Here is a 563381-nt window from a genome sequence, read left to right on the forward strand (position 1 = left end):
ATAACAAAAACTGTTGTCTTTCAACTAAATGTCTCATCTTAAAAAGGATCAAAAACACTCCATCTTTCATATGAAAACATAATTAAGAGTTTTCACAAAACAGAAATTTAAAAATTCTTGCTAAATCTGAGTTAAAGATACCGAGCCATTGCATACTGGAGATTTATTATCTTCATGGCATTTATAAAGGTATTGCCCAAACATAAAAATCTGGAACATGAGAAAATCTACAGATGCTGGAAATCCAAAGCAATACACACGAAACGCTGGAGGAACTCAGCAGGCCAGGCAGCATCTCAAAGAAAAGTCAACATTTCAGACCAAGACCCAAAATGGACTTCGAATTACTGAGAATTTTAAAAATGAATTAATCATTTTTATTTCAAAAAATAATGAAATTTAAATTCCTCAACCATTGGACAACTCCAGAGAAAATGAAGGAAATATTAAAAATTAAGGAGTTCCCCTCAGTACTAAAATAATGAATCCCACTTCCACAGCTGTCATGCAATGAATAAGTAGCCAGCTGGTGGAGCAGTGGTACCAGCGCCGGACTCCGGAGCAAAGGCTCCCAAGTTTGAACCCAGTCGGCCCCCCTGGGCACACTTTCCATTCGTGCCAAGTTGAGCACTGAGCTAGCCACTCGGCCTCGTAAAAAACAAGGGTTGAGTCAGGAACATTCATACCGTGGCCTGGTTAATCCGAAAGGAGACCAATCCTGACACCACGCGCCAGACAAGAATGGCTGACTGTCTGGTGTGACAAGCTATGAAATGAAGTGAATAAGTCAAATCCCAATACATAATATCCTTTGTGGATCACACAGATTGTATTTTGGACTTGTATCCCAATTGCTGTTCCTCATCTCTCAAGCTCCTCCAATCTCTCAGTCCAAATGTCCTTCTGAGAAAACTGTCTTCCTTCCTTAGTCTGACCTAAATGTCTCTGAATGCCTTTCTGAAATGGTTTTAAAAATCATTCCATTCCGTAGGCACTTGGGATAACGCAGGGGGCTGGGAACACAATAAATGGTGGTCTGGTCATCTAATTTTGCATGGTTATTGTCATTTCTTTAGGTCAGCATCCCTTTAATTTTCTCCTTACAAGAAAACTAGTGTTTGGATGGCCTGTCAAACCAGGCTAAAAAATCATAACTTTCAAATATCTTTGCAATGTGTTTCATAGTTTTATTCCTTTGCCCTACAACTACCCAGAACTTCCATTCCAAGGGCTATATCTCCATTCCCATCACTCCTTAGCACTGTTTACAGTCAGGGAAGCAGATTCCAATACCTTAGAGTACCAGCCTCCAGTTGAATGGGGTCTCCTATGGAATGACATTTGAATACTCCAGATATTATTCAAAAGCAATACATACCAAAGCTTTCAAAGTCCTTTTCTCTACAAATTAGGTTACAGTCAGAGGGTCTGGGTGTTAGTTGGTGAATATCAGGGATGGTTGAGTAGGGCCATCAGAGTTGTTAGAATTGGATTTTATGGACCAGGAGGGTGAGTTCCACAGGATATCATGGCATGAGATAGGATATAGGAACAGGGTCAGTGCACGGGGATTCAGGTCGTCAGGCGGAAGACTGATGGTTGTCGCGGGAATCTGGCAATAGACTGATGTTTGGTGATGCGGTGTTTAGAGTAATTCCGTAATTTCTGGTGTAGATGGAGAGCAATCGTGTGGTCAGGTTTGAGACATGGAGGTCCATGAGTCAGAACAAAGCAAACAGAGGAAATGAAGTGTGAGAGAGACCAAGAAAGAACTTCTACAAATGATTTGAAAATTATACAAAGAGGGTATACCTTAGGTGGAATCCCATCACCTGACTCCATAGCCTGGAACTGAAGGACTGACTGACAAGGTCTTTTATCAGTGTAGTATTATAACTTAGTAATTTGCAGTAGGCACAGTCCACACATGCTTCAATGAAAATTCCAGCACTGAAGCATGTCCAGGAGGATGTAGCATGCTGCACCAATCTAAGTCTTTCAAGTAATAATGCATTGGAAGCACTGAGAACCCAGAAAGAAATCCATGGAATTTCCTGTGGTTTTCCATTGCAATAAGAATTGGACCCTTACATTGAACCTACATCACAAAATGCACAAAAAAACAAAGCGCTGTATGATCCATTCTCTAGGCAATTGCTTATAAAGTTTCAACATATAACAACATATAACAATTACAGCCATTCCGCCCTCCTAGTCCGTGCCGAACTCTTAACCTCACCTAGTCCCACCTACCCGCACTCAGCCCATAACCCTCCACTCCTTTCCTGTCCATATACCTATCCAATTTTACCTTAAATGACACAACTGAACTGGCCTCTACTACTTCTACAGGAAGCTCATTCCACACAGCTATCACTCTCTGAGTAAAGAAATACCCCCTTGTGTTTCCCTTAAACTTTTGCCCCCAACTCTCAAATCATGTCCTCTCGTTTGAATGAACGTTCAAACGAGAGTTTGAAATCTCGTTCAAGATCATTTAATGTTTGTTCCAGTACACAAGAGTAAATGAGAATGAAATAATTGTTACTCTGAAATTATTTAGAGAAATTGTGTTATTTGTCATGTTAGATTCTATTTCAGTTGTGAATGAGTTGTTAGAAAATCGACATGTCCTATTCATCAAGGATGAATGAAATGATATTTTCCCACCAACATTCAAACACTTAACTAAAATGTACTTACCCAACAAGAATGATTCACCGTTCCCTTCCACCTCCAATAGAAACCTATCTTACAATTCCATTTTTCCAAAGTTCTGCTTCTCATGAATTATCCAATCTTCTGTTACGAAAGTGCCACAACTCTGAGGGGCCAAAGGGTACAAAGTCGCTCCCTCCTTTTTGAGAATCGCAAGATCGCTATTAATTCAGGTCAGGGGACCCAGGAAATGAGAGAGAGACATTTGGAATGTGTCCTGGCCTCCGCGATACAAAGCCACGGATACCGGCCATTGTCTCTTGGAGACGGAATTGTGTATTGAGTACTGTACTATTCATTGAAGCCCTCAGGGAATGACCAGAGTGGGCTGATTGAGGGATTGCATCATCCCAACCTGATTGACATCTGAGACCCCGTGAGTAAGGATAAAAGAGGGTCTGGGGAACAACCCCTTTAGACGCACCAGGAGAAACGCTAGAAATCCCGTGACAGCGTTTAATAGCGACAGCCGGTGGGGGACCCGTGTGCGTCCTTTTCCATTTCTCTCGGAATTGGTGGGCCTTACCACGGAAGAACGGCTTTAGCTAAAAGAAGAAACCAACACCAACGGAACTCTGGAAGGCTCGACATCATAAAAAGGAAAAGCTGGCAAGTTCTAAAAATCTGTCTTTTGACTCCAACCAAAAGCTGCAGCCTGAATGAACTAAAGTGACTTTTATATTTCCATTGGACAATACATTATCCCCTAGACAATGATAGAGCTATTTCTTATTGATTATTATTATACCTGCACTTTTAGATCTAGTATTGATGACATATAGTATCTGTATGTTTGCATTGATATTATTTTTGTGTATTTTTACCAATAAATATTGTTAAAATAGTACCATCAGACTTCAACAGTCTCTCTATCTTTGCAGGTAAGTGACCCAGTTACGGAGTACATAACACTTCACATAAATCCACTAATCTGAAGACAGAAGCGATAGATTTCAAAACATGTCTATATATCCATATTGTCCAAGTTTGACAATTCTGACATTCGAATCTTGTTAGAAGAATGTGTGGAAGCTACTAATTTTATCCCAGTTGAGCCCCTTTTAAACTAGTGTCAAAGTCTTATCAGTCTAAGGTATCAATTGTATTAAGTTCACTGTACTATTACATTCAGTATAGCTGAAAAGTAAATTACATAAATTTAATAATGATTAAGGAAAGAACAGTGCCTAATACCTGACACTTTAGTGCAATGTAATGTTGATGAAAATTGAGATTTTAAAAACATGTGCCTTAACAAATAAAATTGTTAATGATTTTGCATAATTAACCAATTTACATGAAATCAGCAAATCAGGTTAATCAAGAAGGTGCAAGAGTTTCCCAAGTTAGACGCTGGATTCTGCATAATCCAGCAACATATGGTTCACAACTCTGGCAATCTGTCAAATTATAGAACTTAGCTTCTCTCCTCCACAAATATTTACAATTTTTAAAAAAATTGACAGGATCGTATCGTAAGAAATCAGTGAGAAATACACAGTACAAAGGAATAGGTCAGAGAGTGCCATGGATATGCTCCACCTCTACATAGTATGGAACTTAAATGAGGAAAGGTTTCTTAGGATGAGCAGATACCATATATAACCATATACTATCACCAATATTGCACCGAATAAGCATATAACCATATTGTAACTGAATTAAGAGCCTGATCATTTAGAACTGAGGTGCTTAGACATTTCTTCTCAGAGGGTAGGGAATATGAAGTTCTGTGCCCAAGGGTGGTCATGGCCAGATCACAAGATATACTTGAGGTGAAGATGGTTAAATATTCAAAAGACTGAAGAATTGAAGATTATGGGACTGAAGAGGAGCTGAGGCCAGTATAGATTAACCATGAGTGGCGAGGCAGGGCTCAGGAGCTAAGTGACTTTCTCCTGCTCCTATGTATTTGTACTCTTGTGAAGCATTTTTTTCCAAATCCATTCATAGAATATAGATAGCATCATTGGAAAGGTTACTATTTATTACCCAGCTTCTTGGCCGCTTCAGAAACCAAATGAGAGCCAAGTCACTATCGATCAGAGGAAAGGAAGGGGGATCTCCTTTCCTAAAGAGCACTCAGAAATATTGATGGTTTTTCATTGGAATCTGGTAACTCAGTCACCATTGTGATGCATACTTCTTATTGGATTTATTTAATTAGTTTAACTTTCATAGCATAACTATAAGGCTTAGCCTGAGGATCAATAGTTCTCCTTGCTTTCGTTCCTCTGTGAAGCTGAGATGAACCGGAGACGTCTTAAAATCAGTAACACACAAAAGAAATTAAATTATGCCCACAGCACTTGGTGGAGAAAAAAGGCTTCACAAAATGGATACTGATGGAGGTGAAAGTGTTTATTGGTTTATGGATCTGGAAAGATGCATTACCAGCAGAAATATTCGTTCACTACTTTTGTATACCGCTGGGAGCTGGTGTATAATTAAAGCTGAGCAGATGGATGCTCCAGGATCTAGCTGTGCAAGGAAGATGTCAGGTATTCTCTTGGATTGCAGAGTTTATCTGCAAATCACTGCATTGCTTGAGACTAATTTTGCTTTAAATTCATTCAGGCTGTTCAAGATTTAAAATAAATACACGAATAATCATGAGACCATAAGACAAAAGGAACATAATCTGGCCATTCGACCCATCCAGTCTGCTCTGCCATTCAAACACAGCTAATATATTTCCCCTCAACCACATTCTCTTGCCTTTACTCCGTAACCTTTGTCACCCTTACTAATCAAATCCTATTAACCTCTGCTTTAATTATACCAAATGACTTGGCTTCCACAGCTATCTGTGGCAATGAATTCTACAGATTTCCCACACCTCTGTCTAAAGAAGTTCCTCCTCATTTCTGTTCTAAAGGGATGTCCTTTTATTCTGGGGCTGTGCCTTCTGGTCATAGGCCCCACTATTGAAAACATCCTCTCCATGTCCACTCTATCCAGGCCTTTCAATATTTAGTAGGTTTCAATGAGATCCCACTCTCCATTCTTCTAAACTCCAGTGAGTGCAGGCACAGAGCCATGAAATTCTCCTCAGATGTTAACCCTTTCAATCCTGGTATTATTCTCCTAAGCCTCCTCTGGATGCTCTCCAATGCCAGCATATTTTTTCTTAGATAATTGGCTCAAAACTGCTCATAATACCCCAAGTGCAGTCTAATCAATGCCTTATAAAGCTTCTTAGCATTGCATATTTGATTCTACTGTATTTTCTAGTCCTCTCAAAATAAATACTAACATTACATTTTCCTTCCTTACTATCGAATCAACCTGCAAGTTAACCTTAAGGGAATCTTGCACGAGGACACCCAAGGCCCTTTGCACCTCCTATTTAGAAAATACCTTTAATTCCTTCTACCAAAGCGCATGACCATATACTTCCTTATACTGTGTTCCATCTACCAATTCTTTGCTCATTCTCCTAATCTGTCCAAGTGCTTCTGTGGACTCCCTGCTTCCTCGACTCTACCTACCCCTCCACATCTCTTGGTATCATCTGCAAACTTGGCCACAAAGCCATCAGTTCTGTCAGCTCTGGATTCAACACAATCATATCGTCAGGTCTATCAACAAGCTCCAAATCCTGGGCCTCCATACCTTCCCTCTGCAATTAGATCCTTGACTTCCTCACCAGGAGACCCCAGTCTGTGCAAATAGGAAATAACATTACCTCCTTGCTGACAATCAACACTGACGCATCTCAAGAATGTGTGCTTAGCCCACAGTTCTACTCTCTCTACACCCATGACTGTGTGGCTAGGCACAACTAAAACACCATCTATAATTTTCCCGTTGACACAATTATTTTTGGCAGAATTTCAGGTGGTGATGAGGAAGCATACAGGTCTGAGGTAGATCAGCTCTTTGAAAGGTGTCGCAGCAACAAGCTTGCACTCATTGTCAGTAAGATCAAGGAATTGACTGTGGACTATAGGAAGGGGAAGTCAAGGGAACACAACCAGTCCACATCAAGGGATCAGAAATGGAAAGGGTGAGCGGTTTCAAGTTCCTGGGTGTCAACATCTCTGAGGGTCTATCGTGGGCCCAACACGATGATGAATTTCAAAGAAGGCATGACAGCAGCTATATTTCATTAGGAGTTTGAGGAGAATTGGTATGTCACCAAAGACACTTGCAAATTTCTACTGATGTACTATGGAGAACAATCTAACTGGTTGAATCACTGTCTGATATGGGGGCGGGGAGGGGGGGCACTGCACAGGATTGGAACAAGTTACCAAAAGATGTAAACTCAGCCAGCCCCATCATGGGCACTAGCCTCCCTAGCATCAAGGATACCTTCAAAAGATAATACCTTGACAAGGTATTGTCCATTATTAAGGACCCACATCACCCATTACGTGCCCTCTTCATTTGCTACCAACAAGGAGGTACAGGAGCCTGAAGCAACACACATAATGCTTCAGGAACAGCTTTTTCCCCTCCACCATCAGATTTCCGAACCAAAAATGAACCCAAAACCAAAAATTGTAATTTATAGTTTTTCTTACTATGTATTTCAATGTATTGCTAGCATTAAACAACAAATTTCACAAAATATGCCAGTGAAATTCTGAATCGAATCCTTATCTTTAACGTATACCATGAGAAATAGTGGGTTTAACACCAAGCCCTGCAGAACAACACTAGTCACTGGCAGCCAACTAGAACAGGCCCTTTTAATCCCCATTCCTTGTCTCCTTCCAGTCAGCCAGTCCTCCACCTGTAACTTTCATGTGGCAGACTTATTCAGGGTGAAATAGAATGATTTTTATTCCTGGCATAGAGAAAATCTCAATTTCACCAATGCTCCATTGAAGTTAGACTACCCTGCTGTAGACCTTTAGGAATATTAACTTAAACCTGTTTAATCTTGTCCTTAATAGAAGTGTTTTTCTTAAAATCCAAGACTGTATTTTGAATTATGGTAAATACAAGAGGCTACAAAAGTGAACTGATTCATTTTCAGCATTGTATTTATAGACCGCAAAAAAGGAAGGATCAAAGAGCCTGAAAATGAGTTTAACATTTTACTGTACAGCAGCTGAGACTGTGATGCAGTCGATTCCAGCTGTCAGATGTATTGCAGGAATCTGGAGCTGGTGATGAAGCCCATTATAGGCTCTGGTATTGGACAGTTCTGAACATCATTGGCCTGAGAGCAATGTTAGGGTAGGAGGAGCTGGGGAGGGGGGCTAGGTGGAGGGGGCTTGGTGAGTTGTTCAGAAAGGATTATTGCTAGGAGATCTGAGTACCATTGGCAGAGGTGGGGTAGCAGCTAGCTGTCATGCAAACAGACCAATCCCTGTTTCAGGCATGAAGAAGGAACTTCAAGATGCCATAAGTCATGACAGAGTTTTGTACATCCACATCAGTCTCTATTCAGTCCATAACAATAGCCATAACTTCTGTACACTGAGAACAACACATCCCAATTTTAAGCTCCCCCCAAGTATACATGATTTCTTGTGTTTTTATTGTTGCAAGATAGTTTGACAACTTGTATACTGTTCATACAGATCAAAACATTACACAGCATTGCGTAGAACAAGGTAAAACAATAACAGAATGTGGAATAAACTGTAACAGCTACAGAGAGAGTGCAGTGCAGGTAAACAATGCTTTACTGAAGCAGCAAGACGTATTGGCAGAGTCAGTGGAGGATAGGCTGGTTTCCATGATGTGCTGATCTATGTCCAGCTCTCTACAGTTTCTTGAGTGGCAGGGACAGCAGTTGCCATACCAAGCCCTTGTGCATCCAGAGAGGATGCTTTCTATAGTACATCAATAAAAATTGGTGGGGGTTGGTATTTGAGATGAAACATTAATTTGCTCTTTCCACAGATGCACTCTGACCTGACGAGTGTTTCCAGCCCTTTCAGTTTTATTGAAGGATTGGGATGGATGCCAAATCTAGTTTTTGTTGGGGGTGGGGGGGAAGGCAGAGACAAAAGGCACCAGAAGGGGCACTGACATTAGGATGTATAGCTGGCTACTATGATAGACAGGGAAGAATGTAAAATGGAGTCATCTTAGAGGATTGGGAGAGGTAGTGAAAGATGGATTTGGAGAGTTGGAAGATTATAAAGATAGTGAGTCACGGAAGTATACAGTATGAGGATAAGTATTTTTGAGTATTTGCATTTTGTAAGGTAGTATATGTCTTCAAGAAATTGCTGCCTGTTTAGATACTGGCAGAACTGTATTAGGTCAACTGAAGTTTATGGAAGGTGAATAGGAACATATTGTAGAGAAATTGGTGGGAATAATGAAAGTTCCAGTGGTAGATATGGGGTTATAAAGTTGAAAGCTCAAACTGAGATGAAATAAGGTGTAGAGGTTGCAGATAGGATGAGACAATAGCCAAGATGATGGAGTCTGTGACAAGGCAAGGTAGCTTAGGGAACAAAGGTTCTGTAAGAAAAAAAGGACATCATTATTTTTGGGGTCTGGAGGAAAATCAAAGCCATTCCTAGAGACACTTAGTGTGCATTTGGAAAAGACAGTTACGGAGTGGGCTAGAGGAAGAGAGAAATTGTACAGTAGATGCCAATATTATAAAGCTATCATAAAACACATTTCCCTTCATACCAAGTGTCTCATGAAAACAGTTTTCCAAGTTATTCAAAATTCATAATCTTTTACATTAATACTGATGGGGAGAGACACATAAGCAAAATTGAGGAGGCAAAAACTATTCTATTGTTATATCAGAACGACACAGTTCATCCATAATGAAGGCCTGCAGTTTGGTACTCTTGTAAGTCAAAGATATGCTAACATAAAACGTGGGCTACATTTTAAAACCTGAATGTAGCTGGAATGAGCATTATTCACAAGTCTACTGTTAGACAGCATTTCATTAGCCATCATCTCTTTAATATATTGGAAATTATTCTGAGAACATTCACTCTCCCAATGTTTTTCAGTGACATGTAAGGGATGAAATTATTACTGAAGCTCCTAATGTAATATTAGCAGGTGGAGTCCTACCGCACAATGTAGAAAATATATGTCTATGCAGGAGCTTACAATTTATGTCTTACAGCTTGCATCTAATCTCCATGATACAAAAATAAAATTCTTGGCATGACTAGGTATTGCTTATAACTGTAATTGTCGAATATCCACAGTATCGAGAGATGAATACAGCGAATTCCGGTTAATAGGGGCAGCCGCTCATTTGGGACAACTCTTAAAGAACAAAAAAAAACAATCAAGAAAAAAAGCCAGCTGGTGTTTCCCTGGTTTATATGGGACACTATGCCGCTTAATTGGGACAGGATACCGTTGCCAAACCGTTTCTAATTAATTTCAGTCACGTTTGACACTACACACTTTGGAAAGTCCAGTCGTCCTCTAGTCCCAGCGTAGAGGCAGAGACTGAAGACTGCAGCACCGGGTGAGGCGCAGGAGAGCTGACAGTACCGCTTTGAGTCGGTGGACTGTACGATATTCATCTTCGAGCCTGAATGAAAACGCCACAGTTGTCAGCAACTTCAAGGCCTGTGCGGATGTGTGTATGCCCCCCAGAACAGACCGGACATACCAAAATCAAAAGCCGTAGGTGAACCAGGAGATTCGTGCTCTTCTGAGGGCTCGAACTACGGCATTTAAGAACCGTTGATCCAGAAATTACAAGAAGTCCATGTACGACATACGGAAGGCTATTTAAGAACTATTCCGACTGAGGTTGGAAACAGAATCGGATGCACTTCAACTCTGACAGGGTTTGCAGGCCATTACTTCCTACAAAGCGAAACCTAACACAATGAATGCTTCACTTCCAGACGAGCTCGACGCCCTTGTGTACGCTTTGAAGCGGCACTTGTGCGAATCCATACAGTATCTGGTAACCTTATGATCTCTCTTTCGGAGGCCGACGTCAGAACATCTTTCAAGAAGGTGAAACCCTCGCAAGGTGTCAAGCGCTGAAAACCTGTGCCAACCAACTGGCAGGAGTGTTCAAGGAAACCCTCAATCTCTCACTGCCGCAGTCGGAGGTTCCCACCTGCTTGAAAAGGGCGACAATCATACCAGTGCCCAAGAAGGGTGAGCTGCCATCACCCAATGGCACTCACATCCACTGTGATGAAGTGCTTCGAGAACGGTCACGGTTAGAACTACCTCCTGCCTAAGCAAGGACCTGGTCCCGTGACTAGTTTCCTATTGCCACAACGGAAGCAATCTCACCGGCTCTCCAATCGGCCTTGGATCATCTGAATAATAGCAATACCTACGTCAGGCTGCTTGTGTACTCGCTAAGTGTTCAACTTAATCATATCCTCAGTTCTAATGAGGCCGCTTTACCTCGCTCTGCAACTCAATCTTCCGTGAGAGACCACAGGCTGCGCGGATCGGAAACATCTCCTCGCTGACAATACTTTCGCACCTCAAGGATGCATGCTTAGCCCAGTGCTGTACTCCGTCTACACCCACAATCGTGTGGCCAGGCACAGCTCAACCGCCATCTATAAACTTGCCCACAACACAATATTGTTGGCAGAATTTCAGATAGTGATGAAGAGGCGTAGCGGAGTGAAATAGATCAGCTGGTTGAAAGGTGTCGCAGTAACAACCTTGCACTACACGTCAGTAAGACCAAGGAAGGGTAAGCCGTGGAATAGTCACTAATCCTCATCGAGGGATCAGAAGTGGAAAGGGTGAGCAGTTTCAGGTTCCTGGGTGTCAACATCACTGAGGAGTGACGCCAATATATTGAACAATTTACAAAGAAGGGACGACAGCGGCTGGTTGAATTTCATCAGGAGTTTGAGAACTGGTATGCCACCAAAGACACTTGCAAATGCCCACCGATGTACGCGGAGAGCATTCTGATTGTATCACCGCTGGTACGGAAGGGGCAACGAACAGGATCGGGAAAAGCTTTGGAAACGTTGCCATCTGCATCACGGGCCCGAGTCTCGCCCGCATCCGAGGCACTTCCGAAAGGCGATGCCTCAAAAAGGCAGCGAGCGCCCATCGTTAAGGAATCCCACACCCACGATATGTCCTCTTAATGCTACCAAGTACAGAATTTATTGTCCATTCAATAAACCCGTGTATACTACCTCAGCATTTTTCTATTTGAATTGCTTATTTAATTTTTAAATATATACTTTATAGCTTTTTATTATGTATTGCAATGTACTGCTGCCGCAAAACATTGCATTTCATGAAATATGCCAGTGATATTAGAGTGAAGTTTTTAAATAGGATTACTTGCGTGTGTTTATATTCAAAACGCAGTGATTTTTGACACTGATAGTTCGTGAGAAATAAGCAAGACAATTCAGAACTGCGGTTTCAAGCATTCAGGTTCGGAGGTGCCAGAAATGACCGGGAGTGAAATTGCAACGATTCCACTTTAACAAGTTAGAAACTACAAAGAGTTTGAAGGTACTGACAGTCATCTTGAATGTTACAATGAAAATGAATATTTGGAGTATGCAATAGTTGAAAACATTGAAGATAGTCCATTGGCTACAATAGGTTCCTATGCTGTTTTTCTCATTTACAGTCAATTGAAAGAACACAGCAGAGTAGACTGGACTAATTCCTCCATCGATTAGTATTAAAAACTAGAATATGCAGCTTGTAATACTACAGTAGTTTTTGTGATGTTCTAATTTATTCTCCATTTCATTTAAATACACAATTTGTTACTCATTTAAATGATAGTTAAAAAGTTATTAAAAAAAGACTATTTCCACGAAACTTCAGCCACTTAATTGGGCCAAATGTACTGGTCCCGATTAATCGAAATCCACTCTATCTGGAATTAAGTGCCAGAAGAGGAGGATGCAATTACAATTAGAATGCTGGACAGGTACTCAAATAGAAAAGCCACAGAAGGGATCTAATATGGCCAAATGGGATTAGCATTAACAGGCATCATAATCAGCATGGATGAGGTGGGTCAAGATGACTGTGAAGGAAGATCTCTGTGAATTAAATTCTATTGTATTTTAAATATCAATTCTAAGTAGTTATTTGGATGTCAGACTAGAAAGGGCAGCACGCTCTTTGGACTGAAATGTTTTCATCACTGCATAAAATGCCTAAGCCATTTCTATCGTATTTATTTTTGAACATATCATGATTTCCTGTGTCTTGAAGGCACTATCCTGAATGAGTGAGGGTAATCTAGTCTATCAATATGAACAGAGTGTGAAATTAAACTTTGTGGCAGATTCTGAAGCAGCAAGAGAGGTAATGCATTGAGCAGCACAGTCGTGTAGTGGTTGGCACAACGCTTTACAGAACAGGTGACCCAGGTTAACCTCCTGCCACTGTACATTCTCCCCGTGACGTGTGGGTTTCCTTCTACGGTCCAAAGACGTACCGGTTGGTAAGTTAATTGGTCATTGTGAATTGTCCTGTCATTCAGCTCGGATTAAATCGGGGGATTGCTGGGCACTGTGGTTCGAAGGGTCAGAAGAGCCTATTCCATGTTGTATCTCAATAAATTTAAAAAAATATGCATTGCCTCATGTTTATTTGACTTTATTTTCTTTTACTTTTTTATTGGAATCCTGCCAAAGGCTCTCAGCCTGAAACATAAGACTGTTTATTTCCTTACATAGATGCTGCCTAATTTCACAATAGATGGTCTCAAACTTGGCTGCTACAGGAAGGTTGCACATGGGGTCAGCTACACAATCCTGTAAAATTCCAGAGCTACAGAAACAACAACAGAAGCTCCAAAGGTACCATGCCTGGGAGAGGAAACATCTTTGAAGATGGGCTACCCCTGGTGACAATTTGAAGGACGAGCCCAGGACATAGGACTTTGCTAAGCAGCTGGTGGTGGCCTATGCTCCAGTAGAGCTGATAAGTAATTGATGCTGCCTGACCTGCTGAGTTCCTCCAGCATTTTATATATATATTGAGCAGTCCAAGATATAGTGAGGTGGAGATTGAAGGCAGAATAACTTAAGAGAAGTTGTAGCAACCATGGATAATTTCCCAGTACACAATTGCCAGTCAATAAGTTACAAAGTGAAATGATTCTAAAACAACAGGTTACGCCACAAATGGAAGCTTGTACTAATTTCTGGTCACACTTCAGCAAGCCTGAGTCCTAGAAAGGGTGCAGAAGTGGTTGATAGAACAGTTCTACATAGACCTGTGTTCTGAAAATTATTTCAGATTATGACAATAACTTACCTTATTAAACTTTAGACAAGCAAGGTCATTTCAAAGAAAAACTGAAATGCACATTTGCACGTAACTATCCATATAATCAGTTACTGCTGTTCCTAACAGGCTGGTTGAGAACTTAAAAATGTAAATTTCTATAATATCAACAACATACAAAAGTTCAACTTTTTCCTCAAATTTCTAGCAAACTTGAGGTCAGTCAGTGGAAAAAAAGACAATGTTGTATACTAAAAGAATAAAGATTTTTATTAAGCATTGTAAGTTGCATTCAATAGCCTTCCAGTATTACACCACACCATAATCCATCAACAACCGAGCAAACCCAACAGTAGTTCATTCTTGCACAATCCTTATGTAGGTAGAACTCCTTTCAACTTACAGAAAAGGTACTATGTAGCTGTTGCGGGCAGGGGAATCTGGGGGTGGGGGGTGGGGCGTTACATTTTATTTCCGTTCACTAATGTGTGATGAAGAGCATCAGGAAAATTATATGAAATAATAAAGAATTCTGATTCAAAGTACATCTGTTTTGAAACACTAATGAAACAGCAAAACGATACAAGTATACCTGCTTATACTAAACTCTTGACGGGAAATTTTTAAAACGAGCAATTTGCTGAATTGTCTGCTATGTAGGGGGGTAATTTTTTTGACAATTGAAGCTTTTCAAGAATTTTGTAGAAAGATCACTTTGCTAATACAAATGCATAAAACAGCAACAGAGAACAATATGAATACAGTAGCGATGAGTACACCAGGGTTAACATTAATCATTCAGAGTGGCTAGATAATTTCTGTAGTTTTAGAATAAATGCAACAGAGGTCAATAACCACAAAATTTAAGGTTAGAGCAAGATCAGTTAATGACTAAACATATTTTAACATTTTTTTATAGGACTATGACTAACTGTTTTAAAATTTGCAAATGGGCACAGTACTTGTAGGATGGAAGAAAGAGGACGATAACATGCATAATATTAACTACACACTTCAAAATTATGAACCATGCAGAAGTTTAGCCGAAGTAGTACTAATGTCTACATTTGATTCAAAAACCACTGATTTCATTGATTCACGGATGCATGGCAAGAGTCGTCATATTCACAAAATTATCAATTGTATGGTGATGTTTAACTTTTTATAGGTCATCTGCATCTTCAATGAATGGTTTCAGTTGTTTCTTGACATATAATTTGCTTCTTACACATATTTGCTTTTTCTTAAAGATTGCCAAAACTGAAGCTGCAATATTACTTCCTAGTAACTTAACACTGAATTATTTTATTTTTAAAAATCTTTTGCTGACATAACCACACCAAAACTAATGACACTGAAGAAATATTTTTTTTTGTGGTTCTGTGCCTTTTTAGGCTGATGAAATTTAAATCTTAAAATAAGCAACTGACACAACACATAAAATCAATTAAGATGGCAAAGTTATGGTGCCAAGTACTGTACTGTATTTTAACCTATTAAAGACTGCCAAATTAAAGCCATATTTGCTTTACCTTCTGTAAAAGAAAATGAAAATCGTCTTAACCAGTTTGAATGTCTTGTAATACCATGTCAAATGTGGGAGTCAAATGCTCTTCATTCCATTTTGTAGCATTCAACTGCAACTGGCTAGAAAGATTGCTTGTTAAACAGCTGACATCAAAGAGGGATCCGAATTTCCAATGTCCTCAGTTCTCTGAGAAGAAAATAATGTATGCAACTGTAGGCCATCCTTTTCAAATATTCCTATTCTGTAACCTTCCAAACATCCTTCACCCCCTCAACAAAAAACAAAGAAAAACATTACTCTTCCTTTTTCAGGACAGCAGTACCAAGATTTTCATCTCTATTGCAACCGCCATCTGTAGTTAGTGCATTTAAGTGAGGAGTTGTATTGCACATTTTAGAGTCATTATTCAAGGCACTTTCAGTTTGATTGGAAGCCCTGACATCTCCTTTGTTTCCATTAAGCTGGGAAATGGGTTTATTTTCATCTGAAACTCCATTTTCAGCAAGTGAGCTATCTGAAGAGTCTGCTACAAGACCTGACGGAGACTTCTCATGTTCCTCTGAACCATGGTCTCCTGAATATACAGGCCCCTTCAATTCTTGAGCAACTTCTTCTGCAGAAGCGGCATAAGCTGGCTGAACCTGTCATACAAAGGAAACAAAAATAAGGACATGTTTAAACAGCATCTGAACTACTTAGTGAGATATTATAACAAGCCAGTAAATTTACTGACAATATATATGGATCTATGAATTATGTTTTAACAATCATATGGATTTTATGATTTCCACAAAATCATGAAATATTTAACCAGCTCATTGTTTGGCACTCAAAATTGAAAGCAATATGCCATAGAAATTTGACCACAATTGTACACAACTTCAGTACTACAACCTTGCCTGTATTTTTCAACAATGAAGACCAACACTCTTTCCTCTGGACATTTTGACTTAAGTATTTTTATGAATTATGAATGTGGTTTTCTTTATCCCTTTTGTCTGTCTCAAATACTTGTTTCCCATTAATAAGAAAATATTTCAAGTTGTCTATGATTCAAAAGAAAGAACTGAAAAAAGCTGCAGAAGATTGTTAATCTAGTCAGCTCCATCTTGGGCTACTAGCATACAAAGCACCCAGGACATCTTTACGGAGCAGTGTCCATTATTAAGGACCTCCAGCACCCAGGGCATGCCCTTTCCTCACTGTTACCATCAGGCACACACTCAGCGATTCAGGAACAGCTTCTTCCCCTCTGCCATCCGATTCCTAAATGGACATTGAATCTTTGGACACTAACTCACTTTTAAAAAAAAATATAGTATTTCCATTATTGCATTAAAAAAAATCTAATCAATATAATAATTGATTTACTGCTTTTTTATTGTTATTATTTTTTTCTCTCTGCTAGATTATGTATTGCATTGAATTGCTGCTGTTAATAAATTTCACATCACATGCCAGTGATAATAAACCTGATTCTGACTGATATTTTCCAAAACTAAACCGTTTGCCATAAATTTACCCACTTCTCTAATAATGTATCTTATAACTTGTAGATCTACTTTGCTTCCACAGTCACAGTCATCTACAAACTGTACCATACTTTATCTAAGTTATATATGGTGAAGCCTGAGCATTGATCATTAGGGAAAAGAGCTTCATTCACATCCTGGCAATTAGTGTATGAATCTCTTGCCCCTAACAATTTACCAATCTGCTTCATCTTTCTATAACTATAGCCATTGTTACAGATAGTTTAAGTGAAATGTGTAAAGATCTTGCAAATAGAATATAATGTGGCAAAATGCAGAACAGCCTATTTTGGAAGGAAATCTATAGTTTAAAAAAGTATACGTTATCAATTAGAGACTGCACCAGTACTGGATGTTCCACTGCAAGACTTGCAAAAGGCTAATGTGGTGGTACAAATAACCAGCAAAGCTAATTATGTTATTTTATTGTGAGAGGAATCAAATGCAAAATAAGGGAATTTGTGCTGCAGCTATATAAGACATTAATGAGATGTTACATTTATTTAAGGAAGGATGGTAATGTGCTGGAAACAGTTTAGACAAAGTTTATGAGACATCTGGAATGGACATGTTATCACAGGGAGAAAGATTAGATAGATTGGGGATATATCCACTAGAGCTGAGAAAAGTGAGGGGGGACTTGATTGAAACATTTAAGACCCTGAAGTGCCTTGGCGGGATGGATGTTAAGAAAATATTTCTTCACTGAGAGAAATTAGAACTAGGGAACATTTTGGGAAAAAAAAATCACTTATTTAAAGACTCGAGTGAGATGAAATTTTCTCTCTCAATGTGTGGTGAGTCTTGAAGCTTTCTTCCTCAAAGGAGAGTAGATACAGAGATTTTACGTCTTTTAAAGCAGAAGTAGCTAGATCTTGATGAGCAAGGACTGAGCAATTAATCATGAGTAGTCTTAGATTCAGTTAAGGATACAATCAGATGAACCACCATCTTATTAAATAGGAGAGTAGGTTCAAAGGGGCAGCTTCCTCACGTTCCAAATCATTATGTACCATATAATTATAGATAGAAAACTTGTGAGTTGTCATGGCATAACTTCTTGGATCTAAAAGTACTCTGAGAAACTTGTTTATGGTCAAATCCTAAAACAGAGCACCTTTGATATCCCCTTTGCTCCATGACTTGAAAAGAAGGGTAAGATGCATGAGACGATGTAAGGCCCAGCCCACGGAATTCACAGGAACCAAGACCTGAGCCCAACCTGACGTACTGTGCCAGTAGAGGAGGCCATGGACCCAGTGACCAACCATTTTAATTCCACTCCCCATTCCTGTCAATGTCAATTCCTCCCACATGTCAATCCATAGCCTTCTCTACTGCCAAGATGAGGCCACTCTCAGGTTGGAATAGCCACCTGGATAGCCTTCAACCCGATGGCAAGAGCACTGAATTCTCTAACTTACTCCTCCTCCTTTCTTTTTCCATTTCCCATTCTGGGTTGCTCGTACCCCCTCTCTTCTCCTCACCTGCTTATGATCTTCCATTGGTGCCCCCCCCCCCCCATTTCCCTTTCTCCCTTGATCCACTCTCATCCAGTAAGATGCCTTATTATTAGATTCCTTATTACTATTCTTATTCCTTTACCTTTCTCACATCCCAACGTTGCCATTCATCCCCTCCCCCATCAACCTACCTTCCCCCTCACCTGGCTTCACCTATCAGCTGCCAGCTTGTATTTTCCCCTCTCCCACTTTTCTCTTGCTTCTTCCTCTCCACAGGTGTCGCCTGACCTGTTGAGCTCCTCCAGCATTTTGTGTGCGTTACTCAAGATTTCCAGCATGTCTTGTATTTACATCAAATTACTGTTTATTGACTACAGTTCAGCCTTCAGTACAATTACACCAAACAAACTTATTAACAAAATCTGGACCCTGTGAGTTAATTCTTCCCTCTGCAAATGAATCCTGACTTCCTGACCAACAGATCGCAATTAGTAAGGATAGGGAGCAACATCCTCACCATGATTATTCGAAACACCGGGGCTCCACAAGGTTACATCCTCAGTCCCCCTACTCTACTCTCTGTATACTCATGACCATGTGCCCAGATTCTGCTCTAACCCCACCTAAAAGTTTGTAGATGATATGAATGTAGTGGGGGGGCATCTGAAGTACTGGCAAATTGGAGTACAAGAAGCTGATAGAGAGCTTAGTGACATGGAGTCATGATGTATCAAGTGAACAAAAGAGCTGGTCATTGACTTCAGAAAGGGAGAAGGTGGACATGCTCCTGTCTACATCAATGGTTTACTGAGGTTCAGAGGGTTGCGAGCTTTACTTTCCTAGGTGAGAACATTATCAATAACCTGCTCTGGTCCAAAAAAGCTTACAAGTGCCTCTACTTGCTCAGGAGGCTAAAAGAAATTCAGAATGTTGACTCTTATCAATTTTTATTGATGTTCCAGAGAAAGCATTCAATCTGGATGCATAATGGCTTGGTATGGCAACTGTCCTGCATGGGTCTGCAAAAAATCTGCAAAGTTGAGGACACAACTCAGCACATCACAGGAACTAGCCTCCCCTCTATGGACTCTTGTCTAAACTCTTTGCTGCCTCAGTAAAGCAGCCAGCATAATCACCATAACCACCTCGGACATTCTCTCTTATCCCTTCTCCCACAGGGCAGAAGTTACAAAAGACTGAAAGCATGTACCACCAGACTCTAGGCCAGTTTCTACCTCAGTTATCAAACTCCTGAATGATAAAATGGACTCCTAGCTTCACAATCTACCTTGTTATGAACTTGCACTTTTATAGATTGCCTGCACTAAACTGTTCCACTTTATTTTGTATTGTCACTGTTTTTAGCTTATTCTAGCTCAATGCACTGTGTAATTATTTGATCTGTATAATAGTATGCAAGACAATCCTTTCATTTTACCTTGGTTACAATAATAAATGAATACCAATACCAATGAGATTTTAGAATGAATGCAACTGTTTAGTCTACAGACTATAAGCAAGTTAATTGATTCCTGGAAACCTGACAGAGAACCTATATAAGATTGAGCTAGAAGGAGTGTATCAATTCCATGAGATAAACCACATTAACTGTTTCTCCTGTCCAAGATTGTTTGTCATGCAGAATATTTCTAATTTGATGTTCAATGTGGGGCACATTCTTAAAAAAAAATAGGTCCGAATTATTAGTTTTCTACAGAAAGGGCCAAAATGTTCAGATCTAAATATGTTTTCATTAGAAAATAGCTAGTAAAATAACCTGGATGATGAAAGGAAACGTAGTGTATCAGAAAGGAAAGTCATCTTAATGTTTACATTTTTGTGCTGACACCGTAATGTCTTTAGGGGACATTACTCTTTTCCAGGTTGAAAACCTACATTTATTCAAACATAGAAAACTAGGTGCAGGGGTTGCCCATTTGGCCTAGAGCCTGCTCTGCAATTCTGGGGATCACTTGTGATCGCATTGTCTCAGTACAATTCGCACATATCCCTCAAAGCCTTTTGTGACTAGAAATCTATCTACTTTCTACATGTATTTGGTTATTTGGCCTCCACAGCCTACTGTGATAGAGAATGTCACAAGGTGACCGTAGAAAAGAAATTTCTCATCTCAATCCCAAATCTCGTCTTGGAACCCAAGACCGTGGCCCATGTGTAATAAACATAGTGTCAGCCATTTCCTACCGGCATTTCACACCAACCTGTATCAACCTTTCTTCACCTCTGCTGATGCTGTTGGTGAGGGTTTAAGTTAGACTGGAAAAGAAATGTGAAAACTATCAAAAGAGAGAGAAATTAAGTTGGATACAGAAGATAGAAATTTAGTAAATGAGTGTGGAAGGTGGAGGAACGAGTTTATATGACTAAGAGAGAATACTGAAAGCTTAAGGTAGTTTGAAATTCTGTATCTATGGAGAAAAAGTTGGGAGAATTTGCTGAATGCAAAATTGGCTAGTTATATTCATTCCAAAATAAAAGCTACATACAAATCGTACCAGTTGCATTTGCCTCTAGGTAAATTATATTTCTGAAGTCAAAACCTAAAATCTTGCCAATTATGAAGAATCATATCCAAGTTAACAATAAAATGGGGGGGGGGGGGGGGGAGAAACATACAACTCCTGCCAAACTAGCAAGAATTATTCAGAGATTTAACTTTTCTGTTGAATTCCCTTGAAGCACCAGCTTTGACTGGTTCTGTGAAATTATAACTTCTCAATTATGTAATAAAGGATCTAGCAAGTTGGTCTTACACAAGTCATTTACCTTGGTGGGAAACAATGATTTTACTGGGAACATACAATGGTAAAAAATTATGTTGATGACAGTTTCCATAAAGGCTTTACTTAAAAATCAACAATCAGAACACAAATTGTAAACTGACACGAAGCCCAGATACAAGTGTACTGGACAGACTGTCACTCCTTTTCACAAGATTTTAAATCATCTAAATCTTATGGAACTGTTAAAGCTGAAGCTCATATCAAATAATTCCAGACAGCTCATGCTGATGACATCGTTTTAGTTTTCCTGTGCCTTTTTTTTGGTAGTCACTTTACACAATTAGGGCCACCTCCTTTCCTATGGTACCACAACCACCACTTTATCATAAGGTAGTTATCTTGAATAAATTGTTTTTTCTCTTCCACTTATAGGCCTGCTGTTAATTCTGCATCAGTTGTATCATAAAACTTCCATTTTCTACTTTTCCTGCAAACATAATTGCTGATAATCCAGACAAGCCTTAGAACTCCCAAACGTCAGTAATTTCACAATCCTTTACCTTTGGATAACATAACACTTGACTTTTGTTTCTTCCCCCAACTTTCTTCTTATCAATTTAGCAGTTGATTCCCTTGCCATCGATTCTTGTTAAGGCTTTAGTCCTGCAAGCAGCACCTTTCCCAGCACTGTAACTTAGCTTTATGTTGTTACAGTCAATGTGAATGACTCAGCACATTCTGAGAAAGCATACTCATACTACTTTTTCCCTTAGACTGCTGTCTTCATTTTTACATTATTCATTAGCCTAAATTCACACATCCAGGCTGTCATGGTCCGGATCGGTTCCGCTTTAAATTTAGTTAGGTTGCGTTATGATCCGGACCATTGACTCCTTGTTCCCTTCTAATTTCCTGTTTCATGTGTCCCTCGAGCTTGGCCATTAAGGTAATCTACTCTCGACCGAACCGGCAGTTTATAAGCCCCTGGCTTTAGCCGTTCGGGGCGAGAGTGTTAAGGAGCATTGGCAAAGTCACCGTCGCTACTACAAGCCAGTCATCCAGCTGGAGCCGACTACGTTTCTTGCGGAAGCCAGGTCCTTTTCCGCAGCGGCGTGCCAGCAATTCGCCTTCCCTTGCCAGAGTGCGTCCGGGTAAGGTCAAACCGCCAGGGGTGAGTTAAGAGCTCCCGCAGCTTGGAACAAACTTGGGTCTGGTGTTTCATGGCCTGTGTCTGTGTCTGTCCCTTAAAGAAGAAGAGTCCCGGCTCGACGCCTGACCCGAAGGCGGAGTCCTGGCTCGGTGTTCATGTCCTGTGTCTGTGTCTGTCCTTTGAAGAAGAGTCCTGGCTCAATGCCTGACCTGAAGGCAAAGTCTTGGCTCGGTGTCTCATGTCCAAGTGTCCACGTTCTGGCTGTGGCGATCCAAGTACCGAATGCTGGCAGCGGCGGTCCAAGTTCCCGGCGTCCCAAGTCCTGGTCGCGGCGATCCAAGTTCCCAGCCTCCAAGTCCAAGGTCCGCATTCCTCCCGGTCTCCAAGTCCAAGGTTCGTATTCCTTTTTGCCCTCCTTGAATTCCCGGTTCTCCATGTAGAGAGTAATAAATTTGATTTTATTGAACCTAAGAAAGACGTGTTTGTGTCCTCTTTGAGCCCCCTTGCCCCCACTGTGTAACAGGCATGTTTTTAAAATACAAGGAGGTAGAATAGTACAGTACAGTAACAGACTGTTTGGTCATTGTTACCTGTGCCGACTACAATCTTCTTTGAGCTACTTCTACTTTCTTATATTTTACTTCAATTTCACATCATACTTGATATTCTGGCATCAAAACATTTAACAAATTTATTCTATACCCATCTCTGTTAAACCCTTACTGAGATAACAGAGCAAAAACAGAGATGGTTGCAAAAAAACTCATGTCATTAATTAAAGAAGAGCAGGGGAATTTCCTAATGATTTGCTCATCAAAGTGGCATCATATCCTTTGGTTCTAAGGGCTAAATTACTTCCTTGAGAATCCCAAAAGTCATTAAAACAAGAATAAACAGAACAGCAATTCCAAACTGACTAAAACTACTTCACAAAAAAATTCTTAGCGCAGTACCTTTACAAGGTTCTCCACACTGAGTTATTTATTTATCTATGTACGAAGCTATAAATAGAACATAATAGAATATAAATCGAACATAATATTTTCTGAAAGCCAGAGATGCTAGTGTAGTATAAGCTTCCTTAGGGCTTAATGCAACTTAGAAGGACATTTCAGCAAACTTAATCATCATCCTAGTTATATGGGGGAATGAAAGTGAGCTTGGAAGGTCAGTAGTCAAAACACACACAATGGATACATGATCTGACCTGGAAACATTGCTATCAGACTAATGGGTACTAATGGTTTTTTTTGTTTCTACGTGCACTTTTAGCATCATCAAGTGATAAATCCATGTTCTTCAGAACACATTTCAGGTCTTCTTCCATCAGCATGAAACTCATCTCGGGCTTTGCTTGAGCAGATTCACAGAGACTGCACAACCATGGCTTAGACCTCGTAAATTTCAATCAGATCACACTTTAATCATACTTCACTGTTAAAAACGGTCAACTTACGTGGACTGATAAGGGAGTAGAAGGGGGAAACAGGTTGAACAAGGAGTAGAAAACTGGTTAGAAATGGAGGGAAAGTGGCTCCTTTTTCATTTACTCTGCTTTTTTAATTTGGATTAAAAGAAAACATTTTAATCTTGGGCCCCCACCATGATGTTTTGCACCTTTCAAGTGCAAGTTACATAGTGAGTATCTTTCTGCTTCCAGAAGGTTGAACAAGCAAGCTGCAACTGATACAACTAACTTGTAGCTGCAACAATCACCCAGCTCAATTTTCATAACGTTTTTATTGATACCAAAGCATAAACATCACCCATCATATGAAATCAATTTATAGCTTCATTTACATAGTGTGCTAGCCACAGATACAGGAATGATTTGACAATGCAATTTATAGCAGAGGTACCTCATGGTAGGTAAAATTCCTGGTCTGCTTTATCCTTGGTGATACAACAGTATCATCTGTATTTTGTGTTCCAAGTAATGGAATATAAATAAATATCCCATCAAAGCCAATACATTTAATTCTAACAGGAAGAATAAAAACATCTTCTTATGGCTCACCCCTTGATTTCTGACATTCCAGATAGCAGCACTTTTAGTGTGGTACTTGGACCCTCTGCTGAAACGACTAGCAGCCGGGCTGGAGATAATTCCTCTTGCACGTCTTTTTTTAAAAAAAAAGCAAAATATTTCAGCTGCAAGGAATGCCATTAGCATGAGCACATTAACAATATCACAAAGGAGTTCAAAAATACTTATCATAATCGCTTTTTAAAAATTGAAGCATGTTAAATACTATTTGACCAAATCCAAACTTTGCAAAACTAGCATTATAATCATATTCTAGTTTATCCAATAATCTATGTGAAAGGAGCCTACTGCTGTTTGGATTAATAGCTCAAGTTTATTATCATTTACCCATATGAGGAGTGATTGATAAGTTCATGGCCCAAGACAGAAGGAGTCAATTTTAGAAAACCTAGCACATTTATTTTTCAACAGAGTCCCCTCCTACATTTACACACTTAGTCCAGCGGTCATGGAGCATACGGATCCCTTCTTTGTAGAAGTGGTCCACTGCAGGGGTGATTGATAAGTTTGTGGCCTAAGGTAGAAGGAGATGAGTTATTAACTTCAAACTTTCTTCATTATCACTCAAAGAGTTGAACTGCACGTGCATGTAATGACAATGCCTTGGACCTCCAAGTGGTCCACAGCAGGGGTGATTGATAAGTTTGTGGCCAAATGAAGAAGGAGATGAGTTATACAGCTCTCGCTAAATGCACATGCAGTTCAACTCCTTGAGTGAAAATGTAGAAAGTTTGAAGTTAATAACCCATTTCCTTCTACCTTGGGCCACGAACGTATCAATCACCCCATGCTGTGTACCACTTCTGGAGGTCCAAGATGCCGACTTCTACAAAGAAGGGATCCGTAGGCTCCACGACTGCTGGACTAAGTGTGTAAATGTAGGACAAAAATAAATGTGCTAGGTTTTCTAAAATTGACGCCTTTTACCTTAAGCCACGAATTTATCAATCACCCCTCGTACATATGTAAAATGCCAAATGAAACAATGTTCTTCTGGACCAAGGTACACAACACAGTACGTGTAACTCACATGCAACCCATAAAGTCACATTACCACAAAATACTAACACATAATAAAATATAGTAGTTTCCCATCCTAACAGTCCTTCCCTAATGCTAGGAAACCTCCTGCCTAATGATTAGGAGTCAAAAAGATTGCGGGATGAATGGTATTTCCCTCAATTGAGGGAACAGTATTTTCCTCAAGATCCATTGTATGCCACGTTTATCACTGAAAGCCACTTAAGGATCAAAAGTGGATGCAAAAATTCCAATGCAGGATAAACCCTGTAATTGTTATTGTAATGCAATGATCATATGAGTTTCCTAGTTAAGCCCCTGTTAACTTAAATAATGTATCAATCAGCTAGCATTGCCCTGCTGATTAACTGCAAACACACTTGCAATTTTCGTGGAATATTGTAGCTAAAGGTGATCAAAATTATTGAGATGATTGTGACTTGCCAGACACAGAACAAAGAAAGGAATCCCCTCCATTCTAAAACTGCACTGGAGATACACAGAGGAAATAACAAGAGACAAGGCTGAATTTTATGGGCCATTAACTGTGGTTAGGCCTGTTACTTAATATTTTTCCCTCAGGAAGTTGGCCAGATTGCCAAAACCCATAGAGGTCAGTGTATGTTTCACCTCCCAACCAAATTCTTATCAGGTAAGAGATTGGCATATAGCTGAAAGCTTAATCTCAAGCCCTATGCTTTGGCTGGAAGTCTCTATACACCTGTTGTCTTTAGCAAAAAGGTCACTAAGTGATTGAGACCCCAGCAAGGAATGGTGTCTCCAGCTCATTCTGGGATGGGGTGGAGAATGGAAGGTAATTAGCAAGAGATCCCTTCTCATACACAAAGAAATGGTATAACCTAAGAAATTGTACCAATGGTTTTCCCAGTCAATCATCCAGGAAGATCAAGTATTGTACATCAGAATACATAAAGCTGTATACCAGAATCCACAACCCCCTTCCAGTCAAGACCAATATTTGACAAACGTGCCAGACTGTCAAATTCAGTTGGGAATTAGTCATACAGCAATACAACACATACTGTATACAGTATCTGATGAACCTATCCAGATAGTCAATCTTCCTCAATACCCCATCTCACACTCTCAACTGATTTACAAGCAAGCACCTATATGTCACTCTTCTTCCCAATAGATTACTGGTAAACCTACTGAATCAGTGATAGAAATACCTGCAAAAAGTGAATTATATTGATTTATAAACACAAGATATTCTGCAGATGCTGGAAATCCAAAGCAACACATACAAAATGCAGGAAATACTCCGGAAGTCATGCAACATCTATGGAAATGAATAATAGCCTCGTGGGTAGCCTCCAACCTGATGGCATGAACATCGATTTCTCTAACTTCCAGCAATTTTTTCCCTTCCACCTTTCCTCTTCTTCAATTCCCCACTATAGCTCCCCCTTAGCTCTTCTATTCTCTTTACCTAACTGTCACCTCCCCCTGGTATCCCTCCTCCTTTCCTTGGTCAACTTTCCTCTCCTACATTGTTTCTACTTCTGAAGCCCTTTAACTTTTCTACCTGTTACCTCCCAACTTCTTATGCCATTCCTCTTCCCCCACGCACCCAGCTTCACCTATCACCTTCTAGTTTGTACTCCTTCCCCTCCCCCCACCTTCTTATTCTGGATTATCCTCCCTTCCGTTCCAGTCTTGATGGCAGGTCTCTGCCCAAAACTTTTTACTCTTTTCCATAGATGCCACCTGGCCTGCTGAGTTCCTCCGGGACTTTGTGGGTGTTGCATAGCATTGTGAAGTCTGAGTGATGCTGTATAATCTAGCCTACTGGGATGTGACTGGCAGACTAGAATGTATAAATGAGACAAGACAGGAATCACAAGCAAAACTGGCAAATCCTGAAACAAAGAGCAAGTTCTCTGAAGTTGGAGAATTCTATGAGCTCTGCAGGGAGGGTGCAAATAAAAGAAATAACTCCTTCAGATTAAAGTAACATATTCTGTAAAATTATACAAAAAATCTACATTTATGCCTCAAAACCTCAGCACTCATGTGGTATTATACTGGTCACAAATCAATTATAATATAAAATGATTATTTTATATCATTTTATTCTGTAAAATGTTTATGATATAAAATTATTTTGTTTTTCAGACCTCTTGCAGTTGTCTCAAAAAAAAACTTTAATTCATTTGAATAAACAATAGTATTGGGCTGCCCTTTACTTAGGATTGCTTGTTTCCTGTTATTGATAATGACAAAGGCAAAAACATCTGAGCACACACCAAAACCGACATGAAACATTGGGTAGATTTTCTTCAAGTCTCCTACCATTGGAAAACCACAAGGTCAGTTTAAGAAAATCATAAGTGCCTATTAATTTCTAACTACTGTCATCAGTGAGAGAGAAAATTGCAGGCTTTATGTCAATCTTCTGTGTGCACATCCCAGTTAATTGCACATCCCAAGTTAATTGCAAAAAATCCACCCTACAATCTAAAAGTTAAGTCTGTGAATTTATTTTCATGCTTCTCACAAAGATGAGAAGCATGAAAATTTGATGCTAGTCAGTCAGAAAGATAGAAAGAAAAACATTTTGAAATTCTCAAATAAAAAGTATAATATACATTTCTACTGAGTATAATTAATCATTTAATTATTGTACTTCAGCAAAAATATGAAGCAAATTGCTTTGGAACATTATACTGGCTGCATAAGATAAAAAATTCTCCTCAGGCAAAGTAAAAATAAAATGAACAATAGCATGTGGTTATAACCAGACTATCAATTTGTTTAACTGAGTCTCAGGATATTTTAAATGCACAGTAAAATTGCTAAAATGCAGTTCTATATCAAAATAAATATTGTTTAAGCAATATAACTGAAAACTTAAATGCTAATTTATTAAACAGATTATATTCACTATGTTAAGGGTTTAAGTTTAAATTTCATGCCCCAGCACAAACATTCTAAAAACTGTTGAAAATCCATAGCAATTAGAAATATAATATGATTTAATTGTTGCTTTGGCAAAGAAAGACATAATTTATATAACATATTTCATAATCCTTTTAGGGTATCCCAAAATATTTTATAGCCAATAAAGTACCTCTGAGATAGTCATCATTTCAATGTAAGAAATAAGGCAGTCAAACCGTGCACAGGAAGCTTCCACAAAAATGCATTACAACGATGATCAGATTGTATGTTTTATTAATGGTAATTTAGGGGTCTTAACACCTTGGAATCTTTTACATCATGTAAGAGACCAAATGTGGCTTTCTTTATCATAGTGAACATGGGCTTTGAAGATTCAGTATAACACCTCAGCAAATACTAAAAAGAGATAGCAGTAAGTTCATATGCAAATCAATTTTCTCCACCCACCATGGAATGTCTCAATGGAACTGCACGTAGATCAGTAGTGAAAAGGCTCCTAAACAGGAAGATATTAATAGTGCTGCAGGCAAAACTGTTTTCCTACCCCAATTGAAAGTGATGTTGCTTTGTGACACGAAGTAATTGATGAACTGTAGACAGGTTTAGTGATATTTAACTAGTATCCATTACTTGGATTCTGTTCAGGGTCTTTAAAAGACCAATTCATCCTTGTTGTACTGGAAAATTTGTTCCTTTTTATCTGATTTTAGTTCTAATTATTTAAATGTTTCATGCCATGAATTCAAACTCTGTAAGAATATGAACACAGTAAGTGGATGTAACACAATTAAATCTACTGTAGTCATCGTACCCTCTGGCTGGTCCTCCCACAGAAACAACTTGCAAAGGGAAAGCTGTTCTGCCACGCCCACGTTTGCTCCCTGCCCACTGGCCCACAACTGTCCCTGCGATCTCCAGTTTTCCTCCCTGAGAGGGCATTGGCTGAACACCTGCAAATGAGAAGTTGTAATTAATACATGTATATTCTTTAGCAGATCAAAATGACAATGGAAAATATAAAACCATATCAAAAAATCTTTGATAAATCTGCCAAAAAAATTACCAAAGTGAAAAGAAAATTTCTAGAGGTCAAAATATAGAACATTAATTGCCACACAGACTACAAACACACATTCCACAGCTGCATTATATAAACATTCTGCTACATCTTAAGAATCCTTTCAAAGACTGCTAAAGATCTACTATTCTGATTGGTACAGTTGGTGCAGTTACCAACAGGCTGGAGCTCATCGCTAATGAAGATAGATTAGTATTAAGTTATCCATCATCAAGCAGTTCATTTGCCATGCAGAAGCAATTAACAAAAAAATTAGTTACACTGCTTTTCAAAGCCAAAGAATCACTTCTTCCAGTTTCAATTATCCCCAAATAATCATATGATTGCTTTTATTAAAAAAAACTTTAAAAACTCAGCCTCTTTTAGAACTGATAAATGATTGTGCCTCAAGAGAAAGTTCAAACTTATTGCATCTGACTACATGTATACACACATACACACACACAACCAAACAACATTCTTCCAGACCACAGTGCACACAGCACATAAAAAAATTACCATAAATAAGTTAATATTAACTTATTTCCTTCATATACAACGGTACCTGTAACTGTCACAAATAGAGCGGAGCGAGATCCCAGTGATCCTCTTGGCAGTTTCTAACTATCCTCTATAGGGCCTTGTGATCTGAACCCTTGCACCAACTGTACCACACAATGATTGAGGCACAACTGCGCAGGCGCGTGGATGTCAGCGAGTTAGACCGGCAGGAAGAATTTAAAAAGACAGTTTTATAGAGCAGGCAACAGAGTAGAGAGAGTCAGTGTAGGAGGGCTTTGGCTGAACGGGGCTTAGGCAATAGTGGGTTGAGGTGAGGTAAGTTACTTGTTAAGAATAGGAACAGGAAGCACAGTATGCCTGCGAAGCCTGTGTTCTTTACAGGGTGTCAAATGTAGGATGTTCGGGAGACTCCCAGCCTCCCGGGCGGTCACATCTGCGCCAGGTATGTCGAGCTGTAGCTCCTTAGGGACGGTGTTAGGGAATGGGAGATGCAGCTCAATGACCTTCGTCTGGTCAGGGAGAGTGAGGAGATGATAGCTGGGGCTATAGGCAAGTAGTCACACCAGGGCCTCGGGAGACAGATAAGTGGGTTAACAGAGAGGAAAGAGAAGGGCAAGAGTCAGATACCAGAGAGTACCCCTGTGGCTGTCCCCCTTAACAATAAGTCCTCCTGTTTGAGTACTGTTGGGGTGGGATGACCTACCTGGGGGAAGCAACAGTGGCTGTGTCTCTGGCACAGAGTCTGGCCCTGTGGCTCAGAAGGGTAGGGAAAGGAAGAGGATGGCAGCAGTGATAGGGGACTCTATAGTTAGGGGGTCAGATAGGCAATTCTGTGGATGCAGGAAAGAAACTTGGATGGTAGTTTGCCTCCCAGGTGCCAGGGTCTGGGACGATTCTGATCGTATCCATGATAACCAGAAGTGGGAAGGTGAATAGTCAGAGGTAATGGTACATATTGGTACCAATGACATAGGCAGGAAAAGGTAGGAGGTCCTGAAAACAGACTACAGGGAGTTGGGAAGGAAGTTGAGAAGCAGGACCTCAAAGGTAGTAATCTCAGGATTACTGCCTGTGCCACACGACAATAAGTATAGGATTAGAGTGAGGTGGAGGATAAATGTGTGGCTGAGGGTTTGGAGCAGGGGGCAGGGATTCAGATTTCTGGATCATTGGGACCTCTTCTGGGGCAGGCATGACCTGTACAAAAAGGACGGGTTGCACTTGAATCCGAGGGAGACCAATATCCCGGCAGGGAGGTTTGCTAGGCTATTGGGAAGAGTTTAAACTAGAATTGCTGGGGGTGGGAACCAAACTGAAGAGACGGAGGAAGGGGCAGTTGGCTCACAAATAGAGAAAGCTTGCAGACAGTGTGAGAGGGAGAATAGGCAGGTGATAGAGAAGGGATATGCCTCAGACTGATGGTTTGAGATGTGTATATTCTAATGCAGGGAGTATCATGAACAAAGCGGATGAGCTTAAGAGTGTGGATCAGTACTTGGAGCTGTGATGTTGTGGCCATTAGAGAGATTTGGATGGCCTCAGGGACAGGAATGGCTACTTAGAAAGCCAGGCTTTAGATGTTTCAGAAAGCACAGGGAGGGAGGCAAAAGAGGTGGGGGTGTGGCACTGCTGATCAGAGATAGTGTTATGTCTGCAGAAAAGGAGCAAGTCATGAACAGGAAGGGGTCAATAACTCTACTGGGTGTTTTTTATAGACCACCCAATAGTAAAAGGGACATCAAGGAGCAGATAGGGAGACAGATTCTGGAAAGCTGCAATAATAACAGGGCTGCCATGGTGGGAGATTTTAATTTCCCCAATATTGATTGGCATCCCCCTAAAGCAAGGGGTTTAGATGGAGTGGAGTTAGGTGTGTTCAGGAAGGTTTCCTAACATAATATGTAGATACGCCTACAAGAGGAGAGGCTGTTCTTGATCTGGTATGGGTAAATGAACCTGTTCAGGTGTCAAGTCTCTCAGTGGGAGAGCATTTTAGCGATAGTGATCACAATTCTGTTTCCTATATCATAGCATTGGAGAGGGATAGGAACAGACAAGTTAGGAAAGCGTTTAATTGGAGTAAGAGGAACTATGAAGCTATCAGGCAGGAACTTGGAAGCATAAATTGGGAACAGATTTTCTCAGGGAAATGTACAGCAGAAAAGTGGCAAACGTTCAGGGGATAATATTTGCGTGGCATTCTGCATAGGTACGTTCCAATGAGACGGAGAGGATGGTAAGATACAGGAACCATGGTGTACAAAGGCCATTGAAAATCTAGTCAAGAAGAAAAGAAAAGCTTATGGAAGGTTCAAAGACCTTGGTGAGTAGGATTAAGGAAAAGCCCAAGGCATTCTACAAGTATGTAAAGAGCACGAGGATAAGATGCGAGAGAATAGGACCAATCAAGTGTGACAGTGGAAAAGTGTGCATGGAACCTGAGGAGACAGTGGAGGTACTTAATGAACACTTTGCTTTGGCAATTATAGGGATGACTTACAGCGGAATGAAAAGTTTGAACATAGACATTAAGAAAGAGGATGTGCTGGAGCTTCTGGAAAGCATCAAGTTAGATAAGTCACCAGGACTGGATGAGATATACCCCAGGCTACTGTGGGAGGTGAGGGAGGAGATGGCTGAGCCTCTGGCAATGATATTTGCATCATCAATGGGGACGGGAGAGGTTCTGGAGGATTGGAGGGTTGCAGATGTTGTTCCCTTGTTCAAGAAAGGGAGTAGAGATAGCCCAGGAAATTATAGATCAGTGAATCTTACTTCAGTGGTTGGTAAGCTGATGGAGAAGATCCTGAGAGGCAGGATATATGAACATTTGGAGAGGCATAATATAATTAGGAATAGTCAGCATGGCTTTGTCAAAGGCAGGTTGTGCCTTATGAGCCTGGCTGAATTTTTTGAGGATATGACTAAACACATTGATGAAGGTAGAGCAGTAAACGTAGTGTATAAGGATTTCAGCAAGGCTTATTGAGAAAGTAAGGAGGCATGGGATCCAAGGGGACCTTGCTTTGTGGATCCAGAATTGTTTTGCCCACAGAAGGCAAAGAGTGGTTGTACACAGGTCATATTCTGCATGGAGGTTGGTGACCAGTAGTGTACCTCAGGGATCTGTTTTGGGACCCCTTCTCTTTGTGATTTTTAGAAATGACCTGGACAAGGAAATGGAGGGATGGGTTAGTAAATTTGCTAACGATACAAGGTTGGGGTTGTCGTGGATAGTGTGGAGAGCTGTCAGAAGTTACAACGGGACATCGATAGGATGTAAAACTGGGCTGAGAAGTGGCAGATGGAGTTCAACCCAGGTAAGTGTGAGTTAGGTCAAATATAATGGCAGAATATAATATTGATGGTAAGACCCTTGGCAGTGTGGAGGATCAGAGGGATCTTGGCGTCTGAGTTCATAGGATACTCAAAGCTGCTGCTCAGGTTGACTGTGTGGTTAAGAAGGCATACAGTGTATTGGCCTTCTTCAACCATGGGATTAAGTTCGAGAGCTGAGAGGTAATGTTACAGCTATACAGAACCACTTGGAGTACTGGGATCAGTTCTGGTCACCTCACTACAGGAAGGATGTAGAAACTATAGAAAGGGTGCAGAGGAGATTTACAAGGATGTTGCCTGGATTGGGGAGCATGCCTTATGAGAATAGATTGAGTGAACTTGGCCTTTTCTCCTTGAAGCAACGGAGGATGAGAGGTGACCTGATAGATGTGTAATAGATGATGAGAGGCATTGATCGTGTGGATAGTTAAGAGGCTTTTTCCCAGGACTGCAATGGCTAACATGAGAGGACACAGTTTTAAGGTGCTTGGAAGTAGGAAGAGGGGATTTCAGGGGTAAGTTTTTTTATGTAGAGTGTTGAGTGCGTGGAATAGGCTGCCACTCCTAGATAGGTACATGGAGCTTAGAAAAATAGAGGGCTATGGGTAACCATAGGTAATTTCTAAAGTAAGTGCATGACATGTTTGGCACAGCATTGTGGGCTGGAGGGCCTGTATTGTGCTGTAGGTTTTCTATGTTTCTATGATGCAGCCAGACAGCACACTCTCCATGGTGCTCCTGTAGAAAGTGGTTAGAATGGGAGCAGGGAGCCTTGCACACCTCAATTTCCAAGAAAGTGTAGTAGATGTTGCTACGTCTCCTCGGCTAATGAGAGGGTGTTGTGGGTGCAGGATAGACCGCCTGTTATGTGCACACCAAGGGACTCCATGCTTTTCACTCTCTTCGTGGCACGACCATAGATGTGGAATGGAGATAGTTGACCTGCATGATCCTGAAGTCCACAACCATTTCTTTTGTCTTGTCCGCATTAAGACTCAGTCTGTTATTCTCACATCATTGGACAAGCTGCATCTGGCAGTGCAGTTGTGAGTCAGCAGTGGGCTGAGCACACAGCCCTGGGGGCCAGGCACCAGTGATCAGTGTGATGGAGCTTGAGCTGTTGTTGCTAACTTGGACTGCCTGGGGTCTTTCCGTAAAGCAGTCCAAAATCTACTTACAGTGAGGAGCGTGGAGTCCCAACGAGGACAGTTTACCCACCAGCCTCTGAGGGATGATCGTGTTAAAACTGAGCTGAAGCCAATGAACAACATTCTGGTATGAGGCATTGTTTTCTAGATGGGCAAGGATAGAGTGGAGGGCTGAGACTATCGCATTATCAGTGAATTGGTTTGATTGGTAGTCAACCTGGAAATGGTCCAATGTAGCTGGAAGGTAGGATTTTATATGATTCATTACCAGCCACTGGAAGCACTTCATGATTATTGAAGCAGTGCTGCTGGGTTGTAACAGTAAATGCCAGTTACTGTCACACTCTTGGGCACTGGAATGATGGTGGCTGTCTTGAAGCCTAAGGTACAGTGGACTGTTTCAAAGTGATATTAAAGATGAAATAGGATCTAGTGTTTTCCCGACATATATGATGAATAAACTCTTCTCGGGCTTCCAGCCGGATACTAGTATCAATTTTAATCGATGTTTTGATGACAAACTCTGCCATATTCATCAGGGATCCCTGATGAAGGTGGCAGAGTTTGTCACTGAAATGCTGGTTAAAATTGATACCTGTACCCAACTGGAAGCCTGAGAAGAGTTTATTTGATATTAAAGATGTCCGTTAAGACCTCTAATAGCTGGGCTGCACAATCTCTCAGCATCTGACCAGGAATGCTGTCCAGCTCTGCAGCTTTGTGTGGGTTTACCTTGGCTAGGATCCACCTCACCTTGGCTGCAGCCAGACAGGTGCCTGTCCTCAGTGAGAGGGGCTTTCCTCGATGTCACATCATTCACTGCATCAAATCATGCATAGAAGGCATTAAGTCTATCAGGAAGGGAGGAGGCACCATCACTGATGCGCAGGGTGGACTTGCAATCTATTATCTTTCATATTTTTCCTCAGGACTAATAAAGTACAGGAGCCTCAGGACTCACACCACTAGGTTCAGGAACAGTTATTACCCCTCAATCATTAGGGTCTTAAATCAGTGGGGATAACTTCATCTGCCCTATCTGCAATTGTTCCTACAACCTATGGACACCATATACAACCCTGAGATTTATTCTCTTGTGGGCACATACAGCAAATTCAAGAAACAAAATAGAATCAATGACAGACTGCACCCACCAACAGAACAGACAACTAACCAATGAGCAAAAGACAACAAACTGCCCAAATACAAAAGAAAAAAATACAAGCAATAAATATCGAGAACATGAGATGACGAGTCCTTTGAAATAATGCCGCCGAGTGACTCTTGGCCATTCTGAGGGTTGTGCTTGATGTGTGCAGCAACAAAATGGCAATAACTGAAAATGTGCCTCTGGTATTATATTTACCTGATGCTGGAAAAGAAACACAATTTTGTATGTGTATATACACACACACACACACACACACATATATGGGTTAGGTAGAAATGAAAAAAAATGTCCCAACCTGGATTAACCACAATACAGAAAATTCCTTTCCCATTGGACAAAGCACACATAAATTCATAAGAGCCATAGAACTGTACTGCACAGAAATGGGCACTTCAGCCCAACATGCTCATGTTGATCTCTTAGTCCATCTACATTAATCGTATTTGCCCACAATAAACTTGCATTTAAATGCATGCCTAAAGATCGCATAAACAAGATCTAAAGATCACTTTCCATTTACAAAATGTTCCCCTCAAATCTCCTGTGAAACTGCTTTCTCTCTCCTTAAACCTCTGCTCTCATGTTTATGATAGCCCAACCACAGGGAGAAGGATTCCATCTACTGTATATCTGCCTATTTTATTTTTTATACCCCTTTCACATCTTCCCACAGCCTTCTTCTCTTCAGGGAGATTAAAGCCAGCCTATCCAATCACTCATAACTAAAGCTCTCTAATGCCGGCAACAACCTGCTGAAGCTCCTTGGTTCCCCCTCCAACGCAATGATAATTTTGCCTACAGTGTGGGAGCCAGCATAGCACACACAATAATCCAAGTGCAGTCTAACATCTCATTTTTTATATTCTATGTGCAGAATATGAAGCCAAGTATGCCATATCCTTTCTTCACCATACTATCTATCTGTGTTGCCAGCTTTCAGGAAACAATGGACTCAAAGCCCAAGATCCATCTGTTCAAAAACAAGAGCACATACAATTTACTGCTTACTGCATATGCCATAATTTATTTTAATTGTTATGTCACTCAGTTTTATGGCTATTTCTAATCAATTAAAAATGGCTCTGCACGGTGAACTAACAATTTGAACTGAACTAGGCTCATTCAAAACAATTACATTGCAATACATTTACAGGTACTAAATAATAGTACCTTAATAATTTCAGTCCCATAAAACTAGGATCAATTATAATAAAAGTCAACTGATCAACACAGTAATTCAACATATCTTTTAACTCTCTCATATTTATATTATCAGATTATGTAAAGATGAAAATAAATAATAGCACGACTATTTTTCCTAAAAAGCATTTCATACTTCCTGAAGACGAGGAGAAAAAAACCATTGAAAAATGTCATTGACGGTGGATGTTCTCTACATGGACTTCAGCAAGGCAAGTGACAAGTTCCTGTATGGGAGGTTGGTCAAGTCGCTCAGCATTCAAGTTGAGTTAGTAATTGGATTAGACACTGGCTTTGCAGGAGAGGTCAGAGAGTGGTAGTAGATGGTTACTCTCTGACTGGAAGCTTGTGACTAGTGGAGTGCCACAGGGATCGGTGGTGGGTCATTTGTTGTTTGTCATCCATATCAATGATCTGGATGACAATGTGGTTAACTGGATCAGCAAATTTGCGGATGACACAAATATGAGGGTAAATTGTAAGACTATCTACGCTTTCATTGGGATCTGGACCAGCTGGAAAAATGGGCTACAAAAATGGCAGATGGAATTTAATGCAAACAATTGCATTTTGGGAGGACCAATCAGGGTTGGTCTTACACAGTGCACTGTAGGGCACTGAGGAGTGTCTTCAGAACAAAGGCATCTGGAAATGTAGGTCCATAATTCATTGAAAGTGGCGTCACAGGTAGGTAGTGTCATTAAAAAAACCGCTTTTGGCACATTAGCCTTCATAGATCAACCTACAGGAGTTGAGATGTTATTTTGAAGTTTTTTTAAAATGTTGGTGAGGCCTCCTTGGAGTATTACATATAGTTCTGGTCACCTACCTATCGGAAAGATGTAGATAAGATCAACAGAGCATAGAGAAAAATTACAAGGATGTTGCTGGGACTGGAGAATCTGAGTTATAAAGAACATTGAATAAGCCAGAACTTTATTCCCTACAATGTAGAAGATTGAGGGGAGATTTGATAGAGGTATACAAAATTATGAGGGTTATAGATAGGGTAAATGCAAGCAGGGTTTTTCCACTGAGGTTGCATGAAATGACAACTAGAGGTTATGGGTTAGGGGTTTAAGGTGAAATGTTTAAGAGGAATACAAGGGGAAACTTCACTCAGAGGTGTGGTAAGTGTGGAACAAGCTGCTAGTGCAAGTGGTGGGTGCAATTTTGATTCGCTTTTGATTTAAAAGAAACTTGGATAGGTACATGGATGGTAGGAATATGGAGGGCTATTGTCTGGGTGCAGGTAAATGGGACTAGGCAGTTTAAATTGTTCGGCATGGACTAGATGGACCGAAGGGCCTGCTTCTGTACTTCGCGACTCTAAAAATTATGCAATCACTTGCCGAAGCAAACTTGCAGCTAAGTAGTTGTTTGATGGAAATATTCAACCATGTCCAAATGCTCAGTCTGATTTGGATTAACACTTATTCAAAAGCTGAGAGGTTATTAATAAACTGATGTTATTTATCACCTGGTACAGGTCAGAGAACAGAAATGGGTCACTCTGCTAGTTTTGGCTTCAGGCAAATCCAAAGATTCAGGTGTTTGCTGGAAGGGAATATACTGAGTAAGGCTGCAGTTATCCAAGTCTTTTACAAGCTAAGATTAATCCAATTCTCAATAAGCATTGTTACTCATATTTTATTTACAGATTTAGAAGCACAAAATGCTTTATTGTGCTAAATCCCAAGATTTGTATCTGCGAAAATGAAATTAATTTCGACAATGGATAGCCGAAAATCCATTCCAACAAGTTGATTACTGAACATAACAAAGTCAGACCGCAATGAAAGGTTTAAAATGTTATACCATAGAAAGAGGTACATGCTGTTTACAAATAATTAAATCAGGTACTTGTGCAAATTTAAAATTTTGGTGCAAAAATCAATCTCGTCAAGGTAAATCACAAACATCAGTGAGACAGAACTTTCATATTACAATACTGAAATTCATATTACACATTTTAAATTCGTATTTATTTAAATCAGTTTCTAAAATTGGATTATCTAAGATCTTGGACTTTTGTTTGACACCATACCAGACATCCCACCTCTCCCGAAGTTCTGGGAGTCTCCTGCATATTGATAGCAGCTCCCTGATGCCCGCAAATTATATACAATATCCCATAAATCGATATTTTTGAGAGCAAGCTAGAGGGAGAGAGAGAGAGAACGAGAGGGGGAGAGAGAGAGACCGAGAGAGCACACCATGGCAGAGTGTTCCAAAAAAGAAAATATACTTCACCCCAGACTACACTAAAGTGTACCCATGCCTAATAGGGGTCAAAAATAATGAGAGTGTTGCTCACTGCACTGTTTGCAACAGCGACTTTTCTATTGCCCATGGTGGGTTAAAATGTAAGAAACATGTTGAGGTGAGTTTAACAGGTGTCATTCGTTCATTATTTAAACTAGCTGGCTAGCTGCTAAGGAGATACTCTTGCAGATATTCCACCTCTCCCGGAAGTTCCGGGAGTCTCCCGAAAATTGATGGTGCTACCTCCCTGAAATGGGTTTTTGCAGAGTGGGATGTCTTAAATACCAAGACAGCTATTTAACCTAGTACTTTGGAATGTGAGTTGATAAGTCAGAACTAAAATCATATGTACAAGTATTTCAAAGCTACAATAAGCTAGCAAGTAAAATAAAATGACAAAGTTAAGAAAAATATATACTTAAACTTAAATGAAATTTCATGCTTAAGAACAGACAAAATAGTAATGCTACTTACCACCCACACCTCTTCCTCTACTATGGTGTGACAGCATTGGTCCAACATGTCGTGGATAAACTGCAGTCGGATAAAAATGCATAGTTGCTGGAGGAGGATAAGCAATAGGATGACCTTGCCTGGTAAGGTTTAAGCCTTCCAGAATGCTCTGACGCATCTTCTCAAGTTTTGCAGCTTGATCAGCCTAAAATTAATTGTAGAATATTTGTATTCATTCTTATATTATTACAGCCCCTCAAAACATTACTAAAGCTCCAAATGGTATGAACACAAAATTCCCCAATTTCAGGTGATGTGCCCCACTTTGTCCCTTTCTCTGTCTTTTTGAACAAGCCAGGCCTTCTTTCCAAGCCACCTCTGCTAGCCACTCCAATTGCATCTGTGAAGCAACCCTTCCTCAGCTGGATCCATTTATTGCTCGCCAACTCTTGTACCAGCCCTCTTCTTCAATTCTTCACTCCTTTTCATTTCTGCTCTGCTATTTTAGTTAGAGTCATAAAGCACCACAGTACAGGGAAAGGCCCTTCAGCCCATCTAGTCTGTGCAGAATTATTATTCTACCTAGTCCAATAGAATCACACCTGGGCTACAGCCCTCAATGCTCCTTCCATCCATGTACTTATCTAAATTTCTCGTAAATATTGAAATTGAACAAGCATCCACTACTTTCGCTGGCAGCTCGTTCAACACTCTCATCACCCACTGACTGAAGAAGTCCCTGTCATATTCTTGTTAAATATTTCACCTTTCATCCTTAACCCATAACCTCTGGTTCTAGTCCAACCTCAGTGAGGAAAGCATGCCTCCCTGAACCCTATGTATACCTTTCATAATTTTGATGTTCTAACACCATTAATGTATTTTTAGATGTTAATAAGAAGTTGCAGAAGGTTACTTAGAATAAAAAGCCTGTTTTCTAGTGATGGCTATGAAGCTAATGGATTGTTATAAAAACCCTTCTAGTTCTCTGATATCCTTCAGTGAAGGCAATCCATTGAGGAGCTTGTCTTTTAGCTGCTTACTGAAGTAGTCTGCAAGGCACTCTGTTCAAAGGTTGATGGAGAATGGATATATACCAGTCATATTAGCAATGGGTTAAGATTTATCAAATCTCCCCTTCTTCTCCTAGGCCCCAAGGAATAAAGTTCTAACCTATTCAGCCTTTCCTTGTAACTCAACTCCTGAAGTCCTGACAACATCCTTGTAACTCTTCTCTGTACTCTTTCAATCTTATTGATAACTTTCCTGTAGGTAGGTGACAAGAACAGCACAATACTCCAAATTAGGCCTCATCAACGTCAGAATCAGAATCAGGTTTAATATCACTGGCATATGTTGTGAAATCTGTTAACATTTTATACAACTTTAACATAACATACCAGTTTCTGTACACAGTACTTTGATTTATGAAGGCCAATGTGCTGAAAGATCTCTTTATAAACTCTACCTGTGACACCACTTTCAAGGAATTATGGATTTGTATTTCCAGATCCCTCTGTTCTACTACACTCCCGAGTGCCCTACTGTTTACTGCGCAAGTCCTACCCTGGTTTGTCCTCCCAATGTGCATCACCTCACACTCGTCTGTATTAAATTCCATCTGCCATTTTTGCAGCCCATTTTTCCAGCTAGTCCAGATCCCGCTGCAAGCTCTGATAGCATTCCTTACTTTCCACTATGCCCCCAATCTTGGTGTCATGCTCAAACTTGCTGAGCTAGTTTACTGTATTTATCATCCAGATCTTTGATATAGATGACAAACAATGACGGAACTAGCACTGATCCCTGTGACACACAACTGTCACAGACCTCCAGACACTCTCTGGTTTCTCCAGCAAAGTCAATGTCGAAACCTATTTTTACCTCATCTTGATTGCCAAGCGACAGAACTGTCTTTACCAGCTTCCCATTCGGGACCATGCCAAAGATCTTATTAAAGTTTATGTAGACAACCTCCACTGCCTTTCCTTCATCAATTTTCTTGTAAAACTCTGTAAGATTGGTAAGACAGATGAAGGACCTTGATTCAAAACACTGACTGTCCACTTCCCTCCACAGATGCTACCTGACACGCCGAGTTCCTACAGCAGCTCTTTTTTGTACTCCTCATGTTCCACGATTAGAACCAAATCTTTAAGTATCGTTATGATCAAACTGATTTAGACATTGAGTAAAGATGGCAAACATAAGAACACTTTTATAAATCTTAACCCATTGCTGATATGACTGGTATATATCCATTCTTCATTAACCTCTGAACAGAGTGCCTTGCAGACTACTTCAGTAAGCAGCTCAAAGACAAGCTCCTCAATGGATTGCCTTCACTGAAGGATATCAGAGAACTAGAAGGGTTTTTACAACAATCCATTAGCTCCATGGTCACCTCTGCAGAAAACAGACTTTTTATTCTAAATAACATTGTACAACTTCTTATTGGTATCTAAAAATATATTAATGGTGTTAAAGTATCAGAAAATTGTTGTGACGCCAATTAATTTTGACTAGTAATTGTAATCTAAATTATTTGGTTGTTCAAGGGCTTAGGACATTTTTATTATTAAACAGAACATGTGCTTAGCTCTTCTAATCTTCATATCACTGAAACAATCATGGAAGCACAATATCGCCTTTTCATCACAAAATGTTTTGTATTTAGCTGAGATGCAAAGACAGTGCACAAATGTCCATTAAAATAATTATCTATAAAACAAATGTAAACATATGTGAGGGAAGACATTTAACCCAATACAGTGCCTTGCAAAAGCATTCAGCTCCAACTCTTTGCTCATAAAAATGAGTATTACAACCAGGGATTTTGAATAACTTAAATGAGAATTTTTATTTGTGAATCACGTGTTCCTTTTTCTCCCCCACAGTAGAACCAAAAAAATCAAGGAAAATTGTGAAGCATAAAAAAACAAAAATTCAAAAACTAAAATGTCAGTAGTTCAAAAGTATTCATCCCCCTTTACTCAGTACTTAGTTAAACCACCTCTTACAATTATAATATCCAGTAGCCTTTTTAGATAAGACTCTATTAGCTTTGCACAACATGATGGAGCAAGATTTTCCCATTTCTCCTTACAAAATTGTTCAAGCTGTGTCAGTGTAGTTGGAGAATGGCAGTGGACAGCAATCTTAAGGTCTTGCTAGTGATGTTCGATTTTCTTCATTTGAAGTCACTTCGTGGTTGCTCTGGCACTGTGCTTTGGTTCATCACCCAGCTGAAAGTTTTTATCCAGGATCTCCGTGTTTAGTAGCATTCATCTTGCATCAATCCTCAACAAATTTCCAGTCCCTGCTGCTGAAAAGCATCCCCATAGCATGATGCTACCTCCACCATACTTTACAGTAGGAATAGTGTTACCTGGTTGATGTGCAGTATTAGATTTATGCTAGACGTACTGCTTAGTGTTGAGGCCAAAAAATTTCACTTTAGTCTCACAAGATCTTCTTCCACATCTTTTCAGTATCTTCTAATGACATTTTGCAAAGACTTTACAGGCAAGATATGCCCTTTTGTCTTAGTCAGAGTTCCTTCCTTGCCTCTCTTCCATAAATACCCTTTTTGGTGCAAGGCCTTAGAGATTGTGGAGCCACGAACGTCTTTCTCAATCTTTTTTATTTAGTTTTGAGTAGATAAACATAGCAATGATAATGATACAAAGAGATCGGGATTACATTAATTAACGGTTAACATATACAGAAACAGACTCCGAATAACATGTGTAATCTAAGCCTCCCAATCTTTTAGCAACTAAACATGAAAAAAATTTTTAAAAATTTTGACAGAAAAAACTCCCTCTAAACTAAAAAAACCCAAAGTAAAAACAAAACAAAAGCTGGGCTGTCATGTTTCATTGGTTAAAATCATTATTTGTCATTAACTCCACTCCTCTATACACGAACAAAAAGTTATTAAGGATTCGAGAAAGGTCAGCTTACATCATATGAAAATGTTGATTAAATGGCCTCCAAGTTTCTTCAAATTTAACCGAAGGGTCGATAGTGCCACTCTTAATTTTTTCCAAGTTTAAACATGTTATAGTTTGGGAAAACCATTGAAATGTAGTAGGGCATGAACATCATCTTCGGCTGCAGCCACTGACTTCTGCAGCTCATTCAGAGTGAATGTTGGTGTCACAATAACATGAAGTGCCATTCTTCTCTGGCGACTAAGTTTAGAGGGGAGGACTGACTTAGGCAGTGTGGCTGTGGTTTCATATTTTTCCAGGGTTCATAGTCAATGTCTTTGAGATGGTCATTTTCCCTTCCCAGATTTGAACTTCTCTATTATCATTTCTCCTGACTTGTCTTGAATGTGCTTTAGTCTTCATTTTGATTGGCCTGTTGAAAATCTGCAACGCCATTGGACCTTACAGAGAGTGCAGTTATTTACTCTTATGAATTCACTAAGAACAAGTTATCCTCTAATTTTCTAAATCAACAAATTGGGTGAGTTGCACCCGAGGAATGTTTACATAGCAATCACAAAGGAGATGAATATGTTTTCAGCCTCACAAGTTTTGGTTTTTAATTTTTAGTAAATCATTGACAGGTTTTAGACTTTTTCTTTTGAGTTGAAAAGATGCACAATATTTTGCAATTAGTTCAAAAAATCCTAGTTCAATATACTTTAAGTTTAGAAAATGAGACAGTAAAGTGTGAAAACATTTGTGGGGCTGAATACTTTTTTAAGTCACCAGATATTTGCATTATTTGAATGGGTTGAGGAAATAGAGTTAAAGTTCAGTTTTAAAGGCATATCTTTAAAAAAAATACAGATGAAGCTTCCCTAGAACCTATTACAAGAATTATTTTCGTTCCTCTGTATAATATATAAATAAAATTAGTAGCCAAAACCAGTTCATCTACAATTGGTTGTTTTAGAACATATAACAAACAATGCAGCACAGGCCCTTCTGCCCACAATATTGAGCCGAACCAATTAAATTAGTAATCGAATGGTTAACCTAACTAACCTCTTCTGCCTACACAACATCCACATCCTTCCATTTTCCTCAAACTCATGTGCCTGCCTAAATATCTCTTAAGAGCCTTTCCCACCACCCTAGTTATCACATTCCAGGCATCCACCACTCTCTGTTTAAGAACCTTGCATCCTTTTAAACTACCCCCCTCTTACGTTAAATGCATGTTGTCTGATGTTAGGCATTTCAACTCTGGGAAAAAGATACTGTCTGTCCCCACTTATAATCTTAAAAACGTCTACCAGATTTCTCCTCAGCCTCTGCCATTCCAGAAAAAAACAGCCCAAGTTTGTCCAAGTTCTCATTATAGCACATGCTGTCTCATCGAGGCAACATCCTGGTAAAACTCTTCTGCACCCTCTCCAATGCCTCAACATCCTTCCTATAATGGGGTGACCAGAACTGTTTTCAATACTTCAATGAGGCTTAACTACTAGAGTTTCATAAAGCTCAACATAACTTCCTTTTTTTTTACTCAATCTATAACACATCTAATTTTGTGTCATTTGCAAACTTACTGATCAAGCCTTGTCCATTCACATCCAAATCATTCAAATAAATAATGAATAACAAGGGTTCCAATACTGATCACTGAAGTACACCAATAGTCACCACTTCCATTACAACAACCTTTAACCACCACTCTCTGCCTCTTACATCCCAGCCAATTTTGATTCCCAACACTCTCTCAATTCCATGGAACCTAACCTTGCACACCAACCAACCATGCAGGAACTTGTCACAGATCCAAACTGACAACTGCCCTACCCTCCCTACCTTTTTGGGTGCTTCTTCAAAAAATTCTACATGGTTCATTAAGTACGACTTTCCATGCACAAAACTCCTAATCAGGCCGTTGATCCAAATAGTAGTAGATTCTGTTCCTCATAATTCTCTCCAGTAACACCTGCACTACTGATGTCAATCTGACTGGACTGGCTTGTCCTTGCTACCCATTTTGAAAATGGAACAACATTAACCCCCTTCCACTCTTTGGGAGATTCACCAGTGGCCAACGATGAAGCAAATATCTCTGCAAGGGCTTACGTAATTTCCTTTCTAACCTCCCACAAAGTCAATGGATGCATTCAGTCAAGCCCTGGGGATTTCTCCACCTTAATGTGCTGTACGGCAGCAAATATCTCCTCAGTAAACAACAAGGAGAAATAATAATTAAAAATACCTCCCATCTCCTGCGACTCAAGACAGAGGCAGCTCTGCTGATCCTTCTAGCCATCCTTTTACTCTTACTTTAGATACTCTTAGGATTTTCCTTAACCTTATTCACCACACCCATTTCATACCCTCTCTTTGTCCTCCTGATTAAGAATATTCTTAAAGTTTTTAGTCTCTTTTCGTTTGAACAATTGTCAGCTAAATACAGCTTACCAAAAACTCGCTTTTTCGATAGCTACAAATTAGAGACTTACTGTGATCTCAATTATATACATTTCCTAAAAGTCCTGATAACAACTTATTAGATGTAGTTACTAATTTGAAAACTTTTCATAATGGTTCAATATTAAGTATTTATGGCATGTTGCTGGAAATGAGAAATGCTCCTTTAGACAAAATTAAAAATCTCTGGGAACAAGATTTACAGACTTCAATTTCTGAGGAAACTGGGAACAAAATTTTTAAATTGGTTAACACTTCATTGTTGTGTGCCCGTCACTCCCCCCTACAAATTAAAGTGGTCCATAGGGCCCACATGACCAAGGATAAGCTATCTCGTTTTTATTCGGATATATCTCCCTATTGTGATAGATGTAACAATGGAGAAGCTTCACTAATTCATATGTCTTGGACGTGCCTGAGTCTTGAAAAATACTGGAAGGCAGTATTCCAAACTTTCTCTGTACTTTTCAAAGTAAATTTTAAGCCTAACCTTTTGACTGCCTTATTCAGTATTGTTGGAGGAAAAGATATTATTTTGGAGACATCTGATTTGCACCTTTGGGTTTTATTTCTCTTATAGCTAGGAGGGCGCGTTCTGCCTACTCACGCTCAATGGTTACGTGATGTTATATCATGCTTAAATTTAGAGAAGATCCATTATTCAATTTCTGAATCTAGTTAAGACTTTCAAACACTGTGGGGACCATTTTTGAACTATTTTCAAAACCTTTGATTTGCTGTTAAAGTACTGATGTTGGCTAATAACATGTTTCACTATATAAGGATTTTTTACCCCTTTTTTCTTTCTTTACCAAACAGCTTCAATCTTGGTAGTGGGCTTAGAATCTTATTTTTGTATAATAAAATTATCACATTTCAATATTACAACTTAATTTAATTTAATTTACATGAATATAGGGGTAATGAGATTGCAAGTGTGATTCAAATATAATGTATCTGGTATTACTTTATCTTTTTTTTGACTTATGATATACAGTCAGCCCTCCTTATCCGTGAGGGATTGGTTCCGGGAGCCCCTGCAGGTACAAAAATTCACTGATGCTCAAGTCCCTTCTTCAACCTGTCTCAATGCAGTGGATCTTAGGACCCAGCGGAACCCTAGACCTTATTTAACCTGTCTCAGTGCAGTGGACATTAGGACCCAGCAGCAGAGATCTGAATCCACAGAGTTTCTGTTCACGAAAATAATCACGATTGAAAATAAAGTGGAAATAATAAAGCGATCGGAAAGAGGTGAAACGCCATCGGTCATTGGAAAAGCATTAGACTACAGTCGGTCAACGATCGGAACAATTTTAATGGATAAAGTGAGAAAGGCTCTGCCCCGATGAAAGCTACAATTATTACTAAGCAACGCAGTGGTTTAATTATTGGGTTTTGGGGTTTGGTGTTTTTGATCCTCACATCAACCTGGCACGGCGGAGAGCGCACTCGATAGCGGTCTGTCACTGGATCGAACTCAGGAAGAAGTTTCTGAGCCCGGCGCTGAAACATACGTTCTTAAGTGTTTTATATGCATAGAAAGGTAAATTATATACTATATACTAAGACAAATGTTTGATTAACTGAAGCTCAATAATACCGGATGTACCTGTTCCGACTTACTGAGTAAGAGAATTACCTATTTTTTTCGATCCCGATCCACGATAACCCACACATCCTCCCGTATACTTTAAATCATCTCTAGATTACTCATAATACCTAATACAATGTAAATACTATGTAAAATAGTTGTTATACTGCATTGTTTAGGGAATAATGACAAGAAAAAAAAAGTCTGTGCATGCTTGAACAAGTGCTGGAAGAGTACTTCCGGGTTTTCGCGATTGGTTGAATTCACGCATGCGGAATTCGTGGATAAGGAGGGCCGACTGTATATCTTCTTGTACTCTGTATTCTTCTACTTAGAAATTAATAGCGATATTGAAAGAGAAATTTTTTTATAAATGTCAAGGGATTTACTCAATCCCAGTCTCCTAAATACAAAGTATGCTTCCTTCTTTTTATTGATCAGAGCCTCAATATCTCGTCAGCCAAGGTTTCCTAAACTTGTCAGGATTGACAAGTTAACAGGAACATGCCATTCCTGGATATTTGCTATCACACCTGAAAAGCCTCCCACTTGCCATTGATTTATTTCTTTTTAAACAGCCCTGCTGCAGTTTTCGACTCTAATCTGTGACCATAGCCTTTTTCCATCACTATCTTAAAACCATTAGAATTATGGTCCCTAGAGCACTACTCGCACTTCTGTTACCAGCCATACTTTATACCTTAAGAGGAGATCTAGTATTACACCTTCCCGAGTAGAGCCCTCTATATACTGACTCAGAAAACTATTTTGACTACAGTGATCCTCTCCTTCTTGTTTTTAAATCCCACTCATATGCGTTGGACGATCCCTCAAGAATGTCATTCGTAAGTTTTAATGTCTTTTTTTCCCCTTTCAATGTGGATGGGGTTCTGTCAGAGTCCTCAATTTATAGCTACACTCATAATGGTTCTTGCTCCCAGGGCTCACTGATCAGCCGTTTTTCAACATGCCAAGGATGCAGTCCGGAAGATGTGTGCACTTTCGGGGTTCTGAGGCTTTGCGGCACTGTGGATGAGCTGATTCCAAGCTGGTGTCGCTGAATGAAGCATCACAGGAGAAAATGGAACATCACAAACAATGGATCGGTTGTTGGAGACCTCTGTACTCGGATCGCTCTCTCTCATTCTTGATGGTGGGGGAAGAGTTTGCTGCCGACTCTCGAGTTGGAGAACTCGAAAAAAAGTTGGGTGAACGATTAGTTTTTGTTGTACTGCAGATCATGGTCTTTCTTTGGAGGCTTTGCTATTGCGTGCTTGGTGGGTGGTGGGTGCTGATGCTTTGGGGGAGGGGGAGAAGGGGGGCTTTGGGGTTGTAACATGTTTATGCCAGTTATTCTTTGAGATGCTCTTCTGTTCGGTGGATTCTGTGAAGCGTAAAAATTTCAGGTTGTATACATTCTCTGATATTAAATGGAACCACTTGAACCTTGTGTTCTGCTGTTATTATCGTTGCTTATCAAAAAAGCTACACTTCCTCCTTGCTTACCTGTGCCTTGGTCACACCTGTAGCATTTGTATCCTGGTATATTAAACTGTTTCTTCTGCCCTTCTCTCAGCCACAACAGCTTCTGTTAGGACTGGAACATTCGAGCCCTCAAAGCCAATCCACACTCTTGAGTTTATCTAACTTATGTGTTAACCTTGAACAATGACATAAATGCATTTTATCTGATTATTCCTTTCATTGACTTTACTGCATTCCTGGCTATCTGACTGCTAGATTTGCTACCGCTCAAGTCCCACACCCCTCCACCAATCTAAATTAACTACCTTCAAGGAATTAGTTCAAGGAAACCCTGATTCATTAATTCAATGAATCAGTTTAGATTGAAAATAATGATGAACTGCTGAATGGTGTGGAAATATCACATGAAGATAATGTGAACTTAGCTTCACCAACAATCATAATAATACTCTCTTATTCAAATAGATTACTGGACAGTACAAAGAAGCCAATGGCCCATTTTCATGCAATGGGGTTCGGCTCATTGATCAAACCACTGATTACTTTGACTATGACAGATCAGATAATGTCCATTAAAGTTTTAAACATTAAGTTAAATACATAGAATAGCATCCTGTGCCATTTCAAACTGAACTGTTCAGAGCTGCCTTTGCTATCATATAAATCAAAAAATTATGGTTTATTTTACAAAGCTGATCTTTATTACATGGGAATACACTGGTACTTTTATGCTTGCTTTGACCATCAAACACGGAGGCATTTTCACAAACTCCCACAATCCCTGATGACCTTGTGACTTAAGTCTCTGAGGCCGACATAAGAGCATCCTTTAGGAGGATGGATCCATGGAAAGCATCCAGCCCAGGTACCTGGCCGAGTACTAAAGATCTGTGCTGATCAGCTGGCTGGAGTGTTCATTGATACCTTTAACTCCTCACTCCGACAGTCTGAGGTTTCAAGCAGGCTTCAAATTATACCATCACCTAAGAATGTGATAACCTTGACTCAATGACTATCATCCAGTAGCACTTACATCTAGTGTGAAGTGTTTTGAGAGGTAAGTGATGAAACATATCAACTCCTGCCAGAGAAGTGACTTGGATCCACTTTAACTTGCTTAATATCACAACAGTTCAACAGAAGATGCCATTTCATTGCCTCTTCACTCAATCCTTTAACATCAAGCTGCTCTTCATTGGCATTCAATACTATCATCCCCTCAAAATTAATCAATAAGCTTCAAGTCCTAGGTCTCAATACCTCCTTGTGCAACTAGATCCTTGATTTCCTCACTTGCAGACCCTAGTCAGTTCAGATTGGCAATAACATTTCCTTCACAATTCCACTGACACAGGAGCACCACAAGGCTGTGTGCTTAGACCCCTGCTCTACTTGCTTGAGGCTATGACATCTCCAATGCCATAATTAAGTTTGCCAATGATACCACTGTTATTGGCTGAATCAAAGGTGGTGACAAATCAGCTTATAGGAGGGAGACTGAAAATCTGGCTGCGAGATGCCATAACAATAACCTCTCATTCCAAGCCAGTAAGACCAAGGATATGATCATTGATTTTGAGAAGAGAAAATTGGAGGTCTTTGAGCCAGTCCTCACCAGGGGATCAGAGATCAGAGAGGGTCATCAACTTTAAATTCCTTCACTTTATCATTTCAGAGGATCTGTCCTGGGCCCAGCACAGAAGTGCCATCATGAAGAAAGTATGGCAGCACGTCTGCTTTCTTAGAAGTTTGCAACGATTCAGAATGTCATCTACAACTGTGATAAACTTCCATAGCTGTGTGGCAGAGAGTATATTGACTGGGTGCATCATGGACTAGTAGGGAACCACCAATGCCCTTGCATGGAAAAACGACAAAAATGAATGAATTCCGTCTAATCCATCATGAGTAAAGCCCTGCCCACCATTGAGCACATCTACACAGAGCACTGTCGTAGGAAAGCAGCATCCGTCATCCAGCTCATGCTCTCTTCTTGCTGCTGCCATCAGGAAGAAGGTATGGGAGTCTCAGGAACCCTCTTCATTCAATAATAAATTCACTCACACAATCACTGAACTGTTCCCACAACCTTATGAACTCAGCTCCATAGATTCTTCATCTCATGTCCTTAATATTTATCGCTTATTTATTCCTGGTATTTTCTCTTTCTTTTTGTATTTTCAGTTTGTTGTTTTTATTTTGCACATTGTCCATCTTGTTGAATGCGGTCTTTCATTGATTCTACTGCGCCTCCTGTATTTACTGTGATTGCCCTCAAGAAAATGCATTTCAGGGTTTTATATGGTGACGTATTTGTACTTTGATATGAAATTTATTTTGAACTTTGAACACTCATAGCACTGCCCAAGCAGGATGCAGCAATGGGGAGGTCAAGGTTTGCCCCGGGCTTCCAGCACAACAGAAGAGGTGCCAGTATTTTTAACCTGTTATTAATACATTATATATATATCTATCTATCTATAATGCTATTGCAAGTAGTTTTATTATTGATTTTATTACTGTTCTCATTGCCGGGAAGGCATCCTTTGTTATAATCAAGAGACCATGGTAAAAAAAAGTACATAGTACAAAATATGCCAATGTCAAGTATTTTTAAATGTATTGCTTTTTATTCAAACATTAAAAATTATTTGCTCATTGCACATTTATTACAATCCATACCTGACCATCGCAGAGGTCAATCAAGGGTATCTTTTCCCGGCTCACTTTTATAAGCTTGCTTTGGAAAAGTTTGCCATCAAAGTACATCCATGGACAGCAGTGTTCCCATGGAATTGGCTGCCCACATGCATCATTTGCAAAAAGTGCCATATCGACCCCACTCATAAACAGGGCTCCAAGTTGAATACCACGGGGATCCAGGCTTTCAATCTGAAAATAAAATCAAAATATGATGCAAGATGACTGTCAGTTAAATCTGTGATGCTAAATATTTCTACTGGAGACCAACAGAATCATCTACTTACTGTAATTTAGTGACAATGTTAGCAGCTTATTAACAGGGTCTTTCCCTGATCCCCAATGCATATTTTATGCAAAGTGCAATATATAAAACTGAGCAGGGATCCTCCACTATAGGTGGTTCTGTTCAATAGTTTCAACTACATTCGAGCCCCATACTTCTGTATCAGGAACTGGGCTTTGCTTGCCTTTTGCTGCCATTCCAAACACCATCTGTAGCTTCCTCTCCAATCACTGCTAACTCTATAACCTAAGCAGTTTAGAATTAACCACATTAGAGCACGTAGAGCAGAAGAACAGAAGTAGCACGGTTTCCTTTCTCAAAGATATCAGTGAACCACAAATAGGCTTTACAGCAATCCTGCAGCTAATCTCAACACAAAATATCTCATCAGTCAGGTTTCATCAGAGAATAGTCAACCAGGTTTTTTGGATCATCAGCCAAGGCTTGAGCTTTATTTGTTTTTTGACCAAACCCAACTTATAAGATTAATTAAGTCACCATTTGCAAACATTCCTGAAAAGGAGGAGAATGTTTCCAAAAGTGAATTAAGCCAATTCAAAATCTCAAGTTTACTTTACTGTCCTAACCTGGGGTCCATGTAACCCTGGCTTAATGGTATTGGTCCATGGCATAAGAAAGTTTGGGAACCCTTGTTGTGTAAAACTTTGTAATTGAAAATATTAACTTCTCCTGACCACAAATCCTATGATACAGTGATTATACATATGGAGCAAAGTTTTCCCACTGGCATAATATTTTAAAGAGGACCAAAAACACAGGGCAACTTTTCAAATGTTTTTAAGAGAATATGATAATGTGCAATAATTACTCTACTTGGAAATCAAAGCTGAGATTGTGTCAGTTTACATCTAAAACAATAATTTAGTAATCCAATTTCTGTAATAACATTGGGTTATTATTGAGACTCCTGTCTGAAACTGAACTATTAACAAAGATGCGTTTGATGACATAGAAGTGTTACAGATTTTGTGAATCAACCAAAATTAGTTTCCTTTATGCTTATACCTTGAGACACCAAAAAAAGGCATAAAAATTCTGGGTGTGAGCTTACATTCAAAGTGGCTATGGGGGAAATTCAACAGACACTTCCTGGAAGCCAAAATTGCAGTCATTCACCATTTTTTCTCTACTCTTTGCCAATCACATCACATGACCACTGCCCTTAATTTACGGGGATTCAATTTTGAGCTCCAGTTTTAAATAACTGATAGAATTCACCACTTACATTTGGCATTACCTCCTTTATGACTTCACTGCACAAATGGAAGAATAACTTAAATGAACAAAAACATAGGTTCAAAATATTACAAAACATACATGCTGCCCTGAAGATTACTATCAATTTATAAAGCAATCATATACAAATTTCATTTAAACACAACAAATAAACACTTAATATAAACTACAAACAATAACAGTATGCTTTAGAGATCAATGTTTTTGGTCCAACTTCCAATTTTGGTTTCGACTATTTCAATTTATGCAAGTGTACAATTAAAAAAAAATATATCAAATTCTTTAACAGAATCAGTGTTGATTACCTTAAGCTCCTGCAGCTGATCTGGTTCATAAAGTTTGGGAGATAAAGCCTGTGCAAGGAATGCATCGAGTTCGTGACGACGTAGAATCCTTACTCCTGGCCACTGCAACAGGTAGCTGTAACAGATGTACACACAGGCTATTTCAGTTAATTTTCTAATCAGATATGTTATTCTAAACAATGATATTAAGTTAATTAACAAACTAAATAAAGATTGCTTCTTTTACAAATACTAAGATCATACTGGTTGGTAGTTACATATAATTCAAATAAAACTGTATATACACATCGCTAATTAGATGCCAAAAATCTGCTCATGATATATCATCTAAGCTACTATTTCAGTTTTTAGAAAGGGGTGTCAGTACCCAAAAAGAATAATAGAGAGCACTTCAATTTCAATTTGCTTTACTTGAGGTGAATGAAAACCATACTTAAGATGATTCAAAAACAAAATCACTTGATAAAAATAGCTTGTTAGTCGAATGACTTGGCCAAAGAAAGCTTGTAAGAGGTATTCATTATGACATTTAGCAAGTACTTCCACTGCACTTTAAAATTTACCAAGGCACCAAAATAAAACAGCAGCACTGCAAAGGAAAACTAAATTTTTAAAAAATTAAGTGAAGGCCATTTACATCATTCATAATTACCCTGACATCTGCTTTTGGGAAATTAAGAGAGTGACTGCACTTCTTGTAAAGTTTGAACTGATTGGAGAGATATCACAAATCTCTGTATGTTACAGGTGATTAAAACAGTTTGCTAGAGAGCACCATTAGGCATTCATTATTTGGACAGCAAAATATATTTTTTTAAAAGACCCTCAGAAGGGAGTGTGTGCTAAAGTTGAAATTTAGATTTTAAGATAAATTATGCACCTGAAAAGATTAAATGGATGAAAGCATTATCCAAGGATGAAAATAATGTCCAATTATGAACAGTTGGAAAAATTTGATCTCTGAAATTTGGATGAATGAATATTGATCTAACTTAAACATATAAGACACCCTGGGGGCCATGGCAGGATATATATTTCCTGTGTGTGTGTGTGTGTGTGTGTGTGTGTGTGTGTGTGTGTGTGTGTGTGTGTGTGTGTGTGTGTGTGTGTGTGTGTGTGTGTGTGTGTGTGTGTGTGTGTGTGAGAGAGAGAGAGAGAGAGAGAGAGAGAGAGAGAGAGAGAGAGAGAGAGAGAGAGAGAGAGAGAGAGAGAGAGGGAGAGACAGAGTAGGAAATGTGGGTCAATGTTCTTGTGCGTTTTGTGCTGGGGAGGTAGATCTGGGGGTTAATGTTCTTACTGCATCTTGCAGGGGGACTTGGGGGGTCAATGTTCTTTCTACATTTCATGTGGGGGAGGTTGGTTTGCGGGTCAATGTTTTCGTTGCGTTTTGCTAGCTTTTTGTGCGGGCAGGGGGGATTTGGAGGCCAATGTTCTTTTTGCATTTTGTGCTGGTGAGGATGGTTGGGGTTAATCATGTTGGTGGGTTTGCGTTTTTTCTCTGAATTAACTTCCATGGTTTTTCTTTGTTTTGTGGCTGTCTGGAAAAGAAGAATCTCAGAGTTGTATACTGCATACACACTTTGATAATAAATACACCTTTTAATCTTTTCAATGAAACACCCTTAAATAAGGGGATATGAAAACAAGATTTTAAAAAGTGCATAGGAATTTCTTCTTGCAGATTCAAAGATGTAAAGTCAAAGTACATTTGTTATCAAAATATATATACAGAATACAACTCTGAGATTCGTCCTTCCGCAGGCAGCCACAACGAGACACCATGGAACCCGTCCAAAAAAAACATCAAACACCCAACATGTGAAAGAAGAACAAATTGCACAAACAACAAAAACCAAGCAGACAACATATAGAATATCAAACATCAAAGCAGGAGCCCAGAGTATTCAAGTTCAGCGTCACGCCACGAGCCCACTGCAGGCCAAAGGGCAAAGCATTCTTCACTGAAGCACTCCACACCACATTAATCACCCCCATCAAAGCACTCAAAACCAGCAAAAAAAAAAGTAACCAGAATCCAGGAACACATGCAACATGAACCCCAAAGTCCCCCAAAACGAGTCCACAGCCTCGCTGATCGATCCTTGCAACGTGGATCCCAAGACTCCTGTACTTTCCTCCGACAGCAGCTAGTGAGAGGGAGAGGAAGACCGGTCAAACACAGGCAGACGGCAGCAAATACCCATCCATTCTCCACTCTCATCCCATCGACTTTAACCTTGTTTGACGCCTCAATTGGAGAAAACCAACGGAGTCGATCATGGGCTCATGCCCTTTCTCCAGACTACCAGGCCACGCACTCCACTCCAAACCTCAACCAACTCCTCTGGAGGCAGCAAAGCGCCAGTCGCTCAATCTGCCCAAAAACACATCCTCAAAATGTAAATCATAGGTTCCAATTGCATGAGGGTTGGTAGAATCGTATTTGAAAGAAACAAAATAAGTAGCTTTGTGAAATGTCTGAGGATGTCACGTTGGTTGCATTGTTTGCTAGAGCTATCAGATTATGGTGAATTGCTTGCTAGTGTAATCTTTATTGGAACAACTGCTGACAGGGATTTTCTTTTACACTCCCAACTGAGTTCACAACTTAAAAGTTTATGTTCCTTAATACTAATTCATTGTACAAAGAAATAAACATCTGAATTTTTTTTTTTAATATTTGCGTGTCATCCTTGCGCAGGGGCCATGCTAATCTTCTCTGTATCGTTCCAATTTTAGTATATGTGCTGCCGAAGCGAGCACCACATCTGAATTTTGAACGCGATTCATTAGGGTGAGTCAGCATGGTTTAACAAACCTTTTAGATTTTTTTTGAAGAAGTAGCAAAAAGGTAAATGAGGGTAGTTGTTTAATTAGACTTTAGCAAGGCCTTGGACAAGGTTCCCCATGGTAGGCTGGTGTAGAAAGTTGGTCCCTATGAAATCCAGAGAGAGCTTGTTAGGTGGATTCAAAACTGGCTCACAGGGATCAGAAGATGGAGGTTGAAAGTTGTTTCTCAGAATAGAGGCTAGTGACTAGTGCTGTGCCTTCATTTCAACCATTTAATCTTGTCAGGTAGATAGTTTGCTTTAAAATCTAAGTTTCAACATTCTCATTTGAGGGTCTCTTTTTAACTATCTTTTGCTGTCCATATAATTAACACATAAGTATGTTCTCCAGCAAACTGCTTTCATCATCACTTTCAAAAATTCAATCAGGTCTTGAGGCATAACCCTTTGTTTACAGGTTTGTGTTTTATCTCAAATCACTTCAAATTTTAATCATTTTTTACAGTTGCAAGAAAAAGTTTGTGAACCCTTTGCAATTACCCAGTTTTCAGCATTAATTACTCATGAGTTCTGATCTTCATCCAAATCACCATAATAGACAAACACAATCTGCCTAAACTAGTAATATACAAACAATTGTACTTTTCATGCCTTTACTGAACACATGGTTCAATCATGCATAGTCCAGGCTGAAAAACTATGCGAACCCTTGTATTTAATAACTGGTAGAACCTCCTTTAGCAGCAATAACTTCCACCAAATGTTTCTTGTAGCTGCGGATCAGACTTGCACAACGATGAGGAAGATTTTTAAACCATTCCTCCATAAACAACTGTTCCAGTTCATCAATATTTCGGGGAAACCTTGCTTGAACAGCTCTCTTCAGGTCATGCCACAGCACCTCAATTGGGTTAAGGTCTGGACTCTGACTTGGCCATTCTAAAACTCAAATTTTCTTCCTTTTAAACCGTTCTGATAGGGAAACACCAGACAGGATTGTGTGAGGAATGTCAGGAAGAGGAGTCAGTAGAACATGTAATTCTGAGTTGCAGGAAGTATGGGATACAGAGAGAGATGATGAGAATTAATCTAAGGGAATTGGGGGTGCAGGAATTCACATTAAAAGCGTTGCTGGGCATGGGTGAGAGTGCATAGGTCAGGGTACTTTTAGCTTTCTTAAGGGATACAGGGGATTTTATAGGATTATGATGGATAAGCAGGAATAGGGTACTAGGATGGCCAAAGAAAGAAGGGTAAAGTGTTGATTAGGGTAGGTGTGTGTGTGTGTGAATGGGTGAAGGGATTTAGAATGTAAGTCTATCGTCTGATCCACACGCTGGAGCAGAAGGTGGCGGTAATATGCACCATGAAGCTGAGTGCCAACTGCCGTAAAAGAAGAAGAAGAACCATTCTGTTGTTGATTTACTCTTCTGTTTCGGATCATTGTCTTGTTCCATCATTCAACTTCTATTAAGCTTTAGGTGAGACCGCTATACTGACATTTTCCTGTAAAATGTCTTGATACAATTTTGAATTCATTATCCCCTCAATGGTTGCAAGCTGTTTAGGCCCTGAGACAGCAAAGCAGTCCCAAACCATGATGCTCCCTTCCACTATGCTTCACAATTGGGATAAGGTTTTGGTGTTGGAGTGTAGTGCCCTTTTACCTCCAAACACAGCGGTGTGCATTTCTGCTGGAAAGTTCAACTTTTGCCTTATCAATCCACAGAACATTGTCCCAGAAGTGTTGTGGAACATCCAGGTGGTCTTTTGCAAACTTGAGATATGCAGCAATGTTTTCTTTTGGAGAGCAGTTCCTTCCATGAACACCATTCTTATAGTGGATACATGAGCAGAGACTTTAGAAAGTTCTAGAGATTTCTGCAGGCCTTTTGCTGTTACTCTTTTTCATCTCCTTCAGCATTTACATTGTGTTCTTGATATGATCTTTGCAGGGCACCCACTCCTAGGGAGAGTAGCAACAGTACTGAATTTCCTCCATTTGTAGACAACTTCTCTTACAGTGGACTGATTAACAATCATGTCCTTCAAAATGCTTTTCTAGCCTTTTCCAGCTTCATGCATCTCTACAATTCTTCTAAGGTCCTCTGAAAATTGTGTTGATCGAGGCATGGTGCACATAAACAGATCTTTCTTGAGAAGAGCAGGCAGGCTCTCTCAGTTACATGTACAAACAAGCTGGAGGAACTCAGCAGGTCGGGCAGCATCCGAAGAAACAAGCAGACAATGTTTTGGGCCGATGAGGCCCGAAACGTTGACTGCTCGGTTCCACGGATGCTGCCCGACCTGCTGAGTTCCTCCAGCTTGTTTGTACGTGTTGCTTTGACCACAGCATCTGCAGTGTACTTTGTGTAGGCTCTCTCAGTAACCTGATTTTATGTGCCTTTTTTTAATAAAGCAGGGCACCTCTACAACCTATACCTCCAATCTTATCTCATTGATTGGAACTCCTGAATCCAATTAGCTTTTGTAGAGGGCATTTACCCAGAGGTTCATATATGTTTTTGAATCTAGATTGTGGTTGTTTAAATGGTGTACTCAGTATTGATGAGAAGAAGTACAATTGTTTGTGTATTATTAGTTTAGGCAGATTATGTTTGTCTATTATTATGACTTAGATGAAGATCGCAATTAGAGCAGAAAACCAGGTAGTTGCAATGGGTTCACAATTTTTTTCTTGCAACAATATATTAAAGATTCATATGCAATTGCACAAGGCTAGATCACTAAGTTTGTACATTACACCAAATTAAGACGGTTATCATCGATTCCAGAGGATTCTTGATCAGTTAGAGAAGTGGGTTGAGGTGTAGCAAATTAATTTTAGTAGGTATGATGTGATGTATTTTGCAAAGTCAAACCAGTGTAGGACTTATACTATGAATGGTAGGTCACTAGGCAGTGTAATGGAACAGAAAGACTTTGGAGTACAAGTACAAAGTTTTCAAAGTGATGCCACAGGTATACAGTATGGTAAAAAATGCCTTTAGCACATTGGCCTTCATCAGTCAGGGCTCTGAGTATAGGAGTTGGGACATTATGATGCAGAAGAATAATTTGCTGCTGCGGTTCAGCTTGGAGTACGTAAGTGTAATTTTTGTCACCTTTTTGTAGGCAAGACATGGTTAATCTGGAAAGAGTACAGAAAAGATTTATGAGGATATTGCCAGGACTGGAGGACCTGAGTTACAGAGAGAATTTGGCCAGGTTAGGTCTTTATCCCTTGGAATGTAGGAGAATGAGGAGTGACCTTATAGAAATGTTTAAAATTACAAGAGACATTAATAAGGTGAATGGTAACAGTATTTTCCTTAGGATAGTCCAAAACTATGGGGGGCGGGGAGAATAGATTTAGGGTAAGAGAGGGAATATTTAAAAGGAGCCCTACAGCTTACTTTTTTTCTAGAAAGTGTTAAGTATATGGAAGAAGCTGCCTTAATAAATGGTTGAGGCAGATACAACCCCATCATTTATAGGAAATATCTCAAGCCATCCGTTTATGCTCTGGACTTAATTAAAGCCTCACTTCTCATTCAGTAACTTTTTAGGGAAAAACATATGAACACTTTCAATGATTTAATGATTCAATTTTAGACACTAATTAAAAGCTAATTCAATTATTTTTGTAACATGTTTTTTCAAATTTTGTTCAGGTACTTGCCACTATACAAAAATTGTTCTTGAACAATATAGACAATATGTAAACAAACAATGTTTTCATTCACATTTTATTCCTTTAGGTTTCTCTTACCGTAACACACAGCAAAGAACTAGAAGATGCGTTGGGACATTTGAGGGATTAAGCATGGCTGGTGTATCTGATCTCATGCAGGCAAGAAATGCCCTCATTCTTCTGTTTTTATCCTCCACTGCTTTTCCTAACCATAACTTCTTTAAGTTGGGACACGTCCACTCTCTAAAAGCAAGTGCTTCTACCAGTTCTGGAGTCTGGGGAGATTTCCCCTTGTAAGCAGCCCATTCTTTCACTAAAACTGGGGGAACTGAAAAAAAAGTAACATTAGATTTTAATGACTGAAATTTTACTCCATTTTCTAATGACAACAATCTGTGTTACTAACTGAAATTGTTAGCAGAAAAGTTGATGCCATTACTATCATAATTAAGGAGACATACACATCCCAATGCACATGCATAGATATGGATTGTATCTATGCATTATACAAATATGGGTAGCAATCTGGACTGTGAGGAGGGTGCAGAGAAGTTTTAGGGGGATACAGACAGGCTAACTAAATAGAGAAGGGCATTGGCCATTGAAATATAATATGGAAAAAGATAAGTGAAGGTGTATCTTAGTGGGGAGAGTAAAAACTGAATAAGAATAGTTAAGTATAATCAAACAGGTAAGAAATGAAGTTGGCCTTTAGTGCATAAGGATTGGAGTTAAAGAGAAGATTCCTACTCGTTCCAATTATATAGGGCCTTGGAGTACCATGTGAACAGCTGATCTTCCTACCCAACTAAGAATATGCTGATGACGGAAGGCATGCAAATTTGTCATACAAGAAATGAAGAAGACTGGGCCTAATCTCTCCAAGAGCAAAATGTAATAGGTCATCAAACTAAAACATTAACTGTTTCTCTCCTTCCACAGATGCTTCCAAATCTGCTGATATTTACAGGTATTACTTATTTTTATTTTGGGCATATACCCTAGCATTTCAAAGAACAAGAAGTGAAGAAAACTACAAATTTTCTGTGAGCTCAGTGTGATGCCTCCAACCAAGGATCACGATTTCAAGGGTTGGCCATTGAGGACTGAGATAACAAATTTTTCCAAAGGTATGTGAATATTTGGAATTCGTTAGACTAGAGGACTGAAGAGGCTGTTACCAAGTATATTCACAACAGAGACCATTGTAATTTTAGATATTATGGGAATCAGGGATACGAGATAGGCTGCAGGAAAAGGTAACAATGTAAATGGTTTGTAATAGTCTTATTAAATGGCACAGGAGACATGAGGAGCCTATTCCTGCTATTTCTAACTTCCCCAGTATGAGCTCCTGGTATCACCTTTTTGTATCAACTTATTCTCTTATAATTTCTTTAAGTTCACACTGAACATTTCACACACGTTAATTAAACGCTATTGTCATGAGAACACAAGCACCAAATCAAACGCACTGACTTTCTGAGCTGACTCTCCCAACCAGGTCTTTGGAGTAAATTTCCCCTCATCTTCATTTTATAGTTCTTTAGAAATCAAATTTTAAATTAAATATATTGCTATTTTAAAACTTGCTCTTTTGATCACCCTATCCATCCTCCCTTTATGTGCCTTTGTGAAACTTCAGGTGACTGAAAGTAAATACTCTATTACAACATTTTTCAATTTTAGAAATCACACCAATAAGGAACTGCATTCTCTCAGCCACTGGGCCACTGTACCGGTTTATCTACCATTCACAGTGAACTTTAGGTATCTGATATTGCCTTGCTCAATGCAACTTACTAAACCAAGCAACATCAGGAAAACAGCAAACAATTCAAGAAACCAAATGTGAGCAAAGATCTGCAAGCTGCATGTACAGCGTGTATAGCAGACTGCGTGACCATATATTCCCAGCCTTACACAATTTTATTCATCCGGAACATTAGGCTTTGAATTATAAAGTACCTCCATTTTCAGCTCCAAGTTCAAAATAAATTAATTATCAAAGTGTATAATGTTACCAGATACAACCCTGAGATTTGTTTGCTTGAGGGCATACACAGTAAACCCAAGAAATAGAATCAATGAAAGACTGCACCCAACAGGACGGACAATATGCAAAAGACAACAAACTGTGCATATACAAAAGAGAATAAATAAATAAACAAGCAATAAATAATCGAGAACATGAAATGAAAAGTCCATTTAAGTCCATAGGTTGTGGGAACAGCTCAGTGATGGGAAGAGTGAAGTTATCCCTTTTGATTCTAGAGCTTGATAATTGAGCCTGAACCTGGTGATGTGGGCCCAGAGACTCCTGTACCTTCGTCCTGATGGCATCACTGAGAAGAGAGCATGGCCTGGATGGTGGGAGCCCTTGGTGATGGTTGCTGCCTTCCTGCAACAGTGCTCCATGCAGATGTGCTAAAGGTGGGGAGGGCTTTACCAGTAATAGACAGGCGATAGGATTTTCCATTCAAGGGCATTGGTGTTTCCATAACAGGTTGGGATACAGCCAATCAACATACTCTCCACCACACATCTACAGATGTCTATCAAAGTTTTAGATATCATGCAGAATCTTTGCAAAGCTCTAAGGAAGTAGAGGCACTGCCGAGCTTTTATTGTAATCGCACTTACGCACTGAGCCCAAGACAGGTCTTCCGAAATAACACCAACAAGGTATTTAAAGTTGCTGACCTTCACCGTCTCTGATCCCCCAATGAGGACTGGCTCATGGACCTCTGGTTTCCTCTCCATGAAGTCAATAATCAGCTCCTTGGTCTTGCTGACATTGAGGAAGAGGTTGCTGTTGTGGCATCTCTCAGCCAGATTTTCAATCCCCCTCCTATATGCTGATCTGTCACCACTTTTGATTTGGCTAATGACAATTATTATTGACAGCAAACATAATAATAGCATTGGAAGTGACCTTAGCCACACAGTCCTAAGTGTAAAGCCAGTAGAGCAGGGAGGTAAGCATACAGCCTTGTGGTGTACATGTGCTGATAGAGTTCGTGGCAGAGACTTACTAGCTACTAGTAAGTTACAAGCATTCTGGAGCATGTTTGTGTATTACTGCACACAATTAAAAAAAACATTCAGCTGATCAACGAGAATTTATAGTGAAGAGATATACCTACAAATTAGATTGTGCAGTTCCAAGTTTCTGTTTGCTAAAGGATTCAAATTCAACAGAAACAAAAATATAACAAAGAAAAAACAAAAAAAAACATGAGTAAATGTGAGGTGCAAAGTATCTTTTGGGCCTTGATACCTTTAAGCAAAAAACACAAAAGATCCAGACTTGTACAATGATATTCTGATATTCAAATTACACCTGGATGTCACTTCCTCAATCTTTCTTCTCCTGAGTGCTCATGCAGCCTATGGTCACTCCTGCAAAAAAAACTTTACACGCTTATTATGCTGGATTCAGCGGCACTTAAAAGTGGCTAACTTTAAGTTGTGAACGTGCCTGATTTAATTCCTTTAAGTAATATACCAGGTTTCCCTCAAGAGTGTCTCCTCTTTCTGCAGGAGATGCTAGTTTTCAGACATCCCACTGACCCTTGCTCCAAAAGACCTGCCAACCTTCCTGCCCGAACTTTTCTGGGATCCTTGCAAATGTGCCTATGGATTGACAATACCACTCCAAGGTAGGCCCTGACTTCACTACCTACCAATTCTGTGCTACGCCAGCATCTCTCTCCTCCGTAACCTTCTTGGACACAGCCCTGGATTTACAAATTGCTTTCACATGCTCCATGATTTTGTTTCAATTTCAAACATTAGCATTTCAAATTGTTGATCTTTCAGCAATCTCATGAAATGCAAAACCATTAAACATTACTACTGTTTCACCCTCTGCAGATGCTGCCAGACTTGCAGAGTGGTTCTAAAGGTTTGCAGCGTCCACGGGATTTGCTTTTACGTATCTAAGTCTGTCCTGCTTTCAACTAATAATGAATCAACTAAAAACGTGAATGTTGATAACACTAGCCTAATGTCTAATACATAGGTAATATGTAAGACAATTTTCAAGGATGTTTGGTGGAGGTTCCTTTGGAAGGGAGCAAAGAAGAAACAGAGAATTATGTTGCTATAAATTGGGCAGTCCAACATATAGTAATGCAAGTGTGCAGAGTCATACTCAATAATATATTTGTAACATCGCTGAACCATGCTGAAAAATTCTTTGTTCTGGAGACACATGGATGAAAGAAAATGGAGGGCTAGTTGGTAGGAAGGGTTAGATTCATCTTAGAGCGGTTTCAAAAGTTAGCACAACATTGTGGGCTGAAAGACCTGTACTACACATTCTAAGTAATGTGAGCAAAGGCTCATTCAACTGAGCATATACTGAAAGTTTTACAGCCGCACAAACTTGTCACTTCCTTTATGATCTATTCCTAATTGAAGATGCATAAACAAACTCTCCTCGGCCCCACCAAGGTTAGAGCTGAGATATTCTGCAGAGAGCAACTCTGCAACTCTCCCAGCTCCTGTCCAAGCCCCAAAGATTTTGGCAATCAATAAGGAACATGTTATTTCTGTTATATAATATTCTTCAGCTGCACAGTGAGGGTGGCCCCAAAAAACTCATGAAGCCAAGATAATTTAAAACAAAGCAGCATTTCATCCAAAATCTTAAAACACTCACTCTACTATTAGTACATATGGGCTGTAGTGCATACCGTCCACATGATGTACTACAGCAACCCAACTTGACTTCAACAGCACATCCCTGTCCCTCAAATTCCACCATTCTTCATTCTCAATCCAATGGCACACAGGAAAGTGACAAGGACTCCTCCAAGTCTAATACACAACTCACCTGGATCTATTGTACAACTATTGCATTGTTGGGTCAAAATTGATGAACTCCCTAACCAACTGACTAGATTCTGGTAGTCCTTTCAACACTTGAATAGAAATGTCACTACCCTCCAAAATCTGAAGTTAATAAATGGCAGAAAGATGTAAGTACAGTATTATAAATTCTTCCCAAAAAAATCTTCCGATGGAATATTAAAAAAATGGATTGTAAATGTAGAACTAACTATATCTCCTTGTCCTGCTACAATTATCTAAAACACTTTAATTGAGAATTTGCTGTTTCTATACAATTTATGTAAGACTGATTACCACTACATATATATCCAAAAGGATAAAACAATAACTAAGAATGTTAAAAATAGAAGTGGAATTGGCCATTTAGCCTCATGAACCTGTTCTATCATCAACAAAATTTAGTTGATCTTTTATCTCAAGTTCCACTCTCCATGTTTGATAAACTTTTGTTGTGGCACTTTAGTAAAAGGCCTTCAGATATCCAAATACATTATATTCACATGATCCCTTTTTATCAAATGCACCATTTACAACTACAAACACTGATCTGTAAAAAATATATGACTCTCCCTATCCTATTATTATTTTCTGTGCTCTCTTGCCATTTCCTTAACATGAGTTTCTACATTTCTCTACTACTGAGAACAAGCAAATTGGGCTACAGTTCCATCTTTACTGCCTCTCTTTAAATCATGGCATTACGTTGGTGTTGTGCCACTCGATAAAGTGCATGGTTACAATATTAAAAGCTCTATTTCAAAGCAACACATAAAATCCTGGAGGAACTCAGCAGGTCAGGCAGCATCTATGGAAGTGAATAAACAGTCGACATTTCCAGCCAAGACCCTTCTTCAGGACTGGAAAGGAAGGAGGGTACTTAGAAAACGATAGGTGAAGCTAGGTGGATAGGAAAAGTAGACGTGATTGTGGGAGTGGGTCTCGGTGAGCACATGGTCAAAGAGTCGGGGGGCAGCAGAGATCACAGAGGGGTTGCAATGAGAGAGGGTGTAATTGCACTCCCATTGAAGAGAAGATGAAAACTTCTTCAGGGTAGGCGTCCCTCAAAGAGACTTCACAGTGAAGCAGCAAATCACAAACATGAGTATTTCCACAGATGCTGGAAATAACTACACAATTACTCAAAGAAAAGGGTTTTATACCAAGTTATTTATACAACCGTCTTAAAATTAAATCTAAGGGCAACAGAGAAGGGTTCTAACTGACGTGCTGTAATGACATTTTTTTACATTTACTTGGAATCATTAGCGATTAGACTCTTGCTGCTTTGATTTTCTTTGTGGAGGATCATATCCTTCATAAGAATACAATTTCAAATGCAGAAACATCAGAGTATACATTTCTGGGATCAGTCTGCCTCCAAGTATTATTAATACACAAAATCAAAAGAAAAATACAGTGGATTCCAATTAATTGGGCCAGCAGTTAATAGAGGCAGCTACTTATTTGGAACAACCCTTAAAGAACAAAAACTAATCGAGAAAATAGCCAGTATTCCCCTCATTTATTTGGGACACTATGCCATTTAATTGGGACAGGAGACTGCTGCTGAACAATTTCTAACTAGCGTCAGTCGTGTTTACTTGTGTAACCATTAGACACTACACCATTAGAGTGAACAATTTTAAAATAGTGTCATTTGCATGTGTTTGTGTTCAAAAAAACAGTGATTTTTGTTACTGGTAGTTGGTAAGAAGTAAGTAAGACAACTTGCTCACTACAGTTTCAAGCATTCAGGTTTGGAAATGCCAGAAACGGCCAGGAGCGAAAAGGAAACAATTTCACTTCCTCTACAAGTTAAGGACTACGAAGATTTTGAAGGTACCAACAACCATCTTAAATGTTACAATGAAAACAAAGATTTGGAGGATGTAATCGTCAAAAGCAATGAATGAAGGCAGTCCATTATCTGCACTGGGCGCCTGCATTGAATTGTTTATTAACAGTGAATCAAGAGAATGCTGTAGCACACACTGGACAAATTCCTCTGTCGTTAATTATTAGGAACACAGTTTTACAGTACTGTAATAGCATTGGTAGTGTTCTAATTTGTTCTGTATTTATTTAAATACATAAATTGTTACTCAGTTAAAACACTAGTTTGTCATTTTGATTGTTTTTTTAACAATTTTCATGAAACTTCAGCTAACTGGGGCAGCAGCTTAATTGGGCCAAAATACATTGGTCCCAATGTATCCCAATTAGCTGGAATCCACTATATATGGAACATAGAAATCTACAGCACATTACAGGTCCTTCAGCCCACAATGTTATGTTGGCGCATGGCCAAGTGGTTAAGGCGTTCGTCTAGTTATCTGAAGGTCGCTAGTTCGAGCCTTGACTGAGGCTTGCGTGTGCGTCCTTGAGCAAGGCACTTAACCACACATTGCTCTGCGACGACACCAGTGCCAAGCTGTATGGGTCCTAATGCCTTTCCCTTGGGCAACATCGGTGGCATGGAGAGGGGAGACTTGCAGCTTGGGCAACTGCCGGTCTTCCATAAAAAAAACTTGCCCAGGCTTGTGCCCTGGAAACTTTCCAAGGTGCAAATCCATGGTCTATTGAGACTAACGGAGGCATACACACAGGGACGGGAGAGCTTGAGCTACAAGAACAGATTGGATAGGTTGAGCTTATTCTCACTGGAATGTAGGAGATTGATGGATGACCTTATAGAAGTTTAATCATTTATGCAAGGCATCAACAGAATTTGCTTTCTTGGCCGAAGTCCACATAGATGTACTAAGACAAACTACTGACGATATTTGCATCTAGGAGCTTGAAGCTTTCAATTACCTCTCCATCAGCACCATTGTTCGAGAAGGGCATATTCTCTGCCCTACTTCCTGAAATGAATCCTAAAGTTACTGTTTTGAAAATGTGTCCTGTTTTCTCAATACAACAACACACACAAAATACTGGTGGAAAACAGCAGGCCAGGCAGCATCTATAGGGAGAAGTATCCTGACGAAGGGTCTCGGCCCGAAACATCGACAGCGCTTCTCCCTATAGATGCTGCCTGGCCTGCTGTGTTCCACCAGCATTTTGTATGTGTTGTTGTTTGAATTTCCAGCATCTGCAGATTTCCTCGTGTTTGCTGTTTTCTCACTAATAAGGTTCAAATCAAAGCAGCACTCCTGATAAACTTTTTCCAATATGGTCACTTGCTTTATGTAAATTAAGGTTAATTTCTGTCATCTCCTTTCTTAAACTCAAGCTTCTCTGAGTGACAACTCCATTGGTTGAAATGAAAGGTTAAGCACATTTGCCCTCTATACTGCTGCTAAAACTTAACCTACCATTCTTATTTCCTGGCAAGTAGAACTTAACATTAAACTTAAGAGTCTGAAATATACTGTAAATATACAGCTTGATAATAAGAGAAACTCTACATCAAATAAATATCACTGGGTACTTAAGATATATTTAAATTGCGACAATGAGACCAAAATCAGTAGCATCAGAGTTCCAACTAAGCTGAACCATGCAAGCATTTCAAGGTAACTGCAGCAGAAATATAAGTACCTCACTGAAAAGTGTCAGCTATCAATGTTCATGAACTAAAGGTTGCATTAGGTTTCACATTCATACTGACAAAAAAAAATCATGGAATTTCTACATTGGCAGGCAGATGATTTCAAAGTGATTATCGAACCATTTAAAAAAACTCAAATTTATTAAGGAACTTATCTTCAAAAATTGAAGACCTTTTATGAACACTACTACTATTTCATTTAGAAGTTCCAGATTACAATTGTTCACTAGGACTTAAAAAATTAATGGAATAGTTTCTGCTTATCTAATATAACTGGTACCCCTTTGAATTAATTCTAGTTCAGTACATGTGAGAAAAACTCTTATCAGGTATAAGTCATTTGACATTCATTCAAGAAAACCCTAAGAAAACTTTACTCATCCTTGGAAAATGAGGTGATGGTCAAACTGAAGAAACAGAGGTAGCACCCTTACCTCTGAGCCAATAAGTTACTCACTGAAGAGCTATGCCAGAGAATTGAGTTCGTAACATCTCAGAGAAACAGAGAAGGATCACTGCACTGACAGAGGTTCTATGTTTCGGATGAGCCATTAATCTGAGACACAATCAACTCGCTTGGGTAGATGGATATAAAATGGCTTCATGAGATTATTTGAAAAATAACAAGAGCATTTCCACAGTGACAGGTCAAAAATTCAACCCTCAATCAATACCAGAACCAGGTGATCCAGACAGTTATTTCACTGCTGCTTGTGGAATCTTGTATGTAAATTAACTGCTCTGATTCCTACATTACAAGAACTATCTTTTAGAAATATTTTATAATTGCCGACCCCTTATCTTGCGACTATGCTGTGTAGTCCTGGACTCTCCACCATTAAAATAGCTTATTAACATCTCCACTACCATACTCTCTCACACCATGTATTAATGAGATCAGCATCCATTCTTTTAATGAGTAAAATCAAAAGAGATGGTATATTATATAGCAAAAATTGGTGGGAAGTTAGAGGATTAAGAAACTTAAAAAAAATACAGAAGGCAACTAAAAAAGCCATAATGATAGAAAAGATTAAACATGAAGGTAAACTAGCCAATAATAAAAGATACCAAATTAGATGTTTATAATCACTAGATTCTGGTATGGTTCCAAAGGACTGGAAAACCGGGGAAAAAAATGAAAAACTCCTCTCTTCAAGAAGAGAGAGGGAAGCAGAGGAAAGGAAATCATAGGCCAATTAGCCTGACACCCGTGGTTAGGAAGAGGCTTTATAAGACACTGGTCAGACCACACTTGGAGCATTGTGAGCAGTTTCAAGCCCCTTATCTAAATGTGCTGGCATTGGAGAGAGTCCAGAGGAGATTCATGAGAATGATTCCAGCAACGAAAGGGAAAATATGCCACAGGTGTTTGATGGCTCTGGACCTGTACTTGCTGGAATTTGGAAGAATGAGGGGGGATCTCATTGAAGCTTATCGAAAATTAAAAGACCTGGAAAGAGCGGATGTAGTAAGAATGTTTCTTCTAGTGGGGGATTCCAGGACCAGAGGGCACATTCCCAGAATAACAGTACCTCTCTTTAGAACAGGGATGAGGAGGAATTTTCTTTAGCCAGAGAATGGTGAATCTGTGGAATCCACTGCCAGACCCCCGTGAAGGTCAAATCATTGGGAATATTTAAAGCAGAAGTTGACAGATTCTTGTTAAATCAAGGTGTCAAAGGTTACAGGGAGAAAGCAGGAGAAAGTGCTTGAGGGGGCTAATAAATCAGTCATGATGGAATGGCCCAGTAGTTTCGATAGGCTAAATGGCCCAATTCAGCTCCTATGTCTCATGGTCTAAAGGCCAACTTTCCTCAATTGCTCTTTAGAGGATAATCCACTCATTACAGGAATCAATTCTATAGAAATACCACACAACAATTCCATTGCAAATATAAAAACAGAGAATGCGAGAAATAATTAGGAATGTTAGCTGAATTTACAGAAAAAGAAACAGAGCTGAAGCTTCACCTCTATCTCTCAGATAAGTGGTCTTGGATAAGAAGTGTTAACTGTTTATTTCCCACCAATGCTGCCTCATCTACTAAGTTCCTGCTATTTCATATTTCCAGTAGATTTTCTATTGCCTGAAAATTCTTTTCAAGATACTGAGACCAAAATGTACATAGAACTCCAAATGTGGGTTTGCCACAGCCAACCCACTAGCAACAAAGTTAATACACCACTTGCCTTTATCCACTGCTTGCTGGACCAGCACAAGTGCTCTCTGTGGCTCCTCAATTAACACACTTGATCTCTCTATACACAAATATATAGTCTTCTCACTTGTAAACAAAACAATTCTGTGTTTTTAATATCCAAAACATTATTTTCCAACACAGTACTAAACCTATCACCCGTTGTCTATCCACTTAATATGGTCACAGCTTTTTACAGCAACTCTGTGAAGTTGCTGACCTCATTACCCCACCTTACTTTTAATCAATAGCCAAGCTTTCATATTTTACAATGTATTTTAGCATACATTCATTGTGAACTATAGAATCTTTTGCAGCAGCTGCCAACCTGAGGAATGACCCAGTAAATCCTACTGTCAGATTTGGTGCTCACAATATCTTTATATTGGTGAAACCAAATGCAATCTGGTTGAATGAAATACCCTGAGCCTAAATTATGGTTGGGGAACAGCATCTCATTCCCATTCTGGATTATTGTGATTCAACAAGCTTGACAATTTAAGGCCACATGCTGTCCAACCTGCTATTTTCAGCATTTTCTGCTATAATTTCAGATTTTTAGCAAGTGAGATGCTGATGTTATCTCCAACCCAATTGCATATGTTTTACTTAAATTTTTGTATGGGACTTTATCAAACACTAAAAACCAGATGTACTACAGCAAATCGTTTCTCCTTAACCACCCTGGTAGATCTCTACTCAGCAAATTAATTTCTCTGATGAGATTTTCCTTTCATAATTCTTTATTACTGAATATAGTGGGGCTGTCTAGGACCAGAGAGTACATCCTCAGAATAGAAGGACATACCTTTCGATCAGAGATGAGGAGGAATTTCTTTGGCTGGAGGGTGGTGAACATGTGGAATTCCTTGCTACAGATGGCTATGGAGGCCATGACATTGGGTATATTAAAGCAGAGATTAATAGGTTCTTGATTATTAAGGGCTTTGAAGGTTACACGGAGAAGGCAGGAGAATGGGGTTGGGAGGATAATAAATCAGTCATGATGGAATGGTGGAACTTGATGGGCCAAATGCCCTAATTCTCCTTTGTCTTATGGTCTAAACACTTTTCTCTTACATCACGAATGATAGATCCAGCAACTTCCTTCATGTCTTTTTCACAACACTTCCTGTGGTTGCATTTTTAGCAAATATTTTACCTATATAAATTCCTGTGACTATATTTATACTCCAAATTCCATATGTATTTACATCAAGCTGCATTCAAAAAGTTATCCTCTGTGTGTACAATGAGATCTCATTCATGTACTTTTTAAGTACTGAACTTTTGATTTAAATCAACTTCTGTGCCCCATTCAACACTTCTCAAATGACCAAAATTTGTACATCACATATTAGGGAATACCAATTTAAAAAAAATTACATCTACACATCCAACCATCTTTAATCTCATCTCTCTTTCTGTTCATAGTGTCAACCATCACCCAATAGAAATACTAATAAATCCAGGGTCTATGACATTTAAAAATACAGTTTGGTTTCAAGACCCTGCAAATTGTTTTTCATTTACTGATGAAGATTTAATGTTTGGTATCCAAAACATTTTTTTTAAACTTTTATTTGTTTAAGATAGTCCCAGCATGAACTTTTAAACTGCTATGCTAAGATATGCAGCAGAAAATATGAAGATAACTTACTTTCAGTAGGGAATCTATTTTTTCTTAGTGCAAGTCTTTCAGCCTTTTTCCTAGCCTCAGCCAGGCTAAAGAGGACTCCATATACACACTGCCGTATTGGCCTATATAGCAAAGCAGCAGGAGGCAAATCCTTATTGGCTTCATCTTCTATGCTAATGGAGATCTTAATCTCACCCTATAATTAAAAACAAAGTATGCATTATTAGATAGTATTTATTACTTTTGTAGAGCTTTCCTCTCTCCTCCACTTCAACCCATCAGCCACATCCCCTCCCACATCTTTCCTTCAGCTTTGTACTTGCTTCCAAATAGTTAAACTTACAATTACTTCCAGATCCCATGAAAGGTCACTAACTCAAGTTATTAACTGTATCTTGAAATGCTGTTTGATTTGCTATCTTTACCATTAATTTCTATTTATGTTCATTAGTAGTACTTACTACTTCTTTCTGGGAAATAAGCAGAATCAATAAATTAAAAGTCTGATTCACATAAAAGACAGTGGAAACCTAAAACATAAAGTTTCAGCAATGTCAATGTACTTTAGCATTTCTTAAAACACCAAAGTTGACATTGCACTAAATCTGCATGATTGGTAGTTTATGAAGATTTTTTTTTACTCTTTTCAGTAAATAGGGTTCCACAGCAGCTTCAAGGAGGCAATTACAAAATTTTGACCCAAAGATTGCAAATACAAGCCTTTTAGTTTCTACTGTTGAGGGTACAAGACAAGAAATTATAATAACTGTTAACTTATCCTGGGAATGCCACTTATCTGCTGAGATTGAGATAAATCTCAATTTTATATTAGATTTCCAGCACCTGACAGTTCCAGCATCGCTTCTTTTCCACCCTTCTTCCTCTGTTCCCAATTCATCTCATGTTTATATCACCTCAAGACAAATCCACTCTTTTCAATAAAGAACATCCAAGTAAGGACTGCAAGACACTTGTCAGGAATTTTAGGAGTCAGTGTACCTTCAATCTATTGAAATGAAATATAGACAGCACCTATTTGCTGCCTATTGAAAGCACATCCTTCTCTCTTTCATTACCAGTAGCCCTGTTGACTGAGTGAATGACTGGATCATGCTAAGTGCACTATTTTGCACACTTAAAAATAAGATGCCAACCTAATTAAGCTTCAACACTAATGCATGCACACTGAACAGCGGGAGCAGCAGGATATAGAGAGCAACAAGTGGTTCCAAAACTAACGAATCAAATCAGTGCTCCCAAGCCAAAACACAACCATATGCCAATGATCCCAGATAATTAAACACCATGTGGGCCCCTGAATATTCCTGTCCTCAAATATAAGTCTAGCATGACTGCAAAAGACAAAGAGGAAGCGTTAACATCCTCATTTAGCCACAAATGCTGCATGACTGATTCACCTCAAGCTTCCTGCACTTCATCACATCATGTAGCTGTAGCATAGTGGTTAGCTCAATGCCTTACAGTACAGGTGACCCAGTTTCAAGTCCTGCCACCGCCTGTAAGGAGTTTGTACGTTCTCCCTGTGACCGCATGGGTTTCATCTGAGTTCTCTGGTTTCTTCCCACTGTCCAAAGACCTACCACTTGGTAGGTTACTTGGTCATTGTAAACTGTTCCATGAATAGGCTCAGATTAAACCGGGGGTTACTGGGCCTATTCTGCGCAGTATCTCAATAAATAATTACAGGTGTTATCTGTAGTCAGATTAATTCTGTTGATATTAGTACATCTACAATAAAGTGATGGAAAGTGAAAATGGTGGTGTCACCAAATATCAGTTCCCCACTAATAACCTGCTCCTTTATGCAAAGTTTAGATATTCCCATAACAAGCAAAAAAGAGGCGAGTTTAAATAGAGACGCCTGTTCCTAAACTTAATATTAAATTAGTTTATGACCAGGCACGCCATTAGAAACCCTGGTAAAATTGAAGTCAATGAGAATCAAGGGTAAAACTATCCTCTAGCCGGAGCCATAACTTGCAAGGAAGGCATTATGAAAGTTCAGGTCAATCACTGTGGCTCCAGGTCCCTGCATGGATTACAAATACTATGATAATCTCCAGTAAGTCAGAATCTATATTCAACAGAACTAAACATGTCACGTTTCTCATCATCATCCCAAAGGTTACCACCAACCAGTCTCATCTGAACATAAATATTGTGGCTATGTAAGTAAGTCGAGACTGGATACCCTGTCACAAGTGACGAAATTCCTGACTCCCAAACCTTTCCTAACACCTATAAAGCACCAAAATCTGGTGTGTGGTGGAATATTCTGGGACAAAGGAGGCTCCAGCAACACTTAAGCAGCTTAATATCATCTATGTCAAAGTAGATTGCTTGACAGGAACCATATTAACAGCATAGTCCACACCAGTCACACACAATTCTGAGTCAGAAATATCACTTTCACATTCTGGAATTCCTTGTCTAATGATTAAGAACACTCTTATCAGCTTATAGTATGGATCTGTTCTTTCGTAGTGATATAGCATAAACATTATCAAATAATCATACTGGGTTGTTGTCCAAGTCATGCTGTGCTGTGTGCAAAGTGCTGTCTCAATGCGCACTTGTAGATGGAATGAAGGAAGGTTGCAAATGAAGAAATCAAAATTGGTTGAACCAAAGACCCCATTCTGAAAAACTTCTGCAGTCATATTCTTGGGTCAACCTGCTTTGTAAAATTAACTAAGCAGCAGTGGAGCAATTATATTCTGACTTTAATTTTACACGACCAGTTAATGCTCAATATAGTCAAATACCCCCTTTTCCATACCCTTGCCGTTGAAATTAGAATGCTACAAAAACAATAGGTCAGTGAGCAATGGTTGAAATGACATATTTTATAGCCTGACATCTTTGTTTAGAAAGTTATAGGATTCCAACTATTTTTGAAGCACTACACATCAAAATCTCTGTCCCACCATTTGATATTAGATTTGTGACTAACCTGTTCCAAATTCCTAGTACATTCTATTTTTAATCTTTTTCACAACTGGATTACCACAGGAAGAGAGAAAACAAAATAACAGCCAACGGTCAATGAAAAAATTGGCACCTTTAAAATATACAAATTAGTCCCAGGATTATGCTTTAATAACCTTGTACTCTAATTATCTGAACAAAAGATTTCTTCATTACATTTAATACTCTAATGGAACAAGTACCACTAAAATCCTATTTACTCTACTAGAAACATTTCAGAAACAAATAATATCATTAGTCTGCAACTTGAAACAAAATACTCAGCAATAATTATTGGAAGATGATCAAAGGAAGGGAAACAATTATGAGTGACAGAATGCAACTTCTGACATCTAATATTGACACCAGCAGTCCCTTCTCATTCAGAGTACTGATTAGATGGATGTGGTTACTGTCTTAATTTAAATGCTGACAGAAGGAGAACACCTCCCAATAGCCTTGTCATTTCCATACACACCTCTGCCTCAGTTTCACTTCCACTAAAACAAGTTAGGATCCAACTAGTCAAAAGTAGAGCAGCGAATGGTACAGACAAGGGAGTGAAGAAGCAAGTAAGGGGCCAGAACTTGAGAAGTGTGATTACAGGTTAATTGTTAGGCAATAAAGAGATCCAGAAGTCCATGCTGGTTATTAAGATATGTTGAACTGTTAGTCAGTCACCCAGAGTGTAACAGCCAAATCGTGCTTTATCACCTCATCAGCCTCGTGTGGTCGTGTAGCACTGATCTTAGTCAGCAGGCAATTACTGACAATGAACAACGTAGCCTGTGTATTACTATTACTGCGATCTGGATTGTTGCAAAGACTCCTAGAGCAGAGGGTGGCTTTGGACAAGAGCTTATCTAAAACTCATTCTACAAAGCACATTGAAGTCAGGTAGGAAGAAGGTGGATCTCAGTGTCAGACACATATACAACATGAAAGCAGGCTATTTGACCCATCATATTTGTATTTCAACTGGCAATCATTTGCACAAATCTTATCTCCCAGCACACGGCCCACATTCATCTATGATTAAAAAAAAAGGTACTCATCTAAACACTTCTTACATGCTGCAAGTATAACACCACTTCAACCATTTCCTTGGGCTGTATTTTCCAGGTACTCTCTTGGACATGGCTAAGAGGAATGAGGTCTAAAGAAGATCTAAAAGGTATTTTTAGTTTCACAGAGTAGTTGGTATCTTGGGCAGCAGGATGGAGATATGTCTCTACCATAGGAGGTGTAAAGCATTCCTTCCCTCTTCTAGCCTGCAGGTCACCCTTAGGCAAGGTGTAGCATCTGCTTATCCTCCCCAATCAGGGTCCCGTGAAGCCGTGGGAGCAGGTGGTGGATGGTCGTATGAGGAGCTGATGCACATCTCAAGTCCTGGTTATGTTACCACTGATGCCAGGCAGACAATCTCTGAAGAGTATTGATAATGGCAGGGGTCACCTGTCTTGTAAAGACACCACCCAAAAGGCAATGGCAAACAACTTCTGTAGAAAAATTTGCCAAGAATAATCAGAACAATTATGGAAAGACCATGATCACCTACATCATACGACACAGCACCTAACCATAAGATCCTAAGACACAAGAGAAGAATTAGGTCATTGGGCCCATTGAGTTTGCTCTGCCATTTCATCATGGTTGATCCACTTTTCCTCCAAGTCCCAATCTCCTGCCTTCTCCCCGTATCCTTTCATGCCCTGACCAATCAAGAATCAAGCTCTGCCTTAAATATACATACAGACTTGGCCTCCGCAGCTGCCTGTGGCAACAAATTCCAGATTCCCTCTCTGGTTAAAAAAAATCATCCTCATCTCTGTTCTAAAAGGACTCCCCTATATTCTGAGACTGCGTCTTAGACTCTCCCACCATAGAGAACATCCTCTCCACACCTAGATAACGAATGAGTTGATATCTGGAACGTGCTCCCAAAGAAAATATTGAAGGCAAATGCAGGAACAACATTTACCAGGCATCATGACAGGTAGCTGAATGAATGTGACACAGAGGATATATGGAACTAATACAGTCAAATGTCATTCTTACAGGTAGACATGATTTTCAACATCATAGAGAATCATATGGTATAGAAGCGTCTACTTCTACACCATACAATTCTATGACACATCACTTTCTGGGTGAAAAAGGTGTTCCTTATATCTCCACTCAATCTCTCCCCCCTTATCCTAAGTCAATATTCTCTTGTTTTGTCTACTTCAGATATAGAGAAACATTTTCTGCAATCTACCCTATCTATACACTCATAATTTTTTTTACCAGCTCAACCATGTCCCCCCGCCTTAACTTCCTCTGCTCCAGACTTACTTAGCTCATTCAGTCTCTCTTCCTAAGTAGAACAATCTATCCCAGGAAACATCATGTTGAATCTCCCCTGCATTCTCTCTACTGCCATCATATTCTTCCTATACTGTGGTGTCGAGTACTGTACACTCTATTCCAGCTGAGTTTTATAAAGTTGGTGCAAAAACCTCCCTGCTGTTGTATTCAATGTCCCAACTAATGAAATCCTGTATCCTATATTCCTTCCTCAACATGTTCCCTAGAGTTAACACCAAGAGTTTTTGAATACTTCCATAGTCCAGACACCCAAAAGCATTCATAATCCGTCAGGTTTGATAGCAGGAAAAGCTTTGGCGAATGGAGCACAGTGTTGACAAGTGGGCAATATTCCCTGTAAACAATCAATTTTTTCTCCAGCTGTTTTCAGGGTGGAGCTTTTATCATGTGAGCCCATGTGACAGCATAATGTTGTGCATTACGTTGCTGCAATTTTCAATCAGGAAAATTTTGGGCACACATACTTAAAAAGATTCAGAAAAGGCAAGAAGCAAACAGGGTCACCTCACTGCTGGCAGCAAAACCCAAGTTCATGTAACTTTTCACCACACTTTTAAACTAGTCACCATTACAAAAATTAGCAAATGCTGTTTAGAAGTCCATATACATGTCATTCATGGTACTTCTAGTGTTAATACATGGCTTACAGTTTTTGATAACATTTTGATATTAATACTTAACTCTACATAATTAGCAGTATTTAGACCTACCTTAGTGAGCACCTGAAATACGTAAGGGTACATCAGTCCTTTTCTGTGCCTGTGTTCAGCAACTCTTAATACCTCTGGAGCAACCATTGGCACAGGAGGTGTGGTGATGTCCATGTGGTTTCTTGTAGGCACCGACAGTAAAGATGGAATATGTTCAGTGTTGATTTGGCTTAGTCTGTTTCCAGCTGATGCAGAGGAAACTTTTGTGTCTACCTGGCTTCCTGGATTGTTAGAAAGCTCCTCAACCTGGTACAAAAGATAATAATTAATAAAATCCATCAGGCTCAAAGAACACATCTCCATTCCACAATGTTTTAAGTGCAGAGATTTACAATGTTTAAGAAAAGATTCAACACAAATTCTACATTGAAATTCCTTCTTATTTGAATCCTGCATCACTTTAATACAGCCCTGAGGACCCTGGTTCTAAATTTCCCAGCCTGCAGAAAAATCAACCCTGTAACAGATCTTGTATAAAGACTAGAAGAATTTTGAACCACTCAATGAGATCACCTCTTGTTCTCCTAAACCTAAGCATTTTGGTCCAGTCTGATTAATCACTTCTCATGGTACAAATCAAAATTCTCAGGCATCAATCTAGCAAATCCTTTTCTTCCTTAGGTAGAGGATAGAAGCCTGCAGGGACAATGAACTCTTCCAGAGAGATGTTGAAGATGTCTGCTAGAACCTCTGTTAACTGGCTGCACAGTCTCTCAGCACCCAGCTGGCACATCATACTGTGCATCAAACAGTATGTAAAAGACATTCAGCCATCAGAAAGAGAGACGTCACTATCATTAACACGTAGGGTAGACTTGTTTGAATGCCCTGTCACATGTACCTCATGTCTCTGCTTTCACAGAAATAGCTGCAAGTTCTGTGAATAATCCTGTTTTGCCTTCCTGATTACGCAGGAAAGTACAGCTCTTGCTTACCTAAGAGCCGTCTTATTTGCTGATCTGAAGGCAGTGCCTGGACCTCTGCTGTCGACCATGCCTTCAGATTTGTCCTCACTGAAATGTGTTTATTAACAGTGACATTCTCAATGTACTTCTCTGTATAGCCAGTCACAGATCCCACATATTCATGGCCTCCCTGAACATGCTCTAGTCTATGTTTTCAAAACAGTACTCTAATGTTGAGGCTGTTTCTTCTGGCCAGGACTATATCTCTTTGAACTGGTTTGACTCATTTATTCAATGGTCTGTATGTAGGAGTTAACATAATAGATAAGTGGCCAGAGTATCCAAGGTAGGCACAGGGAACAGCCTTTTAAGTATCACAGATGTTGGTATAACCCAGGTCTAATGTCTTCTCACCTCTGGTACAAAGTCAACATACTGATTCTCACCTGGTCCTTCAACGCCACCTCTTTAGTCAAGAAAGCACAAGAGCGTCTCCACTTCCAGAGGAGATTGAGGTAGGTGCAGAACCCTCCCATTCTAAGCAATTTTTACAGGCGCACCATTGAGAGTATCCTGACCAATTGCATTGCCAGGACTGCTAAGAGGATCATTGGGGTCTCACTTCCACCCACCCAGGATATTTATCAGGAATGCTGCATACACAGGGCTTTTAGCATTGTCAAGGATCCCCCATCTGCCCCCCCTCTCTCTCTGGCTATCCATCCCATAGGATGATGATAGTTAGTGGGGTTTAATATGTACATCCTGGAGTGGCTGTACAGGCCAATCCTTGACAGTTACTGCTTGCCACATACAGTCGGCCCTCCTTATCCGCGAGGGATTGGTTTCGGGAGCCCTCGTGGATACCAAAAAACGCGGATGCTCAAGTCCCTTATTTAACCTGTCTCAGTGTGGTGGACTTTAGGACCCGGCAGAGCTCTGAATCAGCAGTGTTTTAGTTCACAAAAATAATCATGATCACGATTGAAAATAAAGTGTAAATAATAAAGCAATCTAAAAGAGGTGAAACGCCATCGGTCATTGGAAAAGCGTTGGGCTAGTTGGTCAACGATCGGAACAATTTTAAAGGATAAAGTGAGAATAATGGAGCATGTGAAGGCCCTGCCCCAATGAAAGCTACAATTATTACTAAGCAACGCAGTAGTTTAATTATTGAAATACATACGTTTCCTAAGTGCTTTATATGCATAGAAAGGTAAATGTATACTATTATATATACTATATACTAAGACAAACGTTTGACTAACTGACGCTAAATAATACCGAATGTACCTGTTCCGACTTACTTAGTAAGAGAACTTCCATTTTTTAAAATCCCAATCCACGATAACTTACGCACATCCTCCCGTATACTTTAAATCATCTCCAGATTACTTACAATACCTAATACAATATAAATGCTATGTAAATAGTTGTTATACCGTATTGTTTAGGGAATAATGACAAGAAAAAAATCTGTACATGCTCGAACAACAAGTGCTGGAAGAGCACTTGTGACACTTCCTGTGCCTTTCCTCTGTTGCCTCTATGAGCTTGTTCTCAGCAACATCCACACCTTTCCTGATGGCACCCCTCCATTGTGAGCGATCTTGAGCTGGATCCTTCCATGTTGATCGGGCAATGTCAGCTTTCGTGAGGTTCCTGTGCAGAACATCCTTGTACTATAGTTGCTGGCCTCCTCATTTTCGGGTACCACTGGACAGTTGGCCATACAAGATGTCCTTGGGCAGTCTTCCGTCAGGCATTCTGACAACAGGTCCTGCCCAGCGCAGTTAGGCTGACATCACTAAGGTTGAAACTGCTGGCATTCCGGCTTGAGAGAGGACCTCAGTATTGGAGACCTTGTCTCGCCAGGTGATCTTCATTACAGAACGTAGGTGACACTGCTGCAGTTGGTCGAGCTGGCGTAAGTGTCTCTGATATGGGCACCACGTTTCACATCCGTATAGCAAGACTGATATGACAATGGCCCTATATACCTTGCACTTGGTGGCCAACCTGATGTTCTGTGACCAAACTCGATCTTTCAGCTGACCAAAGGCAAAGCTGGCTTTTCTGGTTCTTCACTCAATCTCTACATCCAGAGAAGCTAAGGGTGTTATTATGCTGCCCAGGTAGCAAAACTTGTTGACAGCATTGAGATGAGTGTCATCAATGAGGACAGTTGGTTCTTTGTAGCTTGAGCCAGGAGCTGGTTGGTACAAAACTTCCATCTTTTTCAGGCTGATTGTCAGTCTGAAGCTTTTGGCTGCACTGGCAAAGCAACTGGTGATCTCCTGTAAGTCTTCGAGAGAGTGGGTAACCAGTGCACAGTCATCAGCAAACTGTAGCTCCTGCACCACAATGTCCCTGACTTTTGTTTTTGCTCTCAGTCTTGCGAGGTTGAGGAGCCACCATCAACCCTCGTTTGTAGGAAGACCCCTGACTTCAGGTCTGATGTGGCATCCTGAAGAACAGCAGCGAAGAATAGTCCAAACAGAGTAGGAGCCAAAACACAACCTTGCTTTACACCGTTGCTGATGGGAAATGGGTCTGACAACTCACCACACGTTGATGCAGCCTTCCATGCCTTCGTGGAACTGACAGATGATGTTGGTTAGGTGTGGGAGGCAAACAAATTTTGGTAGGAACTTCCACAGGCCATCTCTACCAACAGTGTCAAACGCTTTGGTTAGATCAACAAATGTGACACAGAGACTTCTCTGCTGATCAACACATTTCTCTTGGAGCTGCCTCAGTGAGAAGATCATGTCCACTGTACTACGGCCTGTTCGAAAACCACACTGGCTTTCTGGAAGGATATTGTCCCACAATCTTCTTGAAACCGTTCCATCAGGCAGGAGGTACCATAGCATTAGGACAAGGGCAGCTAGGATAGGAAACAACTTCTTCCCCAGGCCATGCATTTACAGAATTCCTTGCCAGCAACCAGGTCTCACAAAGTGCCAGTAGCATTATACTGTTTACTTTTTAACTTGTGCTGTAAGTACATCTTATGCAAAATGTCAATTTGCTGGAATATATATTTTCTGTTACATGTGTGAGTTATATGTACTGTGTTGTGCACCCTGGTCTGGAGGAATGTTGTTTCATTTGGCAGTATACGTGCATACAGTTGAATGACAATAAACTTGAACTTGAAGGAATGCTATTCCAGGTGTGTTCTCATCTAGGACCTATATAATTGCAATAAAACTTCTTTACTCTTATGCTCAAATCCTCCCACAATAAAATTTAACATATCATTCATCTTTCTAGTTGCATGCTGTATAACTTCCAGTAAACTTTCAGTGATTCATATATAAGAACACCCAAGTCCTTCTGACACTTTTTAATCTTACCACAAGGGAAAACTTCACATTGTTTCCCCATTATATGTCCCATATCAGTCACTGTGAAAATGCTGGCACACATTATTGGGGAAGTAATATCAGAACATTTAGAAAATCTTAATATAATCAAGCAGTGTTAACATAGTTTTCTGAAAAGAAATTATCATAGACTTGCCAGAAATCTTTGTAGATGTAACAAATGAAATAAAAGTGAACCAAAATTGTAACATTTGGATTTTTAGAAGATAATTTACATTGTGTCATATATAATTAAATTTACCTAGATAGTAAAGGAATATTGGCATAGATAGAAAACATTTGGGAAAAACAAATCATTTTCAGTTTGTAACCAGCAGTGGGTGCCACAAAGATCAGGTCTGTGTTGTCGGAGTTCAATTATTTACAATGTATATTAATGATAGATGAAGGGGCAGAATGTACTGTAGCCAAATTTGTATAGTAGATGATAAGTAGGTAAGCAAGTTATGAAAAGAACATAAAAGCCTGCAAAGAAAATGTACAGATTAGTAGGACAAGAAGCTGGAAAAAGAGTATAATGTGGGAAAATGTGAGGTTATCCACTTTGGAAGTAGAAATTAAATTATTATTTAAATAGTAAGACTACGAAATGTTGCAGTGCAAGTGTAAATGAGGCACCAAGTGCATAAACACTAAAGTGTAGCATGCAAAAAGCAAGTCATCAGGAACAGTAATGGGATTGTTGTCATTAACGCAATGGATATGGAGTACAAAACCTAAGAACTTATAATGCAATGTTACAAGTTTCAAGTGAGGCTCCACCTGGAGTACCGCATGCACTTTGCACTCATATTTAAAGAATCATATATAATTGCATTGCAGACTGTGCATAAAAGGCTCATAAGGTGGATTCCTGGAATGAAGATTTGATGCTATTTGAGTAGATTAGTCCAATACCCAAGCAGGTTAAGAAAAGTAAGATACGATCTTGATAAGATTCTGTGGAGAAAATGGATAGGATGCCTCACCTCAAGAATAGATTTGGAATTGACCAAACTCAAATGGCTTTCAGTCCCATTAATTTTTATTATATTATTTCTTGGATAACACTGCTTTTTATTAATCCCCACATGACCTTGCACAATGAACAATGCCTTGTGATTTTCAAATGGATGATTGCTCACTGCCTTATAGTGGAAGAACACCTGGGTATTCTACTTCTACATTAAGATTTCTGTAAATTATATTTTGTGCTATATTTTTGTTAATTGTAGGTACAGTAACAAAATCAACTTCAAAATTAAATCACACTGCAACTTTATTTTGAAGTCACCATGCTTATGTTATTAAAGATAACTAACGAAGAACAGTAGGTACTTATACAATACCTTTGATTCACTGCGAATACAAACACCTTTCTGATGCCCCCCTCCAGAAGATTTGTCCAAAACATCAGACTGATTTCCAGATTTCTCCCATGCTAATACATGCCCAACTTGGTGATGTGGTTCAGTAACATGACTAGGAAAAACAAACACAAATGCAGGCATTAAATGGACAAAAGAAAAAAAAAACAGAATTTTAGTGGTGCCTTGTTTCCATATCCCCCCCAAATTTTCCACTGCTTTAACTATCCTCACAGTTGTTTTCCGAAGATGATCTCCATTTCACCAAGACTTCATTAAGTATTTCCTCTGATTCAATACTTTAGTTTTGTGTTGGTTGATATGTTACTGCAAAAACTCCCGGTGGTCATAAGAAAAGGAGTTTCTATTTGAGACATGCATTTATTTTAATTCTGTATGCAATGAGCTAGCCAACAGTCACGATTCAGTTTTGGTTATGCTTATTTCAATTGTAAAACACTTCCCAAATGGGCCTCAAGCTTTCTGGCTGCTTACAAAATGCTTGTTTAGCTTGAACAATTCTAGCAAATTCTGTTTTTTATTTTTGAATAACCTTAGTTTGAAATTTAAATAAGACTTCTGGTAAGTTATATCCAAGACCAAGTTTTCATGTAACAGTTTAACAAGATAAATTGCAAGTATGAGTCTGACGTTTGATTTAGTCTAAGACAAAGCAAATTTTAAACTTTGATATTTACACTTCTTTCATAAGCACAGCATCAAAATATTAATGATGTTCCATCAGATTTTATCTACTTAAACCTGGTTCCAACTTAAAATCTACCATGAACTAAGTAATTACTACCTCAAAGCAATGTATTTCAGTCCCTAATATGCATCACATTTTGAAATGCAAATGATTTAATGTTACTGAACAGAGTTTGGGAATGTATTCTAAAGACTATTTATTCCTTTACAATTTGCTTAGAACAAGTAAGGTACTAACATAGCGAGTGAAAATAATGTTGAAAAACTATCAATGTGCAGGCAGGCAAGATTGTGGACCAATGTGCCTGTTTCCGTATTGCGTAGTTCTATATTCTATAAGCCTCAAAATTATTCCCAATACATTTGCAAGCAACTTCTTTGAAAATATAATCAAAAATTTTAAATGAAGTTTTATGAAAATTACTGGTAACATTTCATGCCAGGCATGATTAGGCAATAAATAAACAAGCGTACTTTTCATATATGCTTCACATCTTACATAATGGAACAAACAGATTAGATAAATATTTTGGCCATCTCAAGCTACCACTGTTGAAAAATTATCTTTCAATGTAGACTCCAATTTCTCTGCATTTCTGTCATTGATACTGTTTATATGCATGGTTATACTTTTATAGCCATATACTTCTACTTCATTTCAGAAAAATTGAGAAAAATTCAGTCCTATTTATATCTATCAATTGGAATATAGTGGTCCATTATATATTAAACATTCCATTACTTTCTTTATCCATGGTATAAGTCAAAGACAAACTCTCACTGCACCACAGTAGCAATGAATCAGTAACAGCTTATGCAATTGGTTTCTATTTTCATATCTAAAGTATCATCTTTAATTAATACAGCATGTTACCCAGTTAGTCATTCAAAGAACTCACATTTCATTAGAAAAATCATTTTGGTTAAAAGGTACTCAAACAACACAGACCTATTTAAATTATCTTATTTTTAATGAGGGCTGGCAGTTAATCACAGTTAACACATGCAATTAAACGTTATTACAACTTAATGTATTTTTTTTTAAACTTAAAAAATGCAGGCTTTTTGAACAAATTCAAAAGTTTAGTCCAATACTCACATCAGACCAAACCCAGTTTGCTAGATATCCATTTTGGTGTATCACCCACCACACTATCATAGACTCAAATGACTGAACTTTTATTACAGACTCCCAAACCATAGTCTGTGTGGTTCAATAGGGGGAAATGGAGCCTCAAATAAAATAGTTATACAATATATCAGGCCAAACTTCACAATGCCAAATGTCACGCCTGTTCTGCCCCCAGTATTCTTGGTGTCAGCAGCTAAAGTATGCTTCAATGGAAGTTTGAGGAGATTTGGCATGTCACCAAAGACACCAGCAAATTTCTACAGAGGTACAACAGAGAGCGTTCTGACTGGTTGCATTACCACGTGGTATGGAGGCTACAAAGCACAGGAGCCTGAGGACACAAACTCAGCATTTTAGGAACAGCTTCTTCCCTCTGCCATCAGATTTCTGAAAGGTCCACAATCCCCTGAACACGACCTCACTGATCTGCTCTTTCTCTTGCACTATTTGTTTTTTTATTATTTCTTATTGCATCTTATAGTAACTTTTATGTATTGCACAACAATTTTCATAGCATAGATCAGTGATAATAAACCTAATTTTGATTTGTATGCTATATTTGAGGTCTTGCGATTTTTTCATTGGACCACCCATTGATAGAAGTGCCAAATAGCTTTCCATTGTTTAATAACTTCATTAATCACAGTAGTCTCAATTTTTAATTTGTATGGTAGCCCTACTTTTAATGTAATGTACCTTCAATTGTACAAACTAACAACAAGAATGTTAAAAAAAACTTACTTAACAGCACTTCTATTTTCCTCATTATCGGATGAAGATGATGTTGAAGAAGCAGGGAAAAATGGACCTTCTATGCCACAGTGATTTGGACTCACAGCTGAAACCGTAGAAATATTTGGTGAGGAACGCTCATACAAAGGTGTATGCTTCCCTTCATGAGGAATGTTGCTGTAACTGTTGTTGGATTCCAGGGTGAGGCTGGGGTCAGACAGAGCAGACTGGTATGTACCTAATGATGATGGCTGTTCTTTGTTAGGTGAATACAAGTCAGAAGGTCTCTGTCCTGAAGCAGCAGCTTGGCTAACTAGTCGTTGGCCCTGGAAAAAAATGAAACAATTAATTATCACATTAATTTTTAATTGTTACCAGTCTTTTGAACTCATACATTACACTGTGTGTGTGTGTGATGTGGGAGTTCAAAATTATTCAGACAATACAGACTTACTTTTAATTAGGGCTGCCAGTAAATCAGTTAACATGAAATTAATGTCACAACACATCAACAGTTTCAAAATCTTCAAAAATTCTGAATATATAATTCTTTCAAAATAATAAAAAGAATATTATTTAAATACACTATTCTTCTTAATCACTTAATAATTAAATAAAATTTATTGAAGATTAATAATAGATAGATAGATACTTTATTCATCCCCATGGGGAAATTCAACTTTTTTCCAATGTCCCATACACTTGTTGTAGCAAAACTGATTACATACAATACTTAACTCAGTAAAAAAAATATGATATGCATCTAAATCACTATCTCAAAAAGCATTAATAATAGCTTTTAAAAAGTTCTTAAGTCCTGGCGGTAGAATTGTAAAGCCTAATGGCATTGGGGAGTATTGACCTCTTCATCCTGTCTGAGGAGCATTGCATCGATAGTAACCTTAATATTAATAGTAAAGATTTTAAAAGCAATCCTGTGATGTTACATTGTTGAGGCTGTGATAAGGAACTATATAAAATGCAGGTTCCTTCTTTCTCTTCCACTTAAGAATTTGGCATTTAACCAAAACCATCTTCATATGAAAGTGTTTCCAAAGTCAACTGCATAAATGAAAAATAGATCAATTTTTCATTAGATAGTGCAACAACAACTCAGTATATACAAACAAGGTCCAAAGTTCAAATTAGCAAAATTTTTGAAGGAAAAGAAGGAAAGTGCAAAACTGCTAACAATGAAGCTAAATTATTAAATGAAATAACAACTATAAAGAGCTTAATGGCTTATTTTAATGGTGTGGTTTGTAGAAAATTAACTTCAAAATATGTACATTTGTAAGCTTTTCATTGATTTTGCTTTTTAAAAAAATTCCAGCTGAGTTTATGTGATGATGTAAGATGAATTATTTTAAATGTGACAAATTAATAGCTTTACCAAAGTGAAATACCATTAAAAATTTTGAGAATATCCAGTCAGGAACAGGTTTTCTTTTCATTTACCAAAATTGTTGACAATTCTTTTAAAATTGCAATTTACCTCATGGTAGAAACCGCTAACCTTCACTTTAGTTTCTTAACATTCTCACTGTATTGACCAACTGAATCATGCATCCAGAAGCATTTGCAAACACATTTTCATAGCTATCCGCAAAATGGCAATAAATATATAGAGAACACTTTAGTTCAGAATTATTGTAAGAATGCTGCACTGTTACATGTGGTAACAAACTAAAAATTTGCCCAGTAGGAAAATACAATAGATTCCATGCCACTTTACATTCGGAAGTGGTGATCTCATAATACCGTAGCAAACATTCGTTCATTCCCTAACAAACCACATTTCGACAGATTATCTCATTATTTAACTAAATGCTGTTTACAGAATGTAGAGCACTGAAATCTGAATACTTCAAGGCTTTGAAGTCCTATGATCTAGGCTACAGAAAGCATCCTCTCCTTTCTTTCAGTATTTTTCTCATGTCAGTTTTATAGTTGGCAAAAATGATTGAAAATTTTAAGATTATTTTGTGGAGGAAAGCTTTATTCGGATGTAAATGAAACATTAAAGAGCGAGAGGAATTTACGTGACAATTTTCTTCCAAATCTTCAGAGCAGGAAAGTACATTCACCCTCTTCCCCAAAGTATATGACAGAACAAATATTTCCATGAACAAATATCAGTGATGTAGAGATATAATGTGCAATAATTTCTGGGATCTAACCCCAAGCCATGACAACAATGGGATGATTTTGCCAGCAATGCTATCATTAAGATTCTGATGCACACAACGAATGATAATTAAGATTTAAGGCATCATTCGCTAATCAGACTCACCATAGCCTTCGCCTGAAGATGGGATTGTGGAATGTTAAGCATCTGTGGATGTGGATAGTGTGGTACAAAACCAGGCACTCCAAACTGATTCAATCGCATTCCTTTAAGCAGGAGAAAAATATTGAAATGTTGTAGAGATCTCAGAGAGCAAGTTAATAAATGAACAACAGTTCTAGGGTATCTTTCTTTTTGAATACCAATGCACCTTGTGAAGGTACACCAGTCAATCCCAATTTATCAGAACAAATGCATGATACTTGCATCATGGGCTTGAAGCTGTTGAAACTAATTCAATCAAAGCATAAGAAAAAGTGTTCAGAAAAATGTGATTGCTTTCTGTAGTACACACTTGAAAACTCCTGTTTTTTTTTGCTGAGCATTTCAGGTTATTCCAAGAGACTGGAATTTCCATTCATGTTTAGATTAATGAAGAAATCCCAAAGTGATTCACAATCAAGGAAAATAACTAGAACTAACATGAATTTAAGCTATTTATGAAAAGGACTTATTATCAAACTGATCAAAAACCTACATCTGCTTGAGATCCAAATGATTCTTTAGCAATGTTTTAACCCAGTTACTGTAAACCACTATAAAACTATAATAACATGCATCCGAGGACTTTGGTGGTGCTGGACTAGCAAATTTTCAGATAATTGTATGCATTTCTATTAATCCCCAAACATAGTTTTTATCATTTTTTAAAAATGTTACAAAATAGTATGATAGATTTTCCAGTGAACATGACAAGGCCACGGGGAGAAGGGTCTAGGCCTGGAACAACAAGTTTGTTCCCTTCCATAGATACTGACTGACCTGCTGAGTTCCTCCAGTATTTTGTGTATATTACTCTGGATTTCCAGCATCTGCAGAATCTCTAGTGTTAAGGAAACAGAATTTGGAGAGTTTCAGCTTGTATGTTTCAGATTTACTCTTGGGTTTTCCTAACTCCATCTGCAATTGAACATTTGGCCCACAGTGCTGGCTCTGGGTCCTTGACTCACACTCTGGACTAATAAGCAAGTCAATGGAAAATCATCAGGATTTCAAATCAGATGCTAGATTATTAGAGTTTCAATGTACCGTAGATTCCGGACTACAGAGCGCACCTGATTAAAAGCCGCAGGCTCTAATTTTAGAAATAAAATCAATTTTTTAATTGTAAAGGCCGCACCGGATTTTAGGCCGCACCGCTACTTTTAAATATACATACGTATCGGTAACACAAATTACGTTGCATATACTTTTTTACTGAACAGCACGAACAACATTCCAATATCTCCTAGCGACTGGTAAAAATATATATACTGCAGCCTACCAGGAAAAGTTATTGATCGACTTTAACTTAAAAGCAGCGTTTTCGCTCGGGTCTGACGCGCTTGCGTAACGCGATCGGGTCTAATCGAGTCTGACGCGCTTGCGTAACGCGATCGGGTCTAATCGGGTCTGACGCGCTCGGGTCTTGCTTTTCTTCGAGTATTTTCCATGTTGATGAGGGTGAGTACAAATGACTGATTTACAATAATTTGATTGTGAAAGTGCGCTTGATTTATCGTACAATTTCATTGGACCTCTGTGAACTACTCATCAATTTTATTGGTCTACTGTTACGAGGCAAAATGTTTACGAGGCGGCATGAAAAAAAACCATGTATTAGCCGCTCTGGATTATAGGCCGCAGAGTTCAAAGCTGTTCAAAATGTGGGAAAAAAGTAGCGGCTTATAATCCGGAATCTACGGTAAATGGATTTTACAAGATAATGTTGTGTTATGATTGAAATATAGTTTTAAATGTATTAAAATACAAAAGTACCTTGAAATATAAAAACACTTTATTTCTGCTTCTACCTTAATTACATTGTGGTATGCTGATAATGAAAATTCTTTATTTTAAAAAGCTGCTCAGACAACTTAATGATTTCACAAATGTAACACTATGGGTATGTTTAATCTGAAACCTCTCAGCAAATTACTTTGGGGAAAGCAAAGTTTATAGCCAAACCTTCTTTGAGACCTGAAGCAAATAAGGTCACCTCACTGTTTACCACAAATTCTGAGTTGAGACAAGAAATTGCAGACGCTGGAACCTGGAGCAGAAAAATAAACTTCTGGAAGAACTCAGCATGTCAAGTGGTATCTGCAGTGTCAAAAGGATGGCTGATGTTTCAGGTTGAGACCCTGCACCAAGACAGAGTATAGAGGGAAAACAGCCAAAATGAGAGGGAGGGATGAGAGAGAAGATGGTATAAGATAGGTAGCTGGAGCCAGACAGAGAGGGGTCAGTAAGGAACTTGCTTGAGTCAAATCATTCTTGATTTTCCCACTCTTAAGGTAGCGAAGTTACAGGTGACTAGACTAACAATGGGAACTTCCTGGGGTGTTTAACAAAATGGGGAATAAATTTTTTAAAATGTTTTACTAATAGGATAAAGGTTCTCATGATTTCTAACATGTTTGGAATAAGCCATTATGGTTGGAAGGTAAAAATTTCAAGGAAAAAAAAAGGTAAATTTAGCTTAGGACTTGCAGTGGACTGCATTCATGTAGCAAAATACATGTAAAACTCTAAAAAATTTTGATTTTTGAACACAAGAAGTTCTACCATCAGTTCACAATCCATCCAGTATATACCTGGGAAAGGTGTTGGACCATGTTGAAATAACGGAGGTTTGCTCGCAATGGAATAATATTCAACTGCCCTCTTGAATTGTTCAATTTTGTCTTCCGTTCTGGACTGAAAACAGAACAAGTCAAATTATCCACAGAAGTTGAAATATAATTCTTGTGTAAATAAGCTTCTGCAATTAAATCAAATTCAAAAATAAACCACACAAGACAAAACTAGTCACTTGGCATATAACTTAAAATAAACACATATGGCATTTATCTGTGAAAATTGTTTTGAAAAAGGCTGAAAATTGAATGAATCAATGAAGTTCACTCATGAAAATAATGAAAGAGCTATCCATGGAGCAGGCAGCACTCAGCCCTGTCACCCCATATTATTCAGAATGATTTAACTAGACTTGTCAAAAGTAACATATGAATATGATCTTTGGGGATATAAAGACTGGAGTCATTATTAGTAATGAACATATGACATGATCATAAACTCCTGACATACAAAGTATAAGCAACCTTTTGTTGCATCTTTCAATCTTTTGAGTGGTCTGGAAATAATAAAACATTCTTGAAAACTGGTATCAAATCCCAGAAACCTACTTCAAATGTCAAAGACCTCAGGCTAATGTAGTTTTCCAATGACAGATCTTCACCTCAAACTACAACTTAACTCTTTCCTTATATCCTCCCACTCCCAATCCCTCAAAAACACTAGCATAGAAATCCCACATTACAAGCATTACATACCCAATGAAGAGTGGAAACTAGTCACTGTCTGAAATTATTATTATTTTTATTAAAGCCAATAGGCTGAAAAGTACCTAATGTAAGTATCATGTAGTATTCATTAGCTGGTGTTGAGTTTCGCTACAGCTAAGTAGTAGGCAATTCAGAATGGTAACGGGAACAACAGAAACATAATCAACTGGGAGCTCAGGGCTGTGTTTGCAAACAGAATGGAAATACGGTCGGCCCTCCTTATCCGCGGGTTCCGCATGCGTAGATTCAACCAACCACGGATCGGGAAAACCCGGAAGTTCTCTCCCCAGCACTTGTTGTTTGAGCATGTACAAACTCTTTTTCTTGCCATTATTCCCTAAACAATACAGTATAACAACTATTTACATAGCACTTACATTGTATTAGGTATTGTAAGTAATCTAGAGATGATTTAAAGTATACGGGAGGATGTGCATAGGTTACTGCAGATCGGGATTGGAAAAAAAATGGAAGTTCTCTAAGTCAGAACAGGTACATTCGGTATTACTTAGTGTCAGTCAAATGTTTGTCTTAGTATATAGTAGATACTTTACCTTTCCATGCATATAAAACACTTAAGAAACATTTGTACTTCAATAATTAAACCACTGCGTTGCTTAGTAATAATTGTAGCTTTCATTGGGGCAGGGCCTTCACATGCTCCATTATTCTCACTTTATTCTTTAAAATTGTTCCGATCGTTGACTGACTGTAGCCTAACGCTTTTCCAATGACTGATGGCGTTTCACCTCTTTCTGATCGCTGTATTATTTCCACTTTATTTTCAATCATGATCATTTTCCTAAACAGAAACACTGCGGGTGGTGGGTCCCAGAACCAAGCCCCCGCGGATAAGGAGGGCCAACTGTACTTGCTTTGTAAGTGCTTTCTCTTCTGATAGTTGAGAATACTGCAGCTATTAGCCCTGTTAGTCCTTGTTCTGTTTTGCAACATTTTCAACCTCACATTTTTACCTGCTTCATACTCTATCTTTTTGGTATTCACTTATTATGCTTCAGTTTTTCACATTATACCTTACATTCTGTCATTAACATCCTTCAAGTTTCTATTCCTACTCTTTACCTCCTGAAGTTAGCAAAAGGACTCAACAAGGCTTTAGTAAGGGAAGCTACAACACAGGAACACTACTGAATATTTACTAGAAAAATTAACACTAGGCCAAATAGCCTACAAGTGTAGTGGATTCTAGTTAATTGGGCCACCAGTTAATCAGGGCAGCCAATTATTTGGACCAATTCTTAAAAAACAAAAACTATTCAAGAAAATAGCCAGGATTCCCTTTCTATATTTCAGACACTAGGCTACTTAATTGGAGCAGAAGACCAATGCTGAACAGTTTCTAACTAGAGCTAGTCAAGCACAACTTTCGAAGCTGTTAAGACACTAAACTGTGCTTAGAGCGAACAGTTTTTAAATAGCATCAGTTGCATATGTTTGTGTTCAAAATTCAGCAATTCTGGTCATTGAGAATTGGTGAGGAATAAGCAGTAAGACAAACAGAACTGTTTTGCTCACTCAGGTTTCAAGCATTCAGGCTTGAAAGATTTGGAGAAAGCAATCATTGAAAGCTATGTATGAAAGCATTATCTGCACTAGAAGTCTGTGCTGATTTTGTTCATTTATAGTGAATCAAAAGAACACAGTAGTGTACTCTGGATGAATTCCCTCCGCTGATGCCTTTTAGGAAATAATACACAGTTTTATAGTATTGTATTGTTAGTACTATACATAGTTTGGTGCTCACTTCAACAGTTTGTCTTTTTAAAAAAAAAAGACCTTTTTTAACTATTTCCATGAAACTTCAGCTAACTGGACAGTATTAACTATAAATCCATTATATTTACTATCTAACTTATAGGATGATAGCATGCTTGGATGCAGCGGACACATCAGGTCCAATCAAAGGTGCTTTTGTTTCTCTTGTAAGACTTTTTTACGATTGCAAGTCACTGCTAGATAGCGATGGAGCTGGTTTTATTGCGTACCGTTGTGCTGTTGCTAAGACTTGTCGTGTACCCGGTGTGAGTGATTGTTTTGGACATTTTTATTGTGATTGCAAGAACCTGTTAGACATTGGTAATGTAGAGTACTGCAAGTCTGGTTCACTGGTTCATTGGCGTTACCAATGGCAGGGGAGCTGCGTAGCCTTGGTTGTGGTGAGGACCAGGCCTGGGCTAAGACTGCAAGGTTGCCTGTGGTAATCACAGAGGGGAAGAGATGATGAGGTGGTGCTGCCCTCCAGGGTTTGCTCGGTGGAAGAACAAGCATAAGACCAAGCCAACTTACCATCAGTGTAGTCATGTCACACAGGGACTTGCCATATGTTATTATTTTTTTCTCTTTGTGATTGTATGTTTTTTCTGAAATCATAACCATATATGCTATTTGTGCTATGTGCTACAGTATGTGCAGTGTGCTGTTGGTAATGCATTTTGCACCTCAGCCCCAGAAGAACAGTGTTTCGTTTAGCTATATTCATGTATGGTTGAATGATAACTGAACTTAATCTTAAATCTCTTATAATAGGTACAAATGATCAAACAAGTAATGACAAAGGAATCAGCATTTTTCATCAATGGCATGAAGAAGAACTACAAATAAGAATCATTCAGTAATGTGCAACATACAGTAAATGTCATGATTGTATTTATTTGTTACATACCCGAGAACGTTTAAAAACATCTTTTGCAACTGCATCCAAATCTCCAATATCCTGAATATTACGCACGTATTCTGCAACTGCTTTTATCACTACATCACAAGGTGGAAGAACAAGCTGGTGTGCTCGTACCTGAAAGTACATAAACCCAAAGGTTGAATATTTAAAATATTTCCTTACACTCACACATTGTTTTAGAAAATTGTAACTAGTTTGAATTTTTATAGCATCTTAACTAACATAAATTTTTTTAAAAATCAGAAGCACATTCAGACACGAACACAATGTGAACCAAAGCAGGAAATATTAGAAAGAGTTTTCGGCGGGACTAGACAGTTTAAAAGTTTGGTACAGACTAGATGGACTGAAGGGCCTGCTTCTACCCTGTACTTTCTCTGACTCTAAAAGTACGATCAAAGAGGTCAGTTTTCAGGGTGATCCTAAGGGAGAAGAGGTGGAAAATTTAGGGACAAAATTGCTGCCACCACTGCTAATAATGGACAAAAAACAAAATGGACAGGGAAGGATTCATAACAAATTAGTGGGAATGAAATGGCATAGGTTACATAGTCAGCAAGGCCAACACCAAGCAGCAATAAAAACATCAACAAAATTTTACATTGGACACAACAGAGAATTATGAATAAGCAAAAAGATGAAGAAAATGACAGAGAAACTCTCATTTTTACAAAGAATGAGTACAGCAAAGTTTCATAAAAGCAGAAGGTAGAACATAGAAGTTGTAACTAATGGATAGGTAGATATATAAGCTCAGATTTGTTTATGTCTCATGAATACTAGCAATATTATAGAGATGAAGGCAGATGGGCTTGCCGATTTTTTGGATTTTGATGTAGAGTAACATGTCACACATGGAGTCTGATACCACGGATCAAAAGAAGCAAACAAGATGCAGAAATGGGTGTTATCAATGTACACGTGAAACACTGAATGACATCGCCATAACAATTAATTCAATCTGTGTAAATTCTATTTTATATTTCAAGAAGGACTAAAATTAATGATATCCTTTTGAGGGGGAATCACCATTTCAATAGAAAGAAACAGTGCATGAAGAATCATTTCATGAAGTATCATGTTATTTTTCACTGGAAACTGTATTGTCTCTGATAACCATTTGTGATTATAATGCCTTACAGCTACCTGGATGGAAGCAATGAGTGCAAATTAAATTGAACAAATTTAACCGATCAAGTTGGGCATCCCATTTTGTTCCACTGATTGAGATTACCAAATTATCTTCCATCAATTAACATCTTAAACTGTAAGGAAATGTTTGCTAGGGAATAATTAAAAATTTAATCAACTAAAGAGCATGTGGCTTAAACCCCTAAAAAAACTTTTAAAAAAGTAAAAGTAAATTTCCATTCCTATTTAATTCTAAACTGGTAATGAAGAAAATTTAAAATTATGTAATGCTAATTTGATCATCTTAAAATTTGTTGCTATCAATAATACACAATAAATTTCCACAGTAATAGTCCAAGCTAAGATTTCAAGAGCTTAAGTTGTAATAAAGTTTCATTTTCATTGAAAGGTAAAAATAAAAATTCTTCAAATGGTTTGGCTTTTATGAAAAAAATCAATAGATTTTTCTGCAGACTTAATTTTAACTGTGGATGAATTGAAATGCTACCATGTGCTGTTCCTGTTACATTTGATTGTTTACTGGACAAACTACAGGGCATGAGTGATGCCAATACTATAAAACCACATTGTGAAAGCACACAGTCAGAATCTCGATATCAAATCAGGAGGTAATCAAGCCTTAGAAGAAAACTTAAAAGCCAAAGACTATCAACGACTATACCTCATATCAAAAGACTTAGGCACGATCAAGCATGTGCTTTACATTTATCTATAGACAATGCATTTAATTCTAAAGGTAGAATAAAGATCTAGTCATTCTAAAGGTTAGAAAAATGAAAATAACTACACAAGCACAAATAAATTAATTCAAACTCATAAAAGATCAATTTATTCTTTCAGTAAGCTCTTCTTCACACAGGCTATTGAATAAACAAATTTCTGGGTGGTACAGCAAAGTAAAAGTCTATAATTAGTTCAGAAACAATTAGATGCTGTGGAAGTGAACACAGACTAGGCAGTTTTCTTTCTGGATAGATGACCCAAGTTCAGACAATTAGTCTGCCTCATTTTGTGAAACAAGATAATATCTTTTTAAACTATACCAACATACTGTGCCACATATTACCCAAATCCACAGCAGGACAAAAGTGGTCATGAGGAATGAGTGTCCAAGTTTCTACTGGATATTCCACAGAATATGTTTCCAATTCCAAGGCCCTTGCCAAAAGGAGACAGAATGAAAGTTAGATTCCTACCCAAGGAAAAGCAAAGAAAAATCAGCAGCATTACTCTCGGGAAATCTCGTTCATCTCCAAGCAGTGGGTAATTAAATCATTGGAGCATCCAGGGAATGACAAGCACATCAACAAAATTTCCAAAACAGTGGTTTATCAAGAGAAATGCATATGGGTACAAGAAGAGAGAATAAGATGAATAGCAGAATGAGAATACAATAGCAAAAAATAAAATTGAAGAAGAGGGGTGATAAATGCGTTATCGACCCTGCTTTAGAAAACTATCATGCTGAGGGCAGAAAATTCTGGTGAAAGAAACACTTCAGCTTCAAATATTCAATGGTTCTCAACAGATTTTACCATATCAATCACTGAAGGAAAACTCAACCAACTGCAGATATTACTATTAACATAATAATAATTTTTACCTTTAATGAGGCTAGAGGATGATCTGGACCTAGTAAACTCCAGTGAAAGGCAGCCAAATCTTCATCAGGTAGGATGTGGTTGCCTAATTGGATAGAAGGAAGAGAATGTTTTATTTTCCAATATAAAGCACAAGACTATTATATCATCCTTTTTTACTGGTGCTGTGCTGAATTTCAAAAAAATCATAATAAAAATAGAAGCCAATTTGAAGAATTAGAAATATGGAAGTCCACCATTTACAAATGATGAAAATAAATTATATATTAATAGTTATTCATGCAAATAACACACTTCTCTCAGGCAAAAAATGTAAAGCCATATAAGCGCTACATCATTGGATTTGTTGACTCAAGTTGCCCAATGATATATTCTCTGCAACAGCACATGCAGTCACCAGCCACAGCCGAAATTCTGTGGTTAGTCCATGTGCAATGATGTGGATCAGTTACAAGCATCAAGAATCTCCCACATTTGCTGTGCCAGTAAGGAAGTGAGTAATGAGAAGTTGTGGTGCTGAAGGATTTAGTGCCCTGTACCATCTTAAATGCGAATCTGCTTCTTTTTAAAGCTATTAATTTGGCTTGGATGACTTGGATGAGGAGGTGGATCATTTCCTTATTTGGCCTTTACATCATCAGGATTATCATTCAATGATAATCACTCTGTACTGCCTTGTAAAAAAAAATGGTATGGTATAGCACCATAACTACCATGTTAAAAAAGAAAGAATAGCATTAAGTAACTATCCAGTGTCAACCTAGACAGTGAATTTGGATATGGGAGTGGGGCTGAGAGGGGAAAAATGATTAGCTGTGATAGAATGGCAGAGCAGACTCAATGGGCCAGATGGCCTAATTCTGCTCCTATGTCTAATGGCCTTATGGTAAATTTACCCCCAATAAAGGTCTTTGTTTAAACATAAGGACTACAATGTTGTCTACAATGAACACAACAAAGTACAGGAGCAGCAAGAGCATGGAAATACCTCCACAAGAAAGCTCTCCACCAAATCACACATCACCTTTACTTTGAAATATATTTCATGTACAGAGATTTCTGCCATCATCTTTCTTCCCTGACCATAAAGTTCATCCTTCTCCATGGAAATATGAAACTGAAAATGACTGTTGGATTGTGATTTTACACTTAACCCTGAATTTAGTTTCCTGCCTAATTTTAACTACTTTCTAAGACCTTCTATTTCTACCACTGAAATATGCACCTGATTATGATCCCACTTGGATTCAGAACCAGCTTCCTCGATTACATCTCTGTAAACTTTACATTGTAAACCCTGCTGGTTATGTTCTAAGTTACAGAAATTCCTGATCATTCCTATGTTAAATGATATCCCATGATTCCTGAATTAAGCAAAACTGATTTTAAAACTCTTATCAATTTTCTAATCCATTCATACTTTCAACCCTCTTCTTCTCTCCAACTTGCTCCAATCCTATTTGTCCAATGATAATCTCTCTCATCATCTGGCCTTTTGATCATTCCCAAACTTAATGATTCTACCTTTGCCAACCTTCAACTATCAAACCCATGAAAGCTCTACAATTATCTCGCAAACTCTCAGTACCTCACCACCATTCTTTCCTTTAAAAAACTTCATTAAAACCTACCTCTACTAACAAACCTTAAGCCCCAGTATCAAACTATGTAAATCAGAATCAGTTTTCCTTCTCAAAAACATACCTGAGAAATACCTTGGAACATATTTATTGAGGGGTTATCTAAGGAAAACTATGTTAAACACAATGTTACATCAGAGATTTAATCAGCTCCCTTTTGAAACTAGATATGTTGTTTAACTGGTGGAAATGCCAGAGTTATGTCAACCATTCAGGCATGACTGCTATCCTTCGGCATTCACAGAACAAAGCTCCGCACTCTATATATTCTGAACATGATAAACCCATGGGTCAAGGTTGCCTGGATTACAAGTGCAGAAACTTGCAGCAAGCCTACCTCAGAACTCAGCTGTCATGAAGTAGGAGTGATTCAAATACAAGGCCCTAGTAAACAAAATGTAGCTAAACAGAAATCAGTTAAAGCAGGATAGTAGTGACACTGAAATTCCTTGAGCAATGTCAATGAATGAAGCATTGTAGGAAAGGCAGATGAGCTCAGAGCATGAATCAACACATGGAATTATGACAATGTAACCATTAGTGAGACTTGATTGCAGGAGGGGCAGGACTGGCAGTTCAATATTCCAGAGTTCCTTTGTTTTGGAGTAGGAGGGATTAAGGGGAGAGGTGGCATTACTTGTTAGCAAAAATGTCATGGCAGACTGGAGAACCTGCAGAGGCAGCTGAGGCCAAGACTGCAAAAAAAAAGAAAGCTTCCCTCAACAGAAAATACGAGTCGTACATAAAATATGGCTTTAATACAACCGGTGACTCGCAAGCTCCAAGCCCCCTGTGTGTGATATGTGAAGACAAGCTGTCTAATGAGGCAATGAAGCCCTCAAAACTGCTTCGGCACTTTGAGTCTAAGCACCCTGCACTTAAAGACAAACCCGTTGAGTTTTTTGAGTGGAAAAAAAGTGAGTAAGCGGGACAGAAGCCAGTGCTGACAGCCACCACCTCCATAAATGCTGCTCTGAGAGTGTCGTACTTTGTGGCTAGCCGTATTGCTAAGGCTAAGAAGCCTTTCACTGTTGGTGAAGAATTGATTCTGCCTGCTGCCAAGGACATCTGCCGTGAACTGTTGGGAGAAGCTTCAGCTAACAAGATGGCACAGGTTTCTCTTTCAGCTACCAAAGTTTCAAGGAGAATTGATGACATAGCGGAGGACATCGAAGCACAACTGTTGGAACGGCTTAACCAGTCACCATGGTATGCTATCCAGGTCGACGAGTCTACCGATGTCAACAAGGCAATACTTTATGTGCGATATATATTTCAAGATGATGTGCACGAGGATAAGTTGTGTGCACTGCCACTGCCGACTAACACAACTGGGGCAGAACTATTCAAGTCCTTGAATGACTACATGTCAGACAAACTGGACTGGTCATTCTGTGTTGGAATCTGCGTAGACGGGGCTGCAGCTATGACTGGACGGCTGTCTGGTTTCACTACCTGAGTCAAAGAGGTTGCTCCTGAATGCCAGTCTACACACTGTGTCATACACAGGGAAATGCTGGCTAGCCGGAAAATGTCACCTGATCTTAACAGCGTATTGAGTGATGTTATCAATCACATCAAAGAAAAAGCCATTAACTCACGTCTGTTTGAGCAGCGTTATGAGGAAATGGATGCAGAGCTCAAACGCCTTCTCTTGAAGTCAGGAGGCTATCAAGGGGGAGAGTCCTGGCCAGGGTTTTTGAGTTAAGAGAGCTGCTACAGAGATTCCTTTCAGGAAAAAAGTCACCACTGGCAGCACACTTCAGTGACGAGGAGTGGATAGCAAAACTCACTTATCTGTGTGACATCTTCAACCTGCTCAATGAACTCAATTTGTCACTTCAGGGGAGAATGACAACTGTCTTCAAGTTGGTAGATAAAATGTCTGCTTTCAAAGCCAAACTGGAACTGTGGGGACAGTGAGTGGACGGGGCATACTTGACATGTTCCCACCTTTAGCTGGGACTTTGGGAGAGACTGAGGCTGCACCATCCTTCTCACAGCTGGTGCATGATCACCTATCTTTGCTGTCGACTGAATTCAAGCGTTACTTCCCAACCGCAGATGACACAAGACATGCAAAAGAGTGGGTCCATGACCCATTTGTGAATGTCCCCGGTGAATCATCCATGTCAGCGCGGGAAGAAGATCAACTCCTCGAGCTTGCAAATGACGGTGGGCTGAAAAGTACGTTTGACATAACATCTCTGCCGGCATTCTGGATCAAAGTCAAGGCTGAATATCCTGAGTTAGCCACGAAAGCACTGAAAACGTTGCTTCCATTTCCAAAATCATATCTCTGTAAAGCGGTGTTTTCTGCAATGAATACTAAATTGCGTAATAGACTGGACATAAGGAACTCCCTTCGAGTATCGCTGTTTCCCATCACCCCTCCATGGGACCGTCTTGTTGCAGGTAAACAAGCCCAGGGCTCCCACTGATTCAGCGATATTGGTGTGTTGCAATGATTTTATATGTTCATACGGGGAAAATATGCACCGTGTGTTTAATATTCAAATGTTACTTAAAATGTTATGATGCTATTGACTTATAAGTAACTTATAATTGACTTATCACTATATTCATGTGAGGAAAATATGAGCTGTGTATTTAATATTAAATTTGTCAGATAAACCCTCTTAGAAACAAAATTGTGTATTAGCCACTTATAAGTAACTTATAGTTGACTTATCACCTATATTCCGGTTGTGATCACCCCCCCCCCCCCCCGGCCCCCATCGCAAAAAAGGAAGGTGACCCATGTTAATAAACTACCCAAAAGTCCACAGGATTTACAAATTTGGAGAAAGATCACAAGAAACACAAGATTGTGAAAGTAGGTGATTTTAACTTTCCACATATTAACTGCGACTCCTGTACTGTAGAAGAACTAGATGGGATTGAGTTTGTCATGTACGTCCAGGAAATGTACAGTAGTACCACACAGAGAGTGTGCTATACTTGATCTCCAATTAGGGAATGAGACAGGGCAGGTGACAGAAACTTGTGTAGGGGAATACTTTGCACCTAGTGATCATAATGCCATTAGTTTCAGGGTACATATGTAAAAGAATAGATCTAGTCATCATGTTGAGATTCTAAATTCGAGAAAGGGCAATTTTGATGCTATCAGAAAGGATCTGGCAAATGTGGATTGGGACAGGCTGTTTTCCATCAAAGGTGTACTTGGTAAGTGGGAGGCTTTCAAGAGTGAAATCTTGAGAGTCCAAGGCTTATAAGTGCCTGTCACAATAAAAGCCAAGGATAACAGGTTTAGGAAACCTTGGTTTTGAAACACATTGCGGCCCTAGTTAAGAAAAAAAGGAGGTGCATAGTGGGTATAAGCACGTAGGAACAAATGAGGTACTTTCTGAGTTTAAGAAATGCAAGAGAACACTCAAGAAATCTGGATGGCTAAAAGAAAGCATGAGGCTGTTCTAGTAGGCAAGGTGAAGAAGAATCCTTAGGGATTCTACTGATATGTTTAGAGCAAAAGGATAGCAAGGTACAAAATTGGTCCTTTGGAAGATCACACTGGTAAACTATGCCTGGAGCCAAAAGAGATGAGGAAAATCTTAAATGGACTTTTTGCATCTGTATTTACTCGGAAGACTGACACAGTCTACAAAAGCCAGCCAAAGCCGCAGCGAGGTCATTGACCCTATAGAGATTACAAAGGAGTTGTCTGCTTTCTTTACACAACTCAAACCCTAGGGTTTGACAAGATGTTCCTTTGGGCCCTGTGGGAGGCAAGTGCAGAAATATCAGGTGCCCTAGCAGAGATATACAGTTGGCCCTCCTTATCCACGGGGGATTGGTTCCAAGACCCCCCGCGGATACAAAAAAAAACACGGATTTTCAAGTCCCTTATTTAACCTGTATCAGTGTTGTGGTCTTTAGGACCCAACAGAACCCCGGACTTTATTTAACATGTCTCACTGCAGTGGACATTAGGACCCAGCGCAGCTCTGAATCCGCAGTGTTTCTGTTCACAAAAATAATCACGATCATGATTGAAAACAAGGTGGAAGTAATAAAACGATTAGAAAGAGGTGAAATGCCACTGGTCATTGGAAAAGCGTTAGGCTACAGTCAGTCAACGATCGGAACAATTTTAATGGAGCATGTGAAAGGCCCTGCCCCGATGAAAGCTACAATTATTACTAAGCAACGCAGTGGTATAATTATTGAAATACATACGTTTCTTCAGTGTTTTATATGCATAGAAAGGTAAAATATGTACTATATACTATGAAAAACGTTTGACTAACTGATGCTAAATAATACCGGATGTACCTGTTCCGACTTCAAATCCGACTTAAAGACAGACTCAGGAACGGAACTTATTCATAACCCAGGGACTACCTGTACTTTTAAGTCATTTCTAGATTACTTATAATACCTAATACAATGTAAATGCTATGTAAATAGTTGTTATACTGTATTGTTTAGGGAATAAGGACAAGAAAAAATAGTCTGTACATGCTCAAACGATGAGTGCTGGAGAGAGCACTTCCGGGTTTTCCCGATCCGTGCATGCAGAATCTGCGGATAAGGAGGGCCGACTGTACTTAAATTATCCTTATCAACAGGTGAGCTATCAGAGAATTGGAACATAGCTAACGTTATTCTGCTGTTTAAGGAAAGCTCTAAGAATAAACCAGGAAATAATAGACCAGTGAGCCTGACATCAGTAGGGGGAAAGCTACTGCAAGGTATTCTAAGGGACCCGAAATGACTATTTGGACAGATTAAGGATAGTCAGCATGGCTCTGTATGTGGTAGTTTGCACCTAACCAATCTGAAAGTATTTTTTGAGGAAGTTGCTGAAGGCAAAGTTGAGGCTGCTGTGTACATGGACTTCAACAAAGCATTTGACAAGATTCCGCACGGGAAGTTAGCCAAAAAAGGTTCAGTCACTTGACATTCAAAATTAGGTAATAAACTGAATTAGACGTTGGGTTTGCAGGAGAAGCCAGAGAGTGGTAGTACACGGTTGCCTCACTGACTTGAGGCCTGTGACTAGTGCAGTGCCATAGGGATCGATGCTAGGTCCATTGTTGTTTGTCTATATCAACAGTCTGGATGATAATGTGGTTAACTGGATTAGCAAATTTGCCCATGACACCAAGATTGTGGTTGTAGTGGACAGTAAGGAAGTCTACCAAAGCTTGCAGCAAGATCTGGACCAGCTGCAATAATGGCAGAAGGAATTTAAAGCAGACAACTGCAGCCCAACCAGGATAGGTCTTACACAGCGAGCAGTAGGACACTGAACAGCACGGGAGAACAGAGGGATCTGGGAATACAGACCCATAATTCATTGAAAGTGGCGTTACAGGTAGGTAGGTTTGTAAAGAAAGCTTTTGGCACAATGGCCTTCATAAATCAAAGTACTGAGTACAGGAGTTGGAATGTTATGTTGAAGTTGTATAAAACATTGGTGAGGCCTAATTTGGGGCATTGTACGCAGTTTTGATCACCTACCTACAGAAAAGATGTCAATAAGATTCAAAGAATACAGAGAAAATTTGTAAGGTGGTTGCCAGGACTGGATAACCTGAGTTATTAGGAAAGATTGAACAGGTTAGAAATTTACTCTTTAGAACAATTGATGGGAGATTTGATAGAGATAAACAAAATTATGAGCGGTATAGATAGGGTAGGTGCAAGCAGACATTTCCACTGAGGTTGAGTGAGACTACAACTAGAGATCATGGCTTAAAAGTGACAGGTGAAATGTTTAAGAGGAACAAGAGGGGAAACTTCTTCACTCAGAAGGTGGTGAGAGTGTGGAACAAGATGCCACCACAAGTGGTAGATGTGATTTTGATTTCAAAGGTTAAGAGAAAGTTGGATATGTACATGGATGGGAGGAGTATGGACAGCTATGGTCCACGTGCAGGGTAATGGAACTAGGCAGTTTAATAGTTTGGTATGGACTAGATGGGTCGAAGGCCCTGTTTCTGTCCTGTAGTTTTCTATGACTGTACTATTACCCAGGAAGAACTATAGAAAAATGAAAACACAGACACAAGGGAGACTACAGATGCTGGAAGACTGGAGTAAATGGAAAAACTAGGTCTGTGGGCATAATGTATGTTGAGCAAATTGATGACTGATTCAGGCTTTTTGGTATGTCAGATTTTAGTTTTGCAGTGAAGGAACTGCAACTTTCCAAACTCTCATTCTACTACTGCAGCCTTTTAATGAGCCTTGTAATGTTTCACAAGAAAAAATACGAACTTGGAAGGTTTTTATTTTTCCTGTTAAGCACCATTTTAGACAAATATTTACCATGTTCACAGCAGCAGCCAATGCATTTTTTTTACAGTTGGGTTGGGAGGGGAGGGAGTTGATGGGAAGGAGCTAGCTTGGGCAGTTTCCAATGCATTTTAATAGTTATAATTACAGTTCCACATCACAGATCAGCTAATAATAATCTACATGCCTGCACGTATGAAATCCTGAATGGTTTTACTAGAGAATGGGTGCAGAGCACTATGTAGCTGAGAATAAAGGGAAAACTTCAGCATCAGCTGAGTGAAATCTCAGTATTCCTCTGCTTTTTACTAACTTGCATTTGCAGTCTGGCAACATGAAACCCTGATTCATGTGGGTTCATTATTGAAACAGCATTAACTGAGCAGATGGAATAACAATCCTGAAGTATGATGCTATCAGATTATTGAACATTAATTTATATGCAGCTGCCCACAAGCGAGGATCATAAATCTTCGTCCAATTGGATTTAGTCAAATTTATATTCATAAGTTTTATACAACTTATGCATATAAATTTGGCCAACCCATCAGGAAAAGTAAACTTAATGTATACTAATATGGGCCTCAGAAATCATTGCCTGATGATTAGATAACAGGGTTTTTAAATCAGTAGGACAAGGATGGCCAGTATTATTTTTGGAGCTTGTCAAATTTGGATGATCAATGATCTTGCATTTCACATATCTAAAGCACTGCCAAATAATAGATGGCTCTATGTGAAGTGAGATCTTATATTCTGTAAAATTAGTTGAGATCAATGTAATCTTACGAATTACCTTTGATTCCTAAATATCACAGAATCAGACACAGTTACAGCACAGTCATTCAATTCATCATATATATGCCAGCCAAAAACAATCTTAGTTTATTTGTATTTTCCAGATCTCAATCCAGTCTTGTAGCTTTCAGAGCACATCTGAGTACATTTCAAAAGAAAAGCATTTCTGACTCTGCATTACTCTTTCTGATGAAGTCCTTTGAGTGAAAATTTATTTTAATCAACTCTCCTCAAATGCTTCCAAGGTAACCAAGATATACTGTGTGGCCACTAATTGTTCACCATTTTGATAAAGTAGATTGGCCAGGCTTCACAAATTCTTACACTTCAATTAAATTTCCTCTTGGCCTCCACGTTTCAAAACAAAATCAACTAAATATTCTCCCTTCATTCTTCAGCTTTTCATCTGCACTCTCGTTTTCTCCATACACTCTTCTTAGCTCACAATAAATCTATTAATTCACTTCTCTAGATTAAATTCCATTGTACACTTCCGTGCTGACTTAATCCATTAAGATTTTCTCCAGTTTACAACCTTCTCCAGTACTGTCAAACACACTGCCAATTTTCATATGACCCACAAAATGCCTCATTCTCTTATCACACAGTGCCTTGAAAAAGTATTCAGTCCCCAACACTATTACCATATTTTAATGTCTCATTTTCTAAATTTAAAATATATTGGTGTCAAATTTTTGAGCTACTCTACAAAATGTACATCATGTCAAATCAAAAGAAAATTTCCAAAACCTGTTAACAATTTACTAAGCATTTAAAAAGAAATTGTGAGGCTGAAATTCCCTTTGTAACTACTATGCTAAATTTCCTCAGGTGCAACATATATGTATTAACTAACCTACTCACCCAAGTTGTTGATGTAGAAAATTACAGGTTCGCCTGGTTTCAATGAATTCATAAGAATAAATAACCCCTCTATGTAAGATCCAATAGTATGGTAGATTTTCAACAGATCAAACCAAAACGAAGACTAAAGAACATTCAAGAGAAGTCAGGGAAATAATAATAGAGAAGAAAAAATCTGGAGAAGGGTACAATTCCATCTGAAAGGTACTGAATATACCTCGGAGCTCAGTGCAGTCTACTGGGAAAGAGTGGAAAAATTTGAAACCACAGCCATGCTGCCTAGGTCAGGCCACCCCTCTAAACTTAGTCACTGGAGAAGAAAGGCACTTTGAAGTGAGGCTAGTGTAACGGCAACAGTCATTCTGAGTGAGCTGCAGAGGTCAGTGGATGCAATTGGAGATTGAAGTTCACGGATCCACAATCTCTAAGGCCTTGCACAAAAAGGATATTTAAAAGGAAGAGTGGCAAGGAAAAAGCCCTGGCTAAAAAAAACGGTATATCCTTGACCATAAAAACTTTGCAAAGCGTCACTTAGAAAATACTATAAAGATGTGGAAGAAGGTCTTGAGGTTGGATGAGACTAAAATGGATCTTTTTGGCCTCAACACCAAGCGGTATGTGGAGAGTAAATGCTCTTTTGTCTTCACACTGTGAATCAGCCAGCTAACACCATCCCTAATGTAAAGTATGATGAACGTAACATCATGCTATGGGGATGATTTTCAGCAACAGGAGTGATGGGAAATCTAGTCAGGAGTGATGGGAAGATGAATGCTGCTAAATACAGAGAGATCCTAGATAAAAACCTGAAAGCTGAAACCAGGAGAAAGTTTGTTTTTCAATGACTCCAAATGAAGAAAACTGATGTCCTTGATTGGCCGTGTCAGGAGTCCTGACCTTAACCCCACCAAGCACCTCTGGCAAGGTCTCAAGATTGCTGTCCACCACCCAAATAACTTGGCACAGATTGAGCAATTTTGCAAAAAGGCAGATCTTGCTCCATCATGTTGTGCAAAGCTGGTGCAGACTTAACCAAAAAGACTACTGGCTGTATCAGCTGCAAGAGGTGGTTCAACTAAGAACTGAGTAAAAGGGGATGAATATTTTTGAACTACTGTCATTTCGGTTTTTGAATTTTTAGGTTTTCATGTTTTACAATTTTCCTTGTTTTTTGGGCTCTGCTGTGGGGAAAAAAAGGAGCATGTGATTCGCAAATAAAAATTCTCAGTTAAATTGATCAAAATCCCTAGTTGTAATACTCATCCATGTGAACACAGTGTTGGGGGCTGAATATTTTTACAAGGCACTGTATATAAAACAATATCGGGGCAGAGTTAGCAGTCACTTGAACAAATGTGAACTAATTAGATAAACCCACCAAAGACTTGTTGAATTCAAAGTTAATCCAAATAATTTGAATACTTTTGAAGTGATAGATGCTGTAAATGCACTTGAGGTGTCATATGTGGAATTCCAAAAGCAGTTTAATACCAAATTCTGGCAAATGGGCTTAGCAGAAACGGGTCCTGATGAAGGGCATCGGCCTGATACATCAACTGATTATTCCTTTCCATAGATCCTAGAGTTCCTGCAGTATTCTGCATGCGTTAGCAGGGGTAGGTACTTAATAGTCTGCATGGAGAGTAGAGGGCCAAAAGATCTTTTTTGTACTGTATGACTATGACTTTAAGATGCCATATAATAATTTTTTCATCAAAATTAACTCTTAAGGAATAAATATTATTATAACCTGGGCAAAAATATAGCTAAGTAACATTGGTTTATGGTGACAGGCTGCAGCATTTGTAGGTGCTCCCAAAAAAGAACCTGAGGTGTTCAGTGCAGAGTGCATTCAAGGAGCAACTCTTCAACCACCAAAGGACCCTGTCAAGAAGAACCCTTGAGAAACCTAGTTGATTTCAACTTCCCTCATATTGACTGGCACCTGCTGACTGCAAGGGGAATAGATGGGGCTGAATTTGTCAGGTGTGTTCAAGAAAGATTCCTGACACAGTATGTGGACCAGCTGACGAGAGGAGAGGCCATACTGGATCTAGTTCTGGGTAATGAACCTGGTCAGGTGGCAGACTTCTTGGTGGGGGAACATTTTGGTGAGAGTGACCACAATTCCCTTAGCTTCAGCATAGCTATGGAAAAGGATAAAAACAGATAAAATGGAAAAGTGCTTAACTGGGGAAGGGCCAACTATGAAGGGATGAAGCAGGAACTAGCGAGAGTAAATTGGAAACAGATGTTCAAGGATGAAAGTACAGAAGTAATGTGGAGAAAGTTTAGGAACCACTTGTGCTGGGTTCAGGATAGGTTTGTCCCACTGAGACAAGGAAAAAATGGTAGGAAAAGGGAACCGTGGCTGCCGAAACACATGAAGCAAATCGTCAAGAGGAAGAAGGAAGCATATGTTAGATGTAAGAAGCAGGAAGCAGGAGGGGCTCATGAGAAATATAAGGTAGCCAGAAAGGAGCTTAAGAAAGCTCGAAGGGGGCATGAAAAGCCCTTGGCATGTAGGATTAAGGAGAACCCCAAGGTGTTCTATGCAAATGTGAAGAACAAAAGGATGACAAGAATAAAGATGGGGCCGCTAAAAGATAAAGAAGGCAACATGTGCCTGGAGGCGGAGGAGGTTCGGGAGGTCCTAAATGAATACTTTGCTTCAGTATTCACAAGTGTAAAGGACCTTGATCAGGGTGAGGTCAAAATAAAACAGGCCTGTGTGCTGGACAATGTGGAGATTAAGGAAGAAAAAGTGTTGGATCTTTTTAAAAACATCAAGATTGTTAAGTCCCCAGAGCCGGTCGTGATGTACCCCAGGTTGCTGTGGGAAGAGACAGAAGAGATCGCAGGAACAGTAGCTATGATCTTTGAATCCTCTTTGGCTGCGGGGAGGTGCCGGAGGATTGGAGAATGGCATATGTAGGTCCCTTGTTTAAGAAAGGTAATAGGGAGAATCCTGGGAACTATAGACTGGTGAGTCTTATGTCGGTGGACTGCAAACCATTGGAAAAGATTCTTAAGGATAGGATCTATGAGCATTTGGAGAAGTCCAGTCTACTCAAAGATAGTCAACATGGCTTTGTGAAGGGAAAGTCGTGCCTCACGAGCCTAATTTGAGTTTTTTGAAGAGGTAACAAAAGAAATTGATAGGGCGGTAGATGTGGTCTACGTGGCATTTGACAAGTTCCCCCACCAGAAACTCATCCAGAAAGTCATGAGGCATGGGATCAGTGGAACCTTGGCTGTTTGGATAAAAAATTGGCTTACAAGAAGAAAGCCGGGGATAGTAGTGGAAGGAAAGTATTCTGCTTGAAGGTCAGTGACTGGTGGAGTGCCGCAAGGATCTGTCCTGGGACCCCTGCTCTTTGTGATTTTTATAAATGACCTAGATGAAGAGGCGGAAGAATGGGTGAGTTAGTTTGCAGATGACACGAAGACTGGAGGAGTTGTGGACAGAGGTGTAGGTTGTCGAAGGTTACAAGAGGATATAGACAGGATGCAGAGTTGGGCAGAAAAGTGGCAGATGGAATTCAATCCGGCTAGGTGTGAGGTGATGCATTTTGGAAGGACAAACCAGAAAGCTGAGTATAGGGTTAATGGTCGGTTACTTAAGAGTGTGGATAAACAGAGGGAGCTTGGGGTTCAAATTCATACATCCCTCAAGGCAGCTGCACAGGTTGATAGGATAGTTAAGAAGGCCTATGGGATGCTAGGCTTCATTAACAGGGGGATTGAGTTCAAGAGTAGAGAGGTCATGTTGCAACTCTACAAATCTCTGGTGAGACCACATTTAAAGAGTATTGTGTTCAATTTTGGTCACCCCATTATAGGAAGGATGTGGAAGAGGGTGCAAAGGAGATTTACCAGGATGTTGCCTGAATTGGAAAACAAGTCTTATGAGGCAAGATTAGCAGAGCTGGGACTTTTCTCTTTGGAACGTAGAAGGCTGAGAGGGGACTTGATAGAGGTCTACAAGATCATGAGAGGCATAGATAGGGCGGATAGGCAGTACCTGTTTCCCAGGGCACGAATAGCAAACACCAGAGGGTATATGTACAAAGTTAAGGGAGGGAAGTTTTTTGCACAGAGGGTTGTGAGTGCCTGGATTGACTTGCCAGGGATGGTGGTGGAGGCTAAAACATTAGGAGTATTTAAGAGCCTCTTGGACAGGCACATGAATGAAAGAAAAATAGAGGGTTACGGGGTAGTATGGGTTTAGTACTTCATTTTTAAGGAATATATGGGTTAGCACAACATCAAGGGTTGAAGGGCCTGTACTGTACTGTAGTATTCTAGTGTCTAGTGTCTAGAAATACACACATTCTTCACTCATGCACTGTCACACTCCTATGTACACTCAAGTAATCCCATAGGGTTGAAGATGGTATATGACTGAATATGTCTCAAGATCTATAAAATACATAATCTATGTATCCTGCAAATATATTTGTGGGGAGAAATCATGGAACAGCAGGACAGTGAAGCATCTGCTTGTGCTCAACTGTCTGCTGCCTCAAAAGAATATCTTACCAGTTTGCCCTTAAATGCCCTCTGGCTTTGATTTGGAGATCATTTAAGGCCTATAGTGTGATAGAATTTTTGATCTTCTTTCCTCTCTATAGACACACACTTTGCCAGAGGTGCTACCCACTGCAAAGGAACCAAAACAAAGCAATTTGGAAATTAAAAGTTATTGTATGAAACCACATAGTGGTTTGCACAGAAACCAATAGCCCAAATCCTGCTTCAGAGACTGCATCTCACTAAAGAAGTTCAAGAACTGATAATATCAACAAAAAGTACTATATCTGGAATTTAACTGTTTGGTTGATGTTTTGAGTTTGGCAGATTCTTGCACAGATCGTGAACTTCATTCCGATCAGTCAACTACGTCAACGGTATTTTAGGATTTGCAACATTTCCTCAAGCAGCAGGTGTCACAAAAGAATCTTTAAAACTCATTAAGATTTTGTGATTTTGTGAAATGACAACAAAATCAACAGTTACTTCAAGACTTCTGTGCATAAATACATATCAAAGACAGCTCCAAGCTCTTTCCAGTGACTCAGTGCTCCTCCATATGTCAATTTACAAGTTGTCTCCATTAAGGTAATTAGTGAACTGACAAAACTTCATTCTTGAAAATATTACATCTTGTTGTGCAAGGTCCAAGGGCTCTGAATGGCACAGTAAATGATAATTAGCTCAGCCCACTCTCTGGCTCTAAGAAACTTATAATGTTTGTCAGGGTACTTCAATAGTTCAAAATACAGATACCTTAAATAAGTTGTGTATTGAATACGTATATTTTCAAAATATATTTCTATTTTGAAATGCCTTTATTTTAATTTAGAACCATTCATTGAGCATTTTGGAATCCTTGTGGATCTTATAACAAAGCTGTGGTCTTCAGTGGTTTTGACCGAAAAACTCAAAAGATGTTCGAACTATTTCTTAATTCACGATATTAACTTCAACTCTTGGTAAGCTACACATGATAATTTCTCTTTAAAACATGGGGTGGATGTATGACTTTTCAATTTCTACTTAATTTTCTGTTTATTGTTTTGTGATCTGTAATATGATTAAACAGCACCAAAGATCGGACCAAAACCCTTCGGCAGGATGAAACCTTTGTTGAGTCCTGTTATTGGGTTTCAGCCTGAAATGTCAACTGTACATTTTTTCTATAGATGCTGCCTGGCCTGCTGAGTTCCTCCAGCATTTTGTGTGTGTTGCTCGAATTTCCAGCATCCGCAGATTTTCTCTTGTTTGTGGTATGAATAGAGCATAAGCTGGTTGGCAGAAGGCAAAGAGTAGGAATAAAGGGAGCCTTTTCTGATCGGCTGCTGGTGATAAGTAGTGTTCCACAGGGTCAGTGTTGGAACCACTTTATATGTTTTACATTGGATAATGGAATTGATGACTTTGTGGCCAAGTTTTCAGACAATACAAAGATGGGTGGAGAGGAAAGTAGTGTTGAGGAAGCACAGAGGCTGCAGAAGGACTTAGATGTATTAGGAAAGTGGGCAAGGAATTGGCAGATGGAATACAGTGTCGGGAAGTGTATGGTCATGCACTTTGGTAGAAGGAATAAAAGCGCAGACTTTTTCTAAGTGGGGAGAAAATTCAAAAATGTCAGGTGCAAAGCGACTTGGGAGACTTCATGCAGGATTCTCCAAAAGTTAACTCACAAGCTGCAAAGAAGGCAAATGCAATGTTAACATTCATTTTGAGACTAGAATATAAAGCAAGGATGTAATGCTGTGGCTTTATAAGGCACTGGAGGCCTCACTTGGGAGTATTGTGAGTAGACCCGGAGGATCCAATGTCAGCACATCCTTTCTTACATGAGGGGCCCACCAAACCACACCACTCAGCAATCCACCGATTTAACCCTAACCTAATCAATGGACAACTTACAATGATCAATTACGCTACTAACTGGTGTCTCTTTGGATTGTGGGAGGAAACCGGAGCACCCAGAGAAAACTGATGCTCACATGGGAAGAACATACAAACTTTCTCAGAGGACACCGGAACTGAATTCCAAACTCCGATGTCACAAGCTCTAAGAGTGTCGCCCTAACTGCTACGCTACTATGGTACTAGATAATCTAGTACCATGCAATATATCTTTTCTACAGTCTTTCTCATAGCTCATCATCCTAAAACCTGAATACTATAACTGAGACCTAACCAAATATTCATCAAGTCTTCTTTAAATAATCTCCCCCACTGTTTCTAAAGTCTAGGATTCCATATCTAGATTTTGACAGCCACCTCAATATACTGCCAAATCCAAAGATTCACATGTGAGCTTGCAGGTCACTCTGTTCCATACCCCACTTTAAATTGGGACCACTTAATTTTGTCACCCCACCCCCCACATTTTGTTTTAAAAATAAAAAACTTACATGCATCTTACCAAGTGTTATGGTTAATTTTGTGTTAAAAAAAGCTCTACCATCAAAATCATTCAATAACATGGCTTTGTATATAATATCCATATAAGGATTACAAAATGCCCAATGAATGGTTAGAAATTAACATAATCAAATGATATTATACATTATCCTCACTATCTTATTAATTGTGGTGATCTGAAACGATGCCTTGTAGCATTTGGAATTATCTTTCAGTAGTTAATTGATTATAGAGTATCAAAACAATATTTTCTTTTTTCAAGTACAAAAGCATTAAGAAAGACTACGACAGTGGGCAACACTGGAACAGAAACTTAGCAACTTGCTGATATAACCTCCAAAAGATAAAAGTTACTAAAAAATTGAGGAGAATCAAAAATTAACTAATAGCAAAGAAAACTTCCATTATATTAATATAAACACAAAAGGTTCTGCAGATGTTGGAAATCCATAGTAACACACAAAAAATGTAGGAAGAACTCAGCAGGTCAGCAGGAAAGGGATAAACAGTCACTGTTTTGGACCTAGACTCTTCATCAGAATCCTTTCCACTCCAACATAATCTTAACAGATTCTCTTTCTCATCACCTTCCAACCAAAAATATATTTCTAACATCTCCAGCATGTTGCTGCTTTAACATTTTAAATTGGTTATTCCTTCTTTGATATTGGACCATTCTTCAATCACTTCCAATGCCCTACTTTCCTTTTCTCCACAATTTCCTGTGTAAGCTCAGGAGATGTGCAACTTCTATTCTACCAACACAGGGATTGTACCACTCTTGCACATCACCATTCAATCTGAATTTCCATGCCAAACTTTGGATTATCTGTTATTTTAATTCTTCTCCTCACACCTTCTGTCCTATGTTCCCTACATTATTCCCAAGCAGCTCAACTTTAAATGGAAGAACATTACTGCATCTTTTGACTGGACACTGCTAAACTTTCAGAAACACTAAGGGTTCAGCAATTTCACATCCTATTTACAACTCCCAAGTCAGTTTTGGTCTTGCATCATCATTCATTTTGTCAGTTAAATCTTTACTATGTGTATCCTCATTAGAGACTTTATCTAATTGTTTAAAATCTGTTACATCACTTAGTCACTGACTCTAAATGTTAATTTACTCTTTCAACAGATGCTGCCTATGCTATGTATTTCAGTATTTCCTTTTATAAGTCTGAAGTATCTAATTATAATTGGAACAGTGTGCATAATGAATCCCTCTCGTCCTTATCCATCTGAACATGTTTTTCCATGTGCACAAGATCTCTATTCCATTTCACAACTCAATGAGAACCTTTATCTGGACTTGCTAACCCAAACACCCTCCGCCGCCCTTCACTGGCACATCCTACGATGTGGACACAGTCTCACGGAGTCAAAAAGGGAGAAGGATGCAAGTAGCTCTCAAAGTCCTCAATAACAATTCTGAGCAAGTGAATTTTCATGACAGGTTCTGCATTCAACAATTTTGCAGAACAAGAGAGCAATTACTTACTTCAAGCAATACTAACTCACAATTAATGTCCTTTTTTCGTCCAAAGTAACTGCCTGGTTTCAATGTGCTATACTATGGCACAAAGTCCTCCAGTTGCCTTCCTACACATCTGCACTTTGTTTTCACTGCTCAATGAAAGAAATATTCATAGGTTGGCTAAAGTGGCAGTCTTCAGACTTCTGTCATGTGTAGTTTAACACTCCTTACTGTTAAACTGTTCCACTTCCAAGTACAGTTGTGAAATCTACTAAAGAAATCCCCAGTGCTTCTTGAACACCTTCATCGAGTATTATCCAGCAGGCTTCAATGTAGTCTTGCTACATATCACCACCACACTGCATCATGATCAAAGGCTTGCTTAATTCATTTGGCAATTACATTGTGTTCAGGTAGTACAATGAATCTGGCCGTGCCTCTTTTCTGAGCAGATAATTTCAACTTATTGAAAGAACATAGAACATAGAAATCTACAGCACATTACAGGCCCTTCAGCCCACAATGTTGTGCCAACCATGTAACCTACTCCAGAAACTGATTAGAATTTCCCTACTGCATAGCCCTCTATTTTGCTAAGCTCCACATACCCATCTAAGAGTCTCTTAAAAGGCCCTATTGTATCCGCCTCTACCACAGTTGCTGGCAGTGCATTCCATGCACCCACTATTCTCTGTGTGAAAAACAGATATTCACTATCCTCTTCATTATGCAAAATTGTAGAAAAAGCCATCGGCTGATTTTTCTTCTTTATATTTAGGGTAAATCTTGAGTGAGCTGATGGGCACCACAGTGGCAAAGGGGTCAGTGTGATTGTATTACAGCTCGGGGTGTCAGTTTGAAGTTCAGAGTTCAATTCCGGCACTGTCTGTAAGAAGTTTGTATGTCCTTCCCCTTAGTGCATGTGTTTCCTCCAGGTGCTTCCGTTTCCTCCCACAGTCCAAAGACACTGGTTAGTAGGTTAATTGGTCATTGTAAATTGCCCTGGGTTAGGCTAGGGTCAAATAGGTGGTTGCTGGGCAGCGTGGCTCAATAGGCCAGAAAGGCCTGGTCCACGCTATGTCTCTAAGTAAATAAAATACAATCCTGCCATTTATAGTAATAACAACCTCTGCAGCACTTTCACCTTTGCCTCTTGACTGCAAAACACTGGAGATTTGTAGGTACAGCTCAGTACCTCACAACAACAAGCCTCCCCTCCAGGGACTCTGTCTACACTTTCTGCTTCTCAGTAAGGTAGCCAGTATATTTGAAGATCCCACTCTCAGGCATTCTCTTTTCTCCCCACACCTATTAGGTAGAATGTACCAAAGCTTGAAGGTGTGTACCACCAGGCTCAATGGCAGCTTCCATCCTGCTGTTTTCAGACAACTGAATGTTTTTCTTGTATATTTCTTGATCTCACAATCTACCTTGTTATGACCTTGCATATTACTGTCTACCTTCACTGTACTGTAACACTTTATTCTGCACTGTTTTAACTTGTACTACCTCTGCAAGGATTTTCACTGTACCTCGGTACAAATGGCAATAATAAACCAATTTACATACATTCACTGGATTATCTGCCTTCACTTGCCCAATAAAAAGGTAGATTCCACCTACTGTTTTCATTTTGAAATGTACAGTGGATACCAGTTAATTGGGACACTTCAGGGTCAGCCCAATTAAGCGGCTGTCCCTATTAGCCAAAGTTTCATGGAAATAGTTAAAAAGGTATAGAAAAGCCAAACAATATGCCAGGTATGGCGTGTCCAGGGAGGGGTGGCATGTCTGAGGGCTTGTCGTGTCCATTCTGAGGCAGCTCACTCACCTTTGAACCCCACCGGACACTTGGCTCTCACCTGTGGCTCCAAGGAGCTATTTGCATGCAACAGTGGCCACACCATGGTACGCCACTTCAACGAGTGAGTTAAACCAGGTGAGGGTTGCCAGCAGGCCTCATACACTGGTGAAATAGGGGCATGCCTGTTCTAGCATGTGAAGCCAGCTGCAGCAGACTGGGCAGATGAGATCAACTTTGAGATTCAATGGCCAAGAAGGCTTCATGGAGCCAAGGGCATGCATGATAAGGCATGTCATGGTTATCCACTGCAACCAAAGAAGACCCCTACTCATACCACTGGACCCAGACAAGGTCAAAAGTGGAACTGTCAAAGTTCCACGAGTGAATCTGCAGATGCTGGAAATAAATAAAAACACAAAATGCTGGCAGAACTCAGCAGGCCAGACAGCATCTATGGGAGGAGGTAGTGACGATGTTTCGGGCCAAAACCCTTCATCAGGAGTCAAAGAACTGTCAAAGTTCAACAGCTTTAAAAATTCTCCAGCACAGGTTTCACTGTCATTGTCAGATAGGATGGACAAACAACTTGCTGATGTGCTCTTTTGATTGACTGAAAATGAATAAAATTACTGTAGTCATCTAGTACTGGTATTGGACTGCCTTCATACAATGTTTGTATGATCGCATCCTCAAAATCTTCACTTTCATTGTAACATTCAAGATGTTTGTTGATACCTTCAAATTCTTCCGAGTTTCTAATTTGTTGAAATAGTGAAATTGTTTCATTTTTACTCACAGATGTTTCTAGCATCTCCAAGCCTGAATGCTTGAAACTGCAATGAGCAAACAATTCTAAATTGTCCTACTGCTTATTTCCGCGATCAGTGACAAAAATCACTGCTTTTTCCAACACAAATGCACACAGCTGACACTTTTAAAAACTGTTTGCTCTAAGCACAGTGTAGTGTTTAGCAGCCACACAAGTTCATGAGACTGATGCTAGTCAGAAACTGTTTGGCAACAGTCTCCTGCCCCAATTAAGCAGCACAGTATCCCAAATAAATGAAGGCTATTTTCTCAATTAGTTTTCGTTCTTTAAGAGCTTTCCCAACTAAACAGCTGCCTCAATTAACCAATGAACTGATTAACCGGAAACCACTGTACTGGAAAATCCAATGGTGACTTTATCTGTACCATTGTATACTGATACAAATGAATCATAGCCCACTGTCTCTTGGTTAGCAAACACGGGGAAATCTGCAGATGCTGGAAATTCAAGCAACACACACAAAATGCTGGTGGAATGCAGTAGGCCAGGCAGCATCTATAGGGAGAAACACTGTCAACGTTTCGGGCCGAGATCCTTCGTCAGGACTAACTGAAAGGAAAGATAGTAAGAGATTTGAAAGTAGGAGGGGGAGGGGAAACTGTGAAATGATAGGAGAAGACCGGAGGGGGTGGGGTGAAACTGAGAGCCAGAAAGGTGATTGGCAAAAGGGATACAGAGCTGGAGAAGGGAAAGAGTCATGGGACAGGAGGCCTAGGGAAGTCAGATTGCATCAGTATAGACATACTGGGCCAAAGGACCTTTTCCTATGCTGTACTGTTCCATGCCATCCTGTAGACAGGCTCTTTGGCAAGCTCCACACAATACAGCAGATCAGTGAAATGAACTCACATGATTCTTAAAAGTAGTGTCGACTAAAGTTATATAAGAATAACTTCATCCTCAACAACCACCGGATCCTAGGTAGCACCGACAACACCAACGAGTGTGACGGTCTTCTTGGAGACCATCACTTCATTTACACAAGCAAAAGATACAGAAATAACTGAAACTTGGGCATTCAAGAGGATCTCTAGGCCAACAGCAGAACTGTATACTGTTACAATCTGTACCCTCATGACAAACCATACTCTCTTTCAGCAATGTAGTACAGCACAAACACATTGAACATTGAAAGCAGCATGGTAAAAACATAGCTCAGCACTTCCCCAACCAACAAATCGAATCAAAGCTCTGCAACTGCTGCCGCAACCAAATGGGAATGCTGTGAACAAATAAAGCAATCTCAGCTAAATGAGTGAGTGCATTGGCCAGCCAAAAAAGATAGCCTTGTTTCAACTCTCACTGAAATAAAATTTGGAAACAATTCAATGACAGCTTACATGTTTCTCCTCTGTTTGGCTGTGCTACTATTATTCGAACGAATTACTGTTCTTTTTGTTGTTGAATGTTAATCAGGATCATAAGTCACAGGAGCAAATTAGGCCATTCGGTCCATCAAGTCTGATCTGCCATTTCACCATGGCAGCTTTATTTTCTCTCTCAACTGTATTCTGGTACTTCTTGTAAGATGGTGGCACGTTCAATCGCAGTGGTGTCTCTGGGATCAACGAAAGGTGTTACTGTCCTTTTTAAATGTATTTTTATGATCACATGACCTAGATGGACATTAAGAACTTAAAAGTACTGTGGATCTACCCCATCAGTAAGTTGCTTGTTGGCAGAGAAACTGAAGGAACTGGACGGTGCAGAACACGCTGCTGCCCGAGTCAGAGAGGCATCGGAGAAGTCAATACGCAAAGGAGGAGTGCAGTCTAATAGTGAGAAATGGTCTTAAGTCACTTTTCTTGTGATCACAAGACCCAGTTGGACATTATTAAAGTTGTATGCTGCATTCACTGATTTATTGGCGGATAGTGGGGGAGCTTTGTCGTAACAAGGACTAGACCTCAAGCCCTGGTGTTGCCCGTCTACAACTTTCCAGGAGAGAAGTATCAGGGTCAGTACGCCCCACCAGAGCCTGTGTGGCATGGCACTCAAGCCAGAGCTGGTGTTGGCCCCCAGTATTCGCTTGGCAGAACACAAGCTGCATTGTGGTCAACTGCAGATTTCTGCAACATTCATGGACTCGGGGTTTTGAACTTTTTTTTGTGTAATTGTATTTTACTGACATACAGTATGTGTTTGCTATCTTATATAAACCTCGTGCTGTGTGTGACTGTTCGTACTGTGTGTTGTACCTTGGTCCCAGAGTAACACTTTCATTTGGATGAATGACAATTAAACTTGAACATGAACTCCTCCTGCCTTCTCTCTGTAACCTTTGGCACCCTTACAAATCAAAAACCTATCAACCGCCACTTTAAATATACCCAATGACTTAGTCTCTACAGCTGTCTGTGACAATAAATTCCATAGATTCACCACCCTCTAGCTAAAGAAATTCCTTCTTATCTCTGTTCGAAGGAGATGTCCTTCTGAGTCTGTGTGCCTTCTGGTCAAAGACTCGCCCAGTAACAAAAATATCCTCATTGTCTACACTCTGTCCAGGCCTTTCAATATTGTTTAAGCTTCATTCAGATCTCCTCTCATTCTTCTAAACTGCAGTGCATATAGGCACAATGCCCTCAAATACTCCTCATCCATTAACCCTTTCATTCACAGGATCATCCTCTGGACCCTCTCTGATGCCAGCACATCCTTCTTTAAATATGGGGTCTGAAACTGCTCACAATACTCCACAGGACCCTGCCACCAAACACATCTTCATCTCCTCCTGCACTCTTCACTTTTCACTAGGATCGCTCCTTCCACTATTCCCTTATCTGATTCACCCTTCTCCACTAAGTTCCCTTCTGGCTCTTAGATCTGCAAGCAGAACAAGTGCCACATCTGCCCATTCACCTCCTCTCTCACCTCCACTCAGGTCTCAAATAGTCCTTTCAGGTGAGACAAAACTTTACCCACAAATCTATTGGGGTCATCTACTGTATCCGCTGCTCCCAAAGTGGCCTCCTCCACATCGGTGAGACCCGATGTAGACTGGGGGACAGCTTCATTGAACCCTTTTGCTCCATCTGCAAAAAGCAGCTTTTGCCGGTGCTCATCCATTTTAATTCCAATCACCATTCCCTTTCTGACACGTTGGTCCATGGCCTCCTCTACTGTGAGGCCACTCTCAGGTTGGAGGAGCAATACCTAATATTCCATCTGGATTGCCTCCAACCTGAAGGCATAAGCATCAATTTCTCGAACCTCTGGTAATCTACCCACTCCCCTCTTCTTCAATACCTCACCCTGGCCCCTCTCTAACCTCTTTTCTTCTCATCTGTCTACCACCTCCCCCTGGAGTGCCTCCTCCTTCCCTTTCTCCAATGGTCCATCTTCCTCTATCAGATTTCTTCTTCTCCAGCACTTTACCTTTTCCACCTGTCACTTTTGCTTACTTCATCCACCCTCCCCACCCACCTGCCTTCACCTATCACCTTGTACTCCTCCCCTTCCCCACCTCCTTATTCTGGCTTCTCCCTCTTTCCTTTCCAGTCCTGATGAAGGGCCTCAGCCTGAAATGTGAACTGTTTATTCACTTATATAGATGCTCCCTGCCTACTGAATTCCTCCAGCATTTTGTGTGTGTGTTGCTCTGGATTTGCAACATCTGCAGAGTTTCTTGAATTCCACAGCATTACATTTTTAAAATGCCACAATTGTATCTGCCTCCACCCCAACTGCTGCCATCTCTTTCCAGGCACCTACAACCCTCTGTGTAAAAATCTTAGCCTACACACCTCCTTTAAACTTTTCCCCTCATGTGGGGTGGCACGGTGGCATAGGGGTTAGCACAGCGCTCCACAGCACAAGCAACCTGGGCCCAGCCTCGCTGCTGCCTGCAAGCAGCCTGCACGCTCCCCCCACAAACCTCCCCCACGCGCTCCGGCCTCCTTCAGTCCCAAAACGTACCAGTTGGTAGGTTAATTGGCCACTGCAAACCGTCCTTGCTTTTATATTCTAGTCCTCTTGAGATTAATGTTAACATTGTAGTTACCTTCCTAATCTATCAAAATTCCTGCAGACTCTCAGCTTCCTCAACACTACCTGCTCCTCCAACTCTCTCTGTATTCTATATATTCCTCACCACTCTTCTTAATTTTGTCTTAATGTTGATTGAAATGAAATTCTTATCCCTTTCTAAACTTTCTGTCTTATTTATATTCGGCAGACTTCAGAAAACTCTCCTAGACTCTCCTTCCCTTTTACTTTTTCCATAATTTTCTAAGCTGTTGAAATCAGACCCTTATTATTTAGCCCTATCCACAAGCTGAGTTATGTGCTTCACCAGGACCATGCTCCCAGCATGGTTCTGGAGGTGTTTGTTCCATCAGAAAAGCTCCCTTCTTCGCCAACACTTAGTGCCAATGTCCTACGAATTTAAACCCACTTCTCCCACACTAATCTTTGAGCCATACATTTAACTCTGATCTTATTAACCCTGTGCCAATTTGCATGTGACTCAGGCAGCAAACCAGAGATTACCTTTTTGGTTCTACTTTATAATTTAGTCCCTAGCTTCTCAAATTCCCTCAGCAGAATTGTCTTTCTTTGTTCTCTCTATGTCACTGGTTATCCACAAGGACCATGACAAATAGATCTTCCCCTGCCCACCCCCCACTCCAAAGTCAGACAAGATGTACTGAACCTGGTCACCAGGGAGGCAACGCAGCATTCGGGGACTCTCGATCTTTGTGACAGAGAACTGTGTCTAGTCTCCTGACTATGCTCTTCCCATCTGTAACTACAGTTCTTCTCTCTCCCTGTGTTTTTATTGACATATTTAATATCCACCACTAAATTGCTCATAAAGCTCTTTTGGGTAGAACAAATGAGAACACTACCAGTACTAGCAGAGTACAGTAAAACTGTGTATTGTTTCCTAATAATTATCGACAGAGGAATTCGTCAAGTTTACTCTGCCGTGTTCTTTTGATTGATTGCAAATGAACAAAATCAGCAGAGACAGCTAGTGTAAATTATGGACTGCCTTCAAACAATGCCTTTGACAATTACATTCTCCAAATCTTCATTTTCATGGTAACTTTCAAGATGATTGTTATCTTCTTTCATAGTTCCTAACTTGTTGAAGTAGTACTGGAGGAACATTGTATCATTTCTTAATGCATGCATTACTAAATGACAATAAACGAGGACTGAGTGTCCTCATAATCTAATCTAATCTAGTGAAATCGTTTTATTTTCACTCCCAGCCGTTTCTAGCATCTCCAAGCCTGAATACTTGAAACTACAAAGAGTAAAACAATTCTGAATTGTTTTACTGCTTATTTCTCACCAACTATCTGTGACAAATATCACTGCTTTTTGAACACTAACACATGCAACTGATGCTATTTTAAAACTGTTAGCTCTAAGCACAGTGTAACATCTAACAGCCATACATGTGTCTTATGCTCGTTAGGAACTGTTCGGCAAAGTTTTCTGTCCCAATTAGGTGGCATAGTATCCCAAATAAGCAAAAAGAAACCAAGCTATTTTCTCAATCAGTTTTCGTTCTTTAAGAGGTATCTCAAACAAGTGCCGCCCGATTAACTAATGGCCCAGTTAAACAGAATCCACTGTATACGACTACTCAATCATGGTGCAGTATTTCAACACTCTCAAATGGTTCGTAAAATACACTTTGTTGTAAAAGAAAAGTCACCAACATTTTGTTGTCTTTCATAGCCAATATGACACCTCTGCTAAGAATAAATGGAGGTGGCGGGATTGGGATGGCAGCTATACAGCCTCGAGCACATTGGTTATTGTGTCAATGTATTTAATTAACTCAGATCCATTTCCCTTAATATGTTACCTAAAAAGTGTTCCATCAAGTCTGCTATCAAATTAATTGCATTGCTTCTGCTTCATTGAGTTTTCTCAGTTCAGTATTGAAGTTTACAGCTATTCAGCAGAGACAGAAGAGATTCTACTGATTTTGGAAATCCTGAACAACACAAACACAACTACAGTACTGAAGGAACTCAGCAGGTCAGGACACACCTCTCTGGTGCACCACCTCCTTCCCTTTATTCAATGGTCTACTGTCCTCTCCAATCAGATTCCTCCTTCTTTAGCTCTTTACCTCTTCTACCTATTACCTTCAAATTTCTCACATCATTCCCTTTCACCCTCTTTCCCCCACCCACATACCTTCCCACCTTACCTTAACTGATCTATCACCTGCCAGTTTGTGCTCCTCACCCTCCTGTTGGTTTTGATGAAAGGTCTCTGCCCAAAACATCAATTTCCCTCCATAGATGCTGCCGAGTTCCTCGGGCATTTTGTGTGTATAGCCCACCTATTCAGCATTATGACTGACAGTATTACACAATTGTCACCTCAGTTTCAACATCTATCCTTTCAAAATCAAATAGTAAAACATACAACTAATGTTATGGTGGTTGCTAAAACACAACTCCTCCATGAAGATGATACTTTAACTAGTGACACCTGATAAGTTTTCAGTATGATCTTTAGTATCTTCTTAGAAAGGGTGCAGTATCAGAACACCGCCATCATGCGATCTTACAAAGCAAGAACTGGCCATCTCTACTGTTCATTTACACATTTAAACACAGTCTATCAAATGTCATTTCACTTGAATAACTGTGTCTATTTACATTTAGTTTGGGCCTCATATGCAGTACAATGCTCCTCCAAGATGGGTCTGGTTAGAGAAAATCTTGTTCTAGGTGGGCACTAGTGATAAAAAAAACACATGTAAAACAACAGTGCAGCTTCAAAAGTCATCTGAACTTGTGTACTTTGGGGTCTCCTCTATCTTAGTAATAAGTAACGTAGAACAGTTAGGTACCCAATATATACATAATATACATACTTCTTCACTGCATCCTTTGAATATCCCAAATGCTAAACGAAAATGCATTATTTTTCTTCCCTTCTGGAATATACTTTTAAGAGAAACTAAGGCAAAGGCTTCTACAGCCAAAGCTTGTGGACCAACCCTGCTGCAGGACAACTACTAAAATTTAGACACGTAAAATCCCAGAGCCTATTAGCTGTGTAAAACCAAATATCCTGCTCTTTATCCAGGAAGGTGAACACTAACAATCAATGTTCTTGGCTGCATGTTTATTATAAATGTGCAATAACCGTCCCTACTCTCAGTAATGTGCTTATTTCTCCTCTCAAATTATTAAAAGCTGGCAGCCTCATTAACCATTAGCAGTCTCCTGCAAAAATACAGACACACACTTGATTTGAGTATTAAAATACATCTTTGCCAGCTCCCAAGTGTTTATGTATCATGTTGGAGCCAATCCGAGCTTTAAAAACCCCAAGATTTTCTTAATTCTCAAGGCTACATCACAAGATCTAGTTAGCCTAGCTTTAGAATTCAGCAATTTCACCACTAGGATAAAAGCAACACCCAGGAAAGTAGCTGATCCAAATTGCTCAAACCTGTCCCAAGAAAAACATATTCCTTCAGCAGACACCAGTACTTCTAACAGATTTTTCAAAGCATATGGGCAGAAATGTTGACTATAAATGAGAAGCTTTAGATTCCAACATATACAAAATAGCACAAGTCAGGAAGACCAAAGGCAAAATCAACCATTGATAACTTTTCTTTCATTAACACTATTTCTAAAAACAATAAAGTAAACCACATCTGATCATTTAAAATTTCTATTTATAGTAGCAAATGGCAGCAACAACTCAACTTTAGGTGTGCCAAGTCCCAGAGCCTATTATGGAAGTACGAGCTGTATAAGCTTACAGCTGTGCCCTATGCTACCAACTTACTTATAATCTCTGCATTTGTACATTCTGTCACTTTGAATTGTTAGCATGAGAGATCAACACAACACACACCATTTTTATGTCTTAATTATCCTAATAAAGTCCTCAATGACTTGTTATACCCCATTTCTTCACTGAAGTGATTTCATCTTCCTGTGACTACTCCATTTCTCATTAATTTTCCTTTCTTTTCTGTACACTTTAAAACTCAGAATATTTAGATCCTATTCCTAATCACCAGGATAGCTATTATTGATTATTTCAGTAATGCCTATTATATCATAATAGTTCTACATAGAGGGAGAATTTCTGATCTAGACTGTGAAAGTTTAAGTTTCTTTATACTGAGTAAGATAATGTTACTATTCTTGCTCAAATCATGTTAGGTTGCTCCCACACAATAGCCAATAAATGGTACTGAAACAACAAATTGAATAAATATTGAATAGCAAACAACCCAACTAAAAGAAACACTTAAAAGACAGTTGCACATTGAGATTTTTCTAAAACTCTTAAAGCATTTCAAAGCTGTAAAACATTTGATACAGAAAAATACTTAGACTGCGAATTTTAAATGGAACAGTAATATTCTAAAATCACAGAGAAGAAACTATTTCTTTATATATTCACTTACCTAACAATGCAGCAAAGATAACAAAGCGACTAGGATTCAGATCCAGTTGCTTGGCAACTTCATGCATCAGGTATTGGCTGGTAGTGAGGCTTTTGCCATTCCGGCTCAGTTTAAGGGCATGGGCACTGAAATAGTATTGGATGTTACACAATGCATAATCCGAGTCATAAGCAAGCAGACCGTGGAAACCATTCTCTCTGCAGAAGGCTATCACTTCTTGATGGTGATCTTCAATGCTCTGTGCAACCTGGAAAAGAACAAAGCATTTTATTTAAGCACCACATGGAATTAACTGAAACCTTAGGAAACCACTTTTAAGTAGGTCATTTGATATTCACATTTCTTCATATTATACTTATATATTTTTTATATGGAAGTTTCACATTGACCACAGCTATGCGAGATTCTGTATGCGCAACTTAAATTTAGCTTTGACTTTTGCAATATTCAATGAGTCACTGCAAAGTAAAAAAAAATCTATAAAATTGTATGGTAAATTATTATTAGCACTTAATATTAAAACATCACTGAGTACTTTTCTTCTCTGCTTTAGGGCATTCACACCCTCAATTTTCTCTCCATTTCTCCTGAATCACTGGGTTGCAGAAGATTCTTGTTCAAAACTGAAATAAATTACAGCTTTTGTAATTATCCCACAATGATCCAATATACACATTAATTTAATTAGGCCCAGTAGATTGGGAAAAACAGTCCTGCTCAGTGGCACACCAATATCTAAACTTGTCAGTTATTCTTTTTATAGTGGAAGCTGGGGAGAAACAAATAGCTAAAACTGAGTGGGAAAATATTCTGGAAAAGAGCATACAAATTATTTTTTTCCCTAAATAACTTCAGGGGGATATAATTTATATGCACTTACATACACAGGTTTATTTTTTCCCCCTAAAATAAAATACTTAACATCATGGAATACAAAGTTCACCATTAATATCCAACAGTTCTACCCACAATCTGAAGTAATTTGTAACAAATAAAGTACTTCTAGAATTTGTTCACGTTTAAGAGATCTAACACATCACAAGACCTCAAAATGGTAAAAGTGGTAATGATAGAGTAAGTGAAGCTGGTTAAAAGCAATATTAGCCAGAGGACCATGAAGAACTCCCTGATTTAATCCAAACTCGCAATGCTGGATAGAATTGGATAGGACTTTGTGATATGGTGCAACTCAAACTACCTGCGTCTCAATGTCACCAAGACCAAGGAGATGGTGGTGGACTTTAGGAGATCTAGGCCTCATATGGAGCCGGTGATCATTAATGGAGAATGTGTGGAGCAGGTTAAGACCTACAAGTATCTGGGAGTACAGTTGGACGAGAAGCTAGACTGGACTGCCAACACAGATGCCTTGTGCAGGAAGGCACAGAGTCGACTGTACTTCCTTAGAAGGTTGGCGTCATTCAATGTCTGCAGTGAGATGCTGAAGATGTTCTATAGGTCAGTTGTTGAGAGTGCCCTCTTCTTTGTGGTGGCGTGTTGGGGAGGAAGCATTAAGAAGAAGGACGCCTCACGTCTTAATAAGCTGATAAGGAAGGCGGGCTCTGTCGTGGGCAAAGTACTGGAGAGTTTAACATCGGTAGCTGAGCGAAGGGCGCTGAGTAGGCTACGGTCAATTATGGAAAACCCTGAACATCCTCTACATAGCACCATCCAGAGACAGAGAAGTAGTTTCAGCGACAGGTTACTGTCGATGCAATGCTCCTCAGACAGGATGAAGAGGTCAACACTCCCCAATGCCATTAGGCTTTACAATTCAACTGCCAGGACTTAAGAACTTTTTTTTTTTAAAAGCTATTATTAATGCTTTTTGAGTTAGTGATTTAGATGCATATCATATTATTACTGAGTTAAGTATTGTATGTAATGAGTTTTTGCTACAACAAGTGTATGGGACATTGGAAAAAATGTTGAATTTCCCCATGGGGATGAATAAAGTATCTATCTATCTATCTATCTATCTACTAGCAAGATTAAAGATTTCAGCTTTATGTCTCAGTAGGTAGCCTGGTGCAGTAATTCCAGGACACACTGTAATATCAATCTAAGTTTTATCACCCCAGAATCAGAGGAAGGAGTGATACTCAATTCTTTCCTTACTCCCTTCATTCTTTCCCTTCACCTACTGCTGTGCAAATTTGCTTCCGTGTTTTTTCCCCAGTTGTGTTGAAGGTTATAACCAATAAGGATGAATCCCTCTAGTTTTAATTATTGACATCAATTTATTAAATGATTACAAAGTACTTTTTCTAAAGCACAATCTCAAGATTGTATAATCATTTAAAATTACAGGCAGTCTCAGTTATATACAAGGTTTAATTTCTGTGAGCTGTTTGAAAGCTGATTTCTCTCTAATTTAGAAACAATTGTTTTCTATAGCTAACCATATTGTAAAGCTCTGCAAATATTTTCCATAATTCTTTCATTTCATGAAATATTCATCCAAACACAAACTAACAGTGAATACACCATATCCAGTCGTGAATGAATGCCACAAAGCATTTTGTTAGTGTTGGCATCTTGAAAGGTTTGTAAACAAATTAAGGGAGAAATGGGTAAAGTCAAATTTCCATAAGTCAGGTATCTCATTACCTGGTATCCTGTTTAATTTTCTTCTTCCAAAGATATGACTTCTTACAAAAGCCCAGAACTTGCTTAAATTCATAACCAATAATATGATTTGTTCTGATACTGTTCAATACAAGTCTACAATGGTTTTATCACTAGATATCCCGAATCTTAAAAGAAGCGATGTTCACCAACATGTATAATTAGTGTGGAGATAATGACCTAAAATTGGGATTAAATAGATGGTGTAATAAAAGTTTACAAAAAAGAACATGGTGAGTAAAATCTAAAAAGACAATATCTCTACCACAAATAAACATCAAATGTTATTTCCTTACAGCTACTTTTTCCAGCTGTCTTCAATTTACAAATACAAATACCAATGTCACGATGCTGTTTACTGACTACAGCTCCACACTTAACACCATCATTCCTACAATTTTGAATGAAAAGCTCCAGAACTTGGGCCTCTGTACCTCCCTCTGCAATTGGATCCTTGCATTCTTAACCAGAAGACCACAATCGGTGAGGATCTCCATCTCGCTGACAATCAACACTGGCACACCTCAGGGATGTGTGCTTAGTCTATTGTTCTACTCTCTCTACATCTATGACTGTGTGGCATGGCACAACTCAATTGCCATCCAGAAATTTGCTGACGATATAACCACTGTTGACAGAATCTCAGATGGTGATGACAGGGCTTCCAGGAGCAAAATATACCAGCTAGTTGAGTGATGCCGCAGCAACAACCTTGCACTCAACATCAAAGAACTGATGGTGGACTTTCAGAAAGGTTAAGATGAGGAAACACACATCAGTCCTCATTGAGGGATCAGAAGTGGAGAGAGCGAGCAATTTCAAGTTCCTGAGTGTCAATGTTTCTCAGGACCTAACCTGGATCCAACATATCAATGCAGCTATAAAGGCAAGACAGCAACTGTATTTCATGAGGAGTTTGAGATGATTTTGTATGTCACCAAAAACACTCCAATTTTGACAGATGTACCATGGAGAGCATTCTAACTGGCTGCACCGTTGCCCGGTATTGGGGGGGGGGAAGCAACTGCACAGAATCAAAGTAAGCTGCAGAAAATTGTAAAATTAGCAAGCTTCATCATCAGCACTGACCGCTGTAGTATCCAGAGCAGTGCCAGAGCATCATCTTCCAGCAGTGCCTCAGAAAGGCGGTATCCATCATGAATGACCTCCACTACCCAGTGATTCAGGAATAGTTTATTTCCCTCTGCCATCTGATTTCTGAATGGACATTGAACCTATGTATACTACCTCACTGCTTTTTTTATTTCCTTTTTTTTGGCACTACCTATTTAACTAACATATACTTAAATTCAGTTTACTTTTTTCTCTATTATTGTGTATTGCATTGTACTGCTGCCGCAAAGTTAGCAGATTTCCCAACATATGCCAGTGATACGAAACCTGATTGGGATTTTGATAACATCAATATCAGTTCTAAAGTGGCTAATAATGAAACTGTGAAATTCTATACTTGATGTGACTGGGTACAGCATTTTAAACTAGACTAATTGCTGAATTCAGATGTTCACTGGCTTTATTAGTAAAAAGGTTTAGCAATCCAAAACCCAGGATTGTTGATCCAGAAATGAGAATCCAAACCCCACCATGGTAATTGTTGAATTTAACTTTAGATAATAATCTTCAATTTAGAAGAAATAGTCATTAGTATTGATAAATCAAAATAAACCCTGCTAGTTTGCAAATTATTGTTTAAACCCATTTGATTCACTCAATGAATTTTCCATTTTCATCTGGCCTGTCCTTTAAATTATACCATATTTACCAATGTGAACTCTTAAATGCCACCTGAAATAACTGCACCAGTACCAGTAATAAGCATGTTATGGATGGGCTATACATGACTACCTTGTTCATTTAGGAATGCCAAGACTCCAAAACATGAATTAAAAAGAAAGCAATTTCACATGATGAGTTATAAACAGTCCCAAAGGAACACTAACTGTATCAAATTGTGACTGCAACTCTCTCAGACCCACAGCATAATTATGGCACAAATGCTACAAATTTGGATCATCCATGGCTATAACTGTAAGTTATTAGAGATCAATCAATCCAGGATGTGGTTTAGTAAGTGCTAATTCATGCTCCCTTAAATCTTCGAGAAGTACATGTTCCATGAGTGTAACTAGAATATCCACAACTTGAAAACATCCTTGTGTTTGCACAACTGCTGCCTTAATATTACCATAGGAAATCTGAATAAACTTTTGGAGGGGTAGATCTGAAATTAACTATTAAACAATTTTATATTTCTAGATACTTTAACAAATCAGTGATAGAATCAGATATTTAACTCAAATATAAAGATACAAAATAATGATACAAAAACAAAGATTAAGTTTCAACAAAATCTGGAAGTCTGCATGCATAACCGTATATTCTTTCTTTCAACAAGATACACCAAGTGTACTGCATTTGAAACTGCAGACAAGCTGAACAGTACTTCAGATGTGAGGTACTAAAGAACTACCCAGGAGAAATCTCGATTTCCTGAAGCAAACCCAACAAAACAAATCTACTAAAATTCTGTTTCCAGTCTCATCTCATTGTCTCGATGGTTCACAGAACCTTAAAATCCTCACCAGTTAAATTAACAGAGCAAAACGAACCACTTCAATGAGAACAATCACACACTACACTAGTCTGACTTTAATGAATACACTAAATCTGTGGTGATACGAAGCTGGGAAAAGGATGTGGTTAAAAGAAACAAAGTGAACTCTAAAACCAGAACCAACACCCAGAAATTGTAAAACATGAGCAGAAACAAAAATTACAGGGACTAAAATGCAAAATAAAATTTAAAAACATGGAAGAGCAGACAGCTAAAATAATAAAAGAGATAAACAGCAAAGAACTGTCCAACAAGAACTACCATACATTATCAATCAGATTTACAGAAAGATGTTGTTTCTTGTCACCGTCTCCATGCCACCCACCTCCCGCAGATTCTGATGAGGTTAGTCGAGTCCCAATTTCTGTCCTTCCTTCTCAGCCACAGCCAAAAGCTGCTCTTTCCTGCCACTTCAGCTAACTCTCTGGTGGCCCCTGAGCCTTGCTCCAGTCACTGGCCTATCATGGAGTAACCTTGCTGTCAATGAGCCAACAAAGCCCCAGCATCCTACCCCACAGGGTGGATGATGGTCCTCCTGCCAGCATCCTTACACTCAGCTGCCAGATCTGAGTATCCAGCCTCTTGCGTGCATGGGCAACCTCCACTCCCTCCTATGGGATGGTTAACTCAATGAAGAGGGCTGTCTTAGCAACCTTGGACCACAGTACTAAGTCTGGGCGGAGAGATGTGCTGATTTCCTTGGGGAACTGTAGCTGTCTGCCGAGATCTGTCCTCAAGTTCCACATCTTGCCTATGGAGAGTCCTGAAGGTGTTCTTAGGCAGGACCATTCAATGCTCTTACCAGCCTTAACAAATGGGATGAGATTTTGTCCCACTGGGGAAAGGCTGCTTCTCGCATCCTACCTGCTAGTCTTGAGGATCTCTGCCAGCTTCTTTAAGACCTGGCTGTGCCGCCATCTCTATTCCAAATAGTGAACTGTGTTAAAGCAGCATCTTTATTTAATAAAATAACCCGTTTCTGCAAAGGAAAAGGCAATAACAAATTAAGAGAGATGCGATTTCCAGGGGTGATAAGGATATTTAAGAGCATGGTGAACCTGAACAACTTCACGTTATAAAATTTAACACAGAAAAATAATTCTGAGATGTAATTATAAATGGATACATGAGTTGCTGCATTCATTCAGGCAAGTGGATAGTATTGAAACACACTGCCAATGTGTACTTCAGTTTGTAGAAAAGCCCTGGAGGTGCAGAAGGTAGCCATTAGCAGGAGGATATCCAGTCTCTAACCAGCTCTTGTGGTCAAGGTGATTTATCCAATTGAGCTTCTGATAAACGGTAACATCCAGGAAATTGAGGTTTGCAGGCTTAGAAATGGCAATGCCATTGAATGTCAAAAGTAAGCTGGCTGCTTTCCTGAGGTAGTGAGTAGACATAGAGTCCAGTCCATGAAGGGGAAGCTGTTACCGTAAAGCTCTTAAGCTATGTGCGTAGCTCTCCGCAGTTTCTTGCAGTTAAATGCAGAGCAGCTGCCATACCAAACTGCTATATATTCAGTTAGGATGCTTTTCATGGTCCATAGAAAAACTGGAGAGTCGGAGTTCAAAAAGGAGATAGAAAGCTTAGTGACATGGCAGCATGACAACAAACTTTCCCTCAAGGTCAGCAGAACAAAAAAGCTGGTCATTAATTTTCGAGAGGGTGGTGAGAGGAAATGATGCATCCCAACAGAATGCCCTCTATGCTGCATCAATAAAACTTGTGAGGGTCAAAAAGGACACACCAAATTTCTGGTTTGGGAGCACTAGCGTTCAGTTTAATTGCAGTGAAGGTGTTGCTCTCTATCCTGGTTGATTGCGGTCTACTGGTCAAGGGCCCAGATGCAGGAGTTCCAGGGTCTGGAAATTGCTGCTGAATTTGCTTGGAATTACAGTATTGAAGGCAGAGCTGTAGTCAATAACCAATAGTGTGATGTAGGAATCATTACTGTCCAGATGCATCACAGGTAAGTGTAGGGCCGGTATCCACTGCAAACCTATTTCTTCAGTAAGCCAAGATTTTCTGGAAAGCTGTAGTTGTCAGAGCCACTGGGTGGTAGTTGTTAAGGCTTGATATCTTGTTTTTAGAACATAGAACATTACAGCACAGTACAGACACTTTGGCCCATAATGTTGTGCCAATCTTTTAACCTACTCTAAGATCAATCTAACTCTTCCCTCCTACAAAACCCCCCATAGTTCTGTCATTCATGTGCTTGTCTAAGTTTCTTAAATGCCCCAGTGTATCTGCCACTACCATTAACCCGGCCAGGCTGCTCTAAGCACCACACTCTCTGTCCAAAGAATTTAGCTCTGACATGCCCCTTTAATTTTTCTCCAATCACCTTAAAATTATGCCACCTTGTGTTGGTGATTTCTGGCCTGGGTAAAAGTCTCCATCTATTCACTCGATCTATCCCTCTTAAGATCTCATACACTTCTATGAAACCACCTCTCATCCTCCTTTGCTCCAAAGAAATGCCCAAGTTCGCTTGAGCCATCTTCAAAAGACATACCCTCTAGTTCAGGCAGCATCCTGGAAATCTCCTCTATACCCTCTCTAAAGTTTCCACATTCTTCTGATGAGGTGACCTGTACACAGTATTCCAAGTGTCTAATCAGGGTTTTATAGAGCTTCAACATTACCTTATCGCTCTTGAACTCAGTCCTGCAACTAACGAAGGCCAACCAATATACCATACATATTCATAAGAACCCCATCAACTACTGTGGCAACTCTGAGGGATCTTTGGATCTGATGCCCAAGATCCCTCTGTTCCTTCACACTGCCAAGAATCCAGCCATTAACTGTTCTCTGAATTCAAATTTGACCTTTCAAAATGAACCACTTCACCCTTTTCCAGGATGAACTCCATCTGCTCCCTCTCAGCCCAGCTCTGCATCCTGTCAACTCCCCACTATCCACTACTCTACCAACTTTCATGTCAACTGAACTTTCCGCTCCATCAAAGTTATTTATAAAAATCACAAAGAGCAGTGGTGCCAGAACAAAACCCTGTCAAACACCACTGGTCACCAATCTTCAGGCAGAGTGCTCTCCATCTACTACTGAAATGAGGCCCAGTATTCCTGTTGCATTGCAAACTATGCAATGACAAGTAGCTTAATGATAAGTGCATGTTGCTTGACAATACTATCTGCAACAGCTTCTATTACTCTGGCAGTGATTGATAAAAGACTGATCAGGTGGCAAATACTGGATCTGATGTGTTTTGCCTTGTGTTAACATGACATAAATGGGCCATTTTCCTTTTTTTTAAAGAAGATATCAATGTTGTTATTGTACTAGAACAACTTAGCTAGAGGAATAATTAGTTTGGGAGCACTTTAATACTATAACTAGGAAGCTCTCTGGTCTCATAGCCTTTCCAGAATCCAAAATTTTGGCCACTTTATGGTATCACTTCGTGTGAATCAATCTTCTGTGAAGATGGATATCTCAAGAGGAAACACAGATGGATTATCTCAAGAGGAAACACAGATGGATTATCAAATCAGCACTCCCAGCTGATCATGACTACAAATGTTTTCTACTTTTTCTTTAGTACTCACATTCAGTGCCTTGCCCCATTAGCTGTTTAACTGTCCACCACCATCTGTAACTTGATATGGCAGAACTGCAAAAATTCAATCTGATCAATTGGCCACGAGATTGTTGAGGACTGTCACATGCTGCTATTTGCATTTCTGACCGAAAGGTTCTATATCACAATTTCATTAGGTTGGCACTTCATCATTTTTATAGTACTGCTCCCAGCAAGCACATCTGCACTCCTCACTGAACCAGGATTAACACATTTGCCTTTCCCCACTCAACCACTGGAGTAGTCCAGAATCAAAGCAATGTGTCCTGAATTTGTAATGACCAGTGTGCGCAAAAATCCTGCTGTGCAAATTTTTGCCCAATGTCAAGAACGTGTGCACAGTAAATAACTTCTTCAATAAAAACAGTATAAATAAGCCAGTTCTAAAATCTGCAGACAAATCACTGCAAACTCCACATTATCAACACCATCTACATCAGAAACCAGAAAAGGAAATGTGATTGTGTACGACTGTGAAATATCCTTAACATGCCAACGAAGTAGAGGGTGACAACCTTTGATGCGCAGTTTAAATTTCTTTGTGTGCTAACAGAAAAAGATGTGTGTGCGCACACACTTGCTCACCTTAGAGGGAGCACTGCTCAAAGTACACACTGGATAAAATCAGTGACATCTATTTCCAGATTCCATATTTGCACACACATGTATGAAAATACCAAAGGTGTTTTCAATACTAAATGTTAGACAAAGCAAACACCGTCATCATTTAACTGCACACCTCAACCACTTATGTTTATTTTATTCCTTGCAAATATTAGTAAGTTTATCTACTCTACTTAACTAATGATAATGCTTTATCAGGAGCACTGTGTATGCAAGGCCCTTAGCATTATCAATGATCGCACCCATCCATCCAACAATCTCATTTGACACCCGACCATCAGGCAGAAGTCAACACAGCATTAAGACAAGAACTATTACGATGGGAAACAGCTTCTTCCTCCAGGCCGTGAGACTACTGAACTCCTGGCCTACAGCATGGTCTCATCACGTATGAAACACCAGAAGTTTTTAAACTTGTGTCGTAAAGACACCATATTATTTGTTAATTTATTTGTGGTAATGTTACTTTATGTGTTATGTGTGTGAGTTGTATGCACTGTGTTGCGCACCTTGGTCCAGAGGAACATTTGGTAGTATACATGTGCACGGCTAAACTTTATACTTCAAAGTTCAAAGTAAATGTATTATGTAAAGTACAACCATGAGATTCATCTTCTTGCAGACTAATAACCATAATATAGAATCAATGAAAGACAGCAACAACTGAACGGGCAACCAGTGTGCAAAAGACAACAAACTGAAAATATAAAAAGAAAAACTAATAATAAATAAATAAGCAATAAATATCAAGAACATGAGATGAAGAGTCCTTAGAAGTAAGTCCATAGGTTGTGGGAACATTCCAATGATGAACTGAAGTTGAGTGAAGTTATACCCTTTAGTTCAAGAGCCTGATAGTTGAGTGATAATAACTATTCCTGAACCTTCTTCCTGATGGCAGTGTGAGAAAAGAGCATATCCTGGGTCGTGGGGGTCTCTGCTTTCCTGCAACAATGTTTAGCGTGCTCAATGGAGGGCTTTACCTGTGATGGACTAGACCGTATCCATTTTTTGTAGGAGATTCCAATCAAGGACATTGGCGTTTCTATACTAGGCTGTGATGCAGCCAGTCAATATACTCTCCACCACACATCTATAGAAGTTATCAAAGTTCATATATGTCATGCCGAATCTCAGAATCAGGTTTATTATCACTCTAATGTGACAAGAAATTTGTTAACTTAGCAGCAGCCGTTCAATGCATACATAATATACAAGAGGAAAAAAATGAAATAAAAATTATAATAATAATAAATAAGTAAATCAATTACAGTATGAAGTATGCTCTTTAGCCTCTGCCTCTATGCAGGTAGAAGGACAGCCAATTGTTCAGATTTCCCAAAATGTGGTCTTGGCATGCAACGATAGGCTTTCCCTATATTAGTACAACAGTGGTCTAGTGCGTTGGGACCTCTGATGCAACTGATTATATGTTAATAATAATTTGTCAGGGATCCTTCCAACAAGCCTGACTGAAATCCTGACTGTGATTTGAAATGCACTGGGGTGGACTATTTATTGCTTGGTGAAGGAATTGTGCAGTATTTCACGTGCCTGATACCATTAGGTGTTCAAGGTCAGGTAACAAGAATACGACAGTACTGCCACATCAGGGCACCACAGAGATGACCAAGAAACATACATCTCCACCTTTTGCCTTTTCTGAAACAGTAGTTAGGTCCATCCTGTGTATCAAGAAGCCTTTGGGTCTGATCACTTGTATCTGGCAAACGCTGAGTAAGCCACATCTTGATAAAATACAGAACACAGTATTTCTCATTTTTCTTCAATATAGCAACTTTGCTCTCCAGCAACTGCACATTTGCTAACAAGATGCTAGGTAGAGGTGGTGTCATCCATCTCCTTTCAGCCTGACTTCTTTCTCTGTTACAGACATGGCAGTGAGCCTTTGTCTACTTAAAGATGCTGTATCTGCTTGCTTGAGAGTTAACTACACCAAGTCCTTCAGAAAATAGTGAAAACTACAGCTTATTGTCAGTTTAAAAGTACACTGCTTAAAGGGAAATAACATGCTGCAGATTGCAGTAAGAGTAATTCAAGAGGTATATTTAGAAGTATTGAACATCTCTGTAGTTCACTGATTCCATTTTGAAGTTGAACTTGAACTTGACTTACTTAACATATAATAACCTATTTCACGACTCCCACCATTTTAAATATATGCCTTTAATCTATTAGGTATTACTTGTTCAATTATTACTGTAGTTTCCTTAGTAAATTTATTGAACCTTTTTCAATGAATAACTCAAGGACAATTCATCTATAAGATGTTAGAAATCAATTTGCGGAGGATAAGATTACATAAAGTATGCAATCCTCCGATTCCCATTAGACATCTACCATTAACTATAATTAATTTGACGTTGCTGGAACTCGCATTTATATTAAAAATTTTGCAACTTTATGACATCCCAAATCACTTTCCAGCCAATACTTCTGTAAAGACACCACCGGTAAGATATCAAGCAGCATCTATGGAGAAGAGTACAGTTGACATTTCAGGCCCAGACGCTTCAGTGGGAACCAACATTTTGTGTTTACCTATCCTGCAGTGTTTTATTCCCATCTGTTACATGGTACATCCATAATTTTCTACTTCCAGTTCCGATTTCTATACTTGGAACCAGTATAACATTTTTAATATAATTTTACATGTGTTGAAAGATAATCCAATGATCAGCTAGTTCTTGGAGCATGCTGCTTCTTTCAGCATGATCTAGGGTGCAGTCTTTGGTTAGAGCATGGGGTCTCTCATGATATGAAACACTATCAAAATGACTTAAGAGATCTGGCCACTTGCTCACAGCCACAAGAACATGTAGGACCTAGCAAAAATAATTAAAGTAAAATCTTTAAAGTTTAAAGACTGATCAAAACATACACATCTAAGGACATTAAAATATTCAAACTAAATTAAGTCAAATGAAAAGCTCTTCTAATATCTCATTTGGGAGTTGATTTCTCCTTTTTTTTAAATGGGATTCCTGTACCTACACAAAGCCTATATTGCTGTAAGGTCAGCAAGTCCAGGTTTCCCCACCTGAGAACTGGGTAATGTGTGGTGTTTGACATTACACATTGGACTTCACAGAGTACAGTGCCACAGGGCAAATGTTCCAGGATTTGCATTGCATCAAGCAGAAAATGTACAAAAACCCCATTTCCAGAAAAGTTGGGATATTTTCCAAAATGCAATAAAAACAAAAATCTGTGATATGTTAATTCACGTGAACCTTTATTTAACTGACAAAAGTACAAAGAAAAGATTTTCAATAGTTTTACTGACCAACTTAATTGTATTTTGTAAATATACACAAATTTAGAATTTGATGGCTGCAACACACTCAACAAAAGTTGGGACAGAGGCATGTTTACCATTGTGTTATATCACCTTTCCTTTTAATAACATTTTTTAATTGTTTTGGAACTGAGGATACTAATAGTAGTAGATTTGCAATTGGAAATTTTGTCTATTCTTGCTTGATATAAGACTTCAGCTGCTCAATAGTCTGTGGTCTCCATTGTCTGATTCTCCTCTTCATGATGCGCCATACATTTTCAATAGTAGATCTGGACTGGTAGCAGGCCAGTCAAGCACACGCACTCTGTGTCTACAAAGCCACGCTGTTGTAGCCCGTGCAGAATGTGGTCTGGCATTGTCCTGCTGAAATAAGCATGGACGTCCCGGGAAGAGACGTCACCTTGATGGCAACATACGTCTCTCTAAAATCCTAATAGACGCCTCAGAGTCAATGGTACCTTCACATACATGCAACTCACCCATGCCGTGGGCACTGATGCACCTCCATACCATCACAGATGCTGGCTTTTGCACCTTTCGCTGATAACAATCAGGATGGTCGTTTTCATCTTTGGCACGGAGAACTCGATGCCCGTTTTTTCCGAAAACTAGCTGAAATGTGGACTCATCTGACCACAGCACACGGTTCCACAGTCTTTCGGTCCATCTGAGATGAGCTCAGGCCCAGAGAACTCGCCAGTGTTTCTGCATAGAGTTGATATATGGCTTCCTCCTTGCGTAATACAGTTTCAAGTTGCATTTCTGGATGCAGCGACGGACTGTGTTAAGTGACAATGGTTTTCCAAAGTGCTCCCGAGCCCAGGTGGCTATAATTGTCACAGTAGCATGATGGTTTCTTAGGCAGTGCCGCCTGAGGGCTCAAAGATCACGCACATTCAACAGTGGTTTCCGACCTTGCCCTTTACGCACTGAGATGTCTATGAATTCTCTGAATCTTTTCACAATATTATGTACTGCAGATGTTGAAAGACCTAAATTCTCTGCAATCTTGCGTTGGGAAATGTTCCTTTTGAACTAACAATTCTCTTACGAATTTTGGCACAAAGGGGTGAGCCACGACCCATCCTTGCCTGCAAAGACTGAGCTTTTGATGGACGCTACTTTTATACCCAATCATGATACCTCACCTGCTACCAATTAGCCTGCTTAATGTGGAGTCTTCCAAAGCGGTGTTATTTGAATATTCTGTGCACTTTTCATTCTTTTTAACTCTGTCCCAACTTTTGTTGAGTGTGTTGCAGCCATCAAATTCTAAATTTGTGTATATTTACAAAATACAATTAAGTTGGTCAGTAAAACTATTGAAAATCTTTTCTTTGTACTTTTGTCAGTAAAATAAGGGTTCATGTGAATTAACATATCACAGATTTTTGTTTTTATTGCATTTTGGAAAATATCCCAACTTTTCTGGAAATGGGGTTTGTATTTCAGTCAAATGAGTTCAAGGCTGAACTGCCAACAGAGCAGTATTCAGCAGAGCTAAACAAGTGTTTTAACTTCCTAATCTATACCTTATTTGCTGAAATCTCTTCTGTCTTGCCCTATTTTATCTTTTATCAATTAATGTCTCCTACCTTCCATTACAACACAAATTTCTGTAGAGTGTTAATCTTTGTTCATTTTACATTTGTGACCCCTCCCCCTTATATTGACATTTGTAAAGTTAGTAAAGTGTACATGGAGGTTAAGGGAAATTAATATTTGTGCTTAACTCATAACAAGTCCAAGGTTTAACCATTTTATAATTTCCTTAAAGTTAAAGATATTGTTAACCACAATAACATTACTCAATCATTTTAAGCAGGGGTTTGGTGGGAAAGGAGGATGGTAGTAGGATGAGTGTAGGGTATTAAGATACAAAGTCCATATATCATTTGGATCACTGACCTTTGGCTAGATGAATGCCTGAATGCACTAGATCAAAAAATAGGCAATGCTTTACATTTATAAGCATGGGGACATTCTTTTGGTGTTTCACAATTTAAAGTCTGGGCAGCCAATTAAGACTTCTCTAGAAGTATTTTCATGGTAATAGATGACACATAACTACCATTTTATTCAGAGTAAGCTCCCAAATGCCGAAACATAATGACTGTATAATCTATTTTTAGTTACACTGATTGAACAATAAACAGAGGGGCCAAATATTGGCGAGAATTCCCTTATCTCTCTTCAAGAGAGGAGATATTCTTAAATTTAATGTCACTGACAGCAGTACCATATTAGAGTTTATGCTCAGGTCTCTAAGATCCACAATTTTCTGATTCGAAAATATGCATACTCCCAACACAGTATTGGCTGATAATCAACTATTTCAGATTTCAGATATGAATGCATTGAATTATATATAACACCTCCAATCTTTGGAACATCTGGTTATTAAAGAAAGCCAAGGGAATTATCCTTGCTTCCTGTCATCTCCGTTCCTGGATCAGTAACAGTTCAATAAGAAAATTAGTTTGAGCAAATAAATTACTTTTAACAGTCTAGGTAAAATAAAATCCAAATAATTTTCCTTTTCTTGTCTAGTGGCTGCTCTTTCTAACAACTCTGATAATTCAAACCATATAATTTCCCACTACTTTGCTTGTCACTCAAAGTCATACTGTCCTCAGGACACATGCCAGAGAATGACAGCATGTTCTTGCTCCATTCCTTGACTCCATGAGACCAACGATCGACCAATCAGCAGTGGAAAGGGTGAGCAGTTTCAAGTTTGTGGGTGTCAACATCTCAGAAGATCTATCCAGGGCCCAGCATCAATTAATAAGGAGGCACAACATTTCAATGGAAGCTCTAAATGATTTGGTATATCACCAAAGACAAGCAAATTTTTGATGTGCCGTGGAAAGCATTCTAACAGGTTGCACCACTGTTTGTTTTGAAGGGGCACTGCACAGAATCAGAAAAGGCTGCAGAGGGTTGCAAACTCAGCCAGCTCCATCATGGACACTAGCCTCCACAGGATCAAGGACATCTTCAAAAGGCGCCACCCATCACACAGGACATGCTCTCTTCTCTGTACTACCATCAGAGGAGAGGTACAGGAGCTTGAAGACACACACTCTCTATCATCATGTTTCTGAACATTCAATTAATTAACCCATGGACACTACCTCCCTATTTCTGCTTATCTTTGTTACTTACTTAATATACATATTGCAATTCATAGTATTTTTAATGTATTGCATTGTACTGCGGCTGCAAAACAACAAATTTCATGACATACAGTATGTCAGTGATATTAAACCTGATTCTAATTTGGACTGTAGATGGCCAAACCAAAAAAAACTCTACTAGCATGTTCAGGAGGATTTTAACACTCACACAATGCATTCAGACCAATAAACCGGTTGTATTATTCAACTATTTCATGGTCAAACTATACCACAATGCCATTTATTCAACATTTATCTACGGTATATGACTTGATACCCTTACAAAAATTATAGTCTGGGATTTAATAAACTATAATAATCTGATATCCAGTTGTTTGGACATCCCCATGGTTTGCCATTTGGCTCACTGATTAGTGTGAGCTAGGAGTCCAGGATGTATGGCCCAAATAATAAGGCCAAAGTACAAGACGAGCTGAAGCCAAACAACTAAAACTCACTAGGTTCTATTTCTCATTCCCTTTATACTCAACAGGTCCAGTTTAAAATTTATTATACTATTGTCAACTTGTGAAAAAAGTAATACATATGCATGCTGTGGTACTATTGTTCAATAGTTTAATCTCTACATTTAATGTCTCTTTTTCCTGTCCTGTCAGTGCCCATCACCTGCAGGTGCACTCAAATCATGGTTCGTTACAGAGATGGTTTCTGCTCCCAGGGCTCACTAACTAGCCATTTTTCAATAACCCAACGGCACGGCCTGGAAGATGAGTGCACCCCTAGGGTGCTGAGCCTTTGCAGCCCTGTGGATGAGCTGGTTCCTGACTGCTGTCACTGACTGAAGTACCGCGGGAGAAAATGAAATATCATGAACAGCAGACTGGCTGTCCGAGTTCTCGGCATTTGACAAATTGCTATCTCTCTCTCTCTTTCTCTCGATGGTGGGGGAAGAGTTTGCTGCTGACCCTTAAGTCAGAGAACTTGAAAAATAGTGACGCACCAGACTTTAATATCGCAAACAGCAAGTTGCTTTTTTTTGTTTTGTTAGTCTCCCCTCTCACTGTGTGACACCTCTCTGCCCCTTTATTAGGGAGAGAGAGAGACTGTGGTATGTCAAATTGTTGTGCGAATGATCTGTTTTTGTTGTACCGCAGTTCATGGTCTCTCTTGGGGGCTTTGCAATAGATAGCTTGGTGGATGGTGGGTGCTGATGCACGTTGCTGTGGTAGGTGGGGAAGGGTTGATGCTTGCCGCTGCTTGTGTGTGTTTGTGGGGGGGGGGGGGGAGAAGAGGAGTGGGGCTTTGGAGTTATAACGCTTTTACTGTCACTCATTATTCGGGCTACCCTTCTGTTTTGTGGATGTCTGTGAGAAATAAGAATTTCAGGTTGTACAGTTGGCCCTCCTTATCCGCAGGGGATTGGTTCCAGGACCCCCTGCGGATACCAAAAAACGCGGATGCTCAAGTCCCTAATTTAACCTGTCTCAATGCGGTGGTCTTTAAGACCCAGCACAGCTCTGAATCCGCAGGGTTTCTGTTCACGAAAATAATCACGATCATGATTGAAAATTAAGTGTAAGTAGTGAAACGCCATCAGTCATTGGAAAAGCAGTCGGTCAACAATCGGAACAATTTTGATGGAAGCATTTAAAAGGCCCTGCCCCGATGAAAGCTACAATTATTACTAAGCAACGCAGTGGTTTAATTATTGAAATACATATGTTTGCTGGGTTTTATATGCATAGAAAGGTAAAATATATACTATATACTAAGACAAATGTTTTACTAACTGAGGCTACATAATACTGGATGTACCTGTTCTGATTTCAAATCCGACAAAGATGGACTCAGGAATGGAACTCGTTCATAACCCGGGGACTGCCTGTACTTTTAAATTATCTCTAGATTACTTATAATACCTAATACAATGTAAATACTATGTTAGTAGTTGTTATACTGCACTGTTTAGGGAAAAATAACAAAAAAAATAGTCTGTACATGCTCAAACAACGAGTGCTGGAGAGAAAACTTCAGGGTTTTCCCGATCCGCAGTTGGTTGAATCCGTGCGTGCGGAACCCGTGGATAAGGAGGGCCGACTATATATTGCATACATTCTCTGAATATTAAATGGAACTAACTACTGAACTAGTTCAGAAAATTCTGTTGGTTTGCGACTGAAGGTCCTAAGGGTACTACATTATCAGAGTTTTACCTCATCCGCACGTACCTTCAAGCAGTTTCACAACAGAAGTTGTTGGGATTGCAATGTTGTCCCGTTACATTTAGTTATCACCTTACTAAATGGGAGAGAAGTCATATGAACATATCCCTGTTCCTAATTTGAATATCCCTATATTTTGCTTTGGTTTCATTCCTAAATAACATGGATATAATTTTAAAGTTGCATTGTTTATGCTGGATTCCTCCAAAAAGTAACATAATTTCAATGTCCTATTAATTAAAGCAGTTCAATTAGAATATGCTAAAAAGCTCAAAATTCAAAGGAATCCAACCCACTTTCATGCAAACTGTTCTTAAAATTTAACCACATATACATGAGCAGACCCTACCCATACATCACTATTACAGAAGTATTCATCAGTATAGCCTTGGCTGTGTCATTCTTTCTTCACAATGTTACGTTTTAGAAACTACCTTCTCCTTTGACTACGGCTTTTTTTTTCATAATAGGTATAGGGAGATGTATAACTATGAGATCATTCCATAGCCACAAAGGTCTTTCCTTTCTGATTCAGACTATACATATTTGGAAAACTATTTTTATACTATTATGTGGGGAACTTAGGTGTACCAATGTGAAGTGCTCTAGCTCTAAAAATGAATATCAAAATCCAGTTCTAAAGCTTGATTCTAGCACTCTCGGCTGGATAGAACTTTCAACTTGGGCTTGCCAAGTGTCTGCTGGACAAGTGAGTACTATATTCAGAACCCATAAATGGGCATGTAATCATCATTCAAGTCCTGAGACACCATATTAAGCTATTTAGCTTGACTCAACTATTGAAGCTTCAGCTTTGAGTACTGCTAAAAAAAAATCAGAAATTCAGACCAATTTTGTATTTTCCACAACGATGCTACTGTTTGTATGAGATTATGTTCTTGCTACCAATAAATCGTTGATGTTCTATTTCCTCTGGCATTCCACCATTACTACAAATGAAATCCAAGAAAATTCTAATGACATATGCAAAGTGCCAGAAATACATCTATGATACAATGTAAAATGGAAAATCTTGTATTTTCTTATGACACAGAAGGCCTTCATTTGGCCCACTTTGTCTACAATGGCCCCCAGAGAAATCCCACTTGCTCCTCTCCCCCAGTTATTACCCTGTAACCCATTCTCCCCAGTAACTACTTTGCCACTCAAATTCGCCAGCCACCTACCTACACTAGGGGCAATTTACAGTAAACAATTAACCTACTCTTTGAAATGTGAGAGGAAACCAGAGCACTCAAGGGAAAGCAGTCTCGGGTAATGCAAACTCCACACAAATCAAAATCTAACCTAGTTGTGAAGCAACAGTATCATCTATGCTGCCCTTCAAATAATTCAACATGGTTTTAGCAAGATAAATTACAGTATTAAAAATGAAACAAAAATCAACTGTACTGGTCCATTTAATTTCTTAGCTTGATCTTCAGAAAGATTACTTAAGAAAACATTTCAATCCTGTAATGCAATTTCAATTATTTGAGGGGAAAAAAGTTAAAACACCTTATAGGCAATGTCATATACTTCAAAAATATTCCAAAAATAAATAAGAGATTTTAACATGAGCACTACTAATAAATTCACTTTGCCCTTTTGTTTGATGTATTTCTTCACAAGACAGAAACATTTTCTGGCAGATAGCCCGTGTGGTACAAAATTATAAACACATAAAGTCCGACTTAAACTGCACAGCAGGCCCTTTTGCCTAATTTATCCATGATAACGAAGGTGCCTTCTTGAGCTAGTCCCATTTGCCTGCATTTGGCCATTATCATTTTAAAACTTCCCAATCCATGTACCTGTCCAAATGTCTTTTAAACCCTGCTTTATAAGTTCCTCTAGCAACTCATTCCATATACTGTTAAAAAACCTGCCTCTCAGGTCCCTTTTACATCTTTCCCATCACCTTAAACCTCTAGTTTTAGACTCCCCTAACACTGGAATGGTGGATGGTCACAGTCCTTTAATCTGTGCAACTCATTATTTTATAGAACTCCGTAAAGTCAACCCCCAGTCTAATTTGATACAGGGAAAACAGTCCCAGCCCACCTCGCCTCTCCTCATAACTCAAGCCCTGCATTCCCAGCAATGTCCTTGTGGATCTTTTATATACCTGCTCCAGCTTAATAACATCCTTCCTATAGTACGTCCACAAATGCATACATTATCTCAGTTATGGTCTCACTATAGTCCTACGTAGCTGTGACATTCTAGGACTAGAAAATGAATGTAAAATTGAACTCAGTAAGACAATGGCATCATAGCAAAATGCAAAAGTAACCTCAGTGCCTCAAACACAAGATTGACAATTTATAAATATCTAACCTGCTTCTAAAATATAAAGTCTACAGTTCTAATGCAAGTATATCAGTTTCAGCCTCCTCCCAGATCCAATAATGGAAGCAGAATCAGGATTCGGATAATTAAAGCTAAATGTAGAACTTGACAAAATGGTGACTGTCTTCTTTATATAGTTCTTGGTCATCATTTCTCAACTAACAGCTACCAGCCCTGAGCCAACTCAAACATCATTCATAATCTGGGTGTAACATTGTCCTTTGCATTACATCTTCCATTTATTCTTTTTCCACTGTCCTTCCCCCATTCCCACATCACAAAGAAAATTATACAGTAAATTAGAGTTTAAAGGAAGTAAATGTTTCGATCATTAGCTTTAAATTTCCACAAACCTGGGCCTACTGCATATTGCTGGGGTAGCAAGTGTATTTATGTTCTGTGATTCAATTTTAAATGTCTTCTTCCTAAAGATTTGTGTTGAAGTAAGGTTGCCAATTCTTGTTCGATACATTCCAGGTGGTTTCATCAAATTAGATAACTATTTTAAGAACTCAGCCACTCAAAATTATTTTTCCATGGAGTGAGGGGGCAAGTGACCATTTCAAACAGATGAGTACAGTCTTCAAAACTAAGAAACATGATTCACCATTCAATATTCATTTTGAGAGTTTTCCACTCTTCCATAGGGAGCTCTTATGGAAAAGTTGAAGAGCTTAATTTTTAATTCTTGGAGGTTTTCAACACAATCTGGCAAGTTGGCAGGCCTTAACAAAAAGCTGCAACATGAAAATTGTTGATATTTTCAATACTTAAAATACAAATCAATCAAAACTGAAAATCTAACTTGCTCTCTAAGATAATTTCACACTTCTGATGGTTTCCATACAGGTGTAGTTGAGAAGGATATGCTAAGGAAAGATGTCTTTATAATTTCTAACTGTGAGATGTTTAAGTAGGTTTAGTCAAGTATTAACGTTTCAGGCTGATGATCATTTGCCTGAAATAATGAAATGTCACTGAGTTTAATCATTAACTGTATTGCTCTGTAAAATTGCTGCCGGATCAGAATATTTCTAACATCCGTAGTATTTGGCTTAGAAGTATTCTCTCCATGAATCAAGTAAATCTAAAAAATATTAAAACAGTAAAACAAGCAACTACCTAGTGTTACTGGACCATCTGTATAACTAGAATTATTTTTGTAATGCAACGAGCAGTGTATTTGCAATTTCTAAAAGTTTTGCATTTCAACCAAGTAATCTTAGTGAATTATAATATTTTCCATCTGATGGCTTCCACCAATTTCCAAACCAAATTAACATGTATGATTCACAATACTAAAATAGCCATTCTATGGCATGCACTCCTTCCTAGTCATCTTAGTTGTTAATGTAGGGACACCTGGATTGGAAAATGAGGAAAAAATGTACTTCATATAGCACAGGTGCAAGCTTTAATTTTGACATTAAGATTTTCCACTGTATAATTTCTTTTCAGTGGCCAAAACAAAATATTGCATACAAATTAAGGCAGGTAGATAGATGCAGCAAAATTATGGCATCCACCTACAAACATCAGAACTTGATGTGTTAGCATCTGAGGTATTAAAGCCAATGATAAACAATACATAGCCTAATGCAAATCCTTACAGCATGTGTGGAAAGAGAGTCACAGTGATGATGAATGTATCAGCAGTGCAGACAGCTCCTAAAGCACTGGTCCCTTGCCAAATAATTTTGAGGCCTGAGCCACACTTGCAGTTAAAACACAGTAAAGATAGTGAAAATTTTGAAGCATGAAGAGATGGGTCACCAATGAATATACAAAAGAAATGCCTATTTCTGTTACGTATACGTATCATAACTTGGATATTCAGATGGATTAAAATAGAAAACTATTATAGGTTCTACTATTGATATTAAATGGACAATACAACATCTGTTAAATGTATTTTCTTAAGGAAATTGAAAACCTAAAATCTGTCATCAAACTAATTAAGTAATAGTATCAACATTACAGTAAAGCAGATTAACTGCTTATTTCTTTGTAGCAGTCCATGGGACTATGCTGCACCCAAATTAGCTGTGCCATTTCTGACTGATGTATTACAAGAAGTAATTAAAGGCTAACACAGCCATTAGGGGAGAATGTATATTTTTAAAATGTTTGCCATTTCAAAACCTGCATTTTCAATGATAGCATCTACAACAGCTTAATTACTTTTTCAGTGCAACTGGGACTCAGCAACTGCAGTTAACTGAACAAACCATCAGGTCTACTATTTTCTCCTCCACACTAATCTGAAGAGGTCTGGTTTGTTGCCAAACTTATTTCAGAACCTGTCATCATTCCTGCCAGGTGGAATGAGCTGGTTCTCCATGAATGGCTTTTGTTTACATCATGCATTTACTCCCTCTGTACATCTTTCACAGGAGGCATTCTCAGGTCAGCAAGCAGTGACTAACAGAATACTACAGGAACTGGTGGCAGACCCCCAGCTAAATACGTTCTATATCAATGCTATAAAGGAACCAAATGTCAGATTTCTAAGTTTGTTGATGAGGAAAAAAAAGGTGCGATTACAAACAGAAAAAATGCAAAAGACCCTCAAAAGAATAGACAACTGAGTGAGTGGGCAGGAATATGACTCACCCAATATAAATTGGAAAAATACAAAATTATCTACTTTGATGCACAAAACAGAAATGCAAGAGAGATTCCTAACTGCCATCAAATTTCTGAAGGATCCATGAACACTACCTCGTTATGTAACTTTTGCACTATTTATTTATTCTTGTAACATAGTAATTTATATACCCTGCACTGTACTGTTGCCACAAAGCAACAAATCTCAAAGACATATTAAATTGATTCTGGTGAGAGACTGGATATTGTTGATCTTCCAAGGGACCTAATTGTCCTTGTGCAGAAGTTACTGAAAGCCAACATGGATGTTTAGCAATTAGGAAGGTGAATGTGTACTAGTTTTTATTAAAAGAGGGGTTGAGTGCAGAAGTATAAACATTTTACTGCAATTATGATCATACTGGAGTACTGAACACAATCTTGGTCTCTATTCAAAACTGAAATGCATGGCATGGCATAAGTGGTACAAGGTGAGTTTGAATACAGATAACTATGTATTATCTTGAGCTTAGAAAAATAAAAGATGTTTCTCGCTATGTTTCACAGCAACTCTGACTCAAGAGTCTGTCTAGAAAAAGGAATCTTGCTCTTGTTATTTATTGCTATTTATTTATACTTGCATTTGCACAGTTTGTCTGTTATAACTGTTCATGCTATATTCTTAGATTTAGTCAGTATGCCCGCAGGAAAATGAATCTCAGGGTTGCCTATGGTGATGTATATATACTTTGATAATAAAATTTACTTTCGACTTTGAACGTCTGCTCTAAAGGATAAGCCATCTTTAACTGAGGTGAGAAAAAAATTCTTCACAATGGTCAAGCTTTGTAATCCCTTATCCAAGACCACTAAGTTCATTTAAAACATTTATTGAGATGTTTCTGGACATTAAAGCAACCAAGGACACTGGGTTAGCACAAGAAATTGAACAAAAAAGTTCGAAGGGAGAGGTGGCTTGCTCCTACATTCCTATGACACCACCACCACAAGCTGCTGACCCAAGGAGAGTCACTGTTAATACCTTCAACCTCTGAGGTTCATCAGTAATTGCCTCTACACCCTCATATTAAGCAGATGTCTCAAGGCTTTCCTTATCATGTATTATTTGCTCCCTTGGAAAATTACCAATTGACTTAAAATAAAACAAATAATACAAGGAATCATGCGTGGAATACTAAAACAATTGGAGACCAGTTCTACAAACATATTTAAGTTATTTTTTGTGGTTTTACAAAATTGACCAAAGTAGAATTCTATATAAACACAATTTCCAGGTCTTTGGCTTGTCCTATTAAATGGAACTGATACAGGTAATTCCTTGTTGCAACATAATTCTCACTGGGCAGTACCAACAACCTAACTGAGTTATTTTATTAACGTTGATTTATGTCAGGACCTGTTAGTATCACAGTTCTTGGCATGGGAATCTTAACCCTGTTGCCGCAAGTCCCTTGAGCCCCTTAATTTGAGTGACATGTGGAGAACTGGAACCCACACTAGAAATATCAGCGGCCGATCAGAGTGATGAAATGCAAACTGAGGGCGGGGATCTTCAAGTTAATTAATTAACGTATGAAAACATTTAGGCCTGCAAGTCGGTATTTACCTTCACGCGGAAACGGAGGAGAGCGAGGCGAATGCAGTGGCTCATGCAGACAGGGGGAAGGAACCAGACTTTGGGTGGCGGGGTGCCTTTGTTCTGGACGTGGCTGATGATCTGCTGGGCTGTCTGCCTGTCGTTGATCTGCTTCTTCACCCACTCGTGGAGGCGGGGCTTCTCCAGCGCGCCGTTGAAGTAAACCACCAGCTCGATGTTGCCGCTGAAGCAGGCCTTGGAGAGGGAGGCCAGGTAACTCAGCATGTGGTTCCACTGCCCGCCGCTCACCCAGTCGTTGTAGAAGCCGCCGTAGAGGCGATGCAGGCAGTTCTCGGCATCGACCAGCAGGCGGAGCGGGGTCTGCGGAGGCCGGTTGCGGCCTCCACCCACCAGGCTCCCCCGGGCCAGCTTCTGCAGCTCCACCGGCACCACGGCGCTGGCGCAGTGCTTCTCGATGTACTCCTGGAACCCCTGCACCCCCATGGTCTTCGCTCCCTCAAAGCACACGCCACCCGCCGCACCAGAGAGAGCCCGAAAAAGAGCGGTAGGCGGATGCGGAGACCGAACGCCTCGCGGGCCCCGGGGCCGCTATCCGAGTTGAGCCGGGGGGATCTCGATCGGATTTTACCGCACTTTGCCAGACGGTAAGAGTGACCGTGCCGATCGCCGCCATGTGCTGTTACGGCGCCATGTCTGTCAGAGCGGCCGCGCAGGCGTACTCGTCCCGCTACCTTGACGTCAGCGCTAACTCTGCCGGAGGTCACGTTCAGGGTTGGCTGTCAATCACCCCGTGGCGAGTGGAGTGCGGGCTTGTGGTACCCGTGGTCACAACTCTGTGGAGTTTTTCCGCTTGCAACTTGTGGCTGGATGGGGACATCAAAGGTCACTAATTTCATGTTTTTAAATTTCTTGCACACTGGCGTTCTTATTTCCGCTTTAGTTTCAGTTCAATGCGCAGTCCTCAAATCCAAAACTACTTCTAATTAATCCATATTGTTCATCAAAAATTATCGCTGCCTTTTCCGTCGGTTTTCCTGGCTACCATTTATGGTGCCTTAATTTTGCTCTCTAAAGTTAGTTAAGACTTTAAGGGTCTTGGCCCAAAAATGTCGTTTGTTTGCTTCCATCCATAGATGCTGCCTCTCCTGCAGAGCTCCCTCAACGCATCGCGTGTATTGTTCTAAATTTCCAGCACCTCTTGTGTCTTTGAAGATGATGTGCTTTTGACAAGGTCTGTTAATTATCATGTGTGAAAGGTCTTTTGCTCCTTCCCAAGTATCACTTTATCAGTTTTATAGTTAAGTTTATTGTCATTTATGTATGTACATCTATATAACCATAGAAATGAGACAATGTGAAGGTAAGGATAAAATCTACAGATAAATCGCACATAAATAACAAACTAAAGTGTATAAATATTATAAGATATGGAACAGATTAACCAGTGGTACTTTGAACGTGATGCAGCAGGGAGTTCAGAAGCCTAATGGCCAAACGGAAGAAACTGTTTTCCATCCTGATTTGCTTGTTTTATGCATATGAGTCCCCTGCCTGATGGTAGAAAGTAGGAGGATGCTGGTGGATGGATGGGAACCTTAATAATACTAAGGGCCCTGCATAGCGCTTGTGATAAATGTCCCTGATGGATGGTCGGGAGACCCCCATGATCCTCTCAGCTGCTTTCGGTCCTTTGAAGGGACCTCCAGCCTGCTCAGCTGCTGCCAAACCAGTTGGAGATGCAACTTGTCAGGAAGCTCTTAATGGTGCTCCTGTAAGACGCAGTTAAGATGGTTGGGGGAGGGTGGGGAGAGAGCCTTTCATCTTCTTGGGAAGGCTGTACCTTCTTGTTCAGAGAGGTGACATTAAAGGGCCAAGTGAGGACATCTGTGGTGTGAACCAGGAACTTGGTGCACTTAACTCTCTTTGGAGGAGCCATGTATTTGCAGAGGTTGTTGGTTTGCCTGCACATTCCTGAAGTCGGCAATGATTTCCTTGGCCTTCTCCACGTTTAGGCTTGGGCTGTTCTTCACATAACAATTCGCCAGCCACTCCACTTCCTCGCTGTACTCTGTCTTGTCATCGTTCCTGTTAAGTCGACCACTGTTGCGTCATCCGCAGACTTGAGCTGGCTCCTGTGACACAGCTATGCGTCAGCAGTTGGGCTGAACGCACAGCCTTGGAGTGCCAGTGTTCAGCGTAATGGGACGAGAGGCGTTGCTGCCCACATGGACTGACTGTGGCCTTGCTGTTACCAATTCCAGTATCCAGTTGCAGGGGGAGGTGTTGAGATCCAGTGAGGCCAGTTTTCCCATGAGTTTGAGGTATGACTGTGTTAAATACTGAACTTGAGTCTATAAACAGCATAGAGACCTCATTTTCCAGGTGGGATGGGACAGAGTGGAGGGCAGAAGCTATTGCATCGTTAGTGGATCAATTTGAGTAATAAGTGAATTGGAAAGGGTCCAGTGTAGCCGGGAGTAAGGCTTTGATGTGCTCCATGATCAGCCTCTCAAAGCATTTCATAATGGTTGATGTTATTGCCACCAAATGATAGTCAATTAGGCAGGTTACTGTCACCTTTGGGACTGAAATGATGGTGGGAGCCTTGAAAACTGGGGGGATAATTGACTGTTCCAGAGAAATTTTAAATGTATCCCATCAGCACCTTAGTAAGCTGGGCTGTGCAATCTTTCAAAACCTGACGTGGTATATTATCAGGCCCTGCAGCTTTGCTTATGACCAGAAAAGTATTCAATACTCCAAGCACAGCTTAATGAATCGCACCATCAAACCTGCTGATGGTGGTGGTGGGGGGGGGGGGGGGGGGGGGTGTTGACATTGCGGTGTGGACTGATCTCTACCCCTCTGAGGTAATCAGCAGGTTTCAGACATCTTCCTTGAACGGGACCTCATTAAGGAGCATCAGGCCATTGACACCCACACAATCATCAACCTCTTCTCTGGAGAACTTCCATCCACTGCTGCCAACCTTGTATACCCTGTGCCCTGCGCTGGTCATTTCTATCTCTAGCCCAAGATCAACCAGTCCCCAAACACTTCCTTACAGCATCAGTAAGGTCTTAAGCTCTAATTTTTTTTTGTACCTAATCAATTCCCCTCCACCACTACCCTTCGTTCGGCAGATCTGGTTCTTGCCCTCAAAGTTTCCCTTCCAGTCCCCCTCACTTTCTCCAAACCCAAGATGTAGCCATGGGCCCTGGCTATGCCTGCCCTCTTATCAGCTGCATTGAACAACTGGTGTTCCAAGCTGACACTCGTTGCGCTCCCCAACTCTTTGTTTGCTACATCGATGACTACATTGGAGGTACTTCCTGTACTCCTCCTGGGTTTGACAATTTCATCAATTTTGCCTCCCACTTCCACCCTGCCCCCAAATTTACTTCAAACATCTCTGACACCTCTCCCCTTTCCCCATCTGTCTCCATCACTACAGACAATCTACTGACATCTTTGATAAGCTACTGACTCTCTGTTATCTTGACAATGTCACTTCACACTGTCATTTGTAAAAATGCTATCCCTCTTGCAGTTTCTCCGTCTCCACCATGTCTAATAACTGGATGAGGTTTGCATTATAAAACGTCTAGGATGTCCTTATCCTTTTCAAGAACATAGTTTCCATTCCACCACAATCAAAACTGCCCTCCCCCTTGCATCTCCTCCATTTCCTGCACATCTGCACTCACACCATTCTCCTGCCATCAAGAGAGGGTTCACCTTGTCCTTGCACACCACCACCCCACCTCCCACTAAGCCTCCATAACCAGCACATTATTTTTCCCGTAACCTCTGCTATCTCCAATGTGATCTCACTACCAAGCACATTTCCCTTCTCCCATTACCTCTCTTTGGGTTTCCATAGGGATCATTCTGTGTCTCCCTTGTCCACTCATCCCTTTCCACCGATCTTCCTCCTAGCATTTATCCCCTGAAAACATGACAAGTTACACCTGCCTCTACACCACCTCCCTCACCACCATTCAAAGCCCCAAAGGGTCCTTCCAGGTCAGGTGACACTTCACCTAATAGTTTGTTGGAGTTGTCCATTAAATCCAGTGAGGCCTCCTCTACATTGAGACCAGATGCAGATTGCAGATTGGGGGATTGCTTTGTTAAAGAACATTTTGCTCTGTTTGCTGCAAAAAGGCAAGATCTCCTGGTGGATACCCATTTCAATTCTATTTCCCATTGTGACATGACTGTCAATGGCCTCCTCTACAGCCACAATGAGTCCAAACTCAGATTAGAGTAGCAACACCAACTTCTTTTTCCATTCCCCATTCTGATTCCCCTCTCTCCTTATTGGCTGTCCATCTCATTCCAGCTCACCTCTTCTTGCCCTTTCTTCCATGGTCCACTGTCCTCTCCTATTAGATTCATTCTTCAGTCCCCTTACCCCTTCCACCTAACACCTCCTGGCTTCTTACTTCACCTCCACCCCCTCATCTACCCAACTTCGCCCTACCTGGCCATGCCTATTAGCTGCCAGTTGTGCTCCTTTCCCTATTTTATTCTGGCTTCTGACCCCTTTCTTTCCAGTCCTGATGAAGGGTCTCTGCCGAAAGCATCGACTGTTTATACCCCTTCATCGATGCTGCCTGATTTGCTGAGTTCTACCAGCTTTCTTTGTTGCTCATAGTTTAACCAAAATTTGGTAGCATAACAATCCCACAATTGGGCATAAGCCCACAAACACACCTGGAGGAACTCAGCAGTGCAGGCTGCATCTATGGAAAATAGTACAATTGACATTTTGGACCATAAGATATAGGAATGGAAGTAGGCCATCTGGCCATTCAGTCATGGGCTGATCCAATTCTTCCAGTAATCCCCACTCCCCTGCCTTCTCGCCATACCCTTTGATGCCCTGGCTAATCAAGAATCTATCTATTTCTGCCTTAAATACACACAATGACTTGGCCTCCACAGCCGCTTGTGGCAACAAGTTCCACAGATTTACCATCCTCTGACTTAAGTAGTTTCTCTGCATCTCTGTTCTAAATGGACGTCCTTCAATCCTGAAGTCTTGCCCTCTTGTCCTAGACTCCCCTATCATGGGAAATAATTTTGCCATATCTAATCTGTTCAGGCCTTTTAACCTTTGGAATGTTTCTATGAGATTCCCCCTCATCTCCTGAACTCCAGGGTATACAGCCCAAGAGCTGCCTGATGTTCCTCATATGGTAACCCTTTCATTCCTGGAATTATTCTTGTGAATCTTCTCTGAAATCTCTCCAATGTCAGTATATTCTTTCTAAAATAAGGAGCCCAAAACTGCACACAATAATTCATGTGGTCTCACGAATGCCTTCTAGAGCCTCAACATCACATCCCTGCTCTTGTATTCTATACCTCTAGAAATGAATGCCAACATTGCATTCTCCTTCTTCATCACTGACTCAACCTGGAGGTTAACCTTTAGGGTATCCTGCACAAGGATTCCCAAGTCCCTTTACATCTCTGCATTTTGAACTCTTTCCCCATCTAAATAATAGTTTGCCCGTTTATTTCTTCCACCAATGCACTTGACCGTACACTTTCCAACATTGTATTTCATTTGCCACTTTGCCCATTCTCCTAAACTATCCAAGTCTCTCTGCAGGTTCTCTGTTTCCTCAACACTACCTGCTCCTCCACCAAACTTTGTATCATTCGCAAATTTAGCCTCAAATCAATTAATCCCATAATCCAAATCATTGACATACATCGTAAAAAGCAGCAGTCGCAACACCGACCCCTGTGGAACTCCACTGGTAACTGGCAGCCAGCCAGAACAGGATTCCTTTATTCCCACTGTTTTCTGCCAAGCAGCCAATGCTCCACCCATTCTAGTAACTCCCCTGTAATACCATGGGCTCTTATCTTGCTAAGCAGCCTCATGTGTGGCACCTTATCAAAGGCCTTCTGAAAATCCATATCTACTGCATCTCCTTTTGTCTACCCTGCTTGTAATTTCCTCAAAAAATTGCAGTAGGTTAGTCGAGTAGGATTTTCCTTTCTGGAAAGTATGCTGGCTTTGGTCTATCTTGTCATGTGCCTCCAGGTACTCCGTAATCTCATCCCTAACAATCGATTCCAACAACTTCCCAACCACTGACGTCAGGCTAACAGGTCTATAGCTTCCTTTCTGCTGCCTCCCACCCTTCTTAAATAGTGGAGTAACATTTGCAATTTTCCATTCGTCTAGTACAATGCCAGAATCTAGCAATTCTTGAAAGATCATTGTTAATACCTCCGCAATCTCTCCAGCTACTTCCTTCAAAACCCAAGGGTGCATTCCATCAGGTCCAGATTTATCCACCCTCAAGAGGATTAAGCTTCCTGAGCACCACCTCAGTTGTAATTTTCACTGCACATACTTCACTTCCCTGACACTCTTGAATGATACCCTAGGTAATTTCTAAGGCAAGGACATGTTCGGCACAGCTTTGTGGGCTGAAGAGCCTGTATTGTGCTGTAAGTTTTCTATGTTTCTATGTCTGGTATACGGCAGATGTCTTCCACTGTGAAGACTGGTGCAAAATACGCATTCAGTTCCTCTGCTGTCTCTGCGTTTCTCATTACAATATCTCCGGCGTCATTTTCCATTGGCCCTCTATCTACCCTCACTCGTTTACCCTTTATACTTAATAAAGCTTTTAGTATCTTTGATATTAGTTGCTAGCTGCCTTTCATAATTCATCTTTTCCTTGCTAATGACCTTCTTGGTTTCCTTCTGTAAGTTCTGCTGAGACCCTTCATTTGATAATTCATGGAACTTGCTTTGTGATCCTCATTCCAGTAATCACTTGTCCATGTTGATGCTTGTTATGCATTTGTATGGCTACTACTGACCTCCTGATATCACTTTGTCGTCTGACGTGCCTTTGTTCCACTAATCCTCTTGGATAATCTTCTTATTGGGGACCCTTTCTGAGTTATTTTCATAATCTCTGAACTGGTAAAGTATGGATCTGAGCTTTTATTAATATATTATCTGGTAAGGTATTTTTTTTCTCTTGGCACCAACCAGCTCATTTTGGTAGTGGGGGTAGATTTTCTTTGAATAAAATACAATTATTTTATTTCATACCATTTCATAATTCAATCTTTTTTTTCTACATGATTGATTTGGAATGTGGGATACTGTGATTTAAATGTAATGTAATTTGTATTACTTGTATCCTTATGAATTTTGTATTTGTATTCATGCAATTTGTATAATAAAAATATTGAAAGATAATTTTCTTACCAACTAATACACAATAAATTTTACTTAATGAATTATTACATGCTAAAGCTCATTTCATGAGGGTTCTTTATCCTCTCCTTCCATCCCACCAACCTCAGTCGTGAATCTTCCTCCATAATTTCCACCAACTTCAACTTGCTGCAACCAACAAGTAATAAAATGCAAGTCACGGGTGATGATAGTGATGTGTAATAGACAAGAGAATACCTATTGGTCTGTAGAAGTTGAGGATGGGAAATTAATAATAGAGATTGTAATTGTTCTGGATTAGTTTAGATGGTGAAAGACTCGACGACAAAAAAATCCCATAAAGTAGGCAAATTAAGTTCTTTCAGATGCTATAGGGATAGGGTGTGAATTAAAACAAAACTGCAGCAGATAATAGGGTAAATGCCAACAAATCTCCTGGACCTGATGCGCTGCAAGACCTGAGGAGAGGAGGTTGCCCGTAGATTGGATGCATTGGTTATCATCTACTGAAACTCTGGAAAACTTCCTGGTGAAGCACCTGTTCAGTTGAAGTTGCTATTAAGCGTGGTGTCCACTAAGTGAAACCCTCCACATTAAAGAAAACTAATGAAGATTGGTGACTGCTTTGCAGAACATCTCCCTTCAGTCCACAAGGCTAAGCCTGAATGTAACCTCAATTTTCCACTTGCACTCTGACCTGTCTTTGGCCTCCTATGCTACTTCATTAAAGTTCAAGGAAGAGCATCTCATCTTCCATCTGGTTATTATGCCCAGCAGGGTTCAATTAAATTTAACAATTTCAGATACACTATCTTTCCTGTCAGTGTGACAACTGAGCAGTTCTAAAGCAGGACCATCAATCAGCTTGTAATATTCTTCCATGGGTGCTGTCTGGTCTGTTTGGGAAAACAGCAAGTAGTTATGTATTTTAGCGGGATTAAAATTTGTAGCAAGCTTTAATGGTTTTTAATTTCTTAAATGTATGTCTTGATCTGGTATTTTGACTGATATGGAAAGGATGATGGTCCTGCAGCAAAGAATGGGAAATTATATTTCTTTATAGAAAGATCTGTCAACTAGTTGAAGCAAAGAACTCAAAAGAAATTGAGGACTACAAATCAAATGATCAAGCTGAATTGACTGAACTTTTTTTTCCTCTTCCCATAGATGCCAAGTTTTGAGAGTTTCCAGAAATGTTTTCACTTCACATTTTCCATTTATACTTTTATTTAGGTTAAGTTTTCAGCACTTGTGATGTCCAATGCCCAAGGTGTGAATACAACCACTGGCAAAAGGGAAAGAAATCAGTTTAGATGTTGGATCAACCGACATTTTTGATAGAATTTTGTAAGCAAAGATATTAAAGGGTATAGTATGTGTAGATCAAAGGGGAGTAAAAAGATTTTATTGACGGATTTTTTTTCTTAAATGATCAAATTCATGGAACTGAAAGCTTTTTTTGTGATCCTCATTCCCAGTAATCACTTGTCCATGTAGAATTGTCTGGAAAATACATTCACTGGAGTCAAAAATACTTTTTTTTAAAAAAGAAATTCTGTGGTTATGCAGATAAGACAAAAGCCTGTGTTGTTAGAACAAAACAAAAAACAAGTAGCTTCTAGTTACTGAGTGGTGTTTCTCTTCCACCATCGTATTGCACGATGTGCTCAAGCTGTATTGTACTGTCAGTACATATTTGTTATGCCCAGATTCCACATCAAACTACTTGCAAACTAGGAAGTACCAAGAAACTTGAAGATGCTGGAATCTAGAGTGAAAAATCAAAATGTGCATAGTTGATACTTTGGATCATGACCCTGCAACCTTTTGTCTCCACAGATGCTACTTCAACCACTAAGTTCCTCTAGTATTGCTTTTCTTTTTTTGCTTTGTATCATAGCTAATTGTTATTCATAATTTATAGGCAGTGAATAATGTTTGCATATAGAAGTTGTACTTTTTTTTTGGTGGAAACGTGCCATGTAGCTGAAACCTGCATGGGGAAACTAAAAGATATGTATATCAACAGTTCAGGTCAAGAAAAAATACAAACTGTTCCCCTCCTATTCATTAGGAGCATTAAAGTAGTAGAACTAGTCAACAAAGTATCAACTAAGCACTTTGATTTGAATGCTACAATGATTCAGCTTCCTAACTACTGCTCAACATCAGGCAGCCATGGTTGCATACCATACTAGATCTGGTTGAAGGTCAGTCATGTATTATGCATGCATCAACAACATTGGCAGATTTGTTTAGGTATCAAGTTAAATGCTTCAATAGATTTTTTTTGTTCTGCAGTCAGTTTATAGCAGTATTGATTTCCAAAGGATTGTGCAATCCATTAAAATGACTGTAATTGTAATCTACCAATATAATCCCAGACTGTATTCTTCCTCAAATCAGTAGGTAATGTATTGATCTTTTAGTAGGAATGAGCAGAAAAATTGTTGAGAAACATCTAATATTCCTTTTCAAAGTTGCTTCATTTAATGTTAAATAGAATTAGATATATGATTAACATGTATTTAACTATTCATAGAAGTAAATGAATCTCTTTTCACTATTTTGTGAAACAGTACTAAAGAGCTACAAATATATAAACTTTTTCACCCAGAGAGTGGTGGATATGTGGAATGCTCTGCCCCAGAAGGCAGTGGAGACCAAGTCTCTGGATGCATTCAAGAGAGAGTTAGATAGAGCTCTTATAGATAGTGGGGTCAAGGGATATGGGGAGAGGGCAGGAACGGGGTACTGATTGTGTATGATCAGCCATGATCACAGTGAATGGCGGTGCTGGCTAGAAGGGCCGAATGGCCTACTCCTGCACTACTGTCTATTCTCTATTATAAAAGTATTGATGGGATTTAAACAGCATAAATTTCTAAAATTTAAGAGATCTATCCATAAGACATGAGTACACTTTAAAATTGTATTCAGATTATTAAACTGGATTGCAGTATTTCAAATAATACATACTGCAATCGTAATATTTTATATTGGTAGACATTTGTTTTCCTGTAGAAGGCTGTAACAGTCTCTAGCATTTTTTTTGTCAAGCATTTGCAACAGGTTCTGTCAGCTCCACTGCAAAGCCCAAACAGGATGGGTCCCATTGCATGATTGAGGGAAATCCCAGAAAGGAGAGAGATGAAGTATTTTAATAATTTAACCTGTCTTTAGTATTGCTTTAGGACCATGTAAGAGCATTGGGATTAATACCCAAAAATAAGAATGTTTCTTTAGATCCATCCTCAACTCTCTGTCCTCACTTAACAACTGGTTCAGGTTTGCTATCTAGTTTATGCTCATAGCTTACTGTCTATATTTTCCCCAATGTACTCAATATTTTGTAATTGGATATGAGCATTTAAATCACCAAGTAAATTGTGAAACATGTCAAATATTAATAAATAATCAATATTGTCTTTAATTGTAGCTAAACAAATAAGCATGTGATTAAGGAAGCAATTAGTGTTATATATTAACTTTGAAACCGGAAACTTGCTCTGAATCAGAGTTACACCTTTTCATGTAGGGTTGTGTTTTTAAAGTATCGTTTGCTTCTGAAAAGAACTGAAGTGACCTGTTTCAGATCAATGGAGCAAAATTTGCCTCCAATACTGTGCATTTAGTTCTTGCATTCTGATTTAAGTATTGATTTCTCACTCTACCAACCAACTTCTCCCCCACCAGCAAAGTCAGTAGTAACAATACAGTAAGGGGAAAGGAACCATTTACAGTATTTCTCCTTAACTGGTGACATTAAGGGACTGATGTGTGTACATAAGAACAGGTACAAAGGAGGAGAATTGGAATGGATTAATTCAACATTAAATCTGGTGTAGAAAGAACCACTAAACTGTGTGGTGGGGGAATAAACATTTTTTTAAAAAACAATTGCCATTTTGAAACTTTCAGGATCTTTGCTACTTAAAGAAAATGATTAAAATTTTAAATCTCACTTTCTGGGCACCAAGGTCCAGTAGCAATCATTAACAATCACATTGCTGAAAGGATCTATGATGGAGCATATAATAGACAGTTAAAGACTAATTGAAAAAATCCTTATGAAAATTTACATTGGCATCACCAACACAGAGTTCTTGTGTCCTTAGCCTTGTTCACAATTCATTCAGATCACCATTTATCTCAATTCTATTCACTCACCTTTGATTCAGATCCTTTAATATCCTTGACTCAAAGCTTGAGTTTGTTCCTAATTTCAACTACCTAGCCCAGCGCTGAGGAGATAATATATTGCAAGTTTAACATCTCAGAAAAACAATCATTTCTGGATATCAGTCCTATATACTTTAATTTTCTTGTACAATTCTATTTGTTTTCAATTTCATTGGGACGTCTATCTAGACTGTACAGTATCTGAATTGGGTAAAAGTGATTTCAATATCATTTAATTTTTTTTAAAAACCTGCCAGAGGAAGTCTCTAAACAACTACAAATATAGATGGGAGTGAGCTTTTTGAAAGTGAAAGAGTGAGAGTTCAAGTCAGTGATCCCAAAAGGATGTAGGAATGACAGGAAGGGATATCAAGGGGTTGAAAACAAGAGCATATAGTAAGCATAAAGCACTCCAAATAGAGTCTTAGTCACAGAAAAGTACAGCCCAGAAATGGGCCCTTTAGTCTATCTAGCCTGTGCTGAACCATTTAAACTGTCCAGTTCCATAGCCCTCCATACCCCTCCCATTGAGGTACCTATCCAAGCTTCTCTTAAACATTGAAACTGAGCTTGCATGCAGAAATTGAGCACTAGTAGCTTGTTCCACACTCTTATGACACTCTGAGTGAAGACATTTCTTCATGTTCCCCTTAAACATTTCACCTTTTACCCTTAACCTCTACTTGTAGTCCCACCTGACCTCAGTAGAACAAGTCTGTGCTTTCATTTACCCTATCTGTATCCCTCAATTTTGTATAGCTCTATCAAGTCTTTCCTCAATCTTCTATGTTCCAAAGAATAAAGTCCTAACCTATTCAATCTTTCCAGGTATCTCAGATCCTCCTATCCCATCAACATCCTTGTAAATTTTCTGTGCTCTTCCTGTAGGTGGGTGACCAAAACTGGACACTATACTCCAAATTAGGCCTCACCAACACCTGTATAGCTTCAACATAACGTCCACTCTCCTGGACTCAAGAAAGTTATTTATGAAGGCCAAAGTGCCTAAAGCTTTCTTTATGAACCTATCTACATGTGCGTCACTTTCAATGAATTAGGGACCTGTATTCCCAGATCCCTTTGTTCTACTGCACTACTCAGTCCCCTACTGCTCACCATGTAAGACCCTGGTTAGTCTACCAAAGTGCAGCACCTCACACTTGTCTGCATTAATGTCCACCTGCGATATTTTGCCCAATTTTTTTTCCAGCTTGTGCAGATCCTGCTGCAAGCTCTGACTACCTTCCTCACTGTCCACTATACCCAGAATCTGTCATCCACAAATTTTCTGATCCACTTAACCACCTTATCATCCAGATCATTGTCATACTGCTGATATCCACTGTGTTGCTTTCATCAACTTTCCTGGTAACTTCCTTAAAACTCTATACTGGATAGACGTGACCTACCAGCTATGCTGATTACCCCTAATCAGTCAGTCTATCCAAATACTTAAGTATCCAGTCCCTTGGAATAATTTACAATAACTTTCCCACTACTGAATTCAGGCTTGCCTGCCTATAATTTCCTCTGCTTGGAGCCTTTCTAAAAAGTGGAACATCATTAGCTGTCCTCCAATCCTCTGATACTCCGCCTGTTGCCAAGAATGATTTTGTATATCTTTAATTAGGGCCTCTGTAATTTCAGCACTTGCCTCCCACAGGGTCCAAGAGAACACTTTGCCAGGCCCTGGGGAATTATCCACTCTTAATTTGCTTCAAGACAGCAAACACATCCATGACCTCACTGTTGTTTTACCTCAATCTATAGATTTTGTGTCCATCTCCTGAGTGCATACAGATGCAAAAAAATCTGTAAGATTTCTCCAGTCTCTTTTGGCTCCACACATGGATTAGCATTGTGATCTTCCAAAGGACCAATTTTGTCACTTGCAATTCTTCTGCTCTTAACATATCTGTGGAATCCTTAAAATTTTTCATCTTGTCTGCCAGGGCAACCTCGTGCCTTCTTTTAGCCCTCCTGATATCTTAAGTATGCTCTTACATTTCTTGTACTCCATAAGCACATTTGCTCCTACCTTCCTATGCCTGCTATGTACCTTTTTTAATTATTATTCTCTTAACCAGGACATCAATATCTCTTGAAAACAAAGGTTTCCTAAACCTGTTGTCTTTATCTTTTATTCTAACAGGCACATGCAAGCTTTGTACTCTCAATTTCACTTTTGAAGGCCTCCCACTTATCAAGTATGCCTTTGCCAGAAAACAGCCTGTCCCAATCCAGATGTCAGATCCTTCCTGCTATCACCAAAATAGCCTTTCTCCAATTTACTTTGAAACTAATGGCATTATGATCAATAAATGCAAAATATTCCTCTACACAAACTTGTCAGATGCCCTTTCTCATTCCTTAATAGCAGATCATACTCTCTAGCACACTCTCATTGGGACTTCTATGTACAGATTAAGGAAACTTTCCTCAACACATTTTACAAACTACCCCACTATTCCTTTTAAAGTATGGGAGTCCTAGTCAATATGGAAAGTTTAAAATGACCACCTATAACAACCTTTTTCTTGCAACAGTCTGCGATACCTCTACAAATTTGTTCCTCTAAATCCGTGACTGTTGGTTGGTCTATGACATAGACCCATTAATGTGGCCATACCTTTCTTATTCCACCCATAAAGCCTCATTAGCCTGTCCAAACTGAACATTGCTGTGACATTGTTCCTATTAACGCCACCCCTCCTCCTTCAATCCCTCCCGCTCTGTTAAATCTAAAAGAATGGAAAGCTGAAATATTAAGCTGGCAGTGCTGCCCACTCCTGCAACCAAGCCTCACTAATGGCTACAATATCAGAATTCCATGTGTTGATCCATGCCCTGAGCTCACCTGCCTTTCTTGCACTACTTGCATTGAAATATACGCAGCTCAGGACATTAGTCGCACCATGCTCAACCTTTTGATTCTTGACTTTGAGGTCTACATCTGTTTCCACAACTTCACTGTTTTGACACTGGTTCCCATTCCCCTACAACTCTAGTTTATGGTTGGGCTGTTTTTTAAAATTAAGAAATTGACCTTGATATATTTAAGATTCCTGAATGTTGCCTTTATTAGCTGGAGCACATTATAAAAGTGGAGGTGTTGGTATAATTTTACAAAACAGCTAACAGCTAGTTGGGTTACAGCTAGAATATTGTATGCAGTTCTGGTCAATGCACCAAGGTCTCATGTTACTGCACCGAAGAGTGTGCCCTTGAGATATACCAGGAATTACCTGGAATGGAGTTGAGATACCATGCGTGGATTTGTCTTCCTCGGAACAGATGAGGCTAAAGTGAGACCCTGATAAAGGTATACAAAATTATTAAAGATGCAGATAGAAAAACTCTACCAAGTGGCAGGGGTGTCAAAGTCCAGAGGGCAGAGTTTTTAGATGAGGAATTGAGGGGGAAAATGCCCAGAGATTGGAACACTGCCTTATAAAATGGGCAGGTATTTGCACAACATCTAAGCATCTGAATAATTGCTCAAAATACCAGGGCAATGGACCAATTGCCAACAAATTGGATTAGTGTAGATAAGACTCAATAATTGGTATAGATTGAAGGGTCTGCTGAGTATGACTAATCCTTTGTGGTTTGTTTTTATGATGTGGTATCACTCTAGCAGGTTTGTGCCATATGTATACTTCAAGATCGATCATGCCTGATGTTTGGTGCCTGCAGCGCTTCAGACCAAAGCACAACATCTCTCTTGATTCCAGCTGCTGAGATAATGGCAAACTTTCCTTTAATCTTTGCTTTGTATGTATTGCATAAGTTTTGTTAGTTTGGAACTGATCAGATTACTTGTAATTTAGTATGATTTTGCTGTCTGCAGAATTATTTAACATTCTTATCACGCATTAGCAAAAACATTCACTTGGCTAACATAAGTTTTCATAAATGCATTCTGGACACAATTACCTTTTGATTCATCAAATTACTCTCAGATCTGACAGTTTCCAAATCTCATTTGTACAAAACTTTTCTATGCTTGGGAAAAGTCTTTTTCCAATTTTGGAATGTCCATTGATTTTGTAAAGTTGAAAAAAATTTTAAACCTTACCCATAATTTTTTTTTCAGATTTTGAGCTGAGACCGATTTGGCTTGCTTTTAAGGTAAAGGCATTAAGTATCAAATTGTTATTATTTTCCTGCTTAAATGCAAGTGACCTGAGCTTCTCCCAGTCAAACTTACTTCACATTTCATTATTAGTTAAAATTCACTAATATTTCACTTACCACCTAGCTAATTGAGTTGTTGCTCCTCAATGCAGCATTGCTTTTCTTGAATTTTGATTAATTAAAATTAACTACTGTACTATAAAATCTGCCAGTCTACTTGAAAATAAATACCTTTCAATAAAAATTTTTCCCTGAAAATGCTGATGACTTCTGTGCATTCAATCAGTATTTCTCCAATATCAGGAAACAACTCCCAGCAGAGACCTACATTCATCACTGTTGCCTAGAGTGACTTGTAGTGTTCCTATTTCATGTTCATCTTTAATGTTTTTCTTTCTGCTGCCATCACAATGAATGGGATCTTTTACTGACTGTAAAACTGGAGGCTATGTAGTCTTCTCACCAACAAGAGAAAATCTGCAGATGCTGGAAACGTAAACTGTATTCTTTCGGGATGCTGCCTGGCCTGATGACTTCCTCCAGCATTTTGAGTGTTGCTGTCTATTCTTGGATAGCCTGTAACAATATAACCAAGGGCCAAAGGTAGGTAAAGAAGCAGTGGGGAGTAAGGATGCTCTTGGATAATACAAAACACCATTGGACTTGAATTCTGAACTCCAGAATGCCCTGAACTGTAACTGGAAAGAAATGTCACCACTTGAAATATCAAGCCCAAAATATGATGGGAAAAGGAATCCCATTGAGATGGACAATAAAGTTGGTGTTGAAATAGTGGCTGACTGTATCGAAGGGCTATGGTTGCTTGAATTGTACATCTCAGCCAGAAGATCTGACTTTGGTCAGGGTTATTTTAGTCCAGTGGTTGAAATGGAGACTCAAAAGGCAGCAATAATCTGCTGGAGGATCTCAGCTCCCACTGCAATAACACATTCCAATCTAAATCACACACACAAGATATCTACAACACTCAGTCTTTTGATAGTATTATATCTATACAAGAGAAAGGCAGTTATTGCTCATTTTGTTAGATCCTCTTTTACATTCAGATTCTCACAGCTCTATGCTAGATTTTAAATGATCTCTTCATTTCAGACCCTAAGCATTCACTGTATTTTTTTAAAAAAATCATATTCCTTTAAATTTGCTTATCCATCTGTTTCTTTGTCCTACTATTGGGAACAGTTTTACACTAGTCTTCCTATAGTCTTTATGATTTTAAGTACTTCTATCAGATTTATTTGCATTCTGTTCAGTGAACTCCTGATTCACTAGTCTATTTACATAACTGAAGTTGCTCATGCATGGAATTATTAAAATAATTCCCTTCTTATGCCCTTTAGCAATGAAAATGAAGTGTGACACTAGGTACTGATTTATGATGTATCCTGGAAAATGTGAATCACTTTCCCCATCTTGGAAACCATTTCTCAGCATACGCAGCTCAACGATAAGACTCACCACTGCCTCCAGCATTTGGTAACTTAAATGTGCAGAGACCAACCCTAGTCCAATGTTCATGGTTTACCAAGTAGCAGTAGACCCCATCCTACAGACTGCTGGAGACTTATAGGCAACACAAAACAAGTACACTAGCAATGCAATGCAATATCCTCCAAGTCTATTGATAGGATAGTTAAACCAGTGCTAGTGTTCTTTCCAAGGGCCATCAGTCAGGCTGTTATCATGGTTAGGCCACATTATCCACCTGTTTGACAGCAGATTCCCAAATGAACACTCTATACTCTTTGTCACAGCAAGTGTTTTCCAGGAGGAAAGTAGCTTCTCAGTCTCCTTTTAAAAATTGTAACATCCTCATAGGAATTTGAGATAGAGAAGATCTATTTAAGGCGGCAATGAACAACTCCAATCTCAACAAGAACAAATAGACTGCACATAAACAGAAAAAGGGGCATTTTACATTCAAAACACCTGTACACTGTCAAACATTATCTGCCTCAAGTGTGATTCAATATAGGTTTCCTCAAATCCACCAAATCATTCACAGCTCTGAGGAGTTGCCGTAATTATATTAGCAGTTAAGTTTGCCAATTAATTAGATTAAAAAGAACTAGAATGGCAAACTATCATTTGCTTTCTATATCTGCAATAAATTTGAATAATTAACTTCTCAAGTCGACAGTTTGGCTCTACGGACAGTAGTTGCACATTCTGAAAGTTTGTACAACGTTCGTTTCTGATACAAGTATGATTACCAACACTGATACAGACATTATTCCCATTTCGTTTGTGCACATTCTTGAAAAGAAATCTCAGTTTGGCTCAAATAATAGTATGTCAACTCCACATCTGAGTATAGAAATGGGGTCTTCAAGGCCACTGCCTCCTTGCTGATTCTATTATGCATTTACACTGCTCCCTCTTGCTGGCACTTAGACTTACCCAAATTATTCTTACATAGTCATTATCCCTGATACCATCACCTCCTCCAGCAGCATGCTTCAAATATTAATCAGATCCCCTTAAATTCTTTCCTTACTGTAAGTCTATACCCTGAGGTGTTCAAGAAAAAAAATTGACTATCTACACCCCTCAATTGTTTTATACTTGGAATCAGAGACTGATAAGCACAGAAAACAGGCCAGACTTGCCCACGTTGACCATGGCACAACCAAACTAATCTATAGCAGGTCATTCTTCAGTTTCTTTCACTCCAGGAAAAGTAAACCCTGCCTATCCAAATTGTCTTCGTAGCTAAAGTCCTTCAATTCATGCAACTTCTTGGTGAATTTCCTTTGTATACTCCTCAATGCAATTACACCCTCCTGATGGTGCAGTGACTGGAATTGCACACAATATTCCAAGTACAACCTAACCAGTGTTATGTATTTTTAAAGTTTACAACACAACACCCCAATTCTTAGACCATGTTTCAATCTGTGTTGGCAAGTACTGTATGTCCCATATCTTCTAAGTCATCCTATCAAGGAACTGTAGGCTTCAACCCCAAAACCTCTCTGCATCAGTCTTAGTGCCCTACCTTTTAATTTCATCTGACCTTCCAAAATGCATCTCCTTGCACTTGTCAGGATTAAATGCCATCTGCCAGTGCTCCACTCAACATAGGTTATTGAATTTATTTGGTTTGAATGAGGTGGAACATAACATTCTTAGATGTGCCATCTTCCAAATTACACATTAAGCTGAGACCTTATCAGGGTGTTTAGATGATTGAAAAGATTGATTGTGAGCATCTGCTTCAGGTCTTGTAAAATGAATATACTAAAAGTTATATACAAATTTATTCTAATTGTAGAAGAGGCAAGTGAATAATAGTCCTGATGCAGGGTCTCAGTGCAAAACATCAACCATCTTTTTGCCTGCATAAAGGCTGCTCAACCAACAGTTCCTCCAGCGGCTTACTATTTTTTTTGCTTCTCATTCTATTTGCTATTGTGAAATCTTGCTCTGTACAAATTTGTTATGTTTACTGCAAAATAATGTTTATTAAGTTTTTGTAAAGTGGTCCAGAATGTCAGCTTATTGAAACTTACTTTCTTTTAAAAGATGCAAACTAACAGTGCCCATTTTCTTTTGAAGTCATAAATAACTGGGTAAAAAAAGTGTAGAAAGTGCAATTTTTATGCTGTTTCTCATAAAAACTGGTTTAAGAGTTTAAAATCACAAAGAAAGTTTGTAAACATGAATTCACATTATTTGGTAATTTGTTAATTGGAACTAGAAAAATAACTCTTAAAACAGATGGTCTGTTAATTTAGAATTGATTCAGTTGTGCTGTGAGGATTACATTTCTTGACTTCTCTAGTGCCTTTAACACCATCCAGCCCAAGATCTTAAGGCACAAACTAACGGAGATGGGAGTAGACTCTCACATGGTGGATTGGATAGTGGACTACTTGACAGATAGACCTCAGTATGTGCGGTTGGGAGACTGTAGGTCTGACACGGTGGTCAGCAGCACAGGAGCGCCGCAGGGAACCGTACTCTCTCCGGTCCTGTTCACCCTGTACACATCAGACTTCCAATATAACTCGGAGTCCTGCCATGTGCAGAAGTTCGCTGATGACACGGCCATAGTGGGGTGTGTCAGGAATGGACAGGAGGAGGAGTATAGGAAACTGATACAGGACTTTGTGATATGGTGCAACTCAAACTACCTGCGTCTCAATATCACCAAGACCAAGGAGATGGTGGTGGACTTTAGGAGATCTAGGCCTCATATGGAGCCAGTGATCATTAATGGAGAATGTGTGGAGCAGGTTAAGACCTACAAGTATCTGGGAGTACAGTTAGACGAGAAGCTAGACTGGACTGCCAACACAGATGCCTTGTGCAGGAAGGCACAGAGTCGACTGTACTTCCTTAGAAGGTTGGCATCATTTAATGTCTGTAGTGAGATGCTGAAGATGTTCTATAGGTCAGTTGTGGAGAGCGCCCTCTTCTTTGTGGTGGCATGTTGGGGAGGAAGCATTAAGAAGAGGGACGCCTCACGTCTTAATAAGCTGGTAAGGAAGGCGGGCTCTGTCGTGGGCAAAGTACTGGAGAGTTTAACATCGGTAGCTGAGCGAAGGGCGCTGAGTAGGCTACGGTCAATTATGGAAAACTCTGAACATCCTCTACATAGCACCATCCAGAGACAGAGAAGCAGTTTCAGCGACAGGTTACTATCGATGCAATGCTCCTCAGACAGGATGAAGAGGTCAATACTCCCCAATGCCATTAGGCTTTACAATTCAACCGCCAGGACTTAAGAACTTTTTAAAAGCTATTATTAATGCTTTTTGAGATAGTGATTTAGATGCATATCATATTTTTTACTGAGTTAAGTATTGTATGTAATTAGTTTTGCTACAACAAGTGTATGGGACATTGGAAAAAAAGTTGAATTTCCCCATGGGGATGAATAAAGTATCTATCTATCTTAAAGTTCAGGGAAGGAAACACTTCATCAATGTAAATGTTGTCTTCATTCATATGCTATTGAACAGACTTATGCCATTTAGGGATATTGGAAATTTAAAATAGGCCCTCATTTCATGACAAAATATAAGATAAAAATAAATGAAAATAATAAACATTGCCCACATTTTGAAAAGTAATTTGTTTTCTTTAGTAAAACACAAAAAACTTACAATTGCATATAGAAAGTCAAGCACAAAATATGTTTTATTTATATCCTTACAATTACAATCTGTGATTTGAGTGCCACTGACCATGTCAGTAAAACAAAGAAAAGCTATTTAACAAGCAGAGCAATCCAATTGTTCTTAGTGCAAGCATTAGATGTCTGATTCTGTTATATTTTCCATTTTTGCTCATGAAACATAGACACAAATAAATGCAAGATACAAATAACAGAGAACAGAAATCTCTTACTACAGGAATTATTTTGCCAAGGCAGAAAACTCTGCACAATGTTCTATAAAATTCCAATTCTAACCGAATTGATGGAATATTAAGGGTATAAACCAAAGAAAAATAATTTAGATAATAATCGGAAGTACAGTTACAATACAATTCTTCACAGCTTGGCAGCACAAGTCATTTCTGCCTTTCAGCAGGTACCTATAAAATATTGCAGGAAAGAAATAAGAGGAGTAGACCTTCAAAACCGAATTTGTAAAGTATTGCATCTGCCTTGCTTACTTCCTTGTGTTCCACTCGGTATTTTATCATTCTTCATAAGGTTTAACAAAACAACAGTATGATTTGTTCCCTTTGCCAAAAATACATTATGCTAAAAGAAAAAGCAACCTATATGCGGAGTAAGGTACAATTTAACTAAACAAACTGATAAAAGTCATTCTGTGCCATCTCCGAAGTACATTCCCTCCAGTTGAATCTGTTCATGGTTAAGAGTTGGTAAGTTAAAATTGTTTATTTCTTGAAAATTAAAAGAAAATATGGAAGACAAGACAGACTGAGTCATGTTAATACTGTTGGTAAATCTGCAATTTAAACTAAGTTCAGTGCTGCTCTAAACCACAACATGGGTGAACATATGTGCAGATACTTAAGCATAGCATTTAAAGTTTATTTTTTCTCTTAAACAAATTTAGAATCAATTGTTTTGTTATCCTACAGTAGCAGTAGATTGAACAGCAGCTAAATCATTTTTTATGCATGTGATATTAAGCCCCTGGAAAAGGCAGACAATTCTAGCAGCATTTAGTTACTTCCATGTGGCAAAGACAGTAAAGCAACAAATAAATACTCATTGTTCATGTGCAGATAGCTAAGTTACCCAATAGACATCTTGTAAACCATCTAGCCTTTCATAACTAAACTATGTCCAGCAGACCACAGTAGAAACTTAAAAAACCCTTCTAAACATTTCTTTCCAGTGAAAACTGAAAAGCATAATTCAAGGCACTGTACTCCTGCAGGGTTATTAAATATATCTCAATATCCATTCAAGTAATGTAACTTATTTTAGTGTTAAATATACAAAGCAAAATATAAAGTGTCTGAATTGCAAGACAAATGCAACTATCACCCAAGAACTATCAAGCTTTCAGCAACTTTGTGAAAATATTTCACAGTGATTGCTCAATGCAGTGTATGGCTATGTGCACTAGCAAGCCCACTCTGGCTGCCAATAGTATTCAGCTATCATCTTATATTTAATTTTATCTGTATAAAGAAAGCAGTTAAATAAAATGATTCTCAAAAATTGTTTCCCCATGCCCTTATCATCAGATTCTTCATAACAAAGCTAAGTAGTCCTCATGTTGGACCCAGATGGGTTTATAATAGGTTTCTGGAGTGGTACTGGAAACATCTGTAAGCCACCTTTGCTGAGAGATGGAAATGAAGATATTCCTTGAGTATTTAGCACCCCAGGCTGCGATGCTGAACTTGAGAGACCTTGCCATTGTACACCATATAGTGGTGTTGGGATCATTCCACCATACTGACAAAGAGGCAGCATGTAAGTAGGTACTGTACCAGGAATAGGAGTGGCTGACATTCCTGGTGGTATTGTTGACCTCCCTAGTGCTAAAGCAGCTGATGCTGGACATGTCATCGGAGCGGAAACTTTCCTCATCCTCCCTGGTGCAGCTATTCCCTAAAATGAAAAGTTTTAGAAATGTGATTGACAAACTGGTATTACAAAACAATTCCAGTAGATTTAGAACAAAAAGTGCAGGTGTAAAGACATTTCCAATACACAATTCAACAAACACAAGGGCAAAGTAAAATTAGTAGACTTGTTTATTTCCAACAGATCAATTGTAATATAGCTTCAAGTCTATTGCTAAGAAGTACTGTTCTGAGAGGCAGTGTTTTCATTTATCATGAAAAGTGTGCCCAGTTTAAATGTTTCCTTATCATGTAGGAAAACTGGATTTTAACCAGAAAGATCAGGCACTACATGACCTGAAGCTTATTTAACCATAGTCTGAGCAACTGAATTACATGAGGTGTAATGTATCTAAAGGCAAACACATACAAGGAAGTGCAATTTAGTCAATGAAAATGTTCAATAGTTTTCCCCAGAATGAATTTAAATACATAGTCTATTACTTTCACATAAAATCCTGTCTACTTTGGTGTCTTAAGCCTGAAATTTTGACCATTCATCATCGTTTCACAGTATGATATAAAGATGCCAAGCTCTTACTCACATCAAATTGGGAGATTTTCTGCTTGACTTCCATATCAAATTTATGTTGATTCTGCTTCAGCTGATTTAAAGAAGGCTTGAATTGTGCAACTCCTACTGTTTCTTTGGTCCAGTCATCAACAAGCTTATGCAGGTCATCTGTAAAAGTTCCCTTCTTGTTATTACTGTTGTTTGTTTGGGAGTGCTGTTGAGGTGGCTGCTGTTGTTGGGGCTGGGGCTGGGGTTGGTGCTGGTGCAGGACCTGTTGCACTGAATGATTTGTACTAGCGCTACTTGAAGACCCTGGGAGAGGAAAGAAATCAAATGTAATTGTAACATGGCATAATTTTAACTGATTTATCTTTGTAAATGCAACTGCAAATAAAAATTTAGTCATAAAATCAAACTGAAGAAATCAATATGCTAGAGTACAATGTTGGTGCAAATTAAATTATATCCATAATGCATACAAATCAACAGAAGCACATGCATTTGTACTGAAGCAAAGCAAACAGTGCATTGCTGATGTGCCAATGTAACCTAAAATGTAAAACAACTTGCACATTAAACACCAAGATAAATAAATTCTATCAAATATAATAAAGCTTATGCTATGTGTAGTGGAGAACAGAACAAAAACTGGATAGTTACTACTGCGATCTTTGCCTAGGCATAGCCGTTTCAGGGTAGACCCTATGAAGTAAAATGATACAAGAAAAACAGTTAGGCCTTAAACTATTTATAACATCCACAATGGTCAGATGATGCAATATGAAGTTATTAACTTGGCTGATTAAAAATCAATGGTCTAGATATTAAGAAATTAACAGGCTAATCTTGTTACTCAATTTAACAAAAATAAAATCTAGTAAAATTCACTGTGCAGCCACACCAGCAAAGTTTGCATTTATGACCTCTGGAAGAAGGCACATAATTGTTTTTCATTCAGTGTTAAAAATTGCATATTGTTGCAAATTGAAATGTTTTAATTTTCTTCTCATTCAATAATAAAAATGGCATTCTACCAGTTTTGCTGAAAATAGAAGTATTAATGTTTTCAGATGGAAATGAAAATGTAATTTCACCAAAACTAAAATTGTACAAAAATACAAACTCAAAAAATATCAGCAAGGAAAATATCTAAAAATTACAAAGTAAGCCATATTAAAACTATTTTTCCAACAGACTGGAATATAATCCCAACCTAATTATTTGGGATGCAGAACAGATAAAATGCCACCAACTACAAAGGCTAATTTGGATTGCCAGAGTTAAGAATAACCCAATTGGTTTGACTGCACATAAACTGTAACATTCATTTTTATAAAGATATATTGTTCTGCAGGTCTGTGGCCATTAGATATCAACGGGCAGAAGTCACAACACAATGTTTGCAAACCTTAAAACCCTAGTTAAATTTGTATTAATATGCAAGTACAAAAGATCAATTATGGGGAAGTGTTATTTTCTATTATAGATTCCTTTCCTTCACACACACACTGCAAATAATACTTCTTCCCTCTCAAATGAGCCCCAAACAGTAAGTCACACTGGCAAAGAAATACTACTGTTCTTAATACCAACTTAAAAGAACAATTTTTGCACAATAACTTAATCCACAAATAAAACAATATGATGCACCTCTGTTGAATGTCATATGTAGTAGCTGCAAAGCCAAGTTAGGAAAGTTTAGGTGGAGAAACAATTTGCCCCTTCTCAGAACCAATTTCAGCCCAATATTATTTCTTTACTATCTGGATTAAAAAGCAGATAAAATAAAAAGTCTGGAATTTGCAGTTGTAACAATGTTAAAATTATCTGCATTTGATAAGACAACCTAGAAGTGAGATTTTGAATTTGTCCTCAGTGATTTAGTGGATCTTCCACAGGCTCCGTGGTTGTGATACATTCTCTGGTTGAATCAAGGGAATGGTTAACTTAAAATAAGCAAGAATTACAGCAATTTCTTGATTTTGAGTTTTCATTAAGGGTAATTTAAAATCTGTGAAGTGAACACAGATATTGGCTGTGGGGGCATTATTTCAGTACTGCACATTTAAATTTGTGACTACCCTATCAAACTTTGTCCAAAGAGATACTGACTTTATATCAATTCCAATTCTTTTGTGTTTCAACATATCTTTTTTAAATCATCAATGTAATTAGCTGATCAGGCAGTTTGAAGGCAACATTACTGCTTGTTACCAGAAACCAAATAAATATCTTGCAGCAAGCAGTGTCAGTAAAAAAGAATGCTGTCTCCTCACCATTCAAAACTTAACCATGTGTGAGTTTACTAGTCTCACTTTAGGCCCCATGCTCAACTTAGTGGAGAATATGCCGCTGGCATGACTTTTAGGAGTCATAACACATTGTTAATGTTTAGAGAACTTTATATCTGGTTCTGTGGTTTCTGATCCAGTCATGCTCATTGCTAACAGCAAGGATTGAGATACAGGGATGTAAAAATCCACCAATGGACATTAAAAATAATAGATGTTAAAACTGAATATTCCTTAAATAAATAATAAATGGATGGAAATTATTTGCTAGCTTCACCAGAAAATACCTGATATGATCAGCAGAACACTTGTAAACTATTTGGTCAAACCAATGAAAAACAATTTACAGTGCAAAATCCAAGATATTCATTCAACCAGCTTTTAAATAAAATCACAACATACCACAGTATACTAATTCAGGTATATCACACAATACAGAATGGCTCACAGAATTCACAGCACGGAGATGGGTTATTTGACCCTATCAAATTATCAAGTATTCAGGCATTAAATTTTCTCTTGTATGCATTTTAACTAGTCACCTAGATTCTTTCTTACATGCTGTAACCTTTCTCAGAGTAAAGAATTCCATATTTGATTGATAATGGTGATCTTAGCAAATGATCTCACTTTGAACTCAAATGAAAATTACTTCTCTTTATCAACTTCTTTGGAATAAATGATGACTTATTTTCACTCCATTTTTGAGAGTTCTAATGAGAAGAATGTGAAAAGTTCCCTGAAAGGGACAGACAGTTGTTGACACAAGGATCAAATGTTGGTTTGCAAGATGATCCGCTCCTAGCTCCACTTTAATGGAGCCTGAGTTCTCCCTATGCATGCTTTTGACATTCCCAAATACTCCTTTTCTATTTGAAGCAGTGGAGGGCCAGAGATTCTAGACCTTTAGAAAAACTCATTTCTTCCTGGAGAGTTTGAAACATCTTGAAGCTATTCCCTTCCCCCCTCCACCTGGTAATCATTGCTCATGACTGAATTTATTCCAGAATAGAGTTTTTTTTCCCCAGGAGTCTAGTGTTGGGCAGGCAAATGTGCCACCTAGCAAAGTATGTGTAATATGGCCTCAATGTTGGAGATGTGACAAAATCTCCACACCTACCCTATGATGGCCATTCTTTAGCACTTTTTTAAAGAACAAGATTTGCTGCAAGCAAAGTTGAAGTGAACAAAGACTGTGGATATTAGGGGCATTATTTCAGAATTGCACATTATAAATTTGTGAATATTTCTTTGGTTAAACATTTTAAACACAATGTTGATTTTTTTTAAAATGATTTGCTGTATTCCAAATAAATTAAATTGAAATGTGGTGAAAGTGTTGGTTATATTTTGCAGGAAGGACGTTATTGATGCTCATTCGAAATCACAGATGCATGGTTACATGAAAAGCAATGGTAACAGCTAATAAGTTCTTGTAATTTGCAGTCAAATCACTGAATGAAACCATAACTGCAAAGTAATTCAGGGACTTTCCATAAGAATCTAGTAAAGTTCAAAATTAACTTTTTAAAATAAGCCCATATTTCCCATCATGTCAGTTAATGAAAATTATAATTAAAACTGCTTCATACTTCTAAATATTATGCATCAAATAGGTCACCATGTGGGAAATTAAACTGAATGTTTTTGGCTGCAATTCAAGTTTTTATGGTCAATGGGAAACTATTCAAAAGAATATTTCAAGCTTTAGGGAGCAAGAAGTTTCCAACCGTATTATCAATTACCTAATATGGTGTTTACTGTTAAATGTTTCAGGCTTACTTTGTTTGAGCACTGCCAAATTATAGGATGTTTTGACAAGTCTGAAATCACTTTCAATGATATATTGATTATTTGGCACATCTTACTAAAGAGGCATTGATCTATTTCAGAGACAACTGTTAACCTTTAAGAACAATACGTGCCACTGATTACGTCAATACAAATATAGGATTAGATAACAAATGCTTGCATTGATCAAGATTTTCAAACTGAACTCTGAAATGGATTCATATGACTTTAAAAAGGAGGCAATTTATTAGCAGATTCATTCTTAGTTATTTGTTTTCATTACTTTACTCACATGGAAAGAATTACTAGTTTAGATTTAAATCATATAGCCTGATGATATGGTGAACAAATTGTAAGATTCACAATACTTAAATTGCACTTAAATCACATTATCTACCATATTCCCTTTCTCAGAATCATTAAAGTGCAAGTTTTGATCACAGGAAATGTAGATCCCCCTATGAAAATCCACAACTAGTAAATTGTGAAATTATCCCTACAGATTGAACCAATGTCAAAAGAACAAGAGATGGTATTAACAATAAATAAACTAATGAGCAATTTGCTTCCTTGCACAAAGTAATGCAAGAACTGATTTCGTTAATTTGGTTAGTATTTGCATGTTCTGCAAGCTATAAATTTGCAGTAGCACCTGGCATGGAGAGATCTGTTAAACAGATATCAGCACCTTTCAGCACTGGTTCTGCCGATAAAAATACTGAAAACCAGAATGCAGGAAAAGTTGTGTTTCTAGAACCATACTTGAGAGAATCAGTACAGACAACTGATTCTTCAAAACAGTTCAATAATTCGTGCACATGAAGATCCACTTCTTGTTCACACATAATGGAAATAACTAGTCAACTGGGTCTAAAATATACTTGTTCTTTTTCTCTGTTAATAACAGTTTTAAAAGCACTATCCACAATAGGAAGGACTTTCAAGAGAGGTAGAAAGGACTTAGCAAAATGTCATTTAATCATTTCTTTAAGGTAACATTTATGAATGGAACAGAGCTAAGCCATCCATCAGAAAGGGCCCTCACCATCTGGGGCATTACTCTCATTAGTACTTTTGGAATGGTTGTACAGGAGCCACACTCAATAATTAAAAAGCAGCTTCTTCCTCTCCATCACCAGATATCTAAACTGTTTATGAACCTGTGAAAACTAACTCAATATTCCTTTTTTAACATTATTTATTTTGGTAATTTATAATGTTTTTGTCTTTCCAGTGTACTCCTGGCACAAGGCAAATAAATTCGCATCACCCAAGTTGATACATCTAATTACGATTCTGAGAAAAATCTGATGCAATTGACTAAGCACAAGGGAAAAACACAATACCATATTATATTACATACACAATTTAAATATACGAATGCAGACTTAATTATTTTAAGATAATAATCATTCACATATAATAAAGGGAAAGTTAAAAGTTAGAACCCACAAAAAATATTTTTAAATGAAGTACATGGTTTTCTGTTTAAATAAAAAAGACATGCAAATCAAAGTCATTGAAAAGAAAAGCAAAGAAACAGGCCCTTCAGCCTACCTAGTCCATCTAAGCTGCCTCCTCCCATCGACCTGCACCGGGACCATAGCCCTCCATGCCCCTAACATCCATGTAACTATCCAAACTTTTCTTAAAGTGTTGAAATCGAGCTTGTATGCACCATTTGCACTGGCAGCTCATTCCACATAATCCTCAATGAGTGAAAAGGTTTATGCTCCCCTTAAATTTTTTACCTTTCACACTTAACCTCTGACCTCTAGTTGTAGTCCCAAAACCTCAGAGTAAAAGGCCTGTTTGCATTTACCCTATCTATACCCCTCACAATTTTGTACACCTCTATCAAATTTCCTCTCAGTCTTCTGTAGTCCAAGGAACACAGTCCTAATCTATTCAATCATTCCATATAACTCAGGTCCTCCAGACCCAGCAACATCCTTGTAAATTTTCTCTGTTCTCTTTATTTACATCTTTCCCGTAGGTTGCACACAATACTCCGAATTTGGCCTCACAGATCTCTTATCCAACTTTAGCATAACACCTCACCTCCCGTCTCAATAATTTAATTTGTGTAGTCCACTATGTCAAAAGCTTTCTTTATGACCCTATAAACCTCTGACACCACTTTCAATGAATTATGGACCTGTATTCCCAGCTCCACTGCACACCTCAGGGCCCGACCATTCACCATGTAAGACCTACCCTGGGTCATCCAACAGCTCACACTTATCTGTGTTAAATTCCATCTGCCATTTTTCAGCTGGTCTAGATACCACTGTAAGCCATGATATTCTTCTTTGCTGTCTATACACCCCCAATCTTGGTGTAAACCGCATACTTGCTGATCCAGTTAATCACATTACCATCCAGATCATACATATAGATGACCAAAAGTAACTGACCTAGCACCAATCTCCAATTTACTACTTCACTTTGAATGCTCAAAAATCACTGAACCTCCATGTCCAACCTCCCACGTGGGACCTTGCCAAATGCCTTGCTAAAGTCCATGTAGACACAACCTCTGCCTTGCCTTCATTAATTTTTCTTGTAACTTCCTTGAAAAACTAAGATCGGTTATACATAACCTACCATGCATGAAGTAATGTTGACTATCCATAAACAGTCTATGTCTATCCAAAAACTCATATCCAGTTCTTTAGAATACCTTCCAGTAACTTTCCCACTACTGATGTCAGGCTCACCAATTTATAATTTCCTGGTTTATTTTAGAGCCTTTCTTAAACAATGGAATAACAATGGCCAACTTCCAATCTATTAGCACCTCATCTATCACCAATGATGATTAAACATTTCCACTAGGGCCCCAGCAATTTCTGCACTAGCCTCCCGCAGAGTTGGAGAGAACACCTTGCCAGGCTCTGGAGATTTATCCACCCTAACTTGCCTCAAGACAGCAAACACCTCCTCCTCTGTAATCTGTATAGGGTCCATGACCTCGTAGCTGCTTTGTATCACATCTATAGTCTGTGTCCATCTCCTGAGTAAACACAGATGCAAAGACTTTTTAAGGATCTCCCCCATCTCTTTTCACTCCACGAATAGATTACCATTCTGATCTTCCATTGGACCAATTATGTCACTTGCAATCCTTTTGCTCTTAACATATCTGTAGTATCCCTCAGGATTGTCCTTCACCTTGTCTGCTAAGGCAATCTCATGCCTTCTTTTAGCCCTCCAGATTCCGTTAAGCATTTTCTTGCATTTCTCCATAAGCACCTTATTTCTTCCTACCTGCCTATACCTGTAATGCACCTCCTTCCTCTCTTCCCCCCAACCAGGGCCTCAATATCTCATGAAAACCAAGTTTCCCAACACTAGTTATCTTTGTCTTTCTTTAATTCTTACAAACACATACAAGCTTTGTATTCTCAAGACTTCACTTTTGAAGGCCTCACACATACTGCCTTTGCCAGAAAGCATACTGTCCCAATCCACACTTGCCAGATCCTTTCTGATACCACCAAAATTGACCAGGCTCCAATTTACTTTACTTTATTGTCACCAAACAATTGATACTAGGGCGTACAATCATCACAGCGATATTTGATTCTGCGCTTCGCGCTCCCTGAAGTACAAATCGAAGTAAGTATAATAAAAATTTAAATTATAAATCATAATTAGAAAATAGAAAAGGGTAAGTAAGGTAGTGCAAGTCAGGTCCAGATATTTGGAAGGTACGGCCCAGATCCAGGTCAGGATCCGTTCAGCAGTCTTATCACAGTTGGAAAGAAGCTGTTCCCAAATCTGACCGTACGAACCTTCAAGCTCCTGAACCTTCTCCCGGAGGAAAGAGGGACAAAAAGTGTGTTAGCTGGGTGGATCGTGTCCTTGATTATCTTGGCAGCACTGCTCCGACAGCGTGCGGTGTAAAGTGAGCCCAAGGATGGAAGCTTGGTTTGTGTGATGGCACTGATGGGCCTTCTTGGTAGTGGACTCTGCTTGGTTAGACCAAGTCAGGTCATTTGTGATATTCACCCCGAGGAACTTAAAGCTTTTGACCTGTTCCACCTGTGCACCACCAATGTAGATGGGGTTGTGCGGTCAGCTACTCCTTCTGAAGTCAACAACCAATTCCTTCATCTTGCTGATGTTGAGGGATAGGTTATTGTCTTTGCACCATGCCAGCAGGTTCTTAATTTCCTCTCTGTACTTAGACTCATCATTACCCAAGATATGGCCTACAATTGTGGTGTCATCAGCAAGCTTATATATTGAGTTTGACGGAAACTTGGCTACACAATCAATTTAGAATCTCAGCCTATGGACCAGACCTATCTTTTCCCACATTTACTTTGAAACTAATAGCATCATGATCACTAGATTCAAAGTGTTCCCTTACACAAACTTCTGTCCTTACTCATTCCCTAACAGCAGATCAAGTACTGTGCACTCTCTCATTAAGACTTCTATGTACTGATTAAGGAACCTTTCCAGAACACATTTGACAAATTCTATCCCATGTACTCCTTTTACAATATGGGAGTCCCAGTCAATATGTAGAAGGTTAAAATCTACTATAACAACCTTATGCTTCTTGCAAGTCTGCAATGCTTCTACAAATTTGTTCCTCTAAATATCTTGGACTGTTGGATGCTGGTCATATCATTCTTATTACTCAGTTCCACCCATAACGCCTCACTAGACAAGTTCTCAAGTGTGTCCTGACTGACTACTGCCATGACATCTTCCTTGACTAGTAAAGCCACCACTCCTTTAATCCCTTCTGCTCTGCCACATCTAAGACAAAGGAACCTTGAAATATTAAGCTACCTGTCCTGCCCCTCTTGCAACCAAGTCCACTAGTGGCTACAATATCACAATTCTAGGTGTTGATCCATGCCCTGAACTCATTTGCCTATCCTACGCTGCTTCTTGCATTGAAATATACACAGCTCGGGACATTAGTCAGACCTTTTGATTCCTGACTTTGCTTGAGGTCTCATCAACATCTGTCTCCACTAACTGTTCTGGTACTTTCGTTCCCATCCCCCCTACAACTCTAGTTTAACCCCTCCCCCCCATACAGTACGAGCAAAACTTCCCTCTTAATATATTAGCCCCCCCCCTTTCAGTTCAGGTGCAAACTGTCTCTTCTGTACAGGTTCCACCTTCCCTGGAAGAGAGCCAATGATCCAAAAATCTTATGCCTTCTCTTCTGCACTAACTATTTAGCCTTAAACTATGTGATCTTGCTATTTCTGGCCTCTCTCGCACTTGGCACGGGTAGTAATCTTGAGATCACAGCCCTGGATGTTCTGTCCTTTAACTTGGCACCTAATTTTCTGATCTCATCACTCTTCCCACCTTTATCATAGGTGCTGACATGGACCATGACCTTTGGCTGTTCACTTTTCACTTAAGAATGCTGAGGACTCAATCCGAGATATTCCAAACCCTGGTGACAACGCGCCATCCAGGAATCTTGTTCTCATCCACAGAACCTCCTTTCTGTTCTCCTAACTAACGAGTCCCCTATCACCACATTTCATCTCTTCTGCCCCTTCCCTTCCGAGTTACAGAGCCAGACTCAGTGCCAATGACCTGACTGCTGTGACTTTCCTCTGTTAGGTCATCTGCCCCAGCAGTACCCAAACCTATTGCTGAGGGGGGATTGCCACTGGCTGCTTAAGCCCATTCCCCTTCTTGACTATCACCCAATTTTCTGTGTCCTGCACTTTCAGTGTAACTACCTCTATATGTCCTATCTACTACTCCTTCAGCCTCCCAAATGATCTGGAGTTCATCCAGATCCAGCTCATTAACACAGTGTTCGAAGCTGCAGCTGGATGCATTTCTTGTAGGTATAATCACAAGGGTCCCTGCCTTCCCACATCCTGCAAAAAGACATCCACTACCCTGCCTGACACCTCTACTGTTCCTAACAGAGTAACCATAAAAAAGGAAAAACAATAAACTGTGGGGGGAGAAAGACACTCTACCTACAGCTTTTTTGCCTTCTCTGACTGAAGCCTCTCCTCGCTGAAGTCTTGAAGAGCTAAAGCCTCAAAACCCCACTCTGACCACTCCAACGATAGCTGGTCCGCTTGTCCCTGCCTTTCTTTAACTTGTTCTTGTCAATCAATCTCAAATGATGATTGACTGCTGCGAAGTATCAAACTACTGTGAGTCGCTTACACAAGCTGGATGAACTCAGCAGGTCGGGCAGCATCCGTTGAAGTGAGCAGTCAATGTTTCGGGCCGAGACCCTTCGTCAGGACTCGGCCCGATATGTTGACTGCTCACTTCAATGGATGCTGCCCGACCTGCTGAGTTCATTCAGCTTTTGTACATGTTGATTTGACCACAGCATCTGCAGTGTACTTTATGTTTACTGTGAGTCGCTGCCTTTTCTGATCAGTGAACCTGAGTGAACTATGTCTTCTTAGGCTTCCAATCTTCAATTGGGTGCTGCCCAAAGGAATCCTCAAGAATTAATTTTTCTCATGAAGAGATAAGTAGTGGGGGCCAGACAGGTACCCAGAAGGAGAGGGGAGACCACGTGTGTGAGTCAGGGGAGAGTTTTCAGGTAAGGGGCAGTGTCAAAATGTGGAGGACCACCAAAGTGGAGTGGTCAGAGAGGAAAGAGTGCCTTGGCATGGTGGGGAGGGGCAGCCATAGGGGAAGGCAGACTGATTGAATAGAGTGCAGTTGGGGACGGGTGAGTGAGTATGAAAGAGATGAGTTGTTAGGGTGGAGGTAAGAAAGAGATAAGCTATCAGTCATTTAAAAGGAACAGAATCTCTTGGAAACCAACTTTACATTATTTCTTTCCAGATTCGTAAGATTTCCCACTGAAATTATTAATGCACCCAGAAAATCAACACATTGTCATACAATGTGAATATTGAACAAATAAACACACAGTAATTTAGATATTATTAACCACCATTGTGTCCACTTTCATAGACATTACTTCTGTTCTCTCCAGCCATATCCCTTCTCTGTAAGAAATATATTTCTAGCTTTTCTCAGTTCTGATCAAAAGGCATTGACCTGTATGTTAATTAGTTTTCTCTGTCCAAAGATACCATGATTCCAACATCTGCAATGCTTTTTGGTTTTTGATGAGACATAATCAATGTTGTATTGTACTCAAGGAATGACACTTTTCAAAGATAACAGTGTATGAAAAAATTTCATACCAGAATAATCTGGGATTTAATGGTTAAGTATAATAACCCAAGTGATAAACTTAGAAGTTCCACAGTAACTAATGATATACTATGATAAATCATTTTCTATGCCAATCACTGGTGCTGGCAAGGAACAATATCTGCTATATATGACTGATGTCACAGCCACAATCTTCAGATGTTTCTGCTTGCTCTACAATACTTTTAACATGCTAAGAATGGTTAATTTTTTTGACTTGTCATCCATTTTACCTACAATAGCATTAAGTATCAAATACACTTGCAAAGTCAGCTTCAAATAAAGGAAATAAACAATGTATAAACAGTAAATTTGTCAATACCTGGTTAAATGTGAATGCATAAAATTGATGCTCTTTCATAGATAATCACGTGCAGTTGTTTTGATGCAAAATTCTAATTGATCACACTCTTTACAAAAGAATTGAAAGTTTGGAATACAAATAACTAATTCCAATAGTGACCACTTGCTAGCACAAATGATTACTATTCAAATCAGTTATTTGTATCCAGGAAGCTAATATCACTTTGTACTCAAACTCACATCCAGGTCCACCACTGCAATGGGGCTGGGTGGAGTTGGGAGCAGGGTGGAGTAGTTAATTTCAGTCCCCCCTCATGTATTTGTCTGTGATGAAAATTTCTGCTGAGAAGGAAAGATAGAAGACTTATCTTCTGTTCTCAAGATAAGGAGATGCTATACTGATCTGATCTGGCTACTACAAATAAATGGAGTATCAAATATAATATATGCATAACATTCACATTGGAAATTATTGTGTTGCTACTAGACCTGCTCCCAAAGAGGGAAACCCAGTTTGTTCAAGAACCATGTACACACAGTTAAAGATCATCACATGTGCTCTGCATGCTGTTTGATGCTATGGCATGTGCTTAGTGGCCCCTATGTGTATGTATGCACATGTAAGGAGGGCTTTGAATTTCAAAAAAAATGTTATGCATAGATTGGTGTCAGATTGGATTGATAAATCAAATTTTAGATCGTTCACATAGCACCAGAAATTGTGTTACACGTCGGCATACTGGCAGGCATGGATTTTCTACATCTATTATTATAAAGCCAAACTTTTGGTTTTATTGGTGTGTTAAAAATAAACTTTAAAAATGATTTATCTCTAAGGGAATATTTCAGAAAACTATCTTGTACAAATATGAAATCTCCTCTGGTAAATACAAATATCCAATGTGGGAAAATAATTTATAAAGCTTACCTGCACCAATATTTTCCAAAAGCTGTCCCAAGGAGAAAATTACTTGGGGCTATCAGCGGCTATTGCCTCACCTAGAGTGCTTTGGTGCTAAAAGTGACGTATAACAACAATTGAGGGACCTCTTTGTTGAGCATCTCTGCTCCATCCGCCAAAAGCGGAACTCCACGGTGGCCAAGCATTTTAATTCTGATTCCCATTCTGACATGTCGGTACATGGCCTCATCTTGTGGCAACACCTTATATTCCATTTGGGTAACCTCTAATCTGATGGCATCAATATCTATTTCTCCTTCCGGTAAAGAACATTCCCTCCCCTTCCCCTTGTTCTATTCTCCACTCCTGCCTCTTTCTTTTTCTGACCTGTCTATCACCTCCTCCTGGATCTCCTTCCCTTTCTCCAATGATCTGCTCTCCTCTCCCATTAGATTCCTTCCTCTCCAGCACTTTATCTTTCCTACTCGCCTGGCCTCACTTATCACCATCTACCTATCCCCCTTCCTCTCCCACCTTTTCTGGCATCTTCCACCTTCCGTTCCAGTCCTGAAGAAGGGCCTCAGCCCAAAACGTCAACTGTTTATTCATTTCCATAGTTGCTGCCTGACTTGCTGAATTCCTCCAGCAATTTGGATGTGTTGCTTTGGATTTCAAGCATCTGCAGAATTTCTAGTGTTTATAACAACCTATTCACTTGTTTCAATTTCCAAAACCCCTTGAGCTTCATTCGATAGATCGGGAAGCATCCCGCATGATATACAACCAACTGGAAAACTATGCAATTACAGAAAATTTGTGAAATTGTTCAGGAACAAAAACACTGGGAACACTCAACAGGTCAATTAGCATCGGCAGTAAGATAGAAGCAGAGACAGCACTTCAGGATTGTAAACAAGTAACTATATAATATGCAATGTTAGTACTACTGCTTTCTGAGTGGATGCTGCCTGAGCAGAATGTTCCTAGCATTTCATTTAATTTTTCATTTAATTTAATTTAATTTTCATTTCATTTAATTTTTTTATTTACAGACATGAGAGATCCAAATGGAAAAAGGCCCTTCTGCTCACGGAGTCCATAATGGCCACTGACTACACACTTACGCTACTCCTACATTAATCCCAATTTATTCTCCAAACATCTTCAAGTCCCTCCACATCTAGAGGATTTTCCTTTATCTAATCACTTTTGACGCCAAAAATCTTGGGAGTCTTACATTTTTAAATATATGGTATTGCTAAAATAAATCAATTGACTTCCTCTAAAATAATGGTATATGACACTAACAAATACAGTAGTGTATCATACACCATTGAAACTCAATTGACTTACTTTAGTAATACTATAAAAATAAAATTGCAAGATTTTTAGCATCACCGCACCCTAATTTCAATAGTGTGTTGCAATTACCATACAATTGACATAATAATATAGGATTTCTTTACGAAAATAGATTATGTATGGACAAAGTCTAAAATTTTCAATAAAAAATCTGCAATGAAAACCATAATTCATAACCACATACCATTCAAAACATTTAAAATTTAAACTACATACGATTCAAAGTATTCAAAGAAATTAATCAGCAGAAAAAGTACCTAATTTAGATTAATGTCAAAACTTTAACTGGACATTTCTTTGAAACAAAAATCTCAAAATTTGTCACTTTACATAATTTTAATGGCCTTCAGGACCTGATAGGACAATATACCTTTATACATTGAAAAATAATACACAAATGTTATTTTTTAAAGAATTCATGGAAGAAAGTTTTTTTAAAATTCTAATTAAGAAAACTAATCAAATTGTGTTTCATAATAAGGTACAAAACTATGTGCTCAGAGTACCATTTAAATGTTGTACAATAACTGGAAAAATATCACCAACTATCAATCAGTAAATTATGGAAAATAACTTAAACTAGAACATTCTGAAAGCAAAAAAAAAGCATAATAAATATCTATTTCCAATGTACCTAGGCAAATTTTAAAAATTGCCTTACAGACTTTATACATTAATAATTCATAAAATAAAATTAGAACAGGTGTTCCAAATTCTTAAATGATCAGCTCCAGTGCTCCAGTTTCCTCCCACAGTCCAAAGACATACCAGGTAGGTTAACTGATCATTTCAAATTGTTTCATGATTAGGTTAGGGTTAAATCAGGGTTGTTGGGGATTGCTGGGGTTATTTAGCTCTCAGGGCTGGAAGGACCTAATCTGCACTGTATTGCTAAATAAATATACAACAAACATTTCAACGTTGAGTTAATTTCCTGAAATATAGATAGCTGCCTAAATCTAAGAAGCATGGTAAACACCAGCGTTTGCTATGTAGCACTAACTTGTCTGAGTTAGCAATATTTGAGGAGAGTGTATATAAGTCTTTGCTCTTAGCAAGCTGTTGTTCAGAATCATTGTCTAGATGTCTAACACCAGGCTCTGCCCAAGAATAATACTGAAGTTTTTGGAAACCTAAAACATTTTTCCCAAGCACTGAGAGCACAAAGTTTTGTTCAAAGTCACCTTAATAATTAAAGTGAGTTTTTTGGAGAAGGACAGTGTTTTTTCTTTAAGAGGTGGCCTTAAAACAAATCATGTTATAAGGATGGCAATTTACATGACACAACTGGATCAATTCTAGTGCTCCAGCCAGAATTTTGATGACAAAGTATATCTGGCACAGAAATAATTATAATCCATATCACTAATTAGAACATCCTAAATATCTTTTTCTTAACAATTTATAAACTAGTAGGAAAATGATGGCATGGTTACAAGTGTGATAAGTGAATAGAAAATATTCAAATGTATGAGCTGCATAAAGCTTATGGAAAACCAGGTTAGGCAATTATTTTGAATACTAACTGGAGCACTGGTGTTTTAGCATTTTTCACATGCAGACATCTCAAAGATACAACAGTGTAAAAACAATAAAATGTTCAACAGTCCTTAAATAGGAGTTGTAGCCTCCAGTGACCTTCCTAGTATTGCATCAAGGAGATACACAGCTAAGTATCCAGCTTGTTACATGCAAGTCTTCATTGTCGAAACATGTGTGAAAGAGACCAGTCTTCCAGAGGAGCTCTGAGTTCTCCATTTTTGGTGAGATTAGATGCTAGGGAAGCACACTTGTATATTTGTAATATTTTGAGAAAACTAAAACCACTACTTAAAAACAAATTAGACCAAAATACAAAAGCTTTGGTACACTTAATAAATTTTCCATATTAACTTTATATTTTATGCAGAGAAGATGAGCTCTTCCACATATGCCTTTATTATTTAGTGATAAGCCAAAAGCAGTGCACTAAAGCATTTGTATATGAAATGAAAATGTGCAATGATAACCAATAAATTAAAAACGGCTAAAAAAAGCAGGCTTCCTGCAGAAATATAGAATGGACTAAGACAGCAAGAGAAGATGGGATGATTAGTTTAAATACAAAAGAACAAATACAAACAGATGGACAAAGACACAGGTCCACTGAGGAATCTGGTACGAGGTTTGCTATTAGATTTATAGGTCACTCTCTCAGACGTTTGGTGGAAAACCGTCCAGCCTGCAAATGAATATAAAGGGGAAAAAACAAGACACTAGTAAAGTATTTATAATAGTGACTCAAAATTCTAAATAATTTAGCAGGGTGGATATAACATCGACAGTTTTTTTTTAAACTACTTAATACAAGAAAAAAATTTATAGTTAAAAATAAAATTGTTTATGTGCAAACAGATGTAATGGGGTGGGGAAGGAAAGCAAATTTAACTCTCATATCAACAAGGTTTAAAATCTTTAAAAAGGTTACTGAAAACTTGAAATAGGTACCTTTGGACATCTGCTAAGATTGCTTTCACTTGAAATAATCTTAATCTGATACCTTATTAGTAAATGCTGAACCACAGAATACAAGCAATGCTTGCAACATCGATTAAATGAAAAGATGTTAAATTTGATTTTTGTGAATTTGTAAACATAATAACTAAGTAAATTTTATTTCTTAAAAAAAAGGATTTCAAACATTTTGAAACACTTTGAACTGAATTTTGCAAAAAAAAAAGGAAACTTAGCATTCATCATTACACAATGAAATAAGCAACATCAGCAATACCACACATGCATGATATAATGAAGAAATTGAGTTTGATTCAATGCTCCTCCACGGATTTCACTCTTTTGCAGTCTCCCATATTCCTCTTTGTGTAATATTGTAAAATTTTATGTAGAGCAATTTTAATAATTTTAAGCATTCATTCCTATCAGATATATTAAAAAATAAAGAAGCCTGCCAGCTTGTCAGGCACAAACCTGTCAAAGGTTATCTGGACTTTCTGGGATGAAGCGACGGAGTGACAATGCACACACTACTCAATTCCAAGATGCAGAGTGTCACCAAGAGCGATCCTCTGCATCTGGGTCAAATAAGATAAATGGTGGTGGGAGAGAATGGGAGAGGAACAGGCGGCTTGAGAATACAGCCCAATGTTGCTACAGGCTGCCCCAACAATTTTAAAAGTACTGAATTTTAGATATCAGAAAACATTAACAGTGAATCATCAAAACAGTTAAACATTGAGTCAATTTTACCATACAACTTAAAATACATCAGCAATATTTATATTTTTAAAGTGTAATGGCAAATGTAATTAGTCTTATTATCCCTAACAATTAAATGTAATTTCTGACTTCTCCCACACTATACACAACTTGCTGTATTAAAAATACCAACACCATTTGGTATTGCACTCAAAATTGTCAAAAGTGGCTTCAGTAGATATTTTCTGCACAATATCTCACTTCTGGCTTGCAAATCAGCATAAAGGAGGGAGATTCAAAACTTGCCTGAGTGGTGTAATAACAACAACCTCTCACTCAATGTCAGTAAGACCAAGGAACTCATTGTAGACTTCAGGAGAGGGAAACCAGAGGTCCTTGAGCCATGGAGGATCACAGGTGGAGAGGGTCAGTAACTTCAAATTCCTGTGTGTCACTATTTCACAGGACCTGTTCTAGACACATGTAAATGTAATCCCAAAGAAAGCACAATGCCACAGCTTCCTCAGGAGTCTGTGGAGATTGTGCATGTCATCAAAAACCTTGGCAAACTTCTATATAGATGTAAGGTGGAGAGTGTACTAACTGGCTGCATTACAGACTGGTATGGAAACACCAATGCCTTTGAGCAAAATATCCTACAAAAGGTAGTGGATTCAGCCCAGTACATCATGAGTAAAGTCCTCCCAACCATTGAGAACATCTACATGAAATGTTGCTATAGAAAAGCAGCATCCATCATCAAAGATCCTCACCACCCAGGCCATGCTCTTTTCCCGCTGCTGCCATCAGGTAGATGGTACAAGTGCCTCAGGACTCGCATCACCAGATTCAAGAACAGTTACTACCCCTCAACTATCAGGCTCTTAAACAAAAGGGGATAACTACAATCATATGTCTATCCATGGCCTCCTCTACTGTCATCTCCCAGTGGCCACACATTTTAATTCCACGTTCCATTCCCATTCTGATATGTCAATCCATGGCCTCCTCTACTGTGAAGATGAAGCCACACTCAGGTTGGAGGAACAACACCTTATATACCGGCTGGGTAGCCTCCAACCTGATGGCATGAACATCGACTTCTCTAACTTCCGTTAATGCCCCTCCCCTTCTTATCCCATCCCTGATATATTTAGTTTTTTTTTCTCTCTCTCTCTGCCCCTCACTCTGCCTGTTCTCCATCTCCCTCTGGTGCTTCCCTCCACTTTTCTTTCTCCCTAGGCCTCCCATCCCATGATCCTTTCCCTTCTCTAGCTCTGTATCCCTTTTGCCAATCACTTGTCTTTTGCTCTCAGCTTCACTTCACCCCCCCCCCAGTCTTCTATCATTTTGCATTTTCCCCTCCCCCTCCTACTTTCAAATCTCTTACTATCTTTCCTTTCAGTTAGTCCTGACGAAGGGTCTCAGCCCAAAATGTCGACAGTGTTTCTCCCTATAGATGCTGTCTGGCCTGCTGCGTTCCACCAGCATTTTGCGTGTGTTGCTTGAATTTCCAGCATCTGCAGATTTCCTCGTGTTTAACTACATTCATTATATCTCTGGTGTTTCCACAACTAATGGTCTGACTTTAAGGACTTTATCTTGTTATTTTTTGCTCTTGTTATCTATTGCTATTTATTTATATTTGCAAAGTTTGTTGTTTATTGATTCTGTTTACAGTTACGTACTGTTCTACAGATTTGCTAAGTATGCCAACAGGAAAAAGAATTTCAGGGTTGCAGGTGGTGACATGTATATGATAATAAATTTTACTTTAAACTTCGAAATCCAGCAAGAACATAACAAGTTTAGGCCAATTGGTGTTTTGAACCAGATCTATAATTTACTATCAAGGCTGATCCCATACTTTCTTGCTGAACTCCTTACCTTGACTTTCTCAACCATCCACATTTCCAATGTCATTCAACATCAGAATCTTACTATATTGGACTATCAACTGTGCAAATGAAAATTTGCAGTTCTGTGGTGCTTTGAAAGTTAACACCAATACATTTACCAAATTACTGTAGTGTCAAAACATTTTAATAATTAGTTTAGTCACATATAGATTTGAAAACTGTTTATTCAAGCATAACTATTCCTCACTCAGCACCATAAACAAATCAATATTTTGCTTTAAATTATTTCAATAAACTGGAAATACACATTAAACACAACTTGGAATCACTTATTGTTGTTTTGCTCAAATTCAGTACCATGTAGGAAAGTTGATCTTATAAATTTCCCTGCTGTCTAGATAACTATGCCCAATTAATTTTCAGTAATATTGTAATATTTTATCAGTTTCTAAAGTAGCATAGTAATGCACTGGCAATTTTGCTGTTCTGTTATAAGCTGTGCGAGTGTGCAGCCACACAGTAATTGCAATGCTCCTGCATCTTTGTTGCCACATAGCTTGAACTGGATGCAACCAGAAAAGGTTTACAAAATGTGAAAGATTTTCTTTGTTGTACTGTATTTCATTATACCTTTCAGTTAATATCAAAAGTATGTCATTTTTCAATTTTCATTCTATATATTTAGAATATACATATTATAAAAAAACATTTAAAGCGCCACACATTTTTCAGTCTGTGTAAGTAATTTCTGCTCAGAGCAATAGTTTGTCTGCGCAGCTGTAAAATAAAAATAGAGGGAATGTTGGCAGCAGTACAGAAACAGAGACCTTGTTAAGTGATCTGGTTCAAATCTCTCAATAGAACCTGGGGAATTTAAAATCAATTAACTAAGTATATCTGAATAGAAAGCTACTATCATCAGTACTGGATCTTAATAAGAGACCCAATGATTTTGGGAATGAAACCTACTAATCCACTACCCATCCTGTATGAAGCTCCAGCCACTCAGCAACTAGACAACCCTTAAATAACTTAATGGTGTGATTTACAAGAAGAAGAAAGCCCTTAACCGTCGTGATGGCAGTTTTTAGCAGGATTTTTTGTTTTTACGAGGACAAGTTGCTAGCTCGACACTCAACCCAGCACGGATGGAAAGCATGCAAGGGAGCCGGCTGGATTCAAACTCGGGAGCCTTCGCTCTGCCACCAGCCAGCTGTGATTTACAAGCCAGTCAGATATCTAAAAACCACAATGAGAAAACAGCCTACCTGCCATGGACTAAAGCAACAGATTCATAAATACAAACAACTCAAAGTTTGGAGGACTTGGACTTGTCCCACAAGCCAGCAAATGAACAGAATCAGGAGTATTCGTGTTTTGTCTCTCAACACACTCCTGTGTATGTCTTGTACAAATTGTGGCAGCAGTGGTGGTGGTGATGCAGTAGGCCTGAAGTCACCAACAATGAGACTTGGTATCAAAAATCCTCAATACATCAAGCACAAGGAAATTTCTGATTTCCAAAAACAGGGCTTCCATAGCTGATAACAGTGCCTTCTTAACCCTGAAAACCACCTGTACACGTGTTCTGCTGGAAGATTATAATATTTATTTTATGGAGAGTGTCACCATTGACAGAGCAAGCCAAGTATTAACAGCATAACTGCAAAAATCAGACTGTGGCCGTTGGCAACAGAACTAACTAACACAAAACAAACTCACAACCTTGTCCTCAATTTATTTGCTACAGACACAGCAGTGCTCAGCCAGGACTGTCTGGAAAGCTCGTCTACTGAGGTTATGTGGGTGGAACTGAGGAAAAAGAAAAGGATGACTATGTTAATAGAGTATTATAGACCACCGAACACTTCGTAGGATTTAGAAAAGAAAATTTGTAGAGAGATTGCAGACTGTTACAGGAAACATAAAGGTTGTGATTTTAACTTTTCACATATTGACTGGGACTCCCAGACTATGAAAGGGCTAGAGTTTGTCAAATGTGTTCAGGAAAATTTCCTTAATCCATACCTCGATAAGACAGAGGATCAGAATTAGGCCATTTGGCCCATTGAGTCTGTTCCACTATTCCCAAATAGCTGATTTATACTCCCTCTCAACCTCATTCTCCTGCCTACTCCCTGTAACCTTTGACGCCCTGACTAATCAAGAACCTGTCAACCTCCACTTTAAATATACCCAATGATTTGGCCTCCAAAGCCATCTGTGGCTATGAATTCCACAGATATACCACCCTCTGCCTAAAGAAATTCCTTCTCATCTCTGGTCTGAATGGATATCCCGCTATTCTGTGGCCATGCCCTCTGGTTCTAGACTCTCTTGCTATAGAAAACATCCTTTCCAAATCCATTCTATCTAGGCCAAGTAGGTTTCAATGAGATTTCCCCCTCATTCTTCTGAATTCCAGCAAGGACAGATCAAGAGCCATCAAACACTAATCATTATGTTAACCTGTTCATTCCCGGAATCATTCTCATGATTGTCCTTTGGCCCCTCTTCAATGCCAGCACATGTAATCCAAACTAACATCAATAGAAGTCCCAACCAGAGTGCTAATCTAGATCTCTATTAGGGAATGAGACAGGGCAGGTTGAGTAGGAGAACACTTTGCATCTGGTGATTATAATGCCATCGGTTTCAAGATAATAATGCAGAAGGATAAGTCTGGTCTTTGGGTTGAGATCCTAAATTGAAGACAGACCAATTTTGTTGGTATCAGAAAGGATCTGATAAATGTGGATTGGGACAGGCTGTTTTCTGGTAAAGATGTACTTGGTATGTGGGTGTGGTGAACTACATATACCTGTCTGGACCTCCCCCCCCCCCCCCCCCGGCTGACTGCTCCTGTAGCTCCTCCCACTGACCGTGGCTCCTCCCACAGACCCCGGTATAAAGGCAATTGGAGGCACAGCCCCGGCCTCAGTCTCCAGGATGTAGCATGGTGGTCAATTGCTGCTTGTTCTTTCTTCCAGTCAATAAAAGCCGATATCTCACCTCATGTCTCAGAGTTATTGATGGTGCATCAATTTTATTGACTGGAAGTTTTAAAACATGGAAAGTATTTTACATCCAGAAAAATTAGACTTGGACCCTCAACACTCAGAAGCAGCTCTTGCCTTTGAACTCTGGCTTGCATGCTTCCAATCATACTTGGAGGAGGTTCGTGCGACTGAGCCCGCTATTATGCACAGAATTCTCATCTCGAGGGTCACCCCGAAAGTTTACTCACTTATCAGGGACCTGCTGACCCTGAAGGGGCACTGGATGCCCTCAAAAGACAGTACCTGCGGCCGGTGAGCACCGTCTACGCAAGACATCGCTTAGCGATGTGGCGACAGCAAAGGTCTCATGGGGAACAACATGCGGAGCTACTAGTACGAGACGCCTTCGTTACGGGGATCAAGTCAGTGTACGTGCGCCAGCAGCTGCTGGAAAATGCCAACCTTACCTTACGCTCGGCGATCGAGACGGCCGACACGCTGGAGGCTGCTCTACACAACGCTGACGCTGTCCAGCCGCGCGATCCCCCGCCGGTCCCATGGACACCTCAAACCCCGCCACCCGCGAGTGAATTCACCGCCGCCACTGCCAGTCGCGAGTCCACGAACTCCCCAAAACCGACCACAGCTGCTGCCAGTCGCGAGGCCACGCAGTGTTACTTCTGCGGACTCGAAAAGCACCCCCGAAAACGCTGCCCGGCCCGAGAAGCGACCTGCTCCAGCTGCAGGAAGAAGGGCCATTTCGCCAAGGTCTGTAAGTCGGAACCACGAGCGGGGTCGGGCAGCGCTGCGTGTGAGATATGGGGGCCGCCATCTTGCCTGCCCGGATGGGGGCAGCCATCTTTGTCGGCGCCAACTTGCCCCGCCCCCGACCCACCGGTGCTTACCGGGCACCAAGACGGCAGTTCAACTCTGGCATCCGTAACCCTCGACCAAAGCGCCCCACACCAGCTTGCAAGGTCAATGATGGACATCCTGGTGGAGGGGCACAGGACTAGCTGCCTGTTTGACACAGGCAGCACTGAGAGTTTTGACCCAGACACGGTGCAACGCTGCGGACTCGTGACACGGCCGGTAAGCCAGAGGGTCACCATGGCTTCTGGGTCGTATTCCACAGACATCCAGGTGGGTTGTGTAGCGACATTGGTGGTGCAGGGCACAGAATATCGGAACTTTGCGCTACTGGTCATGCCTCAACTGTGCGCGCCTGTGCTATTGGGGCTGGACTTCCAGAGCCACCTCGAAAGTGTGACTATGGCATATGACGGGCCCCTCCCACCACTCACTGTCAGGAATCCTCAGTTTTGTGGGACTTCGTCATATACCCCGCTACTGACCACACACACACACACCGACCCACACATCCCACCCAGCACCATGCCGACAGCTGCGCTACTGACACCACTTGCAGCCTCTCCACCCTCAAGATCCCTCCCCCACCGCTGTTCGCCAACCTGACCCCCAACTGTAAACCTGTGGCAACTAAAAGCAGGAGGTACAGCGTGGGGGACAGGGCCTTCATTCAGTCAGAGGTGCAGCAGCTGCTCAGGGAGGGGATCATTGAGACAAGCACAAGTCCTTGGAGGGCCCAGGTGGTTGTTGTTCGGACCGGGCAGAAAAATAGGATGGTCGTGGACTATAGCCAGACCATCAATAGGTTCACGCAGCTTGTACCCCCTACCCCGCATCGCAGATATGGTCAACCAGATAGCTCAGTACAAGGTGTACTTGACAATAGATCTGAAATCCACATCACCAGCTTCCCATCCGCCCAGAGGACCGCCCCTACACCGCCTTCGAGGCGGGTGGCAGGCTCTATCACTGCCTGCGCGTCCCCTTCAGTGTCACAAATGGTGTCTCTGTCTTCCAGAGGGAAATGGACCGGATGGTGGACCAGTGCCAACTGAAGGCCACATTTCCCTATCTGGATAATATCACCATCTGTGGTCACGACTGGTCGGATCACAACGCCAACCTCCATCGATTTTTCCAAGTGGCCAAAGCCCTGAACCTTACTTATAACAGGGACAAGTGCGTGTTCGGAACCACCCGACTCGCTATCCTTGGGTATGTCGTGGAGAACGGGGTCATTGGCCCTGATCACGACCGTATGCGCCCCCTGTTAGAACTCCCTCTTACCACCACCCTCAAAGCCCTCAGACGGTGCCTGGGCTTCTTTTCCTGTTACGCCCAATGGGTCCCCCATTACGCAGACAAGGCCCGCCCCCTGGTCAAGTCTACCACATTTCCCCTCTCTGCCGAGGCCTGCGCGGCCTTCAGCTGCATTAAAGGGGACATTGCCAAAGCAACGATGCATGGGGTAGACGAGACCATTCCCTTCCAAGTAGAGAGTGACGCCTCTGATTTCGCGCTGGCTGCTACCCTCAATCAGGCAGACAGGCCAGTAGCATTCTTTTACCCTTCAAGGCCCTGAAATTTGGCACTCTGCGGTGGAGAAAGAAGCCCAGGCCATAGTGGAAGCTATTAGGCACTGGAGGCACTATCTCGCCAGCAAAAGGTTCACCTTGCTGACCGACCAGTGCTTAGTTGCGTTCATGTTCAGCAACCAACAGCGGGGCAAAATCAAAAATGATAAAATTTTGCGGTGGAGAATAGAACTCTCCACTTACAACTATGATATCTTGTAACAGCCTGGAAGGCTCAATGAGCCCCCTGATGCCCTATCCTGGGGAGCGTGTGCCAGCGCACAGCTCGACCAGCTATACGCCCTCCATGCACATCTTTGCCACCTGGAGGTCACCCGATTTTACCATTTTGTGAAAGCCCGGAACCTGCCGTACTCCCTTGAGGACATCAGGACGATGACCAGGGACTGCCAAGTCTGCGCTGAGTGCAAACCGCACTTCTACCGTCCTGAAAAGGCGTAACTTATCAAGGCCACCCGCCCCTTTGAGCGACTGAGTGTTGACTTTAAGGGCCCCCTTCCCTCCACCGACCGCAATGTCTACTTTCTCAACATTATCGACGAGTACTCGCGGTTCCCCTTTGCCATCCCCTGCCCCAACACCACTGCCACGTCCATCATAAAAGCCCTGCACCAGCTCTTCACTCTGTTTGGATATCCCTGCTATATCCACAGTGATAGAGGGTCCTCCTTTATGAGTGACAAGCTGCGCCAGTACCTGCTGGCTAGGGGCATTGCTACTAGTAGGACCACAAGCTATAATCCCCGGGGAAATGGACAGGTGGAGAGAGAGAATGCCACAATGTGGAAGGCCACACTTTTAGCCCTTAAGTCGAAAGGGTTGCCGGTCTCTCGATGGCAGGAGGTCCTCCCCAAGGCACTCCACTCTATCCGCTCCCTGTTATGTACGTCCACCAATGCCACCCCTCACGAGCGCCTATTCTCTTTTCCCAGGAAGTCTGCCACTGGGACCACCCTACCAGCTTGGCTGACATCCCCAGGGCCAGTGCTGCTCCGGAAACATGTGAGGAGCAATAAATACTCCCCGCTGGTCGAGAGGGTTCACCTCCTACATGCGAACCCCCAGTATGCCTACGTGGTCTTACCTGATGGGCGGGAGGACACGGTCTCCGTCCACGACCTGGCGCCCGCAGGAGCACCAGACCCCTACCCCGAACACTCCGCGGTAACTATGAACCCTGTACCCGAGGTGACACCGCGCACACCGAGCCCTACACAGACTCCTCACGACACTCCTATACCGGGCGCCTCGCACACGCGTGAGGGATCACTGACGCCTAGTGGGCTGACACCTCCAGTTAGGCCGGAACCAGCACAACCACCGTCTCCGGTACAATCACCACCAGCACCTGTGCAATCACAGCCGGTGCTACGTAGATCGCAGCGACAGATTCGACCACCTGATAGACTTAACCTGTAAATATACTTGTCAGAAACTTCGCCCCATGGGGACTCTCTTTTAAAACAAAGGGGGGTGAATGTGGTGAACTACATATACCTGTCTGGACACGCCCCCCCCCCCCCCCCCCCCCGCTGACTGCTCCTGTGGCTCCTCCCACAGACCCCGGTATAAAGGCGATTGGGGCCTGAGCCCTGCTCTCAGTCTTTCAGGATGTAGCATGGTGGTCAATTGCTGCTTGTTCTTTCTTCCAGTCAATAAAAGCCAATATCTCGCCTCACATCTCAGAGAGTTATTGATGGTGCATCAGTGGGAAACCTTCACAAGTGAAATTTTGAGAGTACAGACTGTATGTTCCTGTCAGAATAAAAGACAAGGATAACAGGTTTAGGGAACCTTGGCTTTCAAGAGATATTGAGGCCTCAGTTAATTATAGGAGGTGTATAGCAGGTATAGGCAGGTAGGAACAAATAAGGTACCCATGGAGTAGAAGAAATGCAAGAGAATACTTAAGAAAGAAATCAGGAGGGTTAAAAGAAGGCATGAGGTTGCTCTAGCATACAAGGTGAAGGAGAAACTCAAGGGCTTCTACAAATATAGCAAAAGGATAGGAAGGGACAAAATTGGTCCTCTGGAAGACCATGGCGCCTATGAGATGGGGAGCTGTCGAGGCCTAATTTGGAGTACTGTGTGTGGTTTGGTTGCCTACCTACTGGAAAGATGTCAATAAAATTGAAAGAATACAGAGAAAATTTACAAGGATGTGGCCAGGTGCAAACCTGAGTTATAGGGAAAGTTTGAATAGGATAGGACTTTATTCCTTAGAGTGTAGGAGAATGATAGAGGTATACAAAAGTATGAGGGGTAAATATACGGTAAATGAAAGCAGGTTTTTTTTTCTGCCACAAAGGCTGGGTTAAGGATGACAGGTAAATGTTTAAAGGGAACATGAAGAAGAACGTCTTTCAGAGGGCGATGAGATTGTGGAACAAAGTGCCAGTGAAGTGGTGGATGTGCGTTCGATTTCAATGTTTAAGAGAAATTTGGATAGATGCATGAATGGGAAGAATATGGAGGGCTATGGTCCAGGTACAGATCAATGGGACTAGGCAGATTAATAGTTCAGCATGGACTAGATGGACCAAAGGGCTTGCTTCTGTGCTGTAGTGTTCAATAGCTATGATACATACAAGTCAGTGAGGGTTTTGTAGAGACTTCACTGCAACAGTTATAGTTTAGCAAAAGACTCATCTTCTTGCTGAGTACACCTTTCATTTTGCTCTGTTTTACCAATTTAGAGCAAAGAGTTTAAAATCAGGACAGATATAGCAATTCAAACAAAATACCTATGGCAATACCATGGATCAGAAGGTGCAGAACTATTATTGACTATAACCTCATGTCTGGCATATTGCTCACCCAACCATTAACATTAAGCTGACAGATGAATTCTTGTTCAATACAGCATGGAACAGGAGATCACATATACCATAGAACCAAACAGTGAAGCTAATAGACTGAATGCATACTAAACAGCTCATGCTAGCTGGATCAGATCAAAACACTACAATGCTGCTACAATAAAGCAGCAGCATCTCCAGTGTACTTATCTTGAAATTTAACTAACTCAGCAAGTGCAAAAGACAAAGCTACAGCATTTGAAATCTTATATCAATGCAGAAGGACAACTCACCTTCACCTCCCCACTGTCACAAACCCAGAATTAAGCCAATATAATTATTCTCAGGAAGCAGCAATAAATGCTCAGAACAAAAGGGCAAAGATTATTGTCTTGAAACTGCTGAGTTGTACTGCTGAAGACCTGAACTCCAGGAACACTGCTTATTCTCACCAAACTATTCCAGTACAACAATACTGCAACTTCCTTTTACAAAGTGGAATACAGTCCATATCATGTTTTGTTTGCACAACATAAAACAAATCCAATCTAACCAAACATTGCCCAATCGACAGATACATACTCATCAATATCGAAAGGCGCCAAATTTACTCACAAACAGCTTGATCACCATGTGTTCCACCAAGACAACTCAACAGTGGATTCATGACACCACAAGACCAACTAAGGTAAAAAAAACTGAATTTCAGAAATGAGATCACAAAGATGAAAATGATGGTAATTGACGAAGTACTGTAATAAGGAACACTGGTAATATAGGTTAATGGGAATTAGGGGAAAATTCCTCATTAATTCAGTTATCTCTAGCATTAAGATGGTTGCGGTTACTGAAGGACATTTATTCAATTCCAAGACATGGCTTCTGGAGTTCCTCAGAACTGTTTTCCGGATCCATTCAATTCCTCTGGTTGTCTGTACAATAATCCTCTTTCCATTACCTGAACAGGAGTGGAAAGGATTACTGATGATGACTATTGTTTTCATTTTCAAATCAATGCCTGCATGTACCAAGACTAGGATCACATATACTCCTGCAGATTAAGTGGCAAACTACATGTGTCACTCAAGTTCAAGGCAATGATGATTTCAGACAAGTCTAATCATGGCCCCCTGACATTCAAAGGCATTATCAAATTTCCTACTCTCATCACTTCAGGACAGAAAAGCTGTATATCCATATGTTTGTGCATCACAAGTTTACAAGCATATTTTAAGGTATTTTATTTTCTGATTTTACATTTCTTTAAAATATGCTTTAAGCATCTGGTATGCTTGAAATACTACATCTTAATCGGAAGCACTTTGCAAAGGTTTGGTCATTTTTAATTTGGGTTGTCAAAAATACCACAATCCCAAGAAAATAAAAACTAAGTTTGGTCATCCAGACTTGTTATTACATCACTAGCAAACTCAATATATTGACTGTCCATTTCAAAATAACATGTAAAAATTGGTATCTTTAAAAACAGAAAGAAAATAATCAAATGTTCAGAAAAAAACTAATTGCAGCAGAAAAATGAGAAGATTTGACTACAAATAATTAGATTGAGGAGATAGCAAAAAATCAGAATAAAAAGGAACATCAAGCAAAATTGTGTTAAACTATTCAATAAAAAATAATTCTGTTGTAGTTCAGAGCTATTTTACATTAAAATTATGTTGTGGTATCAAGGTAGACATAAATACGTGCTTGAATAAAAAACAATCTCATTTTCCTTGATTTGACTGTAGTTTCAGGTCATTATAAAAGTAGGTGCCACATTTTAAATCCTATATAATATTTCAAATAAATTGTTCCAGCTAAGATCCTTACATAACTCTGAGTATCAGACACAAAAAGCTGGAGAAACTAAGTAGGTCAGGCAGCATCTATAAAGGGAAATGAACAATTAATGCTTTGGGGCAAGAAACATTGACTGTTTATTTCCTCCATAGATGTTGCCTAATTTGCTGAGTTTATCCAGAATTTTGTGTCTGTCACTCAAGGCTTCCAGCATCTCCAAAATCTCATGTCTGTTACACTTCATGATACCACCGGATGTTTCAAAAGAAACGCATTTACACACTGACGAAGTAGTTACTAGATAACAGTACTTGAGGCCAGAAGACCTACAATCGAACTTCATACAATGTCTGTTCATCCTCAGCGATATTTGTCTCTGTTGTCAGTTATAAGTGGACATGAAAATTTAGCCTTTTGTTTTTAGTTCAAGGCAATCTTACATAAAACAAGGTCTAATTTTTGAAAATAATCACATACCAGTTAAAGTGTTAATGATAAGTGGGAACCAAAATTTATCATTTTCTAAGTAGGAAGCATCATACTACTCAAAGCTGACACTTAGATGGTGAAATTGCTTTCACTTCCATCAGAGTGCTATCCATTTTTAGTGATAAAGGATGTACATGGAAAAGTTAGAATTTCATGCTGGCTAACCAAAATTGTAAGCTCAAAGATGAAACTGCTGTTCATATCATCTATCGGACTACCTGGGTGCCACAGTAGTGTAACAGTTAGCACAATGCTATTACAGCTTAGGGTATCGGAATTCGGAGTTCAATTCTGGCACACTTTGCAAGGAGTCTCTGTATGTCCTTCCTGTGGAATGTGTGGTTTTGTGTTGGTTTTCCCTGGGAGCTCCAATTTCCTCCTACAGTCCAAAGGCATACCAGATAGATTAATTGGTCATTGTAAATTGTCTCGTGATTAGGTTAGTGTTAAATCAGGGTACTCAGGAGTTGCTGAGGTGGTGTGATTTGAAAGATGTACTCTGTGCTTTATCTCTAAATAAATAAATACTTTTACATAACATTGTTCAGCTAATTTGTCACTTAATATGATAGGCTTTATGTTTACAATTAACTATCAGACACCAAAATAAGTTCTAACTTCATGAGAATTATTGTGTCTGTTCTTAGTGATTTTTTAAAATGTTTTATGTTTACATCAAGATACCAATGAGCCAAAATGTTTACGTGGTCAAACGGAGTTTAAGTTAATGCTTCCCAATTTTGCAACAACATGAAATGTTTGTACATACATCTGGACAGAAGTATTAGTTAATTCAGGGGTATCGTTATCATCCAATATCTGATCAGAATAAACCTCAGGAAGTCATCTCACGATATTGTGAAATGCATCAAGTACAGCTTAAAAATACTTTGTCAGCATTAAGTGCTTGGAGAATTGGCAAAACAGCAGCAGAATCAACATTGTGATTATATTCTTTTAGTGAACAATAGGAGAAGAATTAATACAACATACTGATTCTCTACACAAGGTGATAGAGGAGGATACATAGGGTCTTTTAAGGGACTCTTAGATAAGTACATAGAGCTCAGAAAAAGAGAGTATGTGGTAGGGAAATTCTAGGCAATTTCTAGAGTAGGTTACATAGTCAGCACAACATTGTGGGCCAAAAGGCTTGTAATGTACTGTAGATTTCTATGTTAACATAGTTTAATAGCATGACTACTTTGTTGAATTAATACAAATCTGTTAATCAAGTAAAATTGTATTGGAATTAATCACATAATTTTTAAAAATGCAAAGAAAACATTGTTTTGTTTGAATTATTAGTACCTTTCAGTATTCCCAAGGGATCAAGGATGACTTATTTCTATCTGCCAGGCAAGTTCTTCCCATGAAGAAACTCTGAATCCTGTGTCTATTTTGTGGGAGTGTTAAGTCAGGCATGTGAATGATGTGGTCAGCCCAATGTAGCTGAAAGAGTAACTGCAACCTCAATCTTAAAAAAAATCTAGACTAGGAGATTACATTAATATTGGTTCAGCTCTCCTTTGAAGGATCTTGGAGAAAGAGTTCTGGAGATTTTTTTTTTGTCTTCTGAAGATATACCAGATCTCAGAGGCATCTAGGAGGATGAGGATCATTACTCCCCTGTAGATCCTTTTCCTTAATCAACCAAAGACAGTGAAGGCAGTGGTGAGTTTAATCATTGATGCCCACCGATCCCAAGAGACGAGAAGCAGCCCACATTTTCCAAGGTCTCATCATGAACCTTTATTGTCAGGGTGGCATGTGGAACAACAGAGACAGGCTGCTTGAGGACTTTGCTCTTACTGACCTTCAGAGCAAAGCCATCATTTCATGTGCTGTGGTGAATAAGTGATGCCTTAGAGCTCTAGCTCTGAGGATGTGTAAACATGGTCCTCATCTGCAGGTCAAATGGAGGTTCAGATAACATTGATTCTGCAATGTGGTCACCACAGATTGAACCATTCCCTGCTGGACTAAGTAAAATAAATACTCATTAGCTAGGTGCCACATTCGTGTGTGAGCATTAACATCCACACTGTCGTACCTGGTTCCCCCTTGCCACCAGATCAAAACTTGCCCTGTAAAGCTTGTGTGGTAAATGGTATGCAATGGTAATGCATATTAAATGAAACTACACATGGGCAACTCCTACTCCACATTGTGAAGTGAAACAATAGAGCAATTCTTACAGCGCTTGTCAGGGATTTGTTTTGGATGAAAGTGCTAAAAAAAAAATCATGTTGGGTATACCCTAATTACATTTTAATGGAAGTGGATTCCTTCACCTTGGACTGAACATCTAAGGAATAGTGCTTTTCAGGAGGGAAGGAGAGAAGCAGCTGTCAGGCTACAGAATAGAAGAAAAATTATTTCTTTTTATAGGGTTAGTTAAAACTGTGGAATTAGGTACCAATTGGAACCCTTAGTTAAAATAATTACAATGTGCAACTGCCTGCAAGATCCAAGAAAGCATAAGTAGAATTATTTTGGTTGATATTTTTAAAAACATTTTTTTAGATTAAAACAAATTAACAGGTTGGAAAAATAGATCCACAACTTTCCCTGCGTGATCTGTGGCTGCTGACTGTGATTAACTGATTGCCTTATAATGAATGCAATTGAGACCAGCTGAAGTATTTGTGGATCTATTTTGAAGTGCTTTCTGCTTAAATTAAAGTCATATATTCAATTTCATGGGCAAGTTTATATGCAAGTTCAAAATGTGAATTGGAATTTGAACAGTGTGTATTATTTTGTGGTCCAGAAACCTGAATCAGAGAAGGTAGTAATTGTAATATTTTCCATATTTAGAATCACAAATAACTTCCTTATATGATTTTATATGCATAATTCTGATGAAAACTTGCTGCATCCAAACTGCTTCTACTTCAAAGGCAAGGCAGCATGATCATAAAGAATATATCCCTCATATAGTTTTACATAACTAACTACAGATGCAGCACCTGGAGAAAAAAAAATACTGGAGGAACTGAATGTATCAGGCAGCATCTGTGGAGGAAAATAGCAAGTTGATGTTTCAAGTCATAATCCTTCATTTTCAACAGAAGTATCTGTATATACCATTTGCCTCCCCAAAAGATAAAAAGGAATTGAAGTTTAATTCTTCCCAACATCTGTCAACTTTTGTTTGGATGGGAGGTATAATAAATTTTAAATAAACAAGGTCATGTGTAATGATATATCAAAAATGAGTAGAAAAGATTATCTGCTGACTCTGTTGCAATAATCATTTATTGCAACAATACTTAAGATGTCAGTAAAGCATGCATTTTACTAACAGATTTGGAATTTTAAAAAAAATTGCAGTTTCAATTCCAAGTAAAATAAAGCACTGAATACATGTTCAGTTGTATTCATAGATAGATCTATTTCTAGCAAAAATAAAAAAAATTATTGCTCCGTGGAGTCTCAAAAATACAGAGATTGCACTTTAAAAAAAAATTTCACAAATGAAAAGCAAAGCAATCATGGACCAATCAAGTTGGCCAACTGCAGAATGAAGAAGAAAGCAAAATAGCATTTATTCAATGACAAGAACATATGTTCCAAAAGACTACATCCTCTGCAATCACAACTTGCTCTTGCTCTATCCATGACTTGGATCTTCTTCTGGACTTATAATTTCATTGAAATCAGACGGGGGGGGGGGGGTGTTTGTACACGCACGCGTGTATATAATGTCAACGTAGGGCAACACTGTGGTACAGATAATAGAAATAGTGCTTCATAATTCCAGAAACCTACATTCAATTGTGATCTCCAATGGCATAATGGTATATAGAATTTGCAAATACATGGGTTTCCCGCAGGAGCTCTTGTTTCCTCCTATATCTCAAAGACTTCTGGGTGCCAGATTAATTGGCTACAGTAATTTGTCCCTTACACACAGGCAAGTGATAAATTTGCAGAGTGTTGATGGGAATACGGCCAAAATGAAATAATGTAGGTTACGTGGTCTATGTGAATGCTTTATGATTGGCATGAGTCCAGTGGGCTGAAGGGTCCACTTCCATTGTTACTTTCTTTAAAACCCTCTAGGTGCCTGCATCTAGCATTATTGAGCAGTTAGATGATAAGATGATAGATATGCTGCTGCTACCTACATTGTAATAAATCAACTAATCACTTGCAGAACACGTAGGCTATTCAACTCATTTAGTCTACTGTCCATCACAGCTCCTTATAGAACCATCCATTCAGTTCAATGCACCTGCTCTTAACTTTCTCTCACTGAAGTACAGTTCTTTTTGAGCCTCGATTGATAGTTACCACCAACCTTGCAGGTTACATTTCAGATCTTGAAAGCACTCTGTCCAAGTTTCCCTTGCATTCTCCCAATGTCTTATGCCCAACACATTGGCCCTAGAACCATCTATTAATGAAAATGGGGGGGGGGGGGGAGAGAGAAAGAAAGAAGCCATTTCAGCCCATCATGGTCTTGTTCACTTCTACTGAATTTTTTCTCAACCTTCTTTCCTCCCAGGATTACCCCAGTTTCTCTGGTCTAACTTTGGATAGAAATTGCACCTCCGGAATCCATATTTACACTACTAGAGAGAAGATGAATATCAATAAGATCAAATACATGAACAATCTCGTCTTGATGCATCCAGAAAATCCTTTCATCTGCACTGCAATCACATCATTTATTGGATGATATTAGGTTTTTACCTGCCAGTAAGCTTATTTTATGTGTTGAGCTATGAGAAATTCCAGATGAGTACTAAATTTCCCTCTAATTACAAACTATACTGCCTTATTAGTTCTGAATATACAGTTTCCCATATTCTGTACCATCTTATTTATCCCTCAGAAACTCTTTTGAGGCAAAGAAACATGTTTCTCAGATCATTTCTCAATTTATTCCTCTGATGCTATGCATTAAATATCTGTCTCTTTTCAGGGTTTCTTTCAAGGTTCGTTTACCTTGTGGTTTTAACATTCACTATTTAATTTGCTGTACTGATTGCCACTTCTGAGCAAATGGAATGGGTTGTGACAAAATTCAAATCAAATGTTATTCTCACTTTGTTCAGTTTATGTAATATTTAGTCATTTTACATACCATCTACAATCAATGAGACCACTAACAAAATTTCACGAAAATATTACAACTCAAAGGAGAAATCCCAACATTTTTTTAAAAAGCCACAAATGGTCTTTAATTTTGTTTATCTTGTTGGAATCTAATAGGTTTTTCCTTAACCAAAACTTCCTCCTATGATACATTTAATGAACTGTTTGTGCAGTTACCTTGGGCAATGTCTCCTTGTGCCGCACCTCCCATTTCATTAATGAAGCCTTGATAATCAGAGGATAAGGAGGACTTGATAGAGCACGGCTGCTGTGTCTGCACAGCCTCTGATGGAGAAGCCTCAAGCATATCAGAACTACCTGGAGAATCTTGATGTTTAGAAGTAGTACAACTATTTGTTTGTAAACCTATAACAGGAAAGAACACTTATGTAGTACTGTTTGTTACTTAGAATAACTGCAGAGCCTGTAAATTAAGATGGAACCACAAGAGAAAAGTACATCCCACTTGGTATTCAACTAGAGATAACTTCTTAAGAAGTGTGGTGAACTACATATACCTGTCTGGACATGCCCCCCCCTGCTGACTGCTCCTGTGGCTCCTCCCACAGACCCAAGTATAAAGGCGATTGAGGCCTGAGCCTTGCCCTCAGTCTCCAGGATGTAGTATGGTGGTCAACTACTGCTTGTTCTTTCTTCCAGTCAATAAAAGCCGATATCTCGCCTCACGTCTCAGAGAGTTATTGATGGTGCATCAAGAAGCAATTGTATTTTATACATTGCTAGGTTAAAAAGGTTTTTTTGGATATCTAAGAGTTGCAATAATTTTTAAAGGGGCACAAGAAGCAAGCCGTACATTTCCTCAATCGTAGCTTTGTTACCATTTACCAATCTTGGCCTTTTATATTATTCCACATTTTCACCATGTTCAATGTTCAAGAATCTACTTTCACCTACTGTAACCAGGTCCATAATGACTTTTTGTCCATCTACACAAATAACTTTAATCTTCATTAGGAATCACTTTCAACACTTAAGCTCCTGTCTAAATGTCTCTCTCTTAACATAGCAATTGTATCAGATTCTACCACCTTCTCTGAAGGCATGCTTAAAATATTAAGCAGAGTGAAAAAAATCCCCTTGATCCTCTTTAAATATCTCTGACATATGTTGTGAAATGTGTTGTTTTAAAATACATAATACTGATTTTAAACTCTATGACAAAAAGTATCACAAGTATCAAAAGTATCACAAGTATCAAAAGTATCAAAAAGTATCAAAAAGTATCACAAAAACTATCACTCACCTTAAAACTAGGTTCTATTGTTTTTGATATCTGTACCCTATTAGTGCCCTTTATCATGTTTCATAATTTCTATCAGGTCATCCCTCAACTTTATTTACTCTATGAAAAACAAGCTCAGCCTATTGTCTGGGTACTGCAAAAAATTAGGTAAATTTTATGTTCAATTCAATGGTAAGGGTTTTAGAAATGTTTATTTTTTGCAGATTTGGTTGTCCATGTGACTTTGGAGCAGTATGGAGGAGGTTTTCCAGATTATTTCCTGGGATGCAAGTAAGGGGTGGAATGGTTATATAACCCAGTCAAGATCCTATTACATTTTATGTTTTAACTATCAAGTACTCTGAAATATTTTCATTTTGCTTGGCTTTCCATGAAACACAGCATTTATCGCTCCGGGATCAAACCTACATCTCTAATTGTAATTATTCATCCGGTTATTTTTGATGATCTATTCAATTGTAGGTAATAAGCTATTTAGATCAGCACCCTTACTTGTATTGGAGGCTGCGCTCTTCAGTGACTGCACTAGTGGATTAAGTAGCTTGCCAGCTTTTAGCTTGTTCTTGCTGGGTCTTCGTCGTCGGCCTGTAGGTGGTACAGCTTGCAAGAATCCTAAAGCTGCTGGTAAAGGTTTTCCCAAACGTCTGTACAATTCCTCAATCTCATGCCTTTGATGAACTTGAAGTTCTGAGATCTCTTTCATGTGTCTAAAACAAGATGTTAAAATGTACATTAAGATTCCCATGCAGAAAAGTTACATAATAGATACAGATGTATTATTCAGTATAAATTTGTGCAGTTATATTCAACTAAATTAATCTATGCACAATGCAGAAAACATCACATTTCAGTTTATTCTTTAATTTACCATGATAACAATCTAAATAAAAGAATTCCATTACACTGTCTTTATACCATCTTCAAGGCACAAGTCAGATGTGTATTGTTATGCACTTCCAATAACTCAAAAAGCTTGACATCACCCAGGATAAAGCAGCCCCTTAACCATCCTGTACATGAATGTCATCTACCATGGGTGCCCAGTGGGTATCATTTACAAAATGCACTGCAACTACATGCCTTAACTACTCTGACAGTACTTCCCTAACCTGTAGTTTCCCCAATCAAGTGCAAGGGTAGCAGGCACATAGGACCACCACCAGCTCTCCCCAAAAGTGACATACCATCCTGATTTATGGATAAACCACTTTCATTTTTATCTGTTTAAATCTCATACCCTGACCAGAAAGTCTGCAGCAGTTCTAAATAGTGACTTACCACCACCTTCTCAAGTAAATATGAATAAATAATAGATGCTGGTCCATATCCCAAAGAAAAATAAATTTTAGAGAGCTGAGTCCGGCAGTGCCATGGAAGTCCATAGCGGGGTATTCCCTTCTGCCATCTGAGTGGGATGACGAGTCTATCAGGACCCTGAGGACTCGTGGAAACTGTGTGGTGATTTCTTTTGAACTTAGTCTTTTAACATCTTTGGACTATTTTTACTGATACTATTTTATCAATTATGGTATTGTTTGCACTGCTGTAACTACATGTTAACTATAACTATATGTAACTATGTGGTTTTGTGTAGGTCCTGTAGCTTTAGTTTTTGGTTTGTTGGGTGGTAGAGTTAGTCTCCTGACTTGGTGTGTATGGGTAGTCATTTTGTCTGGTGTGTTTGAAGTTCCTTTCTGGGGAATGCGCTAAGATGGTAGCACGATATTAATACGCTGCAGCCTCTCTGGACTCTGGATCTGGGGATTGCCAAACGTTATGTGGATTTTCTGGTGTAGTCTGTTTTGTCGTGTGCTTTTGTGATATCATTCTGGAGGAACACTGTTTCATTTTTTAACTGCATTGCAGTTGTGGTTTCTAAATGACAATAAACTGAAATTCAATTCAATTATAACATTCAGACTAATAATTTAACAAATCAAAGTCAATTTGTACTGAAACCCAAGTATGAACAAACCCACTTTTCTCGTAGTGTCTGTAGCTCTTTCTTCATATCAGCATCTTCAAATTCAGAATCATTGTCACTGCTCATGTAAGATGACTGGGAAGGAGATGCAGAATGAATGGTTATAGTAGGAGGAGCTGATGTTGTTTGGCCATCTGCAGGTTCAGATACCTGCTTATCATCACTCTTCAGCAAAGCATTTGATTTTCCTGGTAAAGGGAAACTTCCATCTGTGGTTGTCTGATTGCAAATAAGTGACTTTTGAACAACTTTTGGTTTTACATTGAACGACTCATCAGAATCTGAAGAGAGGCGACTCCGAAGCTTAACTTCCTTGGGAGCTGAAGTTTGAGCTCGAGCAACCAAAGGCTTTAAAACAGGACTAGTAAGGGATTCCTTTGTATATAATCCAGGAGGTGCAGAATATCTATTGAGACAAGGATATTTTAAAGTTACTTCATCCTTTGTACTAATAACTGAAAATCTGCCAATTGTGTTGATTCTTCTAATAGATAACATGTCTGTTTTTTGATCGCTTTCACCATTTGCTGATGATGTACTGAAATGTCCTTTTGCTGGACCTGGTACTTTGAATGGCTTTGTTTCACTTTTAGTATAATACTCAATCCTGTTACCAGTATCCTGAGATGAAGGAACAACCTGAAATAAAAGAGGAGATTATAAATCACCAAGTTCTTCCAAGACTGGGTTTCAAACATATTTACTCCATGCATTTCTGAGAAAACACAAGCCAACATGCAACTCTTGGCAGCTTGTTTTATACATAGTTGTTTCCCTTTTCCTCTGGAAGTTACTAATAATAAGACATCTAATCCCACCAGAAATTTAGGAGACCCATATTTTAATTTGAATGGGACCTATTACATTAAAAAAATGTTTAAAATGGGATTTATTTGGAAGATGGATGGAACCTTGCTCAGAGATTAATCTTTATAATGAAGATTACTTTATAGGAGAAGCAGGTCTGATCTGGTCCCACTACAAGTTCTTTGCCGTCTAAACTGAGGGAAACCAATTCCTTCTGTTTTTATTTTCCCATTGAAAGCAAGTCTATTCTTTCTTCAGTACTTCCAATCAGTTAAAAAAAAAACCATGATTGTTTATAACTTAGGACTCCGTAAGGCAAAGACTTTGAAAACTCAAAGTCACTCAGCTTTGTCAAAGATTAAACTCCACCTTCCATCACAGATTGGGCCTCAATGTTCAACTGCCTAAGACCAGCTGCTTTCTGAACTTCACCTAGGCGTGAAGGTCAAAGATCAGCTCTCAGTGAATAGCCAGAGCAAGTAGGAATTATGGACAGCGATTCCAACACAGAACCCAATTGCATTATTCTCCTTCTGTCCGTCATGCAATTATGCAAGCTCATAATACTTATAGATGCAATGTTTGTTTATAAGAAATCAATTATTTGCTTCTATTTTTTTCCAGGCTTGATATTTCAGAGTCTTGTACAGTCGTCCCTCAGTATCCGCGGCAGACTGGTTCCAGGACTCCCCGTGGATACCAAAATCTGTGGATGCTCAAGTCCCTTATATAAAATGGCATAGTATTTGCATATAACCTACGCACATCTTCCCGTATACTTTAAATCATCTCTAGATTACTTATATTACCTAATACAATGTAAATAGTTGTTATACTGCATTGTTTAGGGAATAATGACAAGAAAAAAGTCTGTACACATTCAGTACAGATGCAACCATCGTAGCTCTTCTGGGAACGCTGATGCGGTCTCGGCATCAGCCGATGCCGATTCTCCCATGATCTTTAAGTTCTTGAGGCTGTAGCGCTTTACATAGCTAGCCAGCCATCCCACTAGCCTTAAACTTCTTCCTCTCGCTCACAACATAAGTAGCAAACGAATGAGACGTGAGGCGAACAATGCTCAAACGATGAGTGCTGGAGAGAGACTGAGGATCTGTGAGATGGCGGGAGGCTACAGCAGGGTAAGCCTACACATCACTTCATTCGCGTGGATTCAGTGTGGTGCTCGGTGCGCGGCAAATTCAAGATTTGCTTTTTGGAACTTCCTAGAATTTTGTTTTAATATTTTCGATCCACGGTTGGTTGAATCCACGGATGCGGAACCCGCGGATACGGAGGGCCAACTGTACTTTGCTGAGCAACTGCACAGATAGGCATCTGACCCAGAGTCTTTTCCAACATGTGAGTTCTGCTGTTCATATTAAAAGCTCAAGAAGAATTCCAAACTAAATAGTGCAAATGCTGGACCTCTGTGCCTAGAATTCTGATAGCAGTGTAGGTTTTAAGAGGTCTAGAGCTGAGGTCTCAGAAAGGCAATACCTTTTGGTAAAGATGGGTAGAGCTTTGAAATTCATCCCAGCTGTGAGATTTTAAATATTTTTGGTCTTTCACCTTCAGAACCATAAGAACTGTCCAGTGCACCTAGTGTGGTTTCCTGTAAATCGGTGAGACATGATGTACATTGGGAGACTGCTTTGCCAAGCACCTATGCTCTATCCACCAGAAAAAATGGGATCTCCCAGTGGCCACACATTTTAATTCTACTTCCCATTCTGACATGTCAGTCCATGACCACCTCTACTGCCATGACGGGGCCACATTCAGGTTGGAGGAGCAACACCTTATATTCTGTCTGGATAGTCTCTAACCTGATGGCATGAACATTAGTTTCTCAAACTTCTGGTAATTGCCCCCCACCCCCACCATTCCCATTTCCCTCTCCCATCTTCTCATCTGTCCATCTCCTTCCACTGGTGCTCCTCCCCTTCCCTTCTACCCTCTCCTATCAGATACCCCCTTCTCCAGCACTTTCTCTTTCATGTAACAACTTTCCAGCTCTTGACTTCACCCCTCCCTGTCCCCTGGTTCCACCTATCACCTACCACCTTGTACTTCCTCCTCCCCTCCCCCCCACCTTCTTGCTCTAACTTCTCATCCTTTTCCCCCAGTACTGATGACGAGTTTCAGCTTGATACGTCAACTATTTACTCTTTTCCATAGATGCCACCTGGCCTCCTAAGTTCCTCTAGCATTTTGTGTGTTGCTTGGATTTCCAGTATCTGAAGATTTTCTTGTCTTAGAACTGTAGGAATAATCAGTCTGTTGTCTTTTGCACATCAGTTGTTTGTCCACCTTGTTGGGTGCGGCCTTTCATTGATTCTATTATGGTTCTTGGATTCTCTGAGTATGCCCACAAGAAAATGAATCTCTGGCTATACATGGTGACATATACAGTGGCATGCAAAAGCTTGGGCACCCTGGTCAAAATTTCTGTTACTGTGAATAGCTAAGCCAGTAAAAGATTACCTGATTTCCAAAAGGCATAAAGTTAAAGGTGACATATTTCTTTAATATTTTAAGCAAGGTTACTTTTTAATTTCCATCTTTTACAGTTTCAAAATAACAAAAAAGGAAAAGGGCCCAAAGCAAAAGTTTGGGCTATTTGCATGGTCAGTACATAGTAACACCCTCTTTGGCAAGTATTACAGCTTGTAAACGTTTTCTGTAGCCAGCTAAGTCTTTCAATCCTTGTTTGGGGGATTTTCACCCATTCTTCCTTGCAAAAGGCTTCTAGTTCTGTGAGATTCTTGGGCCATCTTTCATGCATTGCTCTTTTGAGGTCTATCCACAGATTTTTGATGATGTTTAGGTCGGGGGATTGTGAGGGCCATGGCAAAACCTTCAGCTTGCGCCTCTTGTGGTAGTCCATTGTAGATTTTGAGGTGTGCTTAGGATCATTATCCTGTTGTAGAAGCCATCCTCTTGTCATCTTCAGTTATTTATTTATTTATTTATTTATTTATTTTTTACGGACAGTGTGATGTTTACTTCCAGAATTTGCTGGTATTTAATTGAATTCATTCTTCCCTCCACCAGTAAAATGTTCCCTGTGCTACTGGCTGCAACACAAGCCCAAAGCCTGATCAATCCACCCCTGTGCTTAACAGTTGGGGAGGTGTACTTTTCATGAAATTCTGCACCCTTTTCTCTCCAAATATACCTTTGCTCATTGCGGCCAAAAAGTTCTATTTTAACGTCATCAGTCCACAGGACCTGCTTAGATGTTCCTTTGCAAACTTCTGATGCTGAATTTTGTGGTGTGGACACAGGAAAGGTTTTCTTCTAATGACCCATGAAGGCCATATTTGTGTAGGTGTCGCTGAACAGCAGAACAGTGCACCACCACTCCAGAGTCCGCTAAATCTTCCTGAAGGTCTTTTGCAGTCAAATGGGGGTTTTGATTTGTCTTTCTAGCAATCCTATGAGCAGTTCTCTTGGAAAGTTTTCCTGGTCTTCCAGACCACAACTTGACCTCCACAGTTCCTGTTAACTGCCATTTCTTAATTACATTACGAACTGAGGAAACGGCTACGCTTTGCTATCTTCTTATAGCCTCCTCCTGCTTTGTGGGCATCATTTATTTTAATTTTCAGAGTGCTAAGCAGCTGCTTTGAGGAGCCCATGGCTGCTGATTTTTGAGACAAGGTTTGAGGAGTCAGGGTATTTATAAAGCTTTGAAATTTGCATCACCTGGCCTTTCCTAACGATGACTGTGAACAAGCCATAGCCCTAACAAGCTAATTAAGGTCTGAGACCTTGGTAAAAAAAAGTTATCTGAGAGCTCAAATCTCTTGGGGTGCCCAAACCTTCACATGGTGCTCCTTTCCTTTTTTTCACTCTAAAATTGTACAAAACAAAAATAATACACTAATCTTGCTTAAAATGTTGAAAAGAATGTTTCAATAGACAATAGACAGTAGGTGCAGGAGTAGGCCATTCAGCCCTTCTAGCCAGCACTGCCATTCACTGTGATCATGGCTGATCATACACAATCAGTACCCCATTCCTGCCCTCTCCCCATATCCCTTGACCCTGCTATCTATAAGAGCTCTATCTAACTCTCTCTTGAATGCATCCAGAGACTTGGCCTCCACTGCCTTCTGAGGCAGAGCATTCCACATATCCACCACTCTCTGGCTGAAAAAGTTCTTCCGCATCTCTGTTCTAAATGGCCTACCCCTTATTCTTAAACTGTGGCCTCTAGTTCTGGACTCACCCATCAGCGGGAACATGCTTCCTACCTCCAGCGTGTCCAATCCCTTAATAAATATACCGGCTGGGTAGCCTCCAACCTGATGGCATGAATATACCGGCTGGGTAGCCTCCAACCTGATGGCATGAATATACCGGCTGGGTAGCCTCCAACCTGATGGCATGAATATACCGGCTGGGTAGCCTTCAACCTGATGGCATGAATATACCGGCTGGGTAGCCTCCAACCTGATGGCATGAATATACCGGCTGGGTAGCCTTCAACCTGATGGCATGACTCAAACGCATCTCTCCCAGTTCCCGCACATCTGCCCTCACCCCATCCACCCGCCACCCCACTCAGGATAGGGTTCCCCTTGTCCTTACCTACCACCCCACCAGCCTCCAGGTCCAACGTATAATTCTCTGTAACTTACGCCACCTCCAACGGGATCCCACTACCAAACACATTTTTCCCTCCCCCCCCCCCCCCCTTCTGCTTTTCACAGGAATCGCTCCCTACGCGACTCCCTTGTCCACTCGTCCCCTCCATCCCTTCCCACTGATCTCCCTCCTGGCACTTATCCTTGTAAACGGAACAAGTGCTACACCTGCCCTTACACTTCCTCCCTCACCACCATTCAGGGCCCCAGACAGTCCTACCAGGTGAGGCGACACTTCACCTGTGAGTCGGCTGGTGTGGTATACTGCGTCCAGTGCTCCCGGTGTGACCTTTTATATATTGGTGAGACCCGACGTAGACTGGGAGACCATTTCGCTGAACTCCTATGCTCGGTCTGCCAGAAAAAGCAGGATCTCCCAGTGGACACATTTTAATTCCACGTCCCATTCCCATTCTGATATGTCTATCCATGGCCTCCTCTATTGTCAAAATGAATCCAAACTCAGGTTGGAGGAACAACACCTTATATACCGGCTGGGTAGCCTCCAACCTGATGGCATTAACATTTGACTTCTCTAACTTCCGTTAATGCCCCTCCTCCCCTTCTTACCCCATCCCTGACATATTTAGTTGTTCGTCTGTTCTCCATCTCCCTCTGGTGCTCCCCCCCTTTTTTTCTCCTGAGGCCTCCCGTCCCATGATCCTTTCCCTTCTCCAGCTCTGTATCACTTTCGCCAATCACCTTTCCAGCTCTTAGCTTCATCCCACCCCCTCCGGTCTTCTCCTATCATTTCGCATTTCCCCCTCCCCCCACTACTTTCAAATCTCTTACTATCTTTCCTTTCGGTTAGTCCTGACGAAGGGTCTCGGCCCGAAACGTTGACAGCGCTTCTCCCTATAGATGCTGCCTGGCCTGCGGTGTTCCACCAGCATTTTGAGAGTGTTGTTGATTGAATTTCCAGCATTTGCAGATTTCCTCATGTTTGCCCCTAATAATCTTATATGTTTCAATCAGATCCCCTCTCATCCTTCTAAATTCCAGTGTATACAAGCCCAGTCGCTCCAATCTTTCAATATATGACAGTCCCGCCATTCCGGGAATTAATCTTGTGAACCTACACTGCACTCCCTCAATAGCAAGAATGTCCTTCCTCAAATTTAGAGACCAAAACTGCACACAATACTCCAGGTGGGGTCTCACCAGGGCCCTGTACAGCTGCAGAAGGACCTCTTTACTCCTATACTCAATTCCTCTTGTTATAAAGGCCAGCATGCCATTAGCTTTCTTCACTGCCTGCTGTACCTGCATGCTTACTTTCATTGACTGATGTACAAGAACACCTAGATCTCATTGTACTTCCCTTTTTCCTTACTTCATTTAGATAGTAATCTGCCTTCCTGTTCTTGCCACCAAAGTGGTAACCTCACATTTATCCACATTAAACTGCATCTGCCATACATTTGCCCACTCACCCAACCTGTCCAAGTAACCCTGCATTCTCATAACATCCTCCTGACATTTCACACTGCCACCCAGCTTTAACTTTATGACTTTTGGAGATCAGTTCATCTTCTACTCACTTAACTATTCACAATAACAGACATTTTGACCAGGGGTGCCCAAACTTTTGCATACCACTATATGTACTTTGATAATAAATTTACTTTGAACATTAATTCATTAAAAGGCTATTTAAGAAATATTAAACTTGAACAAAATAATTAAAAATATTTTCCTTCCCAATTTCTTGGACTGAGAAGTTAAAAATGAAAGAAGTGTGGTTTCTAAAGACAAACTATTTTGCAGGTGCTGTAAATCCAGAGTAAAATATGTGAACATGGGAGGAACACAGCAGGTCAGACAGTATCTATGGAAAGGAATAAACAGTTGATGTTCTGGACCAGTCCTGATGAAGTGTCTCAGCCATAAATGTTGACTGTTTATTCCTTCTATGGATGCAGCCTGACATGCTGAATTCCTCCAGTATTTTGTATGTGTTACATAGAGTATCTAATCCCATGTCAGGTTTATTCAGTTGTCGGACCTGTGTGGCTCTAGATACAGTCAAGGCTATTTGCCCAGACAACATTACAGCAACAATATTGGCTTGTGCGCTGGGACTTGCCACGCTCCTAGCCAAGCTATTCCAATTGAGCCACAAGACTGCATCAATTCAACAATGTGGAACTTTACCAAGTTATGTCCTGTCTACAAGCAGGGTAAATCCAACCCAACCAACTTCCACCCATAAGTCTACTCTTGATAATCAGCAAAGTGATATTAGGGTTATTAAAAGAGACGCTCATGGAGTGAGTACTGTTTCAGATCCGCTCCATAACCTTTACTTTTTTTAACCTTTGATCACCCTTATTCAACTTATTGTTACCTACACCAAAAGATTTTTGCTACTTTCTCGGGCTTATCGTTAAGATTTTATTGTGAATTTTGGAAGTTATGCAAACAGAAATGGCTCTTAGATCCAAAGGACGAGAACCGGGGCAAAACCCGAACGGTAATGGAAAGAAGCTAGCTCAACCGCAACGCACTGAGTTAACTTATGAACTGCTTATGGAGGTTTTGGATAAAAAATTTGAGGAACAACTTCAGGCTTTTCAACGAGATATAAAGGCTTTTCAAGATTATATGGTTAAGACGGATTCAGTAATTAACCAGCAGCAAGCGCTTATCGTGTCTCTGCAACATGAAGCGCGGAAACGAGATTTGACAATTGAAAAATTGCAACAGGATTTAATTTCGACCATTAAACTGGTGGAGACACTTAAAGCCAAGAGTGTCGATTTGGAGAATCGGTCCAGAAGACAGAACCTACGCATACTTGGTCTCCCAGACGGCATAGAAAAAGGCGATCCTTCGAAATACTTTGCTCAATTTCTAAAAGATGCGTTTCCGTCGGTTTTTCCAGAAAACCCTCCGGTACTTGACCGAGCACATAGAATTTGGAGTCGTTCACCGACGGTTTCAGATAAGCCCCCGGTGGTAATCGTCCGATTTCATTACGTACACGACAAAGAACAACTCATTCGTGAAGCTTGAAGGGCTGGGATGATTAAATTTCGTGATTATTGCTTTCGTTTGGTGGATGATTTTAGCCCAGAAGTTATGAAAAAAAGGCTGCTTTTTAAACCTCTGATGTCTGAATGTTATGAGAAAAATCTAAAACCTGCGCTCTTATACCCGGCGAAGCTCAGGATCTCCCCCCCCCCCCCCCCCGAATGCTCTGCGTAAAGTATTTCTGTCTACCTTTGAAGCGAAAAAGTATTTGGAGGAGAACTTCCCTACTGATACAGTTACTACTCTCCATTAAATGAGTGATTCTGATCGTGAAAGATGGTTTTCGATTTCTTAAACCAGGGTTAGTCTCTGGTTATTGGTGTAGGTTTATCCTATACTTCATATTTAAGTTAAAGTGTGTTTTCGTTATATTAATCGCTTTGTCTTATACACTTTAACTACTATACTATATTTTTGTCTATTATTTTTGTTCCCTTGAAGGTATATTTTTAACCTTTCGAAGTGAATTTTTTGTTTAATATCAAGATAATGGTTTTTTGCAAAGTATTGGTTTTGTTTAAGATGGCGTTATTGTGTCTTTTTTTCGTCTTCTTCCTATAATGCATCGCTTATCATAGTTTAAATACTTCTTGATTTGTTTGGGTTATAACCCGATTTATAAACTTTTAGTGATTATATTCCCTTTTTCTTTACAACTCAGCATATTAAGAAGCGTAGTTTTTAGTACTGCGATCATAATTCTTAAAGTTCGGGTGTTTTTTTTTAATATATATCCTTTAAACACGGAGTGGTCTGCCGCTGATATGGGGGTAGAGTTAGTCTCATTTTTTCTTTTTTCTAGCCATATTTTGGCTTTTTTTCTTTTTCATGTGGGGGTGGGGGTTGGTCTGTTTTCCTTTTTAATTTTTCTCTTATCAATTTGTTTTAGTTTTTTTACTTGGGCTGTTCTTGAACTACAAATATGTCTACGATGTCGTCACTTCCGGGTCCGCTCTTTATTTTTGTTCCTCTTCCGGGTGCATGAGTTTACAACATGGTTAACCCTTTATATACCAAAGGGATGACTTTAGAAACATGGCTCAAACCATTAACTTTGTGTCTTGGAATACTAATGGATTAAACCATCCGATTAAACGAAAGAAGATTTTCAAAGTATTCCAAAGACTTAATGCTCATATCATTTTTGTACAAGAAACTCATGTGAGGAAGGAGGACAAATATCGCTTTTTTAGGTCTTGGCGGGGTCAACAGTATCATTCGAATTCGAATGCCAAAGTTAAGGGAGTTTCAATTTTTATTGACTCCTCTATTGCATTTGTTCAACATGATATCCTTTCGGATCCGAATGGTAGATTTTTGTTAATTACGGGTTTACTCTGTAATATAAAGGTTGCTATGGTTAATGTTTATGCCCCAAATGTGGATTGTCCTGATTTCTTTAAGTCCTTATTTACTTCTTTACCTAATTTAAATGAATATAAGTTAATAATGGGTGGTGACTTTAATTGTTGTCTAATTCCTTTGATGGACAAATCTACACCTATTCAGACTCTACCCAATAAGTCGGCCACTTGTATTAACTCCTTTTTGACTGATAATGGAGTTTTTGATATTTGGAGATTTCGTCATCCTAATGACCAAGAGTTTTCTTTTTTCTCACATGTTTATCACTCCTATTCGAGAATTGATTATTTTTTTATTGACTCTTGTTTTATTCCATCAGTAATTGGTTGTAATTATGATATTATAGCTATTTCCGACCATGCTCCATTAAAACTTTCTATTAATTTTACGGATACAGCTTTAAGTGCTAGACAATGGCGATTTGACTCTACCTTATTGCAAGAGCCGGACTTTATTAAATTTATGAAGGAACAGATCGATTTCTTCTTTTCAACTAATTCCATGGAGGATATCTCTTGCGGAATACTTTGGGACACTTTTAAAGCGTATATACGTGGACAGATTATCTCTTATTCTGCTGGTCTGAGAAAACGCATTAAGAAGGAAACTCTTTTATTGGTTGATAAAATTAAAGAGATTGACAAGAAATATTCGACTACTCCTAGCAAGGAGCTTTACAAACAAAGGGTTGAACTTCAAATGGAACATAGTTTATTACTTACATCTCCGATTGAAAATCAATTAATGAAAACCAGATCTGATTTTTATATACATAGTGATAAATCGGGAAAACTGTTAGCTAGTCAGCTGAAGAATGTTTCAGTTAAACGTCAAATCACTATGGTTCGTCAGCAGAACGGGGATTTGACAGTTAACTATGATGAGATAAATAAGTCTTTTCAAGACTTTTATACCTCCCTGTATCAATCTGAATTCCCTCAGGATCATAATACCATGTGTGATTTTCTTGGGAAATTGAATTTTCCAAAACTATCATCTGATGATCTTTCAGTAATAGATACTCCATTTACGGATGCGGAAATTAAAGGGGTCATTTCCTCAATGAATTCTGGGAAAGCACCAGGTCCAGATGGGTACACAGTAGAATTTTTAAAATGTTTTTCTGCTACTCTATCTCCTTGGTTATGCAATGTTTTTGAAGAAGCAATTAGATTGGGGAATTTGCCTCAATCTTTTTATAGAGCTTCCATTTCCTTAATACTGAAGAAAGATAAAGACCCTACTGATTGTGCATCTTATAGACCAATATCTTTATTGAATGTAGATTCTAAGATTTTTTCCAAGTTACTGGCTTCCAGGCTGGAGAAGGTACTACCCCAAATTATTTCGGAAGACCAAACCGGTTTTATTAAAAATCGCTATTCTTTTTTCAATGTTAGGAGATTATTGAATATTGTTTATACTCCTTCACACAATACTTCAGAATGTATTATTTCATTAGATGCGGAGAAAGCATTTGATAGAGTTGAATGGTCTTACTTATTTTATGTGCTGGAGAAGTTTAATTTCAGTCCGACCTTTATTTCTTGGATTAAACTGATATATCAAACTCCAGTAGCCTCGGTGTTTACTAATAATCAAAGATCTCCATTTTTTCGTTTATTTCGGGGCACTAGACAAGGTTGTCCTCTTAGTCCATTACTATTTAACATCGCTTTAGAACCTTTGGCAATTGCCATCAGAGAATCACAGGATATTTTGGGTATTAATCGTGGAACAGATATTCATAAGGTATCTTTATACGCAGATGATTTATTATTATTCATCTCTAACCCTGAGAAATCTATTCCAGCAGTCTTATCATTGTTGGCTCAATTTAGTGAGTTTTCTGGGTATAAGTTAAATCTTAATAAGAGTGAATTGTTTCCTTTGAATAGACAGGTCCCAAACTATGGTATTTTACCATTTAAATTAGTTAAAGACTCTTTTACTTACTTAGGGATTAAAATTACAAAAAACCATAAAGAATTATTTAGGTTTAATTTTCTACCCTTAATTGATCAGATTAAAGGCTTGTTTACTAAGTGGTCACCATTATCTTTGTCTCTGATAGGTAGGATTAATGCTATTAAGATGGTTATTTTACCTAAATTTTTATATATTTTTCAAGCGGTACCAATTTTTATTCTGAAATCCTTTTTTACTAATGTTGATTCAAAAATTTCCTCATATATATGGCAGAATAAAAATCCCAGGTTAGGTAAAATATACTTACAGAAGACAAGGAAGGATGGTGGGTTGGCATTACCCAATTTCAGATTTTACTATTGGGCAGTTAATATTAGATATTTGATATGTTGGTTGAAAGAATGGGATGGTCCTTTTGGCCCTCATTGGGTGAGTTTGGAAACTAAATCGGTATCTGCTTATGCTCTGGGTTCTATTTTAGGGACATCTCTCCCTTTTGCTCTTTCTAAATTGCCGAATCGAATCGACAACCCGATAGTTAAATATACCTTACGTATATGGTTTCAATTTCGGAAATTTTTCGGGTTGACTCAATTCGTGTTAAATAGTCCTATTGTATCTAATTGTTTTTTCCACCCCTCAATTATAGATCAAGCTTTTTTGGCTTGAAAAACTAAGGGATTATTAAGATTTTCTGACTTATTTTTGGACAACTGTCTTTTGAGCAATTAGCAAATAAATATAATTTGCCTAGATTTCATTTTTTTAGATACTTACAGGTTAGACATTTTTAAAGTACGGTACTTCCTTCATTCCCAAATTTTGTGTCTTCAGATATTTTGGAGAGTTTGTTTGAATTAAACCCTTTTCAAAAAGGGCTTATATCAAAACTTTATAATATAATTATGAAGATACGTTCAGTGCCCTTTGATAAGACCAAAAATGATTGGGAAAGAGAGCTTAATCTTATTATTCCTATTGAGAATTGGGATAGAATTCTTCAATTAGTTAATACATCATCTATATGTGCCAAACATTCATTAATACAATTTAAGGTTGTGCATAGGGCCCATATGTCCAAGGATAAATTAGCTCATTTTTATTCTCATATAAACCCTTTTTGTGATAGATGTCAATCAGAAATCGCGTCTTTTAACTCATATGTTTTGGTCATGTCCGATTTTGGAAAAATATTGGAAAGATATTTTTGATATTATTTCGGCAGTACTGAACATTGATTTACAACCCCATCCTATTACCGCAATTTTTGGTTTACCGATGATGGGCTCACTTCACTTATCTCCTTCCGCCTGTCGAATGATTGCTTTTCTCACTTTGATGGCTAGAAGATCTATTTTGTTGAATTGGAAGGAAATTAATCCTCCCACGGTATTTCATTGGCTTTCTCAAACTATGTTATGTCTAAATTTAGAAAAAATTAGAAGTGCTGTATTTGATACTTCTATTAAATTTGAAAAGATATGGAGACCATTTATTCAATATTTTCATATGATGTAATGGCCCTGTGCCAGGCTTATTGGTTTTTTCAGCTTTAATCGTATGTATGTTGAGAGGATCGGAGTTGACGACATTGATGTTTATGTATGCTTGTGAGATATTATGAACAGCCCTTTTTTTTCTTTTTTTTAGTTTTTTTTGTTTTTTCTTCCTTTTTTTTCTTAGATATTAGATTAGTAGATTAGTTAACTTTCATATATAGATTTATATATTTTTTTCTCTTTTTTTTATATTATATATTATGGAATATCTAGACTTACCTTGTTCATATATACACTATATGGTTTATGTTTTGGGAAAGCTTACTTACACTGTATTCATTGTTTATGTATTCCTTCATGTGTAATGGGAGTTTATATGTTTGTAATCCATTATTAATATTTTAATTGTATTTTTGTTCATAATATTTTTAATACTAATAAAAAGATTAAAAGAGAGAAAAACTTCTCTTGCTTAACAACAATCTGGACACACAAGCTCACTTTGGGTTGTGCAGAAGTTACTCAGTGTCTCGCTTCATTACAGCCTTGGTCAAAACACACACAATAAAACTGAACTACAGAGGTGAAGAGTAACTATCCCTGACATTCAGGCAACGACAATATCAAACAGGAGAAAATCCAGTTATCTGCCCCTGACATTCAATGGTTTTACTATCATTGAATCCTCTACAATTAAAAGCCACAGGGTTAATCGATGAGAAATTGAATTAGAATAGGCATATATGCAATGTGGCTACAAGAGCAAGTCAGAAGAAAGGAGTCCTCCAGAGAGCAACTCATCTCTTAACTCCCCAAAGCCTATCCATTAACTACAAGGCTCAAGTTAGGAGTCTGATGGAATGCTGTCCACTTGTCTGGATGAATGTAGCTTCAATAACACTCAAGAACACAGCAGCCCACTTGACAGGCACCCCAGCTACAACCATTCATTCACTGCACCACTGATGGTGTCTGCATTTTCTAATACAGGTTTCCCCCGCTGTCCAAAGGTAGATCATTCCTATCAAATCGTTTGTAAGCCAAAATGTCGTAAAGCGAAGAAGCAATTACCATTAATTTATATGGGAAAAATTTTTGTGCGTTCCCATACCCAAAAAATAACCTACCAAATCAAACCAAATAACACATAAAACCTAAAATAACATGAACATATAGTAAAAGCTTGAATGATATGATAAATATACAGCCTATATAAAATAGAAATATTGTATATATAGTGTAGTTTCACTTAGCAAAATCAGGAAGACAGTGAGCCAAAATAGATGTGGAGAAAAAAAAAAATCGGCATTTACACACCTACGCACGCGCGCACAACTGCCCACACAAGGCTTCACGGTCATGGTAGTCTTTCTCGGGGTAAACACACGTATAAAGCGGGTGTCTTTTTTTTCGTAAAAATGAAAATTCTCTTTGGTTAGCGAAAACAGGTACTAATGTAGGTCTTTTGTAACAGCGAGCTGTCGTAAAGCAAACGTTCGAAAAACGGGCCACCTGTATCTACATAATACACTGCAGCAAATCACCAAGATGCATAAGACAGCCCATGACCTCTACCAGCTAGAATGACAGGGACAGCAAAAACATGGAAAAAGTACCTCATAGAATCTGTCTTCCAAGCCACACAGCATCCCTACTTGTAAATATTTATGTTACAGTTGAAAGAAAAATTAGTGAACCTTTTGCAATTACCTCATTTTCTGCATTAATTACTCAAAATGTGGTCTGATCTTCATCCATGTCTCAATGATAGACAAACACAATCTGTTTCAACTAATAACACACAAACAAAAACAATTGTACTCATTAATTCTGAGTACACCGTTTAAACAATCATGTGAACCTCTGGAGTAATGCTTCTACAAAAGCTATTTGGAGTCAGACAATCCAATCAATGAGATGAGATTGGAGGTGTGGGTTGTAGAGGTGCCCTGCTCTATAAAAAAAAGACACAAAGTCAAATTACTGACAGAGCCTGCTTTTCTCAAGAAAGATCTGTTTATGTGCAACATGACTTGATCAAACCAGCTTTCAGAGGACATCAGAAGAATAGTAGAGTTGCACGAGGCTGGAAAAGGCTACAAAAGCATTTCTAAAGACATGAGTGTTCATCAATCCACAGCAAGAGAAAATGTCTACAAATGGAAGAAACTTGGTACTGTTGCTACTCTCCCTAGGACTGGGCGTCCTGCAAAGATCACACTAAGACCATAACATGCAATGCTAAAGGAGGTGTCAAGGAACCAAGGGTAACAGCAAAAGACATGCAGAAAACTCTATAACCTTCTAAGACTCTGTCCATGTGTCCACTCTAAGAAAAACACTGAACAAGAATAGTACTCATGGAAGGACACCACTGTTCTAAAAATAAATTAAAAAATAAATAAATATTGCTGCACAGCAAGCTTGCAAAACACCATCTGAATGTTCCACAGCACTTCTGGGACAATGTTCTGTGGACAGATGAGACAAAATTTCAACTTTCTGGCAGAAATGCACACCATTATGGTTGGAGGAAAAAGGCATTGCACATCAAAACCCTCATTCCAACTGTGAAGCTTAGTGGAAGGAGCATCATGGTTTGGGGCTGCTTTGCTGCTTCAGTGCCTGAACAACTTGGAACCGTTGAGGGAACAATGAATTCAAAATTGTATCAAGACATTTTAATGGAAAATGTCAGGGTAGTCGTCTGTCACCTGAAGCTGAATAGAAGTTGGATGATACAACAAGGCAATGATCTGATACAAGAGTAGATCAACAACAGAATGATACAAGAAGAAAATTTGTGTTTTGGAATGGCCAATTCAGCGCCCGGACCTTAACCCAATTAAGATACTGTAGCATGACCTGAAGAGGGCTGTTCATGCAAGGTATCCCATATTGATGAACTGAATCAGTCTGTATGGAGGAATAGTCTAAAATTCCTCCTTGCTGCTGTGCAAGTCTGATCAGCAGCTATAGGAAACATTTGGTGGAGGTTTATTGCAGCTAAAGGAGGTTCTACCAGTTATTAAATATAAAGCTTTTTCTAGCCTGGACTGTGAATGATTAAACAATGTGTTAAATAAAGGCATGAAAAAATATAATTGTGTGTTATTAGCTTAGACAGATTGAGTTTGTCTATTTATTCTGACTTAGATGAAGATCAGACAATGTTTTATGAGTAATTAATACAGAAAACCAGATAATTGCAAAGGATTTATGAATTTTTTTCTTGCAACTGTACTTCACTGTTGACAAGTCAAAATCCTGGAACCTTCTTCCTAACAATATTGTGGGTATACCCACGCTTGAACAACTGTAGCAATTCAAGAAGCCCACTCACTGCCATATTCTCAATGAGGGAAAGGATATTAAATGCTGACTCAGACTATGAATCCCATAACCTTGAATGATCCAAAAAAAAAATTCCCTTAGTGGAAAACTGGGGAGTCTCACAAGACCATTTCACCTAGAGACTCATTGTGGAACAACCTATCTACATTCAGGATTCTGTTCAACTAGCAGAAGTTGGCATTTCCTTTCAGAACTGCTAGTGACTGGTACCAAAATTTGTTTCAGGTACCCATAATAGCTTAAACTTATTGTTATCATCTCAATACCAATTCAGAACACACAACATACAAGCTTCCTGGGTCAGTTTTATAGGTCATCCAGACTTGTTGAATTTGAATCAAGCTGTATGCTTTGAGCACAAAGGTAAGAACATACTTCATTGTGAAAACCTTTTCACTTCAAACAGTCATGTTATTAAAATCCATTCAATACCAGAAATAATTTAAGGATGCAAATTAATGAGCATTATTGAACTCATTACTAGAGGAAGCAGGAAATAATAGCAACAAGAGCCGCCAGAAATAAACTGACGTTGCCAAATACACAGAAGTATATACTGATATTACACATACTTGTTTCTAAAATTTGTATCTAAAGCAGAAAATGCAAATAAAAAATGGAAATATTACAATTGATAGAGGAACATAAAGAACATCGAAGCATACCTGAAACTTGTCTATTGCCACTGGAAGAAGATCCACTGAAGATGACATCACAAATATTGCATCACTTCTTTCCTTCTCAGTTATGTCAGCACTGGTAACTAAAATGCATTTATAGAATTATGAGGCTTCTGACATCTTCATCACTTCAAAATTAAGATAATGTATAAATAATAAACCCAGTATATTTAGATTGGTAAGTGCATGTAATCATTTAACTTTTCCAAATGAAAGAGAGCAGCCAATCGTGCTTGTCCTTTCTAAATGGTTTCAATTTTACACTGACAACTGTGTTCATCTAATTCATATTGGTTATAGCCACATTGTTAGAAATCTAACCTGCTCCTTTAATCTTAATTGCCTACGTTTTGCTTTGCATGGAATGCTGATGATATTGCAAGATTGTTTCACGATTATGATGTAATATTATGCAGAAAACCACAAATAAATATTAAGAATACAATTTAAAATAATTTTCTTTCCAAAAGCTTCTTCAACACAACTTTTGCACTAAGCATCTGATCACCCTTCATTTTTTTTCTATTTGTATTAACATTTCCTCACACCTCTAAACATACTGGCATGTACTTTTGTACAAATGATACAATGTTTTTACTATTTCCAACATTTATCCTAATTAACCCTTGATATCATAGCACAAGATTTGAGATGATATATTCAAAATCAAGAGATTAAACTTTGATTATTTAATTTGTTCATAAGCTGATAATTTTGTATGTTAAGCTTGTCATGATGTTTTCTTAATATACCTTGACTGTTTATTGAGGTCCCCATGGGCAACGCAGTTGTCTGTGGTTGAGCATAACTTTGAGTAGACTCTTTCATCTCAACCGTATGACTCTGCTGAATGAAATACAGAATTATATCATGAATTAAATATCATATTGAAATAAAAGACAAAAATATTAAAATTAGTGATAAACCTCAATGAATCTCTGCAGCCCCATTTAAGACTAAAGAGCTAGATGGAGACTGTCAGGCCCCTCAATTCACTAACCACTACCCCTGGAACAATGGCAAAGCCATGACAGACCAAGAAATCTGACTTATACACTGAAGGACATGGCAGTAGAAAGGCAGAACTTGCTGATATACACTCTGCATCTGCCTAGTGGTTCTCCACAAACCAGGTGGCCAAATATCAGTGCTTTCTGCAGGTGCTTTGCCACAAAAGTTTCAGGACAAGTTGATTAAATTTGATAATTAGGTTTGAATTTATATTATGCTTTTTAAAGCTCCATGATATTCCTAAATGTTTTATAGCTTTGTTTCTGTAAGGAAAGAATTATCATGGTTACAAGAAATAAAATAAAGGTCAACATATCATGACCCAGCTGAAAAACACAAAATGCTCTAAGTGCCTTCATTTATGCTTACAAAGGAATTCCATAAATTATTACACAATAAGGTAAATTGTGACAGACCAATCCCATTAGTGAGAAGTACACATACAAGGAGGATGTACTTATAAGATTAACAGAATGGTTGCAAAATAATTGCATTAGAAGGTGATTAGAAAGCACTTTCTTTCTCAAACTATGGTTACACAAGAACACAAATGATTAAAAAGGGAATAGGAAATAGGAATATTGAAGAGACTGTTGAGTCATGAGGGAAAAAAGATAACCCAATAGGTCAAAAAGCCAGAGGCATGATATTCTATGTTCAGGTATGCTTAATAATAAATAATTAGCATTCTTTCTTCCTTCTTTGAAATGTACAGCAACTTGAGGTGAACAGCAATTGTTCTGCTTAACAACAAATATGACATTTTACCATCCAATGGCAAAAAGATGCTGTACACATTTCTGAATGAAATTTATGCTGTATACTATATCAATAAGTAGCATTCCTAAATATGCAAGTCTTCGGATACAAGCTGGTATAAAAATGTTATTAAAAGAGTGCAATGGGAACGGATACTTATGAAGGGTCACAGCCCAAAACGTTGAATGTTTACTCATTTTCATAAATGCTGCCTGAACTGCTGAGTTCCTCCAGCATTTTGTGTGTGTTACAACCATTACTCAAGTCTTTTAAACCCTGAAATCAAATAAAATATTACAAGTCTCATCCCTTCTGAAACTAACAGATGGAGATTTAAAATGGCTTAATTTCATATTTTTATTAAAATAATGACTATTTTTCTTCATCTGTATTAATCCACCTTGTTGCAGACTATATATCAGTTAACATCCATCCAGTTTAAGCTTACTATCCACTGAACACACTCTGTGTTGAGATACTGAACAAAAAATTACAGTCACTTGTCAGGATATGTAACCATATTGTAATTACTCTTAGTGAATATAATATTATGATATTATGCTTAAAGTATAATATCTTTATACTTGCTTAAGTAATTTAAGCAATGTGCTTAAAGTAATTTTTTGCAAAAGTTCACATGGTATCCACTGAGTGTTAATTTGTTACAGTGCTTTTGACCCTGGAGTCTAAAAACTCGCACATAACTCAGAACAATATTTTTTTAAAAGTCAGCTAAAGCCCCTGTCCACCATAGCAATGAAACAGTGATTTCCAAGCTGCAGTGGTGTGGAATGAACAACTGAGAAATTGTAATTGGCTGACTCAGAGGGTGGCCTAACGAAAATGTGCCACAACCTGTTGCTCCAAGTGTATACTGTCCATCGAGATCCTATCTATGATTTCTCTCATCTCTTGGTGCACACAGAAGCTACTGTCTCCACACTTTGTTAGGCCAAAGGGAGGTAAAGAAAAATTAAAGCAAATTTTTACCTTCTATAAATTCTTCAACAAGCACAGGGGTAGTAAAGCTTGTGGAGTAACATGGTTGATTAGACTGTACCCTTATTTGACATTATACTGTATGTGTTCTGTTACGTGATGTCACTGTCTTCTACTAATGTTTGAGTTTTGATAACCTCACCGTTCACAGAACAAAATTCAAACCAATAAAATACAAGTTGTTCATTTGATGTTTTTACATCAATGAGTGCCTATACTTCAACAGTCTCAGCACTTACCATTAATTCATTGGTTACAAACCCTGGGATATACTGGGTGATGTAATTAGCATTTTTCCTTAACTCTACTTAAAAATTACTGGTTTTATGTTTCACAAACCATTTATAAAATTAACTTTCAATGGTTTAAGGATTTGCCACATTTATAATGAAAAGTTAATTGACAAATATCTTCAGAAATAAATGTAGGCAATGTCCCTTTAATGGCTTTGATTTTAGTTATTGATATTATGGAGTCTTTTGCACCTATGCTGATTAAATACTGAAAGCCAAGGTCAAACAGTCCATTTCAATTCAGATGCAAGCTTATTGACCTGAAATATCAGCTCTTTACATAGACTGTCTAAATTGGAGTATTTCCAGCATTTTGTTGACATTTCACATTTTATTTAATAATAATAACTATTTATATAGCACCTTTCATACATTAAGATGCAGGCTCAAAGTGCTTTACATAGATTGTAAAGATACATCAATATAGCCATAAAAATACAAGACAAAATTAAAAATCCTAACAAACATTATATAGTATAAATGTAATCAAATACACCAAATTATATAAATATAATAATCAAAAACAGGCATTATTGCTACAAGTAGGCCAAATTAAAACTAGTAGGTCTTCAGAAGTGTTTTGAAATGTTCCACAGTACTATCCTGATATGTCTCAGTTAGTAGAGTATTCCAGATTTTTGGTGCATAAGAGCTAAAAGCCGCATCACTAGTTCTCATATGGTTAGATCTAAAAACACCAAGCAAAGCAATATTTGCAGATCTAAGAATACAATTTGCGATGTAAGGGGATAGATACTCCAAAATATGAGGAGCTAGATTATTCAGAGCCTTATATACAACTAAGAATATTTTAAAATTGATCCAAGTGCAGAACATCCACCAATTCTCCTTTGTCTTCCTGCTTGTTATTTCTTCTAAGAATTCCAGCAGATTTGCCAGGCAAGATTTTCCCTTGTGGAAACCATGCTGACTACGGCCTATTTTATCATGTGCCTCAAAATGCCCTGAGACTTCATCCTTAACAACGGACTCCAACATCATTCTAACCACTAAGGTCAGACTAACGAGCCTATAATTTCCTTTCTTCTGTCTCTCTATGATCCTAAATAATGGCAGATGGAATACAGAGTTGGGAAGTGTATGGCCATGCACTTTGGTAGAAGAAATGAAAGGGCTGACTATTTTCTAACTGGACAGAAAATCTGAGGCAAAAAAGGAACCAAAGGATGAAAACATTTCTGAATACACTGCAGAACTGTGCAACTTCCCCAATACTGTGACTTTGGAGATGGACTTTCTGATGCATTAAGGGACAGGCTTGTATGTGACATGCATATCAGAGCACTCAAAAAAGCCTACTGTCAGAAAGAGATCTAACCTTAGAACAGGCATTGACCATTGCAGTATCATTGGAGACACCAGAACAGAACGTGTCAGAACTTAAGAAAAAGAGTTTAGAATGTGAAATGCACAAATGTCCTCGAATGGTGCAAAAAGCCAAAAATGTTATCAATGTGGCAAATCCTCCTAAGATGCAAATGACTGTTGGTTCAAAGAAAAAGTTTGCAGGAAGTGCCACAGACAAGGTCACATAGAGACTGTGTGCAGGTCAGACGAAAAGAACAACCAAAGAGAAAAACCACAGAGTGAAAAATAACCAGCCACAAAACTAAACAAATACGCAGTGACTGAATGTGAAACTGAATCTGACAACACAGAGTCTAGCAGAGTGAGTTCCCATGCCTAGAACTGCATATCATTACTGAAGCCAATTGTGAAATCATATAGATCACAACTATGTGTTTGGTGTAAAACTGAAAATGGAGCTGGATACAGGATAATCTTTGTCTGTAATTTCTGGGGCTAGCTACAACAGACTGTTTTCTAAGCTACCATTAGAAGACCTCAGTAATGCTAAAGACCTACACAGGCAAAAAAGTGTCTCCAAAGGCAAACTGGAAGTAAATGTGATGTACAGAGGCAAAACACAGCAGTTAGAGTTTTATGTGTTGAAAAGTGGAGGGTCAGCACTTTTTGGACATGAATGGTTGAGAAAAATCCAACTAGACTGACACATAGTCAAAGCTCTCAATGTGTTATCAACAGGCAACTGCAGCCCAAATAGTAGCACTAACCAGAGACTCTCACAGCTGCTAATGAGAAGGTGTTTGAGAAGGATATTGGTAAACTCAAAGGCATAAAAGCCAGAATTGAGCTGGATGAAGCAGCAACACCAAGATTTCATAAAGTGCATCTTACACACTATGCTTAAAGTGGATGCTGAACTTTAGAGCTTGGAGGTGTCTGGCATTCTCTCCAAGGTTGAGTGGAGTGATTGAGCCACACCCATTGTCCCAGTGATCAAGGGAAGGCCAGAGCTGTTCGCAAATGCACCCTTCAAAATAAGCATCAACCCTGTGCTGTGTCCTATGCAGTATCCCCTGCCATGAATTGAATAAATTTTTTCATCTTTGGCAGGTGGGAGATTGAGGAGTCAAGCAGGAAGTTCCTCACAATCAACATTCACAAGGGACTGTTCCAGTATAATCATCTTGTCTTTGGCAAAGAGCAATGGACCAAGTGTTCCATGATATCCAGGGTCACAATGTTACCTTGATGACATCATGACTGGCAAGAATGATGAAGAGCACCTCCAGAACCTTGGTAAAATGTTTACCAGGCTGAATAAGTATGGTTTACATGCAAAGAGAGAGAGAAACGTTAGTTTTTCCAAGAATGAAATCTCATATTGTGGACATGTCACTGACAAGCATGGCTTACACAAGTCATCAGAGAAGACTGAAGCACTGCTGCAAACCAGAAAAATGTGTCACAACTCAGGTCATACTTGGGCCTTGTAAATTACTACCACTGGTTTTTCCCAAATATTACTACAATGCTGCACCCATTGAATGCACTGTTACAAACAGCAGCAAAGTGGGAATGGCCAGAAAGATGTGAAAGAGCATTCAAGGAAATAAAGAGACTAATAACATCAGATGAACTGCTCACCCTTATGTCCCACCTCTGCCCAACAGACTGAATGCCCCCTATGGCATTGGTATTGTTTTGTCACACACTATGAAAGATGGATCTGAATGTCCGATTGCACTTGCTTCAAGATCACTGACAAGTGCAGAATATAGCTATGCACAGATCGACCTAGAGGCCCTTAGTCTTCCTAGTGTTACGTACTCATGACAGTGGTACCCTTGTCACGTGACTGGGGTTGAAGTTATACTGGACTTGAGGTAATGGTCTTGTGATGGTGGAGTGACGTCATTTTCCCGCCAGTAGAGGTCATGTGACAGGTTTTTTTTTACACAGGGTATAAACGGAAGACCCCACCCTGTGGGGAGGGGCAGTTTGTGGCTGGATTTGCCATGTTGACTTCATGCCACTGCGTGATTTAATGTGATGACGCAGTTTAGTTGAAAGATGAAGTTTTATCTAATGCCTAAAGTTTAAAAGGTCATTGCCAGCAGTTTCTTTACAATACTACTAGTGGAGAGTGAATATCGGAGTTCGGAAGTTAAAGATCGAGAAGAATCAATTTTCGACGGTAGATTGGGTTCGACCTTGTGTGATCCTCATTCGGAAGGATTTCGTTGACTATTCTTGTGTTAATCCCTGGGTTGACCAGAAAGGATTTGAGAATAGTGTGGAAGGAAAGGTCAGTGCCTTTAAACCGTTACGTTTCATAAAATTCTACGTGGGAAGAGTTCGACGCCGGGGATCGAAGGACAACGACGTGGAAGAGAATTTAAATCGCCTTAAAAAGTCTCTCCTTTTAAATGGACTGAGCATTTTGAACTTTTGGCAATATCGCTTTAAACAACTGTTTTTGCAACATCGCTTTAAGAACTGTTTTTGCTGCATCGCTTTAAGAACTGTTTAAGCTGCCGCACAGCAGCTGATTTCCGGTTACGTTAGTGTTTGTTTACTTTTGGGGGGTTTGTTTTCAGTGTTTAATAAACGTGTTATTTGTTATAAAAACCCTTGCCTATCTCATATATATTTATTGTTGCCTGAATACGTAACACTAGGGGCTCTTAATGACAGAGTTCAAAGGTACCATACACAACAGCAACACTGACAGACTGTCACATCTTCCACTGTTGGCCACTGAAGAAGTCTCCATTCTTTGACCCAGCAGAGCTATTCCACCCAGCACTGGTGGAAGAGTTGCCAGTAACAAATTCAGAAATACAAAGAGAAACAAGGAATGGCCTGACATTGTCAAAAGTCAATGACATTACCATACAAGGATGGCCAGCTCATGGTAACCCTATGTTTCCAGAGTTATCAGTGATTAGAGACCAACTGTCGGTAGTCAAAGAATGTTGATGTGTGGATCTCACGTTGTGGTTCCCTCTAAACCGCACACCGGAGTGTTAGAGAACCTGCATGAAGAATACCTATATGAAGAATCTCGTCCAGAGCTATGTGTGGTGGTCTAGAATAGACAGACAGATTGAAGATTTGACCTAAAGCTGTTTGGGATGCCAAAAAGTTCCAAATACACTCCAGAGGGACCTTTACACCCGTGGAGTGGCCATCTTCACCATGGCAAAGAGTGCATAATGACTTTGCAGGGCCATTCATGGATTCCATGTTTCTGATTGCTGTGGATGTTCATTCAAAGTGGCCTGAGGTCATACCAATAAAGTTAACCACCTCAAAAAAGACAGTCCTCAGAGAAGAAACCACTTTCTCTAGAAATGGCTTACCAGAACAAATTGTGAATGACAACGGACCACAATACACATCAGAAGAGTTCAGATTATTCACGAAGAAAAGGGTTTAAATATTTCAGCTCCTCACCACCCAGCAATGAATGGGTTAGCTGAAAGGCTTATCTAAACCTTTAAGAAGTCCATTAAAGCTATGGACAAGGAGGACATTTCTCTACACTAGGTAGCCAACTTACATTGTGGGTATCGGAACTCTGTTCACATGATGACAAATTAAAAACCTACCATGCTGTTCATGAGCAGGAATCTGCATCCTCACATAGAGCTTCTGAAACGAGATCAATTGAGGGAAGTGCAGAATAAACAGTTCAGCCAGTTTCCAAGTAAATCAGCAAGGAATTTCAAGGTTGGACCAGAAGTCCTACCGTGTGATTACCAAGAAGGTAAGTGGACACCTGATAGGAAAGTAACAAGAACTGGACCACTGATGTACACAGTGTATGTTGGAGATCATACATGGAGACGTCATGTGGACCATTTACAAGATGATCAGCTGAACAATACACCTCAATCCTCTGCATCGAACAAGACGGACACATTACAGCCACCAGACTTACTTATCAGTGATGATCATGTCACTAACAGCAAAGTGACATCTGCAGAGAAAGTAGTCTTTGACAGGACACCTGCCAAATCTGATGCCGCTTCACACGTCCAAAAGCGCTATCCTGAAAGAAACAGTGTCACCAAAAGACTGAATCTTTAGTGTAGTGAAGATAGTTATGGACAATTATTGTTTATGATATTGCAGAGCTGTGTATCAGATACCATAGTTAGCAGCACAGGAGCACCTCAGGGGACTGTCCTGTCCCTCTTCTTGTTTACCGTATATACCTCAGACTTCAGGTACAACTTGAAGTCTTTATCACTTGCAGAAGTTTTCGGATGATTTGGTAGTATTGGGCCGTACCAGCCAAGGTCCAGAGGCTGAGTACAGAAGAGTGGTGGACAACTTCATTGAGTGGTATGGGCTGTATCACCTACAGCTCAAGAGCACCAAGACAAAGGAGTTGGTAGTGGACTTCAGGGAGGTGGAAACACCCAACATTCCCATCTCCATCAAGGGAACGGATGTGGAAATCGTCCAGGAGTTAAAAATACCTGGGAACTCGTCTGGAAAATAAACTGAACTGGACTAAAAATACAGGGCTCTGTACAAGGAACAGAGCCAACTGTACTGTCTGCAGTACTACACTGCAGATGTTCTACAACTCAGTGGTGGCCAGCATTCTATTCTACGCTGTAGTCTGCTGGGGCAGCAGGGTGAGAGCAGTTGACACCAAGAAAATCGATAAGCTTGTCAGGAAGGCTGGTTCTATTCTGAGGGTGGAAGTGGATTTCCTGGTGGCTGTGCCTGCAAAGAGGGAACTACAGAAACTACAAAGTATTGTGGACAATCCCTCTCCCCTCCCCCCCATGACATACTGGACAAACAGAGGAGTACCTTTAGTAATAGACAGATTCCAGCAAGGTGCATCACTGAACACCACAGGAGATCGTTTCTCACTGTGGCTACAACACTCTACAACTCCTCAAGTATACAATTATATGGTTTCATTTCTCGGCTGTATTTTGCACTATTATTTTTTAATGCATATTTTGTACTTTCTTGGTACATCAATGCTTACATTTTGTATTTTAAAGTATATATTTCTGACTGAGCAACCTTGCAACAATAATTTCCTTAAGGATAAATAAAGTTTTATCTTATCTCATTATGAAAGCTTGTTTATTTGAATATGGCTTTAAAGGGAAATTGAATGTTTTAAGTTACATTAATCTGAAGGAGAAGGAAGTGTAATGTATGGATCTACTTCTTTTCACACAATGACTCCCCCTTAACACTACTTATTGACTGATAACTTACCCATGCACATTTATTTGTTCCTCCCTCTGCAAAGTGAATATTGAAGTTAACCTCATCCGCACATACATGCTTTTATTTAATTGATATGTAGTTAAACAGAAACAACAATGATTCCAAGATTTAATGGCTTGTCATATGAAGTGCTTCATGGCTCTGGGCCTATATTCACTGGAGTTAATATACAACTTCAGTCTCCTGCTAGTGCAATGGATTTGTAACTAACCTCTGAAATGGCACAGCAGATTACTTGATTGAATCAAGTAATTATGAAAAATGCTATTAATGAACATTGGGCAAAATTCCTGGCATCGATTTGGGACTGACAAAAGCACATACTAGCCCTGACAAAACAGCAACACTCTGAATATAGGGACTTATATTTAAAATAACAGATCTGCACCATAGTCTAAACAACTCTACTCATAAACTACAATTTTTTTTTACCCCAGGGTCTCACTTCATACTTACAGTATCTCATCAACAGAGAAACACATGAAATGGTATTATAGAAGCATATGGAAATGACATCCTTAGAATTAATACCAGTTCCCTTGAAACCTTCCTTCAACTAATCAATCAACATTGCATGTTGACCACTCAAGAGAAGCAGCAAATATAAAAAGCACAGAATAAGCTCCCAGCAGAATCTACAAAGCTTTATACCAAGAACAGTTTGGTAACACTACGGGACTAAGCTGATCATGTTTGTATAGCTTAACTGCAAGATTTGGCTTGCATCAGATGATAGAGCTAATACAAGGAGAAATCTTGTCAAACAGGATAGATTCAGAAACAACATGGTAGTTTGAATCTGGTCATTTTTAAGGCAGCAAATTCATCTCCTTCACCCTACCAGCAAGTCATTAGAGTAATCCTAGTTCAGAAAATATAGAAAAGCATTCCTGGTCTGACACTAAATGGAACCCAAAAATTAAATACCAATCTGGTGACATTAATATTAAGCACACTTCTTTTTTTAAAAATTCAACACCAAATACATTTCCAAAGACAACATTTCTAGCAAATACAAAAGCAAGTATGACTTACATCAGCAGACAATCCAGTCTTTGCAATCAAAGTGTGGTCTCCAACCACAGGCAATACAGGTGCTTTCACATGCTGGTACAGACCCTCTCTCAAAACAGATTGACTGGAAGTTTCTTCTGATAAATTTTCAGGTGGACTAGAGAAGCTTGGTGGTGATCCCATAACTGGAACTTGGGTAATTGGCAAAACAGAATGGATAGCTGCATCTATATTCTTTACATCATGTACAGAAACAGCCACAGAAACTGTAGTATTAAGCACTTCACCAGGGGGTTCAGAGGATAGCTCTTCTGTGCAACCCACATCTCCTGTAGCAGTAGCAGTTTCAGAGGATTCTGTAGCTGAATGAACAGGAAGAATCCCTCCATGCTCCTGATACAATAAAGTACGCAACTTTTCATCCAATGACTTTATTGTTTTATCTATAAATTCAATTTTACGTGGGCCTTCCACATCCGATTCAACTACAAGAGAAAGCTGTTGCTGACTGCTAATAACACCAGTCACAGTAATTGATTGCGACTGTGTTTGTGCTGGGTACTGTTGATTAATACTTGCAGGTACTGGTGCAGGACTCTGTGGCTGAGAACTTGAAGTATTACTTACTGTTCCAGAAATGGAAACAGAGGATTGAATCTGGTTTGTGAAAGGTTGCATTAAAACAGATTGCGAGATATCAGGCACATACGCTTGCATAACAGGCTGTTGCTCCAAGAAAAGGCTATGAAGTGGACTAGGGTCTGCAGATTGAGTAGGAAGTGAAAGTTCTGTTTGAATTGATATTGATTGGATGGGAAGAGAATCAACAACTGAACAGCAAGGCATGTCCACCACTGAAGGGGGGCTGAAAGCTATATCAGATTCTTCTTCTGTTTGCAGCTGAGAAACAGTTTTAGATTGAAGTTCTAAATGCTCATGAATGGCAACCTGACTTTGAAATGAAATACCTGATTCATTACAAACAGGATCATGAAACTGGTGACTACTCTGTTGCACTTCTTTTCTAGATTGACCTTCAGTCTCCATTTGTAGTGTAGGAATACTAGGGGACATTACTGGAACAGGCAAATTCGCTGGGGCACTAATATGAGACAACACCGGCACTGAAGGAGGAGGAACAATGCGATGTCCAGAGGTGATGTCAGTAGCATGAGCAACTGCACCAGATATTTGTGTTGCTAATGAATCTATCTGCTTGTCTTCAAAGGCATTTTCAGTTTCTGAAAATTGAAGAAAATGTATTAAGTTTCTACAAATTTTAATTTACTACTAATTTAGAACAATTGTTCCTAAAGCCTAAGGTACTGACTTACTCGACTTCCCCTCAAATTAAATATACAATCTATAATAAACGCAGATAGAAAATTTTAAAATGCTGTTAATAGGTTAACATTAATACTACACACATCCAAAGTGTAAATGTACAATTAAACATTGAATGCTTAAATATAAATCCGTTTTATCAGATTTAAATTAGCAATATTTACTGAGGAAATCAATTTAGTATTCTGACTAAATTACAAGTTTTAAAAACGCAAATGAACTGCAGATGCTGGAAATTTATAACAAAAATGAAAAACTGGAAATATTCAACAGATCAAGCTGCATATGTGGGAAGAGAGAGTTAATATTTCACATCAAAGACTCTTTATCAACCTGCTGAGTATTTCCAGCAATTTCTGTTATTATTATAAAAATTTATTTCATCTCCATTTCAAAATGTTCAAGCTCAACAAGTATAGGTAGCACCGTAACGTAGTGGTTAGCATGGTGCTTTACAGTACCAGTGACCCAGGTTCAATTCCTGCCACTGTTTGTAAGGAGCTCATACAGTCTCCCCGTGACCGTGTGGTTTTCCTCCGGGTACTCCGGTTTGCTCCCACAGTCCAAAGATGTACCGGTTGGTAGGTTCATTGTAAATTGTCAGTAATTTGGCTAGAGTAAAACTGGGGTACTGCTGTGTGGCCCAAAGGACCAGAAGGGCTTGTTCCACGTTCTACCTCAATAAAAAGAAATAAAATTAAACAATGTTAACATCATACCCAAGGTCGAAGCTGCTGGTGGTTTACTTGAAGAAACATTTGCTGCTGATTCCGACTCCTTTGTTGGACAGTTTTCCACAACTGGACATATAATAAACCATCTTCGGCCAGTATGCAACACTAACAAAGATGGTACAATGCATCAGCATTTGATCACCTTAGTATACAGCATTCTTCTTACTATGCGTGTTTTTCAAATCTATGTTAATCAATTCTGTTACCACATAGAGAGCCCACTTGTTTTAAAAAGCAGAGAATTCTGACTTTAAGAGTGTGCTTTGCTATGCATGCACAGTGCAATTTCAGGATCAATATTCAGTCCCATTAACTGCTTTTCCAATAATAAACTACCCAAGCTCCAGACAACGAACATGTCCATCAGGAGAAATTATAATCACCTTTCATTAACATTTAATATCAATAATACCATTAGATTTCTCCTAAGCAACAACTTGGTAACCAGCTTGCCAACTACATGAATACTGAGGCTACAAGGACAATTTGGAAGCTTAGTAGTCTGCAATGATGAATTCACTTACTGATTCCTCACCACCTATAAGGACGTATACAGAACAAGTCAGGAATAATTCTCCATGTGCCTGATTATTAAAATTCTGTAAGACCATAAGATACAGGAGCAGAAGTAGGCCATTCAGCCCATCGAGTCTGCTCCACCATTCAATCATGGGCTGATCCAATTCTTCCAGTCATCCCCACTTCTCTGCCTTCTCCCCATATGCTTTGATGCCCTGGCTAATCAAGAAACCGTCTATCTCTGCCTTAAATACATCCAATGACTTGGCCTCCACAGCCACTCATGGCAACAAATTCCGCAGATTAACCACCCTCTGACTAAAATAATTTCTCCGCATCTCTGTTCTAAACAAACATCCTTCAATCCTGAAGTCATGCTCTCTTGTCCTAGATTCCCCCATCATGGGAAATAATTTTGCCATATCTAATCTGTTCAGGCTTTTAACATTCCAACAATACTTAAGCTCAACACACTTAGAAAAAGCAGCTTTTTTGATTAGCACCCAACCCCATCTCAAATATTCAGACTCCCCACCACCATAAGCATAAAAAGACAATGCTAAAACTCACTTGGGATTCTTCACTGCAGCATCCAAACTCCAATCCTCAACTGGGGACCAGACACACAGGGACACTAATACCTCAAGCATCCCAACAATTTGCACTTTTACAAGTTGGCATTGTATTACCATCTCTTCTTCCTCAACATGTCAAAACCACAGAACTTCATTTCATCAAATGAACTGTTGCAATTTTAGGAATGAGCAATAAATATTGGCCCATCTAGCAAAACCCATGGCACAAATTAATAAATAAAATGGCATGAATGTAACTCTATTTTAGTAGAATTATAAATTACTTGGGGAAATAATTCCTTCTCCTTAGACACCAAACACTAATAAAACATTCTCTCCATCTCAAGGCAGTTGTCAACTTTCAAATAATGTGTCAACTCCAACATTCAAACCTGCCCCAAAGTCTTTAAACATGCTATCACATGCTAAACATGCATGCTAACCTTTCAAGCACATTTAAAATCTCTCCTAAGTCTTCAATCTGATGTAAAATCTCTCAATATTCTTACTAATTATATCTTGTGTGACTATAAATGTGACATGTCATAAATTCTCAACCTCTCTCTACACTTGAATGTGGCTGACCACATTTCTTTCAAAGCCTCTTGCAAATTATGTGGTTCACTGAAGCTAGCTCACTTATTTTCAACCAAAATTGTGTTTATTATAGTACAGCATCTTCAGCAATCACTCTACACTCAGTGGCCACTTTATTAGGTACACCTGCTCATTAGTACAAATATCTAATCTGCTAACCATGTGGCAGCAGCTCAATACACAAGAACATGCAGACATGGTCAAGAGGTTCAGTGTTGTGCAGATCAAACATCAGAATGAGGAAGAAATGTGACTAGGTGACTGACTGGAATGACTGTTGGTGCCAGACAGAGTGGTTTGAGTATCTCAAAAACTGCTGATCTCCTGGGATTGTCATGCACAACAGTCTCTAAAATTTAGAGAGAATGGTGCAAAAAAAAACCAATCCAGTGAACAGCAGTTCTGTGGATGAAAATACCTTGTTAATGAGCGAGGTCAGAGGACGATGGTTAGACTGGTTCAAAATAACAGCAAGGCAATAGTAACTCAAATAACTACTTGTTACAACAGTGGTATGCAGAACAGCATCTCCAAACGTACATGTCGAACCTTGAAGTGGATGGACTACACTAGCAGAAGACTACAAAATACACTTGGTGTACACTGAGTGCATACTTGTCTCCCAATTAAGCTGACTTCGGACCTTTCCATAATGTGGTGAATCTTTACTGTGAATATTATTTCATAATCTAAAAAACACAGCTGTTTAAATTGAAGTTTAATTGTTTGCTCACTGTACTCTCAGATATTACCGTTGATCTTTTAAAAATTATTTTCTATCATTCTGTAAAATCTGAACGAATAAGATGAGAGACTTGGAGCACAACCTGGCAAGTTCTATTTGAATTGAATGATCTGCTTTTGCACGATATAATTGTCTAATTCTATGAAAATAAATTCCCTCAACACTTCCTGACTGATTCTATACTAACTTTATCCTTCTTTCTCTGAGACAACCAGTTTTGAACAAAATATTTCTTTGAACTTCTTTCAGTCTTCCACTTGCAAGTTTCAGCATTCTGTCAAACTCCTTCACCTAAATCTTCACAGCTAACTCCACGTTTCTGGGAGTTAACAGTTTGTATCCCACTTCATCCTTGCTTCCACTCATAAAATCTTACTTGTTATGATCACTTATAAATAGTCAGCAATCTTTCCACTGATAGATATAATGCCCGAGTTAGGTCTGAAATTATGCCCAGGTCATTAAGCAGTAGGTAGACCTAAAGTTCTTGTATGCTCTGATGACAGATCTCCAGAAATATACTAATAGGAGCTATAGCAGAAGTGCCCACGTTCTGAGTTGCCTCTCCTGCTAAAAATTTCCATGGAATGAACTATTATCAATACCAAATGAATGTCCCTGAAGACCACAAAAATTAAGGTCACCACAAAATTGAAGCTTGCTGACTGACAACAATGATAAAGATCCTCATCAAACACCTATCTTCAAAAATGTCTGAACCCTGCACTCTGGAATATCTTTCTGAAATACCAATACCTCTCCCTTTAAATTCCAAATATTTAATCAGATATACATATACAGCACTTATTTTTGTCTCTTTGCACTATGAAGCACTTAGAGTATTTTTACATTAAAGGCGCTATTTAACTGTAAGCATTTTTATTATGGATTGTTGGCGAAGAAATTTAACAATTAAAAAAAGCTATAAGGAGATTTCTCAATACCAATGGACAAATATTAGTCCTATTGAACATGTGATTATTTGCATCTCTTCCAGGCATGCTAAACATGCAATGTGTGATAACTGACACAAAATTTATTTATTTAACAACTAAGATTCATAAAAAATTAATTTTGATTTTACTTTAACTTGCAAATTACTTTGAGTATAATAAATGAGTATAATCATTTTAATTGTTTAATTGCCAGAAATGTAACACTTCCAAAATACACTGATGTAATTCCAAAAAACAAAGCAACATTTGGTAGGCTGACCCCATGCAAAATTCCATGTCGCTTGAAAATTATGGGTGTGGGAGGTCCAGTAACTGGCTATGATATACAATGATATCGACATTTAAACCATCCAAACCCGAAATACTATTTTTCAACTTCACAGGTAAGCTTGTCTGTCAAGAGGATTTAAAATATCAGTATAATGTCAGTGAATTTCACTCATTTTGCTTCATATCTTTATTATGATCAATATTGCTAAGCACCACAATCCAATGAACCATGTATTCAGTTTTTCCAAAGTGCACCAACTTACCATTCTGTTGACATTGGTGAGAAGCTGACATCTGCATAGTGACAGGGAAAATGGTACAAGCATTAGACTAGAACCTATAAGAACATAAGATAATTGAAAAGCAAAGAAACGGCAGATGAAAATCCATCAACCTGAAGCATTAACCGTTTCTCTCTCCACAGATGCTGCATAACTTTTTTTATTATGCAACACAAAATGATGTGTGGTCAAGCTACTAATATTGCTAAAACAATCTCCCATTTCATCTAAATGCATTTTCAAAAAAACCCAAGTTTAAATATACACACCTACTGTATTTGCAAAAGAAAATAACGTTCAAATGATTATTACCAATCTTTGAATTCCTCCCTAAATGCAATATACAAAACATAATTTCAATATAAACCTCTGTAATTTACTCGATGTCAAAAAGGTTACAAAATAAAAATAAGGAATTTACTGTAGTGATTACATAAGTATAAAATGGTTATTCCATTCTTTACCAAATAAAATCCTATGTCAGTAAAATCATATTTTACACTGCTTAAAATCTTTGATTTAAAACAACTGTTCTTAATTCTGAGTCCAAAATACTGATTTGAATTATAATACTCACAATATTAAATCATTTGAATCAATTCTTAAATATATTATGCTGCAACTCTGAGTTGGTATGAACATATCCAGTACAAGTCTAACCAGGTGATACTTAGGCGATATTACATTTGGAGCTTTAATAATAATCCTACAACTGTAAAAAGATCAGAATTTCCTAATAGTGATTCTTTTTTCCACAAAGTATACATTAGACATCTCAAGTTATGAAATAGAGTTGATACAATTTTAGTGTGATATACATTTACTATTGTTATGAATATACCACAGCTCTGAGGGGCCGAAGGGTGCGGGACCAGCCCCCTACTTCCGGAGAATCGCTAGATCACTATTAATTCGGGTCTTGGACCCAGGAAATGAGAGACAATGCAACGGATTTGACCATTGTTCTTAGAGGCACCTGTGTGAATTACAACTCTATAGTACGTGCCAGCTATCAGGGACATGGACACCCTCGGGCAATGTGGGGGTGGGGATTGTATCACCCTACCTTGATTGACATTTACAAATCTGCCAGTCATGATAAAAAGGAGACTGCAGGAGGCGGTACTCCAGAGACGCACCAGAAGACACGCTAGAAATCCTGTGACAGCGTTTAATAGCGACAGCCGGTGGGGGGCTCGTGTGCGTCCTTTCCTTGCCTGGGATTGGCGACCTCACGACGGAAGAACGGCTTTAGCTACAGGAGAGGCTACAAGTGAATGGCCCCCCCCCCCCCCCAACGAGACTCCGACGGATCGAACTCACAAAGGTTGGAAAACCCGCCGGGTAACTGTTCCATTCTATACCTATTTCTCTCTCTCTCCAACAAAGTGCACCACCGCGACACCCAAAAGACGGCAGCTGCTAAAAGACTGCAACTGCAGTGACCTCGAGAGACTTTTATATTTACATCGGACAATATATTACCCCTAAACAACGATAGAGCTTATTTCTTATTGATTATTACTATACCTGCGCTTTAGATTGAGTATTGATGAAGTATGTTATCTGAATGTTTGTATTAACCTTACTTTTGTGCCCCTTTATAAATAAAAACTTCTAAAAGATAGTGCCATCAGACTTCAACGGACCTCTCTATCTTTGCTGGTAAGTGATCCAGTTACGGGATACGTAACACTATCCTTCAAAATCAAATTAACAACATAAACTCCTGAGAGTAACCTGTTACAAACCTGATTCTCCATTTCAATTTTGCCAGCAACTTGCTGAAAATGTGTACTTTGTGTAGAGTTTCTTTCTTCCTCAGCTTCTTCAGTAAGCATATCTTCTGCTTTATCCATTATATCCTTCATCTGTTCTATGAAAATCTCCTTTTCAATTTCCAGTATAAAATCATTTTCCACCTGTTTATAAAAGTACATAAATCTTAAAACCAATTGCTTATATTTGTCAGTCTGATTTTGCTCCATTATGCCAATCAACTTGTTAGATTTTCTTTATTACTTACCATGTAAATTGCTATTTCATCTGGAGCATCACCATCCAAGTCAAATTTAAATGTTACCATTTTGTGATTATGAGTTTCCAACTGGCATTCCACCATTTTATCTCCTACATTTGATACCTGAGAGAAAGTGAAAATCAGTTCTGACCTTAAAATAATTTCACCTAATACTTAGAGGCCACATTTTATCAAAAAAGTTAAGTATTCACATTTAGAATAGTCAGCTTTGGCCTATTAGTCTTTTCTTGTCGTGATCGAGTGCGTGTAGATCTCCTATGATGCTTTCTTGAACTTTTACTCTCCTTTCCACTGGTATGAATTCCTTCATATCCATCACTCATTTCTTTTCCCGATGCAGCGTCAGAAAATACACTATAGCAAAAACAAAATAAGTGTTCAGCCACAATAGCACAAAAATATGAATCATATCCTAGTTTTTATCATTCTTATTTGTATTTGATCAAAGCAACATCACTCAATTATTCATTCAAATGAGAGCCTAAATGCAACTTAATACCTCTTTATGGTAACTAAACTACATAGAAGAATAATTGTTTGTCACAGTTTATAATTTGCACTGTATTTGTTAGGCAGACTTCATTAATTCACTTTTCCATTTTATGGAATATGACTATAATGTCCATAATTGAAGCAAGACAGACTCCCCTTAATAAGGCAAAACTTAACCAAATGTGGCATTAACAAAATTTTAATCAAAAGTTCTGATGGTTAGCATCACACATCACAAAGAAGCCCATCTGGTCAAGGCCAATTCCAAACACATTCATGCATAGGTTTCTTAGGGGAGTTTTCTTGGCCCTTTTAACTTCCAGTACTTCAATGGTAACATGAGCTCCAACACAAGGTCAAGAGTGGGAATATTCATTGAACTGCATTCCATCTAATAATATTCACAACTTGCAAATAAGATACTCTGTATCCAGATATAGGAAGACTAAGTTTCACATTGAGGCTTGAGCTGACAAGATGCAGGCTGAAGTCATGACGCATAGATGCTGGACAATGACCACCTTTTATAACATAAAGTCTAACCATTTCCTCACAATTAGTATTATCTTTAAATCCACCAACTAATCCTGCATTTATCATAAAGCATAAGCTAAACCGATATAGGCATATCACCACTTGAGCAGGGCAAGAGGCTAAGTTTGGAGGCAAGTAATTTACCTCACAAATCTCAAAGTCTTCCACTAACTACTTTCTGTACAACTACATTCAGGAAAAATTTTCATCACACTGACTGCTGCAATTCATGGTAGCTCAACAGAACTCAAGGGGAAAATGATTATTCATGCAAATGATGTCCATATTTCCACCAAATATTACCAGTCTAACATGCATTAAACTTTGGAAATTGCATACGAATAATAAAAATTACAGGTGCCATAGGTCTGAAACAAATATAAAATACTGGACACTCTCAAGTAGGTCGAGTGGCATCTGAGGAAAGAAATAAAGTTAATGGTTCAGGTTGAAAGTGTTAAGCTGAAAGTGGGAATGCTCCCTCTTATGCAGTTCTAAAAAAATACTCTGACCTGAAATGTTAACTCTTTCTTTCCACAGAGACTGCCTGGCTTTGAGTACTTCCAGAATTTCCTATTATTGTTGGAGTTTGGAGCTTTTCCAAGAAACTAAAATGAACCTCTGTTACAGTCCTAAAGCTGTTAAGGAAAGCACTTGTGGAAATTGCATAGTAACAATAAATGAAATTCATTTTTTTGTGTTGGGTGGTGGCAAATGAATCAGAATCAGGTTTATTATCACCGGCATGTGTTGTGAAATTTGTGGAGGAGATGGCTATTGGCAGATAGGAATTGAAACCAAAATCCCATTAGAAGGTTTACTCTAATATGTTAATATTTTCACATTTTTGCCATAGTACTTACTTATCGCAATAACTACCATATGCTGTTGTCTGCTGTTTATCATGTTGAGGAAGCATCTCCTGTTCATAGAAATACAAGTGTTTTAAATATAACAGTTCGTGGCCTTTCAATATCTGAAATATTCCAATATAATTACTTTGGATCCTTAATAGCTCTACAAGATTTAGCACAACAAACTCATTTATCTGTAATGTGGACCAGATGGTAGCATAGTGGTTAACACAATCAGTTTTCACCAATCATAGTTCAATTCCCACTGCTGTCCATAAGAGCAGGGACCTCCAGAGAGTGCTCCAACTTGCTCCCACATTACAAGGTCATACGGTTAGAATTAATGCAACTGAGTTGTGGGCATGGTGTCGGACGCATGGTGACTCTTCCTGGGCTGCCCCAGCACAGTCGCTGCTGGTCTGATTTGACACAACAACCCCTCACAATGTTTCGATGTTTCAATCTATATTTGACAAATAACGCTGATCTTTACCTATGCATTTCAAATTATCATACAATCAGCAAAGCCTTCAAAATATTAAACAATTTCATAAACTTTTCCCAGAAAAAAAAAGTAAACGAATGTTGGCATGCAAGATTATGACGTGATTTTCTTCAAATGCCATCTATTATCAGCTACAACACAGCAATGCTTTGTGTTTACAAATGGAAGGCTCCAATAGTGTTACATAATCTGTACAATTTCTCCCATCTACCTATGTCAGAAATTGAAAATGCTTCTCTAACTTTGTAACAGAAAACAGAAATTTGTAAAGAAGTGGAAAAGAGTGAAAATCAAAACATTCTCAAGAAATAAAATCCAATATTGGTTCTTCAGTTTATGAATATTGCAAATGGCAAAGCTTAGAGTTTTTGTTCACTCACAGTAATAAAACAGAGATATAAGAAAATGTAGATGCTGGAGCAACAGACAATCTACAGCAAGAACTCTGCAAGTCAAGCAGCATTTGTAGTGGGGAAGGGAAGGACAGTGATGTTTCAGATCAAAATACAACAGATAAAATATAGTTTGGTAATTCATTTAAAGGTCTCTGTAAGGGAACACCAATGTGCAATACACAATGTATGCCTTGAGCAATTCTCATGCAACTAGCAGCCACTAATTCTCTATGGATGCTGGATGGCTGAGAAGAAACTGAATAACATGCAAACATAGTTCATCAAGGATACATGATTTTGCAACGTTTGAATAGTGACTGGTACTATATGGAATATAATACAACATGTATTTCCATTGGTTTAATTTCATCAGCCAGAATTATAAACTGTGGTTCTACATACTTTTTTTTATTATTGAAGAAACTAATTTGAAATAAGTAATGTATGCTTTCAAAAATCAGTAAAAATCTGTGCATGACAATAGAAACCTTCACTTTGCTGGTTTAATAACTGTCCTTGCATTGGTATTTTCTGTTGCACTGAAATGTGGGAGATCAATCAATTGCACTTGCATTTGTTGTGTTTGCAGGAATAATCAGTTTCCACTAGAATACGTATGGTTGTGGATAACTAAAGACTTTACTAATATAACTGATATTTATACTGGTATTGATGCATCTGGAGGTAGAAATCTAATTAAATGAATAGTAAAATGAAGTTTGTGAAATTACTATTTACAAATAAACTTGATTTGTTAAATAGTCAATATACATCAAAAGCAGCAATTAATTGTAAGTAATCTATTTCATAAGCAAACACGAGGAAATCTGCAAATGCTGGAAATTCAAACAACAACACACACAAAATGCTGGTGGAACACAGCAGGCCAGGCAGCATCTATAGGGAGAAGCGCTGTCGATGTTTCAGGCCAGGACTCAGGAATCTATTTCATAGATTGTTTTAGTGAGTCTGTTAGAGAATTCAAAATTTAGAAAAAATATTTTCTAATACATTAAAATGAACTTACCAATTTATCACATAACACACACTTCAGATTATTAGACATTTTTATAAAGATTTACATTGATTTTATTAAAGATAATCATGCATGAAAATTTTCAGCAGTACCCATTCTATATTAAGAACTTAATAGCAAATTTCCCTGCCACCTCAAAGAATGAAAAAATAACCAAATATCAATAAAGTGCAAAATGTATGAATGTGCACAGTTGAACTCTAGCTGGATTTACCCTAATTGGTAAAGATTAAATAATTCTATTCAATCCCAAGACTACTGCCTCAAAGCACTTTTTGTTAAATTTCTAACCCTTTGTTTAGATGGATACTATTCATTTGAAGCTCAACAGTAGAAAGATACTCAACCGAACAAAATACCCTGCTACAGCAAAGTCACATCAATGCTAATATAGTTGGCTATCTGCATTGAAAACCTAAGCATATTTTTCCCATTTCTTCCCTGGATAAAGAGGTCGATGATAGTAGCACCAACAGCAAATAGACCAAGGTCAAATAAAAAAAGATTGGGATCAACCTCTTAAACATGTTTGACTTAGCTATTTGTTACTTGAGTAATATGAAGTAGAGCAATTATTTGATGTTTCAAGGAAACAAATACCTGTATGCACCAACACACACAAAATGCTGGTGGAACACAGCATGCCAAGCAGCATCTATAAGGAGAAGCACTGTCCTGACTAGTCCTGACGAAGGGTCTCGGCCCAAAATGTTGACAGTGCTTCTACTTATAGATGCTGCCTGGCCTGCTGTGTTCCACCAGCATTTTGTGTGTGTTGTTTGAATTTCCAGCATCTGCAGATTTCTTCGTGTTTGCTCTGTATGCACCAAGTTATTTTTGTTGTAAGACATGCATGAAACATTGTCACTGCTCAGATAGAAAGATAATTAGGTTCTAATTAATTGTATTTCCATGTATTTATTTGCATAGCTTCTTTCAGATTTCAACCAAAATATACTAAACATATTGGTTACATAACTTGACAACACAACTGACACTACAAGATTAGAAAATCTATACTTAATTCCAGCAATGTACAGGTCTCCCCCGCTATCCGAAGGTAGAGCGTTCCTATGAAACTGTTCATAAGCCAAAATGTTGTAAAACGAAGAAGCAATTACCATTAATTTATAAGGGAAAAAATTTTGAGCATTCACAGACCCAAAAATTAACCTACCAAATCATATAACCATATAACAATCACAGCACGGAAACAGGCCATTCCGGCTCTCCTAGTCCGTGCCGAACTCTTAATCTCACCTAGTCCCACCTACCCGCACTCAGCCCATAACCCTCCACTCCTTTCCTGTCCATATACCTATCCAATTTTACCTTAAATGACACAACTGAACTGGCCTCTACTACTTCTACAGGAAGCTCATTCCACACAGCTATCACTCTCTGAGTAAAGAAATACCCCCTCGTGTTTCCCTTAAACTTTTGCCCCCTAACTCTCAAATCATGTCCTCTCGTTTGAATCTCCCCTACTCTCAATGGAAACAGCCTATTCACATCAACTCTATCTATCCCTCTCAACATTTTAAATACCTCGATCAAATCCCCCCTCAACCTTCTACGCTCCAATGAATAGAGACCTAACTTGTTCAACCTTTCTCTGTAACTTAAGTGCTGAAACCCAGGTAACATCCTAGTAAATCGTCTCTGCACTCTCTCTAATTTATTGATATCTTTCCTATAATTCGGTGAGCAGAACTGTACACAATATTCCAAATTTGGCCTTACCAATGCCTTGTACAATTTTAACATTACATCCCAACTTCTGTACTCAATGCTCTGATTTATAAAGGCCAGCGTTCCAAAAGCCTTCTTCACCACCCTATCTACATGAGACTCCACCTTCAGGGAACTATGCACTGTTATTCCTAGATCTCTCTGTTCCACTGCATTCCTCAATGCCCTACCATTTACCCTGTATGTTCTATTTGGATTATTCCTGCCAAAATGTAGAACCTCACACTTCTCAGCATTAAACTCCATCTGCCAACGTTCAGCCCATTCTTCTAACCGGCATAAATCTCCCTGCAAGCTTTGAAAACCCACCTCATTATCCACAACACCTCCTACCTTAGTATCATCAGCATACTTACTAATCCAATTTACCACCCCATCATCCAGATCATTTATGTATATTACAAACAACATTGGGCCCAAAACAGATCCCTGAGGCACCCCGCTAGTCACCGGCCTCCATCCCGATAAACAATTATCCACCACTACTCTCTGGCATCTCCCATCTAGCCACTGTTGAATCCATTTTATTACTCCAGCATTAATACCTAACGACTGAACCTTCTTAACTAACCTTCCATGTGGAACTTTGTCAAAGGCCTTGCTGAAGTCCATATAGACTACATCCACTGCCTTACCCTCGTCAACATTCCTCGTAACTACTTCAAAAAATTCAATAAGGTTTGTCAAACATGACCTTCCACGCACAAATCCATGCTGGCTACTCCTAATCAGATCCTGTCTATCCAGATAATTATAAATACTATCTCTAAGAATACTTTCCATTAATTTACCCACCACTGATGTCAAACTGACAGGTCTATAATTGCCAGGCTTACTTCTAGAACCCTTTTTAAACAATGGAACCACATGAGCAATACGCCAATCCTCCGGCACAATCCCCGTTTCTAATGACATCTGAAAGATCTCTGTCAGAGCTCCTGCTATCTCTACACAAACTTCCCTCAAGGTCCTGGGGAATATCCGGTCAGGACCCAGAGATTTATCCACTTTTAAATTTCTTAAAAGCGCCAGTACTTCCACCTCTTTAATTGTCATAGGTTCCATAACTTCCTTACTTGTTTCCCACACCTTACACCATTCAATATCCTTCTCCTTAGTGAATACCGAAGAGAAGAAATCGTTCAAAATCTCTTCCATCTCCCTCGGCTCCACACATAGCTGACCACCCTGATTCTCTAAGGGACCAATTTTATCCCTCACTGTCCTCTTGCTTTTAATATAACTGTAGAAGCCTTTCAGATTTACTTCCACCTTATTTGCCAAACCAAACTCGTAACTTCTTTTAGCTTTTCTAATCTCTTTCTTAAGTTTCCTTTTACATTCTTTATATTCCTCGAGCAATTCCTTTACTCCATGCTGCCTATATCTATTGTAGACATCCCTCCTTTTTCGAACCAAGTTTCTAATATCCCTTGAAAACCATGGCGCTTTCAAACCTTTAACCTTTCCTTCCAACCTAACAGGAACATAAAGATTCTGTACCCTCATAATTTCACCCTTAAATGACCTCCATTTCTCTATTACATCCTTCCCATAAAACAACTTGACCCAATCCACTCTCTCTAAATCTCTGTGCATCTCCTCAAAGTTAGCCTTTCTCCAATCAAAAATCTCAACTCTAGGTCCAGTCCTGTCCTTCTCCATAATTATATTGAAGCTAATGCTATTGTGATCACTGGACCCGAAGTGCTCCCCAACACATACATCTGTCAGCTGACCTATCGCATTCCCTAACAGGAGATCCAACACTGCCCCATCTCTAGTCAGTACTTCTATGTATTGTTGCAAAAAGCTATCCTGCACACATTTCACAAACTCTAAACCATCCAGCCCTTTTACAGAATGAGCTTCCCAATCTATGTGTGGAAAATTAAAATCTCCCACAATCACCACCTTGTGTTTACTACAAATATCTGCTATCTCCTTACACATTTGCTCTTCCAACTCACGCTCCCCATTAGGTGGCCTATAATACACTCCTATCAGTGTTACTACACCTTTCCCATTCCTCAATTCCACCCAAATAGCCTCCCTAGAGGAGCTCTGTAATCTATCCTTCCAAAGCACCGCCATAAGATTTTCTCGGACAAGCAATGCAACACCTCCTCCTCTGGCTCCTCCTACTCTATCACACCTGAAGCAACTAAATCCAGGAATATTTAGTTGCCAATCACACCCTTCCTGCAACCATGTTTCACTAATAGCTACAACATCATAATTCCAGGTATCAATCCACACTTTAAGCTCATCCACCTTTCTTACAATGCTCCTAGCATTAAAATAGATACATTTAAGATACTCTCCACCTCCTCCTCTCTTTTCATCCCTAGCAATGCATTCAAATTTATTATCCTTTTCTTTCTTCTCCCCTACAACTTCGGGCTGAGCGCATCCCTTCTCCATCACCTGCCTTTCCTCCCTCACACACTGTCTACTTACTTGCTCTACTGGTGAACTAACCTCCTCTCCCATAGTTTCCTCAAATTGATTTCCGCCCCCCCATCTTACTAGTTTAAAGTCTGCCCCGTAGCCCTAGCAAACCTCCCCGCTAGGATATTGGTCCCCCCAGGATTCAAGTGTAACCCGTCCTTCTTGAACAGGTCACGCCTGCCCCAGAAGAGGTCCCAATGATCCAGAAACTTGAATCCCTGCCCCCTGCTCCAATCCCTCAACCACGCATTCATCCTCCACCTAATTCCATTCCTACTCTCACTGTCGCGTGGCACAGGCAGTAATCCCGAGATTACTACCTTTGCGGTCCTTCTTCTTAACTGCCTTCCTAACTCCCTATACTCTCGTTTCAGGACCTCTTCCCCTTTCCTACCTATGTCATTGGTACCTACATGTACCACGACCTCTGGCTCCTCACCCTCCCACTTCAGGATATCTTGGACGCGATCAGAAACGTCCCGGACCCTGGCACCAGGGAGGCAAACTACCATCCGGGACTCCCGATCACCTCCACAGAACCGCCTGTCTGAACCCCTGACTATCGAGTCCCCTATTACTATGGTCCTCTTTCTTCTATCCCTACCCTTCTGAGCTACAGGGCCGTCCTCTGTGCCGGAGGCCCGGCCACTGTCACTTCCCCCAGGTAGGCTGTCCCCCCCAACAGTACTCAAATATGAGTACTTATTGTCAAGGGGTACAGCCACTGGGGTACTCTCTAGTACCTGCCCCTTCCCCTTCCTGACCGTGACCCACTTATCTGCCTCCCGTGGCCCCGGAGTGACCACCTGCCTGTAACTCCTCTCTATCACCTCCTCACTCTCCCTGACCAGGCGAAGGTCATCGAGCTGCAGCTCCAGTTCCCTAACTCGGTCCCTCAGGAGCTGCAGTTCGGCGCACCTGGCACAGATGTGGACGTCCGGGAGGCTCGGAGACTCCAGGATCTCCCACATCCGACACCAAGAACAACAAGCTGCCCTCACACTCATACTTCCCGAATAACTGAAAATAACAAGAACTAAAAGATAAGCCTACTGTGCCCTCTTCCGCCTAAGCCCTCTGAGCCCAAGCCCTACACTCTGCTCCCGGCTCACTCCGCTGCCCGCAAACGAAGCTGCCCGCTTCGTACCAAATCATACCAAATAACCTAAAATAACACGAACATATAGTAGAAGTAGGAATTATATGATAAATATACAGCCTAAATAAAGTAAAAATATTGTATGTAAGGTGTAGTTTCACTTAACAGAATCAGGAAGACAGCGAGCGAAAATCAATTTGGAGGAAAAAAATCAGCACGTACACACACACGCACACAAATGCCCGCACAAGGCTTCACAGTCATGGTAGTCTTTCTCGGGGTAAACACACATATAAAGTGGGCATCTTTTTTCGTAAAAGCGAAAATCCTCTTTGGATAGCGAAAAAAGGACCTTTGTAACAGTGAGCTGTTCTAAAGCGAACGTTTGAAAAATGGGGGCCACCTGTACAGCAATTGACAATTGCAAACAATTGCAAAAGTGTTTTTGAAGGATTAATTTTCATAGGACTAAAAATTAAGACAAGCTAAGTTTATTTTCTTAACAGCACCAATGTACCAAGTAATTTTGGGATCCAAGTCTATACGTCCTGATAGTGGCAATGCAAGTAGATTGAGTGGTAAAGACATGACATGCTCTCCTTCCTTGCAAGGGACATAGAGCACAACACTCAAGAAGTCATGATGTAGTTGTATAAAACTTTGGTTAGGCCACACTTCTAGATGGAAGATTTACATGTAGTTCTATTTGCCCCATTACAGGAAAGATGTGCAAGCTTTGGAGAGAGTGCAGAAGCATTTACCTGGTTTGCAGATCATTAGCTATATGGAGAGGGTTGGCAAACTTGGATTGTTTTTTTCTGGAGCACTGAAGCCTGAGGGCAAAACTTCGGAAGTTTACGAAATTATGGGAGGCATTGATAGTGCAGACAGCCAGAATCTTTTACTGAGGGTAGAAATGTTGAATATTAATAGGCATAGCTTTAAGATGGGGGAGTGGGGAGAAGTTTAAGGGGAATGTTTGTATTTTAAAAACACAGTATAGTAGATGCCTGTAACACATTCAGGGGTGATAAGAATAGCAGATACAATAGTGGAATTTGAGAGGCTGTTAAGATAGACACAAGAATATGCAGGGATGGAGCCATATGGATCACGTGCAGCTAGACAGGAGCAGTTTAATTTGGTATCATGCTTCACACAGACATTTACAGCCAAAGGCCTTGTCCTTGTGCTGTTCAATCTACACCCAGTAGTCACTTTATTAGGTATACCTGTACACTGCATATTAATGAAAACATCTAATCAGCCAATCATATGGCAGTAACTCAATGCAGACATGGTCAAAAAGTTTAGTTGTCATTCAAGCCGAACATTAGAATGGGGAAGAAATGTGATCCAAGTGACTTTGACTGTGGAATGTTTGTTGGTGCCAGACAGGGTAGTTTGAATATGGCACATTTTTTCTTCCCTCAACCCCATTCGCCTGCTTTTGGCCTGCAACCTCTGACACCCTCAATCAAGCTATCAACTTCTGCTTTAAATATACACAATGATTTAGCATCCATTGCCATCTGTGGTACTGAATTCCACTGCTTCTCCACCCTCTGGCTAAAGAAATTCCTCCTCACCTCTGTTCTAAAGGGATATCCATTTATTCTGAGGATGTGTCCTCTGATCCTAGTCTCACCTATTACTAAAAACATCCTCTCAATATCTGCTCTACCCAGGTCTTTCAAATTCGGTAGATTGCAATGAGATCACCCCTCATCCTTTTAAACTACTGGCTTAGAACCACCAAATGCTCCTCATGTTGGCCCTCTCATCTCGGCCCTCTCATCTCATGCTTATTCTCGTAAATCTCCTCTGGACCCTCTTCAACACCAGAACATTCTTTATTTGATATGCAGCCCAAAACTGCTGACAATATTCCAAATGAGGTCTGACCTCAGCATTACATCCTTGCTTTTAATATTCTCCTTCTTAAAATGAATACTCTGATGAACACTCATCTTTCCATCTGCATCACTAGAAGACAGATTCTGGGAATTTTGTAGCAACTTTAAGACATTTCTATACATAAAATGACTATGACTTTCGCCTATTACAACACTCAGTAAAGATAGTTAATTGGCTCTGAAGAATTTGGAAACATTCCAAGTTGATGAAACATACTGTATAATGCAGGTTCTTATTTCACATGTCTTAGCAGCTTTTACCTGTTGTTCCTGAGGAATTAATCAGAATTCATGATGAAACAACTGAATAGAACAAAGTTATACTAAAATTACATCAATTCCTACAAATTCAATTGTAGTTATTCTGAAAAATAGCCTCCCAGAAAGGTGCTTTGAACTTTGCAATATTTTTGCTTGTTCAACTGTCTTTGGTTCTGAGCCCTGTATGCCAATTACATGCTTTCCACTCTGTCCACAATAGACTGTCAAATCTGTAAAGCTCTAAGAAATGCTTGCACCATGATCAGCTGTGCAGAGAGATCGTCAACACATTGTCCAATCTGCAAATGAAAAGTCTGAAGAACAATAGTCCCAACACCAATCTCTGACAAGCCCCAAGACAGAATCACTAATATCTGTAATTGGTGCAACTCTGTTAATGCCCACAGGATTTTATATAATTAGCAGGGGATATAATAAAAAAAATTCCTGGAATTTATGTCCAAGTGTGCCTCCCACACAAAAGATTAGTTCCATAAATCCAACTATGGAAGGGCTATGTAGGAGCACATACACCACTGAGCAGTGAAATGGCAATTCCATATTTCTTACAAGTGAAAATTCTAGACAAGGTAATTTAAAAAAAATTAAATGCATCTTGCAGAAAATAACAATAATACAATTGGCAATTATTTGCTACATTGTATAAACCTTTTTTTTCAAATTAGCTGAAACATCATAACAGTCAAAGAAAAATGCTGCACAGGAGCAAGAATCAACAACGAACTACTGGAGTTCTCACCATCAATCACATGGCAAGTAACATTCTAATTCTTAGAATATTACTGTGTACACTACAGCATATCAATGTTCTAGCACAATGTGTTTCAGTAATCTTATTTTGACATAATAATGTTAATTTCTTTGTTGCAATTTGAAACTGCTCTAGCTAAATATTCTTGGTGTCACATTGAAAGAAAGTGACAGGCACTGCTCTTAGTGTTTTGCAGAGATACTATGCTTACCAGTCTTTTAAGTAAAAATTTTTAGTTTACTGTAACAGATGAATAATTTACTTGTAACAAACATTTACATTCACTTCCTTACATAAATAATGAAAAAAAAACTTCAGTCAAGGTCATGGCTCAGACTTAGTTGTCTTTTTTTAAAGAAGTTTGTAGGGATGGTTTTGGTGACAGAAGGGGGAGATAGGTCTTAGGAACAATGATGTGGGGGAGCTCAAAGTCATGCCAGAGCCTAGGTCTCCACTCTATGGTCAAAGGCCAACAATGTGGATATGTGACAAAGGACATCTGTGGATGTTAGGCTGGCAAACGCAGTGGACGAGAACAAGTGAGGGCCACATCAGCAAATCCCTCAGATTGCCAGGTTCTGAAATCCATGCAAGCAGGAGGCATGAAGGCCAAAATCATACTTTTTAGTTATGCAATAACAAATAGGCAGTGTGGTCTAATTGTCAGAACTAATGCACTGTCACAAAATAGATTTCACCTTAATATCAAATGCTGTCTCAAAATAGTAATGTTAAAATTCATCACAATTTAACAAATTATATTCAAAATATCCACCATCTCATGCAATGTGCTGTAAAGAAAAGCCTGTCAGATTTATTAAAAATAGAATAAAACTCCCTTAATCTAACATCACCACACACTGCTGGGGTCAAACTGGTAGAGTTTCCAGATTATCAAATGCTATTCCAATTAGCTCTTGAATGCATTTATAAATCACTGGGGCCCCCCTAGGTTTGAAGTTGTAGAAACCCAAGCACCAGCTTCCCAAAGTAAAACATATTCAACTGACCAGAAGTCCACTGGAAAAGTCTAGGTCAGCAATAACAAACACTTAGATGTGGGTTTTAGTACCAGGTAAGCTGAACCAATAGCTGAATTGAACAATATTGCCAAGATAAGATTTATGAAATCCAAATAATCGCATGTGCATCGCATCTTGGGATTGTTTAGCTTCAAAAAGTTGCTATGGGGAATGCAGGAGAATGGGACTGGGTATATCAAAATATGGGAAAATAGTGTTGAGGGGGCTGAGAATTTGGCAGCTATAACAAATGCAGGGACAGGGCATAATAGTTTGAAAGAATGAAGGGACGTGGGGATGCTAGCTGCAGATTTGAAGAAATGGGTCTCAGTACCCAAGGGCAAATGATCTGGCCTACCTAATACTTAGATGGAGGAAATTAGCTTTCCAGATTGTAGAGAAACTGTCCAATAATAGGCTGTAGAGGGTTAAAAGAAATTTATGCTGTAATAGAGATGGATGTCATGGAAAGAGAGTAATGAAAGACAGCAGATTCTGGAATCTGGAGTGACAAAGAAATACACATCAAAACTGAGACTGTGCTTTGGATTTTGTAATCAAAATAAGAATGCAGATGAGAAATAGGAGATGATGTTGTAGCACCCAGCTGGACAATGAAGCAGACTTATGGACAAAACAATTAAACATATTAAAAGCTTAGGTCAAAGCATCTGAGGAAGGATTATTTTGACACAGTTGCACAGGATATTAGTTGTGGCATTTTTTTTTAAAAAAGCTTTGAAGCACAGCAGAACCCCAAAAGGGAGAATTCTAAGAGTTCTGAGAAGTCTGGGTATGGATCTGAGACCAACCAGCAAATTCAGGGACAGAAGGTAATAGCTCACAAGAGCAAAAGGTCAAAGGTATGTTGTTACCATAGGAGGCACTGGTTAAACATCTGAAGCACCCTCAGACACCAAGAACACTGGTTACAATATCAGCTAACACAGAGAAAAGGAAATTTGGTGATGAACAGATTTGGTGAAAAATAACATGCAGGAACAGGGTGTGGGTCTCATGGATAAGATGCACAAGGAAGTTGAGGGTAGTGGGGAGGGGGCGGAGAAGGCCAGTAGAAAATCTTAGAAGTGTGATATAATGTACTATTGGAAAGATTAAAGCAGCAGTGCCAACTTAATCTTGTCTCATTTTTATAGGAATCCAACTTTCCCTTCTGATGGAGAAGAGTCTAAGAGTATGCAAAAACATCCAGGAGCCATCTTTGCAACCTGAATATTCATGGGTGGTGAGCAATTTTGGCAGGCATGAGCAAAACTTAATAACACCAAGGCCAGTCAGGCTCAACAGTAAACAGTTTAACCATGTCCTTTTGACCTAAAAGAGCCAAGATGAGGAACTATTTCAGGTTAAGTGAAAGAGCATGACAATAGTTGTAATAGAAGCAAGATCATTTAAGACAAAAGTAAACATATTACAGCTTCAAAACTCTGAAATAATTTGAGAGCTAGATTTCAGATTAATATGATTTTGGAACTGCAGAACAAGGAAACTGGAAGAGTGCTGTTTTACAAGGACAGATACAACAGCAGGCAGCTTGGAAGATAAAATAAGTGTGTGCACTATTCCTTCTAAGCTGCACAGGTATACAGCCATGCAATAACTGAAATGCTCCTGTGCACATAGTCTTGGTTGCTGCACAACAGAAATTCTTTTACATAATGTTAATAATTTTGAAATTATGTCATTTAGATGATAAAGATGTTAAATGTCAAGACATTTTGCAATTACTGCTTTAACGAGGAATTACAAAGTTTTGATCCAGTATTGCAAAGAGCAAGTTGATGAATGTAATGATCCAATCAATAACTACTGCCTGAAGATTTTGACCAATCCACAACATTAAGTAGCACTAACAGTCCTTTACAATGATCCAGGAGTTATAAATTCCTTACGAAAAATTGTTTGAGTACAATTGAAGCACTACAGCATGCAAAAGTAATCATTAACAAGTTACAGTCACAGTATCTTGGCGATACTGCTTATTAGAGTGACAAAGATAAAGATCAACCTGCATCTGTAAGTTGTGATGTTGATACTGTATCTTCAGATCAATTTATTCAACATCTGTGTATTCAGTTGTATTATAGATTTCCTGACAACAAGTTAAGAGAATGATGAGCTTTTGACCCTGTTGTTATTGCAAATGCAACCAATTTTATACTTCGAAAAGTGTATGTCAGAACTGACAAAAGAATACTTAACTACCATTGCGAAATATGACAAAAGTGTTGCCTCAAAAATATCACATCAATACTGTGATTTCAAATTTGTCATTTCTGCAAAAGTTAAGACTGGTTCAATTATGACATTTACTGTTATGTTGAATCATATGCTTAGAAATTAAGTATTTGAAAAAATCGTCAGTTCTTGTTGACATCGTGGATTGACAATGCTGATTGACAAACTGGATTTAGTCTTCTAAGTTCAATCAAATGTAAGTTCAGGAACAAACTAGAAGTGGAACCTTTGGATGATCTAATAACGATTAAGACATTTCTTTCTTCCGGATACAAAATTAATCTGGACAATATATATAGATTTGTCGTAAAGACAGATGAGAAAAAGTTTACAAACCATGAAAGATTTTCCTTGTTTTACTGTATTTCATTATACTCTTCAATTAATACAATTAAAAGTATGTAATATTAAAAATGTTCAGTCTAAATATTCATAGTATGGAAATTACAAAAAAATCCATTTAAAGTGCCATGCAGTTTTCAGGTTGTGTAAAAATTTCCCGCTCAGAGCAATGGTTGGTGCACGCAGCTGTAAGAAAAATTAGAAGGAACATTTAGTGTGTGAAGAACAACATGGTGATTGAGATGATGATAGAGACTTTACCGGAAGGCAAGGTCAAGAAGATTGCCCTAAGCATGCTTTAGTGAATTTATATGAAGGGAGAGATTAAAAGAAGATGGTTAAATTAAGAGCAGAATCAATGTTATGAATTGAGATGAAGGTACATTTAACAGTAGTTACTTTAAGCAGTGGTTTCAGAACGAAGCTGTGAAGACACCAGAAAGAAATATATTAAAGGCTTAGCTCACAGTAATCAAGGAGGGATTATTTTTAAACATTTGCACTGGATATTATTTGTGACCCTGTGGATGGGCAAAAGAGAGTAAGAATTTTGCACAAGAGGTTTGGAGTTGGAACAAGGCAAGTTAATCAGGTTAAGGAGATATTGCCAGAGGTGAGAGATACAATACCACAGAAGGATGGCAAGAGAAGCATAGGCAATGTCAAGAGCCACCACAATGATTGGTTAATTTATTTAAACTTAATTCAGATAGTCATTTAGAAACTATGACATCCAAAAATATACAGTATAATGCGAAAGAATAACTGCAGTTTAAATTATTACTGTTTTGTCAAAACAGCTTATTTTAAAAGCAAACATTATCAGATGATATACAAAATATGTAATGTAACTTTATATTAAAACTAATCTGTACAATGTTACTCTAGAACAACAATGAAAAATCAATTGATACCCAGTTAAACCAGTGTTAATTTAATGCATTTTTTGCCTAACTCTCCAAGATTTTTTATATTTATTTACAATTAAGTTGAACATAACTATTTAAATTACAGGTACATTAAAGTACAGGAGATTGTTCCTCTATAATCCTGAAGTTCTAAAACCTCTGTCAGTGTTGTTTAGATTTTTTCCTCACTAGCAAGCAATGGAAAATTGAAATTTGATTGTTTATAACTGCAAATATAAAACTATTTAATTCCTGTGAATTAAAAATAACCATATGTTCTGATTTCTCAGTTAGACCATCTCTCCTCCCTCCATCTCCAGCAATATCTTGGGGGTTCTTATTTGTGTTTTTATTTGTGAGTAAGACCAGATTAATCTATCTGCTGCTTTGTTATTTTCCCTGGTGCACTGCACCAAATGCACTCCTGAATGTTTCTTTTGTATGTATTAAGAAAAAAGAATTTACCAGAGTTGGAGTAGGTTGGTTAATCTGAAGGGGTTCTGATGAAAATTGCAAAGGACTCATTTGTACAGGTTGGGATGGCAGTGCTGGCATCGGATGCTGTTGAACTTGATACTGTGACAGTGGCTGAGATACAGGCTGAACATAGGTTTGGGCTGTTGGCACCTGCGGCTAGAAAAAGGAAGACATCATGAGAAACTGTGACACAACATTAAATGCATCAATCTGCAAACAAATTCTATACTTATCAGTGTCTATATCTGTTCTATTACAACGTCATATAAACTATAACAACCAACATTAAGTTCACAGCTACCTTATCATCTATCCTGTTATTTTATGGTAATATAAATGATCCTGAGAAATTATTTTAAGGTGGTCAATTTAAAAAAAATAGGACTAGAAGTGGCAAATAATTCCAGTAATTGTGCCAGTTAGGTTTAGAAAATTATAAGATCTTGCTATCTGATTAAGAATAACCAAATAAAACTATAGTGCAATTGGAATATCTACCTGAAAATGGTATGTTGCAGTGCAGAAATAAGGGTCCAACTATGAGAAATCAGAACATATGGGTGAAGCAAGGAAAGCATAAAGGTTCATACACTGTACAACAGTAACATGAACCTTAATCTGATAATAAACTGATACTAAAGAACACTCTTGCTCACCTGCTGGGGTTGTGCTATGTGCATTGCAGGAAGCACTGCTGGTTGCTGGTAATGTTGCTGAGGGCCAAGCTGGTGGGATTGTGGAGGCAAAACCATAGAAGGAATATGCATCATAGAGCTGGGCTAAATATAAACAGAAACAAAAATAAACAATGACTATCTCCTTTCTGAGAAATATCCTGCAGTGCTTTTTGTTATATTTGTCATGTGATGTTCTTATACCTATTGATAATGAACAATCCTGTCAAGTGTAACACTACGGGATTTAAAAAGAAACATTAAACATTTTTAATTTCACGTTTTTATGGGAACTGAATCTTTACACTATTTGATTTTAGGACAGTTGATTTCCATTTGCTATTTGTCTATCTCTCATATTTTTACATTCTGACTTATCAAATAAAGCCAATGAAATGTAAACAGAATGATAGTAGATCACCCATGATGCATCTTAGATAATTTTCTTTTGCATTTCTAAAGTTGAATTTTATCCACTTAATATCTCTCGATTTTTAGTGCTACATTGCAAAAGTATCAACATGAAATTAAATAGAACACAAATTACTACCAATAGGCAAAAAAATTAGCCCTCAAGTTCAATAACAATACTGTAGCTAATGAATTTCATCTTCAATTTCTTAATTGTTTTTTTAAGTATTAACTATCTCTCATTGCCAATGTTCTGAAATTTAAATAACTTAAGACCATAAGACATAGGAACAGAATTAGGCCACTTGGCCAATTGGGTCTGCTCCGTCATTCAATCATGGCTGATCCTTTTCTCTCCTCCCCAGCCCCACTCTCTGGCCTTCTCCCCGTAACTTTTGCTGCGGTGTCCAATCAAGAACCCATCAACCTCTGCCTTAAGTGCACCCATCGACCTGGCTTCCACAGCTGTCTGTGGTAACAAATCCCACAAATTCACCACCCTCCGTCTAAAGAAATTTCTCCACATCTGTTTTAAATAGATGCCCCCTATCCTGAGGCTGTGCCCTCCTGTCCTAGACTCCCCACTTTGGGAAACATCCTTTCCTCATCTACTCCTGTCTAGGCCTTTCAATGTTCGAAAGGTTTCAATGAGATCCCATTCCTCATCCTTCTAAATTCCAGCGAGTACAGGCCCAGAGCCATCAAACGTGCCTCCTATGATAACCCTTTCATTCCTGGAATCATCCTTGTGAACCTCCTGTGAACCATTTCCAATGCCAGTATACTCTTAGATAAGGAGCCCAAAACTGTTCACAATACTCAAGGTGAGGTCTCACCAGTGCCTTATAAAGCCGCAGCATCACATCCCTGCCCTTGTGTTCTAGACCTCTTGAAATGAATGCTAACATTGCATTTACCTTCCTTACCACCAATTCAACCTACAAGTTAACATTTAGAGTGTTCTGCACAAGGACTCCCAAGTCCCTTTGCATTGCAGATTTTTGGATTTTCTCCGCACTTAGAAAATAGTCTGTACATTTATTTCTACCAAGGTGCATGATCCTGTATTTACCAACATTATATTTCATTTGCCACTTCCTTGCCTATTCTCCTAATCAGTCTAAGTCCTTCTGCAGCCTTCCCATTTCTTCAATACTACCTACTCTCCACCAATATTCATATCATCTGCAAACTTGGCAACAAAGCCATCTATTCCATCATCTAAATCATTGTTATACAGCATAAAAAGAAACGGTCCTAACACCAATCCCTGCGGAACACCACTAGTCATTGGCAGCCAACCAGATCCTTTTACTCCTACACGCTCCTTCCTACCAATAAGGCCATGCTCTTGTAGCGATGTACTACATACAGAGCTAGAAACAACGACAGGCAATCGGTAAGTCGTTTCAAGACTAGTTTATTCAAACTTCGCAGCGCTGGCTTTTAACCTCTCCAGGCGGAAATGACATCAGAGGTGCATTACCAAAGTCTCTCCCCGCACGCGGGCTATTTGTGAGCTGGTTCGCCTGCACAGAAAGTGGGTCGCCACACTCTAACCATGCTAATAAAACATAACTTTATTAAAGCTGCTCATCAAGGAATTAAGAAAATATTTTATTAAATCTATGTTCTACTTTTAACTCAGAAGATCCACCCTTTAAATTCACCAACACAAGGAGTACATCTCGAAATATAAACATATGAATTAGATACAAAATTAAAGCAATTCAGATACCAAGCAATATGGTCTCTATGCTTTTTGTTACTGACAACCATGTCGCAGGTACTTACATTCTGCCTAAGCTGAGTTATTGCTATCGAGAACCAGTAGTTGTGTATTTGGAACAATTACCTAGAGTACATTCTTAATAGTGAAATAGTGTAATTCTAAAAATTGCCAGTTAATAGGAAAAATATTTGATAACATTGTTTAATAGAAGGAAAGGGTCACTAATATTACTTTCACTGTTTTACACATAGACAATCTCACCACATGATGATTTAATTTTGTGGCATTTCAGAGATATTTTCACACAAAAATAATTTTTGTATGATAGACACAGAATAGTGGGATGACACATAAACAGAGTAATATTAAGAGGAGGCTTATCCACATTCCAATCTTTTAATGTTCTGTGGATAGTATAATTGACAGTGCAAGGTAAGTCACTTGCCCTGCCTGAAACAATGGTTCAGCATTTTTGCCTTTTATATCCATTAAATAGTGGGGAAGACTCAATAGTAGCTTCTGTGTCTGCAATTGTGCTTATTACAGATCCTCCCCAGAATATGGTAGAATTCTTTTCCAAGAAAATGCTCCATAGCAGCTGGCAAATCCATCACAGTCTCCAAAACCCTTGCGCACAAGCAAGGGTTGTACATATATCAGGCATCTGTAAATCTCTCTTTTGGTCACTACTCCTAACACACCCTTGTGTTTGTTGGCATTTCTGAACAGGAAAGGGTTTTAACAGAAGCATTCCTAAGGGTTTGATCAAGTTTCAACACTTCAGCCACTTGTGATATTGTTTCCAATATACTGTAGAACTATGCATAGAAAAATATAGGGTCCATACAATACAGGTAATACTTTAAAAAATTCAGCTTATAATTTCATCTTAGCTTCAACAGTAAAATAGAAAGATAATCATATAACTTAGTATTTTACAAATACAAAAGGAAATTACAATCAAAAGAATGGATTTCTGGGACTTAAACCTAACCAGGATATTTGCAACTAATATAACCATTATGCAATTGCTTAAGGTTTGCAGAGCTCTGTTTTTGGAATATTCCTTCCAGTTTTCATTCCACACTTTCTAGCCCAAATTCACTGCAAAATTATCACAATTATTCAAAATATCCTTCCTTACCCAATCTTAAAATTTACCCACAATAGGTTCTCATACTTGAACTATTCTGAACAGATGTTAAACAGTAGGTTAGTACCTCTAAACACTAGCCACCTTTGATGATATTTGTGCATAACAGCTCCTATTATTTTAGGCATCTCTACTTCAAGTCAGATAAGTCAATGAAATCACAGATATGTTTTTTCAAAAAATTCAGTTGTGTTAATGTTTCAGAAATGTCACTTTATATTATCTCTCAGCAAATGGAAAGGAGAATGCTTATATAGTGCAGACATGTTCTCAAAAGCAAAAACTAAAGTAACACTTCAGAAAATTTAAAAACATACCGTAGAAGCATGCTGGTAGTGTGCTAGTGACTGCGAGTTCATGGAAGGTCCTTGAATTTCACTCTGAGGTGGACTGTAGATCTGCTGTACAGCAGGGGGCACTGGCTCATGAACAGATGAGTAAACTACACTCTGCTGGCTGCTTTGGGAGTCAGAATAAAGTGTTGATCCTTGCCCACTGTCACAAGTGCTATCAGCTTTAAAAGACAAAGTTGACATATAGCAACATTTGTTTCCAAATCTGTACATTTGTTACAATACAAATAGAAAAATAAAAACAGCATATCATTCTGTATCAAAGGCTGACAGACCCTTTGTGGCACAAAGCACTGAAGTAAACATGTCCACTAAGTCAAGAACCCTATCTTAAGAAGATTGCACTTGCAGAAAAGGGACAGGAAAGAACAGCAAGCCAAGGATGCTCAAACCTGCCTATGTTTTCACAATAATTCAAAAGCTGCAGTAGTGGGTAGAAACAATAATCAAATACTGTTGATGTACAGGAGGAAACAAAAGTTTTATCTCTGTAGAACAAGTGAGTTGTCATGCTAACTGGTGGGATAAAATTTTGGTTTAAATAAGTTAAGTGATCAAGTTTGAAAGCACAAGTAATTTCTAATATCACTTAGCTGGCCGCAGGTAGTTGTCGACAGTTTTTCCCAGTATTCCTTATATAAAATGGAGCATTTTTATTTGTAGCTGAAACAGCTAGCAATTCTTGAACATGTTATAAAAGAGTAAAGTAATAATCAAATGAATTAAGTTGTAGAGCTCACATGCAACTCAAATCTATTAATGAAATTTATTAGACCTTTAGAGCCTTAACTGAACAGCAAGCTTTCATTTTCATATCTGCTCAATATTTTAATGATGCAAGTAAAAATTAATCTTGTAACCAAAAAAGAAATGTGTATTAGCTCTAGTACAGGTGCTATAGTGCTAATGTTGAGTAGCTATATGTTTACTTTGGAAGTTGTGCACAATATTTAATTCAGTATCCTTGGGTGCAAAATGTGCACAATGTTTCATAACTGACATGTTAAAGATTAATACTTTTGGTTTACAGCTTCTTTCCTCACCTAATACACAATAAAAAAGAAATACAGTCATCTCTAATATCCTGATATATCGCCCTACAGGTAACACCAGTGAAATTGAAACAATATTATAGTATTGATGCAAGTCAAATTTCCAAGATTATTAATAAACCATAGGTGGATTAGAGGGAAAGGAAAAAAAAGAGCCTAGTGAAAGAACAAAGAAGCTTTCCTTTGAAAGTACTTCCCAATTCCTTTTAGCCAGCTTCGTGAGAAAGTAATTTTTTTATTTGATGATTGACAGTTCTACTGTAACCCAGTCAACCAGGAAACAGCCAGGCAGGTTCAAAATCAAAGGATGAAAATATAAATATTATGCAAGGACATGTTAGTTACCGTAAATGTGTAGCTACAATACAGCAGAAAGATGCAGCACTTAACATTTTTTGGTACTAAAGCTACTTGCCACATTGTTCCAATACCACCACCAAACTTGTAATCTTTACCTTAAATGGGACAAAGGTACCAAGTGAACTGAAATGTATCATATGTAGGCTTCTCTTCAAATCACAATACTCTGACATGAAAATATTTTATCACTCCTTCCTTGTTGCCGTGTCTAAAGTCTAGAATTCCCTATCAATTAATAGGGACTTGAGGGGCAGCATTTTCTGTACAGGGTCATGGGATCCTCTGTAGAAAAAGCTGTCAGGGGAAGTGGTAGACCAGAGGGTATAATTACAAATTTCAAAAGACATCTGGACAGGTTTAGAGGGATATAGACTAAAAGAAGGCAAATGGAACTAACTCAGAAAGACATCTTTCATTAGCATGGATGAGTTGGGCTGAAGAGCCCCCTGCTTCTGTGTTGTATACTTATGACAATAATGTGGGAATTCCTTCCGCAGAAGGACCGAAATACAACGTAAATAACTTTCAGGTATATCATGTCGCAACTGTGTATTTTGAGATCTGCGGAAGGAGCATGTAAAGGGAATGCAACCATACTGCTTTGTTGGAAGGTATAAGAGTGGAGGGTTGGTGAATTGAAGATCGATGGCAAGAAGTCCTAAACTTATGTGGCTCAGAAGTTTATGCAGTGTACCCGCATAATAATCAGAGCAATGTTTGAAGAATTCCTAAATATTTTAACAATGTTATATATGCATTTTTCCATTGTCTCTACTCAGAAGAGAAACTGGATAGCAGAGCCCAAATTTGCCAATGAAATGGAGTTCAACAGTTAAATAATATCCATAACTTCCTATTTGTTTCAAATATTACTTGCACCAACCAGAAAAAAAAAGTGGGGAAAAAAATCAGCAGACAGAGCCTAATGAAATGTAATTACATTTTAAGATCCCCTGCTTGTATATGCAACCTAGTTTCAGAGTTTTATTTCTACAAAGACTTTTGTATGAAAAAGATTACACTGTCTTAAAAAACACACCAGCTAAATGAACACAAACATCTCACAGTTGAAAGAGATCTATTAGTCAGATATCCAAGTTTCACTCTTTGATAATCTTGTTTAGGCATTTAATTAAAGGGAATGCAGAAGGGAGAGAAACATTAATCTTCTCAACTGTTTAAATAACATTTGTGGGCTTAACCAAGAATAAATATCATGCTTAATTATAGAAACTGTACTCAGCTTTTCATTAAGTGTGATTTTCGGACTTCCGGTAAGATGGCGATTGTTTAGCTGCTCTGAATTTTTGTTCCGTTACTGTCGCTATCTTTGCACTAAATGTCTCCATTTTTTAAACCTTAGTTAGGAATTTTTTCGGTATCTCTTAATTGCCTATGAACATATCTAACTTACAATGTCTAGCAAGAGTTCTAAATCCGGGAGAAAGGAAGCTACGGCTCTCTCAGACGAGACCCTGGCTGCGCTCGGAAAGCTCCAAGACGAAATTTTAAAGGAATTTAAAACCGCTTTCAAACAGTTGGAAGACAAACTGGATCGGATCAACGATAAAGTGGACAAGCATGCCGAACACCTATCTCGCATCAATTCGACTTCTGAAGATTTAGAAAGTCGTGTTCGATACTTGGAGACTCTCTGTTCCAGCTTAGAGGAAAAATGTAACAAACTCCTTTCCAAAATGGTGGATCTCGAAAATCGCAGCAGAAGCTGCAATCTTAGAATTCTTGGATTGCCAGAGGCGACCGAACATGGACCAACCGTGAAGTTTTTCGCCAAGTTTCTCTGTGAGATATTCGGGAAAGATTTGTTTCCGAACCCGCCTGAGCTTGAACGGGCACACAGAGTCTACGTTCCCCCCGGAATTCTGGGCTCCCGTCCGCGACCAGTAATCATGTGCTTCCATCAATACCAGGTAAAACACAGTCTGATTGTAGAGGCACGTCGCAGGGGGTCTTTTACTTTCCAGGATATAACCATTCGCTTTGTGGAAGATTTTGCACCCCAGACCTTAAAGATGCGCGCTGAGTTTAAAGGTGCAATGAAAGTGCTTTTTGAACATGACTTCAAACCCTCTCTTCGTACTCCTGCCGATCTACGAATCAAGCTTAATACTGGAAAATACAAGTGGTTCAAATCAGTGAAGGAAGCTGAAGCATTTGTGGCAAGTCTTCCGGCTATCCAGTCATCTTCGGAATCTGATCGGACCTCCTAAAATGGTGGATAAGTACTCCTCGTAGTAAAATTACTTTTTCTGGACTCAGACTTTACTTGAATCACTCAGACATTATTCATTGAAACTCTTAAGGGCTGTTGACAATCTCTCCCGGGATTTGGTGTGTGTGTAATCTACTTTTATTCTTGTATAATTTTATCTACAGAGTTCTACAACTGACTCTAACTTGTTTTGGAGGTTCGAAGTCTTTAGTGAAGGCCTCCCTGTTTGTTGGTTCACAGTTTAATTGCTGATTTATTTTTCCTTTTTCAAAAAAAATTTATTTATTTATTTATTTATTTTCTTCACCCCTTTTTTCTAATCTCTGAATTTTTTTCTCTCCTCTCTGTAAATGGTTGATAAATACTCATCTTGAATTTATAATTTTCCCCTTCCTCTCCTTTTTTTAAAACTTTTTTTTCCCTTTCTCTTACTTTATTCTTCTATAATTTTTCGCAGGTAGGTTAGTTTTGGTTTTCTTCCGATTTTCTCTGTATTAAGTTTCATACTTCTGCAGGTGTTCTAATCTGTAGTTATGTTTTCTAGTGCATAAACTAGTTACTATTTGCTATAGTATTTATACGGAACTGTTGTTAATGACACAGATCTGGAAGTTGTATTTGGGTTAATTTTTTTGGTAGAGCTAGCTACTTGTTTTGGTAGCCGTCTAGTTTTGGGTTGTGTGGATGGGGTGGGTTTTCCAGTTCCAACATCACTCACTGTATTTATTGTTTCTCTTTATTGCTCAGGACATGTATATGTTTTGATTTTACGAATCTATGTTTACGTCTCTGCTCCCAGACTGCTATTGTACTGCTTGACTTTTTATATGCATTAGTAATTGATAATGGCTAGTGCACTTAAATTCGTGAGCTGGAATGTAAAGGGATTGAATCACCCTGTTAAAAGGAGGAAGGTATTCTCACATATCAAACTCAAAGCTGACATTGCTTTCCTTCAAGAAACTCATATTCGTTGTTTTGATAACTGCCGGCTTCTGTCAAAGTGGGCGGGTCAGCATTTTCATTCATCCTTTGCCGCTAAAGCTAGGGGAGTCTCCATTCTTATTAACTCAAATATTCCTTTTGAACTCCATAATAAAATATCTGATACAAATGGCCATTTTATTATTGTTTCTGGTAAACTATATAACACCAAAGTTGCACTAGCAAACCTGTATGCCCCCAACTTTGATGATGTTAACTTTTTTGAACGGTTTTTTTCCTCACTACCAGACTTAAACTCATACTCTCTTATATTGGGTGGTGACTTCAACTGCTGGTTGGATCCTAAACTGGATCGATCATCCTCTGTTACCAGATCACCTTCTAAATCTGCCTTAGCTATCCAATCGTTTCTCTCCAATTTTGGTATCTCTGATATATGGAGATAATCTCTCCATCCTGATATCTCTGATATATGGAGATAATCTCTCCATCCTACGGAGAGAGATTATTCTTTTTTCTCACATGTTCACCATATCTTCACTAGAATTGACTATTTCTTACTCGATAACCAACTTATCCCATTTGCCCACTCTTGTGACTATCAGAGTATACTGATTTCTGACCATGCCCCAATTACCCTCTCTCTGAACTTTCCTGGTCTCCCTCAGAGGAATAAACACTGGCGGTTTGATTCAACTTTATTATCGGATGATGATTTTGTAAAATTTATTAAGGATCAGATAACCTTTTATTTTAACACTAATACATCCCCTGAAGTGCCATCCCAGATTGTCTGGGATGCCATGAAAGCTTATTTGACCCCTCAGATATTCTCCTACACAGCAAATCTCAACAGAAGATCCCGTGCAGATCGATCAGACCTCATTAACCAGATTAAAGATTTGGATCAAATATGTGCCCAAACTAAGAACCCTGAATTATACAAGAAGCACGTTGAACTCCAAACTAAATTTAACCTTCTGTCCACTCAACCTGTCGAACGCCAACTTCTCGAAAGCAAGAGTCGCTTTTACATTCATGGGATAAGTCTGGTAAATTCCTAGCCAATCAGCTGAGGCGTTCCAAAGCCAAACAACATATTACAAAGATCCGGAAGGAGAATGGAGACTTTACATCGGATCATTTAGAAATTAATGACGCATTTAAAAATTTTTATTCTCTGCTTTATTCCTCTGAATCTCTAAATGACAGTATCTCTGTTGATCAATTTTTACAGAATCTGAATATCCCCTCACTTTCACCTGATTTCAAAGCCAAACTCAATGCGCCTATATCATTAGAAGAAATATCTTTTGCAATTTCTGCACTGTCCTCAGGGAAATCTCCTGGACCTGATAGGTTCCCTGTAGAATTTTATAAATCATTCTCTTCACTTCTTTCTCCTCAGTTACTTTCAGTATTATCTGACTCGTTTAATTACGGCAAATTGCCACCCTCTTTCAATGAGGCATCTATTATTATTCTTTTAAAAAAGGGCAAAGACCCAACAGAGTGTTCCTCGTACAGGCCGATCTCTCTGCTCAATGTTGATGTAAAGATCTTAGCTAAAGTGTTGGCTCATAGATTAGAAACCGTTATTCCCTCCATTATCTCTGATGACCAAACAGGCTTTATTAAAAACCGTCTCCTTTTTTTTAACATTCGGCATCTATTTAATATCTTATACTCAGCTCCAACTGGGACTCCTGAATGTGTTATTTCCCTCGATGCGGAGAAAGCATTTGATCGTATAGAGTGGAACTACCTTTTTGCAGTCTTAGAAAATTTTGACCTCGGCCAAAGTTTCATCTCTTGGATCCAATTGCTGTACCTGTGCCCTACTGCTTCTGTTTTAACTAATTTTCAGAAATCCCAAGTATTTAATCTCAAACGTGGCACCCGTCAGGGATGCCCCTTAAGTCCCTTTCTCTTTGATTTGGCTATAGAACCTCTGGCGATAGCATTTCGAAACTGTCCTGAATTGACCGGGATTTGGAGAGGGGGTGTTGAGCATAAAGTTTCTCTCTATGCTGATGACTTATTACTCTTTCTCTCAAATCCGTCTACATCCTTACTTCTAATGTTTTCACTTCTTGACCAGTTTAGCCAGATCTCTGGCTATAAACTCAATTTACATAAGAGTGAACTTTTCCCAATTAATAAAGAAGCACAACTAATATTTCGTGATCTCCCTTTTAAAATAGTCCATAATCAATCTACTAATCTTGGAATTGCAGTCACAAGGAAGTTTAAAGATCTCTTTCATGAAAACTTTGTCAATCTTTCATATGCTATAAAACAGAGTCTGGTACAATGGTCACCTCTATCTATGTCTTTGGTAGGTCGTATTAATGTTGTTAAAATGTATGTTCTCCCCAAATTTTTATACTTATTTCAATCTATCCCAATTTTTATTCCTAAATCTTTTTTTGATTCCTTAGACTCTATTATTTTGTCATATCTGTAGCAGAATAAGCGCTCTAGAATTAATAAAATCCACCTCCAAAAATCTAAAAAAGAGGGTATGGCTTTACCTAACTTTCGCTTATATTATTGGGCAGCTAATATATGTTGTGCTACCTTCTGGTCTTTCTTCCACGGCCAACCCGAGTGCCCTAACTGGGTGGCAATGGAGTTGAGCTCCACTAAAGAATTATCTATCTCTGCACTTCTTGGCTCTGCACTCCCTAGTAGTCTGCCCAGATCAATAGCTAATCCTCTTGTTAGACACACTTTGCGTATATGGGCTCAGTTCAGGAAATGCTATGGTTTCCAGGGGTTTTCCGTTTCTAGCCCTGTCGCACATAATCACCTTTTTTTACCTACTACGTACGATTCAGCATTCCATGTTTGGTACAGGAAGGGCATTAGACATTTTGAAGATCTTTTCATTGATAATTGCTTCGCTTCTTTTCAGCAGCTCTCTGTTAAGTTCAACCTGCCTAACGCTCATTTTTTCAGATATCTCCAAATCCGACACTTTATTGCTCCTTTAATTCCTAACTTTCCTGAAATGCCTGCGAAAAATGCTATGGACCTATTTCTTTCCATTAATCCACTAGGTAAAGGTTTAATATCAATTATCCGAGATAAACTAGCAGCCTTACGACGGGCCCCTGTGGATAAAATTAAAATGGCCTGGGAGCAGGATTTAAATATCTCCTTATCCGAGGAGAGCTGGGACTCAGTTCTCAAATCGGTTAACTCAACCTCTCTTTGTGCTCGCCATTGCCTTTTACAGTTTAAGATTGTTCATAGAGCCCATATGTCTAAATCTAAACTATCTCGATTATACCCTGGCATTAGTCCGCTCTGTGATAAATGCAAGAGGGGCGTGGCCTCTCTCATCCATATGTACTGGTTCTGTCCTAGCTTGGAGAAATTCTGGAAAGATGTCTTCACTACATTATTGGGTATTCTGAATCAGCACCTAGAACCAAACCCCTTAATTGCTCTGTTCGGTTTTTGGGGCGAGACAGATTTATGTCTGGGTCCGACCAAATGCCGAATACTATCCTTTGCCTCTCTCCTGGCGAGACGCTTGATCCTCCTTAGATGGAGAGATGTTGCCCCGCCCACTCATGCGCAATGGCTTAACGACATTATGGCCTGCTTGGACCTCGAAAAAATTCATTATTCAGTTCTTAATTCGGAACTAAAGTTCTATAAGGTCTGGGGACCTTTTATCGAGTACTTTCATAACCTTCCTCTTGACTAGGGTTTTTTTTTCTTTTTTTTCCTTCTTTTCGGTCCCTTGCTTTCAGCTCCCTTTTTTTTCTGGTAGTAGGCATTATTATCCTCTGTTGCTAAGTGTATTCACAGTCTGGGAGTTTGACTGTCCTGACTTATACTCTCTATATTGTGCTGTGGTCGGTCTGGAGTTGTTGTTGTTTGTTTCTTGTGTTGTGGAGCTTGGGGAGGGCACTAAGCTTACTTGTCTTTAATTTAGGTGCTTTTTTGTTAAATTCTCTTCCTTTGTAGCATATTGTTATTGTATGCTTAATTTTGCACTGTATTAATGCTCCTCATTGGGATTTGGGGTTTTTAATTTGTAAAATGTTTTGAAAAACTAATTTAAAAAAATTTTTTTTGAAGTGTGATTTTCCTAATTATTTTCATCTCAGACAAAAAAAACCTTAACTGAATCCATGCTCAAATTTACCATCACATAACCTCACTTACACATCATAGATGTAATACTGTTCAGCAGACTTGGACACACATGTTGGTCAGCTTCAGGTTCTTCCAGTTCTGAGGGGATATGTTGACCTTGATGGGGGGTGTCAATAACTTGATGAAAACAGTTCTTTTTGTCCCTGTTCTTCTTTTCTCTTTGTGCATTAGCCTCATTTACTTGCTGACTCCTTTCTCTTCTCCACTTAATTAAGGCTACTCTGTCCCGTATTGACTTGGCAACAATCTTAGAATCACATTCTTGAAAGAATCCAGAGTCAATCTGCAAACAGAATGTCATGATTGTATTAAATGTTGGAATGTATACAAATTAATTCTCAACTCCAAGTTTGATGGGACAATATTCATTTATTTAAATTTTTTTTAATAAAAAATCATTGTTCCTACAGATTCCAAACAAATATAAAAAAAAAACACAAGCTGCTAGAATAACTCAGCAGGTCAGGCAAGGCAACTGGTTATTTCAGTATTATGCGCCAACCGTATCTGGCTGCTCACATTAAATTGAGAATCTTCCCAAAGTATTATTACAGAAATGTGAATCTATTCACTCATTTGTTACCCACAGCAGGTTAATCTTGATGTGTAATTTCCGGCAGATACTTATCATTAAGCACTTTAAATGGTATTTTTAAAATCAAATAGCTGTTCTACAAATTTGTGATAAATTTCCTCTCAAGGGTAAAAGTAGCGAAGGAAGATGAGATGGGGATCTCTCTAAAATATTTAAAGCATTAAGCGTTTTCTCAACATTATGCAAAGAACCATAGAAAGAGAGCACAAATTTAAACTAATTCCACCAACCTCCTTATGCCCACAGCAGTGCAAGTATAAGCAAGGCTAAGGAAACTTGACATCAAAAGAAGTTATTGGCTTAAAAAAAAAGCACCCTTTACATCATCCAGTCGACAAGAGCATCTCCTCTGATTATACAGATTTCCTCCTCCATGTTCCTTTTAAATAAATGGCAATTTCCCCAGGACTCCCATACCCCACCCCCAGGACCTTTTTGTTTCATGCTCTTATTACTCATGCCAAATTTTGTTTTCCCCCAACATGAGAGTTCAACAATAGATTATAATGAAGTCCCACCATTCAGCTAAATATAATTTGCTATCATCTTCTTAGACTCAACAAATCAAAATGGCAAATGTGTTATACATCACAGAACCAATTGGGGAAATGGCTACTTTAGACCTGCAATTTGGACTCAATATAATAGTTTAGATTCAGCTTATGATTAACCACAAACTAGTTTTGAAGTTAAAGACAATTACATCCCATCAGGAGCAAGGGGGCTTCTGTAGATTAGAAAATCAGAAAAAATGGGAAATATTTGAAAGGAATCATTCATATTTCTCACCCAATGTATATTCAATTGAAACATAAAAAACATCCAACAGCAAAGTGGATGCTTTGACAAACTTAGTCATGAAGCATTGCCAAGAGTCAAACGAATTTCAACAAAGATGAATAGATAACCAAATCAGACAACAGAACAGACAAAACTGACAAAGAAAAACACATAATAGTGGGGAACAAACAGTCCAATGATGGGAATACAGTTATTGGTTTAGATATTGCTCACCCAGAACTGATATTAAATACCTTCTCATCCCAACACTTTCACTTAGATACAAAGTTAATCAGCTTCAGAAGGTAATTATTCTCACCCATATTACATTGACACAGGTGATGGGATATATTGCAAAACAGAAGCAACATTGCAAAATAATCCAAATATTGATAAATACATTTGGATATTAATGTGTTGTGCCATCATACAAATTAAAATTAGGTTTCCAATTTCTAAGACAACTTTGTTTTGTGATAAAATGATACTCACCATTTCTTGTGCAACATCGTCAGGATTTTCTTTATTCAAGTCAAAACTAAACTCAATTGCACCATTATCTTTGGGCTTGCCTTTCAGCTTCTTAGGATCATCAACCCAGAGTCTCATTGCAATTGAATTTTTTGTACCATCATCTTCTTCAGCAAGTTCAACCCTTACCCCAGTGTCCTCCGCAAAAAAGGCATGATTTAAAAGATCTTTTATAGAATATCTGGAAAACAATTCCATACTCAATTATTCAATATAGGTAAATTCCTGTGCTGGGCACAATCTGACATCTTGGCCTAAATTCCAGCTACAGGTGCATCAGTTTTGGGAATATTTACCCATATCAACCTCATTTTATTCAATCATTGGCATGAACCAGCAGATTTGGGCAATAATTTAGAACACAACATTTTAAATTCTACTTAAGATATGCTTATACTGAAGAACATCAGTTTGACATACACAGCTAGAAATAGACCTATCCAAAAAACAACCGTTTAACAGCCAGTTTATCACTTGTTTAACAACCAAATGAGGAACGCCTTTGATTATTTTAGTATACTATAGGTATTCTCTCTGTTTAGAAAGCAACATTTTAAAGCTTTTAAGCTATCAGTGTCATTTACATCCAAAAGAACTAGCTTAATCCTTCAAGGCCTACATTTTGCATAAATGTGAGCGGCCAATGATAATCATTTACTCTGTAGATGTACTGTAGGTAGCCTTCTGGGTTTCTAGTACAAGTTAAATCAAAATCGGAAATTATCTACATTGAACTTGCATTTTGGGAAGTCAAACTGAAGTTCAAGTATATTTATTATCAAAGTACAAATATATCACTATACACTATCCTGAGATTCATTTTCTTGCAGACATTCACGACAGGACAGAGAAATACAATAGAATCAATGAAAAACCATAGTAAGACCAACTAAGGTTGGTGGTGTTGTAGACAGTGTAGAGGATTGTCGAAGATTGCAGAGAGACATTGATAGGATGCAGAAGTGGGCTGAGCAGTGGCAGATGGAGTTCAACCCAGAGAAGTGTGAGGTGGTACACTTTGGAAGGACAAACTCCAAGGTAGAGTACAAAGTAAATGGCAGGATACTTAGTAGTGTGGAAGAGCAAAGGGATCTGGGGGTACATGTCCACAGATCCCTGAAAGTTGCCTCACAGGTAGATAGGGTAGTTAAGAAAGCTTATGGGGTGTTAGCTTTCATAAGTTGAGGGATAGAGTTTAAGAGTCGCGATGTAATGATGCAGCTCTATAAAACTCTGGTTAGGCCACACTTGGGACTACTGTGTCCAGTTCTGGTTGCCTCACTATAGGAAGGATGTGGAAGCATTGGAAAGGATACAGAGGAGATTTACCAGGATGCTGCCTGGTTTAGAGAGTATGGATTATGATCAGAGATTAAGGGAGCTAGGGCTTTACTTTTTGGAGAGGAGGAGGATGAGAGGAGACATGATAGAGGTGTACAAGATATTAAGAGGAATAGACAGAGTAGACAGCCAGTGCCTCTTCCCCAGGGCACCACTGCTCAGTACAAGAGGACATGGCTTTAAGTTAAGGAGAGGGAAATTCAAGGGGGATATTAGAGGAAGGTTTTTCACTCAGAGAGTGATTGGTGCGTGGAATGCACTGCCTGAGTCAGTGGTGGAGGCAGACACACTGGTGAGGTTTAAGAGACTACTAGACAGGTATATGGAGGAATCTAAGGTGGAAGGTATGTATGTGAATCTAAGTATGTGAGGCAGGGTTTGAGGGTCAGCACAACATTGTGGGCCGAAGGGCCTGTGATGTGCTGTATTGTTCTATGTTCTGGTCAGCACACTATAGGAAGGATATGTTTGTGCTGGTTGAGTGCAAAAGCATGTTAGTTGATGTTAGAACATGGAACAGTACTACACAGTGCAGGCCTTTTGGCCCACAATACTGTGCTGATCTACATAAACTTACTCTAGAATCAATCTAACCAAACCCTCCCTACGGAGCCTATACCTGTAATCCTTCATTTTCCTTACATCAATTTGCTTGTCTAAGAGTCTTTTGAACATCCCCAATGTTTCAGCTTCTATCACCATCCCCAGCAATGTGTTTCAGGTACTAACTCTCTTTGAAAAAAAACTACCTCAAATATCTCCGAATAAAACTCATCTGAAGGAGGATGAGAGGTGACCTGATAGAGGTGTATAAGATAATGAGAGGCATTGATCATGTGGATAGTCAGAGGCTTTTTCCCCAGGGCTGAAATGGTTGCCACAAGAGGACACAGGTTTAAGGTTCTGGGGAGTAGGTATAGAGGAGATGTCAGGGGTAAGTGTTTTACTCAGAATGGTGAATGCGTGGAATGGGCTGCCAGCAACGGTGGTGGAGGCGGATACGATAGGGTCTTTTAAGAGGCTTTTAGATAAGTACATGCAGCTTAGTAAAATAGAGGGCTATAGGTAAGCCTAGTAATTTCTAAGGTAGGGACATGTTTGGCACAAATTTGTGGGCCAAAGGGCCCGTATTGTGCAGTAGGTTTTCTATGTTTAAGACTGACAAACAACCAATATGCAAAAGACAAACAATGCACATACAAAACAAAAATAATAAGTCAACAAATAAGTGAGGTGACATGAGGTGTAGAGTCCTTGAAAGTGAATGCACAGCTTGGGCTAGGCAGGGCTTATACCATGGTGAATAAGTTGTTGTTGAACAAAGGGATCTTGGAGTACAAGTACTTAGCTCACTGAAAGCAGCACCACAGTTAGACAAGGTGGTGAAGAAAGTACTTGGTATGCTAGCATTCATCAGTCAGGGTGCTGAGTATAGTATTTGGGACATTATGTTGCAGTTGTACAAGACATTGGTGACACTGCTTTGGTCACCCATCATATGAAAAACATCATTAAATTGGAAAGAGTGTAGAGACTATGAACGCAAGAGATTCTGCAGAGGCTGGAAATCCAGCGCAACACATAAAATGCTGGAGGAACTCAACAGATTAAGCAGCATCTATGGAAATAAATAAACAATCAATCAATGTTTCATGCAATAACCCATCAACAGGTATGGTACGAAAATAAACCACTTAACTAAACTTAATACATATACAAATAACTAAACAATTAACAAATGACTAGGATGAAATCTGAATTTGTCAAACCAGGTTTTTAAAAAAAAATACATACAAACGATTAGTCCTAAAAATCCATGATGCACTGCACCTTTGTATCTGGAATACAATATAGTGTTCTTTAATAACAAAAAGAAAATAAGTACACTTTGTAAGCTAAATCAAGGACTTGCTGATAACCAGCTGAAGAACATTTATTGCAAAGGACTCAATAATCAATTATCATTTCTAGGAAACAATACACTCTTGTCCTGATTTTGTTACAAACCTTTCTTCTTTATTTTGGCAGATGCATTCTCCAATGATCTCTTTTATTTCTGGGTCTGTAACTTTGCCAAAACTCGCTGGTTTTACTCCCTAAAAATTTAGAACACAAAGTTTAACCAACTTAGAGACTTTAATTGTACTGGCTTGTGGAAATGATATTTAAAGCTTTTAAGATTACTACCCAAGATTAGTACAAATTTCAAAAAGCAGACATTCAAAACTGTGGATCCCTTATAATTTTCTGGATTTCCAAATTGCATTCAACTCATTTTTAATATCATTAACAATTCACTGAAGTTTTTCTAAAATGCATTTATTTTTATTTATTGATCTCATAAACTACATGAAACTTCAGAAGGACGTTTGGTTAACTGTAAGTGTTGAATAAACATCTACTCCAGAATCTGTTTCACCCATGTGCACTACATTGTTTTCTTGGAAAATGTAACAGCTACAAAAGTCCTGGAGCCCTTTGCTACCTTGCGGCATCCTTTGACTACGTTGCTCAATAGGAACGTGTCTCAGGGATGATCCTGCTTTTGTTTGCCTTTGAAGAAGAGTACCAAAGACTCATGGCTTTGCACAATATTAAAAATGGACAAGTCTTGAGAGTGACCTAGGTTCTTATACAAGGGGATGTGATTGTTCTTTCAAAATCCACCATATCTTATAGTTTACTTGGTGGTACACTAAGTATGTTGAAAGGACACATTATGTTCATTTAATTAACACTTAAGATTTGATGTTAAAACAAGCTTTCAGATCAATTTTTATTTTGGGGGGTTTTATTGATACCAATTCTTCATCTCTTGATCTAATTTCAATTCATGATTTTTTTTTGTTTGTAAGATAGTTCCTGGAATGTAATACCTTTGTAAATTAAGAGTTGCTTCTATTGAAATTAATATACTCACTGTGAAACTAAATTCATTGCAATAAACAAGCTTCCTTTTTTTAAAACTTGCTTCAGTTCCTATGGAAATGCTGTTCCCCCTCAACAAGAACAACAACTCACAAATTTGCATGCTTTCTGAAACAGTCAAACTAACCATGGCTAGCCTTGAACATATCAGTACTAAGACATATCATGTCCCTTAAGTTTCTCAAAGTCCTGCCACTAAAGTTATGTTTTTTTCCCTGGGTCATTAAACACAAGGGCATATGCTGTTGATTCTCACCAAACCTCTTTGGGTTGAATGTTAACCCTTGAACTATATCATATGATATACATAAACAATATGCTGTTCATGCTGCTGCTGAATGACTGTATTGTTAGATCCAGCTCAAACCAAATCATCACGTTCACTGATGATACAACAGCAGTTGGCATCATCAACAATAAGGATGAGGTGGTGTTCAAATAGGAGGTAAAGTGGCTTGTAATATGGTCTGAGCACAATTTGAATCTCAATGTGGATAAAACTAATTGTGTACTTTAGGAAGGTGCAGGCTGACCACTCCTCACTGCACATAAATGGCTCCTCCGTTAAGAGCACCAAATTGCTGGGAATGGGCATAAATGTGCATAATGGATAATTTCATCTAATCCCTCAACAACACCTCTTTAGTCAAGAAAGCACTTCAGTATCTCCACCTCTTGAAAAGGATCATCCAAGATATTTATCAAGAGTGCTGTATGGAATGCTCTTAACATTGTCACAGATCCTTCCCATCGATCCCACAATCTCTTCAACTTCCTACCATCAGGCAGGTACCGTGTATTAAATCAAGGACATTTAGGAAAGGAAATAGCTTCTTCCCTAGTCTTTAAGACTTCTGAACTTCCTGCCACCACCCAGGTGTCATAACTTACAAAGCACCAGGAATGTTAACATGAGGAAATCTGCAGATGCTGGAAATTCAAGCAATATACACAAAATGCTGGTGGAACGCAGCAGACCAGGCAGCATCTACAGGAAGAAGTACAGTCAAAGTTTCGGGCCGAGACCCTTCGTCAGGACTAACTGAAAGGAAAGATAGTAACAGATTTGAAAGTAGGAGGGGGAGATGCAAAATGATAGGAGAAGACAGGAGGGGGCGGGATGAAGGTAAGAGCTGGAAAGTTGATTGGCAAAAGGGATACACAGCTGGAGAAGGAAGAGGATCATGGGATGGGAGGCCTAGGGAGAAAGAAAGAGGGAGGGGAGCACCAGAGGGAGATGGAGAGCAGGCAAGGGGTGATTGTGAGAAGGGCAGAGGGAGAAAAAAGAGAGAAAAGAAAAAGGGGGGGATAATAAATAAATAAGGGATAGGGTAAGAAGGGGAGGGGGCATTAACGGAAGTTTGAGAAATCAATGTTCACGCCATCAGGTTGGAGGCTACCCAGACGGAATATAAGGTGTTGTTCCTCCAACCTGAGTGTGGCTTCATCTTGACAGTAGAGGCAGCCATGGATAGACATATCAGAATGGGAATGGGACGTGGAATTAATGTTATACTGTTTACTTCTTAACATGTGTTGTAAATGCACCATATGCAAAATGTCAATCTTCTGGAATATGTTTTATTATTTGTTAACTTATTTGTGGCAATATTACTTTGTATGTTGTGTACGAGTTACATGTACCATGTTGTGCACCTTGGAATGGAGGAACACCATTTCATTTACCAGGAAACATGTATACAGCAGGGTGACAAACTTGAATTTGTACTTAGCATTAACATTCAGACAAAATATTCAATTTTGTCAAAAGGCTGCAGCTTGCTTCAATGGGTACTTATATCAATGGTCTATGTAAACAGTAGTCTACTTCCACATAGCTGTCATTCTGGTCACAGCTACACCCAAAAGTTCAAATGCCATTAATTGGTCACCTCCCTATCCTCCAACATCAAGGACTGGTCGTCATTGCAAATACAAACTTTGCAAAACTAGGGCACGTATCTAACAAGTCAACTACATCACAGCAACAACTCTTAGATCAGAAGTTTGTAACTCTAGAGATAGATGCATCAATAGTGCTGTTGGTCTACATCTCAAGATAAAAGTTCTTGCATACTTAGAAGCAAGCTGGAAAAACTAAGTTCAAATACCAATTGCTGTTCCTTTCAGAAAGTAACTCCTGATATTCAACTTGGTTGCATATAAAATGCAGATTTGTAGAAAAACAGATGATATTTGCCTCTATACTTCCCTCAAAATTATTTTGCTTTCCTCATTTCTCCCCTGATAAGTATCATACACATTTTGTTTTTGCATATTCCCTTATCTTCCTTGTCACCTCAGGAGCTTTGCCCCAAAAGAAAATGGGAACCAAAGCATGGATTGGAAACATCATATCCAAAAATTTCACCCACTGTTTCTGTTTCCATGTTGTACCTGTAGAAAACTCATGGGAGACCATGACAAAAGTAGAGTCTAATTCTAATCACCTAATTTTAGTAAGAGTTCTAGGGAGAATGCAGAAATGTTTACTTAGAATGGTTCCATATATTAGGAATTTCGTCTATAAGATTGCACTGGAGAAAATAATATTGCTTTCCTTGTACGTGAGGATCCCAAAAGGATGATACAAGTGTAATTTGTTTAGATTGTGAAGCTGTATCATTTAGAAGAGACTCAATGAACAGGAATCATAGATTTAAATAAGGACATGGAAGACGGAAGAGGAAAAAATAACTGCAGAAATTATGTTTTGAAATTCTAGTAGAAACAAAATCAATATCTTCAAAAAGGAATATGATAGAAACAAACGAGAAAATTTGTAGTTATGGGACACAAGAGTGAATAAATTTCTCTGCTAAGGGCACAGATTTGATGGGCCATTCTGTCTCTAGTCACTTCACAACAATATGATGATTTATGAATAATATATAAAAGAAAAAGCTATTTTGAATTTGTATAGAACAATGATTAATGCTTTGCATTAAATGTTAGTATTTTGGTTTCCATTGAACACCTCAGTTTAAGGTATTAAGAAGTGCATAAAAGAGATGAACTGGATTACTTCTAAGGAAGATTTTCAATTATAGAGATTTAGGCTGCCCTCCTCAGCAAAGAAAATATTTAATATTCCCCCCCCCCCCCAAAGATAAGAATGTTTTGGTAGACTGATAAAGAAATAGCTTTAATAATTATGAACCCTGACATAAAATAAAGAACAAGAGAATTAAATGTAACATGAGGATGCTCCATCCTCCTTCACTCCCCACAGCAAAGAAAAATATTTTATATAAGAGTACAATGCCATTCTGGGAAGTTTAAACTAGATTTGCAGGGGGTTAAGAGCCATAGTGCCAGGACTGTTGTGCAGAGTGCAGAGATGCAAAAAAAATTTTTTAGCCAGAGGGTGGTAAACCTATGGAATTTGTTGCCACGGGCAGTAGTGGAGGCTAGGTCATTGGGTGTATTTAAGGCAGATATTGATAGGTATCTGAGTAGTCAGGGCATCAAAGGTTATGGTGAGAAGGCGGGGGAATGGGACTAAAGGGGAGATTGGATCAGCTCATGATGAAATGGAGGAGCAGACTCAATGGGCCGAATGGCTGACTTCTGCTCCTTTGTCTTATGGACTCAGGGAATGGTTGTGGAGAGATATTAAACCCGCATACAAAGGCAGGAATTTAAAGGTTGAGTGAGCATGGTAGAACTAATTACCTGAGTTGCCTCTATTATAATGCATTAAGTATTGTAGGTTAAGGCAAATGAGCTTAGAGCATGAATTAGCACATGGAATTATGATATCATAGCCATTTGTGACACTCGGTTAAAGGAGGGACAGGACTGGAAGCTCAATGATAGGGTTCTATTGTTTTAGACGTGATAGAGGGGAATGTATTGAAGAGCATTACCCGTCAGGGAAAATGTTACAGCACTGCTCAGACAGGGCAGACAGCAGTGGTGGCAGCGGGGAGGGGTGTGGGTGGGCTCGTTTACTAAGGTTAAATGTGTGGAACTATTACATAAGAAAGGGATGACCACATTAATGGGCTTATATTTATAGACAACTCAAAAATCAGCTGGAATTAGCAGAGCAAATTTATAAAGAGATAGCAGAAAGTTGCAAGAAAAATAAGGTTGTGATAGTAGGTGATTTTAACTTTCCAAATATTGACTGGAACTCTCATACTGTAAAAAGAGTGGATAGGATAGTTTGTCAAATGTGCTCAGCAAAGTTTTGTTAATTCCCAACTAGAGACCATAATACTGAGCCTCCTACTAGGGAATGAGACAGTGCAGGTGATAGAAGTGTTTATAGGGAAACACTGAATCTAGTGATTATAATTCCATTAGTTTCAAGTTGATTATGGAGTAGAATAGTACTGGATCTCAGGTTGACATTGTAAATTGAAGAGAGGCCAACTCTGATGACATCAGAAAGGATCTGGAAGGCGTGGACTGAGAAAGGTTGTTTGCTGGCAAAGGGATGCTTGTTAAGTGGGAGGCTTTCAAAAGTGAAATATTGAGAGAGCAAAGTTTGTGTGGTCCTGTTAGAATAAAAGGCAAGGTGAACAGATTTAGGGAGCCTTGGATTTTGAGGAATATTGGAGCCCTTGTTAAGAAAAAGAAGGTAGCTTACCAAGCATAGGCAGGAAGAAGCAAATGAGGTACTTGAAGATAAGAGAAACAAGGGAATATTTGAGAAAAATCAGGAGGGCTGAAAGGTGGCGCGAGGTTGTTCTGCAGACAAGGTGAAGGAGAACTCCAACAGATACATGAAGACAAAGGAGAAAAGACAAAGAGACAAAATTGGTCCACTTGAAGATCAGTGTGGTCACCTACATATGGAACTGAATAGAGATGAGGGAGATGTTAAGTAGATTTTTGCATCTGTATTTACTCAGGACAAAGTCTATAGAATCAAGGCAGAACAGTAGTGAGGTCATGGACTGTATCCAGATTATGAAGACAAAATGACTGACATCTTGAGGCAAATTAGAATGGATAAATCCCAAGGGCTTGACAAGATATTCCCTCAGACATTGTAGAAGGCTAGTGCAGAAATTGTTGTGGCCCTGGTAGAGAAATTTACAGTATAAATTCCTTAACTATGACTGAGGTGCTGGAGGACTACAGGACAGCTAATATTGTTCTATTCTTCAAGAAAGAATCCACAAATAAGCTAGAAAATTGTAGGCCAGTGAGCCTAACTTAGTAGCGGTAAGTTATTGGAAGGCATTCTAATATTCTGCACTTAGCCTTCTACAAGGTCTAAGGGGATACCTTGTTGGGCCTTGGGGATTTAAAAACCGTAATAAGTAGGTGTAAGTATTTGGATAGACAAGGTCTAATTAGTGGCAGTCAAAATGGCTTTGTATGTGATAGGTTATGTCTAACTAATCTTAGAGACTTTCTAGAGGTTACCAAGAAAGTTGAAGACAACAGTGGACATAATCTACAATGTAGTTCAACATGTACTTTGGCAAGGCCTATGTCAAAGTCCCACATGAGAGCCTATTCTAGAAAGTTCAATCATTTGGAATTCTGGACAAAGTAGTAAATTGGATTCAACATTGGCTTAGATGGAGAAACCTGAGAATGATAGTAGATGGTTGCCTCTCTGTGACAAAAGGCCTATGACTAGAGGTGTGCCACAGGGATCAGAGCTGGGTCTGTTGCTTGTCATCTATATTAATGATTTGGATGATAATGCGATAAACTGGATAAGCAAATTTACAGATGATACCAAGATTGGGGGCATAGTGGACAGCAAGGAAAGCTATCAAGAATCAGCTGGGAAAATGGTAGATGGAATTTAATAATGAGGTGTTGTACTTTCATAGGACTTACACAGTGAATGATAGGGCACTGAGAAGTGTGGCAGAACAGAGTGATCTAAGAACAGTAGTGTCACAGGTACATAAGGATATAAAGAGAACTTTTGGTACATTGGCCTTCATAAATCATAATATTAAGTACAGGAGTTGGGATATTATGTTGAAGTTGTATAAGATATTGGTCAAACCTAACTTGGGAGTATTATTTGCAGTTTGGTCACTTAATTACAGGACAAATATTCATAAGATTGAAAGAGTACAGAGAAAATTTAAAAGGATGTTGCCAGAACTTAAGGACCTAAGTCATAGGGAAAGGCTGAATAGGTTAGGACTTTAGTCCTTGGAGCATAGGGGAATGAGAGGAAATTTAATCAAGGTATACAAAATTATGGAGAGAGTATGTATTGATAGGGTAAATACAAGCAGACTTTTTCCACTGAGATTGGGGTGAGACTAGAACTAGAGTTCGGAGGTTAAAACAATCCTCCACCATCACCCTTTCTCCAAATTTGGATCCAGTTTGCCAAATTTCACTGAACCTCTTAAGCTACAACATATTGGACCAGTTTTCCCTAGAGAATCTTACCGAAGTCCAAGTAAACTACATCTCCTGCTCTGACATCGTCAATACCCTTGGATACCTCATTTAAAATTCAATCAAATTGACCAAGTAAGATCTGCCTTTAAAGAAATGTTGGCCAATACTGATTAGACTCTCTTGTTCCAAATGATTACTAATCCTACTCTTCAGCATTTTCTCCAATAATTACCCTACTACTGGTTAGGCTCACAGGTATACAAACTGCCAAGCATTTTCACCTGCCCTCCAGTCAACAGGAACCTCTTGTGGACAGCGAGAATTTAACAATCTCAGTTAAATCCCAGCATTCTCTTCCCTTACCTCCCACAGCAGTCTGAGATAGATCCTATCCTGCCAAGGGAATTTACTGAATTTTAAGACAGGCCCATGCAATAAGTACCAACTCTTTTTTTGATTGAGACTTATACCAGACTTTCAAGATTACCTTCTCTAAATTTTCCAACTGCAAATTCAATTTCCTTAATAAATACTGATGAAAAGTATTAGAAATGCTCCCATGCTTGCTGATTTCATACACAGCATAGCTGTGGCAAATGGACCTTATCTTTCTATGGTTATTCTTTTGTCCTTAGTATACTTACAAATGTTTTCAGTTTAACCTTGATTCTTTCTTCTAGTGATATTTTATTGTCCTTCTCTGCCTTCCTATCTTCCTTTTTAAGCACCTCCCTACACGACACTCCTGATGGCCTTGATTGTCTTTTAGATCCTTATGTTTCCTTTTTACTGTTTATCCAAACTCCAAAAACCTACAACATTCAAGGTTCTCTGACCTTGTCACCCTTGGTTTTTATCCCAAGAGAAGGTATTGCTATTTTCCCTTTAAATGCTTCCCACTGTATACACCTAGACTTGGAGGTAAATGCACCCAGTCAACCTTAGCCCTCCTGTCTAATGAAACTTGCCTTCCTCAATTTAACAAATTTATGGTCCATCCTTAGCTTTATTAAAAACTACTTTGAGATGTTATGTTATGGTCACTATTTCCAAAGAGAACCCCCACTTACACTCCCATCACAAGGTGAGATTCATTCTGTGAGATCCAGTGGTGCTCCTTCGTTGTTGGTCTATCTACATCCTGTGTCAAAAGGCTTACTTGAATACATTTTAAAACGTCCATCACTTCATAGCCTTTTACATTCAGGCAGTGCAAAAACTGTCCATATGATTTTAAATCAGTTCTGCACAATATATAAAACATTAGATATAATTGATCTAGAACATCCTTCCAAAACTTCAGACTTTTCCCTTGAGTTAATAACAAAACTGCAGTTTTAATATTAAGAACATTCAAGAATCAGTTATGATCAGGTTTATTTTTGCACTCCTGATGGAACACCTTTTGAATAACTTAAATCAGATTTGCTCAACTGTGATTCACACACATATCCAGAATTAAGATTTTAAACACTAATTAACTCTTCTGCTTCATAACAATGACTTTCTCAAATAGGAGAGAGAAAAAAGAAAAAATACATAAAGCAGACATCTAACTCAAGGGAAACTTTAAAATTCAATAATCCTCTTTGCTTTAATGTGCCTTTATTTGAAATTAGTTGATTTAAAATGTGCAATGTTATGGGGGAGAAAATCAAGATTTTGATTTAAAATATTAGTGAAATATACTCTTCCAAAAATGAATTGAATTCTCACTGACCAGCACAAACATTGGATATAAATCCTGACTTCTTAAACACACTTATCATTTGTTTACATTATATTAATTAGTTACACCAATTTTGCGCAAGTAGGTTGTCAAAAATATTGCACAATTATATTAATTTCTTATTTTTTTTTAAATGCTCAAAAATGTAGCACAGTGGTCTTTTTGAATTTGGATGTATTCATTGCTATAGGCATTGTAAATTTGACTTGATAATGAACAGTGAATAATACCCTAATATCACAAGAATAACAATGTTTTGCATTTAGACTGGCATGAACAGCAGATGCTGCCCAACAGAATGGGAAGGGATCCAGGAAAATCAGAAAATATTTCTGCATTTTGTTGCAATGATTTTGAAATTATAATTGAAGCATACAATAAATGAAATGAAATATCTAATTCCCAAATTAATTGGATCTCAACCATTAAACTGTATATAGAACAAATGAATTCTGCATAAATATGCAAATACTTCCCAATATGTAATTGAAAATTTATGAGACAGAATTCCACAATATGCACTCTAGATAGAATATACAATTTTTTTTTCATCCAGACAAAATAATAAACTCAGTGTTTACATTGTCATTCGCTAAATGGAAAAAGCTGTTAAATGATAACTTAGATAAATTTTAAGCTGATGTCATAATATTAAGAATTATTTTTATTTGTATTATTTCTTCCACACAAAATGAATTGGTTACAAATGATAAAAAATATTTTACACATCCCAGCCAAGTAACCTGAAACACTTGCCTCCAATAACATCACAGAATTAAATGGACAGAAATCTACAGCATTCATTATTAGGAATTATTCCGAGCAAAGACTTTTATGGTATAAAATTAATACCAAACATGAATCCTAGCATGACTAATTCAAACCCAAATATTTAAGTCCCCAGCCAGCACCATAAATATTAGTTTCAGACATGCTATTGACTTAGTGGATGATAAACCACCAGATGCTGAACAAAATTAGAGGACACACTAAGGAAACCATGCTGACCTGGACAAAATATTGAATCGGTTGGGCCTTCACAACAAACACCAGAATGCATTTTAAAAAATCCAAACATACATCCAGCACATATGGTCAGATACTGATCAGAATGGATTGAGTAGCCAGGCCTTATGTCTGATCTCTATTACACATGACAAGACCACGCTGGCAGAATTTTGTTTTGCTCCATTAATCCAAAGATGCTACAAAAACACCATTGAAAAAGTAAAATATCTTCTATGTTTAAAATAATTTTTTTTTCTATTTTTATCCCACTTTGATAACTTCCAATGGATTCAGTCTGAAACCAAGTATTTCCTGATCTGGAAAAAAAAAATCAAAAACAGCAGATGCTTAAGATTTGAAATAAATACAGAAAATGCCAGTAGGATTCAGATCAGTCAACCTGACCTTATTTCCTTAAAAAGAATTAAATAAAATCAGTGCAAATTGCTTGGAAATGAACTGCAATCAAAATTCCTGTCTGCTTGTAAATCTAAGCTGCTTATTTTAATACAAGTAGAACTTTTGTCTGTCAGTGCAAATGAATTAGATTACAGGCAGTCCCCAGGTTACGTACGAGTTCCATTCCCAAATCCGTCTTTAAGTCGGATTTGTACGTAAGTCGGAACAAGTACATCCGGTATTATTTAGCATCAGTTCATCAAACGTTTGTCTTAGTATATAGTATATATTTTACCTTTCTATGCATATAAAACACTTAAGAAACGTATGTATTCCAATAATTAAAACACTGTGTTGCTTAGTAATAATTGTAGCTTTCATCGGGGCAGGGCGTTTCACGTGCTCCATTATTCTCACTTTATCTGTTATCCTTTAAAATTATTCTAATCGTTGACTGACTGTAGCCTAACGCTTTTCCAATAACTGATGGTGTTTCACCTCTTTCCAAACGCTTTATTATTTCCACTTTATTTTCAATCATGATCGTTCCCCGTCAACTGAACAAAAACACTGCGGCCGTCAGGTCCCGGGGTCCACCGGGTCCTAAGGACCACCTCACTAAGACAAGCTAAATGGGGCAAGTGGGGGCTGTGCTGAGTTTGGGTATTTGATCCTCCACAATATTCCGCGTGAATATTTAAACTGGAGGTGGCAGTTTGTTTTTTTTACGAGGTTGAGTTGCGAGCTCAATATCAACCCGGCACGGATGGTACGGGAGTCACTGGATCGACATCAACCCCGGCACGGGAGTGCACTGTCACTGGATCGAACCTCCGTTCTCGAGCCCAGCGCTGATCTCACTGCGCCACCATCCCACCGGAACGGGGAGGGGCGGTGTCAGGGTGAATCTTACTGTTATGATCCCAGCCCCCTCCTTTGTGAGAAACGCAAGAGCCCTAGTGAAGGGGGGGGTCAATGACTCAGGAGAGAGAGAGAGAGAGAGACGTGCTGAATACCGCGTTCCACTGGGATGCAGAATAAGGCGACATTGACTATTGTCTCATGGAGACCACGTGTAAAGCCCTCGGGCAAAGTGGGCTGGTTGAGAGAGATTGACACCTGCAACCTGATTGACACCTGCGATCCCGTGAGGAAGTATAAAGGAGGGTCTGGGGGGGGGGGGGGACCCCTTTAGACGCACCAAGGAGACACGATAGCGATCCCGTCGTAGCGGGAAGCTTTTTTGAAGGAATACACATGCGTTAGATTCCGAATCTGGAGTCTGTGGCTGGAATCACGGAAAACCGCTTTTAACTAACAACAGGGAAGCCTGCTCCCCTGATTCCACGGCTTTGCTTCGTAAAGACCCGGGCAAGTGTTCCTTTTCTCACCAATCACTCTCTCTCTCTCTAACACGGGAAACCCAGCGGTTCCCAAAAGGTTGAAGCCTGCAGACTTCTGAATGACTTTTATATTTCCAATGGACAATATATTATCCCCTAGACAACGATAGAGCTTATTTCTGATTGATTATTACTATACCTGCGCTTTAGATTGAGTATTGACGACGTATGTTATCTAAATGTTTGTATTAACCTTACTTTTGTGCCCCTTTATAAATAAAAACGTTTAAAAATGGTACCATCAGACTTCAGCGGACCTCTCTATCTTTGCTGGTAAGTGATTCAGTTACGGGATACGTAACACTTACTAAGAAAAATTTAAGCCAAATACAAAGTTAAACACTCAACACTGTGTCAACAGCAATGACTTAAAATGGCGGACGGTGTCGTGATCAGACTTAAAATGGCAGACAGCGGTCTCCTTCAGTTCGTAAGTACGAGTTGCCCGTAAGTCAGACGTTCGTAACTCGGGGGCTGCCTGTATTACCAGTTTAAACGCAGTTGACGTTGCTTTGAAATCAAGAGCATACCAAATTAATTAATATGGTTAATAATATCAGCTCTTTAATAGGGCATTAAAAACAAATGCAGATGAAAAGAATCCAATTGTGCTTTAAATACAAATGCCATACTGTATTCCACTTTAAATTTTTCTATATCTAGGCTACCTTTAGAAAGTTCCCTTTGGCAGATCACAGTTGTTTAAAAAAAAAGACACACACAAGGTCTAAAACATAAATGTACTAAAAAAGCAGAACTCAAGATAAACTTCTTACTGTACATGGCAGGTCTGACCGATGCAAGTTTTTTTAAAACCTCAAACAGTTAACTTTTGAAAAGTTAAAATGTTCTCAACTTACCTCTATATTTAGTCATATTTAAATTTCACATTTAAAACATTAGTCCAAAATATAAGCTTAATCAAAAAGTTATATAATTAAACCATAAGACATATGAGCAGAATTAGACCATTTAGTCCATCCGGTCTGCTCTGCCACTCCATCATGACTGAACCCAGATCCCACTCAACCCCATACACCTACCTTCTCGCTATACCCTTTGATGCCCTAACTAATCAGAAAACTACTAACTTCCACTTTAAATGCACCTACGGACATGGCCACCACTGCAGTCTGTGGCAGAGCATTCCACAGATTCACTACTCCCTCGCTAAAAATACTTCCTCCTCACCTCTGTTCTAAAAGGTCACCCCCAATTTTGAGGCTGTGCTCTTCAGTTCTGGATACCCCACCATAGGAATTCATAGTATATTTACAATTTTTTAAACTATTTTTCCTTTTTATAAGTAAGGCTACACATACGCACAAAAAGTTCATTTACCTCTCTATAGACTGGTACAAACATTTCAAAATCTAATTAAATTACAGGATATTGCTGTATAGCATTTAAATCCCACAAGGATGCCTCTCCCACCAGAACCAGTGCCAATGTCCCAAAAATATAAATCATTCCTTCTGTAATACACTCACATGCAGATTTTTCTATTTCTATGCCCATTAATACACTGCATGGTGGGGGGGGGGGTGGATTCGGGTCAGCCAGAGGAAATCATCTTGAACCCCTTGAAATCATCACTCACTTAGACATGAACTCCAGTTAATGCCCTTCAGACAATGTCATTGCTTCTATCATGGACCATCATTTTTGCCTGTTTTCCTTCCACCTGACTGAATGTCCACTTAAATTTTGCAACTAATAACTCCCAAGGGAAATTGTTAATTCATCTCTATAAAATACTGCATTGCACAGCATATTGACTACTACAAATGCATACCCAAGCATGTGGGCTCAATTCCAAACCATTTTGTCATGAATCCAAAACTGGAAAGACATTTTGAGATGCATTCATTTTTATATAAAATCTCCAATGCATTTTGCAAATAGTTTGCTTTGACAGAAATCTAGGATGTGCACCTCAAGCCCACAGTTAATGACTACCCATATTGCACAAACAGGCAAATTCCATTAGGAAAAACTAAAAGGTTAAATACCAAATCAAATAAACTTGAGAATAGAACATAAAGTATCAAACTAAATATATTAGATAACAATGAAATGTGTTAGAGGCTTACTAACCTCAAAGCATAACATAGGTTACCTAACTGGCAGAAACTGGATACAAGATGCTTAAAGCCTACAAGCTTAATACAATCTTGAACTAATACAGTATCAATTCACTACTACCACTAGATTTGGACTATGGGATTAATAGATTTGTGGCTAAATTTGTCAATGATACAAAGATAGGCGGAGGAGCAGGTTGTGTCAAGGAAACAGAGAGCCTGCAGAGAGACTTAGATTGTTTAGAGGAATGAGCAAAGTGGCAAATGAAATACAATGTTGGAAAGTGTATGGTCATGCACATTGGTGGAAGAAATAAACGGGCAGACTATTACTTAGATGAGGAGAGAATTCAATATGCAGAGACACAAAGGGACTTGGGAGTCCTTGTGCAGGATACCCTAAAGGTTAACCTCCAGGTTGAGTCAGTGGTGAAAAAGGTGAATGCAATGTCGCCATTCATTTCCAGAGGTATAAAATAGAAGAGCAGGGATGTGATGTTGAGGCACTTGTGAGACCACACTTGGAGTATTAAGTGGAGTTTTGGGGTCATTTTAGAAAGGATATACGGACATCGGAGAGGGTTCAGAGAAGACTCATGAGAACGATTCCAAGAATGAAAGGGTTACTGCATGAGGAACGTCCAGCAGCTCTTGGACTGTATTTCCTGGAGTTCAGGAGAATGGGGTGGGGGGGGGGATCTCATAGAAATGTTCCAAATGTTAAAAAGCCTGAACAGATTACAGATGGTAAAGTTATTTCCCATGGTTGGGGAGTCTAGGACAAGAGAGCATGACTTCAGGATTGAAGGATGTTTGTTTAGAACAGAGATGCGGAGAAATTACTTTAGTCAGAGGGTGGTAAATCTGTGGAATTTGTTGCCATGAGCAGCTGTGGAGGCCAAGTCATTGGATGCATTTAAGGCAGAGATAGATAGGTTCTTGATTAGCCAGGCCATAAAAGGGCATAGGGAGTGGGGATAACTGGAAGAATTGGATCAGCTCATGATTGAATGGCAGAGCAGACTCGATGGGCCGAATGGCCTACATCTGCTCCTATAACTTATGGTCTTATAGATACACCATACAAAAACATTAATGAAACCCAATTGAATTGCTAACCTTGCAGAGTTTAAAATCCAATGCGATGCTGGCTTCAATGGCAAAGCCAGTACTTGTTTGCCATCTTTAATTGTCTGCAATGATCATAAACTCCATTTCTGAACCAAAACAGAATGTTTGTGGAATTGCTCCCACAATGCTATTAAGGAGCAAGCCTTGGATTTAGAGCTAGTGACAGTGAAATAGAAAAGCTTCTACAGATCTACAAGAAAACTACACAGCTATGATGGATACCCTAGGACATTGGCTGAATGCTATTGATGTGCAAACCATAACTGAAAGAACAAACATTTCGGTAGTGCAATCAATAGCATTTGATGGCCCTAAATGATAATGATAATTTTTATACAAAAAGTTACAGAGGACAGGGAAATTAGGAGGATAAGAATGGGACTTATAGAATTGCTTTTATGAGAGCCAACAAGGGACCTAATGAAGGGTTGAATTGCCTCCTCTTGTTTCACTATAAAGACTCAATGTTTCAAGGATTTTACCACAAAGTTTATAAAATGTATATAAACTGAAGATTAAAATTAGGAAGAATCTGATGAAAGCAGTCAAAACAGGAGTGGAGTAAGATAAAATAGAAACATTACAAAGACACTGAGGCATCAACACCTAACAATTTACAATGCAATACATGATAGAATAAACTTAATTTAGCTTCAACAGTAGAGGAAAAATCCAATGTAGTAATTTTCCAAAATACAAGTAAACGCCCTTCTTTGTTTTACATACTGGCATGAAGGAATGTTGACACTGTAAATACAAGGCTTAATTTCTCTTGAATTGAGGTCATCTCAGAGCAATAGCCTAAGTTTGACTTCAACTTAATGGCAATTTAATACTTCAATCCCCCTTTAATCTTCGTTTCCTTGGGCTCCTGCATTGTTCCAATGGAAACTTTCTACTAACCGTTTCATATCAGTTCTTAAGCTTTACAGCAAGTTCAAGAATTTAAACTTAAACTACCACTCACGTTTTCTGCTATCAAAGTCCCAAACTCCCTACCTAAACTATTCTGCTTCCACCTTTCCATGATAATGCCTTGAAGTTTATCTCAAATCACAGTCATTTGCCTGACTATCAACTACAGTGCCAACAAATTTCATTTGACTGCATTTCTGCAGAACACTTTGAAATGTCTTACTTGGAAAATACAAGAACAAGTTGGTGCTGGAGCAGGATTTGTAGTTCCCCATTACAAGCTCATTTGTAGGTTCCTTTACATATTCTTCTGAGGACTAATTTTCTGAACATTCATATGGACAGCATCTCAAATCATTTTTGAAAGTTCCTTCTTGGAAGACTTCCTAATGCAACTGCCACAATAGTTACAACTGCTTTGAGCACTCTATATTATTGTAATACTCCAACTATGGTAAGTTGTACATTTTGAATTTTACAAAACCTTGTAAGAGTCTTGCATATTCTTGACACATTAAGACAATGTATTGTTGATATCATTTTTGTCTGTACTACAAGCAGGAAAATATTAACTCCTATGAAGCATTCTGCTACTTAGATGAAATTGTTTTGCAGTAATTTTGAAGATGAGCACTAATTGCTGCAACGGCTACGGTTTCGTTTGTTGCCATAGTCCCAGCTTTATTCAGAGCCCTCAGCTACTTTTTAAATATCATAGAATTTGGCTGCAAATTGCCTTCTACGACAGTGGGAATCTCAGCTGGTAGCCAAAATGGTCATCTGTTAAGCACTTCCAGCTGATCAAGCTTACAAATGCTTCAGCCTTTTCTTGATTGCTCAGATGCTGAACCATGCCACCTTCAAGAATAGGGATGTTCGAAGGTATTCTCACATATTAAACAACTCAAAGCTGACATTGCTTTCCTCCAAGAAACTCATATTCATTGTTTTGATAACTCCCGGCTTCTGTCCAAGTGGGTGGGTCAGCATTTTCATTCATCCTTTGCCGCTAAAGCTAGGGGAGTCTCCATTCTTATTAACTCAAATATTCCTTTTGAACTCCATAATAAAATATCGGACACAAATGGCGGTTTTATTATTGTTTCTGGTAAACTATATAACACTAAAGTTGCACTAGCAAACCTGTATGCCCCCAACTTTGATGATGTTAACTTTTTTGAACGGTTTTTTTCCTCACTACCAAACTTAAACTCATACTCTCTTATATTGGGTGGTGACTTTAACTGTTGGTTGGATCCTAAACTGGACCGATCGTCCTCTGTTACCAGATCACCTACTAAATCTGCCTTAGCTATTCAGTCGTTTCTCTCTAATTTTGGTATCTCTGATATATGGCGTTTCCTCCATCCTACGGAGAGAGATTATTCCTTTTTCTCACATGTTCACCATACCTTCACTAGAATTGACTATTTCCTACTCGATAACCAACTTATCCCATTTGCCCACACTTGTGACTATCAGAGTATACTGATTTCTGACCATGCCCCAATTACCCTCTCTCTGAACTTTCCCGGTCTCCCTCAGAGGAACAAACACTGGCGGTTCGATTCAACTTTATTATCGGATGATGATTTCGTAAAATTTATTAAAGACCAGATAACCTTCTATTTTAACACTAATACATCACCTGAAGTGCCATCCCAGATTGTCTGGGATGCCATGAAAGCATATTTGAGGGGTCAAATAATCTCTTACACAGCAAATCTCAATAGAAGATCCCGTGCAGATCGAGCAGACCTCATTAACCAGATCAAAGATGTGGATCAATTATATGCCCAAACTAAGAACCCTGAATTATACAAGAAGCGCGTTGAACTCCAAACTAAATTTAACCTTCTGTCCACTCAACCTGTCGAACACCAACTTCTCGAAAGCAAGAGCCGCTTTTACATTCATGGGGATAAGTCTGGTAAATTCCTAGCCAATCAGCTGAGGCGTTCTAAAGCCAAACAACATATTACAAAGATCCGGAAGGAGAATGGAGACTTCACATCGGATCATTTAGAAATTAATGACGCATTTAAAAATGTTTATTCTCGGCTTTATTCCTCTGAATCCCTGAATGACAATATCTCTGTGGATCAATTTTTACAGAATCTGAATATCCCCTCACTTTCATCTGATTTCAAAGCCAAACTTAATGCGCCTATATCATTAGAAGAAATATCTTCTGCAATTTCTGCACTGTCCTCAGGGAAATCTCCTGGACCTGATGGGTTCCCTGTGGAATTTTATAAATCATTCTCCTCACTTCTTTCTCCTCACTTCTTTCTCCTCAGTTACTTTCAGTATTATCTGACTCGTTTAACTACGGCAAACTGCCACCCTCTTTCAATGAGGCATCTATTATTCTTCTTTTAAAAAAGGGCAAAGACCCAACAGAGTGTTCCTTGTACAGGCCGATCTCTCTGCTCAATGTTGATGTAAAGATCTTAGCTAAAGTGTTGGCTCATAGATTAGAAACCGTTATTCCCTCCATTATCTCTGATGACCAAACAGGCTTTATTAAAAACCGTCTCCCTTTTTTTAACATTCGGCGTCTATTTAATATTTTATACTCAGTTCCAACTGGGACTCCTGAATGTGTTATCTCCCTTGATGCGGAGAAAGCATTTGATCGTATAGAGTGGAACTACCTTTTTGCAGTCTTAGAAAAATTTGACCTCGGCCAAAGTTTCATCTCTTGGATCCAATTGCTGTACCTGTGTCCTACTGCTTCTGTTCTAACTAACTTTCAGAAATCCCAAGTATTCAATCTCAAACGTGGCACCCGTCAGGGATGCCCCTTAAGTCCCTTTCTCTTTGATTTGGCTATAGAACCTCTGGCGATAGCATTTCGAAAATGTCCTGAACTGACCGGGATTTGGAGAGGGGGTGTTGAGCATAAAGTCTCTCTCTATGCTGATGACTTACTACTCTTTCTCTCATATCCGTCTACATCCTTACCTCTAATGTTTTCACTTCTTGACCAGTTTAGCCAGATCTCTGGCTATAAACTCAACTTACATAAGAGAGAACTTTTCCCAATTAATAAAGAAGCACAAGAACTAATATTTCGTGATCTCCCTTTTAAAGTAGTCCATAATCAATTTACTTATCTTGGAATTACAGTCACAAGGAAGTTTAAAGATCTCTTTCGTGAAAACTTTGTCAATCTTTCATATGCTACAAAACAGAATCTGGTATAATGGTCACCTCTATCTATGTCCTTGGTAGGTCGTATCAATGTTGTCAAAATGTATGTTCTCCCCAAATTTTTATACTTATTTCAATCTATCCCAATTTTCATTCCTAAATCTTTTTTTGATTCCTTAGACTCTATTATTTTGTCATATCTGTGGCAGAATAAGCGCTCTAGAATTAATAAAATCCACCTCCAAAAATCTAAAAAAGAGGGTGGCATGGCTTTACCTAACTTTCACTTATATTACTGGGCAGCTAATATATGTTGTGCTGCCTTCTGGTCTTTCTTCCACGGTCAACCTGAGTGCCCTAACTGGGTGGCAATGGAGTTAAGCTCCACTAAAGAATTATCTATTTCTGCACTTCTTGGCTCTGCACTCCCTAGCAGTCTGCCCAGATCAATAGCTAATCCTCTGGTTAGACACACTTTGCGTATATGGGCTCAGTTCAGGAAATGCTATGGTTTCCAGGGGTTTTCCATTTCTAGCCCTGTCGCACATAATCACCTTTTTTTACCTACCACGTTCGATTCAGCATTCCATGTTTGGTACAGGAAGGGCATTAGACATTTTGAAGATCTCTTCATTGATAACCGCTTCGCTTCTTTTCAACAGCTCTCTGTTAAGTTCAACCTGCCTAACGCTCACTTTTTCAGATATCTCCAAATCCGACACTTTACTGCTCCTTTAATTCCTAACTTTCCTGAAATGCCTGCGAAAAATGCTATGGACCTATTTCTCTCCATTAATCCACTAGGTAAAGGTTTAATTTCAATTATCCAAGATAAACTAGCAGCCTTACGATGGGCCCCTGGGGATAAAATTAAAATGGCCTGGGAGCAGGATTTAAATATCTCCTTATCCGAGGAGAGCTGGGACTCAGTTCTCAAATCGGTTAACTCAACCTCTCTTTGTGCTCGCCATTGTCTCTTACAGTTTAAGATTGTTCATAGAGCCCATATGTTTAAATCTAAACTATCTCGATTCTACCCTGGCATTAGTCCGCTCTGTGATAAATGCAAGAGGGGCGTGGCCTCTCTCATCCATATGTACTGGTTCTGTCCTAGCTTGGAGAAATTCTGGAAAGATGTCTTCACTACACTATCGGGTATTCTGAATCAGCACCTAGAACCTAACCCCTTAATTGCTCTGTTCGGTTTTTGGGGCGAGACAGATTTATGTCTGGGTCCGACCAAATGCCGAATACTATCCTTTGCCTCTCTCCTGGCGAGACGCTTGATCCTCCTTAGATGGAGAGATGTTGCCCCGCCCACTCATGCGCAATGGCTTAACGACATTATGGCCTGCTTGGACCTCGAAAAAATTCATTATTCAGTTCTCAATTCGGATTTAAAGTTCCATAAGGTCTGGGGGCCTTTTATCGAGTACTTTCATAACCTTCCTCTTGACTAGGGTTTTTTTTCTTTTCGGTCCCTTGCTTTCAGCTCCCTTTTTTTTCTGGTAGTAGGCATTATTATCCTCTGTTGCTAAATGTATTCACAGTCTGGGAGTTTGACTGTCCGGACTTATACTCTCTATATTGTGTGGTGGTTGGTCTGGAATTGTTGTTTTTTTTCTTGTGTTGTGGGGTTTGGGGAGGACACTAAGCTCACTTGTCTTTAATTTAGGTGCTTTTTTTGTTAAATTCTCTTCCTTTGTAGCATATTGTTATTGTATGCTTAACCTTGCTCTGTATTAATGCTCCTCACTGGGATTTGGGGTTTTTAATTTTGTAAAATGTTTTGAAAAACTAATTAAAAAATTTAAAAAAAAAGAATAGGGATGTTCTTGAAGCCACGGTCTCCTTAGCTGATTAATTGCTGGATGTGGTAAACTTTGATCAGTTCCATTGGTTGTGAGATTACTTAACTGTTTATTGCATGTTGATTTTATTATTAAACAGCAGCTTTTCAAGGCTGGCACCTTGTTTTTAGATATACCTAACACTACTCTTAGGAAGTCCTTCAGCCCTCTTGAAGCTATATTCATTCAGTTACTGTATGTCCTTCAGGACTTGGGTAGTTTGGTTTGCAATGGAGCAAACAAGCAAAACTTTGCTGAGGGATATAGAGATCCATCCATGCAACAGCTCTTGCTATTTTTTGGTGCTTCTTTCAGATGATGTTCAGCAGACAGGAGTACTGATTCATTAGATGAGGGAGAACAGAAGGCAAAAGATTTATCACTATGTTGATTTGTGACTATGATAGCTCATGGGTCTAGACTCAACACACTATTACCTCTTGCCTGTAACTGCATGCACTGCCACCTACAATGTGTTTGTCCTACTGGTGAGACAATATATACCACAGGGTGACAGAGAAGACAGGTGCATTGTCTGCAAGGTTCAATTGTCTGAATACAACTATGTAAGTTTGTTGCTCAATAAGTCCATGGTTCAGTTTGTTGAAATTAAATACCAGTCTCCATTCTTTTATGAGGACTTTGCAAGATCAACTGGGCTAGGACTTATTTCCAAATTTGGTGGGCACTTTGATGCCAGATGGTCTGTAAAGTTTTATTCCTTCTCTGAGATCAAATCAGGGAGCACTGAAAAGTCAATAAGGTAGGTCTGGAGTCACATATTGGCCAGACTAGGCAAAGAAGGTGATGTCCTCACTGAAGGTCATTAATGAAATTTTATTTAATGAAATCATCACTAAGGTGGCTGACTGATGTCTCCCACCCCCCCCCCCCCCACACTTCTCCAAATTAATGAAAATTAGATTACAAATTTCACTGTTACTTAGTGGGATTTGAACTTGTGACTTTCAAATGTTGATTTGGAATACTAGTAATCACTGTGCCACCAAACAGTACATAATAGCTTTTTAAACTTTCTTCCTCTGTTTGGGAAAGTAAAACACCTGAGAAATGGTCACACGCTCAACCCAAAATGCATGTTCAAGTCAAACCAGAACAAGTTTCTCTATTTGATGTGGGTTTCCTTTAGCGTTTACTGTTATAGAAACTGCCAAAATATTTTGATACTGTATACTCAACTTATATTTACGTTTTGTTTTAGCACTTTACTGGAAATATCAAGACTCACATTGAGCAAAACAATCTCTTTGGAAATGCCATGCACCCCAAAGGAATTCCCCAATATTGAATTGAAAATCTGACACTTGTCACAATGAATAAGTACAAACAATTTTCTTTTAATTTGCCTGAATCAGGTGTTAAATTATTTACATATTTGCCTCATATCCAGTATTGACATTCTTTGGCTAAAATGGCCAATATTCAATGCCCATCCAGAACTGCCCTAAGAGATGGAGAACAGCATTCTAGAATTGCTTCTGTCCTACAGCACACAAGGGAAGTGATCAGCTTTTGGTAATGGAGGAATTTGGTTATCAATCAACTGCATTTTGTTTTGGAGAACGTTGAGTTTCACTGCATCACAGTTGTTGGAAATGCATGTAGCAATTTAGAGATCTTATTTCTTAAGAAGATAATTCACTTTTGGTTCTTGCTATACACTAAATAATGTACTTTTTGAAGTGAATATTGCTCAATAACTCAATTGTCAGGATATGTTCAGATAAAAGTCCAGAATTTGATTTTTCGCAAGTTGGAGTACTTGACTGACAGAATTTGACTTGAGTTGTTTTCTTGCTTTAAGTCTACATTTAAACACCAGATTGAAGAGTAGACACACCAGAATGCAAGATAAATAGGATCAGCCATATGAACTTTCAGGTTTGGTATGATATTCAGTAGGTCCATGGCTAAACTACCTCTAATTCCACACCATATTCCCATATCATTCAAGTACCTCAAAAATCTAATCGATCTCAAGTCAGAATGTACTCAACTGAGCGATAGAGAGTATTTATCAGTAGATTCATGGTCAGAAAAGAAATCCCAGATTTCATTCTTAAATTCCTGACTCTTTTAGTCTGATTTTTTTTTACCTCCAGTTCTAAAACTCCCTGCCCAACCCTCCAATCCATTTTGAAATACCTTCACCTCCCCCAAACCCCTTGCGAACACTTCTCATTTTTCAAACTTGAGGAAATGAAAGGCTAGTCTATTCAATCACTCCACAGAAGGAAGTAGTCTAGCAAATTCCAATTTTTAGACAATATAAATTTTATTAGTTTAGTTAGTTAAAAAAAAATTTTGAAACTATTGAACATATTTAATTGTTCATAAGTTTTAGTCATAGTATGCAGCCATATACAATTCAAACTTTTTATTTAAGAGGAACCTGCTTAGACTTCCCTGTATTTACCTACAAAACAATACTAATAACAATTAACTTAGTATTATCTGCTTGAAATATTTTTTTAAGCTGACTACACTCTGCAGCAGCCAAATATAATACATAATAGGTACAAATGTAGCCATTTAATAGCAGATCAAGGGGCAACACTTTTCAACAGATTTTCAGCTATTTCTTGTAATGGCACTCAAAGCCAGTGATCAGATGTTAAAAAAGATCAAACATGAGTGCTGTATCTCCTATTGTTTAACCTTCAACTATGCTTTAGCTTTCAGGTGTTTACTCCAGAAAGATTTTCCATGCCTAATATGTAGAATACTAATGTTGTGAAATCATAATAGTTCTTAAAGCAAATTCCTTCCTTTAGTAAAGATTTAAATAATAAAATATTTGGCAAGTTTATTATAGTAATCAAAATATATTTATAAACTGAATTTATGAAGTGTTATACTTTCTAGCTACCAAATATCAATTAATTTAACTGGTAATCAATAGTTAGTTGTATTGTGTCAGCATTTTAGTTCATAATTGACAGGCTTGATGTTTTTTATTAAGTGAATTCTCTGATCACAGAATTTGAAAAATGAGTTCTGAATGGGATGGGGTGGCTCATGCTTGCAGAATTTGGAAAAGCATATTATGGTTTCTTACCCAAATGCTCAACTACAAGAAACTAAACACTCTTCTACAGGCTGGTGTTAATAGAACTACCCATTTTTCTTTCAAACAAAAAACACCACTAATAAATTCAATCAAATCAATTACCTATTGTAGCATACATCAAATGAAAATGTTTTACTATAAATTTAACTCCCATAGCTTCCTATTATCCAGTGGCTAATTTAATCTGATTTAATACAAGGAAAAATTAATCCAGATATACCTTGAATAATGATGTGCTTTTATTGCTATCAAGCTCTCAAGGACTAACAATGTGTCAAATTCAAAGTTTTTCCCATTGCTATCTTTAATCCACTCTTGAGGAAATAAAGAGACCAATAGGAAAAATCAAATATCAGGTTCTGTACCCTCAGCTGTCCAATTTGATTTGAAATTTCTCTATCCCATCTTCAGTGGTCAACACAAGAAAATGTTTAGCTTTTATTTGGAAAAAAATGTTTGTTAAGGCAGTAGTATGCCATTCACAGCCTCAAGACTATGTAGGCATCAAATTAAATTCTGTTTCACATTTATTACCTAGATCTGCTCTGTATTCTTCATCTAACAAATCAAAACTAACTACCCGTTTAGTCTTGAGACAAGTACATTCCATAATCTGACCAACAATGTTGAAGAAAAATCACGAATATATTGGTCCTCTGTTTACTTTTAATCAACTAGATAAAATACTTCCTCTGTAGTTATTTTAATCAATTCATCAGTATTAAACAACACATTTAAAGTGCTCTTCACCTTTCTAAACTCAAGGAACTAAAAGACTGTACAACCTTCTTTCATATTTTAATCCATTAATTTATTTGGTAAACTCATACTGAACCACAGGGTTAATATATTCTTCACTAGTTGAGGTACTGAAACCTAAATGCACACTTCAGTTGGGTCTTTGTATGGTCCCTCTATAATTGTAACAACTTCCTCCCTTTGCATTATCATTCACACCATGTAGAGATAATCTAGCAATACAATTTTCTGTAGTATATTTCATTAGATAATATAGTTCTTAAGTTTAGAGGACATGTTGACTGTTAGAGGAAAAACTGCTTTCTGGACCTCAATTATGTTAAGCTCAAGGTATACATTACTAAAGTAGCAAGCTCACGTAATTGACTGGCATTCTGAAGTAGATTTAGAATTTGGGATAATAAAATAAGTAATCAGTAAACAAAAAGGATTAAATTAATAAGCACAAGCTTTAATTCTGTTTCTCCCTCCACGGATGCTGCTTGACCTGCTATGTATTTCCAGCAATTTATTTCTATTCAGTCAACATTGTTCACTGACCATAATGGAAAAGTAAATGTTTTTCTTCTATAAAATGTATATTGAAATTAATGATATATTTTGGAAAATTCTGCAAAGTTGAGTTTACATTAAACTGGTTCTTTTCCTGCCCAGCTGTGTTGTATGCAGCACATAGAATCTGCAATTCAATTAAAGAGTTTTTCCAAACAAGATCAGAAAATGTTGAGAACACAAAAGGCAAGTTTTTAAAAAAAATGCAAATCATGCTTTAAAAATGCAGCATTGTATAAGCTCTCACATTAAAATACAATTATGTCCTTAGAACGTCAAGGTCTACTACATTTTATGTCTCAAAAATGTTGTTAAACTATGAACACTTAATCTAGCTTTACCATTTTCTAATTGAAAGACTGCACATAACTTGAGACTGAAGGAAAACACAAGAATCTTTGGTATAGTTGTAATTTTTTTAAGATCACAAATCAATTTCAATTAAAATGCAATTGTGTTGTGGAAAATATTTTGACCAAAAGAATTGCCACATAATTCAGAAAAATATGCTGGTAAAACTAAATCATCTTGAAAACTAGCCACGAATTTATTTGCTACATGACAATAATTTAAGGTTATAATAACTTAGATGATCTACACTTACACTTGTAACTTTTCGATAGATTTGAGCAGCATTCTGACATTCTGAGTATGGATATTCTGAGGTAGCCATTTCTAACATGCACATTCCAAAAGCATATACATCCACAGATTCATCATAGTGTTCTTCATACATTTCTGGAGCCATGAACTCTGGAGTACCTGAAGAAAATAAAAAGGAAATGCATCATTCTAACAGGAGCTGGCAATAAGCAGTAAATTGTAGATCAGGGATAACTGATTTTTGATGCACACCAGAGATGCAGTTAATAAATTCTATTTTTTTAAATTCTCAAAATCTAGGCAATTAACTTTAAATGTTTATATTTAACAAACTTTAATATTGCAAAAAGATTGCTCCACTTATACATGTACACTGGCAAATTTGGAGGGCGGTTTGCTCCATACGGGAATTCGCAAACATAAAAGATTAGTCAGATGGTCAACTCTCAATATACAAAATAACTTAAACACCATAAATTTCTGTACTTTGCCAGAAATGCTAATTCTGTATACTATGTTAAAATATTCTGCATTAATCCAAAATGTGCAAGTGTGATCCATATTCATTGTCCAGTACCAGGGGACCTTACTTTTTTTTTGCCAAACTCAGCTTTTAATATAACAGGTGAAAGTTCTACAGATCCGAAGGTTGATTCTGATTATAATAAGCTTCCAACCAATATTCTTTGTTCAGCTTTTTGTCATAAATGGGGACCTGTCTTTAATTTTTTAAAAATGTAAATAACAAACAATAATTGGTTTAAAGTTTAAGGGACAGCTTTGCAAACAAATGCACTGTCTGTAGAACACAGGCTGCTCATTCACAGCACCTGGGCTGATTTCTCAAGGGTTGCAGTGTTAGACAATAGTTTTTTTTTTAAATTGGGCTTGTTTCAGAACAGACATCATGGCTGAATTATTTAGTTCAAGGACACTTGCAGACTAGATTGATAATATCAATTAGCTCATCAAATGGCTGATTGTTAACAGATGGCAGTTTTGTGTGCTCTAGGGGTCAACTTCACAGCACTAACTGTGGGTAACTGGGTGCTCTGTCTCCAGATGTTTTTCGACCTTTGTTGAACAAAAGTATCTAGAAATAATATATACATGTGAGATCACCAAGAGGCAGGGAATCAGTATATATGCAAAGAGTAGTCAGTTTTATTAGGAATGACCAAGGAACATCAAGAATGACAGAAAGACAGGGTGAACTTGAGTACATTCTTCTGCCTTCAATTTCTGCAGAAGACAATTCACTCATCTGCAATTCATTACTATGTCTTTTTAGCCTAAAGGAATTGTATGTGTTTTATAAATCCTTTGCGTTTTAAAATTTGTAATTTGGAAGTCTTTTGTAATATGGAAAACCTATGAATTTCAAATGCATTTTAAGAATTTTGTCGATTTATACGTGTATCACTAAAAATAAATGAACTGTGGTTAAACTGCTTTGTTAGCTGTAAGCATCTCCTCCTTGTTGGGGGAAGGTACTCACCACTCAAATAGCGGATACTGGCAGATACAGTTCAAGTTCATTTGTAATTCAACAGTAAATGAATACCATTAATTTAGACAATTGGAACAGTGTAACATCAGGGTCAAGGTGGAAAACACAGCATCAAAAGTCACACACAGCACAAGGCACATATAGCACATAAGATAGCAAGCATATAACATATCAGTAAAATGCAGTCACACACAAAAAAAAAAGTTCAAGACCCCCAAATCCATGAACATTGCAACAATCTGCAGTTGAACACAATACAGCGCATCTTCTGCCAAGTGAACACTGGGGGGCAGTGCCAACTCCACCTTGGTCACAACGCCAAATGCCTCCGGTGGAACCCACTGACTGACGCTTCTCTCCTGGGTGGCTGTAAACAAGCAACACCGTGACTTGAGCTATGACCAAGGCCATGCAGCTCTCTTGCCTCTGCCCCTACCACCACCAATAAATCAGTGAATCGGACTTGTAGCATTCCACATTAACAATGTCCAACAAGGGTATGCAATTACAACAAAAGAGACTAAAACGATCACTTGCTGTTAGACTGCACATCCCCCTTCACACGCCAACTCCTCCACGCCTGACACAGGCGGCAGCAGGATCCAAACCAAGTCCAACTTCTTCAATTTTTTCCGCCAAAAAGCAATTCACTGATGGGGTAAAACTGCAGTACTTTAAGTTCTTAATGTCCATGTCCTGTGATCATGAAAAATATGTTTAAAAAGGACACCACCACCTTTGGTTGACCCCTTAGAAGCTGCTACAATCAAATGCACCACCATCTTACCAGAAGCTACAGGGAAGTGAACTAGTCTTTGTAGAATACATGGTTACAGTATAACCTCCCTTCAATGAGGGTACTCATAGCTATTTATATTGCATAGGGTTGCAGGTCTTTGAGTTTGGAACTTTGCAGTCAGCAAACCCAACACCATCACACAAGCAGCAGTATGCTACCTCCAGCAAGACTGCTGTCCACTGCCGCTTCCCAACTAACCTGTCACAGCTTGAGCAACTTTGCAAGAAGGAACGGGCAAATCTTGCTCCATCATGTTGTGCAAAGCGAATAGAGGCTAATCCAAAATTACTACTGGCCGTAATAGACAGAAACACAGACAGACAGATGTTGAATTGTCAAGTGAATAATTAGTTTTTGTTGTACTGCAGATCATGGTATTTATTGGGGGGCTTGCTATTGCATGCTTGGGTGGAGAGTGCCAATGCTTTTTTTGCAGAAATGGGTGGGGTTGGGGGAGGGCCGTTGCTTTGCTGCTGGTTATGCGTGGAAGGGGTGAGTAGGTGGGCTTTGGGGTTCTGAAGTTTTAATTGTCTCTCATTCTTTGGGGCACTCTTCAGTTTCCATAAATGTATGTGAAGAAAAAGAATTTCAAGATGTATATTGTATACATTTCTCTGATAATAAATGGAACTACTGAACTATTGAGAGGTGGTTCAAATAAGTATTGAGTAAAGGGGGATGAATACCTTTGAATTGCTGACATTTCATTTTTGAATTTTTTTTTCATGCTTTACAATTTTCCCTTTTTTTTAAGGCAGCACTGGGGAGGGGGGAGAGAGTACATGGTTCACAGTGAACATTCTCAGTTGAATTGATCAAAGTTCCTAGTTGTAATACTCATTTATATGAACGAAGGGTTGGGTGTTGAATACTTTTCCAAGGCACCGTAACTCACGTAATTAAGAGGAAGCTGATGTGGATATGTAAAAGAAAACATTATTACCTTAAACTAAATCTTTAAAATTATAGGAGAATTTGCCTGAAGTCAGATTTCTGTAATTGAGTTCTTCCATAAGCCAGGGTATTATTGTATTAAATCACAGGAAATTTGCACTTGCCCACAGATAATTACTCTTGAAATTTCAAAGTTTGTCCTCAAAGTCTGTGCCATGTTTCCCATCTGCAACCTACTACGTCACTAACCATTTACAGAATTATGATAATAAACCACCAGTTGGTTGAAATATAAGTGATCCAGGATTAACTAAAATATCATCTACCTTTTTTTTTAAATATCACAATCACAATTCATAAGCACATGATTACCAAACCTGCATACAAACTTATAAAAAATGAATCTGACAACCAAGCAGATTCTACCTTTATTTCGTCCTATGCCCCACATATACTCCTGGTAAAAGTAGATAATTAACCAAATTCAGGAACACCATGATCCATATTCAAAACTTTGAGTTAGCCAAGATCTCAATGATTCACATTATCAAGACAAAAATACAAAGAATGAACTATATTAATTTGATCAGATTCCATAACTCAGAATAAACTGGATTTCTTAATGCAAGAATTTTTTGATCTAGCATTCTTTTTCTCCAAAATGACAAAGATTACACCAAAGAACTGGCAAATACTTACCTATAACACTTTTAGCAAAAGAAGTACGCTTTAAAGTTGCAAGCCCCAAATCTCCTATTTTCACAGATCCAGTAGGTCCAGTAATAAAAATATTATCACATTTCAAATCCCGGTGAATAATTGGTGGTGTTCTTGTGTGTAGAAAATATAAGCCTTTCAGTATTTGCCGACACCAGCTTCGCATAACTTTTGTTTTCATCACTTTAAATCGTTTTAAATATCTAAAAATAAAGACAAAACATTTTCAGCATCATGTATGATTAAAATTCCAACAATAATTTAGGACCTCTGGAATCTTAACAAATGCAACTTAAAAGTTCAAAACAGGAGGTGAACATTCTCATTTTTGCTCTATTATGTTAATACTGTTTCTTCCACACATGCTGCCTGATCAACTGAACATTTCCAGAATTTTCTGTTTTTATTTTTGATTTCCCACTGCTGCAAACTTTTTTTCTAATTTTCAGATGATCTCTTTAATTTTACATCAAACTATATATAATATGCAAAATAATTGGTAAACACATCATCACTATGCTTCAATGACAATTCTTTACAAAAGAAAAAATGCAGATACTGGAACGTTTCATTACATGCTGCCCATTCTATGACTAAGGCATTGTGAATAGTTGAGTGCAAGAGCAGGCGGGAGGGAGAAAAAAAAAGTCACCCTGATACTTCAAAAGACAATTTTATCATTGAGCAGCAAATAGATATTAAGTCAAATATATCACAACAAGCTTTAGGATAGAGACACAAGAAAAAGCCCTGCTTCACCGATAAGTTTAGCTAATGTCTTAATAGCTTAAGTAGAAACCTAATAGACAGCGGGTTAGAAAATCAAAACACAGTAGGGACCACATATTCGACAATACAATTAGAGTTTAATTCCCCCCTCCACCCGCCAAGAAACTCAGATTTATACAGGTATGATAGGCCACAAGTGATTAACTTCAGTTTTCAAATGATTCAATGACTTGACATTATTTAGGGACTAAAGATAATCGTATAAAAATACATAGTTAAAAAGTTTATAACATAATAAAATGCACCTACATCTGAAAACTAATCAACTTCACCCATATAAAGGTAAGAATCAACATATGCTATCATTACTATGACTGGAAAATGTATCCACACTGAAAATGATAAAACTCAGTATCTGTATTTCTGGTGACTATTACAGCCAAATTATGACTTTAACATATGACACACTTCATATGTAATGCACTTTCACAATCCTCTGGATAAAATATCCCTTGTGCATTGTTCAGTTGCACAGATCCACTGATATAAACATATGTAATTGATCCGTAACGTGCACCGTTTATTTTCCCCCACACAGATCCTTATTTAGATTTTAAACAAACTACACTCCAGCTGTCATTATTTTCCATTTCAATTGAGATTACTTTTCTTTCAAGGGGTTTAAGCAATAAAATGTCATATTTAAGTAACTTCCTGTTAATAACAGACACATCTCTCGGAATACTTAACTGAAGGAGCCTTCAACAAAAAATTCAGATGAAAGCCATGCTGGCACGAAGGTCTTTAGTATCACATAGATTTTTTTTTAAATGTTGCTGCAATGATTTCACCATATGTTCAAAATGTAAGTAAATTAAATTTTTTAAAATTCATCCAAATGCAGAGAAAGCTTGGTCAATGTTTGCACCATTACTGGTTAGATGCAGTATTTATAGGTACCAATTATTTTTGTTCCATTCCTCCCTCTGTAGGCCAATAAGAGCTAGAGGAAAAACCTAGTAATTTATCAGAAAATATGACACAACACAGGAATCTCTTATTTCAAGGCATGCATTGAGCCTTTAAAACAATTGCCCTCAAGTTTCCGAGAGCAAATTCAGGTATCTTCAGTTTGACCAATGTCAAAACAAAAACGCAATTCCTTCAAATTGGTATTTTTTTTTTTAACAACTATAAAAGTTAACCAAATGTAGCAGTCAGGTCAAGCAGATTTGAAGGAATAAGATTGCCAGATCCATATGATTAAAGGAGGAAGTGATAACAACACCAGCTCCAATTATCCTCTCAATGGAAGAGGGCTATGTTGGAGCAGAATTGAAGTGAAGCCCACTTGGGAAAAGTGAGCAGTACTAAAATAGGTTGGTGCTAATTTAACTGCACATGTGCATGACTCAGGAAGGATGGGCGTACACCTGCACTTCATTGCCATAAATGAACAAAGACAATACCTAATTCTACTCCTATGCATTCCTTAAACCTTGGACTGCTCACATAGCACAAGCCACCAACTCCAAGCTCTTTATAATCATTTCAGTCTGACATGTTTACAACCTTCTATTTGCCCATGTGCTGAGCTACTGGCTCATGTCCTACAAAAAGACCATCCACTACTATCTTTGAAATCTTACATCAATTGATTCAATAACAAAATATAGCTTTAGCCCCAGACAAGTTTTCCTAATATTTTCTTGCCAAATTCTCAACCTCAGTGCTCCACAAACTTCAGCACATTGAACTCCTCAATAATTACCTATATTGGTATTACATCACTCAGTAAATTGCATTTAAAATTTCACTCACACATTTAAAAGTGCTGTGCTTACATCTTCCATTCAGAAAACCAACTTCACTTCTTTCCCCCACCCCCATCTCTCCTTCTCTCCCCGTGAAGCATCATTAGTTCATTGAATTCTTGCACTTTGATTTATCAATAGCAGCCACATTTTTAACAAACTTGGTTCTAATTCTGGAATTGCCTTCCTAAACGACTTCATGCTCTCTCCTCCAAAACTTCCAAAAATCATATCTCCTTTTTCATTTTGACATCCTTACTTGTTTCCAGATGTTGACCATGTTAAGTGTGTGTTTTAGTGTAAAATAATTTACATAACTGGAAGTTATTGATTGCTGTGAAATTTATCTTGAGGCCAGTAATTAATAATTATTTGTTTATGTTCTCCCAAGGAGGAAGTTTCTCAGGGAAAAAGCAGCAAAATTCCGTTCAGCCTTAGAGGGAATGGAGGAGATCATTTCATCTCTCTGCTTACACTGGCAGTGTAGTGTGTCAAGGTCTCCTTGTCTTGGGCAAGGATAAAGAACAAAATTATCTTTTATCCTTGTGGGGTTCAGTTTAAAAAAAAACAAATTTGCTACTGGTATTTTCTGTGCATGCAGGTTGCTGTGATGGTAAATCTGTTAGGACATCTTGGGAAGAATCAAATTTAATATTTCACAATTTTATCTTACCTTTTTTTAGATTTTCCTTTTCCAGGTTGATCATCTTCTCTGTATGATCAGCCTATACTGTTTGTCAATTAAATTGCTTTACTGATCAATTTGCATATCTTGTAACATACAGGCTTCTTTAACCACAATACATTAAGGATTGCAATTGTCAACCAAGCCTATAAATTATTTTCCCTTGATTAGTCAGATTTTAAATGCTCTGGAGAGATTGGCTAGGTACTTTAGATTCTGCCCACTATAATTAAATGGTTATGTAATTTTACATTTGCAGCAACTCCTTCAAGTAAACTAAAAACTTCTTTAACATCTAAAAGAGATCAAAAATATTAATACATTAAAACACAAAGTGCAGGAAGAACTCAACAGGTCAAGCAGTATCTATGGAGAAGAGAAAAACAGTCGACACTTCAGGCCAAGACCGTTCATCAAAACTAAAGGTCTCGACCCGAAGAATCGATTGTCTGTTTTTCTCCGTGTATACTGCATGACCTGCCGAATTCCTCCAGCACTTTGTGTTCTTCAAAAATTCCTGCATCTGTAGAATCTGTATTTATGAAATGGATTTTAATTTTATTTATTAGCATTTTGAGAACCCAATTTTGAATTTCAAGTCTAGTTAACTTCAGTCCTTTAATGTTTCTGAATTAAAAATAAATTTAATAAAATGTCACAATTCTTTTCCCAGCACCAAAACTATAATTTCAGGTAAAATACTTACGTTTTCAATGTTCCTGAGGTCATTAATTCAGTAACTAGTACAATGCATTTTTTCCCCTTCAGAGTACCTTCCCAAGAATCATAAAATCGAACAATATTAGGATGCTGCAGTCCCTTAAGCATTTCCGCTTCTTCACGAAATCGCTGACGTTCTGCCTTTGCGAGCTTTCTGTCCTGCATGAAACAACCAAAACAGGCTAAACATACGAGTAATGTACAATGACTTATCATAACTTAATTTGAGTTAAGCAATGTGCAATATGAACATCATTTATGACAAGCCCCTGGATACAGACAACTGCAAATGCATATTCACATGAATTTAATTGTCAAAATGTTTCATTCCAGCTGTGTGCCAATGATTTCACCTGGCCTTCCAAACAGTATTTATAGAAATACCATGCCACATTTTAAATCAATTTATCAGAAGTTTCCATATTCACATTTTAAAATGAAAACTGACAATATAATCACCACTGAACTTTAAGTTTCCACAATCCAAAATTTCAAAAACTATTTAATAACTTGATACAGCTGCAGTTGATGCCTATGATACCGATGCTCAACATTTGGCTCACAGATTGCTATTAGACAACTCACTGAGTAGCAAGCATCTCTGCTCACCACTACTACACCCACATTTACTTGGAGTAAATCCACAAAGTTGGTTTCCAATCAGCAAAGCCTTCCACACTGAGGACTTCCTCACCAAAAACTGACAGATATGGATCCCAGAAATGCTTTGACAGCCAAATCACTATCACACTCCTTTGCTGTCATACTTTTCATCACCATGGAATGTTTCTGAAAGTCTGATATTTGCATTTTTTTCAATATTCAAAATGAATACCATTAAAATTTAAAAACACAAAGTCCGCCAGAAAAAGCAGGATCTTCTGGTGGCCACCCACTTCAACTCTACTTCCTATTCAAACAGGTCAGTCCATGGTCGCCTCTACTGCTGAGATGAGGCCACACTCAGGTCGGAGGAGCAACACCTTATATTCCATCTGGATAGCCTCCAACTTGATAGCATGAAATCGATTTCATGAACTTCCGGTAATTCATCCACTTCACTGTTCCCCTTTCTCCCTTACCTTATCTAGTTATCTGCTCATTACCTCCCTCTGGTGTACCTCCTCTTTTCCTTTCTTCCATGGTCTCTGGGCTCTCCTATCAGAATCTGCCTTCTCAAGATCTCTCCCTTTCATTAATCAACTTCCCAGCTCTAAACTTCATCTCTCCCCCTCTCCTGGTTTCATCTATCACTTACCACCCTTGTACATCTTCCTTCTCTCCCCGCACCTTTTTGCTCTGACTTCATCTTCTTCCAGTCCTGATGAAGGGTCTTGGCCTGAAATGTTGACTGTTTACACTTTCCCATAGATGCTGCCTATTTCAGGCCAAGACCCTTCATATATATATTTAAGTCAAATTATTTTATTAATTATAATTAACCTGAAACTTTCTATTCATCACTGGAAGGATAGTGGTTTCTCTGAACCCAAAAGTGAACTGGTTTGGTGCGGCACAAAGAAGTCTAATTCCTTGTATATCAATCATATCAGTCTCATTTCCCAGTTGCTGCACAAACATCCAAAATTGGGAACTTCTGATCTCTCTTATATATTAACCAGATGTGATCTTTTGTATCTTCTCTCATTTCTTTCTTCATAGGAAACCCTATTTTCACCAGATCAGTCTTGCAGTTAAAATTCCTCATTCTAGCAACTCCAAGGGAATCTTCCTAGAGTCTATCAAGTGGACCTTCATATTTTTCCTTAAGTATAGTGACCAGAAATGGACCCAATACACCATTTGTGACCAAAACAGTATTTTGTACCAGTGAAACATTATTTTTTGCCTTAAAAAAATTTTGGATCACAAATTCTCAAAGTGTTCTATCATTGTCCAGTAAGGTTCCCCCTAACCTTTCATCTTTTAGGACCATTCCATTTACACTGCAATATATCTCATTATCTTTCCTTTATGAATTAAAGTTTCTATTTCATTAGGTTTCGGCAATAACATTGTTTGACCCAGTTTATCTCTTAAATAAGCCCTTAATTGGAAATAACAGAAAAGTGTTATTTGATATTTTATATTTATTCTTTAATTGGTCAAATGACATTAATATACCTCCTTCAAAACAGTCTCCTATATATCCCTATAGATGCTGCCTAGCCTGCTGTGTTCCACCAGCATTTTGTGTGTTGTTGTTCCTATATATCTAATCCCTTTGTGAAACCAGTTATATAAAAGTTGATTATCCATTGTATAAGGAATAAGTTTATTTTGAATTAAAGGTCTCTTTGCTAATAAAGATTTCTTTATCTCATCATCAACATTTATCTTATTCCATAAATCAATCAAATGTTTTAGTATAGGAGATTCTTCCTTTTCCCATATCCATTTAGATTCCCATTTATATATAAAATCTTCTGGTATATTCTCTCCTATTTTATCTAATTCTATTCTAATCCATGCCAGTTTATCTTCATCAAAAAAAGATGCAATAAATCTAAGTTGATTTGCTTTGTAATAATTCTTAAAATTTGGTAATTGTAACCCTCCTAGGTCAAATTTCCATGTCAATTTTTCCAATGATATTCTTGACATCTTACCTTTCCAAAGGAATTTCCTCACACATTTATTTAACTCTTGAAAAAACTTCTGCGGTAATTGTATTGGTAGTGTTTGGAATAAATATTGTAATCTAGGGAATATATTCATTTTTACAGTATTGACTTTATCTATTAATGTTATTGGTAACATCATCCATTCATCAAGATCCTCTTGAATTTTTTTCAATAATGGCAAATAATTTAGTTTATATAAATTCTTTATATCATCAACTCTTATACCTAAATACTTTATACCATTTATCGGTCATCTAAATCGAGTTATTAATCGACATTGACTATAATCTCCTTTAGTAAGGGGTAGAATTTCACTTTTATCCCAATTTATTTTGTACCCTGATAATTTCCCATATTCTTCCAATCTAGAAGATAATTTATGCAACGAATGCAATGGGTTAGTTAGATAAATCAGAACATCTTCAGCAAATAAGTTAATCGTATATTCCTCCTGATTAACTCTAAAACCCATAATATCTGAGTCAGTTCTAATTAATTCAGCTAATGGTTCTATCACAAACACAAATAAAGCAGGTGATAATGGACAACCTTGTCTAGTTGACCTTGTTAACTGAAATGATGTTGAAATTTGGCCATTTGTCACCACTTTAGCTTTGGGGTTAGTATTTAAGGTTTTAATCCATTTTATAAAAGATACTCCTAATCCATATTTTTCCAGTACCTTAAATAAAAAATCCCATTCCAATCTATCAAATGCTTTTTCTGCATCCAAAGCAACTGCCACATTCATTTCTTCCCTCTTTTGTGCCAAATGAATTATGCTAAGTAACTGAGTTACATTATCTGAGTTACATTTAATAAATCCTGTTTGGTCCATGTGTATTAATTTTGATAAGTATTTATATAATTAAAAAATAATTTAAAAATTTATTTCTGGTATGTATAATTTGATTCAAAAACAGGCAATTAAACAAGGAATTCATAAGTCAAGACAAAAATGGGAAACTGAATTGACTATTAAAATGGATGAAACAAGTTGGTCAAGATTATGTCTCGACAGTATGACAAATACAATAAATGTTCGACTAAGATTAGTACAATATAACTTTTTATATCAATTATATATTACACCACAAAAAATAAATAGATTAAACTCAAATTTATCTGATCAATATTTTCAATGTAATCAAGAAATTGGTACTTTTTTTTACACACTCTACTTGGTCTTGTTATAAAATTCAACCTTTTTGGATAAATTTAAGAGTTTTACTGGAACAAATTATTGGAACACAGCTTCTACACAATCCAATATTATTCTTACTAAGTGATATTGAAGGGATAAAACTGAAACCCAAATTGAACAAATATCAGAAAGAGTTCATAAAAATTGCATTGGCAGTAGCCAAAAAGGCTATTGCAGTTACTTGGAAATCGGATTTATACTTAAGTATTGATCGTTGGAAGAATGAAATTTTCAGCTGCATTCCACTTGAAAAAATTACTTATAATTTAAGAAATAAATATGATATATTTCTGAAAATTTGGTGCCCTTATTTACAAAAGATAGGATTAAATATATAGGTGCTCCGAAGATAAAATTATTGGTCATCTGGGGAAAGAAACATATATATACATTAAAGCTAATTTGAACTCCATGGAGCATGTGGGGATCTTCTGATATCCAGGCACTCTTTCTTTTTTTTTTCCTTTTTCTTCTATATAGGGATATGCTAGGGGGGGAGGGGGGAGGGTTGATATATATTTTTTTTCCCTTCTATTTTGTAACCCATTTGAAAATTCAATAAAAAAATTAAAAAATATATATATATATATATATATCATTATCCATTTTAACCAGTTCATCACTCCACGAGTTCTATATTAAATGTCATCAGTCCATTCTGACAGCTTATCCACATTTTCTTGCAGTCTATAAATAACCTCACCATTATGTGCTGCTTTCCCAAGCTTCATCTTTAAACCTGAAATTTTATGTAAAAAGTCAGAAATAAGTTGAAACAAGGCAGTATTCCCAACAATGAGCTCAGTGAACATCAGGGGTTCAAATCTTTCAGTCAGGAAAGAAAGTTTCCCATTATTTTTATCCGCCTTTAAACCAACTTTCTATGCTACTATCGACCTTTCACTTTCATGTGACTTAATGATCCCAGCAAAGTACTTTTGACACCCTTGAAAATCTATTACTTTCAATGTAAATTGATTCTTAAGGTTGTCATAGCCAGGGATGGTGGGGGTTGGGGATGTGAGGATGGTGGGGATGTGGGGGTTGGGGATGTGGGGATGTGGGGATGTGGGGATGGTGGGGGTTGGGGATGTGGGGATGGTGGGGATGGTGGGGATGGTGGGGGTTGGGGATGTGAGGATGGTGGGGGTGTGGGGATGTGGGGATGTGGGGATGTGGGGATGGTGGGGATGTGGGGATGGTGGGGGTTGGGGATGGTGGGGGTTGGGGATGGTGGGGGTTGGGGATGGTGGGGGTTGGGGATGGTGGGGGTTGGGGATGTGGGGATGGTGGGGATGTGGGGATGTGGGGATGGTGGGGGTTGGGGATGTGGGGATGGTGGGGGTTGGGGATGTGGGGATGGTGGGGGTTGGGGATGTGGGGATGGTGGGGGTTGGGGATGTGGGGATGGTGGGGGTTGGGGATGTGGGGATGGTGGGGGTTGGGGATGGTGGGGATGGTGGGGGTTGGGGATGGTGGGGATGGTGGGGGTTGGGGATGGTGGGGATGGTGGGGGTTGGGGATGGTGGGGATGGTGGGGGTTGGGGATGTGGGGATGGTGGGGATGTGGGGATGGTGGGGGTTGGGGATGTGGGGATAAGCTCCCACAACCTACTAAAACCTCCCAGTGGCTTGTGTCTCAAATAGCCTCTGACAACCAAGTCCAGCTCCTGACTTTCACATGTCACTCAGCTACTAAGCCTGGCAGAATCATTTCTATTGACAGCAGGGGCAAAGCCAGGTTACTGGTACCTTAAAACCAGTTGCTTTGGGTGGATGGGGGCTCATCAGCCATAGATAGCAGCCCATTTAGAAGGAAAACACAGATCTCAAACCTCTATGGCTTTGTGGCTATACCGACTTCTAGGGAAGGCTTTGGGAGTAAACCCCCAAGGAAAAATCACGAGGTGGAATCCATTTTAAGAATCATCAAGTTTGCTGATGATACTAAGCTGGGTGGCAGTGTGACTTGTGATGAGGATGTTAGGAGAATTCAGGGTGACTTGGATAGGCTGGGTGAGTGGGCAGATACTTGGCAGATGACGTTTAATGTGAATAAGTGTGAGGTTATCCACTTTGGGAGTAAGAACAGGAAGGCAGATTATTATCTGAACGGTGTAAAGTTAGGTAAGGGAGAAATACAAAGAGATCTAGGAGTCCTTGTTCATCAGTCACTGAAGGTGAATGAGCAAGTGCAGCAGGCAGTGAAGAAGGCTAATGGAATGTTGGCCTTTATTACAAAGGGAATTGAGTACAAGAGCAAGGAAATCCTCTTGCATTTGTACAGAGCCCTGGTGAGACCACACCTGGAGTATTGTGTACAGTTTTGGTCTCCAGGGTTAAGGAAGGACATCCTGGCTGTAGAGGAAGTGCAGCGTAGATTCACAAGGTTAATTCCTGGGATGTCCAGACTGTCTTACGCAGAGAGGTTAGAGAGACTGGGCTTGTACACACTGGAATTAAGGAGATTGAGAGGGGATCTGATTGCAACATATAAGATTATTAAGGGATTGGACAAGATAAAGGCAGGAAATATGTTCCATATGCTGGGAGAGTCCAGTACTAGAGGGCATGGTTTGAGAGTTGTGGGGGTCTGGAATGCACTGCCTCGGAAGGCAGTGGAGGCCAATTCTCTGGATGCTTTCAAGGAGGAGCTAGATAGGTATCTTATGGATAGGGGAATCAAGGGATATGGGGACAAGGCAGGAACCGGGTATTGATAGTAATTGATCAGCCATGATCTCAAAATGGCAATGCAGGCTCGAAGGGCCGAATGGTCTACTTCTGCACCTATTGTCTATTGAGTTCAACACTGAGTTTCACCTCATCAACGTTGAGTTCAACGCTGACAGACAACTCCTACTATGCCTCTGGTGTCAAACTGTATCAGTCTCTGCCGTTCCTCTGGATTCATCAGGTGCATGGAGAAGAGGAGCCTGCAATAAGGGCAAACTCTTGCTTTCCATATTATACTGCCCTGGCTTGTGTTCCGACACGTAGACAGCTGGGACGCAACATTCAATGTCGATCCTGACCAACAGAGACCCCTCTCACTGCAAATTATAATCTCAGATTACTTTATATTTTTGCTGCTTGTCAAAAAATCTTGAGAATCACGTGATATATCAACTTTAAATTTAAAGATACTTGTTGAATACTTACAAGTGAGACTTGAAATGGTAATCTAAATTTAAAGCTAAGCTTTTCTCTGGATTAAAATTTAAATTCAGTGATAAAAAATGATAAACAACCAAGAATGTTAGATTGTAGTAGAAAATTATTACATTTCTAATAGGACGTTGTTGATGTAATAATGCAATGCAAGGTTTACACTAAAATAATGGCAACCTGAGTTTTACTAACTACAGATAAAATATGTATCTTCATTTATATAGAAATGTTTTCTGCAGCAAAACATAAACCTCTACCTGTAAACAAAATGCTTACCTATCTTGTAAAATTTAGAAGTTTGCTTTCAGTAATATTGAATGAGATATGCAGCACTTCAAAAATGTCTTAAATCGTTTTTTTTAAATTTGCAAATATCCAGGAGGTATGGATTCACTGCAGACTGTATTTTGCCAGCAGCTCTACACAGAAATACCAAGTCATATTTTAAGTCCCACTTGAAGCCTTGAACATCTATCAAAGCTCAGTCAGCAATGCTCCAAGTGTTATCCAATCAACGGCTGATTGTCAGCATGTATACCAGGGAATCTACTTTTGGATTCTGAGCCTGGTTGGATATTCTCAGACTTATAGAAAAATATTTACAGCTTTAACATATGGCAAAATGAGGAAAATATTTTTGTTATCAAAGGTTTCAAGGGAACTTCTGATTTCCCTGTATTATTCAAATATATCCAATGCCCTGTTGCAGTTAAGGGCTTCACTTCTCAACCCAGGACCATCTCAGCCAGTTGAGATCAGCAGATGGGGAATTCAGGTGGTATACCACACTGAAAAATCCAGTCCATGGACAAGGTACTTGGGTTTGTTTACAAAAATACAACTTTGTTTCCATAAGACTGTAAGATATAGGAGCAGAATTAAGTCCACTCAGCCCATCGAGTTTGCTACACCATTCCACCCTGGCCTATATATCATCCCTTTCAACCCCATTCTACTACCTTCTCCCCATGACCTTTGACACCCTGATTAACCATGAACCTACCAACATCTCCTGGACTTCCTGTCTGATCGCAAGAGTGGGGTCCCTCATCTCTGCCCCTCAACACGGGTGCCCATCAGGACTGTGTATTAAAGCCTCCTCCTTGACTCTCTGTATATCCATGACTGTGTCGCCACCCACAGCTCCAATCTGCTAATTAAATTTGCTGACAACACTGCACTGATTGGCCTAATCTCAAATAATAATGAGGCAGCCTGCAGACAAGTTATCATCCTGACACAGTAGTATCAAGAAAACAACCTCTCCCTCAATGTCGCAAAAACAAAGGAGCTGGTTGTGCACTACAGGAGTAATGGAGACAGGCTAGCCCCTATTAACATCAATGGATCTATGGTTGAGAGGGTGAACAGCTTAAAGTTCCTTGGCATAAACATTACCAAGGATTTCACGTGGTCTGTACATACTGGCTATATGGTAAAAAAAAAAGGCATTAACAGTGCCTTTTTCACCTCAGACGGTTGAAGTAGTTTGGTGTGGGCCCCCAAATCCCAAGAACTTTCTATAGGGGCACAATTGAAAGCATCCTGACTGGCTGCATCACTGCCTGGTATAGGAACTGTACTTCTCACAATTGTAAGACACTGCAGAGAGTGGTGCGGACAGCCCAGCTCATCTGTAGATGTGAACTTCACATTATTCAGGACATTTACAAAGATAGGTGTGTAAGAAGGGCCTAAAGGATCATTGGGGACCCAAGTCACCCCAACCACAAACTATGCCAGCTGCTACCATATGGGAACGGGTACTGCAGCATAAAAGCCAGGACCAACAGGCTCCGGGAAAGCTTCTTCCACCAGGCCATTAGACTATTTAATTCATGCTGACACAACTGTATTTCTGGGTTATGTTGCCTGTCCTGTTGTACATACTACTCATTATAAATTACTAAAATTGCACATTGTACATTTAGATGGCGAAGTTTACATAAAGATTTTTTACTCCTCATGTATATGAAGGATGCAAATAATAAAGTCAATTCAATTTAAATATACTCAATGACCTGGCCTCCACAGTTACAGGTGGCAATGAATACCCCAGATTCACCACACTCTGGCTAAAAAAAAATCTCAATTTGTTCTAAATGGACGTCCCTCTATTCCTCTATTCTAAGGCTGTGCCCTCTGGTCCTCGAGTCACCCACTATAGGAAACATCCTTTCCACATCCACTCTGTCTAGACCTTTCAATATTCAATAGGTTTCAGAGATTTCACCCCCCTATCCCCCCCCCCAAAAAAAGAACTCCAGCAAGTACTGGCCCGAAGCCAACACTCCTCACATATTAACCCTTTAGTTCCTGGAATCATCTCTCAAACCTCATCTGGCTCCTCTTCAATGCCAGCTGATCTCTTCCCAGATAAGGGGCTCAAAACTGCTCAGAATACTGCAAGAGCAGCCTGACATACACCTTATAAAACTTCAGCATTAAATCCTTGTTCTTGTATTCTAATCTTCTTGAAATGAATGCTAACCTTGCACTCGTGTTTTGAATTTTCTACCCATTTAGAAAATAGTTGACGCCTTTATTCCTTCTACAGAAGTGCATGACCATACCGCTCCATGCGTTATATTCAATCTACCACTTCTTTGCCCATTCTCTAAATCTGTCCAAGTGCTACTGCAGACCAACCACTGCATAACGCCATTTGTCACCAGGAGCTAAGCAGAATAGATCCCCTTAAGTCCTACTCTTTGCCTCCTACCAATCAGCCAATCTTCTATCCATGCTAATATCTCCCCTGTAATATCATGGACTCTTATCTTGTCAAGCAGTCTCACGTGCGGCACCTTCTCAAAGGCCTTCTGAAAATCCAAGGAAACAACATCCACTGACCCTCCTTTGTCTATCCTGCCAAAAGAATTCCAAAAGATTTGTACAGCAAGATTTCCCTGTAACAAAACTTTGCAGACTTTGGCCTATATTATCATGAGCCCCCAACTACCCTAAAACCTCATCCTTAATAAATGGAATCCACAATCTTCCCAACCACTGATGCTAGGCTAACTAACCTATAAATTTCCTTTCCTCTTCTTCCCTTTCTTAAAGAGTGGAGTGATATTTGCAATTTCCAGTCTTCTGGAACCATTCCAGAATCTACTGATCCTTGAAAGATCACGATTAATGCCTCCATAATCTCTTTCAGAACCTTGGGATGTATTCCTTCTGATGCAGGTGACTTATCTATCCCTAGACCTTTCAGCTTCCCAAACACCTTTCTCCTTAGTAACAACAACTGCACACACTTCTGCCCCCTGACACTCGAATTTCTGGCTTATTGCTCTTGTCTTCCACAGAAAAGACTGATGCAAAATTCTTTAGGTTCATCTCCTATTTCTTTGCCCTCCATTATGACCTCCCCAGCATCATTTTCCAGTAGTCCAATATCCATTGAAGCCTCTCTTTTACACTATCTGAAAAATCTTTTGCTACCTTCTTTTATATTACTGGCTAGGTTACCTTCATTTTTAATCTTTTCTCCCCTTATGGTAGTTGGTTTTTTTTTTAAAGTTGCCTTCTGTTGGATTTTGAAAGTTCCCCAATCCTCTAACTTCTCACTAATTTTCACTTTATGATATGCTCTCTCTTTTGCTTATGCTGTCTTTGACTTCCCTTGTCAGTCATGACTGCCTCATCCTCACTTTAGAATACTTCATCTTTGTCATGAAACTATCCCGTGCCTTCCAAATTATCCCAAGAAACTCTTGTCATTGCTATTTTGCTGTTATCCCTGATAGTGTCCCCTTCCAATCAACTTTGGCCAGCTCCTCTCTCATCCCTTTACTCCACAGCAATATTGATACATCTGAATTTAGTTTCTCCCTCTCAAACTGCAGGGCAAATTTTATCGTATTATGATCATTGTATCCCAAGGGTCTCTTTACCTTAAGCTCCTTAATCAAATCTGGTACATTACACAATGGGCTCAATCATGAGCTACTCTAAAAAGCCATCTCATAGGCATTCTACAAATTCCCTCTCTTGAGATCCAGCACCAACCTGATTTTCACCAATCTACCTGCATATTGAAATCCCCCATGAGTATCACAATATTGCCCTTTTTATGCCTTTTCTATTTCCTGTTGAAATTTATATCCTATTTCTGCCTACTGTTTGGAGGCCTGTATACAACTCACATGTCTTTTTACCTTAGCGGTTTCTTAACTCTACCTACAAGGATTCTACATCTTCCAATCCTATGTCACCACTTTCAAAGGATTTCATTTTTTAAACCAAGAAAGCAACTCATTTCCTCTGCCTATCTGGCCATTCTTTAGATACATGGTGTATCTTTAGATATTAAGCTCCTAGCTATGATCTCATTTCAGCCACATCTCACTGATGCCCACAATGGACCTGCTAATTTCTAACTGCACTACAAGATCTACCTTATTCCTTATAAAACATGCATTCAAATATAACACCCTCAGTCCTGTATTCATCACTTTTTAAATTTTCCCCCCACATTACATTTCAACTCATCCCACTGACTGCAATTTTGCCTAATCATCTGCCTGTCCTTCATCAGAATCGCTACACACTGCATCAACTTGTATACCAATTGCCCATCCTCAGCTCTATGATTCTAATTCCCATCTCCTGTCAACTTAGTTTAAACCCTCCCCAACAGCCCTTGCAAATGTGCCCAAAGTAATTTGTCCTTTTCCGGTTCAGATGTAATATATCCATTTCATACATGTCATACCTTCCACAGAACAGATCCAAATGATCCAGAAATCTGAAACTCTGCCCCCTGTACCACTTCCTCAGCCACCCAATTCTTCTGAACTAATATCCTATTTCTGCCTTAACTAGCATGTGGCACTGGGAGTAATCCAGAAATTACTAACTGGGAGGTCCTATTCTTCAGTCTTATCCCCAATCCCCTACACTCACTGAGGACGACTTCATCTCCCTTTTCAGTCACGCTATTGGCGCCAACATGCACCACAACCTCTGGCCACTCACCCTTCCTCTCAAGAATCCTCGAACTGCTGAAGCATCCTGGACCCGAGCACCTGGAAGGTAACACCATCCTGGGTTCTCTTTAACAGCCACAGAATCTCCTGGACCCGAGCACCCGGGAGGTAACTCCATCCTGGGTTCTCTTTAACAGCCACAGAATATCATGTCTGTCCTCCTAACTATCGAATCTCCAATCACTTCCCTACTTTACCCATCCGTACTTTCTGAAGCCTGCACTCTGGGTGTGACCACCTTAGTAAAAGGCTCATCTATAAAGTTTTCAGACTCCCGGATGGTCCTGGGTGCATCAAGTTCCAGCTTCATGACTGTCAGACAGGAGCTGAAGTTGGATGCCTCTAACTTCTCAAGCTTAAGGACTAGCCTGCACCTATTCTTGTCCAAGTCTGTTGAGTCAAAGCCCGAGCATAAACACTATCCACTCACATAATAGCCGCTCCGCTCAAACCCTGTTTTTATTAGCCCTTACTAATTACTCAAGTTACTATTAACCCAAGCAATCTCCCACTCTGCAGACAAGTCCCAACAGGCCCTGCTTGCTTTTTTAAAACTGTCGTGTAAATTCCACAAAGAACTGTTTTTAAACTTAACTCTGTGATCTCCTGCTCTGCAGACATGCAACATACTAAATAAGGCCACAGAAAATATTGGTTCAGTGTGAGCAAAAAGCTCTACAACCAATGATTATCAAAGAGAAGCAATAATATTGAAGTCAGCATCATGGCACAATGAGTACAGCCGTTGCCTTAGAGCTTCAGTGATATAGGTTCAATCCTGACCATTTATGTTAGCAAACTCCATGCGGAGTTAGCACATTACCCTCGTGACCGCATGGTTTTGCCCAAATACTTGCTTCCTCCAAATCTCAACAGCATACAGGCTGCCAAGTTTATTGATCACTGTAAATTGTCCCTAGTGTACAGGTAGAAGGTTGGGGGTAAGCAAAAGTGTTGATTGAAATTTAGGGAGAGTAACTTACAGGAAAAGTTATTGGGGAATTGCCTTATTTCAAGCCAGCAGAGACGTAATGGATCATACAACAATATGGAAAAAGAAATAACATTCTATTAGTCAGTGCCATTCATTACCTCAATACATGCCAAAGCTTTACAAGTACATAGAGTGGATTCTGGTTAAATGGGCCATCAGTTAATCAAGGCAGGAGCTTGCTTGGAACAACTCAGATGACAAAACCCTATCAAGAAACTACCTGAGATTCCCTTTGTTTATTTGGGACACTTTGCCACTTAATTAGGACAACGGACTGTTGAAGTTTTAACTAGCATCAGTTGTGTATACGTGTGTGGCTGTTAAACACTACACCATGCTTAGAGCGAACAGTTTTTAAAAATAGTGTCAGTGCATGTGTTGTGTTCCAAAAGCAATGATTTTTGTCACAGATAGTTGGTGAGAAACAAGCAGCAAGACAATTCAGAACTGTTTTGCCCACCATGGTTTCAAGAGTTCATGCTTGGAGATGCCAGAAATGGCTGGGAGCTAAAATGAAACACTATCTCTGCTTCAACAAGTTAGAAAATAGGAATTTGAAGGCATTGACAATGATCTTGAATGTTACAATGAAAATGAAGATTTGTAGGATGCAATCATCAAAAGCATTGTATGAAGACAGTCCATTATCTGCACTGATTTTATTCATTTACAGTCAATCAAAAGATCACAGCTGTGTACAATGGATGAATTCCTCCACTGATAACTATTAGGAACTACAGTTATATAGTACTGTAGTAGAGTCAGCATTCTAATTTGTTCTGTATTTCATTTAAATACACAAGTTATTACTCAGTTAAACTGTAGTTTGCCTTTTTTATATATATGTTTTTTACTATTCCCATGAAACTTCAGCTAATTGGGCCAAAAAATGTACTGGTCCTGATGTGTCCCAGTTAACTGGAATTCACTGTATTAAGTGGTTTCACATTGTTGGAAGGTGAATTGCCGGAGGATGGAAAAATGCTCTAGGTTGTTAAAAGTAGCAAAGGATGAAATTGCAGAGGTGCTGATCTTCATTTTCCATTCCTCCATTCCAATCCCTCAGAAGCAGTACCAGATAACTGGTGCATCAGCAGTTCCCTACAATTTATAAAAAGGCATAAACTAAGTAATTATAAGGCAGAGCAATTTGAATGTAGCAGTTATTAGAATCAATTTTAAATGACTGTTTAAATGCATTTAATATAGACTAATTTTTCAAGAACAGTTAGATTTATTTGATAATGTAGAATTGTGCATGAGTTACTTAAATGAATTTAAAGTGGTAGTGAGAATCAATGATGACAATGGATTTGATGAGTCAACATGATTTTAGAGAGGTTTCAGAGGTATAACATGGCAAGCTAGTCAAAACAATGAAAGCCCATGGGAATTCAAAAATTGGATACAAAATTGGCACAAAGCAGAGAGCGAAGGATAATGGTTGGCAGATACCTTTCTGACTAGAAGCTGTTGCCTGTGGGATTCCACATGCGTCTGTACTCAATACTACTTGTGATATATTTAGTCTTAAATGTAGGGGATGTTTGCAGATGATACAAAAAGAGAACAACAGTAAGGAGGGAATTTTAGCCTACAAGAGATACAGTTGAACTGGTCGATTGAGCAGGAAAGTAGGGGAACACTGGGAAATGTGTATACAGGGATCTTAGGATGCAGATTTACAAATCCTTATAGAACATCAGACAAATTGATGAGACAGATAAAAAGTAAAAAGGACAGGGTGCCTATCTGGCAACACAATGTGTTTTTTTTTTAAAAAGTGATTTTTCTTTGCATTTGCCAGCACTATGGCTTCAATTTGGTGACAGGTGGAGACGATATATACTTCTTGACATCACATTACATGAAAGGCACAGTTAACCAGAGTAGATTTTATGAAACATTTCCAAGACTAGAAATTTGTAGGAATGGATACAACAGGGTTGTGTCTTTAAAAGGAAGCCAAGGGTTGACTTAACTGAGGTGATTAAATTTATGAGAGGTCCATACAAATAAAACCAAATCCATGAAATACACCCACTCCAATTAAATATTTTGCTCTTTGCTTCAGTCTGAAAAGTAGCAAGGTAGAGTTCGTTGATGTTTCAGTACTGGTTGAGAAACTGGAAACCCAAGGCATTCATGGTTTCATGAATTATTCTCTCAACTTGACCAATTTAATTATTCATCCAGAGGTACATGCCAGAAGCAAAGAGCAAAATATTTAATTGGAGTGGGTATATTTCGTGGATTTAGTTTTATTCATAGACCTAATAATTAGGATAATAGAATCACTTAAAAGGACTGGATGAGAATTCCTTGAACTGTAACTTGACAATAATCACCAGATTAGACCGGAGTGAGTTGCTGGATGGCAAAATCTGGAGCGAGTCACTGGATGGCAAATCTCCATGGCACTGAGGGTATGAAGACTGTCCCAGCTGTTGTACTTCATGCCCACTGATGTGACAAACTGATAAGTGAGGCTTTGGGCCTATTCTCAGTTAGTCGTTCAAATCTGAGGACTCATTTTAGGTTTGAAATTCTGTTGTTCGCTACAATTGTTTGCATAACTTGTATTTTTTTTTCCTTTTTTTGCACATTGAGTGTTGGCCTTTTATTTTTATTCTTTTGTTTCTTTAAATGGGGTTCATTTGGGTTTCTTGCTTTGTGTCTACCTGTGAGCAAGCAAATTTCAATGTATAATTTATACAGTCTTTGATAATAAATGTGCTTGAAATAAAGCACATATAACCCATATTGGATACTGAGAAACACTGGAAATTGGGAGTAGCTTACAAAAATTCATTTTAGGCTGGCATTGATAGGGGTTGAAAAGCTTCCTTCAGTGTCATGAATTTCTATCTATGACTACTTTTTCCGTTCTTGGCAGTAGAAGGCACAACAAAAAATTTTTATATGGGCAAGCCATTTAGAAGTATCACACACGAGAAAATCTGCAGATGAGGAAATCCAAAGCAACACAAACAAAATGCTGGGGAAACTCATCAGGCCAAGCAGTATCTATGGAAAAGAGTAAACAGTCACCACTTCAAGCCAAGAACCATCAGCAGACATCTTGATGAAGGGTTTCAGCCCAAAACGTGACTGTTTACTCTTTTCCATAGATGCTGCCTGGTTTGCTGAGTTCCTCAAGCCATTTAGAAGTTTGTACTTGCTCCGCTATTCAACAAGATAGTCTGCATGCACTGTCCTTGTACAATTTAATTCCTTTGGTATCTGAACTCTTCTCAACTACTTTCTTGAATATAGTTTGCAACAGTTTCCACAGCCCTCCTGAGAATTCCACAGACTGCTACCCGTTAGGTAAGGAAATTCCTTTGTACATACTGAAAAACAGATCTATAGACTGGGACTAGATCTTATAGGTCTTGACACCCCTGTAAAAGAGAAACATCCTTGCACATAACCTGCCAAATTTCCTCAATCCCTTCTCATTCTTCTAAACACAATCTATAAGCCCAATTTGCTTACGCCCTCCTGATAGAACAAATTACTATACCAGAACCTTCCCCTATTGTACATGTCCTTCCTCATGCAGGGAATCCCAACCTGAAAGCAATATTCCAAATAAGATCTCACCATGGCACCATTAATTGGGAATTAGACATCTCTCATATTTAAATGATTTTCCAATAAAGGCCAACGTAACAGTTGCCTTCCTAATTACTAACTGTACCTGTGCATTAGTTTCAGTGATTCCTGCACAAGGACACCTGGGTCCTTCCATATTTTATAACTGAAATAATTTGAATTTCTGATTTTTCTACCTACCTAAATGCTCTCATTTCACCTCTATGTGTTCCAATTGCCATGACCTTGCCCTTCACCTAACCTCTCTCCATCCACCAAAGCCTTCTCACAGCCCATTCAATACCCTGCTTTGTATAATGAGTAAACTTTAATATTGCGATTAATCCAGATATGCAACCATTTGACATAGGACATAGATCATGATCAACACACACAAAATGCAGGAGGAACTCAGCAGTAACAGCATATGTGGAAATGAATAAACAATTGACATTTTGGGCTGAAACTCTTCTTCAAGACTGGAAAGGAAAAGGGAAGATATCAGAATAAAAAGTGGGGAGAGGGGAAGAAGACTTGCTAGAAGGTGATAGGTGAAGCCAGGTAGATGGGAAAGGTAAAGGGCTGGAGACAAAGGAATCTGAATCTGATAGGAGAGGAAAGTGGATCACAGGAATAAGTGAAGGAGGAGGGGCACTGGGGAGGTTATAGGCAGGTGGGGAAGAGGCAAGAGGCCAAGGTAGGGAATAGAAGAAGGGAAGAGAAAAGAACAAAAGAAAAAGGTTACCAGAAAGAAAAATATGTTGAAGGCTACCTAAATGGAATATGAGATGTTGCTCATCCACCATGAGAGTGGCCTCATTATGGCAGAAGAGGAGACAATGGACATCATGTTGAAATGGGAATGGGGAATGGACAATAACATCACGGAGGAAAGGATCTTGCAGAAAGCATAGGGGGGATAGTGGAAACATCTCTCAGACACATCCTCTTTCTTACACTAGAAAAGGACTCTACTCAGGACCAATCAGGCTACTGTCTCCCATACCATCTCATCAAATCTGGAGATTTCTAATCCACTGCCCACAAACTCAATTTCCTTACCCTGCACTGCTCATTTCTAACCCCTACCCAAGATCCACAAACCTTACTGTCCAGGTAGGCCCAATGTCTCTGCCTGCTCCTGCCCCAGTGAACTTGTGTCTGCATACATCAACTTAATCCTATCCCCCTTGGTGCAATCCCTTCCCACCTACATCTGTGACACTTCACATGCTCTTAATCTCAACAACTGGCCCTGACTACCACATCTTCACCATGGATGTCCAACCCCTATATACTTCTATTCCCTATCAAGAAGGCCTTAAAGCTCTGCTTCTTTCTCAACAAAAGGCCCAACCAGCTCCCCTCCACTATCCTCCATCTGGAAGTACTGGTCCTCACCCTCAATTTCTCCTTCAGCTTCTCTCACTTTTTCCATGCTCAAGGGGAAGCCATGGGCACCTGCATTTGGCCCCAGCTATGTCTGCCTTTTCTTTAGCTACTTGAAACAGTCCGTGTTCCAAGACTTCCCTGGTAATGCTCCCTAACTCTGTGCTACATTGATTACTGGATGGTGCTGCCTCATGCACTCATACTGAGCTCGTCAATTTCATCAACTTTGCTTTCAACTTCCACCCTCCCCTTAAATTCACTTGGTCCATTTTTGATACCTTTCTGCTCGATCTTTCTGTCTCCATCTCTGGAGATAAATTGTCTATTGATATTCTTTAAAACCCTTCCCACAGCTATCTTGACTATGCTTCTTTCCACCCTGTCTCCTAAAAAATGCTATTCCCTTTTCTCAGTTCGTGTCCACCCATCTGTTCCCAGGATGAGGCCTTCCTTTCCAGGACATCAGATGTCCTTCTTCAAAGAAGAGAGTTTCCTTCCTCCACCAGTGATGCTGCCTTCACCTGCATCTCTTCCATTTCCTAGGCATCTGGGCTCACCCCATCTTCTCACCACCTTAACAGGGATAGAATTCCTACATCCTCACCTACCACCTCATGAGCCTCTGCATTCAAAATATCATTCCCACATCTTCTGCCAACTTCAATGAGACCCTTTCACCAAACACACTTTTACTTCCCCATACTTTCCAATTCTGCAGGGAATGTTCCTGCTGTTATTCCCTTGTCCATTCGTCCCTCCCCACCATCTCCTTCCTGGTACATATACCTGCAAGTGACAGATATGCTAATACTTTCACATTCACCTCCTCCCTCACCTACATTCAGGGGCCCCAAACAGTCCTTCCAGGTGAGGCCACCTGCAAACCTGTTGAAGTTGTCCATTGTATCCAGGGCTCCTAATATGGCCTTCTCTAAACTGATGGGTCACAACACAAATTGAGTGACTGCTTGTTTATCATCTCTGCTTCATCTACCAAAAACAGAATTTCCTGATGGCCACCTATTTTAAATCCTATCCTCAATCCTGTATTGACCTGGCCTCCTCTACTGCAACAATGAGGCCACACTCAGTTTGAAGGAGTAACACCTTATTCATTCTAGATAGCTTCCAAACTGAAGACGTCAACATCGATTTCTCCTTGTGGTAATTTTTGCTTTCTTTTCCCTTCTCTTCCCTCTTCTACTCCCTCAACTACCTATCAATGCCCTCTGGAGTCCCTTCTTCCCTTTCTCCCATGTTCCATTCTCCTCTTCTATCAGATTCCTTCTCCAGTCCTTTATCTTTCCCACTCACCTGGCTTCACCTATCACCATATCACCTTCTAGCTTGTCCTTCTGCCCCTCTCCCCACATTTTTGTTCTTGTGTCTTCCCCTTCCTTTCTAGTCCTGATGAAGGGGTTTGGCTTAAAAAAAAATTGACTGTTCCTTCATTTTAATATATGCTACTTGACATGCTGAGTTCCTCCAGCATTTTGTGTGTTGCTCTGGATATCCAACATCTGCAAAATCTTGTTTATAGATTGTGAACAGCTGGAGTCCACAAAAGTCGAAGTACAAAGTACATATGCCACCATATACTACCCTGAGATTCATTTTCTTGTGGGATATCACAGTAAATACAAAGAAACACAAAAGAATCAATGAAAAGCTACACATAAAGATGTGCAAAAAAAACAAATTATACAAATACAAAAGAGAAGCAAAACAAAATAGGAAAAAATGAATAAGTAATAAACAATCAAGAACATGAGCTGTAGAGCACTTGAAAGTGAGTCTATGGTGTGTGTGGAATCAGTTTGGTGTTAGCATGACTGAAATTATCCTCTCTGGTTCAAAAGCCTAATGGTTGAAGGGTAATAACTATTCCTGAATCTGGTGATGTGGGACCTGAGGGTCCTGTACCTCCTTCCTGAAGGCAGCTGCGAGAAGACTGCATGGCCTGGATAGTAGGGGTCCTTGATGATGGATGTTGCTTTCTTGTGATAATGCTCCTTGTAGATATGCTCAATGGTGGGGAAGGCTTTACCTGTGTTGGACTGGGCTGCACGCACTATTTTTTGTAAACTCTTGCTTCCAAAGGATTTGGTGCTTCCATACCAGGCTGTAATACAAGCAGTCAGTATACTCTGCACCGTGCATTTACAGAAGTTTCTCAAAGTTTTAAGATGACATGCCAAATCTTAGCAAACTTCAAAGAAAGTAGAGGCGCTGCCTTGTCTTCTCTGTAACAGCACTTGCATAAATAAATCTACGTTCATTCCGATCTATTCTATACCATTTTCCAGCTACAACTTAATAAATTCAAACATTCTTGTCCATTTTTATCAAGAAATAATGAATTAGTTTAAACTCCTACAATGTACCCTGCAGGCTTTACATGTTATAGCCATGAAAGAAGAGTGAAAAGATTTTATCAAGTTTCTTCAAAAGATGAAAGATCTTCAAACATCTTAAATCTCTAAATCTTGCAAATTTCATAGCACTAGTACTGCACTTCCAATATTCCAAATTTGCCGTTACTCTATCTGGCAGTAGAGTTTCAAGTTAACACTAAATACAGAGAATAATGAAACCCCAGTCACCCAAGTAGTTGTCTTTAAATGCAAGGGTTATTTTAAAAAATGCAAGACAATTTAAAAAAGCAAATGTTTCACAATGAAAGCATGATAAACACAAAAAGCACACATTATATTTAATGAGAGTAAAAATTTAGAAGGGTATTGATAACAGGACATAAAGGAGGCATTACTGATATAGTATAAGCAGACATAGTTTTTTTGAAACCTTGATACTTCCTTTACCTAATTTACCTTTAACTGCATTATGGTATCAAAAATGAAAGTAATGACAAATGAAAATAGTCTCAGCATAGCCTGCCTTTACTGCTAATCATCAGCTTTGGAAGAGTGCTGCTTCAGAAGCTTCCCAGGAAACAAGATCAGGCTCACTGGCAAATCACATCAATTAAATAACCACAAAGAGTTCATTGATGTTTCCAACACGGCTTTAAATTATTAATAACTATGATTTTAATACTATTCTTAAAGAATAATTTTTTTTAGCTTTCAAGGAGGATATATATTTTTAGCACAAACAGGCTATTCAGCTTAAAGGCCAATGTACAAAATCATATGGCAGAATCATGCACTGAAAATTATATTAACTCTGAAATAGCCATCAATTAGTATCTTGTGTTCATTATCCATATTGGGGAATGAGAAGGGGGTGGAGAGGGGAGATGGGAAGAATGAAGGAAAAAGAAAGCTGACTGTACAGGCAAACATATGTGGGAGTAGATATGTGTGGGTTACTTGAAACTGGGGGAACAAAAAGTGATATTCATATCAGTGGGATGTAAACTACCCAAGCAGAGTACAAGATGTCATTCACAGATGCTGCTTCATCTGCTGAGTTCTTCCAGCATTGTTTTTGAACAGTGTGTTTGGACAATACCAGTTTGCACAATGGATGACCTTCATGAAGCATGGAATTTAAGAATGTGTGTTGAATGTTGAGCTGGTTTGCCTACTGAAGCACAGGTTTGTTCAAATGAGAAACATGAGTGAGTAATTTTTGTATTCAGAATACAAGCCGTGCCAATAAAACTACTACTAATCAATAAATACCCTAGGAAATCAATTTTCTTGAGCTCCTGTTACTCCCAACACAAAAGACACGACAGAATTCCAACACTTGGACCCAGCAAGGTACAAAGAGACAAGTTGTCAGCATTTTCTCAATGCAATACTCAGTCAGCTTTTTCCCAATTAAGTTAAGAGTGGTCAAACTCACTTTTCTCTTTAGTGGATTCCCTAACAGCAACGTTAATTTGTTCAGTGAAATGCTACACTTCAAATGTAAATCCTGCAGAAGTGTGTTAATAATGGAAGCCACACTACAGGCAGATCCAGCAGTCAAAATAGTAAAATATGCAAAAATGCTTAAAGTTTTAAGTTTACACTAACACTAAGATCAAAACTGGCAGAAAAAAGTCAACTTATTAAAAAGTGATGTACATTACCCAAGACTTCCTACTACCCTTCATAGCCACAGTTTTTGGGAAAATGCAGGAATTTTGCAACTCACTGCTGAACTCCACATGGAATTGAAGAACAGAAACCAATAAGACTGGCAATGACAATCAGCTGCAAGGAAGTTCAAATCCAAAGAGAAGTGCTATTTCTTTTAAATAATTTCAGACTATTTCTTACATCCAGTTTCAGTGAATTTGGATGTTTTTAGCTTTAATATCTTCAGTGAAATATAAATTATTAATTTGCTCTTTTTTCCCCCTTAGCTAGATCTTACCATAAGACCACAAGACATAGGAGCAGAATTAGATCCTTCAGCCTATTCATTCTGCTCCACCATTCCATCAAGGTTGATACATTACCTTTCTCAATCCCATTCTCCTGCCTTCTCCCCACAACCTTTGATGCCCTGACAAACCAAGAACCTATCAATCTCTGCTTCAAATGCACCCAATGAATGAGCCTTCACAGACATCTGGGGCAATGAATTCCACAGATTCACTACCCTCTGGCTAAAGAAATTCCACCACATCTCTGTTCTGAATGGATATCCCTCTATTCTGAGGCTGAGCCCTCGAGACCTAGACTCCCCCATTATAGGAAAAATCTTCTACCTTCCACTTTATCTAGATTTTTCAATATTCAAAAGATTTAAATGAAATACTTCCTCGCCCCCCCCCCCCCCACCACCACCAACATTCTTCTAAACTGCAGCAAGTACAGGCCCAGAACTATTAAACACTCCTCATATGTTAGAACATTCATTGCCAGAAATTTGCATTTGCCTTCCTTACCACTGATGCAACATGCGAGTTCATCTTCAGGTAATCCTGCAGAAAGACTCAAAAAAACCCTTTGCACCTCCAAATTTTGAATTTTCTCCTCATTTAAAAAATAGTCCACAGCTTTACTCCTTCTACCAAAGCGCATGGCCATACACCTTCCTACACTATATTCCATCTGCCACTTCTTTGCCCATTCTCACAACCTTTCTGCAGGCTCCCTACTTCCTCAACACTTCCTGCTCCTCCACCTATCTTCATATCATCCATAAACCTGGCCACAAAGCCATCAATTCTATCAACCAAATCATTGCCATATAACGTGAAAACAGACAGTCCCAACACTGAATCTTGAAGAACACTAGTCACTGGCAGCTAACCAGAAAAGGCCCCCTTTATTCCCACACTTTGCCTCCAGTCAATCTTCCATCCATGCCTGTATCTTTCCTGTAATACCATGGGCTCTCATCTTGCTAACCAGCCTCATGTGTGGCACCTTGTCAAAGGCCTTCTGAAAGTCCAACTAAACAACATCCACTGACTGTCTATCCTGCCTGTTATTTCCTCAATTCCAACATATCTGTCAGACAAACCATGCTAACTTTGGCCTATTTTCTCAGATGTCTCCAAGCACCCTGAAACCTCATTCTTAATAATGGAATCTAACATCTTCCCAACCACTGAAGTCAAGCTAACTGGTCCATAATTTCACACACAAAATGCTGGTGGAACACAGCAGGCCAGGCAGCATCTATAAGGAGAAGCACTGTCGACATTTTGGGCCAAGACCCTTCGTCAGGACCCTTCGGGTCTCGGCCCGAAACGTCGACAGTGCTTCTCCTTATAGATGCTGCCTGGCCTGCTGTGTTCCACCAGCATTTTGTGTGTTGTTTGAATTTCCAGCATCTACAGATTTCCTAGTGTTTGGTCCGTAATTTCCTTTTGTTTGCCTCCCTCTTTTCTTAAAGTGTTAAAGACCCATTTTCCAGTCCTCCAGAACCATTCCAGAATCTAGTGAATTTTTTTAAAAAAAATCATTACTAATGTCTCCACAATCACTTCAGCTACCTCTTGCAAAGCTGCAGGGTGTAGTCCATCTAATCCAGGTGACTTATCTACCTCCAGACCTTTCAGTTTCCCAAGCACTATCTCTTTAGTAATGGCAACTACATTCACTTCTGCCCCCTTTCACTTGAATTTCTGGCGTAATGCTAGTGCCTTCCACAGTGAGACCAACACAAAATACTTACTCAGTTTGTCTGCCATTTTAAGGTCCCCCAATATTACCTCTCCAGCATCATTTACAGGTGTCTGATATCCACTCTCACCCCTCTTTTACTCTTTATATGTCTGAAAACCTTTTGGTATCCTCTGATAATTTTGGCTAGCTTACCCTTATATTGCATCTTTTCTCTCCTTATGGCTTTTAGTTGCCTTCTTGGTTTTTCAAAGCTTCCCAATCCTCTAACTTGCCACCATATTGTTTGCTCTATTATATGCCCTCTCTTTTCTTTTTATGGTACTTTTGACTTCCCTTATCAGCCACTGTTGCCTCATCCCCCATTTAGAATGCTTAGTCATCTTTGGGTTGCATCTATCTTGTGCCCTCCAAATTGCCCCCAGAATCTCCAGCCTTTGCTGCTCTTCCATCATCCCTGTCAGTATCCCCTTCCAATATACGTTGGTCAATTCCTCCCTCATGTCTCCTTCCTTACTACCTTTACTCCATGATAGTACATCTGACTTTATCCTATCCGTCTCAAACTGCAGGATGAATTCTATTTTATGATCATTGCCCCAATTGTTCCTTTAGCCAAAGCTCTTTAATCAATTCCGGTCCACTGCACAACACCCAGACCAGAACAGCTAATCCCCTAGTGGGCTCAACAATGAGTTGCTCTCAAAAGCCAGCTCATAGGTGTTCTTCAATTTCCCCCTCTTGGGATACAGCACCAACTTGATTTTTTCAGTCTACCTACATATTGAAATCCCCCATGACTATAGTAACATTGCACTTTTGACATGCATTTTCTATCTCCCATTGTAACTAGTAGACTACATCTTTCCTACTGTTCGGAGGTCTATATTTAACTCCCATCAGGGTCTTTTTCCCCTTGCAGTTTCTTAGCTTTAACCAATGATTCTACACCTTCTAATCTAATGTTACCGCCAAGGATTTGATTTTACTTTTTTTAAACCAACAGAGCCACCCCACACCCTCTGTCTATCCTTTAGATAAAAGGTGTATCCTTGGATATTAAACTGTCAACTATGATCATCTTTTAGCCATGTCTCAGTAATGCCCACAACATATCTGCCAACTGTGTTATAAGATCATCTACCTTATTCTGTTTACTGCGTGCATTCAAATATAACATCTTCAGTCCTGTATTCATCAGCCTTTTTGATGTTATACACTTCAACTCATCCCACTGACTGCAATTTTGCCCTATCATCTGTCTGTCCTTTTTCATAGCCTCTCTACACACTGTATTTACTGGTATACAAATGTCCCATCCTCAGCCCTATCAATCCAGTTTCCATCCCCCAGTCAAATTATCTTAAACCCTCTAACAAATCTGCCCACAATACTAGTCCTCCTTAGGCTCAGGCATAACCCATCCTTTTTCTACAAGTCCTACTTTTATTTGCTCCTCACATTATGACCAATTAGATGACAATTAATCTCTATTGTATTAGTACCAAAACACAACTTATTTCTCCATCATTTTCCAGAAATTCCAGAAAGCTGTTACATTTACAAGATATTCAAGATGAAGAGGGTTCTTGGTTCAAGATTCATTTATTATGTATACAGACTACAACTCAGATTCGTCTTCTCTCCACAAAACTAAGAAAACCATGGAACCAATTCAAAGAAAAACTTCTACAATATAAACACCTAGATTGACCGATTTCAATTACAGGTATGTACATCATAGTTTCTCCATTTTGCCTCATTTCAAAGGGAAGTTGGAGGTTTTACCACAAACCAGTCCTTCAACATATCCACAAACTAAGCCAACCTGCTCAACAATTCAAACACCAGTGGATTTCATACATTTCTCCCCATTTTCAATTTATGTTGTGCACAGTAGTTTCTTCGAGCTTACCTATAAACACATGTTAGCATGCATTCAAAATTAACCCTTACATACTGTTTGGGTCAAATTTGACCCATTTTGGCATTTGACAGCAGTAAAAACACCCTAAATCCCATTTTTTAAAGCCAAAATTTGATGACTTTTTCTAAAGTGACCCAAAATGCACAAAAATTAAAATATTTAAAAAATTTATACTTTTGTACAAGTGCTACAAATTTCTGTACATTGAGGCTGTTCCTGGTCAAATTTGACCCATATCTATTGAAATGGATTTTAGATCTCTGAAATATTAATTAGGGATTAATCACCCATTTATTAATGTCAGATAGACTATTAATACATTCTAAATAGATCGGTGGTTCAAAATTTGGTATAGACACTTGTTATGAGGGGATTCTTGGGCCCGGTTAAAATTGACCCAGACCATACTGTGAAGGTATAGAATATGACCAGTAAGGGGTAAACAATTTCTCCATTGTCAATACCCAATTACTCAAAAATATTAAATTTGTCACTCTAACAACAAATGAATTGCTCCACCATGCTCTCTCAACATGAAGTGGAATCAAACTGAAACTTACCTATTTAAGTTGACATACAGCATTTTGTACTTGTAAATAGAATAAAACAATGATAACCAGATACCCTCAAAACATTGAAAGTACCAGAATAATAGATATGATTTTTTTTGATATTATTCCCATTAATCTCTTGATATATTTTGAATACTTTTTTGTTAAAAAGCTATTATGCAATATCACAAGTTTTCCAGTGGCCACAGTGAATTCAAACAAAGCACAGGAACCAGAGAGTCTATGAGATTGATGCTGAATCATCTGAATATGCAATTTGAAGCAAAAGCAAAATTGCCATCAAAAATATAATGGAACATAAAGCATAATCACAAGGCTCCAAGAAAATGAGGAATATTTGAGGTATCTCAATTTCCCTTTAGTCTCCTCTAAAAGTTTATAGGTAAAGAAAGATTTGTTTATACAACACTGTATATTAAGCATTCACCTCTCCTTTTGTTATAGACTTTACATTCAGAATTTTTGACGGTACAAGTAAAACAAAAACTGGAACTTAGCTTTTATTAAAAGCTTGTTAATATTTAGCAATAAAATAGTGGGGGAACAAAAATCAGCAGGTAAGACAGCACTGAATGCCTCACACTTCACTGGACCACGTGTTAACTGTTTCTTGCTCCACAAATATCAGTTGATCAAAGTATTTCCAGCATCTATAGTAAACTTTATACAAAAGCAAAATACCGTTCCCAGGATGCTTTCCATTCTAGAACATCAGCGATGTCCTTCTTTAAAGGACAGGGCTTCCCTTCCTCCACTATTGATGCTGCCCTCACCTGCAGCTCCTCCATTTCCCGTACATCCATGTTCACCCCATCTTCCCATCTCCTTAATAGTGGAGTCGCTCTTGTCCTTACCTACCACTCTGCATCCAACACACTGTCCTCCACAACTTCTGCCATCTCCAAAGGGATCCTACCACCACACATATTTTACCTCCCCTCCCCATTTTCCACAGGAATCATTCCCTCCACGATTTCCTTTTCTATTCATCTTTCCCACTAACCTCCCTCCAGGCATTTATCCCTGCAAGCAGCCCAAGTACTATACCTGCTCATACACTTTCTCTGTCACCTCCATTCAGGGCCCCAGGAAGTCCTTCCACGTGTAGCAACACTTCATCTGCGAATTTGCTTGGGTCATCTATTATGGTGCTCCTAATGTGGCCCCTTCTACATTGGTGAGACCCGTCGTAAATTGGGGGACTGCTTCGTCGAGCACATCTGCACCATCCACCACAAGTGGAACTTTCCAGTGGTCAAACATTTCTCATTCCCATCCCAACACGTCAGTCTATGTCCTCCTCTTGTGCCTCATGAAGCAAACCTCAGGGTGGAGGAGCAACACCTTATATTCCGTCTGGGTAGCCGCCAATCTGATGCATTGAAAATCAATTTCTACTTACAGTTAAAATAAAGTCACCCCTTTCTCTATTCCCACTCTGATGTTTTGCCTCTTCTCTCCTGCCTATTACTTCCCCATGGGTCTCTTCCTCCTTCCCTTTTGCCTATGATCCACTCTCCTTTCTTATCAGGTTCCTTCTCCTCCATCCTTTGATCCTTCCCACCCACTTGGTTTCATCTATCACCTTCCAGCTAGCCTCCTTCCCCTCTTCCCACCTTTTTATTCTGGCATCTTCTCCCTTCCTTCTCAGTACTGAAGGAGGCTCTCAGCCTGAAATATCAACTATCTATTCATTTCCATAGATGCAGTCTGAACTATTGAATTCCTCCAGCATTTTGTGTGTGCTGCTTTGGATTTCTAACATCTGTAGACTTGCTCGTGTTGAGCAAAATTCATTTTCAATTTTGCATGGTTGAATATAGCTTTGCAAGTTACACATGTATTAAGAATAATAAGAATTTGCTGTTACAGAAGTAGGAATAAAAACATTACTACTTTTTCCTCAGCTCTTACTTAACCAATTTTATTTTACTTGATTTTGTACCAAATATTCCAACTTGTACTGTATTTCCTGGGTCAGATTTGGCAAATACCTGAGAAACCTGCGTCTATCATAAATAACACAGGCAAAGATGTGGAATGTAATATCATGTGGAAAAATGTAATATTTTTCTTGCCAAAATGGACTATAAAACTGCTTAAGCAGAATACCCAAGTGGTCAGAGAAACCAGAATTCTGCCATGGAAAAAGGAACCTGGGCAACTTGACATATAATTCTACAGAAGGCTTGCATTCAGTTTCTATTAATAATTAGGAAAGATTACAGAATTTTGTTCATTGCTAGGTGAGTTGAATGCAAAAAAAAAAGCCTTGTTTCAGTTATTACTATATTGAAGTAGCATTGACCTCATTTGTATAAATGCAGTTTAATGTTACTAGACAAATTGCTAAAAAAGATAGGCTGTCTTATGTGGAAAGGGTAGAAAAGCCAAGTTTCTATCTACTTATGTTAAGAACAAGAGAGGGCCTTAGTTAAAACACAGTACTGTATCTTAAGTGGTATTTACAGGAAAGATATGGGAAGTATGGTTCTTCTATTGGGGTTACTATTTCATAATTTTTGAGATGAAGCAAAATTATATTCTCTCAGCTGCTCAAGAGTCTTTGAAACACTTTCTCAAAGGCAGCAGAGGCTGAGCCTTCAATTATTTTAAGGCAGATAGTTTCCCGATAAACTAGGGGGAGAAAGGTTATCAAAGGGAATGGGATACAGAATTGAAATTATAATGTGATTAGCCATGTTCTTATTAAATTGAGGAGAAGGGTCAGGAAGCCAAGTAGCATGTGTTTAACCCACAAGTATCATTTATGGCTTTTACAGTGGCGGCATTAAGACAAATAGATTGGCATTACAACTGCTCAGTTTGTAGATTCAACATGACAATGGTGTTAAAGTAGAAAAAAGTAAGTACTAATACACAGCTACTCAGCATAAACAACAAGTTAGACAGCAACCATAAATAAAACACAGTTCAATAAGTAAATCAGGAAAATACTGAACACAAGCACAAGAGATTCTGAAGATGCTGGAAATCCAGAGCAACACTCACACAGTTCTGAAGGACTTCAGGAAGTCAGGCAGCATCTATGAAAATAAATAACGTCAATGTTTTGGGCCATGAACCTTCATGAAAACTGTTTATATTGTATTGCTTCTCCTAAAGCAGCAAGTTTCTCTAAAGATATTGTATTGAAAGCTAATATGCAAGAACATGATGAATACTAAACAACTATAATGAACTAAGTATTAAAGATTCTTGAGAAATGTACAAGATCCTTGTAGAATTTGGCAGTATGTATGCAGAAAGGATCTCACGGGAGATTATAGAATGAGGTCACGGTTTTAAAAAAATCAGGCATCATTTTCTGAGACAAAATTCTTTCTTGGTAGCAACTCTAAGTCAGAATATTTTCAAAGCAGGACAAAAGGGGTGAAAGGTTGCTGGAAGTAGACAGAACTAGATGGGATTACAATCAATCAGATCAGTGATGATTTTATTGAAAGGCAGAGCAGGCTCCAGAGTATGAAGATCATATTCCCTCTCCTTCAGCTTTTCAGCCTATCCTATCCCTATTCATCCTTCATAGTTTCAACTTGATCATGGATAAAGATAGATCTGGTCCTCGGGTTGAAGTTCTAAACTGGAAAAAGGGCAAATTTGAAGAAATGAGAAAGGATCTAAAAAGCGTAGATTGGGACAGGTTGTTCTCTGGCAAGGATGTGATTGGTAAGTGGGAGGACTTCAAAGGAGAAATTTTGAGAGTGCAGAGTTTGTATGTTCCTGTCAGGGTTAAAGGCAAAATGAATAAGAATAAGGAAACTTGGTTCTCGAGGGATATTGGAACTCTGATAAGGAAGAAGAGAGAGATGTTTAACATGTATAGGCAACAGGGAGGAAACAAGATGCCTGAGGAGTATAAAAAGAGTAAGAAAATACTTAAAGAAATCAGGAGGGCTAAAAGATGACATGAGGTTGCTTTGGCAGTCAGGGTGAAGGATAATCTTAAGAGCTTCTACAGGTGTGTTAAGAGCAAACGGATAGTATGGGATAAAATTGGTCCTCTTGAAGATCAGAGTGGTCGGCTATGTATGGAACCAAAAGAAATGGGAGAGATATGAAATGGGTTTTTTGCATCTGTATTTACGAAGGAAACTGGAATGGAGTCTATGGAAACAAGGCAAACAAGTAGGGAGGTCATGTAACTTATACAGATTAAAGAGGAGGTGGTGCTTGCTGTTTTGAGGCAAACCAGAGTAGATAAATCCCCAGGACATGACAGGGTATTCCCTCAGATCTTGAAGGAGACTAGTGTTGAAATTGCAGGGGCCCTGGCAGAAATATTTAAAATGTCAATATCCACAGGGCAGGTGCCGGAGGATCGGAGGATAGCTCATGTAGTTCTGTTGTTTAAAAAAGGCTCAAAAAGTAAGCTGGGAAATTATAGGCCAGTAAGTTTGACATCGGTAGTAGGTAAATTATTGGAAAGAATACCAAGAGATAGGATCTACAAGTATTTGGATAGACAGGGACCTATTAGAAAAAAAAAATCAGCATGGCTTTATGCATGGTAGGTCATGTTTAACCAATCTATTAGAGTTTTTCAAGGAAGTTACCAGGAAAGTGGATGAGGGGAAGGCAATGGATGTTGTATACATGGACTTCAGTTAGGCCTTTGACAAGGTCCTGCATGGGAGGCTAGTTAGGAAGATTCAGTTGCTAGGTATATATGGAGAGGTAGTAAATTGGATTAGACATTGGCTCAATGGAAGAAGCCAAAGAGTGGTAGTGGGGGATTGCTACTCTGAGTGGAAGCCTGTGACTAGTGGTGTGCCACAGGGATCAGTGCTGGGTCCATTGTTATTTGTCATCTATATCAATGATCTGGATGATAATGTGGCAAATTGGATCAGCAAATTTATTGATGATACAAAGATTGGAGGTGTAGTGGACAGTGAGGAAGGTTTTCAAAGCTTGCAGAGGGATTTGGACCAGTTGGAAGAATGGGCTGAAAAATGGCAGATGGAGTTTAATGCGGACAAGTGTGAGGTATTGCACTTCCGAAGGTCAAACCAAGGTAAATGGTAGGATACTGATGACTGCGGTAGAGCAGAGGGATCTGGGAGTACAGATACATAATTCCCTAAAAGTGGCGTCACAGGTGGATAGGGTCGTAAAGAGAGCTTTTGGTACATTGGCCTTTATAAATCTAAGTATTGAGTATAAGAGTTGGAATATAATGGTGAGGTTGTATAAGACATTGGTGAGACCGAATTTGGAGTATTTTGTGCAGTTTTGGTCACCTAATTACATGAAGGATATTAAAAAGATTGAAAGAGTACTGAGAAGGTTTACAAGGATGTGGCTGGGACTTGAGAAACTGAGTTACAGAGAAAGGTTGAATAGGTTAGGACCTCATTCCCTGGAGCGTAGGAAAATGAGAAGTGATTTGATAGAGGTGTATAAAATTATGATGGGTATAGATAGCGTGAATGCAAGCAGGCTTTTTCCACTGAGGCTAGGGAAGGAAAAAAGGTCATAGGTTAAGGGTGAAGGGGGAAAAGTTTAAAGGGAACATTATGACCATATAACAATTACAGCACGGAAACAGGCCATCTCCGCCCTTCTAGTCCATGCCAACCACTTACTCTCACCTAGTCCCACTGACCCACACTCAGCCCATAACCCTCCATTCCTTTTCTGTCCATATACCTATCCAATTTTACTTTAAATGACAATACCGAACCTGCCTCTACCACTTCTACTGGAATTTCTTTACTCACAGCTACCACTCTGAGTAAAGAAATTCCCCCTCATGTTACCCCTAAACTTTTGCCCCCTAACTCTCAATTCATGTCCTCTTGTTTGAATCTCCCCTACTCTCAATGGAAAAAGCCTATCCACGTTAACTCTATCTATCCCCCTCATAATTTTAAATACCTCTATCAAGTCGCCCCTCAACCTTCTATGCTCCAAAGAATAAAGACCTAACTTGTTCAACCTTTCTCTGTAACTTAGGTGCTGAAACCCAGGTAATATTCTTCTCTGTACTCTCTCTATTTTGTTGATAGCTTTCCTATAATTCGGTGACCAGAACGGCACACAATACTCCAAATTCAGCCTTACCAATGCCTTGTACAATCTTAACATTATATCCCAACTCCTATACTCAACGCTCTGATTTATAAAGGCCAACATACCAAAAGCTTTCTTCAGCACCCTATCCACATGAGATTCCACCTTCAGGGAACTATGCACCATTATTCCTAGATCACTCTGTTCTACTGCCTTCTTCAGTGCCCTACCATTTACCATGTATGTCCTATTTGGATTATTCCTACCAAAATGTAGCACCTCACACTTATCAGCATTAAACTCCACCTGCCATCATTCAGCCCACTCTTCTAACTGGCCTAAATCTCTCTGCAAGCTTTGAAAACCTACTTCATTATCCACAACGCCACCTACCTTAGTATCATCTGCATACTTATCCAATTTACCACCTCATCATCCAGATCATTAATGTATATGACAAACAACATTGGACCCAGTACAGATCCCTGAGGCACACCACTAGTCACCAGCCTCCAACCTGACAAACAGTTATCCACCACTACTCTCTGGCATCTCCCATCCAGCCACTGTTGAATCCATTTTACTACTTCAATGTTAATACCCAATGATTGAATCTTCCTAACTAACCTTCCGTGCGGAACCTTGTTCAAGGCTTTACTGAAGTCCATATAGACAACATCCACTGCTTTACCCTCGTCAACTTTCCTCGTAACTTCTTCAAAAAATTCAACAAGATTTGTCAAACATGACTTTCCACGCACAAATCCATGTTGACTGTTCCTAATCAGACCCTGTCTATCCAGATAATTATATATACCATCTCTAAGAATACTTTCCATTAATTTACCCACCACTGACGTCAAACTGACAGGTCAATAATTGCTAGGTTTACTCTTAGAACCATTTTTAAACAAATGGAACAACATGAGCAATATGCCAATCCTCTGGCACCATCCGCGTTTGGGGGGGTGGGGGGCTTCACGCAGAGAGTGGTGGGAGTGTGGAATGAGCTGCCAGATGAAGTGGTGAATGTGGGTTCACTTTTGACATTTAAGAAAAACTTGGACAGGTATACGGATGAGAGGGGTTTGGAGGGATATGGCCCAGGTGCAGGTCAGTGGGACTAGGCGGAAAAATGGTTCAGCACAGCCAAGAAGGGCCAAAAGGCCTGTTTCTGTGCTGTAATGTTCTATGGTTCTATGGTTCAATTGTGGCTTGCATCCAACCAACCATTTGGGTTTGGCAATGGTGATGACCCTTCCCTCAGCCAAGTCTTTATAAACCAGTTAATTTTACTTTACACTTTTATTCAAATTTCACTTTGAAATTAGTTGATCAATTCTGTATGAAAATCCCCTTTGCAAGTCTGAGGGCACTACTTGAATTTACTAGTCAATTTTGGTTAAAATGATGCTAAGGAAGTTAAGCTAGAAGAATTCTCCTTTGATAAAATGTTACCAGTTCACTTGGTGTTTGGCAAAATTCAGCACAAGCACAGTAAATCAAAACTGATAATTACAAATTTCACTTTCACATAACTTGCATTGTATAGATTTCTATGCCATTTGGCCTAGGATATAGGATAATCTCTGAAGCTTACCAAATACCAAAAACAGTCTAAATATCTACATTTCACTCCAATATAGCAGTTATTTTTCTGAATACTGAATGATATGCCAGGTAAGAGGAGCTAAGAAATTACAAAAGTACCATCTGTAACATTGTATGATTTTGTAATATGCATCTTGATTTTAAAAGCGATTTGCAAAATGCCCTCCAAGTGACTTTTCACCCTCCTCATACTTAAGATAGCCCACTGCTTTTCCAGATACTAAATAAAAATGGGATGACTATTGAGAATCATAGTGCCCAGTAGAGGATCATTGTGCTGATTCTAAGCAACACAATTAAAATATCTTTGTTGTAACTTCTTTTCAGCATTACCAGATTTTAAAAGTATTAAATGTATGTAACTCATCATGTTATCTAAAAGGCAGCATGAAGACATATTCTGCAGCTTCTCAGTGAGTTTCACTATTTGAAGCCATCTACCAGCTGCAGTCTCGTGGGCATAGATGTCAAAAAATGTTCTGTGCACCACTAAATGAAGTACTACATGTCTAAAAATATCCTCTCATTTTAGGCAGTCCCTCTGGATTGAGGAAAACTTGCTTAAACTTTGTTTCACAGGTTCAGAGGTGGCTAATGAAACCAATGTAGAAAATACAGAATCTTCTAAAGTTGTGCAAGTGATGTTTGATGAGGCAAGCAGCTGGATAGTTTGTAAGGTGACAATTACTATTTACACAGGGTCTCTGTGTTCCTAATCCACGGTCTCAAAGTCCTCAACACCAATATCAATGTTCCTTTTATACATGGAGCAGTCAGGAACTAAAGGTTCCCAGAAGACAGTGATAGTTTAGTTTCTTCAATGCATCTCTGATAACATCCATAAAATGTTCCTGTCCACTTGACATAGGGAAAGTTAAGAACTGAAAAAGGTGTCTTTACAAGGTTTTCAATTCATTGTGGCACTTTCCTTATATAATCCTCAGGTCAAAGATCATACTTCTACCGAAGTCCTAAGGGTTCAGATGCCAATGAAGGAGGTCCAACAGCTGTATGCAAGTAACAGTTCATCATCATTGACTACTCATTTGTCTTACTGATTAGTCCCACTCCAGTAGGAAGACTAGAGGGAAGTTCCAAAATTGAAGCAAGTTTGATACGAGAACAAGAACAATGTTGCAGCCTTGTTTAACACCATTCTGTACTGGGATTGGGCCTGTTATCATTAATATATCACAACTTGCACACGATCATGCAGCAGATACAAGATGGAGATTAATTTCTCTTGGCAGCCAAACTAGAGAAAGATGCTCTATAAGCAACTTCAAATGAAATCAAAGTTCATACATGCTGGCTGGTGCAGCATATTGAATTTGACTTGCAATTAGCATAGACAAAAATCACATCTATGTCTTCAGATCTGGGGAAAATCTTTTTGACTAGATGTGCACTTTACTGGCTATAGCTTCAACTCATTTCCATGATGATTGCAATTATTGAGCCAGAGATAACACGTTTTCCTCTTCCCAGATGCAAGAGATGAAGTTGCAAAAGTGACTGAAGCTCCTCTTTGCAAAGTTTTCATGTGCTAATCACAACAGACAGTAGAAACCTGATCCAGGCATTTCATCGGTATCAAAAAAGTGCGAAGTGGTCACAAATTTGAACAGAATTGAATTAGGACCCAATTGAGACATAATATGCTGAGCTGTGAAGAAAGCTGGTGACAGAAATAATGACTAGCTAAGAATTTAGCTGCAAGTTTCAACAGCTAGGCTATCTACAAACATACTGTTCCTCTCCGTCCTTTCCCTTTCTCTGCAATTTAAAGCATTAGCTTTCCAGCTTAATTCTGGTAAAAGGTTTCTCTAACAGATGTGGACTGACTTGTTGTTGAATATGTCTCCCGTACCAAAAAAACAACTGATTCAATTTTCTTCATTTCCTCTGCCTATCATTAACAGCAAATCTTTGAGGTTCTCTTTCATACCTGTGTGCTCTAAGACTTCATTTAATCTCATGAATTCGTTCAATTCAATAAGTACCTTCAGTCCTGATGAAGGGGTTCTGCCTGTGGTGAACTACATATACCAGTCTGGACACGCCTCCCCCCCCCCCCCCCCCCCCCCCCGCTGACTGCTCCTGTGGCTCTTCCCACAGACCCCTGTATAAAGGCGATTGGAGGCACTGCTCCTCCCTCAGTCTCCAGGATGCTGTGTGATGGTCTCTTGCTGCTGATAGTGCTCTCTTCCAGCTAATAAAAGCCTATCTCTCGCCTCACATCTCCGAGAGTTATTGATGGTGCATCACTGCCCAAAACATTGACTGTTTATTCTGCTCTATAAATGCTGCCTGACTAGCTGAGTTCCTCCAGCATTTTGTATGTAACACCTTTCTTTGATTCATCTTTTAAGTGGTAAAACCCTATAAGCATTGTGAACCCATAGTTCCTTTAAAAATGTTGAACTTACTGACTTCAAAATCAGTGTTTCTTAGATAGCTCACTCAGTAACCTTTAACCTCTTCTACAGGTCCCAAAACAACTACATTATAAACAATGGCAATCTTAACTGAAACCTTTCCAGTTTTTTTTTTAAACCTTGTGCTTCTATAATTCTGAACCAACGTTTCACCAGCGCTTTGAATATGATTACAGGCATCATTAACTATGGTATTTTTGAAAATATATACTCTAAGCAAATTTTCAATATTTTCTGCAATTCTACTCAAAATTGACAATAGAAGATGCATGTCAACTTAGAACATTAGCCTTCAACAAGCATGTACACATGCAAGTTACTTAACAGTACAACAGTTGAACAAGCCCTGCTTCAAGCTTTGAAGTTGAGAGGATTGTGAGCTTTAAGTTTCTAGAAGTGACCTGATCAATACTCTATCCTAGTTCAACCATATTGGCAGCATGGCCAAGAATGTGCATGAGTGTCTATACTTCCTCAGGAGGCCAAAGAAATTTTGTATGTCCCCCTAACCTCACCATTTTATTGATGCACCATAAAAAGAATTCTATCCAGATGCATCACCGCTTGGTATGGCAAGAGACCACAAGAAACTGAAGTGTTGTGCACATCATGGAAACCCTTCATGACTGTCTACACTTCAGTGACTCTGTAAAGCAGCCAGCATAATCAATGTCCCCACTCACCAAAGACATTTTCTTTTCACCCATTCCTACTGCATTTCACAGGCTCAAGAACAGCTTATATTCTACTGTTAGAAGACTATTGAATGATCCCTTGGTACAATAAGTTGGACTTGACCTCAACCTTCCTCACTGTGACCTTGCACCTTATTGACCTCCTGCACTGCACTTTCTCCGTAACTAACACTTTATTCTGCATTCTGTTGCTTTCCTTCATACTACTTCAATGCAGAGATGTGATGGAATTATATATATGGATGACATGCAGAACAGTTTTTCATTATAATTCAATACACGTAACTATTTACCTCGGCTAACACAAGAATATAGCTCATAAACAGTGTATACTGGTCAAAGATACCATGCATACAAAGCTAATTCATACAATTTATTTCCAATCATTATTCTTCCAATAAATTAAAACAGCAATTAAGTCAGCCTAAGCTCATCTATCTTAGCTTTAAAAAATCTTGTACTCAAACCTATATCCATAATTTTTTTAAAATTTACACACCAAATCATCCAGTGACCTAATATCCTATTGGTCCTCAAAATATTATTCATCTATCAGGAGGTATCAACTTAATTATCAGTGAGCACACTGGCTTGGAACAGAGTTTATGAATTTATTTGACCAAATTATAAACTCAATATAAATAAATGGATGTAAAGTATTTTGTTAAAGCAGAGTTATCTGGATTAATAGCAGCATAATAGTAGCCCAGTTGTGAACAACCCAACTCATTTGGGTCAATAGCTGCCCATAGACATATGGTGGGCATTTATGTGGGAACTTACTTCCACTGAGTGTATGAACATGCTGTAGAGGGAACTTGAGTTTTAATAAGAAATATGCTTTTTCCAACTACTAGACTGACGCAGAGCCTAAATCTGCAAGTGCAAGAAAGAACAAAAAATATATATAAAACAATAAAAGCTACAAATAAAGATCAACAGAAAAAGTTAAATTCCCTACAAAATCTTGATTTATTAAACATGTTGGATTAGTACTTGAAGAAGTTTATTTTCAGTGCCAGATTTCTGTGGTAGTAATAAGGAAACATTACAACTTTTAAAATGTACTTACAATCCAAATCACAAATCCCAATCTATTCTGGCATATTTAGTATATGACTAATTGGTGAAGCACCACAATATTGCACTTTTCATGCATGAAATTCTCAGTGGAAAATACTAGTGAAGTTTGTGCAAATCAGACAATACTTCCAAAATACCACACAGTAGCACTACACTGAAAATACTAGAAGTTGCTGTCTGATTTACTCCATAACAATGAGGGGTGGTAGTTTCATTTTTGATGTTTCAAAATCCAGGTAAATAACAACCAGCAAAAAGGAGAAATACAATTTCAGTAAATCAGTGACAAAGGTTAAAATCTCAAAAATGTGGCAATTATGAGTTTACGAGAAACCCTAGCACTATAGCTGAACCACCCTTTCACATCCAACAGTCTGGTAATACAAGAGGTTTTCAGAAAGAATCCAGCCACCAGATAAATTTTAAAATCTTGAATGTTTGAATCACAAATTACACTGATTCACATGCAAATAAGGCAGCTAATATCTAAAATGTAGCATCAATGCAACACAGTTTCATGTCACATCAATACAATCATAGTTTAAATGCAACAGTGCAAAATCTGAGGAAAATAATTATCTTTAGAGTTTAATGTCAAGCAGAAGTACTATTTTATATTCAAATGGTTTCACAAGTTCTAGTTTGCAAATCTTGCACATCACCCAGAACACCAGGTGCATTGTTATCACAATCATAAATATATTAGTCTAACAAACTACAACCAATACTAAATGCTCAAGGGAATGTTACTTTCCATCTTAGCAATGGGAACTTCCTTGTCAAGAAGCTTTTTTAAAATATATATTTAGCCATAACTTTGTTAGTTTTGCCAAATAACCAAGGATGCTATTGTTTAAACTTAATAGCAAGAATTCCTTCTAAAAATGTAGGATTATCCAAATAATGTATTCATACTGCAATGTGTTGATGGGGTGTATGGCATGTGCAAGGGACAGTATGACCTCTGGTGAAGGGGCTTGCCATGTCCGTACTGGGGCAGCTCACTCACATTTGGTCCCCATCAGAAATTCAGCTCTCACCCATAGCTCCAAGTAATTGTATGCATGTGACAGTGGCCACAGCCTGGTATGCCGCTTCAAAAGGCGAGTTAAAGCGGACAAGGGCTGCCAGCAGCCTCGTACTTTGGTGAGATAGGGACATGCCTGTCCTAGCATGTGAAGTCGGCTCTGGCAGACTGGGCAGATGTGATCAAACGGCCAGGAAGACAGTACTACAACACTCTGTGGTGACAAGACACAGAAGATGTCAGTCATCCATCCACTGCAACCAAGACCCCAGCTTGATGATTGTTGGATCCACTGGACTCAGACTTCTGAAGCTGAGGGAGTGGAACTGCCCTAATGCTACAGCTCTTCCACTTGAAAAACTGGTTTCCTATTATCATGAGACACGATGGACAACTGCCAGATAAGTTGACATGTTCTTATGCCATTTTGTGAAACAACTTTTTTTTTTTTTAAAAACCTTCGCTTATCATTCCCAAAAATATTACAAGTGACATCTTTAATAAGGTCCAATAATATTATAAATAAATAGCAAATTCTGCTCCCAAAATTGGCTGATACCTTAAAAATGTTTTAAAAAAGGCCAAAGATATTGCTCCTATTTAAGCCATCTTAATTTCATTAGCTTTTGATTTATCACATACACAAAGAATCAATTAATGGTGCAAGTATTAGCCATAACCTTCAATGCTTAAATTTTATGCTAACATCATACATTTTTTCCCTATCATTATCAATAATACCAGTTTGTCTGAAGTGCCAATCACATTTTTGCACAAAAATATCAAAATTTAAAAAGATTCTTGATAGTATCTTTGCTACATTTTCACTTTGTTTTCACAACTTGTTAAAATTAATTGTTTAACTACTGTATTTGCTGTTCTGATAAAGGGTCATTGATTTGGATTTTGCTTCACCTGATGATCATATCCAGAATGTACTGTTCTTGTTCCAGATTTCCTGCATCTTCAGTTCTATGCTTTTCTTTTATGCAGTGTCATAAAATGGCAAAACATTTCAAGATATTTCACAGGAGCTTTATCAAACAATAATTCCTGAAACTTGGGTCGAGTTTAGAGACAACACCGAAAAGCTTGGTCAAAGAGGTAAGTAGAGTAGTTTTGGTATTTCATCCTAAAGCTTGAAACATTTGGCAACTACCACCAACAATACAACAGTTATACTGCACCATGATGATGGGACAAGAACTAGATAAGTGTCTTTGCTCTAGAAGCAATTACAGAGATAAATACAAGATCATTCTTGTAAAAACAAGAATTTCACAAATCATAGTACTGCTTAATCAGAAACACAAACATGGTCCCTGCATCTGAAGACTTGCTAATGAGACTTGCACAAAATTATAAAGGTGAGTGCACAGGACAGGATGACTCAGCTGCTTTTCTGTTCAAGAGTTTTGCAACATTTTAACAAAAGCGCAGATTATCACCCAAATGTTCAATATCAGAATAAATTATTTTGGTTTCAGTACACAATTCACCTTTTGAAAACAAGCAGACACCCAAATCTGGTAAGTAATTATAATCAGATCATCCGACAAACATAACTATCATTGTCAAGTTGCAGCATATCACTGATGCAGCAAATTACCTCATCTGCCAAAGCAACCTGAAAATCATATTCTAGATTCCCATTTAGAGACAGAGGCAAAAGCACTCATTAAAACCTTAAATAGTTCTAAGATTTGACTTCCAAACTGTTGATAGTTGCTTCCTTTGTACTGTCACCTGCAATTTTCATACCAACAAGGAAGATATTTTCAAAAGGTAAAGAACAAAATTCAATTTGGAAATAACAGAAACTTGGTTAAAAGTTAAGTTTTAAATATTGCTGCATGCTATTTCAAAAGGTAATGGCAAAACATACTCTGAAGTGTAAGAGAAAGGAAATAGAATACAGAGGTTGGGAAATATTCCTCAACATAGATGCTGCCTGACCTGTTGAGTTTTTTTGTATTATACTGAGTTAGGAAACATGCTTAGGAAAATTTCTAAGACTGGCTAGAGAATTTAGTGAAAAACAACATACAGCCACAACAATGTGCACTAGTAGGCATTTATAATGGACTGCAGATTAATACCTACAGGAAAAGTGGTTAATTGCAGCTGAGTTCTAGAAGTGTTGTATAGTTTATACAGTTTGCTTCAAGACAATGGATTCTGTGAAAATATGAGCCAACAATGAAGACACGTACACTGCTGTAGCTAACCGCCTATGGTTTATATCAGTCACATGGCCCTAAAATATGCTCCTTCTATTCCAATAGGTTTTTAAAAATACCAACATGCAGAAGTTGTTTGTGTACACATGGTATTTTATGTCAATAAGGATCGCTCGTTTCAATAACTGAAAGGAGATGCAAGGAACTTTAAGTTCTTTTTATACTTTCCCTACATAAAATATACCCAATTAATTCAAGCAAATAAGAATTATTTTTAAATATTTAGGAAAGCATGTTTGAAAAATGAATACCAACACCTACTTCAGGTTCAAAAATTGCTGTAAATAATTGTCATACCTATCATGGACAACAGCAACTGGTCTGCAAAATAACCTTAAATTTTCACCATCTGCTTTTGGCTTTAGCCAAAATAAAGGAGGCATCCACTCACAATACCTTCATACAATTTAAGTAGACTCATTTCAACATAATGACATTTAGTAAACCTGCTAAACCCATTAACCTGCTTCCTAGGTTAAGTCACTAAAATGAGGTTTAAGGACAAACACAGTAATTCCAGAATAATTATTATACTGTTTTGTGCAGGTTGAATTGATTTTTTAAAACACAATATAAAAACAAACAATTCAGGAAAAAAGCATTTTACTATATAGGGCTTGTCAAGAACTTAGAATATTTATATTTGCATTATCAAAGGCAATTATTCAATAAACTGACAAATCAGAATCAGATCTTTTATCAATGATGTGTTGTGAAATTTGTTTTGAGACTACAGTACAGTGCAAGACAAAAATCACTTTTAAGTTACAAAATGAATCAACAGTGCAAAAGGAAAAATTTGTGTTCATGGATTCTTCCAAAAAAATCTGATGGTGGAGGGGAAGAAGCTGAATTGAATATAGATCTTCAGGCTCGTGCATTGCTTCTCTGATGGTGGTAACATGAAGAGGGCATTTCCTGGATGGTGAAAGGCTTTAATGACAGATACCAGCTTCTTGAGGCACTGCCTCTTGAAGAAGTACTTTTTGGTGTTGAGGATTATGTCTGTAATGGAACTGGCTGAGTCTACAATTCTCTGCAGCCTTTTGCAATCCCTATACATTGTTGGCTCCATACTGTGCTATGATGCAACCAGAGTTCTCACTACTGTACATCTGTAGAAATTTTCAAGAATATTTAGTGACATACCAAATTTGCTCAATCTCCTATGTAGACCTGTTGATATGCCTTTGTTATGTTTGTTGGGCCAAGGATAGATCCTCACTCACTGAAGGTGTTGGTATGACTGTTAAACCCCATCCAGAATATATACAGCAGGTTGTTCTCCAAAAATTAAAAAAAAAACACACCAGGGAAGCTGCACTACTTGGCTAGCAATCAATTATCTTTGGATCTTTGAGATTCATATTGACATTATTCTTTTATGAATAAAACAAACAAGACAATTTCAACTAATGAGCTCTGAAATGCCAATTAATGGCAAATTTGAAAGGTTTGCATGAAACATCCTCACTCAGTTTAAAAACTCATCTGGAAAAGAGAGCACACTCCACAAATCTCTGTCTCAGTTTGTGACGAGAATGGAAGAACTAGTTCTGGAACTGATTTTTTTTTAAAAAGGAAAGCATTAGCAGTTAGGAGTCTGAAGTAGCCAGCCAGGATTTGTAACAGGGCCAAATACATACCCTCTTTTGAATGGTGTTTATGAATCAGGAAAGAAAATAAATTGTATAGCTATGGGAATGAGACTGGATGCAGTATTCTCACATTGTACTAGTATGCACCAGTCTAAATAATCTCCTTACTAGTCATGACGCTTATAAAGGATCAACCCCATTTCCTTGTAGACCTCCTTGCCGCCCAATTGTCTTCCCATTTAGCATGGGACTTAATAATTATTAACAAGTACTGTTGATAATCAATACCCAGCACCTCTGGAGAAAATGTTCAATTAGGTGCACCCAAGCCTGAGGTTAGGAGCCCCATAATGCATCAGCTCCTATTCAATCCATTTCAGGACCAACTCCATTGCTTAAATTAGATCATATACAAAAAATATGCATTCCTTCTGAATAAAATTTGTCAAGGTATATTCTAAATCACCACCGCCCTAACATTACATCATATAACCATATAAAATGTACACCTTTGTTAAAGTTACAATACACAACTCAATGAGGGAGAGCAGAAGTGGGAATCTGAAGAGATGCATGTAACCTGAGTGGTAAAGAGATTTACTAAATATGTTTTCAATAATTTAGTTTCCCAACAAATCAAAAGCTCCTACTTTCAAATCTAAAATGGACACGACCGCAAAATGGAACATGCTGAAAATAGACTTTTTTCCAGGAGGTGAGAAATATTGTAAACCCGTGAAAGAAATACGGATCAATGATCGGATTTTTTTTGTTTTCGTGACTTACGCTGATCTCTTGGAAACTTGAAGAGGAGCTTGCAAAAATATTAGGAATTGAAGTGTACACACGAGGAAATCTGCAGATGCTGGAAATTCAAACAACACACACAAAATGCTGGTGGAACACAGCAGGCCAGGCAGCATCTATAAGATGAAGCACTGTCGGCCCGAAACGTCGACAGTGCTTCTTATAGATGCTGCCTGAGGAATTAGAGTGTAGTGCTTTTATGTAAAGCTCGATAATAACTTGGACAGCAACACCCTCGCGCGTGTTCTAGAAAACTGCTAATTATGCTTTCAGAATCGGAACAATAGCGGGGAAAGAAAGGGAAGAACCCTCGAACTTTTACTAGAGTGTTTCTCTCGCAAATTAAGTTTAACACTAATAATTTAATCACGTAGATACCCTAAAGTTACATATAGCAGTTTTATAAAATGGATTATTGCCTGCTTTAAATGCAACCGAGCAACTCTATTGCGTATTGTTTTCCCCCATTTAAATCGATAAAACCAAAAGAAAACTAACCTCCGCGTCCACCCAGAGATTATGTTCAAAAATAAAGATGCACAGATAATTCGTGCACTAGACAACATTTTAAACTATGATTTTATTACTAAACACTAATAATGTACACAAGTTTCTTTCGAACAAAGCACTAAACGCTGTCTGGGGCAGTTTAACAGAGGCAACAGACTTTAGACGCTATCATTTTCTGTCAGACTATTACAATCACTGCTAAGCTTCACGGATAACAAGATTATTACCAGTCAGGGAACGACTGGTGCTCGAGATTTAGATCTACATTTCTCACGAACCCGTGCAAAGAGAAGGCAAGATTAGACAATTCCCTAATTAATTTTGACGCAAACGTGACAATCTGTCCGATTTCAACCCTACACAGTGCTAATCGTACGCCAGTATCGCAGGCTCAAGTTCAATTGTCATTCAGCCATACGAGAATACAGCCAAACGAAACAGCGTTCCTCTGGGGCCAAGGTGCAAAATACAGTATTAAGTCACACACAACACAAAGCACATATAGCCGATATACGAAAGCACAAGCATATTTATAGGATTGGCTAGATCACTAGTTTGGATGATACAAGTAACCTGTTAGCAAGCGGATTTTTTTTTACTCTGATAACCTGTTACTAGAATAAATAATCCATTTGCGATCTGCTCACATACCCAGAGAATTTATTATACAGGGAGACGGTCTTGATTACGCAGCGTAGATGTATTAGGTAACTGCATGACACATCGTTAGGAAACGAATAAAACGATTTAAAATAAGAAATATAATACAAGAGTTATAACTGATCAATAACTAAACTGAATTGGCTTTTATTTCACAATAATAACACAAAGACCGCGAGTTATTCTGCAAACGCAGACTATAAGATTAAACATCTTACCTGAAGCTCACACCAAGCCACCTCAAGCCATGTCTCCGCGTCCAGACCCTTGTAAACCGTTTTGAAGGAGCCTCTTCCAAGTTCGATATCGAACTTGAGAAACCTGCCGTCAGGTGAAGTAGCGACCGCTTTCATCTCAGCTTCCTCCTCATTCTCGTCACTCTTGGACTTGGAGAGTTCCTTGGAGCTATCGGACGGCTCTTTCGGTGCGCCGTCGCCCGCTCTGCCATCTTTCTCATCATCGGCGCTGACACTCTCGGTCGCGCTGCCTTTCTTCCCAGCCTGGCTCTCGGTGCTCGAGCCTTCGGCTGCGGCTTCCCCTCTGGCGGCTCTCTTCGCCTCGGGGTCAGCGTCGCTCTGCAGCAGCCGACAGGGTCTATCCCCCGCCGGCAACAGCGGCACCGTCCGCCTGACGAACCGCTGAGTGACACGCGGGTAGTCCTGGGCAGGGGGATTCGAGCAGGGGGCTCCCTGTAGCAGCCTCCTCCTCAGCATCACTGCAGCGGAGTCCGTGCCATCGGCCGTCTCCTCCTCCGCTCCAGCGGCGCTGCACTCGGGGCAACCCCCGGAGCCGGCTGCCACTTGGCCGTTCGGGGCTCCGGCATCCTCACCGGCAGCTGCGGTGACCTCGCTCACCTCAGCCGGAGGCTCCATTGGGGTGTGTGGGGGGAGGGGAGGGGAGGGGTCGATCAGGGTGGGGAGGGGGCAGGTGGACACAATATTAACGACTTAGTTTACCGGGACACAGCGAGGACTCGCGGTGCCTTGTTGCAGGGAGCACAACCCCGACTGACGCAGCTGTTGTCGCACAGGTCTCCAGACGCGTCTCGCACAGCAACCCGGGGCGGCAGCTTCGTCCATTCAGGGTTACTTTTAATGACAATTGGGGGAAAAGAGAAAACCACCGACCACCCGCGACTTCATGAACATTCCAGCATCTCGGCGCGGCGCTGCCCGGCTCCGGCTGCTGATGCTGATGCTCCAAGGCGCAAAACCGCGGCGCGCTGACGTCAGCGACACGTCGCCGTTAGCGCGCGTGGCCGACAACCCGGAGCGCGTGAGCGTGTCGCTGCAAAGCGCAAATCTGCTCCTGGAATTTTTTTTCAGGACAGGATCCAAAATACAGCGTTAAATTAATGGGCTTCTCCAGGCCTCCACTTGCGCAATGTTACCGCTCTATGGATAAGTTTAATTCCTTGCCTTTGTCTCTTGGCAGTGCATGGTCATTGCATAATTCCTGAAGCACCTATCTATTTTTAATCATCCATTGTCACCAGCCGAAAGAGACCAACACAAGTCATGCCTTTACAAAGAACTAATGATATGATGGAGATATAAAGCGTAATTAACTAAGAAACCTACGATTCAAAATCATATTGCGGCGATTTGCCGGCTGCACATTGCACCCCACGAAATCCCCAGGACTGAGAAGTTTTGCAACGTAACCTGTAAGCCGAGGATGCATTTGTAAACTCATGAGGGGATAAAAAGGAATTCTTTATTCTGTACCTATTACAGCATGTCGTGTCTTCAAGTAAGGAGCATCCTTACTTTCTTTTCATTAATGTCGCATTGATGTGAGGAAATGGTTAAAAGTGAGTGCGGATTTTACCATCGACAGGTTTTACGAATTAATTTATAATGTTAAGGCTTATTTTCAAACGTTTGGACATAATTCTTGCCTATAGCAGCAAGATCTTTCAAAAATCGTATCCAATGTTTGAGATAAAGAGAAGATCATTGTATCCAGGGATGATATTATGCTGCTCTCTGAAAAATATAATCGGAACAAAAGGAAGACGTTATCTATCAGAGCTCCGTCATCCTCAAACTTTCCACGCATTTATTCCTTCAGTTTAGTCAATTAAAATTCTATGAACGTTTCTGGCTTTTCAGTCCCAATTCCTCTACCCTGTTCTAATTGTGAACGTTTGCGTTATTTGTCCATGCCTTTGGTCTGCCAGGTTCACGCTACAGGGTGGGGTTGGGGTGAGGGCGGGTCCCCTCACTGATCGCGCGAGTTCGGAGAGTGGGCTTCGGCACGATCACTCGCTTCTCGCAAGTCGATCCTTATCTGACGTACTTTAGCTTTGGTTACCAGCTAGCGATTAAGTAGTTTTGGGAATGAAGATGATAAGAGATGGGTACAGGCCTCTGCCACAAAGGGTGCAAGCACAGAGAACCGATTACCATGCCTTTGGTCCCAGGAGTAGGAGTGAGAAGCGTTGCTTACAGCAATCAGGTTTGATTGACGTGTCTATTACCCAATCACATCCATTCCAGGTGGAAATTCTTCCATATGTTATTGTTTTTTTTAGTGAAGTATTTAATTAAAGAAATTTAAAAATTGCTACTTTACAAGTTTTATCTTGGGTTATGTATTGCCAGTTAAATCTGACAACAAATCATTTCTAACATCTTGAAGTGATGGGAAATAACATCTAGTAAAGCGAAGCACTTTATGAATTGAATACGTTTTCTCGTGAACAATTATCTTAATAAGACAGGAACATTTCCAGACCACAAAAAGCTGAATGAATCTTAGATTATTGCATCAGGCGTTTAACTATTTAATTACAAACCACAGGTTTTATATTGATCTGAGATGTTTATGTAATGTAATGTACAACAGGAGTTACATTTTGAAACATCTTTCTGGATCTTATCATGATGTCAGTACAGACCATGGCAATCAAAAAGTACAATGCCTGTGCAATAAATGCTCATAAACCTCTATCGGTAGAACATAGTCCAGGCCCACAATGTTGTGGCAATCTACTCTAAGATTTTTCTAACGCTAGCAAGCTGGCTGAGTTTACAACTTTCTGAAGCCTTTTCTGATTGTTTCCATTGACCCTTCCATTCCAGATACTGATGCAAATTGTTAGGATGCTCTTCACGGTACATCTTCAGAAATCTGTGTCTTTGTCAGCATATCAAGTCTCCTAAAACTCCTAATGAGATATAGTCTCTGTCATGCCCTCTTTATAATTACATCAGTATGTTGAGTCCAGGATAGACCTTCAGAGATGTTGACACCGAGGAACTTAAAACTGCACACCCTTTCCACTGTTGATCCCTCGAAGAGGATTGGTGTGTGTTCCCTCGACTTCCCATTCCTGAAATCCACAATCAGTTCCTTGTTCTTAATGACATTGAGTGCCATGTTGATATTGCGAAACCAATTAACCAGCTGATTTATTTCACTCTTACACGCCTCCTCATCACCATCTGAAACTCTGCCAACAATAATTGTGTCATCAGCAAATTTATAGATGGCGCTTGAGCTGTGCCTAGCACACAGTCGTGGGTGTAGACAGAGTAGAGCAGTGGGCTAAGCAGCCGTTCTTGGGAGGCATCAGGGTTGATTGTCACTGAGGAGGATATGTTATTCTTGATTATCACTAAAGTCAAGGATCCAATTGTAGTGGGAGATACAACTTCCCAAGTTTTGATGCTTATTTGATTAGAATGACTTACCCCTCACAAAATCATGCTGACTATCCCTAAACAAATTATGCTTCTGCAAATGCTTGTGAATCCTGTCTTTAGGAATCTTCTCCAGTAATTTGCTCAACAGTGATGAAAGACTCACTGGTCTATAATTCCCAGAACTATCCCTTTACAGTTTTTGAATAAAGAAACATTTCCCACCTTCCAGTCTTCTGGTACAACTCCTATAGCCAGTGAGGATACCAAGATCATTTGGTGCAGCAATCTCTTCCCTTGCTTCCTGCAGTAACCTGGAGTATATTCATCTAGCCCCAGGAAGTTATCTGTACTAATGTTTTTCAAAAGTTTCTGCACATTCTCTTTCTTAACATTGACATGTCCCAGCAGAATAGCCTGCCCTATGCTGTCCTCACATTCAACCATGTCACCTCACTGCTAAATACTAAAGCATATTATTCCCTATCCAGGTTGACTCTTAAACATTGCTAATGTATCTAGAATACTTCCACCAGCACCGTTGGCAATGCGTTCCAGAAATCTGCCACTCCTGGTGTAAAAAAAATCTTGTAAATCTCCTTTAAACTTTTCCCCTTTCACTTTAAAGATATGCCCCCTAAATTTTGACTTTTTCAATCTGGGGGAAAGTTTCTGACTGACTACCATCTTATCAGGTTGCCCCTCAGCCTCTGACACTCAAGAGAAAACAATCCAAGTTTGCCCAACCACTCCTTAATCCAAACAAAATCCTGGTGAACCTCTTCTATACCCTCTATAAAACCTCTACATCCCACCTTTAATGTGGCATCAGAAGTGTATACAATATTCCAAATGTGGCCTGACCAATATTAAATACAGCTGTACCATAACCTACCTACTTTTACACTCAATATCCTAACTGATGAAGACATGAATGCCAATCATCTTCTTTACCAACCTATGCATTTATGTTGCCAATTTCAGGGAGCTATGGATCTGCAAGCTAAGATCCTTCTGCCATTTACTGTATCATTTCCACTTATGTTGCACCTCCCAAAGTGCAAGACCTTATACTTGCCCAGATTAAGCTCCTGGTTGTGCTTAATATAATTGTCTTGTAAAATAGTAACACATACAAAATGCAGAAGGAACTCAGAAGACCAGGTAGTATCTATGGAAAAGAGTAAACAGTCGACATTTGGGACCAAACCCTTTATCAGGACTGGAGAAAAAGATGAGAAATTAGAGTAAGAAGGTGGGCGGAGGGGAGGAAGAAATACAAAGTAGTAGGTGATAGGTGAAACCAGGAGAGAGGGAGAGCTGAAGTACAAAGCTGGAAAGTTGATTCGTGAAAGAAATAAAGGTGTGGGAAAAATTGGAATCTGATGAGTGAGGACAGAAAGCCATGAAGGAAAGGAAAGGGGGAGGACCACCAGAGGGAAGTACGGTGAGAGAGGGAAAAGGAAATGTGGGATAGTGAAAGGCATTTCTGATGGACGGGGTATAGGTGCTCAGCAAAACGGTCTCCCATTCTACGTTGCATCAGACAGGAGACCACACCGGGAGCACTTGATATGGTAGATGACTTCAACAGACTCACAGGTGAAGTGTCACCTCACCTGGAGGGACTGTTTGGGGCCCTGAATGGTGGTGAGAGAGGAGGTGTAGGGGCAGGTGTAGAACTTGTTCCGCTTGCAAGGGTAAGTGCCAGGAGGGAGATCAGTGGGGAGGGATGAATAGTCAAGGGGGCCACATAGGGAGCGATCCCTGTTGAAAGCAGAAATTGTGGGGGAGGGAAAGTGTGTTTGGTGGTGGGATCCCATTGGAAATGTCGGAAGTTATGTGCTGGACATGGAAGCTGGTGGGGTGGTAGGTGGGGACAAGAGGAACCCTATCCCTGGTGGGGTAGTGGAGGGATGGGGTGAGGACAGAAGTGCACGAAGTAGAAGAGATGTGGGTGAGAGCCCATTGATGGTGGAGGAAGGGAAGCCCCTTTCTTTGAAGAAGGACACTTCCTTAGTTCTGGATTGAAAAGCCTCACCATGAGAACAAATGCAACGGAGATGGAGAAATTAAGAGAAGGCAATGGTGTTTTTACAAATAACTGGGTGGGAAGAGATATAGTCCAGGTAGCTGAGAGAATCAGGGTTTATAAAATATATCAGTAGATAAGCGGTCTCCACAGATAAAGACAAAGAGATCGAGAAAGGGGAGGAAGGTGTTAGAAATGGATGCACTAAATTTGTGGGCACGGTAGAAGTTGGAGGCAAAGTTAATGAAGTCAATGAGATCCACAAGGCTGCAGGAAGCAACACCAATGCTGTCATTGATGTAGCATAGAAAAGGTTGGGGAGTGATATCAATGTAGACTTGGAACATAGACTGTTCCATGTAGCTGACAAACAGGCAGGCATAGCTGGGACCCATGCAAGAGCCCATGGCTACACCTTTTTTAAAAAAATTTTTTTATTAGTTTTTCAAAACATTTTACAAATTAAAAACCCCAAATCCCAATGAGGAGCATTAATACAGTGCAAAATTAAGCATACAATAACAATATGCTACAAAGGAAGAGAATTTAACAAAAAAGCACCTAAATTAAAGACAAATGAGCTTAGTGTCCTCCCCAAGCCCCACAACACAAGAAAAAAAACAACAACAACTCCAGACCAACCACAACACAATATAGAGAGTGTAAGTCAGGACAGTCAAACTCCCAGACTGTGAATACACTTAGCAACAGAGGATAATAATGCCTACTACCAGAAAAAAAAAGGGAGCTGAAAGCAAGGGGCCTAGTCAAGAGGAAGGTTGTGAAAGTACTCGATAAAAGGCCCCCAGACCTTATGGAACTTTAGATCCGAATTAAGAACTGAATAATGAATTTTTTCGAGGTCCAAGCAGGCCATAATGTCATTAAGCCATTGCGCATGAGTGGGCGGGGCAACATCTCTCCATCCAAGGAGGATCAAGCGTCTCGCCAGGAGAGAGGCAAAGGATAGTATTCGGCATTTGGTCGGACCCAGACATAAATCTGTCTCGCCCCAAAAACCGAACAGAGCAATTAAGGGGTTAGGTTCTAGGTGCTGATTCAGAATACCCGATAGTGTAGTGAAGACACCTTTCCAGAATTTCTCCAAGCCAGGACAGAACCAGTACATATGGATGAGAGAGGCCACGCCCCTCTTGCACTTATCACAGAGCGGACTAATGCCAGGGTAGAATCGAGATAGTTTAGATTTAGACATATGGGCTCTATGAACAATCTTAAACTGTAAAAGGCAATGGCAAGCACAAAGAGAGGTTGAGTTAACCGATTTGAGAACTGAGTCCCAGCTCTCCTCGGATAAGGAGATATTTAAATCCTGCTCCCAGGCCATTTTAATTTTATCCACAGGGACCCGTCGTAAGGCTGCTAGTTTATCTTGGATAATTGATATTAAACCTTTACCTAGTGGATTAATGGAAAGAAATAGGTCCATAGCATTTTTCGCAGGCATTTCAGGAAAGTTAGGAATTAAAGGAGCAATCAAGTGTCGGATTTGGAGATATCTGAAAAAATGAGCGTTAGGCAGGTTGAACTTAACAGAGAGCTGCTGAAAAGAAGCGAAGCGATTATCAATGAAAAGATCTTCAAAATGTCTAATGCCCTTCCTATACCAAACATGGAATGCTGAATCGTACGTAGTAGGTAAAAAAAGGTGATTATGTGCGACAGGGCTAGAAACGGAAAACCCCCAGAAACCATAGCATTTCCTGAACTGAGCCCATATACGCAAAGTGTGTCTAACAAGAGGATTAGCTATTGATCTGGGCAGACTACTAGGGAGTGCAGAGCCAAGAAGTGCAGAGATAGATAATTCTTTAGTGGAGCTCAACTCCATTGCCACCCAGTTAGGGCACTCAGGTTGGAAGAAAGACCAGAAGGTAGCACAACGTATATTAGCTGCCCAATAATATAAGCGAAAGTTAGGTAAAGCCATGCCACCCTCTTTTTTAGATTTTTGGAGGTGGATTTTATTAATTCTAGAGCGCTTATTCTGCCACAGATATGACAAAATAATAGAGTCTAAGGAATCAAAAAAAGATTTAGGAATAAAAATTGGGATAGATTGAAATAAGTATAAAAATTTGGGGAGAACAAACATTTTAACAACATTAATACGACCTACCAAAGACATAGATAGAGGTGACCATTGTACCAGACTCTGTTTTATAGCATATGAAAGATTGACAAAGTTTTCACGAAAGAGATCTTTAAACTTCCTTGTGACTGTAATTCCAAGATAAGTAAATTGATTATGGACTACTTTAAAAAGGAGATCACGAAATATTAGTTCTTGTGCTTCTTTATTAATTGGGAAAAGTTCACTCTTATGTAAATTAAGTTTATAGCCAGAGATCTGGCTAAACTGGTCAAGAAGTGAAAACATTAGAGGTAAGGATGTAGACGGATTTGAGAGAAAGAGTAATAAGTCATCAGCATAGAGAGAAACTTTATGCTCAACACCCCCTCTCCACACCTTTTGTTTGAAGGAAGCAGGAGGAGCCAAGGGAGAAATTATTGAGAGATACACATCTTGTATAATGCATAGCTTTTATAATTCATTATTTAATTAAAACAGTGTCATACTACTTTTTGATTGTTTGCAATCTTCTGCTTTGATGCATAAAGCCACAGCAAAACAAAGTCTTAAGAACACTTTTTATCATACATCGGGATCACACGTGTAAATGGTGGAAGGAGTGGAGCATCTCACAAACCACCCATCTGTTTGCCCATTATTTCTCACCTCTTCTCCATTTGTAGAAGAATCTGCAGATCCTACACTAACCTCATCATTCACCTCGGGGCCCATAAAAGCAAAGTGGGAGCATGTCTCCTTGATCCCAAGGGACTCCCCAGGAAAATTTCTAGTTTTACAATTCATCTCTCTTCACCTCTCACCTCTCTTCGGAACACATACCACCTACCATCTCCTGTTTCATTCCACCCCACCCACCTCCTCTTTACACTAGCTCTCATCCTTTTCACTCCAGCCCGGATGCAGGGTATCAACCCAAAAGACTGACAGTTGCTTCTACCCTCCCCATCCCCACATATCCTTCTCAACCCACTAAGTTCCTCTATCAATTGCACTCTTATGTCTCTAACATAGCAACTACATGGAGTTAATTACAGTGTAATAGAGTCATAAAGCAATATAGCCTCATTTAAATTGCCCTGTAAAATTATTGCTTTGACCATGCTTTTGGTCTTATGGCCTAATATCCTTTTGTAGCTGATTGTCATATTTTATTAGGTAATATTTCATGATGGCCCATAATGATAAAATATTGGCTTCTTTTGCTGCTTTAAAGATATTATATTAATATTGTTGATTTGACATTTTGCAATAGAAATGTAAATCCCAACTAACAAAAGCACTTTCATTTTCTACAAGGCACAAGTCAAGCTTATGATGGAATAAACTTGACTGGATGAGTACAACTCAAACAGAACTAAGTTTCTTTCAGGTCAATGGAGACCTCCTTTGCCAGCAGGTAAGCACTATCACAAGTATTGATTCATTCCACCAGCTTGCACCATGTGTACCATCCACAAGTTCAAGAGCAAAGCTTCCTTAACAAGAGATCCCAAATGATGACCTTTACCTAGAAAAGAACAAAGTCAGCAGAGTATATAAATCGCCATATAAATCGCCAGAGTATATAATCCTTTAAATCGCCCATTTTTGGATTTGGTAATAAATCACCATAGCCACTTAGTTAAATTCCTGAAAATTGTTATCTAATTAGCAATGTGAAGCACCTTCCTAGTTCAGTTCAAGAAGGCATATCACCAATACCTTCTGAAAGGGAGCCTGGGGAGAGCAAGAAATGCTGGTCTTAACAGTAACATGAGTGTATCTGCAGATGCTGGAAATAAATAAAAGCACAAAATGCTGGCAGAACTCAGCAGGCCAGACAGCATCTATGGGAGGAGGTAGTGACGACGTTTCCGGCCGAAACTCTTCATCAGGTCTTAACAGTGATTGTTTATGTATTGTGTGAATTCATACAAAAAATCTAAACTGAATTTACTCACATTGGTTGATATTATTAATATGAGCAAACGATAAATCATTTTGCTGTGGTTGAACAGTAAGTACTGGACATGGAAGTGAAGTTTCTTCATGTCATTCTTTCATTACATGTGACATAAGACCATGGCTCCTTTTTTTTTGGTCCACATTCAGAAATATTCATTGGCTTTGATGTGTTTTGTGATCTGAAAAACAGTATTATAATTCATGAAAAATATCTGTTAATAAATATTTGCCTGTGCTATAGAGTATCAAAGAATGTACATAACTAGAATTATCATTATGGTTAGATACAAAGAAAGCCAATCAATTTCTATGTTTATACTGAAATCATTATGTTGTTCCATGCCAATATATTTAGATGTAGCAAAGCATACCATATTTAACAAATGCATTTAGTACTTATGCAAAAATATGCAGATTCAAATACTCAAATTATACTTTAATTGTGTACTTAATGTGCACGGTAATATAGCATACAAAAATACAGAGGAAAATACAACAATAATAAGTACATAAATACATGATTAACCTTAATTGTTGCATGGACAGACAATTCTATAGCAGTGAATCTTAGTGCCTATATCTTATTTCCTCCTGCCAGTCCCTGAATAAAATACTTATTGCAGCTTTTCATCTGGTCATAGAATCCTATCTTTAGGATCAAATACTTCATGAATTATTCTACTATTCAAGACCCCATCTATGCTAGACCTTGAAGATAATGGACACTGAGTTATCATCTAGACTACTTTTTCTGCAGCTATTATTGACTGGAAGCTTCAAATTTTCACCAGGTTAATGTTGATGTTTCTTTATATATGCATCAAAATATAAAATTAGGGAAAAAATTATATCAAAAATCATCCTATCATTCTGTCTAGATAGAATTAAACTGGAATCTATCCACTGCAAGAAACAAAATGCTAAAGAAAGAAAACTTTACTGGAAAGAACTACACTTAATTTGTTGCCTGTATTGTTTATATCCTCTAACACTTTCTATTGGCAATCAGAGCAAGAAGTGCAATTATATGATGAAATGGAGTGGACTGTGTTAGACCTCAGTGAGTCATGTCAGTGCTTTTAGCATTCAGAGTGGTTATTTTAGATAATTATAGAGAAGAACTGAAGGAATTACCTATTTGAAAATTCTGTCTGCATTTCCCTGTCCATTTTCAACCCACATGATAGTATTTCTGAAGAAAGCAACAAAATTCTTTGTACTCCAAGTTAAAATTCTTTTGTATACATCCCACTGGGTAATATTAATAGTGGAAGTGCATGGGGAAATAATTGTACTAATATCCCTTAATAATGTGAGCTTTCTATAAAGTACTTTTAATGAGGAAGTGAAACTATAAGAGAGCTACTCTGATAGAAAGTGATGTTTCAAGTATATTTGCCAATATAGAGTCACATTTAAGTACACTTTGTAGAAGTTAACTGGAGTGCTATAAATTGTCTTCACTCTATGCTGTCTACATAAAGTTCAGTTTAACATAAATCTATTATCAAAGTACCATATACAACCCTGAGATACATTTCTTGCAGGCATACTCAATAAATCCATAGTAGAATAATAACCGTAATAGAATCAATGAAAGATTGCACCAACTTGAGTGTACAATAGACAACAAACTGTGCAAATAAATAAACAAACAAACAATAACTATCAAGAACATGAGATGAAGAGTTCTTGAAAGTGAGTCTATAGGTTGTGGGAACATTTCAATGATGGGGCAAGTGAAGTTGAGTGAAGTTATCCACTTTGGTCGAGACCCTGATGGTTGAAGGGTAATACCTGTTCTTGAACCTGGTGGTGTGAGTCCTGAGGCTCCTGTATCTTCTTCCTGATAGCAGCAGTGAAAAGAGAGCATGATCTGGGTGGTGAGGGTCCCTGATCGTGGCACCTGCTTTCCTGCAACAATGCCTCATGTAGATGTGCTCAGTGGTGGTGCGGGCTTTACTCAAGATGGACTGGGCTATATACACTAATTTTTGTAGATGTTTCTGTTCAAAGGCATTGGTGTTTCCATACCAGGCTGTGATGCACCAGTCAATATACTGTCCACTACACATTTATAGAAGTTCATGAAAGTTTTAAATGTCATTCCAAATCTTTGCAAACTCCTAAGGAAGCAGAGGTGCTACCATGCTTTCTTCATAATTGCACATGTGCTGGACCCAGGACATGTAATCCAAAATGATAAGACTGAGGGATTTGAAGTTGCTGACCCCCTCCACCTCTGATGCTCTGATGAGGACTGGTTCATGGACCTCTGGTTTCCTCGTCCTGAAGTCATTAATCAGCTCCTTGCTCTTTCTGGCATTGAGTGAGAGGTTGTTGTTGTGGCACCACTCAGCCAGATTTTCAACCTCACTCCTACATGCTGATTTATCACCTCCTTTGATTCGGCCTATGATGGTGGTGTCATATGCAAACTTGAATATGTCATTGAAGATGTGCTTAGCCACACAGTCATAAATGTAAAGTGAGTAGAGCAAGGGTCAAAACACACAGCCTTGTGGCGCATCAGTGCTGATGGAGATTGTGGAGGAGATATTGTTGCCAATATGAACTGACTGGGGTCTGGAAGTGAGAAAATTGAGGGTCCAATTGCACAAGGAGGTATTGAAGCCAAGGTCTTGAAGCTTATGGATTAGTTTTGAAGGGATGAAGGTTATTATGTGCTAAGCTGTAGTTGATGAAAAGCATCCTGATGTATGCATCTTTGCTATCCAGATGTTCCAGAGTTGAGGGAAGAGACCTAAGAGATAGACCTTTTGCTCAGGAAGGGAAATTGGAGCTGATCTAAGTTGCTCCTCAGACGGAAGTTCATATGTTTCATCACCAACCTCTCAAAATACTTCATCACTGTGGATGTAACTGCTACTGGGTGATAGTCATTGAGGCAAATTACCACGTGTTCCTTAGGAACTGGTATAAGTGAAGTCTGCTTGATGCAGGCTGATACCTCAGACCGCTGAAGCGAGAGATCAAAGATCAGAGAGAACACTCCAGCCAGTTGATCAGCACAGGCCTTTAGTACTTGGCCAGGTACCCTGGCAGGACCTGATGCTTTTCATGGGTTCATCCTAACGAAGGCTGCTTGCATGTTGGCTTCAAAAATCACAGGATCATCTGGTGGCTGTGGGACTTTGTGATGGCTCCTCCATGTTTTGATGTCAAAGCAAGCATAGAAGGTACTTTCTCCGTGGATTATCACCTTGTCGTGGTGGAGAAGCTTGTGTAGCCCTGAGATCCCGAGAACAATGCCGTCTGGAGCTATGCTCCTGGTAGGGTCACCCATGGTGGTAAGGTCGAGGGTGAGGTCCCTGACAAAGAACAATCCAACCAAGACCTCAACGGTGGAACAGGTAGACAAAGTTACTTCGAACTCTATGGCTGTGAAGGCGGATGAAGGCTGCAGCAAATCCATCAGCTCTAATCGTCGTGGTTTCCATGCCACTGGAATCAGTTGGTTGATTTATGAAGTATCGTGTGCTTCTTGGAGTGCAACATCAGGTACACATTAAACAAATACACGCACAGGAGTCTTTGCTCTGTTATAGATCAACAGAACAAAGACCATCATCCTTGACCTCGAGAGACAGCCACGAAGACGAGAAGGTATTGACCTAATCTGGAACCAAAGTCCTGTTCTGGCCTATTTTGCTTGATTTAACTTTATGTGAAGTCCTGTTGTGGCTTATGTTGCTTGATTTAACTTTATAAGAGGTGACAGTATTCAAGCCCTGCTACAACCGTTGAGCATCCTTTGTTGATTCAAGTTTAGTCCGGAATTGCCACATCGCCTGTGAGATGGCTTTCCAGAAATCATACCTAGACCTTTTGCAACTTGATTTTGTGGGGACACTTGTCTACAACTGTTTCAATAAAGTCTGTGACAACCATGGTGTACTTATTCAGATCCGCAGTCGGGTTCTCGAATGCGGCACAGTCCACCGACTTAATCCCGTAGCTGCTCCTCGGCCTCCCTTGACTTCCTCTTTGTTGTCCCAATCTCAAGCGCTTTGCTGTGTAGTCTCTGCCTGTATACAGGTAGGAGAGGGCAGCCAAGTGATCAGATTTCCTGAAATGGGGTCTGGGCATGGAATGGTTAGCACTCCTTATGTTAGTGGTTCTAGTATATTAGACTTCTGTTGCTACAGATTATACGCTGATGATAATTGGGCAGGGTTTTCTTCAAACAAGAAGAAAAAATAAAAACACAGTGATAATCATTTTTGATGAATATCAGTTGCGGTTGAAAGTCTAAAACAAGTTAAACAGTGAAGATTGCCACAGAAAGATGGCAATGTGCTAAATATTTTTCAGGTAATTATGCTTGTATCTGATATCACTGCTTTTTGAATCTGATCCATACAATGCTTCAAACAGCCAACAATGGCAGTGCTCAGTATCGTTGCTTCTGTTGACAAAATCTGTAAATTTCAGTTTTCATGTTTAAAAATGTAGCAAAGTAATCTATAAACAATGGCTGTGGGTAGTAACTATGGGTGATAGCTCAAAATGGTATTAGATTGGATATTTATTAGATACAATTTACTATTTCATGGACAACAGAAAACAAATTGCTTCACTTTAATACTGAAGGAAGAAGAATTTTAGGGCTGTGTATGGCATGGGTGAAACAAGAGCTGAAACCAGCAACTGTATATAGATTGTGGTTGAAAGCTCATTTAAAGCCACTTCAGAGGACTATTTAGGCGATGAGTTGCAACAGCATTTCCTTTAGCCATGCTACCTCATTATGATTTCCATTTGGAAACAGATCGAGAATCAAAAGCATTCAAATCCTTACCTAAACAGAGTATGAACTTTTGTTCAGTCTCTGAACTAGTAGTAGTGCAATCATTTGCGTTGAGTATAATGTTGTCTATGGGTAGGTACTTAATCTGGGATGTTAGGGTAAATTCTCTTAATGGGAGAACACCTCTGTGTGATTTTGTTTAATGTGGGGAGGCTGATGCATGGTAGCCACCATACAGTTCTTGACAGATTGGGGTCAGGTTCCAGTGGCATGGAATGCAAGTCCTCTAGGGACCCTTTGCTGCTGCAGCCTTCCTCCGCCTTCACTGCTATTGTGATGTATCATCTTCCTCAATCTGACAATAAGAATTGCAGCAGGTGTTTGGGCCTGGTTGGTTTTCTCTTTGCCTGGAACCACCCCTTGACCTTGCCCCCACTGGTGACCCTATCAGGAGCTAAGCACCAGATGGCTAAACTCCAGACGGCAGCAGTCTCAGGATCTCAGAAACTCACAACTTCTCAACCACGACAGGGTGACGAACCTCAAGAGAGGCAATGAAATGGTGGTCTAGGAATTGCAATTATCATTCAGATTTTAAATAAGAAAGGGTGACCATGGTGAAAATTACCACTTCCCCTTAAAATCGTCACCCTAATAACTGCAGAGTATTGCTGATTTACTGGTGTAGCTGAAGAAGGTACCATCTGGTTTTGCCAACGGGGACATTCACAATTTGCTTTTATCCTCAGTAATCACTCTCGGGAAATTATAGTTTGCTCAAGACATTCATGCATAAATAAAAACACACAGTTCCATGGAAAAAAAAGATTGTGTATATATAGAAAGACACCGAGCCTAATTTTGCCAATACAATTGGGTGGCCATCTCAATTGCAACTACTATGTTGTAACTGATATATTAAGATTGAATCCCTTGAGGAGATTGTCAGGATCAGAATCAAATTTAATATCATAGGCTTATGTCGTGAATTTTGTTGTTTTGCAGCATTACATTGCAATACATAATAATAAAAACTATAAATTACAGTAAGTTCATATAAAAAAGAAAATTGAATTAAATAGGTAGTGAAAAAAAGAGAGGAAAAAATACCGAGGTAGTGTTCATGGGTTCATTATCCATGTAGAAATCTGACGGTAGAGGGGAAGAAGCTGTTCCTGAAATGTTGAATGTGCTCCTGGATGGTAGCACTGAGAAGAGGGCATACCCTGGGTGCTGGGCTAAACGACGGATGCTGCCTCTTTGAGGTATTGCTTTTTGAAGGTGTCCTGGACGCTGGGGAGGCCAGTACCTATGATGGAGTTGGCTGAGTTTACAAGTTTTAGCAGCTTGTTCTGATCCTGTGCAGTGGCCCCTCCGTACCAGAGAGTGATGCGACCATTATGAATGCTCTCCATGGCACACCTGTAGAAACTTGTGAGTGTCTTTGTTACATACCAATTCTCCTCAAACCCCTAATGAAATATAGCTGCTGTTGTGCCTTCTTTATCATTGCATCAGTATGTTGGGTGCACGACAGATCTTCAGACATGTTGACACCCAGAAGCTTAAAATTTCTCACCGCTGATCCCTCGATGAGGACTGGTGTGAGTTCCCTGGACTTCGTCTTCCTGAAGTCTACAATCAATCCTTGGTCTTACTGATGTTGAGTGCAAGGTTGTTGCTGCAATACCACTCAACCAGTTGACTTAGCTCACTCCTGTACACCTCCTTGTCACCATCTGAAATTCTGCCAACAATAGTTATGTCGTCAGCAAATTTATAGATGGCATTTGAGCGGTTCCTAGCCGCACAATCATGGGTATGGAAAGAGTAGAGCAGTGGGCTAAGCACGCACCCCTGAGGTACGCCAGTGTTGATTGTTAATGAGGAGGGAATGTTATTTCCAATCTGAATAGATTGTGGTCTTCTGGTGAGGTAGTCAAAGAGGTACAGAGGCGCAGGTTTTTGAGTTTATTGATTAGTACTGAGGGTAAGATTGTGTTGAACGCTGAGTTGTAATCAATAAACAACAGCCTGACATAGGTATTGCTGTTGTCCAGGTGATGCAAGGCTAAGTGGAGAGCCAGTGAGTTTGCATCCGCTGTAGACCTATTGTGGCGATAGGTAAATTGCAGTGGAACCAGGTCCTTGTTTAGGCAGAGTTGATTCTAGCCATGACCAATCTGTCAATCTGTCATCACAGTAGATGTGAGTGTTATTGGGTGACAGTCCTTTGGGCAGCTCACCGTGCTGTCTTGGGCACTGGTGTGAATGTCACCCTTTTGAAGCAGGTGGGAACCACCGACTGAAGCAGTAAGAGATTGAAGATGTCCTTGAACAGTCCCACCGAGTGGTTGGCACAGGTTTTCAGTTACCCGTCAGGTACACCATCAGGACCTGACCTTGCAAGGCTTCACCCTCTTGAAAGATGTTTTGATATTGACAGAGATCAATGGTCACCAGGGATGCAGGGATTCTCACAGGTGTAGTTTTATTTTCCCTTTCAAAGCCTGCATTGTGAGAGTATTGAGTTTGCTGACCGTAAAGATCTAAACTCAAAAGAAGACTTTAAGTGTTATTGGATATAATTAGCCACGAGTGCTCTCAGTAAAGGAAGATTATACTGTAACTACCCAATTTTCAAAGACCAGTTCACTTCCCTGTTTATTCTCCACAGTGAATTTAGCTGTCAATATCCACTATTCAAGTGGTGGGTCTCTTCCTCCTACAAAGAAGATGCTTACACCTAACAAGGTAATTTAAAAGACAGGTAATTTATTTTCAGTGATACACATTTAATTCCAAACAACATTCTTAAAACAAATTTAAAATTCACAGAGGATTTCTATCTGAAACGTTTCCCAATTCTCACAGAGGATTTCCAAAACACAGGTACAACTCTTATAAACTAAAAAGACATACCACAGATGCAGACAAACAAGTTGCCAGTCACAGAAGCAAAATCTGGATGAATGAATTCTAGTTTTGCCATGTTTCTTGATGTTCTTTACCCCATTTCTAATAAGCCTGAAATGTCGTCTACATTTATATCCTTAGATACCTGAGTATATCACAAGCATATGTTATTTCCTCAGATATCTTTTTTAACACAAATGATTTAAAAGCATCTTTCGAAGGCATAGATCTTAGCTAGCTACCATTAACACTGTAAAGCTAACTCATTTGAGTACATAAACATTTCAAACTGTAAACATATCAATTATCTGTTCTATAAGTGTCCTTGAAATGAGTGACTTAAGAGTCAGCTTGTCTGTTTGAAACAACCCAAATTAAATAACCCATTGTCTTATACTCTACTCTTGAGTGCTAATAAAGCAGGAGCAGAGACTCTTTACAGACAAAGCATCTTCAAAGTGTAGAGGATATTTGCAAATCTGCTCCATAAAAAGCTATCAATGTCCAGCTGTAACCTCTGATAGTCCTCCACACCATCCACAACACCCCCAACCTTTGTGTCATCAGCAAATTTACTAACCCATTCCTCCACTTCTTCATCCAGGTCATTTATAAAAATCACGAAGAGTAGGGGTCCCAGAACAGATCCCTGAGGCACACCGCTGGTGACCAACCTCAATGCAGAATATGACCCGTCTACAACCACTCTCTGCCTTCTGTGGGCAAGCCAGTTCTGGATCCACAAAGCAATTTCCCCTTGGATCCCATGCCTCCTTACTTTCTCAATAAACCTTGCATGGGGTACCTTGTTAAATGTCTTGCTGCTATCCATATACACTACATCTACCGTTCTACCATCATCAATGTGTTTAGTCACATCCTTAAAAAATTCAATTAGACTCATAAGGCACGACCTGCCTTTCACAAACCCTATTCCTAATCATATTATGCCTCTCCAGAAGTTCATAAATCCTGCCTCTCAGGATCTTCTTCATCAACTTACCAACCACTGAAGTAAGACTCACTGGTCTATAATTTCCTGGGCTATCTCTACTCCTTTTTTTGAATAAGGGAACAACACCTGCAACCATCCAATTCTCCAGAACCTCTCCCATCCCCATTGATGATGCAAAGATCATCTCCAGAGGCTCAGCAATCTCCTCCCTCACTTCCTATAGTAGCCTGGGGTACATCTCGTCTGGTCCTGGTGACTTATCCAACTTGATGCTTTCCAAAAGCAATTGCACATCCTCTTTCTTACTGTCTACATGCTCAAGCTTTTCAGTCTGCTGTAAGTCATCCCTACAATCGCCAAGATCCTTTTCCGTAGTGAATACTGAAGCAAAGTACGCATTAAGTACCTCTGCTATCTCCTCCAGTTTCATACACACTTTTCCATTGTCACACTTGATTGATCTTATCCTCTCACGCCTTATCCTGTTGCTCTTAACATACTTGTAGAATGCCTTGAGGTTTTCCTTAATCCTGTCCGCCAAGTCCCTTTCATGGCCCCTTTTGGCTCTCCTAATTTCTTTCTTGAGCTCCTTCCTGCTAGCCTTATAATCTACTAGCTCTCTAACATTACCTAGCTTTTTGAACCTTTGGCAAGCTCTTCTTTTCTTCTTGACTAGATTTACAACAGCCTTTGTACACCATGGTTCCTGTACCCTACCATCCTTTCCCTGTCTCATTGGAACATGCCCATGCAGAGCTCCACACAAATATCCCCTGAACATTTGCCGCATTTCTTCCATACATTTCTCTGAGAACATCTGTTTCCAACTTATGCTTCTAAGTTCCTGCATGATAGCCTCATATTTCCCCTTACTCCATTTAAACACTTTCCTAACTTGTCTGTTCCTATCCCTCTTCAATGCTATGGTAAAGGAGATAGAATTGTGATCACTATCTCCAAAATGCTCTCCCACTGAAAGACCTGACACCTGACAAGGTTCATTTCCCAACATCAGATCAAGTGCAGCCTCTCCTCTTCTAGGCTTATCTACATATTGTGTCAAGAAACCTTCCTGAACACACCTAACCAACTCCACCCCATCTAAACACCTCGCTCTAGGGACATGCCAGTCAATATTTGGGAAATTAAAATCTTCCACCACGATAACCCTGTTAAGATGACTAAGATTCTTGCACAGTACTGTATTTTTTTAACATGGAGCAGAGAGCAAGATTGTAAATCTGGTGGGAGCAAAGAATGTTGGGAATTTCAATGGTGGAGTGCTGCGGGAGAGGTAGCTGAGAAGGAGCGCCAGGGGCAGAGGCTGATGCAGGTGCAGATACACCCAGGATTTAGATACCAGGAAAGGAAATTTGATTCAAAACAATTGGTTTATTGGTCATTACAGAATGTCTCGTTGGTGTTTCCTGCTTCCCTTTTCCCAAAAATGATTCCCTTCTCAGTCCACAATGGAGATCCATTTCAGAGTTAGGTTTATCATAACTCACATATGTCATGAAATTTGTTTTTGTTTTGCAGTAGCAGCAGTACAGTGCAATAAATAAAATTACTACTGTACTATGCGAACACCTTAGACACCCTATATATATGCACCTAAGACTTTTGCACAGTACTGTATATCTGGTATGTTCTCAAAGGCACACCTTCACCCACACAGGTCTCTATAAATTCAGTAACAACTATGGCGTATTCACTCAGACTCAAAGATGAATTCCTGACTATTGTCCAGTCCACTGACTCAAAGCAGTCCTATAAGCTCTCCTCCTCTTCCATTGACCACTTAGTCTTCACCACTGATGCTGTGGTTTTTAGTATCTGCCAATATGCCGGGTGTCAAAGTACAGCTAGATGAACAGACTTTCCAAAGTCTGAGCGTGGGATGACATGGTAAGCGTTCTTGGTGGTTATATAACAGTGGTCAAGTGTGCTCACTTCTCTGGTTCCAGAGGTGATATGTCAGTGCTAGTTATTCAGAAGCTTCTTCAAGCTGGTCAGGTTGAAATCTCCCACAATGATAGAGAAGACATCAGGGTGTGACGTTTATGCCTGCTGATTACATTGCTTATTTCTTCCAGTGGCTCCCTGAAGTTGGCTTGAGGTAGAATGTACACTGCAACCAGCACTTAGTTGGAGTTAACTTAGTTAAATTGTTATGTTAGTGGGAATTAACTTTGTTAAATTGTAGCACTTAACACCATCATTCAAGCTCAAGAAGAATCCCTTCAGGACAACTGGGGAAAAAAGGGAGGTGAAAAAAAAATCTAAGAAACCAGTGGTAAAGCAATGTTTGAACAGTAGCGCTATTATTAAAAACTTCTGTAAAGTGTTCGTTCACAATACCTAAAACATCTCAGGATCTGTACATCCCTGTTTTTTTCAGCCTACTATAATGTACATAATATAATTTTTCCTAGTTTAGTCACAGATCTAAATCTATAATTAAGGCTACTATCCAAACATTCTATGTTCAGTTTGAAATTTTAAGTACAATTCCAACATCAATTCTAATTGTCTGAAGCCCATTCAAGTTATCAAACCTGGTGTACAATTTTTTGTTGGGCATGCCAGTCAATGAGTTATCAATCTCAAATATTGAAAGGGTCAGGCAGAGAAACAAAAAAAAACAGGTTTTACACTGATAATAAGAGAAAGGCTCAAAACTATCATCGTGCAGTAAGTTGGATGGCAATATTTGCAGGGCATACATGTGAGAATCTGGAAGCTGCAACTTGAGTTAAGCTACTTCTCCACAGTGGAGAAGTAGCTTAAATTAAACTGTAGCTTCCAGTACTGGATGCAGTACTGAAATCACTGGAAAGATTTAAAGTTGAAATATTTACCTATTGAACATGACAGGGAAAATCAGTGCTTGCAGAATTAGTGTACTTTTTAAAAGTCAAAATGATTACCAAGTTTTAAAACACTTGCCTTTTTGTAACATTTCCTATTGAGTGCTTTAATTTTCTTGTATTTTCACTGCTCTTTTTCAATTTTATTTTACATTTATAACCTGGCTTAAATCTATTTTATGCTCTGCAGTTTAGATCTGATGAGCCAGTACATATACCTACATCAGGTTAGATGAAGAAAATTGACTAAATATAAAATTAAATTTGGCTCCATCAGTGTAACTTATGAATTTAGTGCATCTAAGAGAAGACAACATTTCCGTCACACTGTTTATTTGTCCTGCTGACAAATAGTATAAATCTATCCAGGAGAGAAAGTCAAACCTTGAGCAGCTGCCTGATTGTGAGTCCCTGGTTAAACACCAATAAAACATCTCCTTGTGCTGATAATGAACACAAATATATACCTATCTCTATAAATCTAAGCTTCCAAAGCCCTATACTTTAAATCAAAGCTGGATTAATTAAGTTATAAGCCTCTCATAAATACATTCCAATAAATGCTGCATCAGTCATGAAGTCATGACTGCCAACAATCCATAATTATGAAATTTATAATGAAATTTTGCAATTGAGATTCTTGTGTGGGAATAGATAGATAGATAGATAGATAGATAGATAGATAGATAGATAGATAGATAGATAGATAGATAGATAGATAGATAGATGGATAGATAGATACTTTATTCATCCCCATGGGGAAATTCAACATTTTTTTCCAATGTCCCATACACTTACTGTAGCAAAACTAATTACATACAATACTTAACTCAGTAAAAATATGATATGCATCTAAAATCACCGCAAATGTTCACTGTGCAAATCTAAAACATTTTGAGATTCCAGTGTTAAATGTGGTGATTTGATTTGTCACATATTTTGGTTTTTGTAGAATATCAAAGTCCACTAAAATTTCTCAAATTTAATGGAGCTGTTTAAGACTTAACCCTCTACTGAGAAACTGAGAGGTTGCATCAGGAGCCTATTTAATCCTCCACCCCTACCACAACATGTGCAGATTTTATTTTCACACATGTCCAGCCAATTGACTGTATCACAGTGACTGATTATATTAAATTCATCTTAAGTTGTGTATTATTTTAATCAGGCAAGTTCAGTTTTATCCCTATTACTATAGCGAAGAACATAATATACTTCTTCATTAATTGTGAATCATTTAGCTTGTAATATACTTCTCTTCAGGACTGCTTTTCAACTGTGTATTCATTTTTGAGTCTCAGGTTTTTGTAACTGCATCAATTTTTTATAAAGCAGTCACCAGTTTCTAAGTATTTTGAATTGAAGTGTATAAAAATGAATGATACAGCGGAGCGATTACTTGAATCGAGTATGATGTTCTCCTAAGGAGCTGTCTATTGTTGGGTCCTCAGTGGCTGTAAAGGCCAATTCAGAATCCATTTACATATTCTGGTGCAGTGGTAGCTGTGGCTAGGACTTGGGTCCTTTGGTTGTTCAATCTCTCCTTTTGTAGCTGCGGCTTGTTCACACCGCGACACAGTGCAGTGTAGCATAGTGCAGGTGTATCCATTGAGTGCAATGTCTTCCCAGATTTTAGATTCAATGTTGGATTCTGCAGGTTGATTTTGATGTTATTTCAAGAATTATATCATGGGAATGGTATAATGCTGTGATCTTCACTACTAATGTAGGGCAAATTCAATTACATAAATGAATTGTCTATTGGATCATGATCTACAATAGGTTTGTTGTTGAGTGTTGTTGAGTCATGGTGACCCTATAGATTGTGTAGTTGTCCATAGGGTTTCATGACAAGATACGGAAGTAGATTGTCAGGCCTTTCTTCCGCGCAGATACTGCTGGCCAAGTTGGAACCCGGCCGGATTTGGACTCAGGACCATCTGCCTCAAGATCCAATGCTGATGGCACTATACCCCTGCTGTGATAGTTATTGAGATATGAAGATAATCAGAATTGACACAGATAACTTAGATAGTTGGGGCCTCTGGAGGTGAACTGTTCAGGAGCGCATCAGAAGAGATAAGGAAAGACAGGAAGCTCAGCAGATTGACTGTATGTCCAGAGGAATTAAAGGCCAGCAGATTTTGGATTTTCTCAGCCCACCACTTTCCACTCCAACAATATTACCATGTCAGAGTATTCCTGAGCCACACTGGATAATGTTCAACATGGATATGTAGCAAGATCTGAGCCAGTTGAATAAATGGGCTGAGAAATGGAAATACAATTTAATGCAGACAAGGGTGAGGTGTTGCACTTTGGCAGGACAAACCAGGGTAATACTTACACAGTCAATGGTAGGGCACTGAGGTGTGTGGTAGAACAAAGGGATCTGGAAATACAGACCAATAATTACTTGAAAGTGTTATCACACATAGAGTCATAAAGAAAGTTTTTGGCACATTGGCCTTTATAAATCAGAGCATTGAATATACAGTATGAGTTGGGATGTCATGTTGAAATTAGATAAGACATTGCTGAGGCTGAATTTGGAGCATTGTGTCCAGTTTTTGGTCACCTACCTATAGGAAAGATATCAACAAGCTTGAAAGAGTGCAGATCAAATTTACAAAGATGTTGCATATTTGAGGACCTGAGTTATAGGGAAAGGTTAGTATTTTTTCCTATGACATTAGGAGAATGGGGAGGGAGATCTTATGGAGCTGTACAAAAGTATGAAGTGTATACATAGGGTTAATGCAAGTATGCCTTTTCCAGTGAAGTTGGCAAGACCAGAACTAGAGACCATTGGTTTAGGTGAAATAATAATGGGAATCTGAAGGGGAATTTCTTCACTCAGAGGGTGGTGTGAGTGTGAAATGAGCTGCCAGTGGAAATAGTGTCTGTGAGTTAAAATGTAACATTTAAGAGAAATTTGGATTGGTACACGGATGAGAAGGTTATGGCTGACCATGATCTGGGTGCAGGTAAATGGGACTAGGCAGAAAAACAGGTCAGCATAGACTAGATGGGCCAAAAACCCTATTTCTGCGTTGTATATCTTTATGACCCTATGACTGTATGGAATCGGCCACTAAGGCACAAAGCATTATCCTAAAAAACAGAAGACAGCGACACAATCAGAGAGCAGAGCACTGAAATAGAGAAAGAAAATGTTGGAAATCTGAATCTCCAAGGAGATTTGCTCTCTTCATTTCAAACACCACTTTGAATTTTAGTTGATGCCCTAACAATTTTGATCGCTACTTTATCAAAGATTATTTGTAATCCAGTGTAGTTCAATTTTGATGTGATAAAATAGCCATTTCATCCGCTTTTTCTTTGCATTTTTTGGATATGCATGTTGACAAATCCTGGACTGTAATTTCATCCTTTCTGGTTAATAGCACATTACATTTCACAATACATGTTACTACATGTTTTTAATTATACTAACTGAATTAGAAATTATATACTATTGATAGTTCAGAAATCCATAAAGATTTTATTTGCAGAGGCTCACAGCCCTGATTTAACAGTAATTTTATATCATGTTGATTATTTATTTTTAATTTTAACTATGTTTTCATTAACATATGCAAATAATTTTTTCAGTATTGAATTAGCTGTTTAGAAGTGCTGTACTTCTAAGCATCACCTTTCAGAAGTTCTCTTGCCTGTATTCAAACAATGTAGCAAGGGAAAACAGGAGAAAATCTGCAGATGCTGGAAATCAGAGTAACACTCACAAAACACTGGAGGAACTCAGCAGGCTAGGCAGCACCAGTGGAAAAGAGTAGAGCCAACGTTTCAGGCCGAAACCAGTCCTGCCGAGGGGCCTCGTCCTGAAACGTCGACTGTACTCTTTTCCATAGATGCTGCCTGGCCTGCTGAGTTCCTCCAGCATTTTGTGAGTGCAGCAAAGGGATCTTTTACACAAGACAACCATAAATTGAAATAGATAAGCTTTCCATTCATGCAGACCAGTCCACTTTAGCTTTGCCTCCAAACAGATTCAAATATGAGTCTATTTCCAATCCCAGGGTAGTGGAAAATGTTTTTTAAAAATTGAAAATGAATGCTCTTTATCTGAATGTGCATAGTATTTGCAAACAGACACAATAATTAATGACATTTGTGGAAATTAATGAGCATGATCAAATAACCATTACAGAGATGTGCCTGAAAAACCACCAAAGCTCGGAATGCCAGGATATTTAAATTTTAAAAGAATTGGGGAAAAGGGAAACTGATAATGAAGCAGTGCTTGTCCAAAACAAAATATGTTGATAGGGACTTGGAAAGGTTAGAGTACAGAAAATTCAGAATAAGTATTGTCAAAAATAAGCATTGGAAAAATTATTAGGACTGAAAGCCAATATATCCCCTGGACCTGCTAATCTGTATCTCAAGGTTTTGAAAGAGAATACTCCAGAGATAACAGATGCACTGATTGGTTCAAAATTCAATAAACTGGAAAATAACAAAGACCCGCAATTGATAAAGGATTTTTTAAAAAATGGAAAGCCATAGACCAATTAGTCTGATGTCTGTAGTTTGGAAAATACTTGAACCTATTGTTAGTGAAATGATAACAAGGCACCTAGAAAATAATAATGGGATTTGCAGGGTCAACAAAAAGGAAGTCAAATCTGACGAATCTGTTAGATTTTTAGATAACAGTGTTGCATTTGGATTTCAGCAACCTTTTGATGAAGTGCCAGTCACAAAGTTATTAAATAGAATTTGGGCACATGGGATTCTGAATAATATGACAGCGTAGATTTAAGATTAGTTAATAGACAGAGAAAAGGGAGCAGGGATAAGCAGTTCATTTTTGTTTGTTAGGGAGAGTTGGTGGGCTGTTACGAGTGTAATAAAGAGTCAGTGCTGTGGCTCTAGCTGTTTACAGTCTATATAAATAACTTGAATTGGGTAACCAATATAACATGTTCAAGTTTTCTCATAATAGAAAGTTGGATGCAAGTGCTGGTTGAGAGGCTTTTTGGCAATATGGGTAGACTCAATGAATGGGCAAGGATATTACAGATGGAGTGTAATGTAGTCATCCACTTGTCAGAAAATATCAAAAGGCGAAGTATTTTTATGAGTGATTGAAAACCATTGATCATCAAATAGATGTCCTTCCACATCAATCACTGAAAGCTAACATGTTCTTTATTGGATAAGCAGTTATATACAAGAGTGAAGACTTCTCACTGCAGTTATTTGGGACCTTGATAAAATTATACAGGGAATATTGTATACAGGGATGAGTTCCTGAAATAAGAAAGGATGTATTTAATATGCAGGTTGAACTATTTCGTGAGTCACGGAGTTATAGATTTTACGGCACAAAAACAGTTTGCTCAGTCCAACTTGTCCAACTTGACTAAGTTGCCAACTTGAACTTGTCCCATTTGCCTGTGTTTGGCTCAAATACCTCTAAACCTATTCTATCCATGTACCTGTCTAATTGTTTTAATTGTACCCACCTCTACCATTTCCTCTGGCATTTGGTCCATTTGCCAATGATGCTCTGTGTGAAAAACTCACTTAAGGACCCTTTTCAATTATTCCCCTCTCATCATAAACCTATGCTTCCAGATTTTGATTCTCCTACCCTGAGAAAGAGATTGTGACCATCCACCTTATCCATGCTCCTCATGACTTTTATACACAATGTTATTAAGGCTATAAATACTTCAGATACCGTGTGAGTAATTTAAAATAATAATAATTTCATGACCTAATTCAAAATGTTGAAGAGAGCATCTGGAATATGAATCAAATCAGTCATTTGACATTAAGACATGAACATTGTATTTTTTAAGTCCTTAAAAAAGGAAAGTACATTTTTATTTGAATTACTTCTGTCATATTTCAAAAATCTTTTGTTGGGCTTCTTAGGTGCAACATAAACTAATGGGTTATCTCAGAGCACAAAATGTGTATTTCCTCCTTTTCCTTAATAACCTCAAATATAATGAAACCCTGTTTCGATCCAGATCACATCTTCTCCAAACAGCTCAATAGGCTGGCGAACCTATTGTAAAGGACAACATATTTATGTCACAGGGAACTGAATTTCATTTCAAACTGAATTACCAAATCCATAAGTACTCTGAGCAGCAGAACATGGTTCTGGATATCCAGTCAGGGTCTTCTGTGCTGGATACATTTCCATTAAAACAATTAATTAATTGTGTTACTTTTGTGATTTTGAAAAGACTGGGATATGGCTGTAGAAGCAAGACTCAACCACATCTGCATTGAAGGACTTGTCCTTACCTGTTCCATTAATATTTGGAAATCTGTCTTACACGCTGCTCAAGATCACACTGCATAAATCAGTCCATTTGGTCTAGCACTGGATTCTAGATCTTTTACCATGGCATGACCTCATGGAGGCAAATTCAGGCTTTGGTCACTCTGCCTGGTGTAGGCACAATTGAAAGGAGTACACGGCACTTTACACACCGTGCGTGCAAAACCACTGCTCACAATAGGACTTGTGCCTTACTGGTTCAGACTTCCAAGCATGCCACCTCAAGATGATTTCTCAATTGTGGGAAGTATCTTGGCCCATTTTATTGGAAAGTTGTCCAAGAACAGTGAAAAACGTTGCATGCCATCAGTACAGCCAATTTCATCACATCATTGCATTGAGCAAATACAAGAGAAAGCAATAACTGCAGTGTAGGTGAGCAATAAGGTTAAGGCCATTATGAGGTAGATTGTTAGTTAATGGATCCATTTTTTAAATTCTAGTGCACCAGTCAATAGTCTTATAATTGCAGATAGTAGATGTCCTTGATCCTGGTGGTGCATGTCTTCAGGCTTTTATCAGTCCTGCCTGATAGGAGTGCAGATAAGAGAGGCTGGCCAGGGTAGGTAAGGTCTTTGATTATACTAGCTGCTTTACCAAGGCTGCAAGAAGGGTATAGACATAATTCATGGAGGAAAGGCTGTTTTACCATTTTGTGCCAAGCTGTCCAGAAATCTCTGCAGTTTCTTATGTTCTCGGGCAGAGAAATTGCAAGATCAAGCCATGATGTATTCAGATTGGAAGCGTTCCACAATAACATCCTGATGTATCGTGGCTTGATATGCCATTGTGTTGTAAAATGATTTCTTTAACAATACCATGGGTCTGCAGACACGGATTTGTATTTAATTATTTCTAGCTGAAAAACAAAGTAGGTGTTGCGTATGTAAATGATGTGGCTTGCCCATTGTGGCTAATTGAGAGTACTTATGAATGTTGGCCTGGTGGAGGAGGCTGACATCAGTTCACTTATCCTTTAATTGAACTTGAAGATTTTGCAGAGAAAGCGTTGGCTGTGTTTTCCCAGTGCCAATTTCATCATCACATCTTTCTTTGCCAAGAGATGGCTCCTGAGAGATGGGAAGTGGTCCAGGTTTTCCCTATTCTTGTCATGAATCTTTATTATCAAAGGGCAGTATGCTGCAATGAATGCAGGTTGATAGAGGAACTTGATTTTGTGGATATTCAGCATAAGCCCATCTTCTTGTATTCCTAGGTAAACAAGCCAATGCTACTTTGCACCTCCGCTCCATCTGCCAAAAGTAGAACTTCCTGGAGGCCCAGCATTTTAATTCTGATTCCCAGTCTCATTCCAGTATATTGATCCATGGCCATCTCTTGCACTCTCGGGGTGGAGGGGCAACACCTTACGTTCCATCTGGGGAGCTTCCAACCTGATGGCATAAATATCGATTTCTCTTTCTGGTAAAAAAAACATTCCCTGCCTCCCCTCTTCTTCTATTTCCCACTCTGGCCTCTTACCTCTTCTCATGTGCCTGTCACCTCCCTCCAGTACCCCTCCTCCTTCCCTTTCTCCTATGACCCACTCTCCTTTCCTGTCAGATTTCTTCACTTCCAGACCTTTACCTTTTGCACCCAGCTGGCTTCACCTTCCACCTATCCTTCCCATCACCCACCTTTTTATTCTGGCATTTTTCCACTTCATTTCCAGTCCTGAAGAAGGGTCTCAGCCTGAAATGTCAATACTTTGTTCATTTGCATGGATATTGCCTGATCTGCTGAGTTCCTCCAGCATTTTGTGTATGTTGCAATGATAACTTGGTGTTTGGTCTCTGAGCGTACACATGCAAAAGTGTCATCAGAAAACTGCAGTTATATCACTGAGGTTTAATTAACTTTTGTTTTGGAAGGTAGTTGCCATAGGATGAAAAGTCTTCCATTAATATTGAAGAATAGCTTAACATTCTGGTGAAAAAGATTGATTGAAGTTTTGGGGAATTGACAGGATCTTTTTTGACACCAGTCTTCACTGACATTGGCTTTGTTGTCACCAATCTTCACTGACATTGGCTTTGTTGTTTATGAATTTGATTGCATATGTAAAACGGAGACTACTTTCTGACGGAATCTGAATTTGAGGAGAATATTCCAAGTACATCCCTGATTGAGGAAGTTAAATGCTTCTTTGAGGTCAAAGAAGGCTACGTACAGTGGTAGCTGCTGTTCTCTTCATCTTTCTTGGACCTATAATGCAGTGAAGACCATATCCACTCTGCCTTTGGATGAATGAAGTCCATGCTGTGATTCAGGGAGCAGCTCCTCAGCCACTAAGAGAACCTTGAGAATGACTTTCTGGTGGCAGTTTACAGAGACACCTCTCTGCAGTTATCACATTTCATTACCAAGTTCCATTGAAATCAGTAGGGATTGTGTCTGTTGAATTGGGATATAGCTTTCTTGACTTTTTGTCTCTTTATCTACTTCATCTAAATCTACAGTAGCCTTTTATGCCTCTCTTGGACATAAACATCTTTCCTAAAAGGAGTTGGTGAGAACTGGATACAGTAATATAGTTGGTATGTAATGACATATATCCTATGTCTCAAATAAAAACACAAAATGCTGGCAGAACTCAGCAGGCCAGACAGCATCTATGGGAGGAGGTAGTGACAACGTTTCGGGCCGAAACCCTTCATCAGGAGTGAAAATCCTGAGTGACGGCCCGAAATGTCATCACTACCTCCTCCCATAGATGCTGTCTGGCCTGCTGAGTTCTGCCAGCATTTTGTGTTTTTATTTATTTCCAGCATCTGCAGATTCACTTGTGTATCCTATGTCTCAGTTTAGTCCAGAGTCACTAATCCCTCGTAAAATATTCTGCACTTTCAAAAGATATTGGTGTCCCCGTCCTTACATACACTTATAATTGTGTCTTCTAGTACATATTGTTTCTCCTTTTTTCTTCTGCCGAAATGTACCAGCTCACATTCCTCTGTGTTACATTTCTTTACCCCCTTGCCTGCCTATTCTGCCAACCTGTTCACATCATCATAAATCTGTACAACACCATTATTGTACCATCAAGTCCAAAGGCACTTTTAGCAATATTCCCTCTATGCACCAATGTTCATGTATTAAAGAACTGTATGTTTTAAAAGCTATTGTTAAATGTAGTTACTGAATTCCATGTGCAGAATCTGTATCACTAGTTTTTAATTATTGAATTGAAGAAACCAAAATAAGTAAGTAATCTTTTTAGAAAAAGATGTAGGCAACAGGGTATATGCAAAACGTTTCAACCCCAATGCCCACATGCCAGATGAATCACTGCAGAAACATTTACAAAAAGACATGAGAAAGGAATCGTCATTAAGCATTTAAAAAATAAATACTGACGCATGGATCTTTTTATAAGGCATGGATTGGTGAGTCAGTTCAGATTCTGGTACAAAAAATACTTCAGGGCTTAGTCATCACTAATTTGAATAAAATAAACTCAACATCAGTACACAAAGTCATGGGTAAAGAGCATTGTTAGAGCAAATGATGTAAAAATTAAATCAGAGTACTGCCTCCCTAATACTTGTGAGTTAAGACAATGAATCTTAGGACCACTGTCTCTGAATGCTACCTTCGATATTTTGGGAAGCATTTGACAACTAGATAATGCCCACCAATGAAACAGGCACTGAGAGCTTGTGAGGAAGGGAAATTTTGTTTTATTGGCTCAAAGCCACAATAAAAATCAAAATTTTACAGAAATTAGTAATAGGAAAGGAGGAAACTCCTTGAGTTTGTTAGAGAATTGATCCATGAGAAGTTGTGGTGACAGATATAAACATGAATATTTGTGGTCTATAAGGAATGGGAAGCTTCATATGGCAAAGATAATAGGATTTTTATTAGTGAATAGATGGTAATCCTTGCCAGATTTTGTAATGCCTGCTCTTAATTTGAACAAAATGGTGGCATTAAGAAGGTATGAAATCTGGTGAGGGAGCAATGAATTATCTTGTAAGGGAGAAGTTGAGGGTTAATTGTTCAATGCAGAGTGTGTGCTGGGTTGAGATAAATCTGCTATCCTCACATACTTAGCTAAAATCAGAAAGCAAGAAGTTACTGTCTGTTCTTTGACAAGTTGCACTATAACAATATCTCACAATATTCACATATGTGGAAGGCTGTGATTATGTGATACACATCCACAAGACACCCATTCAACATGCCAGAAATAGTTAGAGCTTGTCCATTCTTGAGTAAATGAGTTTTTAACAGCTTAACAATTCTTAATTACTGCCAAAACAAGATTTCTGCTTACTGAAGATTAACTTATTAAAGTGTGAAAGCTCATTCCTTCAAAATTTAATTACTGCAGCTTTTGTTAAAAAAGTAGAAATTAAATTAACGTAATCATACCTCCTTTGTCTCTAAATCCCATATTTCTCTCACTCTCGTCATTTATTTTTTCAGGGCAACACACACAAACTGCTGGAGGAGCTCAGCAGGCCAGGCAGCATCTATGGAAATGAGTAAACAGGCAATATTTTGGGCCAAGACCCTTCATTAGAACTCGAAAAGTAATGAGAAGTTAGGGCGAGAAGGTGGTGGGAGGGGAAGAAGAAATACAAGGTTGCAGGTGATGGATGAAACCAAGAGAGGAAGAGAGATGAAGTAAAGAGCTGGGAAGATGATTGGTGAAAGAGATAAAGGGCTGGAGAAGGGAGTTTCTGATAGGAGAGAAATCCCACCACCAAGCACATCTTTCCCTTCCTCCCACTTTCTGTTTTCCACAGGGAATGCTCCTTAAGCGACTCCTTTGTCCACTCATCCCTTCCCGCTGATCTCCCTCCTGGTACTTATCCTTGCAAGCTAATCAAGTGCCATGCCTGCCCCTACATCTCCTCCCTCTACCATTGGGGCCCCAAGCTGACCTTCCAGGTGAGGTGACACTTCACCTGTGTGTTTGTCAGGGTCATCTACTGTATCCAGTGCTCCCAGTGCAGACCCTGTGCATTAGTGGGACTCGTGCTTCTGCCAGAAAAAGCAGGATCTCCCAGTGGCCACCCATTTCAATTCTACTTCCCATTCCCATTCTGACACGTCAGTCCATGCCCTCCTCTACTGCCGCAATGAGCCCACACTCAGGTTGGAGGAACAGCACCTTATATTCCAACTGGGTAGCCTCCAGCCTGATGGCATGAACATCGATTTTTTCAAGTTTTGGTAATTGTCTGCCCCCCTTTCACCATTCCCCCATTCCTGTTTTCCTCTCTCAACACATCTTACCTGCCCATCAACTCCCTCTGGTGCTCCTCCCCCTTCCCTTTCATCCATGGTCTTCTACCCTCTCCTGTCAGAATCCCCCTTCTCCAGCCCTTTATCTCTTTCACCAATCAACTTCCCAGCTCTTTCCTACACCCCTCTCCCCCTCCCCGTTTCACCTATCACCTACCACCTTGTACTTCTTCCTCCCCTTCCTTCTCTAACTTCTCATCTTTTTTCCCAGTCCTGATGAAGAGTCTCGGCCTGAAACGTCGACTGTTTACTCTTTTCCACAGACGCTGCCTGGCCTGCTGAGTTCCTCCAGCATTTTGTGTGTGTCGCTTGGATTTCCAGCATCAGCAGACTCTCTCGTATTTACTTTTTACCCATGTTTTGTCATCACATTAAATATTCCATTTCATACTTCCTAGCTTTGGCTCACCATGATTCAGCAAGTATTCTAAAGCTTAATTTTTAAGGAGACACATGATGTTTAAAGGAAGGAAATAATGATAATAATCTTGAAGTCTGAATCTTGATTCAGGTAAGGGCTGATAAACCTGATTAAGGAAAAATAATTGAGTGGTTAGGAAGAAAGATCAAAAAACCAATGAAGTCCTCTGTAGGGAAGGAAGTTGCAGGAATATACATCCTAAAACGTCTCTCAATTTTGTTTGTTAAATATATGCCTTCTGTTTACTAACTCTCATTCCATTTGATTCTGATGGTCCATATGTGTTCTATTAAAACCATTCATAATTATGTCTGTTGTTCTGTTAACATCATGCTACTTTTCTTACAAGTATAAGACTTTGCTGCAAGATGTGGGAAATAATGAAAGCTTATTGTCTCTCTGATGACTACACCTGGTTGAAGTGAATCCATCTGCAGCTCCTGACAGACCAGGCCAAGTAACTTGACGTGCATTTGGATATACGCAGGATCATTTCGGAAGCTCTGAGGGTCATAGATGCCAGTTTTAGTGCTATGGTCACGCCCGAGGTAGAGATTCATACCATCGGGAGAAGCAAGTAGGTAGTCAATATGAGTCTCCCCAGCAGCTAATCTCCTTACAAGTAGGTACATCTCATTGGATACTGTTGAGGGTGGGTGTTCTATCAGGGTCCAGCAGCAGTAGTCAGGTCTCTGACACCGTGACCAGCTCTGAGGCTCTCAGAGTGACAGTGATAGGAGACTCGATAGTGAAGTGGACAGGCAGGAGATTCTGTCACTGCAGAGGCCAGGATTTGGGGGGTGTGTGTGTGTGTGTGTGTGTTGGGGGGGGTGAAATGAAAAGTCAGAAGTCATTGTGCACATTGATTCAAGCAGAACGAGGGGCGATGTCCTGCAGAATAGGTATCGGCAGCTAGGTAAGAAATTCACCTGCGGGACTTCGAGGGTAGTGATCTCTCGATTACTCCCGATGTTATGTGGTAGTGAGTGTAATAATAGACAGACATGCCAGATGAGTGCATGGCTGAAAGGATTCAAGTTCTTGATCATTGGGATCTCTTCTGAGGTAAACCGAACCTGTACAAGAGGGATGGGTGGACCAATATCCTAGCAGAGAAAAGCGCCTTTGCCACCAGGGAGAGTTTCAACTAGATTGGCGGTGCGGGTGGTAGTGCTGGAATCAAAAGAGTGATATCCGATCTGAACAGTGTCCTTGATACTGGCAGTTACCACAGTGCAGACTGTGACATAGACCACTCCCTTGTTGTCAGTAGAGTGGGGCTAACGCCAAAGAAACTGGTCATTCTAAGACTAAGGGCCGATCTTTCGTCAATACCTGCTGTACAGGGAACTCTGACAAAGGACAGCAGTTCACAGACAGACGCCTTGGACGCCACGATGACGAACAGTTCTGGTGACAGTACCTCTATTGTCTCCAGGTGGTCACAACTCCGCGAGGCCATCTACAGCTCAGCCGTAACAGCACTCAGGAATAGGGAGCGCAAGAACACAGACAGGTACGAAGCGCACCGGGAAGAAATGGAGCAACTGACTGAGGCCAAGAGAAAAGCCCTGCTGGCCTACAAGCACACGTGACGCCCTCAGGCCTGCTGGAAACAAGGCGCAGCAAACCACCCGATGTTGTGCAAACAACTACAGGCTGAACTTGTGCAGCAAAATGCAATCAGCTGCCGACAGTGGGAATGCAAGAGGAGTGTTTGACGGCTTCAAGTCAGCAACAGGTCCTTCAGCCACCAAGGCAGCCCCACTGAGGCTGAAAAGTGGGGTGGTCACCACGGACCGGAGCAAGCAGCTTTGAGGCTGGGTAGAGCACTACCTGGCGCTGTATGCAACCCGGAACGGGGCGACCGACGCTGCCCTGGAGGCACTGCCCAACTTGCCCGTCATGGAGGAGTTTGATGCGTTGCTATCTATGGAGGTGCCCAGCAAAGCCATTGACTGTCTCACCAGTGGGAAAGCCCAGGGGAAGGTGGAATTCCCCCCCAAAGTCTTGAAGAGCAGGAAGCCTGCCTAGGAGCATCATCTACATGAGCTTCTGTGCCTTTGCTGGGAGAAAGGCCATGTCCCCAAGACATGCAAGATACCAGCACTGTCATACTGTACAAAAACAGGGGTGACCATAGTGATTGTAACAGCTACTGTGGCATCTCTCTGCTTAGTATTGTGAGGAAAGTGTTCGCCCACGTTACCTGGGCACGACTTCAGAGCCTTTCATCCAGAGTCTACCCAGAGTCCCAGTGTGGGTTCAGAGCAGGTCTACAGTGGACATGATCGTTTCACTGGGCCAGCTGCAGGAGAGAGCAGCAGTAGCCACTGTTCACAGCCTTCATTGACCTGACCAAGGCGTTCAACCTCGTCAGCCAAAGTGGACGCTTCAAATTCCTGCTGAAGACTGACTGCTCCCGGAGACTGCGCAGCATTATACCATCCTTCCATAAAAACATGCACAGCACCGCCTGCTTCAATGGAGCAACTTCTGATGCCTTTCCAGTGAGCAGCGGAGTGAAACAAGGTTGTGTCCCGGTACCGACCCTCTTTGGAATCTTCCTCTCCGTGCTCCTTCACTATGCTCCGCAGACTGCACTGAAGCCATGTACCCTCACACAAGAGCTGTTGGCAAGCTGTTCAACATCGCTCGTTTGCGCTCCAAGACCAAAGTCAGGACAGCCCTCATCCGTGAGATGCTGTTTACAGTATTGACGTCACACACTGAAGACGGACTCCAACAACTGATTAGCCTCTTTGCCCATGCCTGCAAGGGGTCTGGTTTAACCATCAGTCTGAAGAAGACAAACATCATAGTCCAGAGTGCAGAATCTCCCCCAGACATCACCATTGATGGTTGCTCTCTTGATTCCTCCTGCATCCACGCACTGTTCAGTCACAGATGCCTCAGATGGTTGGGCCATGTCAAAAAGATGGACCAGGAACACATTCCCAAGGGCATGCTGCACGACAAGCTGAGTGAGGGTTATCGCCCATGCAGAAAACCATGCCTCCGCTACAGGGATGTCTGCAAGCAGGACATGAAGCTGGCAGGCATTGACTTCAACACATGGGAGGAAACAGCATGGAGAGCTGCCGTCAAAAGCGGTGTAGGACATGCTGAGACAACAAGGACCAACATGCTTATCAACAAGACAGCCAGAACTGCAACACCCAGAGCCCCTTCAACTTCACCTGCAGCCGCCATGAAAGAGACTATCACTCTGGAGTGCGGCTGCCACCACCGACGCGATCAAGGTCACTTTGGGGAGGGGCTTGCTATTGCTGGCATGGTGGGGGCGTGGGGGTCAGTGGATTTGCTGATGCAAGTTGGGGGGTTGTCAGAGGGTTGGTGCTTTTGTTGCTGCTTGTGCATGGGATGGGAGATGGGCTTTGGGGTTCAGGTGCTTCTGTCATTCATTCTTTGGGTTTTTCCTGTTTTGTGGATGCCGGTGAAGAATAACAATTTCAGGTTGTATACTGTATACTCTGATATTAAATTGAACCATTGATAGTGTGGACATAACAGAAACATAGCTGAGAGAAGGGCAGGATTGGTAGCTTAATGCCAATGCTTAAGGTATGACAGAGGACCAGGTAGGAGTGGAAGGGGTGTTGCCTATTTAATAAGGGAGGGCACAACAGCAGTGCTTAGAGAAGATATTTTTGAGGGATCATCTAATGAGACCATTTGGGTAGGTTAGAAATAAGAAAGCAATGATCAGATTGGTAGGGCTATATTATAGAGCCCCCAGTAGTCAGCAGGACACACAGCAGATTGAATGTAGTTGTAAGAAGAGTAGGATAGTACTAGTGAGATATTTCAATATTCCCAGTATTGATTGGGCCACCCAGCATGCAAAGGGACTGTATAGGGCAAAATCTGTGTGGTGAATCCAAGACAGTTTCCTTATGCAATGTATAGATGAACGTACTCAGAAGGGAGCAATACTGGACACCTCTTAGATTATGAGGCGGGCCAGGTAACTGGAAGTGGCATTTGGGGAGCACTGTGGGTTCAGTGTCCATAATTGCTTTTGGGACCAGCTGGTGAAGGAAACCATTGAAATAAAGCTAGAGGAAAAGAACTTTAACTAAGATGAAGGTCTCTCTCTAAGTAAGAACTGGAATATATTGTAAACAAGGTGGAATAGCGGAAACCTGATTGGATGAGGACTAACCAATCAGGAGGGACAGACGACAGGGGTATAAATACCACTGGACTAGACATGCCCAGGCATCATCCCTGATGAAGATGGCAGAGTTTGTCATTGGTTAAGATCGATAACTATACCAGCTGGAAGCCCAAGAAAAGTTTATTCATTATATACACCAGGAAAACACTACATCCTTTTTCAATAATAAACTGATTTACCAATGCTTTGTACAGCTGTAAAGTGAAATCCCAACTCTTGTAATCAATACTCCACTGTTCTCCAAAGAACTTTTAAAAAAGAAGCGATCTGACAAGAAGTTCAGTTACTTACAAGCAATTTTCATGATATGTTGTTAATCATTTTGAATCATAACAGGACTAATTTATGCTTTGTTGAATTTTCGTATGAAGCCATAATGACCTCTTAACAACTTCTCAACTTCCATTTGTCAGTTTCTATGTGTGAGTTACAATTCCCTTGGAAAATTATTCGCAAACGTAATGGGCTAGAAATTCTTCTCTTTATAACATTATGTGTAAAGTGGTGCCACACTAAGCACCTGTGCAGTTTCTTGTGAGACTATAGGGAGTCATAGTGAATGATCAGAACAAGCATCATGTGCCACGAATTGCAAATAGGTCCCTGTAACACAAAGGGTAACCAGCTGAGACAAAGATTCTTATAAATATGGCAATCCATCAATAAATGAGAAGGATAACCACAGGACTGTCAGAGATGACTCAAGTTTTTGTTTCCTTACTCTCAGATACAAATAGCAGTTAAGTTAGTGCTCTGATTCATTAACTTCAGAGGAGGACCCCTCCCTCTGTTAAATGGCATGCTCTTGTGTTATTGGCAAAAGCCATTCATGAAGCACCTAATGGTTTGAACGCTACATTGAATGGAAATTGCACACAGACTGACATTCCCTCTATGCCTGGTTTCCTCTCTGTGTAGGTGCATCCTACTCACCAGGGACTAGACTAGAATCTCCCAAAGTGCACCATCTGCGCCCAGCATTCCCAGTCAGATTGCATAAACAATTTTCAGCTAAAATGTCATTGTGCGGCACACAATTAACCATAAACTGTGGGATTAACTTTCTAGATATTTGGATTTTAAAAAAACAAAATTATGTAATTTTTTTTTGCATGTAATTCTACTCAGATGTTAGTTATAAATCGTAGTCTGCTTCCTGGTTTGCTAAATTCTTCATTGTAACCAGCTGCACAACCTGGTGATGTTACTTCTACTCAATGCCCTGAATGCCCTTGAGCAATTAACAGTATCGTGTGAAGGTTTTTTTGCAAGATTCAGGGGCAAGCGGGATTGTGTCATTGCAGATTGTAGAACTGAAATCAACAAGAAGGGTGAGCAAGAGCTTGGTCAACCTTGTGGGTTTTAAGAATGGTTTTAAAGGAAGAGCGAGGAGGAAATGTTCCAAAGGTTAAGTTATAGAGGAACAATGGTAAGGTAAAAAAAGTAGAGGAGATACAAAAAGCCAGAGATGGGACATTGCCAGTGTGTTGGACCATTAAAGAGCCATGGGTTAGAGAACTAGGAAGACAAGGCCAGAATGAATGCAAACAAAAGCAAAATTAAGACCAAATGGGATGATTATATAAAATTTAATTTTATTATTTCCTCAGGCACTTCTAAATGTAGAATAATAATAGCATTTTGGTTGCAGCTTTAAAAACATTTAGTATCTTCAATGGATCAGTTTATCTGTACTTTTGCATCACTTCTTGATGAATATTCAAAAGAAAAGCAATTATTATCTACTGGATTAATTATTTTTAAAAGAACTTCAAAATTGCCGAGAAGCTTGATAAGGTACTCCATTACTAGTGTATGAGTTTCAGAACAATAGCCTTCAGTTCTACTGGTAATTTAACCACAAATTATGCTGAGCAGACATTAAAAAATCTACACCAAGATGTTATCTACTTTTATTAGTTTAGGCTAAATTCCAGATGTATGTTTTTTATTCTTCTCAATTCATTGAAAAATATTTTCTTAACAATATTCCCTGCAATTTCCTGTAACAATGTTTGCCATAAACTTCTCAGACTTTTTTGAATAGCTTCATTTAAACAGAATTTATTATGTATTTTCAGTTCCAAACTGAAACATATCCTGGGAATAATTGCCAATTGAATCAAGAGTTACAGAACAGTAAGCATTCATCTATCATTGCAAGATGATGAAACTGCACTAACACAGACAATCAAACAGGTATAATGTTAAGGACCTTCAGTTGCTCTAGAGATCAAGTTGACACCACGCTGGACTTTCTAACTGGATACTAAGAACCAAGCAGAAGTAAGGGCCGGTGGGAGGCCGTTACACCAAAGGAAGATGATTTCATATTTCTCAATAAATTACATTCCTCAGGTCAAAACTATTATGTGGAAAATGGCCAAAATATTCAGGTCTTTAAATCTATTTGGGTTTCAGTATAACTCTTTCATGTCCACAGAAGTTAAGAGGACCTTAAGAAATTTTACGTCACATGCTGGTGATTATAAACCCGATTCTGATTCTGAGGTGCGAAGTAATGAAAGAACTGAGGTACTTCTAGTACAAAGTAACTTGATTTGTGAAGTCATTTTAGGTTTGAACGATAGCTGGCTACATTTGTCATTGACCAGAAATGCAATGATGTGATATGGTTTCATGCTTCTTTGGAATCTGCTCTGAAACCTGCCATCAATGGTTGAAAGCAGTTTATTTTGGTTCTCCAGTTCTTCTTTTCAGTGTGGAAACATTGTACCCTTGCTCACTGCCAGTCCTGAAATCCTCCACTAGTCTGGGAACAGGATTGACCTCATTATTTACATTCTGTAGTTCCAGATACCGCCTAACCTCACCACGGAACCACTGGAAACCTAATATTTAAAGGAAAAACTTAGGTTATCTGTCATGTGTTAATCAAATAGACCAGTCCATGAAAAATCACTGCCTTACTTGCTGCAGACAGAGCTTTTATGTATTTGTGTACACAGCACTTCAATTTCACAAATTTAACCCATCCATCTACTTTATTCATGAATTATGAAAATTAGCACTCTTTTAATTTATGAAGTTTCTTAATGTGCACATTAGAAATAAAGCACTATGTCAATGCTGAATAAATTTACATTCCTTTTGGAAAACTGTAGCATTCAATCCAAATACTAAAGTTATATCCCAATCAAGTCATCCACCAATTTTTTTGGCCATTCCTAACTACATCAGCCTGTTTACACTTCTCTGTTCTTTAGTGAATTATATTGGGTTGTGGTTAAGCAGTTTCTCAGTGACTCTTCCAGCAGTGCAGTTCTTTGAGGAATCTCCTGCTGCAATGCTGCCCTCTTGCACATCCTATCATGGTAATTAATGCACCAGTGGTTACTTGCATTGGGTAATTGGGTCTCCAGCTGAAAAACCAGTAGAACATGGATTAACTGCCTAAAAGTCTTTGTATCAAAAGGTTTATTTCTTCTTCTTTTAACCAAGATTATGATTTTGTCTGCAAACCCCTTGAAACTTAGTTCATTTTTTATACTTCTGGGAAATGTTATTACATTGAAAATGATGTATAAATGAAATTTGTTGATGTTTTCAATGGTTAATTACATAGTGCCAGATGATGTTTTTTATTCCATGGAAATGACTGGCAGATCATTTTTTGTAGGATTATTTCTATAAAATGAGCCACAATCCCTACAATCTTTTGAAGTTGTTGACTCCCCACATTTCCCATGTTGGCATCCTGTTGCACTCACCTCAATAATAAGCAAATGCTCTGAGAGGCTGGTCAAGGATTATATCTGCAGCTTGCTACCACCCACACTGGACCCCCTACAATTCGCCTACCGACATAACTGATCGACAGATGACACAATAGCCACAGCTTTACACACCATCCTTACACACCAAGAGAAGGGGGATGTATATGTGAGAATGCTGTTCTTGGACTACAGTTCAGTATTCAACACCATAAATCCCTTCAGACTCGACAAGAAGCTCAGAGACCTTGGCCTTCACCTTGCCTTGTGCAGCTAGATCCTGGACTTCCTGTCAGATCGCCGACAGGTGGTAAGAGTGAGCGCCCTCACCTCTGCCCCTCTGACCCTCAACACAGGTGCCCCTCAGGGCTGTGTACTAAATCCTCTCCTTTACTCTCTGTATACCCATGAGTGTGTCGCCACCCATAGCTCCAACCTGTAATTAATTTGTTGACTGATTGGCCTTTCAAATAATAATAAGCAGCCTACAGAGAAGAAGTCATCACCCTGATACAGTGGTGTCAAGAAAACAACCTCTCCCTCAATGTCACGAAAACAAAAGAGCTGGTTGTGGACTACAGGAGGAATGGAGACAGGCTCACTCCTATTGACATTGATGGATCTGGGGTTGAGAGGGTAAACAGCTTTAAGTTCCTTGGCATAAACCTCACCGAGGATCTCACGTGGTCTGTACATACTAGCTGTGTGGTGAAAAAGGCACCACAGCATCACTTTCACTTCAGATGGTTGAAGAAGTTTGGTATGGGCCCCCAAATTCTAATTGAGAGCATCCTGACTGGCTGCATCACTGCCTTGTATGGGATCTGCATTTCCTTCTATTGCAGGATTCTGCAGAGACTGGTGCAGACAGCCCAGTGCATCTGTAGATGTGAACTTCCCACTATTCAGGACATTTACAAAGACAGGTGTTGTGGTGAACTACATATACCTGTCTAGACACCCCCCCGCTGACTGCTCCTGTGGCTCCTCCCACAGACCCCAGTATAAAGGCGATTGGAGACACAGCCCCGGCCTCAGTCTCCAGGATGCAGTGTGGTGGTCAATTGCTGCTCATTCTTTCTTCCAGCCAATAAAAGCCTATATCTCGCCTCACGTCTCCAAGAGTTATTGATGGTGCATCAATTTTATTGGCTGGAAGTTTTAAAACATGGAAAGCATTTTACGTCCAGAAAAATTAGACCTTGATCCTCAAGACTCAGAAGCAGCTCTTGCCTTTGAACTCTGGCTTGCATGCTTCCAATCATACTTGGAACAGATTCCAGTGACTGAGCCTGCCACAAGGTACAAAATATTACTATCTAGAGTAAGTCCGAAAGTATTCTCCCTTATCAGGGACCTACCGACCTACCAAGGGGCACTGGATGCCCTCAAAAGACAGTACCTGCGGCTGGTGAACACCGTCTACGCAAGTCATTGCTTAGCGATGCGGCGACAGCGATCCGACAAGTCGAGCGCCGAGTTTCTCCGAGCCCTACAGACACTCGTGTGAACTTGCAACTGCAAAGGACTGACGGCGGAACAACATGCAGAACTGCTAGTAAGAGACGCCTTCGTTACGGGGATCAGGTCAGTGTACGTGCACCAGCGGCTGCTGGAAAATGCCGATCTTACCTTACACTTGGCGATCGAGACGGCCGACACGCTGGAGGCTGCTCTGCACAACGCTGACGCTGTCCAGCCGCGTGATCCCCCGCCGGTCCCGTGGACACTGCAGACCCCGCCGCCACCGCTGCCAGTCGCAAGTCCACGAACTCCCCGAAACCCCACTGCCAGTCGCAAGTCTGCGAACTCCCCGAAACCAACCACAGCTGCTGCCAGTCGCAAGTCCATGCAGTGTTACTTCTGCGGGCTCGAAAAGCACCCCTGAAAATGCTGCCCGGCCCGAGAAGCGACCTGCTCCAGCTGCGGGAAGAAGGGCCATTTCACCAAGGTCTGTAAGTCGGAACCACGAGCGGGGTCGGGCAGCGCTGCGTGTGAGGCATGGGGACCGCCATCTTGGACTATAGCCAGACTATCAATAGGTTCACGCAGCTTGACGCGTACCCCCTACCCCGCATCGCGGATATGGTCAACCAGATAGCTCAGTACAAGGTGTACTCGACAATAGATCTGAAATCCGCTTATCACCAGCTCCCCATCCACCCAGAGGACCGCCCCTACACCGCCTTCGAGGCGGGCGGCAGGCTCTATCACTTCCCTTTGGTGTCACAAATGGTGTCTCTGTCTTCCAGAGGGAAATGGACCGGATGGTGGACCAGTGCCAACTGAAGGCCACATTTCCCTATCTGGATAACATCACAGTCTGTGGTCACAACTGGCCGGATCACAACGCCAACCTCCAACGATTTTTCCAAGTGGCCAAAGCCCTGAACCTTACTTATAACAGGGACAAATGTGTGTTCGGAACCACACGACTCGCTATCCTTGGGTATGTCGTGGAGAACGGGGTCATTGGCCCTGATCCCGACTGTATGCGCCCCCTGTTAGAACTCCCTCTTCCCACCACCCTCAGAGCCCTCAGACGGTGCCTGGGCTTCTTTTCCTATTACGCCCAATGGGTCCCCCATTACGCAGACAAGACCCGCCCCCTGGTCAAGTCTACCACATTTCCCCTCTCTGCCGAGGCCTGCGCGGCCTTCAGCTGCATTAAAGGGGACATTGCCAAAGCAACGATGCATGCGGTGGACGAGACCATTCCCTTCCAACTAGAGAGTGATGCCTCCGATTTCGCGCTGGCTGCTACCCTCAATCAGGCAGGCAGGCCAGTAGCATTCTTTTCTCGTACCCTTCATGGCCCTGAAATTCGGCACTCTGCGGTGGAGAAAGAAGCCCAGGCCATAGTGGAAGCTATTAGGCACTGGAGGCACTATCTCACCGGCAAAAGGTTCACCTTGCTGACCGACCAGCACTCAGTTGTGTTCATGTTCAGCAGCCAACAGCGGGGCAAAATCAAAAATGATAAAATTTTGCGGTGGAGAATAGAACTCTCCACTTACAACTATGATATCTTGTAACAGCCTGGAAGGCTCAATGAGTCCCCGATGCCCTATCCCGGGGAGCGTGTGCCAGCGCACAGCTCGACCAGCTATACGCCCTCCATGCACATCTTTGCCACCTGGAGGTCACCCGATTTTACCATTTTGTGAAAGCCCGGAACCTGCCGTACTCCCTTGAGGACATCAGGACGATGACCAGGGACTGCCAAGTCTGCGCTGAGTGCAAACCGCACTTCTACCGTCCTGAAAAGGCGTAACTTATCAAGGCCACCCGCCCCTTTGAGCGACTGAGTGTTGACTTTAAGGGCCCCCTTCCCTCCACCGACCGCAATGTCTACTTTCTCAACATTATCAACGAGTACTCGCGGTTCCCCTTTGCCATCCCCTGCCCCGACACCTCTGCCACGTCCATCATAAAAGCCCTGCACCAGCTCTTCACTCTGTTTGGATATCCCTGCTATATCCACAGTGATAGAGGGTCCTCCTTTATGAGTGACGAGCTGCGCCAGTACCTGCTGGCTAGGGGCATTGCTACTAGTAGGACCACAAGCTATAATCCCCGGGGAAATGGACAGGTGGAGAGGGAGAATGCCACAATGTGGAAGGCCACACTTTTAGCCCTTAAGTCGAAAGGGTTGCCGGTCTCTCGATGGCAGGAGGTCCTCCCCAAGGCACTCCACTCTATCCGCTCCCTGTTATGTACGTCCACCAATGCCACCCCTCACGAGCGCCTATTCTCTTTTCCCAGGAAGTCTGCCACTGGGACCACCCTACCAGCTTGGCTGACATCCCCAGGGCCAGTGCTGCTCCGGAAACATGTGAGGAGCAATAAATACTCCCCGCTGGTCGAGAGGGTTCACCTTCTACATGCGAACCCCCAGTATGCCTACGTGGTCTTACCTGATGGGCGGGAGGACACGGTCTCCGTCCGCAACCTGGCCCCGCAGGAGCAGCAGACCACTACCCCGAACACTCCACGGTAACTATGGACCCTGTACCCGAGGTGACACCACGCACACCGAGCCCTACACAGACTCCTCACGACACTCCTATACCGGGCGCCTCACACACGCATGAGGGATCACTGACGCCTAGTGGGCTGACACCTCCAGTTAGGCCGGAACCAGCACAACCACCGTCTCCGGTGCAATCACCACCAGCACCTGTGCAATCACAGCCGGTGCTACGTAGATCGCAGCGACAGATTCGACCACCTGATAGACTTAACCTGTAAATATACTTGTCAGAAACTTCGCCCCATGGGGACTCTCTTTTAAAACAAACGCTGTTTTAAAACAAGCAAGCGCTGTTATTTCCAGAACACTTGAGAGTCACTCTTGAGGACGGAACTTTTCGGCTGTTTATATCTCCAGCGGATGCTCAAAGTTTCCTGGAACAATGGCATTCTATCAGGCTGACTAATGTAATTTAGCCTATAGATTTGGATCTGTTACAGAATGATGTTTGGGTTTTTTTTGGGTATGGCTTATATGTATTTCTTATATACGGTTAAAGCTCTTTTTGCTCAGTTTATTTTGACTTTATTATTTTTCCATATTATTAATCTATTAGTGTTGAAAATAACTTATTAGGGTTTTTTCCTCCTTTTTGCTTTTCTTTTTAAGCTGATATATGCTTTTTTATACTCTTAACATTTAAATATTAAGATTTTTTTTTTAAAAAATGTCGTTTCTTCTTCCTGACAGACTTTAGTGCTTGGAACGTCATATCTGTTTTGATGTGTTTGAAAGTTTTAAACTTTCATTTAAAATACCAATCCAGTATTAGTCATTTATGGGTTTTATCGTTTTAATTCTTTTTAACCCTTTTGTTTATATACATTTATAATACTAATTTTATATTTTAACTTTTGTTATACCAACCCTCTCTTATAATGTGGGTTGTTTGTATTTTTTTTTAACTTTGTTGTGTCTGAGTTGCCGTCTTGAGACACGGGGGTAATTTTAGTATTAGATTGCTTGCTTGCCTCTTTTTGGCTTTTTTCCTGGGGTTTTGAGGGTGGAGGGAGGGGGATTTTTCTTTTTTCTTTTCTTTTTGCTTGCTTTCTGCTTAGTTTTATTTCATGGGCTTATATGAAACTACAAAAATGGTCGCAGTGCCATGACTTCCAGTTTCTCCTTGAACTTACTTCCTTCTTCCGGGTTCATGAGTTCACTTTTTTTTCAAACTTATGTGTTAATTGTAATAAATATTGTCAATATGGATAGGACTATTAACTTTGTTTCTTGGAATACTAATGGTTTAAATCATCCGATGAAACGGAAAAAAACATTCAAAGTATTCCATAGAATGAATGCTAATGTTATTTTTGTACAACAGACTCATGTAAGGAAGGTGGATAGTCAACGGTTGTTTAGGTTTTGGAAGGGCCAACAGTATCACTCAAATTTGCAAGCCAAAGTAAGAGGTGTTTCCATTTTTATAGATTCATCAACTTCTTTTATACATCATGAAACAATTTCAGATCCGCAAGGTAGATTTTTGCTTATTACTGGTCTACTTTTTAATCAAAAAGTTGTTTTAGTTCATGTTTATGCTCCAAATACTGATTGTCCTGAATTTTTTAAATGTTTATTTACATCCTTTCCTAATTTGAATCAATATAGATTGATAATGGGTGGGGATTTTAACTGTTGTTTAAACCCTTTGATGGATAAATCCAAGCCCACCCAAACTCTTCCGAATAAATCGGCTTCTCTCATTAACTCTTTTATGATTGATTCAGCTATTTGTGAAATTTGGTGTTTTTTACACCCTAATGACAAAGAGTTTTCATACTTTTCCCATGTTTACCATAATTACTCAAGAATTGATTACTTTTTCATTGATCACCATTTACTTATAGATGTTATGGATTGTAAATATGACTCTATTACCATATCTGATCATGCACCTTTGAAGTTATCTATTAAGATGATGGATTCATATATTAATACTAAAGGTTGGAGGTTTAATCCTGTTTTATTGCAGGATCCTGACTTTGTCAACTTTATTAAACAGCAAATTGATTTGTTTTTCTCAACAAATTTTACAGCAGAGATCTCTAGTGGAACTTTGTGGGATACTTTTAAGGCATATATTCATGGACAGATTATTTCATATTCTGCTGGAGTTAGGAAACAAACTAATTCTAAAATATTAATACTAGTTGATAAAATCAAAGCAATTGACAAGATTTATTCAATGACCCCTAGCAAAGAACTTTATAAAGAAAGAGTGGAACTTCAAATGGAGCATAGCTTACTATTATCCTCCTTGATTGAAAGTCAGTTAATTAAATCAAAAGCCCAATTCTATATATATGTAGATAAGTCTGGTAAGTTACTAGCTAACCAATTGAAAATTGTTTCGGATAAACGACAGATTACTAGGATTCGTAAACAAGATGGTACTTTGACGATCGATCACAAAGAGATAAATAAAGCCTTTCAAGATTTTTATAATTCCTTATATCAATCAGAATGTACTAAGGACTCTTCTATAATAAATGAATTTTTAAGGAAATTGAATATTCCAAAAGTAACTGTTGAGGATAGTGTATTTTTGGATACACCTATTACGGAGTCTGAAATAGAAAAGGCTATTTTTTCAATGAATTCGGGTAAAGCTTCTGGTCCAGATGGTTTTCTACAGAATTTTTTAAATCTTTTTCTTCCATACTTTCTCCTTGGCTTTGTAAAATTTTTAAAGATGCATTAAGTATAGGTAAACTACCACAATCTTTTTATGAAGCTTCTATTTCATTAATTCTTAAAAAAGATAAAGACCCTACTGAATGCGCATCCTATCGGCCTATATCCTTGTTGAATACGGATTTTAAGATTTTTAGTAAAATTTTGGCTATTAGATTAGAAAATATATTACCTCGAATTATTTCTGAAGATCAGACTGGATTTATTAAAAATCGCTATTCATCTTTTAACATTAGAAAATTAATTAATATTATTTATACCTCTTCATCTAAAATACCAGAATGTGTCATTTCTTTAGATGCCGAAAAAGCTTTTGATAGAGTCGAATGGCCATATTTATTTAATACAATGCAACATTTTAATTTTAGTTCAAAATTTATATGGATTAAATTAATATACCATAAACCCTTAGCTTCGGTTTTTACCAATAATCAAAGATCCCCTTTTTTTCAGCTATTTCGTGGTACAAGGCAAGGTTTTCCTTTAAGTCCTTTATTATTTGACATTGCTTTAGAACCCTTGGCTATAGCTATTCGTGAATCACCCAATATTTTCGGTATTACCCGTGGGGAGATGACGTATAAGGTATCATTATATGCGGATGACTTGTTATTATATATATCTGACCCTGAAAGATCTATTCCTGCTATTTCTTCTTTGCTCGCTCAATTTAGTAACTTTTCTGGTTATAAATTGAATTTTAATAAGAGTGAACTATTTCCATTAAATATGCAAGTTCCAATTTATAATCATATACCATATAGAATTGTTACAGATTATTTTACTTATTTAGGTATTAAAATTACTAAAAAACATAAAGATTTATTTAAAATTAATTTTCTACCTTTAATCGATCAAATTAAGCAACTTGCTAATAGGTGGTCTCCATTATCTTTGTCTTTGGTAGGCAGAGTTAATGCCATTAAGATGATGATACTACCTAAATTTTTATATTTATTTCAAGCATTACCAATTTTTATTCCTAAATCTTTTTTTGATATGGTTGACTCTAAAATATCTTCTTATTTGTGGCAGAACAAAAATCCTAGATTAGGCAAAAAATATTTACAGAAGCCTAAGAAGGAGGGCGACTTGGCTCTACCAAACTTAAGATTTTACTATTGGGTAGTTAATATACGGTATTTAATATTCTGGACACAAGAATCGACTACAGCTGCTTGCCCACAATGGGTAAATTTGGAATGTAAATCTGTGCAAGATTTTTCACTGATCTCAATCTTAGGATCTTCACTTCCTTTTTCGTTATTCAAAATGAATAAACAGATAACTAATCCTATAGTCAAGTATACATTACAAATTTGGTTTCAATTTCATAAATTTTTTGGCTTGAATAAGTTTATGCTGTCATGTCCTATAATATCTAACTACCGGTACTTCTTTCGGCCTTCATCTATAGATCAAGCTTTTCTTTTATGGAAAACAAAAGGTATAACATGTTTTCGTGATCTGTTTTTGGATGATAACATTATGTCCTTTGAACAGCTATCTAATAAATATAATTTACCTAAAACCCATTTTTTTAGATATTTGCAAGTCAGAAATTTTCTGTATAATGAATTAAAGTCTTTTTTGAAAGAATGTCCATTGGACATTACAGAAAGAATTTTAGCCCTCAATCCTTGTCAAAAGGGTTTAGTAGCTATCATTTATAATATGATTATGAATGTACAGCCAGATGTATCAGAAAAAATTAAGAAGGAATGGCAAGAAGAATTGCATTGTCCTATATCTACTGAGCAATGGGAAAAAATTTTATCATTGGTAAATTCGTCCTCTATTTGTGCTAAATATGCCCTAATACAATTTAAGGTTGTACATAGAGCTCACATGTCTAAAGATAAACTTGCTCAATTTTATTCTTATGTTAATTCAACCTGTGACAGATGTCATTCTGATGTTGCTTCATTGACTCATATGTTTTGGTCTTGTCCTTGTTTACAAAATTATTGGAAAGATATTTTTAATATTATTTCAAGAGTTTTAAATATCAATTTCCAACCGCATCCTTTTACTGCAATTTTTGGTTTACCAATGATAGATAATAATCGTCTATCCGCTTCATCTCAATGAATGATTGCATTTGTTACATTAATGGCTAGAAGATCTATTTTACTGAATTGGAAAGAAATTAACCCTCCAACTGTATTTCAGTGGTTTTCTCAAACTATTTCTTGTCTGAGTTTAGAAAAAATTAGAAGTGTGGTTTTTGATTCTTCAGTTAAATTTGAGGAAACTTGGAGACCATTTATTCAACATTTTCACATGAGTTAAATGGTCTGATCCTAAACCTTACTGTTATTATCCTTAATTATTTGGATGGAGGTTCGGAGTTATCGGCACTACTGTATGTATTTAACATTATGCAATTGCCCATGTTGGTTAGTTTTTTTTAAAGTTTTCTTTTAGTTTTTTTGGGGTTTTTTTTTCTCTTTTTCGATTCTTTTACATTAATACTATGAGTTTGGGAGGCTTTGTATATTGATTATTACATATCTGATTGTCTATTTAAACTATTAATTATGTACTCTCAAATGTTTTGTATTCATATTTCACTTATGTTTTTCTTAAAATTAATAAAAAGATTTAAAAAGAAAGAAAGAGTTATTGATGGTGCATCAGGTGTGTAAAAAGGGCCCGAAGGATCATTGGGGACCTGAGTCACCCCAACCACAACTGTTCCAGCTGCTACCATCCAGGAAATGGTACCGCAGCATTAAAGCCAGGACCAACAGGCTCCGGGACAGCTGCTTCCACCAGGCCATCAGACTGATTAATTCATGCTGATGCAACTGTATTTCTATGTTATATTGATTATCCTAGTAGATAATATTTATTATAAATTACTACAAATTGCACATTGCACATTTAGACAGAGACAAAACATAAAGATTTTTACTCCTCATGAAGGATGTAAGTAATAAAGTCAATTCCATTTTGTTCAATAAACATTTCCAAAGTTTTTTTTCATTTTAAAATACTTCCCATTGATTCATATTAGAATAATAATTTTAGCATAATCCCTGCAAGGGAATGTTATTTATTGACAGCTCACCCGGATCCAGCACTGGGAAAAGATGACTGCAAGGCTGTAGAGTGAAGAGATGGTCACACAGGTTAAAGGGGATGCAGTCTGCAGCCTGTTCATTAAAGGCTTAGTTACAGATTTGTGCAAATAGCCATCTCCCATCGAACATGTCTCTTGACATATTAATGAACAACTGCATGAACTGCTACTGAGGTGCCAAATATTTGTTATTGAGACCTGTGAAAGATAAATCCCTGGGGCTATCTGATGTTTGAGCTTTCAAGCTAAGCCAAAAACAGAAGGTGCTTATAGAACCATAGAACACTACAGCACAGTACAGGCCCTTCAGCCCTCCATGTTGTGCCGACCCATATAATCCTTAAAAAAAAGTACTAAACCCACACTACCCCATAACTCTCCATTTTTCTTTCATCCATGTGTCTGTCCAAGAGGCTCTTAAATGCCCCTAATGTTTTAGCCTCCACCACCATCGCTGGCAAGTCATTCCAGGCACTCACAACCCTCTGTGTAAAAAACTTACCCCTGATGTCCCCCCTCCCTTAATTTTGTACATTATGATTATACTGCGCCTAATTCATGCCTTGTGTCCATTTCTCTTTGATTATATTGGCCTCCTCTGGAATGAATAGATCCATTCTGATGCTTTGCTGTAGCATAAGTAACACACTTTCAAGATCCCACTTGAAGCAGCACAGTGGGCCCTGTCAGCTCCTTGTCTGTGGGGCTTTAGAAGAAATATAGACTTTACAATATCAGGTTATGATATCCCCTGAGAAAACAGCTTGCTATGACTACATTCCAGCAGGTTACAGTAAATTTCTGCAGTAGGCCTTTACATCAGAGGGGAGGAAGGAGTGGCAAAGTGTTTAAAGCAGGGGTTCCCAACCTGGGGTTCTTGGAGTGCTCGGTTAATGGTAGGGGTCCATGGTATAAAAATGGTTGGGACCCCTGGTTTAAAGGATGAAAAGTAAATTACCTATCCGTGACCCTTGACCTTCACTTTCTCTTCCTGGTGTCTTCTAGATCTTCTTATAAAGGACCAAAGACCATCTTACATCACTCTTTGCATTTCTCCCTACCTTCCCTGAAGGCAGTGCAGTGACACAATAGGTAGTGCTGTTGTCTGTGTTTTGATCTTGTTCTCCATTTGACTGCATGAGTTTTCCTGAAGAGTTCTAGTCCTCCCCCCAACCCCCCACCCCCCCGTGTCCCACAGGCGCATGGCAGGTTGATTAACTGGCCACTGTAAATTACCATGGTGTAGGTGGGTGGTGGGAGAATCGGGCTGAAGTTTACAAGTACATGAGAAAGGAAAATAAGTGGGGGTCTGGAATTTATGGAATTGTCCGGATAGCAACTAATCTAAAGAGTCAACCAGCTTCCTTGTATGCCATAAGAAACTAAGGGAATAATGAAGTTTGTGTGGAGTTTCGATTGAAAGACAGAGGAAGCATTAGACAGAGAGATGAATCAAGGAAAAGATTTTACTAGATGAGTACTCTGCGCTGCAGTCAACTAATGTTGGTTTGTTAAAATACATGTCTTAGAGCCTGCTTGACATTTCAAGGAAAAGATAAGTACTACATGAGTGCTCACACTGTAATCAACTAAAGTCAATCTGTTAAAATACATGTGTTGCAATCTGCTTGACATTTCTTGTTTGCCAAATGCAGTGGTCCATACACTAATTAAATTTTCAGGGCAGCGATGCACAGTGCTCAGTACATTCAAAAACCAGATACGGTAACATCTGAATAATCTATAGAGGACTCCCAAACCTCAACTGAAGCTCTAATGAGATACCTTGAAAGCAAACATTTTATCATGTAAACAAGAATGTAACCATAACTTGACCTTCCTATGACCAAGAACACCTTGTGATGCAAATCCCCAATGCAATGCAGACAGTGTCATAAGACATTCAGCAGCACTTCATTCAGTGAATTAAATTCCTGAAGGTATACTTGTGAACAGGAAGAACCAACCGTAACACCGTATGTCTGATAACCTGCTATGTGGGTAAAACATGTGTCTAGCATAATCAAACAAGTTTGCTTCAAAACATTGGTGCACACAGTCTCCAAACAGAACCAGGACCACCACTTGTGGTGAGAGTCCCTGACAAGGATGGTTTGGACACAGTTGTCAGAGTAGCCACAGCAAGAATCGATACCGGATTGAGAACTGAGCACAAAACAGATACTAGGTGAAATCACTAGTAGGGCTTATGATTGAGCACAGAATCTCAGTTCAGATGCTCCTTAAGTACTCAATTCTTGGCGCCCCAAACATGACTGCCAGTTAGCAGGACGGTCTGAATCTATAAAAGGGCTTTGCCAGCTATCCATAATCCAGGGAGTTAGAACATCTAAACCCCGGAAACTGGCACAGTTGGGTGTGTGTCGTAACACCATCACTATATGTTTAGGGAGCACTCATGTTAAAAAGAAGTTTTTTTTAAAATTTTTATTAATTTTTCAAAACATTTTACAAAATTAAAAACCCCAAATTCCAATGAGGAGTATTAATACAGTGCAAGATTAAGCATACAATAACAATATGCTACAAAGGAAGAGAATTTAACAAAAAAAGCACCTAAATTAAAGACAAGTGAGCTTAGCGTCCTCCCCAAGCCCCACAACACAAGAAAAAAACAACAACAACTCCAGACCAACCACCACACAGTATAAAGAGTATAAGTCCGGACAGTCAAACTCCCAGACTGTGAATACACTTAGCAACAGAGGATAATAATGCCTACTACCAGAAAAAAAAAAGGGAGCTGAAAGCAAGGGACCGAAAAGAAAAAAAAAAGAAAAAAAAAACCCTAGTCAAGAGGAAGGTTATGAAAGTACTCGATAAAAGGTCCCCAGACCTTATGGATCTTTAGATCCGAATTAAGAACCGATTGAATAGCTAAGGCAGATTTAGTAGGTGATCTGGTAACAGAGGACGGTCGGTCCAGTTTAGGATCCAACCAACAGTTGAAATCACCACCCAATATAAGAGAGTATGAGTTTAAGTCTGGTAGTGAGGAAAAAAACCGTTCAAAAAAGTTAACATCATCAAAGTTGGGGGCATACAGGTTTGCTAGTGCAACTTTAGTGTTATATAGTTTACCAGAAACAATAATAAAATGGCCATTTGTATCAGATATTTTATTATGGAGTTCAAAAGGAATATTTGAATTAATAAGAATGGAAACTCCCCTAGCTTTAACGGCAAAGGATGAATGAAAATGCTGACCCGCCCACTTTGACAGAAGCCAGGAGTTATCAAAACAACGAATATGAGTTTCTTGAAGGAAAGCAATGTCAGCTTTGAGTTGTTTAATATGTGAGAATACCTTCCTCCTTTTAACAGGGTGGTTCAGTCCCTTTACATTCCAGCTCACGAATTTAAGTGCACTAGCCATTATCAATTACTAATGCATAAAAGGCAGCAGGCATATAAAAAGCCAAGCAGTACAATAGCAGTCTGGGAGCAGAGATGTAAACATAGATTCGTAAGGTCAAAATATACAAACATGTCCTAAGCAATAAAGAGATGTTGGAACTGGAAAACCCACCCCATCCGCACAACCCAAAACTAGACGGCTACCAAAACAAGTAGCTAGCTCTACCAAAAAAATTAACCCAAATACAACTTCCAGATCTGTGTCATTAACAACATTTCCGTATAAATATTATAGCAAATAATAACTAGTTTATGCACTAGAAAACATAACTACAGATTAGAACACCTTCTGCAGAAATATACAACTTAATACAGAGAAAATCGGAAGAAAACCAAAACTAACCTACCCGCGAAACATTATAGAAGAATAAAGTAAGAGAAAGGGAAAAAAAAAGGTAAGAAGGAAAAAGAAAAAAAAGAGGAAGGGCAAAGTTATAAATTCAAGATGAGTGTTTATCAACCATTTACAGAGAAGGGAGAAAAAAATTCAGAGATTAGAAAAAAGGGGTGAAGAAAAGAAAAAGATAAAATAAATAAATATTTAAAACAAAGGAAAAATAAATCAGCAGTTGAACTGTGAACCGACAAACAGGGAGGCCTTCACTAAAGACTTCGAACCTCCAAAACAAGTTAGAGTTAGTTGCAGAACTCTGTAGGTAAAGTTATACAAGAATAAAAATAGATTACACACACACCAAATCCCAGGAGAGATTGTCAACGGCCCTTAAAGTTTCAATGAATAATGTCCGAGTGATTCAAGTGAATTCCGAGTCCAGAGTAAGTAATTTTACTATGAGGAGTACTTATCCACCATTTTATGAGGTCCGATCAGATTCCGAAGATGGCTGGATAGCCGGAAGACTTGCCACAAACGCTTCAGTTTCCTTCGCTGATTTGAACCACTTATATTTCCCGGTATTAAGCTTGATTCGTAGATCAGCAGGGTTACGAAGGGAAGGTTTGAAACCACGATCAAAAAGCACTTTCATTGCGCCTTTAAACTCAGCGCACATCTTTAAGGTCTGGGGTGCAAAATCTTCCACAAAGCGAATGGTTGTATCCTTGAAGGGAAGCGACCCCCTGCGACGTGCCTCTACGATCAGACTGTGTTTTATCTGGTATTGATGGAAACACAGGATTACTGGTCGCGGGCGGGAGCCCAGAATTCCGGGGGGAACGTAAACTCTGTGTGCCCGTTCGAGCTCGGGCGGCTTCGGAAGCAAATCTTTCCCGAATAACTCACAGAGAAACTCGGCGAAAAACTTCACAGTTGATCCCTTTTCAGTCGCCTCTGGTAATCCCAGAATTCTGATGTTACAGCGTCTGCTGCGATTTTCGAGATCCACCATTTTGGAAAGAAGTTTGTTAGATTTTTCCTCTAAGCTGGAACAGAGAGTCTCCAAGTATCGAACACGACTTTCTAAATCTTCAGAAGTTGAATCAATGCGAGATAAATGTTCAGCATGTTTGTCCACTTTATTGTTGATCCGATCCAGTTTGTCTTCTAACTGTTTGACAGCGGTTTTAAATTCCTTTAAGATTTCGTCTCGGAGCTTTCCAAGCGCAACCAGCGTCTCGTCCGATGGGGTCATGGCTTCTTTTCCCCCGGGTTTAGAACTCTTGCGGAAGTCCCCAGCGGTTTTAAATTCCTTTAAGATTTCGTCTCGGAGTCTTCCAAGCGCCACTATAGTCTTGTCCGACGGGGTCATAGCCTCTTTTCTCCTGGATTTAGAACTCTTGCTAGACATTGTAAGTTAGATATATTCACAGGCAAGTAAGAGATACTGAAATAATTCCTAACTAAGGTTTAAAAAATGGAGACATTTAGTGCAAAGGTAGCGACAGTAACGGAACAAAAGTTCGGAGCAGCTAAACAATCGCCATCTTACCGGAAGTCCCCAAAAAGAAGTTTTAGTAAAGACAAAACGTATTACAAATGGAGTGGTTTTATAAAGTTAAGCCTTATAACAGCAAACTAGTAGAATTGTGAGCCAGATTCAGTAGTGACCTTGACCTCTATCTGCTTGGAGTTTGCACCTTTTCCCCCCCCATGCTCTGGTTTCCTCCTACATCCCAAAGAGGTGTGATGTTGCTGGTAAATTAGCCGCTCTAAACTGCCCCTACTGTGTTGATGAATGGTAGAGTCTGGAGGGAATTGAAAGAGAAAAAAGGCTCCTTGCCCGCCCATCGCCTCCCTCTGGTGCTCCTCTCCCTTTCCTTTCTTCCATGGCCTTCTGTCCTCTCCTATTAGATTCTCCCTTCTCCAGCCCTGTTGCCTCTCTCATAAATCAACTTCCCAGCTCCTAATTTTACCCCAACCCCCACCCTCCCAGTTTCATCTATCACCTTCTGTTTCTCCGTCCCCACCCCACCTTCTAAATCTGACTCCTCATTTTTTTCTCCAGTCCAGCTGAAGGGTCTCAGCCCAAAACGTCGACTGTTTACTTTTTTCCATCGATGCTGCCTGGCCTGCTGAGTTCCTCCAGCATTTTGTGTGTGTTGCTTGGATTTCCAGCATCTGCAGATTTCCTCTTGTTTGTGAGAGAAAAGAGACAATGGGATTAGTGTAGGATTAAAGAAAGTGAGTTCTTGATTTCTATGCTATATGGTTCGGTGACTCTACTGTTCCAATCTGTATTCATGTAGTGGAACTTGAACACATTATTATAAATCTTTGGAAATACTTTTATATCATGAAACTTCTTGTGAGCATTCAGTATTCCTGTAAAGTGTTTATTTCACTAAATTTAAGTCATTAACATGCACCTCCATCATTTCTAATCATATTCAGAAGTCCATACTATCTGCTCCACTAGACAATGGCTTTTTTATTGATGAAAGTTGTGGAGCTGGAATTGGAATTATTATTGTCATGTGTACCGAGGTACAGTGAAAGGCTTGCTTTGCATTCTGTTCATACAGATCACAGTATGCAGGACAAGTTAAACAAGCTTTGAGCTAAACAAGGTAAAACAATGTAGAATAAGGTGTAATGGCTACAGAGAAAGTGCAGTGCAGGTCAACGATAAGATGCGAAATCATAACAAAGTAGACTGTGAGGTCAACAGTCCATCTTATCGTACTTGGGAAACCTTTAGCAGAAGCTGCCCTTGAGCCTGGTAGTGCGTGCTTTTAAGCTTTTGCATCATTCATCTGATGGGAGAGGGGAGAAGAGAGAATGTCTGGTGGGTGGGGTCTTCCATTATGCCTTCATTATTACTCCTTTACCGAAGCAGTGAGAAGTGTAGACTGAGTCTATGAAGTGGAAGCTGGTATCATTGCCTACAACTCTCTGTTGTTTCTTGCAGTCACACTCGGAGGAGTTACCATCGTCCATCCAGACTGGATGCTTTCTGTGGTGCATTGATAAAAATTGATGAAGGTCAACAGCAACATGCCAATTTCTTTAGCTTTGGCGAGCCTTCTTGGTCATCTTTCTCTGCCCCATCATAGCTCTGTCAACTTTTGATAACAAAAACTGATAACAAAAACATTTTCACACTAAAATATCTCTTATTGTCAGAGATGTTTAAAAATATTAAAAATAATAAACAATATCTTTAGAAAACACACATCACATGGTAATTCATTAATTAAAGTAAAAGAATTGAATTGAATTGACTTCATTCCTTCCATCCTATACATACATGAGGAGTAAAAATCTTTACATTATGTTTCCATCTAAATGTGCAACATGCAATCATAATAATTTATGATAAGTAGACCGTCAGTGTAACATCAAATACACTCAAATCAGCGTGAGTTAATCAACCTGATGGCCTGGTGGAGGAAGCTGTCCTGGAGTCTGTTGGTCCTGGCTTTTATGCTGCGGTACCGTTTCTCGGATGGTAGCAACTGGAATAGATTGTGGTTGGGGTGACTCAGGTGCCCAATGATCCTATGGGCCCTTTTCATACACCTATCTTTGTAAATGTCCTGTATCATGGGAAGTTCATAACTACAGATGCGCTGGGCTGTCTGCACCACTCTCTGCAGAATTCTGTGATTAAGGGAGGTACAGTTCCCATGTCAGGCAGTCATGCAGCCAGTCAGGATGTTCTCAATTGTGCCCCTGTAGAAAGTTTTTAAGATTTGGGGGCCCATACCAAACTTCCTCAACTGTCTGAGCTGAAAGAGGCGCTGTTGTGCCTTTTTCACCACACAGCTGGTGTGTACAGACCACGTGAGATCCTCGGTGATGTAGATGCCGAGGAACTTAAAGCTGTTTACTCTCTCAACATCAGATCCATTGATGTCAATAGGGGTTAGCCTGTCTCCATTTCTACTGTAATCCACAACCAGCTCCTTTGTTTTTACGACATTGAGGGAAAGTTTGTTTTCTTGACACCACTGTGTCAGAGAGATTACTTCTTCCCTGTAGACCACTTGTTATTGTTTGAGATAAGGCCAATCAATGAAGTATTATTGGCAAATTTAATCAGCAGATTAGAGCTGTAGGTGGCGACACAGTCATGGGTATACAGGGAGTAAAGGAGGGTACTTCGTACATAGCCCTGAGGGGCTCTTATATTGAGAGTCAGAGGGTTGGAGGTGAGGGAGCCCACTCTTACCACCTGCCGGCAATCTGACAGGAAGTCCAGGATCCAGCTGCATAAGTCAGGGTCAAGGCCGAGGTCTCTCAGCTTCTTGTCAAGCCTGGATGGATGCTGAACTGTAGTCCAAGAACAGTATTCTCACACAAGCATCCAGATGTGTAAGGACAGTATGTAGACCAGTGGCTATTGTGTCATGTGTCGGATCAGTTATATCGGTAGGCGAATTGTAGGGGGTCCAATTTGGGTGGTAGTCAAGCTGCAGATGTAATCCTTGACCAGCCTCTCCGAGCATTTGCTTATTATTTAGGTGAGTGTGACAGGACCCCAGTCGTTCAGACATGTTACCTTGGTCTTTTTTGGTACAGGGACAATGGTGGATAATTTGAAGCAGGAGGGCACTCTGCAGTGGGAGAGGGAGAGATTAAAAATGTCAGAAAACACACCTGCCAGTTGTGCTGCGCACATCCTGCGCACTCGCCCTGGGATGCCGTCCGGTCCTGCAGCCTTGTATTGAGAGTCAGAGGGCTCTTGTGTTGAGGATCAGAGGGGTGGAGGTGAGGGAGCCCACTCCTACCACCTGCCGGCGATCTGACAGGAAGTCCAGGACTGTCCACTAGTTGGAAACATCTGCGTACCTCAGCCTCGGAGATGACCAGGTGGCAGGTTGTAGTGGTGCTTTCCTCGGAGGCTCAGAGTTAGCGACATCGAACCGAGCGTAAAAGCGATTGAGCTCATCTGGGAGAGAGGCCGCGATGTCGGCGACACCACAACATTTGGCTTTGAAGTCTGCGATGGTATTCAGCCCTCGCCACAAGTCACGTGTGCCATTTGTTGTGAATCTTGACTCAATCTTGTCCCTTTCCCTATTCCCTATTTGTCCCTATCATTGTTTCACAGCCTTGATAGCTTTGCACAGATCATAGCTGCTTTTCTTGAGCTCTAGCTGATCGCCGGCGATGTAAGCTCTACGTCGTGCAGTAAGTGTTGCTCGCATGGAACTATTGATCCAAGGTTTCTGGTTTGGGAAGACCCTGACCGACTTCTAGGGGACAACATCGTTGATGCACAACCAGATGAAGCATGTGACTCCATCAGTGAACTTGGAGACATCCTCATCATGGAAGACATTCCAGTCGGCATCTTCGAAGCAGTCCTGCAGCATGGAGACCAAATGGTCGGACCAACAGTGGATGGTTTTAACTATGGCCGCCTCTTGTTTCGGCTTTTGCCTGTACGCTGGTAAAAGCAGGATGGAAGAGTGATCTGATTTTCCAGAAGCTGGGCAAAGGAGAGCTTTGTAAGCATTGCAGAAGGGAGTGTAGCAGTGGTCAAGTGTCTTATCTCCACGAGTGCTCACCTGGATGTGCTGACAAAACTTCGGAGAGGCTTCCGTCAGCGACGCTCAATTGACGTCACCGACGATGAAGGCAGCCTCTGGGTGTGCAGTCTCCAGCGTGTTGATGGCCTCGTACAGTTTCTTGAGAGCGGTGGAATGTACACCACTGCGATGATAACAGTTGTGAACTCCCTCGGCAGCCAGTAGGGTCTGCACAGCAGCACCAGGTATTCCAAGTCTGGGGAACAAAGGGATTTGGTTGAATACACATCCCAGGGGTTGCACCTAGTATTGCTGACCATGAAGCATACCCCTCCTCCTTTACTCTACCCAGAGAGGTTTTTCAACCTGTCTGCCCATATAGATACCCAGACATAAAGGAGCACAAACTAAAACCTAGACTAATAAATTTTTTATTGCAAGTTTAAGTTTTTGTTTCTTCTGCCATGACAGAGGTCTTCTATGTACCCTCTAAGCATCAGCTTAAGCTGCATAATACTGTTTACTTTGAGTAGCCGTAGACCAGGGATTCACAGGAGCTAGGGAAAATGTTGTATTTCTTCAAATGGGCTTTGAGCATATCCATTAATTGTTTCCTCAGATCGCTGGTAATCTTCCATGACGGAACTCTAAACAAGGTGCCTGCAAGGGGAGTCCAGAATCATGGCTTGCCAACAGTGCTGACTGAGTATAACAAGGACCAGATGACCAGGATTGTTGACCAAAGAGGGGATACCAGCACCGGTCTGCTTACCTTCCAGCGAATTTGAAGAATTTTATAGAAACAATTCTGACAAATTGGGACCTGGATCGCCTGCAGATGGCCTCAACAGTGATCCAGACCTTAGATTCATACAGAGGAGAGGGATCACTGAAGCCTAGTAGACCATGAGTTTTGGCACAGAAACTCTTCACCAGTGGTTGAACACCAGTCATGGTGAGCATAAAACTAAGGGACCAGAAGCAACTAATCCATCATTTCAATATGTTCCAGCATTCTGGCTCCAGCACTAATCCATACTTCTGTGCTGAAGTCTGTAGACAAGGAAGTCAAAAATGTGCTGAACAATGCAGGGAAGATGGGCAGCTACCTTCTGTGGAACCACCATCCATAATGAAGCATAATCAGCTGAACTCGTGTAGGAATGTTTAAAGGAAGACAACAGATTCTGTAGGTTATGTCAAGGGACATGGTGGCATGGAAATATCTAACAGTGGAAACTTAATAGTGTAGACTTCTTTTATTATGCTTCTGGTCTCCATTCATGCATAATTTAATTCACTATTAATGATCAGCACTAATCTATTGTAAAAGCCCAATAGTCTGGCACCTTCTGAACCTTGCTGATATCTGACTGGCAGATTTTCAGGATTACTGGATTTTACACCTATGAGCACACCAACTTTTAAAAAAATTTAAATGTTATACAGCACCATTTAAATAGTAACCGAGAAGCAGAGTATTTACTTCTTGGCTTCTCTCTCTGTTCTTCCATTCAGTGCTGCCCAAGTGACAGCATTTAACATAAACAAAGGTTATTGTTGGCTGGACTGTGGAATCATAAAAGCACACCCCATTATTGTATGTTAATCAGTGGGAAAAAAATCACTGGCATTTCTTAAGTACATACATTATTGCAAAAGGTGTTTGCATGAACTTCTTGGGTGCCAAGGCATGTTGACAGAGGTCTGGTTCTCCATTTAATCAACGTTCTACCCCATCACATTTCAGTATTGGAATGTCTCCTCGTTAAACTACAGTCAAAAGAGAGGGCTGGAGGTGACAGTGCAGTCTCTATTGTAAAGGAGTATAAATGAAACACTTTGACAAATTGTGCAAGGATTCACTGTTGACCTTGGCAAGCACATAAGGTTAATGGAGTCTCCCTTCATCATAATCCTGACGACACAATTCCTTTCATTGTTTGCAAATTGTGAGAGGATTTCAGAGCAAGTTTTGACGATTTCACCAAAATTCTGCTGAAATTAAGGTGAGAATATACAAATGATGTTTGGTTACATTTCTTCAATGGTAAGGGTGCACACTTTAAATTTCAAAATCAAGTGGTAAATGCAGTAAATAACAAATCTAATTTAGCAATGATAGGAAAACAGTGACGCAAATAAGAAAGTGAGTAAAAATCCAGCAATCTCAGCAGCTGTATTTTTCTCGCTTCTGCTATCAGGAAGGAGATACAGGAACTTGAAGACCCACACCACCAAGTTCAGAAACAAGTTCTTAGAAAAGTAAAAAGTCTATGTGGTAGGGAAATTCGAGGCAGCTTCCAGAATAGGCTACAAGGTCAGCACAACATTGTGAGCCGAGGGGCCTGTAATGTGCTGTAGATTTTCTATGTTTCTAACAGTTATCACCCTTCAACCATCGGGCTCCTGTACTAGCATGGATAACTTCACTCAGGTCAACACTGAATTATTCCATAGATAATGGAATCACTTTCAAGGATTCTATAGCCCATGTTCTCAATATTAGTTATGACTTTTTTTTGTAATTGTACATTTTGTCTTATGCACGTTGGTTGTTTGTGTATAGCTTTCCGTTGTAAATAATGTGTTCCTTTGTATCTAATCTGAATGCTCACAAGGAAATGAGTCTCAGGGTAGCATACAGTGACATTCACTTTGAACTTTGCCTTTATTATTTAAGGCAAAAAGCCAGTTTGCAATTTTCTTATGATGGCTGTGCACCTGCAGCTGGGTGGTCTATCCATATTTAGGTATCAAGAGGACAATAAAGCAGAATTTCAGGAAGGTAGATGATACCAACCAGGTTGAACCCCAACATGCATCCAGATGAATGGTATTCTGTGCTGGCTATGCAATGATAATGGGAAAATGCGCACGGAGAGAATGAGATCAAAATAGGCTACAAGACCTGTGCACCTGTCATGTTCCTTCATCATTGGTGCTCAAGAGAAGAAATTCACTTATAAGTTAGATGTTCTAGTTTATTTTCATTTTTCAAACTTTTTTATTGATTTTCAAATAAAGAATATACAAATACAAATCAAAAGAGGAGTTTAACAAGTAGATAATATAAAAGACATATAAACAGCAATATTAAAGACAAAAAGCATATAATATCAAACTCAAATAGGTAATATATTATGCTGTTATATGTACAATGGTCAGAGAGAAATTACAACTCCTCATAGCAATCGTTAAAAAAAAAGATTGGAAATTTTATTGATAGAGAAAGAAAAACCCCACTAACTAAACTAAAACAAAAAAGAGAGAAAGAAAAAAAAAGAAAGTAAAAGAAAGATTGGGCAGTCCAAATGAGGATAAACTTAAAAAAGAAAGAGAGAGAAAAAAAAACACATCCTTCCAGTCAGCTCCGAACCTTCATGGACAAGGATAGTTCTAGTTTAAAAACAGAAAATTCACCCTCCTAAGGGACGGCAAAACTTCACTCTATATTATATTTCTCTATATAATTCTAGTTTTCATTATTTAAGGTTCACTAGGTAAAACACATTCCACATTCAAACATTGTGTACGTGCTGTTATAGAAGCACAGAATGTCATTTTCCTGGTAGCAACCATAATCATTCATTTAGTTCCTTATTCTCAGAAACTATCATTTTTTTTCTTATTCAAAATAATAATTAGCTTGGCAAGGCATCTTTAGACCAGATATGCATTGTTTATCTAGTCATTTTCAATGAACACACATGCCTGAATATTTCTGCTTAGCAATCAAGAAAATTTAGCCTCAGAATGAATTAAAGTTACTGGCATTCTTTCTGAATTTATGCAAACTAAGTAAAGCCAGAAGAATTGTATGCTTCTGCTAGTGATAGTTTATTGTGCAAGTCTCAACAGCTTTTATGTGTCCAAAAAAAGGATAAATTTAAGTGGTGAGAGTAGTCCATCCATACATTTCTTCCATTTGAATTAGATTTAGCAACTAGATAACAAAAGTAAAGTTTACAAAACAGCTAAACTTATATGATGTAGGCTTTGATCATGATGTATAACCAAAAAATGTTTATTTTAATCCATTTGTATGAAGCAGCACATCTCTCACAAAATATATCAAATGCTGGAATGTCAATTGAATCTGAAAGGTGATCATCATGAAACTTTAATTCTCATCACTAATGTTGCATGATCTGTGGTGTGTTTTCAGCATTTCTGTTTTATGTAAGTTAGCACTGCATAAAGATGGGCAACTAATATAAAACCCCTTGTTAGTAAATGTCAAGAGGCTTGACCCAAAAGCAAAGCAGTGGAGATGATTTGGCAGTAAGCAATATTTTACTGATGAACTGCAAAATCACAAGCCATGAGGGGTCACAAAACAAGAGAGAATTGATACTGAACACAACAAGGTAACTGAAAGCTAGGAGCGACTGGTTGAGACTGGCTGGGGCATATAAGTGAACAAGGATTGCGGATGAGAGCTGGGTTTAAATAGGCTGCAGGTGATGAGATGGAAGCAAATAGCAGGCGAATCTTATTAGCAGGGCAGAGACTGGAAGAAGGCCTGACAGTAACAGCTGATGATCTGGAGGGTCATTCCATAAGACGCTTGTCAATTTGGAGGGCCAGCTTGATGAGGCTTTTGAAGTTGGTGATTGTCTCCCGGGTAGACAGTTCGTCTTTCAAGCTCTCCAAGAAGTTGTGATGGTAATGGGCCAGCCCCACTTTGCCACAAAGGTCCTGAGTTCCATGTTGTAATCCAGCACAGAGCATAAGCCTTGACACAGGCAAAGCATCTGATCTGATGTCACCTTTCCATTTCCCAGATGGCTGAAAACCTGGCACATCCCAACGGTAAAATCTTCATATTGTTTTCAAATGGATTTTTATTGTCCCAGTTAATAGAGGCCTAGGTCAGAGCTCACCCATTGAAGAAAGAAATGACAAAGGTCATCTTGGCTTGGTCTGTAACATATAGAGATGGCTGAAGCTTGATGTGTAAGACACACTGGGACAGGAAGCACCAGGTCAGGAATCTGTTGAAGCATTTTGGGCACCAGCATCCAGGGCAATGAAGGAGGAGGTTAAATAGTGTGGGGTTGCTGTATCAAGATGAATAGTTGGCTGAGGGTGGTGAACAGATGGTCTACGGTTTCCTGCTGCTTCTGAATCATGTGCTCATGTTGACGGATGACTTCCTTTTAAACAAGCATACTCTGCTGGGTCAATCATGAGTTCACTCATCCTTGGGTCAAGTAGAGCAGCAGAGGCGATTTTGCAATAAAGGATATCTTACTAATATGCTGCAAAATAACAAGAGGCCAACAAATAAGAAAGAACAGATACTCAACATGATAAGGTAAAAGGGTAACTGGAGGTTATAGGTAACTGGTTCATATGAGTGAATAAGATTGTGTATGAGAGTTGGGTTTAAATAGGCTGCAGGTGACTCCTGTTAGCTGGGTGGAGACCGGGACGAGCCTGCATGTGCCCGACACTTTTTGACTTAAGAAAAGGAATATTGGTAAGTATATTCCACAAAATAGAATGAATTGTTCATCATGATTGTTGTGACACCACTCAACCAGCTGATCTATCTCCTTGTTACTTAGTGCTCCTTATCTGTACCTAGTACTAAGCACGTATTTAGCACTCATGATGTACCTAGTTCTCACGAGATTGTTTCACATCAATCATTACATGTAATTAAAATAGTTTGACAACAAATTTAAAGATTTAAGGATTAGATTTATTTGTCACATGTACCTCAAAACACAGAGTGAAGATCAATGTTTCCATCAATGGCCAACACAGTTTGATTATATGCTGGGGGCAAACCTCAGGTGTCACCATGCTTCCGGTGCTGACATAGCAGGCTCACAGCTTAATAACCCTAACTCATGTCTTGGAATGTGGGAGGAAACCGGAGCACCCGGGGGAAATCCTTGTAGTCATGGGAGAACATCAAACTCCTTAAACACTGTGGCAGGAATTGAACCCTGATCTTACAGCTGTGGCCGTAAAGTGTTACGCTAATTGCTACACTACCATGTTGCCATGCCAATAGATTAAAAAGGCTTAGTAAAAGATGACCAATTGCAGTGTGAATTAGTTCATAATTCTAAGAAAATATACTCTTATACATTCTAATGAGTTCGAAAATCTATAGTCAGAATAAGAGTTCAAAGTTTTGATGAAGACATCGATAGTTTCCCTCAGAGGAGGCTCAAAAGTACAGAAGTGTTGAGAGGTGTGGAAGATAGAAATCTAAGCAGGCGTGTTAAATTTATAACTTGAGTATAAAATTGGATAGCCATTGCCCTGAAGTATCATACTCAATATTTTAGTATGGCTGTAAGCAGATTTAGCTGTTTTATGTTCTGGAGCACACCTTTCTAAGCTGGAAAATGAGACACTCAGATAGAGAGTATCATTGTCACTGTGCTCTAATTCACTGGGCACCTGATGTTTCCATTTGCAGGTCCCACTTTGGCCTCATTAGCTACAAAACCAGTATGGAAGCAAATTGTCCTCAATCTCTGGCTGAATGTATCACATCATGACATGTTATTCTTTTCTTTCTTAGCAGGTGGAATGTGAAAAATTTGAATCTCTGAAGAGCAAATGATTCAGCAGTTCCCTTCTGTTCATGATGTGAAACCTCTCTGACTGAGAACAATTCTGAGGTGTTACGTACCCCGTAACTGGGTCACTTACCAGCAAAGATAGAGAGGTCCATTGAAGTCTGATGGTACTATTTTTAACAGTATTTATTGACAGAAATACACAAAAATAATATCAATGCAAACACACAGATAATATATGTCGTCAATACTAAATCTAAAAGCGCGGGTATAATAATAATCAATAAGAAATAAGCTGTATCGTTGTCTAGGGGATAATGAATTGTCGGATGGAAATATATAGTTCGTTCAGTTCATACAGGCTGCCGCCGTTGGGGACCCTGTGTGGCAATTGTTGGAGAGAGAGAGAGAGACAGGTTAAAACTTGCCCATTCTGTTTATGATGTCAATCCTTCGAGAGTCGTTGAGAGTTGAGTTCCCCGTTGTTAGCTAAAAACCGTTTTTCCGTGGCAAAGGTCACCGATTCCGAGCAAATGGAAGCAGACGCACGTGGCCTTCCACCGGCTTTCGCTATTACAGGATCGCTAGCGTTTCTTCTGGTGCGTCTGAGGGGCTGTTCCCACAGACCCTCTTTTTATCCTGACTCACAGGGTCTCAGGTGTCAATCAGGTTGGGGATGATGCAATTCCTCCACCAACCTCCTCCTTGGTTCATTGCCTGGGGCTTTGATTGCATCGTCCAGGATGCAATACACAAGTCCGTCTCCAAGAGACAATAGCCGGTATCAATGGGTCCGCCTTTCGGAGGCCAGGACACATTCTAACCCTTTTGTGGATTCTGCATGTCTTTCTCTCATTTCCTGTGTCTCCTGAACTGACTCAATAGTGATCTTGCAATTCTCACAAAGGAGGGGGCTACCCCCGCACCCTTCAGCCCCTCAGAGCTGTGGTACATTCATAACAGAGGTATCTCTCCATGTTCAATTGCAATAAATAGGTTAAACTTTTCGCTGTCTGTGGCTTATTCCAGTTTGATTGTTGTAGTTTATCCATTTGTTTTTAGCTGCACAGTTTACAGTTCAGCTCACATGAACTTCCAGCACTATATCACTATGCTCATAACACATAGGGTGCTAGATAACACATTCAAATAGATTAGATGAACCACATTTTCAGTTGTTTAATGATTTTAGTTTAACTCAGATATATTCTATATAGACTTTGCTGCCTTAACGGTACAATTTAAACCTTAAGGAAGCATATATTCGTAATTTCTTAATTTGTAATTGTGACTGTATACAAATTGATTAAGTATTGTAATTTGCACAATGAATCAAAATAAAGGGAAGTAAGGATTTAAATAGAGCAGTCAAGTGTCATTAGCTTTTCCATTGCAACAACAATGTTGAAAAGAAGACGCTAACTCTGATCTTGCACTGAGATATTGCCATTCACTCCATTGGTAGAATGAGTACATTGTCTTAATGGTTTTGGACTGGTCTCTATTTTGTATTTTTCTTGCTTGATTAGATAGGATCTTGGCCAAGAATCTCGACTTTGCAAGACCGACTCCAAACTTGCCACCAGGGTTCTTACTAAAATCTGAATATTCTCAGTCTGCATATGCCCTTGTCGATATTCTGAATGCAGTTTTAAACTGAAAACGCTGTGTTACAAAACACAAATTCAATTGAATTTATTCCTTGAATACACATCTGATCACAAGCTTGCCTACAAGGTTTTTGTTTTGGCAGCAAATGGAAACTGTGAAACTAATAGCCAATCTAATGTGGGGAAATTCTAGCTTAAATGCCACTCTTCTGGTGTAATTACAATTAAACAGAAACAAACTATGTTTCAACAGAAGTAAGATGAGTCTGTTGTTCCAACTCGTACAAATTACCCATAGTCCACTGATTTGAAGGATTAAGATTACTTTCATTTTGAAAAGCAGTAGGAATGTTTTCCTGCTATACTTTTAGTGGATTACTTTGGGGCATTTACTTTAATTCACATAGAAGAATTGGAGATCTTTTCAGTTGGTGGTTCAATTTCTTGTTATCCTTAATTGGATCCTTGTGTTTAAAATTTCCCAGTAAATTTCAGCTCTTTTAAGGGGCCTGGAGGAATTCTAGATTAATTTTTAAAGTACTGTTAAAACAAACTTTCCTATTGAATGCAGACCATTAACTCACCTTTTTGTTTGCTTTTATTTACAAATTAAAAGACCTTTTTGATCAAAGAAATAGCAAAAAAAACTGACCAAGTGCTTTCTAATTGAATTTGAGTTTAGTGTTGTGTGAGCAAGCTTTTATCAATGTTATATTCCATTGCAGAACTTTCTTGTTCAGTACAAAATAACCATCTTTCTTCTCATTTCTTGTTCTTTCTTTGAATTGGTTTGAGTAGCAATTTTATTGTTAAAATTCAATTCAAACTGCAGGGAGAATTGATTATAGCCTTGGTATCTCTAACACTGCAGTCAGAATTGTTTGCAATTATTGCAGAGGTAATCTCCATAGCTTGTTTTCCTGAACACCTTGTTTCAAGAATTAACAATCTTGGATGAGTTCTCCAAGCCTTTCAAAGGTGAAGATTGAGTCTACATGATGAAGAACCTGTGCTATTTTATGCATGTAGACTAGTTATTTCTTAACATTTTTGAATCTCTTGCCACATCACTAACTTCCACACAACTGATCCCAGAATAATTAGATCACAATTTTCTACTTCTGCTCTTCCTCCATGATAGGATGAACTCTGATAATTCATTCTATAATGGATATTATACAATGAATCCTGAGGATTTTGGAAGATCTGTGTAATGCTATGACCTCTCAGAACTCTAGATGCAGTTTGTCAGCACCAGGGGATTTGTTGTCTTTTATTTCCTCAATTTTGCCAATAACTTCCCTTTTAGTAATGTTAGTTACTTTAAAATTCTCACTGTCATTAGAACATTGGTTCCCTGATATTTCTGGTAGATTAATTATGTCTTTTTACTGACATTGCATGCATAATAATCGATCATGTTTTCATTCTCTGTATTGATATTTCCTGCCTTTGCCTCCGCAGGACCCTCATTTATTTTTGCTACCCTCTACCTTGCTTTCATTATGGTAGAAGTTCACACAAACATTTTTAATGTATCTTGTATATTTTCTCCTTTCTCTCTTAATAAAAGTTTTATCTGTTACTTTGTACTTCTTCTTTTAATCCAGTACTAATTTTAAGATCTTTATTTAAATTTGGATAAATTATATTTTTTAGAATTGGAATCAAATTTGAATTGTTTTATTATTGTCACATGAGGTGCCATGCTAGTGTAGCAGTTGGCACGATGCTATTCTGGTTCAGAATTTTGGAGTTCAGAGTTCAATTTATTTATTTATTTACTTATTTATTGAGGTACAGCTTGAAATAGACCCTTTCGGCCCTTTGAGCTGTGCCACCCCCGATTTAACCCTATCCTAATCATGGGACAAATTACAATGACCAATTAACCTACCAACTGGTATATCTTTGGACTGTGGGAGTAAACTGGAGCACCCAGAGGGAACCCAGGTGGTCATGGGGAGAACGTACAATTGAATCAGGAATTGAATCCGGTTCACCAGTACTGTAAAGCGTTGTATTAACCATTACACCACCAGAGTCCTCTGTAAGAAAGTTTGTATGTTCTTCCCATGTGTGCATGGGTTTTCTCTGGTTGCTCCCCTTTTCTCTACAGTCCAAAGATGTGCCATTTAGTAGGTTAATTGGTCATTGTAAATTGCCTTGGGGTTAAATCGGTGGGTTACTGGGTGGTGCGGTTCATTGGGCCAGAAGACCCTGTTCTGCACGGTATCTCTAAATAAATGTACCAAAATGTAGGGAAAAGCTTTTCTTGCATACTGCTCATACAGATCAGATCATTACACAGTGCACAGTGTACCACATAAAACAAAAACAGAACACAGAATAACGAGTAACAGTTACATAGAAAGTGCAATAAGGTGCAAGATCACAATAGGTAGATTGTGAGGTTAAAAGACCATCATGTCGTACTAGGGAAACTTTCAACAGTCTTATAACAGTGGGGTAGAAGCCGTTCTTGAGCCTGGTGGTATGTCCTTTCAGGCTTCTCTATCTTCTGCCTGATGACCAGGGGAACAAAAGAGAATGTCCAGGATGGTTGGAGACATGCTGGCTGCTTTACCAAGGCAGTGAGAAGTATAGACAGTGTCCATTGAGGGGGGAGAGCACAGTTTCAGTGGTGTGCTGAGCTGTGTTCACAACCCTCTGCAGTTTCTTACAGGCAGAGCAGTAGCCAAACCAAACAGTGATACAGCCGGTTAGGATGCTTCCTATGGTGCAGCATTAAAAATTAATATAGATTTTTAAAACTCATTAGAATGTATAATTGTGTATTTTCTTAGAATCATGAACTAATTCACACTGCAATTGGTCATCTTTTACTAAGCCTTTTTAATCTATTGGCATGGCAACATGGTAGTGTAGCAATTAGCGTAACACTTTACGGCCACAGCTGTAAGATCAGGGTTCAATTCCTGCCACAGTGTTTAAGGAGTTTGATGTTCTCCCATGACTACAAGGATTTCCTCCGGGTGCTCCGGTTTCCTCCCACATTCCAAGACATGAATTAGGGTTATTAAGCTGTGAGCCTGCTATGTCAGCACCGGAAACATGGTGACACCTGTGGTTTGCCCCCAGCATATAATCAAACTGTGTTGGCCATTAATGCAAACATTGCTCTTCACTATGTGTTTTGATGTACATGTGACAAATAAATCTAATCTTTAAATCTAAAAAATCTGTTGTCAGACTATCTTAATTATATGCAATGATTGATGTGAAGCTCTCGCGAGAACTAGGTACATCATGAGTGCTAAATACGTGCTTAGTACCAAGTACAGATAAGGAGCACTAAGTAATAAGGAGACAGATCACCTGGTTGAGTGGTGTCACAACAGCAACCTTGCACTCAATGTCAGTAAAACCGAGGAATTGATTGTGGACTTCAGGAAGGGGAAGTCGAGGGAACACACACCAGTCCTCATCGAGGGATCAGCATTGGGAAGAGTGAGCAGTTTCCAGTTCCTGGCTGTCAACATCCCTGAAGATCTATCCTGGATGCAACTACAAACAATGCAGGATGGTGGATGTATTTCACTAGGAGTTTGAGGACTTGGTATGTCACCAAAGACACTTGCAAATTTCTACACATGTGCTGTGGAAAGCATTCTAACTGGTTGCATCACCGTCCGGGATGGGGGGGGGGGGGGGGGGCATTGCACAGGATCGGAAAAACCTGCAGAAAGTAGTAACTTCAGCCAGCTCCATCATGGGCACTAGCCTTCCGAGCATCGAGGCCACCTTCTAAAGGTGACCCCCACCGTCCAGGACACGCCCTCTTCTCATTGCTACCATTAGGGAAGAGCTGCAGGAGCCTGAAGATCCACACTCAGTGTTTCAAGAACAGCTTCTTCCCCTCCGCCATTGGATTTCCAAATGGAAAATGAATACTAACTGCACTATTTTTCTCTCTTTCCACACTACTTATTTAATTATATATACCTTAACATAATTTACAGGCTTGTTATTATTATGTTTCCCATTATACTGCTGCCGGAAAACAACAAATTTCATAACATATGCCAGTGATATTAAACCTGATTCTGATTCTGCTTTTCTTTTTAACTTCTTAACGGATGCTCCGTTGCTTCTCCGAGAACGTATTAAGGAACTGGAGCTGTAACTCGATGACCTCCGGCTCATAAGGGAGACTGAGGAGATGGTAGATAGGAACGACAGGGAGGTGCTCGTCCCTAGGTTGTAGTTGGCAGGTGAATGGGTGACTGTCAGGAGAGTGAAGGGAAATAAGCAGCCGATACAGGGCACCCCTGTAGGCAAGTATACAATTTTTGATAGTGTTGGAGGGGATGACCTACCAGGGGTGGGGGAGGGGGGGGTTCTCTGTCACTGAGTTTGGTGCTTTGGCTCAGAAGGGAAGGGGGCAGAGGAGAAATGCAGTGGTGACTGGAAATTCCATAGTAAGAGGAGTAGATAGGAGAGTCTGTGGATGAGATAGAGAGACACAGATGGCACATTGCCTCCCAGTTGCCAGGGTCAGGAACGTCTCAGACTGTGTCTATGACATTCTAAAGAAGGAGGGTGGGCAGCCGGACATCTTGGTACATAATGGTACAAATGACATAGGAAGGAAAAGAGAGGGGGTCCTAAAGAGAGAATTTAGAGACCTGGGTACAAAGCTGAAAAGTAAGACCTCCAGGGTAACAACCTCTGGATTGCTGCTTGTGCCATGCGCCAGTGAGGGCAAGAATAGGATGATCTGGCAGAGGAACGTGTGGCTGAGAAACTGGTGCAGGGGTTAAGGTTTCAGATTTATGGATCATTGGGACCTTATCCTGGAAAATACGACCTGTTCAAAAAGGTGGGCTACACCTGAACCCACGGGGGACCAATATCCTTGTGGCAGGTTTACTAGAGCTGTTGTGGAGGGTTTGAATTAATTTAGCAGGGTGATGGGAACTGGAGTGACAGGGCTGAGGATAGGGATATTGGATTACAAGCAGAGGTAGTGTATAGTGAGACTGGCAGATGATAGGGCAAAATTGCAGTCAGTGGCATGAGTTGCACTGTAAAAGGGGGACAAAGTTGAAAAAGGTAACAAATAAAAGACTGAAGGTGTTATATTTGAATGCACACAATATATGAAATGAGTTAGAGATTGGCAGGTATGACATTGATAGATAGATAGATAGATAGATAGATAGATAGATAGATAGATAGATACTTTATTCATCCCCATGGGGAAATTCAACATTTTTTTCCAATGTCCCATACACTTGTTGTAGCAAAAACTCATTACATACAATACTTAACTCAGTAATAATATGATATGCATCTGGGTATCACGGAGTCATGGCTGAAAGACGATTGTAGTTGGGAACTTAATTTCCAAGGACAGATAGGTAGGCAGAAGAGGAGGAGTGCTCTGGAGGTAAAAAATGAAATAAAATGTTTAGGACGAGGTGACATAGGATTGGAAGATGTAGGATCCTTATGTGTAGAGTTAAGAAATTGCAAGGGTAAGAAAACCCTGATGGGGGTTATCAACAGGTCTCCGAATAGTAGTCAGGACGTGGTCTACAAATTACAGCAGGAGATAGAAAAAGCATGTCAAAAAGACAATGTTACATTAGTCATGGGGATTTTCAATATGCAGGTAGATTGGGAAAATCAAGTTGATGCTGTATCCCAAGAGAGGGAATTTGTGGAATGCCTCTGAGATGGCTTTTTAGAGCAGCTTGTGTTTGAGCCCATTAGAGGATCAGCTATTCTGGATTGGGTGTTGTATAATGAACCAGATACGATCAGGGAGCTTAAGGTAAAGGAATCCTTAGGAAACAGTGATCATAATATGATAGAATTCACCCTCAATTTGAGAGGGAGAAGCTAGTCAGATGTATTGGTACTACAGTGAAGTAAAGGGAATTCCAGAGGCATGAGAAAAGAGCTGGCCAAAGTTGATCGGAAGAGGACACTGCCAGGGATGATGGCACAGCAGCAATGGCTGGACTTTCTGGGAGCAATTCAGAAGGCGCAAGGTAGATACACCCCAAAGAAGAGGAAGTATTCTAAAGGCAGGATGATAAAACCGTAGCTGACAAGGGAAGTCAAAGCCAACATTAAAGCAAAAAGATAGGGCAGGTAATAAAGCAAAAATTAATAGGAAGTTAGAGGGTTGGGAAATTTTTAAAAACCAACAGAAGGCAACTAAACAACCATAAGGAGGGAAAAGATGAAATATGAAGGTCAGCTGGCTAATAATATGATACTAAAAGAGTAAAAGAGAAATGAGCGTAGATATTGGACCACTGGAAAATGATGCTGGAGAGATAGTAATGGGGGACAAGGAAATGGTGGTCAAATTGAAAAAGTATTTTGCTCAGTGCTGAGTAAAAGACACTAGTGGTATATCAGAAGTTCCAGTGTGTCATGGGGCAGAAGTGAGTACAGTTTCTATTACTAGGGAGATGGTGCTAGGGAAACTGAAAGGTCTGAAGGTAGATAAGTCACCTGGACCTGTTGGACTACACCCCATGGTTCTGAAAGAGGTAGCTGAAAAGATTGTGGAGGCATTAATAATGATCTCTCAATTTCAATACATTCAATGTTGAAGAATCAATGCTGAGGCTTTACGAGACATTGGTCAGACTGCAGATGGGGTATTGTGAGCAGTTTTGGGCCACTTATCTAAGAAAAGATGTGCTGACATTGGAGAGAGTTCAGAGGATTCCAGGAATGGAAGGGCTATCATATGAACAATGATTCTGGACCTGTACTCGCTGGAATTTAGAAGACTGAGGGAGAGTCTCATTGAAGTCTATCGAATATTGAAAGACCTAGATGGAATGGATGTGAAGAGGATGTTTCCTTTGGTGTAGAGGTCTAGGACCAGACGGCATAACCTCAAAATAAAGGTACATGCATTTAAAATAGAGATAACCAGAGGGTGGTAAATCTGTGATTTTTACCACTGGTGGCTGTGGAGGCCAGGTCACTGGGTCCTTTTAAGGTGGAGGTTAAGTTCTTGATCAGTCAGAGCTTGGCAGGTTATGGGGAGAATGCAGGGGTTGAGAGGGAAATGTATCAACCTGATGAAATGACAGAAGAGACTCAATGGGCCTAATGGCCTAATTCTGCTCCTATGTCTTATGGTCTTATGGAAATCGAGAAACCTATCTTGTTCCGCTTCAGAAGAGTCTATTCAGAGTGTGCTACTTTACCCAAGGTTTTAGCTGCTGAGCAGTTGATGTTTAATGGTGTCTCAGTGTGACCCTGTGGTGGAACTCCAGTAATGGGAGACTGCTGAAATGAATGATGTTTATCCAAAGTTCATGTGCTAAGACTGCTCTTTCTGTGGAGGTCAATGTCACTGCAACATTCATCTGTTTAGACAGAGGATCATTCCAGGTAACAATTACTTAACTGTCAAATTGCTGCTTGTCTCGATGCCAGAGAGGTCACCCAGACTTGTTTTTTTTTTAATATCTATATATATTCAGTATATTATTCATTTGTGCAAGATAATGAACAAGGCCAGTGTTTATTATCCATTCCAATTAAGGCTGTTAAATAGGAAATTATTATGTATCCACAACTTGATGGGCAGCCAGAAATGCTGAATCATGAAAGAATGTGAAATGAAAAGATAATCCTTATCCTTTCACTGCCAGATGTGAAGAAGAAAGTTTCCCCAGTGAAGCTGCTATCTTGTCAGAAAATGCCTTTGTATAAAACAGGATTTACAGGAACTTTTGACCATGGAGAAAAGTAATGTAGGAAAGCTCCATATAAAGGCAGCATAGTTTGTTGTTCCTCTTTGTGCCTTCTGGTGCACTGGGTGGCAAACTTGCTGCTTCTTTAGTATTTGTCCATTTTTGATGAGGCCGAGTTTTCGTGAACCCAGCATGAATGGCTGGAATCGAACCTGGGACCATTCAGCTTGAAGTCCAGTGCGGATGCCACTACAGCACCGGCCAGCTGAAGTGTATAAATATACAATTTCGAAGTACTGAACTTCTATAGCGATTGCTTGGTTTTTTAAATCAGCATGTGAAATGATGCCTAGCCTCAGGACCTATAACTATACATTTTTAAAACTAGGATTAAAACTAGTTTGCTTCTAATAATCTAAGTGCAATGAATTTATGCAGTATTTCCTGCAGTTCACAGCATCCTTGCATCTACAAACTTCCACTCTATTGAAATGCTTAGTTTCCTTTTTTAAGAATAAATAACACTTATGATCCTGCAGCCAAAGCTCTATTATATAATAAAGGCTGAATATAATGGACAGTGAGCGCTAAATGTTGGCCTTGTCAGTGGCACTCACATCCTTAAACTAAAAACAAAACAGCCTGCCAGCACGTGCGGAGGATCTCTGTACATGAATAGCATCAGTTCATGTGTAGCTAAGAAAACTGGTGCAAGATTAGTGAATATTATGTTTTTTGAAGATGATACTGTATTCAAAACATTCAAAAGTTGCTATTCATTTACCATCTGTAGTTTATATCTATCCTTACATGATTTGGAGACAACTACTGGTTTGCATATTAATGAACCTTCCTGGATGAACTTTCATTTTATCTCAGCTAAAGTATTCCAAACCCTGGGGCTACATTTTAAATAATAACCAGTACTGCATTACTGCAGGAAAAGAAGGCACACACAAGGGAAAATGTGTAATCCATAATTATTTCATTTATATTATAATTTCATTTCATTTCTCTCTTCAAAGCCAAGGATTCCATCACTGTGTCCCGACAAGTAAAACAGAATTGAAAAGCATAGTAGCACAATTTTAAAGTTATTAGTATGTAAAATTGTAAACTGTAGATCTATAGTAATAACCTTGAATTCAACTTCATTAGCTAGGGAATTTAAATTTAGGTGTTCAAAAAATAATTTCAGCAATAATGACCTTGAAAATGGATTAAAAGACCCACCGAGCTAATCTTAAACCCTTCAGTGAAAACATGAAAGCAAAGGCAGAGAAAGTAAGACCTTAATTCCCTTGGGTAGTAAAAACATGTTGAATTTTCCTCTTTTCTCCCACCGTTGTTAAGGAGTGACTAAAAAGCCAATTTTCATTGTTTGCAGAAGAGCAATTAAATTCCTATTCCCCTTTGAAGTCGCCTAGCAAATTACGAGGCTGAATTTCATCAGAGGCCTGCGACATTGCATAAAGATATCTCACCATTACCTTCTCAGGAGCAATTAAGGATGAACAATATACACTTGCTGGTCAGTGACCATCAGGTTATGAAACGTGAAGAAAATTAAATACAGACACCACGGAATTGCTATATGATTTGTCATGTTATTTCACAAACAATGCCAAACCAAATTCTCTCCAAGAGACCAGACCCTCATGGACATGAAAGGTGTGATGTTGTGTACTTATCGTCCAAGCAAGTTTGCAGCATGATGGGAAATGTTAAGAAATCACCTTCAAGAATTGGCAATTCTTTAACAAGATAATAGAACATGATTACAGCCAAATAATGTGACTGGCCCTAGAAACCTTCTTCTAGAAGTATGGTGTCATTTCCTCAGATTTTAAGTGTTGTTTGAGATTTAGAAAACTTTGCAAGTTAAAATATAATTTATTTTTAGGCTTCTTCATGATTTTATCTTGAAGTAAATATTCCAATTTACAGTTTTTATATTATGGAATCATAACCCTTTAGCACACTAATTCCATGCCAACAATCAAGCAACTGATCCTTCATAAGTCTCATTTTACTTACCCTGCATTCCCTGATTGTACCACTTACCTACAAACAAGGGACAATGTATAATGTCCAATTATTCTACTAACCTGCTCATCTTTGAGGTGTGGGAAGAAACTGCACACGCCACAACTCAAAGATGAGGTAAGCTTCTTTATAAAAGCTTGCTGCTCGAGATAGTGGTCTGTATTCATGCATAAACATGCGAAAGTCTACAGATGCTGGAAAACCAAATCAACACGCACAAGATGCTGGAGGAACTCGGCAGGTCAGGTGGCATCTACTGTAAGGAAATGAATAAATAACGGTAGTCAACGTTTTAGACCTTTTTCAGGACTGGAAAGAAAGGAGGAAGCTATCACAGCTTAAGGTTGATAGTACACTGCTTTCTTGAACAGTGATAATTTGTTCATTGAAGATAAACTTATGGTATATAGATCTGTGGGGGAGTGCCAGGATTTGTAATCTAGTACAATATTTAACAGAATTCTACTTGATTTTCTATAAAAGAATGTCAGTTTAAGGAAAAACCTAGTTTATCAATTAATGAGAATTAAAAAGATTAAATAAAAGGACTGAGACAGGACAGGTGACAGAAGTTTGCTTAGGGGAATACATTGCATCAAATGATCATAATGCCATTAGTTTCAAGATTGTGTGGCTAGGCACAATCCTTGCAAGGCATCAGATTTTGACGATGTACCTGGTAGGGCATTGAAAAGCTGTACCAACCAACTAGCGGGAGTGTTCAAGGACATCTTCAATCTTTCATTGCTGAGGTCAGAGCATCTCATCTGCATCAAAAGGACAACAATGATACCAGTGTCCAAGAAGGGCAGGGTGAGCTGCCTTGAATGACTATCACCCAGTTGTAATCACATCTTTGAGAGGCTGCTTGTGGCCAAAATTAATTCCTGCCTAAGCAAGAGAGGAGTTGGACCAGCTGCAATTTGCTGTTGTTACAATAGGTCTACAGTGGATGCAATCTCTTCAGCTTCAGATCACATAGGCAATAGCAATAGCTACATCAAGCTGCTGTTTACTGATTATGACTCAGCATTCAACACAATCATGCCCTCAATTCTAATCAACAAACTCCAAAACCTGGGCCTCTGTACCTCGCTCTGCAACTGGATCCTTGACTTCTTCACCAGATGGCCACAACCAGTGCAGATTTCAAATAACATCTCTTCCTCGCTGACAATCCACACTGGCGCACCTCAAGGATGCATGCTTAGCCCACTGCTGTACTCTCTCGTGATAATGGTGCGGCTAGGTGCAGCTCAAACGCCGTTTATTTGGCAGTGATACAGCTATTGCCGGCAGAATTTCAGATGGTGATGATGAGGCCTACAGGAGCAAGATAAATCAGTTGGTTGACTGGTTTCAAAACAACCTTGCAGTCATCATTGGTAAGACCAATAAATTAATTGTGAACTTCAGGAAGGGGAAGTTGAAGGAATATACACCAGTCCTCATTGAGGGATTAGCAGCGGAAATGCTGAGCAGTTTCAAGTTCCTGGGTGTCAACATCTCTGAACATCTATCCTGGGCCCAACATGTTGATGCAATTACAAAGAAGGTACAACAGCAGCTGTATTTCATTAGGAGTTTGAGAGGGCTTGTTATATCACCAAAGGCTCTCACAGATTTCTACAGATGTACAGTGGAGAGCAGTCTAACTAGTTCATCACCATCTGCTATGGAGGAAGCACTGCACAGGATTGGAAAAAGGTGCAGAATGTTGTAAACTCAACCAGCTCCATCATATGCACTAGCTCCCCAGCATTTAGGGAACCATGGCTTTCGAGAGACATTAAGGCCTTGGTTAAGAAGGAGAAGGTGAATAGCAGGGAGGAGCAAATGAGGGACTTGAGGAGTATAAAAAATGCAAGAGGCCACTTAAGAAGGAAATCAGGAGGGCTCAAAGAAGACATGAGGTTGCTATAACAGACAGGGTGAAGGAGAATACCAAGAGCTTCTACAGGTATATTAAGAGCCAACGGATAGCAAGGGACAGACTTGGTCCACTGGAAGATCAGAGTGGTCATCTATGCATGGAGTCAAAAGAAATAGGGGAGATCTTAAATACATATTTTGCATCTGTATTTACACAGGGGACTGACACAGAGAAGTGAGGCAAGACAGCTATGAAGTATACAGATTACAGAGGAGGAGGTATTTGCTGTCTTGAGGCAAATTAGGGTGTATAACTCCCCAGAGCCTGGCAAGGTATTCCTTCAGACCCTGTGGGAGGCGTGCAGAAATTGCAGGGACCCTAGCAGAGATATGTAAAAATCCGTAGCCACGAGTGAGGCGCCGGAGGACTGGGGGATAATTAATGTTGCTCCATTGTTTAAGAAAGGCTCTAAGAATAAAGTGGTAAATTATGGGCTGCTGAGCCTGACTTTGGTGGTAGATGAGCTATTGGAAGGTATTCTAAGGGAGTGGATATGCAAGTATTTGGATAGACAGGGACAGGTTAACGATTGTCAGCATGGCTTTGCATGGTAGGTCATGGCTAACCAATCTAATAGAACTTTTTGAGGAAGTTACCAGGAAGGTTGGTGAAGGCAAAACAGTGGATATTTGCCAAGGCATTTGGCAAGGTCCTGCATGGGAGGCTGGTCATAAAAGATCCGTCACTTGAATTCGAGATAAGGTAGTAAATTGGATTAGACATTGGCTTTGTGAGGAAAGCCAGAGAATGATAAATGGTTGCCTCTCTGACTGGAGGCCTGTGACTAGTGGTGTGCTACAGGGATCAGTGCTGTTGTTGTTTGTCATTTATATCACTGATCTAGATAATAATATGGTAAAAATGGATCAGCAAATTTGTGGATGAAAACAAGATTGGAGATGCCGTGGACAGCGAGGAAGGCTATCAAAGCTGGATCTGGACTAGCTGGGAAAATAAGCTGGAAAAACGACAGAAAGAATTTAATGCAGACAAGTGTGAGGACAGACAAGGTGAGTGGTAGGGCACTGAGTTGTGCAATAGAACAGAGGAATCTGGGAATACAGATCTATAATTCCTTGAAATTGCCATCACAGGTAGGATCATAAAGAAAGCTTTTGGCACATTGGCCTTCATAAATCCAAGTACTGAGTATGGGTGTTGGGATGTAATGTTGAAGTTGTATAAGCAGAGGCCTAATTTGGAGTATTGTGTGCAGTTCTGGTCACCTACCGACAGGAAAGATGTCAGTAAGATTGACAGAGTGCAGAGGAAATTTACAAGGATGCTGCTGAGCTTGAGGACCTGGTTAGGACTTTATTCCCTAGAGCGTAGGAGAATGAGAGAAGATTTGATATACACAATTATGAGGGGTATAGATAGGGAAAATGCTAGCAGGCTTTTTCCATAGAGGGTGGGTGAGACTAGAACTAGAGGCTATGGGTTAAGGGTGAAAGGTGAAATGTTCAAAGGGGACATGATGGAAATGTCCTTCACTCAGAGTGTGGAACAAGTAGATATGGGTTAGATCTCAACATTTAAGAGAAATTTGGATAGCTGCATTGATGGGAGGGGTATGAAGGACTATGGTTCGGATGCAGGTCGATGGGACGAGGCAGATTAAAAGTTTGGAACGGACTGAATGGACCGAAGGGCCTGCTTCTTTGTGTCTGTTGTGGTGTTCTCCGACTGACCCTCAGACGCAGTAAAACATTCAGTGGCATTCACTGACCAGCAGGAGGAGTGCAGTTTACAATCAGCAAGTAATCTACTGTTCCATTATGTACATCTTTATAAAAATGCGACGTCTTCCAATCCGTTGAACAGAACAGAAGACATTTCCCAGTTTGGGGAAACGAGCTTTACCATTCATATGTCGCGTTAAATTTAGAAAGTCTGTGGAAGTGTAGACGCAGGTCTTGATATTTTGTCCTCAAGCGGTTAACCGAATTGCAAAATTTCCAACGGGGCGGTGACAGCAAACCGAAAGGCAGGGATGCATCTGAATAGAGCGCCCCTTACAGCCGAGGTCGGCCGGCACAGTCGAGACGGGGCACTTGAGCGGGCAACACAGCGAGCGGGCAAGCGGTCCGAGGACGCACAGCGCAGACAGAAGGCGGCGATGGGCTCTGCAGACATGGAGATGGACAATCCCATGAACGGAGACAGAGCAGGTTCCTGTTCCGAGGTAGGAGCCGCTCGGAGACGCGGGTAGCGGGGGGTGGGAGAGGGATGGAGATCTGGCAGCCCGTAGCACTGCTCGGCCGCACCATGGTTATCTAGTGAAGGACACATGTCCGCTGAAGCATTTAGGCCGTGTTTCCATTAAATGTTCTTCATTCTGAAGAGTCTAAACACAATTAAGAAATCTAAATAGAAATGTATGTTGAAAGGACAACTAGAGAAAGAACTCACAGTCACTTGTGGATTGGTTAGGGAAACCCAAAGTGGGTTTCTTAAAAGGTAAATATGATTTTATGAGTTATACACAGACTTTGTAAACGATCGACATAATATTGCTTGTGATTAAAACAAACTTACATAACAAAAGAGAGAGCAGTATCATGAATGGAAGCTTGGCTGATTGACAGGAACAGAGCAGTGAAGAATGTTTGCTTTTAGTTTAGCGTTCCCACCGCCAACTTCCCCCTTCCCACTAGGTTCAGAAACAATTCCGCTGATTTTCTAAGTGCCTATTAATAACTTTGACGTCGATGTATAGGATACCGTTTCCATTTTTTTAATATATAAGTTTTGGAGGTATAATAAACTGAGGAAGTTAAGTCGTTGACTTCAAGGAGATATAGACAGGCTAGTGAATGGGCAAGCAGGTAGCAGGTGAAGCTTAATGTAGCTATTCTCCGTGGTACGTTTTGGGAGGAAGAATGAAGACAACCATATAAACTTAAGGGTACAACTACATCTTTACAAATATTTACCGACTCAGCTATAACTGGAGTACAGCTACCAGTTCACACAGGAAGGCTTTAGAGAATGTTTATAGAAGACATTCAAGGAACTGTTTCTGGGGCTAAGAGACTAGTCCTGAATATTTTTCCCTCTCAGAATAGTGGAGGTTGCAAAGGCATTGGATAGTGATATTCAAAATCACAAAGGGTCCGATCAGAATTTGCATTAAATAGAGGCATTGAGGGAAATGTCAAAACCTATTGGGGGTGACAAAGTGGGGAGAGGGACTAGTTGGATTGTTGTTGGGTAGATTAGAGCAAGTATAAGATTAATGGGCCTCAAAAACGCACCTAATCTGCTGAGCAAACTGGCTACCCCAACCTAGTGATCAGCTGATTCATCCCACCAACTCCGAGCTCTCCATTAACTACCAATCACATGCTCCAACTGTTGACCGCATTCCCCAAATCCTCATCAGTCATCTCTTCCTTTGTCAGTTGATGCCATTTACACTGTATTTCCTGGAAACAGCCTCTAGCCCACCACAAACTCGTTGACTAATGTTCTTTCACTGGTGCTGTCAGATTTCTAGGCAAACAGGCATCCCACCATCTCCGCTATTCTCTGAGCTTTACCAATCACTTCACATTGATCAGACTAGTTCACAGATTATACACAGCTGATCCCTATCCTTAGTTAAAGTTTTTTTTTTAAATTACGAACGCTGTTCTTGAAAAGATTTAGACAATATGCTGGAATTAGCGCAAATGACTTCCCCAAAATCTTCTGAAAATCAGAATTGATGAATATGTAAAAATGAATGAATGGAAAAGAAAAACGAGTGATCCTAAATGAAATTGGTGTTAAGGAAGCACAAACTAGTATCATTTTCAGCATCTTTTGGCAGTAGAAAACTTGATGACTTTGAATCATTATCTGTATGGAGCATGTGTAAGAACTTCCATGATTGGAAAATTGTGGGGCTGAAATTTGTCTTATCCTTTAAGAGCAAAAGAGCATCAGCTGTCAGTTGTTCTCACCTCTGTAGGCACACATTTCCAGTGGAAGAGAATGAGCAGTGGTGAGTGCCAACAATGGTTGCTATCCGTCTATGTTTGGCTTTATTTGTCGGATGTACATTGGAACGTACTGTGAAATGCGGCGCTGGTGTTAAATCAATTCAGCGGCAGTTGTACTGGGCAGCCCACAAGTGTCACCACACTTCTAGCACTTGCTCAGCAAGCCCACAACTCACTAACCCTAACCACTAGTCTTTGGAATATGGGAAGAAGTTGGAGCTTACGGTCACGGGGAGAACGTGCAAACACCTTACAGATAACGCCGGCACGTGAACCCCGATCTTACAGCTGCCGCTGTAGCGCGTCGTTGTTACCGCTGCACCACTGTGTCACTTAATGCTGGTAACGAGAAATTAGTTTCTCTGTCACCCTCCCCCCCCCACCCCCAGCTGACTTTAAATTCTGATGCTACTTTTTTACAATACGTGGGCATCAAAATTTCGAAGCATAATTCTATTCAGAATGGGTAGAAATACTGGGAATTTTCTTTCTTTGGTGGTTTGCAAAGTGAAACCATGTGAACAAACTAAGTAGTGTCTTGGCTGTGTAGTTTCCCACACTGACTCATGAGGTAGCCTGGCTGTGCAGTAAGCTCATAAAGAGAAGTAGTATTTAAGAAAGACAGGTCATGGTTTTAAAGAGGGAGCCAGAACTGGAAAGAGGATTTCTCATCACCGGATCATTAACAGAAAAATCAAAATTTTAATTGTCCAGTAGGGACATTTTCCCTTAAAATTTTATAGTAAAGAATGGCAGTAGCTGTCAAATAAAAAGAAAATACTCTTTTTAAAATCACAAGCTGGGTAAAGGGACTTTCCATAAGAGGTAGTGGAGGAAAGCAGAGGGTGTGGTAGAAAATACGGGGTGATGGAATAGAAGCCAGAGTGCTTATGTGCTGCCTTTTGGCTCACTGCAACGTACCGACAACAGAAGCTTTCACAAATGCAGATAGATTTATATTTGTTGATGACACGGAGAGTTTAGAGGCAAGGAAAACTGCTCAGCACCTGATTTTGTGCCCAAACAAATTCCCATCAGTCATGAGCTAATGATCAACTTCAGTCTAACAGAAGAGGCTTAGTACTTGCAGATCGCATTGAAATCCAGCGAACGATGGGGGGCGGCACGCTGGCGTAGTGGTTAGCACAACGCTTTACGGTACAGGTGACCCGGGTTCAAGTACCGCAGAGTAACGTTCTCCCCATGACCATGTGATTTTCCTCTGGGTGCTCCGGTTTCCTTCCACAGTACAAAGACATGCTGGTTGGTAGGTTAATTTCATCATTGTAAGTTGTCCTGTGATTAGGCTAGGATTAAACTGGGGGATTGCTGGGCACTGTGGCACAGAGGGCTGGAAGGGCCTATTTGATGCCATATTTCAATAAATAAGTAGATGCTGGGACATACATTTAATACTTCCTAGAATATAAACTGCATTTTTAAAACAGAGTGGAAATTACATCCAATTCAAAGAGCCAAAACACATATCCAAAGTGATGAAACTGCTGTAAACTGCATGTGGCGCTTCAGTAACAAAAGTTCGGCTTTTTAAAATATCAAACAATGTCTCAGCAAAATAAGTTCTATTGTGCTGCTGACACTATATAGCTTTTTAAGGTGTGACTCATTCATCTGCCTGTCTTGCATTGTAGAACCGAAGCTAATATTTCTCATAGTAATTAAATCCCCTGCTGATGTCAATGGCTAATTCCAATTTATTGTGTCGATGGTAATTTTTAATACCACTATCCTGTCACTGCACAAGTAGAGCTTTAGTGGGATAACATGAAAAGCAGGGGGACACTAATTAGTTAGTCAGACAATATGGTTTGCAAGTGACCTCCGTCTTGATTCTTTTTTTCTGAATTCATTTTCGGAATCTGGGGATCGTTGACAAGGCCAGCATATGCTATCTAGCCCTGGACAAAACAGTAGTGAGCTGCACAATGAGGGTACAGCTTAGGTGGGTAGACAAACTGGTCTACCTCAGAGTTACTACTCTGATCCTCACCCCTCAGATCTTTCTCTGTCAGGCTGCAGGATCAGTTATATGCGCTGGACCAGCTGAATGCAAGGACTTACTGAACCAAGCCTCAAAGGGAGCTGGCAATCACTATCTTAATATGTTGAAGTTGGGAATCCATCCACAATGGCATTTGGAAAGCATTTACAGGCCTGGTGCAGTAATCTTTCTTCACTGGACACCAGATTGACTTTCCCTCAACCCCTCAAGTTGACAGCGCAATGTGAAACACTACGACTGAGTAGGAAGGGAATGTGGGCAGTTGGGCCATGGTGAGTGAAAAGGGAACCCGGGAACCAGAGCTCCGGTGCATGGCAAGGGATTGTGGGAATTGGAGCCCTGGGAGCGGAAAGTGAATGTGGGAACCAGTTCTGTGGTGAGTGGACATGGAGTAAGGGAACTGGGGTGTGAGTGAACGGGAAGGAGTTGTGGGAACCAGGGCCCCCTGTGCGTGAGAAATGAGAGCAAGAAGCATCAGCTAGTGAGCCAGATGCAAAATCAGAATTCCCAAATCATCGGGTGCCAGGTTATTGGAGTTCTACTGTATTTAAATTTCGCGATTCAGCCCCTTTCAGAACATTCTAAAGTATCTCCAGCCTTCTGAATATATTCTGATTTCTCACAATGTAAGTTCATACATCCTGACAGACAACAATGTGATAGCTGAATGTTGGCCGAGAGAACAGGGACAAAATCCCTTTTGTTGTTGAAAATAGTTTTTACATCCTCCCGGGACTATAGATAAGACATCACCTCATCGTAAGGCTGTACGCCAACCTTAATATTTGTGCTTGAGTCTCTCTGATGAAATTTGATCCAGTGGTCAGAGAGCAGTGTTGATGGGAGATCTAAAACCAGAGCCATGGGATAAGTTTGAGCCACAAATCATGAAGCTAAAAACATGACCTGCTGCCACTTTATCACAGTAATAGGATTAAGCCATTTTTTAGTTTATCAGATTTGATCAGTGGGCATTGAACCTGCAATGGTTGGAATACGCTTTGGTTCGTAAGCTCTAACCCTCTCTGCTGATTTTGTCATACAAGACCTCCCTTTTCATAATCTTCCACCTACACGGTTTTTAAGCAGTAGTCTTTACTCTGCTTAGCACAAAGTTGTGTAAGGTAGTGTTGAATTTTTTTAAAAGAAATTAGTATTCTTTATGAGGTTGCATCTCTCTTGGCACTGCTCAAAGCCACGGTAGTAAAAAGTATATTGATTGTCTTCCTGAAATCCTCCAAAAGCTTCATTCTCTCTCTGATTTTTTTTAACCTTTTAAGGTATTGCTGTATTTGACCTTGACTTTTTTTCTAGTCTGAAGTTTTCTATTGATCTGGATCTGCCTGAAGTCACTGTCCACCCCCCCCCCCCCCCCGCCACCTTGTACACTGCCTCATCCATGTTCTCACTTTCCATATCTACTTGAATTCCCTTCTCCCTCCCTCTTCTCTCTTTCTCTCTTTGTATTTCAGTCTTTCTTAGTCCAGTCTCCAATTTAACTTGTCTGTCACTCTCTATCTCTGGTTCACTTTACTGTCTCAGTAGGCCTCCCACAGTTTCATTCTGTTTGCTTATTTTTAACTTCTGTCTCTGATGATATTTGATGTTATTTTCTGAATGAATAATGCACAAGTGCTTCAATGGAAGAAATGAAAGAGCTATGTTTGTTAACTCCAAAACATAAAACTAATTGAAAGAAAAGCATGGAGTGGGGAGAAAATGCGTGTGTACTTTGTTTTTACTTGTGCACGTATGACACGGTGGCGTAATGACATATGCATTCACATACCTTTATGTATAACCTGTAATGAGTTATTTGTAAAAACAAAGAATGTTTACAAACATAAATATATAATACAACTACAGTACGACATAGACATCCGCAGCATAGCACATTTTAAATTGTTCCATTCAGGTCCAAAGATTTAGTCACTGTAGGGGAATTTTTACTCTTAGGGGATTTTTTGGCAATGGGAGTTACTCAACTTGGCAGGAGAGACTTGTGGCTGTGAAACAATCTGAGGTTCTGGGGCCTCCTCCTTGGTGGTTGTAGGAGTTGACACTGGAACTGCAGGAAGTGGTTCTGACAGCCCTGGACATCTTTCTTCGGATCGTGTTGGCATCCCAAACGGTGCATGGCAAGCTACTCCATCTGTCCCAGATCACCAGAGAAAACTTTGAGCCAAGGCTTTCATTTTGGGCACACACAGATAACTGGCATGTAGCTCCTCTAACACTTTAGCTCACAGAATCGGAGTTAAGTTTATTATCACAGTCATGTGAGGTGAAATTTGTTAATTTAGCAGCAGCAGTTCAATGCAATACATAATCTAGCAAAGAAAAAAAGTAATAATAATAAATTAAACATCATAATAAATAAACAAGTGAATCAATTATAGTATACGTATGTTGAATAGATTTTTAAAAACATGCAAAAACAGAAATACTGTATATTTTTTAAAAAGTGAGGTAGCGTCCAAAGATTAAATGTCCATTTAGTAATTGGATGGCAGAGGGGAAGAAGCTGTTCCTGAATCGCTGAGTGTGTGCCTTCAGGCTTCTGTACCTCCTACCTGACAGTAACAGTGAGAAAAGGACATGCCCTGGGTGCTGGAGGTCCTTAATAATGGACGCTGCCTTTCCGAGACACAGCTCCCTGAAGACATCCTAGGTACTTTGTAGGCTAGTACCCAAGATGGAGCTGACTAGATTTACAACCTTCTGCAGCTTCTTTCGGTCCTGTGCAGCAGTCCCACCATACCAGACAGCAATACAGCCTGTCAGAATGCTCTCCATGGTACAGCTGTAGAAGTTTTTGAGTGTATTTGTTCACATGCCAAATCTCTTCAAACTCCTAATAAAGTATAGCCACTGTCTTGCCTTCTGTATAACTGCATCGATATGTTGGGACCAGGTTAGATCCTCAGAGATCTTGACACCCAGCTTGGATGGTACAACACCTCTCAATCTCCAGATAAGGCCACCTCCATCAAGGGCAAATTCATCCCAATGCTGGTAAAAGTGCTGGGGGAACTGGAATTTTTGCTGCACGTTCCAGCCATTTTGGGTTGTCATGTAGACCTGAGGCAGTGTGGGGAATTTCACGGTTTCCCTTTGGATCACCTTTGCTGTTATAGGGAGACTTTTGATTTGCTTTGGGGAGAATGTGTTAAGAGGAGTATCCACTTCTGTAAATTTTTCAGATACTTCCTTTTCCATGAGTAAACAGAGCAGTCCATCACCATTTCCATGTTTAGTTTTCCTCTTGAACTTGTTCTTGTAATTGTGACCTCCAAGAAACCGGCCATCTCTGCATTCATGCTGCTGCTGTGATGATTGATGATCAGTAATGAGGGTAAACTCTCTCCCATATAAGTACAGATTGAAACATTGTACACTTCAAACCAGACTCAAGGCCTCTCAGTGAATCTGTGCGTAACTTTTCCCCGCAACGCTAAGGGAACTTGATGCAAAGGCTATGGGGCGTTCACTCTATAACTCATTGCATGTGACATTACTACACCTATACCATGAGGCGAGACAGCACAGGTAAACTTCACGGGGCGATGTGGATGACATCAGCATTTGCTGTATCATTTGGAAAGTCACCTCACATTGTTTTGTTCATTGCCATTTCATCTCACTGTGTTGTAATGAGTTTGAGGGGTGGAACATGGTAGCTGTGTTCAGCAGGAACCTTCTTATAGTAATTGACAGATTCCAAAAAGGACCGCAACTGTGACATGACCTTTGGCCTTGTGGCATCCACCACTGCTTGAATTTTCTCAGCACACTTGTGTACTCCTCATGTGTCAGTGGTGTGCCACTGTAGGGTGTGTGGTTTAAAGAAATCACTCTCATTGCATTGTGCTCTGAGCCCATAATCTAACCTTTTTAACACTGTCACGTAATTTTGAAAATGTTTCTTGTCATCTTTGGTGGTGACGATGATGTCATCCGGGTATCACTGAGTACCTGGACAGCCTTGCATCACCCAGTTCACAGCTTTCTGCCAGTGTGCAGATGCAGATGCTACTCTAAATATTACAGGGTTAGAACGGAGAGCACCCCCGATCGGACTGCAGTCTTTGTAAGCCTATACTCAGTGAGAAGTGAGGAGAGAAACGAATACAACTCTGGGTGATTGAGGAGTAGGGGCAGGTTTCTTTATTGTTGCCATTTGCACGGAGCTTGGGGAGCGTCGTTCTGGCTTTTGGTAGGTTACCACATCAGTTTATAGTGATAAAACCCATTGTGAGTGTTTATGGTGAGAAATATTTTGGACTCTTCTTTCATCTCCATCAGTAGGTGGGTCTCAGCTAAGTCTATTTTGCTGAAGTGTTTTCCTCCAAGAAGTTTACAAAGATATCCTCTGTCCTGGACAAGGGCATTGATCTACCTTCAATACTAAGTTGACGGTGAACTCAAAATCACCACAGGTCCTGACAGACCCATTCTTCTTGGCTACTGAGGCCACTGGTGTTGTCCATGGGCTCCACTCAACCTTGGAAAGAATTCCTTCAGCCTCCTTGTGATCTAACTCAGGGATGGTATAAGGAATCCAATGGGTTTGTAAAATTTGGGTGTGGCATTTTCATTTAACAGAATTTTATCCTTGATATGTTTGAATTTTCCAATGCACCACTGTGGCGTTATCCAGGACCTTTCATACTTCACTTGAGTTGACTCTATTTCAGGGATGTGACATGCAAATGGTGGATGGATCTCTAATCAAGTTGTAGTTGTCTCAGCCAATCGTGACCCCACAATGCTGACCCTCCTGTTTTTGCCCCATACAAGACCAGTATTGCTTCTTGGATGTTGTATTTAACTGTTATGAATGTCATTCCCGCAGGAGTTATCATTTCTCTATTGTAAGTTCTCTATTGTTGGATATCTGCAAGCTTCACTTCGTCACTTTAAAACTCATTTTATGGAATGACTGAAACAGCTGAGCCAGTGTCCAATCCCATTTTAATTAATTTTCCATTCATTTCCGGTGTAAGCTATATTGCTTGTCTTGTGTTAGTTTTCTCATTGTAAATTTCAAGGCTACCCAGCCCTGTGTCACCCTCCTCGTTATCAGATTTTTCATCCACAGCATGCAGATGAGTGCTCTTTTTGTGACTGCAACTTGGCGTTTCATCTTTTTCTCTTCTCTGTGCAGTCCATTTATTTTTGCCTGCCCAACATGCTCTATGCATATGTCCTACTTTGTTGCATTTTCTGCAAGTTTTGTCCCTTAGCCTGTGCTGGCCTGGTGTATGTAAACCCCTGCCATGACAGTAATGTAATTTGTCTGGCCAGCATGGTTTCTGTTTAGACATTGCTATTTTGTTCACGCTCACTTTCATTCCTGACTGCAACTCAAATGCCTCTCTGTCTGCTGTTTCCATTGATACAGCAAATTCAACTAGTTTTTTAAATGCAAGTTTGCCCCATTTAGGAGCTGTGTTTGAACGCTTTCTTGTAACATTCCACAAACTAAATGATCTCTCCGTGCATTATTAAGCCCATCACTAAACTGAACTGACAATGCTCAGACAACTTCTTCAGTTCAGGCAGATAAGCTGAAATGGATTCCCTTTCCTTTTGATTCCTCTCTTTTAAAAAAAAACCTAAAGCGTTCTGCAATCAACAATGGTTTTGGTTCCAAATATCCCTGCATTACTTTCACAATATCAGCAAAGCTAATTTTGACTGGTTTGGTTGGAGCAATTACCTAACTGTATGATTTTCTACCTATTGTACTCAGCAAAACTGGCACTCACTTTGCATTAGCTATTTAATTTGCTTCAAAATACTGCTCGATTCCCTCAGTATACATATTACACTTATCTCTTCTGCAATCAAACGCATTTATCTGCAATGTACCAGCCACTTCTGCATTTTAAAAGTTGTTACTATATCTCCCAGTACTCATTGTTTATGAACCCTTGAATTTTGTCAGTTTTCTACCTTTTTTAAAACTCTATCTTCTCTATACCTTCCTGAAGAAGCATGTGCTGCGCTTTTTTTTTAAACTTAAAAGTCTCACTGCGCTTTTAAAAAACCAGAAATGTCTTGCTGCGCTTTTTAAAAACTTGTATGTCTCGCTGCATTTTTTTTAAGCTCGAACTTCGCACTGCGCTTCAACTGGTAAGTAGTCGTCTCAGGTTCGTTTAAATCTTCCTTGTTGCTACTGTTATGTTTTGTAACTCTGAAAGATAAAAATAATTGAAAGCAAATCATGGAGCTGGGAGATAATAAGTGTCTATTTCGCCTTTACTTAAGTTAGAGGTGCACGTATGACACGGTGGCATAATGACATATGCCATTCACTTACTTTTACGCATAACCCATAATAAATCATTTAATCAAACAAAAGAATGCTTAGTAGGTAGGTACATTTAATGTCAGAGAAATGTATACAATATACATCCTGCAATTCTTTTTCTTTGCAACCATCCACAAAAACAGAGGAGTGCCCCAAAGAATGAATGAGAGTTAAACGTTAGAACCTCAAAGCTCCCCCCCCCCCAGCTCCCCTCTCCCACACACAAACAGCAGTCAGGCAACAACCCCCCCCTTACCCCCCCAACCAGCAAAAGCATCGGTGCCCCCCACCGAGCACTCAAGCCTGCAGCAAAGCATCAATAAAGACAGAGACTTGCAGTATCCCAAAGACTACTCATTCACCTGGTAACTCGACATACCAGAGACACTCTCTCTCTCTCGCTAATAAGGGGAAAAGAGGTGTCCCCATTTCACAGTGAGCGGGGAGACATAACAAGCTGATTTATGATGTTTTCCGAGCCCTGCACCCAGAGAATCAGCTCAGGTCTCTGGACGCACAGCTCCCGGTGTTCCGTGTTCTCCTGCGATGTGTCAGTCAGGGGCACTGGTCTTGAATCAGCCCATCTCCAGAGCCACGAAAATCCGGCACCCTGAAGGTGCGCTAGTCTTCCAGACCACATCCATGGGATTTCAAAAAAAATGGCCGGTCGTGAGAGCGGGACCCATTTCCATAAAGAACTGAAGCCAGTGTGTAACTCCAGGTCAGGGTCTTCAAAAGAACCTTGAAAAAGGAAAAAAAAAAGAGATATCAAAGATAGAAATAGAACTGATTCAGAAGATGCAAGCAAACGAGTCGCCGTTTAGCGCCATCTTAACTTTGCTCCGCCCTCTTCAAACAATATATTTACAATATTACTCAAATATTGCTGAAATATTAAAAACACAACAGAAAATATCCCCTGCTATTAGGAGTTACTAGTTTTTTACTGCTCCATGACAAGTAGCTGCTGCAATTGACTATCTGCTCTGAAAAAGTTGATTGCACTATAGTTTGGGCTTAGTCAACTAAACAAAGACAACTTTATAAATATTGTTGAACCATGTAAGCTAATGTGTATTTATTTTAGTTATTTTCCATTTGCATAGAATTTCCTGCTCCTTTGGGTCTGTTGTTTATAGAAACCATGAGTTTTCTTAAATATGTTCTCAACTGATTAAAAACTGATATGACAAAACTATCAAGGATTGTGAAATGGAAATTGAGCATTAAGACAGAAGATAAGAAATGTTTGTGCCAGAGTATACAATTATTTTACATTTATACACTAATGACTCAGCACAAAGATATGAACTTTTAAAAAAATTAAATAGAATTCTTTATGATGTTTCATCTCTCTTGGTATTGCTTAAGGGAATGCCCACTATCCATTTCCCTCCATAAGTGCTGCCTGACCCAGAGAGCTCCTCCAGCAGTTTGATTTCTGTACCTGATGCTAGCATCTGCAGTTTTTTTTACTTGACTACAAAAGGTTTATGTTCACTAAGTGTAGAATGTATTCAAATTACCTTAACTCTTTCTTGCAACAAGAGGGAGAAAGTGCTTATTACACCCTGAGGAGAAAGTGAACTTAGAACAAAACACAACTACCGTAGATTCCGGACTACAGAGCGCACCTGATGAAAAGCCGCTGGCTCTAATTTTAGAAATAAAATCAATTTTTTAATTGTAAAGGCCGCATCGGATTTTAGGCCGCACCGGATTTTCGGCCGCAGGTGTCCCATGTTGTAATATGAGATATTTACACAGAAAGATATTACACGTGAGGATTTTTTTAACTTTTAATTAAATCCATATGGTAACAAAAACAAATACATATTGCAAATGCTTTTTTTCGAACCGTGCCCGTACGCGGCTACTTTTAAATATACATTGCGTATACTTCTTTACTGAACAACATTCCAATATCTCCTAACGACTGGTAAAAAAATATATATATTGCAGCCTACCAGGAAAAGTTATTGATCACCTTTAACTTAAAAGCAGCGTTTTCACTCAGATCCAAAGCCGCTCGCGTAATGCGCTTCCCCCCTCCTTTCCGTTTATCGCAAACGGCATTTAAAAGCAGAGTTCGCTCGGATCCAAAGCCGCTCGCGTAATGCGCTCCCCCCTCCTTTCCGTTTATCGCAAACGGCATTTAAAAGCAGAGTTCGCTCAGATCCAAAGCCGCTCGCGTAATGCGCTCCCCCCTCCTTTCCGTTTATCGCAAACCGGCATTTTCCCACAAGACACTGCGAAACCGGGTGTGACGTCATAGCATCCCGCGATGTAGTACAGAAAACAAATATAGTTTAAACTAAGTAGGCAGCACAATGCTTCGAGTGTTTTCCATGTTGATGAGGGTGAGTACAAATGACTGATTTACAATAATTTAATTGTGAAAGTGCGCTTGATTTATCGTACAATTTCATTGGACCTCTGTGAACTACTCATCAATTTTATTGGTCTACTGTTATGAGGCAAAATGTTTACGAGGCGGCATGAAAAAAATCATGCATTAGCCGCTTCGGATTATTGGCCGCAGTGTTCAAAGCTGTTCAAAATGTGGGAAAAAAGTAGCGGCTTAAAATCCAGAATCTACGGTACTTGCAGGTGCATTGAAGGGGGAAAGGAAGTGTGCATGAATGAGTGAGGCCTCTGTTGGTCAGGGTCAACTATGGATGTTGTGTCCTAGCTGTCTGGATATGCAAGCCAGGGCACTACAATATGCAGAGCAAGCTATTGCCCTTGTAGCGGGCTCCCCCTCGCCATGCACCTGATGAACCCAAAGGAACGGCAGATACTGGAACAGCGTGGCACCAGCACTGCCACAGGAGTTGTCAGTCTGCGTGGAACACAATGTAGGACTGCCTTAGAGATTCCAGCTCCGTATTTTTCCCCAGATCCTTCCCCATAAATGGATATATCCACAAGGCAGCGGAGGTTGGAAATTAGAGTTTTCCTTCTCCTAAATGAGCTGCCAACCTGGCTGACGAGCCCCATCTGCCCGAAGTGACTGGTTTAAGGTGCCAGTAGCCCGCCTTTGTCTCTTCTCCTCTCAGTAGAAACGGTTCTGCCAGGCTTAGTCGCTGAGCCACATATGAAAACTGGACTTGGTCGTCAGAGGCTATTTGAGCTGCACGCCATTAGAAGCATCGAATAGGTAGTGGGAGTTTATTCCCATTACCACCCCCCCCCCCCCCCCCGGATATGACTACCTCAAAGAACCAAAGCATGCTTCCTCTTAGTTGTCAGGCAAAGGAAGTACTTTTCCTTCTAACTGCTCCAAATTGTGGAACTGGCCAGAATATAAGGGTACATCATGGCACCGCAGCTCAACCTCAAAAAATTCTCTGTCTGCACAAGGTGGGAAGCCACATTGTCACCAGCTGCAAGTATCAGAAGTCTACATTTCAGAGCTGTAGCTTTGGTAGAGGTTGCTATGGAGCATCCCCGAAGCTGACATATGTGAATAAAAGAGGTAGGCAGGTCTTAGCCATCTTACGGTAAGGCTGCACAACAGGAAAGGGATGGGTGACTGCTAAGCAGAATAGAAGGCGGCTACAGTACAGGAGCTCAAAGTTCAAGGTGCATTTATTATCAAAGTATGCATCCAGCATTCAGCCCCGAGATTTGTCTTCTCCACAGCCAGCCATGAAACAAAGAAACCCATGGAACCTGTTCAAAGAAAAACATCAACCCCCCCCCCACCACATGCAAAAAAAATCACACAAATGACAACAAAAACATTACCCCCCCACGTGCAAAAAAAACAAGAAATGTAAACGTCAATATGAAATATCACCACCACCCCCCACCACTACAAAAAAAACAACTTGAGCAAATGGCAACAGGAAAGAACGAGTGAAAACACAGAATGTAAAAACACAAAATCCAAAGGGTCCATTTGAAATGCAGACCCAGAGACCGTTGGAAGGTAGGGACCTTCCCTCGGGAACAATGAGCAAGAGGGAGAGAGAGGCTGTTGTAGATAGATAGATAGATAGATTCTTTATTCATCCCCATGGGGAAATTCAACTTTTTTTCCAATGTCCCATACACTTGTTGTAGCAAAACTAATTACATACAAGTCTTAATAAGCTGGTAAGGAAGGCGGGCTCTGTCGTGGGCAAAGTACTGGAGAGTCTAACATCGGTAGCTGAGCGAAGGGCGCTGAGTAGGCTACGGTCAATTATGGAAAACTCTGAACATCCTCTACATAGCACCATCCAGAGACAGAGAAGCAGTTTCAGCGACAGGTTACTATCGATGCAATGCTCCTCAGACAGGATGAAGAGGTCAATACTCCCCAATGCCTTTAGGCTTTACAATTCAACCGCCAGGACTTAAGAACTTTTTAAAAGCTATTATTAATGCTTTTTGAGATAGTGATTTAGATGCATATCATATTTTTTACTGAGTTAAGTATTCCTTCCTTACCAGCTTATTAAGACATGAGGCGTCCCTCTTCTTAATGCTTCCTCCCCAACACGCCACCACAAAGAAGAGGGCGCTCTCCACAACTGACCTATAGAACATCTTCAGCATCTCACTACAGACATTGAATGACATTGAATGTACAGACATTGTACGCAGACGCCTTCCTCCATTCCTCTGGTAGCAGCAAGCAAGAGGCTGGCAGACGACACTGAACATCTGCGCCTCGTTATTTCAATCTTTCTTGGTCCTTTAATCAGCAATACCGATGAGAAATTGAGTTGATCCTGAGTCTGTAAGTTTCTTGTCCTCGAGGTCGCACGTCTCCCAGAACCTTCTCGGAGACAGCAAAGCACCAGATCACTCGATCAGCCTGAAAACACGCCATTAAACTGTCGGTCACAGGTTCCAACAGTAACAGAACCTCATTTAAAAGAAAAAGAAGACATGAAAGAAACAGTTTTGTGAACCATCTGGAAGATGTTGCCTGAGGTAGAGTTGTTCTCTGGCACCATCTTGACTGAAGTTCCCTGGTATTCTGTATTTCACAGACAGATACACCATTTGGAGAAGATGGCTTCCTACGGAATGCGGTAAGAACCAAGTCTGTGGAACAGTGGGTGGTACAGGACTGGAGGATAGAAAGAAGATGGACTATGGTGATAGGGCATTATATCATAAAGAGAACAGAAAGGCATATCTGAAAATCCAAAATGGTATAATGTCTTCTTTGTCTTAAAATCAGTGATGACCTAGAGTAGCTGCAGGTTGGAGTTGGGGGATTGATCGCCAATGGTGGTGGTGCATATTGGGAACAAATGATATAGGGAAACAAAAGGGAAAAGATCCTTTAAGATGAATAGATGGATTTTAGCATATCTAATCCTGGGAATTGAGGGTTGGATATGTGTATTTTCAGAGGGAGGATATAGGAGGATGAGATTTTGATTCTTGCGCCACTGGGGCCAATTATAGGGAAGCTGAATCCTGCACAAGAGGGACAGCTCGCATCCTGACAGGACTGGGCCCGATATCCTCGCGGGCTGTAACCTCATCATTTTGGGGAATGTTTAACAAGGCTGGCAGGGGGCTGAGGAACCGAGTTGGGATTTAGAGGGAAGGGGAACAAGGACAGACATGAAAATCAGAAAAATCGTAAGAATAAGGAGGTTTAAAAAAAAAGAGGGTGGGAAGCAAATAAAGCTACAGTCAGCTCAACAGGTGGAATGAAAAGTGATAAGAAGACAAAAATGAAGAATGATGGTCAATGTAGCTGAAGCAAAATCAATGAATTTACAGAGTAGGTAAAGGTGTATGTGTATGATCTGCTAGCTTTCACAGGATTATAGTTACAAAGCGATCAAAGCTGGGAAACAGCCAGCTTGATAGGCATTCCATTCAGAATGATTCAGTCTCTCCGCCAGTGACACGCAGAAACATATGTTGTACTATCTACACGATACACTGCAGCAGCTCACCAAGACTTCGTGTCAGAACCTTCCAATCTCATGGTCTCTACCAGCTAGAAGGACAAAGGCAGTAAAAACATGGAAACATCACTACCTGGAAGTTGTCTACCAAGCCACATAGCATCCTGACTTGGAAATATACCACTGTAGCTTCACCATCACTGGGTCAGAATCCTGGAAATCTCTCCTTAACAGAATGGTGGGTATATTCACACCTCAAGGACTGGAGCCGTTGAAAAGGGGTGCTTATCACAACCTTTGGTTTAAGATGGTGCTGGTGAAGCACACTGACGACTTGGTGGTTGCAAAACAACACTAAATTTCCTTTTAATCACACTTTTTCACTGCAATCCATGGCCTGTAACTTCCCTTTCGGAGCTGAGCTGTTGAACGGGCCTGTATGGCCTGGCATTTTTGTGGTGTGAACTGAAGTCTCGAAGGTGCAGGACGGTTCCGGTGTGACATGTACGGGCCGAATCGAGTTGGCTGAGCCCATGCAGAAGAATGGGGAATGAACCGATGCCACAGCGGACTTGAGGGTGATTTGATGCGGCAGAACCGAGGCGGGTGGAGGGGATACAGAGTTGAGGTGGCGGGGCCTAGGCCTAGGCTCAAGAGTGAGAAATGACCCTAGGTTTGGTTGAATTATGCACTGGGCTGAATTGGAAAGGTTAGGTATGGACCAAACCGAGGTGGGGGGGGGGGCCAGGGCCTGGGTTCAGGAACGAGGAACAACCCGTGGTTTGGATGATTTAAGCTCTAGGCCAGATTGAAAACATCAAGTTGTTAGGACTGGAGGCAAGGACCGCGTCAATTCAACTCACTGCTCCATGAGGTTTACTCGTTGTGGCTTGCAACTATTGGACTCCTAAATCGGCTGCAGCGATGACGGGCTTTGTGAATGTTATTTGGTTACTTCTAATGTTTGTGTGCTTTGTTTTCTTTTCTGCACATAGGGTGTTAGATGGTCATTTTTAATGGGTTCTATTGGGTTTCTTTGTTTTGTGGCTGTCTGTAGGAGATGAATCTCAAGTTTGTATATAGTGTACAGTGATAATAAATGTACAGTACTTGAATTTAAATGAAATGCTTACAGAGGTAAAGGCTGCGTTGAGCGTAATCTTTCTGAATTCTCTCAGATTCTGGACAGGTGGAACTGATTTTTAAAAATCTTATTTAAAAAAGGGGTAGGAGATAAAGAATGGGTAAAATAGGCCGGTTGACCTATCACCGAATATTGGGAAAACGTTGGACTCGATTATTAAAGAAGTAAGAGCAGAACATTTGGAAAGTCGTAAGCTGATCAACCAGAGTCAAACTGGTTTTACAAAGGAAAGTCATGTCTGACCAATTCTGAGAGGTCTTTGGGGGGAGTATCAGCCAGTGAGGATAAGAGAGAACAGTAGATGTAATGTATTTGGATGTTCAAAAGGCAACATAAGATAGATAAGAAATAGGAGCAGGAGCAGGCCAGCTCCGCCATTCAATAGGATTATGGCTGATCCAGTGTTGGACTCATCTCCACCCACCTGCTTTTTCCCCATAACCGTTAATTCCCTGACTATGCAAACAAGCTGGCACAGAAGAAGTTACTACTTGAGAGCTCATAAGCTGGAGGTAATACCTTAGTATGAATAAAAAATTAGTTGAAGAGCATGTAGTAGGGTTAAGAGGCTTATTTCAGTTTCCAGCTAGTAACCAGGGTGCCACAGGGATCAGTACTAGACCACAGTTCTTTGCAAAATATATCAACGATTTGAAGGGGAAAAAGCGAACTCATTGTAACTAGCTGATACTAAAATCATGGGGAAGTTGAAGTGAGGATGATGCAAGCAGTTTACTGAGAGTTAGCGATAAGTTTGTGGGTACAAAGTTGTCAAATGAAGTACAATGTGAGAAAACGTGATGTTTTTCACTTTGGGGGAACAATGTTAAACTATTATTAAATGAAGAAAAAATTGCAGATAGCTGCAGTGCAAAGGGGTTCATGTGTTCCTTGCATGTAATACACACAGACAGACAGACAGACATACAGACAGACAGACAGATACTTTATTGATCCCGAGGGAAATTGGGTTTCCCCAATTTCAACAAAGCTAGTGTTCAAGTGTACACTGTAATTGGGAAGGCTCATTGAATGCTGGCTCAAGGTGGTTGGAGAATAAAACCTAGAAGGTGTTACCACAACTGTACAAGTTCTAGTGAGACCACATCTAGAGAACCATGTTCACTTTTCATTCACCTGCGCAAGGAAAGACCTTCTATCAATTCAGGGACAGGAAAAGATAGCAGGTGCTGGAAATGTTTGTTGCTATCAATGCACAGATGATTCTGGATATGAAGGTATCTTCTTAGCAGGAAACAAAACAGATTTGGTCTATATATTTTGATGTTTTGAAGAAAGAGAGGTGGTCTTATTGAAGTGTCTTAGGGACTGTGGTGGGGTAAATTCTGTGAGCATGTGACTGGGAGTGTTACAGAGGGCACAATTTCAGAACTTGGGGCACCTATTTAATGCTACATTGAGGAGGAATTTTCTCTCTCAAAGAGTAGTGACTGGTTTTGGAATAAATGTCCTCAAAAAGCTGTGAAGTCAAACCCTTGAATATCCTTGAAACTGATGTGGACTTTAAGCAGTATAGAAATGAACGGTCTTTGGGAGAGGACAGGGAAATGAACTTGTGGAAGTCTGAACATAAATTGTTCTAATTTGTTACTAATTGATAACTAGTTTAAAAATACAATAAAGTAATTGTCAGACACATGCAAAAAACATGAGGTTTTTGAATCTGCATGTTATTAGGCACCTCATAATTTTCTTGTAATAGTTGACATACTTTAACCCATTGTTCGATGAAGTTTAATACATATTTAACTTTTGTTCATAGATTCAGAAACATAAAAAAAGAAAATGAAAATTAAGGCTGCATTAGCCCAAGAGGCAAGCCACTTAAATGTATTTGGATAACAAGTTGTATTAAAAGAAAACTTAGATTTTTATGTATTAAGCACTAATGTCTTTAATCACTCTGGAGGGCTTACTCTTGCTAACAAAAATGGTTGTTATTGTTGTTGGGAAGCTTTGGAAACATCAGGCATATAATATGTGATATCAACAGTAAACTGTGTCATACCAACAACCAAAAACAAAATGAATGTGGAAAAGTCATAGTAAACCCATTAACTCTTTGACAGCCATCCAACCATGCAAATAACCACCATTAAATTAATTTTGTCAACTATCTCTGAATTGAAGAGTCATTTTAACTACTGCTACTGTCCATTGAGTTGAGAACCATGGGTCTGTTTTGCTATAATCTTTGTATGATTTTTTTAATAATTCATCTTTTGAAATTTGGGAATTACTGGCAAATTGTTAAAATAAAATAAATAATCTTACCTAAATATGATGGTTAATACCACTATGTTTGCACTTGCTATCCGCTTCCAATTTTAGCATTACTGCACAGGTTGTTGTAAAATCCAGTAAAATGTTAGGTCAATTTTACTGGAAGACTGCTTCATTCTCCATTCACCTGTGCAACAAAAGAAATGTTATCAACTCAGAGACACAAAAAGACAGCAGGTGCTGGAAATGTGTGGTGTTATCAATGCAGAGATGATTCTGCATATGAAGGGATTTTCTAATGAGGAAACAAACAGGTTTGGTCAACATGTATTGATGTTTTGAAGGAGGAGTGGTGATCTTATTGAAGTGTATAAAATTCTTAGAGAATAAAAAACACAAAATGCTGGCAGAACTCAGCAGGCCAGACAGCATCTATGGGAGAAGGTAATAACGATGTTTTGGGCCAAAACCCTTCATCAGGAGTGAAGTAACATGGGATGGTCGGGGGGGGGGGGATAAGAAGTGGGGGGAGGGATGAAGTAGAGAGCTGGGAAGTGATAGGCTGGAGGGAAATGGGCTAGGGGGAAGGTGGAGAATTATGGGAAATAAAAGAGAAAGAAAGGTAGGGCTGGGGGAGAGATTATAGTGAGGGGGGAGAAAGAGAGAGAAAGAGAACCAGACTAAAATAATAGATAGGGATGGGGGTAAGGGTGGGGGGCAGGGGTATCAACGGAGGTCAGTGAGTTGGATGTTCATGCCGGCAGGAAGGAGGTTACCTAGGCGGGAGATAAGGTATTGCTCCATTGACCTGTGTGTGGCCTCATCTTGACGGTAGAGGAGGCCATGGACAGACATGTCGGAGTGGGAGTGGTCTGTGGAATTGAAGTGTGTGGCCACAGGGAGATCCCGCCACTGCTGGAGGACCGAGCGCCGGTGTTCGGCAAAATGGTTTCCCAGTCTGCGGCGGGTCTCCACAATGTATAAATGGCCACATCGGGAGCACCGGATACAGTATATCACTCCAGTTGACTCGCAGGTGAAGTGGTGCCTCACCTGAAAGGACTGTCTGGGGCCTGGGGTGGTGGTGAGGGAAGAAGTGTGGGGGCAGGTGTAGCACTTCTTCCGTTTGCAGGGATCCCTCCCCACGGACCTCCCTCCGGGCCCCATTCCTCCCCACGGACCTCCCTCCGGGCACTCATCCCTGTACAAGCCCATATTTTCCCTCTTTTACTCTTTATTTTTGTTCTCCTTGTGTATTTTGTACACCACATTGAAGAGAGTGGAGTGGGCTTCCCCAGATCAATAGTATCAAATTGGGAATCGGATTTATTATTACTGACATTTTTGTGAAATTGCAGCAGTACAATGCAAGACATTAACATTTCTTTAAATTACAACATAAACAAATAGTACAAAAGCAAGGTAGGGCTCCTGGACTGTTCAGAAACCAGAGAGTGGAGGGAAAGAAGCTGAGTATGGGTCTTCAGCCTCCTGCATCTCCTTCCCGATAGTAGTAATGAAAAGAGGGCAAGACCTGGAATGTGAGAGTCCATGATGGATGCCACGTCTTGAGAGACCGTCTTTTGAAGTTGTCCTTGGTGGCGGGGAAGAACGGAGCTGGCCTAGTCTGCAACACTCTGCAATCTCTTCTGAACCTGCACATTGAAGCCTACACTTTTCCAGGCCAAGCTAAGATAATTGAGGAGAGACAAATCACTTCAAAGTGGAATTGGGTTTTCCTTCCAACGTCCTGGCATTTTATTGTAGAGCCGATAAATTCCAGAGAAAATATATGTATAATTAATAGCATAGATTTGGATGCTTCACACTAAGTGGTCTAGCTCTTGGCAGTTAAAATAGTACATTTGTTTGTAAGGTGTGTCTACAGCTTACATGTGTGGGCGGGGACTTGTACAGGAACTTTCAAGAAGCTGGTATTGCTGAGGAATTTCATCTTGGATTCCTGGAATTCCTTCACTCAGGGCTGAGTAGAGTGTATTGTTGGATGCCACTGACAGAGCTAAAGTTGAGGTGATGCTGAATAACATTGCACACACGTTAAATTTAGATGAATGCATCCTTATCTAAGCTAGAATAGGGTGTCCTTTTTCCCCACATGGTTAAAAACAAGGAACTGCTGTGGAACTGCGATCTCTCTCCACATTTGATCATCATTGCACACAGCTAAACGACAAGATGTTAATCAGAGAGGTAGATTTATCCATGGAATAATGCTTGGGAGTCCAAGGAAGGTGAAGAGACAAAATATGAACATTCCTGCTGGTGTTTCATATGATGATTGGGGTTAAATTTTTGCTTCTTTTCAAATTTCATACAGGAGGCCAGAAATAATGGAGTATATGGAACATTAAAAATTGATTGATTTGGAAATCTGGAAGCCTTGCTTTGGGTGAAAAGTGTTGGCTGAAACCTTGAATCATAGCTGAGGTTTGCGCCATTGGCATTGATAAGATAATAAGTATAGATGAATGTTAACAACAACACACACAAAATGCTGGTGGAACACAGCAGGCCAGGCAGCATCTATAGGGAGAAGCACTGTCGACGTTTTGGGCCAAGACCCTTTGTGAGGACTAACCAAAAGGAAAGATAGTAAGAGATTTGAAAGTAGTGGGGGGGGGGGGGGGGGGGGGGGAATGCGAAATGATTCGAGAAGACCGGAGGGGGTGGGATGAAGCTAAGAGCTGGAAAGGTGATTGGCGAAAGTGATATAGAGCTGGAGAAGGGAAAGGATCATGGGACAGGAGGCCTCAGGAGAAAGAAAGGAGTTGGGGGGAGCACCAGAGGAAGATGGAGAACAGGCAAACAACTAAATATGTCAGGGATGGGGTAAGAAGGGGAGGAGGGGCATTAACGGAAGTTAGAGAAGTCAATGTTCATGCCATCAGGTTGGAGGCTACCCAGCCGGTATATAAGGTGTTGTTCCTCCAACCTGAGTTTGGATTCATTTTGACAATAGAGGAGGCCATGGATAGACATGTCAGAATGGGAATGGGACGTGGAATTAAAATGTGTGGCCACTGGGAGATCCTGCTTTTTCTGGCGGACCGAGCGTAGGTGTTCAGCGAAACGGTCTCCCAGTCTGCGTCGGGTCTCACCGATATATAAAAGGCCACACCGGGAGCACCGGTCGCAGTATACCACACCAGCCGACTCACAGGTGAAGTGTCGCCTCACCTGGAAGGACTGTCTGGGGCCCTGAATGGTGGTGAGGGAGGAAGTGTAAGGGCAGGTGTAGCACTTGTTCCGTTTACAAGGATAAGTGCCAGGAGGGATATCGGTGGGAAGGGATGGGGGGGGGGGGGGACGAGTGGACAAGGGAGTTGCGTAGGGAGCGATCCCTGCGGAAAGCAGAAAGGGGGGGGGAGGGAAAAATGTGTTTGGTAGTGGGATCCCATTGGAGGTGGCGGAAGTTACGGAGAATTATATGTTGGACCTGGAGGCTGGTGGGGTGGTAGGTAAGGACAAGGGGAACCCTATCCCGAGTGGGGTGGTGGGTGGATGGGGTGAGGGCAGATGTGCGGGAAATGGGATGAATGTTACGTGTTTTCTGTGTATGAAGTGCTCCTGGTATTTCTGCATGAATAGTGAAAGCCATTCAATAACTCAGTTGGACTGAGGTTCTCTCTATCAAGAGTATTTCTTTAGATAGATAGATAGATAGATAGATACTTTATTCATCCCCATGGGGAAATTCAACTTTTTTTCCAATGTCCCATACACTTGTTGTAGCAAAACTAATTACATACAATACTTAACTCAGTAAAAAATATGATATGCATCTAAATCACTATCTCAAAAAGCATTAATAATAGCTTTTAAAAAGTTCTTAAGTCCTGGCTGTTGAATTGTAAAGCCTAATGGCATTGGGGAGTATTGACCTCTTCATCCTGTCTGAGGAGCATTGCATCGATAGTAACCTGTCGCTGAAACTGCTTCTCTGTCTTCTGCTCAGATGAAAGTGTCTGGTTTCAAATTCTGTCAACAGTGGGAATTGGAATGAAAAAAAATTACAGCCAAAGATGGAATTTCTCTATAAGTTTAAGTTCAGTTTATTTTCATTTACCTGTCCACATGTATACCACTAAATGAAGCAACATTTTTCCAGACCAAGGTGCACAACACAGTACATAAAACTTACACACATAACAAGATTCAAGATTGCCTTATGTCATTTCCTGTATATGAGTGTACAGGAGAATGAAATAATTGTTATTTATGTCACTTACATTTAATATTAATGTTTATATAAGCCCAAGGGGTGTTGTGTCTGAAACATTGTTGGATTAATGAAGGAGGAAAAGGAGTAACATTACAGTGTCTAATTGATTTATAAGGGTATGTTGAACATGTGTTGTTTGAAAGAAAGAAACCAGGCTGAATTAATGCCATGAGCACAAAAGTAAAGAGCTTTTTTGTCTCATGGTTCCTCTCTGTCCTTGTGGGATTCGTATTTATTGCCATACCTTCCCTGGGTTTGTTGGACTTTGCCTAGATTGGAAATCCCAATTAGTGCCTGGGACCGAGGGGTGGTTTCAAGAGTGAGTCAGAATTCAGAGTTCCCCCAACAACAGCAATGATCAAATGGCGACTAAGAGTCATGAGCCTTGAGATCTTTGTAGAAATCTTAGTGACTTACTGTGTAGTATTTTGTGTGGTTTATTTGTGTTTTCTATGATGATAATAAATTAGGCTTAAGTTACTTAGTTGTGCTTGTGCACATATTGCCACATCTCTTGGACATTCAGATTGTTTGAGTCTGATCACCCCAGCCCTTTACAGATGGTTGGGATCCTTCATGATGTTACTGACCCTTCTCTGGCACCTTTCTGTATATATTTCCCTGACTGTGGATAGGCGAACTCTGGCAGTTTTGGCTAGCCATTGCAGAGCCTTGCTGTCGACTGCAGTGCGGTTTCTGTACCGTGCAGCGATGCAGCTTGCCCGGAGGCTCTGCATTGCTCATCCGTAGAATGACCTGAGTATGGATGAGCAAAATCCAGCTCTCTCCTGCCTCCTCAGGAGACACAGACATTGCTGAGCTTCCTTGGCCGTGTAGGATGTGTTCTGGAACCGTGAGAAGTTGTGTGTGATGGCAGTGTGTGCTTGCAGTTACCACTGTTGTGCCACCAATGTAAAGGGGGCTATAAGTGTTGCAAGTTCTCCTGAGGTCAGTAACCATCTCCTTTGTCTTGTTGACATTAAGGAAGATGTTATGTACCTGGTACCAGGCCTTGAGCTCCTCCACGTCTTCTCTGTGGGCCATTTCATTGTTATTGGTGATGACTCCTACCTCTGTCCTGTCTTCAGGGAAGTTGACGATGTGATTGCTCGGGTGTTGGTCCCTGTCGTCATGTGTGAGCAGAGTGTGCAGCAATTGGCTCACCACTCAGCCCTGAGGCTGCATTGAGGATGAGGGAGAGGGAGGAGTCATGCATCCTGACTCTCTGAGGTCTTTTCCTTCAGAAATCCGACTTCCAATTACACAGCGGTGTATTTAGACCAAAGAGTAGGATTCTGTTCACCAAGGTCTGTGCATGATGGAGTTGAATGCCACACTGAAATCCAGAAACAGCATTCTGATGTGCGTGTTCTTGTCTTCCAGGTGTGTCAAGGCCAGGTGAGCAGTTCTGTCAGTAAGCACATTGGCGATGTCAAAGTGGCAGAAATGGTGTTTTTGATATATGCCATTATCAACTGTTCAAAGCACTTCGTGGTGATCAGCATCAGTGCCGTTGGGCAGTAGTCGTTTAGTTCTGAAGGTGTGGAGTTCTTTGGTACAGGGATGATGGTGGCTGATTTGAAGCTCGTGGGGACAGCAGGCTCAATGAGTGAAGTGTTGAAGATATCCGTGAAAGTGTCTGTGAGCTGGTGTGCACACCCCCTGAGTATTCGGCCTGGGAAGTTGACTGCCCGGCCGCCTTACAGATGTTGACTCTCTGCAGAGTCCTTCTCATGTCTTCTGTTGTTACAGACACAGGCTGCTGACTTGGGAGAGGGTAGCTTTCATATGGCTGGTGTTGTGTTGCATGCCTCAAAGTGTACATAAAAGTTGCTTAAAATATCGGGAAGGGGGGGGGCATCATTGGTACAATCGACACTGTTTTCCTTACTTAGTTAGCAGTGCCCTTGCTGGTCAGCCGGCCTGTGAGATGACCGTTCTTCAAGTACCAACATCATCCACGTACTTACTGACATAGTTGATGACAGATGAGGCATATTCCTCGAAGTCTGTGCCTTCTCTGTAGAGGTCTCCTGGAACATCTGCCAGTTAGTCCAGTAAAACAGGCATGAATCATGGAGATTGCCTCATTAGGCCATGCAGTGGTGGCCGTCTTGACTGGTTTCTCCATTTTTAGCAGTGGTCAGTAAGCTAGGGCTAACATTATGGAGATGTGGTCAGAGAGGCCAAGATGAGGGCACGGGATGGCTTGGTAAGTACAGCGTCTGTTTGCATAAACATAGTCCAGTCTGTTTGTTTCTTCAGTGGCCATGATGACGTGTTGGTGGAATTTAGCTAAAATGTCCTGCAGATTAACATAGTTGAAGCTACCTTCAATTATGAAGAGACTGTCTGGATGCTCGTTTTGTGGAGAGCTGATGATGATGTAAAGCTCTCCCAATATGTCCCTGGTGTTCGTGCTCAGGGAGATGTAGACAGTGGTGATGAACACAACAGTAAACTCCCTGAGCAGGTCATGTGGCCAGCATTTCATTGTAACTACAGATGAGCTTGTGCATCAACCTTTTGTTTATGTACAGACGGATTCCACTTCCTTTGAATTTTCCCGACAGTGAACTCCTGCCTGTTCAGAACAGTCATTCCAGTGACTCGGGCACGTTGTTAACATATAAAGTTATAAACATGTAACAGATAATAAGGGGCATTTATAACACAGGTTTAAAAAGTGAACAGCATAACACTACTGTGGCTTCATATGTGATGAGGCCTGGGTGGTGCCAGGGAATTCAGTTGTCTCATGGCCTGGGGAACGAAGGTGTTCCCCATTCTAAAAGTCTTTGTCCTAATGGTACCACCTGCCTGATGGTGGGAGGGAGTAGGGCGTCAAGGAGATTGCTGGACGATTAAGAGGGATCATTGACAATGCTAAGGGTCCTGCGTATGTAGCGCTCCTGATAAATATCTCTGATTGGTGGAATGAAGCCCATGATCTATACCAGACAGGGATACAGCTGGACGTTGGTACAAACCAGGACTAATGTGCTCTCACTCCTGGTAGTGAAGTCAACCTGCTGTTAGAATTTAAGCAGGACTGTTTTTAAGATAACATGGTTGAAGTAGCCAGCAACAGTATAGAGAACTGTTGGAGTGTATCACTGATAGCGCCGTAGAGTTCATGCTGCACTTTCCCAGCATTGTACAACCATAATCACAGTTACAGTGAACTCCCTCGGTACATAGAAAGTACTTGACCATTAAGAATTCTACCAGAGGTGAACGGTGGGTTGTCACCACCACAGTGTTCACACACCAGTTCTTATTAGTGTAGATGCGTGCTATGCCTCCACTGTGGGTCTTGCCAGAGATCGTGGGAATTCTGTTGGCTGGAAAAGACATTAAACCCTCTAGCTGGACGGCAGCTTCGGGGGTGCTGTCCTGGTGCCACGTTTCGTTCAGAGTGAGTGCACAGCAGTCCTTCATCTCACACTGGTTTAGTCTCAGGCACAGGTAATCAAGTTTATTTCCGAGTGGCTAAACGTTTGAAAGCAGAGTCAGTGGCCTGCAGGGCCTGGCCTTTAGTCTTGCTCGAATACCAGCGCACTTTCAGTGCTGCTGCTTCCCACCGCATCTTCTGTGATCCCTTGCTGCGGATCGTAACCACTTGTGAGGTAGATTTGCAGTATGGTGGTGTTTTTGATATCCAGCAGTGCCTTGCGATCATAAGAAATCCGTAAAGGATGAGCAGTTACACCATTAGTTGGAGCCGGAGTGGCCGCTGTGACCGGATGTGCTGCCAACTTGTTTGGATAAAGATGTCGCCTTAAAAAAGCAGCATCAGATCATGTTTGAGTCCTTTAATAAGTATTATCCCAAAGTTTGGAAGTATTCCTGGATTTCTGAAATTCTCTTGTGGAAAAGCCAGATGCCCTTTCCCGCTTGTGCTCTATTATGACTTGTTTCAAAACTTCCAAATTTGTAGAACAATTTCTACCATTTGCTATGAGTAATATGCAACTCTCCTTGAAGAATTGAATGTTCACTTCAACTGGTGATCATTGAATTGGACCAAGTGCAACGGCAACTGTCCATCCAACTCATTCGTCAGGCAGGGGAAGGAGAACTATTCCCAGCATACCACAGCAGGCCAGAGACTGATCAGATTTCACAATCCTTTCTCTGCGCTGTCCAGTTTGGCATTACTCCGGTAGCAGAAGGGAAACTGATTTAGAGTTAACCCAGCCCCAGTTTTATGGAAGCTCGAGCAATCTGCCATAGCTCAGCGTTGACAGTCTCTACCTCTTCTCATTTAGCACTCACTTTGAAACTTTTTTTTTGCTGTCTGTCCTAACATTTCCTTTTATTTAATGAGAAATTATCTCCTGTACAACTCTTGTGAAGTACTTCGTGCTTTATGATCACATTGAAAGTGCCATATAAACGCCAGATGTTGTCGTTATTGCTGCCTTATTAACAAATATGGTTTGTAAATTCAGACTTATAAGAACTGCTTTATAAAATTATTTGTATCTTGAAATTCAGTCAGATTGTACAATTCAAAGGCAAGCAAGTTACCCTGGTTTTATTTTACTTACCCGTAGTTTGATGCCAGGCATTTGGCTTTGGCTTTATTGCTGTACCTACTTACCTAAAAAATATGACCTGTTATTTCAAAAGATGTTTATTTATAATCCAAATTACAATGACTTAAAGTGTACAGTATTTTAAGATGTTTCAGTGTAGTTGCAGTTAAACTTTGCACAACCTGAGAAATGGTTATTTCTGAATGAATGCATCCCAAGCATTTTAAAAAATGTAATTCTTCTGTAATACCCTTCATCAAAGATCAGATCAAACATGTAGCAACAAGACTTACTTATTCTATTTTATTCATTTGCAACATTAAATGATCGATATGCTGTATTAAGGGCTAGAGTCAATGCAAGTTATAGTTCCACAGATTATGTTCAATAGGAAGATGGACTTGTTGAGATGTCGCTGCCATCAGGTAAAAGCATAATCAAGGTACATATCCACTCAGTAGTCACTTTATTATGTACACCTGTACACCTGCTCGATAATGCAAATATCTAATCAGCCAATCATGTGGCAGCAACACCTAAGAACATGGAGACACAGTCAAGAAATATATATGGCAATAACTCAATGCATAAAAGCAGACATGGTCAAAAGGTTCAGTTGTTGTTCAGATCAAACATCAGAATGAGTAAGAAATGTGATCTAAGTGACTTTGACCGTGGAATGATTGTTGGTGCCAGATGGGGTGGTTTGAGCATCTCAGAAACTGATGATCTCTTGGGATTTTCACACACACCAGTCTCCAAAATTTACAGAGAATAGTGTGAAAAACAAAAAAAAAATCCAGTGAGCCACACTTCTGTGAGTGAAGACACTGTGTTAATGAGAGAGGGCAAAGAAGAATGGCCAGACTGGTTCAAGCTGACAGGAAGATGACAGTAACTCAAATAACTACACAATACAACAGTGATGTGCAGAGGAGCATCTCTGAATGCACAACACATCAAACCTTGAAGTGGATGTGCTCCAGCAGCAGAAGACCAAAAAAAAAACTCAGTGTAGCCTCAGGCTACATACACTCAGTAGTTGTTTTATTAGGTACGGGACTTGCCTAATTAAATAACCACTGAGTGTATTCACATACATTTTAAATAAATCTAGGTATCACTGTGCTGTACTTAATGAAATGTTGAGTACGACAAAGGTACAAATAATTTCAGGGTATTTGTAATAGAGTGTTGGCGCATGGTTAAGGCGTTGGTCTAGTGATCTGAAGGTCACTAGTTTGAGCCTCAGCTAGGGCAGCGTGTTGTGTCCTTGAGCAAGGCACTTAACTACACATTGCTCTGCGACGACACTGGTGCCAAGCTGTATCGGCCCTTGCCCTTCCCTTGGACAACATCGGTGGCGTGGAGAGGGGGGAGACTTGCAGCTTGGGCAACTGCTGGTCTCCCAGACTGCCCTGTCCAGGCCTGCACCCTGGAAACTTTCCAAGGTGCAAATCCATGGTCTCATGAGACTAACAGATGCCCATAATATAATAATTTGTAATAGAACTCATTTCTTTTCTGGAAAATGGAAGGTATTTCTTTTGAATACTCAAAGACTTCATGATAACATCAGTTAAAAGAGTAAATTTTGGCAACTTCTTTAACAGTAACTGGGAGCATATTTCTGAAATTACCTCAGAGTTTGGTTACATCCACCAAACATACCAAATATTGTTTTTACTATACATTCTTATGCTTTGTTTATCTAAACATTTATTCGTCATGTAGACACAAGACACTGCAGATGCTGGAATCCGGAGCAACACACAATCTGCTAGAAGAACTCATCAGATCAAGCAGCATCTGTGGGGGGAAAGGAATTGTTGCTATTTCGGGTTGAAACCCTTTAGCAAAGGGTTTTGACCCAAAACGTCAACAATCATGTAGATACTAAGTTCTTTCCCCTCTGAGTTCTTTCAGCAGTTTGGTTGTTACTTATAATGTCCCTTAGCAACTCTGATTTTTGAATTTTCTCCTTGTATAGGAAATAGTCTGTACTTTTCATTTCTTCTATAAAAATGCATGACCACACACTATGCCATATTCCATCTGCCACTTCTTTGCCTATTCTCCCAATCTGCCCAATTCCTTCTGCAGACTGCCTGCTTCCTCAACACCACCTGCCCCTCCACCTACCTTTGTATCATCCGCAAACTTGACCATAAACTCATCAATTCCGTCATCCAAATCGTTGACGTACAACCAATCCTAACACTGATCCCTGCGGAACACTACTAGTCACCAGCAAAAGGACTCCTTCATTCCCCATCTTTGCCTCCTGCAGGTCAGCCAATCTTCTATCAATGCTAGTATCATTCCTGTAATACCATGGTGACTTAGCTTGTTAAGCAGCCTCATTATGGCACCTTGTCAAAGGTTTTCTGAAAATCTAAGTAAACAACACCCACTGAGTTTCCTTGTCTATCCCTGCTTGTTATTTGCTTAAAGAATTCCAACGGATTTGTCAGGGAAGATTTCTCCTTAAGAAAAACTATGCTAACTTTGGCCTCCTTTATCATATGCCTCCAAACACCTTGAAACCTCATCCTTAATAATGCCCTCCAACATCTTCCTAACCATTGAAATCAGGCTAACTGGCCTATAATTCCATTTCTTCTGCCTCCCATCGTTCTTAAAGAGTGGAGTGAAATTTGCAATTTTCCAGTCCTGTGGAACCATTTCAGATCTTTGTGATCCTGGAAAGATCGTTACTACTATCTCCACTTTCTCTTCAGCCACCTCTTTCTGAGTGATTGGGTGTACACCGTCTTATCCAGGTACTTATCTACCTTCAGACATTTCAACTTCTCAAGCACATTCTCCTTAATAATAGCAACTACACTCACTTCTGCCCCTTGACATTTTCAAATTTCTGGCATACCGCTAACGTCTTCCACAGTGAAGTCTGACGCAAAATATTTATTCAGTTCCTCCGCCTTTTGCCCTCCATTACTGCCGTTCCAGCATCATTTTTCAGCTGCCCAATATCCACTCTCACCTCTCTTTTCTCTTTATGTATCTGAAGAAACTTTTGGTATCGTTTTTGATATTATGGGCTCCTATTTCATCTTTTCACTCCTTACGATTTTTTAGTTGCATTCCACTGGTCTTTAAAAGCTTCTCAATTCTTTAACTTCCCACTAATTTTTGCTATATTGTATGCCCTCACTTTTGATTTTATGCTTGCCTTGCCTTGCCATCCCTTATGTCTTCCCTTGCCATCCTCCCTTTAGAATACTTCTTCATCTTTGTATCTATCCTGCACCTTCCAAGTTGTCCCCAGAAACTCCAACCTCTCTCATGCCTCTGTAATTCCCTTTACTCTACTGTTATACTGATATATCTGTCTTTATCTTCTCCCTCTTAAATGGCAGGGTGAATTCTTTCATATTGTGATCAGTCTCTCCCGAGGTTTCCTTTTCTTTAACCTCCTAAATTAAATCTGATTCATTACACAACCCCCAATCCAGAATTTCCTTTCCCCTAGTAGGCTGAACCACAAGCTGCTCTAAAAGACCATCTTGTGGGCATTCCGCAAATACCCTCTCTTGGGATCCAGCCCCAACCTGATTTTCCCAATCTACCTGCATATTTCCGCCATGACTATCATAGCATTGCCCTTATTATATGCCTTTTCTATTACTCATTGAAATTTATATCGCACATCTTGGCTACTGTTTGGGGTCCTGTATGTAACTCCCATCAGGGTAGTTTTACCCTTTTAATTTCTTAACTACCCATAAGGATTTTACATCTTCCAATCCAATGTCACCTCTTTTTAAGGATTTGATTTCATTTTTTACCAACAGAAGCACCTGTTTTGTTACAGGGTGTATCCTTGGATGTGAAGCTGCAAACACTGATCTTATTTAAGTCACATGTCGGTGATGCTGACAACATCATACCTGCCAATTTCTAACTGTGCTAGAAGATCATCTGCTTTATTCCGTATACTACGTGCATTCAACTATCACGCTTTCAGTCCTGTATTCATCATCCTTTTCAAATTTCTCCCCATTTACACTTCACTTCATCCCACTGACTGCAATTTTGCCTTTTATCTGCCTGTCCTTCCTCACAGCCTCAGTGCACAATGCATCTATTTATACATCATTTCTGTCATCAGCCCTATCACCCTGTTTCCCATCTTCCTGCCAAATTAGCTTAAACCCTCCCCAAAAACTCTAGCAAACAAGGATATTGGCTCCCCTTGGCTTCAGGTGGAACCCGTCCTTTTTGTACATGTCGTATCTTCCCAGAAGAGAACCCAATGATGCAGAAATCTGAAACCTTGCCCCCTGTGGCCACTCACTCATCTGTGCTGTCATCCTCTTCCTGTTCCTGACATAAAGTCCTGCTCTTCAGCTTCTTCCCTAACTTCCTAAACTCACTCCACAGGACCACTCCCTCCTCTCTACCTGTATCATTGGTGCCACTGTACACTACGACCTCTGGCTGCTCACCCTCCCTCTCGAGAATCTTCTGCAGCTGCTCTGAGACGTCCTGGACCTTAGCACCTGGGAGGCAACACACCATCCTGGCTTCTCTTTCGTGGCCACAGAATCCGTTGTGCTATATCTGTTGTGTCCTCACTATCAAGTCTCCTGCCATTCTGCTTGACTTTACCCATTCCTGCTGAGCTTCATAGCCGGCCACAGTGCCTCTGGCCTGCTGCTGGCCTAATAGGTCATTCCCGCACCCCCAGTAGTATTCAAAGGGGGCTACGTTGCTGAGGGGTATGGCTACACTGACTCTTGATGAAGGGTCTCGGCCCAAAACATTGCTAAATTCCTCTAGCATTTTTTCGCGTGTTTCTCAAGATTTCCAGCATCTGTTGTATCTCCTGTGTTAATGATGGATATACAATATTTGTTTTTACGGTGTGGTAATAGGAATGTTGCCAAAATTAAATGCGAACTGCTGATTAGGAAAAAGGTTGTCAATGGGTTACACATGGAACGACTCAGTGGCTTTGTAAATTAAGAAAATGTCAAACTCCAGGTTGAAGACCAGTGAAAATTCAGAGCCCGATTTAATACTTTGTAGGTTCATTTTAAGGAATACTGTAAACTCCCACGTGTATACTTCTTGGCATTACTCACTGGATGGTGATCAAACACTGAGTAAATTATTTCCAGTCTTTAACTCAGGAGTCTTATGCCAACTATAGTACCCCTCCCACCACAAATAAAATCACCTTGGTCCAACTTTTATGGCTCATTGCCACATCACACAAGACTTTTCCTTATGAAACACTCTACTGTGAGCTATGATATTGGTTGAGATTCCTTTCATTTCGAAATCTGGTACACTGGCTTTGTTCGTGTATGCATCATCTGACAAATCTTTTTTCGGACTATCAGGTGTATGGCTCCAAAAGCTGGAAATTAAATGTAAAAGTGCTCATTATCAAAAAAAAAATTGACTCAACCCACAAAATGTCTTCAATCACCTGCCTTATCGGTTCCCCTCTAGTGCAATTAGCTGGACATATTAATACTTGTGTCTTTTAGAACTCAGTTGAGAGACACTTGGTGCTGTCAAGCGTCTGTCAGTGGTAGGCATCTTCATCTTCATCTCCATCTCTGTCTCATCATATTTTGTACTCTTTTACCAACAGCAAAATACCTGGTGATAATTGTAACATTGGTTAAAACTCTTTCACCGTTACTGTAAAATTATGAAACAGATATATAGATTGTGTATGTTACAGTGTAAAATAATAAAAGGTTTAATTTATTGAAATTATTTTAGACATAAAATTTAGTTCCATTTTGGAAACATTCCGGTCCGGAAATTGGACTACTATTTTAGGTGAACTAAAGTATTGTCACATTTAGCACTAGCACCAAATTGGGTCCTTTTCCCAAAATAAAAAAAAATCACAAAATTAGTCACAGAAGGGGATCAGGTCTTAAGGCACGCTGCACGCTAGATTAACAGCAGCAACTTACACAATGGCTGCTATGAAAGTGATGAGGCAACAGAGAAAAGGAAGCAAGTTCTCAGATTTTCAGAAAAGTTCTTAGAAGTTCTAGTTTATGCCAACAAGGACTTTCAGGAAACCCTCTAGAGTCACCTTTAACAGAACCTGGCAGGAAGAGCTGGCCAAAGTTGACTGGATGGATAGCCTAGCAGAAAAGACAGTGGAACAGCAATGGCAGGTGTTCTTGGGAATAATGCACAAGGTGCAAAATCAGTTCATCCCCCGGAGAAGGAAGGATTCAAAGGGGGGAAAGGGGCCACAGTGGTTGACAAAAGAAGTCAGAGATTGCATAGCATTAAAAAAAGGGAAATATGACAGAGCTAAGGTGAATGGGAGGACAGATGATTGGGAAGTTTTTAAGGAACAACAGAACTTAACTAAAAAGACAATACAGGGAGAAAACATGAGGTACGAATGCAAGCTAGCCAGGAATATAAAGGAAGATAGCAAAAGCTTTTTTAGGTATGTGAAGAGAAAGAAGATAGTTAAGAACAATGTTGGGCCCTTGAAGAATGAATTGGGTGAAATTGTTATGGGAAACAGAGAAATGGCAGAAGAATTTAATGAGTACTTTAGATCTGTTTTCACTAAGGAAGACACAAGCAATCTCCCAGATGTATGGATGGGCCAAGGACATAGGGTAACAGAGGAAATGAAACAGATTGACATTAGGAAGGAAACGGTGATGAGTAGACTGATGGGACTGATGGCTGACAAATCCCCAGGTCCAGATGGTCTGCACCCTAGGGTACTAAAGGAGGTGGCCCTGGAAATTGCGGATGCATTGGTAATCATTTTCCAATGTTCCTTAGATTCAGGATCAGTTCCTGAGGATTGGAGAATGGCTAATGTTATCCCACTTTTTAAGAAAGGAGGGAGGGAGAAAACAGAGAACTATCGACCTGTCAGCCTGACATCGGTGGTGGGAAAGATGCTAGAGTCCATTATTAAGGATGAAATAGTGGCATATCTAGATAGCAGTGATAGGATTGGGCCGAGCCAGCATGGATTTACCAAGGGTAAATCATGCTTGACTAATCTGTTGGAGTTTTTTGAGGATGTAACCAGGAAGTTAGACGGGGGAGATCCAGTGGATGTAGTGTACCTCGATTTTCAGAAGGCATTTGATAAGGTCCCACATAGAAGATTGGTGGGTAAAATCAAAGCTCAGGGCATCGGGGGGAAGGCATTGACATGGATTGAAAACTGGTTGGCAGATAGAAAGCAAAGGGTAGCGGTGAATGGGTGTTTCTCGGAATGGCAGGTGGTGACTAGTGGGGTGCCACAGGGCTCGGTATTGGGACCACAGCTGTTTACCATTTACATTAACGATTTGGATGAAGGCATAGAAAATAACATCAGCAAATTTGCTGATGATACTAAGCTGGGTGGCAGTGTGATATGTGATGAGGATGTTAGGAGAATTCAGGGTGACTTGGATAGGCTGGGTGAGTGGGCAGATACTTGGCAGATGGCGTTTAATGTGAATAAGTGTGAGGTTATCCACTTTGGGAGTAAGAACAGGAAGGCAGATTATTATCTGAACGGTGTAGAGTTGGGTAAGGGAGAAATACAAAGAGATCTCGGAGTCCTTGTTCATCAGTCACTGAAGGTGAATGAGCAAGTGCAGCAGGCAGTGAAGAAGGCTAATGGAATGTTGGCCTTTATTACAAAGGGAATTGAGTACAAGAGCAAGGAAATCGTCTTGCATTTGTACAGAGCCCTGGTGAGACCACACCTGGAGTATTGTGTACAGTTTTGGTCTCCAGGGTTAAGGAAGGACATCCTGGCTGTAGAGGAAGTGCAGCGTAGATTCACGAGGTTAATTCCTGGGATGTCTGGACTGTCTTACGCAGAGAGGTTAGAGAGACTGGGCTTGTACACACTGGAATTAAGGAGATTGAGAGGGGATCTGATTGAAACATATAAGATTATTAAGGGATTGGACAAGATAGAGGCAGGAAATATGTTCCAGATGCTGGGAGAGTCCAGTACCAGAGGGCATGGTTTGAGAATAAGGGGTAGGTCATTTAGGACAGAGTTAAGGAAAAACTTCTTCTCCCAGAGAGTTGTGGGGGCCTGGAATGCACTGCCTCGGAAGGTAGTGGAGGCCAATTCTCTGGATGCTTTCAAGAAGGAGCTAGATAGGTATCTTATGGATAGGGGAATCAAGGGATATGGGGACAAGGCAGGAACCGGGTATTGATAGTAGTTGATCAGCCATGATCTCAAAATGGCGGTGCAGGCTCGAAGGGCTGAATGGTCTACTTCTGCACCTATTGTCTATTGAAATAACTAGAATTGTCCCTTCTGGTGTGAAAATCCTTGCTCAATGGCTACTTCCTGGTCAAACAAAATGTATCAAGGACACAAGAGATTCTACAGATCCTAGAAATCTTGAGCCACACACACTAAATGTTAGAGGAAATCCTCAAGTCAGACAGCATCTACATAAAAGTGAACAGTCCATATTTCAGGCCAAGACTCTTCATCAGGATTGGAAAGGATAAGTACAGAAGCCAGAATAAAGGTAGGGGGAGGGGGAAGAGGACAGGCTGGCAGGTGAGTCTAGGTGGGAGAGGGAGGTGGGGATTGAAAGGGAATAATGTGAGAAGTGAGATGATAGGTGGAAGAGGCAAAGGACTGAAGATGAAGGAATGATAGGAGTGGACAGTATTCCACGGAATAAAGGGAAGGAGGTGGGGAACCAGAGGGAAGTGTTGAGCAGTTCATGATGGTGGTGGAGAACAAGAAGGGGGGGCACAGAAATTAGTAAAAACAAAGGTGATGGGGGGAGAAAAGCAGATGGGAGTGATTACCAAAATTTTGAGGAATCGATGTTGACGCTGTCAACTTGGATCATCAAGAGGGAATATAAGGTGTGGTTCCTTCTTCCACGCCATGGGCAGTAAAGGAGGCCATGGACCGACAAGTCACTGTGGGAATGGGAAATGGGTGGTCACTAGGAGATCCTGGCTGTGGTGGTGGACTCAGTGAGGCTGTCCAACAAAGTAGTCCCCCAATTAGTTCCATGTCTCAGCATTGTAGAGGGGGCCACGCCAAGAGCATGGGGCAGAGTCAGTGATGCCGACAGGTTCACAGGTGAAGCACCACCTCGCCTAGAAGAACTTTCTCAGGCCCCAAATGGCAGTGAAGGAGAAAACGGGGGGGGGCAGGTGCAGCACTTGACATGCAAGGATAAGTGCCAGGAGGGAGATTGGTTGGGAGGGACAAGGAGAGAGAGTAATCCCGGTGGAAAGTGGAGTGGAGTGAGAGAGAAAAATAGATACTTTTTTGTAATAAGTTACTGCTGTATAACCGTCCTCAGTACCCAGTACACCAGTCTGAATCACAATTTGATGGATGATGCTAACATTAGAAAAACATTAACCAGCCTATTAGAGTCAGCAACAGTCAGAAATTTTAAGAATAATGATTAAACAAGGTGAATCTTCAGCTTTATCAGTGCTATGAAACTCACTCTATTCTCACCATATTTACCTCACAAAACAGCGTTCGAATAGAAGAGGAAACCGACCCATGAATTTCAATAATTATGCCAACAAGAAGAGTGCAGCAGAAAGTATGCTGGATGTCGCACTACTAATGGCAAATGCGTCTCAGCTCAAAGCGGTGGTAGATCAGGGATCCAGCTTCAGTTATTATGTGCCTCTCATCATTCTCATTGGAATTTCACTGGTATTTCAAGTTGTGGTGGGCATCTTACTAATATTCATTGGTAAGTTAATGCTGAATTACTTTCAGATAATTACATGTTGAACAACTGTCTGTTGTTAGTACACCAGATGAATTCCTGATGTAAAAATTAACAATATATTGGGATAATTATGGAAGAGAATTTGTAAGCAAAACTTGTCACACGAGTATTTTCAAATGCTTATATATTAATCAACAGCATATTAGTACCAAATAATTTTGGGTTATTATGCAGTGAATAAATTATTTTGAAAATTTGTCATAAACTGGATCAACAAATTTGTGGATGACACCAAGATTGAGAGTATTGTAGACAGTGAGGAAGACTATCAAAGCTTGCAGCGGGATCAACCAGCTGGAAAAGTGGGCTGAGAAGTGGCAGATGGAGTTTAATGCAGACAAGTGAGAGGTGTTGCACTTTGGGAGGACAAACACGGGTAGGGTTTACACGGTGAGCGGTAGGCACTGAGAAGTGCAGTAGGGTAGAGGGATCTGGGAATACAGATCCATACTTCCTTGAAAGTGTCACAGCTAAACAGGGTTGTAAATAAAGCTTTTGGTACATTGAGCTTCAATAATCAAAGTATTGAGCACAGGTGTTGGGATGTTTTGTTGAAATTGTATAAGATGTTGGTGAGTCCTAATTTGTAGTATTGTGTGCAGTTCTGGTCACCTACAGTACCTATAGGAAAGCTATCAATAAGATTGAAAAAGCGCATGGAAAATTGTGCATAGTACTTTGCAATACATAATGGTAAACACTAAATTACCGAAAAAACTATATATAAAAAGGTAAATTAAATAAGTAGTGCAAAAAGAGAGGAAAAATACTGAGGTAGTGTTAATGGTTTCATTGTCCATTCAGAAATCTGATGGCAGAGGGGAAGAAGGTGTTCCTGAAACTTTGAGTGTGTTTTCAGGCTCCTGTACCTCATCCTTGATGGAGTCAATCAGAAGAGGGCACGTCCTGGGTAATGGGGGTCCTTAATGATGGATGCAGCTTTTTTGAATGCGTTCTGGATGTTGGTGAGGCTAGTGCCAATGATGAAGCTGGCTGAGTTTACAACTTTCTGCAGCTTTTTCCAATCCTGTGCAGTGCCCTCTCCATACCAGATGGTGATGCAACCAGTTAGAATGCTCTCCACAGTACATCTGTAGAAATTTGTGAGTGTCTTTGGTGACATACCAATTCTCCTCTAACTCCTAATGAAATATGGCCTTGTTTGGAATTGCATCAATATGTTGGGCCCAGCATAGATCCTCAGAGATGTTGACACCCAAGAACTTCAAGTCGTCAAGTCACTTTTATTGTCATTTCGACCAGAACTGCTATGTACAGTACATAGTAAAAATGAGACAACATTTTTCAGGACCATGGTGTTACATGACACAGTACAAAAACTGGACTGAACTACGTAAAAAACAACACAGAGAAAAAAAAAACAACTACACTAGACTACAGACCTACCCAGGGCTGCATAAAGTGCACAAAACAGTGCAGGCATTACGATAAATAATGAACAGGACAATAGGGCAGTAAGGTGTCAGTCCAGGCTCTAGGTATCAAGGAGACTGATAGCTTGGGCGAAGAAACTGTTGCATAGTCTGGTCGCGAGAGCCCGAATGCTTCGGTGCCTTTTCCCAGACGGCAGGAGGGAGAAGAGTTTGTATGAGGGGTGCGTGGGGTCCTTCATAATGCTGTTTGCTTTGTGAATGCAGCATGTAGGGTAAATGTCCATAATGGCGGGGAGAGAGAGACCCCGATGATCTTCTTAGCTGACCTCACTATCCGCTGCAGGGTCTTACGATTCGAGATGGTGCAATTTCCGAATCAGGCAGTGATGCAGCTGCTCTGGATCCTCTTAATACAACCCCTGTAGAATGTGATGAGGATGGGGCTTGGGAGATGGACTTTCCTCAGCCTTCGTAGAAAGTATTGAAACTGCTCATCCTTTCCACTTCCGATCCCTCGAATGAGGACTGTTGTATGTTCCATCAACTTCCCCTACCTGAAGTCCACAATCAGTCCATTGGTCTTATTGATGTTGAGAGAAAGCTTGTTGCCACAAAACCATTCAACCAACTGATCCATCTTGCTCCTGAATGCTTCCTTGTCTCCATCTGAAATTCTGCCAACTATAGATGCATCATCTACATAGATGGGATTTGAGCTGTGCTTAGCCACACAGTCGTCAAGAGAAAGTAGAGCAGTGGGCTAAGCATGCGTCCTTGAGGTACACCAGTGTTGATTGTCAGTTAGGAGGAAATGTTATTTCTGATCTGTTCTGACTGTGGTCTCCTGGTGAGGAAGTCAAGGATCCTGTTGCAGAGGGAAGTACAAAGGCCCAGGTTTTGATTGCGGTGAACACTAAGCAGCCCAAGGAAGGTATTACTATTGTGATCCAAGGCCACGTGGAGAGCCGGTGAGATTGCATCTGCTGTAGACCTATTGTGTCGATAGGCAAATTGCAGCAGGTCCAGGCCTTGCTTAAGCAGGAGTTGACTCTAGCCATGACCAACCTCTCAAAGCATTTCATCACAGTAGATGTGAGTGTCACTGGGTGATAGGAGTCTGTGCCAGGTATCCCTGAAGATGGAGCTCAGATATAATGGGGGGTGGGGGGCAAGGTTGTTGTGGACCATTAAAGTCTTATTTGATTTTAAACTGTAAATAGTGTGTTTTATGAAGTCCTGATTATTGTATAATAGTGCATGGCTGTAATAATGCAATATTTGAATAAACTTTTATATATACATAGTCAAAGCCTGCAGAGCTCCATCGCTGACAGCCACATCTGCACCTTATACCTTACTGTCTACCTGCACTGCACTTGCTCAGTAGCTGTTACTCTTTATTCTGTGCTCTGTTACAGTATTGTTTTACTTTGTACTACCTCAATGCACTGTGTAATGAGTTGATCTATGAACAGCGTGCAAGACCGGCTTTTCATTGTACCTTGGCACGTGACAAGAAATGTGAAAATAATAAATTCTAAACCCTGAAATAATAATTTCAGAATATCTGTCCTGGGCCCAGCAATCATAAAGAAAGCACAGTAGCGCCTGGTGAAGTTTGAAAAAATCCAGCATGACATCTACAGTTTTGAGAAACTTCTGTAGATGTGTGGTGGAGAGTATATTGACTGGTTGCAACAAGACCTGGAATGGAAACACCAATGCCCTTTAATGAAAAATCCTACAAAACGCAGAGATATGCCTGAGTCCGTCAAGGATAAAACCCACCCAACGTCTGCATGGAGCACTGTGCAGGAAAGCCACAATCATCATCAAAGACTGCCACTACTCAGGCCATGCTTTCTTCTCAGGAAGAAGGTACAGGAGCTTCAGGACACACAGCACCAATTTCAGGAAGAGTTATTACCCCTGAACCATCAGGCTCTTGAACCAGTGGGGGTACATTCATTCAACTTCACTTGCTCCATCACTGAACTGTTCCCAACACCAATAGACTCACTTAGAAGGATTCTTCATCTCATGTTCTTGATATTTCTTGCTTATTTATTTATTATTATTATTTCTTTCTTTTTGTATTTACAGTTTGTTGCCTTTTGCAGATTGGTTGTTTGTCCATCCTGTTGGGCATGGTCTTTCATTGATTCTATCATGTTTCTTGGATTTACTGTGCCTGCAAGAAACTGAATCTCAGGGTTGTGTGAGGTGACATATGTGTATGTAGATAATAAATTTAATTTGACCTTGCAATTCCAATGAACAGTATGCAAGATGAGTGTGCGCTGTACGTTAGTACATGTGACATAATAAACCTATTCCAATCCCAATTTCATTTTCCATCGAAGTAAAATTTATGTTTCTCTGAAAAGTAACAGTTACCATTCACTTACAGAAGAGCCAGATTTGAGGAACCTTTTGAAGGTTCAAAAGCTTAAAAACACTCAGATTAGATCAGTGTTCATGATGAAACTGTTGGACCCCACTCCACCCTCTGAGACCTTACTCTGCATCCTGTTTACATTGAAAACTCAAACACTTTTCTGTAACCATAAAGTATCTTCCAATCCCCATGTTTAGATCTAACACATCTTTTCTTGAATGACACAGAGAAGCATCAGATGGGTCCAGGCATCACACCCTTAGGGACCTTGTCACCAAACATCTTATCCAGCCAAACGTCATGAGGATATGTGCTCCTGGTGACAGTTCTTAGAAGAGCAATGGTATGCAACCTTCACACCATCTTCTTCACTTGTATGTATGGTTGCAAAAACAAGTTCATGTGTGTCCAGCTTCCTCTCCAGCCAAAGGCTCATTCTCAGCCGCTGTTGCAGACAACAGACCATAGCTACTGAGATACGGCATACACAAAAAAGCAATTGTCCAGCACTTCTACATAGCAGAGCTCTTTAGAATGGGGACCGAACCTCAATAGTTGTAGAAGCCTGCCCCCTCAGCTGCAGTGTTGCACTCTTTCCTCAGCATGAGAGAACTAATCACATCCAAAGTAGAGGTGAAGTTCACCTGGGTCTGCACCATCTCCCACAAGAACGTGGGTAAGGGTTCCTCCAGGGAGCTCATTTGGCAGCCTACATACTTCCATTAGCATTTTATAGAACCTTTCTAAGACCCTCCAGTGAAATGTTTCCCAGTTGTGGGGTTCGTCTGACTACTCTGTTCATTTGACTGGATGACTTCCGTGGAAATCCTTCCCCTTTGGTCTGACTGCAGACCTCTACTGCTGGGTGTCTCTCCTCATAAACCTTGACTTCTCTACTTGCTCTTCCCTCTAGACATGGAGAAGGGAAGGAAGGGAGAGAGATGGACATGGGGAGAGGAAGAGAGAGAAAGAGGGCGAAATGCCATAGAGCATACAAAAGAGGCAAATGGAGAGCTGAAGAGGTGGGGCACAGGGAACAGAGAGGCAGAGTCATTGAATAAAAGGACAAAGAAGAGAGGGAGAAAAGCGCAAAGAGAAAAACTGAAAGGGAGATAAAAAGACAGAGCAGCAGGGACATGGCAAAGTAAAAGGGAGTGAGGTGAGAGGTCGAGAAGGTTGTGCACGTGAGAGCATGACTGAAGTGCCAAGGAATGTTTTAGAAGAATGAAGATGAGATGAAGGCTGCATGTAATTGTATCAAGTTGTGATGACTCAATCAACCTTGGTCAGTCTTCTGAGATCATGATGCTGTCTGTAAACAAAAAATAGCCCATCCTGCCACATTTCAAATTATAGTTGGCAACTTTAGCCAGGCATTAAGAAGAGGGACGCCTCACGTCTTAATAAGCTGGTAAGGAAGGCGGGCTCTGTCGTGGGCAAAGTACTGGAGAGTTTAACATCGGTAGCTGAGCGAAGGGCGCTGAGTAGGCTACGGTCAATTATGGATAACTCTGAACATCCTCTACATAGCACCATCCAGAGACAGAGAAGCAGTTTCAGCGACAGGTTACTATCGATGCAATGCTCCTCAGACAGGATGAAGAGGTCAATACTCCCCAATGCCATTAGGCTTTACAATTCTACCGCCAGGACTTAAGAACTTTTTAAAAGCTATTATTAATGCTTTTTGAGATAGTGATTTAGATGCATATCATATTTTTTACTGAGTTAAGTATTGTATGTAATTAGTTTTGCTACAACAAGTGTATGGGACAATTGGAAAAAAAGTTGAATTTCCCCATGGGGATGAATAAAGTATCTATCTATCTATCTATCTATCTATCTATCTATCTATCTATCTATCTATCTATCTATCTATCTATCTGTTTGAAGAAAACCCTGCCCAGTTATCACCAGCATGTAACCAGGTGCACCAGAGGTCCCAACACACTAGACCACTACTACACTATGATAAGGAATGCCTATCATTCCTTCCAGAGACTGCACTTTGGCAAGTCGAATCACTTGGCTGTACCCCTGCTACCTGCATACAGACAGAGTCTAAAGAGCAACGTTCCAGAGATCAAGACAACTTAAGTGTTGGTCGCAGGAGGCTAAGGAATGGTTACAGGGTTGCCTTGAGTCAGTGGACTGGGCCATGTTCATGAACTCATCTGAGGACCTGAATGACTACACCAGGGTCATTACAGACTTTATTAAAACAGTTGTGGATGAGTGTGTCCTAACAAAATTGTTCGGGGTATTTCCCCAACCCTGGATGAACAATGAAATCTGGAACCTGCTGAGAGCCAGATCAGAGGCATTTAAGTCTGGAGATCAAGAATGCTACAGGAGGTGCAGGTATGATCTCTCAGGCAAAGTGTAGATTCCAGACGAGACTGGAATCACGGGGAATGCTTGACAGCTGTGCAGGGTTTGAATGCCAGAACCTTCTACAAAGCTAAATCCTGTGACATAGGGGATAGCAGAGCTCCCAGATGAGCTCAATGACTTCTACGCTCGCTCTGACCACCAGAGCAGCGATGAACCTTCGTGCAGCCCCATGTCTCCCGATGATCCTTTTGTCTCAGTATCTGAAGATGACCAACAGGCTGCCTTCAAGAGAGTGAATCCAAGGAAAGCATCCTGTCTGGGTGGAGTACCTGGCTGAGTACTGAAGATCTGTGCTGATCAACTGGCTGCAGCATCCACGGATGTCTTCAGCCTCTCACTTCGGCAGTGTGTGGTACCCACCTGCTTCAAGCAGGCTTCAATCATACCAGTGCCCAAGAAGAGTGTGGTAACTTGTCTAAATGATTATCGCCCGGTGACTATATCAGCTCCTGTCTGAATGGTGACTTGGATCTGCTCCAATTTGCCTACCAAAGCAACCAGTCTGCAGGAGATGCTATCTCATTGGCTCTTCACACAACCCTGGAACATTTGGACAGCAAAGATGCATACATCAGGATGCTCTTTATCGATGGCAGCTTGGCATTTAACACGATCATCCCCTCGAAACTTATCAGTGAACTCCAAGACTTGGACCTCAGTACCCCCTTGTGCAATTAGATCCTGGATTTCCTCACTTGTAGTCCCTAGTCAGTTTAGAATGGCAAAAACATCTCCTCCACGATCTGCATCAGCATAAGAGCGCAGCAGGGATGTGTACTTAGCCTCCTGCCTTTCTCACTTTACACCGATGACTGGGTGGCTAATTACAGCTCCAACACCATATACAAGTTTGCTGACGAGACCACTATTGTGATTTGTATCAAAAAATGGGGTGATGAATCAGCATACAGGAGGGAGACTGAAAACTTGGTTGAGTGGTGTATTGAGAACAACCTCTCACTCAGTGTCAATAAGACCAAGGAACTGATTATAGACTTCAGGAGAGGGAAACCAGAGGTCCTTGAGCCATTAATTATTGGAAGATCAGAGGTGAAAAGGTAACTTTAAATTCCTGGGTGACCTATCCTAGACCCATCATATAACTATTATTGCAAAGAAAGCACAACATCACCTCTTCTTCCTCAGGGGTCTGTGGAGGTTCAGCACGTCATCAAAAATCTTGGCAAACTTCTACAGATGTGTGGTGGAAGGTGTACTTGACTGGCTGCTTTATGGCCTGGTGTGGGAACACCAATGCCTTTGAGCGGAAAATCCTGCAAAGGTAGTGAATTCTGCCTAGTACATCACAGTTAAAACCCTCCAAATCATTGAGCACACCTGTATGAAACTTTGCCATAGAAAAGCAGCATCCGTCATCGAAGATCCACTCAGGCCATACTCCCTTCTCACAACTGGCATCGGGTAGAAGGTACAAGAGCCTCAGGACTTGCACCACCAGCTTCAAGAACAGTTACTACCCCTCAGCCATCAGGCTCTTGAATAAATGGGGATAGCTACACTCATTTAAGCACTCTATTCTGTTGTCATTTCATGCTCGTTATTTATTGCTATTTATTTATATCTGCATTTGCACAGTTTGTTTACAGTTAACAGTTCCTGATGTTTACAGTTTACAGGTTAAAATTGAGGCTCGCTAGGCGGTACAACTGGAAGGGCCAGAAGGGCTTATTCTGCGCTATATCTCAATCAATCAATCAATCAATCAATCAATCAATAAATAAATAAATAAATAGATGACAGAACAACCCTAAGTTCTGCAATTTAAACTTGTAATCAGATCCTCCATCCTGGAGCTATTCCAGTCAAACTGCTTTAGGTTTCAAAAAAAGGTTCCAGTCAAACTGCTCTAAAAGACTGTAACATCCTTCCTTAAGTGTGGTGACTACAACTTCCCTAACTCAAAGTTAGTAAAAGTTCGGGAAAGCTTCCTTTTTCGTGCCCAATACCTCTATTTATAAATCACAGGATCCAATATTCTTTGCTAGCCACTCACTCAATATTTTCTTCCAAAGTCAATGCCCGTGAGCTGCCAGGCTCCTCGGATTCTGCTTATTCTACATAACTGTGCCTTGGCATCTATACTACCTCTCCTCTGCCAAAATGCACCAGCCAACATGACTGCACAGTAAATTTTGAATGATTTCTGAAAACTCATGCAGACAATATCTACTGCATTTCCTTCATCACCCTACAGTGTAGCTTATTAAAATATAATTTTGATTAGTTAAACATGTCCTGTCTTTTCCTAATACATGTGCTTTGACCTGGGTTCAATTCCCACCACTGCCTGTAAGGAACTTCTACATTCTCCCTGTTACCGCATGGGCTTCTTCCATGTGGTCCTGTTTCCTTCCACATTCCTAAGACGTGCTGGTAGGTAGGTTAATTGGTCATTCTAAATTGTCCCGTGATTACTGTAGGGGATGCTATGAGGCGTAGCTCAAAGGGCCGGACTGTATTCCACACTGTATCTCAACAAAATAAAAGTAAGAAGGAAGGTCTTTACACACTTTCCTAACAAGGATGTCATATTTAAAACTTCCCAAATTTCCAGCTGTGTCAAGGGAAGACAGAAAGATTATGGAATCCCATCCACTATTTTCAACCTCCCTTATCCACTGCAATGCAAAACTGGATGGACCAGGAAATGATCCATCCTGAGTATAGATTACTGATATACGGACTATCAATTTACACCCCATTCATTACATGCTGTGTCCTCTTCCTCAATACAAAGTGCTCAATAAGTAATCTAGCATTATCCCACACTTCTAAGAGTACATCACATGCTTTATTTTCAATAGGTCCCACAGTAACCTCTTATTATTAACTCACTATCTTCATGCCAACCAAAGATTCTTGGGGTCTTTATACTTTTTGTAACATTTATTTATTTTTGTAGTTTATAGATTTGTATGTCTTTTTCCTGCTGCCACAAAAGAACAAATTCCACATCATATATCAATGATAATATATTTGATGTGATTCTAAATTAATTTGCCTCTATTTTTATATCCTCTTTTTTACAATCTTACTTCCTTTCTCATTTCCAATCTCAAATTATTGTAAAAATACACTTGAAATGTATCATATGTCTTGCTTCATTATATCCTCTGCCTCTCCCTGCATATAAGGAACTCTGGTTTTCGTTCCTGTATCTTCCTCTGCTGAGGGAATATATCAAACTGAAGCACCTCCTTGAAGATTAAATATTGTTTCGTCGTTGTTTTCCTGTCATTATTGGGTTAAGGTTTTGCCCTCTTATTCCAATAAATTTAGTCCTCAGAAATTCTATTTAGATTGTCCTTTGCTCTTCCACATTTTTAATGTTAACCAAATGAAATGATAAGTATGGGGTGAGATTGACCATATTAGTTTGCTCACCATCAACAGGTCCAGCAACCAACTATGTTTGAACATTCTCCTGAATATGTTTCAGAAAATCCTTCCCTTTCTTTCCTTTAACTCTAACGTTGTTAAGATTTACGCTTAACTACTTAAGTCCCCCAGTCCTATTGTTTTTTTATCATTCATTCTTTGGGTTTTTTCCTCTCTGTTTTGTGGATGTCTGCGAAGAGTAAGAATTTCAGATTGTATACTAGATACATTCTCTGAAATTAAATTGAACTATTGAGCACTATACATTATTTTCACATCAGACCAAGGAACTTCGGGAGAGGGAAACCACAGGTCCATGAGCCAGTAATCACTGGAGGATCAGAGGTGGAGAGGGTCAATAACTTTAACTTCCTGGGTGTCACGATCTCTGAGGTCCTGCCCTGGATCCATCGTCTAAGTATAATTGCAAAGAAAACACGGCAGTGGCAGTACTTCCTCAGGAGTCTGTGGAGATTCGGCATGTCATCAAAAACTTTGACAAACTTCTGTGGCTGGGAGGTGGGAAATGAGCTGACTGGTTGTTACGACTTGGTGTGGGAACTGTGGTGAACTACATATACCTGTCTGGACACGCCCCCTGCTGACTGCTCCTGTGGCTCCTCCCACAGACCCCTGTATAAAGGTGATGGAGGTCTGAGCCCGGCCTCTCAGTCTCCAGGATGTAGTATGGTGGTCACTCACTGCTCGTTCCTTCTTCCAGCCAATAAAAGCCGATATCTCGCTTTTACGTCTCAGAGTGAGTTATTGATGGTGCATCAGGAACACTAATGGCTTTGGGTGGAAGATCCTTCAAATGGCAGTAGATTTGGCTCAGTGCATCATGAGTAAAACCCTCCAACCCATTGAGCACTTCTGCATGATACATTGCCGTAGAAAAGCAGCATCCATCATCAAAGATCCTCACCACCCAGGCCATGCTCTTTCCTCACTGCTGCCATCAAGTAGAAGGTGCAGGTGCCTCAGGACTCACACCACCCAGGCTCAAGAACAGTTACTACCCCTCAACCATCAGGTCCTTGAACAAAAGGGGATAGCTACACTCATTTAAGGACTCTTTTATCTTATTTCGTGCTCATTATTTATTGCTATTTATTTATTATCTGCATTTGCACAGTTTGTTTACATTTTTCAGTTACTGTTCTATAGATTCGCTAAGTTTGCCCACAGAACAAGAATCTTGGGGTTGTATGTAGTGATGTGCACGTACTCTGAAAATAAGTTTTACTTTGAACTTCGAAGTTTCCCTGAAGATATGCTTCTCATTGTTAAGAAAATGGATTCTGTCCTTGGCCCTCAAAGATGACCTCTCTTTCTGTAACTATTGCCACTGTGTGTCATTTTTTTTTTCCCTTCCTGATATTTTTCAACACATTGGATCTCTGAATGTTAAGCCCTTAAAATGCATGTCATTTTAAGGCATGCTGCATTATTTAATTGTGAGTAGACAACATTTCAAACATAGCTCAGTCAATATCGAAATGTGATAGAATTTCTGTTGGGCTGCCATCTCATTTAATCTGCCATAGTTTGAATCATAATTCAACAATAGCACATGGTAAAGTTAATAATTTAAGGATTTGAAGTAATGTTTATTGGACATTTTTAAAATTATTTATTAGTGAACCTTTAACTGCATTGTTTTTAATTGCTCAATGACTGCGTTTTATCTTTTCTAGTGAAATACAATCTGAATGACCCCAGGAAGCAACCCACGCTGGACACCCTGAACAACATTACCACAGGCCTGGTGTTTATAATCGTTATTGTGAACATTTTCATTACAGCATTTGGAGTGCAGAGACCTTATCACCCAGGAAATTAGTAGTCTGTTTAGTAACTGCAAAGTAAGTTATACAGATCAAGGACAAAGCCTGTACTGGGACCCTTTATATATAAGTTAAAGTAATTGTTGTAAATTGACTAAGAAATATTCCGTGGATACGTACAAAAATCCACTTGCGTGCCTCCTGAATATCTTTTGTACTGTAATAATTAAATATGTGCTTTCATTACTTATTTTAAAATGTTGGAACATCCAACTTATATGATATTTTCATAAAGTGCTTTTGGCTTGGTGAGGGTTGAAAGCACAGGCTACAAAATAAACCTCACATGCCTTACTGTCAAACACTTCAAGATGATGAAACTTACTGTATAATCATTTGTAATCAGTTATGTACAGCAAGAAAAATCAAATTGTAGCTAAAATTCTTCCTTGCTCTTGTTAGCAAAGCAGAATTCATTTGAAAGTACTTTACTCAGTCAGAAACAAGCTCATAGGCACATGGGTATTTACTCATTCTCCCTACCCTACAATTACTCCAGCTTAGACTGAGTTACCAGAAGGGAAGAACTGAGGCTGCCAAAGTTATAAAAACACAGAAATTAGGCTCACTTGCGCTCACTTTTTAGACTTGTCCTGTGCAAGCAATCAAGGTGACTTTGTACATATTTTGCTACAAATATACATTTTGATCCTAACAGTTCTGTATACTCATTGCTCATTGGCAGAAAATAAATTCAGATTGTAATTCACAATGTGGTGAACTACATATACCTGTCTGGACACGCCCCAATGACTGCTCCTGTGGCTCCTCCCACCGACCCCTGTATAAAGGTGATGGAGGTCTGAGCCCGGCCTCTCTGTCTCCAGGATGTAGTATAGTGGTCAATCACTGCTTGTTCCTTCTTCCAGTCAATAAAATTGATGCACGTCCGCGACCTGGCACCCGCAGGAGCAGCAGACCACTACCCCGAACACTCCACGGTAACTATTGATGCACCATCAATAACTCACTCTGAGACGTAAGAAGCGAGATATCGGCTTTTATTGACTGGAAGAATGAACAACACTACATCCTGGAGAATGAGGCCGGGCTCAGGCCTCAATCGCCTTTATACAGGGGTCTGTGGGAGGAGCCACAGGAGCAGTCAGCAGGGGTCTGTGGGAGGAGCCACAGGAGCAGTCAGCTGGGGGTCTGTGGGAGGAGCCACAGGAGCAGTCAGCAGGGGTCTGTGGGAGGAGCCACAGAAGCAGTCAGCAGGGGTCTGTGGGAGGAGCCACAGGAGCAGTCCAGACAGGTATATGTAGTTCACCACAACTATGAACCCTGTACCCAAGGTGACACCGCGCACACCAAGCCCTACACAGACTCCTCACGACACTCATGTACCGGGAGTCTCGTATGCGTATATTCCAGGTGCCTCGCACACGCGTCTCAGAGTGAGTTATTGATGGTGCATCACACAAATAATGTTTTGCTGTGCAACTTCATTTTGCAGGTTTGTAAATGCTGATTAACTGGACTCTGACAACTAGCACTTGTTCCTCAATCAGACTTTATTTACAACACTTGTGTAGCGGGGAGAACAGCATGGCCCTGTTACCACACTGGTTTGAAGTCTGAATAAAGAAATGCTGTTTTTATACAGAAATTGATACAGAAGAAACTCTGAATCCCCTCATTTGCATATTTAAGTACCAATCATACATATTTCAGGTGCTAAATTAAATCTGAGCGTTAGTGAAATAACTGTCTAATAGTAAGAATCTTTCAGTTGCATCTTTATCTTGTCCTGGTATGCTCAGTGATCTTGGACCCAGGCTTGAATGGGTTCAAGGACCATGGTCAGCCTGGGTGTCTGCACCGTGCCTACATACTTGTCTCTGTCCGCTTATCATTTTGACTTGTTGCCTTAGTGAGCTTCAACACAGAGAAAGGCTGTACAACGTGTCTGCACTCTGTTTGGTAAGCAAACCATATTAACCCTTACTTTGCTGCAGTTTCCACAGTACTTCTAACTTTCAATTTTGACTCTGAATATCCAGATGCTGCTGCCTTGCAGGTTCATTCGTGGTTTAAAAGCACACTGCTGAGATCTGACCAACCACCCTCCTACATCAGGGTAGGCTACCCAAACACTTTCCAAAGCCCATTGCTTCTGCTGAAGCCCAGACCTTTCTTTGCATTTAACAACTCAGACACTCATGGTACGTGATCTTGCCCCAGAAGGCACACAGGTGTCCATCAAAGAACACTCTATTCCTAGACATAACTTAGAAGCACAGTATCCTATTGGAACTGCTCTGAAGTAAATCATCTTCAATGGGAGTTGCCCCAGATTATATCTGACTCCTCAAGAAATAACTTACCCCAGGCTCTCGTGCCCAGACTGCTCTTTCCATTGAGTTTCAAGGTCACCTTGATTCTCAGCTTCCCTGATTTAAGAGCTTCCCAAATGGTCATGCCTCCTACTTTCTTGCTAGTTGTTCCTTCGGCGAGGTCACACGGGCACATTAGCCACTGAGGAATGACTTTGTCTCTTGGTCATACTGGCATTGCCTCTCAGGCCAGTTATCACTTCAGTCGTGTCCTCCTGAGTTCTGGTCTTCCTGTTCTACAGAATTTCTTCATGATGACTACAGAAATAATTGGCACTTCCAAAATACATTGATTTACCTCACGGTAGCCTCCCTGTTAACTCTTGGGCATTGAACTTATTTACACTTGCTGGGGAGTGTAGCTTCATCCTAGTACCTTTGTGGAAGTGGTCCACAGCAAAGTGCTTGCAAGCCTGCTGAATTGGCCAGATTGGTTTTGTTTTACCTGTCCATTCTGGAATAAACAATCTACCACTTTTCTAAAGGCTTTTTTAAAAACTTTACTGTAATTTTGTGATTCTTTTAGCGGGGTGCACTTAAGAACTTTAGCTACTGCATACGCACAGCACCAGCTAAGTGACTCAAAAAGCTCAGAGGTTGATTTGTAGACAGACTCGTCTCATTTCAGACCACTGACCACAATTTCAACATATGCTGTATTAAGAATTAACCATATGGAGCCACTGTTCCTAGTAAACCATGTGATTGTCAGGGCAAGACATCAGATTCAAGCTTGAAAACTATTGTGTTTGTCTTTCCGCTTGAGGAAGTTGCTGTAATACTGTGTTGTGTCACTAAAACAGGACAACAATCTGGTTCAATGGCATTCTGTATTTGGTGTACTGTATGTGCAAAGTTGGTTTGTTCAACACTTGAATAAATCTATCCACAACCAGTCTGACCTCCCTAAATATCCTTGGAAAGGCTCCACAGCAGCAAAACACAATTGTAGATAAAACACGTGACTTAAAATAATCCACTTATTTCACAGCTGCTTGAAAGGGTGTGATCTTTGAATTGTTTTGGCCTTACTCAAATTGCTAAAATCCAATTGACTTATAGACAGTAATTTCAGAATATATCCGGTCAAATCAACATTCACACGTTTTTGGCATTGATGCCCACTTGATCCTTCAAAAGTCATTGAGTCATAGAGGGGTACAACACAGAAGTAGGCCCTTTGGCCCATCCAGTCCATGCTGAACCATTTAACCTGCCTACTCCCATTGACCTGCACTGGGACCATAGCCCTCCGTACTCCTACCATCCACGTATCTATCCAAACTCCTCTTAAACATTGAAATTGAGCTCACGTGGACCACTTGTGCTGGCAGCTCATTCCATACTCTTATGACCCTCTAAGTAAGAAGATTCCCTTCATATTACCCTTAAACTTCTCACCTTTCACTCTTAACTCATGACCTCCAGTTGTAGTCCCACCCAACCTCAGTGGAATAAGCCTGCTTGTATTTACCCTATCTATACTCCTCATAAATTTGTATAACTGTATCAAATCTCCTCTCAGTCTTCTACGTTATAAAGAATACAGTCCTAACCTATTCCATCTTTCCTTATAACTCAGATCCTCCAGACCCAGCAACATCCTGTGAATTTTCTCTGTATTCTTTCAACTTTATTTTCATCTTTTCTGTAAGTAGGTGACCGAGAATACACACAATACTCCAAATTAGGCCTCACCAACGTCTTATACAACTTCAACATAACCTCCCATTTTCCGTACTCAGTATATTGATTTATGAAGACCAATGTGCCAAAAGCTTTCTTTACAACCCTATCTGCCTGTGATGCCATGTTCAGCAAATTATGTACCTGTATTCCCAGATTCCTTTGTTCCACCACACTCCTCAGTGCCCTACCATTCACTTTATAGGATCTATCCTGGTTGGTCCTACCAAAGTGTAAAACCTCACAACTGTCTGCATTAAATTCCATCTGCCATTTTTCCAGCTGATCAAATCCCTCTGCAAGACATGTTAGCCTTCCTCACTGTCCACTACGCCCCCAATCTTGGTGTCATCTGCAAATTTGCTGATCCACTTAACCACATTATCAGCCAGATCATTAATATAGATGACAAACAACAAAGGACCAATCCCTGCAGCACACCACCTGTCACAGGCCTCCAATCAGAGAGGCAACCATCTACTACCACATTCTGACTTCTCCCACAAAGCCAATGTTTAATCCAATTTACTACCTCACCTTTAATGCCAAGCGACTAAACCTTCTTGACCAGCCTCCCATATGGGACAATGTCAAATGCCTTAATAAAGTCCTTGTAGACAACATCCACTGCCTTGCCTTCATCCAGTTTCCTGGTAACTTCCTCAAAAACTCTATAAGATTGGTTAGGCATGACTGACTACGCACGAAATCATGCTGGCTATCCTTAATTAGCCCATGTCTATCCTCGATCAGTCCATGTCTATCGAAATATTTATATATCGGGTCCCTTAGAATACCTTCCACTAATTTCCCCAGAACTAATGTCAGACCTACAGTTTCCTGGTTTCTGTTTAGAGCCTTTTTAAACAATGGAACACCATTGGCTATCCTCCTATCCTCTGGTACCTCTCCTATTGCTAAGGATGTTTGAAGTATCTCTGCTCGGGCCCTGGCAATTTCTGCACTTGCCTCCCTTAGGGTCTCAGGGAACACATTGCCAGGCCCTGGCAACTTTTCCAAAACGATGAACATGATTTAACATTCAATTGAATTTTCCTTGTACTAATCTGCATTGTTGAAGGTTTACAATTTGGTTACAAATGCATCTACCTCCATGCTGAAAATTACTTAATGCAACAGCCATAACTTTAAATATCAATACATTGTTTAAGTTGCAGTCTTTAAACATGAGATGTTGCATGGCTTCAGTCCAGTCAGAAGTCATCTGGACAAGATCGCAGTGAACAATGCTTCCTCAGGCGACTTCATCCGGATAGTCCACGTAACTGGTCCCTTCACTTCTTCTACATATTCTTTTTATTATAAATGTGTTTCTATTACTGTTAGAGCCTGTGATCTGCAATTTAAAGATCGATTGAGCCAGCTAGCACTTTGCTGTCTCTAAGAAGATTCCAGTTGGGCAAATGGCCATGAAGCCTGGAAGCTTAGAGACAGGGTGCGAGCTCATGATTGATCTAATTTTCACCGATCTCACCAGTTAAAGCATTGAGGAAGATTGAGACATGGAGGCGAGTGCGGAAGGTGAGCAAGTGTTTAGTGCCAGCCTCTCGCTCGCTGCTGCTGGAGGAAGGTGTCTGTGTGTGACAGTCTCTGGGCCGCGCGTTGTTGCCGGAAGAAGTTACCTGTGTGTGGTAGTCTCTTCCTGTCAGTGCTCCCAGGGGAAGGCCCCTGTGTCTCTCTTTCCCGTTATGCTGTCGGAGGACGTTACCGAAGTTCAGAGTCTGCGATTTAAGGATTTGATCGTGGTTCTCTTAGACTCTGTCAGTTTTGTCTTCTATTTTCTGTTTTTCGCCTGTTCTTTCTTGTTGTCATTTGTGCGATTTGTTTGTTGTTTTTGCGCGGGGGCGTTGTGTTTGGGGCTTGAGGGTTCTTTCCATTTGCGCAATTTGTTTTTTACTTTGGGGGGGTTGGGGTTTGATGCTGCCTGTGCGATTTGTTTTTTCTGTATGGGGGGAGTTGCTGTTTGCGCTATTTGTCGATTTTTGGCATGGCGGGGTTGATGTTTTTCTTTGAATAGCTTCCATGGTTTTCTTTGTTTGTGGCTGTCTGGAGAAGATGAATCTCAGTGTTGTATACTGCATGCATTCTTTGATAATAAATGCACCTTGAACCCTGAAGTGAACATAGTTGAGAAATGAGAAAATTGTTGAGGAAATAATAAAAATCACTGGTTAAAGTGGATGGTTAAAGGCTTCTGCAGATAGGCAAAGAAAGGGAAAGATATTGCTGCACATCTTCACTGACGTTGTGCCAGTTTAAATTATCCACTCAAGTTCTGTAGTTTTTGTTAACTTTCAGGATGCAACTGTCAGTGACTTTTCCAGCATTTACTGCTCGGCTGTGAGCTGATAAGAGACCCATGTGGTGCAGTAAATTCATGACATTTGGTACAGATTCACAAGATGATTTTTTAAAAGTAACTGCTGTGCAGCCTTCCAAATGTCAGCCCAGTCATTTGCATTAATCCCATCAACAGTGCAGTTGAGTGATAGAAAGTTCCCTTGTACTCCCTGAGATTTGAGGCTTCCTTTTAAAATGCGTGGCTCCTGCCACGTCAATTGTCTGAACTGCAGCTGTGAAAACACTTTTTTATTTCTTGGTGTCCAGAAATGGATAGAAAAGGATTCCAGGGATATGGGTCAAATATGGCCTAACTCACTTGGATGTACATCTTGGATAGCATGGACAAGATGGACCAAAGGGCCTTTTTCCACATTCTGACTCTAAACTGAAGCCTAGAAATTAATGGTATATTTTGGAATAATGAAGGCATTTCCACTCATTAAGGGATTATTTGAATAAATTGGACAACAAGGATTTTGCTTCCAGAATACTTTTGGGTGTATCTTACGGATTTTGGACTGCTGATCATGAAAATCACCCTGAAGTTACCCTATCTTGCACCACTTTTTGAAATTTTCCAGACTTGATCTCCATAATTCAAGTCAAAATAGCTGAGGCCAAGATTAAGGAGGGCATTTTTGTTGGTCCACAGATCAAACAGGTCATCAATGACAGGAAATTCACAGAACTTGTAGCTGGACCAGAGAAAATTGCATGATGGCATTCGAGGATGTTGTTGAAAATTTTCTTGGCAACTACAGAGCACCAAACTATGTGCAGCTGGATCACAACTTGCTTCAAGCATACAAAATCATGAAGTGCAACATACCACTAAAGATTAATTTTCTGCATTCCCATTTAGACTTATTCCCTGCGAATTTTGGCGCTGTCAGTGTCAAGCAGGGTGAAAGGTTTCATCAGGACATTGCGGTCATGGAGAAACAGTATCCACAGGAATCCATGAATGCTGGCTGATTATTGTTGGACCCTTAAACAGGAAGCCACAGATACTGAGTACAAACAAATCATCAACAAAACATTTTTAGCTTAGTTGAACTATTGCAAAGTGTCAGCACTGTTATGCAATTAAATGCATTATATTCAATACAAATTAACTTATTATTTCTCCAAACTCCTACGTGATACAAGTAGTTTGAATTTATACTTCTGTTAAGCTTCAAGCAGACTATCTTAAGCTAAAAAAAAGATTCTGAGGAAGCAACACTTTTGGAAAAAGTGTGTTGTCCAGTGTTATTAAGAGAATGATCGGGTATTAAATTGACTGTCTTGAATAAATGCTTTATAATTGGACTTGGTGGGATAAATTTCCTGTCTCCATGTTGTATGATTTCGTAATACCATAACTGTGTGTTTCTGTGGAAACGAGTACAGAGTTAGTGTGGCGAAGTGGTGTTGAATATTGAAAGATCAGCACGATCTTACTGAAAAGCAGGAAGACCTGCTGCTGTTTCTTATATGTCCATGTTCTCAATGTAACTAATTTCCTGCTCAATGCAAACAAAAGTAACAACATAGTCACTGATTGTGGAATTAACCAGGCTAATGGGTATTTGCTCTTTTCCATTTTTTTCTAGCTGATGATGAAACACCAGGAATGACAAAAGGAAATGGACATCGCATGCATCCTGGGCAGTGTCAAACTACGAAGAAAGAGCCTTTTCACAAAATCACTCCGAGCACCAAGCTTGGGGTAAAATAAATATATCTGTTTGTTAAAAATTCTTAATAATTACTTTTAAAAGTACAGAAACTTATTTAGTTTGATAAAACGCAGCTCTATCATTTCTATTGGTCAAATTGAAGAATAACATTGGCTGAAAAAGCTGGCCAGTGTAAGTTAAGCAAAAATATTCTTTTTATAATTTATGATCAGAAGATCTGCACCTTATAAAATAAATGTTATTTTAAGTGTTCAGAGTTAAGACATTGGTAATAAATTAAATTACTCATAAGAAAATATCAAGAGTGGTCCACTCAGCCCCTGAACCTCTATTGCCATTCAGTAAGATCAAGCCTAATCTGCAATAGACTTCAAACACCCCCCCCCCCACACACACACACACACACACACACACACACACACACACTTACTTCAGTGTTGGTTCCACATAGCCCTCAATTCTCTGATCCTTAATTGTACCTACCCAATATTTTGGTGCAGAGAATTCCAGACAGCACCATTCTTTGAGAGGAGAAATTCCAGTGGACTTCAACTTTAAATATCTTCTGCCTTACCTTGTGGCTCTGCCTTCTCATTTGAGTATCTCCTTCTAGCAGCAGACTCTGCTTGGCAGTCCCTTTAGGGCTTCACATGTTTCAGTAGGCTGATCCTTCCTTCTTCTGAACTCCAGGTTTGAGGCAGGACAGGCCTCTTGTCACGTAAGTGAATCTCTGCTGGACCATCTCCAGTGGAAATATATCACTTCTTAAATAAGGGACCAGAACTGTACACAAAATTCCAGGTGCAACTTCACCAACATTGAGAGCCGTTGATCGTGTGGATAGTCAGAGGTCATAAGTAAATCTAGTCATTTCCAAGGTAGGGACATGGTCGGCAGAACTTTATGGGCCAAAGGGTTTGTATTGTGCTGTAGGTTTTGTATGTTTCTAACACACTGAACATTGGTATTTCTCTCTTATTAAATTCCAACCCCCAACAATAAAGGACAAGTTTGCCATTTAGTAACATGCTGTTAACTTTCTGTATCTCATGCACAAGCACGCAATTGCAATCTCTCCCTACTTAAGTAATAGTCTGGTTTATGATTCCTTTTATTGATGTGGGTGACTTCACATTTTCCTACCATAACCTCCATTTTTACCACTCACTTAACCCTGTTGCAGAGTGAAAATATCCTCATTGCAGATATGCCCTCTTACTTACTTAAGTGTCATCAGCAACCATCAACCTTTGATAGTTTACACTCTGCTCCCTCCTGTAGGCCATTAATAAATCATGCACTCTTTAATGATACTGTCATCCTCTGATTTAAATCTCTTGGGCTAATCAGAAGAGACTGGGCGGAAATGCTGACATCTAATATCCTCACATGTCGTTCTTTGGCATAGACTGTGGTTGTGAGCTGGAGATTGCCACTTTCATGCACTCTTCACTAACGGCTCCAAATTCCTGCATTGCTGTAGGCTCCCCTCTATCCACTCAGTAGGTCCTCACCCCACCCCAAGACTCTCACTCTCCTCCAACCGGACCTGTGCCCCCCAACCCCATCTTTCAGACTCCCTCAGTTTAGTTTGTAGATGATATCACCCTAATGGGCTGTTTTGCAAGTAACAATGAGTTGGAGTTAAGGAAGGAAGTAGACATGATGTCATGACAAGAACCTTTTCCTCAGAACAAAGCAGCTGGTCATTGATTTCAGTAAGGGGAGGGAGGAGTATACATGTTCCTGTCTGCATCAGTGGTGCTGAAGTTGAGACGGTTGAGAGGTTTAAGTTCCTAGGAGTGAACATCACCAGTAGCCTGTCTCTGTCTAACCATGTACGCACCATTGGCAAGAAAGCTCACCCATTGTGTTCAATTCTGGTCACCTCATTATAGGAAGGATGTGGAAGCTCTGGGGAGGGTGCAGAGGAGATTTACCAGGATGTTGCCTGGTTTGGAGAACAAGTCATATGAAGCAAGGTTAGCAGAGCTGGGACTTTTCTCTTTGGAGCGTAGAAGAATGAGAGGGGACTTGACAGAGGTCTACAAGATTATGAGAGGCATAGATAGGGTGGATAGTCAGTACCTGTTTCCCAGGGCACCAATAGCAAACACCAGAGGGCATATGTACAAAATTAAGGGAGGGAAGTTTAAGGGAGACATCAGGGGTAAGTTTTTTACACAGAGGGTTGTGAGTGCCTGGAATGACTTGCCAGGGATGGTGGTGGAGGCTAAAACATTAGGGGTATTTAAGAGCCTCTTGAACAGGCACATGGATGAAAGAAAAATGGAGGGTTATGGGGTAGTGTGGGTTTAGTACTTTTTTTTAAAGGATTATATGGGTCGGCACAACATGGAGGACTGAAGGGCCTGTACTGTGCTGTAGTGTTCTATGGTTCAATGCCTCTACCTCCTCAGGAGACATTTTCTCTCCACTTCCCAGTTTTGGTTCCATTCATTTTGAAGGTGAAGTACAAATGACATGACACAAGTGATGTAAGATGAACTTCTGCCTCTCAGAATTTGAGATAGCTGGCAATAAATTATGAATAAACTAAAAACAATTGAACAAAATAATTTGCTCACTTTGGCAGATGAAGTACTTAAATATGTTTAAATTTTAAATTTTAGAAATATGCATAAACTGCAGTAAATTTCAGTAATGTTTGTACATTAAAGATAGTATTCGCATTATGACTTCTATTTGGCCATCTCAATTTTTTTAAATGTTTCTTGTGATACCACACATCCCTTAGCTTCATTGCCGAAAAACCCTGAATTCCTTAGTTCCATGAGAATTCAAAGCAGATTAACCCACTCAGGATTAACTTCACCTTGTCATTAAGATCATGTGTGTCCTAAAACTGTGTACATACATCTACTGATGCCTCTGGACACATCTTCAGTGATGTTCCTGGAATCATCGGATGTTTCAAGTCTTTCAACATCATACACTCTCCGCCAGGTGACCCAGCCGGTCTATTAGAATGTCGCACTCTCCCAACTCCTGCTCTCTTTCAGGATCGTTGTATATCTTCTTCAGATGTTGGTCTATATTTAACAGCTGCATATCTTGCATTATCTAGTTCTGTTACTGGCCCAAATCAGTTGCCTTCAGCATGTGCAAAACTATCATCCACCTAAATGTATGAAAAGATGCCGAAATAGGTACACTTAGAAATCTGAAAAATCCAGATAGATGTTCTCAATCTAAAAAGTTGCCTGATTGGGCAAGAACAGAACAAATAAAGAGATATGTTGTAATTGTCAGCTGTGACTTACCTCAAAATGAAGATCACAGTGCTGTAAAGGATGACTTCATTTACTTCATTTTTAGTTTGAAACCGATTACGAAATGTGCAGTTTTGAACAAAGAGCTGATTTATATACTGCTGCCTTTCATTTCAGATTTTATTGTTGTATGTGTAAAACCGAACAATGGATTTCAAATCAATTTACAGTATTTCAGCTTGATATTTTATATCACTATGTACTATTTATGTTGTTCATATGCCCAGTGTATGCTCAGACAACTTTACTGTTTATAAACAATTTTTAGATGTATTTCTTTTTGGATAATTATATGTAAATGCTTTAATATTTTCCTTTAAGTAAAAAAAAACTGGATTTACTAAACAACATATGTTTTAAGATATTGACTACTGCAGAATTGGATAGCACTATAGAGGGACTATGCATTGGAGAAAGATTGATGAACACGTTCCTGCTACAGTAGTGCTCTGGGAGCTAATTTCATAGAATAGGTATGTGGCCCTTAAAGAGTATTTCACAAGCTGAAGAGGGTATTTTATCAGCAAGTGATTTCTTAAACTATAGTTCCTACAATTATATTTGGCACTTGCAGATTCCACTCTTCCTCTTACCAGACCAGAAAATGGGAAATGTAAGCACATGATTTCACTTCTAGCAATTAAAGTGCAACCACACAGACACTTCTGGCCTTCCAAGATTGGATGTGTGCACTGTCACTGTGTGTCTGAAACAGGCTGTTAAACAAATCAAATCGATTTGTTCAGATAAGGCGCCACAAATTTCTTGTATATCGCAGTCATAATCAATTAATACTGCAAGTGTTTGAATTTAGGGTATTTCTAAACAGAAACAAGAAATACACTTTTATATAAAGTCATTTTGACATTCCTTATAACGGGCAATAATGAACTGGCTGTTTCAATTGTACTCCACCTCATTTTCTTATTTGTTGAAGTCAATTGAAAACAAGTTTGAGAAAGGGCAATCAGACTTAACGATCCCAGAGCATGGATATTTGTACTACTGCCTAATTCATAATTCCAGTGACCTTCTCCTGCATACCATTCAATTTTGTCACATGCTGCAGTTCCAGTCAGATGTATTCATATTCTGCAGACGTTGCTTCCACAGGATAGGATGTTGAGTTATGATTGCATTTTTAAACTATCGAGCTTAACTTTTCAAGGAATAATAAAGATGAAGCTTAAAAATCATAAGTATTAAAATGGCATTGTAGATCCAATATCAATCTACACCAGATACATATACTCAAATTCCCTTGGTGAAGAAATTTATCTCTAGTGATCAAAACTGAAGATATGATTATTTGGTTTCCATACATTCGATTCTGTTCACTTCATTGACCTGAACTGGAATTAAGTTTGTGGGAATAAGTACAACAGGTAAATTATATTCTTCTACTTGTTCAGCACTAGTGACCAAAGGCAAATTTTGCCCCTTTTTTCAAGTTCAGCTCCACCTGACTGTACAGATGTATTTGTTTTTAAATATTGCACTTCATAATTAACATATGTTCTTTAATAAAAATGCATTTCTTATTGTATCTCTGGCCATATCAACCTGTTTGTTTGTGTTTGATTGTGCGTAATGATTTACATTAAATGATTTTTGACATACAGTATTTATTTAGCATTGAGCAACACCAATGTGTCAAGAACATGCAGGGAACAGAAGGATGACATTTTAATGTGTGCATTTGCTCACTGTCAATCCCCTCACTGCGTGTGATTTCCCAGGGAATGATTCTCCTGCCTCACTTTAAGATAAATCAAAGAATATTTCCTCTCCTACCTTACACTTGACAATGTTTATTACTGCCCAGATGCCTCAGTCAGCAATAATCTTTCAACAGTTTTGACATAGTAATTTTCCATGCAATTACTTTAAAAGGCATTTGATAGAATGCCTTATTATACATCACCAAAAATGAAGTCCTTGAAGTAAAGGGATAGCAGTTGTATCAATAAAAGAGGGGATGTTATCAGACCACCAAGAATATCTTACTTCCCCCCCCCCCACCTTTTTGCTATCCACAGGGATTGCTCCCTATGCAACTCCCTTGTCCATTCATCACTCCCCACTGATCTCCCTCCTGGCACTTATCCTTGCAAACGGATCAAGTGCTACACCTTCCCCTAAACCTTCTCCCTCACTACCATTCAGGGCCCCAAACAGTCCTTCCAGGTGAGATGACTCTTCACCTGTGAGTCTGTTGGGATCATCTACTGTGTCTGGTGCTCTTGGTGTGACCTCCTGTTTACCAGTCAGACCCGACATAGATTGAGTGACTGCTTTGCTGAATACCTATGTTCCGTCTGCCAGAAAAAGTGGTATCTCCCAGTGGCCACCCATTTTAATTCCACTTCCCATTCCCATTCCGATGTGTCAATCCATGGCCTCCTCTACTGTCGCAATGAGGCCACACTCAGGGTGGAGGAGCAACACCTTATATTCAGTCCTGGTAGCCTCCAATCTGATGGCATGAGCACCAATTTCTCAAACTTCTGGTAAAGCCCCCCCTTTCACCATTCCCCATCTCCTTTTCCCTCTCTCACCTTATTCCTTGCATGCTTGTTACCTCCCTCTAGTGCTCCTCCTCCCTTTCCTTTCTTCCAGGGCCTTCTGCCCTCTCCTATCAGACTCCCCCTTCTCCAGTCCTGTATCTCTTTCAATCAACTTCCCAGCTCTTTACCTCACCCCTCCCCCTCCCGGTTTCACCTATCACCTTGTGGTTCTCTCTATCCCCTCCCCTACATTGTAAACCTACTCATCATTTTTTCTCCAGTCCTGCTAAAGGGTCTCAGCCCAAAACGTCAATGTCAACTCTTTTCCACAGATGCTGCCTGGCCTGCTGAGTTCCTCCAGCATTTTGTGTGTGTTGCTTGGACTTCCAGCATCTGCAGATCTTCTCTTGTTTGTGGAGAGGATCTTTCCTGTAATGGGCATTCTAGGACCAGAGGGCACAGCTTCAGAAGAGAGGGTCATCTCTTCAGAAAGGATATGAGGAGGAATTTCTTTAGCCAGAATGTGGTGGATCTGTGGAATTAATTGCCTCAGATGGCTGCGGAGGTCAAGTCATTAGGTACAGTGTGTTTAAAGCAGAGGTTGATAGGTTCTTAATTAGAGAGGGTGTCAAAAAGATTATGGCAAGAAGGCTGGAGAATGGGTTGAGAGGGTTAATAAATCAGCCATGTTGGAATGATGGAGCTGACTTAATGGGCTGAATGGCCTAATTCTATGAGGAAGGATATACTGGCTTTGGAAGTTCACCAGGATGATTCCAGAGATGAAGGGGTTAGACTATGAGGAGTGATGGAGTCACCTGGGACTGTACTCACTGGAATTCAGAAGAATGAGAGGAGACCATATAGAAATAGAAAAATTATGAAACGGATAGATAAGATAGAGGCAGGAAAGTTGTTTCCACTGGTAGGTGAGACTAGAACTAGGGGACATAGCCCCAAGATTAGAAGGAGTAGATTTAGGACGGAGATGAAGAGGAGCTGCTTTTCCCAGAGAGTGGTGAATCTGTGGAATTCTCTGCCCAAAGAAGAAGTGGAGGCTACCTCAGTAAATATATTTAAGAGACGATTGGATAGATTTTTGCATAGTAGGGGAATTAAGGGTTATGGGGAAAAGGCAGGTAGGTGGAGATGAGTCCATGGCCAGATCAGCCATGAAATTATTGAATGGCAGAGCAGACTCAATGAGCCAGATGGCCAACTCCTGCTCCTATTTCTAATGTTCCGATGTTCTGCTCCTATGTCTATGATCTTATGGATATGTCATTAACTTTAGTGCAGGAAACAGTTGCTGAAGGGTGATTATTTGCGCTGAAGGAAGAAATACATTAGCATTCCTCAAGGTTCGGTATTAGGACCACTGTTTCCCCTTATATAACAGTAAATGAGATTTGGGTGTAGAGGACAAGAGAATTGCCAGGTGATACAATTGTACTAAGCAGTGAGGAGTATAGTGATAGGCCTTTGAGAAAATATACTGTAGAATGGGCAAATTAAATTCAAGTATGATTATCATTCAGCCGTACATGAATATAGCCAAGTGAAATATCGTTCCTCTGGGGCTTAGGTACAAAACGCACAGCACACTGCAAATAGCGCACAGCACATATGGTTGTGATTTCAGGAAAACATACAGTCACAAAGAAAGAACTTACAGCTCAAGTCCCTGAGTGGCAGGACTGTAGATTGACCTGGTCTAGCTTGTCCTTCACCTGAGGGCAGTACCAACAGGAGGGACCAGCCCCCAACCCAACGTGATTCCAGCATGCCAAGCTGAGACCACTGCTCTCTCCCTGGGCAACTGCAGCAGGCTCCTGCGTCCAAGATGACCCCATGCCCGAGGACTTGACCTCGCCACAATTGAGGCAATGTAGCACCCCCGCCTTCAGTCTCACCAATGAACGGACTTGCAGTATTCTACCTTACTAATGTCCAACAGGGTCTTGCGATCCCAATAAAAACATCCAAGACAATCCCTGATGAAGGGTCTCGGCCCGAAACATCGACAGTGCTTCTCCTTATAGATGCTGCCTGGCCTGCTGTGTTCCACCAGCATTTTGTGTGTGTTGCAAGACAATCACTCGCTCCATTTGTTGGATCACACACATTCTCAGCACAACGGTACTCAACAAGTCCAGTTCCATCACTACAGAGCATCTCTCTGATGGGATAGTGTGGTGAACTACATATACCTGTCTGGACACGCCCCCCCTGCTGACTGCTCCTGTGGCTCCTCCCACGGACCCCGGTATAAAGGCGATTGGAGACACCGCCCCGGTCTCAGTCTCCAGGATGTAGCATGGTGGTCAATTGCTGCTTGTTCTTTCTTCCAGCCAATAAAAGCCTATATCTCTCCTCTCGTCTCCGAGAGTTATTGATGGTGCATCAGATAGTCCTGCAGTCCTTGATGTTCTCAGCATCCAACAGTGAAATGCAATCACAAAAAAGACACACTGGATGGACAAATGCATCTTTTCCTGAGTGGTTGCTGCATCTGAGCAAGCCACTGTCTGACTGGAAGTAGGAAAAGTATAGATTATGCATTTTGTTCAAAAGAATAATGAAAATCAGACACAGATCTGGATATAAATTTAAATACTTGATGCTGTACGGATATAGCGAAAAAATATTTTTTTAAAGTGGGAAACGTTGGGCTTACATAAAGAAGCATTAGGTGCAAAAGCAACAAGTTTAAAAAGACCAATGGAGTAACATCCAGAATATAATGTCCAATATTAAAATCATATGCAGGACAAATGTTAAGCTCCAAGAAAATGTTCAGCAAAAGTTTGGGAAAATGGTCACAGGGACGAGGGGATTTCGTTCCATGGATGGTCTGCAGAAATTGTGACTCTACTCCTCAGAATAGAAACATAGAAAACCTACAGCACAATACAGGCACTTTGGCCCACAAAGCTATGCCAAACATGTCCCTACCTTAGAACTACCTAGGCTTTACCCATAGCCCTCTGTTTTCTAAGCTCCATGTAGCCATCCAGGAGTCTCTTAAAAGACCCTAGGGGACGTCACGTGATGACGTAGGATCGAGTCGTTGGGAATCCAGCTCCCTCGTAAAAAGTAATGAAATAGGGTTTAAATGAAGAAGAGTTAACAAATATCTACTAGAAACTATTTATAAGTAACTCAGGATTATCTTTTGATATGGCTCCTAAACCGAAACAGAAGAAAGCTACTACTTCGAAGACTGCGCAAATCGGCGGGGGAAAAGGCCTAACCGTATCGGCGAAGCCTCAGACTCAATTTGGATCTCCTCCCGGCGAAGTGCATGGCACTTCTGATGATGCGGGACAGGAAGTTGCAGCAATGTCGGCGGTCTCTAAGAAGAAACGGCAAGAACAACGCATGCGCGAAGAAACAAGTATGCATGAACAGATATTAACAAAAGTAACAAAACTACAAATCCCAACTACGGCTAGAAGTGAAACTGGAAGTGAATCGGAAGTGGAGTCAGACTCTTTGGGAAATTCAGAGGAAGAAGAAGAGGAAAAGAAAGAGGAGATTAAAGGAGACATAAAAGATATCCTGATATATATTATGAATGAATTAAAAGCTATAAGAAGGATGCAGAATACACTCGATAATGTGGTGGAAAAACAAAAGAAGATGGATAATAAAGTTAAAGAGATGGAAGTAAAAGTGGAAGAAAATACTGAAAGAATAGATAAGATAGAAGACAATAATCTTGCCTCGACAATAGAAAGAAAACGGATGTTGGAAAAAATAGATGCGCTTGAAAACTCAAGTAGACGAAATAATATCAAAATTGTTGGTCTTATGGAAGGTACAGAGGGAGAAAATCCAATAAAATTCTTTCAAGAATGGATTCCGAAAATTTTGGAAATGAAAGAAGGAAGCCAAGTAATTGAAATTGAAAGAGCACACAGAGCTTTAAGACCAAGACCTCAACAAGATCAAAATCCAAGATCAATTTTGATAAAATGCTTAAGGTACCAAGATAAAGAAATGATCTTGAAGGCAGCTACTCAAGGTGCTAAAAAGAGAAATGGGCCATTGACAATAGAAGGGAAAAGAGTTTTTTTTTATCCAGACATAAGTTACGATCTTCTGAAGAGGCAGAAGGAATTTAATCCAGTGAAAAAATCTTTATGGGAAAAGGGCTATTAATTTTTATTGAGCTACCCAGCAAAATTGATCATTTTCCTGGATAACGATGAAAGAAGATTTTTCGTTGACTACCGGAAAGTGGAGAAATTTGTACAAGAATTACCTGATGTCCACAAAGAGGAGTAAAGAATTATAGAAATGAAATGGACTAATGATGAAGATTGAAAGAAGGTTGGACTTGATGGACATTTATAAAAAAAATAGTTGAGGAGTATTAATTGGGAGTAGAGACATTAATTATTTTCTTTCTTTTCTTCACTAATATATTTTCTTTTTTTTTTGCGGGGGAGCTGGAGGAGCTCCTGATCGATGGCTGCGAGTTCCACGTGTACAATCATGGCGATTGCCATGACCCGTAAAATGGGGGGGGGGGGGTAATGTTGTGTTTTTTTTCATTCGCAACATTAGTGGGGGGGTACTTTGTTTTTTTTCTTATGTATTAGTTATCTTTCTTCTATTTTTCTTCTTTTTTGCCTGGATGGTTGGGGAGAAACTCATAGCAACATGGAGAATTTTAAAGAGTTCCCAAGGTATTATGAATGATTAATTTACTTAATTTTTAAAGTTTTAATGTTAATGGAATTAATGGACCTGTGAAAAGAAAAAGAGTTTTAACATATATTAAGAAAATGAAAGGAGATATAGCTTTTTTACAAGAAACACATTTAACAGAAACAGAACATAAGAAATTAAAGAGGGATTGGGTTGGAAATGTCATTGCAGCTTCATTTAATTCAAAATCGAGAGGAGTTGCAATTTTGGTTAATAAATCTTTACCAATTAAAATACAAAATGTAATAATTGATATGTGATTATACATTGTCAATTTTTTTCAGAATTATGGACTTTTATGAACATTTATGCACCAAATGAAAATGATGCAAAATTCATACGTAGTTTTTTTGATTTATTGCATCTTTTTTTGATGAAGAAAAACCGGCATGGATTAGAATAGAATTAGATAAGATAGGAGAAAACATAACAGAAGATTTTATATATAAATGGAAATCCAAATGGATACGGGAAAAAAAAGAATCTCCTATATTAAGACACTTGATTGATTTATGGAATAAGGTAAATATGGACGATGAGATAAAGAAATCTTTATTAGCAAAAAGAACTTTAATTCAAAATAGACTTATTCCTTTTACAATGGATAATAAACTTTTACATAATTGGTTCCAAAAGGGGATTAAATATATAGGTGATTGTTTTGAAGGCAGTATATTGATGTCGTTTGATCAATTAAAAAATAAATATAAAATATCAAATAACACTCTTTTCTGTTATTTTCAATTAAAGGCTTATTTACGAGAAAAGCTGGGACAAACAATGTTGATGCCAAAATCTAGTGAAATAGAAATATTAATTCAAAATGGAAAAATTAAAAAATTTATATCTTGTATGTATAATTTGATTCAAAAACAGACAATTAAATCAGGAATTCATAAATCAAGACAAAAATGGGAATCTGATTTGAATGTTAAAATTGATGGAAAAAACTGGTCAAGATTATGTTCTGATAGTATGAGAAATACAATAAATGTTCGACTTAGATTAATACAATATAATTTTTTACATCAATTATATATAACACCACAGAAAATAAATAGATTAAATTCAAATATGTCTGACCAATGTTTTCGATGTAATCAAGAAATTGGTACTTTTTTACATTCTACTTGGTCTTGTTTTAAAATTCAACCATTTTGGATAAATCTAAGACTTTTATTGGAACAAATTACCGGAGTACAACTCCCACATAGTCCAGTATTATTTTTATTAGGGGACATTGAAGGGACAATACCGAAACTTAAATTGAATAAGTAACAGAAAAAATTTACAAAAATTGCATTGGCAGTAGCCAAAAAAGTTATCGCAGTTACTTGGAAATCTGATTTATATTTAACTATGGATCGTTGGAATAATGAAATACATAGTTGTATTCCACTTGAAAAAATTACGTATAATCTAAGAAATGAATATGATATATTTTTGAAAATTTGGCTCCCATACTTACAAAAGATAGGATTAAATACATAGGTCCTTTGAAGATAAAATTATAAAGTAATTGGGGAGTAAAAATAAATATTAAAATTATTTTGAACTCTATGGAGCATGTGGGGATCCTCCGATATCCAAGCGATCTTTCTCTTCTTTATTTCTTTCTTTAGATAAGGGTTAAGGAGGGGGAGGGTTAAGGGGAGGGGGGAGGGTTAATATTATTTTTCTCACTATTTCATCACCTCTTATTCTTGTAATTTTCTAAAATTTAATAAATAAATAAAATAAAAAATTTTAAAAAGACCCTGTCGTATCCACCTCCACCACCGCCACCGGCAGCCCATTCCACGCACTCACCACTCTCTGAGTAAAAAAAACTTACCCCTGACATCTCCTCTGTACCTGCTTCCAAGCACCTTAAAACTATGTCCTCTCGTGCTAGTCATTTCAGCCCTGGGGAAAAGCCTCTGACTATCCACACGATCAATGCTTCTCATTATCTTGTACACCTCTATCAGGTCACCTCTCATCCTCCGTCACTCCAAGGAGAAAAGGCCGAGTTCACTCAACATATTCTCATAAGACATGCTCCCCAATCCAGGCAACATCCTTGCAAATTTCCTCTGCACCCTTTCTATGGTTTCCACATCCTTCCTGTAGTGAGGCGACCAGAATTGAACACAGTACTCCAAGTGGGGTCTGACCAGGGTCCTATATAGCTGCAACATTACCTCTTGGCTCTTAATCTCAATCCCACTATTGATGAAGGCCAATGCACCGTATGCCTTCTTAACCACAGAGTCAACCTGCGTAGCTACTTTGAGTGTCCTATGGACTCGGACCCCAAGATCCCTCTGATCCTCCACACTGCCAAGAGTCTTATCATTAATACTATATTCTACCATCATATTTGACCTACCAAAATGAACCACCTTACACTTATCTGAGTTGAACTCAATCTGCCACTTCTCAGCCCAGTTTTGCATCCTATCAATGTCCCGCTGTAACCTCTGACAGCCCTCCACACTATCCACAACACCCCCAACCTTTATGTCATCAGCAAATTTACTAACCCATCCCTCCACTTCCTCATCTAGGTCACATAAAAATCCCAAAGAGCAGGAGTCCCAGAACAGGTCCCTGAGGCACAACACTGGTCACCGGCCTCCATACAGAATATGACCTGTGTACAATCGCTCTTTTGCCTTCTGTGAGCAAGCCAGTTCTGCATCCACAAAGCAATGTCCCCTTGAATCCCATGCCTCCTTACTTTCTCAATAAGCCTTGCATGGGGCACCTTCTCAAATGCCTTGCCATATACACATCTACAGCTCTACCTTCATCAATGTGCTTAGTCACATCCTCAAAAAATTCAATCAGGCTCGTAAGGCACGACCTGCCTTTGACAAAGCCATGCTGACTATTCCTAATCATATTAGGCCTCTCCAAATGTTCATAAATCCTGTGTCTCAGGATCTTCTCCATCAACTTACCAACCACTGAAGTAAGACTCACTGGCCTATAATTTCCTGGGCTATCTCTACTCCCTTTCTTGAACAAGGGAACAACATCCGGCAACCCTCCAATCCTCCAGAACCTCTCCCGTCCTCATTGATGATCCAAAGATCATTGCCAGAGGCTCAACAATCTCCTCCCTCACCTCCCACAGTAGCCTGGGGTACATCCTGTTCGGTCCCAGTGATTTATCCAACTTGATGCTTTCCAAAAGCTCCAGCACATCCTCTTTCTTAATATCTACATTCTCAAGCTTTTCAGTCAACTGCAAGTCATCCCTACGGTCGCCAAGATCCTTTTCCGTAGTGAATACTGAAGCAAAGTATTCATTAAATACCTCCTCTTGCTCTTCAAATACATGTAGAATGCCTTGGGGTTTTCCTTAATCCTGTCTGCCAAGGCCTTCTCATGGCCCCTTCTGGCTCTCCTAATTTCATTTTTAAACTCCTTCCTGCTAGTCTTATAATCTTCTAGATTCATATCATTACCTAGTTTTTGAACCTTTCATAAGCTCTTCTTTTCTTCTTGACTAGATTTACAACAGCCTTTGTACACCACGGATCTTGTACCCTACCATCCTTTCCCTGTCTTATTGGAACATACCTACTCAGAACCCCACACAAATATCCCCTGAACATTTGCCACATTTCTTCGGTACGTTTCCCTGAGAACATCTGTTTGCAATTTATACTTCCAAATTCCTGCCTGATAACCTCATAGTTCCCCTTACCCCAATTAAATGTTTCCCCAACTTGTCTGTTCCTATCTCTCTCCAATGCTATTGTAAAGGAGATGAAATTGTGATCACCATCTCCAAAATGCTCTCCCACTGAGAGATCTGACTCCTGACCAGGTTCACTTCCCAATACTAAATCAAGTGCAGTCTCTCCTCTTGTAGGCTTATCTACATATTATGTCAAGAAACCTTCCTGAACACATCTAACAAACTCCACCCCTTCTGGGGAGATGCCAATCAATATTTGGGAAATTAAAATCCTCCACCAAAACAGCCCTGTTATTATTACTCCTTTCCAGAATCTGTCTCCCTATCTGCTCCTCGATGTCCCTGTTACTATTGGGTGGTCTATAAAAAACACCCAGTAGAATTATTGATCCCTTCCTATTACTAACTTCCACCCACAGAGACTCTGTAGACAACCCCTCAATGATTTACTCCTTTTCTGCAGCCATGACACTAGCTCTGATCAACGGTGCCACGCCCCCACCTCTTTTGCCTCCCTCCCTATCCTTTCTGAAACATCTAAAGCCTGACACTTGAAGTAGCCATTTCTGCCCCTGCACCATCCAAGTCTCTGTAATGGTCACAACATCATAGCTCCAAGTGCTGATCCACGCTCTAAGCCAGGGGTGTCAAAATCATTTTAGGTCACGGGCCGGATTGAGCAAAACGCAGCTTCATGCGGGCCGGATCAGTCGGACGCGTGCGAACGCAGCTTTCGTTGCTTCTGTTTTTTCAGCCTGCTCTCATGTGTCTCAGTCTCTGCTATAACTACAAAGTGTTTCACTTTACAAATTCTGTTTCTTATGAAGAAGACTGCCGAGCAGGACTGCCGAATAAACATTAATAACCCTGAAAACCTGATACCTGAATAAACTCAGCATTAGCCATATCATACACCATAGGCGCTTCGATTACTGGGGCCAGCTTTAATAGTAATTAGATATTATCTCGCGGGCCAAAGATAATTCCACCGCGGGCCGGATTTGGCCCGCGGGCCTTGAGTTTGACATATATGCTCTAAGCTGATCTGCTTTATTCATGATACTCCTCGCATTAAAATAGTCACATCTCAAACCATCGGACTGAACGCATCCCTTCTCTATCACCTGCCTATCCTCCCTCTCACACTGTCTCCAAACTTCCTCTATTTGTGAGCCAACCTCCCAACCTCTGTCACTTCAGTTCGGTTCCCATCCCCCAGTAATTCTAGTTTGAACTCTCCCCAATAGACTGAGCAAATCTAAGGCGATTGGGGAGAGTAAGTTGAGATGCATTTTCACAGAGATGTTGAACATCATGAAGAGTCTGGACAGTCTAGGGAGAAGAACCAGAGAGGCGTAAGCTTGGTAACGGAGACTGAAATGGTCTTCACTTACATTTTACAGTCATTCCCAACTTATTTTATGCCATGGAGCCTTACCATCAACCCAGGGGACTGTGGGCCCCAGGCTGGGAACCCCTGAATGATGTGTAAAGTACTACCTGAAAAATTCAAGAGGAAACTGGAATCTAATCCTATGAAATAAAAAAGGGCAAATATAGAGAGATATTTATTTAATTTTATTGCAACAGTTTCTGCCCTCGAAGTACCATTGGAAATTGTCATTTTTGAAGTCTTCATCCATAACAACTTTTTTATAAATGTGAATTATGGTTTCAATTCCTTTTGTAATAAAATCTATTCCACAAACACAATTCAATTCAACCAGATTATGCCTTATAATGTATCCATTTCATCCGTTGCCAGAACATGGAGCCCAGCTGATGATACCATGCTCGTTTATTTTGCAATCTGAATTATAGAGGACATTGTCAGAATTATATCATGGTCTCCTACCCATCTTCTACCTCAGATATAACCAATTCTGCAATCTATAGTCATTCCATAGTACCCAGATAATCTACAGCTCACTCTGACACGGTCTGTTTAAATCTAAAAAGAACAAAATGTGTTTTCACAATCATATCCGGATTTTGTAACAATTATGTTCTAATCAAAACTGGTGTCTAGAGTACTTTGAAAGATTGTTCTAGTTTTCACCTTTTTGCTTCTATTGTTTTCCCTGGGTTAGCACAACATAATTTTTTTTTTGCAATGGGTGAGTTCACAAAACTGGAAAATAAAACCTGATACATTAATGGGTAAGACTGTTGTGTAGTACTTATCGAGCTACCTTGGCAGAGGTCCTGCTTTTGATTTCTGATTTAGTCAGACATCAGCTGGGACATTAAATTGCCTCAGTAGCCTGAGGGAAAAGGTCAAATGAGGATTCAGATCCTGGTTCTCTCCATTGACTCCTGCTAGTAATTAAATGTCCGAAGCATGAGAAGATGTAGTTCACTCAGGTTCACTGATTGACTACATAAGGCATCGATTCGCAGCAGTCTGGTGTTTTGAACAGCAGCCATTCAGTGATAAGATTGATTGGCCAGAACAAATTAAAATAAGGCAGGGGCAAGCAGAGCAGCTTTTGTTGGAGTGGGCAGTGTTGGAGTGGGGATTCTCAGGCTTTAGCTCTTCAAGGCCTTACTGAGGAGAGGCTTGAGTGAGAGAAAACGAAAAAGCTGTAGGTAGATTCATTTCCTCCCAGTTTATTTATTGGTTTCCTTCTTTATATTTGCACAGTTGGAACAGTAGGGGTGCCAGCAGGATAGATGAATGCAACTCAGATGAATGAAACCCTGGAGCAACTCAGTGCTCCAGGGTTTCATTGTTTTAGACATGACAATGAGGGAGGGATTAAAGGAGGAGGGGTGGCATTATTGGTCAGGGAAAACGTCATGGCAATGCTCTGTCAGGACAGACAGGAGAACTCCTCTCGTGAGGCTTTCTAGGTGGAAATGAGAAATAAAAATGGTAGGAGCATGTTAATGGGGCTATATTATAGACCTCTCAAGAGTCTGCGGGATTTAAAGGAACAAGTTAGTAGAGAGATTGCAGACTGTTGCAGAAACATAAGGTTGTTATAGTAGGAGATTTTAACTTTCCATATGTTGAATGGGACTCCCAAACTGTAAAAGGACTAGATGGGGTAGAGTTTGCCAAATGTGTTCAGGAAACTTTTCTTAAACAGCACATAGAAGTCCCAATGGGGGAGTGTGTGATACTTGATCTGTTATTGGGGAATGAGACAGGGTAGACGACAGAAGTTTGTGTAGGAGAACACTTTGCATCGAATGATCATAATGACATTAGTTTGAAGTAAATTTGGAAAAAGATAGGTTTGGTCTGCAAATTCAGGTTCTAAATTGGAGGGTGGCTGATTTTGATGGCATGAGAAAGGAGCTGGCAATTGTGGATTGGGACAGATGTTTTCTGGCAAAGTTTTACTTGGTAAGTAGGAGGCTTTCCAAAGGGAGAGTACAAATTTGAGGGTACAAAGTTTTTTGTGCCTGTCAGAATAAAAAGGTAAAGATATCAGGTTTAGGGAATGAAAACACAAAATGCTGGCAGAACTCATCAGGAGTGAAACCCTGATGAAGGGTTTCGGCCCGAAACGTCGTCACTACCTCCTCCCATAGATGCTGTCTGGCCTGCTGAGTTCTGCCAGCATTTTGTGTTTTTATTTATTTCCAGCGTCTGCTGATTCACTCGTGTTGCCTCAGGTTTAGGGAATCTTGGTTTTCAAGAGATATAGAGGCCCTGGTTAAGTAAAAAATAAAAGAGGTGCATAGCAGGTACAGGCAGATAGGAACAAATGAGGTGCTTATGGAGTAAAAGAAATGCAAGAGACACTTTAAAAAAATCACGAGGGCTAAAAGAAGGCACAAGTGTGCCCTAGCAAACAAAGTGAAGGAGAATCCAAAAGTATTCTACAGATATGCTGAGAGCAGAAGGATTTCAATGGACAGGACTAACCCTCTGGAAGATCAGAATGGTAATCTCTGCATGGAGCCAAAAGAGATTGGGAAGATCCTAAACGGATTTTTTTGCATCAGTATTTACTTGGGAGACTCACACAGAGAGTATATATGTGAGGCAAAGTAACAGTGCGGACATGCCAAATAAATCTTGTGCTCATTTGGCAGTTATAGAGTCATAGAAAAGTACAGCAAAGAAACAGGCCCTTTAGCCCATCTAGTCTATGTTGAACCATTGAAAATGCCTACCCCCATCGACCTGTACCCAGAACATAGCGCTCTGTACCTTTGCCATCCATGTACTTATCCAAACTTCTCTTAAACATTGAAATGGAGCTTGCATGCACCATTTGCACTGGCAGCTCATTCCACACACTCAACATACTCTGAGTGAAGAAGTTTCCCCTCATGTTCCCCTTAAACTTTTTGCATTTTACCCTCAACCCATGACCTCTAGTTGTAGTCCCACCCAACCTCAGTGAAAAAAGCCTGCTTGCATTTACCCTATCTATACCCCCTCATGATTTTGTATACCTCTGTCAATTCTCCCCACAGTCTTCTATGTTCCAAGGAACAAAGTCCCAACCTATTCAATCTTTCCTTATAACTCAGGTCCCCCAGTCCCAGGAACATCCTTGTAAATTTTCACTGTACTCTTCCAACCTTATTTTCATCTTTCTGCTAAGAGGATGACCAAAACTGGACACAATACTCCAAATTAGGCCTCACCAATATCTTATGCAACTTCAATATAACATCCCATCTCCGCACTCAATACTTTGAATTATGAAGGCCAATGTGCCAAAAGCTTTCTTTATGTCCCTATCTAAGTGTGCTGCCACTTTTGATGAACTATGTATCTGTGTTCCCAGATCCTTATGTTCTACTGCACTCCTCAGTGCCCTACCGTCCACTATGTAAGACCTACCCTGGTTGTGAAGTGCAACACGTCCCATTTGTTTGCATTAAATTTTAACTACCATTTTTCTGTCCATTTTTCCAGCTGATCTAACGTTCCTTGCTGTCCACTACACTCCCAATTTTGGTATCATCTGCAAATTTGCTGATCCAGTTAACCACATTATCGTTCAGATCATTGATATAGATGACAACAGCAATGGACCCAGCACCGATCTCTGCGGCACTCTACTAGTCATAGGCTTCCAGTCGGAGAATCAACCATCTAATACCGCTAGGAAATCTGCAGATGCTGGAAATTCAAACTCTTTCCTTTCCTTTCGGTTAGTCCTGACGAAGGGTCTCGGTCCGAAACGTCGAAAGCGCTTCTCCCTATAGATGCTGCCTGGCCTGCTGTGTTCCACCAGCATTTTGTGTGTGTTGTTGATCTAATACCTCTCTCTGGATTCTCCCACAAAGCCAATGTTTAATCCAATTTACTACCTCATGTTGAATGCCAAGTGACTGAACCTTCTTGACCAACCTCCCATGTGTCACCTGGTCAAATGTCTTGCTAAAGTCCATGTACACAACATCTACCCTTGCAGTCCTGGGTAGGTCTGTAGACTCGTGTATTTTTTTCTGTGTTGTTTTTTACGTAGTTCAATCTAGTTTTTGCCTATTTCTTAGCTCTACTTTTCTATGACCCTATCATTGTCAAATGAGGACAGAATTTATTTGGCTCAGGGGTGACTTCAATGTATACCAAGGCTTTGACCTTAATATCTAACCTCAAAAATAATGATTCTTGAAAATTTGAACCAAATCTCTGTACCTTCAAGAATGGAAGGAAGAGACAAAAGAAAAACATAGTGAACCAGAAAAACTATTATATGTTTCTAATTGCTCTACTAAAGTTATCAAGTCAAGAGTGATATGAAATGAAAGTAGTCCTTTTGACCCACTGGGCCCTTGCCAACTACTAAGTACCGATGTACTGCACATCAGTCCCAGTTTTATTCTCCCCAAATTCCCATAAACTTCTCCCAAGTTCTACAACTCATCTGCACACTGCAGGCAATTTATAGCGATCAATTAACTTGCCAAGCAGTACATAGAGTCATAGAGAAGTACAGCACAGAAACAGTCCTTTCAGCCCATCTAGTCCATGCCAAAACCATTTAGACAGGCTACTCCCAATGACCTGCACCGGGGCCATTGCGCTCCATAGCCCTACCGTCCATGTACTTCAATTTCAATTCACTTTATTTTCCGTGAGGAACTTTGTTTGGGCAGCGGTAAGGACAACATCACAGAACTTCAGATGCACAACATCAAACTATCCAAACTTACCTTAAACATTGAAATCGAGCTCGCATGCACCACTTGTGCTGGCAGCTCACTCCACACTCTCACAGCCCTCTGAGTGAAAAAGTTTCCTCTCATGTTCCCCTTAAACTTTTCACCTTCACGCCTTTGGTTTGTGAGAGTGAACTACAGAGAGAATGTGCAAACTTCGCAAGGAAAACATCAGAGGTGAGGACTGAGCAGCTCCACTGCTACCAAGAATGCACAAGGTGCTTTAGTCACCAGATGAATGGCATATAAAGCAAATGTTAGAAAGTAATGAAAAGACAGATTTTATGGATATTAAAGGAATAAAAATATGAGGGAAAGATATCTCACACGCAGAACATCCTTTGGAGAGTGCATGCAGGAAATTACTCAATTGCGTGGAAGTTGCTGTTCGTGCCAAATAAAACAAGATTTCCGCTGGGAAAGCTATGAAGAAAAATTACAAATGAAACTGAACTGCTGACAATGCAAGTTGCTGTTCTGCAATTAAAACACAAGGCTCACATCCTCCCCTTGACCCCACCACAGCCTTGCATGGACAAAGAGAACTGTTGGAATGTGTAAGATGCTAAGACTAAAAAGTCTGAAACAAAAAACAAATGAAATATGGTTTCTAAAGCAGATGTTTAAAACTGTTTTGAAAACCACTGATAGAAAAGAACGGAAGTTGAAAGGGGAACTTAAAATGGTAGTCTACAGGAAAATCAGGGCCATATTCAACTAGGAGAGGAACTTTTGATGAATTACAGGCACAGATGCATCAGCTGTTCCAGCTGCCTAAATAAGAGACCAGGTTTGTAGCACCCCATGCATTTTACGGTTGCATTCAGCTTCAGTAGTTCAGGTTCTATTTGAACCTCTTTAGCTCATTGTCCAGGTCACAAGCATTGAAATTTAGCTACCTGCCACTTACTGTAGTTCCTTTATCCAGGAATGGGCAGGCATCATATGTAGATAGTTCATTTTTGTCTTCAGTATGTTCATGCTGTACTTCCATGTCCACCGTATATCCAATATGTCTACTACGTCAATAGTAAGAAAGGCAAATGCAAGTTTAGTATCCATTTCGAGACGACTAGAATATAAAAGTAATGGTGAAATGCTGAGACTTTATAAGGCATTGGTTAGACCCCATTTGGAGAATTGTGAGGGGTTTTGGACCCCAAATCTAAGATAGGATGTTGTAGCAATGGAGGGGGTTCAGGGGAGATTTGTAAGAATGATTCCAAGAATGAAAGGGTTAACAACTGAGCATTTGGTTTCTCTGGGCCTGTACTTGCTTGAGTTCTGATGAATGGGAGGGGATCTTTTTGAAACCTACTGAACATTGAAGGGCCTCTATAGAATGGATATAGAGATGTTTCCAATAGTGGGAGAGTCTAGGACCAGAGGGCAAAACCTCAAAACAGAAGGACGTCATTTTGAAGAATTTTGTCATCCAGAGTGTAGCAGATCTGTGAAATTCATTGCCACAGACAGCTGTGGAGGCCAAGTCATTGGGTATATTTAAAATAGTGGCTGATGAGTTCTTGATGAGCTCAGAGGTCAAAGGTTGCAGGGAGAAGGCAGGAGAATGGGTTGAAAGCCATAATCAAATAGTGGAGCAGGGTCTAGTTCTAGTTCCGCTCCTATGTCATAAGGTTTTATGGTTTTGTTTTTTTATCTCTCTTTTCTCTTGCGTCTTTTGGTGTGCTTCCTATGATCATTTCCATTTTCTTGCTTTTGGTTTCTTCATTCCTCGATTACTTTCCGCAGTTCCATGCAGTTCAGTTTCTTTGAATCTCTGCACTTTGGGGAGTTTTTATCCATCCTTTCACAACCTTGCCACTTGTCCACAATTAGGCGATAGTCAGTGCTGTGAACTCTGTCACTCTTTTACTCCAATGCACCGATCATGCTTACTTGAAGTTCTGAAAAAGTGTTCTGTTTGAAAGATTAATCCAAATTCTCTCCAATGTTTTGTTTTATCTGCTGTGTATTTACAATATTCCTCTTCTTGTGTAAAGATTACTGCTATTTGTGCTTTTTTTGACTCACTTTAGCAGTCAGATTGTTCAAAGTGATATCCGTATCTTTTCAATTCATTAACATGACCTTCGTTTGGCAAGAATAGCACTTAGTATGTCATGGCGAGCACTGGCGACAAATCAGCCCAGGTGTGGAAGAACAGCAGACTCCATGTAAAGATGGAAGCAAGAGGATATGCATAGGCTTTCCAACAGACTGAGCCACACTGTGAGACAAATCATTCTCAACACAAGGACTCCACGATGAACTCTTAAATAGGAGTCCACATTGAGTGATCACGGAATGCAGAAAACCCGTGCCAGTCACAGTTACATTGACAAGATGAAACAGAAAGCCCAATATCATGACAACTCTAGTTTAGACGATTAGTAAATACAGGTGCTTGAGAAACCCAGGAGCCCAGTGCTCTTTAGCACGCCACAGAGAACCACGGGGCGCATGACATATTGTCGTGACATAATACTCGTAACAGGTGGTGGAGAGCTGAAATGTTTCACCATCAGTGATCTGGGCGTCTGGAAGGGAACGTCAGAGTTAATCCACTCTGATACATTTCCAAGTCAGGATGATATGTGACTTGGGAGGGAACCTGCAGGTGGTGGTGTTCCCATGCACCTGGTTTACTTGGACATTACAAGTTTTGGAGGGGCAGTTGGTGCATCATTGGCAGGGTTCTGCCGTTCATTTTGTAGGAGATAGAGAGAGCAATTATGGTGGCAAGAGTACCATTTGGTGTACTGAACGGGCAGCCAGTGAAGTGCTGCTTTGGCTTGCTTGGTATGGAGTTCCTTGGGTGGTATTGGAGGCAAGTAGAGAGCATTCCAGATATGCATTAAGGTTTTGAAAAGGCAGAGCCACACCCAGCATACCCAACCTACGACACAGCCACATCATCAAGTTACCTCAGCCCATGGTGGGTAATTGCCCAGCTTTTGCTGTAAGGGTGAAATTTGGTGAGGAGCTACCAATGGAATTTGGTGTGGGGTCACTGCACCTCATCGGCTGAGGGAGAGCAGAAAGAAGTGATCAGTGTGAAGTTTCTGTGCTCCTATTTGACCAGATGCCACGGGACTTCATGGAGGATGGAGTCAAAGATGAAGTCTCCCAGTCACCCTCTCATACAATCATAGAGTCATGGAGTACTATAGCACAGAAAGAGGCCCTTCAGCAGACCTAGTCTTCTGCCTAGTCCCATCTTCCAGACCGGATCACTGAGTGTGCCATGGTATCTGGTTTGGCTAAACTGTTGTTGTATGTATTTCCCACTAAGGTTGTCTGGAATGAAGAATGAAATTTACAGTATGATTAAAGTAATACTCACAAAATGCTGGAAGAACTCAGTAGGCCCGGCAACATCTGTGGAAAAGAGTAAACAGTCGGCATTTTGGGCCAAGACCCTTCGTCAGGTCTGGAAAGAAAGAGATGAGTATTCAGAGTAAGATGGTGGGGGGGAGGAGAGGAGGAAGTACAAGGTAGTAGGTGATAGGTGAAACTGAGAGAGGGGGAGAGAAAGAGAGTAGGGATTGGAGAAAGAGATACGGGCTGGAGAAGGGGGTATCTGATAGAAATGACAGAAGGCCAGTGAAGAAAGGGAAGTGGAGGAGCACCAGAGGAAGGTGATGGGCAGATGAGGAGATAAGGTGAGAGAGGGGAATGGGAATGGGGAAATAGCGAAAGGGGGAGGGGGAGGCAATTACCAGAAGTTCGAGAAATCGATGTTCATGCCATCAGGTTGGAGGCTACCCAGACGGAATGTAAGGTATTGCTCCTCCAACCTGAGTGTGGCCTCAAAGCGACAGTAGAGGAGGCCATGGACTGACATGTTGGAATCGGAAGGGGAAGAAGAATTGAAATGGGTGGCCACTGGGAGATCGCACTTTTTCTGGTGGATGGAGCATAGGTGCTCAACAAAGTGGTCTCCCAATCTATGTTGGGTCTCGCTGATATGCAGGAGGCCACAGCAGCAACCCCGGATACAGTAGATGATCCCAACAGAAGTGTCACCTCACCTGGAAGGACTGTCTGGGGCTCTGAATGGTAGTGAGGGAAGAGGTTTAATGGCAGGTGTGGCACTTGTTCTGCTTGCAAGGGTAAGTACCAGGAGGCAGATCAATGAGTGGGTGGGACGATCAGACAAGGGAGTTGCATAGGGAACGATCCCCGTGGGAAGCGTAAAGTGGGTGGGAAGGAAAGACGTGGTAGAATCCTGTTGAAGATGGCAGAAGTTATGGAGAATTATGTGCTGGACACGGAGGTTGGTGAGGTGGTAGGTGAGGACCAGAGGAACCCTGTCCCTGATGGGGTGAGGGCAGAGTTGATGGTGGGTTAGGAAAGCCCCTTTATTTGAAGAAGGAGGACATCTCATTAATTCTGGAATATAAAGTCTTATCCTAAGCAGATGCGGTGGAGACGGAGGACCTGAGAGAAGGGGATGGGACGTATAGTCCAGGGTGCTGTGAGAATCAGTCAGGTTATAAATGATATCAGTAGATAAACTGTCTCCAGAGACAGAGAGATCGAGACAGTATGATTATTTTTAAAGTATCATCGTATAAGTATTATTAAAGTATTTGTTCATGTGTGTTTAAATACAATTGTTAAATGCCACTGAGTCTCCTGTTGGGCCATTTCTTAGGGAAGTCCAGGGGTTTTGAGTCACAAATGGGATCAGTCAAATAATGGAGGGTTGTGTCCCTCCCCGAGGGACTGCAGGTCAACAGAATGGATTTTTTCAGCAGGCATTATTTCCCTGTCCACCATCAGCGGTTTAGTAGATCTGTCCTATGCCTGGGTGTCTACCCATTTATCAATGGTGGCTGTCAGTCATATCTGATGATGACAGGACACCTGAGCAGGAGTTCTTAAAGTGGAAAAAGCCATTGTGCCTAGGCAGTTCCACTCTCTCGACCTTGGAAATTCAGGTCCAGTGGTATGAGTAGTCATCACAGCTGGGGTCTTCCTTGGCTAGAGTGGAAGACCATGATTCATTCTGTTCATTATGTCCTCCATTCTCCACAAAGTGTTGCAGAACCATCTTCCTGGTCATTAGGTCTCAATGCTGATCTCATCCACCCTGTCCACCAGAGCTGACTTTTCATGCTAGGGCAGACTCATCCCTATCTCACCAGAGTGTGGATCCCTCACCTGGTTTAGTCTGCCTGTCAAAGTGCTGTACTGGGAGGGTGGCCACTGTCACAAGCAAACGGCCACTTGGAGCCACAGGTGAGAGCTGAGTGTCCAGTGGGGACCAAAGGCGAGTGAGCTGCCCCAGGATGGGCACGACAAGCCCCTTCACCAGACGTGACACCCCTCTCTGGACACTCCATACACCCATTTATGAATGGAATTGAAACAATGCCTGTCCAAAGAATCTGCAGTTGTCATTTACACAAATTCAACTTCGAACCAGCATGAAGAGAAATGCAAACAAGTCAATATGATGTTGTTCAGCATTTTGAAGCTTCAAATTACTTCTATTTTTACTTTCACGATCTCCATGACTTGTAAACATAGACTAAAATATTTGGATATTATTTGATACTATGTCCTAGTTTCAGCAGACAACCATGTCAGCTAAAATTACAATGTCAGCTGTCTGGTGCATCATGGTTCTTGGACATAAAAAGGCAGTCATGCAAACCCACTGATCAATAGTCACTTACTTGATCAGTAATAAAACGATGGGAGATTTGAACTCTCTAAGGTGACCTACTCTTGCAGTGGCTCACTGTGTCACGAACTGATTAGCACTTTCAACTTTCAACTCTCGGGAACCTTTTCTTTACCAACTCGATCTGAGAGCAAACCGAAGCCTTCGTCCTCCCAGGCTGTTCTCCACCTTTCCCTGATAGTCTATGAAATATGCTGAGATCTGCGAACAAAGATCTTGCCCAATTGCTGGAAAGCAGCTGCATGGGAAGAAGAGAAAACAGGATGGAACTTTTTCAAAAGTAAAGGGTAAACACTTAGAAAACAGTTTCCAAATATCATCAATGGAAAAAGTCTGGTACTTCATTCAAAGAATTGTTTCCCTCCCTGACTATTTCAATAATGTTGAACATCAGATGAATTTCTGAGATCCAAGTATAACAAAAAAATGTACAAGGTAAACAAATTTCTTGGCTCTGTCCGGTGGATCTAATTCTAGTTTACATATCAATGCTAAAATCTATTACATCTGGTTAAAGTTTGGGCAGTACTAACTTTTCCCAGGAAGCCTTCAGTCTGGTGCAAGTCTTAATGCAGCTCTGTTCAAAAATTATCACCGCAGACATAACCTGCCTGGTCAGACTGGAATCTGTTGAATTAGCAGGTCCAACAAAACTTTCCAGTGTTTTTACAACACAGCTGGAGTTTTACTAGAAATAGGTCTCAAAGCACTTTATGTAGAATTTAAATAAGGATTTGATTTTTCCAATCTCTTACGTTGACAAGAACTACGCTGGCATTGCCTCTATACTTCATTGTGGTGCAGCTATTTTCCCTGTTGATCTAATGGGCATTTAAGCTGCTGATTTATGGCCAGAACCAGGCATGAGAAAGAAACAGGTGATTTGAAAGGGTGAGGTTGAGTATATATGTAGAACATGAAGTGTACAACTTTGCTAGCAGGAAGTGTTTATAAACTATTGGCATGTATTTGTGGTGCAATGATTGTGAAGTAGGAAGTTGTTGACAGCGAATGCCTGCTCTTCCACAATCTTTACAGTATCAGCACAAAATCTGGAGTAGCTTTTACTCTAGGTCAGGGGTTCCCAATCTGGACCCCTCAGTTAATGGAAAGGCTCCACGGCATTAAAAAGGCTGGAAACCCCGTTCAAAAGAATCATCATTGCAAGAACCAGCAGAAGCATTAGATCTTGTTGATGGAGGTGCAACTATGTTTAAATGTGGTGATTGTGAACAATGTCTTCATCCCTGGAAAGCTGATTTCATCTGTAGAGTAGAGTGATTATTTTGAAACTCTTTGGACTGTCAGGTTAAAATTATAAGTGTTTTTGATATTTTTATGTTATTTTTATGTTATTTTTGTTCATGTGTATTTCAATAGTTTCATTTAATATTAGAGAATGTATAGTATATACAACCTGAAATTCTTGCTCCTTGCAGACAGCCACAAAAACAGAAGGCTACCCCAAAGAATGAGTGACAGTAAATAAGTTAGAACTCCGAAGTCCCTCCCACTTCCCTCTCCCACACACAAGCAGCAGCAAGCATCAACCCTCCCCCCCACCCCTCTGCCACATACCACAGCAGAAAGCATCAGCACCCACCACCCAGCAAGCAAGCAGTAGCAAAGCCCCCAAGAGAGACCATGGTCTGTAGTGGAGCAGAAACTCATCACTCGCCCGACAATTCAGCAGGCTGCCTCCCTTCTTAGTAAGAGACAGAGAGGTGTCGCACAGTGAGGGGGGGGGCTAACGAGAACAAAAAAGAAAGCAACTCGATTACGATGTTAATGTCTGCCATGCCACTTTCCCCCCCAAGTTCCCCGACATGAGAATCAACAGTAAACTCTCCCCCATCATTGACAGAAAGAGAGAGAGAGATAGTGATTCTCCGACAGCCAATCCACTGTTCACCATATTCCATTTTCTGACCATTTACTTCTTTTCTGTGGAATGTTTAAAAATATGTATTTTTTTAAAAAAAGCTTTATGGAAGCTTTGATGCCAAGTATAATTCTTCCAAGTCCAATTGTAGCTGCTCAGTCACCTTAATGGCGTCACTGTTGCTGGATTTTTTGAAGACCTCCACATCAACAGCACCTGATAGCTACTGTGCTCAGGGAGGAGAAAGCGTACGCCTTTGAACCTGGAGAATCACCTAGAATGAGATCGTTGAGTTGAACATGTCACAACAATTCAATTTCAGAATGTTCCTCAATCATGCGTTAAGAAAGCCATTTTACCTAGGGGTTTACAAAGCCTTTTATGGCACACTCAATACGGCGTGTAAGGTTACTTTTGCTGTAGAAGTAGATTGGAAAGTCATGAGGAAGTTCTATACAGCACAGGATGTAGATGTGTACGTTATTTGCATACTGATGTCAGTACGTCAGTAATGTCAGTATCTTCTTTGTGAAGTCACTTGGAATTTAATGTCCGATTAGCAGTTCAGTTCAACTGTGTACTTTCACAAGAGCTTCCTGTTTCAATTCCCACCAAGTAGGGCATCTATTTGGAATCCTCATTTTCAATCCCTCTGTCTCTATCTCTGGAGAGAAACTGTCAACTGACATCTTTTATAAACCTACAGATCCCCATGGTTATCACGACTTTACCTCTTCCCACCCATCTCCTGTAAAAATGCTTTTCCCTTTTCTCAGTTTCTTTGCCTCCACTGCATCTATTCCCATGACGCAGCTTTCTGTTCAGAGATGTCCTCCTTCTTTAAAGAATGAGGTTCCCCTCCCTCCATTATGGACGCTACCCTCACCTCCATTCAGGGCCCCAGGTAGTCCTTCCAGGTGAGGCGACAATTCACCTGCAAGTCTGTTGGAATCATCTATTGAGTTCGGTGCTCCTGATGAGGACTTCTCTGCACTGCTGAGACCCGTCACAAATTGGGGGAACCGCTTCATCAAGCACCTCCACACCATCTACCACAAGTGAGACTTTGCGGGGCCATATTTTAGTTCCTATTCCTACTCCAATATGTCAGTCCATGGCCTCCACTTGTGCTAAGATGAGGCCTCCCTCAGGATGGAGGAGCAACACCTTATATTCTGCCTGGGTAGCCTCCAACCTGATGGCATGAACATCAGTTTCCCTTTGTGGTAAACAAATTACCCGCCCTTTTCGTCTATTTCCTGCTTTGACCTTTACCCCTTCTCACTTGTGTATTACTTCCCTCTGGGCGGCCTCCTCCATCCCTATCTCCCATGGTCCACTTTCCTCTCCTATCAGATTTCTTCTTCTCCAGCCCTTGACCTTTCCTTGCCATCTGGCTTCACCTATCACCTTCCAGCTAGCCTCCTCCCCCTACCCCCCACACACATTTTAATTCCAGCATTTTCTCCCTTCTTTCTCCGTCCTGAAGATGGATCTCAGCCTATCGACTGTCAACTATCTATTCACTTCCATAGATGCGGCCTGGTCTGCTGAGTTCCTCCAACATTTTGCAGCGTGAAAATCCGGTAAAGCTTATTGTACCAGTCCACTCATTTTCAAGTGGTGCAACCAGAATGACCATTGACAAATGACATTCAATCCTTGCAACCCAACAGAAATGGAGTCTGACTCGGCTTGATCTTTTTCAAGAGATCAAAACTCTACAATAGGCTCACCATCCCGTATCACCCTGCCTCGAATGGAGAAGCAAAACTCTGAAGGAGGAATTAAAGAAACAGAAGATGAACAAGAAATTGGTAGGTTCATGTAGAACAGATCTGCAGTCTTGCCATTGATGTCAAGGCCAACAGCACATCCCACCACTAGAAGCACCTTAGCTGATTTACCAATGGCTCAGGACAGGTTTAAACCTGGTGCAGCCAGAACAAAAAAGGAAAGTGGGGGAAAGGGAGTGCATGCAAACAAATCATTTTCAGTCAAGAAGGAATTCTATAATGCAGGAGGAAGTTATCAGACTTCCTTATCGGGCATGGACATCCAGGTGGGACCTGGAAGAAGTCATTGAGACAAACAGACAGAATTTCTTGCTGAAGGTCAATATAAAGCTTGGAAAAATTCACATCAATCACTTGTGAATTGTTCATCATTACCAAAATGAAAGAATTGATGACAGAGTTTAGCATCACAAGATTATGTCACAGCAGAACATGAGGAAACTGCAGATGAAGTGGTGGGAGAAATTTCTAGAAACTTGAAGCCTGTGTCTATAATGGATACTAGAGAGTCTTTTCAACATTACCGAGAAGGACCCAGAGAATTAAAGGAGCTCAACTAGATATTCCTAAGTCTGCATGTACAAAGTATGTGTAAATTTCTATTAAAGTGGGAGGGTATTAGGGAATGTGGAAGTGGTTGTAACAGGGTGTAACTGTTATAACCTCTGGGATTAGTGTCAACTGGACGATGGGGCTCAGAATTGCAACATTGGAGAAGTACCCAGAGTCAGTGTTTATTGATATTGTTGCTTTGTGGGTGGGGTTCATTCCTCCTCCATTTGAACATCTGGTCAAAATATCAACAAACCCCCTTTGAATAAGCACAAGAAGAGGGTACTCACATTTAAGATTCAGATTTATCGCTTGTACAGTGAAATGCATCAGGAACATTGTTCAAAGCACATTTATTATCAAAGGTTGTGTAAATTATACGACCCTGAGTTTTGTTTGCTAACAGGTAGCCACAAAGCAAGAAACCTGAAAGAACCCAATTAGAAAAGAATAAAGACTGACCCCCAAACCTCTCTGCACGCAGAGAAAGAGAAAAAGAAAGTCACAAATGCAAACAATAGAAGCAAGCAACAAGACAGCGTTACAAACAAAATTAAGATCCAGATCTCTGGCCTGAAGCCCAACAACATTTCACACAGTAAACCATCAATGAACCCAATACACTTCACATAGTAAACAAACTGGAAAAAACAAATAATCATATAATTTTCACAGGAAATAATTATTTTAAAATAACGTTTCCCCAGTACGGTACTGCAGCTTGAAATTAGACTGTGGGACTTGAGCTGGTAGTTTTACTAAAACAATTAACTCCAAGTCATTATAATCAGGGAAATACTAAGTAACTAAGAGCAATTGCAAGGAGTTAAACAGTGTACGCAAATATTTTCCTACAAATACTAATAGTGTGTACATGGGGAGTCATATCAATATAGAATGCTTAAATGAATTATTTCACTAGATGAAAGATGAATCCTGACTATATGTGATGTTTGCTTGTCAGTGGCTTGGGAGACAGGTGGAGATCCCACGATTAAGGTGAGCTGACTAACAGTACTGAAGAGCACGAGAATGAACAACCAAAGGGCCCAGGGCACTAGGAACTGACAGGTTACAATTCTAAGTAGACTGCAGTCCATTCTGAAACTGGATTTGACTTTACCAAGATCCAGGAGCAACTCAATCTAAACTTTGCGAGGAGACAGGGTAGTTAAGGGTGGCGCTGTGCAAAGAGATGGGGAAAAGCATCGTAAAAATTGATCTGGAGTGTTCTGCACTCAGTGCCTGTGAGGGGGATGCGAAGGATATAGTGAATGTGACCCACATGGAATGAATGGAAAGAGCTCTGGGCAATTCATCATCCATGTTACATAAAGGTGATCTGACAGAATTCACCAGAAATTTGAAGTTTCAAAAATATGCAAATGATCAGCCTGCCAGCAAAATTGAAAGTTATCCACTCCACAGGCAACTCTCAGTTCTGTCTGGGATTTTCAACCTTAAATGCTCCCTTCTGAATTGCAGACGTCATATGGAAATGACTATCAGAGAGAGTGGGAGCAAAGACGGCTTGTTCAGAATCACCCCCGGTGAAGCTGAGTTTTAAGCCCTGATGTGCTTTTCTGTAAATGAAGCAGAATATCCCCATTGCATCCTCACATAAACCAAAACGCCATTCCAGCACGGAGCTTCATCATTGGCTCAATTTCAGACTGTAAAAGTTTTAGAGAGGTACCTGTGGGCGTCAGGTACTTGTGAAGGAGGCACAGACCACCTCAATCCTCATGTAAATTTCTTCAGAACTCTGCCTGATGTGATTAAACTCAGTGAATTGGATTTAATTTATTTTCCCACCCTCAGGGTAAATTCCACAATGTGAGTACAAATGCTATTCATTAAGCAATACTGACAGAATTAAGACAAATGCTGCTGGCAATGTTTAATGAAAGTTGTGCAGACATTAGAAGAACCTGGTAGCTCTTTAATTAAATTCATTAACAAAATAAATCCCCAGCATGCAGTCTTTGGTAAATACTACAGATTTTGATAAAGTGAGTAAAATAAAGCGAACAATTAGATTTAATTAAATTCCAACAACAAACCGCCATGTTGTTAAAAAGAAAAGCTTTGCATTAAATATTGTCTTACATGTCTTTGGAAGTTCCTGATTTATAGCCAATGAATTGCTTTTATAAGTGTGGTCACTATTTCAGTAAAGCAAATTTTCATAAATAGCATTGTGATAACCACAAGATAATCTTTTACCCACAGTTGAGGAACGGTAAATACTGTCTAGAACACCAGAGATAAATTTCCTGCATTTGTGTAATGTCTTTAACATATAGTCTTAATGGTCTTTAACTTTCACCTGGGATGCCAAAACTTTCATTTTATTCTTAAGAATCCGTGTCTATCAGAACAGCATACCTGCTGAACTGCACTGAAATGTTTGCCAAGACATTTAAGTGGAGTTTCTGTACAGACGCACAACCTTCTGGGATACAAGAATTCATCAACTCAATTACAACTGACACTGTTATTCATGTACGGTTCCACTGCTGTGAATCAATTTGTCTTATTTTCTTTCAGATTTTTGCTTTTGGTCAACCAATCTGCTTCTCAAAACGCCACGTGCCACCTTTACGCCGAGGAGCGGACAAGATTTTGTTTCCATGCGTCTTCCAATGCCTCTGAAAACTTTTTAAAACTTCAATAGATGTGTGGTGGAGAGTATATTGACTGGCTGCATCACAGCCTGGTGTGGAAATACCAATGCTCTTCAAAGGAAAATCCTACAAAAAGTGGTGGATATGGCCCAGTCAAACATATGTAAAGCCCTCCCAATCATTGAGCACATCTACACAAAGTATTGTCACATAAAGCAAGAGTTGCAAGAAAAGATTTGTGAACCTTTTGCATTTATCTGGTTTTCTGTACTAATTACTCATAAAATGTAGTCTGATCTTCATCTAAGTCACAATAATAGACAAACATAATCTGTTTAAACTAATAACACACAAACACAATCTGTTTAAACTAATAACACACATACTTCCTCTTGTCAATTCTGAGTACACCATTTAAACAGTCTAAGTTCAGGAAAGTAAGTGAACCTCTGGAGTAATGCCTTCTACAAAAGCAATTTGGAGTCAGGTGCTCCAGTCAATGAGATGAGATCGGAGGTGTGGGTTGTAGAGGTGCCCTGCCCTATAAAAAAAGACATGCAAGGTCAAGTTACTGACAGAGCCTGCCTGCTCTTCACAAGAAAGATCTGGTTATATGCACCAAATCAAAACAATTTTCAGAAAACCTTAGATGAAGAATTGTAGAGATGCACGAAGCTGGAAAAGGCTACAAAAGCATGTCGAAAGACATGAGTGTTCATCAGACCACAGTAAGAGCAATTGTCTACAAATGGAAGAATTCAGTACTGTTGCTACTCTCTCTCTCAAAGTGGGCATCTTGTAAAGATCATACCAAGGGCACAACGTGCAATGCTGCAGGTGTAAAAGAACCCAAGAGTAACAGCAAAAGAACTGCAGAAAACTCTAGAACTTGCTAAGTCCACTATAAGAAAAATACTGAACAAGAATGGTGTTCATGGAAGGACACCACAGAGGAAACCACTGCTCTCCTAAAAAAAAATTGCTGCATGCCTCAAGTTTGCAAAAGACCAGCTGGATGTTCCACAATGCTTCTGGGATCATGTTCTGCGGACAGATGAGACAAAGGTTGAACTTTCTGGCAGAAGTGCTCACTGTTATGTTTGGAGGAGAAAGGTACTGCACACCAACACCAAAACCTCATCCCAACTGAAGCACGATGGAAGGGGCATCATGATTTGAGGCTGCTTTGCTGCCTTGGGGCCTGTACAGCTTGCGGTTGTTGAGAAAACAATGAATTCAAAATTGTAACAAGACATTGTACAGGAGAATGTCAAGACAGTGATCTGTCACCTGAAGCTTAATGGGAGTTGGATGATGCAACAAGACAATGATCCGAAACGCAAGATAAAATCAACAACAGAATGGTTCAAATAGAAGAAAATTTGTGTTTTGGAATGGCTAGGTCAAAGCTGAGATGCTGTGGCTTAACCTGAACAGGGTTGTTATGCAAGATATTCAGAAATATTGATGAATTGATACAATTGTGTATGGAGGAATGGTGTAAAATTCCTCCTCGCCATTGTGCAAGTCTGATCAGCAGCTACAGGAAACATTTGGTGGAGGTTATCGTTAAGGGAGGTTCTACCAGTTATTAAATACAAAGGTTCACATACCTTTTCCAGCTTGGACTGTGAATAATTAAATGATGTATTCAATAAAGACATGAAAAGTACAATTAGAACATACAGCATAAACATCTGCAGCACATTACAGGCCCTTCGGCCCACAATGTTGTGCCGACCATGTAACCTACTCTAGAAACTGCCTAGAATTTCCCTACCGCATAGCCCTCTAATTTCCTAAGCTCCATGTACCTATCTAAGAGTCTCTTAAAAGACTCCATTGTATCCCTAAGTTTAGGCAGATTGTGTTTGTCTATTATTGTGACTTAGATGAAGATCAGACCATATTTTATGAGTAATCAGTGCAAAAAAAAAACTCAGGTAATTTCAAAGAGCCCACAAGCTTTCTCTTGCAACTTACGGACCAGTCCATCACAGGTAAAGCCCTCCCCACTACTGAGCACATCTACATGGAGCATTGTCGCAGGAAAGCAGCATCCATCATCAGGGACCCCCACCACCCAGCTCATGTTCTCTTCTCACTGCTGCCATCAGGAAGAAGGAACCCAAGCCTCATGAATCACAACACCAGGTTCAGGAACAGTTATAAACCCTCAACTATCAAGCTCTTGAACCAGAGGGGATAACTTCACTCAACTTCTCTTCCTCCATCACTGAACTGTTCCCACAACCTACAGATTCACTTTCGAGGACTTCATCTCATGTTCTTGATATTTATTGCTTATTTGTTTATTTTTATTTTTATTTTTTCTTTCTTTTGTATTTGCACAGTTTGTTGTCTTTTGAACACTGGTTGTCCGCCCTGTTGGTGCCTCATTGATAGTTATTGGATTTATTGGGTAAATCATGCCGACAGGAACATTATTCTCAGTCTTGTATATGGTGACATTTATGCACTTTGACCTTTGAACACCTGCATCTAGGAGGTGCTTGATGCTTGTCCCAATAACTCATTTTTAGAGAGGTGGAGTCAAATAGCAAGGAAACAACCCATTTAGCCCACTGGCCACCAAGCAGATATTTACATGAATCCTGCTTTATTTTCTCTGTATTCCAGTCAACTCCTCGAAGATTCTTCCACTCACCTATACAGTGGAGACAAGTTAAACGATCAATTAAGATACCAACTCGAACATCTATGATACATGGGAGGATGCCAGAGCATCTGGAGGAAACCTTTATAGTCACAATAAGGTTAAAGGTAGATTAAAGATGAGCTTTATTTGTCATATGCGCATTGAAAGATACAATGATATGCATACTTTGTGTCAACAACCAATACAGTCCAAGGATGTGCTGGGGGTAGTCCAGTACCAGCATAGCATGCTCACAACTTACTAACCCTAAACTATACACCTTTGTAATGCGGGAAGAAATGGGAGCATTCGGAGGAAATCCACACAAAGTTATAAAGATTTTGATTTCTACCTGAAACACATGCATCTTGTTAGTAAGATCAGAGAGTTGATTGCAGCGTTCGGAGTCTGGTGTGGGAGAAGCTCAGGGGCACTGGCAGCAGGACTGGGGAAGGAAGGTGTTGCAAGGAAAAGCTTCACATTGCCAAGTTCATCACCTTCATCTCCAACTTCTACCCTGCCCTCTGTGGTAAACTATGTATACCTGTCTGGACACGCCCCTCTGCTGACTGCTCCTGTGGCTCCTCCCACAGACCCCTGTATAAAGGCAATTGGAGGCACTGCTCCTCCCTCAGTCTCCGAGATGTCGTGCTCCCTTTTTGCTGCTAATAAAAGCCTATCGTTCACTTCCAGTCTCCGAGAGTTATTGATGGTGCATCACCCTCAAACTCACAGGGACTGTTTCTGACAATTTTCTTCCTTTCTCTCAATATCTCTGTCTCCATCTCAGGAGACAAACTATTCACCAATATCTACTATAAACCTACTGACTATCATGGTTACCTCAACCACAGTTCTCCTACCCTGCCTCCTACAAGAACTCCATCCCCTTCTCTCAATTTCACTGTCTCTGCTGCAACTCCTCTCAAGATGGGGCTTTCCATTTTTGAAACGTCTGTCTTTGTTAGGAAACATGGCTTCCCCTTACCACAGCTCTCACTACCACCCACCAAATTTTCACTCTGCAGTCTCCACCTCTCCATCCCCTTTCTGCGTCATGCAGAGGCTCTCCTGGTGCCATTTTCTTGCTGGATTGTGCGGCGACGCTTGTGGGCTGCCCCCAGTACGTCCTTTGGTTCTGCTGGCTGTTAATGCAAATGACACAATTCACTATCTATTTCAAAGTACGTGTAATAAATAAACAGATCTGAATCAAAGCCTGGCCATGCCCCCCAATCCACTCTTCCATGTCCCCTGGTACTTTCTTCTGTAACCGTAAGAGGTCCCTACACTTCCTCCCTCACCACCATCCAGGGGAACACACAGCCCTTCCAGGTGAGACAGAGATTCATGTGCATTTCCTGGTCTGTTGCATTTTTGTGCTTGCAATGTGGCCTCCTCAACAATGGCGAGACCAAGTGTGGACTTGGCTCTGAGCACAATGGCCATCCTAAGCTTCAGTTTGCATTTTATTTTTCCATCCTCTTCCCCTTCTCCAGGTTGAGGACAATTACAAGCTAGGAGAATGCCAACGCATATTAGGCCTGGGTATCCTTCACCCCAAAAGCATGAAAAGTGAATTTTCCATTTTCAGGTGCACTGCACCTGTCTGTGTTCCTTTCCTGCTCCCATTAGTCCACCCAAGGTCTCTCACATTCTGTTCACCTCATCCATTGCTGATCCTTCTCATTACCTAGGCTCATTACCAACCTCCAACTGGTCCCATCGGCCCCTCAACCACATACCTATCCCTAAATTAGGCTTTCTTCTCCTCGGTTCGTCTTTTCTGTATCCATTTCCCTACTCGCTCCCCCCCCCCCCCCCACCACCTGGTTACATCTGGCCGTCATTACCAACTCCCAACATCTAATTCCACCATCAGCCCAAGTCTCGACTCTCCCCCTCACAACATACTAGCTCTCTTCCCTCTTGCACTCTCAGTCCTGATTTTTGGGCTTGTTAGAAATGCACTGCAATAAGACTATAAGACACAGGATTTGGGACATCAGGCAATAACTTATAAGATGTAAAGCCGTAACTGTAGGCAACACCAATTTTCTCATGGAGGTAAGTTGGCAAAGGTTGTAATTCTGAATGCTTCTTGAATCAACTAGAAACAGGGTATTTGAGATATGGTGTTCTATAATGAGACAAGATTAATTATTGATCCCCCTGTAAAGTGATCATAATAATATGAATTTCAAATTCAGTTTGAAGGTGAAAATCTGTGAGTTTTACACAGAAATAAAGGCAATTACAAAGGCATGAAAGAAAAGTTAGCTAAGAGAATTGGGCAATGGGATTTAATGTTACACGAGCGTGGGTGGATTAACCCAAGTGCAGAACACGGGCACAGAGGCAGAGTCAAGAGATGTTATTAACGTAGAGAGCATGGAATCAGTATCCAGGAGCGATGCTAGACTTAGAACTGGCAGTCCTAAGAACCATGAAACAAGATTACTCACACCAAAGTCAACCAACAAACTGGCAGCTCCTTGTTGTGGTCACAGGGTTTTTATTCTGCATTTGCCGATGGAAAGCGGGTGTTTGTAGTTAGTGGAACCTGGGAATGATTGGAAACTAAACGAGGGGATTGAGGCCCAATAGCCAGGTGGGCGATTGCCAGAAGGGACCCTGACATTTAAAGGTAAGCATAAGCAATGATAGCCATATAAAGAGAGAAAAAGTAGCCATCAAAGATACACTGCATTGAGAAGACAGGATTCTGTGAAGGGTGATTCGCTGAAAGTCATGTAGGGCATTGGACCTAAAAAAAGATAGACAGCGTTGATGAAGGACAGTGCAAGGCCACTGTGCTTGAAAGTGTTTAGATGCCAGTAAATAATGTCTAGAAAGGAGATAAAACAACTTAGATTAAACATAAAACCAAAAGTAAGGGCTCAAAATGTACGTAACAAGGAAGAGGAAAGATAGTTAATTAAACATTTGTCTTAAAGGATGAAACAGAGGAATTCTTAATGAAAATTAAATAAATGGCAGAATATTTTAAAGTATACAGTATCTTTTATCTGTCTTTACAGTAGAAAACACTGAACACGTAATAATTGTAGACAATCTGGGGCAAATGGAAGGGAGAAGCAAAAACAATAATTTCAATGGATAAAAACTATTTGTACTTATGCATATAACAACACATTTGATTTTGACTTTGACTTCTTATCATTTAGCATAACATCTCTCTCAGGAAAGTGTTGAAATCCATCATTAAAACAGTAATAAGATATTTAGAAAATCACAAAACAATTCAGCACTTCCATTCTGACTTATGAAAGGGCAAAGGAAAATACAACAAATGCTAATAAACTGAAATAAAAATATAAATGAAATTTCTGATCAGACAATGAATGTACAACCATTTATCTTATCGACACTGTCAGATGATGACTTCATTAGCCTGCACTGACCAATACTTCAGCAATCCTCGCAGCAACAACAATCATCTTTAGAAAGGCTGCATCAGCTACTCTTTAATGTGTTGTAGCACATGCCACTCTGCTAAAGTATCCCACAACTGATATCGCTAAAGTATCCCACAAAAATCCAACAACAACTTTTAGAGTTTCAGTTTTGTGGCACGAGAATGTCTAATAAAGCAATTTGGAGAAGCATTCTCAGTAAAAACAGTTCCCTGTTACCTGATGCTACTGCACATATGGTACCCCAACATGACTGTCCCACACTAATACTTTCATTCATCTGAGGCACATAGAGACTACTGCCAGCATTATTATCTTCAATGACTGTACTCCCATGTAACTCACTTAAAGCTCCTATAGCACAGGATCACCTCCAAGAGGACCACAATCTTGTTGTGCCTTAATGACCTGGAGAGCATGTTGGCAAGAGTCAGGGCTTTATGCTTTGGCACTTAGTAGGGTCACCCATGCCAAGCAGGTCGAAGGGTAGAGGCCAGACTAAGAATATCCATTGGTCCTACATGTTTGGGGATTCAGTTCAGGGCTAACAACCCTGACTGGTAAAACAAAATTGTTACAGAAACAGCAATGAAGAATCCTTTTACATCTGAGTGTGACAATATTCCTGAGTCTCCATCCGGGACTTGCATGACTGATGGTAGTGAAAACCGAGAGGAAGCTACCAACGTGATGAAGGAAGCCCTGAACTCTGTCAGAGATGGAGGACCTTCATAGCTGCCCTGAACACCAGTGGTGTAGCTGGCAGTAAGGAAGAACAGGACCAACTTAAAATCTGTCTAAGGTCAGGAGACTTTCATAACATCTAGTTGTCCACGTGATTTTGTTGCACTTTACCTGATGTATAATTGTGTGCAACAGGTTCCTGTGTCCTGATGAAGGGTCTTCGCCCAAAACATTGACTCTTTATTCCTTTCCATAGGCGCTGCCTGACATGATGAGTTTCACCTGCATTTTGTGTGTGTTATTCTGAATTTCCAGAAACTGTAGAAACTCTTGTGTTCCTGATTAACTTTATACTTGATTAGTGCTTTGTTGCTTCAAGCAACATCATTTCCTTGAACTGAGTCTAATGCCTGTATAGTCTTTGGTGCTGCTATTTAATAAGGCAGACTACCAACAGGACAAACTTCATTAGAGACAGCCATCTCCCAACATCAGTAGCCAGCACAATAATTTATCAATAGTCAACTTGCATTAACTTGGTCCTTAAGCATATACTGAGACTTAGGTTTACAGCAGCATCCCTAAATGATTTAGCTACATGCTACCCAGATGCAGAGCAAAGTGTTGGACTCTAAGTGGCCTCTGAATTGCCCGAACAAGTCATTGTAGCCAGGGGCAATTAGGGATGTATAATAAGTGCAGACTAATCATTTGTGACCATAACATAGGAAAGAACAACATAAGTACAAAGTTGTTCAAGTATCTCCACATCCTGTTCAGTAGGTTCAGTAACAGCACATTGAAGATTTTCATATTTTCCCAACATAAGCTTTACAGCAGGCTTGGTATATCGCGAGCAATCGCTTGTGTGAAGTGAGTAAATCGACCACGAGATTTAAAATGTGAGTGGGCCCTTTTTTGGAACTTTTCGGTGGACTTGATTATTGCAGTTGACAATGGCCTTAAAAAGAAGCGAAGTTTAAGCGGGGTGTGTGAGTAAACAATGTCAGAGAGGAGAGCCTGAGGCTTGGGCTCAAGAGGCTTTGGCAGGAAGATATTAAGGCTAAGATAAGTTTCTTCCTTTCCATGTCTATTAGGCCTAGCTAGAGTAGTGAGAATGGATACAAGTCCAGTGGTGCGTTCCTCAAGTGGGGTCTAGGTCCCAGGACATTGGAGGCTGATGGCTCTGCTCGAGAAAGCCCTGCTGACATTTTGTTAGCTATCATCAAAGGTCTTTGAACTGGTCTTTTTGGGCTGTGCAGACACAGTAAGTGTTGGTGTCAGAGGCCTAAACTCAGCTGTTGGAGTGCACCAGTGATAGAGTGGGAAAGCTCTGGCTTAACGAACAGGTGGAGGCACAGGCAAGAACCGGTAAAACTTCTTTTAATACAAGGGTTGTCGGGATGGAATGTGCTTCCTGTCAGATGTGGGAATTCAGGATACCTGGTGGTTTCCGTGATGACTGCATCTGTGGGAAATGCACCCACTTCAGTGCCTGACTGACCAGGTCAAGGAGTTGAAACTGGGGTTGGATGCACTCAGGATCATCTGGGAGGGTAAAGATATTATAGACGAGACGTTTGAAGAGGTGGTCACACCCAGAGTACAGGCATCGGGCAGTAGATGGGTGGCCACAAGGAGAGGTAAGGGGATTAAGAAGTCAGTGCAGGGTTTCCCTGTGGCCATTCCCCTCAGCAACAAGTATACCTCTTTGGGTATTGCTGGAGGGAAGGGGGATGACCAATCGGGGCACGGCAGCAGCTGCCAGGCCAGTGGCACTGTGGCCGGCTCTGAGGCTCCACGTGGAAGGGTGAAGTCGGGCAGCGCAGTAGTTATAGGGGACTCAGTAGTTAGAGAGGCAGAAAGGAGATTATGTGGCTGCAAAAGAGACACCAGGCTGATGTGTTGCCTTCTGCGTTCCAGGGTCCTAGATGTATCGGAGCAACTGCAGGATGTTCTCAAGGCAGAGGGGGAGCAGCCAGCGGTCATGGTGCAATTGGTACCAATGACATAGGCAGAAAAGGAATAGAGGTCCCAGACACTGAGTATATAGAGTTAGAAGAGATGCTGAAGAGAAGGACCTCCAAAGTAATAACCTCCGGATTACTCCCAGCGCAACGGGCTAGTACAGGCAGGAATGGGGTGATAGCACGGATGAATGAGTGGCTGAGGAGATGGTGCAGAGGACAGGGTTTCAAGTTCTTGGATCATCAGAACCTTTTCTTGGGAAGGGGTGACCTGTATGAGAGGGACGGATTGCACCTGAACTGGAGGGGAACGAATATCCTGGCCGGGAGGTTTACTGTTGCTACTTGGGAGAGTTTAAACTAGTTTTGCAGGGGCTGGGAACCAGAGCCCCAGGTCAGTAAGGGAAGGATTGGACTGGAAGGTAGATGATAGGGAAAGTATTAAATGGCAAAATCGAAATAACAGGGAGGATGGGTCACATAGTTTGAAGTGTGTATATTTTAATGCTAGGAGTACTATGAGTAAAGGTGATGAAGTTAGAGCATGGATCAGTACATGGAACTACAATGTTGTAGCCATTGGTTGAGAGAGGGGGCAGGAATAGGTGACTAATGTACAAGGTTTTTAAAGTTTTAGAAAAGGTAGAGGAGGTGGGGGGAGGGGTGGAGTTGTCCTATTAATCAGGGACAATATCACAGCTGCACTCAGGAGACATAATGGAAGGTCAGACACTGAGTCCATTTCAGTAGAACTCAGGAATAGGAAGGGTGCAATCACTCTGTTTGGATTTTACTACAGACTCCCTAACAGCCACCAGAACAGTGAGGAACAGGTAGGTAACCAGATTAAGGAAATGTATAAAAATAGCATCGTTGTTGTCATGGGGATTTCAACTTCCCTAGTATAAAACTGAGACCTTCTTAGTGCAAGGGGTGTAGATGGGGCAGAATTTGCTAAGTGAATCCAGGAAGGTTTCTTCAATTAATATGTGGATGGTCCAACGAGAGTGGTGGCTGTACCGGACCTGGTGTTGGTCCAACGAGAGTGGTGGCTGTACCGGACCTGGTGTTGGTCCAACGAGAGTGGTGGCTGTACCGGACCTGGTGTTGGTCCAACGAGAGTGGTGGCTGTACCGGACCTGGTGTTGGGTAATGGGCCTGGCCGGGTGACTGACCTTTCAGTGTGTGAGCAGTAAGAGATCAGAGACCACAACTCCTTAACTTTCAGGATAGCTATAGATAATGATGGGTGTGGCCCCAGTGGCAGAGTTTTCAATTGTAGTCGAGCAAGTCACTAGGTCATTAGCTAGAAACTAAGTAGTGTTAATTGGGAACAGATTTTGTTCTGGCAAGTCCACATCAGACATGTGGAGGGTGTTTAACCATCAATTGCACAGAGTACAGGAAAGGTATTGATGCACCATCAATAACTCTCTGAGACGGGAGGCAAGATTTCGGCTTTTATTGGCTGGAAGAAAGAACAAGCAGTAATTGACCACCACACAACATCCTGGAGACTGAGGGAGGAGCAGTGCCTCCAATCGCCTTTATACAGGGGTCTGTGGGAGGAGCCACAGGAGCAGTCAGCAGGGGGGCGTGTCCAGACAGGTATATGTAGTTCACCACAGGTATGTTCCTGTTAAAAGGAAGGACAGGGATGGAAAGATAAGAGAACTTTGGATGTCCAAAGTGGTGATGAATTTAGTCAAGAATAAAAATGAAAAGTATGTAAAGCTTCGGAAGTGAGTATACAGAAGCCAGAAAAGAGCTAATGAAGTCAATTAGGAAAGCCAAGAAGGGCCATGGGAACTCCAAGGCATTCTATACATACATCAAGAGCAAGAGCATAACTGGAGCTACTCAAGGATAAAGGGGGGAACATTTGCTTGGATACAGAGAATGTGAGTGAGGTACTTCATGAGTACTTTGCCTCAGTATTTACCAAGGAAGAGAATATGGAGGACCAGGAGATCAGTGTTAAATGTATAAATATGTTGGGGTGCTTGGAGGTCAAGGAGGAGGAAGTGTTGGGCCTCTAAATGAGTATTAAGCTCAATAGGTCCCCAGGGCTTGTTGGGATTTATCCCAGGTTATTGAAGGAGGCAAGAGATGAGATTGCTAGACCCTTGACCAATACCTTCACGCACTCTCTAGGCACAGGCGAGATCCAGGAGGAGGCAGGTTTGATTTTGTCATTTAAAAAAAAAATTGGATAGGTATATGGACAGGAAAGGAACGGAGGGTTATGGGCTGAGTGCAGGTAAGTGGGACTAGGTGAGAGTAAGCGTTCGGCACAGACTAGAAGGGCCAAGATGGCCCTTTTCCTTGCTGTAATTGTTATATGGTTATAATATTGTACCACTATTTAAGAAGGGAACAAGGGAAAATCATGGGAACTATAGAGTGGTGAGTTTCACATCAGTTGTAGGGAATTGGCTGGAGAAAATTCTTAGGGATAGGATGTATGAGCTTTTAGAAACCCTTGGCCTAATTAGGGAGAGCCGGCGTGGCTCTGTGCGGGGTAGGTCATGTCTTACCAACTTGACTGAGTTTTTTGACAAGGTAATGAGAGAGATTGATGAAGATTGGGGGCAGTGGATGTTGCCTACGTGGATTTTAGTAAGCTGTTTGACAAAGTCCCTTACAGGAGGCTCATCCAGAAGGTTAAGATACATTGGGCCCACAGCTGATTGGCTGTTTGGATTTGGAACAGGCTTGCACATTGAAAACAGAGGGTGGTGGTTAAAGGGATTTATTCAAACTGGAGGTCTGTAATTAGTGGTGTTCCACAGGGATCTGTGTTACGATCGCTGCTGTCTGTGGTATATATAAATGACCTGGTTGAAAATGTAGATGGGTGGATTAGTAACTTTGCAGATCACCTCACTATAGGAAGGATGCTGAGGTTTTGGAAAGGGTGCAGAAGAGGTTTACCAGAACACTCCCTCATTTAGAGGACATGTGCTATCATGGAGGCTGGATAAACTTGGGTTGTTTTCTCTGGAGCGGCCGAGGCTGAGGGGAGATCTGATGGAGGTTTACAAGATTATGAGAGGCATACATAGAGTAGATAGGCAATACCTGTTTCCCAGGGTTGAGATGTCTAATACCAGAGGGCATGCATTGAAGGTGCGAGGGAGTAGGCTCAAAGGGGATGTGAGGGGTAAGTGTTTTACTCACAGAGTGGTGGATGCTTGGAATCTGCTGCCTGGCATGGTGGTAGAGGCAAATTCATTAGAGGCTTTTAAGAGACGTTTAGATAGACATGAATCTGAGGAAGATGGAGGGATATAGACATGGTGTAGGTAGAAGGGATTAGTGTCTGGGTGTTTTTCGATTTGCTTTTAAGCTGGTTCAACACAACATTGTGGACCGAAGGGCCTGTCCCCGCGCTATACTGTTCTATGTTCTGGCTCTGATGATCAGAGACATTTAATAAGAGTTCAAAAGATTCCTAATAAGAAGTACAAATTGTTCTTTTAACTAACATTTAATTAAACACACACTTAAGTGATGGAAAACAAGATTAAGAAGAACTTATAAAGCGGCAGTACAGATGGATTGGTGTAGTGCCTTGCACAAGCCTCATCATATTTTGCAGCTACCTGGCAGTTCTTTGTAGAACGTTCGCTATGAAGCTGAACAATAGTGCCCAATCACTCTTTACCTTCTGCAGCAATGCCACACATTTTATTAAGCTTTGCGTGTTACTGATTTATTTGCCTACCTGTTCTGGTGAGTCAGAGGCACTTGATGTCAATTACTGTGGCTAGAATGGCACTGTGCCACTGGGGCCACTCGCTGCGACTCCGGGCTGATCCGACGGCAGTGCCTGAACGACAGCGTTGGCACTGGTTTGCAGAATGTTTCTTCTTGGGCAACCTCATCCTTGCTGAAACACATTTTCCAAAAATGTCAGCTGTTGTTGACGTTGAACTCGCAACCGAAAGTTGGCATTTTTTGAGGTTGGACAAGAATGTCAGAGCAGATTCCTGAAAATGTGACACATGGGTGGAAAAATGCAGACCAGAAACACACAAATAGGAAAACTTGATTAATCCTTTCTACTTTGCATTGGTAATGGAAATATTTGAATTTGAGTTGGATTATCTACAGCATACAAATTATGATGGTCCAAATTCTTTACATTTTACTGAACGAACTGATCTTGTTGTTGTACTATCAAGTGGCCATAACACCCTCAGTGGATCAATTTGACGCAGGCCTTGAGTGTGATCACTATAGAAGTCACAAACTGGGAGGTAGTTTCTATGGTCACTATAGAAGAGACAAACTGAAAGATAGTTTTTGGGAACACTGGGTTTCAATAGAATTTAGAGGAAGTTCCAGAGTTGGAAAGCATCCTCAGATGAGTTTGAGAGTAAATTTTGGTAGTTTTTTAAAATCTTTCATTATCTTCTTATCCCTTCTGACTTTTAGATTGACTTTGAAGAAGGTTGAAAGGTCAACATGGCATCACGGGCCGAGTGGCCTGTACTGTGCTGTACTCTTCTATACTCTATGATCTTTCATCTTTCAGCTGGTGAGAATCTATCACACATTTCAAGATCAGAATCTTGTTGGTGTCATTGGAACTGAAATGGAAAATTGTGGTTGACTTCTCAAACCAACTTTTTGCCAGCAACCACTGATAAAGCTGCAGGTATTCCCCACACCATGATTTACTTTTGAAACACTTGGCTACAGCCTGCGTACCTCCCTCATCTGCATTATACGCCTGATTGGAATTGGAGAAGCGAAGATGCAATAGCAGCGTTCTGACATCGTCTGCCTTATACACGGCCAGCATATAACTGGGAAACATAGCACTCTGGTTTGTTTAAAAAGTACAGGCCACTTATTCTGTATTTGAACAGTGCTTCAAATAACAAACACACAACTCTGTGGTCTACTGCCAAGAAAACTGCAGATATCCATTTAACCTTGCTCCAAAAAAAGCATAAACATTTCATCGCAGGCTGAGGCATGGGAAGTGGCCATTTTAAGTGAAAACTGCAGATCTGTTTTCTTTCCTTCCAGGGATAACCAGTAGTGCATCGCCATCTATCCTTACTAATTATATAGATGAGAAAGTGGTTGTTTTGCAATGTGTGTGGAATACTATTAGTACTTAGGTCTTCCTGAACGTTGCACAGGCTTAACCAACACCACAAAATTCATTGTAAACAGCATCATTTATAGGAAATATTTTTTAAACCTAGTCCACATTCAATTTTAGAGTTGATTTGTCGCTTGAAGTTGTCCGCCGTTTGTAAACTATTAATGATCACCTTTTGAAAGTTTCAATTGGTTGCTACAACTGTTATGTACCCCGTAACTGGGTCACTTACCAGCAAAGATAGAGAGGTCCGTTGAAGTCTGATGGTACTATTTTTAACAGTATTTATTGATAAAAATACACAAAATAATATCAATGCAAACATACAGATAATATACTTCGTCAATACTAAATCTAAAAGTGCGGGTATAATAATAATCAATAAGAAATAGCTCTATCGTTGTCCAGGAGATAATGGATTGTCCGATGGAAATATATAAGTCACTTAGTTCATTCAAGCTGCAGCTTTTGGGTTGGAGAGAGAGGCGGGTTAAAACTTGCCCATTCCTTTTATGATGTCAATCCTTCGAGAGTCGTTGGGAGTTGATTTCCCCGTTGTTAGCTAAAAACCGTTCTCCGTGGTAAAGGCCCACCGATTCCGGGGCAAATGGAAACGGACGCACGTGGCCTTCCACTGGTTTTTGCTATTACGGGATCGCTAGCGTTTCTTCTGGTGCGTCTGAAGGGGCTGTTCCTCAGACCCTCTTTTATCCTGACTCACAGGGTCTCAGATGTCAATCAGGGTGGGATGATGCAATCCCTCCACCAACCCCCCCCCCCCCCCCCCCGGTTCATTGCCTGGGGGCTTCGATGCATCGTACAGGATTCAATACACAAGTCCGTCTCCAAGAGACAATAGCCGTTATCAATGGTTTCGCCTTTCAGAGGCCAGGACACATTCCAAACTCTCTGTGGATTCTACATGTCTTTCTCTCATTTCCTGGGTCTCCTGACTCGAATCAATAGCGATCCTGCCATTCTCAAAAAGGAGGGGGCCACGGGCATAACACAACATAAAATACTAAGAACTGCAATTAATTATATGTAAGTTTCATTATTCAAAGGTTTTCATTTTACACATTAGGTTGAGAAGACAGTGGTAATACTTTCAAAGCAACTGACCTAATAGTTCCCTGCATTTAGTACAGAGCTATAAATGGTATCCAATTAATTTGTAACATCTGACAACTAGAATGGATTTTTAAAAAATACATGAAAAGCAGAAGTTTACATGAAGGGTGATCGTTACAAAGTTGTATAAAATTAGATGCCTTCTTTATGCACGGAGAGTCGATACTTGCTCTAGTTCCACAGCAATTACTGTACAACAAAACAACCATATCAGCTGCCACAACGCACATAGAACATAGGACAGTGCAGCACAGGGACAGGCTCAATGTAGTGTAGACCACATTGCCAATCCAAACTAATCCCATCTGTAAGCACAAGGTCCATTCCCCCCCCCCCCCCCCCACCCCCATCCCCTGTTTATGTGCCTGTCTATATGGCACGTAAAAATCCCTATTGTGTCTGCCTGCTCCATGGGCCCCAGGCTATTCCATGCACCTTTCACACTGTGTGAAGAAAAATTGCCTTGTAAATCTCTTTAAAGCTTTCTGTCTCTTGCCATAAAGTTATGCCCTCTAGTATTTGACATTGCCAATCCAGGAAAAAAACAAATAATTTCTTAATGCTGTAATCCAGGAGGCAGCATCTTCTGCATCCTCTTCGAAGCCTCCGCATCCTGGCTGTAACGCTGCGGATCAGAACTATAGTCAGTACACCAAAAGTGGCCTGTCTGAAGTTTTATTTAGCTATGATGTGACTTCCCAACTTTTATACTCAATGTCCCAACTGATGAAGATAACTATGACACCCACTATCTTTACCACTGTATCTACCTGTTATGCCCCAAGATCCCTCTGCAGATCAATGTTACTAAGGGTCCCACCATTTACTGTACACTTCCTTCTTATATTTGACCTCCCAGAATACAACACTTGTCCAGATTAAGCTCCATCTGTCATTTCTCTAGCCATATTTCCAATGGATCGATATCCTGCTGAGTCCTGTGACATAGCATCCCTAACTATCCACACCTCCACTATCTGCATATTTACTAATCAGCCCACCAACATTTTCATCCAAATCATTTATATACATCAAGTTTATTGTCATCTGCCTGTACATATATACAACCAAACGAAACAATGTTTCTCTGAACCACGGTTCCCCCGCAAAACTTACATCACACTCAGCACATAAGCTGAAATAGTATCATAAATAAGTTGATAAATATATTTCAAAATGCATGTATTGCACAGCACAGGTAAGCAGTAAACAGCTCACTGTCCTAGTGAGGAGACGGCAGTAGTGGCAGAGGATTCATTTAGTCTCGTAGCCTGGGGAAGAAGCTGTTACTCAGTCCGTCAGTCCTAGTCCTGACGCTCCTATATCTCCTTCCTGATGGTGGTGGGTCAAAGAGGTTGTGGGATGGGTGGTAGGAATCCTCAACAATGCTTTAGGTCCTTCGCCTGCAACAGTCCCAGTAAATGTCACAAATAGGGGGAAGGGAGCCCCTGGTGATCCTCTCAACAGCTTTTGCTATCCTCTGTGGGATCCAGCGGTCTGAAGCCTTGCAGCTTCCATACCACGCAATGATGCAGCCAGACAGGATGCTCTTGATGATGCTCCCATGAAGGCCTGTTAGAATGGGAGTGGGAAGCTTGCAAGCCTCAATCTCCACAGAAAATATAGACACTGCTGTGCCTATGAACAACAGAGGGCTCAGCGCCAATCCTTGCAGAAAACCACTGGTCATAGACCTTCAGTTAGAACAAATCTTCTCCATTACAACTATCTATGGCCAAGGCAATTTTGAATCCAATCCACCAAATCTCCATGAATCGCATGTGTCTTAATCTTCTGGGATCAGCCTACCTGAGAGACCTTGTTGAATGTTTTACTGAAGTCCATGTAGACAACGTCCACTGCTCTGCCTTCATTCAATCATCTTCATCACCTCCTCAAAATTCAATCTAGTATGTAAGGCTCACTATTCCTTACAAATCTATCTATTGCAGATGTAGGTATATCTTATCGTTGAGAATCCTTGGTAACTTGCCTAATTCTGATGTAAAGGTAACTGGCCTTTTTCTGATTTGTTGCTTTGTTAGCCAGAGGAAGAATATTGACTATCCCTCAGCCTGTAACTAAATAGAAATCAAAAATCTTCAGTAGACTCTTCTTTTGCTTCTCTATTAACCTAGGATGGATCCCATATGTTCTGGGGGCATCCCCCTTAATGTTCTTCATAAGGTCCAGCATCTCTCTTCCTTGAAATCAGCAACATCCCTCCCTGAACTTACTACCCTCCATTTCCTTCTCCTTGGTGAATACTGATGCAAAGTATTAGTTTAGTACCTTACCAGCTTCCTCTGGTTCCAAGCATAAATTCCCTCCTTTGTCCTTTTCACTCCTCAGTACCCTCTTGCATTTTAATATTTGATATGTCTTGCAATGATCAATAATCTGACTTACAAAGACATTTTCTGGCCTCTTTTAGACCTCCTAATTCACTGCTTTTCTCCTATTTCCTTTAAATTCCTCAAAATCCCTTCCCAATTTCAGCTTCCTTAACCTAACCTATGCTTCATTTTACTTTATGACTAAGTTTGCGATGTCCCTCACCTCTAGATTCCCAAACCTTGACAACCTTGTCTTTCTTCCTCACAGGAACATTTTGGTCCTGAATTCTGACAAACTGACCTTTGAACAGCCTCCCTACATGCCATATGTGAACTTACCAATTAACAGCTGTTCCCAATCTACTCTGCCCAGTTCCGGCCTTAAACAGTTGTAATGACCCTTTCCCCAGTTTAGAACTTGCCCTCAAATTCCAGTCTTATCCTATCATGGCTACAGCATTTGAAACATTATGGTGTTATGATCAAAATATTCTCCCACTAAAACACTGACCACCAGTCCAGACTGATTTTCCAGTGCAAGATCTACTGTGGACCCTGGCCTAGCTGGACTATCTACATACTGTCAATAATAGTCAATTTAAATAACTCTAATACACCCAATTCTGAGATGCAATGGAAATATTTTCCACACTAAACATGCTGCCCCAATAATTTGTTAAAATTAGCCTCTTTTGCAGCATTATTCTTATTTTACCTGTCTGGCTTGGAGGGACAAAAGAAAGCTTTAGTGCCTAAAACTTGTTTCACCTCCTTGTGTCAACTGCTCAGAAGGTGGGGATAAGAGATTGCATTTCTCTGTTTTAGGGCTCTGTGTCTGAGAAATACGTTGCAAAGATTCATGGATCAATTAGTAATAACGTTGGTTGTATGTTCATTTAAAGGATGTGGGCTTTGCAGACTGAGCCAGCACTGAGTTACCCTTCCCCAGTTCTACTTGAAAAGGTATTAGTGAGCTGCCTGCTTGGACCACTGGAGTGTCTGAAGTGGGGTATACCACAACGTCCTCCAAGAGGACCACAGCCTTGTCGTTACATTTGCGGCTTGCGTGCCTCAATGACCCGGAGAGCTATGTAGCTGGGGTCAGGGCTTTATGCTCTGGCCCTTGGTAGGGTCACCCATGCCGAACAGGTCAAAGGGTAGAGGCCAGACTAAGAGTGGTCCACCGGTCCTCCAGGTTCGGGGGTTCAGCTCAGGGCAAACAACCCTGGCCGGCCAAACAAGAGTTGCTATGGAAACAGCAGTGAAGAATCTTCCTACGTCTGCATGTGAGACGTTATTCCCGAGTCTTGATCTGGGGCTTGTGTGAAAGCCGAGAGGAAGCTACTGACACGATGAAGGAAGCCCTGAACACCGCCAGAGGTGGTGGACCTCCATTGCCAGTAGTGTAATGGGCAGTAAGCAATATCACAATGTGCTTTACAGGAGGTTTTGATCCAGTGACATTGAGTGATTTATTTTCACGTCAGGATGATGTACGGCGTGGGGGATAACATCCAGATGGTGGTGTTCCTGTGCATTTCAAGATTCAAGATTGTTTATTGACATTTGTCAGTACATGAGCTTAAAGGAGAACAAAATGATTGTTACTCTGGATCAGATTGTCCTTCTAGATGGCAGCAGGTGCTGCTTAAGGAATCTTGGTGAGTTGTCGTGTGTATCCTTTAAATGGTACAAATGTGGTGGAATGGGTGAGTGAACGGTTGTGGGTGATGTGCCCATCACACAGGTTTCCTTGTGCCGCATGGTGTCAAGCTTCTTCAAGTTCAAATAGGTCAATTTAATATCAGAGAATGGATACGGTATACAACTTGAAACTCCTCACAGACATTCACAAAACAACAAACCCCATAGAATGAATGATAGAAACATCAGAGCCCCAAAGACCCCTCCCCCTCCCATTGCAAAAGCAGCATCCGAAGCATCAACCCTCACCCCCCCCCCCCCCGACTTGCTCCAGCTAAAGCACCGACCCCCCCCCCCCACCTCACCATGCAAGCAATTTCAAAAGCCCCCCTAAGAGAGCTTCATCCAGAGTCCATCTACAGTTCGTAACCTAGCACCTCGGTATTTCAGACAGGCTCTCTCTGAGAGAGAACTCGCTCCTGCAGCGACTCCAAGCCTCTCGTCAAGCTCTCACCCTCCATCAAGAGAGAGAGCACGGAGGCCTTCTTCCCACAGCAGCACACGACACCTGTCGTCCCAACGTTTTGGTCTCCTATGATGCTTCAGTCGGGGAAATCAGCAAGCAGCCAGCTGAGCTCCGCAAAGGCGCATATCTTCCAGGCCATTCCTGGAGACCGTGAGTATTGATGAAGCTGCGTTCGCCCAAGCAAGAGGAGAGTATTGTTTGGGACCGGTGTTTAATGCCATCTCATTTTCAGGCAATAGAGGTTCCAAATGAGCTTGCACTAATCCACTGAAATTGATCATTTACAATCAATTTAATATTCTGATAAAACATCACGTCCGTACGCAGTCTCCATGCACAAATCATGGCTGTGGGGGAGATACTCTGCACGGTCTTTTTGCCTGCTCCACAGAGGACACCTGGATCCACGCGGATGTTAAATAATCTGTGCAATGCTGTTCATTAAACATTGGCTAGGTTGTTGCTGTAAATGCTGCTAGAAATGTATGATTATACTGTTCACTCAGTGTGGCTCCACATATAATTAGCAATGTAGTGTCACACTGAGTGAGTTCAATATATAGAACAATGTTTTATCAGAATTGAATATTCATTCATTTAAATACTGTCTGCAGTTTTCAAATAGCCTTAATTGCAGTGTGCGAACAGTCCTATCTGACGCAGTGCGAGCGATATATTAGGCACAGAGTCTGGATTTTTGGATCTACCTATAACGCTTATTACAGGCTATGGCTTGGAAGAAGCCGCTAAGTCTGAAAGCAAGAAGCCTAATTTTCTAAAATCTTTTTAGGTGAAAGCAAAACAACTTCTGTTGAGAGTGGGTTGGATCTTGAGCCAACGGTTCCACAGGCAACCAGAGATAGCAACTGTTTACGCCTCAGTAATTTTCAGATCTCCATGCCCGTGTTGCTAAATGTAGGAGTCTGTAACTGTCTGAGGGCGGCTGGCAGCTTTGCTGGCTACACCGGGTGATGCACCATCAATAACTCACGCTGAGACTTAGGAAGCGAGTTATCGGCTTTTATTGACTGGAAGAATAAACAGCACTACATCCTGGGGAAAATGAGGGAGAGCAGCAGCCCACAGTCGCCTTTATACAGGGGTCTGTGGGAGGAGCCACAGGAGCAGTCTGACAGGTATATCTAGTTCACCACACCGGGCCCACCCTCCTGCCCCTCAGTTTTACATGCTGAGCACCGACGGACGTCCTCATGCATTTAAATGGGGTCACCAACCCAGTGGATACTGCTGCTTCACCTTTGCGTTTTTAATTATTTGTTAATGTTCGACGTGTTTTAGTCACATCTTTTAAATATTTAACACTTTGTTTATATCACGTTGGACAGCTGCAAAATGCCTTTATCAGAAGCACTTAAGGCCAGCACATTGTGAAAATCTCTTTCGGGCATTTTGGGGGTGGGTCATCGGGACGTGATGCTTGAGGCATTCCTCACTCAGGGCCTGCCCCTCCGCGGGATACCCCAGCCCGACAACAGCCCTCTTACCTGGATGAGAAGAAGGCAAGTGGTGAGACCAAGCGGTAGGCTGATGGAGGACCAAATAGCCCAAAGTCTTTCAGGTACTTCACGGCTTATGAATTCTTTTTGAAAAATATTTATTTATTCATCTACAGTACGGAATAGGCCCTTCCAGTCCTCTGAGCTGCACTGACCAGCAATCCTCCGACTGAATCCTTGCTTAATCGTGGCACAATTTACAATGACCAATTAACCTTCCAGCCAATACGTCTTTGGACTGTGGGAGGAAACCGGAGCACCCGGAGGAAATCCATGTGGTCATGGGGAGAACATACAAACTCTTTGCAGACAGTGGCAGGAATTGAACCTGGATCACTGGTACGGTAAAACATTGTGCTAACCACTACGCTACCATTCCACCCCCAAATGTCCATGTTGCAACATGGAACATTTTGTCTGTTTACTATAAATTTTATAAATGGATTGTTTTAAAATAAGGTGGTTATATAGCCCTTGTTGTGTGCAACATTAGCAATTTCTTTAAAATAAATCTGAAGTAGAGAAAAAAACATAAAACTCAGAACAGAGCAATATATAGCCAAATAAATAATCATTTAGAACCATAGAACACTACAGCACAGTACAGGCCCTTCAGCCCTCCATGTTGTGCCGACCCATATAATCCTTAAAAAAAATACTAAACCCACACAACCCCATAACCCTCCATTTTTCTTTCATCCATGTGCTTGTCCGAGAGGCTTTTAAATACTCCTAATGTTTTAGCCTCCACCACCATCCCTGGCAAGTCATTCCAGGCACTCACTTGGTGCCCTGGGAAACAGGTACTGACTATCCATCCTATCTATGCCTCTCATAATCTTGTAGACTTCTATCAAGTCCCCTCTCATTCTTCTACACTCCAAAGAGAAAAGTCCCAGCTCTGCTAACCTTGCTTCATATGACTTGTTCTCCAAACCAGGCAACATCCTGGTAAATCTCCTCTGCACCCTCTCCATAGCTTCCACATCCTTCCTATAATGAGGTGACTGGAATTGAACACAATAATTTTTAATGATTCGATATTCAATATTGTCATTTAAGGTAAAATTGGATAGGTTTATGGACAGGAAAGGAATGGAGGGTTATGGGCTGAGTGCAGGTAGGTGGGACTAGGTGAGAGTAAGCATTCGGCACGGACTAGAAGGGCTGAGATGGCCTGTTTCCGTGCTGTGATTGTTATATGGTTATTTGGTTAATAGGATTTCAAGAAGACTCCTTTAGATTATAAAGAAAAATCTATTACTTGTTTTTTTTGGTGTATCTCTGCAACTCTTATCTGTAATGCAAAGTAAGTAAGTATTAATGTATAATGTTTCCTGGTTCTAGAAGCAGACAGTTTTGATAACCATTAATTACAGTGCAGAATGTGTCATCTTCACATCAGTTTTCCACCACCTGGTGCTAGACCGTATGTAAAAGATACTCTGCAGTAAATATGTGACAGTGGTGTACTTTAACAATAACGTACGCTTACATTTTGTTAGTGAACGTGGAGCCTGCAGAGCTGATGCTCAGTGCTCCAGCGTTAACTATGTGTCAAGCCAAGCTGACAGGACACCACCTTAACATGAGATTTCACAAATAAAATGGAGAAGTAGTTGGGCATGTTCTCTCATCAAAGGCTACAAACGTCAAGTTTCCTGTAATTGTGTTGGGGATCACAGCTTGTTCTAACTGTGAGAAACCTGTCATGGTATAACACTGTACATTTTGGTAGATGGAATTAAGTTGTAGAGGATTTTCTAAACAGGGAACAAATTCAGAAATCGGAGGTGGGAGTCCAAGCGCAGGATTCCTTAAAGGTTAACTTGCAGGTTGAGTCCGTAGTAAGGAAGACAAATGCAATGTTAGTGTTCATTTTCAGAGGAATAGAATATAAAAATAGGGACGTAATGCTAAGGCTTTGTAAGGCATTGGTCAGAACACAATGTGAGTATTGTGTGTGGGCAGTTTTGGGCCCCATATCTAAAAAAATATGGCATTGGAGAGGATCCAGAGAACATTCACAAGAATAATCAGAGGAATGAAAGGGTTAATGTATGAGGCGCGTTTGATGGCTCTGGGCCTGTATTCACCGGAATTTAGAAGAATGAGGGAGGATCTCATTGAGCCTATCAAATATTGAAAGGCCTGGATGGAGTGGACGTTGAGAGGATGTTGCCAATAATGGGAGAGTCTAGGACCAGAGAGCATAGCCTCAGAGTTCAAGAGCATCCCCTTAAAACAGAGATGAGGAGAGATTTCTTTAGCCAGAGGCTGGTGAATCTGTGGAATTCATTGCCACAGGCGGCTGTGAAGTGCAAGACGTTGGGCGCATTAATGTGGAGGCTGATGTGTGTGGTGTTAACGTTCTTTCCAGGTCTGACGTTAGAGTCTGATTCAGTTGATTGGCTTTGCTTGTCCATTTCAGCTCAGAATCAACCTGGCACAGTCAGGGCAGCAGATTTCTGAATCAGAATAAGAATCGGGTTTAATATCACCGGCCTATGTAGTGAAATTTGTTAACTTAGCGACACCAGTACAATGCGATTCATGGTAAAAATAAATAAGTATAATATAAATATAAATAAACAAGTAAATCAATTACAGTAAGTATATACTGTGTGTGCTGTCAATGATGTGTAAGAGTGATAAATCAATAACGTGCACCGTTGGCCCCGTATTGCGCTGTTAACACAGTTCTTTTACTTGGCTGAGCAAAATACCCTCCAACTTCCACCCTGCCCTCAAATTTACCTGGTCCATTTCTGATACCTCTCCTGCTTTCTCAATCTCTCTGTCTCTATCTCTGGAGGCAGCTTATCCACTGATGTCTATTACAAGCCCACTGACTCTCACAGCTACCTGGACTATACCTCTTCCCATTCTGTTACTTGTAAAAATGACATCCCCCTTCTCTCAATTCCTCCATCTCTGCCACATCTGCTCTCAGGACCCCTATATACATTTATTTATTTATTGAATAATTCAATTAAAGATAGTGCAAAAACAGAAATATCTTTAAAAAGTGAAGTCATATACATGGGTTCAATGTCCATTCATGAATTGAATGGCGGAGGTGAAGAAGCTGTTCCTGAATTGCTGAGTATGTGCCTTCAAGCTTCTCTACCTGCCTCCTGACAATAACAATGAGAAGAGGCCACGTCCCGAGTGATGGGAGTCCTTAATAATGGACGTCATCTTTCTGAGGCACCGCTCCTTGAAGATGTCATGTCTTGGATACTACGGATGCTAGTACTCATGATGGAGCTGTCTAATTTTACAACTTTCTCTAGCTTCTTTCGATCCTGTGCAGTACCACGCCCCCCTACCACACCAGAGAGTGATGCAGCTTGCTCTCCAACGCACATCTGTGGAAGGTTTTGAGTATTTTAGGTGACAAACCGAATCTCCTCAAACTCCTAATGAAATAGAGTTGCTCTCTTGCCGCCTTTATAGCTGCATCGATATGTTGGGACCAGGTTAGATCCTCCGAGATCTTGACACCCAGGAACTTGAAGCTGCTCACTCGCTCTACTTCTGATCCCTCGATGAGGATTGGATTGCGTTCCTTCATCTTACCCTTCCTGAAGTCCACGTAGATTTGTAGATTTCCTTCCTCTAACAACGTTGGTGAACCAGATAATTCTGCTTTCTGTCTGGTGGTGTTGTGTTTACCTCTACTTGTGCCTAATTTTCCCTTCATTATGCAACCAAACAAAAGCAAATTTTCCAGCTACCACCATGTGGTTTGAAAGCACATTTCCGTACTGTTAGTCCAGGCACCTAATAAAGGGCCAGTTTTAACTCCCCTTCCAGACCCTCGCCTCCATATTGTTATTCTGTGTTCCACCGTTGGAGCCATGTGAATGTATTCCCAGCTAACGGATGATGTGGGCTCAGGAAAGACGATGGGAGTTCTAATGCTGTAGTGTACAATGTGCAGCCTGCGAGATGTTCCTTTCCGGCCCACTCTGGGGTTGCCGATGTCCGGAACATCTGGGCGGATGCTGCATGTTCAACCAGAAATCTCTGATTTATTTGGCATAGTGTTGATAATGAGGAAAGGGCGTAACTTGTAAGCGAGCCACTGGATAAAACTACATTTTCCCTGAAATAGTTTACTATTGGAAAGTTGCACAGTTTGCAGGAACTGGATTTCTTACAATATTTTTCGCAAGTTCACTTTCACTGGTTTGCTGTTTTAATATGCTGCTGCTACATGGGTTTAATATTCAGTACATACAAATATTGTTTAAGTTCAAGAATGCCCGAGAATATGGTATTCCTAAAAAATAATATACTTACACGTGGTTTTAATAATAAACACAATAATTTGGAGATCGTTCAAGGTCTGGTTCGTTAAGGTTGTTTTGGCTGGAGGTGTTAGTGGGGGACAAGCTCCCACTACCTATTAAAAGCTCCCAATGGTGTGCGTCTCAAACAGCCTCTGACAACCAAGTCCAGTTCCTGGCCTTCACATCTGGCTTTGCTACTAAGCCCAATGGGAGCATTTCTACTGATAGGAGCGGGGGCAAAGGCGATGTTACTGGTTCCTGAAAACCAGTCACTTCGGGCAGGTGGGACTTGACCGCCTGGAGAAGGAAAACTCTGATCTCAAACCTCCACTGCCTCGTGGCTAAACCCGCTCATGGGGAAGGCTTTGGGAGTGAACTCTGAGGAAAAACCCGGAGCTGGAGTCCCTGAGGCAATCCGAGGTTGACTGGCAGCTGTGGTAACGCCGCTGGTGCCAAATTGCATCGGTCTCTGCCGTTCCTTTGGGTTCATCAGCTGTGTGGAGAGGGGTGAAATCTGCCGCGTGAGCAACAGCTTGCTCTCCATGTCGTACTGCCCTGGCTTGCATACCACGTAATCAGCTAGGACACAATATCCATGGTGAACCATGATCAGCGGAGGGCATCAGGTTCTCAGTACAGACAGCACCCGGATTTCTACTGCAGTTTACAGTATATTGTTGTAGGCAGAGCAAATCAGCCTCAGAATACAAGGACGTCCCTTTAGAAAAATAATTAGCAGGAATTGCTAGAGGGTGGTGAATCTGTGGAATTCGTTGCCACAGATGGCTGTGGAAGTATACTTGAACTGGAGGGTGATCGGTTCTTGATTAGCAAGAGCGTCAAAGGTTATGGGGAAAAGGCAAGGGAGTGAGGTTGAAAGGGAAATTAATCAGCCATGATCGAATGGCAGAGGTTAATTAATGTACCTAATGGCCTAATTCTGTTCCTATACTTTATGTTCTTGTGGTTTAAACCTTTAGCTCACATGAGGTTGTTGTGAAGCGTTGGCCCACAAGCTGCAGCAAAGATAAGTTCTATCTCCAGAGAAACAGTAGGGAGAACAGAAGAGGTCAGCAACTCATATCTCTCTAAGTAGATGATTTAAAGAAACAATCTTCATTTGTTTTTAAACGAGCATCTAGCTTCTTCCCCCCGCCCCCCAAAAAAACGTGTTGCTCAAATGTGATACGGCACATACAATGAAGTTCAAAATACTGAAGCCAAGGGGGGTAATAATAATGTAACTGAAAATATAACATTTGCAAATCCTGCTGCTGATTAATAACCTCCCGTAGAGCAGAAGGGCAAAAGCTCGCTTGATCTTGATTTTCAGTACGAATACGGACCGTGAAAGCGGGGGCCTCACGATCCTTCTGACCTTTTGGGTTTTAAGCAGGAGGTGTCAGAAAAGTTACCACAGGGAGTCATGCACGTAACTTACCTTTAACAGAATCAATTTCGAATAATGGAAACTGCTGGGACAGAATGGGGTTTGTTGGTGGTGGGCTTGTTAGAAAAATGGTTTATTAATGGGAAGGAAGCTGAAATTAAGTTTTCCTGTAAGAATTTGGATCACTTCATGTCAACCTGTTGATAGAAATTGTATTGGCTGAATGCAAGATTTTAAATTCAGTGATGCGTGCAAAGATTTAAATGTTTAAATTGAAAATAATTTAACTAGAAACAGTACCTAAGACTAAGACACAAGATAAAGAGTAAACGCTTTGTTAGAATTTTTGTAAGTTCGACAGGCACTGAAAAATATCAGTTTTCTTCTAAAAAAAACCTGGAAGGAATTTTCATGAAAAGCTGTCAAAGTAGGTGATTATTTGGTAAATAATAGATCTACCTGTAGATGTGAGATTAAAAGGAGAGGGGGTAAGAGGAGAAATTTGAAGAGAGTTTAACAGAATGGAAGTAAACTGTAAGCATACTTTGGATGAGAATGTTTAATTTGAGCAGCAATACATATTTCAAGATCATTGACTCATATTGATTAGACCAAAACCTCATACTGTTGAGACGCGAAGACTGCTAAGAGCTTTAAATATATAAAATGATTTGCTTGAAATCAAGTATATAAAAAAGCAGTCTTGACTTCTTTAGCTGAAATAATCTACTGCTTACCAATCAAAATTGAAATTGCAAGTAAGACCATAAGACAAGATTGCAGAATTAGGCTATTGTCCATCAAATTTTCAATCATTCAATCATGGCTGATTTATTTTCCCGTTTAACCCCAAAAACTGGAAATCTGAAAGCTAGGAATACTTGGCAATTTCGGCAGCATCTGTGGAGAGAGGAACAGAGGAAATGTTTCAGGTCAAAGGTTTTCTTCATGATGGGATTACACAGTTTGGCTCTGAGGGCCTCAGGTTCAATCTCTCAGTAAGCCTGCTCAAGCATAGCGGCAAATTGAACTTTCACAGCAAATTCTTCTAACTTTTTTCCAAGGCCCTACATCAATTTTAATGAAAGATCATTGACCTGAAATGTTAACCTTTTTCTCTCCACAGGTGCCACTTTATCTGCTGAATAGTCAGTACTGAGTATTTTTAATGTTGTTGGCTAACACAATCATGATTTTAA

General features: G+C 39.8%; 3 protein-coding genes and 1 non-coding gene across 10 annotated transcripts; 1 reads left to right on the forward strand and 3 right to left on the reverse strand.

Moving 5' to 3' along the window:
• Positions 1 to 14119: 14119 nt before the first annotated feature.
• LOC140741793 (constitutive coactivator of PPAR-gamma-like protein 1 homolog) lies at positions 14120 to 152095 on the reverse strand. 3 transcript variants are annotated; one of them, XM_073072182.1, is made up of 17 exons: positions 151388 to 152095; positions 126645 to 126891; positions 97619 to 97701; positions 94849 to 94977; positions 91416 to 91518; positions 88786 to 88886; positions 86502 to 86818; positions 83903 to 84035; positions 78278 to 78523; positions 72231 to 72405; positions 60038 to 60287; positions 53477 to 53591; positions 51611 to 51820; positions 39461 to 39644; positions 29096 to 29234; positions 24310 to 24412; positions 14120 to 16044 (listed from the first exon to the last, which is right to left on the reverse strand). In XM_073072182.1, the coding sequence occupies exons 1-17, from the start codon at positions 151859 to 151861 to the stop codon at positions 15697 to 15699; spliced, it is 3357 nt and encodes a 1118-aa protein (XP_072928283.1). In that variant the 5' UTR covers positions 151862 to 152095; the 3' UTR covers positions 14120 to 15696. The 3 variants fall into 3 exon arrangements, 2 of the variants coding, with proteins under 2 accessions (XP_072928283.1, XP_072928284.1); XR_012102140.1 differs by lacking the exons at positions 14120 to 16044; positions 24310 to 24412; positions 29096 to 29234; positions 39461 to 39644; positions 60038 to 60287 and having other exon boundaries at positions 51683 to 51820; XM_073072183.1 differs by lacking the exons at positions 14120 to 16044; positions 24310 to 24412; positions 29096 to 29234; ... (1 more) ...; positions 51611 to 51820; positions 53477 to 53591 and adding an exon at positions 54683 to 55623.
• On the reverse strand, positions 56130 to 56239 carry LOC140742161 (U6 spliceosomal RNA). Its single transcript, XR_012102237.1, has one exon. It is a non-coding gene; the product is annotated as a U6 spliceosomal RNA (small nuclear RNA).
• Positions 152096 to 172067: 19972 nt separating the features above from the next.
• On the reverse strand, positions 172068 to 363712 carry wnk2 (WNK lysine deficient protein kinase 2). 5 transcript variants are annotated; one of them, XM_073072185.1, is made up of 27 exons: positions 363022 to 363712; positions 317575 to 317747; positions 313623 to 313843; positions 309722 to 309879; positions 283787 to 283875; positions 280400 to 280619; positions 278542 to 278815; positions 269734 to 269930; positions 266103 to 266225; positions 265945 to 265983; positions 265435 to 265602; positions 250261 to 250319; positions 248563 to 248725; positions 248357 to 248473; positions 248082 to 248252; positions 246313 to 246343; positions 242373 to 242492; positions 240331 to 241550; positions 230392 to 230482; positions 229625 to 229722; positions 212313 to 212956; positions 210826 to 211040; positions 209247 to 209435; positions 190478 to 190576; positions 175177 to 175218; positions 174548 to 174828; positions 172068 to 173988 (listed from the first exon to the last, which is right to left on the reverse strand). In XM_073072185.1, exons 1-27 carry the CDS (start codon positions 363673 to 363675, stop codon positions 173635 to 173637), a joined length of 6210 nt encoding a protein of 2069 aa, XP_072928286.1. In that variant the 5' UTR covers positions 363676 to 363712; the 3' UTR covers positions 172068 to 173634. The 5 variants fall into 5 exon arrangements, with proteins under 5 accessions (XP_072928286.1, XP_072928285.1, XP_072928287.1 ...); XM_073072184.1 differs by having other exon boundaries at positions 230392 to 230485; XM_073072186.1 differs by lacking the exon at positions 190478 to 190576 and having other exon boundaries at positions 230392 to 230485.
• Positions 363713 to 444745: 81033 nt separating this feature from the next.
• On the forward strand, positions 444746 to 507419 carry ninj1 (ninjurin 1). The gene is made up of 4 exons (XM_073072189.1): positions 444746 to 445134; positions 482816 to 483041; positions 494363 to 494530; positions 502494 to 507419. Exons 1-3 carry the CDS (start codon positions 444943 to 444945, stop codon positions 494506 to 494508), a joined length of 564 nt encoding a protein of 187 aa, XP_072928290.1. The 5' UTR covers positions 444746 to 444942; the 3' UTR covers positions 494509 to 494530; positions 502494 to 507419.
• Positions 507420 to 563381: the final 55962 nt, after the last annotated feature.

Source organism: Hemitrygon akajei, chromosome 19, assembly GCF_048418815.1.
Source record: "Hemitrygon akajei chromosome 19, sHemAka1.3, whole genome shotgun sequence".
Lineage (NCBI taxonomy): Eukaryota > Metazoa > Chordata > Chondrichthyes > Myliobatiformes > Dasyatidae > Hemitrygon > Hemitrygon akajei.

Bases quoted from the DNA above. Each gene is read 5' to 3' on its own strand.
- LOC140741793 (XM_073072182.1), bottom strand. From the start codon at position 151,861: ATGGGGGTGCAGGGGTTCCAGGAGTACATCGAGAAGCACTGCGCCAGC. The intron at 126,892-151,387 runs GTAAATACCGAC...GTTCTTTTCCAG, and splicing joins TCCTCCGTTTCCGCGTGAAG to GTTGCACAGAGCATTGAAGA. The intron at 60,288-72,230 runs GTAAGTTATCTT...CTTTTTTTTCAG, and splicing joins AAATAGATTCCCTACTGAAA to TTCCCCCAGTTTTAGTGAAA.
- wnk2 (XM_073072184.1), bottom strand. From the start codon at position 363,675: ATGGAGCCTCCGGCTGAGGTGAGCGAGGTCACCGCAGCTGCCGGTGAG. The intron at 246,344-248,081 runs GTTTGTAACAGG...GTCACTATGCAG, and splicing joins AAATTGAAATGGAGAATCAG to ATGTCAGCTTCTCACCAATG. The intron at 230,486-240,330 runs GTAAGTCATACT...TATTTCATTCAG, and splicing joins AGACTGGATTGTCTGCTGAT to CAGAGTCATACGGTTGAGAT.
- ninj1 (XM_073072189.1), top strand. From the start codon at position 444,943: ATGCATCTGAATAGAGCGCCCCTTACAGCCGAGGTCGGCCGGCACAGT. The intron at 445,135-482,815 runs GTAGGAGCCGCT...CTCACAAAACAG, and splicing joins GAGCAGGTTCCTGTTCCGAG to CGTTCGAATAGAAGAGGAAA. The intron at 483,042-494,362 runs GTAAGTTAATGC...TATCTTTTCTAG, and splicing joins CATCTTACTAATATTCATTG to TGAAATACAATCTGAATGAC.